Source organism: Danio rerio, chromosome 25 (assembly GCF_049306965.1).
Source record: "Danio rerio strain Tuebingen ecotype United States chromosome 25, GRCz12tu, whole genome shotgun sequence".
Lineage (NCBI taxonomy): Eukaryota > Metazoa > Chordata > Actinopteri > Cypriniformes > Danionidae > Danio > Danio rerio.
In genome coordinates this window covers 15,627,904-16,102,776 of record NC_133200.1, presented here as the reverse complement: position 1 = coordinate 16,102,776, position 474,873 = coordinate 15,627,904, and the positions used below count along the sequence as shown (strand labels likewise).

General features: G+C 35.7%; 3 protein-coding genes and 3 long non-coding RNA genes across 112 annotated transcripts; 3 read left to right on the top strand and 3 right to left on the bottom strand.

Annotated features, from left to right (window-relative positions):
- Positions 1-14,571: 14,571 nt before the first annotated feature.
- Positions 14,572-290,794, bottom strand: dnajc24 (DnaJ (Hsp40) homolog, subfamily C, member 24). 51 transcript variants are annotated; one of them, XM_073941897.1, is made up of 18 exons: positions 290,723-290,794; positions 289,967-290,078; positions 277,136-277,274; positions 263,257-263,325; positions 263,051-263,176; positions 232,399-232,569; positions 229,458-229,546; positions 228,807-228,925; positions 226,352-226,439; positions 226,146-226,264; positions 210,295-210,562; positions 145,232-145,450; positions 144,633-144,712; positions 144,026-144,068; positions 138,522-138,627; positions 134,318-134,447; positions 57,760-57,878; positions 25,693-25,862 (listed from the first exon to the last, which is right to left on the bottom strand). In XM_073941897.1, the coding sequence occupies exons 2-6, from the start codon at positions 290,072-290,074 to the stop codon at positions 232,550-232,552; spliced, it is 462 nt and encodes a 153-aa protein (XP_073797998.1). In that variant the 5' UTR covers positions 290,075-290,078; positions 290,723-290,794; the 3' UTR covers positions 25,693-25,862; positions 57,760-57,878; positions 134,318-134,447; positions 138,522-138,627; positions 144,026-144,068; positions 144,633-144,712; positions 145,232-145,450; positions 210,295-210,562; positions 226,146-226,264; positions 226,352-226,439; positions 228,807-228,925; positions 229,458-229,546; positions 232,399-232,549. The 51 variants fall into 51 exon arrangements, with proteins under 51 accessions (XP_073797987.1, XP_073797998.1, XP_073797988.1 ...); XM_073941862.1 differs by lacking the exons at positions 25,693-25,862; positions 144,026-144,068; positions 144,633-144,712; positions 232,399-232,569 and adding exons at positions 42,287-43,841; positions 79,803-79,864; positions 149,804-149,893; positions 151,649-151,725 and having other exon boundaries at positions 263,061-263,176; XM_073941867.1 differs by lacking the exons at positions 25,693-25,862; positions 232,399-232,569 and adding exons at positions 52,568-52,911; positions 241,811-241,864.
- On the top strand, positions 49,258-131,524 carry pax6a (paired box 6a). 50 transcript variants are annotated; one of them, XM_073941694.1, is made up of 18 exons: positions 49,605-49,881; positions 73,149-73,264; positions 93,704-93,791; positions 94,415-94,559; positions 115,252-115,401; positions 117,687-117,758; positions 117,988-118,041; positions 118,815-118,838; positions 120,850-120,980; positions 121,291-121,332; positions 121,423-121,638; positions 121,919-122,084; positions 125,932-126,090; positions 126,540-126,622; positions 128,362-128,512; positions 128,707-128,819; positions 128,967-129,108; positions 130,487-131,524. In XM_073941694.1, the coding sequence occupies exons 7-18, from the start codon at positions 118,029-118,031 to the stop codon at positions 130,570-130,572; spliced, it is 1,326 nt and encodes a 441-aa protein (XP_073797795.1). In that variant the 5' UTR covers positions 49,605-49,881; positions 73,149-73,264; positions 93,704-93,791; positions 94,415-94,559; positions 115,252-115,401; positions 117,687-117,758; positions 117,988-118,028; the 3' UTR covers positions 130,573-131,524.
- Positions 290,795-320,859: 30,065 nt separating the features above from the next.
- Positions 320,860-374,503, top strand: LOC141380939 (uncharacterized). 2 transcript variants are annotated; one of them, XR_012400344.1, is made up of 4 exons: positions 321,143-321,205; positions 363,614-364,205; positions 372,285-372,528; positions 373,402-374,503. It is a non-coding gene; the product is annotated as an uncharacterized lncRNA (long non-coding RNA). The 2 variants fall into 2 exon arrangements; XR_012400345.1 differs by lacking the exon at positions 373,402-374,503 and having other exon boundaries at positions 320,860-321,205; positions 363,614-363,806; positions 372,285-372,814.
- Positions 374,504-379,564: 5,061 nt separating this feature from the next.
- Positions 379,565-442,558, top strand: LOC137489337 (uncharacterized). 5 transcript variants are annotated; one of them, XR_012400335.1, is made up of 4 exons: positions 379,565-379,915; positions 380,109-380,213; positions 427,073-427,170; positions 442,170-442,558. It is a non-coding gene; the product is annotated as an uncharacterized lncRNA (long non-coding RNA). The 5 variants fall into 5 exon arrangements; XR_012400333.1 differs by lacking the exon at positions 442,170-442,558 and adding an exon at positions 439,846-440,415; XR_011008756.2 differs by lacking the exons at positions 427,073-427,170; positions 442,170-442,558 and adding an exon at positions 391,363-394,147.
- On the bottom strand, positions 413,175-415,999 carry LOC141380941 (uncharacterized). The gene is made up of 2 exons (XR_012400347.1): positions 415,585-415,999; positions 413,175-413,357 (listed from the first exon to the last, which is right to left on the bottom strand). It is a non-coding gene; the product is annotated as an uncharacterized lncRNA (long non-coding RNA).
- On the bottom strand, positions 421,920-466,106 carry mpped2 (metallophosphoesterase domain containing 2b). 3 transcript variants are annotated; one of them, NM_200042.2, is made up of 7 exons: positions 465,836-466,106; positions 463,074-463,298; positions 460,324-460,505; positions 458,075-458,300; positions 427,090-427,205; positions 426,843-426,956; positions 421,920-422,997 (listed from the first exon to the last, which is right to left on the bottom strand). In NM_200042.2, the coding sequence occupies exons 2-7, from the start codon at positions 463,199-463,201 to the stop codon at positions 422,879-422,881; spliced, it is 885 nt and encodes a 294-aa protein (NP_956336.1). In that variant the 5' UTR covers positions 463,202-463,298; positions 465,836-466,106; the 3' UTR covers positions 421,920-422,878. The 3 variants fall into 3 exon arrangements, with proteins under 3 accessions (NP_956336.1, XP_005174365.1, XP_073797921.1); XM_005174308.5 differs by having other exon boundaries at positions 463,074-463,314; positions 465,836-465,995; XM_073941820.1 differs by lacking the exon at positions 465,836-466,106 and adding an exon at positions 465,110-465,803 and having other exon boundaries at positions 463,074-463,373.
- Between the last annotated feature and the right edge of the window lie 8,767 nt (positions 466,107-474,873).

Genomic DNA, 474,873 nt, shown 5'->3' with positions numbered 1-474,873 from the left:
GAGCCAGCAGAGACTGCATGTGGGATGATAGGGAGATGGGCATAACCAGTAGAGGTTTAGGAGATGCAGGAGAGCTGGTGGAACCAGTGAAGATTCAGGGGATGAAGAAAGGAGTGCTGGGCACAACCAGAAGAGGCTCAGATGGTGAAGGTGTGTTGGGCGTATCCCGTGTAAACTTGGCAGTCAAAGTAGGAGAGCTCGGCAGAACCAGTTGAGACTCAGGAGACAAAAGAGAGCTAGGCAGAGCCAGTGTAGACTTTCGAGATGATGGGGAGCTGGGGAAAACCATCAAAGACTCTGGAGATGAAGGGTAAGAGTTGGCTTGAACCAGCAAAGAGGCTGCGGATAAAGGAAGGGCAGCTGGGCAGAACCAGAGGAGATTCTGGGAAGGAGAAGATGGGCAGAACAAGTAGAGATTCAGGGGATGAAGGAAACAATGGAGACTAGAGAAAATGAAAGCTAGACAGAACCAGTGTAGTCTTGGGGGTTGATGGAGAGCTGGAAAAAACCAGCAAAGACTCTAAGGATAAAGGATGAGAATTGGCTGGAACGAATGGGATGAAGGAATAGCTGCTGGGCAAAACTAGCAAACAATCAAGGGATAAAAAAGAGCTGGATGGGACCAGTGGAGAGGGGAAAACTAGAATATTAAACTATCCCAATATACAGTGCATCCAGAAAGTATTGAGCTTTACTTTTTCCACATTTTTATGTTCCAGCCTTATTCCAAAATTGGTTAAATTCACTTATTTCCTTAAAGTTCTACACACAATACCAAATATTCACAATGTGAAAAAAGAGCCTTTGCTCAATACTTTGATGCACTTTTGCCAGCAATTACAGCCTCAAGTATTTTTGAATATGATGCCACAAGCTTGGCACACCTGTATTTGGGATTTTTTGCCCATTCCTCTTTGCAGTACCTCTCAAGCTCAGGTTGGATGGGAAGCGACAGTATACAGCCATCTTCAGATCTGTCCAGAGATGTTCAATAGGATTTAGGCAAGGGCTCTGGCTGAGCCACTCAATGACATTCACCGAGATGTTGAGCAGCAACCCCATTGATATTTTGGAGGTGTGCTGTGGGTCATTGTCCTGCTGGAAGATGAACCTCAGTCTGAGGTCAAGGGCACTCTGAAGCAGGTTTTCATCCAGGATGTCACTGTACATTGCTGCTTTCATCTTTCCCTTTATCCTGACAAGTCTTCTGGTTCCTGCTGCTGAAAAACATCCTCCCAGCATGATGCTGCCACCAGCATGCTTCACTGGGATTGTATTAGCCTGGTGATGAGCGGTGCCTGGTTTTCTCGAAACGTAACGCCTGGCATTCACTCTAAAGAGTTCAATTTTAGTCTCATCAGACCAGAGAGTTTTGCTTCTTATAGTCTGAGAGTCCTTCAGATGCCTTTTGGCAAATTCCAGTCGGTGAGTGGCTTCGGTCTGGCCACTCTACTATACATTTCTGATTGGTGGATTACTGCACAGATGGTTGTTCTTCTGTAAGATGCTCCTCTCTCCACAGAGTACGCTGGAGCTCAGACAGAGTGACCATCGTGTTATTGATCACCGCCCTGACTAAGGCTCTTCTACCCTGATCACACAGCTTAGATGACTGGCCAGCTCTCGGAAGAGTCCTGGTGGTTCCAAACATCTTCCACTTATGGATGATGGAGGCCACTGTGCTCATTGGAACTTTCAGAGCAGCCGAAATGTTTCTGTAACCTTCCCCAGCCTTGTGCCTTGAGACAGTCCTGTCTCAGAGGTCTACAGACAATTTTTTTGTCTTCATGCTTGGTTTGTGCTTTGTCATGCATTGTCAACCCTGGGACTTTATATAGACAGGTGCATGCCTTTTTAAATCATGTCCAATCAACTAAATTTACCACAGGTGAACTCCAATTAAGCTGCTGAAACATCTTAAGAATGATCAGTGGAAATAGAATGTACCTGAGCGAAATGTACTTGAATGTACTTATGTACAGTACAAGATATTTATTTTTTAGGCTTTTTATTTTGAATAATTTTCCAACAATTTAAAAAAAATCAGTTGTCTCATTGTCATTATGGGGTATTGTGTAGAATTTTGAGGAAATAAATGAATTTAATCCATTTTGGAATAAGGCTGTAACATAAAAAAATGTGGAAAAAGTGAAGTGCTATGAATACTTTCTGGATGCACAGTATGCCAATCTACTCACTCTCATCTCTACAAGGACAATACATGCTGTTGTCATCTCATGTTCCTGGTCGGACATGTGTTGAGGCTTGGGGTCAAGGGCAATGACAGGATCTATCAGGTAACAATTTTCAGAGACGATACTTTTTTGCTATATTTAAAACAAATTGACCACATTTACATATGTATTTGAATCAATTGTTTTATAGGTTAAAAGATACATCAAGACTGCACACAAATTAAAAGGTCCAATTGCAAAGAGGGAAAAAGCAATTGGTTAAAGACAGTACTTAAAGCTAGTTGAAGGTAATGAGTAAGTGGTCTGCATGCTTGAAGCTTCTCTCAAATACCTCAGGGAACTCAGAGACCAAAGTAAATATAGGATGTTGAGCTCATCCAGCACTCCCAGTAGCAGCCAAAGTTCATTACCATCTCCTTTATTTGTCATGGCTAATTTGGGAGAAGGAACAATACTTAGTTTAACAGGGTAAACAGTTGTGTCATCAAGATGATGAAACTCGGAAGAGGCATTTCCACAAAGCGATATCATCTTGAGCAAATATGATGATTTGCACTGAAAAATGAAACGTAGTTCATAAGGCCAGTAGATGAATATCTCTGAGCATCTGTTATTGATGGGACGCTTGTTTGTGTTGAATGAAGTCATTTCTGCCCACACAACACTTCACAGCCATGAATCACACGACTAAAGGACATTATGTTTGTTTAAAGTTTCATGTTTATTCGGCTTGCAATATTTTTGGTTAACAGTTTTTTTTCATGATTAGCTGTTCTGGTGACTGGTGATTAGGTGTTCTGGTGATTATTATATGTTTAAAGAGAAATGTTAAAAAGTAACATCTGAGAAGGAATAATGACACTGAATAAAACTATAGTATACAACTTTGGTGTTTCTGTGTGGAGTTTTCCATATGTTCTCATGGTTTTCCTCCGAGTGTTCAGATTTCCCCAACAGCCCAAGACATTCGGTACAGGTGAATTCAATAAACTAAATTGGCCGTTGTGTATGTGTGTGAATGAGTGTGTATGGATGTTTTCCAGTACTGGGTTGGAGCTGAAAGGGCATCTGCATATGCTGGATAAGTTGGCTTTTCATTTCGCAGTAGGGACCCCTGATGAATAAAGAGACTAAGCCAAAGGAAATGAATGAATACACAATTATACACACATTATTTTAAATATATGTGAATAAGAGTACATCTAAACAAAATACTGGAATTTAAGATATAAACAAAAATACAACAAATACAAAACCAGATATTTAAATATAAACTAACTACATAAACATGAAAAAATAAAATAAATCAAATACATAATACGTTATATGCTCCAATTTAAATAAATATTTATATTAATTTACTCATTCAATTTCTTTTTGGCTTAGTCTCTTTATTAGACAGGGGTCACCACAGAGGGATGTACCGCCAACTTATCCAGCATATGTTTTATGCAGCAGAAAAAAAAAAAATCTTAGTAACCCAACAAAATCCTCCTTAAGCACCTAAAGACCTCCACTTTTGAGGAAGCGCTTGGAAGACCTAAAAAATCTAGTCTAGTGGTGAAAACATATTTTGCTTGGCAAAACATGGCAAAAACATATTTTGCTTGGCACCAAAAAACAGGAAATAAAAAACCTTTTTCCACAGGACAATAAGTTATCCTAACGAACACGGGAGAATTATAACCTTTGACCATTTCGCATGAGACACGGTGGTGATATATTACTTTATAGAGGAAACTGATATCTCGACTTACATTATACAAGTGTAATTCCAGCCACAACACCACATAACAGTGAAAGGAAGACGAGCGCATTCTTGTGGCCATTTAATGTACAACGAGTAGCGAGACAAACGTACAGTATTTGTTTTGTTGTGTACGGCAAGCCGTAACATTAACTATTAGCGATTTTAGACCCTCTTTTTCATTTAGTACAAAAACTTATTAATGAACTGCTAGTGCTTATTTTAGGTACTAGTTAGTAACTTTTAAAATATTCATTAGATACTGTTCCTGTAATAAATTACTTAGTTAATCATCATAATAAGTTAATTGTTTTATAACTGGTTTTACTGTATATGAGTTGACAAGTTTGTTTGATGTAATGTAAGTTACAATCACTATATAACTAATACAATTAAGGTAACCATTAATTTATTTTAGTGTACATTTACTTACATTTTAGTTGAATCAAATGAACTTTTCTAGTCACCTCTAGTCAAAAATATTTCTTAAAAAAATATTTCTCCAATTTCTGTTTAACAGAAGGAAGATTTTTCTCAACACATTTCTAAACATAAATAGTTTGTTCTGTAGATTACTAAAAAAATTCACCTTAAAATTTTTTTTTTCAAACTACTTTTATTCTAGTCGAAATAAAACAAATAAGACTTTCTCCAGAAGAAAATATATTATCAGACATACTGTGAAAATGTCCTTGCTCTGTTAAACATAATTTGGGAAATATTAAAAAAAAGAAAAAAATCTAAGGGGCTAATAATTCTGACTTGAACTGTATATGCTAGTAGGCCTATTACTGATTAGCTAGCTAGTATGTATTTAAGAAACACTCATATTTAAAAAATAACTGGAAATGTTTATTTTTGTTTTACAAGTTACATTTTTAACTGAACTACTTCTCATATTAGCAAAAATTTAGCATATATTTTACAGTTTTTCTCACAACACTAGTGCATTTTTGCACAACAGTTAATGCATTTCTCAAAACAATTAGTACAAACTGCAAAACCTAGCTGATAACCTGCAAAAGCGCGTCACATACTCAAAATGGATAGTTTATTCCTCAAAAGCGAGTATTCATGTCAATCAAAGTGTCAGTATCATCAAAATGAAAAGTCCTGACACCATTGTTTATGAACAAGATAGTCAAATGGCTTTGTCATGTTTTCATTATGACTTTTACTCTCTACATTTTTTAAATGCAAAAAAAGTCTGATTTTGGTGACACTTCCTGAAAATGCTCAAGACAGCACTGTATGCTAATCGCACAGCCATTTGAAAACTACAGTAAAGTTAGACATCACTGCATTGAGTTAGAGTTATCTGAGTACAAGACACTGAATATGTATGTTTCACATTTTTACTGCAGATGCTCTTTGCAATCCTAATTTATTCCCAGCATTGTGCAAAAGAATAAACACACACTTATTTGCAACAAACATAAACTCCCTTTAGGTAGAGCTGTGCATAACTGTAAACAGTATTGCAGTACAAATTGGAACTGAGCCTACAACATACACAGGTCTGTAAATCATCCATCAAATTGTTCAATTTTAAAGACATTTTCAGGAAAACAAAGATTTAAATTTGTTTTATAAAATTTGCTAGACAGATTTTGACAACTAGTTCAACATTTTTGTATGTAATGGCTCAAGTAATGAAATGAGGACTATTAGTTTTATATGGAATGACTATTCAGCATTTACAAGTTTAGTTAATTTTGACTGACATGACATAAGCATATGATAATGTTATAAACAGCAGAGAGTTGTATGAAAGCAATTGATGCATGTCCAAAAGCATTAGCAATTTGTTGAAAAGAATGAGAAACTGCTACTAGGATGTGCACAAATGACTAATTGTTTTGAGAAATGCATTACCTGTTGTGCAAATGTAAATAGTGTAGTGAAAAATGCACCAAAGCGACTGAGAAAAACTGTAATCGTGTCCGTTTATGAATGAGTAGTAATTAATAAATAATAAATAGAATGTAATGAAGTACTTAAAGAATAAGCACTAATAGTTTTTTTGTGTTATTTAAAGCAAAAAATAATTGTCTCTAAAAAAAAAGGTACTAGTGGTGACGATAAAAAAAATACTAGTACGTTGTAGCGATCAAATGTTAAAATGGCCTGCCATATGTTGTGGCAGGTCATTATGAGCTGTCTGTCTCTATGGAATTCAAATAAAGTTCAGTGTCTTACTGCGCAGATTGATGATGTCAGCTGCCAGACTTTCACTTAAGTTAAATACATCACATTCTTGTAAAAACAGCTGGATTTAAACAATAGATGATTGTGTGAATGCTGCAAACCTGGTTCGTGTTGGTGGACTGTATTAACTAAAATGTACATTTTATAGCAAGCTTTTTTAACATTTCATACATTTTAACATTTAATCTAGGCCTATGGTACTTCATTTTTAGATTCTAGTTTCTTTGACTTTAAGTTAGTATAATTAATTATCTGCTAGTGCTTATTCATTACTAGCTGTTTATTAGTTACTAATAGTCATTAGATATACTTGTAGGCAACTTGTTCATTTGATACTAATGCTATTTGTTGTCATTGTCTTTTATCGGAATTTGTCATTTAATTATTAAATATTCAATTGTGACTATACATATTTAGTACACTGTAAAAACCCAACAATCAACTTTATGAAATGAAATAAGTGTCGTTAGCTCAAAATTTACTGAAAGTTCTACTTATTTGAAAAGAGTTTTGAACTCACTGCTGAAGATAATGAGTTAATTAAATACCTCATTACTTCAACTTAAATAGAGTAAGTTCACAGTACTCATATAGATAAGTTTTTAACTGAAATGGCAATTGGTTTACTTAAACGGTTTGAGTTGCTGTAACTTATTGGGTTTACAGTACTCAGTTGGTTTGAGTTCTTATCATTAATTGAGTTTTGCTGTGATTAAATTGCTTCATTTACTCAAATGGATTAAGTTCACAGCACTCATTAGGATTAGTTTTTGAATTTAAATGGTTTGTTGCAATTGGTGTCCTCAAACAGTTTCTGTTACCCTAATGGTTTTGTTTTATAGTGTAGTTATTTTGTTGTTGATACCATATATGAATTTCTGATAATCAATCTTATCTTTTTAGTATTACTAGTAAGCATTCATTAAATATTTGTAATATTTTATTACACTATATACCATATATTCATTCTATGTGGTTATACATTTAATAATAGTACTTATCAGTAATTTACTACTTAAATATTAGATAATAATATCTTTTGTAATTAATTGCAAAAGTTACTATCATAGTTATATATAATTTAATATAAGTCAAAACAGCCAAGTATGCACTAATATAAATATGTACTAATCTCTAGATACTACACTACCTGAAAAGTCTTGTTGTCAATCCCAGTGGTAAGAGCAACAAATAATTACTTGACTTCTAGTTGATCATGTGGAAAAGTGGCAGAAGGAAGATTTTTTCCAATAAATCATCTGTGGAACTGCATCTCCATCTTTACAAATACTGCAGAAGACCTATCAGAACCCAGATGGGCCCAAGATTCTCACAAAAATCAGTCAAGTTTGGTGAAGGAAAAATTATGGTTTGGGGTTACATTAAGTATGTGTGAGAGATCTGCAGAGTGGATGATCAACATCAACAGCCTGAGGTATCAAGACATTTGTGCTGCCCATTACATTACAAACTACAGGAGGGCAAATTCTTTAACAGGATAGCGCTCCTCATACTTCAGCCTCCACATCAAAGTTCCTAAAAGCAAAGGTCAAGCTGTCCCAGGATTGGCTAGCCCAGTCACCAGACATGAACATCATTGAGCATGTCTGGGATAAGATGTAGGAGGACTGATCCTTTTTATAGTGTATCCAGTGTGTAAGTTTTTAAATATGAACTAATCCCTATTTATAAGGTATGCATCAAACAAACTTGCTATTTTCTAATATAAAGTATTAACATTTAACATTTAGTATCTTTTAAAGAGGCACTAACAACTAAAGAATAAGCAAAAGTAGATAATGAATACATAATGGAAGAAAATAGGGTACTCGCAAGAAAATATATGATTTAATATTACAATTGCCAGCCATATTATAATTTGCTGTAATTTAAACTGAAGAATTTATTAGTCAATTCTGTTTATATCTGTATTTAAGGAAACAAAAGTCTGCACTTATGTTTTGACATTAAAGTGGTTGATTTTACTGAGTCACCCAGCAGTGTTTGTTTATTCAGCCTAGTGAAAGTCAATGAGGATTCAAATTTCATTCATCAAGCCTTTCAAAACAAACACACACACGCACACGCAACACATGTATTCAGTGTTAGTGACCAGAGCGCAAACCTGAAAGGTGGAAGTTCATCTGTTCAGCCATTTATCTGATTTATGGGCTGTCGGAGGAAGCCTTCTGGTGAAAGATGAACTCAAAACAGGAACGAGTGTCACAACAACCTCGAGTGTTAATGGCTTGATTTAGCGCTGGTGAAGGGAGGAGGGTAGTAGTTAGGTTCTGATAAATGGACAGACTTTATAGATTTATTTTCTTTTGAGCTTCAAGAGCTCTTGTAACAATAAATGTTTTTTTTTTTTTGTCGAAATAAATTGCATTCCATTGGGTTGTTGAGCTGAAAATAAAGTAACATAAAAACTTCAGTTGTCAAAGCAAATTTTACATTTTAATTTAGTTTAAATTTAAGAATTTTATTATTATTATTATTATCATTATTATTATTAGTAGTAGTAGTAGTAGTAGTAATATGAGGAACAACACTGAAACAAATATATATGTATAAAAAACCTTAAAAACTACAGTGTAAGCTGAAATATAAAATCAAATTCAAATTATTATCAAAAAGGATTATAGCATAAAGTGTAAAAATGCTGGTGTAACCCCAACGGTCCTACACCACCCAACCTGTTCTGAGCTCGGATCGAACCAGCGACTCTTTGCATGGGAGTCGGTTGCTCTAACAAGAAGACTAAATAGACCATGGCCTCTAGCATTTGTCACTAGAGCACCTTTAGAGGTCAGAGGTTTACCTGCACAGCATTTCACTAGCTGGCCTCTGCTACACTCACCCTTAAACATCACTCAAATCTGGGTCATGGCAACAAGGAAAGCCCGCCGGTCCTACACCCCCCAATCTGCTCTGAGCTGGGATCAAACTGGCGATCAAATTTCTGCATGGGAGCACCTTTAAGAGCTCAAAAGAGTGAGGTTTACCTGTTTATATTATCTCCCTAAGCCAAGGCGGAAATGCAGTGGTGACTGTGCTTTCGCAGTAGCTGGTCCTGTTTTTAAATCTAGGTTGATTTGGCATTTTACCAATGAAAATTGACTGTTTTAGCTATAATTTTATATTTTTCTTTGTTGTGATGTGTTTTGTGCAGCACAATGGTCAACCTCTTGTTGTGTTTAAAGTTGCTATATAAATAAAATTGACATTGACCTGCACAGCACTTTACTAGCTGGCCTCTGCTACACTGGGTTCCACACAATCTGTGATTTTTACTGGGACGATATGAAGGAATTAAGTTAACTTAAAATTTTTACTAATTTAAGTGAGTTGAACATGAAACAATTCAGTTGTCCCCTAAAAATCTCAAGAATTGTTGTTGCAACTTAACTTAACTCACTTTATTTCTATAGCACTTTCACAAATCACAATGGATTACTCATTTTAAATAGCCAACTTTGAATAAACAACAAGAAACTTTTGACCGAACCCCCCCCCCCCCAAATAATAATAATAAAAAAATAATGATAAAAAATAATGATAAAAAATAATCATAATAAATAATAATAATTCCACCATTATGTGTTCCTCATAAAAATATTGCACATGGCACAAAAAAGTGCCATTTTAATAAAGACTTTCCTTGCAAATCGATCATTTGACTTTAGGTCGCTCAAGTGCAGAGATGCCCAAACTAGGGCCCGTGGGCCAAAGTTGGCTCATGGTAACCTTTGATTTGGCCAGTCATGCCATCTGAGAATGCTTTAGAGATTGTCATTTCAAATTTAATGTAACCTTATATTTGTTTTATTTTTAAGCTACAAAAAGCTATCTGAAGCTAAATGTTTCAATGTAAATGGTGTAAATTAATCAGATTTAGATTAAAGTGTACACACGACTGATACAGGACAATGCAGAGACTTTGGTGAGCAAATCAAGGCAAAGGCAGATTCTGCTTGACTAGTGTATTCAGCAGTAAACAATATGATTCAAAGTAATGGTTTCTATTTATTATTTAATATTATGAAGTGAATTAGAATTACCTAATTAATAAATTACCAATGCCAATTTTAATTTAAAATTGTTTGGTATTTACCTCTGGCCCACGGATATCGATCATATTTGATTTTAGGTCGTTCATACGAAACACTTTGGCCAAAAGTGGGTTCAAAATAATGCAGCGATGCTCAGATAAACTGTTTAACCACATGGTGACGCTGTTAGTCTTTATGTGAGCGCTGATTTAATCCCATTCCTGCATCGCGGCCGCATTTAACTCTCATGTGTTTGCCTTGGTCCTCGGTTATAAAATAAGCAAAGAGTGAGTGAATTAAGATCAAATATGTATGATGTGTACGCGGTTGTGTGTCACTTAGTGTGCAGTTCAATAACCAGGTGAATTATTCAGGTGAAAAGTCACTAAATTAAACATGGATGAGAATCCTTGTGTTGCAAAAAACCTAAATAAACTAAAATAATAAAACAGGGGAAAGCACAAATGAATTATTCACAATAATGACTTGATTAAAGCCACGATGTATCATTATAAATGAGTATTTATTCATTTAGCAAACACTTTTATGTAAAGTGACTTACTAGCAGCTAAGGTGTTGCAACATTTTACAGATACACTGAAAAAGAATCAGTATTTTATCCAATTAAAATGTGTCTTTCATTTTATTCATTCATTTATTATCTTTTTGGCTCATTCCCTTTAATAATCAGAGGTCGCCACAGCGGAATGAACCGCCAACTTATCCAGCATATGTTTTATGCAGCGGATGCCATTCCAGCTGCCACTCATCACTGGGAAACATCCATACACTCTTATTCACACACATAACATACACAAGCAATTTAATATACCCAATTCATCTCTTGCGCATGTTTTTGGACTTGTGGGGGAGTTTAACATTGTTTTGTTTTTTTACCTAGTAATGTATTTTAAGTTAAAAAACATAGTTAAATATAAATGTTTTTGTTTAGGAGCTCAACTAAGAAATATTTATTTTGACCAAAAATAAGACAAATATGCTTTTTATCAGGTTATATAAAATTGTTCTCATGGACATAGAAAAAGTTAAGGCAAATAATTTTTTATTTAGTCAAGTGATAAAATTTAGAAAATTGTTTTTTTTAATTGGATGACTTTTTTTTTTTACAGTGTAAGTGTTTTTTTTCAATTATTTTACAAAATGTTTTTTTAATCCTACACAAATTAATGTAAATTAAATTGGCATACAAACATATAATAAGTATATAATAAATATTAGTCAAGATTTTTACATATTGATTACCATTTGTAGGCTATAGCTACTACGGTAAAACCATTTGTTGTTACCGTGGTTCAACACAAACCAAATCCAATATATTTGTGGTTCAACTGTATATGTAGTGAAACCATAGTTAAATGTAAAGAAAGGTGTTTAAACATTCAATTAAATTACTATTATACCTGATTTAAAGGGATAGTTCACCTAAAAATTAAACTGCTGTAATTTATAGTTCTCAATCATTGAAGATAGGTAACTTTTTTTGAGCAGATCAGTCAAGAAGCTGACACTGTGTTTACTGGTCATTTATTAATTATATGAAAAAAATCTATCCATCCATCCATCCATCCATCCATCCATTTATCCATCCATCCATCCATCCATCCTTCCATCCATCCATCCATCCATCCATCCATCCATCCATCCATCCATCCATCCATCCATCCATCCATTCATTTATCTATCCATCCATCCAGCCTGATCTTACGAGGAAACGTAAGTATTTTACGTATTGTCAGTTTAGTGGCTAATTCCTATGAATTTGTACAAGTTTTCAGTCGTACGATTTTAGATTTTAAATATTAGGCGTGGCACCCAACCCCACCCCTAACCCCAACCGTCACTGGGTGATGAGCAAATCGTACTAAATTATACGAATTAGATCATAGTAATTTATACGAAATAGCCACTAAATCAAAACGTTATGAATTGTCGTGAGATTGCGTTGATCTATCCATCCATCTATCCATCCATCCATCCATCCATCCATCCATCCATCCATCCATCCATCCATCTGTATGACTAGCAGTTAACTTCCATTTTTCAAAGCAAGGTTTTAGCTTGAATACCTCTTCAAAGTTTTATGGAAGCAAATTGTCATCTTGGATGTCCTGAAGTTAAACAAATTAACTAAAATGTAACATTTTTGAGCAAACTATCCCTTTAAATCAATTAAACTATTTCCCTGTATGCAGATGAGCACATGTTAGAACAACCGCTGACAAACCAGCTTCATCATAGCAAATCCAAATCCTACTTTAAATAAAGCAAGCCCCGAGGAGTCTCCAAATTGGATTACATGTCAGATAACCTTTGTCTTAGTGAAAAGAGAGAAACGTATCCATAGTGGCAAAATCCATGCCCGGCACGTTAGCAAGTCAAATGAGCCCGTGGTGCATATGCTAATGACACTTTAGATTTGCTCATGTCCTGCTCTGCGTATGTAAATGCTCTTGTTGGATGGAGAAATGTGCCATGTACATCTGGGGGAAACTGACTGGCAGTGTTGTGTTAACGTTGCCCTAAGGCGTTGGACGGTCTCCCAGTTCAGTGCTTGTAAACAGATTACAGTCGCTCTGTTTTGCGCTAACGTCTTCATTATCACACAAAGACAGTTCGGATGATTTCAATGAAACAGATGCGCTTTATTTGACTGCCGTTCCTTTTGTTGCTCGCAATTAACGTCATTAACGCTGTCATCGATGCCATGTTTGCAAATGATTAGCCACAATTTTTTGCTAGTGTGTTGAAGTCATGATTATGAAGTGTGTTATTTTTTAAAAAGAAAAGGTAAGACGTTTGAAAGGCTGATGTTTACATGACACCATTTTCAAATGTGTGTTAGTTTTGGATGCGTGAAAATGCCATCTTTTCAAAACGGAAGTGAGTGTTTTATTTATATCGTTATTGCAGAAATGTAGTTACTACAAAAACAACAAGGTCTATACATACAGGACTGTATGTACACAGTTTTAAAAACTGTATTACCACCTACTGGCCTGGCATACACAATACATGTGTTTTACAAGTGTTTTAGTTGTTTTCGTGGATCTGTGTGATCTGTATTGTCATCTGTATGCAAATGGAAACGCCAAGATGCGCATTAATTTTGAAAATGCGTTTAAAAAAATATATGCGCATAACTGAGTAGGATAATCTTTTATTCATTAAGAAAAGATGTGCATAAACTATGATAGAAACACTTTTATTGATCAAATTCCAGTATGCACATAAAAAAGTCATGTGATTTTGTTATAAAGCGATCATGTGATGGTAAAAATGTGTGTGAATGGACAAATCAGCAGGCTGAGCACACTGTAAAACATCTGAAATCTTGTTTTGGTCACTCTAAAATGCCCTAACCATTTTAGTATGTGTTAGTATTAATAATTACCTCCAGAAGAGCGTCAAGAGCTTCTGTGCTCCGTGTCCCTGCCGTCATTGCATGTCGGCATTGTCCTCTGAGGCACAAGTAATTTATTATATATGAAAAAGATTCACACAGCTTCTCCTACCACAGTAAATTCTGTTTTTACAGTTGATATTTGGCGCCAGATAATCAGGAAAGGACAATTTTGTTCTCTTTGACTCGTTGGATGGAAATGCTTCTTTATTAGCATGTCTTTAAATGTGATATTCCAGTTTTGTGCATACATTTAATTCTCTTCTTTGGATGGAAACATAACTACTGAATATAATTTATAATTAATTTATTGAATAAATAATGACTTTGGATGACAGTAAAGTTCTCAGAAAAACTAGCATAGTTAGATTATTTATTGCACAGTTTCTTCTCCTTCAAGAGTTCACACTTAGGCAATGCTTGATAATACAGTTTTTCTCAGTCGCTTTGATGCATTTCTCACAACACTATTTACATTTGCACAACAGTTAATGCATTTCTCAAAACAATTAGTCATTTGTGCACATCATAGTAGCAGTTTCTCATTCCTTTCAACAAATTGCAAATGCTTTTGGACGTGCATCAATTGCTGTCATACAGTACAACTCTCTGCTATTTATAATATTAACATTATTTTGCTTCTGTCATGTCAGTCAAAATTAACTAAACTTGTGAATGCTGAATAGTCATTCCATATAAAACTAATAGTCCTCGTTTCATTACTTGAGTCATTACAGACAAAAATGTTGAACTAGTTGTCAAAATCTGTCAATCAAATTTGATAAAAAAATGTAAATCTTTATTTTCCTGAAAAAGTCTTCTAAATTGAACAATTTCATGTATGATTTACAGAACTGTGTGTGTTGTAGGTTCAGTTCCGACATGTACTGCAATATTGTTTACAGTTGTGCACAGTGTTATGGAAGCAGATGCACAAACAGGTTGGGTAGTAGTATTAAATGTTTATTTTAACAGCAGAGCAACAGAAGGATAACAAGGGTTACGTGAATAAAGTCAGAGATGATGTTATTGTCCTTATCCTTAGCAGGATGGATGATAGGCAATGAGGAAGACCGAATTGCACACACCAGATGACTTGCAGGGAAGACAGAAAGACGACGCACACATCTCTGACTGGATATGGCAAAAACTGGACAGACTGGAAACAAACAGAGATCAGGTAAGTATCAGAATGGCAAATGATAGTTAATACGTGGAGAGTATCCGCTATGAGTCCGCTTGTAGGAACGAGCCCGGACAAAGAGTGGTGTGAGCTTTTATAGTGTGTCAAGCTGTGCATGATTAAAGCTCAGGTGATGATGGGCGCTGTGTGAAATTGGTGAAAGAGTCTGGGCAATCCGTGACATTACCCCCCTCCCCAGGGCCTGCTCCTGAGGGCCTAAACCTCCGACGCCATGGTGGTCTACCTCGTCCACGAGGTGCCGGGTACTCGGGGTGATTGGGATGGAACTCTTCCATCAGTGCGGGATCTAAGATGTCTGATCTGGAGACCCACGATCTCTCCTCTGGTCCATATCCCTCCCTGGTCTCTCTTCTGGCCCATATCCCTCCCAGTCAACGGTCAATCAGTCAATCTACTCTATTCTAGCTGACAACCATGACGCCGGGACCTTGACACTATAAATGGAGCCTTCTTCCAGCATCAGTGGGGGAGGGGGTTCCTCTTCGTGGCCAGGCTCTGTAAAGGGAATCAGAGGCGGGTGGGGAATCAGAGGAATGTGGGGTGGATTCTGTACTGGGGTGGTTGTTGTAGTTTGTTGGTGACGGGGTTGACCTGTTTCAGTATGGTGAAGGGACCAACGAATCTGGGACTAAGTTTTTTGGAGGGCAGTCGCAAGCGGATATCTCTGGTGGAGAACCAAACCTTCTGCCCAGGATTGTAGACGGGACCTGCAATCCTACTCCTATCTGACACCTTCTTGGCTCTGCGAACTGCCCTCTGGAGATGGTGATGAGCCTCGTCCCAGACCCTTTCGCTCTCCCAAAACCAGTGATCCACTGCGGGTACATCAGATGGTTCTTCATTCCAGGGAAAAAGTGGAGGTTGGAATCCCAGAATGCACTGGAATGGCGTGAGTCCGGTGGTAGGTTGCCGCAGTGAAATCTAGGCGTATTCCGCCCAGCCCAGAAACTGGTTCCAGGAATTTTGGTGACCGTGACAGAAGGTCCTGAGGAACCGTCCCACTTCATGAATCTTCCGCTCCGTCTGGCCGTTGGTTTGTGGATAATAGCCAGATGAGAGGCTGATGGTCACACCTAGGAGTCCGAAGAAGGCTTTCCATAGTCTTGAAATGAATTGGGGACCTTGATCCGAGACTATATCTTCTGGTAGACCAAAACATCGAAAGACATGGTTGAAGAGACTTTCAGCTGTTTCTAGGGCTGTGGGAAGACCTTTCAAGGGAATCAAACGACAGAATTTTGAGAATCGATCTACTATAACAAGAATGCAGGTATTACCATCAGATGAGGAAAGGTCCGTCATGAAATCTACTCCTAGATGTGATCTGGGACGATTCGGGATGGGTAAGGGATGGAGTTTGCCTGCAGGTAGATGGCGAGGACTCTTTAACATGGCACATTCTCTACAGCCTTGCACATACTTCCTCACATCCTTTGCCATGTCCCGCCACCAAAAGCATTGCGATAGCAGCGAGAGGGTATTGTTGGCCCTGGGATGCCCAGTGCCCAGAGATGTATGAGTGGAGTGGATGAGATCTACTTGTTGATTGTCTGGAATAAACTGCCAATTCGGGGGGCAGCCCGGCGGAGGTCTGGGTTCAGGAGTGGCAATGGCTGGAGGAGCAGACCATTTGATGGGACAGACAGCAATATGATCTGGAAGAATCTTGGCCAGGGTTTCAATGGTTTCTTGATGATCGTGAATTTTGGATAGTGCGTCTGCTCGGATATTTTTAGATCCTGGCCGATAGGATATGGAGAAATGGAATCTGGAGAAGAACAATGACCAGTGGGCCTGACGAGGACAGAGTCGTTTAGCATCTTTGAGATATTGTAAATTCTTATGATCTGTGATTACCTGGAAGGGATGTTTTCCACTCTCCAACCAATGTCGCCACTCCTCCAGGGGGAACTTGATGGCGAGAAGTTCTTGATTCCCGATGTCATAATTAAGACCATAAGCTGTGGAGGGCTGTGGCCGTGCATTGATTATAGAATGAACAAGAAGTTGGATGCTGCGGGTGAAGTGGAAGGACGGATATACCCCTGACTCAGAGCCTCCTGAATGTACTCCTCCATGGCTTTAGTCTCCGGAAGCGACAACGGGTAGATTCTACCTCTGGCCATTGGAGCATCTGGAATCAGGTCTATGGCACAGTCCCATGGCCGATGTGGAGGTAGCTGGGAAGCTCTCTTGGGGCAAAACACGTCCTTGTAAGAAGTTTAGATTTCAGGAATCTGGACGGATCGTTTCTCGACGGGGCTTTCAACTGACGTGATATGGACAGATAGGGGTTTATGAATCTGTAATGGAAGATCGGGGAAACAGCCTGGTGTACATCCTTCACCCCATTTCTTTATCTCTCCTGTGCCCCAAGAGAGGATGGGATCATGTTTCACCAGCCACGGGCGTCCTAGGTCCTATGATATCTATGGTGGCGCCCTCCAGAACCAGGAATTGTATCTTCTCTGTATGTAACAGTCCGATTTGGAGACTGACGGATTCACATTCACGATGAATACGTCCCTGTGATTTGATATTGTTGGTTATGGGTTGAATCGGGTAGACGTGCATTGAGGCTTCGGTGCTGAGCTGTAGTTGGCGACCTAGGGCATGCAAGATGAAATTCCCAGCTGACCCGGAGTTGATAAGGGCTGTGGCTGAAACAGAGAAAGAGTAAGTAGTTAACTGAACATTGGTAGTGAGAGGGTTCATCTTCTCAATATCAGAACTGAACAATATCCAGTCTGACATGTCCTCCGCCACCACAGTACATACACAGACCCGGGGTCAGCCTCCTCTGTCGCTCAGTGGCCGTGAGTCTACCAGCCTCAATGATCATAGGTTCTGGTTCTGGAGGGATTACTGGCTCAGATGGACGGAGAAGTGCTTGAGGTACTGGATCTGGGTCATACTGGTAGGCCTTTATACGATCAGAACATCGGAGAGAAAGTTGGATAAGTTTTTCTAAACCCATAGTATCATCTAGTGCTGCTAAGTTTGGGTTCCAATCCGAGCTGATAAGTGGTGAGGAGAGATCGCTCATTCCATCCGCTGGCAGCAGCCAGAGTACGGAACCAAAGGGCATAGTCCTGTGTGGATATTAATCCTTGTTTGAGATAGTATAGTTGTTCTCCAGCTGCTACCTCTCCATCAGAGCGACCAAAAACCTCCTTGAAATATTCAGTGATAACTTGAATGGAGTTAGTTACCAGCTCAGCTTGTTGACATATGGTCTCAGCCCACCGGAGAGCAGATCCAGAGAGAAGCGATATGATGAAAGCAAACTTAGATCGATCTGTGGGGTATAACACAGGTTGCATGTTGAATACGAGAGAACTTTGTAACAGAAATCCGTTGCACTCCTCCGCCCCGCCAGAGTAGGGCGCTAGTCAAGCCATGGGACTGGATGAATTGGTGGACGATGAAGAAGTGCTCGGTGCTGGTGGTGCATCGGGAAGTGGTGCAGATGGTAGTAAAACTCTCTTCAATGAGTCCACCAGCTCTTGAATTGGATCGGGAGTGCTCATGCTGTTAACTGTATTTGGTCCAGGCTTCTATTATGGAAGCAGACGGACAAACAGGGTAAATTGTAGTATTAAATGTTTTTTTTAACAGCGGAGCAACAGACGGATAACAAGGGTTACGTGAAGGAAGTCTAAGATGATATTATTGTCCTTGTCCTTTGCAGAACCGATGATAGCCAATGAGGAAGACCGAATGCACACACCAGATGACTTGCGGGAAAGACAGAAAGACGATGCACACACCTCTGACTGGATACAGGGAAGACTGGACAGAATGGAAACAAACAGAGATCAGGTAAGTATCAGAATGGCAAATTAATGATAGTGAATACGTGGAGAGTATCCGATATGAGTCCGCTTCGTAGGAACAAGCCCAGACAAAGAGTAGTGTGAGGTGTGTGCTTTTATTGTGTGTCAAGGTGATAGGGTGCAGGTGTGCATGATTACAGTTTTTCCCAGTTGCTTTGGTGCATTTTTCACTACACTATTTACATTTGCACAACAGGTAATGCATTTCTCAAAACAATTAGTCATTTGTGTACATCATAGTAGCAGTTTCTCATTCCTTTCAACAAATTGCTAATGCTTTTGGACATGCATCAATTGCTTTCATACAACTCTCTGCTGTTTATAACATTATCATCTGCTTATGTCATGTCAGTCAAAATTAACTAAACTTGTAAATGCTAAATAGTCATTCCATATAAAACTAACAGTCCTCATTTCATTACTTGAGTCATTACATACAAAAATGTTGAACTAGTTGTCAAAATCTTTCAAGCAAATTTTATAAAACAAATTTAAATCTTTATTTTCCTGAAAATGTCTTTAAAATTGAACAATTTCATGAATGATTTACAGACCTGTGTATGTTGCAGGCTCAGTTCCAATTTGTACTGCAATACTGTTTACAGTTATGCACAGCTCTACCTAAAGGGAGTTTATGTTTGTTGTAAATAAGGGGGTGTTTATTTTTTTGCACAATGCTGTGAATAAATTAGAATTGCAAAGAGCATCTGCAGTAAAAATGTGAAACATACATATTCAGGCCCCGTTTACACTAGTGCGTTTTAGTTTGAAAACGCATCAGTTTTGCTACGGTTACGCCATCCGTCCACACTACGCCGGAGTTCTCGAGCGCCGAAAACGGAGCTTTTTGAAAACGCTGGAGAGGCCGTTTTCATTTTAAAACGCTGCTGCTCCGTCTCAGTGTGGATGGGGAAAGACGGAGACATCTGAAAACGGAGGCGGGGCTGCAAACGTTCGCCTCTCTGATTGGGGCTTTTCCTGAATATTAAGTAGCCCACACACAGTTCAGTCTCGCATCCTCTTCTTGTAAGTTAAGACTTCGCAAGTTTTGATCAAGGCTGCAGTCTCCCCCTTCTCAGTTTGATATGGAAAACATACCGAGGACACGGGTAAATCTTCACAGGGAACAGTGTACATTATAACTTCATTCACATCACCTTCGCTACGTTGTTTCACTTTCTCAACAATAAAACGTAAACATGATTTAAGGAACTGCCTATTTTCTTTTTAATATTAGCAACTTAACAGACAGCAGAAATGTTGAGGCGCCGTGCTGCATATATAAGCGTCATCTTCACTGTGTGCATATTTATAACTAAACGGAGCCGATAACACCTGCCTCCTTTCAATTTCAGTGAAAATACGAAACGCACCCTCTCTTTTGCTGAATATCAGTTTTAATAATCGATAATTATAAAAGTATAACATACAATAAGTTTATACATTGTAGGAAATAAAGGCAAGCGATCAGTCAATGTACCTGGATTAATCATTAACTTATCTTTGCGCTTAACCAAAACATGTTACCTGTGAACAAGTAACTTAATAGATTCCAATGACCAACGTCAGGGAATTGGCCTATGTCGTTAGATAAAGACAACAACATGAATGAAATATCACGTTTAGCAAATATAGTGAGATTAGATCCAGCGGGAGATGCGTGATAAGCAGTCCGACAAGCAGAGCTCTCATCTGGGTTAAAAAGCTGGAGCGCTTGCCCGAGAGTGTGTGTGTGGTCACGTGATGTGCGTTTTCAGCGTTTTGGTGTGGACGGAGAGCTGTTCAGAAACGCTGGGTAAAACGCGAGTGTGGACGCGGATCGTTTTCATTCTACAACGCCGTTTTAAAACTAAAACGCACTAGTGTAAACGGGGCCTCAGTGTCTTGTACTCAGATACCTCACTAAATGCAGTGATGTCTTTACTGTAGTTTTCAAATAGCTGTGCAAATAGTATACAGTGCTGTCTTGAGCATTTGCAGGAAGAGTCACCAAAATCAGACTTTTTAGCATTGGAAAAAATGTAGAGAGTAAACCGTCATAATGAAAACATGACTAAGCCATTTGACTATCTTGTTCATAAACAATGATGTCAGGACTCTTCATTTTGATGACACTGACACTTTGATTGACATGAATACTTGCTTTTGAGGAATGAACTATCCGTTATGAGCATGACGTGCTTTTGCAGGTTATCAGCTTTTGCAGTTTGTACTAATTGTTTTGAGAAATGCATTAAATGTTGTGCAAAAATGCACTAGTGTTGTGAGAAACGCACCAAAGCGACTGAGAAAAACTGTAAAACTCAGGTGATGATGGGCGCTGTGTGAAATTGGTGGAAGAGCCTGGCCAATCTGTGACATACAGCTCTACCCAAAGGAAGTTTATGTTTATTGTAAATAAGGATGTATTTATTATTTTGCACAATGCTGTGAATAAATTAGGATTGTAAAGAGCAAATGCAGTAAAAATGTGAAACAAACATATTCAGTGTCTTGTACTCAGATACCTCACTAAATGCAGTGATGTTTAACTTTACTGTAGTTTTCAAATGACTGTGCAAATAGTATACAGTGCTGTCTTGAGCATTTGCAGGAAGTGTCACCAAAATCTGACTCTTTTGCATTGAAAAAAATGTAGAGAGTAAACATCATAATGAAAACAAGACAAAGTCATTTGACTATCTTCCTCATAAACAATGGTGTCAGGACTTTTCATTTTGATGACACGGACACTTTGATTGACATGAATACTTGCTTTTGAGTAATGAACTATTCATTATGAGCATGTGATGCTTTTTTTGCAGGTTATCAGCTAGTTTTTGCAGTTTGTACTAATTGTTTTGAGAAATGCATTAACTGTTGTGCAAAAATGCACTAGTGTTGTGAGAAATGCACCAAAGCGACTGAGAAAAACTGTAATAGCAGGTTTGGCATGCTGCCCCTGGAGAGAACCCTGAGCTCGGAAATAATTGTAATATAAGGGACTACGAGATCTACGAGATCAGAAAGTTCCTGAAATCTCCCTCTGGTAAAGGAGGAAAGGGGTAGATAGGGTGGATGAGGGGTTTCTATGAAAAACAAAAACCAAGGGAGTAGTTTTAGACAGGCTATTTAAAGTGAGTTTGGATTAATACAGTAGACTTATAGAGACCAACTGCGATCAATCATATCACATGCTTTTCTCTGTCTTTTCTGTCACTTTTCGATCAACTGAATTATTTATTTAGAACTATTTACCTATTTATCTGTGATTCATATGTATTAATGGCAAGCAAATGTCTGATGAATATGTTATAATAAGCATTTAGCTAATTATAAATAAATAAAATTGGTACTTTTGAAAACACTATTGGTTGGGTTTAGGGCAGGAGGAGGGTGAATTGGAAAGATTTCCCCTTTGTGTTCTTGTAATGTTCAGGCCTGGATTAAGAATACAGAGGCCCCTAGGCACAATGTCTTGTAGGCCCCCTACCTGGTCGCATCCCTATTGTTAAATTAAAAATTAAGAATAACATAATATATTAAAAATAAAATAAATTTATAATGTATTGCCCGCATTTTTAAAGTAAATGATATACAGTATATTTCTAGTCTACAGAGATTTAACAAATTTTTAAAGCATTTAAAGCATACTTAAAAAAAAACTAATACAACTAGTGAACATTTATGGATTTTAATATACTTGTTCAAGTTCGCTGAAGCAGTACAAAAATATATATATTTAAGCTTATTTTTAATGTATAACACACTTATAATGCATACGATTTGGATATAACACCTCTCCAATCCAGTTCTATGAATTTAAATCCTCCATAATACACACACTTATTAATGATTCGTACTTGTCTTCCTTGTGATAGGCAAAATCTGATATGTAGTGGGGGAAACGAAAAATGAGTTTATCAGACGCTGGATTGGAGATGGGTTTATGATTGCGTCAAAACAAGTTGCCATTCACTTTACGAGCTATGCCACTCATGCTGCTGTGTGTGGTGCTTTTTAGATATGTTGTCTCTGTCACTTTAACTGTGATGGGTGAGAATCAGTCAATTAGCTTATTTCAACGAGGTGCGCTATTTGAATTTCCCAAAATGGCATTCTGACCCCATCTCCCAAAAAAATCACTTTCATTTTTAAAAACCTTCACTTTCTTGAAGGTGTGGGAGTAAAAAAATGTATGCATAGCAATTGTTTCTGATGTTTAATCTATTTTCAGAAGTTCAGAATCAATTCTTTATTTAAATTAGATTGTGACGGTGATGGATTATAAAGTTAAAGTGTTGTAAATGAATTATACATTCTGTACTACTGTTTTTTATACAAACATTGATTGACAAAATGTCTTTGTTAAAAAGTAATAAACAAGCAAAAATTAATGTAATGCTCTCTTTTTGAAATTGTTTGTTTACACTTTATTATTAAAGAGCAGCAAATTAATCTCTCATTTATTTAGATTTTTTATTTGATTACATTGAACAACAGGTCACTTTCAAAATGCACACATCTAATGTTATAATGAAAGCATTCGATTGCTTTCATAACTTTTTTTGCTCATTTAGGACAAAGTTAGTTTTGATTGAAAAATAAATAAATAAATACATAAATAAATAAATATATATTATTATTATTATTATTATTATTAATTAATTTTGCGTATATGTCTATTTAAACATGCACCCAAAACCCAGACGTACGCTTTGCTTCAAATTGCTTGTTCAGAATCCATGTGGGAACCAGTATGTATTTATCACTATGGAGCGCGTCAGCTGACAGTCACGCACTGCTATGTGACTGTTTTGAAGATTGCATAGGAGGGGCGACAGCACCTGTAATGAAAAGAAAAGGGAAACCTGTTTTTTATATTTATTTCAAAGTGTTTTCATGCCTAAATAAAACAAAAGCATAGAACAGACTCACATTTACGAACAAGGGGTGTCCCCTGGTATTGCGTCATGGGTTGCGTATATTTTTCCACCCTTCATAGAAATATTGAAAATACGGGAGAAATACGGGAATGTACCTTTACGGGAGGATAGCGGGATAGAATTGTAAAATACAGGAGAATCCCAGGAAAATCAAGAGGTTTGACAGGTATGGCGAGGGGTCAGCCTATATTTTCACAGCTTCCTCCCTTACTGATTGCGAGTTAAATTTTCAGGCCACCAAAATGCATTAAAAAGTTTTACATTTTATTTTAAAGCAGTACTGAAAATGCCACCGAGAATCACAAAGATCCAGCTTTCCCCAACATGTGACTATTTCTGAATTAATATATATATTTTTTTAGCACAGTCGGCCAATCAGACCACTTCAAACCTGCCCTAGCTCTTGTTGCAAAGCACTTGTCACTTTAGTCCCAATCATGCTATAATAACCCATGACTGACTTTTGCATGAACCGTCCTGAACCTTTGCGCACTGCCTTCTTCTATTTTAGCCCATTGCCACCCAAGGGACCCTTTAGAGACATTCCTCGGCACGATATTGGTTAACCAATGCATTACGACTCTCAGGGGCTCTTGAATGCGTCCTGAGGGTTTGCCTTTGATTAATACATCCGACTCTACAAGAAAGCACATGGAGCTTTTCATTTAGAGCCCACTCTGGGGCATTGTTAGCCTCTTGTGTGTATAATTGTCCAACGCCAGTCTGTCTATCATAATATAGTGCCGAAGAGTCAAGAAGGAGAAGAAGAGCGAGGCTGGAGGGAGGGTCTGTGGTGGGTCTCCATTGAGGTAGAATATTAATTAAATGTATTAAACAAACATGGCAAAGGAACGAGGAGGCTGCTCGCCATCTGCTGTCTGTGGTTGAGGTATGGGAGGGGGGGCGTTCAAAGTCCTCCAAGGAGTCGTCGTGCCCGCCGCTAGTTTAGCTTCACTGGCACACACAGACAGATGGGCTCCAGTGTCTCCAGGGAAGAAAAGGCCTACAGACCCTCTTAGCCTCAAGCTCTTTTTCTGGGCTGAAAGATGCAAGGAAAGAGGTGCACATGGGTTGGAGAGAGAGTTAAGTTCCGGGAAACACTTACACCTGACCCAGCTGTGGATGAGTGTAATGTGTGTGTGTTTCTCGTATATCCTGAGTGCTTAAGTGATATTTGAACCCATTTACATCACTTCCCTTGGGAGTTTTGAAAAGGAAGAGCCTGGAAACAAGAGGCATAAGCCTTGATATCTACACATCATTACATTTATTGAAGATTGTATTGAGGGAACATTGCTCATTATGAGTAAATGGCATTATGTTTATGGTAATTAATAGAACTGCTCACCCAATAAAGAAAATTACCCCATAATTTACTCACTCAACCATCCTGTTTTTCCCAGGATTCTCCTGTATTTTACCATTCTATCCCACTATCATCACATTTAAGTATTTTCCCATATTTCTCCCGCATTCTTGATTTTTCTATGAAAAGTGAAAGTAGCATCAAAGAGCCGATCTTAATATAATTGCAAAAGCTGTTCAAGATAAATATGCTTTTGCTTTATTTTGGCCTAAAAACACGTTGAAATTAATATTAAAATAACTGCCTTAACTTCATTTCCAGTAAAGTTATGCGTCGACCCTCACTCTTTCTATGCAACCACTAAATCAGTCAATTCATGTAATGGTTTGACTGACGGACGTGCACCATTATGATAAAGTGCTGTTCCCAAATCAGCTTGTTTACGCGATTTGAATAAAAATGAAAGTGAACAGTTTAAGATTTGGGTGTGACAAATACACTTAATAATATGCAAACATGTCCGTCCTGGCATGTTTTATTTTAAACACACATAATTTTGTTTTAAATGAGCATACGAAAAGTAATCACAAAAGTAATCGAATGCTTTCATTTTAGACTTGTGGATTCTTAAAGTGACACCTCTCTATCAAACAGGTCAATGGATCAAAATGAGATTCGCTGCTCTTCACTAAATTATTATAGTAGCCTAACTTTAGTCAATATTTAAATACAGTGAATAAAACAACATAGGCTCATTCTGAAAATGTAGTTCTATATACATATCTGAAGACAGCAAATTATGTGGCAAGAGGTACATATGGCTGCATTTTATTTTCAAACTAACACAGGTTTCTTACTGTTACCAGTTTGTCTCATTAGCTTGCCATGTACGTTGGTGGACTTGAGACACAGAGTGGAGTTGACCATGGTGACGGGGTTCGAGTCCCGTGAAGAATGGTTCCAGAAAGCTGATAAGACAAAACAGAATCCAAAAAAGAAAATGAACAAGTAAATAACAGGGTGAGAATGTGATAAAATCTGAAAAAGGGGTAAAACTTTTTCTTTTTCTTTTTCTGGAGTGCTTTTGAAAATTGTTGGTTGGCTTTAGGGAAGTGGGTGGGCGGGTAAATCGATAAAATTAGTTGGGTTTAGGGAAGGAGGAGGGTGGGTCAGTCAGTTGGTCAGTTAGTCAGTCATTCAATCAGTCATTCAGTCAGTCAAACAGTCAGTCAAGAGTGAGTTTATGTGAGAACAGCGGGCGCGAATAGGACTTGCGAGAGAAATGTGAGATCTCACAGAATGTGAGTGCACAGTGATCTCTCGTAGATTCGCGAAAACAAAAATTGCAAAAAAAAACATACCTCCTAGGATGTATTACGCAGCCTCCAGAAATGTATATAGAGGTACAATTTAGAATGAGCCTGGGTTGGAATAAATTGCACCGTATTCTATCATTTGAAGCTAATTTAGGGTTATATACAATTAAACTGCTCTAAATGAACAGCTTAGGAAGTTTGATGTCATTTTTGGTTGGTTTAACTTTTTTTGTTTATTTGTTTTAAGAAAATGCAGAAATGCTACATATCCTGTATTTTTAAATCCCAATCTTGACGGGTATGCTCTTAAGCCATTCTCAGTGTATATGTGTTTCTTCTGTCAGACAAACACAGTTGTAAAAGCTCTATGCTGATGTGGTGGGGAAGGCGTGATCGAACACCCAGAAAGGGGGGAGAGCAGGCGGAGATACCGGCGGCTGGTCAGTGGTCTAATCATAAATAATTATTAACACCTGTGTTTTCTAGTGATTGGGCCGGAGAGACACCTTCATAAGGGGAGGAGAAGGAGAAGCCGGGAGAGAGGAGAGCCTGTCGACTTACAGACTCGACACGCACACACACACACACACAGAATTATAAATAAAAATTGTGCTTACCTGATATCGCCGACCCTGCCTTCTTCTTCCCACGAAACGAACATTATTACAGCTGACTCTTTCGTGCTGTATAAAGTTGGGCAGTGGCATTTTTTTTAAGCTTCCAAAAGTATAAATCCATTGTAAAACTACACTGTTAAATATAGGTTTTAGAAATGATGGACCTTTTAACAGCAACATCTGTTTTCCATTAAAACAGAAATGTACTGTAGAACTTCTGAGATTTCATTGGGAAAACTTATTTTTTTATGTTCAATCCACATATATTTGTAAAAAGTGTTAAGTTAACTTAATCGATTTGTGTTAAGACAACATGAATTGTGTGGAACCCTGCATTTTTCACAGTGCAGATTACCATGTTGCTAGTTTTATGCTTGTCATGCTGTCCCTATGCTAGCTACAAGCCAACTTTTTTAGTGTCATACTAGCTACATGGTTTACATAATTGTTTTAACATAATATTAGCAATAAGCTCATCTGTAATCATCATGCAAGAAACATGCTGCTGGGGTATTTAAAAGAAAAATCCACTCACTAACTTTAGTTAATAGATTTTCAAATTGTTGCTAAGGCAAGGCTAGGAACCAGTGAAGGTGATTTGTGATTGGCGGTTTGAGTCAAATGAGGGCTCGGGCAACATGTTTATATGATGCCGTTGGGTCTTTGGATGGTGGTCTATTGAGCTTGTTGCAAGTGAACTCAAAGCTTGTTGCCAAGGATGTCCAAAAGATTGGTTGCCAGAGTCAAATTAACCCACCCCCATGTGTCTATGCCACTGTGTTCCAAAGATATCAATTTGCGCCTTTTATATTGGCTGTCTGATTTTGCATTGCTAGGGCAATCTAAATTAAAACAGAACACAATGTCACATTTATATTTAAAAGTATGGGGTCAAACACCATGTAATGTAATGTGTATTTATATAGCGTATTTACTGTGTATGGCCATACACCCAAAGCGATTCACAATCATAAGGGGGGTCTCTCCACACCACCATCGGTGTGCAGCTTTCACTTGGATGATGCGACGGCAGCAACAGGACAACGCCGCCAGTGCGCTCGCCACACACTAGCTATTGGTGGAGTTGAGAGGCAGTGATACAGACAAATTCGGTGGAATGGGATGATTGGGAGGCCATGATTTTTAATGACCACAGACAGTCAGGAACTTGGTTTAATATCTTACCCAAAAGATGGCACTCACTGATAATATAGAGAAGGGAACACCCCCAAACTGCAGGTTGAGCGCCCTCTGCTGGCCTCTCTAACACCACTTCCAACAGTGACCTAACTTTCCCATGTTGTCTCCCATCCAAGTACTGACCAGGCTCAGTCCTACTTAGCTTCCTTCAGTGAGTAACCAGTCTTCGGCTGCAGGGTGATTTGGCTGTGGCAACATAATATAATGAGATGGTTCTGATATAGCACTTGTTTAATTTATTGAAAATGAATTGTAATGTCAGCGCAATAGCCTAGTGCAGGGGTGGTCAACCCTGTTCCTGGAGAGCCACCTTCCTGCAGATTTCAGTTGCAACCCATATCAAACACACCTGCCTGTAATTATCACGTGGTGTTCAGGTCCTAATTAATTGGTTCAGGTGTGTTTGATATGGGTAGCAACTGAAATCTACAGGAAGGTGGCTCTCCAGGAACAAGGTTGGCCACCCTTGGCCTAGTGGATTAGCGTGCTGACATATGGAACACTTCAGTAGCACTTTAGGTGTCACGAGTTTGAATCCCAGCTCGAGGATATTTCCCTTCCCTATTGACCTTATTTTAAAATACAAAAGTGCGCCTGTTTTCAAGATTGTCTTAGAACTTCCGATTCAGTCGCCTATGGGAGAAATGACTAGGAATAATAAAGGCAGAAAACGTCAAAAACTACCTGCTCTACAAACAAATGTTTGCATGACTATACAGACTAAGTAGAATAATATAATAAGGAAATATCTGTTGCAACATCAAACAGCAAAACGAGCAGTTTTTAATGTCTAAAAATGAATGGAAGTGAATGAGACCGGAAGTCTTAAGCCAAAAAGATTCAAATGGCTGCGCCTGCTTGTCGGCGAAGAATAAGGTTAATACCCTCTGTCTTTCTCCCACTCACTTCCTGTCTATAATACTGTCCTATCTACTTAAAAAAGGGCCAAAATTAAATCTTTAAAGAAAATGAATTGTAAAATTGTAAACATTGCTTAGATTGTGTGCTGGTATTACATTATCTGTGACTACAATTTTAAGTTGGCACAGTGTTTTCTAATGTAATATAATACAGGAACCTATTCCATCATGTTCAAAATTGGTTTTACATAAAAAATATATACAGTATTTTTACATTATGAGCTCAAGATTAATTTTTTTTATTTTGAACTGTTCATAACAATTATAATGTAGTATTTAATTTACATTAAATTTAGAGTTTTTTTTTTTTTTTGAAAATTATGAGTTGCTACATTTGCATAAAATCTGGGTTAAAACAACCAAGCATTGTAGAATGTATTATATTTTACTAACAGGCATATTACACAACCACTAAACAGTTAAGAAAGTGATTTTAGTTCTGGAAAAGGCTCAAATTTTAGAGATGCCACTTGGTTTGATATTTTAAAAACAGCGCAATGACATTAAGATAATTTAAAGTGTGGCTTTAGCCCCTAAAAGTGTCCAAATACATTACATTTTGGGGCCACTTTATGTTAAGCTAACAGTGTAGCAACAAATTGCAGTGCAATTTCCAATTCAAGACATATATGAATTGAATCACTCTCTAAAGCGTATCCTGTTGGCCTCTGCCAGTCATTGAAGACATTTATTATACACTTATTCATTAGCACTGACACCTGATGCCAATCCTTTGTTGAGTCTTTAAAAAAAAAAGATGTGACTCTAAGACGAATTGCGAGTCCTCAACAGGAAACCTGTGATCTATGCTCACTTTCACTGAAAGGTAATTATGCGTCATGTCAGATATAATTTCCCAGGCCTAATTTTCAACCCACAGATGGATCTAATGGGTCCTCATTTGATGTCCTTGTACATCTTATTGCAGTCTGAATTAGTGTTGTCAAGGGACCGAGGTTGAGGTTTCTTCCTTCTAAATTGGAGAAGGTTAAAACTGGTATCTTCACTCAGAACTTTGGTTTTATTTCAACAAGATGTGCTAATTTAAGAGTTTTGCATTAAGTACTGACTTTTTGATGGGCTTAATCTACTTCCTGCCAGTAAAAATGTCAGTGGTTAAAAGCCTTATAGCATTAAATTTTTTAAAAAGTACCTCAGAGCTAGCAAAAGCTGAACTCAGAACCCAAAACATTGGTATATAATTGCTTATACAGACACGCAAACTCTGCAAACTCAGTTTTCTCCTTCATCCAATGTTCCTTATGTAGCTTTCATGTCACTGTTAGCAGAGAGCGCTAGAGCCATGTCAAGATGACACTAAGGCGTCGTTAGTTTCATTTGAAATTGCACCGAACAAAAGCGAGCGTTTAGCTGGGTTATCACCTTCTTGTGTCACTTCACATAATGCCAAACGTCATTCAAATCACAGCGATTTCTGCTCACCATTCCTACGCTCTGGCATTCACAGCTAACGCTAGCATTGTGTACATTATTGAAATTCGCAAACACACACACATACGCCACTGTCGCCTATTATTGCAATCCACATTCCAGCCCTAATGGCATGTGAGGCAAACAAGTGTGACACGCGGGAACATATAATGATACGCAGATGAGATGGAGGCCACGTCTTGATAGACAGGACGCGGAATGGGAGGGAAAATGAACTCCCTCTCGCTGGAGTCAACATGATTACCGTAGTCCATTTCAAAGCAACAATGTAGGAGAACAAATTGGCAGATGTGAGAAAACATTTGATGCCTGGGCTTAGAGAGAGATTTGACCTCAAAAAACAAGTTCAGAGAAGCAGAGGATTTGTGGTTCCCTCATTATCACAAGTACAGAAGTGCATGTTTTTCATCTCCAGAAACTAATGGATGCACTGGACTTCTGAGCTAACAAGTACATTTGTGTTCATAAATGTACATTGTTTTTTTTGCAAGAATGTATGAATAGAGCAAACATTTAGGTTGATTTGCCATTAAAGGGATCGTTCACCTGAAAATGTTCATGTTCTTCAATGTACTGTGATGAATCATAAGGAGCCATGGATATTAAATGGATAGTTCACACAAAAAATGAAAACTCTTTTATCATTTAATCACCCTTGACTTGTTCCAAACCAGTTTGAGTTTTTTTTTTGTTCTATTCAACATAGCAGAGGATATATTGAAGAATATTAGAAACGGGTAGACAATGACTATGTTTACATGGACACCAATAATTCGATTTTAATATGATTAAGACAATACTCTGATTAAGAGTTACCCATGTAAACAGCCATTTTTTATTAATTTAATCAGATTAAGGTCATAATTGAACTAAAGAGAAATCGAATTAAGAGGTGTGGAGTATGCTGACTTTAGTCGCATTGTTGAAGTGCATTACAGACGTAAACACCTTAATCGAATTATCACCAGCATGTAGGACTTTTCGCAGCATTTTGTGACAGGATAGTCCACACACACACACACATGCGCGCACGCTTTCTGCACCTACCCACTCAGTGCAGACCACAGACACCTGCATTGTGTAATGCGGAGGGTTTTTTTTTCTTTCATTCAGCATGCGATATGAACTGCCATTAAAACATAAATCTTCCAGCAGTTCATAGTTGCATCCAATATCTCGTTTGTCGTGGAGGGCGTGCATGAAATCTTCGTGAATGAAAGTGAAAGTGCAAAACTGCAGTTAAAGTCAACAAATTAAAAATTAAACACCCGAAATTAAATGAGATTCTGGAGAAAATGCAGATAATTTGCGTGGTAACGCAATGATGTTAATCGAATTATGTGCTATAACATGTAAAACAGGATCATAAAAGTAACACTCAAAAAGCAACTAAACGTAGTCACTGACATCAATAGGAGGAGAAACCAAGGAAGTCAATGTTTACCGATGGCCAACATTCTTTGAAATAAAAATATTAATAATAATTAATCATTTATTTAGCACTTTTCTTGAAACTCAAAGAACTTTACACATTGGGGGGAATCTCTTCATCCAGCACCGATGTGCAGCATCCACGGCAGCTATATTGCATTGTAGCCAATTATGAAATGGGGATGTTTAGGAGGCCATGATGAAAAGAGCCAGTGGACAAGTTTGGCCCTACTCTTTTTTTTTATTGACCTCATAGAATCAGGACCTCAGTTTAATGTCTCATCCGAAGGCGATGGCGCTCACTGAGCAGTATAGAGTCCCCTTCACTATACTGGGGCGTTAGTACCCACACAGACCGCAAATTGAGCATCCCCCTGCTGGGCTCACTAACACCACTGCTGACAGCAGCCTAGCTTTCCCATGTGGTCTCCCATCTAGGTACTGACCGGGCGCAGCCCTGCTTACACTACAAAAAATGCTTTTCTTATTTGTTTTTTGTCTTGTTTCAAGTCCAAATATCTAAAAATTCTTAAATCAAGAAGCATTTTCTAGACAAGCAAAACATATTGTCATGTTTTGAGAAATAATATGCCAATATTAAGTGAGTTTTTCCTTAAAACAAGCAAAATAATCTGCCAATGGGATAAGAAAAATAATCTTGTTTTTCCTTTTGACATAAGATTAATTTGCTTACCCCATTGGCATATTATTTTGCTTGTTTTAAGGAAAAACTCACTTAATATTGGCATATTATTTCTCAAAACAAGACAATATGTTTGCTTGTCTAGAAAATTATTCTTGATTTGAGAAATTTTAGATATTTGGACTCAATACAAGACAAAAAATTTAAGTAAGAAAAGCATTTTTTGCAGTGTAGCTTTAACAACAACCTCAAACTTGTTTGGAACAAGTTAAGGATGAGTAAATGATGACAGAATGAAATTTTTTGCGTGAACTATCCCTTCCACCGTGTTTTGTCTCTTAAATGTTTTTGAGTCTTAAAGTGCCAGTAGTTTACATTTTATGAATCACAAATAATCTTTTCCAAAAATCATCTTCAATTGCCTAAAAAATTAAAAGGAAAAAAAAGTTTAGCATTTCTATTTTTGGGTGAAAAATCCCTTTAACAAATATAGTTGCCTTTCACTATATTTTGCACATCTGGATAATTTAAACAGAAAAATTTAGATTTGTATTATTTTGCACATTATTAAATCAAATCTTTTTTATTATAAGAATGACTACATGCCTTGATAATAAAGACATTAAAAGGGGAAATTGTAGATTCAAAAACATGACACACACTGAATTTTGAGATATAAAACTTGGTGTTTTGAGGGTAGCAAATGTCCAAAGCATTTATGATTATGCTTGAGTCTGTTTTTTTTTTTTTTTTACCTAAACTTTATTGTGTTTTTAATAAACATGGTTATCAACAATGCTAAGAGCAGAATTCCTCAACATTGACTTGATTCAATGTATATAGCATGGTTGATAACAATATGAAACAAAAATAAAAATTACAAATTATATATGTACACAAACAAACATTCATGCAGAAATGAATATATACATATATACAGAAACCTGTAAATAAATATAAAAGAAAAAAAAACTATATACATAATGTCAGAGAAGTACCAAAATGGAAAAAAATAAGTGTCTACTAAAATGATTGTAAAACAGATCAAACAGAATATTTCCAAAATTTGCAACAAGATGGTGAAGACATTAACCCAAAAATTGTAGATTGGGAGACATTCCCAGAAAACATGAAAAAAGCTACCCATGGCCCCAGTGTTACATTTAACACAAACAAGTGAAGAAATAAGTTTCATTCTAAAATGTTTTAGAGGTTTATAATAGACTCTATGAACTACATTGTAGTTTGTCAATTGGTGGGCAGGATTTTTAGATGAAACTGAGATGTTTTGCTAAATTGAATCCCAATCAGTGCTGTGATTCTGCACTCCAAGTTCTCTGTCCCAAATCACAGTAATACCAAGACTTACACATTTGTTTTTTTATAAGATTGCCATTGATAAGAGAGACCTTGATAATTTTCCCCCTAAAGGGTTCAAGCCAGTGGACCACTGGATGAGAGGATAAGGGTCTATCCCACGGAACCCCATATGCCTTGAGTGAAGAACTTAGCTGGGTATAAAAACCATGAGAAACCTGGTATGTGAAAACAAGACTGTTTTGGAATGTCCTTAGTCCTTTCTCATCATAAATATTCTCTAAGGTATTAATGCCTTTATCTTACCAAAGAGAGTACGTGAATGGCTTCATGTCTCGTAGCAAGTAATAATTTTTCCATATTGGAGATTGTGTACAGAATTTTGATGAGTAACTGATCATTTTTTCACCAAACGTCATGTAAATATTGCACTAGTTATTATTGGGACAAATTCTTTGAATGCCTTTTTAAGTTTGATTCCTGAAAATAGCAAATCTTGCTTGAGTCTGTTTTGAGCAATATAGTAATTAATTTGACTGACTTTCTGAATCCTAATTAATTCACTTTGTCATGTCAGGCTTCATTAATCAAAATGTGACTGGTTGTTCACATGCAGTTTAAAGCAACACCGTAAAAAAATCCTGGTTGACTTAAAATTTTAAGCTGATTAAAATGAACCTTATGAGTCCCTTGAACATGTATTACATTAAAATGACTTAAAACAGCTTGTGTAACTTATAAAATTAAGTTAGAACATGATTTACTTAGTTTAATAAGTTACAACGAACTAAATCATATGCTGTCATGACTATTTGTTCATTTTTTTTATAGTGAAGATTTTGGCCCACCTGTACAATTTCGCATGCTTTTTCAAATATTTCCCATTTGCTGTTTGACAGAGAGAACACATAATTGTTTAAATAACTAACTTCTATTAACTGTACCTTCTTTTGTCTGTCATGATGACAGTACACAATATTTCACTTGTTACTTTGCAAAATACTAAACTCTCAGAAATAAAGGCACTTGATCTGTCACTGGGGTGGTACCTTTTCGAAAGGTCAAAATTTTTACCTCAAACGTCCATATTAATAACTCAAGGGTACATATTACAACCTAAAAAGTACAAAAGTGTTCCTCTTAAAAATTTTAGGTACTAAAATGTACTTCTCAGGTACCAATATGGACCCTACACCTACTAATGTGTATTTTATGAAAAGGTATCACCCTAGTGACAGTGTACCTTTATTTCTGAGAGTGTACACTGTAGAAAAATATATGAACAATTAGTCATGACAGCTTATGTTTTAGTTCATTATAACTTATTAAACTAAGTAAATCATGTTCTAACTTAATTTTATAAGTTGTGCAAGCTGTTTTAAGTTAGTTTATCATAGTTTAACATAGTTCAATAGGCATCAAATTGATTCAGTAAAGCAACCAGATTTTTTTACAGTGTAGTATTCAGCTTAAAGTGCAATTTAAAGACTTAACTAACTAATAAGGTAATTGTGTATGTGTGGAATGTAGCCAAGTAGTAAAAAGCAATCTAATAATATTGATCAATAATAATTATTAAAAAAAATCCAGCCACACTAAAATAAAAACAAACAAAAGAAGAAAATGCAGTGTAATTGGAAATACTGTGAAGATTCATTTGCTTGATGAAGCATCACAAAAAATATAAAAAAAATAATACAAATTTCACATGATAGTTTTGCCTTCAACTGTATTTAACTATAACCTGTACACTATGACATTAATTATGTCAGCATATAATTCATTTATTTATTCCTTTTCCTTCGGCTAAATTGCTTATTTATCATGTGATGCCCTTCCAGCCGCAACCCAGTACTGGGAAACATCCATACACTCTCGCAGTCACAAACTTTCGCCAATTTAGTTTATTCAATTCACCTACTGTATAGCACATGTCTTTGGACTATTGGGGAAACAGGAGCACCCGGAGGAAGGACTCAAAAATATTCCTTGTGACTTCCGAGGTACTGAACTGTAATCAAATGAAACTCTGAATAAGAACTGTATATGCAGCCCAAAACATGACAATAATTGATCATATTTATCAGACATAATCAGCAAAAAAGGCACGTTTCAATGTTTTTTTTAGTATTGTTTAAATTCTGTGCATCAAATATGACTGATTTATGAAGCATTGTGAAAACAGTCTGTACTGAAAAGACCTTTACAGGCACTTAATCCTATAGAGGAGCTTTGGGATGTGGTGAAATGGTAGTTCCCCTTCGGGGGGAACTTCAGCACTATAAGTGGATTTGATTTGTAAAATCCACGCATTGGGAGGATTCGGATCAGAAGCCGCTTGTCTGGAGAGTATTGAACGGGCCAATGAATGAATTAATTGGCAGCGTAAGCTTGCGCAGGTGTGCGACATCTGCAATTATGTCAGCATATAAGCACACCTGAAGCCAGCAGACGCCATCCTTTTCGCTTCAGATCCTTTCTGAGTGAGTCGATGAGGGTTCCTCTTGCTGATCAGCACTTCAAAGCGAACGAGTGTGTCTCCCGGTCCAGAGTGGGTCTTCGCGGTGGCAGACGGTCGAGCTGGGTTACTCCCTTGCCTGCGGTTCTTTGGGTCCGGTCCTCCAGAGCGGTGCGTATAGTTGCAACTTTCCTAAAAGAGCAACACAGTCGTGCAGCACGTCCTTTTCAGGATGGCGCTCCGACTGTGCGTTTCTGGATGCGGGGGTTTCCTGGCTCCGGATGATGGACACGATCACTGCATTGCATGTTTGGGGGTCCAGCATGTTAATGCGGTGCTCGCGGGCGGTTCATGTCGTCATTGCGATGCCATGACCGTTGCACAGCTAAGATCGCGGCTAACTTTCGCAAGAGAGCGAGCCACCCCAGTTGCCTCCTGTTCTAAAAAAGCAGCGGGCGCTCGGGCAGATCTGAGGGTTTCAGCGGGAGATAATCCGCCGCCCACGGGCTCGCGGACCTCTCGCTCCTCACGGCGCTCCATCCAAGCTTCGGGTGGTGAGAGTGATCCGTCTAACCAGATGGTAGCTCTCACACTCGCTGACACCGGAGATCAGATGTCCTCCGCGGCATCGGAGGGTGGGCTTTCACTGTCCGACGAAGATCCGGACCCGCTCGCCCCCTCCGGGCAGGTGAGCGCTGTCAAATCGGATCCTGAAGCGGACATGTTAGCCGTGCTTTCCCGGGCTGCTTCGGCCGTGGGGTTGGAGATGGTTTATCCCCCAGCTCCGCGGCCGGACCGACTAGATGGGTGCTACGTAGAGGACCAGAAGGCGAAGCCTTCGAAGCCTCTCGTCCCCTTCTTCCCGGAAGTGCACAGTAGGCTCACGCAGTCTTGGAGGGCACCTTTCTCTGCCCGTGCTGCGTGTGCCTCCGCCCTCACCGCCCTTGACGGCGGAGCTGCCAGGGGGTATGAGGCGATCCCGTCAGTGGAGCGCGCTATCGCGGTCAATCTTTGTCCGCGCGGCGCCTCTACGTGGCGGGGTTTGCCCCGCCTCCCGTCCTAAGCCTGTAGGTTGTCTGCCTCCCTCGGAGCCAGAGCTTGTAAGGCTGCGGGCCAGGCTGCTTCTGCTTTGCACGCGATGGCCACCTACCAGCGCTACCAAGCGCAGGCGCTGGCCGAGCTGCACGAGGGCGGGTCCAACCCAAGCTTATTACATGAGCTGCGCACCGCGACCGACTATGCTCTTCGGACTACTAAGTCCGCCGCGTGTGCGCTGGGGAGGACGATGTCCACACTTGTGGTTCAGGAACGCCACCTCTGGCTAAACCTGGCCGATATGCGCGACGTTGACAAAGTTCGCTTTCTTGACTCGCCCATATCCCAGGCTGGCCTGTTCGGCGACACCGTCGGTGAATTCACCCAGGAATTCAAGGCGGTGAAAGAGCAGTCGGATGCGATGGGCAATGTCATCTATCGGCGTGGCCGTAAGCCCGCTCCGCCCGCCGAGCCATCCACCTCCGCTGTTCCTCGCCGAGGGCGCCCGCCAACGAGTGCTGCCCCGCCCCCGCCTGCGCCTCCGGCCAAGCGGGCGCGGCGTTCACCTCGAAAGCAGGCAGCCCCTCCTGCCCAGGGCGCCGTTAAGTCCGGTAAACGGACCGCGAAGCGTCCCTGAGACAGGCCATCCGGAGAAGAGGAAACTTGCTCTTTCCCCGCTGGAGGGCGGGGCCCCGATAACAACGGTACTTTTCAGTGCCACCAAAACATCAGTAAAAGAGCACTTTTTCCCTTCCCCGGATGTGACTGCACGAGTTCTGCCAGTCCGGGACGCGCTGCCTTCCGGCTCGCAGACTCTACGTGCTTCGCCAGTGGCTCACGAGCGCTGGGGGGACGGTCTCCCTTCCCTCAGCCCTCCAGCCCCCTCTCCGGAGTCAGGGTGTGGAGCCAGAGCGAATCGCTCTCCTCCAGCTCTTCCGCGGGACCCTCGTGCTTCCCGGATCAGCACACCCACTCCGCGCTGCCCCACCGCTGGTACGTCAGCGATTGTAGCGATGACTCCATTAGCGAGGGCTCTGCCTGCCTGGTTAGCGCGGGCCAGCCCCTCGCGGTGGCTCATACGCACAATCAGACTCGGTTACGCGATTCAGTTCGCGAAACGGCCCCCCAAGTTTACGGGCGTGTATTTCTCCAGGGTCAACCCCCTGTCCGCCCCTGTCTTGCGAGAGGAGATTGCTGCCCTCCTGGCGAAGGGTGCAATCGAGCCGGTTCCTCCAGCCGAGATGGAGAGTGGGTTTTACAGCCCATACTTCATCGTACCCAAAAAGAGCGGTGGGTCACGGCCAATCCTAGATCTGCGCGTTTTGAACCGCTGTCTGCACAGGCTGCCGTTCAGAATGCTCACGCAGAGGCGCATTCTCCAATGCGTTCGTCCTCGGGATTGGTTTGCAGCCATAGACCTGAAGGACGCGTATTTCCATGTCTCCATTCTTCCACGCCACCGCCAATTTCTGCGGTTTGCGTTCGAGGGTCAAGCGTGGCAGTACAAGGTCCTCCCCTTCGGGCTCTCTCCCCTTCGGGTCTCCGCGGGTCTTCACCAAACTCGCGGAGGGTGCCCTAGCGCCCCTTCGGCTCGCGGGCATTCGCATACTCAATTATCTCGACGACTGGCTGATTTTAGCCCACTCGCGGGAGCAATTGATTATGCACAGGGACAAGGTGCTTCGGCATCTCCGCCTACTGGGGCTTCAGGTCAACCGAGAAAAGAGCAAACTCGCCCCCGTGCAGAGGATTTCTTTTCTCGGGATGGAGCTGGACTCGATCACCATGGTAGCGCACCTCTCCGAGGAACGCGCTCGCCTATTGCTGAACTGTCTGAGGGAGCTCGACAGCAAACTAGTGGTCCCCCTGAAGTTCTTTCAGAGGCTCCTGGGGCATATGGCATCTGCAGCCGCCATCACGCCGCTCGGGTTGCTCCATATGAGACCACTTCAGCACTGGCTTCACGATCGGGTCCCCAGACGCGCATGGCACGCGGGCACACACCGGGTCTCGGTTACTGCGCTGTGTCGCCGCGCCCTCAGCCCTTGGAACGACCCCTCGTTCCTACAGGCCGGTGTGCCTCTAGGACAGGCGTCCAGCCATGTTGTTGTTTCAACAGACGCTTCCAACACGGGTTGGGGGGCCGTGTGTCGCGGGCATGCGGCTGCGGGCCTCTGGAAGGGTGCCCAGCTGCATTGGCATATCAATCGCCTAGAGCTGTTGGCAGTGTTCCTCGCTCTCCACCGCTTTTTACCGGTGCTGGAGCGGCAACACGTGCTGGTCAGGACGGACAGTACGGCGGCGGCGGCGTATATCAACCGCATGGGGGGTATGCGCTCTCGCCGCATGTCTCAGCTCGCCCGCCGTCTGCTCCTCTGGAGTCACCCGCGGCTGAAATCGCTGCGCACCATTCACGTCCCAGGCACGCTCAATCGTGCAGCCGATGCGCTCTCACGACAGCTGTTACGCCCTGGAGAATGGAGACTCCACCCCGAGTCTGTTCAGCTGATATGGGCGCGATTCGGGGAGGCCCAGATCGATCTGTTTGCTTCCCCCGAGAACGCTCACTGCCAGTTGTTTTTTTCCCTGACCGAGGGCTCTCTCGGCACGGATGCACTGGCCCACAGCTGGCCTCGGGGCATGCGCAAGTATGCGTTTCCCCCAGTGAGCCTGCTCGCGCAGTTTCTGTGCAAGGTCAGGGAGGACGAGGAACAGGTTCTGCTAGTTGCGCCCCTTTGGCACAACCGGACCTGGATATCAGAGCTCTCACTCCTCGCGACGGCCCTCCCCTGACGGATCCCTTTGAGAGAGGACCTACTCTCTCAGGGACAGGGCACCATCTGGCACCCTCGCCCCGATCTTTGGAACCTCCACGTGTGGTCCCTAGACGCGAGGAAGACTTAGGTAACCTACCGACTGCGGTGGTTAATACCATCACTCAGGCTAGAGCCCCCTCCACGAGGCGCGCCTACGCCCTGAAGTGGAGTCTATTCACTGATTGGTGCGTCTCTCGCAGAGAAGACCCCCGAAATTGCCAGATTAGTGTTGTGCTCTCTTTCCTTCAAGAGAAGTTGGACAGCAGGCTGTCGCCCTCCACTCTCAAGGTTTACGTGGCCGCCATCTCCGCTTATCATAGCGCGGTAGCTGGCGGCACCGTGGGAAAGCATAACCTGGTCATCCAGTTCCTTAGGGGTGCTAGGCGAATTAATCCATCTCGCCCCCCTCTCATGCCCTCTTGGGATCTCGCCCTCGTTCTCACGAGTCTGCGATCCGATCCCTTTGAGCCACTCGAATCAGTATCTCTAAGATTTCTGTCCCTGAAGACAGCTCTGCTGGTTGCGTTGGCCTCCATCAAGAGGGTCGGGGACCTGGAGGCATTTTCGGTCAGTGACTCGTGCCTGGAATTCGGGCCGGATTACTCTCACGTCATCCTGAGACCCCGCCCCGGTTATGTGCCCAAGGTTCCTACCACCCCCTTTAGAGATCAGGTAGTGAACCTGCAAGCGCTGCCCCCGGAGGAGGCAGACCCAGCCCTTTCTTTACTTTGTCCAGTTCGCGCTCTGCGCATTTATGTGGACCGTACTCAGAATTTTAGATCATCTGAGCAGCTCTTTGTCTGTTATGGCGGTCGGCAGCAGGGAAGTGCCGTATCGAAACAAAGATTATCCCACTGGATTGTGGATGCCATTTCACTCGCTTATTCGAGTCGAGGTCAGCCGTGTCCCCCGGGAGTTCGTGCACACTCCACTCGGAGCGTTGCATCCTCTTGGGCGCGTGCACGCGGCGCCTCTCTAACAGACATCTGTAGAGCTGCGGGCTGGGCGACACCCAACACATTTGCAAGGTTTTACAATCTGCGAGTGGAGCCGGTTTCCTCAAGGGTATTAGGTAACCCTTTGGTGATTGAGGAGACAACTCGGTAGGGTGTTGAAACACGCTTGCTGCGCCATTCTCCCTAACACGGAGGTACGTGCGCCTTTTTTATCTGTCAGTAAAGTTCCCCGTCAGGTGAGCCCTGCAGATTCCTCCGTGGCCCCCAGCACTGACTCAGCGGAGGAGTCACTTGCTGGCCCACTACGTTGTAGGTCTGCCCGCTGGTCAGCCCGCGTTTTGGGTATAGGTGCCTGCTATGCGTGATCCCCACTAGGCGATCCCATATGCTTATTCCGCCACGGTTAAGTCCCCCCCCTGGGCGGACCCGTGTCTTCCCTCTCCGCTAACCACTCTTTTGCTATGCGTACTCCCCCTTTTTAGGGCTAGTCCATATGTAAATTCTGCCATCTATCCCCCCCTTGGGTAACGGATGGCCTCCGCAGCGTCCTCCCTATCGGGATTGCACGCTTCCCAACGTACTGTTGTATTTCCTAGAATTATCTAGATGCTCACGACTTCCCAAAAAATATATCTAAATCCGTAAAACTTCTGTTGAAGTAGGATAAATTAGGGCCAGGGACACGTTGGAGGACCGCGCCCCCCATGATGTGGGTGCGTCACGCTTGCTTGACTATCTCCTCATCGGGGGTGTTGGTAAGGTGCAGTCATTATGGCGCTTTCAATGGGCTCCCAATGCGTGGATTTTACAAATCAAATCCACTTATAGTGCTGAAGTTCCCCCCGAAGGGGAACGTTCGAGGTTACTAAAGTAACCCTTCGTTCCCCGAGGAGGGGAACGGAAGCACTATACTCCGTCGCCATAATGACTGTCCCTTAGCTGTTTGAAAGTCTCTTCAGCTTAAAAGGATGGCGTCTGCTGGCTTCAGGTGTGCTTATATGCTGACATAATTGCAGATGTCGCACACCTGCGCAAGCTTACGCTGCCAATTAATTCATTCATTGGCCCGTTCAATACTCTCCAGACAAGCGGCTTCTGATCCGAATCCTCCCAATGCGTGGATTTTACAAATCAAATCCACTTATAGTGCTTCCGTTCCCCTCCTCGGGGAACGAAGGGTTACTTTAGTAACCTCGAACGTTAAATGTGACAAACCGGACCAAAACCAAAAATGGACCATATCTTCAGTTTTTAATATATAATCGTTAGTTAAAATATTAAAACACTCATTTACATTATCTCTTGAGAAAGTTGCAGTTTTTAGGATGTGACTCATTCCACTAGACATGGGATGATAACTGTGTTCAAGGTATACCGCGGTTTGAAAAAGTCAAGGTTTCAAAACTGTCAAAATTTTCTGCTAGACCGTTCATAAGGTATGAGTACGTTTTTTTTATTTACATATTATTTAGGACAACAGTATCTCTAGCAAAAAAGATGACGTTTTAAATTGTAAAAAGAACAGTGTTTTTGAAACTAATAAAGACAGCAGAAATCAATAACTCATTTAAATTATTTAGCCTGACATGTTTTAAGTGTTTCCCAAATTAAAATATATTGTGTACAAAGAGTAAAAGGTTTTGTTTTTTACCCAGATATATAAAAAATTTATATATTTTAGAGCAGTAATCTCAATACCGTGATACCGTAAAACCGTGATATTTATATCCAAGGTTATCATATACCGTCAGAATCTAATACTGGCTCATGCCTACATTCCACCACCATATTTAAAAGACATTTTACTTTACAAGATGAACAGATTACGGAGTTACATGTTTAGGAATGTCCCAGTTTGTGTGTGATCAAACAAATGAATTCAATCACCGCCTCAATGAGCATCAAAAGCATATTTCTGAATTCTCGTTTGTTATGATGTCACAACCCCCTCCATCTGTGCGCCTGTGTGTGCATGTTTTTTCCAGGCAGGTGAATTGGTTTCAGAAGCTGCTGAGGCAGAAAGCTAATCCCATATAGTCGGTAATTTACAATAATTCAGGACGAATGCACATTTCCTTTTCATTATGCTCGGAGATAACAAACACTTCTTTTTCCAGCGCTGAATAATTCATAATTCTTATTTGTTGGCTGCGTCAAAGGAGTAACGATGTCAGGGTTGCTGGGGACAAGACGGTAAACGGTCAGGCCTATCGGATCACTGGCACTCGGTGTAAATCAACACCGCCAGAAGGAAAAGATGTGGTAATGAGGGCCATTTCTCTCTCCAAATAGGAGCAAAGGACTTATTAGGCCTAATTTTCAAGGACGAACAGAAAACACGGCAGGGTGTCACTTGGCTGAGGTGAGATCTCAGGTTCAATGGGAAGCTGTCGGTTTGGTTGGGGGGTGGGAGAGCTCGCTTGAGACGGGATATTAGCCGGATAAGGAAAACGGTTTAATGAAGGGCAGGGGTCAATGAAATCTGCCAACCTCCTCCATTACCCCAATTACTGACACATCCTCTGTGGCCGCTCCTGGCCGAGGATGCTTATTAAGCCACTATTTGTCAGAGATTAGATAAAGTAGCTGTCAGTCATGTAAGCGGACATCCTTTTGGCTTCAGAAAGAACCCCCTGAAGATGAAAGACAAAGCACTGACAGCCCCCTTTGATATGGCTGCAGATGATGGTGTAATTGGAGTGCCACTGAGATACTCCAGGACTGAGTGACAGCAATTACTAAAGCTCCGAGTGTACGGGATTTCGGCTGAGGTGGTTGGAGAACAGCTGTAGAAGGAAGAAAACAAAAATAATTGAAAAGTAGGTGTCTAGACCTTCGGCGTTTGCTAATTAGTTGGTTTAAACTCCACACTTCCACCACCTTCTCCATGGCCTTTCACACCTTGGTTATCGCCATTTAAAACCACTTTTAACACATTGTGAAACTGATTGACAGATAAATAGAACAATGAATGGATGGATGGATGGATAGTAGGTAAGTAGTTGCTAAAAAATATTTAGAGATAGACTTCATGTTTTTAGTAATGAAAATTCCTAAATGCCTTAAAAAATGTGGTGCTCTATTTTGACAATCCATGCGCAAAGTCCAAAATGCAGGGCGTAAAAGCATTAAGGGCGGGTCAGAATCCACTTTTGCAATTTTAAGGATGGAAAAATCCGCTTTGCGCCACGGCGCATGGTCTAACAGGGTTGAGCTTATTCTCTTAATGAGTTATTAGTGTGTTTTGAGAATAAATTAGAGTCAGATCAGAGTCTCATCTCTCATTCCCTTTAAGAGTCAGTTGCATCGCGCCATAGTGCATTTGCTATTTACATGGTGGACTTTGTAAGTGAAAAAACTGAACACTTCACTAGAGAGAAAACAGTTAAACAGACCATCTGCAGTGCGAGAATAAGAGATGAGCCTCATCATTCTTTACTTTCACTTTCACTCTCGTGGATAGGGAAACGTGTTGTATGCTCATACATCTATTAGCCTACATAATTAATTTCCTTGGGTAAGCGCAAAGATTTGTTTCAAAACTATTTCTAAATTTAGTTCTACTAGCAAACGAATAAATGAGCGATAATAATGAAGTGTGGTCAAAAACTTATATCCAAATACACATGCTATGCCCCATATGGTCCTGACAGGTGGGCAAATCTAAGCTTGTTTTTAATAAAACAAATAAATAATATGCGTATAATAAATACTACTACTAATAATAATAACATCATACAAAAACAAATTGTTATGAATAAACTGAAAAAGCCCCCGAGATGAAGAATGCATGAAAGCATGGTTTTTATATATTTATTTAGGCTAGAAAATAATATTTTTTGTAATATTTTAATCCTTTAATTCTTTTACCTTTAAAAAAAGATATTTGCATATTGCTGTACATCCTGTGTTTATTAAGCAATATGGAAGCGAGGCGCACAAATAGCACGCTCTGCGTTGGACTATAGACCTGATTTGATCTAGTTTATTGAACAGACTATTTTAGTTCCTTATAATAGCATGGTGCCAGCAATGCGCCTCAACATGCCTCCTTTTTTAGACCAGAACGCCCATGGGCGCACATATGAGCACAAATGCATTTTCTATTTAAACAGCGTGTTGCACAGTGTCAAAACGACTCTAGCGCCAAGCTGAAACTAGCAAACAACAATTGCATCGCGCCTTGCGCCTCATTGCGCCGGGTGTATGACAGGGCCGATGGTATTTAAAGCAAATATTGTTACACTGAAGATTCTTTTCTCACCGTAAAAAAGTTCCACACAATTCCATCATGTTGTCTCAACACAAATCAATTAAGTTTACTAAATTTCTTTTACAAATTTAGGTGGATTTAGCGTAAAACATTTAAGCTGTCTTAAAACTACTCAAAAATTGTGTCGATTCAGCTCGTTTTAAATATATTAAATTGCACAACCAGCAAAATATTTTTTGCAGTGTTGCTTAATGACATTAATAACAATAATTAACAATATTAAAAATAGCTAAGAATATTTAGGTAATCCTTGCATTTGTTGTGGCAATTATTTAAGTTTTGGATGAATATTTTTTTTAAATATTCTGAAATCAAATTCTGAGTGACATTAATTGCTAAAAAATTAGAGAACAGTTAAAATAAAAAGATTAATTGAAAAGTAGTTATCTGAACCTCCTTTATTTGTGGCAAGTAACCCAATTTTGCCGAATTAATTGGTTTGAACTCCACACTTCCTTAACCTCCTAGATGCCCTTTCACACCTCAATGTTTAGCTGTCGTCATTTTTAAACCACTTCTAACACACTTGTAGATTTGAAAGGCAGTTAGCGCGCTGTCTTATGAAACTCTATTTGAGTGTTTAACAGTGCCAAAGGTATAGAGTTAAACTATGCAGCGCTAGACAGAAAGAGCTGGTTAGAAACCAATCATAAGCTAAACAGTGACCTCGTTAAATAAAGTTCATAAATATGCAAATTAGAATGTTAACCCAAGGTTTATAAATGTATAGTGTGAACTCAGCAGTCTAATATGAAGGTTAAGTATGGCCTGTGTGAAATTTGTCTTTAAAATATGACATATTTTGTACATACAGTTGAAGTCAAAATTATTTCCCCTCCTGTGATTTTTAAAAAAATTCTTTTTCAAATATTACCCAAATAATGTTTAACAGAGCAAGGATTTTTCACAGCATTTTCTATCATATGTTTTCCTTCTGGAGAAAGTTATATTCATTTTATTTTGACTAGAAAAAAAGCAGTTTTAAGCAATATTTTTTGGTTGTCTACTATTGTCTACGACTATTTTTGGGGTCTACACAGTGGAATGAACCACTAACTTATCCAGCTAGTTTTTTACGCAGCGGATGCCCTTCCAGCCGCAACCCATCTCTGGAAAACATCCAAACACACATTCACACACACACACTCATACACTACAGACAATTTAGCCTACCCAGTTCACCTGTACGGCATGTCTTTAGACTGTGGGGGAAACCGGAGCACCCGGAGGAAACCCACGCAAACGCAGGGCAGTTCGCCAGAAACTTAATGTAAATCAATTACAGCAAAAAGACTGTATTTACCTTTACAGTACCATTTATCTTGCTGTATTGTATATTTTTACTGTAAAAGAGTTATTTTTATAATGCAACTTTAAAATACAGTACCATACTGCATAACTGTCCTACAGTAAAATTCTGTTCATATTACAGTTTACTTCGCAGTAATTACTGCAAATCAACTACAGCAAAAATACTGCATTTACATTTACAGCGGCATTTATCTTGTTGTATATGTATTTACTGTATTGTTTATCTTTACTGTAAAATATATAGTCATTTTCACAAGCAACTTTAAAATACAGTAACACACTGCATAACTGTCTTACAGTAAAATTGAGTTCATATTACAGTTCAGTTTGCCAGTAACTTACTGTAAATCGATGACAGCAAAATATTGATAGATTTACTGCAGCTTTTATCTTGCTTTATATGTATTTACTGTATTATATATCTTTACTGTAAAATATATGCAGTCATATAGTCAACTTTTCAACTTTAAAATACAATAACATACTGCATAAAAGTAAAATTCAGTTTAAATTACAGTCAAATACCTTGTAATTTCCAAAAATCCATAACAGTGTACAATAGGACAATAGACAATATACTTTGCACTTGCATCTTATATTAAGTAGATAAATGGATAGATGGATGGATGGATTCGTAGAAGTATACACAGATGGGTAATTAAAAGCAATGGTAGATATAGCTACACCATTCAAATTCTTGCTCTTTTTCTTTCTTCTTCAGTGGAGCGCAAGACAAACAACATCAACTCCGGCCCGCCCTCCTCATTCTCCACCTGGAAGCAGATGCCCCTTTGGCTCTTCTCTCACGCCCCCAGTGCCCGACGAGTGCCAACATGTGAAATCTCAGGTGACAGTCACCTGGAAGCCTCTCAGCCTCATAACAGCTGTAGGGCCTTGATTGCCTGCCTCGCCCATGTCGGCCCCTGAGCCGCCCACTGGCTCTCTCACATCAATCGGCTGTCAATTCCTCTCAGCCTTAACCAGAAGGCACTCAAGCAGCGAGAAGGAGAGACGGGGAAGGGGGCACACGAGGGAAAAGGCTTTGGGGGGAGGGAGACGAGCAGATGAGAAAGTAGCGGCCGCACTGGCACCAAGGAGAAACGAGGTGCGGGGAGGGGCCGCCGGTCGCCTGCCAATGGTTCAAATTAATTGCTACATAAGGAAAAAATGGGGAGATAATTATTTGTGCTTTCCTGTCAGAGCTGGAGGGGAGATGACCTCATTAACTTGCAGCTTGTACACAATTCAATTACTGAGATATGGAAAATGCATTTTTGATTACTTTGGTGGCTGGGGCTCCATTCATCTCCATTTCTGTCCTCTATGGGTGCCGTGTGTGTTGTGTGTGTGACCAAGACAGCTGGGTTCAGCGCTTAGCGACACTCACTTTGGATGTGTATATGGTGGGATGCCTTAAGTGGCCTTGCTAGATTATGACGCTTCCCCTAATTACTTGCATCAATCATTGTAAAAGAGTGGGAAATATATAGGTTCAGACCTGGTCCTGTGAGTAGATTTGTCATACTGTATGCTCACATCCATGCTAGTCCCAGGTTGGACCCGGTTTTGCTTTCATAACCGTCCATGTGGCTTTGATTCAACAAAGTGCAATGATGTGTCCCAATATATCCAGCCTAAATAGGGTATATGCCAAAGTATGCTAAAAGACTTTTAATTTGCCAGTAACCTTCGTCAAACACTTCCGGTGAACTGTATGCCATTGTAAAATCTGTGCTTTTAAGGTCTGTTTTCTTTAAAAAATCAGTGATCTCCACTGGCATATCTTGTAATATGCGATATAAAGTGGGTCTCAAATTGTATAAGAAGCACTGCATCAAATTTCATTTTTCCCCGCATCGTCTTTAAAATATGAACATTTATTTTACCCCAGTATATTCAATGGAGCTTCTGCAAAATGGCTTTTTGTCTTGTTTTGTGCTTGAGCAACTAAATGAATGCCAAAGTCTATTTAAATGATTATATTTTAATTATATTACAACATCAATGATGTAAAAGGAACAGTGTAAAATGGAAAAAAAAGTCACATTAACTGTTTAAAGGAAGTTCATCAGTATGAGAAGAAGAATGTGTAATGTGTAATGTGTATTTATATAGCACATTTATTGTGTATGGCCATACACCCAAAGCGTTTCACAATCATGAGGGGGGTCTCTCCACCACCAGTGTGCAGCATCTACTTGGATGATGTGATGGCAGCCACAGGACAACGGCGCCAGTGCACTCACCACACACCAACTATTGGTGGAGTGGAGAGACAGTGATAGAGCCAATTTGGTGGAAGGGGTTGATTGTGAGGCCATGATCGTAAGGGCTGATAGAGGGACTTTGGCCAGGACACCGAGGTTACACCCCTGCTCTTTCACGAGAAGTGCCATGGGATTTTTAATGACCACAGAGAGTCAGGACCTCGGTTTACGTCTCATCCGAAAGACAGCGCCCACTGTAGTGTCCCCTTCACTTTTACTGGGGCATTAAGACTCACACAGATCACAGGTTGAGCGCCCCCTGCTGGCCTCCCTAACACCACTTTCAACAGCAACCTTGTGTTACTTAGTGGTCTCCCATCCCTAACCCTAACTCCCATCCAGGTACTGACCAGGCTCAGCCCTGCTTAGCTTCAGTGAGTAACCGGTCTTGGGCTGCAGGGCTGTGGCCATAAACAAGAAACACTAGCACCGCATATACCCTATTCGAAAATAGAATTAGAATATCCTTAAACATATATGTTGAAAAGAGTAAGCCAAAGGTAACTGGATGTTGTATTGTTTATCTTTTGTTAATACACTGAATATCAATTGTTACGCTTTATCATCAGTTAATGTTACTTATTTACTAACATTAATTATGAACAATAGCTAATCTAACTGCTAATATTGCCGACAAAACATTGCACGTTGGAAGTTAAATTGATTAGTACTACAAACGTGGGTGAAAATGTAAACAAACTACAAACATGGCGGACGCGCGCGACCAACCGTCAAGTAGACGTCAAGTAGAGAGGCTTTGGAAAAGTTCTTCGCATGACTGTTAATCAATATATTGCCAACTGGAACATATTTAATCCACGTTTTCCCGCTGTATTTCATCTGCAACAACAAAGTGAACATACATCAAGATATTTTTGGACATCTGAATGCATAGTTATCCAAAGACCTGAAGAGATTTCTCTGCATGAAAGACTCGCAAATGGCAGATTATCTTGCTGCTGCTTCTCTAGTAAGGTAAGTTAGGCAATTAAATATGAAAGAAATGAGGATGATGTGTCGAGATGATTGACAGGGGACGTAAGCAATAGCGATCTGTTAACGAGGTAGTAGTATGCCCCAAAGCTTACATATTTTTCTGTTACACTCAAAAGTGCATACTAGAAACATTACTCTGAAGTTTTGGTTCATATATTTGTCACTTTTATCTCTCATTTAACCACATCCCAAAGGTCCTCTACAATATTAAGTGCATGTAGACAGTCATTTCAGAGATTGTATTCACGATGCTTCATAAATCGGCCACATTAGATGCACAGAATGTAAACAAAACCATCAAACAATTGAAACGTGCAAATTTTCTGATGAAAATCATCAATTACTGTTTTGGGCTGTATACAGTCATTTAAGTATTCATGCAGCTTCATATGACTACAGTTTAGTTTAGCACCTCAAAGTCACATGAAATGTTTTGTCAATATTTTTGGGTCCTTTTTTTGACTTTGAATGTCTTGGGCCTATTGCTGTAAATGGAGGATATGGCGAGTGCTCTCAGATTTCACCTCCGAAAACTCAATTTGTTCTATTAATATTAACTAAGGTCTCTGGTTATTAGAATGACAAGAACGTGAGTAATTATTTAGGTGAACTAACCTTTTAATGAGCTGTTGTGTCTCAGGATGTTGTAAAATATCCCAGACTTTTGTTTACTGCAGTAATGCATTATGACAACTGTACATAGGATTGATTCACAATTTGGGGGGTTGGGAGAGGGTCCTGCATTCCTAGATGAGTCCATCTAAGGAGAAATTGTCCATTTACCCATCAGGTTGGATTGTTTGGCAGAGATAGATCCCCTATAGCAGAAATTGTGGGTTCTATCCTCAAATTGCAGGAGCTCAGACAATTGCCTGGCCCTATATGCTTTTGATTAAGAGTCTCCTGAGGTAGAAGTGATGCTGATAAAGAGTTCAAAAAGTCTTTTATTTCAGTATATCACTATACAAAAAGTATATATTCACTGCATTACTTATAAGAACGTCCTCAGTTGTTCTGTGCAGGTGCCACAAAGAGTTGTTTGTGTGTGGAGGAACATTTTATTACGCAGAACAAAAGATCTCAAGTTGTTTTGAACAGATTATTGAAATTGGAGAAGTTTGAGATCAAAAACTGCTGGAGTGCCGCAGGGAGTCCCAGGAGTGTCTCACTTCAGATGCTGGATTTCCGTTAGATAAGTTTTGCAAACTAGGTTTTTGAAACTGAAATGACAACTAAAATGACATTATATTGAAAGACAATTGTTTAAGTGATTCAAGGAAGTCAAAAGTTCAACCCAGCACTGAATCGCTTGCACAGATTCATATTACAGTAGATTACACTGTATATCGACCGAGTTCACCATTGGCTGACAGACATCTAGTTTAATCTCCTGATATGAGGTCAGGTAAACCCCATCCTGAATGTGGTAGCTAATGTATTGTAGGTGTTATTAATGCAGGATTGGAACTAAAAATAACACCAGCTGTGTCATTTCCAAAAGGCAGAGGTAATCTGCTTCTGTGGATTTGCTGTTGGGGTAAAACAATGCGACTCTAGTTTTCCTTCATGCATATCCAAATAAGTATTGTAATTGAAATCTCACTGTGTGGTTGTTTTCACAGACCGCTGAGCTCTGTTATTATCCATTTCTATACATAGACGGCACCACTGGCTAACACAGAAGTAATAGGAGGCAGTAATGCCCATGTATTATTTAAGAACAAATACTGGGCTGCATGATTCTTTTCAAGTTGGACTGATTATCTGAGGTGATGACTTATAAGGCACTTGTGCTAGCAATGCTAACATTAGCGGCTAACAAAAACAGTTTGGTATGTATGTGAATTAGTTCTGTTTTAATTCACACGTTTTACAAGAAAGTTTTGGGCTCCAAAAAGTTTCTTTGCTAGATTGCGAAGTGGGTAGTGCTGTCGCCTCACAGCAGGAAGGTCGCTCGTTTATGCCTCAGCTGGGTCAGTTGGCATTTCTGTATGGAGTTTGCATGTTCCCCGTGTTTGTGTGGGTTTCTTCTGGGTGCTTCAGTTTCCCCACAAATCCTAAGACATGCAGTACAGATGAATTGGGTAAGCTAAATTGTCCGTGTGAATGAGAGTGTATGGGTGTTTACAGTGATGGGTTGCAGCTGGTAGGGCATCCGCTGCATAAAAAATATGCTAGATAAGTTGGTGGTTCTTTCCGCTGTGGCAACCCCTTATTAATAAAGGGACTAAGCCAAAAATAAAATGAATGAATGAATGAATTTTAAAGTGTTCATATGATTTATTTACAATACAGTTTGTAAAGTAATGTTTTCTGTCTTTTAGTAGATATATTATATAAGAGACTATTATATAAGATATTATATAAGAGGCTTTGATATCCAAATAAGTGGATCTAATTGGATTTGAAATGTAAACATCAAATAAATGTTAAAAATGTATTATTTTTTATTTCATATATTAAAGTCTAAGTTTTTTTTTATGATACTCCCAAAATCATTCCGCATAAAATCCGCAAATTGCCAGAGGCAAAATAAGAATAGCAGTCCAGAGGCCAAAACCAACAAGGTTAGCAAGCAGCATCAGACCGAGTGAAACAATGAGATTTTGAACTAATTTGAAGTATGTTTCATTTAAAATATCAGAAAACCATGTACACAATTATTGTATGAATGATTTATTAAGTGAGGCAGTGGCACAGTAGGTAGTGCTGTCGCCTCACAGCAAGAAGGTCGCTGGGTCGCTGGTTCGAACCTCAGCGCAGTTGGCGTTTCTGTGTGGAGTTTGCATGTTCTCCCTGCCTTCGCGTGGGTTTCCTCCGGGTGCTCTGGTTTCCCCCACAGTCCAAAGACATGTGGTACAGGTGAATTGGGTAGGCTAAATTGTCCGTAATGTGTGTGTGGATGTTTCCCAGAGATGGGTTGCTGCTGGAAGGGCATCCGCTGCATAAAAACTTGCTGGATAAGTTGGTGGTTCATTCCGCTGTGGCGACCCTGGATTAATAAAGGGACTAAGCCGACAAGAAAATGAATGAATGAATGATTTTTTTGGTTTATAACTTTTGACCAATAGGTGGCAGAGTTACAAATTTGATATGCTGTGGTCAGTGTTAGGTGACAATGACAGACCTCATGTATATAAATGTCCTCTATCATTGTGCCAAATTATAGTTCCTTCCCGCATACGGTTATATGGGCTACCATTCAAATCCGCCAGAAGCAGAATAATAATAATAGGAACATCAACAAAAGCAATAGGGGCCTATGCACCTGCAGTGCTTGGCCCCTAATTAAGAAGTGGTCACGTTCCTTACAAAAATTGACCATAGTTATATTTTATAGTAAAATTGTAGTAATACATTTGTATAACCCGTTTTACTACAAAATATAAATTAAAACTATGGTAAGATTTGCAAAGCCGTAGTCAATTTCTGGTTATTGTTGGCAGCCAGGGAACCACACATTAACTGTGGTTTTGCAAATGTTAACCATAATAAGTATAGTACAAAATTGTGGTTATATTGGTGTAAGTTAATGCACCAAAAAATGGTTACTACAATTTTCTATAAGAAAAACCATGATTAATTTTCATTCGCTATTAAAATACTTTGAACAAGGACTACTGTAGGGTATTACATAAGAAATATGGGCTCGTTCTCACAATTTTTGACAAAAAAAGTGTGCTAACAATGTTAGCTATAGTTTTGAAATACTTGTTTGTAATCAGGACACAGCTAAACCAAAACTATTTGTATAAACTAGACTTCTGACTTTGTGTTTAAACGAAGATAGTGTTTGAATTTGTAACGCGCTGTAACGAAACCATTGTTTGCTCTATGTTCACTCAGTAGAACATCATGATTTGGCTGATGTATGCGCAATTTAAGCTCAGCGGTTCAGGTAGACAATTAAAAAGTCTTGGTTTTTCACTCTCTCTGACTATGCTGACCATATACCATCCGCAGTTTGATAGAACAGGAGCAGAAGTGGGTTTTCGCCCACAGGCAAACACATGAGTGATGCAGTGAAGCAGACTGTGTGCACAGATGTGTCTCACTGCTGTTCAGCTTTATAACTCACTAGACTGTGTCACCACACTAGTCTTTTGTTTATACAGACCAGAAGTGCTGCATTGTTTTATTGGCTGGATGTCTGGACTGAGATAAGACAAGGAGTTCATGTTTCTTATGCGTTTTCATATAGCGGTCTATCGGATTTGTCTTCTGAAAAATAAAAAAGACAGAAACAATTTTATATAATTAAAGAAGAAAAACACTTTAGTTTAGGTCACAATTCATGTTACAAACTACCTGCCTGTTATTAAGATATTAACTGTTCATTAGTTGTTATAAAGTATGATCTTATTATCCCTAATCCTAACCAAAACCTAAACCCAACTTCTACCTTAACTATTAATAAACAGATAATTAGTAGTTTAGTAAGCTAGTAGTGCTAGTTAGCCCAGAGATGGGTTGCAGCTGGAAGGGCATCCAGTGCGTAAAACATATGCTGGATAAGATGGCGGTTCATTTCTGCTGTGGCGACCCCAGGTTATTAAAGGGACTAAGCCGAAAAGAAAATGAATGAATAAATTAGTAAATGCTAGTTCAATGTTTGTTAATACTGTTACTGAAATACTAAGTACTAAATGTCTTAATAAAATGTATAGCAAAAATATATTGTATAAATATATTAATAATTAACTTTTTTTTGTGTGATATTTAATATTTTTGGTTCCTGTTTTTTTTGTTTTTGTTTTGTTTTCTTTGGTCGATTTTTAGTTGTCTGGTTGTAATTTGTTTTCTTTGTAGCTGTTTTTTTGTTAAATCATTTGTAAAATAGTTTTAAAACATTCTATTATATAAACGTTTATATAAACTTTTTAATGTGACATTTGTTCATGTTTTTGTTTAGTTTTGTTTTGTTTTATATGTTTTTTTTGTGGTTTGTAGTTTACATAAATAGTTACAAGGAAAAAGTAACATTTCTCTGAAAATGTAATTCTTTTTCAAATATTTGCTAAGTTATGTTTATAAAAGCAAGGAACTTTTGTTATAATATTTAATATCCAATCATTCTTTTCTTCCGGAGAAAGGCTTTTTAGTTGGCTAGAATAAAAGAAGGTTTAAAATTTGTAAAAAATATTTTTTATGGTCGTATTGTAAGATTTTTTTTGATTGGCTACAGAACAAACCACCATTGTCCAATCCCACATGGAAAGAACCTATATGAGAATATATGCGCATATATATATATATATATATATATATATATATATATATATATATATATATATATATATATATATATATATATATATATATATATGAAACATATATGCAGTATATATGCACATATATGATAATATATTTGCTGCATTTATGTGTATATACTGTATACACAAAATTGATGTGCATATATGTGCATGCAAATACAGGCCATATAAGTCTCCTGTATTGCTTCTTTATATCACATATAAGCCTTATTTATACATACAAGATATATCTGATATATAGCTCATATCTCACTTTGGCAACTGTCATAGCTCATATTTTTTATTATCAAGGCAATAATATGAACTGACTAAAAACTATGCAAAACACGTATGTGCGAACACTTGAAATTAGTATTACATGTAATTGGCAGGCGACGCAGTAGGTAGTGCTGTCGCCTCACAGCAATTAGGTCGCAGGCTCGAGCCTTGACTGGGGCAGTTGGTGTTTCTTTGTGGAGTTTGCATGTTCTCCTTGCGTTCGTGTGGGTTTCCTCCGGGTTTTCCAGTTTCCCCCACAGTCCAAAGACATGCGGTACAGGTGAATTGGGTAAGCTAAATTGTCCATAGTGTATGAGTGTGAATGAGTGTGTGTGGATGTTTCCCAGAGATGGGTTGCGGCTGGAAGGGCATCCGCTGTGTAAAAACGTGCTAGATAAGCTGGCGGTTCATTCCGCTGTGGCGACCCCGAATTAATAAAGGGACTAAGCCGAAAAGAAAATGAATGAATGAATGTTACTGGCATGTTTAGGAATTTAACTATGGCAAAGTGAGAGGAGATGGAAAGCTATGATGTCTACTAATTCCTGAAACATTTACAAAGTCAATTTCTTGTAACCAGATAGTGGAAAAGAAGGAAATGCATTACAAAATGGTTTTGTGTTTTAATTTTTTCTGTTCAGTTTTTTTGTCTTATTTTAGTTCTTGTACTATATTTTTTCTTTTACTATTTGATTGTGTTTTAGTAAATAAAACATTTTAATTTCTTTTATTTCTGTTGTCTAGCAGTTATGGATTTTAATACTTTTACCAATATATAAGCAAACATATAGGTGAACATATATGTGCTTATATGCAAACAAATATACATGTATAAATGAACCTGTACAGGTACATGTGTGCACGCATATTTGTACAAATAAATGTACAAATAATATAGGAAAATTTTATATATGTCACATATATAAAAAACCTTTTTCAAAACATATATCTTTATATGGATTTTTTCTGTGTGGGATTATGACTTGTCTAGTTAAACTAACTTGACTAGCTAAAGTAATTAACCAAGTTAAGCCTTTAAATTGCAATTTAAACTAGTATACTAGTATCAACTGAGTACTATTATCTTGTAAAATAACTAATAAAATATTAAGGCAAAGGGCGAGGCAGTGGCTCACAGCAAGAAGGTCGCTGGGTCGCTGGTTCGAACCTCGGCTCAGTTAGCGTTTCTGTGTGGTGTTTGCATGTTGTCCCTGCCTTTGCTTGGGTTTCCTCCGGGTGCTCCGGTTTCCCCCACAGTCCAAACACATGCGGTACAGGTGAATTGGGTAGACTAAATTGTCCGTAGTGTATGTGTGTGTGTGTGTGAATGTGTGTGTGGATGTTTCCCAGAGATGGGTTGTGGCTGGAAGGGCATCTGCTGCGTAAAAACTTGCTGGATAAGTTGGTGGTTCATTCCGCTGTGGCGACCCCGGATTAATATCGGGACTAAGCCGACAAGAAAATGAATGAATCAATGAATCAAGGCAAAGGCGATATAAATAAGTTATTAGAATTGAGTATTTTGTTTAAAATGTGTTAAAATCACCATTGAAATGAGAGGGGTCTGGCTGCAGACTCGGTGCAGTGCAATCTGAGCTGCATCCAATGCTTTTTAATGTGCTCACCTAACCCCACCCTTAACCCTACTCATCACAGTGACGTCACTTGCTCCATTGAGTGCATTAAGTCTGACATTGCATCGCCGAGTGATGCAATCTCAGCTTGCATCATAAAGGCTGCATCCAAATACTATTGATTGAAATTAAATAAACTCTCTATAACAAAAAACAATCCATTAAAATCTCCATTAAACAGCATTTGGGATCAATTTAAAAATTAAATTAAATATGACAGACTTCTGCCCTGAAATATACGTTTATCTATTTAATAACTGGTTTGACTTGACGTTAGTGATATGCGCTGATATTTTGTTATCTATTTTAATGACGTTCAAATGTCTGACAATTCCAGATATACTACATTTCTAATTATTAGATTTTTTCTTGTAATTAAAAAAATAAATAAAAAATACTGTTGTATTGAAACAAATACTGCTATATAATGTGAATACAATATATATATATATATATATATATATATATATATATATATATATATATATATATATATATATATATATATATATATATATATATTATATTGTCCACCCTATCCAACTTTCTGATATTGACTGTAATGTAGTAACCTTTTATAAAGCTGGACCTTTTGTAATGCTGCTTTGTAACAATAATTATTGAGAAAAGTGCTTTACAAATAAGCAATCAATTTGAATTCAATTGAGTTGAATTAAATACAACATACATACCCCTAAACGGAGCACAGAAAGCCATTTACTGAGGTTAAGGAGGCACTAGTTACACATGTAGGCCAGTCACACAGCCGGGCATCTGCCATTCCTCTCAGGCCTTGCCAGCAGATATTAGCCTGCGTCGGAAAGAGAGAAAGAAAACAGAGAATAAAAGACTGTAATAGGATTACATCTGTTAACATGCTAGATAAGAGTGGAGTGGGGGCTGAGCTTAAGGGGGCCCTCATTCTCCATCCTTGCCGATAGGGAAAAAGACAGAAAGAAAGAGAGAGAGAGAGAGAGAGAGAGAGGGAGAGAGAGAGGGAAAAAAGGGAAAGGGGGATCAAGCCTTCGGGCTGGAGCCTCATGTGTGTTTTACTGCCACAAAAAGCCCATCTTGGATCAGAGAGAAAGAGATGGAGAGAAAGCAAGTGTCTCTGGAGACTCGTCTGATCCCTGAGCTCATTGTCATGCGGACTTAATGAAAATGTTTGGCTTGCTCTCTTAATTAAAGATCATTTCCATTTCCATTTGGAGAATCATGTGATCCATATGGGCAAAGAGCTCTTGGAAAATCAGCCTTTAATGGCATTAATATCTGATCACTTAATGTGCTGTGTAATTATTCAGCTCTGTTCGGTGTCGCTGGTGAACAAACAAGTTTTTTGGTTCACTGTAGCAATGATACTACAATTAAAGTGTCATTTTTGTTTCTTTGTTTTTTGAGTCTTAGACTTGTTTAAAATAGGGATAGAGATCTATTAAAAAACAGTTCAATGACATTACAGCAAATAAAAAAACATAAAAATACTATACATTTATAATAATAATAATAATAAATAACAGTAATTTGAACATTTATACCTTAAATTAAAAAGATTAATAATAACTCCAACTTTATTAAATTCAAATAATATATAATAAATAAATAAATAATACAAAAAATAGTAATAACAAAACATAATTCATAATATCCACAATTCTTATTCTAATCAAGTGGACATTTAAAAAATTATTATTATTATTATTATTATTATTATTATTATTATTATTATTAATAATAATAAACTTAAAACTTTTTTGTTATTTTAACCCTAAATTTTTACCCTAAATCAAACTAATAATAAAAATTTGAACATTTATACCGTAAATTAAAAAGATCAATAACACCTCTACCTTTATTAAATTCAAATAATAAAATATATAATATATAAATAACACAAAAAATTATAAAAAAAACTTAATTCAAAATATCCACAATTTTGTTCTAATCAAGTGGACATTTTTTAAATATTCATATTAGTCAAAAATAAATAAAAAACAGAAAAATAGATATTATAAAATAATAGAAATATATTTTTGTTATTTTTAGTAATAGGTAATTAATAGTTAAGTAATATTTTCCACCTTTCTTAAAATAATAATAATAATAATAATAATAATAATAATAATAATAATAATAATTCCACCTTAAATGATATAAATTCTATTCATATTTATACCTATATAAAAACAAAATGAAATGAATAATACACAATAATAAATAAATGTATTGAAATATAAATGTAAGATTAGATTATATACAAATAGTAAAAACATTAGATTATATTAGGTTATAATATTTCTCAATGTTAAATGTTAACAATATTAATCAATTGTTGACAATAGGGTTGCCGGTGGAGGGGATATCCTCTAGGTAAACTGATAAGTTGGTGGTTCATTCCGCTGTGGCGACCCCTGATTAATAAAGGGACTAAGGCGAAAAAAAATGAATGAATAAATAAATGTTTACATTTGAAAAAAACTTGTCAAATGCATATTTTAAACAAAAATTTTAACAGATTTTTTTCAAATCTCTAGAGTCTTCGCTCATCCTTGACCCGAATTCATAAAGCAAAGAAAGACTCATTTTGTGGAGCCTTCAAAAAATCACAATGCTGATATGCGAAATATTCAAATGAAAATGAGCTCTTCCCATTTTTTTGTCTGCTTAAAGCTCATTAAATAATACAGTTAAAGAAAAACAATAGCTGAGCTAATCACGCTCGCTGCACGAGAGAGGAGATTTCCCATGGGGAAAGGGGATGAATTTTACCAACACAGTAATTCAGTCCGTTAATCAGCTTCTCAAAAGGCCTGGCAAATGGACGGCTGATGTAAAACCATTTGATATCAAATCAAACCCTCACTAGCGTCTCTAAATTGGCTTTCTTCCCCTAAAGATGGTAAAAGTTAATTAAGCACTCAACGGGTTTATGGTGTTTAAATTAAAATATATCGCTCTCATTGTGTAGCTATCACAGGAAAAGACGCCTGGCCGACTAATGGCAGGATGGAAATGGATAATGTAAGACAAAAAGGCTTGTTCTGCATGCCTGTGAGTTTGTGGCCCTCAAACGAATGTTATTTCTGCTTTATAGGAAGAATGTTGGCTCTGTTTCTGCACCGTTTTAACCTTTATTAGACGATGAGGGAGATGAAAGTTGTCACAAAAATGTACACAAACTCTCCGACATGCTACAATAAGGCCAATTATCAGAATGATACGGTTACAGGAAGAACAGTTAACATTCATAAAACTTCTCCATTGCACAAAAATTGGTGTCAAGTGAAAAAGGACACTTGGGAGCCCAAGAACCCTCTGGTGGTCAGGTGATCATTGTGGTTTTTGTCTTATAGCAGTTTCATCCTTTGGATCTTGATCTCATTCAAATACTCTTCACACAAAGTAAAAAAAAAAAGTTCTTTGAATAATGGGTTACTATGTTCTTTAAAAAACTTTTATCAGCAAAAAATACCTTCATTTTTAAAGGAATCCTTTATACAGGACACTTGGGAGCTAAATTACCCTCTGGTGATCAGGTGTCTTTGCTTTGTTTTAATTGAGCACTAGTGATGGGTCGTTCTTGAACGATTTGCCCATTTTGAATGAATCTTCAATGTGACTCGGGAAAGACGAGTCCTCTCAGAGAGTGATTCGGTCATCCGTGGATGCACACAGTTGTGCAGGTGGTTTCGTTCATTTTTCAAGACTTTTGAATCCTTGGGTTTGAGTCACTTGTTCATCATGTAAAAGACAGAAGCCAATCATATGCATTTAGAGCCGGAAAAAGATTTGTTCCATTCATTTCGTGAGTCATCACACTTTACATGCTGCCCAGTCTGTCACTTGATGAACAACTTAAAACCCAAAGAAAGGTGAACTAATTCATACTCCCTTCCGGCTCAGACTGCATTGGCTAGATTATATGTGACTGTCAATGTCACGAGAATGAACCACTCAAATCTGAAGACATGAAGAGGTGAGCTGAGCCAAAAAACAAAGTGGAATCATATACAAAAGACTAGGTAAAGAATGAATAATTATTTTCTCTTACTTATAGCTTTCTACTTATGACTTCATTGTAGTGTGATCAACCGTTGGGCTAGTTGTAGATGTGTTTGGAAGCAGCTTTTAACATATTAATGATATTTTGGCAAATTGAACGAAACAAATGAAGTAACTCAAAAAAAAAAAAAGATTTGTTCATCTCGATGAAAGAGACCCAAAGATCTGAGTCAGTAAAATGATCTGAACCTCCCATCACTATTGAGCACTAACCTGTATTTGGTTCAATATTTTATTTTATCTGAAGACAGAACATGGATCTGCAACTGGTTGTGTAGATTTTTAAAATGCTCTTCACATTAAAAAAGACATTTGAAGCCAAAAATGGTTCTTCACAGCCAATGCTGGAAAAAAAAATCACCTTTATTTTTAATAGTAAACATCAGTTCTTTATTTTAAGTTAAACATGAGATATGCTTATTTAAAATAATCTTTTATACAGGACGCTTGGGAGGCAAAGGACCCTGTGATCAGTGATCAGGTTTTGGGGTTTTTTGTCTTTGCTGGCATTGTTTTAATTGAGCATTAACTTGTAGTAGTTTCTTCCCTTACTTCATCTGAAAGACTAAATTTAGATATGGATCTCATTCAAATGCTCTTCACTCTAAGTTTTTTGAATAACAGTTAACTGTAATGCTCTTTAAGGTGTCAAAAATAGTTCTTCACTGGCAAAAACTGCTCTTATTTTTTAATAGTGAACAGCATTTCTTTAATATGAGTTAAACAGTACATACAGTATACTTATTTAAAGAAATCTTTTATACAGTACACTTAGGAGCAAAATGACCCTCTGGTGATCAGGTGTCTCTGCTAGCGTTGTTTTAATTGAGCACTAACCTGTATTGGTTTAAATACCCCATTTTATCTGAAGACAGAACATGGATCTGCATCTGGTTGTTAAGATTTTTAAAATAAGTAAAATAAAATATTTGAAGCCAAAAATGGTTCTTCGCGGCCATTGCTAAAAAATAAAAAAAAATTGCCTTTATATTTAAAAGTGGACAACAGTTCTTTAATATAAGTTAAACATGAGATTTGATTAGTTAAAGGAATCCTTTAAACAGGACACTTGGGTGCCAAAGGACCCTCTGGTGATCAGGTGCTGTGGTTTATTCCCAAAAAAAAGGTACAAATGTTTCTTTTTTAAAAAGTCTCTCTGCTGGCAATGTTTAAATGCACTGTTGTCTTGTAGTGGTTCCAATCACTTTCTTTCTCTGAATGAAAGAACTTGGACAGAAATCTGGTTGGTTTAATTGGTCAAAATTTTATTTTCACACTAAGAAGAAATAAGAGTAGAACTACTAAGTGTAATGTCCTTTAGGAACGCCTATAATAGTTCTTTACTCGCATTGCTGAGTAAGACATTTGATTATGCAAAAGAATACTTTAAACAGGAAATTCGGGAGTCCAAGGACTCTCTGGTGATCAGGTGTTGTGTTTATTTATTTTAATATCCCTGCTGGCATCGTTTTAACTAAGAGCTGTCTTGTAGTGGTTCCAATCCCTTTGTTTCTTTGAAAACAGAACATGGCTCTGGATCTAAAAAACAAACAAACAAACCGACGAAAAAAACTTAACTTTTGCATATTTTAAAATAACCGACTTTCATGACAAGATGAGCTGAGGTGCAGAGATAGACTTTACTCCAAATTTGTAGAAGTAAATGTCTAAAATAAATGATTTCAATAATTGGCAATGATGACCATGACCCATCAAGCTTTAAAACAACAAAAGTCATAATAAAATAAGTGCTTAAATTGGAAAGATATATGTTTTTTTAATGATACTAAAATAACACTGGACCTCAAACTATTTTTTTAATTTACACTAGATTTAAAAGTACAGCTGTATCCTGTGCAATATAAATAAGTAGAAGCACAGAACTCTCATTTTAATGAAAATATTTATGTTAAAAAACATAAGAGCTTAAACTCCTCACAGAAGCAGATGCACTTAAATATTACATTTCAGTAATATGTAAAAAATGCTAATACAAAATTTCAGCAATGGCTTTACCAAGAGTGAGCTTTAAGTGGAAAGAGGTGGCTGATATGTTATGCAAATGCTGTCTAAAAAGCATTAATATAATTCGACGGTGTGAATGTGTTAATATTTTACTCTGCAGGGCCACGAGGGGTGGAAACAGCTCTGCCTCGCTGCTGTCCGTCATTCAATGCAAATCAATTAAGATTAAGGTTAATATACGATCAGCTAGACCACATAAAATGCATGTCTTAATAACCTCTATGCTTTTATTAATACTGTAGATGCCCAACATACAGGTTTAAATAGTACCATATCTCAGGAATCACTTATGGAAAAGGGTTTCTGGGCAGTAGAGATATGGAATATAACATTATGTCTACACTGCAAGCAAATGATCTTCACTTCTGGTGTAAATGGGGTGTAATTTTGATTACGTTGATGTTTTGCAATGGTGATTGGTTTATTAAACAGAAAACAGTACAATCAAGTATATTTTAAAGGGACAGTTAACCTTTTAGATAATTAGAAACGAGAAACTGTGTATATACACCCACCCGTCACTTTATTAGGTACAGCTTACTACCGGGTTGGACCCACTTTTTGCCTCCAGAACTGCCTTAATCCATCATGGCATAGATTCAACAAGGAATTGTAAATAATTCGCAGAGATTTTGGTCCATAACTATTTAATTTGGTCCATATTGACTTAATAGCATCACGCAGTTGCTGCAGATTTGTCGGTTTGAGTACAGTTAACTCATAGTCATGTTCAAGAAACCAGTCTAAGATGATTCACGCTTTAACATGGCAGGTTATCCTGTTGGAAGTAGTTATCAGAAGATGGGTACACTGTGGTCATAAAGGGATGGACATGGTCAGCAACAATACCCAGGAAGGCTTTTTTTCTTTTTTAAACCATTCTTTGTAAACCCTGGAGATGTGTGTGCCTGAAAATCCCAGTAGATCAACAGTTTCTGAACTACTCAGTCCAGCCCGTCTGGCACCAAAAACCACGACTTGACCATGTCTGTTGTACATGCCTAAATACATTGAGTTGCTGCCATGTGATTGGCTGATTAGAAATTAGCATTAACGAACAGTTGGACAGGTGTACCTAATAAAATGACCGATGAGTGTATGATCTCCACTATAAAAAAGTGGAAATCGTGAGGAAGCCTAACACACAACTGAGAGAATTAACCTCACAATTCTGAGATTTAAACTCTGATTTTTAACACACTTTTGAGTATTAATGTGGCAATTTTGAGTTATGAACTTGCAATTGCCAGTAAATATCTCATTATTCTTTTTTTTTCTCAAAAAGACAAAAGTCAAACAAAAAAAATCTAAATTGTGAAAATATCTACATAACTCCAATCAAACTATGTTGAAGTTCTGAGAAAATGACAGAACTGTAGAACTGCGATAATCAGAATTGTGAGAAAAAAGGAGATAAACTCTAAAGGCCATTGTTACACTAAACTTTTGATTCTATTGACTTTAATTCATACACATACAAATGCTTCAGACCAAAAATGAGTGCAAATATATTTTTGATTTATTTCAGTTTTGGTCTGACCTGACTCTGACATGCAAATTTGCATCACGTGAATGCATGAGACCAAAAGAAAATCTAAATATGACCTTTCTCTGTACAGATTTTTTTTGCTTTTTTTGTGGCACTGTTTCAATTAATTTTGCATTCTCAGTGTATGGCTTCATTTGCAATAAATAAAGGCAGGCTTCTAAGAAAATCTAAAAACTGCTAAATATAAACTTAAAATGATAAGAAATACAGTCAAACTTGCTAGAAATCCTTTAAATTTCAGATTATGAGAAAAAGTTGGAGTTCTAGGAAAAAGGTTTAAATTGTGAGATATAAATGCAAGATCTATTTCTATTTCTACTGTATTTCTGTAAATGCAAGGTCTGTTTAGTCTTTCAATTAAACAGTTTTTATCTTATATCTGAAAGATACAGCCAATTTATCTCCAGGCTACTTTTTTTCTTTTTTCGTTTTTTTTTTTGCACAGAGCAGCATTTTTGACCCATTCCTGAATTCCTAAAATGTGTTTATAAATGCAAGCACATGGCGAATCTGTAATTAAAGCATTTCTCCCCAGAAAATGCTTTGTAAGGACTTTTCCTAATTTTTTCCCCATTTACTCAATTGACCTTGACTTTGCCAAGCACATTCCTGGCAATATTACCATCACTCATTTTCTGATCATCCAACCTCAGGTCCTATCAATTAAAATCTCAGCACAACCTGATTATACCAGAATAAATGGTCAAAGTTCTAAGAAAAAAAAGTCTAAATTGTGGGTAACACTTTACAACAAGGTTGTATTAGTTAATGTTTTTAATGCATTTACTAACATGTACAAACAATGATTAATACATTTATTATTATATACATTTATTGTTCATGTTAGTTAACATTACTTAATGAAAATACACTTGTTCATGTTAAGTCACGGTGCATTAACTAATTTTACCAAGCATGAATTAGGAGTTTATAAGGCATTAGTAAATGTTGAACTATGATTAATAAATGCTGTACAAGTAAATGTTAGTAAATGCATGAACTATTAAAACCTTATTGTACTGAATTATGAAATGCAAACTCTTTCTCAAAATTCTGGGTTTACATCTTACAAGTTCACGTTATAAGCTTGCAAATTGTGAGTTAGCATACTGCATTTCAGAAATTTTTAAAACTAAAGAAAGTCAAAACTGCAAAATATAAACTCTGAACTGTGACAAATATCAAGCCTGTAAACTCAGTAGTTATAATTATGAAAAATGTGAGAAAATTTTAAGAAATTATGTTGCAGTTCAGAGAAAAACATCAAAGTACATATTCAGTTTTTAGCACAATTCTTAGTTCATATGTAAATATAAATTTGCAATAATACAATTTACAAGTTACAATTTTTTTGTCAATCAAGAAAAAAGTCCGAATTCTCAGTCAATCTCAGAATTATGACAGATAAGTCTATAAACTGACTTTTTTAGTGCTGGAACTTTGTTTCAATAGTACGTTTATACAGCCTCACGATGAAACATAACAATTTTATGTATTGTCAGAAAAGTACTAATGCATACAATTTCATTGGTAAGAAAGCGTACAATTTTTAAAATGAGGCATGCCCCAAACCCCAACCCTAATCCCAATCATCATTGGGGCCTGAGCAAATCATACAAATTAATATGAATTAGCAACTAAATCAAAGGCTTATATCCAAAGTGCGAATTATACATTGATGACCAGGGTGGGGTCAACTTTTTCACTAACACTAGTTGTGTAATTTAAGCTTCAGTTAATGAAATCCATGTATTTCAATTACATCTCATTTATTATTGAAATGTATTTTAGTTTTCAGTGTTTTGGGGATATTTAGTGTATTCTGACCCTACAGTATACTCAGATTTGCTATTTCAGAGGTTACTGTACACAAAAAAATATATAATTTTTTTGCTTGATTAAACTACTTAATTAAAATCAGCTGAAACATATTTCATTGGGACAACTTATTTTTTTATGTTCAATCCACATTAATTTTTTTAAAGTGTTAACTTAACTCAATCGATTTGTGTTGGGTCAACATGAATGAATTATGTGGAACCCTGCATTTTTTACAGTTAAACTATACAAACTATGCAGCAATTTTACTTTACTTTTAGGCTGTATGTGGAAACAAAGAAGAAAAGTGCCTTGAACACTTACTGTGTATCAGTGATCTACATCTGCCGGTTTCTGAATTTTCAAAAAAAAAAAAAATTTATAGACTGAGTAGCACAGTTTTGGTAAAAAAAAGGGGGTGGTAGGGACGGTCAAATGTATTTTTATAATGTATTATCTATATTTTAATTATCAATATTATTTAAGAAACAATTCGTAGCAACTATTTCTCACTATTAAAAGGACTTAATTAATTAGGGGGGTGTTATCTTATAATCTTGAAATCCAATCCAGTTTGTTTAATTATTAGTGGATTTATTAGTGGATTAACCTTAATCAAACGACAAATAAACCTAAAGTTGCAGCCTGCTTGCCTAATTCTACTCCTTTGTCTCCGGCCTATTTTGTTTTTGCAAAGAACAGCGTTTTTTACACATTCCTGAATCCCGCTCTTTGAAATGTGCATTTTAAGGCGAATCTGTAATTAAAACACCTTACTTATCAAAACGAGTAAACAATCTCGCTCAAGCCTCCCCAGAAAATGCTTTGTAAGGACTTTCCCTCCATTTTTCCCCCCATTTACTCAATTGACCTTGACTTTGCCAAGCACATTCCTGGCAATATTACCATCACTCGTTCTCTGATCATCCAGCTTTAAAGTCCCATCAACTAAATTATCCCCATATCCTGATTATACCCGAAAACCGTCCCGATATGGAAGCTGCCACATTCAAATATTAATATTCAAATTAAAATATAATTTATTACATTATCTCGCTTCTCAGACCGACTCTGTAATTTTTATTGGAGGCACATAATTTACATAGACGTTCGCATAAGACCTGTCCGCGGCCATTAAATTAGCCTCGCCTGAATAATTAGATACTCATCTTAAAGCGAGAGGGGTCTGTGTAAAAGATAAGCGCATGGTGAACTGTGGAAGACCTCTGCGATTCACACATTCGCAATGACATGTGACAGAGTACATATGCTCGCAGTGGAGGAGTCCTTTAGTACTAATTAACACTGCTGGCCTGCTAACGAACTGCGCCGAAAAATAACACAGGCCTCAGGCATCGTTAAATGAACTCGCACACATTTTATATACAGCGTCAATGGAGTGTGCTTAAATGTAAATGTACACAAAGACTGAAGTGGTTTTCGGGACAACCTGATCAAATTGGTGGAATAATATCGGGACCAGCTTATGTAAATGAAATGGTCTTTTATGGTATTTTATACTAATAATTTGATCATTAAAAAGCCATGATAAACACTTTAAATTATTATATAATTAGTAAATGTTTTTTAGTCTATTTTATTTATAACATTTAATTATAACATTACAACATTATTTATCATAATTACAACATTTCTTTAAATTGATTTTTAAGATTATTTTGCATGTTAAAATCTAGAACGCGGTGTCACGGTGGCGCAGTGGGTTGCACGATTGCCTAATAGCAAGAAGGTCACTGGTTCGAGCCTCAGCTGGGTCAGTTCACATTTCTGTGTAGAGTTTGCATGTTCTTTCTGTGTTTGCGTGGGTTTTCTCCAGGTGCTCTAATTTCCCCCACAAGTCTATTGTGGGGGAAATTAAATTAAATTAAAGATGTGCTATTGGTAAATTGGTAAAGCTAAATTGTCTGTAGTGTATGTGTCTAAATGGGTGTGTATGGATTTTTTTCAGTGATGGGTTGCAGCTGGAAGGGCATCCACTGCGTAAAACATATGGTGGATACGTTGGAGGTTCATTCCGCTGTGGCGACCCCAGATTAATAAAGAGACTAAGCCGAAAAAAAATAAAGTTTGGTAAAATGGCGAGAAGTAAGATTCTCTGGTCTGATGAGACCATGATAGAACTTATTGGCCTTAATTCTAAGTGGTATGTGTGGAGAAAACCAGGCACTGTTCATCACCTGTCCAATACAGTCCCAACAGTGAAGTATGGTGGTGGCAGCATCATGTTGTGGGGGTGTTTTTCAGCTGCACGGACAGGATAACTGGTTGCAATTGAAGGAAAGATGAATGCAGGCTAGTACAGGGAAATCCTGGATGAAAACTTTCTCCAGAGTGCTCAGGACCTTAGAGTGGGCCAAAGGTTTACCTTCCAACAAGACAATGACCCCAAGCACACAGCTTAAATAACAAAGGAGTGGCTTCGCAACAACTCCTTGTCTGTTCTTGAATGGCCTAGCCGGAGCCTTGACTTAAACCCAATTGAGCATCTCTGGAGAGACCTAAACTGGCTGTCCACCAACGTTTACCATCCAATTAACAGAACTGGAGAGGATCTGCAAAGAGAAATGACAGAGGATCCCCAAATCCAGGTGTGAAAAACTTGTTGCATCTTTCCCCATGTATTAGATCAAAAGTATGCTTTTACTAAGTACTCAGGACTATGTGATATTTCAGTTTTTTTCTTTTTACTAACTCTGCAAAAAAAGTAATCAATTCTGTGTTTTTCTATCAATATGGGGTACTGTGTACACTAATGTACACATAATGTACACATAATGTACACATAACATAATGTTACACATAATGTACACATAATGTACACTGTGTACACATAATTGGATGGTAAACGTAGGTCGAGGTGGACACCCATGACATGTGGAGTCCCACAAGGCTCGATTCTGGCACCTCTCCTGTTCAACCTTTACATGCTCCCTCTGAGCCAAATAATGAGAAAGAATCAAATCTCCTACCACAGCTATGCTGATGACACTCAGATCTACCTAGCCTTACTGCCTAATGACTACAGCCCCATTGACACCCTCTGCCAATGCATTGATGAAATTAAAAATTGGATGTGCCAAAATTTTCTTCAGTTAAACAAAGAGAAAACTGAAGTCATTGCGTTTGGGAACAGAGATGAGGTTCTCAAGGTGAATGCGTACCTTGGCTCTAAAGGTCAAACGACAAAAAATAAGGTCAAGAATCTTGGTGTGACTCTGGAGTCAGATCTGAGTTTCAACAGTCATGTCAAAGCAGTTAGTAAATCAGCATACTATCATCTCAAAAACATAGCAAGAATCAGATGCTTTGTTTCCAGTGAAGACTTAGAGAAACTTGTTCATGCTTTTATCAGCAGCAGGGTGGATTACTGTAATGGACTCCTCACTGGCCTTCCCAAAAAGACAGTCAGACACTTGCAGCTCATCCAGAACGCTGCAGCCAGAATTCTGACCAGAAGCAGGAAATCAGAGCACATCACACCTGTCCTCAGGTCTCTACACTGGCTGCCAGTTACATTCAGAATAGATTTTAAAGTATTATTACTGGTCTATAAATCACTAAATGGCCTAGGACCTCAATACATTACAGATATGCTCACTGAATACAAACCAAACAGATCACTCAGATCTTTAGGATCATATAAACTAGTAGTTCCAAGAGTTCAGTCTAAGCAGGGTGAATCTGCCTTCAGCCACTATGCTCCTCACTGCTGGAATCAGCTTCCAGAAATGATCAGATGTGCTCCAACATTAGGCACATTCAAATCAAGACTGAAAACACATCTGTAAAGCACTTTGAATTGCCACTGTGTATGAAATGTGCTATATAAATAAACTTGCCTTGCCTTGCCTAATAAGCTTAAATGTTTTTAGTGTATATATATATATATATATATATATATATATATATATATATATATATAAACAAGGAGATGTGAAACTGACAACAGGGGTGAGGATCCAAATGCAGGGTTTTATTGACAGGATGGTCAGGCAGGCACTGATCAACACAGGAGCAAACAGATGTATGAGGGCATTCCAAGTAGAAATAGAAATGGTCAAAAGGCTGGCAGCATACAACACTGAAGTCAAGGCAAAGAAAAAACGTGTCGTAAAGTCACTAAACATAACAAGACTCAGCAATAAGTGTCTCAAAGTTAGCCGTATATATATATATATATATATATATATATATATATATATATATATATATATATATATATATATATATATATATATATATATATATATATATATATATATATATATATGTGTCTGTAATTAGTACCTGAGAAACATTAGCTGTGTGTTTGCAATCAGTCAGAATCAGGAGCCGGTTGTGTGTGTGTTGCATGACTGGGTCTTGTAGTCCATAAATGGTGTATTTGTAGTCCTTAAGCAATCTGCAGCTACTAGATCGCTGGTGATCATGACTATATATATATATATATATATATATATATATATATATATATATATATATATATATATATATATATATATATATATACAGTTGAAGTCAGAATTATTAGCCCACCTTTGATTTTTATTCTCTTTTTTAATTATTTCCCAAATGATTTTTAACAGAGCAATACAATTTTCACAGTATGTCTGATAATATTTTTTTTTCTGGAGAAAGTCTTATTTGTTTTATTTCGGCTAGAATAAAAGCAGTTATTAATTTTTTAAAAAACATTTTTGGGACAAAATTATTAGCCCAAAATTATTAGAATTTTTTTTCCGATAATCTACAGAACAAACTATCGTTATAAACTTGATATAAAGTTGATATAAAGTTGGTCTTACTATTTAAAATATATAGTAGGCCCAATTATTGAAAATAATTTGTAATGAATCCATTTTATGAAACAATGTTTGCTGGTTAATAACTTTTCTAAAAGCATTTTATGTCTTAAGTTCATCAGAATATTGCCGTCTGCAGTGTATGTAATTTTCAAGTGCCTCAGCATGTGTTTGAACAGCTTAAATCGCTCTTTCTCTCCATATCTTTCTCACACACAAACACACACACATGCACGCACACTTTCTGAACAAATTTAGTGCCACTCTGGCTGGGTTCAATTAAGCGTGAGTTTTTAACCTTTCCTCCTCTGAATCTTCCTGCCTAAAAGGTCGTCTCTCTTTGGGACTCCACATGGCCATCTGAAAGCACTCTGACTATACATTATTCATGGGACAGAATCTCTTACTGTATATCTCTGCTGCGCTGCATGAAAACACCAGTTTGGTCATTTGGCTTGGTGGCACTCATGCAGGGTCCTCAAACAACTCTCAGCAGACCTTCTCTCAGCACCTTCCTCAGGCACACAAGTAACACTTACAACACCTCTTTTAAAAGAAGACTTATTTGTGTAGTGCTACTATTTCACTTTAGTGTTCAATGATGTATACATACATCAGTATTTTTCTTGGAGTTTGAATCCAACTAAAAAAATAAACATAAAAAATTATACATGGATAAATAGATGTATGGGTGGGTGGAACTATATATCAGATAGATAGATAGATAGATAGATAGATAGATAGATAGATAGATAGATAGATAGATAGATAGATAGATAGATAGATAGATAGATAGATAGATAGATAGATAGATAGATAGATAGATAGATAGATAGATAGATAGATAGATAGATAGATAGATAGAATGACAGAGGAAGGGAAGTACGGATGGACAAACAGATGGAATGATATAGAAGGGTTGATGGATGGAACAAAATAGGATACGTGGATAGATGGAAAAAAGAATAACAGAAAGAACTATAGATGAACGTAATGAAATTACAGACAGAATGATAAATGGAATGACAGAATGAAAAGGATGGATGGATGGATGGATGGATGGATATGTGGAATAAAAATGGATGGATGGATTGATGGATAAAATGACAGATGAATGGATGGATGGATGGAATGACAGATTGATGGATGGAATGATGAATGGATGGATAGATGGAACGATGGACAGAATGACAGACGGAGGGAAGTTGGATGGAATGATAGAAAGGTTGAGACAGAATAATACAGAAAAATGGATGGATGTACAAATGAACAATAAAAGAGTGTATGAATGAATGTAGTGAAATTAATGTCAGAATGATGAATAGAAAAAAAAGATTGATCGAATGATAAAAGGTTTGATGGATGGATGGAATGAGGGAAGGAAGGATGGATGGAATGAGGGAAGGAAGGAAGGTTGGATGGATGGATGACATTACAGATGGATGGAAAGAAGTATGGATAGAATAAACTATAACTGGACAGATGGAATGATGGACGGATGGATGGAAGATAGAGGGTTGATGGATTGTTGGATGGACAGAAAGATGGATGGAAAAATAGAATATAGGGATATGTAGAATGGCGAAATGAAACAAAGATGAAAATACAGATGGATGGACAAAAACTGTTGAATGAATGGCCAAAAATTACCGGATAGATAGATAGAGAGAGAGAGAGAGAGAGAGACTACCAGTGTGTCAAATGAGGCCTATTAATTGCATCAAGTATTCTCCAGCATTGCTCTAGCGCTCATCTCCTCATCATCCCCACACGTTTCTGACACGTTCATCTCCTCCCTCCACAGAGCACCAACATGAGGTGAAGGCTACCAGGCCCAGCCGGGTCCAGCCTCCAGGAGAGAAAGACAGAGCCTCACCACGCTATAACAAACGCTGACAACTACCCGGTAATTATCGGAAGGTAATTTCACTCAATGGACCTTAATTACAGAGCGGGAAACCGTACTCCTCCATTGTGTTGCTGGCTCATGGGGAGCGTTCCAAATCGGCCATCTTAAATTGCGGCCTGACGCGTTGGGCTTGAGGAGCTGTCATCATTTCTCCTCCTTCTGTAGTTAGTCCCCTGGGGTCATTACCAGGTAACTCTTAATCACTTACCTGCAGTAAGCTATTAATTGTAATCCTGCAAATTAAAGATAATCCTAATTAGGATGCAGGGAGGAAATAACTCAGAGCCGGGAGACATGGGAGGTGGATGGGAGAATAAAACGATGAGGGTGCTTTGACATGCCATCCTCAATCTATCTACTGGAGATTCAAAACACACCGAAACGGCGCTAATCATTAATGCGAAGGCTAAAACAGGACTGTTTGCGCCTCACTTAAATGCTCTTTAAATCCATTAGTAGCTGCTAATTTTCCTCCTACTGCAACTTAAAAGAGTTTAACTGAAGTTGTGGGTAATAATAAAACAAGTACTTTAAAACTATACAGAGATATATTTGAATTAAAACTGATATATGATGTTGTTTTTACCAAGGACGAGATCAACCTGTCAATAACACAAGATCCACTAATACTAAAGCACAATAATCCAATCAATTCCCAATGGACAAAATCAAGTCAAGTTTAACATCTTTTCTTGTTCCAAAAGCCATTTCACTTGGATGTACACCCCAACCAGTGGTGTAAAGCAACAAATTACAAATACTCAAACTACTGTAATTAAGTAGTTTTTCCAGGAATCGTACTTAATATACTAAGTACGTAAGTATGTACTTAATAAGTAGTTTTGAAAATGTGTACTTTCCCTTGAGCAAATTTTTAGTGTAGTATCGGTACTTATACTCCACTACCTTCCTTCAACCTGCAGTCACTATTATGTTTTGTTCTGTCTATGGGGGTTAGAAAAATCAGTTCTGTCAAATCAAATTGCACATTAGAAGGTAAATCACATCATAATAAACTACCTCACGACATGGGCGATTTTTAATTGCAGCAAACTGTTTGTAAGCATTTAAAGTGTCCAAGAAGATGTCCAAAATCTTTACATGCTTTGACCCAGAGACTGTTTAGATCCATGTCACTGATGTGAAGATGACGGATGTTTGCTATAGGATGATCGAAATGGCCTTAAACACCCAGCAAGCACAAGAAATGAACATGACGTCAGATTAAAGTTGTACTCCAACTTAGTGGGGACGTTAAATTTTGTTTGGAAATGAAAATTAGGTTGACGTCAGAACTCATCGTCAGGCCGACGTCAATGTCCAACATCCAACCTAAAATCAACCAAATATCAATTTTTAATGATGTAACAGCTTGACGTTGTGTGGATGTTACCACTATGATGTCTATCAGACGTTGGATTTTGGTTGCCATACCTGATTAATAAATGTCAGTAATGGACGTCAATATGACGTTGCTTTAAGATGTTGACTCCACGTTGGATTTTGGTCACTTTCCAACACAACCTTAAATCAACCAAATATTAATCACGTCTTTATTGACCATAAAAATAAAGTTGTCATTAGAATCCGGCTAAACATTAATTTTTGGTCACCTGACGTCATGCTCTAAATCTAACCTAATAATAAACCTAACTCATGATGTTGTTTTTGCGCCTGCTGGGCAATCACTAAATGCACTACAGAAATTTATGTTTACACACATTACATGTAAAAGCCTGAGCTTTTTACAGCGTAATACTCACTACTAACTAGGGTTGTTGTAATACTATTAAATTATGTCACAATATTATACCAGCTGAAGTATCGTGATGCTAAGTAGTATTGCAGAACTGTAATTTATTACTCAAATCCATACGATAAAGAAAAATGGAAGAAATATTATAGTTTATTTGTCATAATAGGCCTACTTGAATTGAATTAATATTTCCCTTATTATTGAAAAAAGTATTTGCACGTCTCTTCACCTAAAATGCGATTGTACCAACAACAAAAAAATACATTAAAATAAAGATACAAATTATACCAAAGGAAATGTATTACAAAAAGAGCATTGTTCCAACATACTTAGAATATCTATAGTGGTAAAAAAATTTTCAATGTTTCCTGTTGCTATTTTTGGGTTTTTCATAGAATGTTTTTTTTTTTTTCTTTCAGTCTTATCAGGTAAGAATCCAAAGTAATCCATTGTGTTGTAGCTATTAAATCCTAATGACAGGAGGAGAAATTAACAGATTCAGAAGCATCAGAAAATATGCAATAGGTTACCATAAAAGATGTGCATTCTACACAGTTTTGCAACCTTATAAGGCTCCATAGACTATTCAATTAAAATAGTCTATTGTTGCGCAAATGTGTAATCATTCAATGACTTTTCCACATGCAACATTATTTATTGTAGATAGAGAATTAATGACGACACTACCATTTACAAACTACAGTGGCACAGCCAGTATTTTGGAGTCATAGTATCACGATACTATCATAGTACCGGTAAACCGTGCAACCCACTCACTACTCTCGAGTACTTTTGAAAGGTTTTCGTTTAACTCATAATTTGAGTAATTTTTACAACAGACACTTTAACTCTACTTGCACTACATTTTTAGGCAAGAAATGGTACTTTTACTAAAGTATTATTTTTCTGTACTCTTTCCACCACTGATCCCAACAGGCACTCTGTCATTATGTGATGATGGTGGAGAGGAGAGACTCCCTTGCATAACTGTAAAAAGCACTTTGGGTGCATGGCCACACACAATAAATGCACTATATAAATGCTCATTTTATTACATTACAGGAAAAATGTATTACGTGATAACTGTATGCTTTTTGCATAGTGTACATTAAGCAAACTCTTTCAGGCCTCAGCTCAACTACAGTACAGTGTTTGAGGGTCAAAGTAGATGTTCACAGCAGCAAGTGAAGACCAAACTGTGGTTTACAGTGAATTTATAACAGCCAAGAGATGTTGTTAGGCATGACCCTAAAAAAAAGGGTCTAAACCCCCCTAAGCTATTATAGATTCACTGTAAACTGCTGTGACTGCTTTTATAATGTGACTATTCTTTTTCTTTGGCCTAGTCCAGATAGCCGAATGTCTGCCAAGCAGCAGTAACAGGTAAATGCTAATAGACCAAGACTATAGAATACAAACATGTCACTCATATAGTTTTGAATGGGGAAAAGTGTAACGGTCAATATGGCGAATGAGGCCCCACCTTCTAATACAGGAGCCAATCATCGATCACTATACACTGACTATAGATTTATCTGGGAGCAGAGCTTAGACCACACGTGTGTTCTTTATGACAATTTCTGCAGTTGTTACTACTAATCCTAGGGGTCAGTAAATGCACTGGAAACTCAACAAATACTTGCTTCATTGACATGAAAAATATACCCGCTTAAAGCTTTAAACCTATACTTTTAAATGAACCATCTACACTTGAAAACAAATGTTTTTTTGGTTTTGTAATCTGTATAAAGGACCTCAAGGTACAGTCCATCCCGTCAAATGCACATCATTCCTCGAATGCCCAAAAATTTGAAAATAAAAAGTTGCTGTCATTTTGGGAGTAGAGTTGCCATCAAGACAAAGTTAGGAATAAGTTCAGATCAACAGTGTGATCGAACCAGGCATTATTCAGGGGACTTTAATGTGTAAAAAACATTAGCTTGGCCAACCTGAAAAAAATGCAGATTTTGTTTTATTCCAATGTTTAGAAACCAAACTTATGAGACAGTGGTTGATTAATTTTATTGGTGGGTCTAAATATCTAACATAATTGTTAGCTTGGCAAACAATTTTGGATAATTTTATTCCAAGCCAGGCTCATTCTGATTATGTACAGCTATATGCATTTCTGGAAACAGCAAAATGCGTCCCAAGAGCTACATTTTTTAGCAGTTTTTGTTTTCGCAAATCCACCAGAAGCCGCTGTGTATACTTTTTGATTTCTCAAATTTCTGTTGTGAGTACCATTTGCACCTGCTGTTCTCACGTAAATCAACTTTAAGGCTGCTTTCGACTGACTGACTGACTGACTGACTGACTGACTGACTGACTGAACAACCGACCAATCCCTCATCCTCCCCCTTCGCTAAAGAAAAACAATAGCATTTTAAAAAGCAAAGATTAACCCGTCCATCCCCTTCCCTAAACCAAATCTTAGTATTTTAAAAAGCAAATCCAGAGAAAGAAAAGCCGCCTGATTTTATATTTAATAAATTTATATTAGCTTTTGTTTTTGTCTTACCTGCTTTCTGGAACCATTCTTCACTAGACTCAAACCTTGTTGTCCCAAACAAACTGGTAACCACGTTGAGCTGGTAAGCATGAAATGGAAGCCCTGGTTACATAATCTGCGATCTCCAGAACTGTATATAGGACTACAGTTCAGAATGGGCCTATGTTGGATGTTTCCCCAAGCATAATGCTCCAGAGGTTTTCAAAGTTGGCCTCTGATTGAAATGACTTGTTTTAGCTGGGTGTTTTCTAACTACAGTTAATCAGATCATTATTAACTGGTAAATGATATTCTAAGGTGATCTCTTGCTCTTTTGTATAGATTGCAACTATGCAGTTTATTTATAAGGACAGTGCCTATTTTAATACAGTTACTTTCCTATCCCAGTTCTCAACAGAGTTACTCAGAGACCTCACCCCTGAACACATCCCCATATATATATATATATATATATATATATATATATATATGCATATATACAGTTGAAGTCAGAAAGAATTGTTAGCCCCCCTGAATTATTAGCCCCCCGTTTATTTTTTTCCCCCAATTTCTGTTTAACGGAGAGAAGATTTTTTTTTCAACACATTTCTAAACATAATAGTTTTAATAGCTGATTTATTTTATTTTTGCCATGATGACAATAAATAATATTTAACTAGATATTTTTCTAGACACTTCTATACAGCTTAAAGTGACATTCAAAGGCTTAACTAGGTTAATTAGGCAGGTTAGGGTAATTAGGCAAGAGGTAATTATTGTATAGCAATGGTTTGTTCTGTAGATCCTCAGGTGGTGAGAGTGTAATCAGTCTAAATGAGCAGGGGTGTGTGTGAGCGGAGAGCATGTATGAAAATGTAGTCCAGAAATGGCGGAATTGTAGTCCATAAGTTATTATTAGTGAAATCCAGCGATCTTATGAAATGCGATCACTGGTAATCATGACAGTTTCTGTGTTTAGTTTATTATTCACCTTAAAAATAACAATTTGAGGTAACAAAATAAACATTGTAAATTTGGATTTCATAAGGACTTTAAAGTCCTAAATTAGGTGCAGGACAAAACATAATGACATGTTTCTCTCACTATATGAACCAGACGTTGCAGACTTTTTAAAATAGCCTAAATATTTTATGGAGATCAGGGTTTCATAGATTGGAATCTTAAATCATAGACTTGAATTGACCTTTCTCTGGTCTCTCTGAACACTTTAGCTCAATTGAGGGGAGCTGTTTTATCATGGAGTGAATGCTCTAATCTTGCTTTTCTATGTAACATGTTTTCACTAACATGAATAATTAAGATGTTAAAGAGGGTTTTGCAGTTTTTATGAAATCTGAAGTCATAGTCCATTAGTCCACAACATGACACGCACTCTCTAACTTTGACCAGGTGAAATATCAGCAAAATGTAACCTTACTGACACACTGTTCAAAAGGAAAACATGAGTGCACTTCACCCCGCCCTGTGTTTAAAACACGTTTAAATGGCATAAAGTACAATGTGCAACAATAAATATTTGAATATGTTTACTCACCCTTATGCCATTCAAAAACTGTATGAAATTATTTCTTGAAATTATGAATTTAATATGTTGGGTGAAAATATTAAATAAAGTTTTGATGAACAAGAATAACTAAGAGACACATAAAACTATTAAAATTTAGTTGAAATTTGGTAGTTTTTATTTTTTGCAATAACTTGTTTTGAATTAAAATGCATTATCTTTCTATTTCTAAAGATGTTAGGTGACCAAACTCTGCTTTTAATGTATAAAATTGTTTAATAAAACAGTTTTGATTAAATGCATCAAAATATATTATCAATATTTACTGAGAAATAAAAAAATTATAAATTTTCAAAAGGATGTGTACTTATTTATGCTGAACACTATACAGTACTATAGCACAGTACTATAAGTATATAAATTCAGTCTGCTTGAAAAACGTAGCTAGCAAAACTTTGTGTTTGATAAAGTAAATTGCTGCATCTATCTCTTCTATATACAGTATATTAGTGCAAGAAAAGGTCATTTGAGACATAAATAATTACTACACCTGCAATGCTGCAAACCCAGTGCATTTCTCATAAAACAGTGCTCTATCTTAGCTTGAGCTGATGCTAGCGGTGTTTAAAAGGGCTTAGGTACATGGGCCTAAATATCTCCATCTCCTCGGGGTGCACGGAACAAGGTTCTTCACGGATGACTGCCACAGTGTCATCAAGGTCACAGTATCGCTAAGTTTTTTTTCTTTACTTTATGTTTAGGACTAACAGGTCATACCTTTAAGGTGTTGGATCATGGGGACTCTAAAAGATGTCAATACACCATCCAGATCTGGTTTTCTGTAAGCAGAAAAAACATTGCTGGGTGAAGTACACAAATCAGGTACTTAAGTAAAAGAACCCTTATAAATAAAAATACTCCAGTAAAAGTATGAAAGGTGTAGTGTGTAAGATTGACACCCAGTATTGCACTCCAAAATTAAAACACTTTTTCACCCAGTCCCTCCTCCGATGACCAACAGGAATAAGCGTGCCTGACTATTGAACCTACACTGTATCCCAACTACAAGCGATGACACACAATAAAAGAAATATTTTTAATATTAAAAGGAGTTGTTGTCCTAACATAACCTGAAATTTGCATTTTAGAAAAGGTTTAAATGTATTGCGGCTGAACAACACGATAAACTTCTATGACAATGATCAGTGGCAGTGGGAGGGTTATAGAGACCAAAACAAAAACAGGCATTCCGACACGGAACACACATTTTCAAAGGAGAATAAATGACTTTAGTATTGCTTATCAGATACACAACGATGCTCACTTAGCATGTTTCTTAAACATCTGCCAACATATTATAGTATTTCTATGATTTAGAAGAGTCAAAAACTTGAATACAGCACCTTTAAGTCTGACCTGTCATGCTGCCTACACCATTTAAATCAGTGAATCACGGGCATCCTCATTTGTTTTCGTGACAGAGCTTCTACAGTGCATCAGAATTAGAGAGACAGGACAAATAACAGATAATAAGTATATAAAAAAGCAGCAAGTAGTGAATGCAAATAAACAAATAGACAAGTGTATGTACAGGTTTATTACTATATACAACATTATATTTGCAGCTGTTATGTGACAAATGGCTTGTAAAGTATGTTGTTAAATAAGTGTATAGCAAGTAGTGATGTTGGTTCCACAATTATTATCAAGTGTTTATGAGATAAAGAGGTCGTGAACTAGCAGTGTTATGTTTCTTTGAAACATCACTATCACGGATTGCCTGAGGAAAGAAACTGTTTCTGTGTCGGGCTGTTCTGGTGCGCAGTGCTCTGTAGCGTCGACCAGAAGGTTAAAAAAAATATCATATCATATCATATATCATATCATATCATATCATATCATATCATATCATATCATATCGTATATCATTTCCTATCATTTGAATCAGCAAATCGTTAACTGAAGACTTGGACTGGATGCTTTAAGTTGGTTAATCATTCAAGTTTATTTGTGCAGCGCTTTTTACAATAATTATTGTTTCAAGGCAGCTTTACAAAAGGTGCAGATTATTGCATTAGAGTCAAATTAAGTGAAAGTTATGATCAAATATAAGTTATTATATATAAACATGCAATGTTATCATATAAAACCTGCAGCGATCATGATCTGGTCATTTAAATCAGTGATTCCTAAACTGGAGATTCGTCCTGGCCAGATAATTTAAGTATCTGGGTCATTAACTAAATATTTGCTCTCCTAATTTGATTAAAATAATCCCATTTGGTCATTCATTCTAATTCTGTTAATTTCCACTGGCTGTCAACAGATAAACAATATGACACAAAAATTTTAATCAGAGCATCAATAAATGTAGAATTTATAACTGAAGATTTGTTCTGACCAGATTATTTGAATAATGTCTTCGTGCAGTTGGTTATTTTTCAAGTGGAAAAAAGCAATGAACAGCTTTTTTTTTTTTTATTAAACATGATGAAGTGAATAATAATACAATATTATGCTTTAATATGACATGAAGTAAAAGTATCCAAGTAAAATACAGAATGAACAATAAACTGAAGAAGCTAAGTAAAATACTTGACTGTTTATAACCCTTTCCTACCCTAAACCGAGATGTAGTGCAATTCCTATCCAACAGTAGTTTTTGGATGCTAGCTAGTTCACAAAACATGGCAGTTATATGCTCCCTTCCTTATAATTTAGTGACAGAACATTCCTCAAGCCACCGAAAACGTTACTTTGTGAATGAACTTGGACTTTTAAATGGTCAATTTACGTCAGGTTATAAGAAAGGAACGACACTGAGGTAATATTCCATGTCTGACTGCAGCTAGGGTAATTAAAAGATTGTATAATCTCTGCTGCTTTAATTTGATTCGGGCCTATCTCATTTGGCCGTCCAATCTAATCCAGTTCACTTGCGCTGGCTGTCAAACAGACGAACGATATGACATAAAATGTCGCTAATCACCTTTAGCGGGGGGACAGCAGAGGTTGAGCGATGAACAGAAATGAAGGAAATACTGTATCGCTATCAGAAGCTATAATTAAGAGGTTGACATCAGACAATAGCAGCAATGACACGATGTTAGCTGCCTGGATAAATGTGTTCTTTTCAACATGAATATTTCAGGATGAGAGCGAGGAGCAATAGGAGGGGGGGTTGGCAGAAGAAGAGTGTGATTCCGCTAGAAAGGAGAACACTGTAAATCAGTGATTTAATTAAGTGAAAAGTTGTGTTTAGAGAGCAGAGTGCCCTTTATTTGGAGCAGCGTGTGGTTTTCCGTGTCTCTTTAGCATCAGGTTCATGCTGGGAATCGTTTGGACGTAACATATGTCCAGTGTTTTTGGGCAAAAAAGTGCACTGAGAGTATACAGAGAGTGCTAGTGTGAAAGAGAAATGCTGTTTTGTTTCTTGTTTAAGACGCTGGATCGGACCTGGCAGAGATAACTAAGGATTACTTAGTCTGAAAGTAATTACAAACTAACATCAACAACAAGAAACACCAGCTAATAGGGGTGTGAAATTGCTGAGACAATAATTATTCAATATAAATCAATGATTTTAATAATCATTTAAATATAGTTGTGATTTTATTTGGTAGCTATTTAGAAAATAAAAGCTAATAATTTAGCTATAAGGCGACATGGTGGTGCAGTAGGTAGTGCTGTCTCCTCACAGCAAGAAGTTCGCTGGTTCGAGCCTAGGCTGGGTCAGTTGGCATTTCTGTGTGGAGTTTGTATGCTCTCCCCGTGTTCGCCGGATGTTCCGGTTTCCCCCACAGTCCAAAGACATGCGGTACAGGTGAATTGGGTAGGCTAAATTGTCCGTAGTGTATGAATGTTAATGTATGTTTCCCAGAGATGGGTTGCAGCTGGAAGGGCATCCGCTGCGTAAAACATATACTGTATTGGTTGATAGTTCATTCCGCTGTGGCAACCCCAGATAATTAAAGGGATTAAGTCGAAAAGAAAACAAATGATTGAATTTAGCTATAAACTGCAATTTGGAATATAAAGTGCAACCCAGGCTCATTCTGAAAATGTCCCCTTATATACATTTCTGGAGAGATCAAAACAAGTCCCAGGAGCTATGTTTTTTTTTTTTTTTTTTTTTTTTACCACCAAAGGCCACTGTGTTACTTTTTCAGATGTCAAAGTGTTTCAAACCCAAAAGTGTTTTGAAAAGCAATCCAGAAAAAGAGAAACTCCCTGATTTTTATCATATTTTCAGATTTTACCACATTCTCACCCTGTTATTTACCTGTTTATTTTATTTTTTAGTTTTTGTCAACTCTGATCTGCTTCTCAAGTCCGCTTAAGTACGTGTTAAGCTACTGGACAAACTGGTGACAGCAGAAAAGCCGTCCATATGTAGGTAATGTCTTACTGCCTCGTAGCGTTCATTTTAAAGACAAAATACAGCCTTACGTACCTCTCTAGATTCACTAGAATTTGAGTTTGACTCTTCTCTTCATTCAGATATCAGAAACAGCGTAATTGCTGTAATACTTGCTGGAAAAGCAGCTAGTTATTGGAAAACAACAAAGCAGAAAAATTGATACAAAGAATCGACTGATGGAAATTTATATTGGAGATGTTGATTTTAAAGACAGCTATGAATGTATATAATTGCACATCAACACACGCTAAAATACCTCCAAAAGCACCTAATAAAAAAACCCTAAGATGAACGATTATATCCATAGCAGTATTACAGTGCTTGGATTCATAATTTATTGCTCGTAAAAGTTTATATATCCAAACGTTATTGGCACTGGAGTTGCCCTAACCTGGCCCTTGCCAGATATATTTAAATAACAAGCAGATCAAATCCTTTTGACGCATATGTTGATTAAATGGACTGAACTCAATATAATCTGTGCCATAAAACATGTAATCGGGCTGGTAGGCTAGTGCTGGGGAGGTCAGAAGGACATGCTGAGTTAACGTGTTTATTAGATGGTATAAATTGGGTCCGGTCAAGCACATTCTACCTGCCAGAGGGCAAACATGAGCCATGAGCTGTAGGTGATGGGCCTTCAATCTGATGTGATGCTTCAAATGAAGCAAGTTGACCAATGCTGTCAGTAGTGCAGAGAAAAATAAAAATTCTCATGCAAAGCCATCTCAGTGAATTCAATATTTAGCACCTATTTTGCAAATGAGTTCTATAGTTGTTTGGAATCAAACCAGCGCAGAATTATTCTCTAAAGTCTAAAGAGCAAAAGTTATTATAACAAAGTCTAAGGGCTCTATTTTGACGGTCCATGCGCATAGCGCAAAACGCAGGGCGCAAACGCTTTCAGGGCGTGTCAGAACGTGTTTTTGCTAATTTAAGGACGGGAAAACCTGCTTTGCGCCATGGCGCATGGTCTAAAAGGGTTGAGTTTATTTTCTTAATGAGTTATAGGTGTGTTTTTAGAATAAACCAATTACAGTCTCATCTCCCATTCCCTTAAAGAGCCAGCTGCGTCACGCCAAGAGCACATTCGCTATTTACAGGACGCAAAGTAAGTCTAAGTGGAAAAAATTAGCATTTCACTAGCAAACAGTTAACAGTTTTTTAACAGAAAACTGTTAAACAGAGCATCTACTGCGTGAGAATGAGTGATAATGGAACTACTTTCACATTCGCTCTTGGATAGGGAAATCTTTACGCACAGACATCAATTAGCCTATAAAAAATTAATTTTGTTTGTTAAGTGCAAATATTCGTTTCAAAACTATTTCTAAATTCAGTTCTAATATCCAGCAAACGAATAAATGAACAATAATGACAAAATGAGCTCAAAAACCTGAGTTATATCCTAAAACATATGCTGTGCCCCATATGGTCTAAAACCTGGCAGGTGGGCAAATCTAAGCTTGTTTTTAATAAAACAAATATAAATATGGATATGATAAATAATACTGCTAATAATATTAACATTATACCAAAGCAAATTGTTATGAATGAACTGAAAAAGCCTCCCGAGATGAAGAAGGCATAAAAGCAGTGGTTTTTCATATTTATGTAGGCTAGAAAATAATATGTTTTGTAATATTTTAATCCTTTATATTTATATCCTATATATATCCTTAATATTTACATTTTTTCATATGTAAAGATATTTGCCTATTGTTTTTTTGTGCGAATTAAGCAGTGCGTAAGCGAGGCGCAACTCTGCACCGGAGTTTAGACCGGGTTAGTTTTGGTCTAATGAAAAATCTATTATAGTTTCTCAAAATAGCGATGCGCCAGCAGTGCGCCTCAGAACGCCTCCCTTTTTAGACCAGAACGCCTATGGGCGCACAAATAAGCGCTAATGCATTTGCTATTTAAACAGCGAAGCGCAACGCGTCAAAACGATTCTTGCGCCTAGCTGAAACTACCAAAAGACTATTGCGCCGCGCCTTGCGCCAAACTGCGCCGGGTGTATGATAGGGCCCTAAGTATCATTGTCAAAGAGAAAGGCCAATTGGCGTAAAAAAACATTTGAGCACCAAAAAAATAAATAAATAAATTATATATATATATATATATATATATATATATATATATATATATATATATATATATATATATATATATATATATATATATATTCAGACATACTGTGAAAATTTTCTTTCTCTGTTAAACACCATTTGGAAAACATTTAAAAAAGAATAAAAAACTTTGAAAGGGGCTAATAATTCTGACTTCAACTGAATTGAATATTTCAGTTGATAAAAACAATGAATTTTGGAATTGATCTACATGTACTGTTTTTTTTTTTTTTTTTTACTTTACAACGCCTTTGCAATGATAATTTTGCCGTTTAAGTCACTACTGGAAAAAAAATTCAAAAAAAAAAATCTTTTATTTAAGGTTAAGAAATGATACACATGAAATTCTTTTTTTTTTTTTTTTTTTTTTTTTTACTCAGACAAGCAAAAAAGCTGCTATTTATAAGAACATGTAGCTAATTATAGACATAAAGTAGACATAAATATCTTTATAATAAAAAACAGTAACCCTTTACAATGAGATATCATTAGTTAATGTTTTTGTACAGTTAATGTCAGAATTATTAAAAGATATATATAAAAAATCATATAAAATTATATAAAAAATTAGCTTAAAGGGGCTAATAATTTTGACATTAAATGTTTTTAAAAAAAAATTAAAAACAACTTTTATTCTAGCAAAAAATTAAACAAATAAAATTTTCTCCAGAAGAAAAAATATTATCAGACATACTCTGAAAATTTCCTTGCTCTGTTAAAAAACAGATGTAAGAAACATCATTCGAGAATAATTCTGGCTACAACTGTATTTACTAACATGAACTAAAAACAAGCAATACTTGTACATTATTTATTATTCTTAGATCAACATTTTCTAACGCATTGTTAAAATCCAAAATCATGCACTGTCAGTTAACATTAACAAAGAATGGACAACCTTATTAACTAAAGTAAACAAAGAGGAGTAAATACTGCAATAAATGTGTTGTTCATTGTTTGTTCATGTTAACTAATACAACCTTAATATAAAGTGTTGCCACAAAAACAAATCTTAGGAAAAACTGAAAACTTTTTATTAGTTCTGGCCCTTCATTTTAGTGGTCTAATAACTTTTACTAGGTATGAAACCTTAAGCTCAGTACATTTAAAAGCATTAAAAACAGATTTCTTTTTTTAATGAGTAAAAAATGACTTTTTTATATTACAAGCTCATTTCCTCCTCACTATCTTTCTAGATTTCTAACCACTGCCCTGTCTTACTCATTTGAGAAATGCTAATGAAGTTCTTTTCAAACTCCACTTCTAGTTTAATCGCTATAGTAAAAACTGCAGTAATCACGGCCCGTCCTCCTCGTGACATTTTCAAGCTTCCCCCCACCCATCGGCTCCACTTGTGGGAAACAAACGGCCGGCATGCGTGCGCTATCGAGATTGAGTTTTTTCCCCCCTCCGACTCATTACTTCTGTCAGCGGCGGCCATTTCCAAATTGAAAAATCTGAAACAATAAATGATAGCGACGCCGTTAATAACTGTTAAGAAATCGCATTTGGAAAATTGCGTTTAAGCAATAACCTTTTCTCCCTGTAATTAAATGACAGAAAGGTCCCAGCTTTTAATTAAGTCAGCAATTTACAGTTATGAAGCTATACTTCACTATGCAGATTAGTGGATGATAGGTCAGCGAACACCCTGCCTGCATTTTTAGCAGAGCTGATCTGGTAATTACTCCCCTGTTTCGGCTGTGACCAAGCTGAACCCGGACCGCCGCTCGCTCACTCATTTAACTCCGAAAAGAGAGACTAAGAAATTAAGGAAAGCAACGAGAGAGAGAGGGTCCTTTATGTTGTGCTCTGATGTATAGCGAACCAACATTAGTCACTCTTCCGCTGCTGGCATGTCAAGCATCTTTAAATTGAAATAGATTTAAAATGAGGGGCATCAATGGAGGGAATAATGTTTGAGGAAGTGTTTGAGGATGAATGGCTCTTTGGGCGGCAAGGGAATATATCATTGTTCCACTGGGGGGTTTTATGCCTGACCGCAGATTTATGGGGAAGTAAAATTGTAATGCTGGAGTATTTATAAACATATAATAGCGTTTCATCTCTAATTCATCCCATTTCGATGAAATATGTCATACGTGGAAAAAAAGATTAAACCGTTTTGTGCGCTGTCAGGGCCTTTTTATACTACCCTCTAAATTTATTTGACTAACCTCTCTGGGCTCCTACAAAATACACTGATTATACAAATGGCCACCTTGGAATTATAAACAGTCTGAGCAGTTTTAAAATATTAAGCTGTAAAATATTGCATTGCATACAGCAAATATTATGTGGGAAACAAGTTTCTTTCATGCTCTTTCAAGCAAAAAAAAAAAGTGTGAATTATTTTAGAATAATTTTAAGCTCAATTTGTGTTCGATAGTCTACAGAAGAAACCAATGTTGTATAATAACTTGCCTATTTACCCAATCCTGCCTAGTTAACCTAATAATCTAGTTAAGCCTCTTAATGTCATTTTAAGCTGTAAAAAGTGTCTTAAAAAACATCTAGTAAAATATTTTTTACTGTCATCATGGTAAAGATAAAATAAATCAGTTATTATAGATGGGTTATTAAAACTATTGTGTTTAGAAATGTGTTGAAAAAACCCTCTTTCCGTTAAACAGAAATTGGGGAAAAAATAATCAGTAAGCAAGTCAATTTTAGTTGTAACTTAGCATTATTTATGAATAAAAACTTCTTTCAGATGAGACATTAAACTGAGGTCCTGACTCGCTGTGGTCATTAAAAATGGCACTTCTCGTAAAGAGCAGGGGTATAACCCTGGTGTCATGGCCAAATTCTCACTGAAGTACTTAGCAGTGCCCTTTACTAATAAATAGTAGATTTGTATAATTATCTTTAGGAAATTTGCAGAATAGGGCCGCATGGTGGCTCAGTGGTTAACACTGTCGTCTCACAGCAAGAAGGTCATTGGTTCGAGTCTCAGCTTGTACAGTAGCATTTCTGTGTGGAGTTTGTATGTTTTCCCTGTGTTGGCAAAGAATTTCTCCAGGTGCTCTGGTTTTTCCCACAGGCCAAAAACATGTGGTATATTTGGTGAATTGGATGAACTAAATTGGCCGTAGTGTGTGAATGTGAGAGTGTATAGGTGTTTCCCAGCACTGGGTTGCTGTAAAAGGGCATCCGCTGTATAAAACATAAGCCAGAATAGTTGGCAGTTCATTCTGCTGTGGCAACCCCTGATAAACAAGGGACTAAACAGGAGTATGAATGAATTTGCAAATTATCTATAATTTTGACTCATACAATGTATATTTGGCTATTGCTAAACAATACACCTGTGCAACATAAGACGTTAGTGCATACCTGTTACAAACTCATATGAACGTACAAAAAGTGCCTAAAAACTTATTAACTCCCTACAACATGAGTCAATCACTACAAGTTGTAAAAGTAAACTTGATTATTAATTCCGACTGCACCAGCTCAGATACTAAACCAGCAAGTGAAAGTATAGCAGCGTTTGAAGACGTGCATGCCACTTTGAACACCTGCTTGCAAAGGCATCAAAGCCTTACAATATGCTCAGCAGAATCTTCTACTGACGAGAGCATGTGTGTGTGCGTGTGTGTTTGTGTATGTACTCCTGTCTGTTTACCACCCATAATGAATCTGGCTCTGCAATAAAGCCCATCAGGAACAAATCTCAAGAGTTCTTTTGATAACCAGAAATCATTAGACGTAGTGTGCAGAAAAGCATCGAGATCAACAAACGAAATCATCTCCTCGTTGCCGAAATCAAAGGGTAATCCATCTTGCCGCACAGCCGGCTGCAGGCAGAGTCAGAGGCTGGTGGTTATTACCTGACAGAGGAACCTGTAAAGAGTTGTTGGGCTCGCAGTGATACAAAGGGCTACAGCTGGCAAACACGGTGCAGGCAACATATGCGCTTTCCCAAAACCATCATGTCCTCGCTCAGCTGTTCGGCTCCCATGATCACTGATCAATGGAGCGTTACAGAGCTACAAAAACAAGCACACGCAGAGTGAGTGGAAATCAGAAGTTTCCACATAAAAACGTTCAAATAAGGCAAACTGCTGCTCTCGGTTATTAGCCGCTTTTAAAACAATCAACCATTCATTAATAATTGTACTCTAGTTATATACAGTTCACCGGCCAATCAAAGCCTTTTGTGTTAACGGTGCAATTGCAAGTTTTGTTGACTTATTTAGGCAAGAATTGTTTTTCATCTGTAAAAGTTTGTCTCGTATTTTGAAGAAACTTGTGAGGCTTTTAAGAATTGACTTGATCAAATGATTTTACAGAATTCTATTCAGGCATAGATTTATTTTCAGCTAAAGTTAATGAAAGATCCTTCCTGTTTCATCATTTACACTGCTGTAAATCAGTCATCATCTAGGACAGGGGTTCCGCAACTTTTCAGCCCGCAACGCCTAAACTAACAATGCCAGTGACTCGCGACAAATTCCTCAGAGGTGGTTATAAATGTACAAACGTTGCAGACACAACAATAGACCTATATAAACAGAAGCATATTGACAACACAAAGAAGTGCAATAATCTAACCGCGATATCATTTTTATAGTCATTATAATTAATTTGTTTAATTTATTATTAACCTCCACTAAAAAGACTGGTGGATATAAGGTTTACAGCACAAGTCCATACTTAATTCAATTTTGGAGACCGCCACTTAGAGATCATTCTCAATGTTTAGTTGTGGTCTGTATTTATTTTTAATGTATTAGATTGCCATAAAGTGATCGGCAAGTTTAACCTGGTGCTATAAAATCAATCTGCTGCAGCTGACACTATTGCTGTTTTGCTAATCTCATGTAAATACCAATGCGATAAAAAAAAATGTAATGACTTTTCATTTGCATGTTGCTGTTTTTACTATTAAAAACTACTATTTTTTAATCTTCTGTGGGTTATGGTTAAAATATTATAATTCTAATAGTTTAATCAAACATATTTGACTTTCAGAAATCACCAAGCGACCTGTCATAGTCCTTTGACCCCCAGGGGGTCCCAATCCCCACTTTAAGAACCACTGACCTAGGACCATGTATACTGTAAAAAATTGGTAACCTGTAAAAGCGTTAACTTAAAAATCTATAACTGGTTTAAGCAATAAAAAAGTTTTGTTGTTTTAGTGTAAGATGTCAATAAGGATAAGCATCAATAATAAGTACAATGCAAGCCATGTAGTGCTTTGACCAACCCATGCTCATTGCGGATACATGCTCAGGTCTAAATTTCTGGTGACAGTGAAATATGTAACCTTAGGTACGTCTGTTCACAGTTTTTGTTTCTACACTTCTTCTTGCATAAATCCACCAGAGGACACAATATACACTTCAGCCAACCAGGCCAGCTTGCTGTCCACTGAATGACTGCCCGACTTTTTAATCCAACACCCTTCCCTAAACCCAACCAATAGTGTTGTTAAAATAAATCTAAAGAAAGAAAAGCCATCGCTGCCACATGATTTCACCATGTTTTCAGCCTGTTGTTTATTTATGTAAACTTGAGCCACTGAGCAAATTGGTAACACCAAAAAAGCCATCTGTATGGAGGTACACAGTCAGCTGGTAGTGCTAAAATGAACAGAAGCAGTCGGTGGCATCATGCCACCCCACAATGAGCCTCTGTTAGTTTTGACTAAATATTGAAGATTTTGGTATGGCTATAAAAACAAAAATCTAAAACCCAAAAAACCTTAAGCGATCACCGATATACATCACATGAAACAAAAATGTTAAATAATGTTAACAAAATCGATTGAGTTGTTTTAGAACCTTGAACTTGTGGAAAAGTTAAATCAAAAAACCTTTTAAACTAGCTATTATTGATTCTGTAACAAGGGGTTGTAGCTCTGGCTCTGCCTTTTTAAACACTGAAACCTTAAATAGAGGATAAAGGATTAGTTAGTCCAAGAATGAAAATTCTGCTATTAATTTCTCATCCTCTATTCGTTCCATTCCCCTAAAACCTTAATTTGACTTCCAAACAAAAATTAAGATATTTTAGATGAATTCTAAGATCTTTCTGACCCTCAATAGACAGCATTGGGGCAGCTGTGGCCTAATAGTTAGACAGTTGGACTTCTAATTAAAATGCCGCAGGTTTGGTCCTGGCACAGACAGAAATTGTAGGTGGTGGGAGTTAATAAAGAGCACTTTCACCACCCTCAATAATACCATGGCTGAGGTGAGTCCCTTGAGCAAGCCCCTGTTCCCCTAACTTCTCCCACTCCTCTGGATGTGTGTTTACAGTGTGTGTTTGTACTTGGATCACGACTTTCATTTTTTTACTTTCACTTTCAAGAGTCCAAAGATGTTTAAAGTGCAGAAAAGGAACTAAAACACTGTTAAAACATTCTAAATTGTCTTTAGGGGTTCAACTGTAATTACACGACGCTCCAAAAACACCTTTGTGCACCAAACGCCAGTAGAGTAAGCAGGGCAATCATATTGTCTGTAGTAAACATGCATTGGTACCAGACTCAGCTGAAAAGAATACAAAGTCGAAACGGCCCCAAAAGTGTTTGTGTCTTGGTAAACTTTTTATTAACAAAGTATACAGGCTAAAAAACAAACAACATAATGAAATATATCAACTCAACTGCCTCCACTCCCCTCCCATGCGGTCTCTTTAAACTGGGGTATTCCAATAAATGGAAGTTAACCGAAAAACAAAAAACAAAGTACAGTATCAAGCATGAATCATACAAAATAAGGCAATCATTCTGGAGCACGAGCATTTCTTTGTGCAATAAACATGGAGATTTTGTCAGCTGCTGAAGTCCAGATCCTTAATGTATTCATTGGTACCAAGTCCACTAAAGCTATGGATATTTCCAACATTATAATGTACTGAAGTTGTACCAACCACTTGTACATGTCCAAATTATGTGGAGGCAGCCAATGTTGGGCTAGTAGTTTTTTTGCAGAAGTTAAGCAGCTAGCCAGCCAAACACCTTTAGCTTGGTGAGATTCAACGTAGAATCATCGCTCAATAATGGAATGGATAGATTCACTGGTACAGCATATTCAATAATTTTAGATAAGATAACACACACCTCAATCTAAAATGTTTGTTCTTTTTCACATTCCAACATCATATGAAAAAAGATCCAAGTTCCTGGTCAGGACATTTATCACATAGATGACTAAAGGAGGCATTGATATAAAGTATTTTGAGTGGGGTCTAGTAGATTTGTGACAAAAGTTATAGTGAATAAGTTGGTGATGGGGATTTTTAGATGAGGTAAAAATGTTCTGCCATACTCGTTCCCAGTCTGTGACATCCTCTTCTAGTTGACTGTCAGTTTTTCAACTACGCTGTATAGCTAAATGCTTTGCTGTACCCTCTAAGGCCTGTCTGTACATCCATGAGGTCAACTGATTAGTAGAGGACAGATCAAACCAATAATGATTGGATGAGAGGGCAGATTGTCCCCCCCAGGGAACCACATAGGCCTTCATGGCTGAGATATGGAATATTTTAATGTGACTTTGAAATTATTGCATTCTTGCAAACTCCGGAATGTGCAAACGGATAGTAATTAAGTTACCACACAACCTTTCCAATGAATCAAAAAATACATTTTCAAAACCTTCACCATTGCTGATCCACAGTGGTGGAACAAGCTGCTAACTTAAAACTGGACAGCAGAAATCACTAATGAAATCTTAATCGAACATGCAGCTGAACTTCAAAAACATCAAATCTACATTTAGTTACAACAATTCAGATTTAAACTTTTCTTCAAAATTTGTTTAAGACATTTAGTGATACTAATTCTCAGGTCAACTGTGGAACAAAGTGACATGCTACAAAACTTTGCATGAACTTGCATTTGCAGTCTGTTTCAATAACCTGTGTATGAGTAGAAGTCAATGGAACAAAACATTATATCCTTATGAAAACAATCACCAACCCAATACGACTTTTGATTTCATTCAACCACATCCTTCACTATTCACAGTCCAATCCGCTTGGACTTGGTACCCACTTTCATATGGTGTGTGTGTGTGTGTGTGTGTGTGTGTGAGTGTGTGTGTGTGTGTGTGTGTGTGTGTGTGTGTGTGTGTGTGTGTGTGTGTGTGTGTGTGTGTGTGTGTGTGTTTAAGCCACGGCACATCTGGCTTTGCGGAGCTGAGCAGCGTGCTGGATATGCAGCATGGCAGAACAGATGCACAGTTGGTGTTGGAGGTAAATGTGAGTGATAGGATCAGAAGTCCCATATGCTGATAATGCTCCAACCAGAAGGCCTTCTACAGCCCATAAGCTTTCAGCATGAGCACACTCTGGATTTACAGACCTACAACCCTAGTTTATTTTTGCAGTGAGTGAAGGGTCAGTGGCTCTACATGTTAAAAAATACTTGTTTAATGCAAGCAAATGGATAAAAAAGAGACTAGTGATGCAGCTGAATTGATTCTAGACTATTGGTAATTATTTTGTTTAAATAAATGTAATAATTAACTAATTATTACTTAAAAAATGTAATAATAATAATAATAATAATAATAAAATTTTTAAATTAAATTAATAATTTTAAATGTAGTGCATGGATTTATGAATTGAGTTGCTAAAAGATAAAAAATAGAAATAAAATCAATAATTTTAAGAGGCATAATATATTTAAATTAAATTAATGTTCAGCAGTAGTGAACAGATGAGCAGTTGAAACAAAAAGGCTATGACTCCACATAAAATGTTAGCTCAGGTGAGAGTTATTCTGTCTGACAGAAATCTTCATCATATTAAGGACAATGCTTCATTGATTGCACAAGCTTAGACATTTACTATGAAAAATCACATTTTTGTGTTATTAATAGGTGTTTGGGGCTGCATGGAATGCCCACTGTGCTTAAGGTCACACCACGGAAAGCGATGGACAGAAGATCTTTCATGGAAACTCCAGGACTGCAGAAAGACAGCCCTGCAATGAGTGGATAAAAGTGTCACTGGGCAACATTTCAGGTCAGCAAGAGACAAGCATTTTTTTGTATAACAATGTAATAATCCTTTTAGATATTTCATTTCTTTCATTTTCTTTTCGGCTTATTCCCTTTATTAATCCTGGGTCACCACAGCGGAATAAACCGCTAACTTATCCAGCATATGTTTTACGCAGTGGATGCCCTTCCAGCTGCAACCCATCTCTGGGAAACATCCATACTCACTCATTCACTACGGACAATTTAGCCTACCCAATTCACCTGTACCGCAAGTCTTAGAGAGCACCTGGAAGAAACCCATGCCAAGGAAAACATGCAAACTCCACACAGAAACGCAAACTGACCCAGCCGAGGCTCAAACCAGTGACCTTCTTGCTGTGAGATGACAGCACTACCTACTGCGCCACCGCGTCACCCTAGATATTTTTAATAATCCATAATTTTATAATTTATTTATAAGCACTCATTGACATTTATGGAAATTAATTATAATTACATTTAATAATAAATACATTTTTAGTGAATAAATATATTATTATATAAGAAAGATAATAATTACACAACAATAAATAAACTTTAAATAAATAAATAAACAAATAAATAGAGGAATAAATAAGTAAATAAGTAAATAAATATATTATTAGATAAGGAAAATAATAATAATTGCACAATAATAAATACACTTCAAGTAAATGAATATAATAATAATAATAATAATAACAATAATAATAATAATAATTATTGTTATTATTATTATTATTATTTGATGAAAATTATAATAACTACAAAATAATAAATACACATAAAAATGCATATATTATTATTATATAAGAAAAAAAATATTTACAAAATAAATACACTTCAAATAAATAAATAAATTATTTGATAAGGAAATAACAATTACACAATAATAATTATGCTTCAAATAAATAAATAAATATACAATTATTCTAGAAGGAAAATAATGATAATTACACAATAATAAATACACTTCAAATAAATAAATATATTATTATTATTATTATTATTATTATTATTATATAAGGAGATAAAAATAATAATTACACAATATTAAATACACTTCAAATAAATGATGATTATTATTATTATTATATGAGGAAAATAATAATAATTACACATTAATAATCACACTTAAAAACATGTATTATTATTATTATTATTATACAAGGCAAATAATAATAATAATTACACAATAAATTCATTTCAGAAAAATAGATAAATAAATAAATAAATAAATAAATAAATAAATAAATAAATAAATAAATAAATATATAAATATATTGTTATATAAAGAAAATAATAATTACACAATAATAAATACACTTCAAATAAATAAATAAATATATTATTATATAAAGAAAATAACAAGTACATAATAATAAACACACTTCAAATAAATAAATAAACAAAATAAATATATTGTTATTATTATATGTGGAAAATAATAATAATTACACAATAATAAATGCACTTCAAATAAATAAACAAATAAGTTAACTAACTAATTAATACATATGTTATTATATAAGGAAAATAATAATAATTACACAATTATAAATACATTTCAAATAAACAAACAAATAAATTAATACATATATTATTATATAAGGAAAATAATAATTATTACACTTATTAATATTAACACTTTAAATAAATATTATTATTATTATATAAGGAAAGCAATAATGATTACACTAAATAATAAATACACTTCAAATAAATAAATATATTATTAATATACCACAATAATTGATCTAGTGCCTTCTTGAAAACCTCAATGTCTGAGTACTAGGGAGCCAGCAATAACAGTTTGTCCTTCTGTATCGCGCACAACGGAGTGTGTTTTTTATACTGAGAGATCTGCGGTATGTGGTAACAAGAGCAAAGAGCTATTTTTTGGCCATAGAGCGTCAGATCTGACTGGATGTGTGCTGTAGGCCTGTAGGGAATGGCAGTGCGGAGGCATATGCTGCCTAGCGGGTGAATCCGCTTTTGTTCCAAGTCCTTCTCTCGCTCCCTGCATACGTGCCTGGCACTGAGTTCAATAACATAAGCATGACCTTAGCCCGTCACCTAGTGCAAACTTTTCCCACTCATACATCAAAATAGACTCAGCTCGAGTGGAAAACTGGAGTGCGAGTACTATCTTAAAGGGGACATTTGTTTGCCCCTTTTCAAAAGATGTGAAAGAAACAAATCTCTAGTGTCTCCAAAATGGTTCAATGATGCTTCAACAGAAAAAAATTCAACCGAGCATTTATTATAACACAATATTAATGTACATGTCTCTTTAAATGCAAACGAGCTGCTGCTTTTCAGAAAGGGCTGAGCCTTTACAGCTATTCTGACACTTCAGAAATAAAAAAGATGAGTCTTGTGCAGCCAAAATGTCAGAAATGACTTGTAGTGAATTAAAATCTTGCATGTTCAAACCAATGACTGTAAAAAATATGGACCGCACCATATTTGTTTTTATAGAAAAATAGTTGACCGACTTTTCCCATTGAACACTTTGAATGCAAAACGCCTCATGACAGGCACAAACTGCAAAAAACTGCTGAAATTAGAGCATGGGCATGCGCAGAAGGACTGCATGATGGAGCCAGAGGCAGAGCTGCGGAATCAAGCTACCAACCAAACGCTTGACGTCAAATCAACTACGCCCCCCGAACTTTTCACTTGACCGCCAAGATCTGCTGTTGTTATTAATTTAATAAAAACAATATATGTTGGACTGCAAAATCAAATATATTTCATACACTCCAGACTTAGACTAAACTATGAGCACAAAAAATATTTACCTTAAAATATTAGGACACAAAATTTACAAATCACGGACAGCTATTTGCCACGCAGGAAAAACTGTCCATTTATATTTACAAAAATTACAGCAATATTTCGAAATATCAACAGGATATTTACATATCCCAGCACTATATGCAATAATTCTTCTTAATTTGTACCATAAACATTGCAGTATTAATACATCATTCGATGTCTATCAGCTGCTGCAACATCACTTATATTGTTTATTATTTTTTCTTTATCTCCGTTTTCATTTGGTTTATTCGATGCCTTAATTATATCTGGCAAAGAGGAATTTACATTCATTTTAATGTTTATTAGGAGTTTTAAGGAGGCGTGTTCTTTAAATAAAGTTTGAATAACGTTACAGAAGATCGATGTGGACATAGGCAAACATAAGTTTTGTCTTCCTAATTATTATATCAGACCTATAAAAATAATTACTGCTAGATAACGATCACCTTTGTTTTTCTTGACATGATAACGTTCAGTGTGTACAAGCAAGCAAAAGCCCACATTTATCTGAATAAACAGTGATCCATCAGATCCTGTAGGTCAGATAGCATGGTTTACTGCTAAACAACTCATTTTATCATGGTAAAACAACACAGAAATTGAACAATAACATTTTAATCTCCTCCCGAAACTGCAATGGTCTGCTTAGAGAAGCTGTCAATCTTAACTGTCAATCACGACAACACGCCTCCTTTTTATAGCATTAAATTACTGACTAAAAAGCATACTGTTTACAAAAATGAACATCTGAACCAAGGTCGGCTTGATAACCAGTGTCTTAATTAAACAAAACCATTTTTCAGGAAACTTTATTGCAAGATTAATTCATTTTTTATTATGCTCAAGTCTCGTTGGTTAACTTTTACTGTTACTTATTCACCAAAGTCACTTTAGAGCTAGTATTTATTGATTCTCTAGCGTAATGTCTAATGGGATGACAAAACGTGTTTTTGCTCACATTTTAAGATTATAAGGCTGAAGGGTATAAAAGTCTACAGAGATTTCCCAGTATTTCTCTGTTGCAATTGGGAGATCACAATAACCAACCACAAAAAAGCCAAAGCAGTGCAAACACTACCAGATTACTGTTATGTTTGTGATAAGGAAAAACACTAAAAACATGCGAGCATTTCTTATTTTTGTTTACTGAACTGGTCTGCAGTAGTGAAAACAGGAGACTCATTAGAGTCTTTAAGACTTTAAGATGAGTCCCATCTCACACTCAAAACACTACAATTACTATGGTATAAACACAGTGCAAAACACTATACACTATACTATAAATACACTATAACACAGTGCAAAAGAGAGATCAACTTGTCACTTACCAGTTATGTGATGATTTGATTAGCTGTGGTTTAAAATTACGCTGGGGCTTTCCTCTCCTGTAAGAACTTATTATATGATCTCTGTCACCATCTTGTGGATGGACAACGTCAACCGTCTTTGGTCTGCTCAATGACAGGCTAATGGCCGTCAACGCGCTGTCTCTCAGAAATTATAATTATTTAAAAATAAGCACTATCCTTATAAATAAACTGCATAGTTGCAATCTAAACAACTACATTCTTGACTAAACAAGCCTCAAAAGTACATTATGTTGTCCAACAGAAGTATATATATATATATATATATATATATATATATATATATATATATATATATATATATATATATATATATAAAGTGGGGGCACTTTAGATCATTTTGTAAGGGCACTTTTTATCCATGACTAGAAAGGGCATGTGCACAGCACAGGTTGAGCCCTATGTGTGCACGTGCCAAGCACTTACTGTTTTGTGTTCAACAGAAGAAAGAAACTCAAACCTATTTGTGAAAAGAGTAAGTAAATAATGACAGAAAATAAGTCTTGGGTGAACTACACCTTTAAAGTTGCAAGAAAGATGATAGCACATGGTGAGTGGGATTAATAATCAATGTTAAGGTTTTTGCTTTCAACTTCACCTATAGCATTCTTCAAAGCATGATAATTCACATCCATCATGTTCTGACAATCCCTTATAAACTGTAGCAGAATATTAGTGCTAGTTCTCTGAGCACTTCTGCACACAGATTAAGATGATTATTCATCCAAAAATTAAAATGATGTCACCATCTAGTCCCAGAGATTCTTTCATCTGTGGAACACAAAAAATCATGTTCAATCAGTGGAAGTCAATGGGATCCAACAATATTCTTTTAAACCCCATTGACTTTCAATCAGACTAAAATATTTTGTGTTATTCATAATTAAATAAAAAATTAACTTATTCAATAAAAAGGCATGTTACTTATTGTTTTCTAACTTTATTATATTATTAGTGCAAAAAAGTGTATATATTTATATACACATATATGTACACTCACCGGCCCCTTATTAGGTAAACCTGGACTCTCTTTTGCCTTCAGGCTTTTGACATGAGTTTTTTGTCCATATTGACATGCATCACACAGTTGCTGATTTGTCATCTGCACATCCATGATGTGAATCTCCCGTTCCACCACATCCCAAAGATGCTGTATTGGATTGAGATATGGTGACTGTAGAAGCCATTGGAGGACAGTGAACTCATTGTCATTTTCAAGAAACCTGTCTGAGAGGATTTGCGCTTTATGACATGGTGTGTTATCCTGCTGGAAGTAGCCATCAGAAGATGGGTACACTGTGGTCATAAAGACATGGACATGGTCAGCAACAATACTCGGGTAGGCTTTGGCGTTGACACGATGCTCAGTTGGTATTAATGGGCCCAAAGTGTGCCAAGAAAATATCCCCCACACCATTTCACCACCACTACCAGTCTGAACCATTGATACAAGGCAGGATGGAATGATACTTTTGTGCTATTGATGCCAAATTCTGACCCTACCATCGGAATGTCGCAGTAGAAATCGAGACTCATGAGACCAGGCAATGTTTTTCCAATCATCTACTCTCCAATTTTGGTGAGCCTGGTGTGGTCTTCTGCTGCTGTAGTCGATCCACGTCAGACTTCGATGTGTTGTGCGTTCAGAGATGCACTTCTGCATACCTCGGTTGTAACGAGTGGTTATTTGAGTTACTGTTGCCTTTCTATCAGCTTAAACCAGGTTGGCCATTCCCCTCTGACCTTTAGCATCAACAAGGCATTTGCGCCCACAGAACTGCCAGTCACTGGATATTTTCTCTTTTTCAGACCATTGTCTGAGATGGTTGTGCATGAAAATCCCAGTAGATCAGCACTTTCTGAAATACTCAGACCCAGCCTGCCTGGCACTAACAACAGTGCCATGTTCAAAGTCATTTAAATCAACTTTGTCCCCATTCTGATGCTTAATTTGAGATTGTCTTGACCATGTCTACATGCCTAAATGCATTGATATGCTGCCATGTAATTGGCTGATTAGGAATTTGTGTTAACAAGCAGGTGGATGAGTGTACCTAATAAAGTGGCTGGTGAGTGTGTATATATACATATATTACATCAGAATGCATAATACACATATTATTAGTGATATTTTAGTTTAATTGTAGTTAATGTGTATTATATACAAATATCTTCATATTATTTTTATTTTACTGTACATCATTTGATGAGATACTGAATTAAATATAAAAATTAGTACATATAAAACAAAACCATTGCCAGGATGTAAATATATGCCGTAACAAAATGTGAAAATAACCACACTGTCCACAATGCTTTTGATCTGAGCCTCCGGCACTGATATACATGATAGTTTCTTAATTCAGTAGTGGAATAACTCTGCTGGGCGGACAGTTATTAATTTATAAGATTATTTAATATGTCCAGTGAAAGAACACTTGATTAATTTCTCCTTTTCCCCTGCTGTTTATTAGTGGTTGAATTAAAGATTAACCTTTTAAATGTGTCTGACATTTTCCATGTCCTCTCAAATGCAAAATTAATGCACATTTTTTCATCATTAGTTTAATTTTTCAGCATGATACTTTTGTTCTTTGGGCTGTTGAGTGCTTGAGTGTTACAACCCTTCAGATTGTTTGCCTCTTGCTGCCACGTTTTTGAATGATAATTTCGCTTTGCCGAATACTTCATTAAGCATCATTAGCCAAGCGTGGAGCACCTCATTTAGTAGAGAAGATCTCTGACTTCTGCTAGCTTGACACACAGTCAAAGTTTTTTTTGTAATCAGTGCAGAAAGTCTGCAATCTACCATAAAACAATCTAAATGTAACATGTAGATTGAATTTTATAAAACAGGAACAGCTATTGTGGCTTTCAAAGGAAACGAAGGCCAACGCTGTACCTCGAACGTCTGATGATAAATGACGGATAAGCAGATGTATTTTGCTGTACATTCGAGGTGAACTTAACAACAAGACAAATGTCTTATATAATTTCATCGTTCCTACATCGTGTAACCATTTTCTAACCAATTACTCTTAAAAGTACATCAGATCTGGTATCACGGTTCCTCATCAGTGTTGAGACAACAGCACATTTCATGCATGTCATCCTACAGAATTAATGCAATGCAATGAATCATGAAACGAATCCAGAAATCAATTGCTCTCTCTTTGTAATTTACCGGGCCTTGAACACTGAAACATGACTGAAACACTGCAATTCTTTTGCTCACTATAGACCGGTGCATGGCTCTCTTGTCAGAATAGAGTAGAAATTGCATTCTAGTTACATGACAGCTGATGACTAGTCAAGTGGACAGACAACAGGGTGCTTCTCCTTCAAGTTTACACTGGAAAAGTGTTCACTCATTATTAAAATGTGCAGAAATATTACTAATAAATGTTATTAGAGTTCTTGTGAAATGATAATTTTGAAAACAAATGCACACACACTTTAAAATTATACCGAATGTTACTCAAAGTTTTGGGAACATGCAAGGAATATAATATAGCATCCAAAACAGTGATGCTGCTGGAGGGGTGTGGGGGACCGTCCATTAAAAGTAACTCTGACCTTCTGTGACCCTCATTAACACACAGGACTGCCTTGTTAAAAGACAAGAAGGATTGGTGTTTAATGATGTCGAAAGAAATGTAATTGACTGGGCATTACCATCCGAAGGTTCTGATGCAGTGTTTACCAAGGGTGAGTTTGTAAAAACTGGCCTTCAACCTTTATGGATTAGTTTTAAATGCAAATGATGAGAAAAAATGTAATGCAAAACTCAATTTTCTTTGAGAGCAACACAACACGTCCAACAATAAAATGCGACCTTTTTTAACACACCTGCATATCTAGTTTATCTGGATTTTTTTTTTCAGTAAATGTGCAAGACTTCCCATACTTTATCTGCTTCAATTAAATAGCAGTTAACAACTGGTAGTACATTTTTCTGTGAGCTATACTCCAGTGTCCTACCTAACAAGTTTTGGTTCCAGAACAATGTCTGTAGGTTAGCCAGGAAAGTTTTGTTTAAAGTAAATACAACGTTCCCTTTTGTTATAGAGAGAATGCTCCTGTTTTTGCTTTCCTTACTCAAAAAAACTACCTGCATCTTTCTGGGAAGGTAAGTCGTTGTATAGCCATAAAACAGAGAAAATAAATCAGAAAAAATAACATACGGCGCTCAGCATAATTAAGAACACCCCGTTTTGAAAATGAATATTTTTATCCATTTTTCAGTGAATATAGGCAATGTATTTTGGTGCATTTAAACAAAAGAGATTTATAAAACAGAAATATTTATCAAAATACGTGTGACGGGTGTACTTATATATGCTGAGCACTGTACATAACATCCCCAGAAGGTTCATATTTGAACCCAAATATAACGAAATAGGAAACATATGAGAACGTTGTGTTTTTGCTGGAGTGTTAACAATTAGGATAACAATTAAAATACTGTGATAGAAAACGCAAGTTGCTGGTTTAAACACAACAGCGGATTATTTGAATATAGTAAAGAAAACTGGAAGCGAATGAACCCGGAAGTCTGACATTTTAGCCCATTACTCGTCGCTGTCCATTCAGCACCACGAGCGCCACAACCATTGGAAATCAACAGATTCACGCACATTCATTGCAGTCAATAATAAGTCAGTTCTGCCTTTTTTAAAGCTGATATGAATGTGTTAACATTGCATAATAAAGGCATGCCGACAATATGTTAACAATGTGCAGTGTTTTATAGACATTTGGTCTCAATGAATTGCAACATTTCAAGATATGTTGATTCTATTATGTTCGATGAAGGCATAGTAATACATGATTAGGAAAACTTTGTTTTTTTATAAGCATTTGTTACTTAATTTGGATTATGCGTGTATATTTTACCATAATTGAGTGTGCTATGATTACATTTGTGATTTCTCTCTTCTGTTACTGATGAACCGCTAGAGGGCGATCGAGCATTGTTGAAGGTGATAAACCCACACTGGCTGAAGCAACGGAAACCTCTACAGCCAAATGATGCATCAATTCGCACACAACTGACAGATACATGCATATTTTCTGCCATCATTCATTGTCAACTTTATAGGCTAGAGATACCATACCACAAGCAACATACCAAACTGTGATAATAGTTTGGTGTTAACTGAGTATTTTTGAGCATCAATCAAACGTAATAAACTAAATGTAAGTTGTAATCTTCTAAAATAAGCAGTTCATGTAACTACATAAGATGTATGAAACGAAGAACGGGGACTTTGTATCAACTAAAAATAGATACGTGCATGAAAGGCAAAAATTACAGCAACATATGTGAAATGTTTGCATTTTGTAGTTTATACAGCTATTTTGTGATGAATTACTGTAATATTAATAACTGGACTATTTCTGTAAACAGTATTTAGAAATAGCCTAATAATAATAATAATCTTTTCCAAGGCCACGATTCATACTTTTGACCGGGTTTACATGTTGTGATTTAGTTGAAATCCCATAAAAGTCTAATTACTAAGTGCAACAATTTTGCTTATTATTAAACTACAATTTTAACAAATAAAATACAAACATTTAGTAATATAAAGCCTAAAGTAGCCTAAAGTTTTAAATGTTTATTTAATAGCTATTGTGCATCAGTGTGGGGGTTGTCATCTTCACTTTACAACTCTACTTTTTAGCTTTAGCAGTCTGATACAAATAGTTGATAACAAAGGAATTTCAATGTCTTCAAAAAAATAAAAATAAAATAAAAATCTGAACACAATTACTCCTATTTTAAACTGTCAAACCTATAAGAAGCCTAAATCAAATTTTTACAGGAGTATTGAGTGAAGAATTATGCGTCACAATTTGAACGATCGTTAATCAGACTTATAATTGACTAAAAATTGACTAATTAGACCTTTTATCCGTTTAGGTGGGAGCCAAGACGAGCCATCACATGGTCTCACTACATGCACTCTGTAGGGCCCCTAACGTTCGAGTTACGCCGTCAGACTAATGCGTTGTGACTGCTCCTCTCTCTTGTGACAAAGTCTTACAGCTGCCTCCAAATCAATGCATGTCAAAGAAATATGAAAACAATCACGACGTAGAAGGCGAAAAAATCCTGTCTGGATAATCAAAGACGGTGTTTTCTCAAGACACCAGACGAATTCGTCCACAACTTCTGTCAGATTGCTCGTCGTTGTCTTTTATTTTTTTCCCCACAGACGAAGGCCGCTTGTCACATCTGTCGGATTTGTCGTGTAATTTGTAATTATTACCCATCATGAGGTCTCCAGCTTTAACCCGTCCTTAATTAAAAGCATATTTAAAGTTCTGTCAGTGGCAGCAACGTAAACAGATGGTTTTCTGTCAACATCGAGCTTTGAAGATTTCATTCGATGGATGCAGATATGTAGTCTCGTTTTGTAACGCGAGAAATTACGTTTAAAAGATCAGCATTTGTGTGTTTGGAATTATTTATTTATAAAAATCGTCCGGAGCATTAGAACTGACAAAATTTAATTAAATATAATAGCCTAAAATAATTATTATTTAGGTACCCTATAAAGGGTTTATCATTTTATTGCAATATTTTGAGGCTCACAGACATTGTCTTTTGACTGAAATGTAGGGCTTAACTAAAGATGATACAAGTGAATGTACACTAACTTGTGACGTTATTTATAATGCCACTTGATTACATGAATTACTAGCGATATGAATTATGGCTATGCATTGTGGAAAGTGTATTCTGTTTTACGACGCTGTTTTCGCTTTCAAAAATTTAGATGAGCAAGCAAGCAGTAATCAGTTCAATTATCTTCAAAATATTTACTTTAGGACAAAATTTGTCAGCTAGATAAAACCGGAAAAATCTCATTACTCCATGAATCTATTTTCCAGGCGGTTTGTCGTTGTTATTGCCTGATTTAGTGTTAGTATCCCTTTTATTCAAACACAGCGGCGCTGCTGTTGCATCTATTTAAATGTATCAGCCAGATTTGTGTTGAGTTTGTCACTTTAGGTGTTTTTACATTTCGTCTCCGCTTCGCTGGGAGCGATGCGGCCCGATTTAATGACCTTAGTTTTATTCATAATCTCCTCCCTCCTGTTACGCAGGTTTTTCCTAGAAAATTGCTTTGCGGTTTCACGAAACATAACAATCCTTCGTTTCTCTCGCCACACGTTTAACGAGATTTCCCGACAGGCGAAATGGCTAAATGGATAAAAGTGCCTAAATGTTGCTTTGAAATATATCTGTTTCCCGTATGAATCTTTAGCCTGCAAATAATATACAAATGTGCATAGGCTTAGCCTGAATGTCATTCATAAATAATCATAATATTTCTCAAAATTTCATTAAAAATAACATATTTCGTTTAATTGTTACGTTAACTTGCCTACATCAAACTGATAATCTCCCCGAGGTGATCTCATTTTGGAAGTTGGAGATCATAGAGAAATGTTCATTTAACTTATCTAGAAAATGAGAACTGTGGTAAAAATGATTTCGCAGCAGGAAAACATTTCATATTAGTCATAATATCACTCCTTGAGCCGCCCAGCATGCTGCTTTATTCCAATGCATCCATTGGTAAAGAACACCTGGAGGAGCGCAGGCCAAATTAGCATGGATTAAGATTGGGATGAAATTGAATCCTTTCAGATATCGACAAAATGGGGGTTGCTAATTATAAGAAATTGCCAAGGGTTTTGGTCTCAGTGGACACTCAGATGCCCCAACAATGTATAAAACACCCACTGATGTGGCATTTGAAATTATAATGTTAATGGACGTCGCAAGGCAGTGCAAGCAAAAATGAAACCTTTTTCACCGCTTGATATCTTTCTATACACTTAGCATGGGCCTAATTTAAAGGAATGATGTCATATATATATATATATATATATATATATATATATATATATATATATATATATATATATATATTTATTGAATGAAAGATCACTTGATATACTTTAATAGGACAGCGTATGCTCACATTTATATATGCTAACTTACCTAATAAATTAAACTGGCTGCTGCACAGCTAGAATTAAAACGTTACAAATAGCTTTCATCTCTGACTCAAAATGTAGAATAATGAAGTTTAACATTATTCAAGATGTAGGCTAATATATCTGGAACAGGAACATTTCTTGACACTGTGCATATTTCTCTGCAATCAATCGTTTGTGAACTTGGGTTCTTTTCAAGTCCAGAGGCCGCTAATATGCTTTCATTGTTGCTGCACTAAACTTTGATTAGATGCAACGCACAGCTGTCAGTCAATAGTAATTATGGAACGACATTTTAATCAAGATACACTATCACAAACAATGTTTTGGAAAGTCAAAAATGTTGCATTTATTCTCTCCAAACTCATTTAACCAATTATCTTTTTGTAGATTTAACCGTTTTGAAAGGTGTACATTAATCAGTCATAAATGAATCTAATTCCAACAGCGCGGAACCATTCATGATTATGGCAGCTCCCCTCATGATGAGGATGATGATCTCAGGAGAAAGCAGTTTTTCCAGAGGCACGAGGCATATGTCTGACCTAACTGATCGCAAAAAATCCTGGATTTGTCCATTTATGGACTGGAATTTTCAGATGGAATGGTCTGCACTCATCTTTAAGTCATTATGTTTTGTGATGTTTTACATCACTGTCTACAAGTGGAGACATTCTCATTCGTGTGATCTGATAATCTTAACGAGTAACTTGGAAGTTAATGGATTATGTTCTGAGTAAAATGGACACCAAAAAAAGTCATTTTCATGAGTGTTCTCTTTCTATCTACATTATTTAGTTTGACAGGCCCATCTAAATAATTAAAGGGAGCAAAGAAATAATCTCCGCCAATGAATCTGCAAATTAACTTCAGTTGCAACTTTTAAAGAGTATAAACAAACACATCAGACTTACTAATCGTTTTTAAGAACCTATAATTAAATGTATACTCTACAGTAAAACTCGACTGTAATCAGTCAAAACGAGGCTACCATAAATAATTTTTGTACACACACACACACACACACACACACACACACACACACACACACACACACACACACACACACACACACACACAATTATTACTCCATTAATGTCAGTCATGTGTAGGCATGATGTGTTTACTTTTGTCCATTTTATCTTGACAAGAAAATTACAAATGTGCTCGATCCTTTCATATAATTTTGTTGTACCATGTATCGACTGGGAGGCAGATGTCATTATTCGCATTGTGTTATTGGACCCTGTGAATATCTAATCTCTGTTGCATAGTTTTTGACTTTGTCCTAATATTTTAGTGTCTGATTTCTGCGGTGAGTCTTAATGAAAAATACGAAACGTATTTTGTACACAAACACAGTGTCTTCTGCAAACAGTTTGGGATTAGAGAATAATCAATGTCTTTCTGCTCGACGCGCCTTTTAATACATTGAATATCGAACTTAGGCTTGTCTCGTTGAGCAAAAATTAATTTCTAACATACAGGGCGAAGCTGTCGACTTAGAACAAACTGCATCCAATCACCCCGAGGGACTTCAGATAAAGTCGCCTGAACAAATAAAACCATAAACACACAAGCGTGTGAAAAAAAAGAAAAGAAAGAATAATAATAATATTAATAATAATACAAATCCACCTTCAATGAAATCACGACTAGTGCCACAAATATTTTGTCAGGTGTATAAATTATCCACACGAGTGATTCTGTGTTCATGATGATTTAAACTGGCCGTCATGATTTTGTATTTATATAAAATCTAAATTGATTTGATTAACTTCTAATTAATATAATAGCATAAACACACAAGCATTTAACTGCCTGTAATATCCAACTACAAGAAAATGAAACAGAAAAAGCAATACATCGATTATCCCAAGAGCATAATAAACAACATTTATAAAGTTATTTACTTTGCCACTCAAACTGTCCAAAATATTTTGAAAATGTTATATTATTTATGTAGGGTATCTCTCTCTCTCTCTCTCTCTCTCTCTCTCTCTCTCTCTCTCACACACACACACACACACACTCACACACTCACACACACACACACACACACGCTCAAAAATCCAAAATCTGCAGAACTTTTTATTATCTATCTATCTATCTATCTATCTATCTATCTATCTATCTATCTATCTATCTATCTATCTATCTATCTATCTATCTATCTATCTATCTATCTATCTATCTATCTAATGTATCTATCTAAATTATCTATCTATCTATCTATCTATCTATCTATCTATCTATCTATCTATCTATCTATCTATCTATCTATCTATCTATCTATCTATCTATCTATCTATCTATCTAATGTATCTATCTAAATTATCTATCTATCTATCTATCTATCTATCTATCTATCTATCTATCTATCTATCTATCTATCTATCTATCTATCTATCTATCTATCTATCTATCTATCTCTCTATCTATCTATCTATCTATCTATCTATCTATCTAATGTATCTATCTAAATATCAAATAACGAGATAACGAGATATTGTAAAATAATAGTAAATAGGAATAAATTTTAAAAGTATATGTTATAAAGTATTTATGTTACTGAACATTTAACACTCGCTAATGTTCCAATATATAAAGTCGGTGAAAATGATAAGATGGATCCCCATGATAAGTAAGCAATGATTATGTGTGCCGGAGGGCTTCCCTTGCTTTTCCCTCTCTCTCCCAAACACACATACACACGCTTGGAAGCAGAGGGTCGGCGTAAGGGAAAGCTGGCTGGACAGATTTAAGTTTACGCCTGATCGCGCTCTGGAGTGCAGGCCAGCAGAGAGAGGGAGAGACAGCACCTGGCCCGGCTTTAGCATCCCCATCTCGTTTTATTGACAGCCTGATAAGCGGGGACAGGCCGTGCGGTTTCCAGTGGAGATTTCAAGATCTCTGCTGGGTTGCGCCGGTTTCGCGGGGTCTAAACGGTGCAGCATTTGATTCTTATGTCTGTGTTCTTTCTTTCAGAAATGTAAATTGAGATGTAATCTTAAATTAGGCAACTATTAGCAATAACGTCTTTTAAAGCAACAACAGGCCACAAAATACACTCATAAAAATAAAGCTGCTAGGAAAACCCAAAAAAAGGCTTTCACAATGAAGCCATTGGTTTAAAGAAAGTTTAAAAAAAGTTATTTACGTTTTAACAGTGTAAAATACATTGTAATAAAACCCCTTATCAACTATAAATAGGAATAATAAGTATGGAATGAAAATGGACATGAAACCATCCATCCCGAACCTTTTAAAGTGTAAAAGATTTTAGTTTTTAAATAAGCAAAATTATACCTATAGCATTTATGTTCTGACTATGGATTCATATTGCAATCAAAATGTTGTCCTTTGACACAAACGAGCTCAAGCAGTAGCTTATATAGCAAATACGGTGACTTTAGAGTTTTCAGCCACTTTGTGTAGGCCTAAAAATAAATATATTCTGTTGGTGAGTTTATAAACAGCAATAAACTGTTTATTTGTTATGTTTTTTGAACACCCTCTTCAAAATATTGTTGCTTGTGTGTGTCAACTAAAAAGTGTTCTTACATGTGTTTGTGTAGGCTACGCTACAAAATAACTAATTCGTGCATTCATTAAATGGTGGCTTGAAATAAGAGGAACCTCAAAGAAACTTGATATAGTTTATGCTCTGCATATCCGCACGCAGCAGACAGCCGTTCCTTCAACTTCCCGGTTTGGAGAATGATAAATGGCGTCAAGTGTGACGTGGTCTGTCACTCCAGCCAATCACTGCCAGGTTGAGGTTAATATTAAGAGAAAGTTGATGGTGAGAAGGAGATGTCTTTTTTATATTCCGAACCACGTTTAAAGAAAGAGGTATTTTGAACTCAAGACAACACGGTTAACGTCCGAGGTTTGCGTGTCTCGTAAGAAAGAAGAGGGAGAGTCCAATATTCGACCTGATTTCATCTGTTAAACAGGCTAGTATTTTCGTCGACTTCACAAAGGGGTTTGCAATCTCTCACAACCTTTTCCGAGGTTCTCTTTTCGAGGTTCCCTTGTTGGACTGGATATTATTTACTTTGGGACTAGTTTTGTGATTCGGATCCGGAGGGGCTCCATAGACACTCATTACTCTTCACTTGAAACTTGGAACCGTGCGTCTCATAACGAAATCCATTACGAATGTTTTGCTATCGGAACGGGTTTATTGAGGTAAGTTAGTTTAGTTCTAAATTCTACTTTACACATTTGCCCCATGTTACGACATCACATTATCGCGCTGACAAATTGAGTTAATCACGAGAATACTGTAAATTTGACTGGCATATACTTTCCAATGAAACTATGCCGTGAAATTAATTTATTCTCTGCCCAGTGCACAATACTCGCCAGTATGCTAAATTGCTTTATGTACAGCATAATATCGTATTATTGATTTATTAAGTATTGAAAGACATTTATAAAACTGAAGACCGTCACCGGGAATGATGAGAAATGTTATGCCATATGAGAGTAAACAGTTTAATAATTAAAACAGTTTGCTGAGTTGCTAACTTCTGTGCTGTTTTAAAAAAGCATTTTTATTATCATGAATCGCTCCGGATCAGCAAGTCTTTATTTAATTGTAGCATATTAAACAAAGCAACTTACATATTGGACGTATAACTTTGCGATTAAGTTGCATAACATGGTGTATTTGTTTCAAAATACAATACCGTTTTATACTTTTTAAAAATAATTAATAATAATAATAATATTACAATATTGCATTTATAAAATAAACGTATATAATTTAGTTATAACGTCTAGCATATAACATGTACTGCTACTAAAGTAAACATTTTTTTTCTTCTAGTGTCGTGTTTGCCATAAAGTTACACACACACACACACACACACACACACACACACACACACACACACACACACACACACACACACACACCCAATGTAATGCAGTTCTTTTCATAAAGCAGTTATTGCATTTAGAGACTATTAGATTATTAGAAATATAATCACGTGCTTCCATGCAACTGCATTTTCATAGCCTAGTAAAATACAGCAAGAAACTTCAAAAATAAAGTTCCCACTTAACCTCCTATGCATAAACTTTGCCCTGAATGCAGATTACACGGCCCATAAACTCTGTCACAACTGAGACACGTCAGGTTATCGAAATAATTTAAATACTACCTTTATATCACATTCAATAACTAAAAACAATTCAAATCTTAAGGCTGCAAAACAAATCTCCGCATCTCTCCTCTAATCTGTGAAAGAAAGAACAGAAATAATTATGAAAATTATTAGCCAGCCACATCTTCTGTCTATTATAGCTTAATGAAATAGAATAAGGTGTAACTTGCTTCTGTTGGAACATGGCGTTAAACAGAAGGGCCCTTTTGCCAGTGCGGTGGTCTATGTCGCTGTGGGCAACCGCATCAAAAAAGCCCCATCCCCCAGAACATGGTGACTGGATGTGGGTCTTGCACTGGCCATAACGATAAACCTTTCCCACATTGCCTTAATAAGAGCCAGTCTATCTCACTCGCTCTCACTGACGTCATTTGCATTCAGTCCTATCCCCGCCCCTTATTATTATTATTTCTCCCTGTTTAAAACTTTTAGTGAGAGGCGAGGCATGGTCTATTCTGCCCGAGGGAAATAGCGACAAGATTAGGTTCTTTTTCATGACCAAACACCGCTGACTGCTAATCCGAACTGTGCTAATTGATGGGAGGACTACAAGAGTCCATCCGTGTGAAAAGTCTAAAACTAGTCAAATATATGACGTCCTTTTACAAATGCTACCTTGTTTAAAGGTGGATTAAATATGTGGACAAGTCTCATAAAAGTTATTTTTCTGAATTTAAGTAATAGCCTATAGCCTGTACCTCGTTTCAACACTGTAAAAAATGCAGGGTTTCACACAATTTATCCATGTTGTCCCAACACAAATCGATTGAGTTAACTTAACACTTTTAACAAATTTCTGTAGATTGAACATAAAAAATTAAGTTGTACGAATGAAATCTCAAGAATTGTGTTATTTCAGCTCAATTAAACATGTAGTTTAAACAAGTAAAGAAAATATTTTTGATTGAATGAATCAAAAGCTTTTTTTGCTTTGTTTTATTTTCTCAAATTACAGGTAGCACTTAAAGTGTAAGAAAAAGCAAACGTGTTATTTTGGGCAATCCACGGGCTAATAAAATGTCCAATTTTGAATGTCCAAAAAAAACCCAATATTGGGAGGATAAGGCTTTTTGTCATGAACACATACGCTACAAAAAGTAAAACTTTTACACTGCTCATATTTTAAGGGCAGTGATTTGTGAGCTTAAATGGGAGTTTCACAGTACAGTCCAAAAAAATATATAAACAGAAAAAAATCTCAGTACAGTCGCACAACGTGTTTACCAACAGAGGAACTAACTTTGAAACGGGAGGGGAGGGGAAAATTATTCGAAATATCAAACGGCGTGGCGGGGTCGCACCGCGGGACCCGAAATGACAGTGCATGACGGTCGCGCCAGCTCATTATCCGACTCCCATTCAGGCGGCCTTTCATTGCGATGCAGACTCTTTGGCAGTGTCGTTTGTTTCCTCATTGTGCTATAGTGGGGAATGCAATGGTTGTCAGAGCTTGCATTCACTTTAGCGATAGTTTATTGATGAGCTCCGACTTTTAGCACTTTTCACATGTCAAAACGAAGTCAAGTGTATGCAACCACAGCTTAATTTTATGCTCCGTGCGTCCCAACACATTTTGTCTCTCTTTAAAGCTGTCCCACCATGCTATACGTGACCCCCTCCCCTCTACATTTCTTGTATCCCAACCCGGAATCTATTCCACTCCAGTGAACGGGTGGAACACCCCAAGCTGCGAGTGGCGAGCTGAGAGTGCAGCGCATGTAACCTCAAACACAGGCGCGGAGGGGTTGCTTTGGAGTTTACCGAGGTGTGTGCTAATGTCCAAGCAATCAACAAATGTAGTTTAAGTGTCCGGCCATGGACGTAATGATATTTTCATTTCCCCCTTGGCAACCCACGACACGGAGTTTCTTTTTCTCCCGCTGAAAAACGACAACAAATCACGCTATTAATGTAAATAGTATGGGGTCTCCCAACTGATCATTGAGCGTGCGCCGTAAAGGCTGATGACATTCTCAGACACCGAATCAACAATGACACGTGGAGAAAGTTTGCGCTTGTTTCAAAGGACAAGAGTAGCATAAATTGACACAAGAGTTAATTACAAACAATAATAAAAATCAACAATTGAGTTGGCCTAAATGGTTAAACTCGCTTGCTATTTTGACTGGTACTTTTAAAACAAAAAAAAAAAACAAAAAAAAAAAAAAACGTGGAAGTTTATTTATACAACAAACATTAATGGCATTTTTTAACCTTTCCTCAAGTGTCTTGTCAACTACAATAGAATTTTATAGCTCAAAAAACTGAAATGTATTTCAATTGAAAATTTGTGAGAGAACCATGATTATGAGGAATGATTATGCTAAGGTTAAAACTAGTTTTGTGATCGGATTACAATTATTTAAAATATATACACTTTAATATGTGTCTGGAAACACTTAAAAGACTCTTAAAAATAAAGATCCTTAATTGTTGTTGAGGGTGAAGAAACTTTCACATTCTTGGAGCCATCCCATTCCACGAAAGCTTCTTTCGATTATTAAAATTTTCTTCGCACTGAGATAAAAAATAGTTTAATGGTTTGCAAACAGATTTTTTGGGAAACCAAAAAGTGTTTTATATTGTGGCACTGTGTGAACATCTTGAAAGATTTAGAATAATTTACTTTTTGTCAAAAAAAATTGCTATTGTACTCTTTTTGGAACTTTTTTCCTAAGTCAGGAATAAAAAATATGAAGAGAAGCATATGCATAAAGAGTCGTTGGGCCAGGTTAAATACAAGCTATTATTATTTAAACTCGTTTACTTTATTATGTAATTACAAAAACGCTTTAGTGCCGTGGAGTTACTATGGTAAATAGGGAAAATAGACGTGTAAAAAAGCATTTTTTCATGGTACCTTTTGATACCCTTCAAAGTTTCCAGTCACACAAAGTTCAATAGTCCAAATGCCTAAAGATATTGCAATGGAAAAAATGGTGAGAGAATTATATGCTTATGAGGAATGATTAAGTAGGGTTAAAAAAATAGCTTTTTGCTTGGCCCTGTTTCCCGCTCTGTCACCGGGGCAGGAGGAAGTGTTTTGCTGGGAGATGATGACAGAGGTCAGGCTCAGCTAATGGGCCACTGAAGAGGAGAGGAGGCGAGGCACAGACCAGGAACACATACATTAATACACGAGTGCTATCACCAATCAGCATAGGTGCGCGCCCTCTCTCTCTCTCTCTCTTTCATGCGCGCTCCCTCTCCCTCTCTTTCGCTCTCTCTCTCACTCACTCCCACGAGCGCACATTTTTCAGTCTCGCACAGTCTTGACATCCCATTTTATTGTCAATCTCTGTTTCCTTCGCAGGGAATTTAAATTTTCCACCCGAGATCAGTTGGAAACTATAAAAGACAAACTGTTTGAGGACGATTTTCTAGTACTCCAGAGTCTTCTCGTTATTGTAAACGAAGAACTTCAGCGAGGATACAAAGGCTGTTGGAACTATGCCTCAAAAAGGTAAGTTAAGACATTCTTCTCTTTTTAGCAATATGCCCCGAAGTCTAGTTGAATCTAGTGTTGGTAAATAGAGGCCAGCAAAATTAAAAAGTAGTTATTTGGAAATTATAACTATGAGGTAAAGAAACTTAAATTATGTTGGTTCTTGAAAAATGAACTTTTAATGAAAAGAACGTAGCTAATAAAACAAAACTTAAAGCTGCACAACCTCGTGGTGTCAACGAGATCATCGATTTTTCACGGAGCCTCTTTGCCTTTTTATGCTTCAGCTATGTCTAGTTTTTGTGCCAAGCAAAGTTCTTATTTATGACAGAGGAAAGCAAAAAGTCACAGTAGGCCAAGACCGCGATCAGTCCTGAAAATAGGAACGCAATGACCCGATGAGGTGGAGTGTCAGGTTGAATCACACCATCACATTCAGCCGGGCGCCACCACCAAATCGCGCCGTGAACTTGGTGTTTTGCTGGGTATTTCAGTCAATGGTATGCTACCATCTTTGTTCCCGATTAACTATTTAATAACACGAATTATGACAACAACAAAAAAATGTTGTCTAAAATTCAATACAACATGTTTAAAGATTTAGTTGTGTATTTAGGTTTCAAAACTACAACAATCATCGACGTTGTATTGACAGTTAATCCCTACAGATATTAAGTACGTTTATTTATAAACCTTTATTAAACTGGAAAAAATAATCTAAAATGTATGCAATAAAATTAAAATTAAATGTATCTCATTCTCTCTGTGGTGATTTTAAACAGTTGCAGTAGCCTAGACTATTTTATATCCAGCCAAATTTTTAATTTTATATATCTAGTGTGATAATATTCAGCATTTTAAAATAAAATTGAACATTAACTTTTAAAACTTTCACACGAATGTACTTACTGCAGAATTTCAAAGGACTGATTAGGGTTTAATTAAGAGTCTCCATGTTGCACATTAAAACGAACAAAAATGCAGATTAGGCCCTGCCAATTACATATAGCACTATTAAAACATGCCTTAACTGGAAAGTTAAGTGCAGTCAGACGATTTTAAACAGTCCATATGGGTAGAAAATACTAAACTGTTTAATGTATTAAAAAGTTTAGCGTTGAACAAAATATTTAATAATCATTATATGCGTTCACAAATGTTTGAATTGCTGTATTTTGTACAATTGCTAATATGTAAAAATAATAAAGAATAGCAAAATATGTTATTTAATGAAACACGTGCATCGCTGGCTGGCGACTGGTGTATGTATTTATTTGTTGCTGTGCACTGTAAACCGCGCACACAATCCATCTACTTAAAAAGAAAAAGAAGAAAAAATCAAAGCAGGGAGTATTTCTTCAGTGGCCTCCTTTTCGGTAAATGTATTGAATGGGTTCTTTATTGCAATTGTCTTTTACCAATTGAGCGCCCCACTGTGCTGTTGTATATTTTTTACAGCCCTTAACGACACATACCAGTAACACAATTACCTCCAGATACTTATAACAAGAAATTACTTTTCTATTTCGCGCTACGAGACAAACAAAAAGGCATTGAGGTAACGGGCACCGGGTCATAGTGAGCTGCACTGGCTGTTGCGGGTAAAGGGGGGTTATGCTGAACCGGGTGTAGGAGGAGGAGAAGGAGGAGGGGGTCTCGCTCCCTTCAGCTCTTTGTATTTTCTGAGAGTTGTTGGTACGTTTAGTTGGAAGCGGTGTAGCTAGTTAGGGAGCCCGGGTTTTACTCTCTGGGTTTTGGTGTAGAGGGAGAAAGAAAGCTATTGTTAAAATTCAGCGGGGCTTTGTCGGGGACCCCTCACCCCCTCCTGGCTTTACTTTTCCAGCGCAGCCAGGCGAGGTAGACAGCGTGTGTCACCAGAACAGAGTATCTGAAGGAGTGAAAAAAAGAAAAGAAAAAAAAAGTAGGCCTTGCCCACAACATTTGAAGTTGTCTAATCGTGAAGGTTAAGGAGAACAGCTAAACATGTAAAAAAGTAAAAAAATAAATAAATGATAATAATAATAATAACAATACACAATAATGTTAATAATAACAACAACAACGATTATACATGTATTATAATTATTGTAACAATTATTATAATTGTTATTATTTTTTATTATTGGCACTAACGAATAAACTTAAAATACCATTAGGAAACGCTGAAAAGTACAAATTTATCGAACCAAGCAATACATTTATTATCTTTTAAATTAATAAACATAAAAAAACCAATATTAGTTTTAATTGTAATTAAATAATAACGTATAGCTGTACTAATAAATTGTTTTGCTTTGTCCTAGGGATATTTTAATAGAGTGAAGCAGATGACAGTCTATAAATTGTTTTAAGCGGACAGTCAACTCTGTTTCCAGGCAAGTTTTTTTAAACCCTGGACATAAGTGTATTTGTGGAGACAGTATTATTTTATTTTTATTTGTCACTTTTTTTGCAGCATGAATGCAAAAAAAAAAAAAAAAAAAAAAAACCTGAAGCTTCAGCACACACTATTGCCCGTATTTTTTCTGCACACATTGCACTGCAATACATTAGATTGAGAATTTGTGAAACTGACCATTACTGTTGTTTCTTTATGACTAATAGAATACTATAACCGGGCCACGTGGGAGTCTGGTGTCGCGTCCATGATGCAAAACAGTAAGTGGACTTTTTTTTTTCTTACATGCGATTTTCAATCAAGAAGGACTAGGGTGAAAAAAGAATGAGATAGCAATCTAGCCATAAAGGCATTTGTTTTGGTATATTGGTAAAGACGTACGTCAGGGCTGTTGGGCGTGTGCATGCTGTCAATTTATTTTTTGCCTGTCATTCATACAGCTCCCTCAATGTAGCATAGAAAGCTAAACTCATTGCTTAAGCCTAACTTTACCTATTTACAGTTTTATGGAACATCGTAAGTCATTATTTAAATTCGTAAGGCTACATTTGAGAGAGCAAAATTACATTCCTAGTGAGAAATTAAATAAAAAAAGTCTGCATAGCTACACAACCTAGTTAGAATGTCTAACCCATATGCTCTTTGCATAATTGTGTGCGTCTGTGTGTGTTAGAGAGAGAGTGAGAGAGAGAGGATGTTTCTGCTTGACTTGCTTTTAAATAATTGCTGAATTAATGTTAGCATCGGCGGCCAATCCACCTAGTCCATTAGCAGAGACGAAATTGACATTGCATGATTCTGATGGAACGTCTATCATGTTTATGAAACACCGCAAGAGAGAAATAATAGACTGAGCTTTGATGCAACATTGAATGTTGTAGAGCATGAATAAATCACATGCGCTGATGTGTCTGTGTCTTTGAGATGTGTGAAGGCCAACTAGCAAAACATATACTTAGTGATTTGTGGAAACTACTGAGTAAGTTATGATTACAATAAATGAGACATATTTTCTCTCTTAATGCTGGACAAGAGGTGTATGACATCTGTAACGAAGGTGTGTTGAATGTCATCCTCTCATTTCTTTTGCTTTTACTGTTGTAAGTGCCAGTTATTTTCTCTGTCCTCATACTGACGACTGGTGTGTTTTAGTTACTAATTTTCAGGGGAGGAAATGTATATGTAAATATATATTGCAGGTGTACATGTAAAATATTTTCATGCTAACTAAGCAATTATACAGGTCAGTTAAAGTAGAGCATATGCAACTTCGTGAGCTGTAAATAAATATGTAAACAACACTATACAAAATGTATAAAATCGTAATATTTTACGCGGAGAAAAAACCTTGAGGCTAATCAGTGTTATTGTACGGCAATGTCTCGCGTGTATCACTAAAAAGATATCATTCGGGTTAGGCCTTTGGTTTGTTAAAAGGTCACAGGCGACAATCCAAGCTTTGTGCTAATAACTCTTGGGTGTATATAAAGTGGGGCGTCCAAATCGACACCATATGTCTTCTTATTAATTGATTAGAAACAGAGTACCGCGCGCAATGATTGCCACTGGGCGAGACCGACACCATTCTCTGTGGGGAATTATATAACGATTAAGACTTAACCTTTCAAGCGAAAATTTGATTTTATATCCTAATCTGCGTGTTGGGGAGCTCAAGATCAAGTGATGTGTGCATTTTTAAAGCCATACGGGATGTAATTTCAAAGTCAATAAATTTTCAATCCATCTATTAAGGAATAGAAAATAGGGTGATTTCCTCTTACCTTGCATGTCAAGTGTACTAAAAAAATTAATTTTGAGGTAGAAAGCATGCAGTTATCGTCATTGTGCACAATAATAAAACATTCGTGCATAATTCAGATTTTATATTTTGCTTTGCATATTTATTATGCATAAACCTACACTACAAAACAGCATCACGCAGACTGGCTCCCAGTGCGTAAATATAGGCATTGGAGGTTTGTCACTTGGGAAAAAAAGAAATGTCACTTTCAATATATTAAGGGCAAGGCGCGCACCCGTGAACGTGCGCGCGCACAGCCCCTGGCTACCTTAAAATTAAGCTTCCCTTAAAGGGAAAATGAGTAGAGTCCAATTTAGTCTGAGTGATATCCAAATGCAGACAGAAAGGGTCGTTTTATCATGCTACTATTTGTCGTGACGATGCGATTTTCAAAAGCAGAGCGATGTCATAAAGTGACATGCCTGCCACAAGTGCTCCAACTGATCTTTTCAATTAGCCTTCCATGCATGATCCAGGGCGACTTCCGCCTATTTCCAGAAATTAAGCTCAAACTTGACGTGCAGCTAGCTTTATTTTAAAGACAAATGTCAGGCAGGCTCATCATATTTTCCCCCTCTTCTATATTTGGAGCTTATTTATTGCAAAGGAGCTTGTGCTCTTGGACTCAATTTAACGCGAGGCTTCGGAGAGAAGGGAGCTGAGAAGTAAAGCAAACCGGGAAGGCTGCTTATTCGTTTTGGCTTCAGGTTTGGTGTCTTTGGTCTGATTTTTGGCAACTTTTCCACTGACATGGTAACATAAGCCAATTTGCTAAATTCTGTGCATCGGTAGATTTTTTTAGAGTTGTTTTACTTAAAGTGTGAGGCTATGGTTTAAATCGTGGCAGCGTTTAAGAAGTTTTAATGTAATGCCGCAAATAGCATTACGCCATCTGATCCGTTTAAGGCTTTGCAAAGATGCGCAAATCTCGGCTCAGTGGGTTGGAGATGTTTTGCTCCAGATCATACGAGAGCGCTGACGCTTAATCAATGTTATGCATGTGTAATTATATTACTATTGTGTATTAGGAGATTATGATATTACCAACACATCTGGAGAACAGTCGAAAACATATGACAGGAATAATTACCGGCTATGCTGATTTTAAAGCGATTTACTCTGCTCTTTTGATGAATGTTGAGATTTGTTGACAATGCTCTTGTAATGCTTGACCTGAAAGCTTCTATTAAACAGCTGTGGCTTGAGTCTGTATTTTGAGTTTAGGCTGCTAAATGCGGGGCGAATTACAACATATTTCTTTTTTTAGGTCACAGTGGAGTGAACCAGCTCGGCGGTGTGTTCGTCAACGGCAGACCGCTACCCGACTCCACGAGACAGAAAATAGTTGAACTCGCACACAGTGGCGCGCGGCCGTGTGACATATCAAGAATTCTGCAGGTGAGGAGAATACCTGTGCTCCGTTCACCCAAAATCAAAAGATTTGTTATTCATTTAAACTGTTTCATACTTACATATTTTTTTCTGCAGTATAGTAGGCTATTTAAAATTGCATTAGTAATGCCAACGAGCAACGTGGAATCATTTCAAATTTCATTTTGGAATGCACAGTGGTCTTGTGGAACGGATCGATTTTTTCCCCAGTTGGCAATTTTTAAAATTTGGCGGCCAAAATGCATTTTCAAAAGTGCATAATTTCTCCTACCACTGAAGACTATTTTTTGTGTTAAAGGTATTTCTTATGTTATAGACCCATGCTGATGCAAAAGTCCAAGTGCTGGACAATGAAAACGTAAGCTTATCATTGCTTGCAGCATACACTTAACATTTCACACTAGTTTTAAATAATGTATGTGAATTGTTTCTTTTGTTTTCCATCTAGGTGTCCAACGGCTGCGTGAGTAAAATCTTGGGTAGATACTATGAAACAGGCTCCATCAGACCCAGGGCGATCGGAGGAAGTAAACCACGAGTAGCGACTCCCGAGGTGGTCGGCAAAATTGCCCAGTACAAGAGGGAGTGTCCGTCAATCTTCGCGTGGGAAATCCGAGACAGGCTGCTATCAGAGGGGGTCTGCACAAACGATAATATACCCAGTGTAAGTTGATTCAGTGAAGTTGCCATGAATTCATTAACAACATTAATGTAGAGATATTTTATGCATTTCTTGACGCAAGCATTAATGACCTTGAACGTGAACATTCTCCAACATCGGCCACTGCTGTAACCTCCTCTTTGCCAGAGGACAATGCAATGCGATGTAATGCTCTGGCATGTAGGCCTGTGCAGAAATGGGGCCAATCGTTCCAAAAGCCAAGATGCCACATCGCGGACGCGCTCTTTAATTAATGTGCCGCATCTTTGGGTTCGTCTTTCAGGTGTCATCGATAAACAGAGTACTGCGCAACCTGGCTAGCGAAAAGCAACAGATGGGCGCAGATGGCATGTATGAAAAGCTGAGGATGCTGAACGGTCAGACCGGCACGTGGGGGACCCGGCCGGGCTGGTACCCCGGAACCTCGGTGCCAGGACAGCCCAATCAAGGTATGGCTGTTTTACTTTCCATAGAGAAAAACGGTGCCAGCTTGGGACTTTGATTGTATGGACTAATTTACTGAAAATTATTATTAGAATTTTCAAACAATTACGATAATACGAATATAAACAATACTAAAATGTCATTGCTATTATCATCATCATTGTCATCATCATCGTCATCATTATTATTATAATTTGTACAGCATTAAATAATAAATCCAGTCTTAAGTATTATATGTCATATACAATTTAAATGCTCTGAGGTAAATTATATGCATTTAGCAAAGGGTTTAATTTGCTAAACAAAATTATAACTAAATTACGGCCGAAATATTAAATTAATTGAATGGTATAAAAGTTGGCTAATAATGTAGCTTAATGAAAGAACTTAACGCTGTAATCCGCCTAAGCAGTTCTTAAAGAAAGCGATATCTAAATAAACAAAGAACAGCATGTGCATATACAAAATATGTTTGTCACACAGAAAAATGTGTTATGGGAACAGTTATGTCGCTATGTAATAGCTCATTAGAGAACGTTTTGTTTCCCATTAAGGCGACATAAATACGCGTTTAGTTTGAGGAGACAGCTGTGGAAATGTTCCACCGGAGACACCCTGGACATGATATGGCAACGTTTGCCAATTAGACTTGTCAGTGTTAAAGGTGCTACTCGACGACAGACAGACGTATAAAACGACACAAACAGAGAATTAATGTCTGAATAATATCGCCCTGTCAAAGTCATGATTGAAACCCCATCTTGGAGATTGCTTTTTATGCAAAATCGTGCAGGTTTACTGACACATATACGCAAGCTATATAATAGCTAATATAATACGTTATAAAATATTTTATAATTGTACTGAGAAAATTAGCATATTTGCTAATAAAATACAGTATAGGAAACGCCTTTGATTTAGGGCATAACTTGCTAGTTTTTCCGTCGGCATCTGTGCTGTTTTAGAGACGATTTAGATTTTTTACTTTAATAAACTGGTTATTCTTATGTTTTAGATTGATTTGCACAATTCTTAAGCATATCATAATTCATTATGACAAACCTGAACATGTGCGATTAAAATATAACAAGCCTAAAGCGGGTTTTATTCAGTCAACTAATTCAATGCCTTTTAAGCCGCTAAATCCATATGTACTATAATTTCATATATCGCTATCACGTCGAAGTCCATAGGCTGTTAGTTTGGGTGAAGATTCTGAGGCAAACAAATATGGTCGCAATCTGATGAATGTCACGCAACACTGAATAAAACAGCGGATTCATCTGGGCTGACAGGACGCTAAAAGAGACAACTCTATCGCATTCAGAAGGCTCACAGGGGCCCCTCCCTCCGCCATAGGCTCAGGGTGCTAAAGCCGTCTAAAGGATTTGGACACTTTCCCTTTTCCGAGGGTCCTCGCATGTTTTGATCAAGGCCTCCACAGCTGAAAGATGCCGCGGTTGTTTTGCCACCTTTTTGCTCGCCTTCCGCCTCACCGGTTACGACAACGCCCCAATAAGGAATGATTTTATTTCCCACCGCCTTTCTTAGAGAAAACAAATCCGAAATTTGGCGACAGTTGGTCAAGGCTTTTGAGAACAGGCCACACATTCGGATTAGCTCTTGAAAAGTGTGGATACTAAACACAAAGAGCTTTTAAAACTTTCCTAGAACATAGAAACGCTGTCTTTTATGAATAAATATCTATGAGAGGTAAGGGAATACTTGTAAACTTTAAATAGAATAATATTCCTTACAATGCTGTTACTAGAAATATATATTTACATAAAGTCAAAATAAATTTAATAAATTGCACAGCATATTGTTATTGCCAGAGCTACATATAGCTTTGTATTGTCATGAGGTTATAATTTATTCTTTAAGTAAACTATATTATATTAAATGTTATATATAAGATATAGATCACACTATAAAATGTTTACAAAAATAGGCCCATTTACTGTAAGCAAAAGATTAACTTTCAAAATATATTAGGTGAATTCAGTTTTTATATAAATAAATATTTAACCACACAATGCATTTAACTTCACTCTTGGTCAAATAAAACAAACTGCACGTATTTCCCCCTAGATAGATAGATAGATAGATAGATAGATAGATAGATAGATAGATAGATAGATAGATAATATTACTGATTATTGATCAACTGAACCTGTGGAAAACAAAGAAGTAAAAGTGCTCATTATAAATGGATCAAAGACAAGTTCTGTTTTAGTGTTTGCATGTAATTAAATTTATGAATGTAATTTTACATATGTAAATAATTTTAAACACAAGTGAAATGTCTATTTTATTGTTTCAAACAGCATTTTGAACAACAAAGTTTAAATATTGACAAAACTGAAAGATAAAATCATTTAATAAGGAAACAGTAAACTGTATTCTGACTAATGTTTATATTAAGATATAACACAAGTTATACAAACTTTTAATATTTTAAATTACTATATTTTTACTTACAAATGGGTAAAACCCAGTGGTTTAATGGATTGTGGCAAATCATATAGATTTAAAATGAAAACTTTGCTTTAAGATGTCATCAAATGATTCATGTTTATTAGTAGGTGTCTTCTGTAAATTATAGCAAAATGAAAAAATAATTATAAATTTTGCTCAGAGAAAAAAGTTGATTTTGATGCATCATAACCTACTAAAAAGCATAAAAGCTGTATCATAAACATATATATATATATATATATATATATATATATATATATATATATATATATATATATATATAGTCAAATATTATTTACTGTCATCATGGCAAAGATAAAATAAATAATTTATTAGAAAACGTATATATATATATATATATATATATATATATATATATATATATATATATATATATATATATATATATATATATATATATATATATATGTATGTATGTATATATGCATTTGAGCTAAAAACATGTATTCCTTGAATAAAACTTTGACAAAAAAAATGTTAATTTAGACAACTGATCATTTGTAGAGCTTCATTCATTCCTTAGTTGACAAGTAAATATCAACAAGTTTTTTTCAATAGACTTTTCAAATTCCACACTCATTTTTTTACTGTCAAAACATATTTGCTACCACTAAGTGGGTTAATTAGCCACTGGTGTCTAACAACACAGCAGGTTAAAGCTTATCGACTCACAGTTGCCACTTCTATCCTCTCTTGTCTGACAAACAAGAGTCTCTGCGTTTAGATATCTCATTCATGGTGGCCTGGCTGTTTTTCTCCCTGTGCCTATAAGAAGGTATAAATCCAACCTCAGTTGAACGGGGCCGGCCCTAGGGACAGTGATTAATGACAGTAGAGCATAAAGGTTAACACGGCGAGCTGAAAAGTCTGTTGACTGGAATCCTCGTGCTACAATGACTGCTCGAGAGAATCCTTTTGTCGCCCCGTCCAATTGTGTCCTCAAAATTCAACCCACGAAAAAGTTTGCCATCCGTCCTCGCAGCGAGCATTTAAGAGTTACCCTTACTCTCGTGCATTGTGTGGCTGTGAAAGCATCCTTCTCCTATTCAAGTATTGGTGGTCACCTCAATAGCTCTGCAAACGCCCATATGGTGGCCGTAGCCTAATTGAAGAACCCTGGAATGAAAAGTTGGGGGGAGAGAGGGTGTTTGCTTTTTTAAAAGCTTTCTGGGACATTTTATCGCATTTCTGTAAAGCCCTCGAGCCTTTGTGAGACAAGGAGGAAAGATCTAAGCGATTGTGCGCTAAATGTTTTCTAACAATATTGCGGAGGGCCATGCTATGGCCTGAAAAGTGCTGTAATAATTTTCTAAATAGGATAAACTTACATGTTATGTTTAATTTGATTTTCAGATGGTTGCCAACAGTCAGACGGAGGCGGTGAGAACACAAACTCAATAAGCTCCAATGGCGAGGACTCAGATGAGACCCAAATGAGGCTTCAGCTTAAACGAAAACTGCAAAGGAATCGCACTTCTTTCACACAAGAACAAATAGAAGCACTTGAAAAAGGTAAACATGGAGATTATAGCGAATATTACAGCATCTGTTACAAACTAACAAAATAATTAGGAACAATATAACTTGTTGAAATGTGGCTAGTTTAATATATGTCCTTAAAAGAATTGATTAATATTCTTATGTTCTGTATTCCAGATTCAAACTTGTATGCATTTGCAATAAAGTGATGATTTATGTTTATACGTAACTATTTGTGCTTAAGATAAAAGATTTTAATATAATAAACTATTTATACTAAACTAAAATATACTAAATATTTATGGTTCATTTTTAAAAAATATCAATAGCAAGTGTGTTTAAGCCATATTAATTATTTGTAATAAACTAATCAAATGCGGACATTTAAGTTACCCGGCCCTAAAAAATATCAAATATTTAACTTTTTTGCCCAATATTGTAGCATTTTCAAAATGTTTCCTATTTTTGTTTGTTTCCACCAGAGTTTGAAAGAACGCACTACCCTGACGTTTTTGCACGAGAAAGACTTGCTGCAAAAATAGATTTACCAGAAGCAAGAATACAGGTGAGTGAAAACAGGACAAACTAATGTACAAAAACAGGATGAATAGGCATCGTCAAATAATGCTTGTTTTTACAAGATTTTTGGCATGTAAACTATTGTTATGAAAACAACATTTTAGTTTTTAATAAATCAAGTAAATCTCTCCTTCAGAAGAAACAACAAAAATACTGATGACTCATCATTTCCATCCAGTCAGACGCTCTGTAGAATGAGAATGTCCCACACACTAAATCGATTTGTATCTGTCTAGTATCGCTATCACTATCAAGTATCTGTGATCTAAATGAATACATTTTACTTTATAAAATAAAACCAAAAAAAAAAACAAATTAGCATTCAAAGTTCCTGTTTCAACAGGAAATAAACCCCCATGTACAGTTGAAGTAAGAATTATTAGCTCCCCTTTGATTTTTTTCTTTTTTAAATATTTGCCAAATTATGATTTGAATTACTAGCCCCCCTGAATTATTAGCCAAAGTTTAATTGGCAGAGACCCCCCCTCCCACACCCATTTAATTTTTCCTCAATTCCTGTTTAACAGAGAGAAGATTTTTTTCAACACATTTCTAAACATAATAGTTTCAATAACTCATCTCTAATAACTGACTTATTTTATCTTTGCCATGATGACAGTAAATAATATTTTACTAGATATTTTTAAGACACTTCTATACAGCTTAAAGTGACATTTAAAGGCTTAACTAGGTTAATTAGGTTAACTAGGCAGGTTAGGGTAATTAGGCAAGTTATTGGATAACGATTGTTCTGTAGACTATCGAAAAAAAATTAGCTTAAAGGGGCTAATAATTTTGACCTTAAAATGTTTTTTTAAAAATGTAAAACTGCTTTTATTCTAGCCAAAATAAAACAAATAAGACTTTTTCCAGAAGAAAAAAAAATATCAGACATACTGTGAAAATTTCCTTGCTCTGTTAAACATCATTTGAGAAATATTTAAAAAAGAAAAAAAATTCAAAGTGGGGCTAATAATTCTGATGTCAAATGTACATCAGTTTACCATCAAATCCTCTGACCAATTAAATGCTCTCTAGTATCTAAGATGTCCCACCCCCTTAAAGATGCTATTACTATATGTGCTTGAGCTTGACCACTCTCACAGACAGAGCTGTTACAAAAAGGGGAGGAGTTACTATTTGCTCCACCCTGTCTTCATGTTTCAGTTGAGATTAGGTCAAACATCGAATAAAACTGCACATTTCAAAGCGCTTTAGGGACCTTTAAGCTCTATACTACTCTACAGGGTCTGTATTTCTATTACCTGCTCTATTTAATTATTGATAACCAATTAAACATAAATATGTACATTAAAATGGTTTAAAGAATGTTTATTTAATTGTTCATATTTCATAATATAAATATGTTATATTTCATGTTTCTGTAACACATTTATGCATTTGAGAAATTAAATTGCATAAAAAATCTATAAAACATTTGAAATTGAAAATAATGATATAGAAAAGTACCATATTTTCAGTAAAATAAAAATAATTTTATAAGTCTAAACCTTTCTACAATTAAGTAATTATTCTTGTTATTTTAAAATGTTATTTCATCTGTCAAAATTCAATATTTTTGTATAAAATATGTAGAGAGGTGCTCTTATTCTGCATAATATGGAAATCCTTATGGAAATCTATATGTATTTGAAAATTAAATCTGCAGCAAAATTGTCTATATATATAGATTCACACCAACTAAACAAAAATATGTGCATCCAGGTCTGGTTCTCAAACAGAAGAGCGAAATGGAGGAGGGAGGAAAAGTTAAGAAATCAAAGAAGACAAGCCAGTAATTCCTCAAGTCACATACCCATCAGCAGCAGCTTCAGCACAAGTGTCTATCAACCAATCCCTCAGCCCACAACGCCAGGTAAACGCTTGAAAATGATTGATAAGCAAATACTATTTTAATAAAGCAAACATTATTTAATCAAGTGCAAATTTGGGTTGACTGGGACATTGTTTTCCAGTCATCTCAATGGCAAAAGTGTCCCAATCTACTCGAATGCACCCACTACTTCTAATAAGCAAGATACTAAGTGTGCATTTTTATCCTTTAAACAGTATCCTTTACGTCAGGCTCCATGTTGGGCAGATCAGACACAGCTCTTACGAACACATACAGCGCCCTGCCACCAATGCCAAGCTTCACCATGGCCAACAACCTTCCTATGCAAGTACGTCCAGTTTGAGAGGATTAGTAATTTGATATTGCTGAGCGCTGTAAGGTCTTACGCAAGCGCAGCATACAGACAAGACTAGAAGGTTGTTTATGCGAGACATGAGTGTTGTTGACAGGTTTGCCCTTCTTACCCTCTTCACAGCCCAGCCAGACCTCATCCTACTCCTGCATGTTGCCCACTAGTCCTTCAGTAAACGGGCGGAGCTATGACACATACACACCCCCGCACATGCAGGCGCATATGAACAGCCAATCAATGGCCGCCTCGGGCACAACCTCAACGGGTAAGAGAATTTGCATTTGAATTTGCATAAAATAAAATAAAAAAATAAAAAAATAATAAAAAAAAATTAAAATCTGAATATTGAACTTTTTAAAATTTAAATTAATAATATATTTACAAAATAATAATTATTTTTTTTTGCTACAATGTGCACTATCAAGAAACATGCTCTAAGAAATGTAAACGTAAAATGTAAAACCTAAACATTCTGCATTTACATTTATTAAATTTTGAATTTAAAAAATCCTAAAATATTTATGCATTTTCTTTAACAATTACATAATATGACAAGCTTAATTATTAATATTAAAGTGGTTTAAAAATATTTATATTTAGTAATATAAATAATATTTATTTTTTTGAGAATCAAATTACATAAAAAGACAAGCTTCAAAACAATTGAATTTGAAAATGATGAACTAGAAAAGTGCCATTCAGTAACTTTTTTAGTAAAATGGTCTATACGTGTAAACTTTTCTACATTTAGCTATTTATTCATTTTTTGTTATTTTAAAATGTTTTTTTATATTTCATGATGCCTCATTTTTGGTAAAATATATTGCGTGATAATCTTATGCTTCATAATATGGAAATCCTTATTAATTAAAAATTTGAAAATGAAAAATGTAGTAATTGTAATAAGTTCTTTGCTTTTAAAAAATATGTAAACAATATGTAAAAAAAAAAATACATACATATATATTCAATTGCTGTTATAGCATGAAAACATATGAGTATATAATAATTTATGAATCTTAAAACTTTTTGCACTTTTTAAAATATTGACAGATTTGTAAAAAAAATTAAATATAATAAAAATAATTCAAATGTAATGAAGGCTTTTACAAAAAAATAAATAAATAAAGAAATATTTTGGTGGTTCATTCCGCTGTGGCGACCCCAGATTAATGAAGGGACTAAGCCGAAGAGAAAACAAATGAATAAATATTTTTAAAAGCCGTAATTACATTCAGATAAATAATATTTAATAATTATAAATATGTAAAAGCCTTCAATACATTTTGTTTTAAAAAAACAAAAAATGTTAATAAATAAATAAATACATACATATTTGTAAAACCCTTCATTACATTTAGATAAATAATAAAAATAAACAAATCAATAAATATTTTTAGAAGCCTTAATTACATTTAGATAAAAAAAAAAAAAAAAAATAAATAAATAAATAAATAAATATTTGTAAAAGGCTTCATTACATTTAGATAAAAAAGTGAAATAAATAAATAAATATTTGTAAAAACCTTCATTATATTTAGTTAAAAAAAAACATTTACTATGCAACGTATGTATGAGTGTATGTGCTAATCAACACAAAATGAGGAGTCTAATTATTTCTACAATCTTTCCTTATGCCACAGGTTTAATCTCACCTGGAGTGTCTGTACCCGTTCAAGTGCCAGGCAGTGAACCAGACATGTCCCAATACTGGCCCAGACTACAGTGAGAACGCGACGCACAAGAACAAAAAAGGAAATCAGAGGAGAGAAAAAAAAAAAAAGAGAAGCTCCTTCACCTCCTGATGTCTCTCGGCTACAAGACAGGGGTGTTCAGCAGTATTTCACCACAGAAGGAAAGGAGGAGACTCTAAAGGACCTCTTTTTTTGTACGGGGATAGTGCCACTTCTCTATCATTCTTTGGACACAAAGACTTGAAGAATAAAAGAGAACAGACTTCTGTAAAGTGCCCGGTATTATATCGTAAAAAAATCTGTTTTTCAGTTTCCAACCTAAGTCATTTTGATGTATTTGTACATGTAATGGCCAATTGTATGTTATGACAAAAAAAGGAAAAAAAAATTTTTTTTTTTGAACAACCGTGGATGGACTGTCAGTAGACCATATTGATGACTCATCCTGCACTGCAAAGATTTTTATCCAATCAGACGCTCTCTAGAACGAGAATGTCCTGGCCACTGAAAACACCTGCAGCTGACTATCAAATTGCTGAATACATTTGGCTTTTATAAGACCAAACTAAAAAAGGAAAAGAAACAACATTGTAATTTGGCCTTGAATCGGTTAACGGAGGAACATTTGTGCAGGTTTTACTCATCATTTTCTCATTTGCCGCTTATATCAAGAACTTCTGCCCATTTCTGTTTCAAGCGTGGACCTGTAGTAACAAAACGATCTCTGTAATCTTTTCGAGATGAACAAACACAGCAACAGAGTTTCAGAGGAAGCCAGTCCAGAATTAGCATTTTTTTTTCAGAGCTTGCAGGTGAAAGTGAGCTGTTTTTGTTGCTGAACCGGAGGAGGAAAATGTTTGGTAGCTTAAAAACGGTAGATTGTGTCTTCGATATAATTCAGTTTTGTTTATGTCAAAATGTAAGTATTTGTCTTCCCTAGAAGTCTCGCAGAACAATTTCTATAATAAAATTAATTCCATTTTATAATTCTCTGAATGTTCAATGCAGGCATGCTTTTCACAGAGGGACACTTTTTAAATGTCATTAACAATGATGCACAGTGCTCAGCATGATTGAGTACACCCCATTTTAAAAATGAATATTTTTATACATTTGTCAGTAAATACAGGCAATGTATTTTAGTAAATTTAAACAAAACAGATTTAATAAACAGATATATTTATTAAAATAATATTTTACTCACCAAACTGAAAGATAATACAATTAAGTTCAAGCAAAATAATGCAAAAAAAAAACAAAAACTACAAACTACAAAATTTCAAGTAAAATTTTGAAATTTTTTGCTTCTCTTGATTTCAACCAACTAAAAATAATTGAAAATATATATTTCAATGTATCTTATAGATTTATTGTTGTAAATTATTATTTATTATTAGTTGTAAGTTACATAATATGACGCCTATATTTCAACAGTTTCTCTAATGCTCCAGGTTTGTCCTTCAATAAGTCTCCTATTTAATTTTACCCAATTAATTTAGTTAAAAGCATTCTCAAATAGAAAAATAAAACTATTTTTCCTGGGTATTTACAGCAATTAGAAAGTGAAATTCAGAAACTTTCAATACCTTTTTTAAGACTCTTTCCATACATGTTAAAACCTCATTGTCACTTTAGGTTTCACCCAGTAACATTGGCAATGTTTTAATGTACAGTATATGTACTGAATATATAACTGTTATAATAACTGATTGTAAGAAACTAATCCTAAACTAAAACATTATGCATATATCGAATAAAAATGATAATTGGTGCCTATAGAACTGCAGGATTTTATCAACTCCTTAAACGATACAGCAGCCCAATATTCAGATAAAATTCAGGCAAACTTTAGCATACAACTATACATTGTAGAATCAAAAATGATACAAAATTAAATACCTTGTAAAAAGACTTTTTAATACTTTTTAAGGGCCTTAAATTTCTCAAAATTAATGTATCAACTTTTAATACTTTTTAAGACCCCGCAGACACCCTGAATTCATAGGAAAAATACAAATAAACTAGTGAATTGTCCATCTTTCAAATGATTGAAATTAAAAACACATAATCTTTAGCATTTTGTTTTTCATTTAAATTAACTGTTTATACCAGTCATTAATGTTAGTTTCTCTGGACATCTGATGTATAGTTATGTGCTTGAGTGAAATGTCATTTTAATTTTATTGCACACACATGTGAAAGCTACATAAATGAAACAATAATAATTATATTTATATAGTGTGTTTCTGGACACTCAAAGCACTTTACACACTGGGTGGAAGCCAGTGATGTAAAGTAACAAATTACAAATACTCAAATGACTGTAATTAAGTAGTTTTTCTCAGAAAATGTAATTTACTAAGTAGTTTTAAAAATGTGTACTTTTACTTTCCCTTGAGTACAGTTTTTGTGCAGTATTAGTGCTTTTACTCCACTACCTTCCTTCATCCTGCAGTCACTACACCTGACAAATAAATGTCAGTATTTTACTTTAATATGAGGTTGGTTTAAGATGTTAACTTGACGTTGGATTTGGGTCAGTTTTTAACCCAACCTAAAATTAACCAAATATCAATGTCATTTGACGTTGTTATTGGACATCAAAATAACAATGTCATTAGACGCTGGCTAGACATTAAATTTTGGTCACCTGACATCACAACTTAAATCTAAGCTAATATTAACATCTTATAATGTCATGTGCCTGATGGCCAATAACTAAATGCACTACAGATTGTAACGTTTACACACATCCACAAAACTCATGTAAATGCATCAGCTTTTTACAGCCTAATACTCACTACTGTTGCATACTTTTGAAAGGTTAACTTTTTACTCTTACTTTGAGTAATATTCAGATACTGATGCTTTTCAGATTCTGATACTGATCATATTCAGATACTGATACTTGCTACTCACACTACATTTTTAGGCAAATGGTACTTTTACTTATGCATGATTTTTCAGAACTCTTTTCACCACTGGTGGAAACTCCTCATCCAAACAATCCAAAATATTTCAGCATTTTTCTGGGGTTCAATATAAACCTTTTAAATATGAAGAGTAATAGTAATGATAGTAATCCAAATTAATTACATACACACAAACATACAGTTGCAATCAGAACTATTAAACCTCCTTTTAATTTCTTTTTCTTTTTAAAAAATATTTCCCAAATGATGTTTAACAAAGCAAGGTAATTTTCACAGTATGTCTGATAATATGTTTAACATTTGTTTTATTTCAGCATGAATAAAAGCAGTTTTTATTTTTTTTAATAATTTTATTTTTTTTATTTTAGGGTCAAAGTGATTAGCCTCTTTAAGCTGTCTTTTTTTTAGTCTACAGAACAAACCATCGTTATACAATGACTAGCCTAGTTAACCTAGTTAAGCCTTTAAATGTCACTTTAAGCTGTATAGAAGTGTCTTGGAAAATATCTAGTCAAATATTATTTACTGTCATCATGGCAAAAACAAAATAAATCAGTTGTTAGAGATGAGTTATTAAAACTATCATGTTTAGGAATGTGTTGAATTTTTTTTCTCTCCATTAAACAGAAATTGGAGAAAAAAACAAACAGGGGGCTAATAATTAAGAGGGGCTAATAATTCTGTTTGCAATTGTATATTCATATGTAGAAAAGGAAAAAGGTGTGACATTCGATAAAGAAACATTCAAAAAAATAACTATATGAAAACAGCAAAGTATCTAACAAAAATAAACTCCTGTAATTGTTTACTTTAAAGAAAAGCATAAAAACAACAGATTTAATCTTACCAGTATGTGTAAGGAATGATTGCAGGGTAAAGTCTGTTATTTTGCCCCCTCGGGAGACCCAGCAGGGAGGGAAATATAGAGATGAATCCTTACAGCAGAAAACGGTCAGGTACGAGAGACTGGGATTGGCCTGTTCATCACGTACAGAAAATACAACAAAAATTAGAAACAGCACAAACAACACATAAAAAGATTAAATGATACAGTATACTGGAAAATGTATGTAATTTGCATTCGACTGCCCTTTATAATGTAAATTAATGGAAATGAAAATCATCTAAGTTTTCTTGGGTGTAATTAGTAAGATTTAAACTGATGGCGAAGGCAGCAAAAAGAAATAGAGAACTAAACTTTAGGTTGTTGTTTTTAAATGACTGTTATATTTATGAATCGACTTTGCTAAACATAAAATGCATGATTAAATTGAACTGTAAATCCGCAGTCTGTTAATATCAATTTGGTATAGGAGTTTAAGAAGCAGGAGATCATTTAACTCAATGAATTATTAATGGAATTAGACAGTGCAGATAATATGCATATTGTAGAGCCTTTGTAAAATTCAGATTTATCAAATACAATCCAGTAAATTTGACAAGCAGATTTGACAGCTATTACAGTATGTATACCAGGACAGTATACAAACATGTTATATCATTCAAGTTAATAACACAGACAGACAGGCAGGCAGACAGGGACAGACAGACAGGCAGACAGGCATGCAGATAGATAGACAGAACAAATGTTATCATGAATGATGAAATGACTCAATGAATGAACAAACAACATATAGATAGAAAGAGATTTCGAATTAAAAGATAGGTAGAGATAGACAGACAACAAATTAATGAACAGAAAAAACAAACGATCAAATTAATCAACAAAAGTGAACAAATTAGAACAATGAAAGATCAAATAAATGAATGAATGAATGAATGAATGAATAAACGAATGAACGAACGAACGAACGAATGAACGAACGAACAGACGAACGGACGGACGAACTAATGAATGAATGAACGAACAGATGAATGAATGAATTAATTAATTAATGAATTTTATCTTAAAGGACAAAACTTAAATGACTAACATACAACCAACAGGTAGACAAGATAATAATAAATGCTATCATGAATGATGAAATGAATGGATTGAATGAACAAACAAATGAGCAGATGAAGAAACAAATTAACAGATAAGATAGACTGACAGACTGACAGACAGAATAATAAAAGATCAAACAAACTGATGGATGGATGGCTGGATATTCTATCTTAAGTAAAGACATTTTGAAATTATGAAACAGATACAACGTATAGATGTAACGTATACAACCAGAGACAGATAGATACAACAAAAGTTATCACAAATGAATGAATAAATGAATGAATAAACGAATGAACAAAAGAACAAACAAATGAACGAACGAACAAACAAACAATCGACTATAAAACCAAAAGACAATAAAATGAGCAATTTAATTTATAAACATGAATGAATGAGCAAACAAGTGACTGACAGACAGACAGACAAACTGTATGACAGCAGAATAAAACAGACATTAGAATAAAAGTGTTAATGAGCAATCAAATAAATAAAAAATGTAAATAAATGAACAAAGGAACAAGCAAATGTGTGAATCAATGAACAAATGAATGAACAATAAACAAACAAAAAAGTGAACTAACGATTGTACGACCAAAATACAGATAGCAGAAAAAAATTAATAATTAAATTGATAAAATATGTAAATAAACTGACAAATATGTGAACAAGTGATTTTATAGATGAATGAGGAATTGAATGAATAAGCAAACACACAACCAAAAGACATAGATGAACAAAACAATAAAAAGCAAACAATAATGAAATAAATAAAAAGAATAAAAGTGTGTAAAACTATAGTCAATTTAATAAATGTGTGAATGAATGAACAAGTGAACAAACAAATGTGAGAATAAATGAAAAAATTAACAAACATGAGAAAAAATGTACAAACATGAGAATGAATGAACAAATCAACAAACAAACGTGTGAATGAATGAACAAATCAACAAACAAACATGTGAATGAATGAACAAATCAACAAACAAACGTGTGAATGAATGAACAAATCAACAAACAAACGTGTTAATGAATGAACAAATCAACAAACAAACGTGTGAATGAATGAACAAATCAACAAACAAACGTGTGAATGAATGAACAAATCAACAAACAAACGTGTGAATGAATGAACAAATCAACAAACATGAGAATTAATGAAAAACTGAACAAACATGAAAACAAATGAACAAACAAACGTGAGAACAAATGAACACATGAACAAACAAATAAAACATGTGACTGAATAATCAAATAAACAAAGGTGAGAACGAATGACTAAATGAACAAACAAATGTGAAAACGAATGAACAAACAAACAAACAAACGTGAGAACAAACGCACAAACAAATGTGTGAAGGAATAAACAAATGAACTAACAAGCATGTGAAGGCATGAACAAATGAACAAACAAATGAACAAACAAACGTGTGAATGAATGAACAAACAACTGAACAAACAAACGTGTGAATGAATGTACACATGAACAAATGTGTAAATTAATGAACAAATGAACAAACAAACATGTGAATGAATAAAAAAATGAACAAACAAACGTGTAAATGAATGAACACATAAACAAACAAACGTGTGACCAAATGAACAAACATGTTAATAAATGAACAAATGAACAAACAAATGTGTGATGGAATGAACAAATGAACAAACAAATGTGAAAATAAATAAACAAATGAACAAACATACATGAGAATGAATGAACAAATGAACAAACAAACATGAAAACGATTTGACAAATGAAAAAACGTGAGAACAAAATGAACAAGCAAATGTGTGAAGGAATGAACAAACAAACGTGAAGGAATGAACAGATGAACAAACAAACATGTGAACAAACAACTGACAGACTGACGGACAGAAAAATAGAATGAAAAATAGAACAAACAAACATTTGAACAAACAATTCAACAACAACAAAAACAGATCAATAAATGCATAGATCAGATAATAAAATGAATGACAAAACAAGCAGACAAATTATTACACAACCAATAAAGAGATACATGAAAAAACACACACATAGCAGCTAGCTTTTAAAGTTAGCTCAAGTTTGAGTCATTGACGTATGAACGCTGGTCAGAATCAGCGTGTGGTGTTTTTTTTCTCCTCAGTGAACTTGTGTGTTCCGCCTCCAGCGATCACTTTTAACCCGCTTGGAAATGGAAACCCCAGAAATGTCTGCTCTGTGTTCATGGCTCTGAGAGTTTGAGCTGATCTGCTTATATGTTTTTAGTCACAGGAGAAGCTGAGAGGTAAAAGACTCCTCTGAACCAGACTGAGAAACAAACAACAACAGACCTTTTCTTGAGGTTCATTTGTGAAGGATTTCAGAGTAGAATAAGAACAAAAGGCCGTGAAGAGGCACAGTTCTGGCCGTGTGTGTTTTTTTTTTTTTTTTTTTTTTGCACACATGAGCTGTGATGCTCACCCGGGTGACAAAAGGTCAAGTTCAGCTGGTGACATTTCATGTATTCAGTCTCTCTTCCTCTGCTTATCATTTCTTATACTCATTTCTGATACTAGTATTCAGCTTAAAGTGCAATTTAAAGGCTTAACTAAGTTAATTAAGTTAGTTATGCAAGGGGTAATTTGGCAAGTCTTGTATAACAGTGATTTGTTCTGTGGAAAATAAAACAAAAAATGCTTAAGGTGGCTAATAATATTAAGCTTAAAATAAAAAGTAATTAATAAATAATTAAAAATAAAAAACTATATATTAATTCAATTAAAATAATAATAACGATGATAATGATAAATCAACATAAGGTTTAGTTATTTAATATAATAGATAGTTATATATCATAATATACTAATATATAAACATTAATAAAGAAGAACAACTAGCAAACTAATTATATTATATTATATTATATTATATTATATTATATTATATTATAATATATTATATTATATTATATTATAGAGCGGAATAAACCGCCAACTTATCCAGCAAGTTTTTTACGCAATAAAATATAATATAATAAAATATAATATAATATATCAATGGTCTCCACATGAATAGGGACAAAAGTGAGTATTTTCGGATGATCAGTTTAAAATAACTGCACTTATCAGAAGCTCACACCTTGTTTTGGTGAAGTGCTTGCAGAGGAAATCCAGGTGCTGCTGCTCCTGCTTCTGCACTGAATCAAATGCCAGGCTGATTCTCACACCAGCAGCACAGGATAAAGCTGAGAGGAGGCAAAAAAAAAAAAAAAAAAAACACCAATGAAAGGGAGATGTGTGTCCCCGTTCTGCAGTCGAGGAGCATTTAAATATGACAGGACACAATTATGCTTGGCTGCAGATGCGTTCACTCTGTTGTGATTCGACTTTCTGAAGGGTCTTTGCGCCGCAGACCCCGACAATAGAGTTAATGCAGCTGTGTTTGAAATGATGAACACAAAGGAAACGAGGCGAGAAGACAAAGATGATAAAAAAAAAAACACAACCAGAATCCAGCAGAACCAACCAGTGAACAAATTCTGTTGCTGGCATTTAAAAGTCTGTAGTGTAGACTGTAAGAGAATGCTCCTAATGTGCATTATCAAAAAAAAAAAAAAAATGATTAAAATTATTTTTAAAAACAAGCATGAGTATACAAAATGTAGATGTTATTTATGTTTATACAATATGTTAATTAAAATTATGAATGTGTAACTCACATATAAAATAAAAATATAAAATATTATTTCTGTTATTATTTTAAATATTTATTTTCATGTTTTGCAGCTTTTACAATAATAAGAACGATAATAGTAATAATGAAAACAACAACAATAATATTAATAATAGTAATAATAATAATAGTAAAATTAACACTACTACTACTAATAATAGTAATATTATTAATTGTAATAATAATAATAATAATAATAATAGTAATAATAATAATAATAATAACAATACTACTACCACTACTACTACTAATAAGAGTAATAATAATAATAACGGTAATAATAATAAGAATAAGAATAAAAATAATAATATTATTAATAATAGTAATATTGATAATGATAATAATACTACTACTAATAATAAAATTTATAATAATATTACAAATAATATGAATAATGTTAATAATAATAATAATAATAATAATATTAATAATATTGATAATAATAATAATATTAATAGTGACAAAATAATATTATTAATAATAATAACAATTATAATAATAGTAAATAATTAATAATTAGTAAAATAATTAGTTTCTTTATTAATCCAAGGTTGCCACAGCGCAATGAACCCCCAACTTATCCATCATGTTTTAGCAAGTGGATGCCCTTCAAGCTGCAACCCATCACTGGGAAACATCCACATACACTCATTCACAAACACACTACGGACAATTCACTATTCAATTCACCTGTAACACATGTCTTTGGACTTGTGGGGGAAACCAGAGCACCCGGAGGAAACCCACACCAACAAGGGGACAACATGCAAACTCCCCATAGAGAAATGCTAACTGACCCAGCCGAGGCTCGAACCAGTGACCTTCTTGCTGTGAAGCGATCGTGCTACCCACTGCGCCACCGCATCACCCTATAGTCTAATATAGTATAGCAAAAATAATAGTAAAAAACTGAAAAAAACTCTGATATATATACAGACCCACATATTTGCACATGCACATATTAAATATGTATATATATACATTGTAATATTTTAATTTAGAATTTAAAATAATAAAAACTTTAATTTCAGATTTTTAAAATTTTTATAAATTATTTTAATAAAATGAAAATGTCGAAAATGTGAAAGTTCATATTGCAGTTTTCATAATATTAAAATATAAAATAAATGAATAAATAAAATGAAAGATTCCCAGTGTAGTACCCCACCTCATATATAACATCTGAATTAGGCCCATCAGCGAATAATCCTTTGTATATGATTTAATAAAAGAGAAAAAGAAGAAAAGACAGAAACAGCGACTCATTAGACCAAATGAGCTTTTGTAATGACAGTTTGTTCCATCAAAATGCTATTAGTCTGGTGGGAGTCTTTCCAAAGAACGCCCTGTGCGTAAACCCAGAAAGTGTAAAGAAGGGTTATCAGTCTGTCTGAGAGGGGGGAAAAGACAAGAGGCTGCAATAACACTTCAGCATCGCCTTGTATGAGTGTGTGTATCCTTTGCCTGCCAGTGCTTTATACTGAAGCTTGTAATTTAGAGTAATAGCCACTTCACACGTCTTCAAAAACCCCAAACCCTTCTCTCAGTGCTGACCAAACACTGCCACTTATCGCTCTTTAATGAACGAGTGCAGATCAGCTTTATTGAGAGGCTCTGAAGAGACACTTCAGCTCACCTAAAGCAAGAGAATCCAGATTTTAGTTCAGTCCATGTCTCTCTACATCTACTGAGAATACAGAGTTTGGGTTATATTTATACAATCCTGGTTGAAGCAATAATATTAAAATGTTTGCTAAAATAAAACGTAGAGTTTGTCATGAGAAAGACTGACGAGCTAGCACATATCTAGTATTTGTGGCACATTGTTAGCATAACTGTTGTCTTACACCACATTTGCCACATTTTATCACATTGCTAGCATTTTGTGTTGCTAGCATTTTAAATAATTGCTGATAATTTAGCCAACTGTTAACATTTTTCTTTTTTAGTCAATTGCTAGCATAATTGGAACTGTCGGCATGTTTTAAAACATTGTTAGCATTTTATGTTTATAATATTTTTTATATATTTTTAAATTGTTGATGTTTAAACATATTCTTAACATTTCTTCCTTGTTAAATCAACTGCTAGTGTAATTGGAACTGTAGCTGTACCAACATAAATAGCAAAACTGTAGCTACCAAAATGTTTTAAAACATTACTAGCACCTTAAGTGTTGCTAGCATTTTTTTTATATATATATTTTAAGTAGTTGACAATTTAGCTAATTGTAGATTTAGTCAATGGCTTTTGATATATTTTTAAACATTTTTGATGTTTTAACATATTGTTAACATTTCTTCCTTGTCTAGTCAACTGCTAGCATAATTGGAACTGTAGCATTGCTGTCAACATGTTATAAGACATTGTTAGCATCTTATGTGTTGCTAGTATTTTCAATATATTTTAGATGTTGACAATATGGCCAATCGTTAAAATTTCTTCTTTTTTTGGCTGTTGCTAGCATACTTGGAACTAGCGGCATGTTTTAAAGCATTGTTAGCATAAATGGAGCTGTGAACATGTCTTAACTCATAGTTAGCATTTTGTGTTGATAATATTTTTTAAATATATTTATAAATTGTTGCATTCTAACATATTATTACCATTTCTTCCTTGTTTAGTCAATTGCTAGCATAATTGGAACTGTCAGCATGTTTTAAACTTTGCTAACATTTTATTTATAATATTTTGAAAGTGTTGATGTTTTACCATATTGTTAACATTTCTTCCTTGTTAAATCATCTGCTAGCATAATTGAAACTGTAGCTGTACCAAGATAAAAAGCAAAAATGTAGCTACCAAGATGTTTTAAAACATTATTATCATCTAATGTGTTGCTAGCATTACCTTTTGTATATTTTAAGTTGTTGACGATATAGCCAATTGTTACCATTTATTCTTTTTTAGCAATTACAGTACTTGCATAATTGGGACTGTTGCCGCATTTTAAAACATTGTTAGCATAACTGGAGCTGTCGACATGTCTTAACACATAGTTAGCATTTTATGTTTTAATAGTATTTCTTTTGATTTCTTTTTATTTATTTATTTATTTACATGTTTGATGTTTTAACATATTGTTAAGATTTCTTTCTTGTTTAGTCAACTGCTAGCATAATTGGAACTGTAGCTGCCAACATGTTTCAACACATTTTTAGCATAACTGTCACTGTCAACATGTTTAAGACATTGCTAGCATCTTATTTGCTAGCATATTTATTTATTTATTTATTTATTTATTTATTTATTTATTGTTGTTGCTGACATGGTTAAGTAAACTGTTAAAGTTTCTTTCTTGTTTTGGTAATTGCTAGCTTAATTGGAATGGCAGCTTTCAACATGTTTTAACATACTGCTAGCATTCTATGTGTTGCCACCAATTTTACTTTTTAGTTGAGTGTTTTTCAGTAAATTGTTGGTGTTTCTCTCTTGTTTTAAGCAAGTGCTAGCATAATTGGAACTGTATCTGTCGTCACATTTGATCACACTGCTAACATTAAGTGTTGTTAGCATTTTTATGCATATTTTTAGTTGCTAACATGATTTAGCATATTGTTAAAATTTCTACCTTGCTTTGACAGTTGCATATTTACAACTGTAGATGTCAACATGTTTAAGACATTGCTAGCATCTTACGTGTTGCTATAATTTTTTATATATTTTTAGTTCTTGACCTGATTTAGGAAACTGTTTCTTTCTTGATTTGGTAATTGCTAGCTTAATTGGAACTGCAGTTCTCGACACGTTTTAACACACTGCTAGCATTCTACGTGTTGCTAACAATTTTTCAAACTTTTTAGTTGCTGACATGTTTCAGCAAATTGTTAGTGTTCTTTGTTTTATCCAGCAAAATAACACATTTTAACACATCTGCTAACATTGTTAGTGTTTATAGCATATGTTTTAGCATGTTGTTAACATTATTGGAAAAAAAAACATTATTGGATAATTGGAACTGTAGCTGTAATAATAGTTTACAACATTGCTAGCATAACTGTAGCTTTCAACAGGTTTTTTAGACATTGCTAGCATCTTATGTTTCGCTAGAGTATACCTTTATGTAGCATTTTAAATATGTTTTTTAGTTGTTGAATAGGTTTAGGAAATTCTTCACATTTCTTTCTTGTTTTGGTAATTGCTAGGTTAATTTGAACTGCAGCTCTGACCTTGTTTTGCATAATTGGAACTGTAGCTGTCAATATGTTTTATCCAACACAGGCTCATTCTGAAAAAGTAGTCCCGCAGATTTTTCTGGAGACCGCAAATTATGTAGCCATAGGTATGTATGGCTGCATTTCGTTTTTTAAGCTAACGCTACAGGGCAGTATGATGTCGTTCCTTTTGGTGCTTATCTGCTGACTGCTTCCCTCCGTGTGAAGGGCTTTACCGCCGCAACCAGTTTGTCCAGTTAGCTCGTCGTGTACATCGGCGGACATGAGACGCAGAGAGGAGTTAACTGGTGGGTCAGTTGATTGGCCGGTGGCCCAGTCAATCATTTAATCGGTTGACAGTGGCCTCTGGTAGGTTTATGCGAGAACAGCGCGGGGGCGAACGACACTCTTGAGAGACATTTAAGATGCGAAAAAGCGTACACAGCAGCCGCTAGTGGATTCGCGAAAACAAAAACTGCAAAATATGTACCTCCCGGGACGTATTTCGCGGTCTCAAGAAACCTCCACGGTACTTTCGACTTGTTTTAGCACATACAAATCAGCGGTGTTTAAGGACGCACTCAACAGTGCTGAAATGTTAACAGGAATTACAAGTCATCGTGACAAGTCTAATATAGTGAAAGAATCAATTCATTAACTTGAGTTTGATAAATGGCATCTAAAACGTGTTTGGGAAAGAAAACGTTAGCTAACTAGTACCATTTCCAAACTAGCTGAAAATGAGGTCTGATATACCTTTTTATTTTCATTATCCATTCAAAACAGTCCTTCGAGTCACCTGAAAAGAGATCAAATGAAAAATCTGGGTCATTGTCTCTTCGCTGATAAATATAAACAGCCGAGTATGCAACGTTCCTGTATGACTCCAGGTGATACTTCTGGGTTTCCTCCAAACACAGCCTCCCTTTCACTTTTTAAATAGTGGCCATGTGAAACCAGTTCATTGCTACAAAAAGTGAAACTGTAGCTATCAACAGGTTTTAACACATTGCTAGCATTTTGTGTTGCTAGCATTTTATAATTATATTAGCAATTGTTAAAGAAAATATCGAAAAAAATGTAAAAACTATATTTAGTCTATATGCAAGTCTAATTAAATTTATTTCCAAAATGCTACAAATGGTAAATATCAGCTATTAAATATTCAATATGAAATACTTAATGCTTTAATATTTAATCTTCTATCTACTGTAAATACACTGTGTTCCGAATGCATGGGAAAGCTATTGACCTTGAGCATTGACAATCCCTCAGTGCTGATTTTATTATGTTGAAGAGAGGAGGAATTTTCAGTGAAAGGATTTTAATATTTTGTACCCATCAATGTGTTTAATCATATTACCTCTCCATTCACAAATCCTCCAGTTGATTACAGTAGTGAAAGCTGGATGGTTTTAACAGATAGTGGGAAGAGTGTCAATGCTGTAACAGGCAGACAGATGAGTGACAGCAGCTGGCAAAAAGAGCGGAGGAAACAACAGCCCAGACACACATTCAGCATGAGTGACGCGCATATGCACAAACTTCTTTTCAAGAATGAAGGAGCACATATATAGTTTCATTTTGGTAGTGTGGACTGTAGCAAATAAATAAATAAATAAAATAGGAAGGTCGAAGAGGGGTGGGGGTTGGGGGTGGGGTGGTGGTTGGTGGGTTGGGGGCTTTTAAATAACTGCAAAACTTTTAATAAAAATGTAAATAATATTAATACAAATTAAAGCTCAGAGTATTTGATTTGTAAAAAAAAGTCCAGAATAAATATAATATAATATAATATAATATAATATAATATAATATAATATAATATAATATAATATAATATAATATAATATATGTGTCTTATGTCCACTACTGCTAACACATGAAAACATTTGCTCAACATATCAACTCAAACACAAATACATGCACTCGGCAGATGGAAAGGCGGCCTGGTTTACACACCTCACCCTTGACTCCTCTTTTTGGAGCGTCTCAGGACACCCTGGTCAGTGAGACAGACAGAGAGCGGCGTCTTTCTGGACCAGGACACTGTAACTCTGAGCCAGAGCCTGTCATGAAGATGGCAGCATGGCACTGTTTTTCTATTGTAACCAAACCCCCCACCTGCCATTGCGGGACGGGGCAACAACCCAACACTCCTCTCAAATAAACCTTGTCACCCTAAACACACACACACAGTCAAAACAAAAAGAGAAAAAAAAAGCATATAATGACAACAACAAACGACTATGCTAATAACAACAATGAATGACCTGTGATGCTACAAAAATTCAGGCCTAAATCTCACTAGAATGTAATTCTACTTCATTATTGGTTCCTCAGCAGCGAATATATCCCCAAATGTAACTTTGGTTGTGAAATAAACATATCCCTCAAACAAAAACAGTGTGAGGATTGCGTGTTAGCGGGAGATCCAGAGCTAGGGAGTTCCATGTTAGCAATTTTACGCAGTTTAGCAGTTTAGTGTTTATATCACTGTTGTGAGGGAATAATTTGTGACCCAAATACCACAATTTCCTCAAACAGAGATTAGCAAAACGGCCCTTACCAAAAGAATGGCATCAAAGGAATTCCAAAGCTCTGGCCAGAGTCGCTAATGACAGAAGTATTAGGTGCTAATTCTTGTCACTCTTTCCTAGGATATTTTCCACACAACAAATGAAGCAAGAAAGGATGATTAAGAAAAGAAATATATGACTAATTATCTTAGAATAAAAATAAGGAAAATGATCAGAAATTAAGAATTTTTGACTTATTTGTAAGTAGTACATAAGCATCTAGCCGTTTTAACATTTAGCATAATTTAATAGTTGACAGTTGCATGACTTGAAATTTGCCTATAAAGTCAGCATTAAATAAAAATGTACTCTTCTTATTTTTACACTACCTGATAAGAGTCTTGTCGTCGATTCCAGTTGTAAGAGCAACAAACAATAACTTGACTGAAAAGTGGCAGAAGGTAGATTTTTCCGATGAATCATCTGTTGAACTGCATCCCAATCATCACAAATACTGCAGAAAGCCTATTGGCACCTGCATGGACCCAATATTCTTACAGGAAATCAGTCAAGTTTGGTGAAGGATAAATCATGGTTTGGGGTTACATTCAGAATGGGGGCGTGTGAGAGATCTGCGATGAGAGTGGATGGCAACATCAACAGCCTGAGGTATCAAAACATTTGTGCTGCCCATTGTACCAAATTCTTCAGCAGGATAGCGCTCCTTCTCATACTTCAGCCTCCACATCAAAGTTCCAGAAAGCAAAGAAAGTCAAGGTGCCCCAGGATTGGCCAACCTAGTCACCAGACATGAACATCATTGAGCATGTCTGGGGTAAGATGAAGGAGGAGGCATTGAAGATGAATCCAAAGTATCTTTATGAACTCTGGGAGTCCTGCAAGAATGCTTTCTTTGCCATTACAGATGACTTTATTAATAAGTTATTTGAGTCATTGCAGAGATGTATGGATGCAGTCCTCCAAGCTCATGGGAGTCATATACAATATTAAGTCTTTTTCCACTGCACCATGACTTTATATTCTATACTGTACATTATTTCTGTTGAGTGACAAAAGACTTTTGTCTAAGCAAAGTCAGACCTTGCTGTCTTAATTAAAAATCAAGGCATGATCATATTTCATCTAGGTAAAATAAGCTTAATCAAGAGGCCTTTGCTCTTCATATAAACCATTTCTGATACAAAATGATCAACTAGAAGTGAAGTTATTATTTGTTGTTTCTAAAACTTGGATAGGTAACAAAACATAGCCACATAGGTATTATATGTTGTAGTGGTTGCTTTAAATGTATCTGTGTTCTTCATTATTTATTTGAACACTGCATTTGAATCTATTTCTAATACATTTGCCTCCATAATCTTTTATTTAATACCATAACCATCCCTCCCCCTCGAAATGACTTTTCTTCACTTCTGGTCATCTGGAATGCCTTCAGGGCGGGGATATCAGTGCAGGTCTTGCTTTAGTCCATTTGTCAATCTTCCTCCATTTTGTTAGCAACGCCCATCTTCTAATGATCCATTCAGTTCTCAAAGGACTAAATCCTGCACTGCTCTACATTTTTTTTCTCGTTTCAGGATTGTTTCGTTGGATGTACATCACTATATAGATATATATAAAGGACAATCTTGACTTCTGTTTCATGCTGACTTAATATTGTGCAGTGTCTTTAAAACCAAGAAAAGTCTAGATTTAAGTTTAAAGAGCATGTTGTACCTTTAGAAATTGAACAATTGTTTATTTGTAGTAAAATTGTGGTAAAAGAGATTTTAAGCATAACACTAACACTTAATAACAAATAACATGATTAAACCATGGTAAAGGCTGACATATAAACTTCTGTGCCTGCCTTGTGCATAGTTGTGCATTTTTACTTCTGCATGCTGTTTGTGTTGCTCTGCAATAACACTCCCAAAATGCTAGCTTGCAGTTTTTATGCTCCTCAGTGTCAAGTTTCTTCGCGGGTGTTTTGTTTTTTCTGAACGCACCAACTAGCTCAAACTTGCTCACTCACAGGCAGGAATCGGTTGACGTGCTACAACTTTGATCATAAGGTAAACACAAAACAAAATTTTCCATCTGGAGCTCCTTCATAGGACTCAACACTTGTAAACAATCACTCCATCATGCTCGCGGCGCTCTGCGCCACCCACGCTTCTCAGCAATACCGAGCTGACCAAGCACAGAGCTTGCGCTATGCGTCATTGCGGCATGTAGTTAGATTTTTTGAGAGGTGCGGTCAATGTCGGCATTAATCAAGGCAATCAAGACTATGCGACCACGCGAAGGCTGCGCCGGAGCATACGTGTGCGCATGACACAGAAGTTTAAATCAACCCTAAGGGTAGCAAAACCATGCTTAATTTGTGGTTCCCATAGTAAAAAAAAAACAATTATATATATATATATATATATATATATATATATATATATATATATATATATATATATATATATATATACAATTTATATAAGCATATAACATAAAACATATAAGCATCCTAAGCTCCTAAAAATGTCAGTTCTGGTATTTCTGCAACAATAATCATACGTTCATTCTTGCACATTTACATCTGTATTTAGATCTAAATGTATTTAAATTAAGTTTGCAATCTCTACTTTTAAATGAACTAACTTTACACGTAATCTGTATGAAACAAACGCTAAGTACAGCCTATCCTGTTAAACGCACATCACTTGACAGCAATTACTCAAACCCCCACAAAATAGTATATAAAGAGTCACTGTCGTTCCTGGAAGAGATTCACAATTAAGACCAAGTTGTGAATTACTCCTGAAGACCAGCGTGATCTGACAAAGCATTATTCAGAGGATGATAACGTGTAACATGGTCATAAATGAGGTTGGTGCCATGATCTCATTCCTTTTAAGTGCGCATGCACATTAGCCTGAGCAACCTGAAAAAAATGTTTAGAAACTAAACTTATGAGATGGTTATTGCTTAATTTTATCGGTGATTCAAATATGTAATGTAATCGTAAGCTTGGCAAAAAGTTTTGGAGCATTGCATGTTTCCCCATTCAGACAGAGCATACTGCCTGAGAGGCGTTTCAAAGATGGCCACCAAGTGAAATGACTTGCCTTTGAAACAAGTCAGTAGTTTCTAAATTTCTAGTGTTTTTGTTCTGGCTTTCATGGTCCTGCTTCCCATTTGTTGTCATAGTTACTGATTTTCCTCGTCGATTGTTTTCACCAGTTTCTCATTTAGTTACTTTTGTTTTCTTTTACTTTTGCATTATTTGTGGTTTGTGTTCATCTTGTTGACTCCAGAACACTCTCTTGCGTGTTTAATTGGGTTTAATAAAGACTTTAGAGTTTAAAATGCTCCTTTCACCTTTATCTTTGTGCACGCTGGCCACCTCAACTGTACGTGTGCTGTGACAACTTGATTTATACACTTAAATTTGTTCAATACATTTACTTTCTCACACCATTTAAACCAAACATAGGAAACTGCTAAGACACATCTAGGCATCTGCGCACGCTCTTGGATTTCCTTTGAAGGGGACGATTAAGCTTGTTTTTCAGCAATCCAAGCTCTGTGCCTGGCCCACCAACCTCAGTCTGGCAGTAATCGCGAAACGAAATTCAACCCTACTGTTAAAAGCACAAAAATCTCTCAGCCTGCCCATAAGCCTTGAGTCATCTAGAATTACGGCGCATTGTTTTCCTGGACTTTTGAATGACTCTGCACTCCTGACACAGGAACAAGACCTGAGCAGATGTTTTGGTAGGGTGGGACAGTCTTCAAGTATACATTAAATATCCTGACTAGTAAATTAAGGTGTTCGGGTGCTATGGATGCTAAAGGTGACAGGATAATTAAATCAAATAATACTATAATAAAAGAAGCAATTGATGTGGTATTGTCCAAATCTGACATTCTCATATGCAAAAAAAAAAAAAAAAAAAATTAAACACACACACAACCACACGGATCAGGGAGCCGAACAAACAACTCTATAAATATTTACCTGCCAATCAGACCTTGTAAAGGGCACACCGCTGTCTTCTTATTGCTCACATTTGAAAAACAGATTCCCTTCAGATTCTCTACGGATTGCCTGCATGAAAAGGTCATTTGTAATATATCAGCAACATATTCACCTGGAAGTAAAAGGACCTTTGGAATATGCTGAACGGAGCACAGTTATGGCCACATATGTAGAGGAAGTTAGATAAAAGAACACAGTATTGCCTGTCGGGACAGGTTATTTAAGCTGAGAATTGCTTAATCTATGTGTGTGTAATGTACCGTGTATTAGCATTTGAAAATTGCTGTGTAAAATATTCAAATATATGGGTTTAATGCATTTGTAAGTGGTACTGATGAGATGATGATGAGAATATGTTTGAGTAAACAGCAGTAAAAAAAGTTAACATAATATGTTATTTTTCAAAATAATTTTATTTATATTATTAGAGTAGTATAATATATACTATATAATATTATTACATAGTATTTTTACAAATCTTTGTAATATTATTATATATATGCCGGGAAGGAAAGTAAAGAGCGGTGGGAGGAGGGATGATTGGGGGCCCTTAATAGTAACTCTAGGGGCCCTTAAACAGTGTGGGTGCTTGAAATTGTCATAACTTCCCCCTAGTGGCACCCATGTCCACCAGTGATGATAAACAGCCATTTCGCACTGCTACGAGTGTGATGTTGCGTTTATACAACAGTTTGATGACAAAATTGTGTGTATAAAAAAGAAAATGAAACACGGAGAGTCTCAAAAACCCTTTTGTATGAGGATCTACTTTCTTCCACCATTCATTCACATCTGCAGCTGACAGTCTGAACAGCAGAAACCGTTTCTACTTAACAAACGTCACTTTAGTATTTGAAAGATTCTCTAGCATAATGTCTAAAATGATGACAAAACGGGTAATTTTGCTCACATTTTAAGATTATAAAGCTGAACAACTTGAAATGCCATAAGTCTACAGATTTCTCTGTTGCAATCAGGAGATCACAGCAATTAACCCCAAAAAAGCAAACACTATCAATTTACTATGGTATTAATTCAGCACTACAAAATATAATTGAGAGAGATCGACTTAGAATGACACCTGTTCTGTAATGATTTGTTCAGCTGTAGTTTGAAACTTACGCTAAGAAAATGCTGTTTTTCTCCTCTTAGGACTTATTATGCCGACTCTGTCGCCATCTTGTGGCAGAACGTCAATCGTCTTTGCTCTGCTCAGTATGGCAGGCTGGCCAGCAATGCGCTGAATTCCCGAAATTATGAATATCCAAGGGTGCTTTCACACCTGTGGATTGATTCTCTTGTTCCAAAACAGGGATTCAAATTGTTACAGTGTTGCTCTTGGTGCAATTCGCTTTCACACAGCAAAGTTTCTAAACGGACCAAAAGAGCTAAAACAAGTCACATACAAGTAAACTTTCCTCACATTGGTCAGAGTTTCACGGTTTATTCATGCTTCCTTATTTTAACTTATGATGATGGGCAATAAGACATTATAAGCGAAAAGATGTCTTTTACTTTTGAAAGGTGTCACCCACAGACATTGTCACCAAATTAAATCAGAAGTAAGATTTAATGCTAGATAGCAGTTGGCTTATGCATTATAGGCTTTACATTATAGAGAGAAATAACAGATAAAGCAAGACTGTTTTTGCGCATATCCGAGCGCGATTGCTGGATTCCCACATACCAAATAAACAGCGCTAACTGGAGAAATGCGTCAAGTCCAGAAAAAAAGCGTAGGTGTAAAAGCAAGTGTAAGTGTAAAGTAGGCACTATCTTTATAAATAAATTACATAGTTGCAATCTCAACAACTACATTCTCACCTAAAAAGCCTTAAAAGTACATTATGTTGTCCAACAGCAGCAATTTTTTTCAAACTGTAGTCCTCCGCTTGCCACTCCTGTGGGTGGAGTACACAAGAGTGAGAATATCTGAAGAAATTTGATTTGAGAACCAGACAGAACTGTTGTAAATAAATAAATAAATAAATAAATAAATAAATATATATATATATATATATATATATATATATATATATATATATATATATATATATATATATATATATATATATATATATATATATATATATATATATAAAATATTAATATATTAATATATTAATTAATTTATATCACATTTAAAAAATTATAAAAGGCTGATATTAAATTCTCTTCATTTCTACATTATTTTCAACAAAACGAACACTAACTTTTGCATACAAAAGCAAATGTTAGTCATTGAAGCTAAAAATACATGTAAGCATTAGGATGGATTACAGTTACAAACATTACATTTTACAATTATAATATGCTTAAAACACTTGTTTCCTAACAATGAGATGAAATATGAATTTAAACTCAGTGCCTAAATGTCAAAATAGAAGAGATGATTGCATTATTAGTAGCAAAATTATCAAACTGAACACTAATGCAAACAATATCTTTAAGATATTTCTCTTTGACTAAGATTTGTTTTCTAACATAACGCAATTAAACAATAAAATCATTATTACTAATTACAGCATCAGACATTTAGCAAAATACAAAGCTGGTTAAAATAAGCTGGTCAGAACAGTAAGAGCAGCACCTCTGAGGATTTTTTTGTGCATTTCTATGTGTTTTTATATATTATGTGTTTTGCGCTTGGAGCTGAATCAAGGGCAGGATGGGCTAAAACACAGACAGTTTGTGTGTGTGTGTGTGTGTGTGTGTGTGTGTGTGTGTGTGTGTGTGTGTGTGTGTGTGTGTGTGTGTGTGTGTGTTAAATATTTGAAAAGTGTGAGGCTTGGCCCTGAGGGTGAGAGCAAGACACACTGCATGAGCAAAATACATGTAAGTGCTGCCTTCAGATTAAATACCCAGGCACTGCAAATGTTACAATGGGATGAACTATGACAACATATCTGAAGGCTGTTTACATGCTTAAGCCTGTGCACACACACACATTTACACAAACATCCCATAATGCAGTGTACAAAAAACAACCATGGTAAAAAAATGATGTAGTTTAAAATAAATTTTAGAACATTTAATAAAATCAACATTTCTGGTCTAAAATTATGTAGAATTGTGATATAAATACTTATAAAGACTACTAAAACATATAAAACAAATAAATAAAGCACATACAATATAAAATGTGCAGCAAGTCATAAAATCCTATGAATACTATGAAAGTCACTTAAACATAATAATAATAATAATAATAATAATAATAATAATAATAATAATAATAATAATAATAATAATAATATAATAATAATAATAATAACAACAAATACAACAACAACAATAATGATAATACTCCAAAACAACCAAACTGTTTGCTTGATCTAATATATTAATATATTACTTAAAGTTTTATTTGATTAAATATGTTATTTTATCCATATAAATAAAACAGAACTAAAAATTATTCTTAATTATCTTCATGCATTTTGTGTATTTTTTTAAAATAATCTTTTAAATAACGATTGAAAAAAATCATTAATAATGGCTAATGAATGTTTTATAACTTTTGACTTATAGGTGGCGCTGTCACAAAATTTTTATGGTCAGCGGTCAGTGTGAGGCGACAATGACAGAAAATGACCTAAGATTTAATGTCATTATCTTTGACTATCACAGAGATGGTCTCAGATGTAGTTTGGCATCATGCCATCACATTTGTCGGTGCAGTAAACCGTTACACCTATCAACACGAATTCAATAACTTTTTGTCAGCATACTCTGAAGATGAATCAAATTTGGTGCAAATCAGCCAAACAATGTAGGAGGAGTTTGAAAAAGTAGGTTTTTGACTTAAGGCTAGATGATAGACAAGAAGTTGAGTTAATTAAGGCATAATTGGTATCAATATTCTCAGGACAACCCAAGAAGTGTATCACGACAAGTTTAATAACAATAGGCAAAACTATTTAAAAGTTATTAGCTTTTTTAGAAATGTTGTTATAACGTTTGACCAAAAGGTGGCGCTGTGACGAAACATTTTTTATAGTTGTGTAAATTGCTTCCTAGTCCTCATTTATAAGTCGCTTTGGATAAAACCGTCTGCTAAATGACTAAATGTAAATGTAAATGTAAATGTAACACCTTCAGGATACAGTCCTAAAGCCACATATCGACTTTCATGACAATTCGCAGATGCGTCTGTAAAATATAGCAATTTTTAAAATATTTTGGCCGACGACCTAAATGGCAGACCTGGAAAAATTAGACATCATTCGACTCGGCATGATCCGCCGTATGTGAAGAGACAAATTTAATGAATTTTGAATTTAGAAGTTTTAGAAGTTTTTTGTATCTCTGGACCACTAGAGAGCAGTGTGCCAAAAAAAGCTGTAGCTAATTTTAGACCATGGTTGTAATAACACACACCAAGTTTGGTGTGAATACGTCAATTCCTTACAGATATAACAACTTAATTCAATTTTCGCAAGCTCTACGTTAAATTTGTTAATTGAAAACGGTTAGTATAATCAACTTGAATTCAATATCTTTTGGTCAGCATGGTCTTTACATGTGAAATTTTGCTGAAAATCAGTCAAACGACCTAGGACAAGTTTGTTCAAATAGGTTTTATTGAACTATTCAAAATAGTGAAAAGATTGTCATAGGGTGCGTTTGAATCAGCTTGAGCCAATTTTGATTGTAGCCCATTCGGTTCAAAAGATATACTATAAAATAGCACTACTAAAAAATAGATTCATAATTATCTGCATGCATTTTATGTAATTATTTTAATGAATCTTGAATTAATTGTCATTTACCACTGGCATGCATTTTGTGTAAATATTTTTTAATGAATGTAGAATTAATTGTCATTACTTGAGAAAAGGGCAAATATAATTAAAAAATATATATATTTTTAAATATGCTAACCACATATATGCATATTTTATATTTAAAAATTTCCTTCTTCATATCACTTCTTAAGCAGAAGACATAACATAACATATATATAAATGAAAACAATTTTTTATTTTTTTGCTAAATGAGTAGCAAATACATGTCAAAAAAATCTAAAAATATATCTCTGGCATTTCACATCACAGCTGAAATGATGAAAAAAGAGCATCTAACCAGGAGTCGAGAAGAACCTGTATGCGACAGAATGTATGCATATTAATGAGCAGGCATTTATGAAAATGAATATTCATAGGACAAATCTAATCTAATTCTCTTCAGTCACACTTTGCGCGCATGTTGACGTAAAATGCTTATAAATGCTAATCTCTGTTAAAAACGTGTGATCTAGTATGTAGTAACTGCAACAAATACAAGCTTTTTAATGACAGCGTAGTCAGTGTCGACACAAAGCGACGCACCTCATTTCACCGGCGACAGAATCAGCGTGTAGATCCAGCCTAAAGATGTAGGCTTGGGGTTAATTAGCCGTAAAATACAATGCTAATCTAGTCTTTATGAGGTCACTGTCGTGGTCCGATGACCTAAAGTTAGACAGGATCATGACAAGATGGGATTTGTTCCACAAGGCAAAGCTGGGCCTGTTTGTTTTAGTCATGTAAACTGCCGCTCAAAAGTTCGGGATGAGTAAGAGTTTTACAATGTATTAAAAGAAGTCTAATCTGATGGCCAAGGCTTGGTTTATTTGGTTAAAAATACAGTAAAATAGTAAAATATTATTACAATTTAAAATAACTTTTTTGATATTGTATGTACTTTAAGCTTTAATTTATTCACTTGATTCAAATATGATTTATCGTTTGCATCATTACTCCAGTCTTTAAGATCTTTTAAAAAAACGTCAAATTTTATTTATAATATTTATAATCAGGTGACGCAGTGGTGCAGTAGTGCTGTCGCCTCACAGCAAGAAGGTTGCTGGTTCGAGCCTCAGCTGGGTCAGTTGGCGTTTCTGTGTGGAGTTTGCTCGTGTGGGTTTCCTCTGGGTGCTTCGGTTTCCCCCACAGTCCAAAGACATGTGGTACAGGTGAATTGGGTAGGCTAAATTGTCCGTAGTGTATGAGTGTGAGTGAGTGTGTGTAATTGTTTCCCAGAGATGGGTTGCAACTGGAAGGGTATCCGCTGCGTAAAAACGTGCTAGATAAGTTGACGGTTCATTACGCTGTGGCGACCCCAGATTAATAAAGCCGAAAAGAAAATGAATGAATATTTATAATCAATTATTAGTCATATTCCATCATTTATGATGATTTTTATAATTTTAAAGACATTTTTTCCCTACTTTATGATTTACATTTTACATGTTTTACTTTTTAGAATTTTTTGATGGACAGAATTTTCAATAAAAAAGCCTTTATTTTAAATAAAATATTTATGTTTTTACATTATAAATGGCTTTACTTTCACTCTTAACAATTTAATTTGACATTTAAAACTAAACATATTTAATAATGGTACTGTATCAAAATTTTCACAAAAATATGAAGTAGCTCAACAGTTTTCAACACTGAAAATAATAATAATAAATATTCATTGAGCTGCAGATCTTCATATTAGAATTATTTTACAATTGTACACTGTAAAACCCAAAAAGTTGAGGCAACTCAAACCTTTTAAGGAAATTGCTACAAACCATTTGAATTCAAAAACTAATCTATATGAGTACTGTGAACTTACTCCACTTAAGTTTAAGTAATGAGGTATTTTAATAAACTCATTACCTTCAACACTGAGTTCAAAACTCTTTTCAAGTGAGTAGAATTAACTTTCAATAAATTTTGATTTAACTACACACATTTTATTTGATAAAGCTGACTGTTGGGTTTTACAGTGTATTAATAATTCAATATATACAATAATATTTAAACTCACTGTATTTACTGTGTAAACTTACTGTATTTTTGATCAAATAAAAGCAGCCTTTGTGTGCAAAAAAAATTAACAACAATTGTTACTTTAATTTTAATCAGTTAATAAGGTTTTAGCTATGGTAAATGTAACTTTTTTTATTCACACTGACTTATGTAAGTTGAGATGACTGGAAGAAAATCATTTGATTAATCATTTGTATAAACCCAAACAATACAAACATTAAAAAAAAAAAAAAAAACCATCTGAAAAATTAGTTACATGTTTTAACAATGAAATGACACAAGGAGAAAGTGCTGAACTACTAAAATGTATATTTCATTTGTATTTTTCTATTGGACTTAAGTCAGGTGATTGGCTGGGCCATTCTACAGTTTGATTTTCTCTCTGAAAGCATTTGGGAGTTTTTTTGGCTATATTTTGAATCATTGTGTTGCTGAAATGTCCACTCTGGTTTCACCTTCATCCTCTTGGTAATGTAGATGTTGGACTGAATTTGTTAAATAACACTAAGGAAGGGAATAACTTTTGAGAGATTTCTGCTGCTGTTTGGCCTTTCACTGTCTTTCTACACCTCACTTTCTTCGTGTGTTCAATACTTTTTTTCCTGTGTCATTTATTATTTTTTTTTACACATAACGTAATTTGTAAATGAACTGGATTTGTTCTTTGCATATATGGATTTATTTGGTTGTTACCAATATCTGGGGAAAATTTCAAGCCAACAGCACCAATAGAAATATGTTTTCTGAGAAAAATGGTGACGCATTCAATACTCATTTTACCCTGCTGTAACATGCAAAAGACAAAATCTGTCTTGTGGGGGTGTAAAATAAAACAAAAATGACAAACAGAAAGCTTTGCAACATGTCAGAACAAGAAAGGATATGTAACAATATGTTAAAGATGGATTTATGCATCACTTTCATTCTCATTATGCAACACTTTGCACAGGTTCACAGTCACCTTTGGCAAAATTCATAAGCGAATTCTGAATGAGTGTCACTAGTAGTTCAGCACTGGTTTTGAAGGCATCAGAAACAGGCTATTTCAAACCAGAAACCACAAGTGGCATGCGACAATCTCGCTCTCAGCTATCGCTCAGAAAAGCACTCATATGAGGGGGAAAAAAAATGAATACAACACTTTTTTTGTTTGATCCTCCCACATTTTATACATAGTAAGATGCGCATTATCCTGAGTTGAGGACAGCGAGGAGATGCATTAGATGGATGTTTTATTTATTCTTGGCTTTTCAGAGCACAAGCTGGTTCTAGAAGTGACAGTTTTTACAAGCTAGACTGGATTGTGAGTCCTGTCAGAGACTATAGATACCTCACTGTACTAAACACAGTTTGTAAGTGGGTCTGTTGCTGTTTTACAGTGCAGAGTTCAGGTTTGGGTTATTGTGTCACCCTCAGAGAAAGAAAAAAGTGGGAAGAGCTTGTAATATACTTTAAATTAAGAGCATTTATTTGAAACCAAAATCATCTGGAATATTACAAACTGTGATGGTCACTTTGACCAATTTAATGCATCTTTGATTAAGAAAAATGTAGCTGTGCTATATAAAAAATACTGTTTAAATGTCCAACCAGATGCAGCATAGTAACAGCGACTCAACCATTGGTGTAATCTTAAGGTGTGGCTATATAGCTGTACAATGACAGAATAATTAAGTGCTTCTCCAGGAAACCTATTTGGAAACAGTCATAAGTTTGTACAGAAATTAAGTTAAGTTTTTATTGTGAGACCCATATTATCTTTGGTTAGAGAAAGCAAGTAGATGATCTCAGAAACATCAGTTTAACAGACAAGATTGGTTTGCGAATGTGTTTAGAAATTTTAGAGGACAAATGTGCAAAATATAGTTTTTAAGCTGGTCTGATTTAAAGCCCCTCAATACATAAATAAGATGTAATTTCAAACAAAATCATGCAAAAATAAAGTTTCAAGAAGATGGAAAATACTTTCAAACACCTCTTGATTGTGATGATTATACAATAGGTAGGGGTAGCTCTAAAGCTCCTGTTTTTGATTCATTTAAAGGCACTGTATTTCATTTTTTATTGTTAGAGGGTATGAATTCACACCAAACATAATCTATGTGTAATCAGGCGTCATATGATGATGCTGTGTGCGGAATCATGGGAGTTGTCATCTTAATTACATATGGGATTCCTTCAAAAAACATGTTCATGGATGAGCTGAAGTATTCAGAAGCAGAGTAAAAATGTTTAAGCAAAATGAGACTGCTGAAGCAATTACGAAAGATGAGCTTGACACGGCACGGAAGCAGCAGAGCTTTTATTATGCCATATTCCACCACTTCCAGTTTTTCAGCTTGTGATTGCATGGGGAAGAAGTAGTGCTGTTTTATCATACTAAATACATTTTAGGGTCTGTTATACTGCAGCTCTGTCCAGTCTAACAAAATGTGTAACATATTAAAGCATCTTTGTTGTTTCCCTGTTAAATATATAAAACCAAACAGGTTTTATGGGTGAATGACATCATTAGCATGGGGACACAGAAAGACACTATGTTACTAGTTAAGATAGTTACTTTCTTTGGACTTGAACAATCTTTAAAACATTTAAGACAACAAAAGCACATAAGTTATCATAATAATAATAATAATAATAATAAAAATAATAATAATAAAAATCGAAAACTGTTCTAGTGTTTTTGGATATTTTAATAAAAATGTGTTATACTGTGCATTTAAAGCCTGCTTGAATCAGAAGTTGCTTGAAACTTTTATTCCACAATGATGATGCATTTCCAAATAAAATTGATTATTGACTTGGGGTGGGGTTTATTCTGTGTTCCTCATCTCATCTTTCACTCACAGCTAATTAATGGTTGGAGGGGGTTATTTTTCCCAAGCCATCAAACTAATGTCATCAGACAAGGACCTCCAGAGTTTAAGTGGATGATTAAATTTTGATTAAAGATTACCTAAACAAGTTGTTTAGTGGTTCAATCTTCAGACTTTTCACCTTAATAATAACAATGTTCATTAGCAATTTTTGATTTCCTGCAAACTTTAAAATGGTCTTGTCACTTGTAACCTCCTTTATCCTTGTTGGTATTATAGACACCAGCCCTTTTTCACACAGTAATTTCGGTAAATATTCAAAAAATTTCCGGAACGACTTTACCGTTAGATTCAAAAAAGTGCTGTTCACACAGGCGAGGATGTTACGTAATTTTTCTGAAAAAGACCATTCACACATCCCTTCCAAAATAGCGGTAAATTCAGACATCATTAACCAGAAATGACCTCTAAATGCCTGCGCTCATATTTGTAAAAATTTTATTACATTACAAACTCTGTGGATGGATCAGTATTGTGAACAATTTTAAAGAAAATATGAAGGAACACTTTCGCATGTGGAGATCTAAATGATATGTGTGTGGTGCTGGCACTCACAGGCTGCTTCACGAGCACACGCGACGCGTCAAGCAACTAAAGGAAGCAAAGCTTGAAGGTAAACAAACAACGGCTTTTCATAAGCATCCTATCGATAATTATTTACACAGTTGGCATTAAGAAGAAACATATCAACGTTATCTGACAAACGTCTAGCAGCTAAATGTGTCTGGAAAAATATTCAAAGGTTTTTACTTTCATAAACCGTGCGGACGTGAATGCATCTGACTGTTCTGATTGGCTTAAGCAGACATCTTATTTCAGCATGTTCTAGACTTGCACTCGCTCTTTCCGGCAATTTTCCTTCTGTTTACACAGAGCAGCATTCCGGCAAATTACCGGTAATGTTATGACTTCTCTTTCACGAAAATAGCCTGAACGAATTTATCAGTATTTTTGAAAAAGGTCTGTATGTGTGAAAGGGACTACTGAAATCTGTTGTTCAATAACTTTAAATAACTGGTTATTTATTAATAACTTAAATTAAATGTGGGTATACATTAATACTGTCACTCTTGTCACCCTAGAAAACCAGCACCATTTCGATTTTACAGCTATTTTTTTTTTCATGAAAAAAAAAAATGGTATAGACGAAACTGCACCTTAATATCTTCATTTTTTTCATGACCTGGACAGTGTCTGCAGCCAGTAAAGTCCTGCAGGGATTGGTGACTAGACAGTAAAGTGATTGTGACATGTTTCCCAAATCCAAACCCTCCAGCACACACTGAAAACACATTTATAGTGTCCCCTTTGACTGCCATTTGTTGGGTATAATCACTGTAAAATGGCTTGCTGCACCAACAATATTGAATGTTGCTGGCAAGCGAGACTTTGGTGAGATCCTGCATAAGGAATCAATGGCGTTTAACGCCTCAATGCTTAATTCTCCCAATGGGATTTTTTTTTGTGATTGGTTTGTGGCTCTGAAATGATTACATGCATCTTAGAGTACAAAAAGTGCCAACATGTCACTGAATTTCAATTGCCTCATCAAAATTGTCACTCAAGTTGATGTATTGTTTACATTTTTAGAGTAACTTCAAGATAATGGCTTTTTTCTTTGCTAAAACGTTGTCCCTTATCTAGCCTGATATATATGAACAGTAAAAGACTAAGAGATTAAATGAGTCTTTAAGAGTTTGTAAATATTTCTCAGAAGGAAGAATTTCCTATTTAGAATTTAACGTTTATGTGATCGAAAATATAAAACTTAAAACAGAAATTTAAAACAGAGTTTTTCTATTTAAATATATTGTAACATGTAATTTATTCCTGTTATGGGACAGCTAAATTTTCAGCAAGATCATATTGTAACATGATCCTTACAGAAATCATTTTAAGATGTGGATTTGGTGCTTGGAAACATTTATTAGTATTTTACAAATGTTAATAAATGGAATGATTCATCACTACTCAGACAACTGCTATGTTTTATTTTAATTCCAAGTAATACTTTTATTTTATTTTATTTAAAAAAATTTTTTTTTTTTATTAGAATATGCAAAAAGGTACATAAATTGGGATCATACAAATACAAAAAACATCAACAAAAAACCATAACAAAACAACAATAAAAAAAAACAAACAAAAAAAAAAACAATATAGTCAGGTACAGTAAATGAATCTAGTCTCGCAGATATAAGTAAAACAGATACAGAAGAAACCAGTCAGAGTTAGGGAGTAACAACTATGTTTAGTAATGTATAATAGAAATAATGACAGTAAAAAGAAAGAAAGGACAACAGTAATAATAAATGACAATGATAATAAATCACAAGTACTACCCTAACTACTACTACTGCAGAAAGTTACTTATATTACTATATAATTATTAACTACTATTGCTGCTACTACAATCACAACCACAACTATTACTACTATAATGTCTACTACTGCTGATACTACCACAACAATGACTACCACTACTGATACTACAGCGTCTGCTACAACTAATACAACGTCTACTACTACTACTACTACTACTACTACCACAATCACTGCTACTACAACATCTACATCAACGACATCTACTACTGGTACTACTACACCAACAACGATTACTACTGCTACAACGACACTTTTACTACTTCTGCTACCACTATACCAACAACATCAACTACTACAGGAACTAATACTTCAATAATCACAATTACGATCGATACTACTACAATGACTACTACTACTACTACACCAACAACGACTACTACTACTACTGCTACAACGACACCTTTACTACTTCTGCTACCACTATACCAACGACATCAACTACTACAGGAACTACTACTTCAAAATACAATTACAATCGATACTACTACGATGACTACTGCTACAACTACTACTACTACTACAACAACAACAACAATTACTGCAACCTTATTAATGATAATCGTATTAATACTTATATTAATGATAATGAAAAGATAACAGGAGGACAGGTCAGAACAGTGATAATATTAATGATAACAAAAGTAAAAGTAATACCATTAATGATAAAAGTGGCAGGGGGAGGGGAGGTTGGGAAATCAGGGAGAGGACAAGTAATAATAATAATAATAATAATAATAATAATAGTAGTAGTAAGTAGAAGAGGAAAGAGAGGGAAAGGAAAAAAATAAAAATAAAAAACAGAAAAAGAACGCAAAGAATAGAAGAAAAGGAAAGAAACAAAAAGAGTCGAAAAAATAAAGTTCAGCGAATAAAACAATGAGAATAATAATGATAATAATAAAAAAATAAAATAAATAATAATAATAATAATAATAGTAATAATAATAAAAAAAAACATTACTATTAAATGACAATTACGAATTATACAAACCCACAGGAAATAGTAATATTAATAAGATGTATGATGGATTAAGTAATACTTTTATGAAACTGTGTTATGTTTTAAGATCATTTGATGAATAATAAATAAAACAAATTATTGAATATTGATTAGAAAATTCAAGATTTTTTTTAACCCATTGGGTTAATCCATATATTACCCAAATTTGAATGAAAACAACCTCACATTTTTAGAGTGTGTTATATCGTGCATTTTAGTAGTCACTTCAATAAATTTGATACATCTTCAATAAAAACAAGTATTTAAAATAATAATAATAATAATAATAATAATAATAAATCCCATTTGAACTAGTGGTGTTTTCAAAACATTGTTCTGTTTGCTTAAACATCAGTCCAGCACTTGCAATAAAAGTGTAATCAATGATGTGAGTTTGGGGTGTGGCTATGTTCAGGCAACCAAAGACAGACTGTGCAGGAAACCTGCTTGGAAACAGTCACTGTTTTGTACAAAAATGCCACATTACACTCTTTTCATGCTCACGCAACATCTGTCAATGCAAATAAGCAATGTGGGTGAGTTTAAACAAGCTTCTCATAACGGTTATTCAAAGTTATTCATGTAATTTTACAACAAAATCATGCAAAAATAAATACCTTCAAACATCTCTGAATTGTGATGATTACACAATAGGTGAGCTTCTGGTTCATTTAAAGGCACAGTATTTAATTTGTATTGCTATAGGGCAAATATTCACAACAAACATAATTCATCTGCAATCAGACGTAATTTGATGATGCTGTGACCAAGTGTAGAATCATGGAAGTGGTCGTCTTTATTACATCCTCCTTCAAATGGGACGCCTCCAAAAATCATGGTCATGGATGAGCTTAAGTATTTATAACTTATTATCATAGTAGTATGAAGAAGAGTAAAAATGTTAAAGCAAAACGAGACAGCTGTAGCAACTACGAAAGGCGAGCTTGACGTGGCAAAAAAGCAGCAGAGCTTTTATTATGCCATAATCCACCACTTTCAATTCTTCCGCTTGTAATTGCATGAGGAAGTAGTGCTGGTTTATCATACTAAATACATTTTAGGGTGTTAAACTGCTGCACTTACTTTAATAAAGTAGTCATTTCAATAAACTTGACACATCCTTAATGTATTAACAAAAAATAAATAAATAAACCCCTTCGAACTAGTGTCCCTTTCGAAACATTGCTCTGTTTGTTTAAACATCAGTCCGGCACTTGCTATGAAAGTGTAACCAATGATGTGAGTTTGGAGTGTGGCTTTGTTTGGACAATCAAAGACAGACTGTGCAGGAAACCTGCTGGGAAACAGTCATTGTTTTGTACAAAAATGCCAAATTTCGTGACTTTAAACCAAAGCTTCAACATTAATACAGCAAACCCATGAATTGCTGTAGGATGAGTAAAAGTCTTTTCTTAAAAATCCACGCGCGAGTTTCAGAAATTCACTGGAATGCTGTTATTCCACTTCAGCAATCTTCGATTTGTAATCCAGCCCTCTGTCGCCCCTTTCTCTTTCTCTTCCTTTCTGTATCTCTCAACACCCTTTCACAAAGGCCTCGGCCATTAGCGCTCCAGCTAGCTGTTTTCAGTAAACCTCTCTTCACAGCGACATCATCCACCAAAGCCCAAAACCACTCTTTACAACCAATGTCATAAGCACATTTCCCAGCCGTGAATAACAGTTTTCTTTGCTGGGAAACTGTTTCTGAATCTAATAATTATCCTCTTCATCCTCCTAATTCAGACTTTAGTGTTTGGCTGAGAAATGGGCCGGCTGCCAGCTCGAAGCAGAGTCTGAGTTGTCAGGTGGATTACAGTCATATGAATCGCTCCGCAGGAGGCCAAGCAGCCTGCAATTACAGCGCGGCGGCGCCTTTGATTTAAAGGAAACTTTCAGAAACTGACTAAAATGTTGAATAATAAGCCATTAGAGATTCCGAAGGCCAAGGCCCGAAAAGAAACCGTCCCTTCCCTTGAAGTTTCCCTTCATACAGACACACAAAGTTATCTGACGTCACTAAACGTCCTTGCTAGTTAGTCAAACACCTGTGACTAGCCGCTTTTACTTACAGTCAAAAGTTTTAGAAAAATCTTTACGTGCTGTAATCTCTTTCTGCGCACAAAAAAATATCAGTTTATTCCATTGTACTAAAAGGCCTGAATGGGATCCTTTCAAAGGAACGTGAATCTTTTATATGACGGCCCTTGGATTTTTTTAAATGAAAATGAGGGGTCAACTTCTCTCATTTTCCTCACAAAGGACTGAAAGGAAGGGACCAAGCCGACTTGAAGGCTACAGCAGAAGGTGATGAGATAAAAAGAGACACAGCCAGCGCCGCCCCGGCTCACATCAATGCCGCATTGTGAGCCCCGCCAGAGACAAACGAGCACCGGCCACAATCGGGAGCGGGCCGTAATTAAATTTCACACAATATGAGGCAGCAAATGACATGTAAATTATAAATGGCTGATTCCTTGCTTTCCATGACAGTGTTAAATAAGGGAGGTGTAAGTGAAATCATTAGATTATGCTATTCAGAGACGGGCAGGGAGGGGCTTTTCAAAAGGTTGGCGTCTTGGAGGGCCCGCAGCCAGCCTTGGCACAAACGATGCACTCGGAGACTATTTCAAACAGCGGCGGGGACAATGCCGAACCAGCCCTTGATTGTGTTTGTCCACCTAGGTATAAAACAGACATTATAGGCATTTTGTCCCACTCACCGAGATGCTCGGGCGGGCTAAGAAAGAGAAGTGAGATAAGTGGATGTACTTCACTGGCTCCTTGTATCTCCCACCAATTACCCTCTAAATACATAGACACGGCCCACCAGCGTCAACAATGAAATATAGCTCCAAAAGAGAAAAGAGGGCCATTTCAAAAGCGCTGTCGCATGCATGGAGGAGTACGCTGGGGTAATTGCAGAGGGACAGATGAAGAAACGCTTCTTTTCACAGAGAAAAGGAGAAAGACACACAAATACAAACAAGTAGGGTAATCACACTTCAAGAGACTTGAAAAACTTTGAAACAAAAAAGCCGTGTCAGAGGCGGGAAAAAACATTTTTCGCTTGTACACGTTCAGTGCATTAAAAAAAAAAGCTAATAAATTTCACAAATAGTTAGGAAGACAATACAAGTAATATATTAAATAAAATTAATAAATAAAACCAAACAAATGTCACAGACTGCAAGAAAAAAACACTTGTGGAAACATAAAACATACAAATAAAAACATTGGAGTCATCGTTAAAGTTCAAAGGTTTTTTTGCAAACTAAAGGTGATTAAAAAGTAATGTGTGGCCACTGTGGGCTATCGCATACATGTCCGGCCTTCTTAATTAGGACAAATCCCCTTTTAGCCAGTACTAGAGAGAGAATAGGCGGCCCTGGAGTGTTTGTGAAGAAACTCATTAAAAATGTGGAATGCTGTGGAGAGAGAGGGAAAAAGAGAGAGCGAGAGCAAGAGAGAGCGTTACGTCTTTCTGCTTGAGTAGCCACAAGTGGCCTCTAGGATAAATGTTCCCCTCTCGTCTCAAGTAGTTGTCTTGAACCAAGTGCCGAGAGGAGAAAAGAGCCACAACTTGTTAGTCAACAAGTTAGCTTAGAGGGGCCAGAGAGGGATTTGGAGGAGCAAGAGCAAGGTTGTGCCACATCCAAACACACATGCACGCACACACACACACATACATACACACATACACACAAACGCACAAACGCACGCACGCATGCATGCACGCACACACACACACACACACACACACACACACACACACACACACACACACAATTAGAGGAAGAAGTAATGAGAGAGTGCAACACCTTCTTTCAAAGAAATGCGAGTAGAAACGTGGTTGTAAAAAGTTTTGCTTTTAAAGAGAGAGAGAGAGAGAGAGAGAGAGAGAGACAGAGACGGATAAACAGATAATGTCCAAAGATTTATCCACCTATTTATCCATCTATAGATGTATACTTGAATACATCATTAAAAACAGGCAATCTATCAATCCAACCATCCACTATCCCTCTGTCCTACCATCCATCATCCGGCTGCTCCCTCTATCCAGTCAATTCATTGACCGACAAATTGCCTGAGACACAGATAATCCATTCATCCTTCCACCCAGCCATCCAACAGTATGATAACGCCATATATCAGTCATCCAACCATCTATAGATATATTGACTGATTGATAGATCATCCATCCATCTGTCCATCCAGTGGATGACTCCATCCATCCATACATCTATCCACCTAGTGTTGACCCATTTGTCCATCAATTTGTCTATCCATCCATCCATACATCCATTCATCAAATACAGTACATCCTCTACCAATCCATAGAACCTGTGATTGATTAATAGATGGATATATAGGTCCCACCCATCCATCTATCTATCCTTCCATTCATTCATTCATTCATTCATTCATTCATTCATTCATTCATTCATTCATTCATTCATTCATTCGTTCGTTCGTTCATTCATTCATTCATTCATTCATTCATTCATTCATTCGTTCATTCATTCATTCCTTCATTCATTCATTCATTCATTCATTCATTCATTCATCCATCCATCCATCCATCAATCAGTATATCTCAATATTAACTCATCCAATCATCTATAGATATATTGACTGATAGATTGATAGATAGATCATCCATCCATCCATCCATTCATCCATCTAACTTTCTATTCATCAGTATAACTCTTATATCATTCATCAAACCATGTCCATTCATCAATCAATCAATCCATCCATCGATCATCCATCAAATACAGTGCATCCTCTATAAATCTATAGAACTAGTGAATGATTAATAGATTGATATATAAGTCCTTACCAACCATCTATCCATCCATACATCCATTCATTAAGCTGCTCCATCTTTCCAATCAATTCATTGACAGAAAAATTGCCCAAGACAAATAATCCATCTATCAATCCATTCATGAATCAATTCATCCATGTATCCGTCCATCCGTCCGTCTGTCCGTCAATCCATCCATATGATAACTCCATAAATCATTCATCCAACCATCTATAGATATATTAACTGATAGATTGATAGTTCATCCATCCACCTGTCCATTCATTAGTATGAAAACTTATCATTCTTCCAACCATTTATAGATATATTGACTTTACATCCACTATCAATTATCTATCCATCTATTCATCCATCCATCCATCCATCCATCCATCCATCCTTTCAACTGCTCATGCCTCCATCTATCCAATAAATCAAATGATAGAAATATAGACTCACAGACAAATAATTCATCCATCCATCCAGCAGTGTGCTATCATCTAGTCGTTACTTAAATATTTGAGTGTTTTGCATTAAAAAATGATTCGGTGTAAACAATATCATAAAAAAGACAAATCTGAGATAGAAAAATCTCAAACAATACGCACAGACATTCACACAACTTCAAATACTAATGGCACACACACATAGCGAGGCAAAGAGAGGCTGCCTCTGGCTCTCACCCTGTCAGCTCCAGAAGGCTCAGAGGCAGACCCCAGCTCAGATTAACCCTGATCGGGCAGTCCATCCCGGGGCTCTTCTTCCCCGGCTAAGGCCCAGAGTTCAGCCAGGGAGTCAAACACCACCTCCTCACTCGCTATCCTAAACACGTGCACTGCAGCTCAACATAACAACAGCCAACATCCATTAACATAGCCAAATAATCCTGATCCAGATCTGGCTCAAGCTGACATTGGTCCCCAGAGCATCCACGATAGCCAATTTCACCTCGTTGTGTTTAACATTTACTGTATGAAACACACCCCGCAATTAAAAAGGGAAATGCAATTGACAGACAACAGAAATATTGACACACTGTCAATGAATAAGTTTGTGCATGCGTGTGTGCACAACATATAAAGACATCAGAAGCTTTGGCGTGAGCTTCCCAAAGAGGAGAAAATTAATTATTTCAAATACATGTGGACCTTTCATGAGCACAGGCTTGATTTGCATTGAGGAATATTCAGCAGAAGTAATTGGTGCACACTGAATGAACTCAATTTTCATTCCAAATTTCCTTGGAGTCCCAAGGCACTCCTGCACCGGGATGCGAGCGGCAATACAAACAAAAGTAATGTCAAAAGGGAGCGCAGGAATAGAGGAACAAAAGGGAGAGCAAAATTGTTTTAGCATCGTAAATGAATGATGAAAGCTTTATTGAGGCGGTGGGTTGAGGGGAAAAAACAGATATCACATGGAACGTTGACAGTTGATGTCTTCATATAAATGTAAGAATTTACATTCTAATTAAAAAGAATTTACATCTTAATCAACGCAGGCTTAATTGTTCAGCTAGTGTTTTCCAGTAATGAAAAACAACATTGTTCTGCCAGAAAGTGGAATTGATGTAGCATATTTTTGTTTGTTTATATTTTAGGCCAGTTAACAGCCATATTAAAAAGTAGCAGTTTCCAAAATAAAACAGAATTACATAGCACATGTTTAAAACTTAAACAACACTCTTTACAGTATGTGAAATGCATACAGCTAAGAGCTTTATGAAGCTTTCTGCTGGTTTACCCAAAGCCACTGTTGAACCCTTCAGCATCTTTAGTCTGAGGCCAGATGGGTTGATGGGGGTTGTTTGGAGGTATACTGAAGGAATTATACAACACAACCTCAAACTCAAGCCTCTAGCACTCAAAGCTGTAGCAAATTTGCTAACAGGAGTATAACGTCCCCAATGCATTCTTGTTTTCTGGGTCTTTATGAATTTTTACTGCAAAGTGCCTATTTCAAACTATTAAAAATAAATGAAGCTCAAATTAAATAAACTAATGGCACACTGAAGTTCTCTGGAAATTCTCGTTTCTTATAAGTTTTGACTTATTTTTTGTTGTTTGGCCTGAGCACTCATTGATTATACATATACTGTAAAATTACATTTGTAAGTAAACTGTTTTTTGTATTTTGTGATTGGTGTTTTTTATGCTTCTGCATTATGGAATTCTTCCTTCAGCAACTTTTGATGTTGAAGTGTTTGAAAAAGATTGATATATTTAAGTGATATATTGGTTGTAAATTATGGTACAAATACCTGGTAATAAACTACCAGTACTTTTTTTTCACTGACTAAATTCTATATATATTATTTCTTCTACAAGAGATTATTTCAAATGTCTGGTAACACTTTAGTTTGTCACAATTCATGCCATTAACTACTGGTTTATTACCTGCCTATTAATAAGATATTAACTGTTTATTAGCACTTATAAAGAACGATCTTATTGTACATACCTAAATCCTACCCAAAATCTAAATCCAACTTCTACTTAACTGAGTATTAATAAACAGCTAATTGGTAGTTTATTAAGCTAGTAGTGTTAGTAATTATTTGTTAATACTGTAAATTGAGACCTAAGCTACAGTGTCTCCAAATATCTACAATGTCAATAAATGTCATTCTGTTAACTGTAGAGTTTTCAAAATTAAGAGTACACAGCCAAAATAAACAGAAAATAAACAGATCTCTCTTTTTTACAGTTCAGATTTAGTTTTGTATTCTATAAAAATATTAAAGAGTATTGTATGCTATTAAAAATGTTATTTCCAAAATATAAAATAATGCAGATCAGGTCCATTTTTTTATTTTGCTTTTATAGTCTTGTTTAATGTGTAAAGGTGCCAAAAACAGATTTGTTTGATATATTCAATTCTAATATTATAGGGAGTGCAGAATTATTAGGCAAGTTGTATTTTTGAGGAATCATTTTATTATTGAACAACAACCATGTTCTCAATGAACCCCAAAAACTCATTAATATCAAAGCTGAATATTTTTGGATGTAGTTTTTAGTTTTAGCTATTTTAGGGGGATATCTGTGTGATATCTGTATTTTAGGTGACTATTACTGTGCATAACTATTAGGCAACTTAACAAAAAACAAATATATACCCATTTCAATTATTTATTTTTACCAGTGAAACCAAATATAACATCTCCACATTCACAAATATACATTTCTGACATTCAAAAACAAAACAAAAACTAATCAGTGACCAATATAGCCACCTTTCTTTACAAGGACACTCAAAAGCCTGCCATCCATGGATTCTGTGAGTGTTCTGATCTGTTCACCATCATTGCATGCAGCAGCAACCACAGCCTTCCAGACACTGTTCAGAGGTGTACTGTTTTCCCTCTTTGTAAATCTCACATTTGATGATGGACCACAGGTTCTAAATGGGGTTCAGATCAGGAGAACAAGGAGGCCATGTCATTAGTTTTTCTTCTTTTATACCCTTTCTCGCCAGCCACGCTGTGGAGTACTTCATGTAGATCATGTTTCTCATGTTTTTCTTGAAGGATGCAGACTTCTTCCTGTACCACTGTCTGAAGAAGGTGTCTTCCAGAAACTGGCAGTAGGACTGGGAGTTGAGCTTGACTCCATCCTCAACCCGAAAAGGCCCCACAAGCTCATCTTTGATACCAGCCCAAACCAGTACTCCACCTCCACCTTGCTGGCGTCTGAGTCGGACTGGAGCTCTCTGCCCTTTACCAATCCAGCCACGGGCCCATCCATCTGGCCCATCAAGACTCACCCTCATTTCATCAGTTCATCAAACCTTAGAAAAATCAGTCTTGAGATATTTCTTGGCACAGTCTTGACGTTTCAGCTTGTGTGTCTTATTTAGAGGTGGTTGTCTTTCAGGCTTTCTTACCTTGGCCATGTCTCTAAATATTGCACAACTTGTGCTTTTGGGCACTCCAGTGATGTTGCAGCTCTGAAATATGGCCAAACTGGTGGCAAGTGGCATCTTGGCAGCTGCACGCTTTCATGGGCAGTTGTGGGCAGTTATTTTGCGCCTTGGTTTTTCCACACGCTTCTTGCGACCCTGTTGACAATTTTGAATAAAACGCTTGATTGTTCGATGATCATGCTTCAGAAGCTTTGCAATTTTAAGAGTACTGCATCCCTCTGCAAGATATCTCACTATTTTGGCCAAAGGAAAGGAAGTTGCCTAATAATTATGCACACCTGATATAGGGTGTTGATGTCATTAGACCACACCCCTTCTCATTACAGAGATGCACATCACCTAATATTCTAAATTAGTATAGGCTTTCGAGCCTATACAGCTTGGAGTAAGACAACATGCATAAAGAGGATGATGTGGTCAAAATACTCATTTGACTAATAATTCTGCACTCCCTGTAAGGTTCCCACTCAGTAAAATAATTATATTGTGAATGATAAACCTGTCACTTAATTGTTTTTAGGGATTTGGTAATCAGGATGGAATTGCACTTTTGAGAAGTCTTGTGTTTCAAATGAAAAAGTCACTTTCAATGTTACAATTTACTTTAATAATGATATTAATATCAGGTTTCCCACTTCTAAATACCACTTTAGTCAGGGTACAACTGAGTTGAGGATTTAAATGCAGTTTACTAACTCAGAGTAGGGCTACACGATATAGGAAAAGTCTAGCATTGCAATTTTTTATTTTTTTTTTGCAATATATATTGCGATATCAATACAATTTCACTAGATTAGTTGCATAACAATTTGGAAGGAATATATAATAAAAAAATATTTGGGATGATTATGTAGGAAAATGCATACGCATACACTGTAGGAAAAAATTACAAGCGTAGATAAACGAAATAAAGAAGAAAATAAAAATGAAATAAACTGTTTTTATGGTTTTCAGAGGAAACTGTATACAGTAATAAAATAATGAAGTGTAAAATAATACTGCATAGTCTTTATTTTATAAACAATTCAATAAAAATTAATCATTATTCATTGTTTAAAGTTACACATGGTAGAAATTGTTATGCCTGAATGCTTTTAGAACCCTCACACAGTAACAGGCAACAAAAAACACTTGCAAAAGTATAGATTATAATACAGACTCAACATTGCTTATACTAGTGATGTAACTATTGCGAATGATCACATTACAATATCGATACTAAAACTATATACTGTGCAGCCATAACTTAGTCATGCAGGCAATGGTCAAAACAGGAACAAACAGTACCATAAGGAAAATCCAAAATCATTATCGTGGTCACAGGCAAAGAGGCTGATACAAGTGCAAAACAACATAAATGAGAAACAAGGCAAGGGTTAGGAAACAAGGCTAGGCTAGACAATAGAACGCTTTGAAATGCTATACAGGATCACAAGACTCAGCAATGTGTGTGTGCAAATGTGGTTCTTGATCAGCTTCAAGCTGCACGTGTGTAATCATCGAAAAACCGGAACGGGTGTGTGTGTGTGTGTGTGTGTGTTTGTGTGTGTGTGTGAGAGAGTCAAATGATGGGGAATGTAGTTCATAAAGTGATAGAATTGTAGTCCATGTGAAGGTGCATGTTTACCATAGATATGCAAGCCTGGATTACTGGTGATCCTGACAACTTGGACGTCATAATTACTATATTTTCAACACTATTTAAAAATATTGCATGATTAATTCAATGGAAAATAGGTGGAAAGCAAATATGTGCAGTCTCTAGCAATCAAACCCAGATGATAAAATACAGACTACATGAACACCATCCACCTAAGTTTTACTGCTACAGATGAGCATGCTAACCTTTAGCATGTCACAAATTATACATTTCTATAATAAAAGCAAACTTATACTGCCTTTAAATACTGCCATTACATAAAAGCAGAGCTAAGTACAATTATTCTTCTTGCCTTATTGCTAATCTCTGCGTATGCTAATAAAACAAACAGCATGAGACAGCAGAGTCCTTATCAGCTTCGTGAGAAACCTGTGATAAAGACGGTGAGCAGCTTCCTCCACACTAACGTTCAACCGGTCTCAAGACACTAAATCAGTTTAATCAGCTTTTACACTTTCCAACCATTTACACGTCCAACTTAAAAACATCACTCTGCGCTCATTAGCCAACACAAAAGACTAGCAACTAAATGAGGCATGATTCATGAAACGGATACCTTTAATCATCACTCCTAGCCCCCGAAAGGTCGTTTAGTATATTATATCTAAGTGTGCAGCTTATTCCTGCTTCATTACTGATAATTAAGACCTGTCATAATTTCTTGCACAATGTGTCGGCTAAGAGCTTTGGCATCTGCCAAATGGGCATCACTTTTCAAAAGCTACATCATTGAGAGGCAAGATGTTATAAAAAGAAGCACGGGATTCTGTTTGATTTGTAACACTTGCAACTTTACCAAAAAAAAAATATGTTTTTCTCATCCTGTTTTGATATTCTGTTAGCTTTTACCTAAAGTGATGGGCTCTATGAAGAGGAAATGGCTTGCTCGGGACAAGTCTCTCTTATAATGCTTTCTCCTCAGATAGTTATCACATGAATAGCCTAACAGACTGAATTAAGGCCAGAGACTTGGGAGCTGTGGAAATGTGGCAGAGAGATGCTGAAAGGGACACGGTGGCTTTTGCTTTAGCATCTGCTGTGGCTCGACTGGCATAAACTAGCGAAAAGTGTCAGAGGTGCCACAGGGGCAAGTAAAGAAGTTTGAGGTAAAATGGAAATAAAAAATAAAAAACAAACTGGATGAACTTTCAGACTATTCGACTTCTAGAATATTCAACAGACTATTCAGGTTACAAACTTTGAGAAATCTGATAAACAGTAATAATAATAAAAAAAAAATTGGAAACAACTAAAATATATCAGATTTTTAAATGTATATTAAAATAATAAATGTATTTTTTATCCTGTGTTATATATGTATAAACACATTTATATATTTATTACTTTTTGTTACTGTTATATTATAATTTGGTCCCACTTTATATCTAGTTACACTGAAATTAATCATTTGTTACAATGTACTTCTTGTGTAAATACATGTTTTTACATCGTAATTATAATTGATTAAATACCTGTCCTGTATGTACAGTGCTCAGCATAAATGAGTACAGCCCTCTCAAATCTCTCATTTTAACCAATAGTTTCTATAGGAAGCTTTACAATATTATATTTGTGCATACACATTAGATTAGTCAGAACTGAAGCCAAATCTGGAGATAATCTAACAAAATTACTTATGACAACGGTTCAAAAACTAGTACACTCCAATTTATGTTACAGAAAAATATAACAAAAACAAATTCTAAAAAGAGGCGACCTAGTAGCACAGTAGGTAGTGCTGTCGTCGCCTTACAGCAAGATGGTCGCTGGTTCGAGCCTCAACTGGGTCAGTTGGCATTTCTGTGTGGAGTTTGCATGTTCTCCCTGCGTTCGCGTGGGTTTCCTCCGGCTGCTCCGGTTCATCCCACAGTCCAAAGACATGCGGTACAGGTGAATTGAGTAAGCTAAATTGTCCATAGTATATGAGTGTGAATGAGTGTGTGTGGATGTTTCCCAGAGATGGGTTGCAGCTGGAAGGTCATCCGCTGCGCAAAACATATGCTGGATAAGTTGGCGGTTCGTTCCACTGTGGCGACCCCAAATTAATAAAGGGACTAAGCCGAAACAAAAATTAATGAATGTTATTCTAAAAAGAATCAAATTTAAAAGAAACAAAAAAATATAACCAATATTGTAAATTTTGTAGTTAGTAATTTTTTTTGCAACATTTTGCATGAATTTAAATGCATTATCTTCATATTTCTAAATGTTTTTGGTGACTAAAATATAGTTTTTTTATAAATATATCTGTTGAATAAGTCATTTTACTCCAAAAATACACCAAAATATATGACCTATATTCACTGATAAATGGATAAAAATATTCTTTTTTAAAATGGGGTGCACTCTTTTATGCTGAGCGCTGTAATTGCCTATGTAATTAAATTTATAATTACACTGTTGACCATCTCTTACATTTTAACCCATGCTTAAACCTACCCACACCACCAAACCTGTCCCTAACCTTAACTGTATCTCACCTCAAAATCTCAAAAGCACAGATATGTTATTAAATACATTATTACCACAGCAAGTAAAATGTCTTTTTTAATGCAATTACATATTAGTTAAGGCCACTTGATATAAAGTGGAACAATCATTTTGTTTGCATTTAATAACAAACACTAAAAAAAAAAAGATTTTTTGCAGCTTGTTCAAACTACTTATTTAAATTGAGCTGAATCAACACAATTCTTAATTTTTTTTGTACCACTTAACTGGTCTATTTTCAATGCATTTAAATTTGTAAAAACAATTATAACACAAAGGGCACCTATGATGAAAATAATCTTTTTGAAGCTGTTTGGTTTCCCAGTGATGGGTTGCAGCTGGAAGGGCATCCACTGCGTAAAACATATGCTGAATAAGTTGGTGGGTTATTCCACTGTGGCAACCCTGGATTAATAAAGGGACTAAGCTGAAAAAAAATGAATGAATAAATGAAGCAGTTTGGACAGAACTGTGTAGGTATATTGTGTTCATAGACATATTGAAATTATATAAAGACAATAAGTCTCTTTTTAAATTTTCCTAATGTTAAAATAGGACCTGAATTCCTTCCCATTCTTGGGCCCACCACACTGTGACGTATAGAGTGTGGTTTCCCCACCCACCGAATTGATTGACAACCACATATTAACATGTTTCTCTAGTAACGTGTATAATCATATCAACAAGACAAGACGTGCGCAAAGCAACTGGGAATAAAAGATCTGTTCAGCTCTCTGTGATCATTAGCCATGTTTAAAATGTTTTTAAAAACAGTGCATGTTTGTAATAAAGTAAGTTAAAGACGGTAAAATTGCTGTAATTAATCACCACAGTGGCATATCAGTACAATTAAAGAAGACGCTTTAATCCCAGTTTAGACGTTAAATTAGGTTTATTTTATACATTAACACAGCGAACATCTATACGGCAGATATTAATGTGTATCCTGTCACGTTTACAGTGCAAAGTTAAACATGTGCACTGTGTATTTATGTGAGCATAAACTTTATAACGGCATTGAGTGTGACTCATTGTTGCAGAAAGGCTTGAATTAACGAATAACAAATAACAAATACATCCAATAATCATTGGGAAAGTTCTTACTGTATGATGTCTCACAAATTTATGTGAAATGTGCTTTCTTTACATTTGTCACTGTGCTGTTTATCTGATGGAGACACACTGATAGGCATGTGTGAACAGTGGGCGGAGGGAGAAGTAGCATTGAAGGCGTAGTCAACAAAAACAGCTACATTGTGTTTAAAGCAGAAAACATTTTGAAAGATATAATAGATAATCTGACGGTGTTTTGAGCAGAAACTTTACAGAGACATTCTGGAGAAACAAAAGACTTATCTTTAATCTTGAAAAAGGGATAAAATATGTGCCCTTTTCAATTTGTGTTGGGACAACATGAAAGAATTGTATAGAACCCAGCATTTTATATAGTGAATGTTCAGGAGGAGGCAGGAGCCCTTTAAATGGCACTAATGAAAATGGATCTAGTGTGGCTAATCTATTATTTTTTAAACATATGGCTCATCTTTGAATGTTTTGACATGTTCATTTTGAAATCCACAAAAAAAGACCAAAAAGGTGACAGATTTCAGCAGCACCAAATGATGTCAACAACTAATTTCACTTGACACAGCAAAAATACGCAGGATTCTTCCAGCATTTCTTTGCTTTTTTCCTCTGTATGTTTTGAAAACGGTTCAAGGCTACAGCTTCATGAGGATAAAAAAACAGCCCCCAAAGGCCTTAAGTTTGCTCAGTTGAAATGATCTGCTTTGACAAATTTAACGGCTCTTTTTTCTCCCTCTCCAAATGCACTTGTCACTCAGTATTAGCCGTCCTCATTAATGACAATGGGAAAGTTTATCTTAGCCACACATTTAAAATCATCCTCAGCTTACAATGGGGCTCAAAAATCTTCCACAAAATAGAAGGCGGATCTACTTACACAGACACCCTTTTTTGAAGTAGTGTTACTCTTTATGCCCGGCCGTGAACAATCTTTTCACAACAATAAGGTACATTCTTCGCTGATCAATACTTATTATCTGTGCTCTGGTACATCTCTATACACTCTCTCTGAAAGGCTACCTGTGGGGTTTTGGACCTGATGGTCACCACTTGATCTGCCACTAGAGACACACAAAAAAGGCTCATTTTAAAGTAATTATTGCAGGAACGTGTGTAAATGGACAGAGGAGATTGTAATAGAAATGTCACATGTGCATTTTTCTTTGTATTATACATACCATATAAACACATTTAATTCCACACACACACACACACACACACACACACACACACACACACACACACACACACACACACACACACACACACACACACACACACACACACACACACACACACACACACACACACATACATATATAATACTTTTTATAAAACTTTTTATAACTAATATTATTAAATTGAATATTGTATCCCAATATTGTATCTTTATAAATGCAAAACTAAATAAATTGAACAATGCTTAACATAATTATATCAAATATGAAAATATTTATTTATTCAACAGTTCTGTCTGCTTTTTGAATCTGATTGGCTGATAGCTGTGTGATCTTCTGCCAATAACAGCACTTGTCCAGCCTCTTCACCCTTGTGTATTACTCCGCCCACATACAACAGCAAGCAGAGGGCACTCTACAGTTTGACAAGTATTGTTGTTGTTGGACAACATAATGTACTTTTTTGAACTCTTGTATAAACACAACATCACACTCGTAGCATTGTGATGTGACTGTATATCATCACGATTATGCCATTGAATTGTTGTATAAATGCAATATCACACTCGTAGCATTGTGATGTGGCTGTATAATGTAACGACTACGCCATTGAACTCGAGTAAAACGCAAAATCACACTCTTAGTATTGTGATGTGGCTGTATATCGTCACGATAGTGACGTTGAATTGTTGTACAAACGCAATGTCCCACTCGTAACACTCGCACTGCTACTTGTGTAATATTACTCATATATACTACAATATTTTGTTATATAGAAATAAATCTAAAGGTTTAAAAAAATTAAATATGCATGTGAAAAAGAAATATATATATATATATATATATATATATATATATATATATATATATATATATATATATATATATATATATATAGCTAAAACTAGCATCATTTTGAATTTGTAGTAACTGTATGTGTGTAAATTCATATACACACGTAAATATTCACATGGATAAAATTTTGACATCTGAGCATTAAATTATATTATATTACACATATGAAAGACAAATAAATTTCTTTTATATTTCTTTTACAAATAAATATTGTTTTGGATGTAATAAATCATGTTATGTCCGTATATAAAATAAAAACTAAACTAACAAACAATTAAGTAAATGCACATGCACTTAAATATTTAAAAAATATTGATTTATCTGTTTTTGATTGTAGCTATTTCTCTTTTCCTCAGTTGTGAAAAATGATATGGTGTTAACCCTGCTTTAGACACGCCGTCCTTAGTTCCATAAAATTATCTGTGTGTTTAAAACACCTTGCTGTGTCTGTTTAATAAAGTTGCAGCGGCCTGTATTGTAGCATAAGATAGCTTAAAACTGCACATTTTGCCACTGCAAGACTAATATACAAAATAAAACCATGTCTGACAATACATACCTTAACAATTCTAGCACATGCATATGCACATGAGGCTTTATTTAATTGAATATGTGGTATTTGCACACATCTCTGCTATAAAAATCTGAACATTAAAAAAGGAATCAGGTTCAAAATTTATTTAGTGTGATATATTAGAGCCAGAAAGGGACTAAGACGAAAAGAAAATAAATGAATGAATATTAGAGTCAATGTTTTTTACAGAGCTGAATTTGGGAATATTTTTTCATCACTCAGTAATTCAGAAAATACGTCAAAGAACCAGAAAAAAAATCATAACAATTAAATGTATGTAATCATGCAAATCAGTATCTTTGAAACATCCCTCTTTAAAAACCTTCAGAGTATACAGATTAATAAAACTGTAAAATCTGGTGTAAGTGATGCTAAAGTGGCATTGACTGAGCATTAAAATATGTCTTGTAATTAAAACCTACAGATAGAAATATATAAATTCAATCAAAACACTTAAAGGAACTGTGAAATATCATTGTGCCGGAATGACCATATAGTTTCTATGGCCTTATCGACCTAAAACATATGACCTTTTGATTTTACATCAGTCTTAGAACACGATGTAACTAAAGAAGCGTCAAGCTTTAAAAAAGGAAAATTATCAAAAATTGTTAGATTATTATTTTTTTTTTTTGAGAGATGCTAATGGTCTAATCTGATTCAACTATTTATGCTAAGCTAAGCTAAACATTCTCCCACCAAACCAGGAAGTCGGCTGAATGAATTCAAAAACGGTAAAACTCAGCTGTTTAATTCTAGGGAACTTGTAAAATTAGCTTATTTCCAAAAGAAAAGAAAAAAAAGTTCCTTTAAAGGTTACATTAGTCACTGTGAAAAGCCCCAAAACTTGAAAGATGAATGAAAACATGATGTTTTTGCCTGTAGTGTCAGCATTATGTCACACATCAAATGGGCTCCCCGAAAAACAGCCTGCTCTGGTCCAGCCCATATCTGGATGAGACACACACTGTGGGAAAGTTATTTTTAAGTCGAATGCCAACGGAGACAAAGCAGGAATTGCTCCTGGCTATGACACTCTATGGCCTGGATCAAAATTCCACCTTTGGACTTCCACCCTCTGAATACGGATGATGCCCGGGGACGCTGATAATAATAAATTCAGCCAAAACATCACAGTCACATGCCGGCAAGTCCTACACTAGGGTTTTACAAAGGTGATACATGAAAATCAGAGCACTTAACAACTTAAAGGTGTTTAAATTAATATGAAAGTGCTAGATAATGAAAATGAAGTGTTTGCTCATCCTTTCAGTGTTTCTCATTTACTATGTGACAAATCATTTTGGTAAACATGATGTTATGTTTATTCAACGGTAAATCTGATGTGTGACATTTAACAAAGCTACACTGAGTGAAAATTTTATACAGATATTAAAATAAACTGCAAAAAATACTATTTTAATGAGCTACTTTTTTTTATACATAACACTGACAACATATTCATTGCAAATGCTGCATTTTAAACCTGTTGATACCCAGCATATTCAAATTTTCAAGTGTAAAAAAAAGTGAATATGCACAGCATATGATGCAATCCATATTTATAGATTAAGTTCAAAATGTAGTTAAAAAATATGGGTAACACTTTATAATAACTACACACTATTATTTAGTAGTTATTATAAAGTGTTACCAAAAAATATTTATGTTATACAAAAAATCATTGTAATACACATTGTATATAGCACAGATTAAGCTTAAATGACAACATTTGTGGCATAATATTGACTTCCACAAGTACATATAATTAAAAAAAAGACAAAAAATCTGCAAGGAGAGGCATTTTTAATCAATTCTGTAAACGCTCAAATATAATTGTTTCAATAATATAGCATAAAGACTTTTTTATACATATAAACAAACTTTTTTGTAAAAAATAAAACAAAACTTTACATCATAGATGTCATGGCACCATAGTTGAGCGGCCAATCAACTGACCCACCCTCCCCCTTCCCTAAACCCAACCAATTTTACCGATTGACCCACCCGCCTGCTCGCTTACTTCCCTAAACCCAACCGACCGTTTACAAAAGCCGTCCAGACAAAGAAAATTCCTTGTCTGATTTACGTTTTCGAAAATTTAACCACATTCTCACCCTGTTATTCACTCGTTCATTTTATTTTTTGGATTCTTTTTTTTTGTCTTATCTGATTTCTGAAACTGGACTTCCCCAGACTCGAACCTGGTCGTCGTCGTTGCCTTTTTATGTCGTAAGTCTGCCAACGTACACGACAAGCTAACTGGACAAACTGGTTGCGGCAGGAAAGCCCTCCACACGGAGGTAAGCAGACAGCCGGTAAGCACCCAAAGGAACAACGTTATAGTATAGTAATGAGTTACTAAAACTATTATGTTTAGAAATGTGTTGAAAAAATCTTCCTTCTGTTAAACAGACATTTGGGAAAAATAATAATTCTGCCTGTATTGCGTAATAAAAACTGTATGTATTGCGATTATGATTTTTGAAAATATTACATCGCTTTGTAAATGTTTATTATTACCAATTGACGAGTCTCCCTACAGTTTGATAGAGTGCTTAGATCTGGAAGCTGCTACGCGTGACATCACACTTAAGCAGATAGCTCAAATAATACACAATTTTAATATATATATTTTATGTTTAGTTAGAAAAGTTAAATAAATTGTTGTTTTAAATCAGGTTCCTAATATTTTTTGTTGGTATTTGTAAAAAATATTAATGTTTAAACATACATGAACTTGTTTTAAGTCTAATTAGGCTCAATCAGACTTTTACTATAAAAATTTTACTTAATATGAGATTATATAATGGCACATTTGTCCCATTCTCTTGCACTGTTAGTGTCTCAATGTGTCATAAAAAACAACATTTCATTATTTTATGCGGCTACCATACAATTGGCAACAAATGAAACCCTTTTTTAATAATTTAAAAAGCCCATGAAATTAAAAAAAAAAAAAAAAAAACTAAATCCACATGTTAACCGAGATCTTAATTGGTAAGGAAAAGCAGGTTAAAACCATAATGTGGCGAGACTTTTTCACTTATTCACACCTTTTCTTTAACTAGACCTGACCAGTGAACACTTTGGCAGCCATCTTGCCTCCAGCACTCAAAATAGCACTATGAATATTACATAACATGAGCCACAATAAATCTCGCAAACCTATATTTTCTCAACACAATGGAAACAAGCTGTGAATCCAGACTACCACAAATTGACTGCCCCCATTTTTTTGTCCTTATTTGCAGTCTCGTCTTTACCATTGCCCTTCCACCTGCAATCTTCCTCCTCCCCAACCCCCCTAACCCCCCTACTCTCTCTCTTTCTCTCTCTCTATCTGCTGTACCTCTGGCAGGCTGATGCCAACATGTTTCAGGTTAGGTTGTAGCCAATAAGAGCACAGATGTCATGACAGGATCTGACAAAACAGCTCAGATAAGAGCACAACTCCAGGTGACAAGGACCTGAACTGGTGACCTAGACTCTAGCAGCTCAGCTTGTAGCTCCAGCCTCCAACAACAGAAACCACTTACAATTTGTTTGCCATTTCACTACACAAAATACCTCATAAATATGAATCTAACTAATCCTACCACTGACATTAATGTGTTTTCAGTGTGAGGGTATAAAAGGGTCTAAACAGGTTGTTGATTGATTTAAAATATCACATTACACAGTTAACAAGTATAAATACATGATATGGTGATATAAATGGTCATTTAACTAGAGCCATTTCTGTAATATGAATCTGAAGGATGCGTATATCAGAATCTTTAGTAAAGTCAAAGCTGTTATAATATGGGTAAAAAAACATATTTGGTACGTATATTTAAGTAGGAGATGCTAATGCAAGATGCAAAAATTAAAACTCAATTTCGTTCACATACATAAATATATCAACAATGACAAATTTTACAAGGGGAAAAAAAGAAAAATAAATTTGATTTATATTATTAGATTTTTACAAGTTTTATAGCAAAATTAAATATTAGGTAAAATCTGATTAAAACATTATTATAGTCATAGTTGGTTCATTGTTTCTATTAATCAATATATATATATATATATATATATATATATATATATATATATATATATATATATATATATATATATATATATATATATATATATATATATAAACATTAGAGGTGTGAACCTACACTGGTCTCGCGATTTGGTTCGTTTATGATTATCATGCCATCGATTCGGTTTATTTCGATATCGGTGCATCAAGGTGCATTAATGATGCTTTCATCAACAATTTCAGATTTTACAAAGCAATACATTATTTCTTTTTTAAAAATTTGTTATTTATAAATATATTTATATATTATTTGTAATAATATTTTGTCCTTTTATACAAGCAGTCAGATATATGTATTGTACCTTTAATTTTACCTGCTCAAAGAAAATACTCTTTTTGAATGTATGAAACAAAATTAAAGTATATGCACACATCAACATGAGCATTTATAGCACATAAAAAAATTTAAATATTATTCCGCTTACTTTTTAGGCATTGTCGAAAAAGTTCTTGAACGCCTATGATTGGTCACTCGCTCAACAGAAAAGGCTGCAATTGGCTCTAATGGTCAGCACAGCTCTGGCACAGTTCAGCAAATAGTGACACAGACACTGATGTTAAATGGCAGCAGCGATAAGCTGATCCACTATAGACAACGCGACACAGAAAACTCGATCTGCAGACATGCTCGTGTCTGAATCAACAAGTAATGTTATTGTTGTAACATCCAAGAGAGGCGATAAAATGGTACCTCACGAACACGCCAGCAGGGCAAAGAAGCCACAGAGATTGAGAGTGAGAGAAAGAGAGAGTTTACAGCTTTCATTTTTTTCCTAGCAGGGATCTGATGTGTTACTAGTCAGTCAAAGACTGTCCAGCAAACTCAAAAGCAGTGAATTGTGCACAGTTATCTGCTTTTTAATTAGTTGGAGTGTTTTAATTACTCACAGTCTCCTCACCATACTAAGCTACCGCCATATAACATAAACTAAAAAAATTTAAATAACATTGTAATTCTTACCTTATTAACCTATTTTGAATGCCATACATAACCTGCAACTAGAAATAAAGCATATACTTTTATTGAAATGTTATTTTTGAAAGACAAATGACATTTCATTTCCCTATAAAATAAAATCATGATTATAGCATAAATATTATAGCAATTTACAAGTAGTTTAAAAGTAATGGCTATTTTATTACCATACTACCATAAAAGAATGCATGCTCACTGGAATGGACAAATGAGTTTTTGAAATTTTAAAAATGAAAAACAAAACTTAAAAGCATCACAACATTGACACTGCAAAGAAATACAACACCTGCATATGCAACATTCCGGAGCTTACCTAGCTGAGACAACTTAAAAACCAATCATGTAGTCCAAATTCTCACCCTGTCAGCGATGAAGATCTCATTAACTTAAATCTCTGACCGTTTAAGCACAGTTTAATTACACGGCTGTTTCACATTCTTAGCCAAGCCTTAGCCCACCTTCTAGTGTGAAGTAACTAATCCTCACCTGACCTGACGATAATAGCTGCCTCAGGCTAATGTAACAACATGGCAAAATGTTACTGTACGGTAACTTAAAACTAAATTTAGCTTCATACAAAAACAACTTGTATATAACATTAATTTAAGAATTTGAGTAGAAATCTTGCTATACTTGTTTTTGGATAGCATTAGCTAGCTAGAAGTTAAAGTTGTGCTCTTAGTAAGAAATACAAAAAAAAAAAGAACTCTTTTCAGTGCATAGTTTGTTCATGCTTACAACATTTAAAGTGATTAAGAAGAAGAATATAACATATCTAGGCTAATTTAGAGTACCTGGAATCGCCAATTAGTTTTCGGGAAATGTTTTCTGGTGTAGCCTTCGCACAATGGCATTTTCGATGTTAACCCAAAAACCTGGCAAAGAAACTTGACACAGTGAAGCATAGAAACCCCACTGCTTACTAAAGTTTCACAAATATTACGAGCCTATAACAGAGGGAATGCAGAAATATCAATGCTAGCTACAGCATCAGGTATGCTCTGTGTGGTACAATGATCACACTAAAATTTGAGCTTGGGTCATGGAAACAGTTTGATTTTGTTACCTACAAAAACAGACCACAATAAACTTTATTCGAATTTGCATTAAAGTAATTATGTATGCAAACTGAAGACTACGATTAATCTTATTGTTAATTTGAATAGGGTCAATTGCTTATTTATTTATCTGTGACTTTAAACAGGCTCCAAATATGGAAGGCTCCAAAGGTTTCATTCTGCTGGTCAAGATCTTTCAAGAATTCATTAGCAGTTGAGCTGCATAGTTCCCTTTAGCAGCCGTCAACCTTTACCTGAACCCTCTCCAAAGACAGACCTGCCAATCATGTGTCAAGTTCTAAACATGCACACTAATAACAGACACTAATGCATGTAATGGAATCACCATTAAAACCAGAACAATCAAAAATTTTGAGTGTGTATATATATATATATATATATATATATATATATATATATATATATATATATATATATATATATATATATATATATATATATATATATATATATATATATATATATATATATATAATATATATATATGCATGCATGTTGTTTATTAATAGCATAAATAAAAATTAGGGATGTACTGATATGGACAATACGTATAATAAAGTAAGGATAAGAAAGTCTACACGCTCGGGAATACATGTAAAAAGGTTACTTTTTCCGACTTAGTCCCTTTATTAATCTGGGGTCACCACAGCGGAATGAACCACCAACTTATAAAGCACATGTTTTTACACAGCGGATGCCCTTCTAGCTGCAACCCCTCAATGGGAAACATCCATACACATTCATACACTACGGACAAATTAGCCTACCCAATTCACCTGTACCGCATGTCTTTGAACTGTGGGGGAAACCGGAGCACTCGGAGGAAACTCACGCGAACGCAGGAAGAACATGCAAACTCCACACAGAAACGGCAACTTACGCAGCCAAGGCTTGAACCAGCGGCCTTCTTGCCGTAAGGCGACAGCACTACCTACTGCGCCACTGCTTCGCCACAAGATTACTCATTGGTATCTTAATAGTTCACTCAAAAATTTAAATTTTGCTATCATTTACCCACCCTTCATTAGTTCAAATCCTATTTGAGTTTCTTTCTCTGTTGAATACAAAAGAGGATATTTTTAGGAATGCTGAAAGCTGGTACCAACTGACTTCTTTAGTTTTTTTCTAGATTTTTATAATGTTTTTAGACCTTCTATGGCAGTGGTTCTCAAACTCTGGTACGTGTACCATTAGTGGTACACAGGCCTCCTTCTAGTGGTACTTGGAGGAATGAAATACGTCATGTACATGCTACACATATTAAATTTTTTTTCAAAAATGATCTATTTAATATGCCATATATGACATATAGTCTATATTTCTGAGGTAATCTACCACGTTTTTTAAGTGTGCAGAGGTGTAGCTGCTTTACTGGGTCTATTACGCTATTGTATTTCAATACTGCTCATTTTGGTGGTACTTGGAGAGACTATTTTTTTCTGAGGTGGTACTTGAGGAAAAAAGTTTGAGAACTACTGTTCTATGGTATTTTCCTCCTATCTTTTACAGCATTTTCATCTTCTTTTCAGTTCAACAGAGCAAAGAAACTCATTAAAGTTTAAAACCACAAAAACATATTAAGGTAATTTTCACTTTTTTGTGAACTATGAATTTAAAGGTACACCTTTGAACCTTTAAAATACCATTAGGTACTCTTTTGTACTTTTTAGGAATTGACAAATGTAGATCAGTTAGAAAATGCAGTAGAAAAGTGTAAAAAAAAAGTTTCCTTCCTGATGGTATCAATTTAGATTTTGGGTTCACAAATTTTATCATTTATTATCATATGTGCTATAAATTTAACATGATTTACTGATCTACTTTTCCATTAAGAGCTTAAATCTGAACCTAAATATCAAAGGCAAGAAATTTGCACTGCAGTACTTGGCCTTATAATCATAGGCAAGCCTTAAAAACATATGACAGGACGTGTGACCATCCTCTCGGTCAGACGATCAGAAAATCAAAGGCAATTGACATGACTCAGACCCGGGCCTTAATACCTCCTGATTGTGCAACTGTAAGCTGGTTTTGTGAGTACTGGGGAGCGCCGTGGCTTTAGCGGCAGGGAGATTAGCAGGCCGGCCAAAGTTGGCCTCCAATCCTTCGCCCTGCTGATGCCTGGAGGCTCTTTGAAGTAGAGCCGTCATACCTGGCATTGCAGCAGTGAGAACTAGACTGGTGTCAGCTCTAATCAGTTGGCTTGTCTGCGGATAGGGAACCCAGGCTTGTGCTAATTGGCCCAATTGAGGATTATACCCCTTTGCTGGAGATTCAGGACAACCATTTAGTCAAATGGAGCCTTTTTTATCTCTGACTCATTAAGATGCCTTCATTTTTCTCTCTCGATGATTTCAGGAATGGGATTAGACATCTTTTGGAAAGGCCAGCCAGAGGTGTGCACAGATATCCCAACATTTTAAAGACTGCTTTTTTTTTTTTTTTTTTTTTAATAAATACAAAAATAGGAATTAAGTTCTTGGAATAAAACAAATAATAAAATAAACTGATTAATTGTTGGACTGGCAGATAGATGTGGAACAACAGAGTGCATGGATGAAGTTGAAACAAATTAAGCTTACACAAACTGAAATTGCATAAATACGAATTAAAGCATCCTATTGGACTTCATAAAATTAAGTTGAAACATGGTTTATTCATTTTGAAAAAAAAAAACAAACGATCAAATGAGCGAGAGAAAGAAAGAATAAAGAAAGAAAGAAAGAAAGAACAAAAAGAAAGAAAGGAATGAAAAGAAAGAAAGAATGAACAAACAAACAAACAAACAAATGTACGTACGTACAAAGGAAAGAACAAAAAACAAAAGAACGAACGAAAGGAAGGAAGAACCAACAAATGAACGAACAAAAGAACGAATGAATGAAAGAAAACAAATGAAAGAAAGAACGAATGAAAGAACGAGCCAAAGAAAGAAAGAAAGAAAGAACAAACATAAAAGAATGATCAAATGAATGAAAGAAAGAATGCAAGAAAGAACGAAATATTAAAACAAAAAGAAAGAAAGAAAGAAAGAAAGAAAGAAAGAAAGAAAGAAAGAAAGAAAGAAAATGAACGAACAAACGAATATAACAAAGATAAAGAGGTGGGTGGATAATTGAATGATAAAAAGATTGAAAGAGTATTGAATGGAAAGATAAAGAATAGATGGTTGGATGGACAGATGAGTTGGCTTTTCTGTGAATGAGGATTATAATAATTTGCTGGAGAAAGAGATTTGGTGGCCAGTGGCTCAGTGGTTACAGTCGCACTGTGGCTGGACCAGTACTGGCAGGTCTATAAATGCCTCTATAAATCATATAAATAAATAAATGAAGAGGCGATTTATTATAAAATAAAATTTTATATTTATTATATATTTGAAAAAAAAAACTAATTTAATAATAATAATAATAATAATAATAATAATAATAATACTAAATATGATCATGAAGATGATGATGTGATGATGATAATTATTAGTATTTTTATTATCATATATTAGAAATACAAAATATCATAATTTAACAGTAATATTAATAATATTAATGAAGATTATTATTATTAAGTAGGGTATTGTTTTTTTTTTTTTTAAAGAAAAGTCTACTTTTAAAATTTGACAATTAAACCACAGCAGAAAGTTCCAACCAGCAGGCCAATGTCATATTCAGGACAGATACTTAATACATAACCTACTATAAATTAAAATAATTAACGTATGCTTTTTTGTTTTAACATGCTTTGGAGACGTAACATAAATTCGACTTTTAAATAATAGGTCACCTATAGCTTTCGCTTCAGGCTGTGTTTAAAATGACATCAATGTTTTTAAAGTGCACTGCGAAGGGAGTACAATTGTAAACATGAAGATCGCTAAAACTGAAATGTAAAAATAGTTTGAAAGCAAATTAAACCTAAGAGAGATGACTTTAATGTTTTTTTTTTTTTTTTAATAATTCCAACTTTGAATGCTAGAATGTTCTAAATGAATATGGCATAGGGGGGATAAGTGAAAATAGAACACAGCCAGAAACTATGTTTCTAACGACAGCTCCAGAGCTGTAGTTGCGAGTGCTCAAGTTTGCGACGCAGTTTGCGAATGTTAGTTGGAGCAATGGATTTGGGAAATGGCAAATCAACAAACTATGCTTGTAACGACGGAAATTGCGACCTTAGTTGGCTAACGATGGTTTTGGGAAACGCACCTCTGTATGAGTGAGTGTGTGAATGTGAGAGTGTATGGGAGTTTCCCAGTACTTTGTTGCGGCTAGAAGGGCATACACTGCATAAAACATACGGTGCAATAGTTAACGGTTCATTCCACTGTGGCAACCCCTGATAAATAAAGGACTAAGCTGAAGGAAATTGAATAAATTGATAATTTTTTTATATTAGAAATGGGGTTAAAGACCATTAAAGTTTTTTTAGGCTGCATAAGGGTGCAAGAACTGCCTGTAAATTTTTAGAATGCTTATCGCTTTGACAAATGCAAAAGATACAAATAGAGCTCATGCATTAAAGACAGCTGATATTTAAATAATGATATCGAGGGAGCATTTTGATAGGACAGTGGCTCTAATGTGGACTAGTTTTTGGGTGACTCCCTAGAGCAGATGCTAAGTAACTTGCTAAAATGAGCCTGGCCTGCCATGGCTGCATTTTAGAGGGGGGCAGGTGGTAGTTGAGAGGGGCAGCTAGAGGGTGTGGAGGTTTTTAATGCACCTCAGGGAAGTAACGTGACAGGCCGTCCTCAAATATGCAAGCAAAAGCTACAGAAGGGAATAAAAGCAATTCTGAAAGACACAGTAATCATTTATCTTGTGAGAAAATGAGACTTAAAATGGAATTTGAACTACTTTTTATAGATGTTAGAGAGGTTTAAGTTCTTTTGATGGTCTAAAAAAACTTTTGTGATGTAAAATGCTGAAAAACAGAAAAGAGACCATTTGCACACATATAAACCAAAAAGCTGAAAGGAAATACAGATGAATGAAAGACTGGATGGATGTATGGATGGATGGAAAGACTAGATAAACTGTTGGATGCTGGATGGATGGATGGATGGATGGATGGATGGATGGATGGATGGATGGATGGATGGAAGGATGGATGGATGGATGGTTGGGTGGATAGACTAGATACAATGTTGGATGTTGGATGGATGGATGAATGGATGGATGGATGGATGGATGGATAGATGGATGATTAGATGGATAAATAGATGGTTGGATAGACTAGATAAATTGTTGGATGTTGGATGGTTGGTTGGTTGGTTGGTTGGTTGGTTGAATGGATGGATAGATGGATGGTTGGATGGATAGACTAAATAAATTGTTGGATGTTGTATGGTTGAATGGATGGATGGATAGTTAGATGGATAGACTAGATAAATTGTTGGATGTTGTATGGTTGGATAGATAGTTGGATGGATAGACTAGATAAATTGTTAAATGTGGTATGGTTGGATGGATAGACTAGATAAATTGTTGGATGTTGTATGGTTGGATGGATAGACTAGATAAATTGTTGGATGTTGTGTGGTTGGATGGATAGACTAGATAAATTGTTGGATGTCGTATGGTTGGAAGATAGTTGGATGGATAGACTAGATAAAATGTTGGATGGTTGGAAGGATTGTTGGCTGTTGGATGGTTGAATGGATTGAAGACTAGATAAATTTGTTGGATGAATGGATGGATGGATGGATAATATATTTATCTGGGAATACTAGATGGATGGGTGGATTGATGGCAGATAAATAATGTATTGATGGATAGAGCAATACATAGATGAAACAATAGGTAGTTAAACAGACTAAATGTTAGAGGGATACATGGAATGGCAGAAAATAATGATGGATGGAACAACAAAGTGATTTATAATAGAGTGATATTTAGGCATAATTATATTAAGGGATACTGCTATGGAACAATATATAGACAGTTTGATAAATGTGTGCATTTATGCATGTATGGATGTATAATTGATGTATAAAATTATGGATGGAGAGACAAGCGATGAATGTATAAATATAAGGATGGACAGGTAAGCATTGGACAAATAGACAGATGGATGGATAGATACAGAGGGATGGATGATGAACATGAATTGATAGACCAATAAAGCAATGGATAAATTGGTGATTAATAGAATGTTTGGTGGATGGATTAAACAAAAACAAAGAGACAGATAAACGATTTGTGGATGAATGGATGGCTGGATGGATGGATGGATGGATGGATAGATGGATGAAAAAAATTATGATTGACAGAAGGATAGAGTAATGGATGGATTAAACAATGTGGAAAGATGGATGAATGAATGAATCATTAACAGAAGGATAGAGTCATTGATCATTTAAACAGTGGATGGATGGATGGATTATGATTGACAGAAGGATAGAGTTTTGAAGGTAGTAAACAATGGATAGATGGATGTATGGATAGATGGATGGATGGATAGAATGATTTATGATTGACAAAATGATAGATTAATGGATGGATTAAACAATAAGTGAAGAGATGGATGGATGATGGGACGGATGGGTGATGATAGACTGATAAAGCAATGATTGACAGAAGGATAGAGTAATGGAGGAATTAAAGAATGAATGATTAGATGTATGGATAGATGGATGGATAGAATGATTTATGATTGACAGAATTATAGAGTAATAGATGAATTAAAGAATGGATGATTAGATGGATGGATGGATGGATGGATGGAAGGAAGGAAAGATTTATGATGAACAGAAGGATAGAGTAATAGACAAATTAAACAATGGGTGGAAGGATGGATGGATGGATTAAACACTGGGTGGGTAGATGGATGAATGGATAAAAGATGCACAAATGTATGGATAAATGAAAGATGGATGGATAAATGTACAGATGTATACAGAGGGATGAATAACGAACAAGCATGGACTGGTGATTGATAGAATGTTATGCCTCGTTTCCACTGACTGGTACAGTACGGTACGGTTCGGGTCGGTACGGGTCACCTTTATCAGGCTTGTGTTTCCACCACAAAGGGTACCCTTTTGGTGGGCGTGGTGTATGACAAAGTTGAGTCTCTTTTTTTTCCGTGTTTCACTCCCACTTCAATCTCGCGCTTATCCTTTTTTTCTAAATAGATCAGATGATGGAGACACTTCAATAATCGCACTCAGGTTATTATCAACAGCTCAAGTAGTTTGTTATATTAAATATAGAAGCGATCGTAAGCTCTCGGAAGAAAGCGAATATCGCTTGCACTTTTAGACGGGCTCGTAAAACAAATTTTTCTTCTTGGCTTTGTGTCTGTTCGTCGAGATGACGACAAGGTTTATTTAGGCCCGGGTCATCCATGGCTTTATCCATTTTATGCATATAGTATTTCCATGTAATGTCTCGGCTTTGTATTCAAAAAGACATGGCGGTTCCTTTGTTTACCTTCTGTGTAGCTCCACGAGCTCGTGACGTGTCTCTGTAACCAATCAGCGTTCAGCTGCAGGTGTAGCTCCACCTTTTGGTACCCTTTCTGCCGTTTGGTACCCTTTCGAAAGGGTGTCGAAAAAGTGGTACGGTATGGTTTGGTTCGGTACGCTTTTGACAGTGTAAACGGCCATAAAAGCGTACCAAACCGTACCGTACCGTACCACTCAGTGGAAACGGGCCAGTAGAGTAAATAAAGAATTAAACAACAGATGGATGGTTAGATAAATAAATATATGGAGGGATGGACCAATATATTGATGGATATCTAGATGTAAATAGATGCAAGATCAGATGCAAGCCTTTTTTTCAACTACGTGTTCCTAACTCATTGCAACAAATATAACTAATTCAAATTATTTCAATTCAAAACCTGTATGTGTCCGACAACCCCAGCACAGGCACATGGGCAAAAAACAAAAACAAAAAAACACAGAAGGTGAACTGTGGCAATGTGACAGTCGCCCCAGTCTCTTAATCAAGTGGTCAGCTCAAGAGGCCATCAGGTCAACACAGGGCCAGATCGTTCATTTGAGGGTGAAGTCCCAAACACCAAAGCACTGCCAACCCAATGGAGCAGCCGGCCGGTGAAAGGAGGGGAGGAGGAGTATGCTAATTATCCACCGACTATGTTCTTATGTGAAACAGGCCCTGGCTTAAGCTCCCTTTACGGTCTGGGGAGGATCAAATAGGTCCTGGGTTGTCAGTGCTGCCCACTTTTTTCATGTGCACCCATTATCTCGCTCTCTTGCATTGACTGGGACAGATAACTATCACGTCACTATGGACCCTCCTCTGTTTTCGCACATTTGATCTTTCACGCTCGGCTGCCCGAGGCCAGGGGACTTAATCAGAGAGAGGTATGGCATTCAGACACATTCAGAGGCGAGAAGATCTGCAAGACCTAAAGAAGCAGCACCGAAGCTCTTTAGATGCTACCACCGGCCACCCACAAGAGCTTAGAAGCCATTATTGGCCCTTAATTCTTCAATAAAAGAGAGATTACTGATTGAGACTGAATACAATTGAACCGAGTTATCTAAACCCGCTGCCCCTTACAGCAGTAGAAGACCAGGAGGAGAGCTCTCTCTTGAAACGCTAACTAGACATTTACGACCAATTTAACCTAATATCGCAAACATTGTCGCTGCAAATGTTTGATGGACCTTGGAACTGCTCGAGTGTCTTAATTCAGCTCAGACCACGCATGTAATCAGGTTTTAAATGGCATCATTCAATCAGTAATTTGATTAAGGAGCTTCAGTAGGTAAACTGTTAAGTTTCTCGTGACTACAGGCATGGAAAATGTTGCCAGATTAGTTAATAACCCACAAAATCTGATTACTGAATGTTTAATGAGTGGGAATAAGCTGAACAAACTGACATGCTTTATTTAAACTGTTGAATAAATAAATATTAATTTGCATTTTTTATATTAATTAGACAAATTAGAAAATAAAGACATTATATATATTATATATATATATATATTCAAAAATATTACCGAAGGTCAAATTATACAAACTATGCATCTAATTTTTACTTTTAAGATGCATGCAGATACAAACACATTTTACAGAAAATAAAGTCTCTTGGTCCTCTTGATCTGCAGTCCGCAGATCATGCATTATATGTGTGTGTGAGTGTGTATACATATTAGGGATGTCACGTATTTGGAAATCGGACCCGATCATGCAGTTTTAGATGCCTGCGCTGTCTGCAGATTGGAGGTATTATAAAGTTGATGACAACAATAATGCCATAGCAAACCGTGATATATGTAAACTTGGGGTTGCCTGGCAGCTATTTTAAGTTGTGGTGCTATTTGTTAGATTTATTTATTAGATTTTTTATTTTTTATTTTATTTACTATTGCACTAAAGTCCAGAATATTTTATTTATTACTTGACTGTTCAAGCTACCTTACAGAAGTGCTCTGTTTGTTAGCAGAGTTGTTGAATGATAAAATAAGGTGAATTAACGAAAAATTAAGGAACATCCTGGATCTGTTTCTTTATTCTTTTTTATTCTTTTTATACATGTTATAAAAGTAATGACTCACACTCGAGGGAAAAAAAATCCTGATCGAGACATCCCATATGCTCAGCATATATAAGTACACCCCTCACAAATCTTTTAAATTCATATTTTTAATAGAAAGTTACACAATATTATGTTTGTGCATATACATTAGTTTAGTCAGTACCAAAGCCAAATCTGTAGCTTATCTAACAAAATAGTTTATAATAGCAATCCAAACATTAGGACACCCCAATTTATGTTATAGAAAAATATTAAATACAAATTTACAAAAGAGGAAAAATCAAGAGAAGTATAAAATAAATAAATAAATAAATAAATAAAAATTAAAAATATAATTTTTTGTTGGAATTTTGTAGGTTCATTCATTCATTTTCTTGTCAGCCTTTAATCCGAGGTCGCCACAGCGGAATGAACCGCCAACTTATCCAGCTAGTTATTACGCAGCGGATGCCCTTTCAGCCGCAACCCATCTCTGGGAAACCTCCACACACACACTCTACAGACAATTTAGCCTACCCAATTCACCTGAACTGCATGTCTTTGGACTTTGGAGGAAACCGGAGCACCCGGAGGAAACCCACGCGAATGCAGGGAGAACATGCAAACTCCACACAGAAATGCCTACTAAGCCGAGGCTCAAACCAGCGACCCAGCAACCTTCTTGCTGTGAGGCGACAGCACTACCTACTGTGCCACTGCTTCGCCAATTTTCTAGGTTGTTTTACAATATTTTGCTTGAATATAATTGTGTTAATCTCACAGAATTATTTTTATTTAGTGGCTAGTTTGTACATTTAGGTACAATTGCTCATACTCCAATGAGAGGTTGGTTTAGGGGAGGAGTTTGGGGCACACCTTCATTTAAAAATCAGATGTATTGACACACATTAAATTGTATAAATCTTTTGGAATTTGCCACTTCTCTGGCAATATGTAAAATAGTTACTTTCCTTTAAGATCGGGTTGATCAGTTAAACGACTTGAGCTACTTTGTTTGTGATTGTACTTCTTCTGAGCATCATGTAAAAATATGACATACTTGAGTGAGAAATGAATAAATTCAACATGTGGTTGTTTTTACGTTCAGGCTTGGTTGCACAGGCATTGAGTGTCGGTCAGCCGGCAGCTCGCAGCTTGGCTTAAAAGCACCGGTGAGAAGCTCAGACACACTCCAGGTCAGCAGGCAGAGGTGTGTATGTGTGTGTGTGTGTGTGTATGAGCCGCACGAAGAGGCCCTGCCGGAGGACAAAAGAAAATTAGGGACAAGAGAGTAAACCTGCCAACCCAGATGGATAAACTTGACTTGCTGATGAGGGACTCAGCAAAACGTTCTCACTCCGAAAGCACCCCCTTGGACTAGCAACACCTCCCCACACGCTATAACAAACAAACACACACGCTCCTTTTGTCTGCGGTGCAGTTTCAACACTTGAGGCAATGAAGCAAAATGTTGTGATTATTCTCATGTAATGAAGCAGAACAAAATAAACAGCCATTCTTGTTGGAGAGCGGACGACTAACCAATCTGAGGTTCGGTGCTCCTTTAAGATGTTAAAGGTTTGTTGTCGCCGTCACCTCTGTGTGTTTGCGTGTGATGGAGGTGAGGTTTTGTATATGCAGTATTTACAGTAAGCAGATCTGGCTATCACCTTGCACCATGCCTACAGCACGCTTGAGTCTGTTTTATTTTATTAAATGCACCAGTGGGCAGCAACCAAAACAGGGACAAGTGCAAGAACAGAGGGGGAGGAAGGGAGGTAGAGAGAGAGAGAGAGAAAGAGAGAGAGAGCAACATTCAGGGTTAAACATAATTAAATATGGACAGTAACTCAAATTGCTGAGAAAATGTGTGGTGCCTGATCATGCAAAACTTACCATGATTGCAACGTGGTTCTTCCAGCCGTTTAAACAGCATTTAGTGGTCCCAATATAAGGCTCCGGGAAAGTAACTACATTTTTGAAGATAAAATAGCTAGTTTTGATCTTGCAAAGCTCACTGGCACACTGCTAGATGGATTTAAAGCAGTGGTCTCAAACTTAATTCATGGAGGGCCACAGCTCTGCTTAGTTTAGCTCCAGTTCACACCTGCTTAATAGTCTCAAGCAGTCTTGAACACCTTGATTAGTTGCATCAGCTGTGTTTGCTGTGCAGAGCTGCGGCCCTCAAGGAAATTAATTTGAGATCTATGTTTTAAAGATCTTCTAGGTCAGGGGTGTCAAACTCAGTACCTAGAGGACCACAGCCCGGCACAATTTAGTAGTAACCCTACTTCAATACTCTTGCCTGGAGGTTTAAAACAAGCCTGAAAGACTAAATTAGTTTAATCAGGTGTGTTCAATTAGGGTTAAAGCTAAACTGTGCAGAGCTGTGGTTCTACAGAAACAGAGTTTGTCACCTATTACAGGTGGTTTGCAGCAACTTTTAGAGACTGGTCCACATTAAATCTACAAAATAAGGCTCAGGGACAGTGACAAAACTTTTAGACATTTTGTAGTACTTCATCATCCAAAACTCACTGACACACTGGTAGGTCATAGCTAGGTGGTTACTAAGGTACTCTATGAGGCTTTCTGGGTGGTTAATTTAACTGGTCAAACTTAAAAGCAGTATGAAAGTTTTGCAGACTGAAGTCTTAAATCTTTACATGCGTTATTTTTAAATTTGTATCTAGAAAAATAGTCAGCCACAGTTGAAATTTAAAGAGTCAAAGGGTGCTTTCACACTTGGTTCAATTGCCTGGACTGAACCCAAGTTTGAATGTCTCACCTTGCCACCTTCTCAGCTGGTTTGTGTTCACACTGTCTTTTTTCCTTCTGAACTCCGGTAAGTTTGCATCATCAAGCTGCTGTTTTGTGCACAGCTGTTGCTAGGTGACAGCAAAGTGCCAAAATGGAGATCTACAGGTTTGCATATCACAGCCATTCTGTTTTTACTGAATCTTTTGGTTTTGTTAACAAAACCAAAATAGAGAGCCATTTGCATCTATCTGCAGCAATAATACATTAAAGGGGTGGTCCACTATGATATCATATTTTAGACTTTAGTTGATGTGTAATGTACCTGTGTGAACATATAGAGCATCTCTAAATGTAAAATGCTCTAAGTTCAATGCAAAGGGAGACCTTGATTTTTACAGAGTTAGCTTAGCAAAGCCTACAATGAACAAATTTTGGTGACTACAAAAAAATACTTCCGCCCCCTGTGACATCACAAAGGTTCGGTTACTGCGCACCCACACTGCGCAGCTAAGGGCCGTGGCCAGAGGCGCTGTAACTTTACAGCAGAGGGAGAAATGTCATCCTGCTATTTCCACAGAGCTTCTCTTTTTCTGTATTTTTTTGCTCCAAATGACACGACCCAAAGATAGAAGTGCTTACAGTTCAATATTAATTATGTTCCAGAGAATTATAAAATACATAGCAAGCATGATTTGACAAAACAGTTTCCAGAATCTCTCTCAGTTCAGTGCTGGATTCGGCTAAAATCTCCTCAAAGATGGAGCAAGGAGATGCTATGAACTCTGAGCCACGAGCTGTAAGTGTTTCTATTTGTTAAAATTGATCATGACATGTACAGTGTCTAGCCTTAATGGTGTGTTGTAGCAAAGATGCAAAAAATAGGAAATAATGTTTGCCACCGCCAACGATTTAGCTACAAATCCATATTTATCAGTCAAACTGCTGTAAACACACACACACACACACACACACACACACACACACACACACACACACACACACACACACACACTCTTGACCAGCACATGCGTCTCTCTGTGTGAGATGGCAGTGTTTCTCTACACATGAAGCTTTTACATCTCAGACAATAAAGTCGCAAAAAAAATGTGAACGATTCTTGTTACTTACACAGGCATATTCCGGATATGCATGAAAGACGTCCTGTAATGCGTTGATTTAAAAAAAAAATACAGCATTGCTCTCCCAACTGGAGTGTAACAGCAAAAAATAATCAATCAACGCTCACACAGGTCTCATCCCACATCTTGCGCTTTATTCTGTCACCAGCGTCACCACAGAAAATAATTTAAAAATGAAAATAAATATCGGTCCCGCGCACATGCGCACACACATAAACACACACACACACAATGGCACACAAACACTCTTAAAGGAGCCACATCCAATTTTCACTCATTACAGACACTGTTGACTGACTGACTGACTGACTGACTGACTGACTGACTGACTGACTGACTGACAGACTGACTGACTGACTGACTGACTGACTGACTGACTGACTGACTGACTGACTGACTGACTGGCTGGCTGTTCACACAAAACGCGCATGCTTGTCCGGACGTGACGTGGAGCCAATCCACGAATCAAAGCACATTATGACGATGACCAATCAGAGTCACTTGAGGACGGGCCTTTTAGAAAAACTAGGAAATATGACAGTCGTTTTCATGTTAGCTGAGTAGCTGTGTATAATCAAAGTGAGATTTATGAAAAAATAACACGATGTCCTTCAAGTGAAACATGAGCACACATTGCTTTGCAACTTATTAACACAACCAAGCCTTAAAATTACATTTTGGACCACCAATTTTAAAAACATTCAGAACGTCATGCGATGTCTGCAGAAATCAAGCAGACATTATCACTGCGTTTGCACTGGGTCAGTCCTGCTTGTCGCCAAGGTGGGTGATACACAGACATACACAAATGAATGAACGTTATGAAAACTAAAGTTTGTTGTACAGTTGGTGGTTTATTTCTGTTATTTGGTACGATTGCATTCATATCAGAAGTAAACCCTACCAGAGTTCGCATGAACCGTACCCCAGACAAACTCTTTCAGGTGGACTCGGGTACAGTTCACAGGTGCACACCCGAGTTCAGAAGACAGATAGCTAAACGTACCGAACTCTGATGTCAAAAGAATCCATGTACGGACTAAAAGTGCTAGTGTGAAAGCACCATAAAATGACGAAGAGAGTCTTAATTTAACAAGGCAATGCTTTGTTTTACAAAGAGGAAATATTGTGTCCATCCTATCCACTGCACAGAGAGGAAGGAGCGTTCACCACGTTATCAAAGAGCTGTGTGGGATAATCCCAAAATGTAACGTTTGTTCCTGGGAATCAGTGGAATTTCGATACTTTGTTGCAATATGCAACCACATAACACAAATTTCTGTTAACAAATAACACACATACATATACACAAACAACCTGGCAGACCTCACTGGCACACTGCAAGGGGGTTTTCTGGGTGTTTTTTTTTTTTACTTTTAGGTCTTTAAATGGTCCACATCAAAAGAGAAAAAATAGGGCTCAGGGACAGTAATTAACGTTTTGAAGAGAGTTGATGGTGATATAAGCAAAAGTATTTTTTTATTTTTATTATTATTTTTTTTTTTTGAGTGTAGGTCGTGACCATAACTAGGTTTAAATGGCAGGTGCAAGACAAAAGTTAAGCTCAGACATAGATATGAAATTTTGGACCCACTGGTACACTGCTAGGCAAAGGTCTTCCGGATAATTTTTAGCAACTTAAGGGCCTGTTCTATGTTAAAGAAGTGCTACTGTAAGCCCCAAATTGCATATCTGCCTTGAACAGAAAAATAAAATGCTGCTCATTTCTGTCACGTGCTTTTTTGAAATGGGAGGCTGCGCTTGTAAAAGCAGAGGAAGAGATGCAGTGCTCTCAGTCTAATAGTATGTGACAGGGCGGCTGATGCAGAATTCAGCCCTGTGCTGCTGTAGTCACTGCCCGCTGAGACAGACAGAGCTGCGCTACATATTCTACTGCATGTACAAACAAAACAGTACGCTCTCTGACACATTTTGCTCTTCTAGACGGTCAGCTGTGGTGGAAATTTGCTTTTTTTTCTTTCTGCCGGAAACGTAAAGGCAATTTGAAAATTATTAACTGCCATTTCCAGTATGTCTGAAATTTAAAGCCATTATTGAAAAAGGATTGCATGCTCAGAAAAAAATTAATATTCAATGAGAAGGAAGAAGGTGGGATTTAATTTTATTTAGAAGGAACTTATTGGACTGATATATATCTATTTATTACAGGAGGTTTAAAAGGATGAATGAATTAATGAATGAATGAAAGAATGAAGGAAGGAACAAACAAATGAATGAACGAATGAATGAACGAACAAAAGAACAAACAAACAAAATAAAATGAAGAAATTTGAATTCATTTAATTGATAGAAAAAAATAATACATAAGCAAATCAATTAATACATGTTTTCTTGTAGTATTATATTTCATATATAATTATCGATAAATGTATTATTAAATAAATAAATTTAATATAAATTATATAAAATTAAATTTGCATATGTAAATATATATATTCATATTATGAATATCCAATCATTAAAAAAATCCATGTGGAGGGTGTCCTCTGCCAGTGATGTAATGGGGTCATTTTATTTCAGTAAACCAGACAGTACGCTCTCTGACACATTTTGCTCTTCTAGACGGCCAGCTGTTGTGGATATGTGCATTTTTTCTGTCTGCTGGAAATGTAAAGGCAATTTGAAAATGATTCACTGTCATTTTCAGTCTGCCTGAAATGTAAAGCCATTATTAAAAATGGCTGGCATGTTCAGAAGACAAAAATTGAATGAGAAGGAAGTGGGTGGGATTTGATTTTATCTAAAATAAACTGATTAAAACCTTTAAAACTGCTTTTATTCTAGCCGAAATAAAACAAAAAAGACTTTCCCCAGAAAAAAATATATTATCAGACATACTGTGAAAATGTTCTTACTCTGTTAAACATCATTTGGGAAATATATATATAAAAAAAAAAAAATCAAACGAGGGTTAATAATTCTGACTTCAGACAGAGAAATAGATAGAGGTTTAAAAGGATGAATGAATGAATATATGAACGGACGAACCAACCAACCAACGATCCAACGAACCAATTAACCAACGAACGAAACAACCAATGAAATGGAAAAATTTGAAAAATATCTTCACTGTAATGTTTGATCAAGTGAATATAACCTTTCTAAATAAAATATTAATTTAGTTACATTTATTAAGACTTACTTCACAATTTTATGTTTTTTAATTGTTGCTTTAAGGGGAAAGCAAATAAATAAACAAACAAATAAGCAAATAAAAAAATTCATAAATGTTTCATTAAAGTATTATATTGTTTAAGTGGGGCAGTAGGTAGTGCTGTCGTCTCACAGCAAAAAGGTCACTGATTCAAGCCTCGGCTGGGTCAGTTGGCGTTTCTGTTTGGAGTTTGCATGTTCTTCCTGCATTATGTGGGTTTCCTCCAGGTGCTTAGTTTTCGCCCACAGTCCAAAGACATGCGGTACAGGTGAATTGGGTATGCTAAATTTTCCGTAGTGTATGAGTGTATGTGTGTAAATGAGTGTGTGTGGATGTTTCCCAGAGATGGGTTGGCGCTGGAAGGGCATCCGCTGCGTAAAAACGTGCTGGATAAGTTGGCGGTTCATTCTGCTGTGGCGACCCCGGATTAATAAAGAGACTGAGCCGACAAGAAAATGAATAAATAAATAATAATATAAAATTATATTATAATTTATGAAAAACTAAATTTGCATATATAAATATGTATTCATATTAAAAATATCCAATCATTAAAAAAATCCATGTTGAGGGTGTCCTCTGCCAGTGATGTAATGGGGTCATTTTATTTCAGTCAACAAAACAGTGGGAGGAGACCTGAGCTGCCCTGCTGATATTTACAGAGAGAAAACATACACTCATCCCTCTCTCGCTCTCTCTCTCACACACACACACAAACACAAGCATGCCAATAACTACACTATAAAAATGCTGGGTTGTTTCCATCTAATTTTACCTCAAGTAAGGACAAGCCAAACTTTTTGTTCATTAAAATCGTGACATAAACAAAAGAATTATAAACAGAAAATAATATTGATCATCTGATTGGAAGGCCTGTTAAAATGTCTGAGTGTGTGTGCTTGTGTGTGTGCGTGCATGCGCGCGTGTGTATCTTAATGTGTTTGTATTCGGCTATGTGAGTGTGTGTCTATGTGTATGTCTGTGTCGTGTCTTAGTGTGTGTGTTTTAGCGCTTGGGTTCTTGTGTCTGTATCTGGCTGTGTGTGTATGTGTATGTGTTTGTGTGTGTGTGCGCATGTGTAAGTTAGTGTGTGTCTGTGAATGTGCTTGAGTATGTGTGCTTGAGTGTGTGTGTGTGTCTTTGTGTATGTGGTTGTGTGTATGTTTATGTGTATGCATATGCGAGTGTAAGTTAGTGTCAGTGTGTGTGTCTGTGTGTGTGTGTGTGTGTGTGTATGCGCTTGCATTCATGTGTATGTTTCTGGCTGTTTAAGCGTGTGTCTGTGTGTGTCTGTAAGTGTATGCGCATATGATGTAAGTATGTTTCTGAGTGTGCGTATGTCTGTGTTTGTACGTTCATATGTCTGAATCTGGCTATTTGAGTGAGTGTGTGTGCGTTTGTGTGCATGTGTGTGCTTTTGTGTGTGCATGTGTAAGTTAGTGTCTTAGTGTGTGTGTTTGATCGCTTGGGTTCTTGTGTCTGTATCTGGCTGTGTGTGTGTGTCTGTGTGTGTGTGTGTGTGTCTGTGTGTGTGTGTGTGTGTGTGTGTGTGTGTATGTGTAAGTTAGTGTGTGTCTATAAATGTGCTTGAGTGTTTGTCTGTGTATGTGCGTGAATGCGTCTGTGTGTGTGTGGTTGTGTGCATGTTTGTGTATGTATATGCAAGTGTAAGTTAGTGTCAGTGTGTATGTGTGTGTATATGCGCTTGCATTCATGTGTATGTTTCTGGCTGTGTAAGCGTGTGTCTGTGTGTGTCTGTGAGTGTATGCGCATGTAAGTATGTTTCTGAGTGTGCATATGTCTGTGTTTGTACGTTCATGTGTCTGTGTGTGTGCGCGTGTGTGTGTGTTGTTGTGTGTGTATGCGTTTGTTAGTGTCTTAGTGTGTGTTTGAGCACTTGGGTTCTTGTGTCTGTATCTGGCTGTGTGTGTATATCTGTGTGTGTGTGTATGTTTGCGCATGTGTAAGTTAGTGTGTGTCTATAAATGTGCTTGAGTGTGTTTCTGTGTGTGTGCGTGAATGCGTCTGTATGTATGTGGTTGTGTGTATGTTTATGTGTATGCATATGCGGATATAAGTTAGTGTCAGTGTGTGTGTGCTTGCATTCATGTGTATGTTTCTGGCTGTGTGTGTCTTTACATGTGTGTCTGTGAGTGTATGCGCATGTAAGTATCTGTGTCTTTTTTTTGTGTGTTTGTTCGTACGTTCATGTGTCTGTATCTGGCTATGTGAGTGTGTGTGTGCATGTGTAAGTTAGTGTCTTAGTGTGTGTGTTTGTGTGTTCGCTTGGGTTCTTGTGTCTGTATCTGGCTCTATGTATCTGTGTGTGTGCATGTATAAGTTGCTTGTCTATAAATGTGCTTAAGTGTGTGTGTGTGTATTTGGTTGTGTGTGTATGCGAGTGTATGTGTGTGTGTCCAACAGTGTTGTGGATCTGGTCCGGCGTTCTGCAAAACCGCCCCAAGCTGAACGTCTGATTGAGTCGTGTCACACTAATCTGTCCTGACAGACCGCGAGCAGCCGCCATGTTCCCCTTCCAGACCCTAATGCACTTTTTTGTGTGTGCTAGAGAATGAGAGAAGCCTGTGACGTGTGTGTGTGTGTGTGGCAGAACACCTCAGGCTCTGTGTGAAGGGTGATTTGTAAAGGAAAGAAAATCAATAGTTGGTGAATAAATGTCCTGTGCAGAAAATAGCGTCATTTTATATTGGATAAAATATAGAAATACATGTAATGAAGGTAACAGGTGCCTGTGTTTATAGCTTAGAAATGTTATGTACATATTTATAGGATCATAGAAACTTTAAAAACTATAATCAACTTTTTTTTGCAGTTGCTGAATAAAGACACACTTATTCTTACTGTACTTTTTAAATGTCATTGTATTAGTTTCAGTACCATTGTAAATGTAAAATTTTTGCACTGTTTTCAGTTATTGAAAATACATTTTAATGTAAATTTAATGAGTTTTAGTTTTTGAGCTTTATTTGTTTAATATTTAAACGTTAAAGTAAAATAAAATGAGCAGTGGTGTAGTCCTAAAAAAAAAGTTGGTGTACTATTAACCACCCAACCCAAATTTTAAAAGTTGGCAACGAAACAGCAAAAGTCAATGTTTCCTTGATTCATTAGCAATACAGTTAAAGTCAGAATTATTAACCCCCCTAAATTATTAGACCCCTTGATTATTTTTTCCACAATTTCTGTTTAATGGAGGGAAGATTTTTTCAACACATTTCTAAACATGATAGTTTTATTAAGTCATTTCTAATAACTGATACTAGATATTTTTTAAGATACTTCTATACAGCTTAAAGTGACATTTAAAGGCTTAACTAGGTTAATTAGGTTAACTAGGCCGTTTAGGCAAGTTAATTAGGCAAGTAATGATGGTTTGTTCTGTAGACTATTAAAAAATACAGCTTAAATGGGCTAATAATTTTGACATTAAAATGTTTTATAAAAAATTCAAAGCTTTAAATTTTGCTTTTACTTGAATATTTTGAAAAAAAAAAAAAACTCAAAACTTTGACTCTAAAACAAATAAGATTTTCTACAGAAGAAAAAAATATTATTAGACATACTGTGAAAATGTCCTTGCTCTGTTAAACATCATTTAGGAAATATTTATAAAAGGAAAACATAAATAAAATGGGGGCTTACAATTCTGATTTCAACTGTATCCAAGAAAAAAAAATATACTAGCATTTGATTAAAATTGTCAACTCAGTAATATAAATGTAAAACAGGATTACACCGATTTCATTAAATGATTTTCCCTATAATTTTTTAAATTAAAAATAGATATAATATTTATAAAAATATACAAAATCTAAATAATTTAAACTATTTGTGTTTAAATGCATACAAATACTTGTAATAAAAATGGCTAATGCAATTGAATAATACAAAACACAATTCCAAATGATTTATTAATGAATTATTTAATATTTTAAAAACAAATGAGGAAAAATACTAAGAAAAAACACTTAGATTTGATTGGTCGACATGCGATGGATGATTTACAAAAAAATAGCAAATAAAAAATTAAATAAACAAACAAACTAACTTTTTAAAAACTGAGACAATGCAAATATAAATAAAAGATAAAAGCTATTATTTGTTCTCATTTTATTATGAATAATATTGGTAAATTAATGTCCAAACATTTAAACTTACAATATTTTAAAACATATTCAGAATATAATCATTACATTTTCTATTTTCTTTTATATATTAAGTTTATATTCATATCAGTTATTTAAATTAATTTATGTTTTATGTAATATTGTTTAAAGTAAAGTATATAAGAAAAAAACATTACTAGCATTTGATTTAAATCAAATAATTCAATAATATATTGTAAACCAGGATTATACTGATTTCAGTTTTAAATGATTTCTTTAATAAAAAAATCTATTTTTTTAATTAAAAACAGATATAATATTTATAAAATTATACAAATCTAATGAAATTTTACAATACAATGCAATTTTATAATACAAAACACAATTATAAATTATTTATTTATGAATTATGTAATAATTTAAACACAAATGAGTAAAAATAATACAAAAAATTGAATGGTCAACATGTGATGGAAGACTTGTAAAAAAAATAATGAATGCAAATAAAAAATTTAATAAATAAACAAACACAATTTTTAAAAACACCTGTAGTGAGACAATGCAGACAAAATATAGAATGCAGAAATATATATATATATATATATATATATATATATATATATATATATATATATATATATATATATATATATATATATATATATATATATATATAYATATATATATATATATATATATATATATATATATATATATATATATATATATATATATATAATTTTAAAATATTTTAAATAATTTTATAATATTCAAATATATTATTTAAAATTTTGAATTTAAATTTGATTGTTTTTTTCTTTAATAATAAAGTGATATATAAGTGAAAACATATATATATATATATATATATATATATATATATATATATATATATATATATATATATATATATATATATATATTACATATAAATCAATATAAAAAATAATAAATAAATAAATAAAATAAATAAATAAAGGGGAAAAAAAAGTGGTGGGGGTGTGTGAAAAGCTTGAACAGAAGCAGTTTGAGCTGAACTTTCTCCCCAGTTCCTCCTGCACTATTGTCGGGCCTCCTCTAATCCCGTCCCGCTCCAGATGGGGCTCAGGGCAGGAGCGAGGACTGTCACCCTGCAGGTGGGTGTGGAGGCGACTGGGGGATCTTTCCCCTCACGCCTCACCTTCTCCTCCACCCCCTCGCCCCAAAATCCTGTTTTTAACACATGACCGGATGCCCTGAATTATTCAACCTTTTCAATATTTCACATGGCCCCCTTTTCCATGTTTGTTGCCCTGGCCTTATGCAATTTTCATGGAGAAAAGAAAAAAGAAAAATGTTTTTGTCCTACTTTAAAACACAAGAGAAGGTTTGGTATCATTGGCATAGAGACGGTTTTGTTGGAGACTGAAAAGGGTTTGTGATAAAGACACAACATGTTTCTCATGAAATTAGGCCGTAGGGCTCAGGAAAAAAAAATCTTTAAAATGTTTTCTTATTTACTACGAATATTCACTTTATGAAGTTTAAAATCATTAGGACTTTTTTTGTTATTTAAAATATTGCCTTATTGAAAACTGCTTTTATTTTTATTTTATATTACTTTTTACCAAGGCTGACCAAAATATAGAAAAATAGCATTATATTTTTAGAATTTAAAATTGCTTTTATTTATTTTTATTACAGTTTTCACCAAGGCTGACCAAAGTATATATAAAAACCTTATATTATGACAATTTAAAACTGCTTTTTATTTATTTATTATTATTATTTATAGTTTTGATTGCACATGCTTTAGGAATCATTTTAAAAAAGACCCTATTATGGGTTTTTGTAATTGACCTTCCATGCAGTGTGTAACACATCTCTAAGTGAAGTGAAATATCCAGCTAAGGCTTAAATCTACAAGTGCACCATGTTTAAAACTAATGATTCATCTATAAAAGAGTCAATTCAGAGTGGTTCAAATGAATGATGGGGTAACGAGTCTTTTGCCATGTCAGCGTGACGTAGATATGGAGCTCAAGCCCTGCCCATTTGTTGCATGCGCAGACCCAGGAAAATTGAAACCCCAGACCCCGCCCACAAACACTGTAGAAAGAAAAAAACAAACACCAAAGCAGATCCTGGTTGAATCAAGTCGCAAAGACACTGTGCTCTGAAGTTTGAGGGAAAGTTGGTGTTAATTTCACCACCCAAAGATGAGGCTTTAAAGAGTCAGTGGTTAAAGTAATTTTTGCAAAAATACCCCAGCATTATAGCCCCAGACTTGTGCTGTGTTCCTGTCATTTTTCTGACGAGTGCTTCAGCAATCTACACGCTTACAACAAGGACAGACATTTGTTAAAGGAAGGATCAGAAAAGACTGTTGATGTATGGGACTTTTGTCAGAGCTTGACCGGAACTTTACAGTACACAGTCAATGGATCAGTTTCTTCCTCCATTTCATAAGTGTAAGTAAGTAAGATTAAAATGGTTGCCTACATGCGTGCCGCGGTCAAGTTTCAAAATAGTTCAGCTTTTGACACTGTGTGGACTGTTTTTACCCATGGTTAAGAATAGAGTAATATGCTGGTTTTAAACTGCATTGCTTTAATGTATTCCTGCATTGGGCTCACACATACATTCTGCACTCTGACTACTTCAACAATGTTGATGAGCTGTGGTATGCATTTCTCACTGTCTCTCACTGAACGCAGTCAACCAATTTCAACAGACTGGCTCATCGGACCAATCAGTGCAGATTAGCATCATGCTAAGGATGGGTTTGAGAACAAATGAATTGCCAAACAAATCATCTGGGAGTCGCTGGGATTATTAAGTAAAAATAAATGCATATTATAAGACAATGAAAGTGTTTTTTGACCTTGCATGCATTTTGCTCTTTAATATCCTGGCTGGCAGCTAATATATTAGTAGTGTTAAATTATTAATAATCATTTTTGTTATTTTTAATGTTGACTATTTATTCTGCAATTTGTATTTTATTTTTATTACGTTTTTTTCTCGCATTTCTTCATTAGTACATTTGAATTCTTTTTAGCTGAAAACATGGCGCTTGGGGATTCATAAAATGACAAACATCCCCAACAGCACAAAAAAAAAACACACCTTATTATTACCTTTAATCAACTCAAGTTTTTTGCTTTTTTGTTTTTTGACTTTCTTTAGTAGTTAATAGTAGTTGATTTGCAATCTTCATTCATTCATTTTCCTTTGACTTAGTCCATTATATGGGGTCGCTACGGCAGAATGAACTGCCAACTATTCCGGCATATGTTTTACGCAGCGAATGCCTTTCCAGCCGCAACCTAGTACTGTAAAACACACATACACTCTCACATTCACACATGCACTCATACTGATTTTCAATATTTCGCAAACAATATTCTTAATCTTTTTTATTCTACTAAAGAAAATATAACCTACATCTTCTACAGCCTAAAGGGTTAAAGGGTTAGTTCACAAAAAAAAAATAATTCAGTTATAAATTACCCACCCTCATGTCGTTCTAATTCCCTGAGACATTCAATCAACTTCAGAACCCAAATTAAGAGATTTCAAAGCCGATTTTACAGTTTTTGGCAGGTCTTATTAAAGCTTCATATCATTACAGCTGAGCCACTGAAGTCACATGGAATGTTCTGACAATGTTTTTGGTTCCTTTTCTGGACTTTTAATGACTCGGGACCCTTATTATACTGTATTCGGGATGAGAGAGCTCTTAGATCTACTCTATAAGATCTTAATTGTGATCTGAAGATGATCAAAGTTCTATGATCATAATCAAATGACATGAGGGTGAGTATTTATAAACAGAACTTTTATTTTTTTGGATGAACTAATTTTATAAATGAACTGTCTCTTATGAACAGTATTGGATGGTCATATGGTTATAATCACCATAAAAAAACAACAACTAAGTGTTAAAACCACCAAAGTCAGCATTGTCAACAACCAAAATATCTACATTGTGTGGTTCTGCATACCTTCCCCCTCCACCACTGTGGAGTGTTTCGCGGAGGAAAGCGTACACTCGAGGCTGGGCTGTTGGCTGGTGACCAGCGGGCTCAAGCCGCCTCATTCTCCCACTGTTTCCTTCAGAGTCCTGGCTGGCGCTCCTCGCCAACCCCCCTGACCTTCCATACGGCCCCAGCCCAGGACACCAGCGCCTGTCCTGCCATGTGCTTGGCTGTACACTCCTCTCTCACAGGACCCTTTTTTGTCCAGAATTGGGGGCAGGGGGTGTCAAATTATCTGTAAACACACACGCACAAATACAATTCAAGGCAAAATAATTATTTCTCCCGTAAAATGTGTATTCCTTTTCAAAGATTTCTCAAGGCTAAGAAAATTTTCACAATATTTCCTAGAATATACAGTTGAAGTCAGAATTATTAGCCCCCCTGAATTATTAGATCGCTTGTTTATTTTTTCCCCAATTTTTGTTTAACGGAGAGCAAATTTTTTCAACACATTTCTAAACATAATAGTTTTAGTAACTCATGTCTAATAACTGATTTATTTTATCTTTGCCATGATGACAGTAAGTAATATTTGACTAGATATTTTTCAAGACACTTCTATACAGCTTAAAGTGACATTTAAAGGCTCAACTGGGTTGATTAGGTTACCTAGGCAGGTTAGGGTAATTAGGTGAGTTATTGTATAATGATGGTTTGTTCTATAGATTTTCGAGAAAAAATTATAGCTTAAAGGAGCTAATAATTTTGTCCCTAAAATTGTGTTTAAAAAAATTAAAAACTGCTTTTATTCTAGCCAAAAGAAAACAAATAAGACTTTCTCTAGAAGTAAAAATATTATCAGACATACTGTGAAAATTTCCTTGCTCTGTTAAACATCATTTGGAAAATATTTTAAAAAGAAGAAACAAATTTGAAGGGGGCTAATAATTCTGACTTCAACTGTATGTTTCCTATAATATAGATATAATATAGAATGTTTATTTATTTATTTTTATTTTTTTGATTGGCTACAGAACAGTTGTCCAATGACTTGCCTAATTAACCTACATTGTAAAAAATGCTGGGATTCACACAATTCAGTCATGTTGTCCCAACACAAAATGGTTACGTTAACTGAATAGTTTTTACAAATTTATGTAGATTAAAGATAAAACAGTCGCCCATTGTATTATTACAATTTAGAACTGGGTTTTATTGTCCAATGACTTGCCTAATTAACATACACTGTAAAACATGCTGAGTTCCACATTTCCTTCATGGTGTTGCAACACAAATCGATTGAATTAACTGAATAGTTTTTACAAATTTAAGTGGATTGAAGATTGAACAATTAAGTTGTGCCATAAAACCTATAAGAATTGTGTTGATAATAGTTATCTTAATTCCTTCATGTTGTCCCAAAACAAATCAAAAGAACCCAACATTTTTGTGTAACTTGCCCCATAAATAACCCAAATCCTTTAAGTTGCATTTTAAGCTGAATACTAGTATCTTAAAGTTACTAGAAAAATGATATTGCAGTAAAGAGAAAACAACGACATTCGCTGTTTTTGTTTTGGTTGCTGAGAAAAGAAAAGACATTCGCTGTTTGTTCTAACCATTTATTTATAATATGCTGAAACCACACAATTCTTGAGTTTTTTTTGTTTTTTTTTGTGACATCTTGTTTGATTTATGCTCAATCCATTTAAATTTGTACAAATTATTAAGTAATTTAATTCCTTCATATTGGCCCAACACAAATCGATGGAACTTGGCACATTTTTGTGTAACTTAACACAGAAATAGCCTACTGTACAGTAGTAAAGCCTTTAAGTTGCATTTTAAGCCAAATACTAGCATCTTAAAATTACTATAGAATACTATCACAGCAAAGCCAAAGCAATTACATTTGCTATTTTTGTTTTGTTTGCTGACAAAAAAAAAGACATTTATTGTTTGTTCTAGCTTTTTATATATAGTGTGCTGAAACAACACAATTCTTGATTTTTTTTTTTTTTTTTTTTGTAATCTTGTTTGATTTTTGTTCAATTTAATTTTGTTCAATAATTAATTTTGTTCAAATTAATAAGTGAACTTAATCCCTTCGACTTGGCCCAAAACAAATCCAAAGAACCCAACATTTTTTTAGTGTAACTTGCCACAGAAATAACCTAAAGCATTTAAGTTGCATTTTAAGCCGAATACCATCATCTTAAAATTACTAGAAAATGCTATCACAGTAAAGACAAAAAAATGACTTTAACTGTTTTTATTTTATTGCTGACAAAAAAAAGACATTTGTGTTTGTTTAAATTATTTATTTATAAAAAACTCTGAAACAACATAATTCTTGAGGGTTTTTTTTTTCCAGTGACATCTTGTTTGACTTATGTTCAATTCACTTACATTTGTACATATTAATAAGTCTGGTGATAATTCCTTCATGTTGGCCCAACACAAACCAATGAAACCTGCCATATTTTAGTGTAACTTACCACTGAAATAACCTACAGTAGTAAAGCCTTTAAGCTGCATTTAAGGTCAAAATACTAGTATCTTAAAATTACTAGAAAATACTATCACAGTAAAGGCAAAAAAAAAAAAAAAAGACATTTGCTGTTTTTGTTTTCTGCACTGACCAAAAAAGACATTCACTGTTTGTTTAAACTATTTATTTATAAAATGAGATGAAACAACACAATTCTTGAGTTTGTTTGTTTTTTACAACATCTTGTTAATTAATTAATTCTTGATTAATGCTTAATCCACTTAAATTTGTACAAATTAAAAAGGAAACGTAATTCCTTCATGTTGACCCAACACATATCAATGAAACTGGGCATATTTTAGTGTAACTTACCACAGAAAAAACCTATATAAAGCTTTAAGTTGCATTTTAAGCCAAATACTTGTATCTTAAAATTACTAGAAAAATGCTATCACAGTAAAGACTAATGAAACTAGTTATTAAAACAAATATGTTTAAAAATGTGTTGCAAGAAATATTCTCTGTGTTAAACAGCTCTGTTAAAATAAACATTTTACAGGCAGGCAATTTTGACTTCAACTGTACATACTGAAATTCAGAAGAAAATATGTAGATGTAGATGCATAAACACATCAGACTCGCATATGGCACCTCATGAGCGAGTTATTATTAAACTTTCAGGTCGATTGTGTGGTAGAGACTCAACTCCAGGCTTTCAGAAGCATAGTGCAGTCAAACTAATGAAACATTCATGCTTGGAGAGCCATGTTTCTTTCTTTCCTTTTTTTTGGTCCATTTTCATTATATGCCATCTCTGTTAGGTCAAGTCAAGATCTTCTAATTCACTGGTAGCTTTTCGCAGTTAATCAGCCTGACATGTGAACTTACGCAAAACAGAAGTGGATTGTGTTTTGTAAAATGAACACCACAGAATAGTTTACCCACCAAAACAGTTTATATAACCATTTCATTCAGGACGTAAGAGGATTTTAATTATATATAATTTCAAGTTTTAAAAATTGCAATAACAGATTATAGTCTGTTTAAAAGCACTTACAAATCACGCGATTAGTTAAACTATTGTTTCTAATGCATGTTTCCTAAATGACATTTAAACATAAGGCAAGAAAGGTAAAATACACTGTAAAACATCCTGTGATCAATAAGGACTCTAAAAATTATGTTTGCTGCTTGTTCAAACTATTTAGTTAAAATGAGCTGAATCCACATAATTCTTGAAGTTGTTTGCAGGACAACTTACATTTTTCATGTTCAATACACCTAAAGTTGTAAAATCAGTTAGTTTACCTTAATCCATTTGAGTTGGGACAGCATGAAGAAATTGTGTGGAACCGAGCATCTTTTTACAGTGTTTTCCATCAAATATTCAGTTTAATTAAACAATAGGTTGTTTTCACATGACGTCATTGACAAGCAAAATTCAGATGGAGGTCAGGAAATTATTCTCTTACTTAGGAATCGCTAACTAAACATCAAATGTTTACGTTCTATATTGTTTATAATTGTTTAAATCAGCCAAAATGAGAAATGCTATACAGATTTTAAAGACTTCCAAAAGTTTTAGCTCATAAAGGGGGAAAATTCAAGAAAGTGAATGGAAACTGGACATTTTTCACTACAGTACATCCATCTGTACAAACTTTTTTTTTTTACGCGATAATTTACTTGACAGGACTAATAAAGACAGGCCTAGCTATGTGTGTGTGTTACATGTTAAAGTATCATATAATAGTCAGATACAACAAACACCACATAAAACCCTGCCGAGCATCTACTTTAAAATATGGGAGTAATCCCGAAAATACAGACTTTCCCCAATGTTTCCTATTCAGTTTTTTTTACTTCCAGCCCTCCATCTGAATTTCCCACATCACCAGAACCACATGATTGCAAACAAACTATTTCAGGTTAATTTTTACATTTATTAATAGCTTCATTGTGAGATTGAAAACTTGATATTCTGTGCTCTTAGGATTCTGTATCTCAAACTGTGAAACAGCTTTTTCAGGACAACAGAACAAACAGAAAGTGATTTTAAAAAAATGCTTAAAACAATGAAAATTATCTTTTTCTTTTTTTGCCTATATATGCAGTTTTAAATGAGTTTTAACAAGTTTCAAGTAAAATCTAAGTGATCTGAGGGAGATTGAACACATATTTTGATTGATTATTTATTTTAAGTTCGTGTAATGTATAAGATTTAACTGTATTTGTTGTACTTTGTATTACACTACTATTTGTACAATATTTGTATAGCTTCTCACATTCACAGATCTAACAATTTCAACATATTGTTGCAGGAGCAGGAGAAAGTCTTATTTGTTTTATTTTGGCTAAAATAAAAGCAGTTAAAAAATTTTTAAACAGCATTGTAGGGACAAAATTATTAGCCCCTTCAGGCTAAATGTTTTCCAATAGAACAAACCATAGTCATACAATAACTTGCCTAATTACCCTAACCTGCCTAGTTAACGTAATTAACCTTTAAATGTCACTTAAAGCTATATAGAAGTGTCTTGAAAAATATCTAGTAAAATATTATTTACTGTCATCATGGCAAAGATAAAATAAATCATTATTATTAGAAATAAGTTATTAAAACTATTATATATATATATATATATATATATATATATATATATATATATATATATATATATATATATATATATATATATATATATATATATATATATATATATATTTAACATACAGTGAAGTCAGAATTATTAGTCCCCCTTTGATTTATTATTATTATTTTTTTATTTCCCAAATTATGTTTCACAGAGCAACGAAAAACACTAAATGATCAACTTTAGTGTAAAATTATTGAATTGATTAATTCTTGTTTTTAATTAGTTTTCAATACTGTTTAATGTCATTTAAGCTAATGCTGTATTTAGAGTATTTTGCATTAAACTAGTATTTATAGTTTCTCACATTCACCTATTTCATATTTTTAAGAAAGTTAAGTTAATATTTTGTATTTCACTTGAATATTTACTCATATTTATTTTCTATCAAATGTATCCCTTAAGGCAATCTAAAGTATATTTCTTAAGCTGATTTTTCCCTCACAATTGTGAGGTATAAACTTTTTTGAATTGTGTGTTATGAACTAATTTATGCAATCTAATCTTGATGTTGTAAGAAAAAAATCAGTAGTGCAACAAAAATTTAAAAAATAAAAAATAATAATCACTTGTATATTTACAATGCTCAGCATACATCCCATTTTGAAATTGAATATTTTACCCATTTTTCATTGAATATAGGCAATGTATTTTGGTGCATTTGAACAAAACAGATTTATTAAACAAATATATTTATTAAAAAATAACTTAGTTACCAAACATATTTAGAAATTGAAAGATAATGCAATTCAATTCATGAAAAATATTGCAAACATAAATTACAACCTACAAAATTTCAACAAAAATTGTCAAATTTTTGGCTTTTCTTGAGGTTTTTAAATTTGTATTTAATATTTTTTAGAACAATTTAAAAGATAGATTTGTGAGGGGTGTACTTATATATGCTGATCACTGTACTTATATTTAAGTACCCCTAGTCCTACCCACACTAGACAGAACACTTAAATGGACATAATTGAGACATTGAGTTGATGTGTAATATAAGAGGAAATAAACAAGTAGATAAATAAAAAATGATGACAAATAAAAGATTGAAGCAAAAAAGAGTCACTTTATCCCATCAGCATTTTCAGTCAATGCAACGTCCAAATTAATAATGTATTCAATAAATGTGCCCCAAATCTTTTTCTTTTTTTAAGATGAAACAGTATTTTTTTCAACAGGAACATGAGCATAAGATGAATCAAATATATTTCTTAAGCCACTTTAAAATAGAAATTCTGTTAAATTAAAATATACCATTTTTTATATAAACATTTTTTTTTTACTTTAAAAATTATGTGTCCTGATGGCTGTATCTGTGTTCTGATTTCTTGCTGTTTATTTATTTATTAATTATTAGTGACAAATATAACAAAGATTTGTTCTGTACAATCACATGGCCATGATCATAAAACAACGTAATTTTGCCAAGTCTTCTTTTCGAACACATTCTTCTCCCAACATTAACAGTCCTAAACCAAACTACACCAAGATTAATTTTAAAAACAGTGTGGACAAAAACAGGCATCTGGTGGGGGGCCTCTGTCCGGGGTCCTCAGAGTTTGGCCAGTATAGGGGTTGCCCCTGCCTTCTGCCTATAGAACAAATGTGCCCAAGTTTGGACCCAGGGTTGCCCACAGTCTGCTTGCACCAGCAGCCAAGACCTCCATATGCCCACCCAGCTGACATCGTCTCCAGCACGCTGTGACCCCAATGTACAGTAAAAAAAAAGACCAACACTTTCAGCACATGGTCAGAATGTACACCAGGCTACTGTATAACATGGATATGGATCAGTGATAAGGAAGATGCTTTTGTAGGGTTGGCAAGGTAATCTTAATAACTACAACAGCCAAGCAACTAATGAGAAAAAAGAAAAAAGAAAAACTCAACCTGGTCTTGAACAAGTGAAAGGCAAGTAAATTTGTGAAATCCTTTAAGAGGGAAGTATATTTTCTTAATCATAAATTGCTTATTTAATGAGAATAACAGTACAGAACAGTAATGTATACTCTATAAAGCTAAACTGAACAAACGAGAGAGCAAACGAATGAATGAACGAATGTAGGAGCGAGCGAGCAAACAAATGAATGAGCGAACAAATAAGCGAGTGAATGAATAAAAACGAATGAGCGAAACGAACAAGCGAATGAACTGAGCAAGCAAACCAAGCGAAAGAAACGAACGAGATAAACAAACTAACTGAGCAAGCGAAACAAGCAAACGAACGAACAAGCGAATTGAGCAAATTAATGAATGAACGAGCAAACGAACAAACAAACAAATGAATGAGTGAGCAAGCGAATAATGAGCAAAACGTGCAAGTAAAATGAACCCGTGAATAAACCGAGCGAGCGAAACAAGCAAACGAATGAGCAAGCTAATTGAGCAAATGAACGAACAAGCAAGCGAGCGAATTTACATCTCACAAATTTGACTTTTTTGTCAGAAGTCTGAGTTTATAATTCAGAACTGAGAGATATAAAATCAAAATTGTGAGATACGACATCCCAACCGTAAGACAAAATCTGAATGCTCAACCTTTATCTCGATATACTGAGTTTAGGTTACAGATCTGATTCTTTTTTTTCCCCCCACAATTACTTATTTTTCCTCATAATTGTAAGGCAAAAACTTAGAATTGTGATTTATGAACTAAATTATGAGTTATAATCTTGAAAAAAAAATAAATAAATAAAACGGATTTTACAGTCAAAATTCTGAATTTATTTCTCTGAATTCTCTTGTCTTTTCTCAGAACTGTAACTTTATTTCTCACAACTAGTTTTTTCTTAAAATTATGATTTTAGAACTTAAATACACAAAAAAAAAAACTTACAATTCTGGGAAAAGTCTCATATCGAATTATCTCACATTAACTTCGCAACTGTGGTAAAAAAAAAAAAAAAAAGGTTGAATTGGGGGAATAAAAATAACTTCTTTTTTAATCAGCAAAAAACCCACATTTTTAATTAAGGATGGAAACACACTTCCTATAAAAAAGCATTATTCTCTAAATTAAACTACTTGCATTTAACATAAAATAATTTTAAATTATCAAGGTAGTTACACTAAAGAAGCTGCAAAAACAAAATTGTCAGCACAGTCGTAAATAAAGTTATGCAAGCATTAAAAGTCAGCGCATTAAGACAAAAGCGTACTGATCTCTGAGCAGCTCTCACACTAAATTTACACTGCTTCTGATACATTAACACTTATCAGGAGTTATCCTCCCCTAACAGCAACCGCTGAAGCCTCCCGTACCATTAATATTTCACAAGATTAATATTTCAACGCATCAAATGGAATATGGAAAATAGCATATTGAATGGAACCTCATTAGCCCACAGGAGAAAAGCTAAGTAAGTTTCATTCAAAGTGCCTTTTTATTGCGTGTGTGAGTGAAATAGGAGGGAGGTTTGTGAGCACACACACACACACACACACACAGAAAGAGAGAGAGAGAGGACTATACATATATATGAGTACATTTATTATATACATTAACTATAAATATTAGTTATAAATATTATATAAATGTCATTTATATTTTTAGCTTTAAAAGCGAGTTTTAAAAAAGTATATAATTTAATATTTAAATTAATATTGTATATTATCAATATTATATATATATATATATATATATATATATATATATATATATATATATATATATATATATATATATATATATATATATAAAATTTACATAATAATTTACATAAGTCTATAATTAATATCTAATAATCATATAAATGTGAAAAAACATGCTTTAAACAAATAAGTAATTAAACAAATGTTTAATACAAGCTATTTTGCATTATAGTAAATATTCAATAACATTCTATTTTAATTCTTGCATGGCATATATCTCTAAGTAACACAATTTTACATTGTATTACTATATAAAAGGATTTTGTTTGGATAAGATAATATTGGATAAAAGTGCAATTTGTCATTTGGCACTGGCTACCGTTTGCCGTTTAAAAATAGTATTGTAAGTGAGGCCACTAAACAAATGCAAAAACAGGCAAACAACTGTCTAGACCTCCTTTATATAAGGCTGGACGGCTTTCAAAAGCAAGTCACAACTTTTTTGGCACGTCAAGTGTAGGGTCCGACAGGAGGCAAGCCAAAAAAACGTCACGCCACAAGATCACAAGAGTGCCTTTGGCCAGAGTCATCGACTAGGCTTCGTTTGTGCATTTTATCAGCATTCAAAAGTGCTGCGCTCCACTGAGATTTGTCATTTCTCTTCACTTATTTTGAAGTGAATATGAAAGCGGTTAGACTTTGCTATAAAGAGTGTGAAGAGATTGAAGGCCTAACTTTTTACTTTGATTTACTTTAACTTTAAATAATCTTGCCATTTTTAAATATAAACCTGCAATTACCATATACTTTACAGCCGCAGTATAGAGTTAATATCAATATACTGGGGCGTTAGGACCGACACAGACCGCAGGTTGAGTGCCCCCTGCTAGTCTCACTAACACTAATTCCAACAGCAACCTAGCTTTCGCATGTGGTCTCCCATTCAGGTACTGATCGAGCACAGCGCTGCTTAACTTCAGTGAGCAACCATGTGAGAGTTGCAGAGAGCTAGCTGCCAGCTAAAAGCACTTTTATCTTATATTATTAAAGAGACTTTTATTTTGCATAAGCTTACAGTTGTGTGATATAAATTCTCATTTTTGAATTTAAAACAGCAAAAACAAAGATGTCACTTTAAGCAAAAACAAACAATAAGAAAAAAACTGAAATAAAAAGCCATTTATTTATTTTAAATATTATTTGATTTTTTCATTTATTTTATCTATATTTATTTTATTCATATATATATATATATATATATATATATATATATATATATATATATATATATATATATATATATATATACTTTCGTGGTGGGAATAATAATATTTAACACATTTAATTCAAACACATTTCTGAACATAATAGTTTTAAAACTTATTTCTTATAACTGATTTCATTTATCGTTACCATGATGACAGAAAATAATGTTTTATTAGATATATTTCAAGATAGCAGTATTCAGCTTAAAGGCTTTACTAGTTTATTTAGGCAAGCTGGTGTAATTAGGCAAGTCATTGTATGATGATAGTATACAAAAACTGCTTATATTCTAGCCAAAATAATACTTAAAGACTAAAAGAAAACATTCTCTAAAAGAAAAAATATTCTAGGAAATAATGACAAAAAATGTCTTGCTGTTGTGTGAAACAAGGGGCTAATAATTTTGACTTCAACTGTATATCTAATGTAAAAGACCAGTTCAAAAAGTAAAAATGTAAAGTAAAAAGTAATTGCATTACATTTAACAAGTGGTTTGTAAAAAAAAAAAAAAAAAAAAAAAAAAAAATATATATATATATATATATATATATATATATATATATATATATATATATATATATATATATATATATATATATATATAATACTTCTTTGTTTTATTTTGGCTAGAATAAAGCCAAAAGCCATAAAGCAGTTTTATTAAAAAGAAATAAATTTAAGGTCAATAAATTAAGTAATTATCAGCCTCTTTAAGCTATATGTTTTTCGATCGTCTACAGAACAAACCATCGTTATACAATAACTTGCCTAATTACCCTAACCTACCTAGCTAACCTAGTCAGGCCTTTAAATGTCACTTTAAGCTGTATAGAAGTGTCTTGAAAAATATCTAGTCAAATATTATTTACTGTCCTCATGGCAAAGATAAAATAATTCAGTTATTAGAAATGAGTTACTAAAACTACTTAGAATTTGCTGGAAAAAAATTATCTCTCTGTTAAACTGAAATTGGGGGGAAAATAAACACGGGGCAAATAATTCAGGGGGACTAATAAATTTGACTTCTACTGTATATATTTTAATGAATAAAAAAACTATTTAAAAACAATACTGTGCTTTAAAAAAACACACACACAATCTAACTTTTACATCTTTAGCAAGTTTCATCACCTTTACTGCATTAAGCCCTACAAATAGCCTAAATAACATCTTAAAGAAAGTAAAAACTTGCGTTGAGAAAAGCAAGACGCCCTTTAGCATGTGGCATGGTGCCAGATTACAGTGGAAAAAAAAGAGAGAAATGCACGTTGTCATATATGACACTCAACAATACTTGTTTGCCTCAGAGCTGCCTGGAAACAGCTTGATGATGGCAAACCCCGGAGACCAGCAAATCCCTGAGGAAAAGCCAGGAAAACATTAGTAACAAGATAACAGGGGAGGAGAGGAGAGGAGCAGAGAGACCTCAGAGAGATTGATCAAGACTTCTTCAGGTCTGAAACACCAGCTCAGCGAATGGAGAAAACAAGAGCCAAGGGTTACAGATGAAAAGTATAATGGTAAATGATGAGGTTGATGAGGATTTTAGTCAGTGGTTAACATCAGATTATCAGTGCAGTCTGCATATACTGTAATATGTAAACGTCAAAGAAAAATAATCACATGCTTGAAGATTAACAATTAAACATGGTCATTTAGTACTTTTTTTAACTAGACTTACAATTCCTCCTATCAAACTTATAATGATTCAGTTAGCAGAACAGATCTTTCTTTTTGGCTCGTTCTTTCTTTCAAATTAATCAATTTATTTTGTCTATATTTACTTGTGTTTTGTTCTCGATTTTTTGTTTGTTTAGTTTAGTTAGATTTTGTTTAGTTTCAGTTACTAAAACATTTATTTATTTATTTATAATGTTTAATACACAACAAATATTCTATAGTTTCTCTATGTTTTATTGTTTTGCCTGTATTTAAATTGTTTTGTTCGATTTATCAAGACAGATCTTATTTATTTATAGTTTTCAACAATTATAAGTATATATTTTTTTGATTTCTCTGTTTATTCGTTTTTCCTGCTTTTATTTGTTTAGTTCGATTTACCAAAACAAATCTTATTTATTTATAGTTTTCAAGTATTATAAATATTCTTTTCTCATTTTTCGGTTTATTTGTTTTTCCTGCGGGCAGCACGGTGGCGCATTCGCAATACAGCAGGAAGGTCACTGGTTCGATTTCCTAGCTGGGTCAGATGGCATTTCTGTGTGGAGTTTGCATGTTCTGCCTGTGTTCGCATGGGTTTCTTCCGGGTGCTCAGGTTTCCCCCACAAGTCCAAAAACATGTGGTATAGGTGAATTGGGTGAGCTAAATAGTCCATAGTGTATGTGTGTGAATGAGTGTGTATGGATGTTTCCCAGTGATGGGTTGCAGCTGAAAGGGCATCCGCTGTGTACAGCATGTTCTGGATAAGTCGGTGGCTCATTCCACTTTGGCGACCCCAGATTAATAAAGTCGAAATGAAAATGAATGAATGTTTTGCCTGCTTTCATTTGTTTAGTTCAATTTACCAGGGCAGATGTTATTAATGAATTTTTTTATAATATTTTTTTTCGGGGTTTTCACCTTTATTAGATTGGACAGTAGAGAGAATTGGCAGAAAAGCATGGGGAGCAGAGACAGGGTAAGAATTGGCATAGGGTCGTGAGGCGAAATCAAACTCGGATCGCTATGAACACCGAAGCGCATGTGTTGACGTACTAACCACTACACCATGTTTTTAACACTCTTACTTTTGACTGTGTGTTTCATTTGTTTATTTAGGCTTTGTTTTGTTTAATTTAACAATAGAAATCGTTTAAAAAGCACATACTCATTAGTGGTTTGTTTGTTTTTTTGTTTTAAATAGCTGCATATTTTTGTTTTATGTTTACTTGCTATTACCTTGTGTTTTGTGTATTTCATTTGTTCAGTTTAGCATGATTTTGTTTAGGTTTAGTCACAGTAGTTAGGATTAGTCACAATAGTTGATTGATTAGTTGGTTGGCTGGTTAGTTAGACTTTTTTTTAAACCCAATGGGAAATTTACGACACAGCAGAGCACCATGCAATACATAAACTCTACAAATACTATAAAAATGGCATTCCACAGTGCACCCTATAGTTTCAAAAATCAAAGTAGACCCTTAGTAGATCCATATATAAATTAATTCTCATCTAATATCTAATATGACATTGATTACACATTTTAATAACTGCTGGTAAAAATGGCTTTCTGTATCATTCTCTATAACACCGGGGCATGGTTTATTTAGCTGAAAGAGCTCGTATTAAACATTAGGATAATTGTGATTCATCATATTAACACACATTCCATAACAGAACCTAAGTATTTTTTATAAACTTCTTAAGTTAGTTTTTCGCCTTATCCAACAATATCCTTGCCCAGCAGTCAACAGAATACAAGATGACATCACAGAATCATATAATGTTTTCAAAAGTATCTGACACACAAAAGGATCTCAGTTGTTAGTACACAGAAAAATCCTCTGAGTAAAATTGACTCAGTTCAGAGAGTATTTAGTCCCTCTTTAAATATGGGCAAGCAGGTTGGTAAGAAGTAGAACTGCTGTTTGTGGAGTTGCTTAATGATCCTCTGCTGAGATTTTGAGACATACAATATATTATGTATACAAATATATCTTCTGTCATGTTTTGTCGATATTTACTGGTTCTCTCTAAACTTTATTTGTTAGGTCAGGTTAGATTTTGTTTTTATTTCAGTTATCAACACTGCTTTATTTTAATTACCGGATGTATTATGTTGATATTTAGTCAAAAAAAAAAAAAAATCTTACTTAGAATTTTTATTTTGTTTCTAGTCCAAATATCTAAAAATTCTTAAATCCAAAAGTATTTTGTAGCCAAGCAAAAAATAGTGTCTTGTTTTCAGAAATAATAAGTCAAAATAAGTGAGTTTCTTTCAAAAACAAGCAAAATAATCTTGTGTTCACTTTGAAATGAGTTTATTTAGTTCATGTTTGTATATATTATGTGTTCATCTAAATTGAGTTATATAGTTTGGTTCCATTTTGGAAGTATTTCAGTGAACTGATGAGATCACAGATCTATAAAGTAAAGCAGCACCATAGTACACCTACAAAAAATTGGTGTAAGCATCATACCAAGTCCATATTTAAATAAATAAATAAATAAATAAATAAATAAATAAATAAATAAATAAATAAATAAATAAAAATAAGATTTTTTGAATTTCTGTGACCTACAATGCTATTAAACATGTAACGGGACAAAATAATAATTAAGGCTAGGATATTGGCAACACCCCAACTATCTTATTTATTTATTTATTTATTTTATTATTTTTTTTTTTGGTTTGGTTTATTTACTCGACTATATGACGTTATTTATTACAGTATTTATTAATTTTGTATTGTTCAGATTTTTTCTCCAGTGTTGAGCTGTGGCTGGAAGGGCATCCGCTGCGTAAAATGTATTCTGGATAAGTTGCCAGTTTATTTCCGCTGTGGCAACCCCTGATTAATAATTGGACTAACCCGAAAAAAAAATGAATGATGAATAAATATTCTGCTTTTATGTTAATGCTCTGTATTTGATATTCATCTGCATTTTTTGCAAATAAGAAAATCTATAAAAAGTTCAAATCATAAAAAAAGACTTTATAATTTACTACAAAATTATTTAATTATATTTAGATATAAATATAAAATACAATAAAAAAATGCCAGAGTATTATCTGTTTGTGTACAGACTACATTATCTACGTCAAGCCATCAATAAACACCATCACGGAGACACTAGGGAAGCTGGTAATCAGAGTCTGCCATTCACATCCTGCAAAAAATAATGTCGCTTAACAAGGGTTTGAATTCTGCTGAGACTGTGATGGCTTCATTACACTGGCCTCACTTGCCATCTGCAAAAAATGATTTAATGAACGAAGTTACGACCGCAGCACTCAAAAATAATGAACGAGTCATTAATGAGGGGCCGGGTGAGAAACACCTGATCCGTTCATCCATCTATCCCTCATCTCCATCTCTAATAAACAGTCCACAGCTGAATCAGGGCAGCACCTTCACCTGCCTGCTGCGTTCAACCTCTGTCTATCAAGATACACCCACACACAAACACAAACACACACACACGCACACGCACACACACACACACACACACACACACACACACACACCTCTCTGTCTGTCACACCACTCCTACGCACTTTAAACATACACACACCTGTCTGTCACACCACTCCTACACACTTTAAACACACACAAATGTTGGTTTTTAAGAATTATGAGGGCATTCCATAGGTTTGCATTGGATTTATAATGTACAAACTGCATTTTCTATTACTCTACCCCTATCATATCCCTACTTACTTTCAAACTAATTTTATTCTGTATGATGTATGAGCTTATTGAGAAATGGAAACATCAACAATATACTCCTAATTCAACATCTCCCTGTAAAACCTGTGTAATACCCATGTCAATACAAACGTTTGTGTCCTGATATGCCACAAAAACAAGCAAACACATTTACACTTTAAACACACACATTTGTTTGAGAATTATGGGGACATTCCATAGTTTCCATTGTTTTATAATGTACAAACTGTATTTTCTATTTCTCTACCCCTAACCCTATCCCTAAACCCAAACCTTGTAGAAAATTGTACAGCTTTATTTAAAAATAAATCTTATTCTGTACGATTTATAAGCTCTTTGAGAAATGGGAACATCAACAATATCCTCCTAATTCAACATCTCCTTGTAATACCTGTGTAATACCCATGTCATTACACAATTTTGTGGCATGATATGCTAAAAAAACACACAAACCAACACACACATACACTGTTCACCTGCAGGACGAGCTTTCTGTGTTTTATTGTCTGTCAGGCAAGTGTTAGCGAGGGTCTTTCCGTCACAGCACACCCCCCGTCTGTCACACTGGAGGCCTGGGACGCACATTCGTACACACCTGTCAGCAGAAGAATGTTTAATTTGAGCAGACCTGCCATTGTTTGATAAGATAATGACTGGGGCTGCTGGTGTAATCATTTCTTACATTCATCTGATGCTGGCCAATAATGAAGGTGAGGCCTGACGCTTTTCCACATTCGCCAAACAATCGTCAACACGTTTTGAAGCAAATGCTGAGGAATGAAGACAATAAACAAACAAAAGTTGGATGGGGGAAAGACTGGAGTGATTGTACTTTAAAATTTCTTTGTATTTCAATGGTTAAAAAAAAAAAAAATTACCAAAACATATTTTACTGATCATTTCTCCGATAATTTGTTCCTTTAGTTAGAATGAATTTACTACACATCTCCAGTGAACACTGATTGAATGACCAACCTAGATTATTGGTGACCCTGAACAACAAAACATTATCTAATATCATACAGGAATTCTATGGGCAACATTGGTCAAAATCATTTATTATTTTTTACGTCAAAAATTATTTGGATGTTAAGTAAAGAACATGTTCCACTAAAATATTTGTAAATTTCCTGTTGTAAATATACAAAAACTAAATTTTTGATTAGTAATACTAGTAAAATTAGTCAAAGTGGTCCTGTATCAATTGCTAAAAGCTAAAGATTAGAAAAAGTGAATTGCAAAGAACTTAATTTGGACAACTTAAAAGATGATTTTCTCAGAAATGTGATTTTTTTTTTTGTTAAATCTCAGAGTCCAGATTTTACATGAAAGTCATTTTGCCTATCCATGTTTTAGGAACAAAACATAATAACTTGACTTCTAGTTGATCATTTGGTCATAAAGTCATCTGGAATGGCAAAGAAGCGATGGCAAAAAAGCGTTCTTGCAGGACTCCCAAAGTCCATCAAGATTCTTTGGATTCATCTTCAATGCCTTCTCCTTCATACCCCAGACATGCTCAATAATGTTCGTGTCTGGTGACTGGGCTGGCCAATCCTGGAGCACCTTGACCATCTTTGCTATTAGGAATTTTGATATGGATTCTGAAGAATCAGAAGAAGGGCTATCCTGCTGAGGAATTTGCCCTCTCCTGTGGTTTGTAATTTATTGGGCAGCACAAATGTTTTGATACATCAGGCTGTTGATGTTGCCATCCACTCTGCAGATCTCTCTGTGATTATTGGGATGGTGTTCAACAGATAATTCATTGGAAAAAACTACCTTCTGCCACTTTTCTAAATTATCAACTAGAAACCAACTAGTTGCTCTTACAACTGGGATTGACGACAAGACTTTTGTCAGGTAGTGTATCTTGGGTAAATGTAATCCTATCCTAACAAAGTATTCATTAAATGTAAAAAATGCATGTCCATTAAAAAAAAAAAAACACTTATGGCTGGTTTTGTGGTAAAGGGTCACACTATCATTAAGATGTAGACATCAACATTTACCAAGTAAAAGATCCCTAAGCTGAATAGGTTAACCTCATTTGTGTTTATCTTCTTAACACAAATGAGGATATTTTTTTTTATCAAATCTGTCAAACTTCTGTTCTTCCTTTCGAAATGCCATGCCTTGATTCGTTTTGAAATCAAAAGTTTTAATCTAAGATTTATCAAGAGATATGTTTGCTTTGTGTGATGAACAGATTTAATTGACACCTTAAACTGATCAGCAAACAAGAACAGAAGCTCATCCATACGTGCTTGACAAGCAAAAACAAACCGTATTGGCTCTTGCAGACATGCAACAATGAATCTAACTGGCTCTTATGCATCAAGCAAGCACAATTGAGCTTCAGCGATAAAATTTGATTACCTTTGTTCACTGATCAATGTGTATATGTGGGAAAAAACATTCAAGTTTTATATCAATTGTTGGGGAACGAGGACATAAAGATAAACAGAAATTGGATGGGGAAAACAGCTGGGATTTAACATTAAAATTGCTTAGGCTATTTTTTTCTTAAGGTTCTTGAGTTCACCAATACAGGTTTCTATTTTACTGAGCATTTTAATAATTAATTTACTTAGTCTCATATCCAAACCCTTAAGACTTTTGTTCATCTCTACACAAACTAAGACATTTTTGTCAAATCTTTTTGTTAGACTTTTTTCCGTTAAAAGTTTGATGGTTTTGAGAATATCCTTTGGTTTAATACAGTTTGGTTTAATGGTCTCATACAGACACATTGCTTTGATGAATGGATTTAATTGAGACATAAACTATCCAATTTAGGCTTATTCTGATTACATACAAGCTATGTTTTTTTGTTTTTTTTTTCTCACGAGTACCATTCACACCAGCTGTTCTCACATAAATCCAACAGAGGACACAGTCGATTGACTGATTTAGTGACTGACCAACTGACTAATTCCCCCAAACCTCCCCCTTCCCTAAACCCAACCAATATTGTTTTAAAAAGAACCAATTGACCCGTCCACCCCCTTCCCTAAACCCAACCACAGTGTTTTAAAAAGCAATCCATAAAAGTCCACTGATTTTTTTCTTACCAGGTTTTCAGATTTTACCACATTCTCACTCTGTTATTTACTTGTTCATTTGATTCTTTTTACCTTTTGTTTTTGTCTTAACTGCTTTCTGGAACCGTTCTTCACTGGACTCAAACACTGTTCTCTCTCTCAGCTCCACTCTGCGTCCCAAGTCCACCGACGTACATGACGAACTGGATAAACTGTTAACATTGAGAAAGCAATACATAAATAACTTATATACATTTGCGCTCTCCAGAAATGTATATAAAGCTATGTTTTCAAAATAAGCCTATGTTGAAATTATCAGCAAACAAAAACCAGAAGCCCAACCATACCTGCTTGACACACATAAATAAACCTTATTGGCTTTTGCAAACATGCAAGAATGAATCAAATTGGTTCTCATGCATCAAGCAAGCAGTTGAGTTTCACTGTCCAATTTTAACCCTTTTGTTCACTGTTTGGTGCTTTAAAAAGCCTACAGATTAAATCCATTCATCAAATAAAGTGATACTGTCTATGTTGAAGACTCTTGAAAACAGTTTCTGATTCAATATTTTAAAGCTACTGTTGTGTGAGTGAACATACTTGCATTGGACAGACAAAAAATCCAATAAATAAGCTTCAAATGAGTAAACATTGACAAAAAATTAATTTATAATTGAACCATGACCTACTTTTTGTTAAAGGTTTTTAGCAGAAATTACTTAAAATTAAACTTTATTCCATTACCTTTTCAAATTAGCCCATATACTTTGTAAAAAGACTTTATCATGCGGGTCTGCAACTTCTTTTGGCTTCATTCGGTTGACAAACAAATCCTGCAACATCACCAAAAATCATTTCAGTTACTTAACATTTCCTCGATCCCTTTTACAATCTTAACCACATAAGGGACCCATAACACCAAACATTAATTTAATGGCTTTGCTTATTCCTCCAAGGAACCCATCAATTACAACACCTTTTACACTGCATTTTGGACTCAACTTTCCAATTTAGCATTGGGGCACCTCTCTAAAAGGAGGCATTTTTAACTTTTGACAAATAAACAATGGCGCCCTGTGAGCCTGCTGCGCTAACCACCGCTCATCAGGCCTGAATTAAATGAGGAGAAAAGTGCTCAGGTCCACACCGTTTTAAGCACGGGAAGCACACATTTCACACAGTTGCCTTTGTGTGTAATATATTGTATCATGGCCATCCTGCTGGGCGTATTTCATATAGATAATGACGAAGGCAATGTGGATATCTACTTGAACGAGTGGGTTAGCTAATTAAGATTATAGCTACTCACAGAAGTGTCTCAGTACAGTTTGCGCCCAGCAAGACACTGCCTTCGTTGCAGGAAAAGCAGCACCATTTAAACAACAGGGTCCACATCACCTGGAGAGCAATTGATACCAATTATACCATATCATAAAGTAACCCAATTTAATAGTCAGGGAACCAACATGGGGCATTTGGGCTCATTTCAGAGACAGCAGCAAAAGGATTAATTTCTTGTCAGGGAGCTGTCATTGTGTCGCCGGATTCCAAACCTAAAGATGTGACTGTCACAAATAAGGCAGGAGATGAGAGCAATTAAGCACGACCTGGCGCCAAGGAAATTAAAGGGCGGTAATTAAGTGCGTTATTGTCTTTAGCCTTGCTATTTTAGTTTTAGTGGAGCTAAAGAGGATTTTGAAAGATGAACATTTTGGGTAATGATCTATTCAACTGAGGTGAAAATATTATTAAATATGAGCACTATCAAGAGTAATTTAGGGGAGGCTGATTTTTCAACCTCCTTTTTTATTATCAATTAAAAATAAAATAATTAAAATATTTTAATATTTTTAAATAAAGATAACACATGAAAAATATGCATCTACGATAATACACACACAAACCTAGCTTTTTATATATATTAGGGTTGCACGATATTGGAAAAATTCGACGTTGCAATATTTTTGTTTTTTAGCAATATATATTGCGATATAAATACAATTTCACCAGATGACTTAAACAGCTCTATTACTTTAGATTGATTGGGATGATTTTGTATGGGACTGAAATATATTTTATAAATATAATAAACAAACTACAGTCATAAATAAACACAATGGAGCAAATGTTAAAGTGAAACAAACAGTGCTTTATGGTTTTTCTAACAGTATTTGGGTAAAGAAATGTATTAATCAAATGTAAAAATTGCAGTCTTTTTTATATAATTATTTCAATACAATGTGTCTTTATTAAATTTATATATGCTCTTTTTGTTCTTATAAAATGCTTTAAACTCTTAAAATGCCATAATAATTTCACACAATAGTGGTTAAATTATGCGTCTCCACAAATCTGCATGTATTTTGACCTGTGGATTTTAGTCAACTATAATCCCAACTCAACATTGCATATATTTGTGGTGTGACTATTGCGGATGCACACATTGCAAATTGCATCAAGCATATATCGATGCTCAAACAATATATTGTGCAGCCAGGGGCGGATTTATGTACTCAAAAATATTATACAATTTTTTTCTTTAGAGTTTAAAACAAAAACAGAGTTTGTCAGAAACATTTTTATATTCACATTTACACTTAGTGTATTCAATTATGTATATATTATGTGTGTGTGTGTGTGTGTGTGTGTGTGTGTGTGTGTGTGTGTGTGTGTGTGTGTGTGTGTGTGTGTGTGTGTGTGTGTGTGTGTATATATATATATATACACACATAATTGAATACACTAAGTGTAAATGTGAATATAAAAATATTTCTGACAAATTCTGTTTTTATTTTAAACTCAAAAGAAAAAATTTGTATAATATTTTTGATTACATAAATGCAGCATTGTTGGAACTAAATCAATTAAATAATTAAAGACAAACATATCATTATTTTATTTTAACACACAAATATTTTTTAAGTAAAAGATGGGTTAAAATGTTCCATAGTCGTTCAGTTACAAATCTATTTACATACCAAGATTATATAATACTTTTAACTGAATGGTTTGGAAGATGGTGGCAAAGTATAATGATTTTATTAATTACTAGTACTTTTAATTAGCGTTTGATGACACTTTGGTCACACAATATTTTGATGGCTGTTTGTTGAATTTAAATTACTTTGCTTCTTACTTAGATTATAAGTAAGCTGTTAGGTTGGGGTTAGGGTTAGTTTAAGTTGATATGTACTTGCAAAGTTTCTTAAAGTCAGTTAAAAGTCTATTGTAGGAGCAGTATCAACAAATATTAGCAGACAGTCTACTAATACTCAAATGGACTATCAAAATAAAGTGTTACCCACACTTTTTCTAAATATTCCTGACAGGATTATTGGGATATTGTCTATCCACTGTATTGGATTTCTTCCTTAAATCACTGAAAAAAAAATCATAAAAGCCATTATAAAATGGTCCTAGAAATAGGCTTTTAAAGATATTATGCGTTAGAACTGTATATGCTTATTTCTGGAACCCTTAAAAATACAAGACTGACTTAAAGTTTTAAAAGTGTTATTTTTGTCCAATTAAATCCTATTTTAACTGATTAAAAATGCCACAATAACCATATAAAAACGAAAATATTGACCACAATTCTTTAGCACACTCAAATGAAACCGGCTCCATTGTGAACGCCATAATCCGCTCTTAATCTGGATCAGGGATTCCAGTGTGTTTTTTTTACCCCTCTCCTGAGGCAGCGGTTGCCGCTCATCCCGTGCCATTGTGTACGCGCCGGCCTCCTTAACGTTTTAGCAGGGCTTTGACTGGTTGAACTTTGATCTGATGTCTTCATTGAGCAGAACTGCAGGTTACCCATTCAACATGCAAATCCTTTACCAGGAGCCTATAGGCACTTTGTAAAAGAGAGAGAGAGCGAGAGAAAGAGAGAGAGAGAGAGAGAGAGAGAGAGGAGGGAAAAAACAGGGTGAGAGTAAGAGAGTGTCCTGAAATAAGGGGGGAACTTGTGTGAAGTTGAAACACTCTGCACGCCCCTCTTTCACACACACACACACATATATATACACACTCGCTCTCTAATCCACATTGCAATATGGATTAAGGTAGGGGATAACCTTTTCTTAACGTGCAAGAAAGAGTACAGCAAGGACAAGCCCGGGGTGGGCGGTTGGGGATCTTCTCATAATAAAGCAGTGCGGTATAAAAGCACGCTCTGTGTCAGGCGCTCATGAATGGGCCTCAATGAAGCCCCATTCCCAGGCCTGGTGGGGAGGCTTGCCAAAGCCTACCTAGAGCCAACTAAGCGTGAGTAATCCGTCCACGCTCAATGGACGGGGTGAGCCCCATTCAACACTCTCAGAAGTTTAAGAGTTGATCAATTTATTATCTGTGGCGATGAGGGTCACCTTCTTAAAGCCCCGACTGACATAAAAAAAAAAGAAAGAAAAAGAAAGGGGGTCTCTGAGTTTTCCAAGGCAAAGCGCTGCATAACCGAGTCCCTCTAATTGCGATACTAATGTGCTCGAAACCTCTGATTTGAAATGAACCAAGGCAGAAAACCGATTTCATGCTGTGACAGTTTATATATTGCCGCCGGTAGACAAACGGCCCATTGAATAGGAACTGTACCTTCTAATTTTGTTTCCGGGGGAGAGAAAATAATGGCTTTGTTACGTAGGTAGAGAAAATTGGGCATAAAATCATTCTTTTTTTAATCCTTAAAGGTCTGATGTGATGTTTTTAGACTGGAATTAGATAAAATGGGAGAAAATAAAAAAAGCAAATTCGAGTAATTACGCCCGGCTTTGTGTCTTTAACGGCTTGTAATGACAAGTGAGTTAACAGAACAGTGCAGAAAAAAATAAACTCTGCAAGTCAAACAAGCTTTGTTGGCTGAGGATCACACCCACTCCAGCGGCCACAAAGGGTGCAGTGGTTTGGGACAAATCTCAAGTGCTTTCCACACACACAAACACACGCTTTTCTTAGCACGTGGATAAACTGTTTTGTTTGCTCGTAACACAATAGACATTGTTAAATGGCACAGGACAGCAAACAAACGAAAATTGACAAGCAAAGCGAAGATGTCCTTTTACAAACGAAACAGGTGTAATGGGGTGCAGCTCAATCAGCTCCCTAGTTCAGTAGTCAGTACACAAGCTAGGGGGTCAGCTAAATAGTTTAATTTAGCTGAAATGTTTGCACTATTGGAAATTAACAAAGTAGATTGGATGGTGATGTGGGTAGGTCATGTGAACATGACAATATGGCGGATGTAGTGTGGACATTTTCGTTTTGGTATTAGATCAACAACAAAAAACAAAGCTTTTTGAAAATGCTAATCAAAGTGGATTCATTTAAAAATGCTGTGCTTGTTGTTGTGTGGACGGTGTAAACACATCAAGTGCTTTACACACACTCACACACACAATTCTAAGCACTTGTATAAACTGTTTAATTTGCCGAGTTCACAATAGACATTATTTTTAAATTAAATGCCACAGGAAAGCAAACAAATGAAGCTGACAAGCAAAGAAGAAGAAGTGTGGTATTTATGTGCTGGATTCTGCAACAGACAAAGCAAGTGTTATGGGGTGCATCTCAATCAGCTCACTAGTTCAATAGTCAGTGAGCTAGCTAGGAAGAACGCCTCACATCAAGAAAGTTGCAGGTTTGAGTTCCGACGGGGCCAGTTGGCATTTCTGTGTGGAGTTTGCATGTTCTCTGTTCTCCCAGTGTTCGTGTGGGTTTTCTCCGGATGCTTCAGTTTCTCCACAGTCCAAAGACATGTCGTATTTTTATGAATTGAATATAATACTACAGTAAATTGGCTGTAGTGTATGAGTGTGTGTGAATGTGAGAGTGTATGGGTGTTTCCCAGTTCCAGGTTGTGGCTGGAAGGGCATCCAATGTGTAAAATATATGCCATAGTTTGTTCCGCTTAGCCGAAGGAAAATATATGAATAAATGATTGAATATATCTGTTAAACATCATCTGGGAAATATTTAAAAGAGAAAAAAAAATGTAAAGTAAGGCTAATAATTCAACTGACAACTGATAATTCAACTGTGCATATATATATATATATATATATATATATATATATATATATATATATATATATATATATATATATATATATATATATATATATATATATATATATATTACTTATAACTTTATTAAACATACTTTTAACCAGCAAGTTTTTTTCATCAAAAATGACACAAAAGATAAGACAATGTAAGAGGCATTGTTGTGAAGAAAAGAAATTCTCAGCTGCAAGTCCTAATTTGCCAGGGGTGTGAAAAATTTCGAAGTTGTTTGCATTTCCTTATTTGTATTTTCTAATAAAAATCTCTGTCTGGAAACTCATTACATTCAACTAAAAAACAATCCAAGACTACTTTTTAAAACAAAATATCCATTGAGGGAAATTATGTAGTTGAATTAATTATGTTTTTTTACATTTCTTTGTCTTTTAAAATTTCAAAGACAGCATTTTTGTATCCTAAATAAACACAGTCAAAAAACATTCACATAGAACACACAGAAACATCAAAAAAGCAAAGTGGTTCAATATTGTGAAAATAAAGGCATAAAATGTTTTTTTTTTATTACTTTATACTATGATAACATTTTGCTATATGAAGAAAAATGTAAACTTTTAAATAAAATTTAAAATAGAAAAGAATACAATACCAAAAAAATGCACAGTTCAAAACTAAATATTAGAAATAGGTACCTATTTCCATTTCAGATTAAAGATTTGTTACATGCCTAGACCTAGACACAAAAAAGCCTCCAAAACTGAAGAACCATTCAACAGTCTCTGCAGTGTTTACAGGATCAAACCGCTTGTTGTTCCAAAATGAGACGCATCCACAGTTTAACAAGTGAGACATTACTGTGTTTTCTTGCTTGGCAAAGCAACCATCGCTGCCTCGGATCACGTGTTCATGGCCCTGTGTTTGACAGAGGTCACTGCCAACCCACAACAAGCCACCACCTCATTACCCAAACTAAATAACTTGATTCTCTCTATTAAAATCATGTGACAAATATGCTACATATTCGCATGGACGCTGCTCAAAAGTGAGGCCCCGATTACAGGCCGAGAGCGGAAAAGATTGTTTCATCGCCATTCTCACACTCAATTGACTGTGTGTTTATGTGTGTCTCTCTGTGTGTGTGTGTCCTGGAGTCATTATGTGCAATTCAGGCAAGCACGTGGATGGATGTGTGTACCGAGCTTTCAATCATGTTTATGAGGGGCTGTTGGTGCATATGCGTGTCTGTTTGACTCTCAGCGGCTGTTCCCTCTGCAGTCAATTTATCTTAATGTGAACTGAATGTGCTAACAACTCCAGAGCCATCAGACATCATTTCATATCAATCATCCGCTATCAGCTATACACTGATCTGCTACGGCAAGCTCTCATAGTGCATACGGCAACAGGCAGTTATGAAATTTATGTTGGAAGTACGTCATTGAGGAGTGTTACTACAGTACTGTATGTGTTCAACTTTGACAGCTAGCTTGTTCGTAAAGCCTTTAGTTACACAATTAAGCACTGATGTGGATAATATAAAAAAAAATAGTAAAAAACAAACATTTTAAATAAATAAATAAATACAACAATAAGATAATGATCCAATGATTTGGATCATTCTCTGTAAATCCTAGAGATGGTTGTGCGTGAAAATCCCAGTATATCAGCAGTTTCTGAAATACTCAGACCCAGCCCGTCTGGCACCAACAACCATGTCAAGTTTAAAGTAACTTAAATCACCTTTCGTCCCCATTCTGATGCTTAGTTTGAACTGCAGCAGATTGTCTTAACTATGTTTACATGCCTAAATGCATTGAGTTGCTGCCATGTGATTGGCTGATTAGAAATTTGCAATAACAAGCAGTTGGACAGCTGTACCTAATAAAGCAACCAGTGAGGTTTTTTATTAATATATAAATTAATAATAATAATAATAATAATAATTTATTTTAATGCCCATTTAGGACAAATGGTTTGGGGAAAATAAGGAATGAACAAATGACACTTATTACAATTAATTCATCAATTAATTATTTCCAAGACCTTACATAAGACAAACAGCTTTATGAATTACTGAATAAATAATGTTTAAAGCGTAAATACAAATAAATTCTGTGATTTACAATTGGACGTTCTGGACGAAGAAGATCATTTTGAACGAATAAACAAATGGATGAAAATTACTGAACAAATTAAACTGCACAAAATAGACCAATGGTACGAAATGAAAATAGGCAAAGAAAAAAGGTATTAAATGAACAAATGCTCTCCACAATGCTACATACACATTTTGTAAAGCCGACCCCCCAGTCTGAACACTCTACTGACCAACCAACATCCAGGACCATAACCATCACAACTTATAACTAAATAATAAACCACTCAAAGCCCACAGTCTGACTTTAACACTTTTAAAAAGACATGCAAATGATATCTATTTGAGAAAAAAAAATCATCTCATACTTTGCAACCTGTAGCAAATTCTCCTCCTCCAGTCTAACACCCCCTTAACAGGGTACACGTGTGTGTGTGTGTGTGTGTGTGTGAGAGAGAGAAAAGATGTGTCAGATCCCCTGGGTCAAATCACCTTTCTAATGCAATAACAAAACAGGCCATTGTCTCGCAGATAACACCTTAAATTAGCAAAGCCACTCTTCTTAACACCAACACTTCCTGATTAGACCTGTGAGGAGCTGGGGGCCAATCGAAGAGGTTGGACCACGGGGCAATCCTTTGTGTCATCATTAAGGTAATGTGTGGGTAAAGGCTGATTTGGATCCCTGGGCTGGTCACTGTTGCAGTTTGCTGGTTATGAGTGTTTTTATTTTTTTCTGTTAGGGGAGGAGAGGAAGGTGTGAGGGGCTCAATTCACCTGTTGCTTTGGACTCTTTCGCTTGTTGACGCCTCTTGGGAAAGAGTCTCACTCTCAAGGCTAAAATCACATTGGTCTGGTCAAACTTGACAAAAGTTAGGCAATCCTTTGAGATCCATCAGTCATGGGCAGTGTTGGGGAAAGTTACTTTTCAAAGTAATGCATTATAATATTGAGTAACTCCCCAAAAAAGGAACTAGTAGCTGAAATAGTTACCTTTTATGGAAAGGAATGCATTGCGTGACTTTTGATTGACTTTTTCTTATCTGGCTGAGGCTTAATCTCTTTCAAAACTTGCAGGTTTTCTTTTTTTGAATAGAGGAGCTGTGTAACTAACAACACACTGTATAATAACAAAGTCCCTTTAAGGCAAGTCATTTCACTCAGCGGCCATCTTTGAAAAGCCTCTTGGGCAGTATGCTTGTGCATTCTGTCTAAATGGGTAAACATCAAATTCTCCAAAACTGTTTGCAAAGCTTACGATTACATAACATATTTGAAATCAACAATAAAATTTTAAAAACTGTTTCATACGTTTTGTTTAAAAATTTTGGAATCTAACAAAATCAGCATTTTTTCAGCATGCCCGAGCTAATGCGCATGCACACTAGAAAAGAACGTGATCACGGCACTAACCTTTTTTATGGCTATTCTACATAATATCATCCTCTGAAAAATGCTTTGTCAAATCATGCTGGTCTTCAGAAGTAATTAACAACTTGGTCTAGATGGCGAATCACCTCCAGAAAAAAAACAGCAAAAAACAGCAAAAAAAACTCTTTGTTTACAAGTTTGTGTGTGTTTGACTAGTTGCTGTCATGTGATGTGCAATTTACAGGACAGACTGAACCTCCCGTTTGTGTCATACAGATTACATGTATAGTTGGTTCATTAAAAGTACAGATTTAAAGCTTTATTTGGAAATATGTCTTCTGTATGCGAAGCAAGTGTTCGCTGAGATTCCAATGTGTTTGTTGACCACAAAATCTGTCGTCAATACACACGTCTATTTCAAGCTTTTCTGCCAGAGAAACATCAGTCAATATAGCCCAATATATAGTCGATATATTGAAAAACCAAATAAAGAAATAATGTAGAATAATTATCTTCTTAGCACATCCTTAGCTGAGCGATATACGTGCCGTATATACAGATTAATGAAAGTTAACAACGTGTTTGCTACTTTTGTACTTTTGTCTCAATTTTTGACATAACTTATTATTAAAAATGAAAAAAATTACACATACATTGCAGAAGTGTAACACTGTGTTCACACTTAAAGTGGTACGCATGAATAAATCGTGCTATTCGCATGTAAATAGACACATGAACATTTTAAGTTTACTCTCTTCATTCGTGCATCAAATTCCCCTCACACTAGACGCAGATTCGTGTTATGGACAGGGCTTCTGTCTGCCCGGTGGCTCTAGTTTCGCTGCTAAATGGCTAACATAGATTTTATTGAGAGAATGTGTTATTGTGCTTTATGAAGGCTAAAAAACAGTGTTGGTTCATTTGGAGCCGTGTCTGAGTCCACTAGATCCTTTCAGAGGTGCACCCAGCTCTGTGAGTTCATAAGCTCCCACAGAAACTATATCTGGATGATGAGGCTTTCAGCGGTGTTTCTGACTGAGCCGAGCCTAGTTTGATCAACTGTTGTCCGGTGTCAGTAAGAGGATTTCCCCTCAAGACACCAACAACAGGTGCTACGTCATAATCATGCCCCTACAAGAGAAAACTCCTGATTGTTTAACATCTGAATGTCCGCTGTGGTTCTGATTTTTCAACTCAAATAATTTGCCCGGTAAGTGAGTCAAACACGCAAAACAAATTAGCTCACGCCACTTCATTCTTGCAAATCGCGTCATTCATGCCACCTCATTCTTGCGTACCGCAGGATGTCTATTCACCTCTTTGCATTGACTTAACATGTAAATCAATCGCACTTGATGTTTTTTCTGTGTCTGGTGTGAACACAGCATAAGGATCGGCCACCTTGGTTTCTGTCTGTTTCTGCATTCTCTCATTGTGTGTCTGATTTAATGTGACTACATTTATTTTAATGAGTTGAATCAAAGTAATCCCCACTACATTTTTTAAAAAAGCGACTAAAATATAATTACTTAATTTTACTCAGCGTTAGGCGATGTGGTGGCGCAGTATGTAGTGCTGTCGCCTCACAGCAAGAAGGCCGTCCGTTCGAACCTCGGCTGGGTCAGTTGGCATTTCTGTGTGGAGTTTGCATGTTCTCCCCGCGTTCGTGTGGGTTTCCTCAGGGTGCTCCGGTTTCCCCCACTGTCCAAAGACATGTGGTACAGGTGAACTGGGTAGGCTAAATTGTCCGTAGTATATGAGTGTGAATGAAAGTGAATGGCTGTTTCCCAGTGATTGGATGTGGCTGAAATGCATCTGCTGCATAAAAACGTGCTGGATAAGTTGGCGGTTCATTCCGCTGTGGCAACCCCAGATTAATAAAAGGACTAAGCCGAACAAAAAATGAATGAATACTTAGCATTACTTTACTCATTACTTAGAAAAGAAAAATTATTAATTAACTCATGTTACTTGTAATGTGTTACTCCCATCACTTGTCATGGGTAACAATTATTACCCATATGGCAACTTTGTGAACTGAGTTATGAGCAGTACTAGTGGAAATTTTGACAAAAAACTTGACTACAAGACTAGGAACAACTTAAGGTCAGATGCACCAAATATGTCCCCAACATTCTTTACATCCATGGAAACCTTCGCTAACCTTCAGTGCCGCCGCATTCTGCAATGCAAAGGAATGGGAGGCCTATCAAAAACAAGCCAACATCCTGCATTGGACTGCCGCCCTCCCCATTTATATGGAAAACAAAGGTTTACGCCTTGACCCCACCCTCCATCAATCAAAATATTTACAATGGCCTCCCATCTGTCCGCTGAACTGAAGCAGCCCGGGTGCCTCTGTTCCTTTTCCCATTAATAGAGGCCTTTTCCTGGAGAGTAGTGGGTTTGTATGACCCCCTGGCTCAAGGAGGTCATTAAAACCAGCAACGTCACCGAGATGTAATGACAAGCAGAAGATGCACTTCCTTTTTTGTCATGGGATTCACTGAGTAGCTGGTGGCTTTTCATTATATCAACGGTGCACAGCTTGGTATTGCACCAAAGGCCAGATCTGGATTCAAAGACTCAGAAAAAGGGGAAGTAGCATAAAGTATGGTCTGTCATATAAAATATGATGAGAAAATGACACTAACATATGATTGTGTTTTTAAAAAAATCCACCCATTTCCTGAAGGCCAAAGTATATTTCATGTATTAAGTTTATGAGTGCCAGGATGCCATTTTACAGTCTATGGGGATGCAAAGAGTTTAACGTCTTATGACGTTGTGTGACTGCTGGATAATAAATAAATACACTACAGATTGTAACGTTTACACACATTCACAAATTACATGTAAATGCATCAGCTTTTTACAGTGTAACACTCATTACTCACTACTCTTGAGTAATTTAGAAAGGGCTACTCTTTACTCATACTTTGAGTAATATATGAACAAATATGTTTACTCGCACTACATTTTTTCAGTACTCTTTTTACCACTGAGGAAAATGTCAACATGAGTAATAATCCACACCAATGTCTCTGTGTTCTTTCATATTAGAGTTGTGTAAATGTAGCTTCATTCTTAATATTAGGTTTGATTTAGGTTGTGATGTCAGGTGACCAAAATTTAATGTCTGAGAACGTTTTTTTTATGTCAAATAACAACATCAAATGATGTTAATATTTGGTTGATTTTAGGTTGTGTTAGAAACTGACCAAAATCAACGTGGAGCCAACATCTTAAACCAACGCAATCCCACGGCAATTCAAAACTTTTTGCTTTAGTGGCTAATTCGTAAGAATTCGTACGATCTAATTCGTACAATTTAGTACGATTTGTTCAACACCCAATGAAGGTTGGGGTTAGGGGTGTGGTTGGTTGCCACACGATTTTTTTAAATCATACATTTTCGTATGACTGAACTCATTCAATTTCATACGAATTAGCCACTGAACTGATAAAACGTAAAATACTGACGATTTCTAGTGAGATCAGGCTGCTTAAACCAACCTCAAATTGACATCTTGGACTCTTTTTAGTGCTTCCAAACTGTTTTCTGCATTCATAAATCATCCACTGTCTTGAGGTAGTTTATTATGACACGATTTACCTTCTTTGTGCGATTTGATTGGACAGGAATCACAGAAGGAGTCTTCTAATCCCACTAGACAAGAAAGAATAAAGTATTGACTGCAGGTTGAAGGAAAGTAGTGAAGTAAATACAGTAGTATACAGAGACAGCACAAAAAATCTCTGAGAAAAACTACTCAATTACAGTAGCTTGAGTATTTGTAATTTGTTACTTTACACCACAGGATTTCCTGAAGAGGTATTAAATGTGTATGTCCACATGCACAAGACAAATGGGCTATAATTACATACTGCGATTAAGTCACATAATAATTTTTTATTTTTTTGTAACTACAATTTATTCTATGACAATGTATTATTTTTCTATCATGATTTCGCAAGAAACTCTATAGGCACACTGCAAAAAATATTCATAACTGAACAGTAAATTAACATTTTTATTTATGCTTTTAATTGTATTGCGATCCTTGATCTTTCCTCCAACAATTTTTGATTAAACTGTAAAACCCAAAAAGTAAAGGTAACTCAAACCGTTTGAGGAAACCGATTAGAACAAACCATTTAATTTCAAAAACAAATCCTGATGAGTACTGTGAACTTAATTCATTTAAGTAAAAGAAGCAATTTGTGCACAGTAAAAACCAACAAATAAAAAGAAGTCAACCAACTGAGCACTGTAAAACTCAATAAGTTAAGGAAACTCAAACCATTTGAGGAATCTGATTGCAACAAACCATTTGAGTAAAAAACAAAACAAATTTTAATGAGTACTCTGAACTTACTCTATTTAAGTTCAAGTAATGACATTTAATTAACTAATAACTGAGTTTTTAAATGAGCAGAATTAACTTTCGGTCAATTTTGAGTTAACTACACTCATTTCATTTGATAAAGTTGACTGATGGGTTTCACAGTGTAGTAAACAATTACTTACAATTACATTTTTAATAGTTTGGGGTGATATATTTCTTGGGTTGATTTTGTAAGTACAAAAAGTACTTTTATTTTACTGAATTCTCTCTCTTCATAATTTATTATACAACATATTGTTTTAAACTAGTCAATAAAAGTCTGTTAAACTGCACTGACTTTTCAATATTAAAAGTCAACAGAGCAGAGGTCAACATCCCATAATGCAATTCAAAACCATTAAAAAAAATTCAAAACCATTTCAAAAAAATTGTGTATCAAAAAATACAGAAACTGTTAATTAACAGAATCTTTTTACACTGCATATTCATATGCGATCCTGCAGTTCATCTTATATCCTGCTCACACTGATGATTTTAGCCACAATTAGATAAATAGATAAATTTGGGAAATCCTAAAAGTTTCCTGAAATCCTAGGCTAAAATCTGTGGTCTTTAATCATTGATTTGACATGTTCACAGACAGCTGCTTGATGCCCCTTGTGATTAGATTTCCCCTCCAATGAAGTTCTGGCAGTATCAGAAGAGTTTAGACACTTTTTTGCAGTGTGACAACAGCTGCGAAGAGTGTCAATCCAAGAACCAATAGGAGTGCAGAATCTGATGATGCAATTCATGCAACAATTCAAAAGACCGCGGGGAAATGTCAAAAGTTTTTTTTTCCTGATTTTATTATTGAGGTGTGCTGTGAGCAAAATTGCCTCTTCAGATTGTTTATGTTTGCTGAGAGGAATCATTTCAGAAAGCGGGGTGGTGAAAGTGTCACGTGTGGATGACGTCAAACTCAGGGGCAGTTTTCTTCCATGTTTGGTGCATCTTTATTGTCGTTCAGTCTGACATTTTGATGGCTGAGATCTTACAGTGTGACATGGAGCCATGTTTGTGCAGTCTGACATGCTACAATTGTTCAGGATTAAAAAATAAAAAATAAAAACGCAGTGTGAGCCGGCCTTTAGTTGTTTTGTTTTTTACTCCTGCTGTTCAAGTCTGAACATATACATAAGCACATGTATGATATCACAAAACTGTCTGTCAAAGCTCACTTTTGCAGATTGAACATGCTAAATATGTGCCTGTCTGGTCATGGAATGCCTGAGAAATGACAGTACAAAATAGTTATTGTCCGCATTTGTTGGTGCACTTTGGAAAAAAAAAATGTCGCAAATCAAACAATCTTGTTGTCACAAAAGTTGCCTAGAAATGTAACTGCAATTCTATGATAAGCTTTGTGTGGAACGTTTTTGTTTTTCCTGACAGACTGGAAATACAGCTATTGCTCATGTACTTCAGCATGAAACATGATCAGTTCCACAAGAGCTTGTGTTCTTTCTCCCCCTTCAGCCTTTCAAATAACAGAATCGGTTACAGTAAAATTATATTTTGATATGCTATGAATGTTTCTTTTCATTTCCAGCCCCAAACCCATTTGGATTCGGCCTAAAAACAAAAGGCACTGTCTGCCTGAACATCGCTTTGCCCTCAGACTTGCTGATTGTTCAACTATCTGCCACTCAATGATAAAAGTGCCACCCAAAAGCATGGCTTCCCTGTTTCTCCCTCCATCCCGCCTTTGTCTCCAAAATGGTGTAATTTCAGAGATTGAAGTCCTCTCCGGTGCCTTCATTCCCCTGCTCTGACAACAATAGGACCCAAGTGCTTTCAGGAATGATGGATAAATTACTAGGTAGTAAAATATTATATCTAAGGTAGGTGATGGGTCCTTTTCTGCAGGGCTTGTCTCCATCAGTCTCATGGCACTGAAGGTAATTATAGTCTGTTGGATTGTCTCTCTCTCTGCATGGGAGAGAGCTCCGCTGTTTGTCATGAACTCATCTCGCCGAGCGATAGGACAGTAATGGTTCGAATTAACATCTGTTGCCTGCCTGGCATTGTGAAAGGCAGTGACAGCTCCACCACTGACCTTTTCTGATTATTGACCAAAAAAAAAAAAAGCGAATAATTAGCTTCCCTCCCACAAGCCAATAGCGTAAATTACAATGTATATTGTATGTTTGAGTGAAGGATTGTCAATGGACTCAGATGTGTGGTTTATGGTGTCATTTCACTGCATTTATTTGGTCATTTAAAGGCGGTGGGTAAAACCTGTCATTTGGTGGTGGACTCGCAGTACAATGTTGTAGAATGGTCAATGATGTGGTCTAGTACAGGGATTCCCAAACTTTTTTTATTCCGGGACCCACCTAGGCAAGTAATTCAATCCCAAGACCCACCATATTATTTTAATATGAAAAAAATGGGTAAAAAAAAAAATGTACCCATTCAAAGCATTAAAAAATATATGATGTGTGGCTTTTTGGATTTTGTGATTTGATATGCACAAGATGAGGCTTGAATTGCTTTTTGTGAGATGCTTTATCTTTGATCATTTTATTGTTGAAAAAGATACTCTTATTTTTTTTTTAAAAAGAGAATATGATCAACCTTTGATCAAGCCCTTTCACATTGCAGTAAATTCCACTGCTAGTGTATAGTCATAAGAAACTAAATAGCTTTTAGATCGACTACTACAAACTGGGGAAACGTCAGATAAATATGCCACTGCAATTAACATTATAGCTGAATAGATCTAATATTTACACATTTGCTTGAGGAAGGAATGATGGGGGTAGTTACATTACTTTTACTATTTTCCATAACATCTATGCCCTTCCATAACATTAGGTGACGTTAAAACTAACAGATAGCACTATAGCTATTTATTGATTAGCAATCTGTCAACGTTGGGATTTTAAAAATATGGGACAACAAATAGCTTCAAATGATAGAATACATAGCAAACATTAGAAAATATTGACAATAAAATATAAGGTTTAGCCTATTAAAATCATTGGCCTATACAGAAATTAAACAAAGCTATAAAATCTACTTAACTTTTAATTGTATTTGCATATTGATTAAAGTTATAGTTATTTAGTGAAGAGCAGCAAATTAATTTTGTGTTTTGTTTGATAACAGAGGTGTTAATGTAAGACTGCACAGATCTATAATGAAGCAATCTACTACTTTAGTAACTGTTTGTGCTCATTTAAGAGAAAATTAGTAGTGTTTAAAATAAAACCCGCAGGACGGAGCAAAAAAGAAAAAAAAAAAGGCACTTTTCCGACGGTCCCTTACTGAGAGCTCCGCTCAGCGCGAGCTCTACCGGCTAAACGCAGATTGCGAGGGCTCAAATGGAGCAGTGCTCGTAATGAGAAAAAGACAGCTGTGAAACATAACCAGCTTTGTCTTTTTGTAGGAAACACACTTTAGATAATTTTAGGGTAAGAGGTTTTTGAGTTATTGCCGTCAATCGTACTGGTTTGATTCACCGCAATGTAAATATGGCGGCAGCAATGTGACGTTGCACGACCCACCTTTGTTCACTGTGCGACCCACTAGTGTGTCGTGACCCACAGTTTGAAAATCCCTGGTCTAGTATGTCAAAGACTGATTAGATCATCTAAATGGCATTTAAACATTTTAATACAGTACCATACCTTATAAAAGCACATAAAACGTACATTTAATGATGTCTCGATCAGTTTTTTTTGCCATCGAGTCTGAGTAATTTGATTTTTAGTATCGATACCAAAACCTGATCCGATACTTCTATAGTACATAAAAAAAAAAAAACTAAGAAGAGCGAAGAAACAAATCCAGGATGTTCCTTATTTTCATTTAATTCACCTTATTTTAACATTCAACAACTTTGTTAACAAACAGAGCACTTCTGTGAGGTAGCTTCAATAATCAAGCAATAAATAATATAAATTCTTTACTTTTGGACTTGCAATGCAACAGTAAATATAAAAAAAATATGAAATATAAAAACTAATAGCACCTCAACTTAAAATACCCAACAGGCAATCCCAAGTTTACTTATCTCACAGTTTGCTATGGCAATGTTGTCGTCATCAACTTTAAAATATCTCCAGACCACAGACATACTCGCACTTTCCGCTTCAAGCTGCTTCCGTGTTATACTTTGCCGACCTTTAACCAATGTCGCCTCTGCAACAAAGTGATGTCATGCCGCATACATTGTTTCTGTTTCTGTGTGAAGTCATGAAAGAGGTCTAACTCTGTGCCATTGCATAACAATAAATGTGTTACAAATAATGAGAATTTTATATTAATATTTATTGGAGTCCTGATTGGGAGGTAACATCTCTTGAGTCTGCATAATCAGGTCCAATTTCCGATCACGTAATCAGATCTGGACATCTCTACTTACATAAAAAGGTCCTTTAAATACTAGTACATACAAGAATGATTGAGGTAAACCGATGGAATTTTCTTTCTTTAAATATAAAAAGAGCTACACTGTGCCTCTTATAATGGAAGTGAATGGGGCCAACTGGTAAAAATATTAAAATATTTATTATATAAGTCTTATGCACTGATGTGTAAATTGTTTTTTTTTTTTCCAAGCGTAATAAACAGCAAAATAGTCTTTGTACTTGTTTTGAAATAGTTGTGGACATCTTTTAAATCCCTTTACTCAAGTGCTCATTAATGTTTTTGTTGTCTTCAGTAGTTTGTTGTTCTTGTTTCATCTCTTCCTTTTCATTTAAAACTGTGCAAAAATGCTTCGATTTAGTGTTGACTTTTAGTGCAACAAAAATGTGCAAGCTGTGTAGGTCTTGAAAACGTACAATATATAGTCTGAATTTTGTCATCAAAAATTTGATTGCGCTGTTTAAATTTCAGCCTTTTCCAAACTCCCTGCAAGAGCTTGCATTCAATTCACCTCAGAAACAACTTGACCCTCTGACAACCAAATAATCACAGGAAAGTTGAGTAACGAAGGCAGTACAGTGGGCGAATATCTTCAGCCTCACCCATAAACTCAAAGCTGAGTAAGGCAAAGACGAGAGATTCCACCGCTCTTCAATTTGTCCTCCCAAGGATTGTCTTTTATTGATGGCTTTCTAGGTCAGCGACCCTCCGTGCTGTTCAAAGGATCTAAGAGGCACCCAGATGGGCCCTCTCAAGATGGAGCCTATTGTAGCAGACTTTCTATAGTGTCTTACAAATGAAATGCGTAGGAGCCATTAGCCCAGAGTGGATTGTTTTAGGGGGTGGGTGTCCCTCTCATGGGGGGTAATGATGACAGTCTGGGCCACAGATCAGTCATCAAAACAATTGGGTTTCGAGCCTTTTCTTTTGACGAGAGGCTTTCGCTTTACTCTCTCTCATTGCTCTTAACTGGGAATAAACTCCCGACTGTTTGACAATAAAGAGCCAAGAAGCTGCAAGTAATGAATGCTCCGAGCTGTTGGTTTTACAGCACAAGATACAGCGCAATAAAAGTTAGATTGATTCTATTTAGCTATTATTAGAACTGGTGTAGTAAAATCTGATAAAACATGTCAACATGATATGATTAAATCTTTGTGGGGTCATGACAGCAGCAGGTGAGATACTTACTGTTGTCTTAAAGGATTGGAAAGGCAGGTGTCAACTTTCTACCCTGCTCAAACCCAGCACTGTTTAAACTCTCAGAAAACCCTGTGTGAGTTTAGTAGATAAGCATTGGGTGACACCGGCATCACCTTATTAAATTAGGCCGTTTGTGCAGGGAGCCACTAGAGCATTTGCCTTCAGCGCTGGGTTCTCACCTGTTGACAGATGGGACAGACATGCAGGTTTACCTCTGAGGAAATTAGACCAGGAAACCAATTCGAATGCCAGCTGTTTTTCTATGCAATTTGGAGTACAAGTAGTTGTTCAATTAAGTCTAGCGTGCTTTAGGAGGAGAAAGATAAAGTAAAGGCAAAAAAATAAATAAAAAAAGAAAATGATTTTTTTTTCTAAGAACTAAGGCTAATTAAAAATAGCTATTGTCAAATTAAAGCCAACTTAATTGAATTCCAAATTCAATCTATTATTCCATCCCAGTCTTTCTAAAATGTCTTATTTATAAACAAGTGGCTCAAAGCTTTGAATGAAACATTCAAGAAGATTCTCAAACTCAGGAGTTTGATTATTCTTCATCGCCAGCTCATTAAATCAAAATCAGCATTACTGTTGCTGGGTACATAATTAATTATAATGCATGTTTACATAACAACAAAGTATAATAAAACTGAAAAGATTTGCATACAGATGACAAATGATCAGTGTTGGGAGTAATGCGTTACAAAAGTAATGTATTACAGTAATGTATTACATTTTCCTGTAACACAGTAGTGTAAGGCATTGCTAATACATTTTCAGTAAAATTAAAACATTAACAAATAAAAAATACCGCAGTTCTATTTCCTGTTCGTGGCTAATGAATATATGTGCATGTTGTCATGAATCTCCCTCTGGCAATGGGACCTTTTTACTTTGAACGCGGAATGATTTCAGCTTCTGAGCTCAAGGTTTGGGGCTATTGGCTCAGCCTGGTTCGCAGTACGCGCAGCGGAAAAGCGGCAAAAAGATGAAAATGGCAGATAACAGTGCATTCGCGAGATGGACGAAAGTGCATATGGCGTTATTTCACTGACAAATGTCGTAAGCTCATTCATATAATACGAGCGAGTGAACGTGCCAGTTTCCTCGGTGGACAAAACTCCTCGCGTTCACTCAACACTGGCTGGGCTGCTCACATTCTAACGACCTGCTCTTGCTCCGTCATATGATGCAGACTCACACTAGGCGCGTTTCCACTATCGCACCTAAAGCGAGCGAGCCAGGGCGAGCCAAGGCCAGTCGCGTTTCCACTGTCACTTCCAGGGCCTAATCGGGCCAAATCGGGGCTTTCTTGGGGCCAGTGGCCGGCCTTTTTTGGCCCGCCGAATACCTTGGGCCAAAGAGGGCCAGCTGGGGCTTCGGGGCGGAGTAAAAGGAGAGGCGGGGGCAGTTTTCCGATTGCACATGCGTCAAACACATAAACAAATAAAAAAGGGAAATAAAACATCTGAAACAAGTTATAGGCTGGGGTCTTTTTGCGTATGATCGCCCTTGTGTTTCTCTTTTAAATGTAAGACTGTTGCATAAAATAATAAAGTAGTTTTCATTTATAAGTGACTTTTCTTTGCTGCGTCCTCCTTGATGTTTCAATGACGCATAATAATCTTTACACCATATTGAAGACACAAATAGACAGTAAAGGTTTTTGAGAGTTTTTGTCAAGTTTAAAAGGTGTGTTTGTGCGCGCGTTTAGATGCCTGTATGTGTGTGTGAGACCGAGGAAAAGAGCGCTCCCTTCACAGCTCTGTTGATGCCGCGAGCGGCTTTTTTCTTTTATTTATTTATTGTTTTTATTTATTTTGGAGATAATACACTATATGAACAGTGGACAGTGGAAACGCGACATGATTTTGGCCTCACTGCTCAACCTCCCGGGCGATTGGACCCGGCCTGGCTCGATATAAGCCCTGGCTCGCACTGGCCTGATAGTGGAAATGTGGCTATTCTGTGCCTTGTGTTGCCTCTTCCTTTCGTTCTGTTGCTCTCCAGAGATGCTCCAATTTAATTTTTTTAGCCCAAGAATGTTTATATGGTTTATATATTGCTACACTATTTTCCTACAGGTTAAGATAAATTCTATAATAAATACTAGTGCTTTTGAGTGTAAGGTATACTGCCTATGTTTTAGGCTAGTATTTACAATGAATGCTTAAACATACTGTCGTATTAAGAATAGTGAACTCATAAAATGAAATATGAAGTGTAGTTTTACTACAGTAAAGTGTGGTGAATTGTAGTACAATATACCCCATATTGTAAAAAAATAAAATAAAATAAAAAACTACAGCACTGGATCATTTGTTTATATTACACTTGTTGTGTTACCATAGCAACTATAGTATTACCTCAACAGAGTAATTAAAGTTCTTAATGACAATATGTGTGTTCAGTGGGTCTGTGGAACAGCTTCTTCTCAAAATGAAGAGGATGACAGGGAAAATGTCCTCCACAATCTCATCAACAATGTGGAAGACACTAGTTCACTTTGTTTTAGTTGCCATGATAAAACGAGATTGATATTGAGATTTATTTCAAAAGTGAATAGTACAGTAGGCTATAATCAAGTGTTTCTATTAGTTACATTTTTGCTTGCGTTAGTTTTTATTTTAGTCTAAATGTTATTTATTTGATTAGTATGGTGCACTTTTTGGATGTTTAATAAATGTTTTTCAAATAAAACTTATTCTTTACATCCAACATCTATTCTCTGTATCTTTAAGTGTTTAAAACTGGAAATATCTCATCATATTACATACATCCAAAAATGTTATTGTTTTTGTAGATAAAAATTATATGTCTATTTTAGTATTTTGGTTATTGTTAATAAAAAGTGTACTAATATAAATCATATCAAAAAGCTCGAAAGGAAAAGGGAACACAAGACACAAATTGTGAGTTTGCATATAATCTCACTGAGCGCAGTGTACTGAGAGCATGCAAGAAAATTTGTGCGTGAGCAGTGCATATTTGAGAGATCGTGAGAATTTGTGCGCGAGCAGCGTATGTGAGAGCTTGCAAGCAGTTTTGACCACAAATCAGAAAATAGATGCACAAACATTATACTGAGAAAGCTGTTCATCATGCTCACTTTGTGCAGGACCTTTTTGTGTTGTAAACCACTTGAATGTAAAGTAAATACAATAATGGCAACAATAAGAAAAGAAACAAAATCTGCATTTTGTCATGGCATTGGAGTTTACATATCGGCCTGTTGTGTCTAATATGAATATAGCCAAGCCATTCACAGATATTGCCAGATCAACACTTTACCTCTACCATACTTTTAACAGATCATTTGTGATCCTGGCTGTCATCCTTTCTTGCATTGTCTTGAGCCTTCACATTGCCAATTATATACTATAATTTTAGTAGCCTGGAGAGGTCACACTCATTCTGCTACATCAAATCACTTTCTACTAGATGTAAAATGCTCATTATAGAATTTTATAATGTTAAGTTTTAATTCTGTAGTTATTTTGGTGAAAGTAACTAAAACGTAATATAAGAGTAATGTAACTAATTACAATTTTAAGACAGTAATATTGTAAGGTACAGGATTACATTTAAATAACAGTAATAAGTAATCTGTAATGTATTACAGTTTGGAAGAAACTTGCACAACACTGCAAATGATATTCCCATTTACACAGATCTGCAAAAACAACAAAGTCTCTATTATGCATGCCAGGCCAGTAGGTGGCGATGTTACTCAGTCCCTGTTTACACTAATACGGCATTTTAGAACAAAAACAATCCACATCCACACTGGAGTTTCATTTAGCATTTCTGAACAGCTCTGAATTACACATTACACCACTGAAAATGCACATCACGTGACCACACACACTCTGGCATGCACTGCAGAATTTGCGCACATCTGAGCTCCAAAGCGGGTGCTTTGAGCACATCTACCCAGATGAGTGCTGTGTATGTCAGACTGTTCATCAAGGATCTTCCGCTGGATTTCATCTCACTAAAGTTGTTAAACATGATATTTAATTCATCTTGTTGTCCATATCTAACAACGAATTCCCCGGCTTTGGTCTTTTGAAGCTATTATTTGTTTTCAGGTTACGTGTTTTGGCTGAGTGCAAAGTTAGGCTAATACATTAATTTATGTAACCACCAATTTCTGCACATTTGACTAATTACTTGCATTTATTTCCTAAATTGTAAAAACTTATTGTACGTTAAACTTATAATATAATGTTTTGAATACTGATTATTAAAACTGATATTCAGCAAGAGACAGGGCATGTTTTGTATTTTTAATGAAAATGAAAAGAGGCAGTTATGTTATAGGCTCTGTTTTGTTATAAATATGCATACAGTGAAGATGGCGGTCTTCTAAATATGTAGCTACATGACACCTCAACATTTTTGGTGTTTGTTAGTTTGCTAATATCAAAATGAAAACATACAGTTCCTAATATCATGTTTTCATTTTATTGTTAAGATAGTGAAACAATGTAGCCAGAGTGATGTGAATGAGGTTATAAAGTAGCCTACAATGTTTCCTTTTAAGATTTACCTGACATGTCCTCGGGAGTTTGTTTTCCATAATAAACTTGCAAAGTCTGAACTTACAAGGAGACGATGCAAGACTGAACTTTGCGTAGGCTACCTAATATTGAAGAAAAAGCCCCAATCAGATAGTTGAATGTCTGCAGCCCCGTCTCTGTTTTCCCCAGCCACACTAACACAGAGCAGCAGCGTTTAAAAATGAAAACGGCCTCTTCAGCTTTTTCAAAAAGCTCAGTTTTCGGCGCTTGAAAACTCTGGGGTAGTATGGACGGATAGCCTAACCGTAGCAAAACTTTTGCGTTTAAAAACTAAAACATATTAGTGTAAACAAAGCTTCAGTATCTATGTAAGTACAAAGCATCGTGTAGCTTGCCATGTGATTTGATTTGAGCAGAATAGATTACATCTATTAAAACTACAAAAATATGGATAGAGGAAAGCAAAAGCACTGACGTTTCTTATTATGTAAGTAGTCAAGCAGGCAGAAGACATTGTAAGCTATTTTAGCTTACATGTTGTAATACAAAAAAAGCTGGCAAACAAAGAAGCCATAATCACCACCATCAATAGAAAATCCAAATTAAAGTGTGCAACCATGTGTAACAAGCTAAATTTCGCTAAACCCCCATCATCAAATCCAATTGTGATCGTGTTGTTTGATTATCATATCTAATTTGTAAGTTGGGCCAGTGGGACTGAAGATCTCTCTAATCCCCTTTCTCTCTCCTGCGCTTTGCTAATTTGAGTCTGTAATGTTGTATGCTTGTGTGGCAGTGATTGCTATCAGAGACACAACCCTCCTGGGAAGTCAGATCCGACTGATGGGGCCTCAAAAAGATTGATCTACAGAACTATCTTGATATTTACATAAGCGGTAGGCAGCTTTGATACAGGACAGGCAGGTGTCACAAATTCTGTGATCGTACACTGCAATCATGACTGGGGGTGCAGTTATTAACACTGATAACGGGTATGTTTTCAATAATCAGCATGAGCATTGCCTCTCGCTATGCAGGCTCTGTTTTGAGGGATGATTAAAGAATGCAAAACGGCTGCAATGAAGTAATATATAGAGTTTTGCGCCTTTGGTATTAGACTTGTACAAAACAACAGCTTTCAAAAGAACAAAGATAAACTGGGAAAGGTAATTTACATGTGAAAACAGAAAATAACGTTAAGTAATAAAGTTTGCTCTGCACGCTCACGGTTTTTAAACTTCTTTTGGTGCATTACTCTTATCCATAATAATATTCAAAAGCTCATGATCCGCATTCATTAAATAATTATTTGTATAGTTTTTATTTTATTTTACATTCTTCTGTGATACAAAACACAGATGTTTAGGCACAATGTCTTCCTTAGTGTGTGACACAATCCTCTTACTCAATCCTTTTATCACACAGTCAATCACTTTACGTCATTACTTAGACGGCCACACAATAATCAAAAACAATCTCATTTTCATTTTAATATACTATAATTAACCACACAAGAAAGATTTACCATCACCTTTAAAAACATTTCACAGAAAAATAACATATCAATTATCATCATTCACTTATTCATGTCTACATCAACGCAATGAAATTGCAACAGTTAAACTAAAAATTATTTTTTGTTCGAGAAAGACTTTTATTTGCAAGTACAAGGTTCTGCCATGGGCACTTCATTAGCAATTAATTATGCAAACTTATTTATGGAAAAATTTCAACATTTATTATAATAATAACCTATTCCAGTCGAACATTAAAGTTTGGATGAGATATATAGATGATTGTTTTATGATATGGTCAGGCACAGAACAACAAATAGACTCATTTACAACTTTTATAAATTCAAAAAGTTCTTCTATTAAATTTACGACAGAAAAAGCACAGATATGTTAAATTTTTTTGGATGCAAAAGTAAATAGAGTAAATAAGACATTACATACAACAATATATCGAAAACGATATTATCTATGGGGAGTTACTATCCAGTCCGTATTAAACAGGGTTGGCCAGTCAGTCAGTTAGACAGACTGAAACAGAATTGTAGTACTGTAGAAAAGTTTGATAAACAAAAAACGCATTATTTTAAAGATTTTATTCGCGAGAATATCCGCAAAGTTGGTTGAATAACGCATTAGATTAGGTAAATAAATTACAAGATATTTTGAAAAGAGTAAAACTTAATAAAAAGCCAAAACAGTTTTCAGTAAATTGCTCATTAATATAATGAACATAGCAATTGTAATAAATCAATGATCCATAAACCTGGGATTTATTATCTTCCAACGAATATTTAAGTAATAAATTGGAAACACTTTATTTTGATTTTCCATTTAATCCATTTGAGTATTAGTAAACTGTTTAATATCTGTTGATACTGCTGCTAAACAGACATTTAACTGACTATAAGAAACTTTATACACAAGTACATGTCAACTTACACAAACCCTAACCCCAACCAGTCTACTTATAATCTAATGAAAATTAGTTGGCCATAAATTTTAACATTATCCATTATTTACCTTTGAAAGATCCCAAAATCTAGCAGATATCATGATTCACTCAGATATAGAAAACATATTAAGAAATCCACTTTTACATAAGGCTGACGGACGGACGGACGGACGGACGGACGGACGGACGGACGGACGGACGGACGGACGGACGGACGGACGGACGGACGGACGGACGGACAGACAGACAGATAGATAGATAGATAGATAAATAGACAGATAGATAGATAGGGAAGTCATTACGTCAGTTGAAGTTAGAATTAGTGAACATAAATCTATTACATAACGACAAGTAATAACTTTAGCAGTAGCAAGACGTTTCATAGATTTTGGACATGACACTAAATAAATAAACTAAATAACAATTTATAGGAATTAAAGAAGTATTTGAGTCACATAAAGGTGGTAATTTGTATAAAAGATGATTACAAATAAAAGCATTCTGGATTCACAAATTAAAATCACTTACACCAAGAGAAATGAATGAGGATCTGGACCTTTCTGTGTTTCTTTAATGACTTTGTTGTTTAGCCATAATATCGTGAATCATGGATTTTGAGCATGCAATGATAGAAATAATGTCATGAAATTGTATTTTTAATGTTTGGGACTGTCGAAATTTCAATGCATTGATGTAGACATGGTTAAGTGAATGATGATAATTGAGGTTATTCATTCATTCATTCATTGTCTTGTCGGCTTAGTCCCATTATTAATCCAGGGTCGCCACAGCGGAATGAACAGCCAACATATCCAGCACGTTTTCTTATGCAGCGGATGCCCTTCCAGCCGCAACCCATCTCTAGGAAATATCCACACACACTCATACACTATAGACAATTTAGCCAACCCAATTCACCTGTACCGCATGTCTTTGGATTGTGGGGGAAACTGGAGCACCTGGTGGAAACCCATGCGAACGCAGGGAGAGCATGCACACTCCACACAGAAACGGCAGCGACCAGCGACCCAGCGACTTTTTTGTTGTGAGGCGACAGCACTACATACTGCGCCACCCCAATTGAGGTAATTTTCCTGTGAAATAATGTTTTTAAAGGTGAAGGTAAATATTTCTTTTATGGTTAATTATAGTATATTGAATAAAAAATAAGATTGTTTTAATTATTGAGTAGTCTAATGATGTAATGTAATGGATTGTGGGATAAAAGTGTGGAGTGAGAAGACTAAGGAAGACATTGTGCCTAAATGTCTGTGTTTTGTATCTCTCAAGAATGTAAAATAAAATAAAAACTATACAAAGCAATTACTTAAAGATGGCGAATCATGACCTTCTGGAAAAACAGGAAATAAGAAATGACTATCACAAATATTTAATAGTGGCTGATATACAAATATTTAAATTCAAAATGTGGAGTATAAAAAATATAGTACATCCCTATGATCGATATGAAATTGAGTCTAATGGAGCATGCATTATTTAAATAAACTATTTGAACTGCCGTGAACTATTGTTGTACTTCATTACAGAATGAATCACAAATTCACAAAATTCCAAATGACAGGTTAACATTGTTCTGCAGCTTCTCTTTGGTCCAGTACTTTGACACATTTTGAAGCTCAGGACCTCATTCGCAAAGTGGTGCAGTCTGTACTTGCTACACAGCATGTGTGAAAGGTATTGTTTAAAACTAACAGGTATGTTCTCTGTTTGGGACCCCCTGGCTTGAACCACTTCCAGTTTCTCCAAGTTCCCCACAGTGCCTGACTGCCCAGCACAGCGGACGAGGACTCATGGAGTCATTTAGGAGAGCAGTGGGTCGATGTTGTGGCCTTGTGCTTATTGATCCCATCCAGCTGACAGACACGTCTATTTCCCACAGCACACAGTGGGACAGGAACTACAGCTTGACACCCCTGGATCATCAGCTCATGAGGAGAAGTATCTTTTTATGTGAGGGATTTTCTCGGAATGCTGCTTTGAAGATGCGGGAATGGGGAGCTATGAATGGTGAGATTCTAGAGAGAAAAGCAGCTCCTGGGATGGTGGGGTCTCCCAGCAGGGGCCGTCAGTGTTGAACTATGGCATCTAAGGTATTTGTGGACAATGAGGAACTTCTACCAGAGTCTCAACCCCTTTGAATTTGTCATCGAGAAGGAATTCAAGGTGAATAGTTAGATACATTCATGAAGACCACTGTGCATTTGAATGACATAAGCAATTCAAACAATCTGAAGTTTTGATTTCTTCAAAAGTTAGATTTTTGAACTGTTGAAAATGGGAACACAATCCAGTGAGTGTTCCCCATCAAACACCTGCGATCAGAAGATAACAATCAGTATAGAACATCCCAGGGGACTCGGGCATCATTGCAGGTCATTGTGGTAATCACACAAAGGACAGCTGATCTAACCCCTCACATTTAAATGTGGGAATACGAGAGATCCAGTCGCTGATAGCTATGACTGCAAATGGCCAACTCATTTACAATCTGAATCCCATTTGAGTCCCAGCGGCTCTCCCAGGCACCTCTCTCCAAAAGCTGTACCACCCGCCAATGAGCCGGCGACAGAGAGCCAGCTTGCCACATATGGATCGTCCCTTGATATCATTCAGTCAGCGTGTAATCTTATTATGCAAAGTCTTAATCCGCACCTATGTCCCAATGCCCAAGGGTGGCAATATTGTGATATCAAGGTTCTGGTAGGTCATGTTGTGTGATCCCTACTCTATTCTTTGCAGAAGATGGGGGACTTAAAAGCCATCCCTTGAGACCAAAGAAAACGAAAGAAGGAGAGGTCTGGGGCAGGACCAGATGTATGGTTTTGTTTTGTTTTTTTCCCTTTTGGAGGACAAAATTGACATGAGGTCTCCAGCTAGGATTAGACTTGATTTGGAGCAGTGGGATTTTTTCCAGCAGACACATTATTGGACAAGGGAATAAGGGGCCACCAGCATGGTGAAATTGGATCAGGACTGGCAATCGCTGTGAGTCAGCAATAGTAAAGATGACTGCTAAAACAGCAGCTGCCCTGCAAATCTCTCCCTCCTTTCAGGTAAACCCACCTTCAGTCACTCGGAAAGGGAGTGTATGTAAAGCGAACTGAGGGAGGGAGAAGCAAAGAGATGCGAAGGATAGTGGTCATGGGGGTAATTTTGATGTTGGTGAGATTTAGCACTAGCGTAATGGGATTAAGCGAAACACCTTTGTGCCAAGAAAAAAGCCACCTGGAGCTGTAAAGAGAAGTGAGGCAGTGAGAGAGAAAGACACGCAGACTGATGGAGAGAGGGAGAAGACTAATCCGTTCCCACCTCTGGGATGTCATTCATAAAGCCGAGAGTGATTTCCGCTCTGCTTGCTTCAAGCTAATTCCTTCACCAGGAGCGACGGGCAATGGGAATAAAGGGCCGAGCTCATTATACCAACCATGTCCTAAAAAAATGCAGGCATTCCTATTCTGCCTGGAATTGATACCACATAATAGGATTTTTACAACAGGAAGTTGTACACGTATTCTCACTTTCTAACAGAGAAAGGCAGACATAACACATACATACAGCTCAGGTGTGGTGGACACTTCAAATTGACACATCTACGGCAACAGTGTCTGCAATTACCACCCACAGCCTCTCACTCCAAATTAGTGGGTTTCCCTCAATGGAGCTATAGGACCAATAGCCAATTAAAAGATTGGCAAACAATGAAGTTGCATCTCCAAGTACGCTGTGCATGGCCAAGTGCTTCCTTTCGTTTCAAATTCAACTTGCAGTCATATATTAGCCTTCATTGAGACATTGCTGCCGCACATTTTCAAAATCTGACTAAACAAAGCATCTGTCTGCCAACCTGTTTGACAAGCTAACATTAAAAGACAGGTAAATGAAGGTGTGTGGCAAGCAGGTTGACATAATTATCAGCAAGGGAGGACCGTGTGTGTTTTTGGCGTTGTGGTTGGGGGCAGGTTTGCTTGATTAACAAGCAGGAGTTATTTTTAAAACCAGGTCTTGACATGTCCGGGCTTGTGACAATGAGGCGGGGGCACCTGAGGGCCCGATGGCTTCATGGGTGCACCGGTGCTGTCACTTGCTCAGCCTATGAGCACATTGGGGACACTATGGAATTGTGACTCCCCTTAGCAACTGCTTTCACAACAAATGTGTAAATTGCCTTTAAAAGAGAACAGTCATGATGAACAAACCAATTCACAGTATCGTATCAATATTTAAATATTTTACATTGGGCCTAAGGAACTATAGGAATCAAGGTAAAATAAACATTACCTGTAATGTTCCAAAGGTATTTTGAGAGGTTATATTTTAGATAAACAGAACTGTATTCCTCTCAGTCTGTTTCCCTCTCTTACACACACACACATACACACACACACACACACACACACGTCTAGCATTGCATGAGGGCTGTTAGCATTATTGCCAACTGAATGGATAGGATGATGGGATAGGCAGTAAACCTTTGGCTCTCTGAAAGACTCTCAGTCATAAACAAACCAGGCAACACAATACAAGCATGGAGCCGTCAGCCTCCTGCAAATATCATATAGTAGAGCTCATCCATCAAAAATCGAGCCAAAATGGCGCAAGTTTAAAGATGAAGTGTGTAAATTTAAATGCAAATGTATTTTATTATATTGCACATAAATAAATAAAACAGCATCAAAAGATTGCTCAAGTTAAGGTTCAAGCCTGTTCTTGGAAGGCCACTGTCCAGCAGAATTTAGCTTTAGCCATAGTTAAATAAACCTGAAAGAGCTAATCATGGTTTTAAGACTCAATGGAAACTTTTTTCAGCATGTTAGGGTTAGTTAGAGCAAAAGTCTGCAGGACAGTGGACCTCCTGGAGCAAAATTGGACACCCTGTTCCAGTTTGTTTGCGCATATGAACAAGTTCATTTCTGTATGATTACACTTTATACTTATATACATATACTATATCAAGTTATAAAAGAAAGCTATTAACATAACATTTAAATAATAAAGGCTACCTGTCATTTTAGATGTGTATACTTTGCCACTATTCTTTAAACCACTCAATTGTACCCATATTTAAAATATAATAAAATTTAGACTTTTAGATATTTTAATGTGTGCATTTTTACATAAATATTATTCATGTAATATATGATACTGAATGATGGAGGGTATATGCAGGAATCCTAAAGGTAATTTCAATAACTTTGTAAGACTTTTTAAAGACCTTCTCAAAATATTTTAAGACCTCATCACCACTTCAAGTTCTAATCAGTTTCAAACATTTAACCTAATAAACAATTGTTAATAAACAGTTATAGCTCCAATAAATAAATCAATGGAGCACAACAAATGCAACAGAACTCAGATAAGCTTGGAAGAAACAAAGCTTGAAATAAGTTACGAGGTTGTTTTCAGCGACATGCTTCAGCCACTGTTAAAACTCGTCTTTCTCCAACCAGGAGTAAGCAAACTTACATTTTCCCAGTTTGCCGTCTGTTTCGTCATGTTTACTACATGTGGAGACCTTCACATCACCTTCCAGCGTTTGTCGCAAATTACAGTACGTGACATCACCCGGTCAGAGAAGCTTGGCCAGACGTGCCTTGGCCCAACCAATCGAGTGGATAAAGTTATCCCCCCGCAAAAAAACAGGAGAATTGTGTTGTTTCAGCTCATTTTAAAAATGTAGTTTGAACAAACAGCTAACAATATTTGTTTATGTTAGTGTAGATGTCAGGTTGTCACATCAATATGATCCTAAAATCCTTTAAAATTCCTGCTAAGTAAATGCAGATGAATGTTATTAACTTTAAAAAAAAAAAAGAATTCTCAATATCTGAAAGGGTAGCAGATCCTTTTTTTTTTGGTAAGAAAACAATTTTTCGCCATCTGGCTCATGATTTCTCAAAAGGGTAACACCTGCTGGTCCCTTTAAGAATTTGACTGGATACATTTGAGGAGTGAGGGGGAAAGCGGGAAGCCATTTTAAAGGTTTAAGCTCAAATATGGGTTAAAAAGAGGGAAAGAGGTTTCCGCTTTTGTTCAACCGAGATTACGTCGGCATTAAATGAGAAACCATGAGAGCAATACGGGTGATGAAAGTTTGTTCAAAGAAAAGACTCCTCTCTTCCTGCTGCTTGGAGTGCAAGCTTTGTAGTAAAGGAAACTCTTTTCAAAGCTACCTGTGAACAAGAACCAGGATCAGTGAAAATAGTGCTTAGGTTGAAAAAGGTTTCAGGTTACTGTTCACACAGATGTCAACGTGAGAACAGCTGAGGATCTACTTGTATAGTTTAAAATGTCATTTCCCAGTGGAAATACACTTTGATACCGAAAACTTGAATACACTCCTATTGCATCTATCATCATAGTAAGGTAATGGTGAAAACAATGAAACATGAATATGAAAACCATAAATTATGAATATGTAACTAGCTCTAAATTTTTAAAACCAAATGAGCATGCTAGTTCTGAAATATCCAGCACGATCACATGAGAATTTTGTGGTGTCCGAAAAGTAATTTGTATGAATACATACATTTTCATTCATATGAAAACTCCACAAACAAACTTAAAAGTTAAGAATTTCTGTGTGATCCATGTTTATATGAAATACTGAAATAAATCAGTTAGAAATAAGACAGAAATCACAATAGGAACTTAAATAGTTCAATAAAGGACATAACTACTATGGGATAAACCAAAGAAGTGTAATAATTCCTACAGCAATGGTTTAACACACAGTGACCAAAAGTGGCAAACACGGCAGCCCAAATGCCTGACCAGACCCACAAGTGCACGCTAGGTTAAAAGTTAGAGTTCCTCAAAAATAGAATGATGATGATGTCTATCATAGCACTATAATGTGTTGTTGATCCTGTCTGCACATATAGGGGAATCCGAGGACTTAATTAGAGCTTTGACAAGCCCACTCTCCAAAAGTGATGAGATTATCCGTAATTGATGTCACAGTCGATTACAGTTCGGTCCACTGCCGGTCCACTGGCAGGTCTAGCCTCGGTTCAGGCCTCAGGACATTGATGAAAAGCGTGGTTTTGCCCCGATCAAGCTGTTTCTACTGTGGGACGACAGATTTTAGCAAACAGCCTAATGACTGTTTGAAGTTTAATAAAGCCATGACCCTATTCCAATGCTGCAACCTTGCGGTTCCCCTCAAAATTGAGTGGACTGGAGAACAATAAGGCAAAGAAAAGCTCATCATTAACTGGAGGGCCTTTTTCGACCAGTGATGTGTGGAGGCAGTTTGTGACTTCATTGTTGGAGGAGGGAAAAAACTGCATTTATTTACATGCAAACAAAGTTAACAAGAGCTAAGAGGTTACTGAGCCGCCTGGTCCTCACAAACACAAGGAGGCGGGGGGTGAAAGGAGGGGGCTGGAGAACGAACAGCATGTTTTTTTTTTCTTCTTTTCATAAACGTCTGGTCCGTAAAAGAGCACGTCTAGCTCAGAGGAAACAACCAAAGGGCTTTCTGAGACAGTGAGAGTCTAGCGTGACCCAATTCTGGTTATTTGGTGATGCACTTGCTGTAAGGTACATGTGAACGAAATGAAATATGCTGTTTTCTTCTACAAGAAATGGTTTTGATCTGTACAAAATACTTAAATATTAATACTAGGAAATAAATGTTGATGTTAAAATATTTAATCTGTGAAAATTGAAACCTCCCGATGAAAATAGACAGTTCCTGCTATCATGCAAACTATTTCGGTGGACAATAAAAACAAAATAAATAATATCTGAAAGGTGACAAACTCAGATATGAGGCTTTGTTCAAATCAATCATGAGTCTATTGAATTTGCCCCATTTTTAGAAGAGTTAAATCTCAGTCCATTAAGAAACTAATCGAAAGCATCCAAAGTGTCAGGTACCCTTCTTTACTTCAATGCTGAGCGAACAGGAGTCACAGCACACAACGGTTTCCACTTCTTGGGTTTCGTCTTTTTCTAAGATGAATTCTCCTCCACATCGGCAGGTGTACGAGTAACATTCCGTTTCTAAAATAGAAAAGATGCTCTATATTTATAACCCAGGTACAAAAGTAACCAGTTTAAACTCTTGACTATAGAGTACTAACCATAATCCCAGTTCATGTCATCAAGTGTTATATGAGCATCCACTGGCCAGCTCTGTTTGAGCTCACATGCTGCAGAGAGAAATGAAATGTGATGATGATTGGGATCAATATGATTCAAGAAATCATTCTATGATGAATATACAAGTACTTTAACAGAAACCATTTACAGTAAATGGTTTTCATCATTATTCTAAAACCATATAATATAATATATGTTTAATCAAATCTGATAGACATCTGTCCCTCCACTGAAAGTCTATTTAGAACATAAAAAACAATTGAATACAGTGGTTTAATTTAAGTCCTCTGAAAAGATACAATCACATATTATAAGAAGTTTCATAAAAATCAAAAGATCAGTAAACAGTATTCAGAGATTTCAAATTTGGTCCGTGGACCATTGCTGCATACTAAGCTTCTGCAAGAACCAATATAATAACATCAACAACAATGATACAGGAAGCAGTAAACACAATGTAATCAACAATCAAATTAGAAGGTGTTTCAGTAAAACACATCATCACTTATCACTGGTTTATTTTATTGTAGTATAATTATAATAAATTGTTTAATGTAGTATAATTAATAGTTATCATATTAATAAAGTATTAAATATAATAATATAATGTAACTGTTATTGTAATCAAGTTTGAAAACAAGCTCACACTTGAAGTGAAGGAGGCAGGAACTGGCAAACACTTAAATCAGTTTAAAGTCTGCATAAACTGGTCGCTCAGACTTTTATTTCAGTATGTTGATGTACAACTGAAATTGAATATTGAGTAGGGGGCGGGGCTTTCTTTTTTGCATCAAAATTCCCTCACAGCAAACATTGAATGTGGTTAAAAATATTGTTGCCGATGTCATCAACCTGACAACAACAGAGAGAAGGACCACCACTCAAAACAAGAAAGCAAATAGTCAGACTTCGATTGAAGATTACCAAAATAAATATTTTTTGTGGATTAACTTGGACAATTTTATTGTTCACCAATAACAAGGTGCGCTAGCGAAATAAATACTTTAATAATAAAATAAACAGAAAACAAACATGCAGTCAGTGAAAATGACCTTTAGGCTAATGCACCGATATGTAATGCAATTGAGCGTCCTGATTTCGAATTCCAGCTCACAGAATTTTTCTTAACTCCTCCGACTGAAGACTGGTGTGGAGAACAGGTGACGCTCATTATCACAGCTCCCACCGCTCTCTGCCCCACTCCACCAGTTACAATAATCTTTTAGTATTTACATTAAATGTTTTTAGTGACAAACAAACAAATCAGGCTACTTTTTACCATAATTATCACGTTGCTATACCTTTGGTAATTATGGTCCATAAAAATTTATAAAAAAAGATTAGGCTGCATCCATTTTTACAGACGGAACTGTTTTTGTTAATGAAATTAAAATTGCATCAGCAACTCTGAGGCCACTGTCAAATGTGGAAGTAGCATTAACATTTCATGTGCAGCTCAACCAAATCAGAAACATGACAGCATTAGTGTCTCTGCTCTCAAACGTTAGTCTGGAGCTCTGGAGCCCTTGTAAGCTACGCAGCAGGCAGCTAGCTCTCTGCAACTCTCACATGGTAGCCCACTGAAGCTAAGCAGGGCTGCGCCCCGATCAGTACATGGATAGGAGATCACATGGGAAAGCTAGGTTGCTGCCAAAAGTAGTGTTAGTGAGGCCAGCAGGGGTTGCTCAACCTGCAGTCTGTGTGGTTCCTAATGCCCCAGTAAAGTGAAGGGAACTCACTGGACCTTTTTCTTGGCTGCTGCATGGAGGGCGCCATAGCAACCAATCATAACTGGTAGAATGTTTACAACTTCCATTTACAACTGGTAACTTGCACTCCAAAAATGGGTTTCAATAGCGTTTTTAATGAATTAAGAAGTTTTTTTGTCACAAACAACTTTAAAATATGTGTGTTAAAGCTGTTACAATCTGTCAGATGTGGTTTAAGCATGAGAGAAAAACGTTCTCCTACTTCACGTGTCTACCGTCAGAAATACAGTGTGTGTGTGTGTGTTTTACCGGACTGTCAGCTGTTAGCTCAGTGGCTCTACGATACACACACACGCAATACTTCACTGCATTACAGAGCAAACCAGATTTCTGGCATGAAACTTAAAAGGTATGTAAGTCATGCAATTTACAAAAATGACCAATAAAAGTCTGTTATTGATTCTCTGCTGGCCGATTTGCATGTAGATTCAGATCGCAAGCTGTTTATGTGTGCTGTATTTACCACGGTTTGTTTTTTTCTGTCATTTCAAAACGTCACTTTATTTTCACTTTGTGACACTTAATCAAGTAATGTGTAAGTGGGACAGTACAGGCTTTGTGTGTGTGTGTCAAACATTTTGTTGAACTACAATTGTTTGGGTTGGTTATATATTTGAAAGAAAGAGAAAATGTTGACTTTAGCGATTACGAGGCTTCATTTAAACAACAGAAGATGCCGTCTGACAGCGAGGGGAAAATGCCTCACACAGCAGTTGTTTTGCATCCTATTAGATCGTATTTTTTAAATGTTCATTTCAGGAGGTGGCACTGATCGACAACAATATTAAAGTTAAATTCAAAGATGATAAAAGCAGGTAAAATAGATTAAAACTATAATTTCAAAGCTGTCCAAATGTAACTGGTAGAATGTTTACAACTTCCATTTACAACTGGTAACTTGCACTCCAAAAATGGGTTTCAATAGCGTTTTTAATGAATTAAGAAGTTTTTTTGTCACAAACAACTTTAAAATATGTGTGTTAAAGCTGTTACAATCTGTCAGATGTGGTTTAAGCATGAGAGAAAAACGTTCTCCTACTTCACGTGTCTACCGTCAGAAATACAGTGTGTGTGTGTGTGTTTTACCGGACTGTCAGCTGTTAGCTCAGTGGCTCTACGATACACACACACGCGCAATACTTCACTGCATTACAGAGCAAACCAGATTTCTGGCATGAAACTTAAAAGGTATGTAAGTCATGCAATTTACAAAAATGACCAATAAAAGTCTGTTATTGATTCTCTGCTGGCCGATTTGCATGTAGATTCAGATCGCAAGCTGTTTATGTGTGCTGTATTTACCACGGTTTGTTTTTTTCTGTCATTTCAAAACGTCACTTTATTTTCACTTTGTGACACTTAATCAAGTAATGTGTAAGTGGGACAGTACAGGCTTTGTGTGTGTGTGTCAAACATTTTGTTGAACTACAATTGTTTGGGTTGGTTATATATTTGAAAGAAAGAGAAAATGTTGACTTTAGCGATTACGAGGCTTCATTTAAACAACAGAAGATGCCGTCTGACAGCGAGGGGAAAATGCCTCACACAGCAGTTGTTTTGCATCCTATTAGATCGTATTTTTTAAATGTTCATTTCAGGAGGTGGCACTGATCGACAACAATATTAAAGTTAAATTCAAAGATGATAAAAGCAGGTAAAATAGATTAAAACTATAATTTCAAAGCTGTCCAAATACGCATCAGCTGCCGACCGGAAGTTCTTAGCATTCTCCTTGCGCATACAAGCAAAGCATAATCAGTAATTTTACGTTCTAAGAAAAAGGTCTTTACAGCTTAGTGAGTGCTGTCTTTCAGATGAGACGTTAAACCAAGTTCCTGACCCCCAGGTCTCCCAGGAAAATCCCAGGATGTCCTTCGAAAAAAAGTAAGAGTTTAACCCCAGTAACCTGGCCCAATTTGCCTCCTAACCATCCCCATATCATAATTGGCTTCATCACTTTGTCTCCTCTCCACCAATCAGCTTGTGTGTGGTCTGGCACAATATGGCTGCCTTTGTGCCATGCAATTGGAACTGCACACTGCTGGTGGATGAGAAGATTCCCCCAATGTGTCAAGCATTTTGAGTGTCCAGCGCTATTTAATTGTAAGGAATTATTAAGCTAATGGTAAAATATTGTAAATTTCAATAATACCATTATTAAGGGGGGAAAGTGAATAACTGTACAACAGATGTAATAAGTTGTGCCCCTAAATTATCTGGTTGTGCTCCTAAAATGTTTTAATAATTGGCTACAGTAATATTTTTATTACTTTTGAACTATTACGGTGATATTAGTAGCTTTAAAAGCATCCATGTAAAAAGGTTTATTTTAACTATGCAGTTGTCTTATGTGAAAGCTTTCAAACACAAAAAAGAAAGTACATTGTTCATTCTGTTAGTGTATCCTTATTAATTAGAACAACAAGAAGGTGACTAACAGGAAGGCAGTTTTAATTTTAGGGTAAAGTAACACTAAAAAGATATTTTAGCAGTGTATTTTATTAAAATATGCAATGCATTAAAGCTAATAGTATTCACCTTATTCTCCGCCGACGATTGGGCGCAGCCATTTGAATCTTTTTTGCACGAGACTTCCTGTCTCACTCACTTCCATTCATTTTTAGATATTAAAAACAGGATGTTCTGCTGCTTGATGCTGCAAACTGATATTTTCTTATTATATTATTATATTTTGTCCGTATAGTCATGCAAACATTTGTTTGTAGAGCAAGTAGTTTGACCGTTTTTTGCCGTTTATTATTCCTAGTCATTTCTCCCATAGGCGACTGAATCGGAAGTTCTAAGACAATCTCGAAAACAGGCGCACTTCCGCATTTTAGAATAAGGTCAATAGTTAAGAAGAAATATTTATATATATATATATATATATATATATATATATATATATATATATATATATATATATATATATATATATATATATATATATATATTTTTTTTTTTTTTTTTTTTTTTTTTTTTTAAATATTCTCCAAAGGTCTTTCAATTACACTTTGGATTTGTCTACTTTCACAGCAGTCTGTCTAGAAGACTCAAAGCAACTGCAAAAAGTTTCCAGCACAATCCTTGTTCTTTGAAATATTTAAGCAATAATCACAGAGGATTGGTGGGGTTGCTGTTCCACTTATGAGAGATTTACAAAAAGGAAAGCTGCGAAGTCGCCTAAGGTCATTCAAAGTGTCCTTAAGAAGCATTCATGTCTCCCAACTGCAGCTCTGAATTCACACAAATGTGTAGTCTTAAAATATTCATTGAATATTCAAGCAGAGAGCACTGGGCATCTCAAAAGGCTCCGCTTTACAGGCTGTTAATAAGTGAATTTAAAACTACAAGCGTGTGTGAAAAAGTGCAATATGACAATTAATTGTCAAGAGCCTGAGAATGAAATTAGATCTCGTTTCTTCATAATAAATGAAGGAATTCGAGATGTGACACTTCCACGTAATGGTTCTTGTCCCTTTCTGGCAGCCTGTCTGAGATATGAGCAATTAACAGGTTTGAGTGCAACGTTTTATCATGCTTTCTTTTAATTAGTTTAAAGGAATGTCCTAAGTAGGTGCCATTTTAGATCTGGCGATTAATTTTCATCATTCATTCCAAACAGGTACGAAAAAAAATAACTGGATGAGACAATGAAATGAGCTCTGTCTTTGAAATTAGCACTAGCAGTCTGATGTGTCTCAGTTCAACTCAAGAATACAAATCCTACAAATCCCAACAATTCAATAAACTACCTCACGCTATACAGAGTACCCTAGAATAACCTCTAGTACTGAATGCACAGCTTTCCCTTGATGCATTTCTGCTCAGTCATTAAATCAGAGATGCGTAAACTGAAGAGAGGCATACAGATTTTTTTCCTAAGACAGTAAACAAAAATCTCTTACTCATATCTCACAAATTAGACCCTGCTTATCAATATTCATGACTGAATACATTCCTAATAAGTAGGGTGTATGAATATTTATAGATGCTATATATATACATACATACATATTGCAAATGCGAAAGATTAACCCAATCAGACATGGCCTTTTAAATAGAGGCCACAGTATTTGACATCAAACAGTGTCTAGTCAATACTGACACACATTTTGGTAACCAGTAAATGACTGCAGGCCAGGCTACTTAAGTTGGATGGGGATTAGTGTATCCTTTGAGCTGACCAAAATCAATCCAAAACATAATTAAAGTAGACTATGTGGACTTGAGATGAGAGCATCCCCTTAATCTAAAATAGGAATAACGGAGTTTATGATTCGTTACATTCAGTGGGAGAAAGAAGTATTCAACAAGTCACCATTTTATCAGAAAACATGTTTGTTGTGAATTTAGAAATATGTTTTCTGAAAAAAAAGGTGACGTGTTGAATACTTATTTCCATCACTGTCCATCAAATCTGATCTTTATTTTGTATTTTTCTTATTGGATTCGAGTCAGGTGATTGGTTGGGCCATTCTACAGCTTAAGTTCCTTTTTCTGAAACCACTTGAGAGTTTCCTTGGCTGTGGATCATTGTCTTGCTGAAATGTCCACCCTGGTTTCATCGTCATCCTCCTGGTGATGTAGATATTGGACTGAAGCAGGAAATATTCATTTACACTGAGAAAGGGCAGATAGTTGCTGAATAACTTCTGAGATTTAAGCTGCTGTCTGGGCCTTGCTGTCTGGGTTTTAAAACCTCCCTTTCTTCATATGTTCAATACTTCTATCCTGTGGCATTTCATTTTATTAAACATAATTTAATTTGTATCCTAATTAGACATGTTTTCTCTTCATATGTATTTATTTGGTGGTTATCAACATCTGGGGAAAATGTCAAGTCAATTCAGTAATATGTTTTCTGAAAAAAATGGTTACGTGTTAAATACATATTTCCCTCTTTGTATTCTCATATTTAAGTTTGCATCTTCTTCAGAAATGTAATTTTGAGCTAAAATCATCTTCACTTTTTTTACTGAAGAAAAAATGTCATGAATGTTTAGAACAAAATGAGGGCGAGTACATTAAAGAGATTATTCACCCCTCAAAAAAGAACATTCTTTTATCAATCACTCACACGCTTGTTGTTTCAATCTTCAAAGCACAAATGAAGATATTTTAGATGAAATCCAAGAGCTATCTTATCCTCCATAGCAATAATCCAAAAACAAATTCAAATTCCAGAAAAGGATCCAAAAACACTGTCAAAACATTCCACATGATTTCGGTGGTTCAACCGTAATCATATGAACCTCCAAGTACATGTGTGTGACAAAATAATAACTGTAAAAATGACTTCATATGACTATGCGCTTGTCAGCTGCATCAGAACCTGGTTTGCATTTACTACTGGCAATACGATGACTGCATGTTGTGCCGCTGGCACTAATAGCAATACATTGTACTGCCTATAGTGAATGTGAACCCTGATGACCTGACCAGGATGGGAAAGCATTGGTGATCTTTTTTTTTTTTGCCACATACAATTGTTTTATGAGCTTTGTATGTTTCCAATTGCATGTGTTGACAATGTTTTTGGTTCTTTTGGGGACTTTGAACATCTCAAGACTGTTGCGTGGAGAATGACAGAGCTCTTCATTTCCTAATTTGAGTTCTGAAGATAATAGATGGTCTCAGGGGGTTGGAATGACACGAGGGTGACTAACTAATAATATACTTTGCATTTGAGTGAACTGACTCTTTAAATTGACCTGTTTTAGGATTTTTTTATGCCAAAGTATTACCCGCGCTAAAAATAATGCACTGATACTGATAAGCCAATAATTATGTACTTTTATCAATGATGGCTAACAAATGATCTCTTAAAATTCTGTAAAATAAAAATACATTTAAATATGTAGCTACTAAAGATTTTTTTTTTTAATTAGAACATTTAATTGTGTCAATGTAATCATTATTCATCATTAAATCACCCACTTCTTTATAATCATTATACTTTTAAAATAAAATATTTGACTTTATAGAATTAAATTAAGTTGTAATCAATTAAATATCCAATATAAATCAATTGAGACAATACTGAGCTCTGCTTTGCATTAATATTGTGCTAAAATAAAAACATTTTTAGACAAACATTTAATCTAATGCATAATTTAATGATCATATTATTAAATTTGATTAAAATATCTTATTTTACAAGATTTGGGACTTATTCCTTTGTTTTTTGGATCAGAATGGACTGACTGTTGAGTAACACCAAATAAAGTGATCATACTGAAGTGTTTAATGATAGTTGACTGTGTTAATATGTGAATTATGTTTGACTTATTTTAAAATGTTTTTCACTTTTATTGGAATGTATATGTCATTGTATTTATGTTTAGAATTATGTTATACTTTTATTATACATATATACTATAATATTATTTAATAAACTATTTATATTATATTTAATCAGGGTTTCTGCAGGTTTTTATCAAGTTAAATTTAAAACTTATTTTATTATTATAATAATACTATTATCGTCACTTATTTTTGTATATGTGTACACTATATTTTTTTATGGCTGGGTGTTCTTTGGTTGGTGTTTGGTTACTAATACAGTATAAATGCATCACATATTTTTTGAAACAAATTATCTGCAGAAAAAAAAAAACATTCTTATTTTTTTATAACTCTTATTGTAACAAACGGCAAACATTTACTTGGTACTTGAAAATCAAAGTGTGTGTGATGTTGGAAATAAAGTCGCTGCATCTAAATGAGGAGGTCAACTCTACCAGTCCTGCGTGCGCAGCCCAGCCGAGGCCTGGCTTTTCCGTGGACGCTCTCGAAATGTCAATTCTGTGGCTGTGGCAATCTACGTTAGCAAGTAGCTGCGCAAAGTGTTCCCCCCCCAAAGGCGATGCCACAGCTCCCCAGTTAATGGCGCACAGGACCCTGGATGTACACTTATTGAAGGTCCTAATGGAGGGCTAGGGGGAGCTTTTTCCTTAGGCGAGAGAGGAGAGAAGCAGACTATCACTTCATGTAAGAATTGGCCATGTGTGACAGACCTGACCTACATTCCCTCTCGCTCGCTCGCTTTATTTTCCCTCCTCCTCTACGACCCACAATCCTCTGTAAGGAAGCATCTGTCCAGACCCAAGACAACAGCTCGGTTCTCATTGCTTTTTTTTTGGTATTTTAAATATTCCAGACAAGTTTAGTTTGCCAAAGGGTTAGAGACAAATCTGGTTTACAAATGTAATAAATTTGAATTGAATAAATTTTTTAGAGTAGTACTCATCAATAGACTGTTCTGTATGGTTGTTAAGGTGTTGCTAGGTTAATAATTAGCAATTGCAGTCAATACAGGGTTCCTGTTCCTAAATTAAATTTTCCTATTGAAGATGGTTGAAAGTTATATTATTTGTTGTCAATAGTTAAATCAATAGTAGCTCATATGGAATTAGTTTTCAAACTATTGAGCATTCTGTTAGCTACCATTTAAAAACCAAAAGCAAATCTGTTTTGTTCAATGGTAAGGCAGTGCAGATTCCCATAAAAATGCATCAATTTCCCAGTCTGCATTTAGTTTCTCATAAATTAATGGGCAAAGAATCATGTGGTCTCCTTGAATTTATGAGATTCCTTTATGAAATTCAATTCAACAAATCTAAACATGATTCCTCCAAATACAGCGTTCACATACTTTTAAATTTACTTTAAACGCTGATTTGTACCAAGATTGATCACTAACGAGATAACTAAAATGAAACTGCAGTAGAATGCACACTAATATGGACAATAACATTCCATTTGTTAGAAGTACGTACTGCAGTTTTGTCATTGACGCTTTAAAGGTGCCCAATAATGAAAATATGGGTATTCCAAGGCATGGTAAAATAATAAAAGATCAGTATATGGAAATGGGCATACTGTGAGGCTCAGAGACCACTGTTTCTTCATGTAAAGTGTAAAACCCTGGTGGACAATAGGCCAATCAGAAGACAGAACCAACTGTGATGAGACTTGCAGGCCATGCATCCCTCATCATTTACATGTAAGTCTACTTTAGGTCATTCATCCATATCTGACGAGCAGCTGATGTCATCAAAAGCAGACCAACTCATATGCTGCTCTGAGATCATAAAAAAATGCTGAAATCATTAATATGCATGCCTCAGGCTGCGTTTGATAAGCCAAACGTTTTCTAGTAAGACAACAGTGATCATTTTCCTCCCTTAGTTGTTTAAGGCGTATATTTCACTTACTATAAATGTGGGACTCATATTTTGAAAAACCAGCCCCAATTTGTTTACCATGCATTACTGGGCAACGACAGCACGAGGCATGTTCAAAACCACTTCAAAAAGCAAAATGCAAGATTTACAGATTACACATTTATTCTTCTTTACTTCGAAGAGGCATAAGGTGTTTTAAGTTACATCTATTTTTTTATGTGTTTATTGTGGAATTTGATGCATATGTTTCAACAAACACATGTAGACTGCCTAAAGCCATAAACTGTCTATACATGTATGTGCGGTAGATATCGGAGAACAATTTAACTTATTAAACCAATGCATTATATGGCACCTTTAAATACTCGACTTTGTAAAGCAGTAGGGATTTATAAGATTTTATATCTACTGAATAAAAATGCTATTGACGCTGCACAGATAATCATTAAAAGATCACAATGTCTATTAAAATGAAAGCTTACCCCAAAAGTTTTATTTTTTTAATCCAAACTTTTCAGAGTTATTTTTTCTGTTGAACACAAAAGAAGATATTTTGACAAAAGATAGCAACCTCTAGTCATTGACTGCTATAGTATTGATTTCTCCACCTATGGAAGTCAATATTTACAGGTTTTAACTTTCTCCAAAATATCTTCAGAAGAAAGAAACCCATAAAGATTTATAACCACTTAAGGATGACTAAATACTTTTTTGGGGTGAATTATCCATTTAAACACAAACAATTTTATTCATAAATGACCAAATTTGCATGTCTATTAAACCTTTGACAAGAGTGATCAGTCATTATACATTCAAATCGGCATTTGACCCAGAGAAAGCAGTTGATATGTTATTGTTATGAAAAAACTTCAACTCCACACAAGTAATAAATCAAGCATTTTTGATTACTTTCAATGAGTCTTTCATCTCACAGCATCTCAATTAGATTCAGGTCAGAACTTTGACTAGGCCAATCAAAAGTCTTGACTTTCACTCAAGACTTGCTGGTGTGCTTTGGATCATTGTCCTGCTGCAGAACCCAAGTTTGCTTTGGTCACTAACAGTTGGCCGGACATTATACTTTAGGATATTTTTGTACACAGCAGAATTCATTATTTCATTTATAACAGCAAGTCTTCAGGTTGTGAAGCAGTAAAACAGCCCCAGACCATCACACTACCACCAACACATATAATGTTGGTATGATGTTTTTTTCTGAAATGCAGTATTCATTTTATGGCACACATAATTGCACACACCTTCCAAAAAGTTGAATTTTTGGTCATCCACAAAGTATTTCCCCAAAAGTCTAGGGGATTATCAAGATGTTTTCTGACAAAACTGAGATATGCTTTTATGCTCTTTTGCTCAGCAGTGGTTTTCGTATTGGAACTCCATTTTTTATAGCAGAGTCATAAACACTTGTCTTAACTGAGGCAAGTGAGACCTGCAGAACCTTGGATGTTGTTATGGGGTCTTTTGAATGGGTTGGCGCAGCACTCTCGGGGTAATTTTGGTCCGCTAGCCACCCCTGGCAGGGTTCTCCACTGTTCCATGTTTTTGCCAGTTGTAATGGCTCTCACTGTGGTTCAGTACAGTCCCAAAGCTTTCAAAATGGATTCATAATAGGGCTGCACAGAACATTGTTTGGCATCGATATAGCAATGTGATCATTCACAATAGTCACATCAGAGGATCTGCAATGTCAAGTTCAGCTTAAGTTTATTTATCACTCAGGCAATTTGAGTGGAATTATAGCTGACCAAGAACCACATTTTTGAGAGATTGTGAAGTTTAACCTTACTAGAGTAAAAAAAGTGATGTTTGTTTTGTTTTTAAGGCGTATGACTGCCAAGATTTCAAGTCCATTTAAATAATTTGTGTTCAAAAAAATTATAGACGATGAAAATGTATTGTATTAAACTTTATTTGACTTTTATGAAGACTATGCCGTTTTATTTGCTTACATTTGATTATTCAACTTATAGTCAAAAACAGTTAGACTAACCCCCCAAAAATGTAATAAAACAAAATAAAATATGAATTATAAATATTATCTGGCCTATGAAATCATCCCAATCAATATAAAATTATGAGTTCTTTCCAAATTGACGGATTCAGGTCATCTGGTGAAATAATTAAATACATATTGCAATATATATTGCAAAAAACAAAATCTTGCAATGTCAGTTTTTTTTTTTTTCAAAATAATGCAGCCATACTTTATAACATTTTCCACACTGGTAGATCTTAATTATTTTCTTTCTCCTCATTTGCTTTTTTGAATTTCTTTGGATCTTAGCATGATGTCTAGCTTTTGAGGATCTTTTGGTCTACTTTCTTTTTTCAGTCCGGTCTTAAGCGAATTTATTTATTGTGAACGTGTGGCAGTAATCAGGTGTCAAAAATGTTTTATTGGGGGGAGTTTTGAACGGTAATTTCAAAACTGCACGATGTCTTGTGTTATCTTTAACTAATGTTTAAAGGGCCATGAAACACCCGTTTCAGCAGAGTGTTTTCACACCTCTAGTTTGGAAAAAGTCAGGAAAGTGGGTGTGTCTAGCTCTGTTTGGATGGGAGTGTCGGGGGAGGGAAAAGAGGGAGGGATTTGAATAAAAATGTGAATTTCCATTTGGGCACACGCTGATTTTCACTGAGGAAAAACAAACACACAGGCGCAGGGGAGAAAGACAGTGACTGTGTTTAATAACAGTGAAATGTTAGATACCGCATGTCGTACAAGAGAAAAAACCTCTGCATTTCTCGGTAACTCAGATGCACTCGGTAGGTCATAAGCCGTGTGTGTGTAGACTATCCTATCACAAAATGTGGCGAAAATTCAACACGACGGTCGGTATTAGTTTGCTTATCTTTTAGCCCATAATATTGTAGTGATATTAACGTACTGATAATTAAGTAACTTAAAAATTATTTTGACTAAGGTCTGTCTTTAAACACTGAAAGAGTACTGCTGACGATATGAACTATAACTTTGCAATCTGAATAAACAAAGAAAGGGCACTGATCGCACACACACTTGTATGTAGAGACTGGACTATCAACGCCAACTGGAGCCGCGTCTTTATTAAAAGGAGACGAGCAGCAAATCCGGATTTTACAATTTCCAGATGCCAGAAGCTCTCGAGTAAAAAAATGTTCCGTACAAACATATTTCTGCCGTGTGTCTTGTGCACCGATTCACACGTGAGTCTAGTTGCGCTCTCATAGCTGGAAAATGAAAACAAAACCTTCGTTGCAGCACATTATAAAAGTAACACTGACGACCTGTATCTCCAAACAATTCTTCTTCCTTTACCACTTGTTTTAGCAACACAAAGTGTCGTCTCTCTGCTGTCTGAACACTGTTTCAGGTTAGAACAGTCTTTGAAGCTATCATGCATATTAATGAAGTTGCACCGCATACACAATAGAGCGCGCTGATTGGTTTGAACCAAATTTTACTCATGAATGAATGAATACAGCACACTCAGAGACGTAATAAGGCACTCGCGTTAAGATCTCATGGCCGTGACGCAGCTTTAAAAATTAGTTTCAAACGGGAAGTACGAATTTGCTCGAAATAACGCAAAAACAACCAATTTTCACCTTTTAGTGAAACGTGTGTCCTAATAGTGTTTTTAGCAGTGTGGGACACATATACGACTGTCAACAGCACAAAAATGTGTTTTGGTGTTTTGTGTCCCTTTAAATTTGTTTGATGATCAGAAACATTAAAGTGTGAGAAACATGCAAAAAAAATTAAATCAGTATGGGGGCAAACAGTTTTTAACTTTTAGTAAATTATTTGTTATTTTATTAATGTATCTATTCAGAACTGTTGGAAAACCATGAGCTCTTTCAACCAACAAAAAACTGTGACCATCTTTTAAGTAGGAACATACCCCGTAACTGCAAATTGTACTCGTTCCTGCTCTCCTCATTACTTAAGATCTTCCAAGCTTGGTCGATGTCAATGAATCGCTGCAGGTGCTGCTCCGCTTCCTCTTCTGAAACGTCTGGCCTCTGCTTGTCTGGGTGAAACTGCCAATCAGAATGCACAGAGATGAGATTGGCAGAAATGAGAACCAATGACATTTTATTATTTACAATTGGACAATTATGTTTCATTGAATCACAACAGGATACAAAAGGTAGAAATTTTAAAAAACTATGTAAACAAGATGACATTTCTTGACTTAAAAATGTTCACAGGCAATTCGCTGATGGATTAGCTGTGCCTTTGGCCAACTTACTATAGAAGGCAAACCATGGACACTAAAATAGACAATGGTGCAAAAAACAAACAAAACTAAATATATATATCAGTTAGGACAGATATGTCTTCTCAATAACAAAACTGGTCAGAGTAGACAGTTAGAAGGGTAAAGGCCGACTTCTTCCTCCAGCTAAAAACACTAACATGATCTCCTAAAATATGACAGATCCTACCATAAACTCACTGCTTCACCAAAATATATAGTTTTACCCAGAAGACTAATGCAGCCTCCCTAAAGTGAGCTTTAGGGGTTACTTTGACAGTCCCTTCCGGCCTGGAAGGATTCTTACGAAGTACAGAACTATTCTTCTCCTTGAGGAATCTATGGACAGTGGGCTGTGGCTATCGATTAGTGAGGGTCGAGGGTCAGTCAAGCCGCGGGGCTCTTCATTTGCCCACTGGAGAAGAGCAAGGTTGAAAGGGGCAAACGGAAAACAACTTAGATCCTTTCGAGCAGGCATTCAACCAGACTCTGATTATGCTCTGGCACAGACGAGCAGAGCATTGCATGTGTGTGTGTTTGTGTTTCTGTATGGTCGTTATAGTTCAGAAGCTGCACTGCCGCCAAAGTCGGGTAATGATGCATGGGGTGACACTGGGCTACAATAAACGACAATCCGGGGCAAGCCAATTACTGTCCACAGCGATTATATTTTTAATTTTAAGTAACAGGAAGACTGAATTCAACTAATCATTTCAAGCAATTACGTTTAAAACTAATTAAAATTTAAGGGTGCCCGTTCTCCGTTGTTTCCTGTTCATCCCCCCCTCCTCTGTTTGTGTTTTTGTTGTTGTTTTCACTTTGTTAATAGGCGGTCAGAATGCGATGAGAAGAGGGACAGAAAAGCAACTGCAGCAACAAGCCAAAAATTAACTTCCTGATTGAGAGAATCATTAACAATTTCTTGGCGCTTTCACAGTGCGATTGAAAGAGGACACAGCCTCACAACCCACTCTCGAATATGAAAAAGAGGGAAGATCCTTCAACATTCTGATGTGAATTGTTCATTATGACCGTCCAAATGATGAAAGGCTTTTGTGGACATGTTCATTCTAGCACAAGCGCATTCACACGCCGATATTACAGATTCCAAGGTGGTAAAATGCGGGAAAAACATCCCTCTGCAGTCAAATCTCTGTTTAATTAAAAGTACCAGAGTAAAGAAGACATTAAGATTAGGAACTGCACAGGATACCAGCTAAGAGGATTAAATCGATTTGTGTTTAGGACGCTTCAGATCAGAGGATCAGAGAATGACCAGAGTTAAACAGCTAAAGCAAAGTCGTAAGTGAAACTTTAAATCAGCAAAGCTATTTAGAATAGAACTGGAAACATCACTATTAAATATTATATTATATGATGCCTCTTATATAAAATATAAAAATAAGGGCACTACGAAATGACGATGGTACTAAAAATTAAAAAGCAAGTACTTGCGCATACCTATAGACTAAAAGCCAACAAAACCATGATTTGGAATTTGCATTATGTTCAGAATGGTCTCAGTTTTTTAAAAAATTTGCACTTTGAGAGGAAATGCTGTATTTTGCATGCCAAGTCCGTAGATGGCGATGTCACTAAATTAAAACTATGGCTGTTTCTCTACTCCAAGAACACTGAGAATGGACACATGTTCTAGTGGAGTCCGTTCTTGCCAAGTTACCTTGGAGGAACAAACTCGGGAGACTGCGAAAGCAGAATGCGTCCTTGTAAATGTGTACTTTTTAATTTTTTTACAATAAGTTTTTTATGTACTTTTATAAACAGATCTGTTTGTAGGGAAAGTAGTTCAACCGTTTACTTTTATTTATCATTCCTAGTTTGAAGCTGCCTTTTCACTGCACACGACAATCGGACGTGACTGTCGGAATACACCCCCTTGTGACAGCCGCACATAATATTCAGTTTTGTCGTGCACCATAGTAATCTGGTTCTCATGGTCGTGTCCGAAATAAAAATGTGCAAAAGCAAAAGCCTATATTCTCTGTGAGTTCACCATGGTTGAATGAATGAATGAATGAAAGAATACGTATTATTGACTGCTGTAAATTTTGAAGGGAATGTGGAGACAATATTAAAAATAATATAACTTTTTATTACTCATTTTTTGAATAAAAAATTATTATAATTTTTTTTAATATAGACTTTTTTATAATAAAAAAAAAATTACGGAAAACCACTAGTTCTTATCTCACGTGCATGGACTTGCTTGGACAACCCTGAAATACATCACATCTGGTCGACTGGTCGCATATGGTCAAGTCGCAATAGTTCAAATATTTTAATGGATCCACAGCTCAAATCGGATCCGAATTTTCTGCATAAGAATTTTCCACTGGAAATGAACGACTTCCGATCTGTTGCTTGTCGTTTGTCGTGTGCAGTGGAAAGGCAGATTAAAACGAATTAGAAGTTGTAAAACAATCGCAGAAAATAGTTTACTTCCACATTGCAGAAAAAGTCATGTTCGCAAAATCTAGATAGATAATCCTGAAAATTATTATACAAAGTGAATAAATATATATTTACATATATTTGCATAAGTAAATAAATTCAATCATGGGCTAAAAATCTACGGATTCTGAGTGGCCCAAATAATGACCCCATTATCATGTATCATGTATCATGTATAGCTGTCGTTGTATAAATAAACAGCCAAAATACATTACAAATGAAATTTTTTAGTTGAAAGTGACATGTAAACGTCCCACCAGACTTAAAGTGCTTAAATAAACTACATAACCCTTTAAACTTTAAGCATATTATTTAACTTTTACAACACAGATATTCTGACCAATATTCTGACCAACAAAAAAGCCTATATAATAGCACATCATTATGTTTAGGTGTTTTTAGGTACAATAATAACCTATTTAGTAAAACTTCCTTACGCAAAATCTTTGAACGAAACTACATTACGCCCCCTGCTTTTGTTTCTGTGGTGTGGCAATCTGAACCCTCACTTTTCCCCCAATGCAATATGTTTATATCTATTCTCAGCCAGCAGCACAGAAACAGAAAAGCAGCTCTGTTTCTGAACCTTGAGAATGGTCGAGCAAGCTTGGCAGCACAATTTCTCTGTTACCTCCAGCAGGACGCCAGATTCTGCCAGCGAATTAGACTCTCTCCCCAGTGGCGCAATCGGAGATAGGGTTTTGCTTCCCTCTACTCTTTGTAGGTGAGCTTGAGGAGTCAGGACCACAGGTGTGAAGTGCAGCTTAGCCCTGGCAAGCACATACCGCTGCTCCACAAACATCTCACTGGGTAGCCTTTTGTCAAATAGACAGTCCCTGTGAACCGGGTTTCAAGTCTGTCGTAACTGAGTGTCTGATTGAGTGTCTGATGAAAAGATGAGGAAACGCTGGGCTGAATGTAGAAAAAAAATTTTTCTTTAAATCAACATGCGTTTTTGTTTAGTTTTTTTGTATATACAGGTTTAATTTCTTAAATGTGTTTGTATCATGCATGATTAATGTTTGATTTATTACATAATATTATGGATAATAACTAAACACAAAGACTATGGTTTACAAGCTGGGGTTAATTATATTTCTTCAGCATTTTAAATGACTAAAATTTGATAAAAACATTCAATATTTAATATTGAAAATATCATTAGAGTTCTTTTCATTGAACTCAGTTCTTCCTAAAACAAAGCTAAATTAGAAATCATTCTAATATGCAAATGTATTGCTCAACAAAAAATTATTACTTTATAATAATACAACTAATAAATATAAATATTATCATTATAACTATAAACTAATAAATAATACTAAAATAAATCTATTTTCGTACAGCTATTAAAGTCTTTTCTGCTATTTTAAACAGTTAAAAACAATCTTATTAAGCTCATTTTTTCATTTTATTATATTATCAAAATATATACTACATACATGAGTGACAGTGGCGTAGTGGGTAGCATGATTGCCTCATAGCAAGAAGGTCGCTGATTCAAGCCTCGGCTGGGTGGGTGGCATTTCTGTGTGGAGTTTGCATGTTCTCCCCGTGTTCACGTGGGTTTCCTTCAGGTGCTCCGGTTTTGCCCACAAGTCTAAAGACATGCGGTATAGGTCAATTGGGTATCAAAAATTGTCCATGGTGTATGTGTGTAGATAAGTTTGCTGTTCATTCCGCTGTGGTGACCCCAGATTATTAAAGGGACTAAGCCGAAGAGAAAATGAATGAATGCTGCATACAAAAAGAAACAGTAGTACAGCAGTCAACATTTGAAGTGTATCATCAAATTTCATCAAAGTTGTCCTAAAACTATTGAAGAACACCCATTCTTGTCCTAGGAATTCTGAAAAACATTTTTGATTCACATTTTGAAAGTTGACTACTGTATAATATGTTTATTTTATGCTGCATATAATTCTTTTAAAATCTGTGCACAGTTTTAAAATAAAAATCTGATTATTTTTCATGCTTATTTTATATTTATTGCTTAATATTTGCATTTAGATGCTTTAATACTTGTTTACACATTAAATTTATTTTTCAGGAAAATATTTGTCTTTCTATTTCAACACTACACGCTTAAATTAACATATTACTTGTTGATTCTTTTGTAATTATTATTACATAAATATTTATTCTGTAATTATTTGTAATTAAATGTTTTTTTATACACTTGTGTAAACTCTATAATATTAAATCATCCTCTAAACACATTTGAAGGTAAATGCTTAGGTAACCATCTCCTAAAAATCATTTCATTATGCATTAACACTGTAAAAGGTGTCTCAATTAAGATAACTTGTACCAATCAAAAAAAAAAAAATTATGTGGATTAAACATAAAAAATGAAGTGGACACAATGAAATCTCAAGATATGTGTTGTTTCAGCTCATATTAAATAAGTAGTTTGAACGAGCAAAAAAAAATGTTTGTTTGTTTTTATTGCAGACTCAACATTACAAACATGAGGCTGGTAATCTCACATCTTTCAATAATGTCACTCTACAACTTCCACTCGGCGCAGCTCAGGTAAATGTTATAAATACATAACACAACTAGAGGCTGGAGCTCAGTTAGAGCGGTCCGTCCTCCTGCCCCTCTGGAGTTACACGCTTTAATTGCTGTCTCTTTGCACGCATTGTAAAATATTCATTTACTGGGGCTAATGGAGCTTGGAGAGCAAGAACACAATATAAAGGGCTGGGCAATTTGGAGCACTCGCCAGCTCTAACAATACATCATCATCTCTCCAAGGCTGTGAAGGGAGCACTGCCACAGCCTCTGCTGGGCTTCGTGTGCCAGCCGCTCTCTGTGCTTCAGCGGAGAGACACAGGGCATAAAGGCTACTGCCATCACACTACTGCCACCTACTGCCAGACTGATCTCTGAGTCAATGAAGATGGCAATGATGTGAATGCAGACTGTAATCCTCAGTATTACAGGTTTTTGGGTTGTTTTAGCTCTTTAACTCATTCGTGTCCATGTTTTGCTGGTAGAGATTGTAAAATTATTATTATTCATTATTTTTTAAACAGACAGGATTTCAACAAAAGTTACACACTTTGTGTTCATGTCATTTTGGATGTTCAGATGTCTTCTTTTTCGTTCTCTAAAGATGTATAAGTATCAAAAAACTTTTTTTTTTAACGTACAATGCAACAAATGCAAAATATTTTGTTAAATAGCTTATTGACTATTGAAAATGTAGTGATTTTTATTAAAAATAAGCAATTTATAATAAGGTATGTAAATTAAATTATATTAACCATTTAAATTCAAGTCTATTTTGAATCTTTCTTTGTGCATTTATCAGAATTAAAAAAGAAACTGGGGGTAAATGAAATAACGCAATATAATATTGTTAACATTCAAACCCTTTTAGTAGTATTGACTCTTTAAGAGAAACTGCTTATCAGAAAGAATATAATTTAGCTGAAGAACATTCATTTATAAAAGCGTATTTTATGATTCTTTTGGCTTCATAAACTTGAGGTGCTTTACAACAATCAGTTATAAATGAATGTTACTATGATTACAAGATCAAGTATAAAATGTGTCTCATTCTTTATTACATCTCACACATTTAGTATATGTGTGTGTGTGATTTGAAAAATTCTTTAAAATATGACAATTGACAAAAAAAGCATAAAGATTCACATAAATTACTTTGTAAATGACTATTTGGTTATAATGCTACAAAACTGGCTTTAATTTCTGAGAAATTTAATAAGAAACTGTTTTTTATCTGATTTTGTCTTTTTATAAAACAATGTGACTGTCATTACCAATCACTTCTCAGCTGTATATTGCATAAGGCATTGGACAGTGGCCCTCAAACTGATTCAACAAATTGCACGGCGCACATCCTGATTGATCGACTGGTGTTATGTGATTGCTGTAATCAAAATGGGTTTGGGATTAAACAAATCAGCTTAAGTATAACTTGACTGCAATAAGTCAACCTGCAATGTGCATTAATGAGAAATACTGATGCCATTGATTAATTGTGCGTATGTTTCCCCGAGCTCGTATTTAGCAAGAACAATTTGCCCTTGGAGGGAACTTTGTCGAGAGAATCAAGAACGATCTGCATAATCTTGATCTCGCTATGCATTTTATCTTTCTGGGCTCAGTAGATATGCAGAATTTATTGTGTATTAAGCATTTATTATGGCAGTAGCTCTTAGTCTCTTTGACTCCAATGAGCAACATTTTCTAAAAAATAAAAATAAAATAAAAAACCTAAGCATATCAATAATAATAAAAAATCTAATTAATTTACGATATTAGAAGTATCAAAGCTGCTTGTTAGTCTCTATTATGTAAATTAAATATTATCTTGGAAGAGATTAACCAATATATAAATTAACCAAAAAATAAATAATTAATGGATCATTAATATGTTATAACTATTTAAATTTCCTTTTTTTTTTTTGTTCATAAACAGCATAAGAAATAATTCTAATATACTGATTTGCATAAAATATTACTGATGCTCAATTATTAATAAAATGTATAATCCAAGTCAGAATATTAAAAAGCATTATATCATTGTAATTCTAATGATCCCATTTATTAGTGGCAATAATTTAAGTGAATTAGGTAAATAAGACAATTTGAAGGCCTACAGACTGATCATTAGTATTGCAGGAATATTTGAATCTTCATTAAAAAACTTTAAATCTGTACTCTAACATTCTGAAGGACTGGTATTTTATGAAGCAGCCATAAAGTTTTGGGTTTTTTAGGTGGGGGGGGGGGTCATTTTGTATATGAAAAAACAAATATTGAACAGTACAATTTTTCATTCTCATTACTTCATAATGTATAAAGTTTTTTTCAAGGCTCTAGATAGTAAAGCTCAAAATGTCTTCTTTCCAATGATACCTAATTTTTGTTTGTAGCTCACTGGGATCAACAACTGCTATTTTACTTTAGGTAGGTGTACATACCCATGTTTGGTGTTGGCTAACAGGTTAAAGAAAAAAAATCTTAGATATTTGAAGTAACACATAAACAAAAAAATATATAATGCAATAATATATTTTATTAGTATTCGATCGACTGATTACATCATTATATGAAGTGTAAATAAAACCAATTATTATTAGAACTGACCTCATGAAATGTAATTACATTAAACGTATACTCTTAAATTTATGTGAATTTGATTACATTTGAACTCATGATGACTGCTCAAAAACAGTCCAAAATTATGAAACCTACATATTTATTTCTTGCAAAACCATATAACTCCACTACTTTCCTTCCACCTGCAGTCACTAGTTTATTTATGGGGGTTGGGGGGGCGAGGCAGTGGCGCAGTAGGTAGTGCTGTCGCCTCACAGCAAGAAGGTCGCTGGCTCGAATCTCGGCTCAGTTTGGAGTTTGTGTGGAGTTTGCATGTTCTCCCTGCCTTCACGTGGGTTTCCTCCGGGTGCTCCGGTTTCCCCCACAGTCCAAAGACATGCGGTACAGGTGAATTGGGTAAGCTAAATTGTCCGTAGTGTATGAGTGTGTGTGTGTAAATGTGTGTATGGATGTTTCAGAGATATGGGTTGCGGCTGGAAGGGCATCCGCTGTGTAAAAACTTGCTGCATAAGTTGGCGGTTCATTCCGCTGTGGCGACCACGGATTAATAAAGGGACCAAGCCAACAAGAAAATGAATGAATGGGGGTTGGTAAAATCTGACCTGTGATTGCAATCAAATCGCACAAAGAAGGTAAATCACGTCATAATGAACTACCTCAAAACATGGGTCCTTTATAGTTGCAGCAAACAGTTTGGAAGCATTAAAAATGTTCAAGAATATGTCCAAAATCCTTAGACGCATTGACCCAGAGACTGTTTAGATTCATGTCACTGATGAGAAGATGACGGATGTTTATTGTATGATGACCAAAATGGCTTAAATAACCAGCAGGCACAAGACGTCAACTTGACATTAGATTGGCACTGTACCTTAATGTTGTTAGATGTTGTGTTTTGTTTGTGAGTAAAAATCTGTTTGACATCAGAACTCAAGGTCAGGTCGACGTTAATGTCAACCAACCTAAAATCAACCAAATATCAACATCTAATGTGGTTACAGCTTGATGTTGTGTGGACATTACCAATATGACATCTATCAGAATTTGGATTTTGGTTGCCATACCTGACTAATAAATGTCAGCTTTTGAAATCAACATGATTTAATACGGTCACTTTCCAAACACAAGCTAAAAATCAAGCAAATATCAATGTCATTTGGCGTTGTTATTGGTGATCAAAATAATGTTCTCCTTAGACACTGGCTAGAAATTGAATTTTGGTCATCTGAAATCATGTAATAAATCTAACCTAATATTAAAGGTGCAGTAGGTAATTGTCTTCAGAAGCATTTTTTGTTGTGCTGGTTGAAAGTCTCTTCACAGTCTAATAGTAATGATTAAAGTAAGTGATCTAAATGTATTTATGTGTATTTTTATATTTTGGGTAAGGCATAAAACTAAAAATGTTCATCCAATTAAATAGAGTCGGACCGACATCTCTCATAATTCTGATAAGTAGCCTAATCTGTCTATCAGCAAATGCAGATTTGAACAACTGTGCAGCCGTTTGTACGCAGCTCCGTCAACTGACGCGCGTTCACGAGAGAGAGTGATCGGTAAAAACATGCTAAATCAAAAATTTTAAAAACCTAAATCTGTATTAGAGTTACCTTTGCACGATGGAGAAAGGATGACACAATGACTGAAGGATTTCTCTTAGACAGGTAATGTTCTGTTTTAAAACTCATTTCATTCATTTATTTTCTTGTCGGCTTAATCCCTTTATTAATCCGGTTTCGCCACAGCAGAATGAACTGCCAACTTATCCAGCACTTTTTACACAGCGAATGCCCTTCCAGCCACAACCCATCTCTGGGAAATATCCACAAACACTCATAAACACACTCATACACTACGGACAATTTAACCCTCTGGGGTCTAAGGGTGTTTTGGGGCTCTGGAGAAGTTTTGACATGCACTGACATTTGTGTTGTTTTCAGTATTTTAAAAACATATAAATGGCTAAAGTGTGATAACACTGTAAACTGCACAAGTTGGGCTACAATAATACCTAAGCAGCATGTTCGTATGTGTTTGTGTTTTTGAGAAAGAAACGTTTATGCGTGGTTAGTGAAAAACTAAAATTTTGAAGTCACTGAAACAAGGACATGAAACACACAGAGAACATTTGTGCACAAGACTTTTGATAACTGGATCTGGTAGTCTAGTGTTTTTGCTTCAAAATTATGTGAGAATCATCTTGTTCACTTGCTCACAGAAAACAATATAATGAATTTAAATTTCTAAGTCACTTTTTGAGTGAAATTGGTTTATGCGGGAAGGTGTGAACTATCATTACTATGCAGTGAGTCACACCTGAGAAGACAAAGACCTGCATAATGAGCTGCATAATGAGCCATCAGAAAAGTATGTGACTAGGAGGGAAGAGTTTCAAGAAGGAATCAGAGGAAAGTTTATTTACTTTTTTGTTTGCAGTTTATTTAAAATATATTAATCACACAAAATAACTGAAGATACACCTGTGAGAGTCAGTACATTCTATAAAGTGTACTGTGTAAATTTTTATTTAACACTATGTCTAAAAATAGGTTATTAAGTCAAAAACATGCCATAAGTCAAAAACATATTATTTTAACATTGTCAAACATCTTAAATTGGTTAAAAAAACAATACATTATAATATATGGAATAGTATATGCAAAGTTTGAATTATAATAATAAGATTCTGAGTTAGTTTTGGTAATCTCATATTAGAGCAATGTTATTTTAAAGAATGATAATTAATCCATATTAACAAAAATTACTGCGAGCAAAAGAAAGCGGGTGAAAAACACACCATGTGCGATAATAAAATCTTTTAAACAGTCCCGTGCATCACAGCAGCTTTTGGCGCAAGTGATCATCCTCTCATTCGGTATTCACAGTAATTATTTAAAGAATAAACTTACAAAGGACACTTAGAAATGTGACCCTGCAGACAGGTGTCCTGTGATGGGGAGCAGTGCAGGAAAAAGGCAGTATTTCATTGTAACAACTGGCCTTCTTTTTGACATCAGCGGAGACTCACAGACGCAAGATTACTTGGTCCACTTTTGTAGCATTTTTAAACATTTTGTGAAGTTGAAGGCTACATCTTCATCTAATAGTTTGTCGGAATGACACAGAGCAACATTACTTTCATTACTGAGCAAACCCGGAGTACTTCTTGTCTACTTTAGCTCTCTTTGCCACTGGTCCTTTACCTCCGTTGTTTTTACATCTGGATTTACACATGAAGCGCGCTTACTGAGAGGCGGGACCACGCTGCTGTAATGAGGCAATATAGGAGTCCTTACTTTTATACGGATTACATAAAAGGAGATCATTTGTTTTCAACTTGAATTGGTTAATGCAAAAGTAGAATATCAAGCTTTATATAGATGTCATAATCATCATCTTTGTTGACTATTTGCCGAGTTTCCTTTCATTTTAGTGACGTGTTTTTCTGACCACAGTCTGCTCGCGTCTACAGACGCTTGTAATAACAATGCCTCGTAGGCGTGGTTGCATTAAAACTAATGAGATCAGACTGAGAAACTAGACATAGCATTGGTTTTATACCGATTACTTTATCAAGCAATGTTTGTTTTCAACATGCATAGCTGCGTTTGAAAGTAGACACTTTAAGCTTTCTAGAAATGCATGTCTCATCTGTGTGCGTTTTGTATTCACGGAGTTTTAGTTTATTTTACTGACACATTTCTGAAAAGCAGTTCACGAAGAGAGAAAAGACAGAATGCCTACACTGTTTGTTTTCCTTATTTTGCAAAAGCACACACGTTTGTTGTTGTTGTGAGTGTACACAACAAAAAGTAGACACATAACAGATTCAATTGATGTATTGATCTTATCTGTACGATCAAAACTGAAAGTGTTATTTAAGTTCATTTCAGCAGTTTGATGCCACCACAGGTCAAAACGCGTATACGCGGTCTTCGACCCCTGAGGGTTAACCAACCCAATTCACCTGTACCACATGTCTTTGGACTGTGGGGGAAACCGGTGCACCAGGAGGAAACCCACACAAACGCAGGGAGAACATGCAAACTCCACACAAAAACACCAACTGAGCTGAGGATCGAACCAGCGACCTTCTTGCTGTGAGGCAACAGCACTACCTACTGCGCCACTGCTTCACCAGAAGTGTTGTTCAGCCACTAAAATCTTCCGATCAAAGATTGATAAGACTATTTTCAGTTTCATAAGGGACCTTTGATGATGTAGATTTTAATTAGTTTAACAACAAAACACAAGTAAATACCGCTATTCCGCCTAGTCTCTCCCTATATTTTTTACCATGCAACTCTGACTATTTGCTCTGAAATAGCAAGTCAGTTTGGATTGTACGCCGCCGGACAAGCACAAGTCGTTTTTAACACATGAGAGAGGGTTCTTTTGCTGAGCTCGTGTTTAAGGAGGCGTGGCTCTAGATGGCAGAGTAGGGACTGTGATTCAGAGATTTATGCTAAGCTCTTAGCATTGTGGAAGATCACCTACTGCACCTTTAACGTCTGATGTTGTGTGCCTGCTAGGCAATCGCTAAATGCACTACAGAATATTGCGTTTACACACATCCATAAATTACATGTAAATGCATCAGCTTTTAAAAATGTAATACTTACTACTCTACTTTTAAAAGGGCTACTTTGTACTTATAGTTTGAGTAATATTTACAACAGAAACTTTTACTCTACTTGCACTAGAATTTAATCAAGTAATGGTACTTTTACATAAGTATGACTTTTCAGTACTCTGTCCACCACTGCTTTCTATACACAATATTGTTTTGTTTTGTTTTCTAAATCAATCAAAGCATTATGATAACTTTTGCAACTAACCTAATATGATATGTCTTCTGGTTTAAAAAGTCTTGATCTATAATTATAATACTTGCTGAACACCTACCATGAGGACAAGTTTCTGATACTTCTGTTTCAGCACTTGTAAGTCATCTGTTGGACAGGCTCCAAGTATTAAGTACCAGTCTTTTTGTGGAGCGTTATAATCTGCCATAATCCTGCAGAACGTGAAGAGAAAATGTAAATAAATTATCAAGTACTAGCTCAAAACATAATCAAGAAAGTGCAGGGCATCTAGTTGTTTATTTAGCTTTGTATCTATAACATACATGCTTTCATATCGACAAATATAATATTTTTATTACCTGAATAGAGGTAAAGTTGGTTTTATATTCGCACATTCAGACTTTCTTCGTAATAATATAATTTCAGTGGTATTCTTTGCTAATGCTAAATAGGCTAATCATTTTAGCAGCCAATAACTATCGAAGTAAACATTGCTCACAGTCAGTTAAATAGCGCTGCTAATGTTGTTTTGAAGTCATGCCTAGTTACATGTAATTTCAGTCCGAATATTGAAAGTACCATAGTAAATAATATAAGGAGCGTGTCACAAGTTGTTACCGAACAAATGTGCGAATATAAAACGAACTTTACCTCAATATTACCTGACTAGCTAACAATAAATAGGTTTAAATATAAATACATACATTTAAACATTACATTAAACGGTCGTTGAACATGAATGTAGTCTCTGTCACGTTATAACTACCAAAACATCATACAACACTTTTTAAAAATATATAATACGCATTTATACCGTATGAAAGTATATAACAAGAGAACTGTCGAGCTGACTAACCGAACATTAAACGATTTCTCCACTTTTTAACGAGCTGTCATGAGCGTTTGCTTCGCCAGTCCATGCTGCACTGCTTTCAGTGTGTGTTTGCCTCACTCTTTTTAGCCCTGACAGAAACATTATGATTTGACGAGTCCCATATTTAATCAAACAGTGAATCAAAACCGACCAAATTGTCTAGCATAATGAATAGTTCGTGCTTATGTTATTACTTGAACAATGTAATGTCTATGTTTGTTTAACACGTCTGCTCTCGAGAAAGCGGAACTCCTTAAACTAAACGTTTCTACACGAATGATTTAAAGAGAAACACGTAAAGGAAGAAATGCGGCTCGATGCTGTATCTATGGAAACTGAGGGAAAGCTTGTTTCAGCTGCGGACGAAAATGAGTGGCACTTGACACTGTGGCTCAGTGGTTTGCTCTGTCACCACAGCGAGGTCGCTGGTTCGAGTCTCGACTGGGTCATTTGGCATTTCTGTGTGGAGTTTGCATGTTTTCCCCGTGTTTGTGGGGGTATGGATGTTTCCCAGTGCTGGATTGCAACTGGAAGGGCATCCTCTGTGTGAAACATTTGCTAAATGAGTTGGCGGTTCATTCCGCTGTGGCGACCCCTGATGAATAAAGAGACTAAGCTGAAAGAAAATGAATGCACTGTATTTTACTTGTATGTTTCATTAAAATCAACAAATAAGCAATGTTTCTTTAATACCTGTTATTTGTATATGTTTTATTATTTTTTTATTATGATAGAATTTTAACCCTTTTGTCAATTTTAGGAGTAATACTTGTGTTGCTTGGGGTAAAAACAGACTTTATAATGTATTTTTTGATTTTTTAAATCAGTACAGCATTTATTTCAAAAATGTTTTTTAATACCTATTAATGAATATGGGGAGAACATGCAAACTCCGCACAGAAATGCCTACTGACCCAGCCAAGGCTCGAACCAGCCACCTTCTTGTTGTAAGTCGATCATGTCACCCACTGCGCCACTGTGACGCCAAAAACTAAATTGTAGCACTGATTGCTAGTATATTTAATTGGGTTTTTAGATTTGACCACATTTTTTTAGACTAGCTTTTAAAATATGTATTTGATGCATTAGTTTCTCCATCATAATTGTAGTCAAATCACAGAATATTTGCCCACAGCTTCTGATTTATGGTTGTTCTAACATTTAAAAAGTTTGTGAAATTAAATAGTTATGAAATAATATATAAATAAATCCATTTAAAAAACAAACATAGTGCCAGCCCCTGACCATTTTCATGCCCAACCAAATGTCATTTCAAACTACTATTTTTTTTGATAAGTCTTTATGAAAAGAGAGTTCAACAGGGCGTGAAACCATTCAATTCGACCGCACGGTTTTCATTTGCATAAACAGAAAACATCTATGAATCACATGCAATAGTCAACTGTTAATTGACAAATATTTTATAGTGAAGCACACAGAAAAAAGCATTGATGCTCCAGAATTTCACCCCTGCATGTGTGTGTGTGTGTGTGTGTGTGTGTGTGTGTGTGTGTGTGTGTGTGTGTGCATGTACGTGGTTTGTGTTATAAGGTTATAAATCATATAAAATTATTTTTTTGTTGTTTCAGAAAGTAAAACTGCACAGGGTGGCACGGTGGCTCAGTGGTTAGAAGAACTGTCCCCTCACAGCAAGAAGGTTGCTGATTCGAGTCCCGGCTGGGCCAGCTGGCATTTCTGTGTGAATTTTGCATGTTCTCCATGGGGTTTTCTTTGGGTGCTCTGGTTTCCGCCACAGTTCAAAGACATGCATAAATTAATCGGATAAACTAAATTGGCGGTAGTGTATGAGCATGTGTGAATGTGAGAGTGTATGGGTGTTTCATAGTACTGGGTTGCGACTAGAAGGGCATCTGCTGAATAAAACATTTGGCAGAATAGTTGGTGGTTGGTTTATTCTGCCGTGGTGACCCTTGATAACTAAGGAACTAGGCCAAAGGAAAATTAATGAATGAATGCACTGCACACAGGGTTGGGTAAGGGTTAAGGTTGGGGTAGGCGGTAGGGGGATAGAAAATACAGTTTGTACAGTATAAAAATTATGGAAACCGATGGAATGGAACCCCCACAATTCACAAAAGCAGACCTGTGTTTGTGTGTGTATGTGTTCAACGTGCCACCAAATTCTACTCTTCCTATGAACTTACAACATTCTCAGGGTGCGAATTACAGGGGGGTTGACCCCCTTAATTAACGCTTAATCCCCTGAAGGACATCAAAACAAGATGTATGGGGGGTCAGTCCGTTAATAGTAAGAAATAGCTTTCTCTGATTTCTGACAGCAAGAAGGTCACTGGTTTGAGCCTCGTGTGTGGAGATTGCATGTTCTCATCATGTTTGTGAGGGTTTCCTCCAGGTGCTCCGGTTTCCAAAGACATGGGGCACAGGTGAATTGGGTAAGCTAAAATGTGTATGTGTGTGAATGTGAGAGCGTATGGGTCCAGGGATGGGTTGCAGCTGGAAGGGCATCTGCTACGTATCCAGCTAAAAAATACGCTGGATAAGTTGGTGGTTTATTCCGCTGAAGCTGAAAAGAAAATTGATTAATGAATGATCTCTGATCTATATATTAAATATTAACAATTAAAAATGTATAATATAAATTTACATTTATTTATATGTAATATATATATATATATATATATATATATATATATATATATATATATATATATATATATATATATATATATATATATATACATTATATTATGTTACCTAAAACAGTTCATACTATTGTGAATGCATAATCGCGCTAATCAATGCAAGAAAAATCTAATTCATCAGTCTGATACTGGCAGTTCTAGATCACCAATAGACATCTTACTGTAAGTATTCACAAAACAGATTTCTTGTTTCTTGTTTTTATCTGCATGTAGTCTAAAAAAATTAAAATTAGACACATGATTTGTATAGTTTGACCTACAGTAACCTCTAAAATAGTAACTAAATATCTCTCAAAGCACTGAAAATTGATAATTTTTTAAAATAAATTAGATGTAGCCTAATTTAAATACATTCATAAATTTGATTCACTGAAGCATGTATAACCACAATACTACTGAAAAAATTGACCCCTTCCCCCAATCATCAATGTATAATTAGCACATTGTATTAATTCATTAATTCATTTTCGGCTTAGTTTCTTCATTCATTAGGGGTCGCCACAGAGGAATGAACCATCAACTTATTCAGCATATGTTTTGCTGCTTCCGGCTGCAACCCAACACTGGGAAACACCCATACACTCACACTCACAGCCACTTTAGCTTATTCAATTCACCTACCACAGGGAGAAACACGGAGGAAACCCACTCCAACACTGGAAGAACATGCAAACTCCACACAGAAACTGGCCCAGCCAGAGTTTGAACCAGCAACCTTCTTGCTCCAAGGCGATCGTGCTACCCACTGCACCACAGTGACGCCCCCGCACACTGTATATTTCAATTTTTTTTTGTCCAACTTGACCAAACAATACTAGAAGGACAAGAGAAACTTTTCCAAAAACAACACTGAGCTTTAAATTAAAAGAAAGAAAACAAAACGTAAAATCAATACAACAGCATGTCAGAAAACTGAAATTTTACATGGACAGAATTACTCCGAACACTTTCATCTGGTAACATAAACTATATGTGCGATTGTGACAAGGGTTGCGAGAAAAGTTGCTGCCTGTTTGCTAATTGTGCTGGGAATTATCTCAAATATCCAAGTGTCATAGTCTACAGAGGGCAGAAAAAGAAAGAAAGAAAAAAAATCACACTGTACACACCTCAGCCACTGTCTCCAGCTGCTAATTAACAAAGTCTTTAATGAGCGCTGTGATAGATGCCACATGCAACGCAGAAAAAAAAACAGATTGTTTGTCGATGCATGTTTACTCAATTTAGGTTTATTATGAAGCAATTAATAATTCCTTGATGAAATATACAGATTTTTGTGTTTGACATTTCAGATGTATAAGGCACAATAACAGCTGTTTGTTTTCTTGTTTTACTGATGCGTGTAATTCGTTTTTGCAATTCCGCTTTTATCGCCTCCGTGAAAATCAAGACCAAAATGGCAGGAAAAATGAAGAGAATGCTACAGCTTCTTGCTAATCATTAGGTTACAGTTTGCTTTATAAATATAATAGCTATTTTTACATATTCAATATCTGCAGAATGTCGCTTACAAAAGCTTTTAACAGAATTATAAAGACGTTTTCTAAGTCAAACACAGTATGCCGTAGAGTGTTCTTTAATACTTTTTGACTGGCCGTTGTTATTTACAGCCTCTGTAGGTGTTAACAAGAAAAGCTTTCGACTGCTGTACGTCTAACAACACTCAAATATTACTTTAATTACTGAAACTGAAAAGTAAACAAAGCAAACGGAACAAACTTTAACATGACATTGTGCAACAGTTCTAACGTATAATCATTTGTGCTAATTACTGATTTAGAAGTTGGGAGGAATTAAACAAAGTAATTAGCAAATTTGTTTGAGCCTTGTTCTTGTGTATGAGTGTGTGGTGCATAAATCCTGAGCACTTGATGATCGAATGACCAAACACTTCTCTTTGAGGTCTTAAGGTCATTTATAAATTAGGCCTGATTCTCTTTAATCTTTTAATAAGGATTTTTTTCAGGAATTCCGTATTGCTGATTAAAGGTTTATGGTGGGGATAGTTCACACAAGTCTGAAACCTGTTATCTCGTCCTTCACTTGTCACAAACCTGTGAGTTTCTTTCTTTTGCTTAACACAAAAGAAGATATTTTGAAATTGACTTCCATTGGATTTGCTTTTTCTACTACGGATGTCAATGGTTTACCAGTTTCTAACATTCTTCGTTCAACAATAAGAAAATAAAGAAAAAAAAACTCATTAGACTAAAGGCTTTGGAACCACTTAAGGCTCAGTAAATAGTGAACAAGTTTTCATTTTTGGCTAAACTATCCATTTAAATTAGTGTTTTTTGGCCATAGATAAACCTTTTTGTGTTCTTAAAAGTTCAAGTTCTATTTATTTATATAGCACGTTTCCAACTGCCACAGGGCTGCACAAAGTGCTTTACAGAGAGAAAATAAACACATGATACGAGCATAAAACAGTAAAAACAGCAATAAGCACACAATAGGAAGGAAAATAGAAAAATTATCAATAAAAGAGCAAAAATTAAAATAAAAAAATAGTAATAATAATAATAAAATATTTGTTCCTAATTAAAAGATGCTACCACAGTTGACCAACACTAAACACGATAGAGAACATGACCGTTTTGATCCCCCTCCCCACTCCCAACACCCCCCCACCCACCTTCTGAAAGGGAAGGACTTATGCTTCAAAAGACCTAGAAAATAAATGCGCCTTTAATTTGGACTTAAAAATAGGCAGTGATGAAGCCTTTTTTTAGCTCTAATGGCGAGAGTTCCAGATGCAAGGACCTGCTATGGCAAAAGCACGTTCGCCCCTACTTAAAATATATTTCATTTAACAGTTTTCACAGGAACCTTTTCTTTTTTTCTTTAGAACTGTTCTTTGTGGATCCAGTTGTTAATAGAGCTTCACAGTTGGGCTCCAGAACTAAATTAGTTCAATTCAGTTCAGCTAGTTTTTTTTAAATGTAGAAATAGGCATGCAAAAAAAATTTCTAATTTCTAATTTCATTGTTTTCTTAAGCAATAAACCTTAAATACCTTAAGCAAGATATTATCAAATTATTGAAATTATTGTTGATTTAAAGGCTTTTTTGCAACACATTGCAGAAGAATATCCTTTTCTGGTTCTGTGTTTATCACAGACTACATTTATGTGGACATCAGAAACCAAATTATTTTTCATAATCTTGATGACAATAATATAATTAAGGTGAGACAATATAATATAATAATAATAACATGATTACATGAGCTGCTTTTTGAATGTTCCTTTCATGATCCAGTTTTACATGTTATAGCACATAATTCGATTAACATCATTGCATCATCCCGCTATACACATTTCCACAGGAGTTTTATGTTATTTTGGGTGTTTCATTTTTAATTTGTCGACTTTAACTGCAGTTTGGCACTTTCACTTTTGTTCAGCAACATTTCATTCATGCCCCCCTGACAAACGAGATATTGGATTTGAGTATGAACTGCTGGAAGAGTGTTGATTTAATGATATTTCATACTACCGCACGTCGTATGGGAAAAAAAACCTTGGCATTTCGTGATTTAGGTGTCTGTGGTCTTTAACTGGCTCAGTAGATGCAGAGTATAGTGTCAAACAGCTGAGTGTGTATAGACTGTCCTGTCGAGATCGTACACGATGGTAATAGTTTGATTAAGGCGTTTACATGTCTGTAGTGCACATCAATAATTCAATAAGGTCAACATACTCCACATGTCTTAATTTGATTTATGTTTAGTGTGATTATGACTTTAGTCGGATTAAGATATCAAAAATCTCTGTTTACATGGTAATCAGAGTATTGTCTTAATCATATTAAAATTTAATTATTGGTGTCCATGTAAACGTACCCAATATTTCCAGTTCTATGCTTCATCATTTTATGTAGGTGGTAATTCAATCCTCCTTCAAAATAGCTAATTATTTCTTTCTATTTCCAACTCTCATTCTCTCAATTACAACACACTCCAAGAACTGCTGAATATGCTTTCCTTTTATTCCACTATTCCATAGATTTTTCCATATCTTTCAAGCTTCAATTGAGATAAGTCTCTTGATTTCTGATTTGTGTATTCATGGAATAATCTCGATTCGTGGACATTTCAGATTCATTTTGGTACTTAAAAAAAAGTTTATTGCTTGTTTAAACTACATATTTAAAATGAGCTGAAACAACACTACTCTTGAGTGTTTTCTGCCACAAATTTGTAAAAATAATAATTTTAATAAGTTAACTTAATTCCTTCATGTTGTCCCAACACAAATTGATTGTGTGGAACCCAACATTTTTTATAGAACAAAACAATCAGTTAAAACAGCTTTTAATTTATTTTGCTCTTGTTTCAGGAAATTAATAGCTAATCTTCTTTAAAGCTCTTTTGTGATGGCAATTGCCTCATGGGGAAGTCTAGAAAAATCTCCATTGTCCCTCCGGGGTTACACATGTGCTTTTGGATGAAGATATATTGCAATCCTACTAAACTGGAATTACATGTTTCACAGTTCTTCTTATAATCAGCTAGTATTTACATGTGTACTCCTCAAATATGGCCTGTAAGATGTATTTTCCTGCATAGTTTAAATCTATTCCTGATCAAACGTATGCTAGATTCACATGCGATCATCATGACAACACCCAAATACTTTCGACTTCAAAAAAAAGGCGTCTTTTGATTGCTATTAATAATAAATTACATGGACACTAAATGTATAACACTAGGACATTTCTAACATGGACACTAACTTTTGTGATGTAAATGTCCATTGATTTTTCATACACGAGATACCACTTTTCTGAGGCAAGAAGAATTTACAAAACAGCCTTTGGATTGATCTCTATAAGAAACTCAGAGATCTGGATTTGGATGGCAATCATATCACCACACAACCTTGGTGTTTGTCAGAAAACAGTGGGTCATTAGAGAAAACAATGACATTAGATTTGAACAGCTAAAATCTCCAACTACCCCTTTGTAAATGTTGAAAATCCTTTATACTGAGAAACAATTACTCTCCAAATAGGTCTTATGACTTCATGCATGTTAAAACATGTAGTCTGACCTGTTTCTTGTCCATGACACAGCAAGAAAAATATAGACAAAATTTAAAGTAACCTATAAACAATTTAAGTCTAAGAGCAGATCAATTTCAAATTTTGTATCTTGCCTGTGTAAAAAAAGGAAAAATGATTTCAGCCAGTTGATATTGATGTAATGAATGCGGTAGCCAGAGATTATGAGTGATCAGTTTGTTCACTGACCCAGAGCTGAATTTCACCCTGAAATTTGGCTCTAGGAAACTAGCTGTTCCTGCTGTGTCCATAACTCTAGAGATTCATTTTTAAACCTGTGGGCCAAAGAAACCGTAGGTTACCTCAAAAATTAAATCAGTCCTCAAAAATAGGAAATAAACGTCTTATGGGAAATGGTGACAAACTCGTAAACAAAGCTTTTCAGCATTCATTACTTTTCCTGCAAGGTGTAAAATTCATACAACGTAATGAAGTGAGGCTTAGCTTCTGCTTTTATTACTTCATTTTGGTGTACATGATGATTGGGGCTAAACAGGAAGGAGTCATCAGGTGTGGTTCAATGTGACCCTGCAGACTCCAAACATATTCATCTTCATTAAAGATAGTGTGGGTTGCTGGAGTCAGGCAATGCCGGGGCCCTAATTAAATGAGACGAAGGCCAATCTTTTGTTTGTAACAGCAGGTTGAAAATGAAGCTTGTACTGTTGATCCTGCTGAGGTCAAGTAGTCTTAATTAAGGAGATAAGGATACAATGCAATGTGATGACTCTAATATCACTTCCATAATGTCATCTTTCTTATTGTTCTCATTATATAATTGCCTTCTTTTGTAAGTCTCTTTGGATGGAAGTGTGCAGTATGTAATCATTAATAGAACACTGCATTGTTTGACGCGCAAGCAACATATTATTATTGTTAACTAACCTTTCTTGCAATACTTTAAATAAGAAATATACATAATCCTAATTCAATCGTTATACTTTGCCACTATCATTCAAACCAGGTTTCATTGCTTTGTTAGCAAGAATATTTTAATGTTATGTGGTCTTTTGTAAGTTTAGGCCAGAACAAGTGTTGTTTTATACTGTATTTACACAAATACATTTAAAGGCTAAATTTTTAGTCCTTCTGTGATTTCTATTGTAAAAAAAGTTTGTCTGTCAGTAGATAAACACACTAAATAAAATTGTGTTTTACCCTAAATGTATTTTATATACTCACTGGCCACTTTTGGATTGGACCCTCTTTTGCCCTCAGAACTGCCTTAAACCCTTGTGGCATAAATTCACCAACTGATAATATTCCTCAGAGATTTTGGTCCATAATGACATGATAGCTTCATGCAGTTGCTGCAGATTTGTCGGATGCGCATACAGTACATGATGCAAATCTAGAAGCCAGTCTGATATGATTGGTACTTTTTGACATGGAGTGTTATCCTGCTGGAAGTATCAGAAGATGGGTACACTGTGATCATAAAGGGATGGACATGGTCAGCAACAATACTTAGTTAAGTTGTGGCGTTGACACAATGTTCAGTTGGTACTAATGGACTTAAAGTGTGCCAAGACACCCTTACACCACCAGCAGCTACCTGAACCATTGATACAAGGAAGGATAGATCTATGCTTTCATGTTGTTGACGCCATATTTTGACCTTACCATCCAAATGTCAAAGCAGAAATCGACACTCATCAACCTTCAAAATCTTCTATTGTCCAATTTTGGTGAGCCTGTGCAAATTGTAGCCTCAGTTTCCTGTTCTTAGCTGACAGGAGTGGCACCTGGTCTTGTCTTCTGCTGCTGTAGCCCATCCGCCTCAAAGTTTGATGTGTTGTGCATTCAAAGATGCTCTTCTGCATCAACACAGTTTCACTGCAGTTCGTAACTTTTTGATTTAGTGGCTAATTCGTATGAATTCCTAAAATCTAATTTATACAATTTAGTACGATTTGCTTATCCCCCAATGACGGTTGGGTTTAGGGGTGGGGTTAGGTGCCACGCCTCCTTTTTAAAATCCTACAATTTCATACAACTCAACACATACAAATTCGTAAGAATTAGCCACTAAACTGGCAAAACGTAAAATACTTACTGTCTGCTGTCTGCATACCTCGATTGTAACGAGTTACTGTTGCCTTTCTATCCGCTGGAACCAGTCTGGCCATTCTCCTCTGACCTTTGGCTTCAACAAGGCATTTGCACCCACAGAACCGCCGCTCACTGAATATTTTCTCTTTTTCAAACTATTCTCTTTAAACCTAGAGATGGTTGTGCATGAAAATACCAGTAGATCAGCAGTTTCTGAAAAACTCAGACCCAGCCCGTCAGGCACCAACAACCATGCCATGTTCAAAGTCACTTAAATCACCTTTCTTTTCCCTTCTGATGCTCAGTTTAAACTAGCAGATTGTCTTGACCATGTCTACATGCCTAAATGCATTGAGTTGCTGTTATGGAATTGGCTGGTTAGATATTTGCATTTTTGAGCAGTTGGACATAATAATGTGGCTGGTGAGTGTATTTATAAACTATATTTTGAAAGCTTATTTTCACAAAAAAACAAATTATTTGAAATTGAAAGCAGACATTTTATTTGAATTTTATGAGTTTTCTAATATATAAAATCACTGTTAAAATGTAATTGGATGCCCGCACCTTTACCCATATACTGTTAGTTTAAAAATAAACAACTGCTATCTTAAAAACAGTGATATCTAAAAGTCAAACATGCTATTTAAAACAGTAACATCGCCAGCACATCTAAAATACTACTGTTTTCCCACTCCAAACCGCTTATAAATCCACTTATTTACTTCAACCGTGACACAGTTCAAGACTAAGCCTCCTTGCCTGTCCATTAGTATGAAAATCATCCCTATGTTTGTTTTCTACAGCTCTTCAGTGGCTATCAGCAACGTTTTTGAGCTCCTTGTCTGTGTATGCCTGCTTGTAATCATCATTTCCATAGGTGAGGCTCTTACGCTGCCCCCTGAACGGCTGCATTGAAACACCCATTCTTCTCCATGAGTACCAACCACTTGTAATTCAAGTAGAGTGGGCAGCTTTGTCCCTTAGTTCACCGATTGTTCCCAGTCGACATGGATGCCCCCTAAATCAGTCTTAACAGAGCCCCCCACCAAATGTACGGGCAAGGACAGAGCCTCCCACCAAATACACGGGCAAAGACGTGAGAAAGAAAAGAAGATCCCGAAGAAGAAAGGAATATACAGTCTCTATGTCTTGGCCATGACATCCTGGTTGGAGAGAGGAATTCGAGTCCTTGAATAGCTGCCAAGCTTTAGGGTTGCTGTCTCCGTCTACATGGGGGGCCCGTCAGTTCATTCCGGCTGTTAAATCAAACACGGTTTACTTTCAGGGAGGGATGTGGTCCCAGATAATGAATGTTGTTGTGGATGCGTGTCGCACCTGAGATGACACGGAGGTACCGCGGGGCTGAAAAGAGTTCAAGTGAATGATGACGGATTAAAGAGTTATATCTCAGCACGACACGCACTGTACTCACAAGACCTCGCCGGTTAATGCAAATCTTCCACAATGGCTTCCCCCGCGAAAGGGGCTTTGACCGACAGTAGTTTGGCAGGGAGCCACAAGCGAGGCAGCACCCCTGCCAACCGTCATTATCCATGAGGTGAATTCCCCACCAGTGGGCCGCCCCAAACGACCCAATGCACCGAGCTCTCCTGGAGGAGGTAAGCTTGGCCCAGAAGCACTCTGAGACTCGTATTTGTTTTTCAATGGGAGCGCCGACCACATGGGGGATGCCATCAAAGAGCTTTAGAAAGTACAGACATTCGGGAGTATTCGCACTGTTTAGAAACTCTACCAAAGAAAGTGTGTTTTCTGTTCAATTAAGAGTAAGTGGAAGCCACATAATCCTTTTCCTATCCAAATCGTTTGCACTTAATTGCGTTTGAATCAAGCAAATGGAAACTGTTTTTTAGATTTTTTTTTTGTACATTTTCAAGTGGACAAAGATTTAATGTCTGGGACGAGCTTTTATTTACATACAAAACAGTCAATATCTGGAGCAATCGAAACATGCATTGTCTCCTAAATCTTTGGTGATTTTATGGCATTATTCAAAATTAAATTGAAATCATTCATTCATTTTCTTTTCGGCTTAGTCCCTTTATTAATCTGGGGTCGCCACAGCAGAATGAACCGCTAACTTATCCAGCATTTGTTTTACACAGCGGATGCCCTTCCGGCTGCAACCCATCCCTGGGAAACATCCATACACACTCATTTACACTCATACCCTACAGAAAATTTAGCCTACCCAATTCACTTGGGCCGCATTTCTTTGGACTGTGGGGGAAACCAGAGCACCCGGTGGAAACCTACGCAATCGCAGGGAGAACATGCAAACTCCATACAGAAACAGCAACTGACCCATCCGAGGCTCGAACCAGCGACCTTCTTGCTGTGAGGCAACAACACTACCAACTCCGCCACTGCGTCGCCCCTTAAATTGAAATCTGCTAATTCTATTTTTAAAGAATTATTTTTGACAATATGTGGACAGGCAGCGAAGTTGGAGAGAGGGATCAGAAAAGTCCACAAGCCAGGATTCGAACTCAGAATGCCTGACGCACAGTTATACTGACCACTAGGCTATTGGTGCAAACAAAATCAGATCATTTTCATACATGGCCTATATGCACAGGTATTGTTTTTTTCCAGAAAAAAAAGTTTATGTGACTATTCTCAATTTCATACGGTAAATTTATCTCATGTTGTGATAGTATTAAAATACAATCCGTTTAACAGACTTAGGGGCCGTGGGAACGGAGTGAGGCCACCGCGTAAGTGGATACACCTGCGGTGCGCACCTGCTTCGGATCCCACGGAAGGAGCTCTGGACGATGAAAGGAGGAACGATGGCAGAGGAAGCCGAGAGAGGACAGGGCCCGGACATATTTTACTTTTGCTTTCAGTTTGACGGCAGTCTCCGTGAGGAGCTGCTGTACGTTTGTTTTGGTTTAGACGCCAGTCTCCGTGAGGAGCTGCCGTCACTGTTATTAGTAAATATTTTAAAGCTCCGTCGGTTCTCTGCCTCCTTCTTCCCGGCGGCCAAAGGGCCGTAAACTTCATTACAGTAATAATATTGCGATATTCAAGATTTGCACCGGATAACTCAAAACAGCTACCACAAGTCTCTACTCCATCTTCAAAAGTCTCTGTATTTGTCTTGACAGCACAAACACTGCAGTCACCTCAACGTAAAACCCCTCCTCTGCTTTCATTTGATTGGAAAATGAAAAAGACGTGAATGACGTAACACGCTTTTTCCACTCAGAGTTAACTTTTCTTCAACTGCGATCGCACAGTGCACAGCGACAAAAACCCAAGCCACAGCAGGTGATTAAATTGCAAGGCTTGCAGGGTGCATAAACAGCGCACAAAACACTCACGGCTGTTAGTAAACCATTCAAAAAAGGCACCTCTCAAAGTTTAAGCATTCATTTAGTTGCTGTAACATAAAACGAGTTAAAAAAAACTTTTAAACTCAAGCACCTTCAAGATCAGCAGGGGGCAAGAGAAACTCCATTGAAAATATTGTGGTAAAATAAATTTTCATATTTTAAAGACATGGCGAGGAACAACAGAATTTTATTGCAGTGCTTTAGTACTTTCTGAGTCCCACTTTACATTGTATGAAGCAGTGAAGATGCTAATGTTTTGTAAAGAAAACAGACCTTAAACATAACTTTTGTAACAGAATACAGTTAACCGGAAGTACTTGAAATAGGTTTCTGAAAACTTAAAATCCTTCTGCAAATGCAATATTTAAATAATCTTAATGTATACATATATTTACATAGATTTATAATCACTTATTTCCCTACCTGTCTTTTTCATGAAAAGATGACTCAGGTTAAAGGAGAATCAATAATCATTAGTCCAACTTTTAACAAGATATACATGTACATTTTTCCCATTCTCCAACATAAAGAGAGTGCTGTTTTATTGAGTTGTTCCTCTCCAAATGGGTTGTGCATAAGATCATGTGCTATTTATCCTGGCCCAGGAGACGCCCAAAACGGTGCCATCTTACAGCCATGTTTATTTATGAGTCCTTTGCTGGGTGCCAAGTTTTACGGGCCGGAACTTCTGTGCTGCAGCTGTGTTTCCTTGGCTGGCTTTCATGGCGACACGCACGGCTGTTCTCTGAGCGGCCCGACACAGAGCGTGGTTGGCACGGCCCAGCGTAACTTTGCGCTCTAGCTCTTTGCTGGATCAGCAAGCTTTACCTAGCGAAATCTGCTGCTAGCGCTATGGGCTTTGACTGATAATCAATCTTGCGTGCCTGCTCGACAGTTGTCACTGGGGCAGAGCAGGTGGCAGATGGGGCCTGTCTGCTGAGAGAGGAGAAGCTAGGTGAGCCTAGGCCTGGCCCAGTGCAGAGAGGTGAACCCACCACACAGATTTAGCTCTCTGCTCCACTGAGGTTCAGGAAAACTGGGAAAAGTGTAGGTGTTGATAACCAGGGCATTAGAACCACACTAATATGAAAACCAAGAGAGGCCTTGTGTAAATGATCCAGGATTTGGGCCTTGATAGCAAATTCAAAGCTTGGGAGATTTGTAATAAAGGTGTTAATTGCAAATCTATTTACACTCTTAAAAATAAAGGTTCAAGGAAGAACCAAAAAGTGTTTTTTAAAGTTATGCAACAGAAGAAGAATTTTTGGTTCTCCAAAAAAACTTTTATTAAAAGGTTCTTCAAAAGTCTTTTTTACATAGTTTGAGGAACATTTTTATTAATCTAAAGCATCTTTCCCAATATAAAGAGGTTTTATAAAATGCAAACAACCCAGGCTCATTCTGAAAACAAACCGCTACATACAGGTACATTTCTGGAGTGAGCCAAATATGTCGCAGGAGGTCTTTTTTTTGCAGTTTTTGTTTTCACAAATCCACCAGAGGTCACTGTTTATGCTTTTTCAGATCTCAGATTTCTCTCGCAAGTGCTATTCGTGCCTGCTGTTCTTGCATAAATCCACAAGAGGCTGCCAATGACTGACTGATGACAAATCAACTAACCCACCCTTCTCTCCCTAAACCCAACCAATAGTGTTTTCAAAAGGACTGATTGATCCGCCCACCCATTTCCTTAAACCCAAACAACAGTTTTCAAAAGTAATCCAGAAAAAGAAAAGCCCTTTTCTGATTTTTACCACATTCTAACCTTGTTAATTATTTGTTTATTTTATTTTTTGGCTTCTGTTTTTGTCTTATCTTTCTGGAACTGTCCTTTGCCAGACTCAAACCCTGTCATCATGTACAACTCCTCTCTGTGTTCAAAGTCCAGCACCGTACACCGTGTTGTCGCGCGCATACTAAAGAGGGGTGTTGTCACGTGCGTTCTGATCAGCTGTGTTGTCGCGCGCGTACTCAAGAGCGGTGTTGTCGTGCGCCTACTGAAGGGCAGGAACGAGGGTGTGTCGCGTTGTCGGGGCACTTTTGATCATTTTGGAAGGGCACTTTCTATCCAAGACTAAAAAGGGCATGTGCACTGCACAGGTTGAGCCCTATGTGTGCACGTGCCTGGTTTCATGGAGTTCTAAGGTTTCAGGTTTGCCATGGACCCATGACAATATAGAACCTTTATTTTTTAGAGTATATGTTGTTTTCAAACACTACGTGAACAAGATAACATCCTTCAACAATTGAATCTCAGTGTCAATATATTCTGCACAATCTAGAGAACTTTACATAATACATATAATATTTAACCACTGAACCCATGTTCTGTTTTGAGTCAGTTTTTATATTTTTGGTACATTTTTAGACTTTGAATGAGTCTTGAAGAATTTGAGTTTGAGTAAGGATCCATTTATAGGATGAGAGAGCTCCAGATTTCACATAAAATATATTCTTATTTATTTATTTATGCTCTGAAGATGAACAAACGTCTCAGCAATTTTGGAATGACAGGAGGGTGCGTAATTAATCACTTAATTTTCATTTTAAGGTGAACACTTTAAGGCCCTTACTCTGGTTCTTTGTTGAACGATTAACATTTTAACATCTATAGGCCTTCTCTATTTTCTGGTATTTCTTTACCTTACCTTATGTGTTAAATTTGTGCATTTATATGCCATTTATTTAGTGAAACCATTGCTTCTCTTCGTTGTTTCTACGCCATTTAGGAACTTTTTTTTTTTGCCAGAAGCATTTTCCTCGTGCTTCAGTCCTAATCATTTTGTTAAAAAAGCCTCCAGTCGGCATAACATTTTAACATCTATAGGCCTTCTCTACTTTCTGGTATTTCTTTACCTTAACTTATGTGTTAAATTTGTGCATTTATATGCCATTTATTTAGTGAAACCATTCCTTCTCATTGTTTCTACACCATTTAGGAACTTTTTTGCCAGAAGCCACTGCCAGAAGCATTTTCCTTGTGCTTCAGTCTTAATCATTTTGTTAAAAAAAAGCCTCCAGTCGGCATAACATTTTAACATCTATAGGCCTTCTCTACTTTCTGGTATTTCTTTACCTTACCTTATGTGTTAAATTTGTGCATTTATATGCCATTTATTTAGTGAAACCATTCCTTCTCATTGTTTCTACACCATTTAGGAACTTTTTTGCCAGAAGCCATGCACTGCCAGAAGCATTTTTCTCGTGCTTCAGTCCTAATCATTTTGTTAAAAAAAGCCTCCAGACTTGTTCTACATAAAACAAAGCTTGTTCACCCGCATTCTGTTTTGCGCACTAATAATAAAAACACACTCGTGAACCGTTGAATCAAGGTGTGGGAAGAAAGAACAGGAGAAGCAGCCACAGGTGCGAGGTGTGAGAAAAGGCCGAGCTGTCATCCCGCGTTTTCCACTGTTTGCTCACCGCGCTGATGTGTTGTGACGGGCTGTGATTGACACTGGGAGGTGTGACTGGCGCGAGTCTGTTTGTTGGGCGGAAGAGGACGGGTTTACATTCGTCTAATTGCTGACTCCTCTCGACGGGGCGCGGGACACTGAGGCGGAGACAGGTAACACTCCTCCTCACGTCAAGCACGGGCTCGCGTGTAATTGCGCTGTCATTTTCGGTACTTCAGGACGAGTCGGGGTTGCTGTTAAATGAAGCACGGGAAAACGGGAATGTTCCCACCCGCACAGCTCGACATGCATGTTCGGCGAGAGAAGGGCGACGCAATCCGCTGAGGCGTGATTAAGAACACACATCCACGCACTTCACTTTACATGACCTTTTTTTCCTTAAAAACAGAAGGTGCTGATGAAGTTGCTGATTTAGTCGTAATTAAACAAAGATGTAAGAAAAACAAAAAGAGACACGCTTAGCACTTGACATCTTGTAGGAATAGAGGAGGAAAAATGGTTCATGTTCCTAAAAGTTTTGATGTACTAAAGAAGTTTGAATGTATATTTTATTTTTGATAATATTTTGAATGCTGTACAAGCCTACATATTACAGTTCCACTTTAACTCCTAATTCCTTCTCATTTGAGTATTAGACTATCTGCTTAATCTGCTGATACTGCTCCTTTAACAGACATTTAACTAACTAGATAAGAAACTTTGCAAGTACATGTCAACTCACACTAACCCCAACCCCTACCTAACAGTCTACTTATAATCTATTGAGAATTAGTTTGCATGTAGATGCAGGCCCGTAGCCAGCCTGCCGAAAGGGGTGGTTCTTTTTTCTCAAAAAGTGGACCTTTTTGCAGTTATTTTCTTTAATTAAGAGATTTAAATACTTCATTTAGGTGAAATTTTACTAAAAACTACTTTTTTTTTTCATAAATAGAGAATTAGCTTGTCGGATGGTCATCATAACCAAAAATATTTCCTAAATGTTTTGAATAAAGAAATATGACAAATATGTATTTTTAAAATACAAATTTATTACATCATAACATTTAAATTACATCATATCGTTAGAGAAAAGTTTTAAATTAAAAACTGTAGACTATTCTAATTTATTAGGCAAATAACAAGCTGGCCAGCACATTCCTCAGTCAGAATCTGGCCAGTTGAATAATACAAAATTAAAACATAATAATAATAATAATTTAAAGTTTCACAATTTTTGTAACCTCTTTTGTAAAAAAGTAAATTTGAAAATTCATGAATAACAACAACAGCCTAATTAGTCTAGTATTCCAATGTGTTTTAATATGGGCCACTTTTGGTGCTTTACACTTTTATTGCTGATGTTTTCTTTCAAGAATAAGGTCCAAGTTTAGAATAAAAGTTACTTGTAAAATGTTTTTTCTATTTAAAAACAATACTTTAGTGAAAGATGACTTTGCGTATGTCAGATGTTTTCATGCACAGCTGGATGTTGGACTCTTGAAAAATAATTGTTTGCATTGGCCAAAACTAGTTAACTGAAGTCATACCAGGATTGTGATTGGTCTTTCGATTGTTTATTTTTACTATTTATGAGGGCATAAATTTGTTGTTAATTTTCTTAACCTCACACTATCCAAATTTTTTTTTTTTTTTCAGTAGAACATCATAGACATTTTAAGCTTAGGCTGTGGTCTTTAGGATTGTATTGCAAGTTAAGTTTTGGTACTTTGAGAGTTTAAAAAATACATACGGGTAAAACAAAATAAATAGCCTACTCATGGCTCATTGTCATACACTCAAAAATGGATGTTTTGTTTAAACTACTTATTTAAAATTAGTTAAAACAATTATATTGGGGGTGTGGAAGTAGGTAGTGCTGTCGCCTCACAGCAAGAAGGTCGCTGATTCGAACCTCGGCTCAGTTGGCGTTTCTGTGTGGAGTTTGCATGTTCTCCCTGCCTTCGCGTGGGTTTCCTCCGGGTGCTCCGGTTTCCCCCACAGTCCAAAGACATGCGGTACAGGTGAATTGGGTAGGCTAAATTGTCCGTAGTGTATGAGTGGGTGTGTGAATGTGTGTGTGGATGTTTCCCAGAGATGGGTTGCGGCTGGAAGGGCATCCGCTGCGTAAAAACTTGCTGGATAAGTTGGGGGTTCATTCCGCTGTGGCGACCCCGGATTAATAAAGGAACTAAACAGACAAGAAAATGAATGAATTAATTAATTATATTGGGCCAACTTAATTGTTTTATGTTCAATCCACTTAAATTTGTAAAAATGATTAAGTTGACTTAAGTGAATCCAGCATTTTTTACATTGTACACAGTATTATTATGAAGTGAACCAAGTCTCACTTTTTATATTTGCAACATCAAGCAGATGACGATACAACAGAATTGTTCTCCCTATTTATTGTAAAATCTCACATGTGAGTTGTGCATTATCCAGTATCTAAACTCTAAAAATGCAGGGTTAAATATGTAAACACATTTTGGAATTAATTATGCGTGATTAAATCAGCTGGTTGATTGGGGTACTGCAAACCCACAGTTGGGCTGCCCATGCTACCCCCATGACCAAGGGGGTCCGCTCACCTTTGATTTGAACATCTGAGTTGGGTTAATTTGACTCATTCGCTTTATTCATTTTTCATGGAACTTTCTGGATTCATCACGTCAGACAGTCACAGAGCTCACAACAAGCAGGATTATACGGTAAACTAAAATTACTCATATAACCAATTTCACTGTTAAATGTAGTTTTTGATTTGTGGATGTATGGGTTTTGCCTTTTGTAGCTGCAGAAATACTAACAGCTGAAGGTGAAAAAATCTCTTTATATAAACAAACTAAGACTTTCACAGTGTTCTTTATAGGCAAGGCAAGGCAAGTTTATTTGTCTAGGACATTTGATACACAAAGGTAATTTAAAGTGCTTTACATAAACAAGAAAAAAAGAAACAAGAAAATAAAATTATTAAAAGAATGAAAAATGATTAAAACACATTAAAATGTATTTAAACAGTTTTAAAAAGAATGAGAAACAAAAGAAATACATATTAGTACAATGTGTCAGACGTAGCACAGTGCTCATTCAGTAAAAGTACAGCTAAACAGATTTGTTTTAACTTGATTTGAACGTGCCTAATGTTGGAGCACATCTGATCATTTTTGAAAACTGATTTCAGCAGTGGGGGGGCACAGTAGCTGTAAGCAGATTCACCCTGCTTTGAATGAACTCTTGTAATTTCCAATTTACTTGATCCTAATGATCTAAGGGATCTGTAGGATGAATCTGAGGGATCTACTGTAGCTTTTCTCTGCTCGGTATGTAGTCTCCCTCTGTCTTTTTTGCTCTATCAGAACAATTCACAGAAGTTGGGATTGGTAGAGCTACCCATCGATGAATTTGCTGTTCAGTGTTTAGACTCTCAGTAATGAATGTAAACCACACTGAACTGAGCTAAACTGAACTGAACTTAAACACTGAAAACTGAACTACTCTGTTCCAATTACTATGACCATTTATGTGAAGCTGCTTTGACACAATCTACATTTTAAAAGCGCTATACAAATAAAGCTGAATTTAATTGAAAAAGTTGTACAGAAATCTGCTGAATCTTATGAATAAGAGATAACTGACAGCAAAATAATAATAATAATAATAATAATAATAATAATGACAAAAATATTAGCTCCTTTAGGCAATTTTTTTTTATTTTTGACTGTCTACAGAACAAACCATTATATAATAACTTGCCTACTTACCCTAACCTGCCTAGGTAACCTAATTAACCTAGTTAAGCCTTTAAATGTCACTTCAAGCTGTATAGAAGTGTCTTGAAAAATATCTAGTCAAATATTATTTACTGTCATCACGGCAAAGATAAAATAAATCAGTTATTAGAAATGAGTTATTAAAACTATTATGTTTAAAAAAATGTTGAAGTGTTGAAATGTATATATAACCTTTTAACTCAATACACTACAAATTTGCTGGTTATTAATAGTTTGTAAGGAAGAAATTAAGTTTAATTAATGGGTATGATTATGAATGAAGTACAATCATGTTGAATATGCTCTTCATAAGTATAAATAAACAGGAATATTTTAATAATAGGGAGTAAATCAAACTTTGATAAATGGAAAGTGTTAAATTAGTCTTTCTGGGGGAAGGTTAATGCAATTAAAATGATGGTATCATCAAGGATTAATTATATCTCTATGATGATCCCTTTGGAGTTTCCTTTATCCATCTTTAAGCAATACAATCAACTAGTTATGGACTTTCTGTGGGAGGGGAAGAAGCCCAGAATAAGTATGAAAAATATGTTTACCACTGGAATAAAGGGGGGTTTGGCATTGCCAAATATAGAGCTTTATAATACTGCATTTGAGATGATTAAAATATGTAAACACTGGTCAGGTGATAATGTAGAGGGTATAAGCTGGATCGAAATAGAGAAAACGCTGACTTTCCCATTCAGTGTTATTGATCTTGATTGTTATTGTTATTGTTATTTATCTCAGAAATCTTTATCTTCTATTATGAATGGGGAAGTTAACCCTATACTGGAACACTCACAGCAGGTCTGGAAAAAATACATAAAATATTTAATTTGTCCCATTATAAACAAGGCTATTCTTCATTATGGAATAACCCTGCTATTAAGATAGGAAAGAAAACAGTCTATTGGAAGGATTGTTGTAAAAAAGGCCTGAAAACAGTTGATGATTTATATGGACACGGTGCACTGTATTCATTTCAGGAGTTGAAAGACAAATTCAATCTAGTAGATAAAGGGGATTTCTGGAAATATATACAGCTGCATAGTAGTATAAGAACTGTGGGATATTGACCTTATTCTCCGCAGACGAGCGGGCGCTGCCATTTGAATCTTTTTGGCACGAGACTTCCGGTCTCATTCACTTCCATTCATTTTTAGACATTAAAAACTGCTCGTTTCGCTGTTTGATGTTGCAAACTGATATTTCCTTGTTATATTATTCTACTTGGTCTGTATAGTCATGCAAACATTTGTTTGTAGAGCAAGTAGTTTGACCATTTTTTGCCGTTTATTATTCCTTGTCATTTCTCCCATAGGCGACTAAAACGGAAGTTCTAAGACAATCGCAAAAACAGGCGCACTTCCGCATTTTAGAAAAAGGTCAATAAGCCAGGAGCAGAAGAAAATGTTTTATTAGGGTTTCTAAATATGCCAAAGTCGATGCAAACCACATCTTTTGTTTATAAGATTGCTGCAAACAACATGTATGGAAAAAGTGATCATTTAAGAATTATCTGGGAGAAAGACCTGGAGGGGGAATTTGAAGAGGGTGAATGGGAGGCAGTAGTTTCTGGTATAGGTGGTACTGTGAGAGATGTTAGGAGTAAACTCATACATTACAAGATATTTATCGATATTACTGGACACCAGTAAGACTGCATAGGATAGGATTAATGGAAAATAACTACTGTTGGAAATGTGGTCATTCTGTGGGCATTTTTTTACATTTAATGTGGAGCTGTCATTTGGTGGCTCCATTCTGGACAAGAGTTATTCAAAACCTTGAGAAATGGCTGGGACAACCTTTACCTTATTCTCCAAGAGTCTGTCTTCTTGGTGATACATCCACTTTACAGAACGGAATATCTAAAACACAGGCTGGACTAGTCGTCGCAGGATGTATTATTGCTGTGAGACTGGTACTGCGAAATTGGAAGAACTCAGACACTCCCTCTTTTAAAGATTGGATTGAGCTGATGACTTCTACTGCATCATATGAACGTATGTTGGCAAGACTTCAGGATTCCACCCATACCTTTAATCAGAAATGGGGTAGCTTTTTGCAATATTTGGAGAGCACATAAAAAGAAAATTGAAAAGTTGTCAATTTGACTGTTATATTGTTTTGTACTATTTTATTTTGTTATAATTTTTGTTTTACTATTATTTTTATTATAATTTGTTTACATTATTTCTTGAATGTTGATTTTGTATTGTAAATTTTATGTTGTGTGGGTATAAAAATTCAAAATAAAATAAAAAAGTTACAAAAAAAATAATAGGGAGTAAATTAGCCAGTAGTTATAAGCCAATTAGCCAATAGTGGTAATTGGTACTTAAAACAAAGTGTTAACAATTACTCTTTACGTGAAATTCTAGTGGATTTATGAGTGGTATGTGCAGAATAATCAATTCTTCAGATGCAGGTTTGTGTGAGTAAATGAGTGTAAATATCTAAGAAAAAGGCCTGTTTTGCATAGGACAGGTTGGGCAAAAGCTGTTTAGGAATGTGCAGGAGTGTGTGTGGGTTTCTCGTCTCTGTGGAGCCTCGTCTCTGAGCTCTGACAGGCTGACTGGCACAGCTAATGGACTGATCATAATGCCTGTCTGAGGGCACTGTCTGTCACATGACACCAATGCCAAGTCATTAGATACTGCCTTGCGGCCATCAATAACACACATAATGCATTTTAAAAGTAATGTTGAAGCATATTTACTTTAGATGGTGATGAATGAATACATATATGTGATCGTTTTAATTTTCCTTTATGTGTTTAATGCTATTTTAACATATTACAATCTGATGGCACTTTTTAAATATTTAATTATTGGCTCATACATTTTTGTACAATCTGGATCTCTTAATCGAGTGTTTCTCTCGAGTTGTCTTGAAGCCTTTAAACTAAATTTAGGTTTCAGAAAATGAAATGTGTACACTGGTCAGTCAGAAACAGTTAAAAAGGCAGTGTGCGGGATATTACACGACAGTCCGTTGAGAGATGCATCAAGAGTCATTACGCATACACAGCTTAACTCCCTACTGCGATGTTGATCATCTGTTCATGCGATGTTAAAAGGTGGGAAGATGTGTTCATGCAAAATGTCTTGTACAAACTAGCAAAGGAAAGGTCAGCGGGGCAGATGCCGGGAGCCTGTAAGAAGACCAATATTGAATCAGAAGGAAATAATCAGTTGATAAGTGGCAGAGCCGTGCTAAGGTGAATTTTAATTATGGCTAAATTGTGAAATTATTCCCACATGCTCTTAGCATCTGTTCCCTTCAGGAGCACTGATTTATGGTTTCTATCAGCCCAAGCAACCTGCTCCCCATTGCCTGTGATACACATATGCATGCTAGAAGGAGATGACCATTCAGTGCAGGCAGAGGGCCAGTATCTATCCAGTAGTACATGTTTGTAGATTATTACCCACATAGTATTAATGTTGCAGTTAATTTGCCTGCAAGCTAAACCTCATATTGGCAACCCAGGCTCATTCTGATTATGTACCTTTATATAGTACATTTCTGAAGAGTACGAAATACATCAGCTACGTTTTGTTTTTTTTTGCAGTTTTTGTTTTCGCAAATCCACTAGAGACCGCTGTGTATGATTTTTCAGATCTCAAATTTCTCTTGCGAGTGCCATTCACGCCTGCTGTTCTCACGTAAATCCACCAGACGCTGTTCATCCACCATCATACTGTTGCATGATATACCGATACTAAAAAGGTATCGCAATGCGCTGGCTCTCAAAACGATACGATTCTGCATGTTTTTAGTACTGGTACTTTTGAGTGACAGCTGTAGTTGCGAGTGCTTGTCAATAGGGAAAAGTGTGTGCTTCTTCTCCGGCACATTGTATGTGTGTGATGTTTTTACAGTCATTGCTTGAGCTCTAGACACACTCTCTCTCTCTCCAGTGACAAAACAATGCAGTGAACCCCCACAGCTCAGCTTGTGGACAGAGCTGATTCTCGAAGTGAAATATAGAATAATTTTGCGTGTGTTGCTGACAGTCAGGGTGAGCCCATGAATATCATAAAGTCTGTGTGTACAATTACAGCACCCGTGTGCAAAACACGTCCAACTGTGCCCTGCTTGAAGCTTGGAGGAAGAATGTAAAATAAACTTAGTCTCTGTGTGTACAGACGGAGTATCCCAATCACAAACTTTACCAAAGTCGAGAGCGGTGACCGCGGGCCTGACGACGAAGGATCACACTGCAAAGCCGAAAGCAAAAACTTTGTCTCGAAAATGACGACCTGCTCTGCTCTGCTGCGCAATTGAGTGAACTCAGACATGACACAATTGAACCGATACACGGAAATGACTCACACATGAATTGATAAATCATGTATGAATTGGTCAAACAGCGTTTATGCAATTAATTACTTGCTTTTCTACTTTACAATAATGATAAATAGACACATGTGCTGCTTAGTATTAACTGGCTGAAAACAAAACAACATTATCCAAAGTTCAGTCAACTAAAAGTAAACACAGCAGCTGATTGCGCTGTCCTTGATATCTGAGAAACAGAAAAGCAAATCACATATTTAAATGATAAAAATCACAACAAATAAAGTATTTTATGAAGTTATTGTTTTGATTTCAAAGATATAAAAATATCATACATGCATAAATATGCTAAATATATTCCAATGTATTGCAAAAATGGATGACATAAGCCTCAATTATAATTTTTTTACATGCCAAAAATGCAAGTAGAGGTCTGTAAACATCATCTAAAGCTAATGGGATGCTGTAATAATACATTTTCAGAGGAACTGCATAAATGTATATTTTTTTAACAAATACCCATTTTTATTAGTAGATGACATCATAGACAGCTAAAAATGCATGTTACGTCATTCACTCCTCACTAGCATGAAAAGGACCAAGACCAAAAAAGCACATATTTGTCTATAGTTTTAAAAACTGCAACTATTTTATTGATGTTAAAACAGCTTGGCTGGATTGCTGACAAATTTTTTTATTTCTATATTTGTTTTGCCTTTTAAAAATGGTTCTACACTGTTTCAGCTGTCAGCAAACACAGAGTCTAATAATGAATAATATTTTGAAAGAAAAGATTATGGTGTAGTATCGATTTAGTATCGGTATCATAATATTTAATTTAGGTATCGTTTCAAAGTCAAAAATTTGGTATCGTGCAACACTACTCCCCCTTCCCTAAACCCAACCAATAGTGTTTCAAAACCCCAGACTGACCTGCCCACCCCCATTCCCAAAACTCAACCGCAGTGTTATAGAAAGCAATCCAGAAATAGAAAAGCACTCGCCTGATTTTTTACCACCTTTTCACATTTTACCACATTCTCATCCTGTTATTTACTTGTTTATTTGATACTTGATTTCTAGAACTGTTCTTCACTGTACTCAAACCCTGTCATCGTGTTCAACTCCACGCTGCATCTCAAGACCGCCAACATTACCAGTCGAGCTACCAGACCAACTTAACAGCAGAAAAGCCGTCCATATGGAAGCAGTTAACTGGTAAGTGAAAGAAAGGAATGGTGTCATACCACCCCTCAGCGTTAGTTTTAAAGTCGAAATGCAGCCATACATAGCTCTGGCTACATAATTCCCAATCTCCAGAAATGTATATAGGGCTATAATTTCAGATTGAGTCTACAGTTGCATATTGGCTATGGAAAGAGTATTAAGAGTCATGGATTAATTATTTTCAAACAAAATCCACCGTACTGTCATATATCACTGTATAATTGGCATTGGCAAATAGATTTCTTTTTTAAATGAGCAAACTGGATTTCGCTCATTTTGCAGTCCTTGGCGTTTGACTTTTTCACACCATTTTCCCAACCCACACTAGTCAATTTTCAGGTCCTTTCTGCCGCAATCCCTCAGAGAGCTTCTCCAAACACCTTTTGTGAAGAATCCCCAGCAGAATGCTTTAAAACTGAGCAGAAAATCCCCCTCCAAGACTGTTCTGTTGAACCCGGCTACGTGGCATGCTACATTCCTTCTGCAAGACTAGACTGTTTTTATTCTTGCGTGATGGTTTGATGGAATGTGATGCACATGGTTAGCTATTTCGCTGCTCTCGTGATATGTAATTCCCTCTTCCAGCCTTATATGAATTTCAAAAGATCAAGTGTTTTTGTATACCCTAATGCACAATCTGAATTCAATGTTTCAAGGATAGCAGAGCTTTTCAGAAGACAGGGATGCTTTAGCTGATGTGAGGGTATAGCCTGTCACTTGCATCTCCACTCAACTTTAAGGCTCTATTTACACCTGGTTTTTGTCGATCTGATCACAAGTGGACAGTGCTAAATACAGAGCTTGTACACGTTTGACCACTTCCAGAGGTAGTCGTTCATAAGCTTGGTTCTGCAAGGCTAATATACAGCCGAGTGTAGCTCCAACCCTAGTCCTGATCAACTGAACAAGGTAATCAAGATCTTACTAGCTATATTTGAAACTTCCAGGCAGGTGTGTTGAAGAAAGTTGGATCTAAATTCTGCTCTACATAAGCCCTCCAGGTCTAAGTTTAGTGACTGCTGGTTCTATATACTAAAATCCATAGCATTTCTTGTGCTGACATTGTGAATTATGTAACCTGTTGAAATCACATCTAAAAAAATATGTTCTGCATTTGTTTGTAACGTCAAAGAGGCATTAGAGCCTCTAAGGGATAGAATGATCTTATAACTCTCTTTGGTTTTACACCTCCCAGCAAACAGCTTATAATGCCTGTGCACAACTTTGCCACAAATGCTGTGAAATTTTCATCTACAATGTTGTATATATCTGGATGATCTCAGCAGGGTCCAATCAGATATGCTCTTGTCCTTACAGGTATGTTTGTGTGATATGGTGTACTGTAGTGACAGGCATTGCAGAAGAGAAGACAGGGTAGACAGTTTCCGCATGCTAACATGCTCGCCTCCATCACTATTTCTTCGCTGCAGGGTGGCAGGCTGTGTGGGCAGCCGGCTTCCTCTTGGTGCTGGCACCTGGAGTGTAAGTGGATGCCGCTGAGGGGAATGACGGGCTTCACCCGCTGGTGCCAGGTCTGCAGAACCACAGTAATATGACTTGGCATGTAATAACATGAAGTGACGGGCGACCCGTCATTCCTCTTTCTGTCAAAGATGTCAGTCCAATCACGCAGAGATTAGACTAAAATCTATGAATCATAGTGCAGCTTCCTAGAGATTGTGTATCATACAATACACATGTAAGATGTTATGTGCATGTCTTGTAAAGATATGTTTTGAAAGTCTATGGGTTGTTAGAAAATATAATTGCATTCTTGCTATTCTAATAATTACATGACATTGTTAACAGTGGTACATCCAGATGAGCTTTTAATATTGCTTTAATGAGGAAACTTGGGTTTAATGAAGTGTAAGATATATATTCCACTGATTACTACAAAAGAATCGTACCTCAACAGAGCAAGCACATTTTTGACATTGTGTTGGAAATTCATTTTTACTTAGATTAAATATAATAATCCATTAATAAAGTCCCACTTTTTCATAGACCTTTGCGTCTTAAACGGTGTTAAATGCTAATTTCACCACAACCTCTTGGTAAGGCCAGGCCCCAGTCATGGTAACTCACATGCAGAAGATCTCTGACACCTCTGCAGTGATTGCTTGGAGCACTGGGGAACAGTCTGTCACTAACCTTTACTGTGGAGAACAACGCCGTAGCCAAGTGTGATTGTGGTTACCAAACCCACACTTTTGCATGTATGCACACTTCAGCACCTCTGAACCCCCTTTGACTGTCACCTGCTTTGGTCTAATTCAATATTTCTTTCTAGGATTATTTGGTTCCCAAGAAGACAAGTCAGAGGACTACAGTTGTAACTATTTTACAAAGCAGAGCCAAATTCTATTTGCTTATACAGATGAAGTTGCTTTACAGGAATGTTTATGTCTCTACTGAATAATCCCATTTTGGCAGAATCAAACACAAAGCAACAAGTCACCTCGGAGCTCCCTGTTTGTACAGTAGTATGCATTATTTATGAGACAGCCTGTGCTGTGTGCATCCAAAATCAAATAAGCCTTCTTGTATTACAGCACTGTTCTGTTAACCCTCCACCCACCCTGTCACCCACCCCATTGCCAGTCAGCGGCATGCGCGTTTGAGTGGATTTGTAAAGAGTAAAGGATATAAATATGTTGGGAAAAGACCCACACATCCCATGCAATTTGGGTCCCATTGGAGTTCAGGGAGCGTGTGATCGGCGGAGTGCCTCTGAATGTCCTCCTTTAGGGCCCATGCTGCTTGGAGGCTGGGCCCCAACATGTCTTTCCCCCCTTCCCTCTATCTACACAGCAAACCTCCTTCACTCTCAATTTAACCCGAAATCTGATGAACCCTCTCTGCCTCGTCTCCCCCACACGCACACACAGACACTAACACCGGATTTCATGGAAGAAAGAGTAGATACAGTTGCGAGTTGATCAATCAGCAGGCGTGAGCTGAGGCAGAAAGGCATTAACAATTCACATCGTTCTCAGTCCACTCGCCCAAGCAGAAGATTCCGGCAGCATATCTAATGCACAGCTACCTCACTTTATATAAGGACAGGCATGACTCACAAGCTATTCTGTAAAAAGTGTGCATTGATTTAGGAGGAGGGGAAGGATGAGGAACTCTCAATTGCCTTGCCACCATCCGTATTAGCGTTGCACCTTATCCAGGCAATTAAAACATCGCTCCAGATCTTGAAAGTACCCACCGTCACAACTGAACAGGTTTTTTTTTTCTCAGACCATAGTGAAGATGTATCAGTAAGATTCAAGGGTGTTCATAACCATGACCCCTTTGCCACATAGACCCCCTCAGGTAATCACTGTCAATTTATTGGCATCATCAAAGCAAAACAGCTGTGAGAGATTTTGTTTAAAGTTTGTCTGTGGTGCACAAGTCGCTCTTGTCAATACCAAATTCAGAGAGGCATCGATATTTAGGAGAAAGATTTATAGCAGGCCCCTGAGGAACAGAGCAAGCTTCGCCTACCAGGTCAAATTGTCAACACTTGGATGGACAGCTGTCGTGTACGGAAAGATAAACTAAAGGTGTGTGTATCTAGATAGGGTCCTTTTCAGCACACATTGCTTGTGCATTTACCCTGGTTGCTTATGGACCTGCAGTACAGTACAATCTGCATCTCATTTACAGCAGCGGCTCATGGCGTACAGCCATTGCATGTCAAAACTTGCAAATTAAATCTATGCGTGACTGATGAGTGCTGCAAGTCTTCCATAGAGAGAAACACACACCTCACTTTTTGTTTGTTTGTTGTTTTCATTTTAACACCGACCAAAGCTGTTGTAGATGAGCTTGGCAGGGCGCTAACTTGGCGGAAACATGCTCACTTCGCCCTATGGTTGGTTAGTGTGAAGCACCGTTGTTAAGCATCATGGTTCACTGTTACCTTTCGGGGAATCTACTCAATAACTTGTGAGGCTGACATAATCTTGCTTTTCACTCACATTTATTCATTACCTCTCTCTCCCTTCCTTCTCTCTTTCTCCACCTCTCTCTTTTCTTCCTCTCCACTCACCTTTCTTCCTCACCCACTCGGGGTTGACAGAAGGCCCCTTGTTCAGATGCACACCGGGCTTCACACAGTTTTTCATTCCCCAACAATGAAAGGAGCTTTCAGCAAGGCTGGTTCCAATTCATCTGTGATAAATGAGAAGATAAGGCAATCAGAGCACACCATGACACGGTGTGCAGCTAGTTAGGCACACTTCGAGCCCATTCAGGTGTGCCTGTGAGTCCTGACGTTGGGGGGGCCCTCTATATATACGTGCACAGCCCTGATGGTGGCCAACATTCAGGCAGGAGCTGGATATTAGTTCCTTGGTGTAGCTGTTATCTGTTGGCAGGTCAGGTCCTGGAACTCTATATGGATTTAAACACATTGAATCTGGAAGTGAGAATAAGATCTTACCACGTGGGTCAAGATTTACATGGACAATTGAAGAGGTCCATTTTTTTACTGAAGGCTTCAGTGGAGGCCTCTGGACACCATGGGTGTCTATGTGAGAGGTACACAAAGGCCCCTTGGAGAAGTTATCTTGGGGCATAACAACAAGGAACACCTGAGACAAGTAAGTGGATGTGTGGGCTGGGTGATGTTCCAGGGTTGTACTTTAGATTGACAACCTTATTGAGGTACATCAGTCTGAGTGTAGTTCACTGGCATGACAGGTGTCTTTTTCTTCTTTCTTGCCTCCCTGCATTCTCAGTCAATTATTATTAACATTTCTTCCCATACAAATAGAAAGCAGCTGGATGAATTTCAAATTTGCAACCTAAAGGAATTCGTCAACTCACTACTGGAATTCCTCCCATGGACTGACATGTCTAAACTGTTTTCAGCTCTCTCACATACTTGAAAAGGCCAGGTTCACACAAAGTTTAGAAGTTCCGATATCTGAATATTATTTTGCACACAGTCAGTTGGATGTTTCAAAGAGTTTGGGAATTTCATCTCTGGGACGTTGAGAATTTAGAAAATCTTTACGCATCCAGATGGCAAAACATTTTTCTCATGATTTCAATAGATGTGTATATATTTTAGATTTTAACTATGTAGTTGTGTCATTTATTATGTTTGTGTTCTTTCAGACTTTTCCATTTCACTGCTTACTTTGTATTCATGTTTATTAACTTGTACAGCATGATGCCTCAGACCCATCATGCCCTGATTCTATACAAAGGCAGACTTCCACCTCAAGTTTACTGCCCAATTCTTGTCAGTTTAATTACTTATCCGGTGTGTGTACATGTGAGTATTAGACATATTTACACAATTAGAAGTGAAGTTAAATTCAGTTAACACACCTGGTTGACAGGTGTGTTCTTTCAGATTAGCTTTAACTTTAGAATAGTGATGCTGCATATATCTGACTGAACAAGGATATGTGTGAGTGCTTATGCATTAAGGGGTGGAGTGTAGATGAACAGAACAGCCATGTGGGGGTTGCTAGTCAGTGTTTGGGGAAAAATGGGCCTGCAGGCTGGCGGTGTGAAAGAAATAAGGTTCTCAGATCAAGTGGTGGAGCCTAGCTATATCAGCTAGCTAATACTGTTTATGCAACTGTATTGGCAAATAAGATAATCATTGCAGAACTTTGCTTGTACAGTAAAAACATTTCCTAACCTGAATGATATTTATGACTTATTTCCTCACATTATCTTTGTATTATCCAAGCAAATGCTACTTATCGAATAGTAGAATTCTATGTACTGAAGCTCAGAACACATTAGTATGAAACGCCTGTACTTATTTTAATGACGCAAAGCTTCACCTTCTAATTAGAAAGTTTTCAAATGAACTCCTTCATTAAGTATCAGGGTGTGAGATTGACAGCAATAGTGCATCTTAAACTTCTGACAGCTTTAAGTGCCATAACCCATAGAAGTTCCCACCTTGATTAAATGAAGTGAAAATTGTATTCTCGTCTCGCTTGATATGAAAATGGAATTTGCTATCATGAAATATACACAGTTGTCACTTCTTAAAAAGGTGTCAGCAATTTGCTTCACTGGGTAAGGTGAATATCTGCCATGACAGGAGAAGAAGAAAAGGTTTGAGAGAGAAAGACGGCAAGAAAAAAAAAGTGTGATGTCTGTGATCAATGAAAGACTTCATTGCCTTGCGCTTCATTGCTTTTTAAATAAGAGACTATAGATCTCTAGAGTTTCTGAGGCTTTTGGCGTCCATATTGCTGGTGGCATGACAACACTGCCACCTAGAGATGGATAACTATACCTGAGAAATCTGCCTTGGTGTGTGCGGTTGTGCGTATGTTGAGCAGAGACAGATGCACTCATTCCCACCTTTTTTTTCACCCCTCTGTGGACAGGAGCACATTTGGATGATGTTCATTTTGATGCTACAGCACATGGTGGTTTTATTTGAATTCCCAAATGAATCCCCAATGGATAACAAAAAAATCTCTTTGTGCTGTTCTGTTGCAGTCAAATTACATGGTTTTAGGCAATTGTCTTCCTGTGGTTCAACCTAAAGTATTCCTCTTTGACTTTGACAATGTTAAAGTAGACAAAAAAAACCCATTCAATGCTTGGTTAGAAGTAAATTACTGTTATTGAGCCTCAGGAGATTGAGTGAAATTTGTTTGCTGGTTTAATTCAGAAACAACAACCATAATTTGCTCAAAACACCACTTAGCACCTTTTGTTTAGTTACTCAAAAGTTATTCCTACATGCATCCTAAGTGTACAGTTTTGACCATGTAAAAAAATCATCACTTTTTTAGTTTCTTTCACAGACGTGGGTTTAGACCCTAAAATCATGCCAAAACTGTCATGGATGGCACACAAGATGAAGTCGCCTCTCAGGGATTCGCAGACCTGTCAGGTGTGCCAAACTACTAATGAGCGAGACTGCGCATCTAGCCATCCATCTGTGGAGGGCCTGCTGAACACCCTCAACCCAGCTGCTCCCTTCTCATGACCCAGGTGAGTCAGGCAGGGGCAGGGTGATGTGCGCTGGCCCCCGATCCCCACGAAACCTGGTTCCCGCGTCAGGATCAAAGTTCAGTTGGTTTAGAGAAGTGGTCTAGTCTGGTGCTTTGAAGATGGGATCTGGTTGTGTTGGAGCCAGGTTGTAGAGAGGAGTTATGGGCAGGGACAAGACTAGCCACAGGGATGCATGGATGCTGGGGTTCTGGTGGGATTGGATGGAGGGAGATTGGCAGAACAGCTGAAAGATGTGTGCATGTGTTTTTGTTCGTAATACAGCAGGAGCCAAAAGTGGTGTCCAGCCTGGGACAATTGACATCTTCACTCTTTATCCAAAGATATTTTTCAATGGTTTTATTAGCGATGAATCACAAAGCTTGGAAAGAATGCTAATCGAATACAAAGGAAAACGAATTGATTTTATTGAAGTCAAAGTGTTTTTGACCCTCTGTAATATGTGCATTATTATTTTTATTATTTTATTATCTTAGGGATCACTAATATTGTGCAACTACTACCTTTAAAAACATTACATTTAGCCACTATTTCATGCACTGATAAGCAAAAACATGCTCAGTGAGTCTATTATTTAACTCAGATTGTGTTCGATTATGATTAATTCATTATACATTTAATAACCAGAAGCAGTCACAATTCCAAGTGCTGTTAATTCATTCACTGAACCTCAATTATCAGATACTTCAGATGATTTGTTTAGAATTATATTATATTCTATTTGTCATTTGTAATTCTGCAACAACCTATTTGCATTATGTGATGCATTACATTTTTGTTTATTATTAACGTTCTGTACATTTTATGACTTTTTATTTTGTAAACTGATTAATATATAATTGTTGCTACCTCGAATGCAACAGAAAGTTGACGCTTGATAACTTAAAACCACTTAAAATACAGAAAACCATATCATTTTAAGTTAGTTGAGTATATAAAGAGTAATAAAGAGTATATAAATGTATTTCCCAGTGATGGGTTGCAGCTGGAAGGGCATCCGCTGAGTAAAACATATGCTGGATAAGTTGGCGGTTCATTCCGCTATGGCGACCCCAGATTAATAAAGGAACTAAGCCAAAAAGAAAGAAAAATATAAAAAGTATATTATTGTCTTTTTAAACAGGCATATTCATTCATGTCAAAGTAATTTTGACCTGCTGTAACATGTGCCTCATAATTTTTATGGTTTTCCTTTTATTTTTGCAATTTTTGAAAACATTACATAATATTTCATGCACTGATAAGCAAGGTGTCTATTATTTAATTCAGATTTTGTTTGATCAGGATTAATTTATTGGACTTTTAATAACCAGAAGCAGTCTTAATTCCAAGTGCTGTATATTCATTTACTGAACATCAATTATCAGTTACTTCAGATGATTTGATTGGAATTATAAGGTTTTATTCGTCATTTTTAATTTTGTGTTAACCTATTTGCATTATGTGATGCATTACATTTTTGTTTATTATAAATGTTCTGATACATTTTATGACTTTTTAATTTGATTCCTGTATCATTTTTGCTACCTCTAATACAACAAAAAATTAACGCTTGATAACTCAAAACCACTTAAAATGCAGAATACCATATAATTTAAAGTGGCTTGAGTATATAGAGTATATAAAAGTATATAGTTGCATTTTTAACAGGTACATTCATTCATTTATTCATTTTCCTTCAGCTTAGTCCCTTTATTAATCAGGGGTTGCCACATCGGATTGGCCAAGTTGCCAACTTATGCAGCATATGTGTTACACAGTGGATGTCTTTCCAGCTGCAACCCGTTACTTGGAAACATCCATTTACACTCAATCACACACAATTTTCCTTTACCACATGTCTTTGAACAAACGGGAGGACCCGGAGGAAACCCACACCCACATGTAAACTGAACACAGAAGTTGCTGTGTGTGTTGCTATGAGGCGACAGTGCTAACCACTGAGCCATTGTGTGGCCCTAAAAAGTCATATATATATATATATATATATATATATATATATATATATATATATATATGATATTCTGTTTGCTGATTTTCTTATTTAAGGCAAAAGCTTCTCTAATACAATTGTAATTCTTCTTATTTTTATTTTATTGTGGCTGTGAGGCTGGGTGCGAGGTCCCTTTTATTGCTGCTTGCAGCTTTAATTTTTATTTCATTTCTTTGTCCAATATCACACTTTCTCTGCCTCTACTTTCTTTTCATAAGATATTGTTAGTTTTGCCACAGACGTTCTTGGTGTAACCCTGGCCTGCCCTGTCATATTGATTCACCCTCTGCAACGTAGGTGCTATTACAACTGGGGGTTCAATGGTGTATCTCCAGCAATTCTGTGAAATGTCACTGAACATGAGGCTGACTGAGGAGCTGATTTTCATACGTCTAAAGAGATCAGAGCTGTTGCACTGGGGGAATCTGGTTTAAAGCAGTCGGATGTTATTGTGAGAGCACCACATATAGATCTGTCCCCACCAGGATAGACAATCACAGTAGGTTTCTTTGCTGTGAATATCACCACCTAATGATGTATGGAAATTAGTAGCGCGTCACATTCGAATTTCAAAACTGTATCCGTGAGTGAACTTTGTGTTAGAGGCTGAAATCTTGATTAGAGAGACTGCACCGAAAGAAAGGTCTGGTGAATTATGAGAAGATATATCAGTATTCAGTGAACGTGTAGATGACTTTGACGTATCTGGGGCTGTTTTGTTTGCCTTCTCAGTAAAAGAAAGTTTACAGAATTTATGTGATTTTATACATTTCTACAGCCTTTTGTTGTCTGGAGTTATGAAGCCCCGCAGTGATGTCCAGCACACCCACACACAATTCACAGACAATAACACTCTGCGACCTGGGATTGTCCAATTCCAACAGGCACCTGTCAGAAAGCTGCAGCCCTGTCGCCGTACGGCAAATTCCCATTCGATTGCCCTCCTCTCCCGAATCAGCTTATATGTACGCGGAGCACCGTTAGCTGAATGCCAAGTAAGAACTCTTTCTGTCAGACAAAAGATTACTTTCTGCTGCGAACTAGAAGCTTGTTTTTACTCATGGAGAGTACCACAAATTTACTTTAAGTTTATTTGTCATTGAAAAAAAATTATTTCACAATAATTTTTTTGTTACTGCATAATATAAATATATAAATAAATATATATATATATATATATATATATATATATATATATATATATATATATATATATATATATATATATATATATATAGTTTTTATGGTCAGTTAAATGAGAGGATACAATTTCGAATATATAAAGGGAATGTAGGGAATATTGTCAGAATTTATTTTTGAAAATACAGTTTGTTTTTCTACACAGAAGCAATAACAAGCTTCCATAGTACACCACTGGTATTTGAAAAGCTATACTTGAAAAAAAAATGACTGCCTTCATTTCCATGTTTACAGAAATAAAGGTACGCGAGCTGTCACTGCACAAATTTAAAAAGGGTCCATATTGGTACCTCAAAATTATATATTAGTACCTACAAATTTTAGGGGGAACACTTTTGTACTTTTTGGATACTAATATGTACTCTTGAGGTATTAATATGGACCTTTAAGGTATAATTTGTAACTTTTGAAAAGTAACCACCCCAGTGACAGATCGAGTACCTTCATTTCTGAGAGTGTATGATAATTGCTTTAGTTATGAAAACAAAATAAATATTATGCTATACATTTTATATTCACATAACAATTTTAGTGTTGTTCTTATATATATTATAGTTATTTAACCAATGAAAGCAAACTGACAAAAATTAATGGAAATGACAAATACACTCTCAGAAAAAAAAGGTACACGGTGGTACAAATAATGTTCCTTGAGGAACAGTTTTGTACTTTTGTAAAATTTGTACTTTATACAGAAAAGACCTCTTGTGATACTGTTCTGTACCTTCTATGATACAACTGAAATGAAGGTGCACAATTGTTCTCATAATAAAGGTACTAAAGTGTTGAACAACACTTTCTTTATTACAATATCTATGAAAAAAATATGGCTGACTGGAAAAGCAAAGTGACTTTAAAAATAATTTCCATATTAAAACATGAATCATCGTTTAAAAGTATATTTTTAAAGAAATTTATAAACATTAATTAATAAGTTCTATAATACAATAATACAAAACAAGTGGTAACACATAAAACTATAGTTATTGAGAACTAAACATTTAAGGCATTTTAAATAATTGCTCTGTAATCATTTTGACACTGTTAAGGTACAAAGATTTGTACCTTGGATGAAGGTACAATATTGTATCTGCAGGTTTTAAAAAACAAAGGTACATTTTGGTTTCCAATAGTACAAATCATGTCCATAAAGGTATAAACTGCAATGGTACAAACTTGTTTGTTTGTCTTAGGGTACAATTCTGCCCCAGGTACTGCCCCAGTGACAAGGGTTTGTACCTTCTTTGGTACAACATTGTACCATTTTTTTGAGAGTGTATATTAGATATTGTGCATACATTTTACAAGCAAGAAACTTAATATACAAATAGATTTATTGATAGAGTACTTTTATTTAAAATAAAATTATTAAAAATGATGCCAATGTAGAAACATCAAAATATACAACATATTTTAGATACATTTTACATGCCGGAAACCAGAGTTCAAACAGTTATTTCTTGGGTGACAAATCTATCTAAATATATATTGTATCTATATGTTTTTATTCACATAATTTGTTTTTGGTTAAGTTATTTAACCAATTAAAGCAAACTGACAAAAATGAATGGAAAGAACCAATATATAAGATATTGTGCGTATATTTTACATGCCAGAAACTTAATATACAAATGTATTTCTTGAGAGAGTTCTTTATTTTAATAAAATAACTAAAAATGAATCAAATGTAACAACAACAAAATGTGTAACATATTTTAGATACATTTTACATGCATGATTTCAAACCACAGAAAATATAGTTTTTTTTTAGTTTTCAAACTAATTGAAGCAACTGAATGAAAGAACAACACAAACAGAAAAAAATGTACATTCCGTTTATTAGTTTTACATTTAAACAATATCTGAAGTTACTGAATAAAAAACAAGCACCACAAACACTATATATATATATATATATATATATATATATATATATAATGTATATATATGTGTGTGTGTGTGGTGTCAGTATGGTTAAAAATAAAACTGTAGTATTTACAGCCTCTGTTACTTTTTACCTTCCACTTTTTTGTTAACATTTATGGTTATTTATATGTGTAGGATATACGTTCTGATTCTGATGTCAATGCCTAATTATTAAATTGTTAAAATGACTATAATATAATAATCTTAGGAATAAAATATTGTGTAAAAGTGTACTTGCATTGTGTTTTTTTTGTTTTATAATATACATGTTATATTGTCGTACTGGCATTATATAATGAGTGGCATAAAATGGTCTTAAAATGAAAATATTATCATTTATCGCAAAATATTTTGCTGCGATATATCGTACAACAAATAATAGATATCGTGACAGGCCTACTCTATACTTTACCCGGCTTCCGGGTCCAAGTGCTCTTTTCAACTGAATGGGGAGACTAATGAAATGGTAATAAACATTTACAAATCGATTTAATACTTTCGAAAATCACGATCGCAGTATATATGTCCATGCCTAATATCCGATGTCAAAAAGTGATACATTTTTTTTTAATTGGTAAAATTTTGGTATTTGTTATGCAGCAAGTCCAGAGATTGTTGTGTACACTATGATTTTATATAAAATTAACTTTAATGTGTGATAGGAATAAAACATGATCATAAATGAATGATTTCTCCACTCAAATGAATGGCGTCTTGGACCCGGAAACAGTATTACATACGTCATCACTTAACAAGCGGACAGAGAAGAAACTTAGGTTGCAAACTTATTTAGAGGAGTTTTTTGGAGATTTATTTATGCAATCAATTAAATCATAAGAACAAATACGATTATTACAATTAGTAAAAGGCAAATCCTTGATGTCTCGCTCCAAAACTGTTTTTCTTCCGTGGCCTAAGCTCACTAGTGCACTCACTTAAGACAATAATGAAGAAGGTAGCCCCCTATGCTTTAGTGCACCAGGATCCTTATTTTAACATCTTGAACGATAGCCTGTAATTCACCTCCTTGGTGTCGTATAAAAAAGGCATAAAGCCGTTGTGGTGTGGGGTTTTAATTGAAGCTCCCGTGCACAACGAGCTGCTCTATAGGATCAATGTCAGGACCTGCGGAGGCTGCGTCGCTTCCTCGCAGGCACAGGATGGCTGGAGCGGTGACGAGCTTCTAATTGCGCTCCACAGAGAGCGAACACCCCTGTGGACGAAAATGAAAGAGCGCCCAGCCTGGCTGCATCTCTATTGTGTGAAAATAAATACATACAGTCGCCGCCCAGGGTGTGAAATAACACACCAGCCGTCGGATTTCACTGGTCATTTCACCCCCAGCTGCAGGGCCCAAAACAAAACGATATTGTCTTAAACGATGAGAAGAGGGAGTCTGTTTTGTTTTCTTAAGTGGAGACCTTGCTAAGGTTTACAATTTGTTTATGAAATTAGAATAGGAGAGCTATGTACAGTACATCCTTTGTATAGAGAACAGCTGTGATTGTAGCATGAAGAAAGATTACAACACAAATATTAAAAGGAGACAGCAGTCAAAATGTATTTTGAGCAAAAGGTATTTTTAGGCCCTTTCTTTGAATGATTACAACACTAGACTTTAGCAGATATTACTAGTCTCTCACAGATGTCATTAGTCTCACAAACATCACTAGTCTCTCACAGACATCATAAGTCTCACAGACATCACTAGTCTTTCACATACATCACTAGTCTCTCACAGACATAGTTTCTCTTAGACATTACTAGTCTCTCACAGAACAACACTAGTCTCTCACAAATTACTAGTCTCTCACAGGACAACACTAGTCTATCACAGAATAACACTAATGTCTAACATCTCTAGTCTCTCATAGATATCACTAGTCTCTCACAGGACATCACTAGTCTAACACAGGACATCACTAGTCTCTCACAGGACATCACTGGTCTCTCACAGGACATCACTAGTCTAACACAGGACATCACTAGTCTCTCACAGGACATCACTGGTCTCTCACAGGACATCACTAGTCTCTCACAGGACATCACTGGTCTCTCATAGGACATCACTAGTCTCTCACAGGACATCACTAGTCTCTCACAGGACATCACTAGTCTAACACAGGACATCACTAGTCTCTCACAGGACATCACTAGTCTCTCACAGGACATCACTAGTCTCTCACAGGACATCACTAGTCTAACACAGGACATCAAGAGTCTAACACAGGACATCACTAGTCTAACACAGGACATCACTAGTCTCTCACAGGACATCACTAGTCTAACACAGGACATCACTAGTCTCTCACAGGACATCACTAGTCTCTCACAGGACATCACTAGTCTAACACAGGATATCACTAGTCTAACACAGGACATCACTAGTCTCTCACAGGACATCACTAGTCTCTCACAGGACATCACTAGTCTCTCACAGGACATTACTAGTCTAACACAGGACATTACTAGTCTCTCACAGGACATCACTGGTCTCTCACAGGACATCACTAGTCTCTCACAGGACATCACTGGTCTCTCACAGGACATCACTAGTCTCTCACAGGACATCACTAGTCTCTCACAGGACATCACTAGTCTAACACAGGACATCACTAGTCTCTCACAGGACATCACTAGTCTCTCACAGGACATCACTGGTCTCTCACAGGACATCACTAGTCTAACACAGGACATCACTAGTCTAACACAGGACATCACTAGTCTAACACAGGACATCACTAGTCTCTCACAGGACATCACTAGTCTAACACAGGACATCACTAGTCTCTCACAGGACATCACTAGTCTCTCACAGGACATCACTAGTCTAACACAGGATATCACTAGTCTAACACAGGACATCACTAGTCTCTCACAGGACATCACTAGTCTCTCACAGGACATCACTAGTCTCTCACAGGACATCACTAGTCTAACACAGGACATTACTAGTCTCTCACAGGACATCACTGGTCTAAAACAGGACATCACTAGTCTTTCACAGGACAACACTAGTCTCTCACAGACATCACTAGTCTCTCACTGACATCACTAGTCTCTCACTGACATCACTAGTCTCTCACTGACATCACTAGTCATTCACAGATATGACTGGTCTCACAGACATCACTAGTCTTTCACAGATATCACTAGTCTTCATTAACATCACTAGTCTTTTACAGATATCACTAGTCTTTCACAGATATCATTAGTCTCTCATAGACATCACTAGTCTTTCACAAACATCATTAGTATTTCACAGGTATCACTAGTCTCACAGACATCACTAGTCTTTCACAGATATCACTAGTCTCTAATAAACATCACTAGTTCCTTCACAGATGTCACTAGTTTCTCACAGGACATCACTAGTTTTTTACAGATATCACTAGTCTCTAATAAAAATCACTAGTTGCTTCACAGATATCTCTAGTCTCTCACAGGTTATCACTAGTCTCTTACAAACATCACTAGTCTTTCACAGATATCACTAGTCCTCATAAACATCACTAGTCATTCCCAGATATCACTAGTCTCTCACAGGTATCACTAGTCTTTCACAGATATCACTAGTCTCTCATAAACATCACTAGTCTCTTACAGACATCACTAGTCTTTCACAAATATCACTTGTCTCTCACAGGACATCACTAGTCTCTCACGGACATCACTAGTCTTTCACAGATATTATTAGTCTCTCATAGACATCACTAGTCTCTCACAGACATCACTAGTCTTTCACAGATATCACTAGTCTCTCATAAGAGAGTTCACACTTTGTTTTGATGGTCCTTTTGTTGAATTTAAATTATATTGCATCCACATGCCAACTAATTCTCATAAGATTATAAGTAGACTGTTAGGTTGAGGTTAGGGTTAGTGTAAGTTGACATGTACTTGCAAAGTTTCTTATAGATAGTTAAATGTCTGTTGAATGAGCAGTATCAACAGATATTAAGCAGACAGTCCATTCATTCATTGTCTTGTCTGCTTAGTCCCTTTATTTTTCCGGGGTCGCCACAGTGGAATGAACCGCCAACTTATCCAGCAAGTTTTTTTTTTTTTACACAGCAGATGCCCTTCCAGCAACAACCCATCTCTGGGAAACATCCACACACACACACACACACACACACACACACACACAAACACATTCACACACTACGGACAATTTAGCCTACCCAATTCACCTGTACCGCATGTCTTTGGACTGTGGGGGAAACCGGAGCACCCGGAGGAAACCCAGGCGAACACATGGAGAACATGCAAATTCCAAACAGAAACACCAAACTACAAACCAGCGACCCAGCGACCTTCTTGCTGTGAGGCGACTGCACTACCTACTGCGCCACTGCTTCGCCCGAGACTAATACTCAAATGGCCCATCAAAATAGTGTTACCAAAATATTATGTGTGTAATGTTGACGTTTCTGTAAATATTCCAGCCTATAAGCGTTACAGGAAAACAAATTGGAGTTCTGATTGTTACTGTAAATCAATGACATTTATTTATGTCAATAACATAGATGTTAACCTTTCGCTGAAAAGCATGACTGACCCACAGTGGTTCTGCTTCTGCGGATTTAACTATCCACACTTACTGACCCTCTTGTCCTTGCCCTATCACTGCTAAATTTATGTATCAACTCGCAGACTACCTCAGGGGCAGATCCATGTGTACAGATGATATATTTTTAAAAATTTGACAATGATGTAATTTTATTGGTTTCTGCCATCACTAGTTCCTCACAGGTCAATACTAGTCTCTTAACAGATCTGGTCTGTCTCTCAAAGATATTACTAGACACTCATTAATTTACTCATTTATTTATTTCAGCTCATTACTAGTCTCTCAAAGACATCTCTAATCACTCCTCACATATATTACTAGTTTCTCATCAATAATCATTACAGAACATTACTAGTCTCTTGTATCTTCTTCCAGACTCTTCCACTGTTTAGTAACTGTACTGAGTTTCTTAGGAATAACTTTGTTGCCAAAGAATTTCCCAAGATTTTCATTAAGGTTTATATCTGGACTGCTTTCATCAGTGAACATTTGTTTCTGCTTATGACAGGTTTGGTCACAGCAGTTATTTTAGTCAATTCCAGCTGCAGAGTTGAACCGACTGACCAGTGAGATTCTCTTTATTATCCTGTTCTCTCATGCCTTTTGAGGGGACTTGAATTAGTTACTGAAATCGTAACGATTCATTATTCTTGAAGTCACAGATATGAAATGATAATCTCGTGGTGTTCATCCAGACAGTCTGTTGTCAGAGGCTTTTAGTTACTTAAGAACAGCTCATCTTGCAGTCATTGAATAAAGAAGATGGTTGCTGAAGGTTTGACTTTCACATTACAAGATATATTACTGCATATGGAAATACAAAGGCCTAATCCCAATTAATTTTTTTACCCCTACCCCTTCCCCTTGGCACTTGAAACAGAGTGTGAAGGGGAAGGGCTTTTTAAATTTACCTCTAAGAAATGGGACACCACTACAACACCTGCACACATCATATGACGCCGTAATCTCTTTCTTCATATGAGATCAACGATTGCGTCTGCAGTACTTATTCCGGTTGCATTTTTATTTTTTGGTATTTATCTTCAGGAAATTACTGAAGGCAACGGTATCATGTTATCAGAGTAATTTAATGTGGCAATAAGATCGTAACTGTACTGTGCATTTACACGCTATTTATCTAAACACACAAATACATTAAAATTATACCATTATAAGGATTTTTGATAGTGAAATTTACTTTTTTGTATCGTTTTTTTAAGCATGACCATAAAACACAAACATTGTTATGAATGTATTAAAACATTTGTTTGTTTGTTGTAAAAATTCAGAATAATGACAAAAAACAAAACTTATTTGTGGACCTCAGTAATTCGGTGTGCAGCCATTCTGCCATAGTGTATTCAGGGAAATCACTACTAACTGGGAAGTATCATAAAGCTTTTTCTAATTTTAATCACAAACACTAAAAGACTTTGGTGTATTACTATTAATAGAACCCTTGCAAATCACTGGCCATTTCTATTGCCATTCCACTGAAATGTTGAAGAAAGTGTTGTTAGCATGGCAGCCAAATACCTTGGCAGCTTATATCTATTTAATAGACAAGTAAAAATATGACATTTCTGATTGATTTGCTCTTTTGGTGCTGGCAGAGGCATATTTTGCCCTCACAAACAACATCTCAGCCTTCACTAAATAACTAGCTTGTCACCCAAACAGGAGTGTTAATGTGTGTCCTACGACAACTGTCTGATTTATTGTCCGATTCACTCAAGACGACGACGACAACAAAAGGCTGATGTTTCTTTTTTTCCCCCTTACACCCAATTTAGCAGCCACCCGTTTAAGTGGCATTGTCCTGAACAGCATGGCAAGCAAAGAGATGTGGGCCGTCTGCTTCTTGTCACTTCCTATTATTAAGAAGGCGCTCCGTGGCACCTGGGGGAATGCCAGTCTCCGCGGCTCCCATCAGAAATCTGCATAACGCTGCCTGATGGCTGTGGCCGTCCAAACGTCCAAACACAACCTGTCATGTCTCAATGTTACCCAGTATGCCATGAGCAGCGCTGGGCCTGGGGACGCATTCCAGCACCCTAACACTCGATGTCTCCGTCAGCCACACTAATATAGCTGTACAAATCAGAAAAGTCACCAGGCATATTTTTACTGCCAGGCCAAGCACAACAGCCTCTTGTTAATACCACTGTTTAAACAGTGGTCCGTTTGTCACCATAGGAGGTGCATTATTATTGTTTTGCATGTAAATTTATACGATTAACATTGCAGGTATGCTAGTGTGAAATTATTGTGCAGTTTCCTAAAAGCTACAACAATATTATTATGTCTGAATTCAAATTTTAAGGTTAAAAATCGGTTTAAGGTTTTCTATCTAGACTTTAATGAACCTTATACACCTGGTATTAAGATTTTTGATTGATTGGATCACAAGTAGAACCAAGAAACACATTTCCGCTTAGTTTTTTTATCCACATTTAACCAGTGATTTTTTTGAGTATAAGATCTATGATATATGAAGTTGTCTGACTTCTCAAACTAACATTGGTAAAAAAGCTTGCACAATTAACATTTAAATACAAATGAAGGCAACAGAAGAGAGCAAGAGCTTTTATTTACACTACGATAGGTGCAAAACCATGCCAAATTCAAGCCTGGTAAGCAAAGAATCTTCCCATTTTACAGTTTTGAAACTAAACTTATTACTATAAAAAGCAATGTTTCAATCCCATCCAGTATGCTTTAACAATATTTAATGTAAGATTTAAGAATTAGGTAAATTTAGAAAGGACACAGTATTTAGTGGCTGTTTGAAATAATCTATCACACACAGTATGCATCTATACAATACATTGAAAGCAATCTCGGGCGCATTTCTTAAAACCATTGTTAGCCAACTAGGGTTACAAGTTCCGTCGTTACAAACATAGTTTGTTAATTTTGCGTTTTCCCAATCCGTCGTTGCAATGAACGATTGCAAACTGCGTGGCAAACTTGTACGTTTCCAACTACACCTCTATAGCTGGAGTTAGAAGCATAGTTCTTGATTGTGTTCTATTCCCGGTTACCCCCCCATGCCCTATTCATTTAGAATGCTCCAACATTTAAACTTGGAATGATTAAGAAAAAAAAAAACATTAGTTATCTCTCTTAGGTGTGATTTGCTTACAAAGTATTGTTTACAGTTCAGTTTGAGCAATTTTTATATTGACAATTGCGTTGCCTCTTACATCTTCAAAGTTTGTGAAAACGAAAATGTATATATGTCATTTACATATTTTACATCATTTACATTTACATAAAGAGTGCATGTTTTTATCTTAACTAATATTGGATTGATTAAATGTGTGTGCGTGTAAAACAATATAACTTGAACAAAAAGTATGTTTTTTTTCTCTAAAGAACTTGTTACTTCACACCATTTAAAGCGTCATTATGAATGTTTTACTATATAACTAACGTGGTTCAAACAATGGATGTGCGACAAAGCAGAGACGGTTTTGGAACATACCTGTCAATACATCAATCATTATGTCATTGTTTGGAAAAAGGCACCCCTGATTGAATGTGTTGAGAACTACCACTTGAAGTGCTCGAAAGTGGACAAGCTTACACATTTACATGTGCATTTAGCATTATTTTTAAATCCTGGATAGAAAAAAAAACAAAAAAACATATTGATACCTGATCAATAATCTGTGAAGATTGTTAAAAACAAAAGTCTTCAGCAAGCCTTTGCAATTACTTGAATTCTAGCCTGTCTCAGTAATGTTCTTTTCCATATTTCCCTTGGACATTTTTAAAGGCACTGGTCATCTGTCTGACATTTCAACCTCTTTTTCCTCATACATTTCACAGTAAAACATAGATTTGGGCAGAAGTGTTTCCACACTACAGTTCACACAGAAAGTATTCTCTGTTTTGTAGATTACATCCTGCCAGACTTTTTACAATCCATTAGATCCTGGAGGTACATCAGAGAGAAACAGAGCTGGAGTGGAATTCCAGACAGACGCAGGTGTCAGGATCAAAAGTTGAAAACATTCTCCAAGCAGCGGGAGGGGGTGGCATGCTTGTTAGACCTGAAAAATAACAATTAGCATCCACCATGTGACATGGCTCATCCTAGTTCTCTCCAAAGTTACACAGGTATAGTTACACTTGCTGTCTAGATTTTCCATCAACATCTATAAATTGTAAGAACTGGTGAAATTATGAGCTGAAGAAAAGATGAAGAGAATAAATATTTGTGATCCTGTGTAACATGTGCGTTCTCTTTTGGCCAGATGGCTGGTCATAGCCCTGGGTACCACAGGTCTGGCCATTGACCAATTGGGTCATCAATAGGAACAGAAGAGTTTTAGCCCAGTTCATCTGGTAGGGTCAGGTGGATCATCTTTGGTGTGTTTTACATATGTCCTTTCCATCAACTGTCCACTGAGATCAGTTCCACCCCTTTCATCCAAGTCCAAACCGAACTATTAGGGTCTTTTAACCAAGCCCCGTTGTAATAAGATTGATGTTCATTTAACCTTCAAACATTTGGCTTAGTATTCTAATGATAAGGCCACTTTTTGATGCTTCACTCGTTTAAGAGATCATATTTAAACTTGTTCTTACATCTGTTGCCTCTCATAGTCTAGTCTTCAAATTGTTAATACCATGAGATCAATTTGCCCTTCAAATGCCAAACCTTTGTGAGCAATTATTTCTTGTGGACAGGATACTATTCATTTTGAGTAAATGGTATTAAAGGACAGGGGTGTAAAACAGTAGATTGGCCCAGTAGTGTAAACACAGGGGCTTTTTGTGTAAGAGCTGAAGCTGTGGCTTTTCTAATAATATACTGAGATGTCATGCCAAGAGGTCACAATTCTATCCCACTCCTGCTTGACCTGCTCCGTGTTGGGCTAACAGTGGCTTTTTGTGTATACAATAGCGGGACTTCCAAGTGTGAGGAAGGAACGTGAATATTTGCCCAGTGAGGGGCACAAATTAAAGGGGGCGTCAGATTAGCCACACCACTTTCTCCCTTTCAATTTACTTCTCTGCCTTATTTTTAAATCATAATGCAGCCAGACGCGTGTTTTAATTGGTTGCTGTTTAGCATCTGAAGAATTAAGATGAAGAAGTTTGAAGTACGGTCAATTGTTCCCGTTGTTGCTGAACAGGTGTTGTATTTTAAGGACCTTGATGTGTATTTTGTGACATTCATCAGAGGAAGATTGGCAGGTTATGATGATGGTGCCTCGGCAGACGTGGAGGGTTTAATTAACATGAGAGCTGTTGCACGCTCCTCTGGAGCTCAGCAGGGTTTTGCAGAGAACAAGAATATGACAGCAACATGCGGCTCCCTGAATCGAACGTTATGATAGAGTTAAACAGGTAATCATGGAACATACTGTGCTAGAAGAAATGTGTTTTTTTTTCTCTATGCACTTGGCTAGATGTACCTAAAGCACTCCATAAATGTACAATCTGTGCAGAAGTTGTTAGGGGGTAGTCCTTTTGATTGCCATGATGATCAAAAACTTCGCCGACAGCGGTGTCAATGACCTTAATTCCTTACCCTATATTTATCTAATTGAACAAAGGGGATAAAAAGAACAAAGCCGATCCGGGAACCCACACTAAAGGCAGCAGAGGTAACACGCAACTCAGTTGCACCTGCCCCTTACGTCGGTCAGGCTCAGTGACTGTGGGTTGTAGGCTGGATATCAAAGCCTAGTGCCACTGTCCTAGGTGGGGAGGGATAGGGGGGAGGCTTGGGGGTGAGGCTGGAGCCAGGCCTCCTGAAGGGGATTAGCGTCTCCCAGGGAGAGGAGAGAGGATGTGGAACGAACACCTGCTACGTTGTCAATAGAGTGTCGGAGAATCACGGCAATCATACACAGCACGGCCTTACTCAATGCAGGCTAGTGATGGCTGGCAGGGGGTATGGAGGAAAGAAAGCATTGAGCAATGAGCAAAACGTGTGCAAACCAATGTCACACGCACACAAACACACAATTGCTCAAAAAGTAGCTTTTATAATGACAAATTTCAGATTCATGTAATTTTATTCATGATTGAAAAATTATGAAATAGCAAAATTGAGTTTGCTAAATGGCCAACACAATCACCTGGTAATCCATAAATAAAAAGGCTTTCAAACTGAAACAACTTTTAGTAGTCTATAGAAAGTATACTTTTTACACTTTCAGAATGTAAAGGAAGTATGCTTTTACACTTTCGGTCTCATAACTTCAACCCAGGCTCATTCTAATTACGTACCCATATACACATTTCTGGAGAGTGTCAAATATGTCAGAGGAGCTACGTTTTAAGCAGTCTTTGTTTTCGCGAATCCACCGGTGGCCACTGTGTACGTTTTTCAGATCTCAAATTTCTCTCGCGAGTGTCAATCGTGTCTGCTGTTGTCACATTAATCCACCAGAGGCCACTATCTCCTGACTGATAAACTGACTGACCAATCGACTGATCTCCCTACCCTTCCGCTTCGCCAAACCCAACCAATAGTGTTTTAAAAGGCAAAGATTGACCCGCCTACACCTTCCCAAAACTCAGTCGCAGTGTTTTAAAAAGCAATGCAGAAAAGAAAAGCCCCCTGATTTCTACCACATTTTTCAAATTTACCACATTTTCACCCTGTTATTTACTTGTTTATTTTACTTTTTGGCTTTTGTTTTTGTCTTACCTGCTTTCTGGAATTGTTCTTCATCAGACTCAAACCTCGTTGTAGCAGTCAACTCCGCTCTGCGTCTGAAGTCCACTGACAAACATGTGGAGCTACCAGACAAACTGGTAACAGCAGAAAAAGACATCCATACGGAGGTGAGGACAACTGGTAAGCAAGAAAAGGAACGGAGTCATACCGCACCAGTCATTTTAAAGATGAAATGCAGCCATGCGTAGCTCTGGCTACATAATTCACAATCTCCATAAATGTATATAGGGCTATGTATCAGAATGAGCCTATGTTGCATAACTTATATGCTTACATTCCATCTCCATGATCATGGCACAAAACAAAAACTTCACACTCGCAGATCAACAGATCACCCCCCTCTGATTTATGTAGGAATCAGATTTTGAAGTGTGGAATTGGGGTGCTGAAACTCAAGAGATAATGAAGCTTGACTATTTATATGGGTTTGGCATTATGCAGATTGGATAATAGAATAATTGTCAATAATGAATTAGCCACAGCAAATGTGTTAATGAAACATAACTCTGATCGCAGCATCTCCCAGTATTTGATTTTGATTAATGCTGAGCTTGCTGTCACTAATGGCTGGGTTACGTCACTTGAGAGGTATTGTGACAGTGCAAATACAGCTAGGAAAATGACCTGGGGGAAATTAAGGTCTTTGGTGGATCAGTCTGAGTCTAGTTCGTATAAGTGAGTTCCTAGACCTACACGGTGCCCCTTATTTTATGCTAGTAGCCAATATGTGTAAAATCCCATTTGTGTGTTTTGCTAATGTGATGTTATGTAGCTGATTCAAATGTTATCACTCGATTGAATAGGCGTTACCAGTGGTTATCAGCTGATAGATAAGGACCAGTAGGGGCCTTCTGCACCTACTGGTAGACTCAGAAGGCAGTTATCCTCAATCCACATGGTTAATCAGCTATAGATCACATACAGCTGCGGCCGGAAGTTAATGAGAATTATTATTAAATTTACCATTGTATTTTATTACCGTCTACCCCTACTCCAGCCATCACAGTTATGTAAAAACAGATCTAGATGTCTGGAGACTACTCTATTAGAATAGCTGATTAACCATTCGGATAGATGATAACAGCCTTCTGAGCCTACCAGTGAGAACAGAGGGGACTCTACTGACCCTTTTCTATCAGCTGATAACCACGGATAATGCCTATTTAATCGAGTGATAAAGTGTGAAGCGGGTGGGTTATGTTTAGTGGCACAGATAGGGGTGGACCTTATAAATTATAAATTAGAAACAAAGTTACACATACATTTGTTTTCATATTCAATTGCATTAATTCATGTTCATTGCCCAATAATTTGCTGACATGAAAAAAGAAAAAGAAAAAAAAAATTTCCCCATGAGGATGCATTTAAATTTTGGAACTTGGTTGATATTATAATTGACTCATAAATGAAAATTATGCCAACACTCAACCTCACATTGTCCTAAACCATTGGTAGGGAACCTGTGGCTCGCGTGCCACATGTGGCTCTTTGATCAAAAATATGTGGCTCTCCAGCTGTCTCCCTTCAATAATACTTTGCGGTTTGAAAAGTTATAACTGTCACTAGAAATCTAAAAGTTTCCTATTGAAAATACAATAACAGTTCCTTTTTAGTGTAATTTGCTTTACAGCAAAATGAATAAGAACTCTGTTTATAATAAAAGGACATTTCAGCTAATCCAAGTGTACAGCACTGTGGATACATTTAAGTCACGACCCCAATAAAGGGAAAACAACTTACATTTCTATATGGTAACCTCGTGCACATAAATTCAAAAACCATTCATAAAAAGTGATGGCGTTAATATTTTTTAAATTAATTTTCTTCTTTTAATTCAAAGACTTATATTTATTTATATTTATTTATTTTAGTTGAGCATGGACATAAAGGTTTTGTTTAAACCTGTATTATTTATAGTATTATCAGTGGCTCTTTAAAAAAAATGCATTTGCAAAATATTCAGAATCGGCTCTTTGCTGAAAAAGGTTCCCGACCCCTGTCCTAAACCAACAACATCTTAATGCATTTTTTATGTGATTGGTATGATATTTTGAAGAATGTTTTCCAATGAATGGCAGTGAGGATCAAAACAGCAATGGACCCCACTTACTTTCATTAAATGAACAAAACAGACTAATAGCAGCCTAATGTGCACCATTGGTTTGCAAAACAAATGCAAGTATATATGTTAGAAAAGCAAACTGCCATTTTGCACTCGGTGAACAAAAGCATGATTACTCTGCTTTCATTCAACTTCCCGAAGTCCTAAATATAGCTTAACAGTACTATTGTAAATGTTTTCAATAAGCCTGTACTTGATATATAGTGGCTCCTTTTCTATTTCTCCTCTATTCAAATGACAAGAAACAGAGATTTTCCTTTGATCCCTTTTAGTTTCATTGTATCAGCATTGTATGAGCCTGTCTGTTTTTGACTGCACCGGCACAATATCGCTCCATTATTTGGGAGTTTCAATTGTTAGCTCAGATAATGACCCAATGATGCTAAAAAGGGATCATATCCCCCAATTTGAAAATGGTGTGACCTATGCACAAATTCTCCAACTGCTGTCATTACATTAAGTTTTTCCAACACAATAATTCTAAAGACAACAGTTTGTCTTTTCTGGAAAAGTTCACCACACCCTTGCGGAAGCCTATCTTCCCATTCTCTTCCCTTTGTCACACTCTGCACCTATGAAGCCATTTCAGAGGGCCTTGCCTTTCACAGACAAGCCCAAACTGTCATTCACCCTCTTCTCTACTGTGACCTGTGTTCCTCATTCACTTCTCTTCACCCTGCTTTAAGTGTTAAGTTGAAGTGGGTGATTAAGAGCCCTTAGCTCACTCTGAGAAAATGGAGGGATTGTCAGCCACTAGATCAGACCAAATTGAGAGGGAAAATGGAAGTGCTGAAGAGTGCAAGAGTGGAACGGTCCTTCTAGATGATGACTGCTTTGTTATACTTGACACAAACATCTCTCAACGCTGGCCTCAATTACAGACAGTCAGCGTTAATTATAGTACTGGGTAGTTTAAGCATGGTTCAACTTGCAGTGGTTGTGTTATGTCATCTACAATATATGTCTTGAGTTCTTTTGAAAAATTCTGCGTTAAAAAGATATTTCAAGTTTTATATCATTTAAGCTCAATCAATGGCATTTGTAACATTTATTTTCTTTAAAAAAAAAAATGGTTTTCTTCCAGTGACACACTTTACAATAGATGTCAATGATACAATTTTAGATATATAAGCAAAAATATACTATAAAAACAGTATTTTTATGCATTCATTATTTATAATAGTGTTATCTGTAAAACTTCTGGTGACGCTGTGGCGCAGTGGTAAGCATAATCGCCTCACAGCAAGAAGGTCGCTGGTTCGAGCCTTGGCTGGGTCAGTTGACATTTCCGTGTGGAGTTTGTTTTTTCTCCCCGTGTTTGCGTGGGTTTCCTCCGGGTACTCTGGTTTCCCCCAAAAGTCCAAAGACATGCGCTTTAGGTGAATTATAGGTAAAAAAATTGTCAGTAGTGTCTGTGTGTGATTGAGTCTGTATGGTTGTTTCCCAGTGATGGGATGCGGCTGGAAGGGCATCCGCTGCTTAAAAAATCATATGCTGGATAAGCTGGCGGTTCATTCCGCTGTGGCAGCTCCAGATTAATAAAGGGACCAAGCAGAAAAAAAACTGAATGAATGAATGAATGAATGTAAATCTTCTCAAAATTTTGTTGATTCACTTATTTGAAATTCACTAATTTGAAAGTGCACTTTTTTCTTTTGCTTTTTTTGTCTTCAGTCTAAAGGTATGGATGTACAGGATATTTGACATCCAAAACAAAAATAGTGAACTAGGGACCATATGTGAGCAGACACTTAGAGCTCTATTTTAACGATCTAGGCACTAGCAAAGCGCATGGTGCAAAAGTTTTAAGGGCATATCTTTTGCTATTTTAAAGACGGAAAAATACGCTTTGCGCCGCGGCACATGGTCTAACATGATAACATGGTTGTGCTTATTCTCTTAATGAGTTATGGGTGTGTTTTGAGAATAGTGTGCATTAAACCAATCATAGTCTCATCTCCCATTCCTTTAAGAGTCAGTTGAGTCACGCCATGGCGTATTTGCTATTTACATGGCGGAATTTGTAAGTAGAAATGTGAATGCTTTACTAGAGAGAAAACAGTTTAACAGACCATCTGAGTGAGGATAAGGAACGAGCCTGCTCTATTCAGCCTCTTTACTTTATTTTTACTCTTTACTTTACTTTTGTGGATAAGGAAACTGTTGTGCATACTCCACTGAAGACATCCATTAGCCTACATATTTAATATTGTTTGTTAAGCACAAAGATTTGTTTCAAAACTATTTCTAAATTCAGTTGTAATTTCCGGCAAACGAATAAATGAATAATAATAATGAAGTGTGGTAAAAAAAATTTTAAATTGGAGTTATATCCAAACACATCTCCTAGTCTTTTGCTCCATATGGTGATACGTCTCCAAAACCCGACAAAACTGAACATGTTTTTATTAAAACTAATATATATATATATATATATATATATATATATATATATATATATATATATATATAATAAATAATAGTGCTAATAATAATAACCTTATAATAAAAATGCTAATTGTCATGAATGAACTTGATAAACTAAATAAACATGAAGGTAGTGTTTTTTATATCCATGTAGTAAATAATGATTTTTGTAACATTTTAATCATTTTTTGATAAATAAAGATAATTGTGTATTGCTGTACATCCTGTGTGTATTAAGGTAATGTGTAAACGTTTGGACCTGCACAGGTGCATAACTTTAGCTGGACTTTAGACCGAGTTTTATCTGGTCAATGGCGCGGCCTACTGTATTTCCATTGCTCAAGATAGCAATGTGCCTTAAAATGCCTCCTTTATAGACTGGCACACCCATGAGTTAACAAAGTGGCACAAAATGGATTTGCTATCTAAACAATGTGGCGCAAAACATGAAAATGCTTTGCTGGTCTGGAAATAGCAAACAAATCGCGCCAAACACATCTCGCGCCCTATTGCGCTGGATGTATGATGGGGCCCCTGGAGTCTATTTATAAAGTGACATAATCTACAGAAGATGAATATGCATAATGGCATGTTGTTTTTAGTTGTTCTTAACAATGTCATCTATATGCAAACTTGTAAAAAAAATGCAAAGGATAAAACATTTGGTAACACATTAATTTCATGGCCGATTTGAGTATTAGTAGACTGTTTAATATCTGTTGATACTGCTCCTTCAACAGACATTTAACTGACTATAAGAAACTTTGCAAGGACATGTCAACTTACACTAACCCTAACCCCAACTCTAACCCCAACCTAGGCTACTTATAATCTAATGAGAATAAGTTGACATGTAGATGCAATGTAACCTAAATTCAACAAACGAACCATTAAAATAAAATGTTTTAAAAATGTAATTTTTACATAAAAACAGATTGGGTTGATGCAAATTTAGCAGGAAAACTTAGCGCTATTTCTCTAATAATCAAAGTTTGTTTATGAAAAATGTAACCATGCATTAATATGATTCCTGTGAAATAAGAGCAGACAGCAAGCGCAATTCATACTTAGTAAAAATTCCCCACATTGAATGTGTGAACTCTCTGTCATTTGGCATAATGTATTCAATCACATGAACTCTTCTAAACAGACCTGTTGATTACCACCGTCTGAGAGAAAACTCATTGTCAGTGTGACATCTGAAGCCTTTCTAAATGTTGACAATCCTTTATTTGAACAGAAAACTTTCTTTTTTGTCAGTTGAAAAGGCTGGTTTGAGTTCCAACGACTTGGAGGAGGGGTCTGAAATGTATCGGCATTGTAGGAGTTGCAGGCAGGTGATTGAAAGTCTATGAAAGAGTGATCCTAATTACTGTCTTGGCAGAGACTTCACTACTTTTTTTAACAGCATAATTAAGAATCCCATCAACCGGTGCACCCCTCTGCAATGTTTTGACAGAGGTTGTTAGACTTCTAATCTTCATCATCACCTGGCTAGCGCTTCGGTTTTCTTCCAAGCCCATCCCCAATGCTTGGCATTCTCCCACAATCGATCTGTTGGGGCGTTTAGCTTGTCCATACTTTTATTTATTTACTAAATTCAGCCACTTCGTTTTGGCAGCTCTCGACAGCAATATCATTACCCGTAATCCTCCATCTTAAAGATGTCGCCTCTAGAATTTGTAGTATTGACGGAGCGCTAAAGATGCCAGAGTGTCATTGTCAACAAAGTAGGTACAGCGACCGCCGTCCTCCCATCGGCGGTGCCAATACAGTGAAGAGTATTAGGATCAGAGGGCGCATGTCAGAGTTCACTGATTGAGCCTCGTGCAGAAAGCCTCGCTGACAGCGCAATCAATGCAGCGTTGGGTATCGATTCGGCAATATCACAGCTGTCTCTTAATGAAAGGGTAGCGGAGAACGAGGCAGCGGCGGAGAGGGGGGAGAAGGGCCGAATCATCGCACGGGCTGGAATTACCTTTCGATTGGCCCCAGTCCACTGTGTTGGGACTCTCATTTTGCCGCGGCACCTTTCTCGGCTGATCAATACGACATCAGCCAGTGAGGCGGTAATTACCATCCCTCTGGCTCCTCACAAAGCCCGGTAGCAAGGGCCGGGGGGAACGGAGAGGTCATGCAAAAAGCAGCCGGCCACGCTGAAGGTGATGGGAGGTGGGGGGGGAAGAAAGGATCCCCTTGTGCTCGGCGGAGTACTTAGCTGCCTTTTTAATTACTGTAATTTTCCACACAAGTCAGGAGAGCGAGCTGATGAAGTCAGACACTCTCCTCCCTGCTGTTCCTGATGAGGCTTGATGGGCCTTCAAATTACGCATTGACTTTGCTGTTTCATTTCCCAGTGTTTAGTGCTAATAACCTGTAGAGCCCCCTTTTTTCTCTCCTTCTCGTTGCTCCCTCCCCCCTCTACCAATGCAACACACTTTCTACAATTGCCTATACACACACACTCTTTCTCTCTTCCTCTCTCTCTCTCTCTCTCTCTCTCTCTCTCTCTCTCTTCCTCTCTCTCTACCTCAGAGTCCTTGGTGTCAGTGCGGTAATTACACTGTGTGAAATCTCTACCGCAATCACAGCTGTCTGGCCCTCTTCTCGCACCCAGGTCAGGCAGGCCACAGCTAATCTGCAACGCCATCGGTGATGGTGACGAAACTGTCGGCTGCTCTGCTTTTTTCTGACGCATTTGGGTGTTTCTTCAACTAGGGTCACTTTTGGCCCGGTGGACTTGAAACAAAGTCTTCTAAAACACTTTTCACACGTTTCGCACTAGTTTAAATGATTTGTCTGGATAACAGTGTTCAGGTGTTAACATAATTAATACTTAACAGAAACAGCGTTGCCAGACATACAATAATTATCGTATTGTATATTAATTTCGACCTCTGTACAATGTACGATCAATAATGAAAACAATCCTATAATTTCAGAACTTTATGGTATTTAAAATAAGTTTCACTGCAAAATTAGGGCTGCTATACTTATTGATCTAGCTGCATCTTCTGTCTACTGGATGTGAAGAGAATGTGGAGTTAGGCACGTTTTCTATCTTATCTTATGTTACATTTTCTCAGCCAATCAAAGTGGAGAATGGCTTTCCCAGTAATCAACATTCCTGCCGTGCGTGGACGTGCTTATGTCAGTAGTTTTCAGCTTGAGGTTGATCGTTTAAGCAATAAAGTTTAAAAAGTTTGTGCTGAAAAGAAGTGAGAAAGACAGGCAAGTTTACCCTTGATGTTCTCATTTTTTCCCATTCAAATGCTTGAACGTGTTTTTCCAAAGTAAATCTCATCAAAACAAAGCCATGAAATCAGCTAATTACAGATACTCTGAAGGGGCTCATGCACACCTCAGATTGTGTTACATATTCGTGAGGGTGCACTGCTTTCAAGCCAACCAGCACTGTGTTGCGGTCCATGATGGCATCCAACTTGTACCGCAAAATGAATTTGCACACTGTCAAAACGTTATTTGTCTAGATAATAGCTGTATAGTCTCCGATTAACTCGTTTCCAATCTGGCAACACTGAACAGAATTTTTTTTTATTTATTTATTTAAGTATTTATTTTGGCTTGGTTGGTATCATGGTTGATAATAAAATGATAATGAAAATATAAATATTTAAAAGAAATTACATTTTAAAACTTTTGACATGCAAAATGTCATGCTAAGCTAATGCTAATTATACTAATAAATAATATTTTTAATTACAGTTAAATAATATTTTCATTTCTCTTTGGAAAAATTGCTGCATTCTACTTGTTAGACTGTTTGTTAGCTTTAAAACGATGTCTTAATATTAAATACCCGCATCACAGGAGACTCCATCTATCCATAGCCAATTTCATTGAAAACATTGAATATATCTTTAAAACACAATTAATTATAGTTTCAGATTTCTCACTCATAAATTTACCTGAGAAATACAATATTAATTTAAAATATGATGTTTATTGTACTTTTTAAAAAACATTTTCTGTTGTTTGTGTGCTATGCTCCTGTCAAAAGAAAAAAAGGCAACATGAAATCTCTTTTAAAAAATCCAATTCTTTTTGTATCGCAAACAGATTGCATTGCGCTACCCCACCTCTCTTCATCTATGGGTCTTTCACAAAGACCGCAAAGTCACACCCTCAGTTTAGCAGGTTACTTGCTGCTCCCCGGGCCTCGACACTCGCCGCAGAGAGAACAGTTGGAGTACGAGTGTGACCACTGATGCATAACATTCCAATTTCACTGCCATCCCGTACTGGAAGACTGCAAATAAGATAAATCCTCTGCTCTCGATAGCCTGCCGTGTGTTGTGAAATTCTGCTAAAGAGCTAGAGACAACTGAGGATAAGGGAGAGACGGGTATATTACATGTCAATTAACACTGGGTATCCACCACAATTTAGCCCCATTTACTCCGGGTGTTAAAGGATTAGATCAGACGCAAAAGGAAAATGTGTTTTTTAAATACTCACCGTCCAATTCTGAGGCCTTCAATCATTTTCGGAAAACAATTTGAGATATTTTAGATTAAATCCTAGAGTTTTCTCATCATCCATAGACAGCAACGAACCAGAGATGTTTAAAGTCCAGAAAAGGAACCATCAACTTTCCATGTAACTTAAGCGGTTCAACTGTAATCATGTTAAGATCCAAGAAAAATTTGAGCAGTAAAAAATGTAAATATTCAATTCAATTCAATTCAGCTTTATTTGTATAGCGCTTTTACAATGTAGATTGTGTCAAAGCAGCTTCACATAAATGGTCATAGTAATTGGAACAGAGTAGTTCAGTTTTCAGTGTTTAAGTTCAGTTCAGTTTAGCTCAGTTCAGTGTGATTTAATCATTACTGAGAGTTCAAACACTTAAGAGCAAATTCATCGATGCATAGCTCTACCAATCCTGAACCATGCGAGGCAGTGGCGACAGCGGAGAGGGAAAAAAAACTTCACCTGATGAAAAAACCTTGAGAGAACCAGACTCAGTTGGGCACGACCATTTTAATTTCTCCGCTGGCCAAAAGTCTTGTGCAGAGCTTCAGTCGCCGTGGTGGAGGCTGGAAGAAGGCCTCAGCGAAGACTCGTCTGTCCCTGGAGCGTCGCTGGAATCAGACTCATGTTCTCCACTCCCCACGACCATCAGCGCAGCAGCAGCTCAGGATATGGCCTGGTCCCGGATATGGAATCCTTGGGATCATCTCTTCGCTGGTCTTGGATCCAATCAGTGACTCCGCATAATCTGAGGACCTCGGGATGAGTATCCCCAGGTGAAAATAGAGAATAAAGAGAATAATTAGCGTATGTTAATGATTTGTTTACCTATATCAGGGGTCACCAATCTCGTTCCTGGAGGTCTGGTGCCCTGAAGGGTTTAGCTCCAACTTGCCTCAACACACCTGCCTGGGTGTTTCAAGTATACCTAGTAAGACCTTGATTAGCTTGTTCAGGTGTGTTTGATTAAGGTTAGAGCTAAATCTATCTGCAGGACACCGACCCTCCAGGAACAGGTTTGGTGACCCCTGACCTATATCTTTACTAGCATAGCTTGGCTTGGTTCAGTTTTGCTCGGCTTGTTTTGCATTTCCACTGATGTTTAGTACTGCTTAAAGTGGTTGGGATTATCGCTGTAATTGGGCTACCTCTACCGCCATGACAACATCTTAAAAAATTGCATAAATAAATTTGCAAAACAAACCAACCCACAACACAAAGGCGATGGATGTTACCAATGGAATTGTGTTCTTGAGAAGTGGTTTTTGCTGACTTTTGAAATGTAATGCTTAGTATCTATTTAAATATAGTTTGGTGTTTCGTGATGATTCTCTCAGACCAACCGGTGATCAGCAGTGTGTATGTGTCATTTTGGTAACTTTATGGCTCATTCTTGGTAGTACAGTGCTAGGTATTAACATTATTCTGTAATGCAAAAGTGTACATTTTTGCCATTGTTTTAAAACTTTCAATTCAGTTGGTTATGGGAGAAATGACTAAGAATTTTAAACGGTAGAGAGCAGTCAAACTACTTGCTCTATAATCAAGAGGGTTTAAGACTATACACAAAAAAGAGAATAATATAATGAGAAAATATCAGTTTGCAACATGAAGCAGCATATGTATTTTTATGTCTAAAAATCAATGAAAGTGAATGAGACAGGAGGTCTCAAGCCAAAAAAAAATGCCAATGGCTGAACCCCAAAGACGCAAACGCAAAGAATAAGGTCAATAGAAGGCACATATCACCCTGCTGCCGAAGACTGCTTTCTCACTGAAGCTAAGCAGGGCTGAGCCTGGTTCGTACCTGGATGGGGGACCACATGGGTAAACTAGGTAGCTGTTGGAAAAGGTGTTAGGGAGGCCAGCAGGGGGGCACTCAACCTGTGGTCTATGCGAGTCCTAATGCCCCAGTATAGTAAAGGGCACACTACACTGTCAGTGATGTGACGTTAAACTGAGGTCCTGACTCTCTGTGGTCATTAAAAACAAAAATAGTAGGGGTGTAACCCAGGCATGCTGGGCAAATACCCCCATCAGTCCTTATCCATCATGGCCTCCCAATCAACCCCATCCACTGAATTGTCTCTCCACTCCACTAATAGCTGGTATGTGGTGAGCACACTGGCACTGTTGTCCTGTGGCTGCTATCACATCATCCATGTGGATGCTGCACACTGGTGGTTATGGAGAGACCCCCCCCCACTTTAATTGTGAAGCGCTTCGGGTAAATGTGCTATGTAAATATGCATTATATTACATTTGTGGAAACGTCCAAAAAAGTGAGCCAAACTGAACCAAACCATGGCATACCCGTGTAAAATCGACTTAAGTAACTTTGCAACATGTCGACCTACAATAAAATCATTTGTAGACTGTTTGCTTAATATAAGCTTTTCCCCTAAAAGTCATTGCACTGAATATAAGTACTTTAATAAGTACATGTCAACCTATTCCACTAAGCCAATAATGTAATAGTCTACTCATGGAAAATTAGGTATCTTCGCACTTGTAGAGCATTAGTTTTGTTCCAAATCAGGGATTAAAACTGTAACAGTGTTGCATTTTCTTCTTAGTTCAGTTCATTTTTACAAGGATGGATTTTTTAAATGTAGCAGAGGCCAGCTAGTGAAGTGCTGTGCACAGGGGCGGATTGGCTATAGGGATCACCCGGACATGTCCCATAGAGAAACCAACTCCCATGCGGAACGTCACCAGTTCGATTCCAGCTCAGAGCGGGTTGTGTGATGTAGGACCAGCGGGGTTACTATGGTGCTGTGGAGGTTTAAGGGGGTGAGTGTAGCAGAGGCCAGGTAGTGAAGTGTTATGCAGGTAAACCTCACTCCTCTGACCTCTACAAGGTGCGCTAGCAACAGAAGTTAGAGGCCATGGTCTTTAGCCTCCTTGATAGAGCAACCAACTCCCATGCTGACGGTCGCCGGTTCGATCCCAGCTCAGAGCGAGTTGGGTGGTTTAGGATCAGCGGGTTTACATAAACAAACCAAAACTTGTCAATCTCATCGGTCAGAGTGCACCTGTTTATGCAACATCATGCACAAAAACAAATATCTGTTACAATATCTTTGACATCCTTTTTTTATACTTTATTTTTATTTCTCTATTTTTTTTAAGGAAGAAATAGAAAAACAAGTTATAAATAATAAAAAAATAATTATAAACGATAGCACACTGAAACTTAAATAAACAGCTGACTGGTCACATATTTCCTTACAGTTCACATTAACAAATAAATATAAAGATCAGTTTACACTGTGAAAGGCATAAGTACAATCCATTTCTCCCAATGTTGCAGGTATTTGTCCACTTGTAGTTTTCTTAAGTCATTCTCTCCATATTTTGACCGCTATAAGATATCCAACCATTAAGATTTTGTTGGGGGTTCAAGTTGTAGCCACTTTCCACTGTTTTCTCACTGGTTGCTAAAAGTATTTTTTGCCTGTAATATTTCCTAAGTAAATTGTTGTAAAAGAAAAGTCCATTCCATCAAAATTATTTTGTATAACTCGCATTACATCCTACTAGTGTCACGTTCCGGTAAAGGGAAAAAGGAGCGAGGACCCAAGCGCAGAGTGAAGTAGGATTTATTATTAATAAAATAAAATAAAAGGCAAAAAACAACAACCCCGATGGGGAAAACACTACTACAACAAACAATAAATCAAACAAACAAACAAACTTGACTGGGCAGGCAGGACAAGGCAGGACTGGACACAGCAGGACATGTAAACATCGACAACATATGATGACGAACTCGCATAGGATAGCAGACATAAGGGGTTTATAAACTGTAGGAAATTAACAAAAAACAGATGAACATAATTAACTAATAATGGGTTAACAAGGAGGGTGGGACTAGACAATAGACGGGAGAGCGCATGACACAGAGAGACAACACAAGCCATGCGCTCACATGACACAGGACAAGAACATGCGGCCAATGAGAGAACTCAACCGCATGTTCATGACAAGACGAGCACAACACTGAAGCACACGACAAAAGCACGTGACCACAATGTAAACATCGAGCCACGTGCTTTGACAAAAGACGCAAGACACGAGCACACGATAGATAAACACCTTACCGTGCGCTCACACATAAGCAACGCGCATGCTTCATCTCAGCGCCAACCAAAACTGAAACCAACTAGACGGAGGCGCCGAGAATAAAGCAGCGCGATGCTGACAGAACAAACACAAACACTAGTACAAGAGCGCGCGCGTCTGAGGGACGCAGAGCGTGCGCGGCCACATCAAGCGCCAGCGCACACACTCTGCGTACACCCACGACGGCGTGCGCGCACACAGAGACAGAAACAGGACCAGACATGAGTAGTGTCAAAGCTCTGCCACCAAAACAAGAATTTACGAGACCAAAGTGGCAGAACCCTGACAACCAGGATGACTGAATAGCTGGGCAGCTCCAAAATATATGAAAATGGTTTGCTAAGTCATCCTCCATCACTGTCCCCTATCCTTCTGTTATTTGTTTGCAAGCATGTTAACTTTGGGTTTATAAAGTATCTGGTAAGATTCCTCTAAAATTCTCGCCACATACCAGAGCTAGAAGAAGTGGCCTGAATTGAGCAGATATTCATCCAATCTTCCTCTGAGATAACTGATTGGATTCTCTCTTTTATTTTAGTCTGATGTCACTTATTGAGTGTTCATTGGTGGATTGGATGGAAGAATACAATTTTGAAACAAGTCGTCTATTGCCTTTGTTCTTAAAGATGTCAATAACTTGGTCAATTAAGTTGGGGGAATGGTTCTCCAAACACCTAATCTCTCTATTAAAGTTGGTTCTGGTTTGCAGGTACCTAAAGAAATCACATTTGATCTTTGACATCTTCTTTGTTGCTAGTTGTTTTCCTGAACAGATTTATAATCTTTGATTCAGACTCACATAACTAGACTGACTTATAAGCATGAATCTGAAGTTCTTAATGGAAAAAAACACTTTAATGGCATATATTATGTAATGCATTTTGAATTCTTTGGTTCTTATTGAAACAAATATTTGATAAAGTTCTTGTTCAGTAATATTTCATAGTATATTCCTATTAGAAAAACATTGGTGGCTCAACCGATGTATTATTTATGTTTTTATAGCATGATTGGAGCCTTGAGGGACCTGTAGAGAACCATTCATCATCGAATTCCGTAAATGGGACATTTCTACAGTCTCCTCTGCACCAAAAACAAAGATTTTTTTGGTTGCTTATTGACTTGTATACAGCACCTCTTTTATCGCTCTGGCTTCACTCCCATCTTCAGAATGAATAATTGATTTGGCATGGTACAAAAAAAGGTGAACGGCTGCAAAGGTAAGAAAGAGAATGAAGAGAGCGAATGTGAATTGATCTTAGATGAGAGCGTAATCAAAGACCTCTCCAATACAGTAGCCCAATAGTATAAAACCACTCAAAGAACTGTTTTGAAGGGCTTTTGATGCACTGGGCTTTGTCTAGATATGAGGACCACACTCACGCAAACCATGTTTGATTGCGACAGTTCTGTTGTGTTGGTGGATGAGTGAACTTGAGGGCGAAATGAAGAGGCTTTGAGCGGTGGGGCCCTGTTGGTCCTGCTTTGCTTGTCCATGAAAGCAATGCTGTTCATTAGCTCGGCCAGTTCTATCTGCCTCACTGAGCCCAAACACACACACACATACAACAGCACACCCTCTAGACAAAACAAATGGACTTTGCACGCAAACCACTCAAAGACCTGGTGCACAATAAACATACTCATCTTAGAGAGTTGTGATCTGTTCTCAGGATGAAGCACTGGATTGTGTCTATCTATCTATCTATCTATCTATCTATCTATCTATCTATCTATCTATCTATCTATCTATCTATCTATCTATCTATCTATATGGCTGGCTGTTCATCTATTTATTCTTCTTATAATTCAACCACAATTTGCCCTATTTTGACAATTTTCTTTCTCATTCTTTCTTACTATTGAGCCCTTTGGAAATTTTTGTTTGTCGTAAAAACAAAATGAAAAGCTTTTAATGGTCATTGATCCTGGACTATATACCTAGCTACACAAAGACCAATATAAGTGAGGAAGTAAAACCGTCTGATCCAGCAATTGCTTCTGATTGGACATGTGGAAAAACTGTGCTACTTTTCATTCTTTTAGTACAGGTTTTGAGATTTCATAGTACTAAAAAAAAGTTCTTGGACCTGGCAACCCTTTGTGAGAAACCCAAACATTTTAAAATCACTCCATACTCAGATCCACATATACACATCTTCTATGCATTCATTTGCATAGTCCGCTAATGTATATTACTCTTAAAGAGCGCCTATTGTTAAGGTTAATATGTGAAAGGCATCTCTTTCACACACGTGCACACACAGTTTTGGATATGTAACTCTGTTTGCAACCGTTTTTTAAGTTTTCTAAACTTTGCTCAGAGCTCAGAGCTCAGAGTCACATCTCTCGTTTAAAAGAAAAGAACAACGAAGACGATTGACCAAAGAAATAACATAAAGTCAAATGTATTTGACATTTAAATTTAAAAGAGACATTAAAATCTTACGGAGGTAAAGCCAAAATAGCAAACAAAAGCTCAACGCTCAACACCTAAATTTTAAACCCTTTCACCTGCACATAAATTAAAACAAACAAACAACATTCACTTACGTCCCTACTTACCAGAAAGCATAACTTAATAAAACACAAAGACACCCTCCTCATCACATGCGTCTCCATACATCGATCTCAAAAATTTAAGTCAACACTCAGCATTAAATTTGGCAATATCGCTGAACAAATACAACATAAGTTTTCTCAAACAAACAAAATAAGCCAGGAGAGAGGAGATTCTCTGAAGGATCATCCAGTCCGGTTTACCGTAAATGGACTTCACCAACACAACGGAGAGCTCCCACATGTTGGCACCTGATTCATCACACCTGTGTGTTTATAACCACAATAAGAGAAATATACACCAACACAAAGAAAAACTCGTTAGAAAACTAACTTTAGATAAAATTACTTTTATATTATTGTTTTATCCTGGACGAGCCCCCAATTTTGATCTACAAGGGAACGCAACATAAAGAGGACACATGAATCCAATTTTGTCTAAAATAATAAAATTATTACAACAAAATAATCAAACAAATCACGTGTCATAACTAAGCAAGAATGAATAAATAAAAAATACTCTCCAACAAAAAAGAAAAATATTACATAACATTCATTCATTCATTTTCTTTTAAACTTAGTCCCCTTATTAATTCGGGGTCGCCACAGCGGAATGAACCGCCAACTTATCCAGCACACGTTTTACGCAGCAGCTTCTAGCTGCAACCCACCTCTGGGAAACATTCATACACTATGGACAATTTACCCTACCCAATTCACCTCTACCACACATCTTTGGACTGTGGAAGAAACCGGAGCATCCGGAGGAAACCCACACGAACGCGGGGAGAACATGCAAACTCCACACAGAAATGCAAACTGACCCAGCCGAGGCTCGAACCAGTGACCCTCTTGCTGTGAGGTGACAGCACTACCTACTGCGCCACCGTGTCACCTGTCATAGCAATTATAAAAATTAATAATAATACCTTACAGCACATTATATAGTTTGGAGTACAGCACATGAGAAGTATGAACTATGTTTATAATGTGCTAGAATTGTCTTTATCAACTTTCACTGTGAACAAAAGAGCAGCATGAACTTTCTTCTAAAACTCTCCTTTTGTTTTTAACAGAACAAAATGAAAGTCATACAAATTTGGAACAACATAAGGGTAAATATAAGATCAGTTATCTCTTAACATTATTATTATTATTATTGTTATTACTTACAGTAATTTAAGTTTGCATACAGTATGTAACTCCCTAACTGTCAAGTTAATTTAGATGCACTTTTGAGGCTAATTTCATCTCAGGGCTTTACCGACCTACAACCTTAGTCTTATCTTAAAGCTGTCCACCATCTGAATGCTTTTGTATCTCTTCTCTCAGGCTCCAGATGTCGGCTTGAGCGCTCATGACAACAACAACTGGAAGAGAACGAACCTTTCAGGCAACCGCTGGTGTCTTAAGCTGCGGTAGAAATAAACTGTGAGCATATTGGACAACAGCAACACTGTCATGCTGTGCAATGCCATTTTCCTGCAGGCTCTTTCTCCTGCTGTTCTCAAACACTGCTGTGGTGTGTGCGCATGTGTGCGCTCTACTTGAGAGTTGATCAAAGCTAGCAGGCCTCATCCATGCACTGGGGCTTCACTGAATTGCTAGTCCTGAGTTTGTCAGCCCCAAGTGGCCCAGCAGAGCTACTTTCCTCTTCTGCGGCAGAGACGATTAAAGAAAACACAGCAGGAGAGAGCTGTTTATAAGCAGGCAAATAAAACAATACTGTAAAAATGCTGGGTTCCGCACAATTCCTTTATGTTGTCGCCACACAAATCGAGGTAATTAACTTAATTTTTTCACAAATTTAAGTGGATTAGATATAAAATAATTAGTAATATTAATTAATATTAATTTGTCCCAAGAAAACTCAAGAATTGTGATTTAGCTTATTTTAAATAAGTAGTTTAAACAAGCAGAAGAATAACTTTATTTTTTGAATGAACAAAGCGCACAGAGCTCAAAGAAACAGAGAAAATATGAGATTGTACTGTAAAAAGCTTTAACCAATATAAGTGGAATAGTATGCATCTTATTTATCTATTTATTTTTTGCAAATATTTGTTGAAACTTTTTAATGAATTTATTATTATGTATTTTTAAAGAAATATTAATGGAAAAATGCCATTATTGCAGGAAATGATCATTGATCAATACTATACAAAATATTGAAATATTATATTAAAGTTTAACCTCCATTACATCCACATCTATCTATAAAAAGTTAATTTCTTACATCGTTTATTAATGTTTACTGATAAAACGAACTGGAAACAACCAACAACCATATAAACTTAATCTTACATGGAAAAAAGTAAGTCACTGCAAGAAAAACATCACCATCCAGCACTTGCATTACTCTAAGTGTGCAATGTCTGTTCAAAATATCCAATATGTAAGCTGGCCTATTTTAAAATCTGAAGATATTAAACCCCTTCAGACATAAATTATGTTCCAGGTTTCTGAAAAATGTAAAATTATGTTTTTACAGTTCTTGAGGATCTTATAAATGAGACCTAAAAAATAAAAGTCCAACACCATTTAAGTACATACATACAGTTGAATTCGGAATTATTATTATTTCTTAAATATTTCCTAAATGATGTTTAACAGAGCAAGGAGATTTTCACAGTAAGTCTGACAATATTTTTCTTCTGGAGAAAGTCTCATTTGTTTTATTTCGGCTTGAATAAAAGCAGTTTTAGGTCAAAATTATTAGCCCCTATTTTTTTCAATAGTCTACAGAACAAACCATTATTATACAATAACTTACCTAATTACCCTAACCTACCTAGGTAACCTAATTAACCTAGTTAAGCCTTTAAATGTCACTTTAAGCTGTATAGAAGTATCTTGATAAATATCTAGTAAAATATTATTTACTATCATCATGGTATTCAGGGGACTAATAATTTTGACTTCAACTATATATGTAGAACAGAACATTATACCAACATAAAATACCAAAAATAAAATAAAATAAAAAAACATACATGATTCTGATTTTCAAAATCCCGAACATTAACATTGTAACATTTTTACTTTCATTTTGAGGTTTTTGTTGTATAGATTGCACCTTGTTTATGACTAACTTTATCTTCATCTTCCTCATCACTTCACATGATGTCCACATCTGAGACATATTTCCATCTGCTTTATGCTTAAGAACTTCAAGATCTGTATATTCCACAAACAGTAGACAAAATGCAGTACTGCGCATGAAGAAACGTGCGTTCTCAGTTACCATATCTGTATGAAATTGTTTCAGCAAAGAAATAGTACATTGATATAGTTTTATATAAAAAAGTTTATTCAGCATTATTAGAGATTTACTTTCAGTAACAGATTTCGAACCCATTGTCCCTCCTAATGAACTGACATATTTGAAAATATACTGATCTAAAGCTTGCAATGTTAAAAAAGATTTTAAACTTTAATGAGTACGTGCAATCTCTCTTTTTACATACAATCTAGGAAGTACTGGCAAACATATCAATAAATCTGAATAAAAACATTGTAAATGTGGCTTACGTCTGTGTCTGGAGGGAAGTGATGCCATGCTGCTTTTTAGTGTAGTGTTTTTTTGTTTTTCAAATTACAACATACCTTACCACCATTTGATTTGATGACAATCGTCCACTCTCGAGGACTGCAGGCTTTAAATTAGATGAAATTCTCAAAAACCACAAAAAAACATGGGCTGAAGTGAGATGTCCATTGTAATTGACACAGGGTGCGAAGGGGTTAAGTTGCTCTCTAGCCCCAATCAAACACACAATCTCTTTCAACGCAAATTAGACAGCTTCATCACTTGTGTAACTGAAAAAAAACACAAAACTCAAGTAAAAGATGGTTGAACAAGTCCACTAAGGGTGCAATACTGTCCCCGCTGGCCTTCAAACACTTCACACAACACCCTGACAGTATAAGAGCAGCCATTTGGGCAAACTCCCAAATTTAAAACCCAGACTAGGCAAAATCCTCCATGTTTCCTCTCATCTTCTTGGCTCAGAGGGTGTGAAGTAGGCGTTGACCTGTGCCGCTGGGTCTCCAGGGAAAAAGCTGTATGTCCGGCTTCATTTGCCACTCACCTCTCAATTAGAAGCGGAGCGGGGACGATTCCTGTCGCCTGTGTGTGGGAAGCAGAGGCCTGTCTCTTTCTGCCTTCATGTGGTTTGATGAGAGCCGCGAGGGCTTGTATTAGTTTCACTCACTGTCTCCGTGGGCAGCTGGAGATTTTAGATGCGGCTTTGTGTCGAGCACCGGGATGGTGTGTTGGTGGCGTTGAGGGCTTCATAGATTCTGCAAAATAAGAAGTGAAAAAACGCTCTTCAGATTGAGTTTTAAACTGTATTTCTTGGCAAGATGTTGTATTTCTTCTCTGCAACTTGGTTGTTCATCATTAGGCTACATTGTTAGACATTGTTTTAAAGAGCAGGTCATATGGTTTTTCAAAAAGTGTCTTATTTGAAGTTTATAACATAGCCATTCCGTTCTTCATTGTAAACAATCAAAAATGCACGATAAATAAAGATATATTGTCGCTCTCTCAAAAAAAAAAAGATGTGGCTCTGAATCACCTAAATAAGTGTTATTCTCGAATCTTTTGCCTGCTACCGATCTACAGGCTGTTTCTCAATATGTGAATATTGTGTCCTCGAGTTCTCGTGCTAACATCATCATCAACCGCCAAAGTTCAGTTCCAAAACTCAAAAGCGCAAGAACAGAGGACGCGTGAAAGTTCCCGGATGTGTTCTTGATATCAAGGATGCATTGATGCAGATGCGCAAAATTCGCTTGAGAAGTCCCAGAAGTCATTCAGGCAGAATTATGGATGTGGGAAGCGTAGCATTTAATATAGATTTATTATTAAAGTTCAGAGATATTACCTATTTGTCTCAGGGGTTTCCCTAAATGAAACGGTGAAAGTAAACATTACCATGAAAATCTTTAAAAGGCATAAACACATTTAGGGTGTTTGTTTGCTGAAATTCGTATTAAAATTAGTGTTATTTATATTGTGTATCTTATATTTGTAAGGTCTTCATGCATAGTATATATTGTGAAAAGGGGAAAAGCAATAAATCGTACGAATGCTGTAATGTTGAAATAATTTTCAGTTAAAACCGTGTAAAAGTCATGTGACCATCAGGAAGAACCAGGGAAGAACGCAGCATCTCATTTCTCACATGATGCGTTCTTTGTTTTCGTGCTCTCCATTCGCTGTTTTGTGCTCTGATGTGTTGAGACAACATGAAGAAATCGTGTTGGTCCAACTTCTTGGTTAGGGGATTTGAAGTTCCCAGCATGCTTAGCATGGGAAATGTTGACAATAAAAGTAATTTTAGATGTTTAAAGTTTATAAAAAGCCTTGTTAGACTTTAATCTTCACTTAAGAAGATTTAGAAAAGTTTCATGTAATGCTTTGAGTTTAGAGGTTACCACCACCTTGCAAAAGCACCCATGGTTCAGATATTGGCAGCTTAATTAGCAAAAATGCAGTTTGTTGCTCCTTGCTTAGTGAGCAATAACTGTCCTAAAATTAGTTCTGAGATAAGTCTCAATAAACTGTATACGTAATTCAGGAAATATGCTTAAAATGGTTCTTTTAGTTCATTTAGAATAACTTAAAATAAAACTAAGAGACTTCGAAAGGTACGACACATAATAGACATACATGATATTATCAAACCTTTGAGTTTGAATACAAATGTATTCAAAGTTTTATTTGAGAAAATTATGTTGGACCAACTTACAAGCATATAATTGTGTTAATAGTTTTTTTTGTTGTTTTTGCTAAACAAATATATTGGATGGAAATCCTGCCCTCAATTAAATTGAATTTATTCAATCAGTTATTTTTTGAGTGAATAAAGATTGGACAAAAATGTTATTGCTCTATTGTGTAATCTTAGTATCGTTATTTATTTATTTATTTATTTATTTATTTATTTATTTATTTATCTTTTTTCTTTCAAAGTGTATTAAGTTATCTTAAATTTATGTTATTCTTGCTGTATTTTTGTTTTTGTATTGTTTTTTTTTTTTTGTTAAGTTTTTTTTTGCTAAACAAACAAACTAAACCTTTGTCAATCTGTATGACAATGTTTAAAATAAAAATTGTTCTTCAAAAAAAAAAAAAAAAAAAAAAGAAAGAAATTAGGTCCTGCAGTTTTAATTCCTATGGGGTCGAAGAAATCCGGCAATCCTGCAATTTATCTGTAAATGATAAGAGGTGTTATGAAGTATCAAGTTTATCTGTTTTACAGTTTAAAACAGTTAAAGAACAGTTGTTTCATAAAATATTTTGCAAAGTGACCTTTAATCTCTGCTTAATTAAACCTAATTAAACAGCTTCATTTAAAAAACAACAAAAACAGTTATATTCACACACTCTTTTTTTTCAATTTTTTTCTGCTATTAGATTCTGCAGGCTTATAAAAATACTTTTGAAGTCAAAAACCCAGCGGGCACACAACATCATTTGACTTAAATATTAGGTTAGATTTAGATCATGACGTCAGGTGACCAAAATTCAATGTCTAGTCAACGTCTAAGGACAACATTATTTTCACTTCCAATAACGTCCAATTACGTTGATATTTTGTTGATTTAAGATTGTGTTGGAAAGTGACCAAAATCCAACATCTGATAGATGTCATAGTGATAACGTCCACACAATGTCAAGGTGTAACATGAGTAGAAATTGATATTTGGATGATTATAAATTGTCATTTCCAAACAAAATGCAACGTCCCCACAACGTTGGGGTACAACGTCAATATCACGTCAAGCCTGCAGGGATATAAGCAGAACTGTAGGGAGTTGAACTTTTAGGGTTACCAAATGTTGGATTATATTAATTTCATTATAATGCTAAATTTTCTGTGCCAAAAGTTATTGTCAGAAGAATGTCTTAGCCCATTATTTTATTATTATCAATTTTTTTTTTTTTTTTTAGTAATGATAGCACACTGAAAAAAAAATGTTCATTGGATTTACTTAATTTTTAAGCTAAGTGTTTGCAAACAATTTTTATATGCAGGATTTAAGCAAAATAAATTATTTAGTTAAATTCAGCCCATATTAATTGTTTGCATTCATTCATTTATTCATTTTTCTTCAGCTTAGTCCCTTTATTCTTCAAGGGTCGCCACAGCGGAATGATCCACTAACTTATCCAGCATATGTTTTACCCAGCGGATGCCCTTCTAGCTGCAACGCAGTACTGGAAAACATACATACTCATTCACACACATACACTACAGCCAATTTAGTTAATTCAATTCACCTTTACCACATGTTTTTGGACTGTGGGGGAAACTGGAGCACCTGGAGGAAACCTACGCCAACATTGGGAGAACATGCAAACTCAACACAGAAATGCAAGCTGACCCAGCCTGGACTCAAACCAGTGGCCTTCTTGCTGTGAGGCGACAGTGCTAGTCACTGAGACATCATGTCACTCTTGTTTTGCAACCACTTACCTTAAAATAATTTAGTAAATCCAATGCATCATTTTTGAAAGTTATATTCTTCTGAACTAAAACAAAAATTTGAAGCTTTAATGAACTTAAAATTAAATGTTTATCTCTGAGATAAAGCATAGCCTTAACAAAATGTAACCATATTTAAAGTAACTGTTAAAATAAACAGTTAAATCCACACACTTTCTTTAAAGTTCTGTTCTCCCAGCGATTTTCCCTGTGTTATTTGACTCTGCTGCTCATGAAGTTACTCATGAGGTCACTCTCTTTCTGAGCCCAATACTAATCCTCTATGGCCCCCTACTGGTCAGACGCATTAAAATCGTGTAGCAGGGGTTTGTCCCAGCGCCTGTTTTTCAGTCCGCCATCTCTGACATGATAATTCTCTGCATCTTGTCTCCTAGGTTCAAGAGCCTTTCCTGGAGCTGGAGTTGACTGACTTCTCCCTATGCTTATGACAAGTCTATTTCCACTCATCGATGAGTCATGTGGTCCTCGCAGCGTCCACGGATAATCCTTCTGAAGCCGAGGTCACAACCAGGCTGGAGTTCAACGGGCCCCTGACTATTTGTTTGATGAGCACCCCCCTTGGAAAGGGTATAAGGTTTATGCAACTTAGAAGGGGGCTTCAGTCATGGCCGTTTTTCTAATATTGCTGAATAATCACTCACTGATGGGAGTCTAACTGTTAGTATACTGCTGTGTCCTCCGACACCGTTCGCCCACTAATATTTTGATAATGGATGGTTTGGAGCGAGGCCCGCAGAGTGGCACATGAAATCGTAGTGGCATCTTTCTATCTGTCTCCGCTGTCCTGCCTGACGGCTGTGTGACAGAGAGAGCAGAGAGTGGGCTTTTTCCTTCATGTCTGACTAGTCACTGTAATGACTGCAGATGGGAGAGCCGCAGGGGGCCCGAGGCTCCGGGGCCCTGTCATTGTTTTGGGGCCGCCCTGACCCACTCATCATATCCTCTTCTGCCTTCTGACGCCAAGCGGTAATTGAAAAGTATATTAGAGCAAATTGCTTATATCCATTTTTGTCCGAGCCGGCGTGTATTTAGGAGTAAATAGATGAGAGAAAGCTCTTGCAGAAAGTTGGGATGGACGGATGAAAAAAATAAATAAATAAATTGCAAAATCGTTTACGCGCCATGATGGTCCTCCTGTGGATGTTTTAGAAGAAGTAATGATGATTTGTTTATTGACTTGAGTTAATGTTGCTGTTTGACTTCAGAAGCCAATTTATGCTGTTAAAAACACATAATGAATACAGTATATTTATCAATTCCCAGTGAATATGGGTCATATATATTGGTGCAAAAAAAAAAACAAACAGATTTATTAAACAGGTATATTTATTAAGATATTATTTTAGTCACAGAACGTCTTTAGATATGGAAAGATAATACATTTAAATTCATGCAAAATATTGGGGGGAAATACAACTTACAAAATTTCAACAAAATTATATATATTATATTATATTATATATTGTTTGTTTCTCTTGATTTTCGCTATTTTTGAACATTTTATTGAATATTTTTCCCTAAAAGAAATTTTGGTTACTAATTTTTGAACCATTATCAAAAATTATTTTGTTAGATTAGCTCCAGATTTGGCTTCAGTACTGACTAAACTAATGTAGATGCACAAATAATATTGAATATCTTCCTATAGAAAATATTCATTTATATGAGAGATTTGTGGTGGGTGTACTCATATATGAACATGTAGACTTGCTGAATGCATGTTAATGTTTTATTGTGGTCCAGACAAAACAGGATTTTTGTTTAGTCTGCATAATGTTTTGCTGCATTCTGAAAATAGCTTAAATACAGCTTAAATTTCTCATTTGAATTATTAATGAAAAATTACAGTCCCCATTATACTAGAATAACACCAACACAAACATTTAAATAATATTATCTTAGTCTTTGCATATTTGATTGGAATTTATGATGAATAAAGCGACTAAGCTGAAGAAAAATGAAGAAAAATGAATGTGTGTGTGTATGTATATATATATATATATACATATATATATATACATATAAATATATATATATATATATATAAATATATACATTTATTTATTTAAGGGGTGTTCTTATTTATTATGAGCACATGTGAAAGGTAAATGTCTCTTTAACTGAATGTTTAATAGTTCATAAATTATTATGATGAACTATTATTGTTAACTATTATTTAATATAAAGTTATTATTGTACATTTTTTAGATTTAAGATTTAAATTGAACATATTCTGTTTTGATGGGCGACGCAACCTTCACAGCAAGAAGGTTGCTGGGTCGCTGGTTCGATCCTCGGCTCAGTTGGCATTTCTGTGTGGAGTTTGCATGTTCTCCCTGCATTCGCCTGGGTTTCCTCCGGGTACGCCCCCACAGTCCAAAGACATGGGTACAGGTGAATTGGGTAGCCTAAATTGTCCGTAGTGTATGCTTGTGTGTGTGTGCATGTGTAGATGTTTCCCAGAGTTGGGTTGCAGTTGGAAGGGCATCCGCTGCGTAAAAAACTTGCTGGATAAGTTGGCGGTTCATTCCGCTGTGGCGACCCCAGATTAATAAAGGGTCTAAGCAGACAAGAAAATGAATGAATATTCTGTTTTGACATTACTTAATACATTAATATATACAGACATCGAAAGGGCCTTTGACCCATATAGATTTTAAAGATGAAGAAAGAAAGAAAGAAATTATATCTCCCATATTAATTAACATATTACACTACAAAATATCCGTCATCTAGATGTTCTGTATTTGTGCTATTCATTTAGGCTATATATATATTTCTAAGTGGTTTACTTCTACTTGTATTATGTAGCATTTTTAATACATTAACACTAAACACCTGCTGTGTTATTTTTTAACAAGACCTTTTTGATCCTCCAGGATTAAAGTTAAGAAGAAAAGTCTGCATTTTATTGGATTTATTTTATGTTCCAGACATAACAATATCTTGCTTAGTCCGGAAATGTGTTTGCAGCCTCTTAGTTAGCTTTCATCCGAACACTTCAGATAAACACGCTGCTTGTCTTTAGTTGCTCTTTTAAATGACAGCCCGGGCCACGGGATGGCAGAAATTGGTCTCAGGGGACCCTCGAGCTTAGCTTATGGCCCCTGAGATGTGGGTGAGTGTTCCCAAGTAAGGGGCCACAGGGAGCAGCAAGCAGCTGTGTGGAGTCTGGCCTCCATCTTGCCTGGTACGTCACCTTAGGTTGAGCTGAGCAGCCATCCAGAAACTATTTGGTTTTGTCCCCTGATGCTGTTGCTCAATGAGGTCTGAGTCTCAGTTTCTTTTGACTGTACATCTTCATTTGATTTCATGATGGAACATGAGTGGACAGTTTTGCATACATTAATAAATATCATATACAATATGAATCTTATTTTTTTTAAGTTAAAGTTACAGTAAATGCCTGACTTGTTTATCTTTGAATTGTGTCTATTTTTAATTACAAACTATGAATATTATAGCCAACTACAGTAAACCAACAAAACTAGTTTTTTTTATACAATAACTTTAACTTGTTTAATGTCAAGAACGACATGGTGGTGCAGCGGGTAGCACAATCACTTCACTACAAGAAGGTCACTGGTTTGAGCCTCAGCTGGGTCAGTTGACTTTTCTGTGTGGAGTTTGCTTGTTCTCACTGTGTTTGCATGGGTTTCCTCCAGGTGTTCTGTTTTCCCCCACAAGTCCAAAGACATGTGGTATAGGTGAATTGGGTGAGCTAAATTGTCCGTAGTAAATGAGTGTGTATGGATATTTCCCAGTGATGGGTTGCAGCTGATAGGGCATCCGATGCGTAAAACGTTTGCTGGATAAGTTGCCAGTTCATTCCGCTGTGACGACCCCAGATTAAAAAAGGGACTAAACCGAAAAGAAAATAAATGAAGGAATGTTTAATGTCAGCTTTAGTTGCAAAGGAAAATGCATATTTATGATTAGGGATTCAAAAATAACACTGACACAAACGTTTAAATACGTTTTTTCCCCTTTTTGGGCAGCAGTGTTCATTTGGTTAGGGTTAGTGATATATAATTTAAAATATATTTTAGTCAACTAAATCTACACTGTAAAACAAATGCTGGGTTCCACACAATCCCTTCAAGACGTCTCAATGCAAATCGATGAGTTGATCGAAGCTATGCACCCCCTAAAAACTCAAGAATTGTTATTTGAGTCCATTTTAAATAAGCAATAAATGTTATTTGAGTGTAGAGTAGATTTATTCAACTAAAATCTTATGAAATTTAGTTGGATAAAACTAGACTAAAACTAAACTGATTTGGAAGACTAAAATATTTCCAAATTTAGTCTAAAACTGAAATTAAAGCTACTGTCGAAATTAACACTGAAATGCAGATTCTAAGTAAAAAGAATCCCTTCATAAGTTTGTACACTCAAAAAAAAAAACAATATTTATGCTGCTTGTTCAATTTAGTCATTTAAACCCCCCCCCCCCCCCACCCCCCAACACACACACACACACACACACACACAAAACAAAATTATTGCCGTTTTTTGGGGGACAAACCTATGTTATGTTCAATCAACTTTTGTTGTAAAAACAATTCAGTAAACCTAATCAGTTTGCAATGGGACAACATGATGTTATTGTGTGGAACCCTGCATTTTTTTACAGTGCATAATATAGTAATAAAGTATAATAAAGATGAACTTTTCACGAAAATGTATGTCATTTTTTTTAGCTACCTAATGTGCTTTAAGAATAATAAAGCAAAAATAAAAAATGAAATGAAATCTAACAAAAGCTCTTAATAAACTACAGTAATCCCAGCAAACAGTTTTAATAGACGTCTAATAAACATCGAAACGTTGACAGCTTTGCTAAAACAAGGCTAAACTTGGGCTGTCAATAAATATCTAATAGACATAATAGCCCAAAACTAGACCAGTCATCAAATAGACAGATTAGACAGACTTTATGTGTGTAGTCATTCATTTCTATTTATTTAATGACTAGTCTTGTTTTGGCCTATTCTTAGACGTCTATTAGATTTTCACTGACACTGATAATATGTTTTTGCCAAGACGATTATATTCTATTAGAAATCTTTTAAAAACCAAAAAATGCTTGCTAGGATTTCTCATTAATATTCATAATTAGATGCAAAACTGATATGTACCTTTCCTAAAAATAAGTCATAAAAGTCAAAATAGTCTATAGCCATATTAAATTATGCTATTTATATAGCTTTTACCTTATATTATGCTAAGTTGGTTTAATTTGTATTCATGTTTTTTATTCAATTCCAAGAAGTTTTCCACTTCCTTACATTAACTTACATAAGCTAATGCTTACATATTCTGCATGACGCAGGAAAATAAATAAATTACATTTCATTAAATAAAATTTCAAGAACATAAAAAATTCTTGTTTAGAGTATGAAGGATATTACTAATATTTCAAGTATATGTAAAAACCAATAAGATCACATGTGACCTTTTTCAGCTTTTCACACCCACAAAGGTTTGGCTTTGAGAATTTTTTCTCCAACCCTTCACTGACAATAACCCTGATCCCTGTAACCTCTTAACAGACCGGAGTTCAAATCCATGAGGTCAGATTCATTCCTCAGTGAACAATGATCTGCATTAAGTCAAGACTGCTGAGACTCAAATACAGTAAATCTGGACTGCAGTAACATTTAATACAACAAGCTTCCGTGGTTGTTAATATAAATGTGCAAGTTTAATAATTAGGTCAAATGAAGCCTGAAACTCGTGGAGTAATTACGAAGTTGTCACCAAGTTCACTTGGACTACCAATAAAATGAGAGTTTGTAAAGAGGAATTATCTTTACAATAACAGTAATTCGCAGATTACTTCACTCTTGCTCTGAGCTCCGAAAGACTCTTGATCAAATGTTGGAAATTTCAAGGTTGACTGCTTTGAAATCAAAGCTAATTTAGGACAGATGTTGAGTGTCTTTTCAAGCAGTTAATTGATCTGATGTTTTGTCTAAATCGGAGAGGAAAACGCGGTATTAATCAAATTAGTCTCGTACGAGCGTGCGAATGTCTTAACATTTGCTAATTAGTCTATTTCTGCTAGGGGTTTGTTAATTTGATTAATTATCTTTCTCTGAGAACACTTGTCCAATTGATAATTAGAGGAAAGATTATCTCATGTACTTGGTGCATGTGCTGTTTTATGCCAATTGAAAGATATAGATGGTTTACGTGGAGAATTGTAAATACTGTTTTTGTATATGTCTGTCAGTTCTGAGATTTGAGGGTTTTTATACAGTTTTTTTAAATCTAATGTAAAAAAAATATAACCCAAATTAAATGTTTATTTTGTTTCACTTAAACAATTTGCATCTGTAGATTTCAATTACAAGATTATTTTGTAATATTTGCTAATTTTATAATTACCTTTCTCTGAGAACACTTGTCTCAATTGATAATTAGAGGAAAGATTATCTCATGTACTTGGTACATGTGCTGTTTTAGGTCAATTGAAAGATATAGATGGTTTACGCAAAGAATTGTTAATACTGTTTTTGTATGTTACTGTATATTTATGGCTGCATTTATTTTACTGTGTATATTTTATACAGTTTTTTCAGTCTAATGTAAAGAATAATCTAAACCAGGAGTTCTCAAACTTTTTAGCCTGCGACTCCTAAAATAACAACACCAGTGACTCGCGACCCTCTCTATGCTCGGAGGTGGTTATAAGCATACTAATATTGCATAAAATGGTTCACACACTACAATAGGTACTATATAAACAAGCTTATTGATGACACAAAAATGCAACAGTCTATTTTTAATAATGATTATTCATTTGTTTAATTTAATATTCATTTCACTTAATGAGAATGGTGAGCACAATGTTTACAGCACAAGACTTGGAGATCGTCCTCTTTGTTCACTCGTGGTCTTTTTTTTTATGTACAGTATGTGAGTGCCATAAAGATGTCAAAGTTTAACATTGTATCATAAAATCAATCTGCTGCAACTAACACTATTGCTGTGATGTTAATCTAGCATAATAACCCCTGGGGTGGCAATACAATGAAAAAAAGTGTCAACGCTGATGACTTTTTTTTGCATGTTTTTTAATGTAACTATTAAATATTAACTATATATTAAATATATTATAAGTTAAAAACTATTTTATATTCTGCATGTTATGGATAAAATATGATAGTTCTAATAGTTTAATAAAATATATGAGATTTTTGGAAATCACCAAGCGACCCCCTGCTCTCCCTCCCAGGGGGTCCCGATCCCCACTTTAAAAACCACTGATCTAAACTACCCATTCAAAGGTTTCTTTTGTCTCACTTTATACATTTTATCTGTAAATTTCAGTTACAATATATTTTTTATTGGTTTTTTGAAAAAATTTACAGTTTATTTATTTGAAAAGATTTTGTAGAATGACATTTTAATGCTCAATTGGCCTTTTATATGTACTGTGTATAACATTTTATTATAAAATTCATTCATTCATTCATTCATTTTCTTTTCAGCTTAGTCCCTTCATTAATCCGGTGTTGCCACAGCGGAATGAACCGCCAACTTATCCAGCACAGTTTTACGCAGCGGATGCCCTTCCAACCGCAACCCATCTCTGGGAAACATCAACACACACACATTCACACATACTCATTTACTACAGACAATTTAGCCAACCCAATTCACCTATAGCGCATGTCTTTGGACTGTGGGGGAAACCGGAGCACCCGGAGGAAACCCAAGCGAGTGCAGGGAGAACATGCAAACTCCACACAGAAATGCCAACTAAGCCAGCCGAGATTCTGAAAGTCTTTAAAAACAGGTTGTAAATGTGAATTGATTATGACTTTTTTTGCAGTGCAAATAAGTGCATAATTATTCAAATAATGCCTGATTTGAATATTAAAATATAAAATGTAATCAAATGAGGAGTATGTTGATTACTACACTACCTGACAAAACTTTTGTCATCGATCGCAGTAAGAGCAACAAATAATAACTTGACTTCCAGTTGACCATTTGGAAAAGAGGCAGAAGGTAAATTTTAACAATGAATCATCTGTTGAACTGCATCCAAATCATGACAAATACTGCAGAAGACCTAATGGAACCCAAATGGACCCAAGATTCTCACTGAAATCAGTCAAGTTTGGTGAAGAAAAAAATCATGGTTTGGGGTTACATTCAGTATGGGGGCAAGCAAGAGATCTGCAGGGTGGATGGCAACTTCAACAACCTGAGAAGTCAAGACATTTGTGCTGCTCATTACATTACAAACCACAGGAGAGGGCAAATTCTTCAGCAGGATTGCGTTCCTTCTCATACTTCAGCCTCCACATTAAAGTTCTTGAATGCAAAGGAAGTTAAGGTGCTCCAAGGTTGGCCAGCCTAGTCACAAAACATGGATATGATTGAGCATCTCTGGGGTAAGATAAAGGAGAGGGCATTGAAGATAAATCAAAAGAATGTTCATGAACTCTGGGAGTTCTGCAAGAAGATATTTTTTTGCCATTTCAGATGACTTTATTAATAAGTTATTTGAGTCATTGCAGAGATGGATGTAGGCGTCCATGTTTATGACAGACATACACAATAATAATTATTTTTCCACTGCACCATTATTTTATATTCTATACTGTAATTATTTCTGTTAAGTGACAAGACTTTTGTCTAAGCAAAGTCAGACCCTACTGTCCTAATTAAATAATTAGGCATGATCATATTTTATTTAGGTAAAATAAACATAATTTAGAAGACTTTCCCTTTATCATAAGCCATTTCTGATACTAAATGATCAATTAGAAGTCAAGTTATTATTTGTTGTTCCTAAAACTTGGATAGGTGACTGATTCAGGTAGTGTGTATGTTGGCTACTCTATTGACCTCCAGTGTCCACCTTTCATATACTCTGCTTAATTTAATATTAATGATATTCCATATCATATTTATAATGGTAAATTCATTTCAACCAAAAGTATATATATTTTCTACTAAAGTAGTTTTTTTAAAACATCCAAAATCTCCAATCTAATGCATGTTCTCATCTCGCTTTTGCCACAGACCTCTGTTTCAAACCAAGCACTGACTGAGAGAGCCACAGCTGGAAAGAAAAGAATTACCAGAGACGAACGAGGGATGCTTTTTTCTGCAGGACAGGGCTCAGTGTTTGCAGGACTCAATAAGCTGCCAGCCCTAATCTCAGTTTGAGGTGACCCCTGTCACTGTCTCGTTCCCCTTCACATCAGAGCCAAAGGATGAGAAGATACTTCTCATCGCAAGAGGATTAGCTGAGACTCAGCATGAAGTAATGTTCTGACCAGGGATTTTTCTTCACACTGGCTCAAAGTCACATAGCGAGTTATTTTGCCCACTGTGAGAGTATAAACAGACACACATGATTGATTTAATTTCCCCCCAATTCCCCCAATAAATAAATAGCAATAATAAAAATATAGATATTATGTAATAGTATATTGCTTTACATATGTAGAGTGACTTTCATTTCTGATGAAATCATAGGTCATGCAGTCTATTGGATAGTGTCAATGAATATGCATTTCTTCCTTCATTAAACATTTTGTTTTGCTTTGAAATATGTTGGATTATAAGGTATTTTAGTAGGTAATGTGTGCATGTTTTTCCAAATAATAGTTTCCCCATCATGTATACATAACTATTCATTTCAAGTCTTCCTCTAAAATGCTTCAAAATAGGATGACATCACCTAGGCAATGCACGATGTAATGTTAACAAATATGCAAAGAGCATTTTTCTTAATTGAAAAAAAAAATCTCTTTTACTCAGAAACACTTTGCATTATGACTCAGTATCATAATTCATCAAATTATATAATTATATAAATAAATATATATATATATATATATATATATATATATATATATATATATATATATATATATATATATATATATATATAAATATGTAATAGTGTATTAATATTTATGTACATATATATTGTTATAAGTCTAAAATGATTTTCTCTGAAACAACCAAGCCTATGTTGAATCAAGCATATACAAATTTTTTACAATTTTTTACTCAAAAAAAAAAACAAACAAAAAAAACACTTTTTAAATTCATCATTGCATGTTAATTTGAAATAATGTATATTGCTTGTTCATACACTCATTTTCCTTTGACTTATTCTCTATTTCAGAAGTCACCACAGTGGAATGAACTGTCAACTTTTCCGGCATGTGTCTTACACAGAGGATGCCCTTCCAGCCACAGCTCAGTACTGGGAAACACACATACATTCTTGCATTCACACATGTACTCATACAATACGGGCGATTTCATTTTTTTTCTTCACTACTCAATGTAAAATCAGAATTTCTGAAAACTAATAAAATCTCCAGTTTTATTTTAGTTAATCTCTATTATAATTTTTTTTTTGCAATTGTTGTCTTCTATAAACAATATAAAACATACTGTACTGTACATAAAATATACAAAAAGTCATTTACAATACTATCATAGATGTAGTTACAATGTTATAACTATGTAAATACAATGTAATTACAGAGTAGTTATAATGTATGGACATAGTAAGTTCATCCAAACTAAAAGTTTGTAAGTACATGTGTACTGTGTACATTTACGCATAAATATGCAAATACTGTGTATGAAAAATACAAAGAAACATAAGTTTATAAATATAAGTTTATGAATTTATAAATCAATTCTTGGATGTAAGTACAAGGTAAAAAACTATGTAACTACAATGTAATGACGGTAATTAAGTTTGTTAATACATGTTACTGTGTATATTTACGTATACAACTGTAACCAAATACTGTATATGCAATATACAAAGAAGTATTTACAGTTATAAATATTATATTGTATGTAACTACAATGTAAATACAATTTAACGACATAGTAAGTACATCCACGATAAAAGTTTGTAATTACATATTACATGTGTATTGTTTATATTTACTTATACAACTTTAAATATCCAAATAGAAACAATTACATTTTTAAATATTATCTTAGATGTAATTACAATGCAATTACAATGTAATGACATTGTAACTACAATGTAACAACAGTGAATGGGCACAAGATAAAGGTTTGTAATTACATATTACACCTCAGATGCATTTACAATGTATTAACAATGCTATAGTATTGTAATTATAATGTCATTAAATAATAATTAGAATGTTATGACAATGTAATTACATACAAAATAAAAGTTGTAACTACATATGTACTGTGCATATTTACATATAAATACACAGATGCTGTAATTGTAATATAAAAAGAAAGACATTTTCTTGGATGTAATTACATTGTAATTATAATGTAATGACATAGTAAATACAATGTAACTACACAATAAATGCACACAAAGTTTGTATTTGCATGACACCTCAGATGTAATTGCAACATTAAAACAATGTAAGTACAATGACAATACTTAGTAATTATAATGTAATGACAATGTAATTACAGTGGAAATACACGTTTGTAATTTCCTATGTACTGTGTATATTTACATCTAAATACACAAATAATGTAATTGAAATATACAAAGAAACATGTTTATAGTTGTATTTGTTTTTAGTTGTATTAAACTATAAATAACCTATAACTAAATGTAAAGAAACATTTACATTTATAAATATTATCTCGGATGCAATTACAATTTCAGATGTAGTTACAATGTTATAACAATATAATAACAATGTCACTACATCCAAAATAGGAGATTGTAATTACATTTGTATTGTGTATATTAACATATGAACTCACAAATACTGTACTTGAAATATACAAAGAAACATGTTTATACAATTTTTTTTATGTAATAACGATGTAAAAACAATGTAAGTACAATGTAACGACAAAGTAGTTGCACAAAAGATAAAAGTCTTTAATCACATATTACATTTTAAATGTAAATAAAATGTTATGACTATGTTATTACAATGCAATTACGTATCATCGCCTTACAATTATAAGGTTATATCTCTGTTCTAAATAATTTTGTGATTTGAGAATCAAAGAATTGCATTCCATATAGCAAACAGCATGTGCATAACAGTTTTCTTTTTTACATTTACATGACAGAGACCCTTAATGTACTTTAAATGTAAATTATAAAAAAATATATCTTAAATCTGCAAATTGGGGTATAAAAAAACAGGACGAATGCAGATAGAACTCTCTCATTCTAAAAAGTAATTTTCCACTTGGAATTATAAGATTCTATTTGGAAGATCGTTAATTAAAGTATTACTTTTTAAGAAATACAACATACATCTTCTTATTAGTTTAATAAATAAAAAAAGTAAAAAAAAAAGTCTTGTTCAAATTAAGCATACAAGGCTGTGCTAAATATTTTGTCCATTGCAGATGTTAATTTTATGTACAGTAATTAAGATGAATTCAACACTTTATATGAATTATTGAATTATGTTTATTGAATTATATGCCCCATGAATAAATTGAAATATTTGCCCTCTAATGCAAATTTAAACACTTTATTAAAATACAGACAATGAGCAAATGAGTGTAATAAACACTGAAAAATGTTTCACTGACTTTATTTACACAAATAAAAATATTTTACATTTAATATATTACATTTTTAACAACTGGTTCTTTTATTAACAGTGTACAATTGAACATTTAATCTCAATGTAAAAAAACGCTTCTAAATCATCACATTTACACGCATATTTTCAGTTTCAGGTTTTTGCTCAATTCTGTGCGGTTCTGCATTATTTAGTTGACTATGATTTTGTGTTTCTTTCTGGTCTCTCCTGCTGTCAATGGAGCAGTCCGGAAGAATGTCATTGAAAGCTGATCCTGATTGGTCCTAATGATTGCATTCGAAATGCTGATTGGCTCACAAATAGAACTTTATAGAGCCAAGCTAGAGTTAGACTTTGTAGATAAAATCTTTTTTTATGTAAACAACTTATAAAAAACAACATCACATGATGTAAATAAGTAGTCATTTAATAAGAATATGTGAATAACTCAATTTTGACAAAATGTCACATAGAACCTTGTAATTCTAAGGTGACTATATCTAAAAAAAATGCTCTGTTTTTGCTGCCATTAAACCTGAGTTTTTGGTTTTTGACAGTTTTTAATACTCCAGTCTGTAGACCTGAGTATTATTCAATATTTTTTGTCTCATACTGATTAAATATGTAGAAGTTTGTAATTAACTATAAAGAGCCCCTGCAGATCAGCTAGCGGAATTTAAAATGAATGTTGTAGGCATCGCCACTGAAGAACTTTATTATGTTGTTTGTCTTATTTCCCTGTCTTATTTTGACTTGCTCCCGAATCCCGAATCTACCCCTACTTTCTTTATATGTGATAATTTCTATCCTTACTCCAAGTATTGAATATTGATCAACATCTTAAGTACTTTTCAATTGTCTAGTCTTATTTCAAGCCTTAGCAAATAACTGAGAAAGCACTAATGTAGACTTCTTACTAAGTATTTTACAGTATTTTAAAAATGCAAAAATACAAGACATTTTGATACAAAATATTAAGATATTTTTATTAACTCTATCAAAACAACTTACAAAATACTATTTTGCATTTAAAATACTTATTTAAAATACATGTATCATGAAAACTACCCATCCGTGATTACATGCATATGCAAAAATGCAAACAGTTGCAATTTTATGATCTTGTTGGACTTAGAAATAGTTTCCGCTATGAATCACCAAGTAAATTAAAACGAAAGTCCAGAGCGATAAAACCAATTCTTCCCTCACCTCACTGTCTCCTTGTTTAAGTTTAGCGAAGCGAATAAACTCAACGGCTTCCAATGCATGTGGAAAAAAATACACGTGAACCTAAGCTAATAATTGCAGTGTATTGGGACGAAACTTTTTTCCTTTCTTTGAAAGAAGATGATATGTCTTCCCACACGTTATGCATTAATTAGATACGTGCATTTCTGTCTGAGGTGGCGATGCACTCGTGGAGGGCAAGTCCTTTCGTTAACTCAACGGAAAGGTGCTGTTTAAAAGTAGCATCTACATAACATATAATTAGACATGCTTCAACTCAAAAGAAACTTAAGTTATTGTAGGGGGGTGTAGCAAGGCTTATATTATACATAATGTCTTTTTTGTCAGTTGGGTTTTGTGTTGTGTTTGTTCTTACTATCTCAGTGCGGCTGGGTTCCAGACATGCAATTTTAAACAGATAGCAAACTGAATTCAGAGGGTCAAACCAGGTCTTCGTTTTCGACAACAATACTCTTCCTAACCACATCTGCTTTGTGTTACTAGGACATTTGTTGGGTTTTCAGGTGCATTCTGGTTCAGTGAACGTGGTTGGAGATCAGTGAGTCGAGCTGCGGTTTATTCTCTGGCCACGTTCGAAATCCACATGTGACTGGAATTGATTCAGGCTCATCTGGATTTCATACTTTTTCTCGCCATGATGTTCCAGAATTATGCAGTTTAGAAACTATAATTCCTAAATCAAGCCATATTGCTTGAGCCCATCTCTTTGGATCTTTCAAATGGCATTTGTCTCATTATGCTATACACAGCCTTCCTTTGTATTTGCCTGAAGAAATAGGCTTTATTATATGACTCATAATTACCCAATAGGGTTCTTACAGCCCAATGCCTCACACACAAGTAAAGGAGAGGGAGTTATTTGTGGTAAAAGGGGTGTGAAATCAATGAAGTGTGGGAGTTAGTCTGAGGCCGATACATAACAGATAGCACAGGTCAGCTCTAAGCTACTGATCTGCTTTGCTTTGCTTTAATATGTGTCAAGCGAAACGATCTTCCCCCTCACTGCTTCCCCTCCAGGGCCGGAGATCCGGAGACGGGATTGTCCTCTGAAGCCTAATCGCAGAAGATGACACCATCTCCATCGCTGGATCACTGTTGAGTAATCTAATCTGTTCCAATGAACTCGGAAGCTCAGAAAAGCATCATGCTCCAAGAGTCACTAAATTTATCTAATGAGAAAAACGATGTCAGTAAGGTGGAATTGGAGATGGGCTGAGGTGACGTTCATGGGATGCAGATTTGGTTGAAATAAAAGCAAATCAATCTATAAAATAACAAGCAAAAAAGAAGTAACACAATACAACAAAAGATTTCTAAATATTTACATGAAATAACTAACTATCATACAAGTCTTTAATTGTACTTTGCAGTATGAACAGAAATTCAGTACTTATTATTTATTCAGTGTTGAACTAAAAAGATTCACAGAGTCATTAATTGACAACTGGAAAACAGTCTATATCTGTTTTAGTGGCTAGGTATGTTTTTGAATCTCTATAGAGAACAATTTCAAGAGTCACTATAAAACATGGTTGGTTGTGGTCTACATTATTTGTTATTCTTCATGGAGAACTGATTCACAATTGCTCAGGAATCTAAAAATACTGATTGTGGTGTAGCCTTTTTTTGTGTGGTGTAGCCATATTTTATTCACTACTAAAGAGAATTAGCCTAAAAGGTCATGTTTTAATTCACTGTAAATTTATTCACAATAGTTGAATGGGCATCTTGCTGCACGTATTTTAAGAATACACTTAAAATTATATTGTAGTAAGACCATTGTTAATTTACTAAAGGAGTCAATTTAGAAAAGTCATTTGTTTGGTCATTCATTGAAAAACCCAGCGTTGCCAGATTGGGCGGTTTTGAATTTTATTGTGCGGGTAAAAAATGCCATAGGCGGGTTGTCAAAATCTGGGCATGTGCTGTGTGCTCCTACTCTATTCAGGTAGTAGTGACCAGTGCATAGAGCAAACCGCTTGGTCCCACCAGCAAGAAGACATGATGGAAAGTTGTATCAAAGTCACCGGATTCCCCGGACAAATCTGACTCCCTTTTGAATCTGACTCCAAATTTGAATCGCCTCTTGTTACAGATATGAAATAGTCTGATAACAAGCAGGAAATGTTCATAGGCCAATGACATGACAGAAAGAACAAACATAGAAACGTTGTCTGATTGACAAGCAACACCTAATTATGTTCAAATAAATATAAAACGCCAAATAGGATGAATTTATACCCCATTTCGAAAGTAAAATATACTTTAACATTAAGTGCAGTGTGTGGGTGAGAGGGGGCAGTGTTTCGATGTGATCCAGTTGTGGTTCTGAATGTTGGTGTTGTTTGCTGTATGGTTAAAAATTATGACAGTTAAAGTACCTATATTGATTTCGATTTAAGTGAATTAAAATTGAATAAAACATTAATCTAATATTTTAGGCGGTTTTTGTGTGTTTTGGCGGGTTTTTGTACAGTTTTTAGGCTGGAAAATAACGTTAAATCTGGCAACACAGGAAGATTCGTCATCATTTGGTCTCCATGACATGAGAACCGAGTCACTTGACAAATTAGCTCGCTAATCTCCAGGTAATCTCATTATACCAGTACGTCACGATTAGTGACTTATATTTTAATCATAAAGACTTGATCTAGATGAGTAATTTGTTCGGTAATCTTTATATGCGCTGTTAACGTTACCGTTACGTATTTTTGAGTCATTAATGGCGCCAGTCGTTCACATTTAACGTCAGGCAAACGCGTTTACAAACATTTTACAAAATGTTTTTTTTTTACAAACGAACTCCGAAACATTTTCAAGGAAACCAGTTCTGCTCTTGATTACAAGACCTTGCAAACAAACGGTTTTTCTACGAAGGTACGTTTTGTACACTTTTACAGATTGTGTTACCATATTTATGGGGTTTAACAATTAGTTCAGTCAAGTATCTATTTTAACATTATAACCTTCATAAAACTAATGGTCCTCGTTATTACACGCATGGATTGTTGTTATTGAGCCCATCCATACCTGAAACGCCATTCATATTGCCTTGTTCCTCTTCCCTCAGGTACCATTTACCTGCGAGATGAACTAGACCTGCAAGAAACCAGACCATGACCCAAAAAGCAGAACTGACTGCAAAGATTTGAAGAAACACGAGAGTAGGTAACAGGTAAGAACAAATGACTGAAGCGAGAATATGTTAGACAAGACACTGCAGGCCATTAAGATAAAAATATAATACATAAAACAAAACCTAAATGTTATTGCTATGTACATCTTTAATTGATTGCTTGCAAATGTTTTCTCAAATGTTGTTGACATATGCAAATAGTTAATTAAATATATGCTAATTTGCATACATTTCTAGCAAAAAAAAAACCCTGAACATTGTATATGGTGTTCAGACTTTTAGATTTTACTGAGGAGTGGGCTCTTTGGAAAAATGTTCAACAGATAAATTTGTAATTGGAAAAACACATACAAATGTATTTTCAATGTTTTCTTGTCATTTAGATTGGGGGAAAAACACTTTATATAAAGGCAAAAAGCCCCACACATCTCAAAGTCAACAGATAAATCACAAAAAATGCTTTCTATTTCTTGCCTTAAGTAAAATATAGCATGTTATTTAAATTTGCTTCAGTGTAAGCTGTTCAGAGAGATAAATTATATTTATAACAATTTCATTTAATTTTTTTATTGTCTCACTGATAATTACCACAAAAAATGTTGGTATAGCTGGAAATGCGATGTAACAACAAATGTAAGTTAAAATCACAGTCATTTTAAAGGGCTTGTGTGATCACTGAACAACGCAGTGGTTTCACATATTCAAACCATTCTCGCTGCTTCATAACCCAGTGCTATTACTTCACTCTGATTTCATATTCATAGAAATTATGTGTGGAACCTGATCTGGTCTGCTACCCCTTACGTCTTAAATGAACTCTGCATCCAAATGTGTGAGCATTTTAGCAGATTCACATAAAGACACATTATCATAATAGTACTCAAATGTCAAGTCAAGTCATGCCTCATTGTCATTCAACCACACTAGAGGCCACTTCTCCATACCATACAAGACAGATGTGTACATAATATACGTATGATTTTGTGTCATGTGGTGCGTGTTGTTGACTTATTTCAGCCTCTGTAATGCAATTTAACAACGTCGCATTTGCCACTTCGCATTTCATAATGACAGAATGTTCGGTCACACCAAGCCACCGCAACAAGTAGCTATCACCGCGGATGGGCCCAGATGTGTTAAAAGCACAGAACAATACTTCCACCATGTTTAATAGGTGTGTAACCTTTCAGACTCATCAACCCAGCACCGGAGTTTCAGCATTAGGGCGAGCGGTGTCCCCTTCTGCATTTGAAGCCAAGTGCATTGTATTTGATTTGCTTATTTGTTGAGTTTATGCCCCACTTGGCACCGTTGACGCTAAACAGAGAAACCGTGCGTCTATAGTAAACATGTATAAATATTTGCCACATGACCTCGCAGGGGAATCCTTGCTCATCTTAAGCTGAAGCTTAATGTTATCTTTCATGATGTTTTAAACTTTCATTTAAAGAGTTCTGTACAGGTTATTTGATGAATAACGCTGATAAATAATTCATAATTTTAACTAAACACTAAAATGTGAAGTAAATGTTTTTAAAAGCAATAACTATTTTAATGTTTTTATATACATAAAAAATGTATACAGTTGAAATTAGAATTATTAGCCCTCTTGTTTATTTTTTCCCACAATATCTGTGTAACGGAGAGATTTTTTTTAAACACATTTTTAAGTATAATAGTTTTAATAACTAACTTCTCATAACTGATTTATTTGATCTTTGCCATTATGACAGTAAATAATATTTTACAAAAATTTTTTTAATACACTCCTATACAGCTTAAAGTGACATTTAAAGGCTTAACTATGTTAATTAGGTTAACTAGACAGGTTAGGGTAATTAGGCAAATTATTGTATAATGATGGTTTGTTCAGTAGACTATCAAAAAATATATAGCTTAAAGGGGCTTATAATTTTGACCTTAAAATTTTTTTAAAAAAATTAAAAACTGCTTTTATTCTTGCCAAAATAAAACAAGTAAGACTTTCTCCATAAGCAAAAATATTATCAGACATACTGTGAAAATTTCTTTGCTCTATAAAATATAATTTTTGAAATTTTAAAATAAATCATATTTATATACAGTATATATATTTATTTAATCTTGTGTGTATTGTGTGTGTGTGTGTAGTGTGTAGTTTTTAAAGATTTATTTATCAGATTTTTGTTACATTTAGCAAACAAAAATAAAAAAAGAAAATAACAGTACAAATTATATATATATATATATATATATATATATATATATATATATATATATATATATATATATATATATGTGTGTGTTTGTGTGTGTGTGTGTGGATATATATATATATATATATATATATATATATATATATATATATATATATATATATATATATAACAGTACAAAATTATAAAAAAAAAAATAAACAACACTATAACCCTCATACTGTGCAACACATTATATGATGTGCATAAACAATATATGATGTGCATTCATTTTACAAATTAAGCATATAAACAGGTCAGTAACGAAAGTTGAGGTTGGCAGCATGGTGGATTATTAAAGTAAATAGTGATAATGAAAGAATAAGAAAAAATAAATAAATAAAAGAAAGAGAAAAGGGAAAATATATTAAACTGAATAGGCTGGGGGAGACACATTCGTCAAACTTGTGGTTTTAAGTCAAGAATGAGTTGAATTAAAAATGCAGGATGAGCAACCGTTCATTCTACTCAAACTATTTCAAGTTTCAGAGATTTAACATGCTCCAAGAATGGCAACCAAATGTCATAAATTTTATTACTGAACCTCAAAGACTATATAATTTTTTTGTAATTTAACAAAATACACTGCCTAGCTAATACTGACAGAAAATATATTAATTCAGAAAAATTAAATAGTAACTGACAGGTGGGTTGGGCGTTTACACTATTACGTCTTAGTTTTAAAAATGGCATCTTAGAATAAAAATGATCCACGTCCAAACACTGGCATTTCATTTTGGATTCTGAAAAAGCCTTTTTCCACACTATACCGCTGAAAACGTACATTATGTGACCACACACGCAGGCATGCTCTGCAGCATACACGTACGTCTGAGCTCCAGGCAGTCAGTGGGTGCTTTGAGCACAAAGCCCCAGAGAACAGTGCACATTGGATTGTTATATATAACGTGATATTTAATTAATTTTGTCTCTATCTAACGGCTCTTTGGTCTTTTGAATCTTTCAGGTAACGTGTCACAATATCAGTACACTGCTTCAATCTTTCGCTTTCACACGTGTTATCGAAAATCTAGCTCATATACTGTTGGTCGTTCACCTTTTTTACCAATCAAATTTGTCAACGCCATTATAACGACACAGATTAAAAAGTGATTGATAGGTGGTAATTTGTGTGTAACTTTCTTTATTTGGTTTTAGGTAAAACAAAGACCATGTGGGTCAGGTAGTTGAAACGGTAGGCTACAAATAATTAATTTGTTATGAATTATTTAATTGTTCATAAATAATTATTCACCGCTGCCTATGACGACGATGCCATCGTCCATCACGATGTTTCATATTAGACATCGATGCCAAATTGGTCGACATCACCCAACTCTAACTCACAGTCAAGGGGTAGAACTCTAAACTGGCCAGTTAACGGAGAGGGATCAATTTTAATAGATGTAATTGCTGAAAATGAATCAAAAACAGACTCTCAAAAAATAAATGTGGGTATTCTTAACTTGAAGTGTTATTTAAAAAGTTTTAATTTCCATAAGACTAAAAAAAAAAAAAAAAATAAAGCGTAAATGTTAGATCGAAAAGCCTAAATTTGAAGCACTTAAACATATAAATATATATTTAAATATGAATGTTACCCTGGTAACTAAATAAGTAACTAAAATAAGTACTTAATTGACAAAAAAGAAAGCTAAATAAAGTATAGCAATCAGAATACTAATAATATAAGTAAAAAAAAAGCCTACTAATAGTGGAAAATATATAAAAAACAAATGCACGGTGTGGGTCCTTTTTTGTTGTCTGCATTAAATTAAACGTTCAAAAATGATTGTATAATGATAGAACACATTATATACTAGTTTAATGTTTCAAATAACATTTGTGAAACCTATTTTAGTATGTAAAATGAACCAACATAATTATTCAAAGCTGTACTTAATTGACTTAAACCTAATTGTTGGCTTCATTTTCCTCCATTGAAAACACTATCACAATGCTTTTCTAAAGAAGTGAAGGAATAAATAATTAACAAAATTATTTAAATCTCAAAGTGATAAATAATATTAATGCTGTCATCTAAGCTACGTAGTACATAACCCTAAAAATGTCTTTAATGACCAAACGTTAAAGTAATTTATGTAACAATAACATTAAGCTTTCTCATTCTATTTGTTAAGTTTTATTTGCGAAAGCATGTGAACAGTCCAAAATAATCAAGCAATTATTTAAAGGCCTTGGAGAGCTATCCACTGGAGAAGGTAGCCCACAGTAGATCACATTAGATAGCAAGTTGTTGCAGAAAGGAAGTTTCCCAGTGCTTCTGTCAGCTCTTTTGGATGGATAACTCAGACCACGCGTAATTATATTATAGCGCAGCTAGTTTGAACCGAGACTGACACATGCCTCAAACACATTAGAGGTTCATTAATGTGTACCATGATCACCTCCAGAACACTACACGGCCTCGTCTCAAAAGGGCACATCTTCATTAGACTTCGTGTGATGGTAACACTTAATTAGAAACATGGATTTGGAGCCCAGGGAGCGCAGCAAATGGAGTTGTTGCTACAAGCCAATCAGATGAGGTGGCGAACACCTTTTCCCAGTATGCCGATGGCCGCGTGTGACTGTGTGTGTGCGTGTTGTTCAGTGGAGCATGACGGCCCCTCCTGTCACCCAATGACCTGTGAGGGGGCCCCAACGAGCGGCGAGTGGTTGTCAGCCTAAGCGCTAGTGACAGGCCCCACTCCGGGCACAGCTGTGCAGGACCCCGCTGTTGTTTTCCCACTGCCTGCTGGGCAGCTGCACTGCTGAGGGGGCCACGCTCTCGTCCTCGCCCCCCTTTTCCCTCTCTCAATCCCTCGCCGTGTCTCTTCCTCTTTAACCCTCACTTCATTTATCTCTCTTTTCGAATTCAACACTATTTAGCAGTGTAAATAGTAGCCGTTTTTAGTGGTTGGAAACGAGAGCTGCCTCCTAATTTTTCAGCCAGTTTTTTAGTTTTTTTCTGAAACACCATATTGAAGTTATGTATTATTTAGGGATGCATTCATTCGTTTTCCCTCAGCTTAGTCCCTGATTATTGCCACAGCGGAATGAACCACCAACTATTCCATCCTATGTTTTACACCTTGGATGCCCTTCCAGCCGCAACCCAGTACTAGGAAACACCCATACACTCTCATTCACACACACACTCATACTCTATAGACAATTTTGTTGAATTTAGTGATGCAGTGATGTGGAAGTTTTGGTTGATACTGATAACACGTTATATTTCCACATTTAATATTATATTATTACTACTATACCCTCAAAAAATGAGTTTTCCTGCTTGTTTGAACTACATATTTAAAATAAGTTGAAACAACACAATTCCTAAGTTTTTTGGGGACAAGTTAATTGTTTTAAATTTTACGTTAAAATTATTAAGTAAACTTAATTGATTTATGTTGGGATGACATGAAGGGATTGTGTGGAAGCCAGGATTTTTTACTGTGTTGTGTGTGTGTGTATATGTGTATATATATATATATATATATATATATATATATATATATATATATATATATATATATATATATAGTTCAGAACATTGAAATTTAAATTAAAGTCTTCCTTTAAATTAAAGTTTTTCTTTAATACAAAATTGACATTACTTGGGGATGTGTCAGTATTGGAGCACTTGGCTAATGCTAATACCTAATAACTCTTTACAATTGGAGTCCAATAAGCAATATATACAATATCATTTTTGACTAAACGGTAGGCAAGGGAGGAAAACCATTTTCAAAAAGTTTTACAACTGCTAAAAAGTTATACGATTCCTAAAGTATATGAAAGTTTTTTAAATCTATTTTTATGTGTTGTAAAGATATTGAGTTTTTGAAACTAATGAAGAAAGCAGAAATCAATTATTTATTTTAACTATTTAGCCTGAAATGGTTAAAATAGAATATACTGTGTTCAATAGGGAAAGAAAAGATGTTTTGTTTGTTTTACCCAGACATTTAAAAATCATTTATTTAAGAGCAGTAACCACAATACTGTCATACTGTAAAACTGTGGTATTTTTATTACATTTTAATTATTCCATCAGAAACCTATACTTTTTTATTTGTTTTGGATGTCTATTTACATCTATAACTTTTGAAAAGTTATTTATAGCTCTATTTTTTTGAAAATATAAACAAAAAAAGATATTTTTCAAAAAAAGCATGCGCATACTGTGCATCTTGCAGTTTTTATTGGCATGCACAAATACCAAAACAACAATGATGAGCTACAGGACTATATGTGTGCAATCATGTAGTGCTTGCTAGTTAACTTAGCTACAATGCCAAATTCTATTCATATTTTGCTATGTACAGTGCTCAGCATGTATAAGTACACCCTTCACAAATGACTCGTTTAATTTCATATTTTGAATAGGAAGCTATACAATATTATATTAGTCAGTGCAAGCCACAGCTTATCTAACAAAATAACTTACAATAACAGTCCAAAAACTAGTCCACCCAAGTGTGTGTTATAGAAAAATATTAAAAACAAATGAAGAAATGAGAAAAAATCAAGAGAAGCAAAAAAAAAAAAAAAAGGGAAAAATTTAGTTGAAATTGTGTAGGTTGTAATTTTCTTTTGCAATATTTTGCTTGAATTTAATTGTATTATCTTTCAATTTCTAAAGTTGCTCGGTGACTATAATAATATTTTCATAAATATATCTGTTAAATAAATCTGTTTTGTTTAAATTAATCAAAATACATCGCCTTTATTGACTGTTTCAAAATGGGATGTACTCAATTATGCTGAGCACTGTATACATTATGTACAAAACTAAAATTCATTTTTGAAGAAGTGTCATGTCTCTTTTTCACTCAACGACTAGGGCAGAATCTGAATCTTTTACAGAATAGTTTTTAATTGGCGAATCTTCAGTTTTATTGTAAACTGCTGGTTTGGCTGAATATTTTTAGTTGCTGATTTTCAGTTGAATTCAGCTGCATTTCTACTTTTTTGTAGGTTCCAAGCAGCAGGAAATCTTCTTAGCATCATTAGCATCTGTCATGCGCGCTCTGCCCTGTAACCAGGCTGGGAAAGTGGCAGTTGGGGTTGCAGTGACAACCCCCTGCTCTTACCCCAGGGTGGGCGACAGGCTTGTGGCCCGTGGGGAGCCGCTAATCCCTTAGTCTGTCCTTGGTACTCAGTTACTAGTTCAGGGTCATGTAAGACCTCAATAGTTCATTAAACTCTGACACGGACAGGTCAAAGGCCCCTTTTTTTCTGTCCAGAGTTCAGTTGGCCCCTTTAAAGCTGATTTACATACAAATTTTACATACATTTCTTTGTGCACATACACGGGCTCATTTGTTTGTATTATTATTCATATTTTATCCACAAATACAATACAGTTTGCTGTTCATTCTTTTTTTCTATGCATTAGACCTGCTTTTTTATTTGTAATCAAAACTGCAGGAATTCAAAATAATTGTACTTGACTGAAATTAACTAAAAATAAATAAAAAATGAAGTTAATAAATTAATAAATAAATATACTAAAATTACACTGATAAATGTATAAATGATATATATTCTTACAACAGTACTGTCTGGTTTTTGAATCTGATTGTCTGATTGCTGTGCGATATTTGGCAGTAACAGCACTTGCACTGCCTCTTTACCCCTTGTGTATTACTCCGCCCACATACAGCAACAAGCAGAGAGACAATCTACAATTTGACAAATACTGCTGATGTTGGACAACATAATGTACTTTTGAGGCTTTTTTAGTCGAGCATGTAGTTGTTTAGATTGCAACTGTGTAGTTTATTTATAAGGACAGTGCCTATTTTAAATATTAAAAAGATGTAATTGGCGTTGTCTATCCACAAGATGATGACAGAGACAGCATAAAAAGTCATTAGAGGAGGAAAAATAAAGCGTAATGTTAAATTACAGCAGATCAAATCATTGAAAAACTGGTAAGTGACTTTTTAAGTTGTTCTTTCTCTTTTGTATGTTGTAGTGCTGTATTTATACCATAGTATATAGTGTGTTGAATGTGAGATGGGACTCATCATAAAGTCTGGAGATGGCCATCTGTATCTAATGAGTGTACTGTTTTCACTACTGCAGACTAGTTCAGTAAATAGAAAGAAAGAAGAAATGCCCCCATGTGTTTAGCATTTTTCCTTATAACAAATACAACAGTAATCTGGTTGGGATTCCATTGCTTTGGCTTTTTCTGGGTTAAATTTTGCGATAATACTGGGAAATCTCTGTAGACTGATGGCATTTCATAATCTTAAAATGTCAGAAAAATCTGTTTTGTCATCACTTTAGACATTATGCTAAAGAATCATTCAAACACTAGCTTTGAAGTGACGTTTGTGAAGTAGCAATGGTTTCTGCTGTTCTGACGTCAGCTGCAGATTTGAATTAATGGTGGTGGAAAGTAGATTCTCATAAAAAAGGGTTTTGAGACCTCCATGTTTGATTTTCACACTTGTAGCAGTGCATTGTGGCTGTATATCGTCACTGATGGCATACAATGCACACCTACTGCACTGCTACAAGTGTGAAATTGCTTGTATATATTTATAATTATATATGTATGTGCTGTCAATTGATTAAAAAATTAACTAATTAATAACACTTTTTTTCACACATTTTCGCATTGACAAGACTGAAACTTATAGTTTTGGCTATTCAAATGTAAGTCAGATGCAGACATATACATACATACACGTGTGTGTGTGTGTGTGTGTGTGTGTGTGTGTGTGTGTGTGTGTGTGTGTGTGTGTGTGTGTGTGTGTGTGTGTGTGTGTGTGTGTGTGTGTGTGTATGTCTGCATCTGACTATTACATTCCCACAATAATGTTATTATTTTTTACATATTTTTATGATTATAAATTAACATATTGCTTTAACTTTGACAATTCCAGTTTCCAACTATGTGTCCAACCGATTTGTAGCTCATAATTTAACTAAGATTATTGAATATTATTTAATAATGAATTGTACAATAATGAATATTTATTTGAATGGATATTTGTGATGTTGTTTTCATTCTGGCAAGTAACAAAAAAATATTGTAATTAATATACAGTATATCATGTAGCATTCATCGATTGATTGGCCTTAAGGAATTTTTGTCAAGGTGGCGGTGTATTTCAATAACTATATCAATATCAATAATTAAAAGATAATCAGTCCAACATACAACTTATATTACATTCAGTTTCTGCTATCAAATCAAGAAGAGTTTCTTAATTTATTTTTAAATATCTTTCCTTGTTGGATTCTCATTGTTGGTTAATAACCCATACTGCTGGTTTTTGGCATGTGTGCAATGAATGTCCTTCTTTCTCTAAATAGCATTGCATTTTCTCACAGCAGTCACTGAGATTATCCGCTTTTGCTTCATTCACTGCGAGATTAAAAAATGAAAGAGAAGCAGTGTCTGACTGTCTTTGTACATGAGCTGTGGTCTCTTGGGAGAACGACTCATTCTGCTTCGGGCGGAAACATTGTCCTGAGTGTACAGATGCAGACTTTAGTAACAGACAATTTAACACTGCCTCAAAATACACACATACACTCATTCAGTCTTCCAATTGGTACGTTTATTGCCATCTAAATACAAATTGTCTGTAAACAAAGCAAAGCTACGATAATGAAATTATAATCATTCTAATAATGCATGCTGTGCCGTGGATGTAATAATTATGATGCTTTACTGTTTGTTACTGTCCTCAGTTCTCATTAAGGGAACATTTAAATGTTACTTTGGCATGCCTTTTTATTCAGAGGATTTTGCGGGGGGGGGTTTTTACATGAAAGTTATACATTTGATAATTTCATGCATTGCCTGCTGGGAATCACACACTTGGCATTGGTTTGCTTGCCACCACTTGTGAAAAAAGAAAAATCATTAATGAGATTTAACTATTTTTTCAGACAGTATTGAGACTAAGGGTGTTTTTACTTTAAACAATTATGCACGAAAATGGAAAAGACATGGCTTTATCATATAGATATAGACGTATTACGGGTAATATGGATGTGGATACTGTCACAATTATTTTTTTATAGTTTATACAGACATGATGAAGGTATATTTTTCAAAAAATTGCACTTATTAATGTTAACTTATTTGAAGTAAAGAGTGAGAAATCCTGTAATGATTCCAAACTTTTTCCCAAATTTTACCAAAACCCTTTTTTTTAATTTAATGTCTGTTAGTTGAATTATGGTTTTATTTTTTGTAATTTTTAGAAATTATAAAACCGTTTGAACATCCATACTGACCCTTTTTTTGTACTTTTAAGTATTTTTAGTACTCTTTAATGTTGACACTTAATTTTATTAAAATGATAGTTTAAATTGAATCAAAGGGGTAATTAAAAAATTTTAATTCAGCTATCATTTACTCAATCTTGTCTTGTTCCAAACCAGAAAGACACAACAAGATATTTTGAAGAATGCTGAAAACCTGGAACCACTGACTTGCACTTGTGTCTTACTATGAATGTAAAGGGTTAAGTTTTTAAGCTTCATTTAAAATGTCTTATTATTTGGTCGATAAAATAAAGAAACTCATAAAGTTTTGTAACCACTTGAGGGTGAGGAAACAGTGAATAAATTAAAATTTTGGGGCAAACTATCACTTTAAATGCAGTTGATTTACCCATTTTAGCATAATTTAAATCACTTTTTATAATAATAATAATAATAATAGTAATAATAATAATTTGTTAGATTTATATAGCGCTTTTCTAGACATTCAAATCGCTTTACACATTGGGGTTATCTCCTTATCCACCACCAGTGTGTAGCATTCAACTGGATGACGCAACGGCAGCCGTATTGCGCCAGACCGCACGGCACACACCAGCTAATTAGTGGAGAGTAGACAAAGTGATGAAGCCAATGGTAGTTAGGAGACTGGATGCTGGAATTAAACCCCTACTCTTTTTTTTTTTTTGAAGGACATCCTGGATTTTCCACGATCACAGAGAGTTGGGACCTCACTTTAACGTCTCATCCGAAAGATGGTGCTCACTGAGCAGTAAAGAGTCCCCTTCACTATACTGGGGCATTGGGACCCACACAGATCACAGGTTGAGTGCCCCCTGCTGGCCTCATTAACACCACTTCCAGCATCAACCTAGCTTTCCCGTGTGGTCACCCATCCAGGTACTGACCAGGTACAGCCCTGCTTAGCTTCAGTGGGTGACCATGAGAGAGTAAAATTTCATAAATATTTCATCTTTAAGATGCATTTAAAATATACCGCAAAACTCAAAAAGTGCATTTTAGTTCATTATAGTACATTATAATAAATTATAATAAATAAGTAAAACTTAAATGGCCTTTTATGCCATTGTTATTATATTATCTGCAAGCAGTTTTATTATCTGCATGTAGTTAGAAAAGTATACTTAAAATAAATTTAAAACAACATGACGGAGGGTTTATGATGAGGTTATTTTCAATTTCGGGTGAACTAGCACTTTGATTGTACTCATTTTTAGGGTTTTTTCTTCCGTTGAATTCAGTTTTTCTAACATTGTGGCCTATGGTGATGACTACCAGCATTTTAAGAATTTAAAAGCAAATAAAGGCAAAATAAAAGTAATACCCGTGATCCCTTATGACAGATTGAGGTCAATCAGGTACTGTATCAAAGCTAAATTATTCTTATTTTTAATTTTGCAAAAGTAAGATACCTGCTTGTTGCAACCTATTTAAAAATGTATATAAAATATAGTATTTTAAATACACAACAACTGCACAAGCAATAACCCTTAATATTTAGAAAGTTTCATAAGCTATGAAAGAGAACTCTCATATAAAGTAATAATTTAATATGAGCCATAAAACGTATTGTCATTTACTCTTTTAAATGACAAGATTCCTCTTCTTCGAATGTTTACATCATTATTCTCCAGTCACATCCATTTTATCTAATTGATTATTTTAGTTTCATATACGACTTTACAGTATAAAAGGCCTAGATAAAGAAAATTAAATGGGTTTTTATGCCATTATTATTATATTATCAGCAAGTATAGTCTGAAAAAGATATAATATCTTAAATACAAAACAATTGCCCAAACAATAATCTTTAATATTCAGGAAGTTTCATATCTGAAACCTTGAATATCTTGAAATGTCAGATAAAGTAGTAAATTAGTATGATCCATAACACTTATAGTCATTTACTCTTCTTAATGACAAGATTATTCTTCTATGAATGTTTACATCAGTGTTATGCAGTCACATCCAAGTGCCATCAGGCTTGTTCCCGGCCCCAGAGGTTACATTGCAGTAAAGCTAATTAAGAGCTAGCCTCTTCGCTAGCCCAAAGCTAGCACAGCAACACCCATTACAACCTACCACATCAAGTGTACAGGCCATGACCAAAAGTTATATCCAGCTTTTTCAGAGTTGCATCGACATGTCAACCGTCAGACAATAAAAACACACACAGCTGAACCTCCACATTCACTCCATTGATCCATTTTCTACACGAGTAAACAAATCATCAAAGCGAAGCCCCGCGCCACAAGGTGGGTGGTGCAGCCGTGGCAGTTTTGCGTTCGTCTGAGATTCAAAGTGTAACAGGCCAACGTGGATGTTTGTATCCACGCATTTGTGTAGACCTGTGTGTGCGTTGTTGCTGTATAAGGGGGAGGGCGGTGTTCTGCACCCTTTCTCACACTATCCCCAATGGTGCGTGGCTCTGTGAGACTGCGCTTAGTCAAGCAAGCCGCCCATGCTCACTGGCATTTCCTAAATGCGGCCCAGCTGGAGGCCGACTCTGAGTGGCACACACACACTCTCTTAGCGGGAGAGGGAGGGACGGGCGGAGAAGGAGGGCGACTGATGGAGATATGCCCCTCGTTCGCCATCACCGCTACCATTAGCCACTGCAGCGACGCATTTGATGCACATTTCCTGTCACAGTGGTCGAGCTCCATTTCGAATTAATTTTCATCAGCCGACTGTGTGATGCCCTTTCTTTTAAGTAATGTCAGTGTCTTTTTTTAATGGTATTTCTGTCAAAAGTCTCTAAAGGTAATAAATGAAGCTTACGGGGGTAGGTGGCACGTGGGCGGCTGGGGGGGCAGATGGAGATAATTGACTTTCTAGAAAGCTTCGGAAATTATCTCAGGACTTCAGTCATTAATGTGATCGCAAATCGCTTGGGGAGGGGTCGTGTATGCATACAAAATGCAGGCCAGACAGCAAATAATTTGATTTTTTATTTTTTTATTTTTTTGGGGGGAAGGGAGGAAGAGGTAGGGGGGTTGTGGTAGTCAAGTTATTTGGTGATTGTTCAGTTCAATTTAATTAAAGTTTACAAAAGCTGCACATTAAAATTAAATCCAGAAAAGTTAAGGTTAATAGTTACTATAAATGTATTATTTACTAATAACTTATTTACTAATAACTAATTAACTAGTAACTAATAGCTTAGTTAACAGTTAAAGTTATTATATATAAACGTAGTTAACCTGCAGATATTTAGTAAATAGGTGATGTACATGTGTACATGTTCATTAAAGTGTATGTGTGCATTAAGTGTATGTGTTGTCCTTCGATGGTTGGCTTCATCTCTTCACAGGTCTTGGCTCTCATCAAGTGGCACTGCACAATCTCTAGAGGCCTCGGGATGGGCATCCCCACAAGGAAATAAAGACCAAAGAAAATAATTAGTGTAGCTGCTGTTCATACTGTAGTTGAACAAGATATATTAAATGTCAATGTCAAAATTAAGTGCTATAAATTAAAAATAGGAGTCATAGAAATACAGGTGCCATATATGAGAAGGCCTGACCTCCTAGTGTTACTACCAGAAGCCCTGAGTTTTGAGATCTTAAAGAGTGGGTTGGATTGTAGCAAGACAGAAGGTTGATTATATAAACAGTAGCTACAATATTTAAAGCTTTATAGGTGAGAAGCAATATTTCATAATCTATACAGATCTTAACAGGCAGCCAGTGTACGAAAGATAAAATTTGGGTGATATGGTCCTATTTTCTTGACCTGGTTAGAACTCTAGCAGCTGCAAGACGCACTAACTGAAACTGGAGGATTTGGGCAACCAGTGAAAAGACTATTACAGTAATCCAGTCTAGAAACTATAAAATCATGAACTAGCTTTTTGTGTCTGAGATGGATAGCATGTTTTATATCTTAGCCATATTTCTCATATGACAGACTGCTGTCTTTGTGACGTAGGAGATAAGGTTTTCAAAAGTTAATTTGTGATTAGTCGGAACATAAATTTCAGTATCCAGACAATGACCATATTAGCTTAAATGTGCTGTTAAAGGGAACGTTTATTCAAATATGTCATTGTTTACTCAAACTTGTTAAAACACCTTTGAGTTTTTTTTTTCTGTTGTTTACCACAAAAGAAATTTTTTTTTTAAATGCTTGTTGATAGTACCCTTAACATCCATTTATTTTCTATCATGGATGGGTATCAGCTACCAGCATTCTTCAAAGTATCTTCTTTTATGTTCAACAGAATAAAGAAACTCAAATAGGTTTAAAACCACATGAGGGAGAGTTAATGATGAGGTTATTTTCATTTTTTTGGTGAACTAGTCCTTCTCATTCTCTGGACTTTTTCCCCATTGTATTCAGTTTTTTTGACATTGTGGTCTTTGGTGATTACTACCAACATTTTGAGACTTTAAAAATAAAAACAGGCAAAACAAAAGTAGTACTTGTGGTCTCTGATAATACATTGAGGTCAATCAGGCATTGGATCGTAGTGTGTTAAAATGTTAAATGTTGCAACCTATTTGAAGTGTTGTAAACTAACAGCCTCAGCTCACATTTGAATTTATTCACTATGTGAAGTTTGTTTGTTAATTGCAATGTTATAAATAATGTTTAGTTTCTTAAAGAGGCTGATTGTTTTGCTTCATAATATTGGCAGTATTGGCAGCCATCATGAGTATTAATTTTATTTTGCCTGCATTTTTTTATTACTTCCTTTTTTATAAATCACCAAGCATCACTGTTTTACGTTCACATTTATATATATATATATATATATATTTTATGACTTAATTTGCAAACTTGTATTTCTTTACAAAATATTTCAAACTTTAAAAATGTGTTTTTGTTTTCTTTTTTTGTTGTTTTTACAATTGTGACTTATCTTAAATTATAACTTTACTATTTCACAATAATGACTTGCTACTTTCTTTGTCAAAAAATTGTATATTATTTGTTGTATAATTACAACTTCATTTCTCAATCGAATGGCAATTAATTTTATTTTTGCATTTTCAACTTTGTTTGCAGTTTTGTAAGTTCATCAAAATTGTGATTTAACATCTCACAGTTGTGACTCCATATAGTTTATTAAATCTACAGGTTTACTGTTTCTTACATTCGCAACTTTGTTTCATATAATTGTGACTTTGAATCTTTGCAAATTAATATCTCAATTAATTATAAGTCTTTAGCTTTAATTTTAAAAATTGCATTATTTCTCACAATAAGAGTTCATATATCAGATATATCAGTTCCAAAAACATTGTCAATATTACTATTATATCACCACATTTAGCTAATAAACTTGGTGTTCTACATTTCCCTGCATAATTCCCTTCCATTCTGCCATTTAAACACAAAACTACCTCTGCATGGCTTGTAATGTTTTTCATCATATGCACAACAGTACCTGTCTGAAATATTACGGCCCAAAAGGTTGCATTACAGCAACTGTCAAATGATCAAGCCTGTTTATGACCCCAAATAGTGATTCTTATGACTTTTCCAAGTGATTTACTTATTCAGGCGTTAATAGCAACAGCAACACTGCCTCGTTTCTGCATAATATTCATATACGCTATTGGATATAATAGAGCTGTCTAGCTAATTATTAGTCATCATTAAACTGTCCCTCAAAGGTTTATTCTCAGCTCATATTCATTTCATTCCTGAAGGTATAATCACGGCTCAAAGAATAAAGGCTTGCGGTTTAATTATTCTGTGTAAATACTTAAAGATACAGCGATTTTATTGCCTTAATACAGCTATGCTCTAGTTAAGGAACCTCTAGGCTTTATCTACATTTTGAAATAATGTTTTGTCATCTGCATTAGCAGTTTTTCATTGTTCCCTTTTAACAATGAAACTCCAAACGGAACACATTACTGGGAAATTGCAGCATGATTTTTCTGTACAAATATTTAAGATAGTACATGGATTTTACTGCAATAACACAGCTATTCTCTGATTGAAGCCCATACACATGAAATACTGAATGCATTGGCATGATTTCACTGTTTGTACACAATCATAGTTTTGTAGTTATTTTTGTAGTTGTAGTCGATAAATGTTAGTTAGGCATTTAATACTTTATATAAAAGGCTTTTTTGGTTATGGCAGCTCAAAGATGCCTCTCATAATTGCTCAGGTGTGAGTTTTTCACAGACTTCAACAGTGAAAAAATCTTGATAGTTCTGTAAGTCTCGTCTGTCAAATCTGATCTTTATTTTGTATTTGATATTGGAATCAAGTCAGGTGATAGGCTGGGTCATTCTACAGCTTGATTTTCTTGTGATGAAAGCATTTGAGAGTTTCCTTGGTTGTGATTTGGATCAGTCTTGCTGAAATGTCCACCCTGGTTTCATCTTCATCCTAATAATGTAGATGTTGGACTGAACCAGCTAATTTAAATTTACATTGAGGAAGTGCAGAGGGTTGGTGAAGAAATACTGAGAGATTTCAGCTGCTGTCTGGGCTTTCACTGCCTTTTTACATCTCCCTTTCTTCATGTGTTCAATACTTTTCCCCTGCAACAGTTCATTTTATTATGCAGAACTTAATTTGTAAACTAATTAGATTTGTTTTATTTGCATTTATAGATTTCTTTGGTTGTTACCAACATCTGGGGAAAATTTTAAGTCAATGGAATCTTTAGAAATATGTTTTCTGAGAATAATGGTGATGTGTTCAATACTTATGTTCTTCTAAAATATGTTACTATGCTTGGTTCATACAAAATGCAATGGTAGACACAATTTAAAGTGAATTCCACATGTTTGCAGAAACATTCGCACACCATATAATTCACCTCATATGTGATTTACTTGCACAAATACTTAATTACACATTTGGTGTTAACTTAACATCATAGGGAACGTTTTGTAATACGTGTCAGATAAATTTATTGTAAAACCCAAAAGTTTAGGGGACCTCAAACCATTTGAGGAAACAGATTGCAACAAACCATTTAAGTTCAAAAACTAGTCCTAATGAGTTCTGTTAACTTAATTTATTTGAGTAAACAAAGCAATTTGAGCACAGTAAAACCCAATAAATGAAGAGAACTAAACCGAGTACTGTAAAACTCAATAAGTTAAGGCATCTCAAACCGATTGGAAACCGATTGCAACAAACCATTTAAGGTAAAAAAGGAATCTATACGAGTACTGTGAACTTGCTTAATTTAAGTTGAAGTAATGATGTATTTAATTAACTGATTACCTTCATCACTGAGTACAAAACTCGTTTCAAATGTGTAGAATTAGCTTGCAGTAAATTTTAAGTTAACTCAACTACACTATTCATTTGATAAAGTTGACTGTTGGGTTTTACAGTGTGTCCTTGTTGTACACATCCTATTGTCCTACTGATCACCTAGCTATCCTAAACCCATCACTAAAACCAACCAATAGTGTTTTAAACAAATTGACAGAATATTATACTTTTTTGTCAATAATATGTCCCTGCAATATCATTAGTGTGAAAAGGAACATTTTGTATTTCTACCTAAAAACCACAGTCAAACGGATGGTTTTGCAGTTTCACAAAAATGTAGGCTAAAGCACATATTTCCATTTGAGCCTGCTAGATTCTCAACCCCCACCCCCCTCCCCCGCCCCCCCACACACACCACCCCCCCTTAAAATTATTTACTAAATTTATAACGTTTAGTAAATATAAAACATAAAAAAGCAATTTGTAAAGCATTTTAAAAGTCTTGTAAAACATTTATTAATCATAGTTTAGCATTAACTAATGCATTATTAAAATCTAAAGTTGTGAACTTTAACATTCAATAATTTTTAAAGTTGAATAAACACCGTAGAGTTTGCATGTTCTCCTCGTGTTCGTGTGGGTTTCCTCCGGGTGCTCTGGTTTACCCCACAAGTCCAAAGACATGCGGTACAAGTGAATTGGGTAAGCTAAATTGTCCATAGTGAATGAGTGTGTATGGATGTTTCACATTGATGGGTTGCAGCTGGAAGGGCATCCACTGTGTAATACATATGCTGGATAAGTTGGCAGTTCATTCCGCTGTGGCGACCCCAGATTAATAAAGGGACTAAGCTGAAAAGAAAATGAATGAATGAATAAACAAGAAATGTATTACGAAAAGAAATTTACAAACATGGACCATTATTTTAAAATGTTCCCAAAAATGATCTTGAATTTTGTGTATAAAATGTAGGTGCAAGGTGATACAAACGAAAAGTCCATGACATAGCAGTACTGTGGCAATACTGAAATAATATAATAACACTTCTTTACTAAAACTCTGATACAGGATTTGTGTGTCTGTAATTACGTTAGGCCATCTCTTTGAATCATCAATTGTTCGCCTTAAAGCAAAATAAAACAAAAAAATAACGGTATTATTATTTTGCGTAAATATTTAAAATACCATTTTTATTGCAACAACATAGCCGTACTCTAAGTAAAAATAGCATATCTACACAAAAATTTGGGCTTTCAATGGCAATCTAATAGACTTCCAAGAATAATCAAAACTAAGTCTTCAAATGAACTGGTAAAATTTACATAAACAAGTGTAGTCAGTCACTCCTGTTTATTTGGTAACTAGTTTTGGGATGTTTTTTGATGTCTGACAGTCCAATATCAACTTTGTTTTAGCCAAGCCGTTTAGATGTCTATAAGATGTCTAAAAAGTGCTTACCATACATAAGAAAATGCTTGCTGTGTGTGTTCCATTTATTACCAATAATTCATTCTTTTTTAAACGATATAAATGCACATACAGCACAGTAGAATGTTATAGCAGTATTACAGACATATTTTTGTTAAAAACACTAATTCTCTACATAAAGCAAGCTTTGTTCTATCTAAATTGTGAAATGATGTTTTGTCATCTACTTAAATTGTCCATTGTTTTCCTTCAAACAATGGAAGCACAAACATAATCATGTAAATTGTCTGCAAAATTACAGCACACCTGTAACAATTGACTCATTCCACTTGTTTTTGAATCCATTGTTCCACCAGCGACATGGAGAAAAAGAAAACATGGAACCCCTTCAGCACACGTTCAACATTTCGCATAACTCTTTTAATCATTCTGCTCGTGCTCCTCGTGCATTGTGTTTGAATTATCCAGCTCTAATGTGTTTTTCATTAACACAGCTCTTAAAGACCCTGTGCGCTGTTGGTGGGTGTTGTGTTGACCATGTCAGATCCAAGTAGGGAAAGAGAGAGAGAGCAACTAAAAAAAAAAAAAAAAACTTTCTAGTGCCATTTTGTTATGTGTGCACTGTAATTAACTTGCCAGCAGTAGCACATTAGTGTTGCATTAAGCTCTCAAGAGCGCTAGGTAAACAACAGGAGCTTGTGTCGGCCGTGACTTGTGTTGCTTTAGAGACTCGGTGACCCCCATTAGAGCGATGCCCTCTTCCTGATGCCCACAAAAGCGGGCAGGGCTTTAACTGTCACCCTGGCACCACTGGGTGATGCCCACCATTCTGCCTTGGTTAATTATTATTCCTCTCTTACTGATGTGGCTCATTATGTAGAAGTTTTGCCCAGGCTACTGTCTCTTCGTAAGGGTTTCGTAAGGATAAGGATGAAGTCAAATCTATGCATTCTAATTAATATTTGGTTATGATATAAACATTTCAAGTTTAACTGTTCATTTAATTTAACTATTTAATTATTTGTTTTGTGTTGTAATTTTAATTATCTAGGAACAAAGTCTAAAGTGAATTAAAAAAGCATTAAGGTCGAGTCTGAATCCACTTTTGCTTTTTTTAAGGATGGAAAAATAGGCTCTGCACCGTGGTGCATGGTCTAACAGGGTTGTGCTTATTCTCTTGATGAGTTATGGGTGTGTTTTAAGAATAAACCAATCAGAGTCTCATTTACCTTTCCCTTTAAGAGTCAGTTGCATCGCACCATAGTGCATTTGTTATTTACACGTTGAACTTTGTAAGTGAACGCTAAAGGCTTCATTAGTGAGAAAACAATTAAACAGTAGAGCTGCACGATTCTGGCTAAAATAAGAATTTCGTTTTTTTTTTTTTTGCTTAAAATAAAGATCACGATTTTCTAATGATTCTGTATATGTAAAATAAAGGTACGGAAAAAATAAACATATGGCACAACATCGACAATAATTTTATCTGTAGGTCTACTGGTTTTTATAAATAATTATAATAAAAAAAATATAAATAATTAAAAATAATTTTATAAATAAATTATGATATTGAATTATTATGTTTGAGATATATGCTTGCTATTTGTCATTTTAGTCAAATTTATTCACTGTTAAAATCAGACATTTGTCATTATCAGATTATATTCAACAATAGGCTAGAGTAGTTATACTGAAATTGTAAACATTTATTTTCATGCACAACTGTGGGTTCGCTATGAAAGAAAAAACATTAAATGCTTGCCGTAATCATAAATCTAAACTGCGATATGATCATTTAAATGAAGTGCACTCTTTCGGTGTCAATTTGACTGCTAAGTGCTTGTTCATACTTCGTGCGCGGCTCCCAAACCATCACTCTGTGCTACAAACAGAATATTATTTACAACTGGATTACCTGTTACTTGCAACATATGCAGGTTCTGTTCACTAAAGTAGACGCGCGTGCGTCTATCATTAAGTAGAGCGCGCGCACGCCCTCTCTGTGATAACAGCTCACGGTCAGAAGCTCACGTCACGTGTGATTTCCCGGCCGCGAAAACATCATTATGTGAAGACAAAAATGGCATTTTTAGGTGAATTATACCTTATAAATACATTATGTGACTCATTCAACATCATTTGGAGGTGTCAATGTCACTGAGCAACGTATGTACCTTAGATCAGCTTATAGCTGGTTAATGGCACGGTCTGTTTTAGTTTCTCAAAATAGCAAAGAGCCAATATTGTGTCTTAACACACCTTCTTTCTAGACTGGGAAACCCATAAGTCTACAAAGTGGTGCAAATAGATTAACTGTTTAAACAATGTGGCGCAAAAGGGGAAAATAAGAGTCGCGTTGGTCTGAAAATGCCAACAAATCGCCCCTAACACGTCTTGCGCCTTAGTGTGCTGGGTGTATGACAGGGCCCAAAGTTTATTATAGATTTATTGTGAAATTAAAATCAATTAAACATTTAAGATTTTTTTTTAACATTTTTTTGTATATAATGCCTTTTACAATGATGTTTTTTTTTAAATGAACATTTTCCTAAAACGCTATTTATTAATAATATTATAAATAAAAAACTTCCAATGACCTTATTCAGTGATCAGGTGATTTGTTTACTACTTTATTTTTTGAATAAAGAAAAACATTGAACATTAAACATTTTGTTGCAAATAAAATATTAGCTATAGCTATTTTGGGGGGAAACGGTGGCTCAGTGTTTGGCACTGTTGCCTCACTGTCGTTTGAGTCCTGGCTGGGTAAGTTGTCGTTTCTGTGTGGAGTTTGCATGTTCTCCTCTGTGTGCTCTGGTTTCCCCCACAGACCTAAGACATGTGGTACAGGTGAATTGAATAAACTAAATTTTCCATAATGTATGTGTGCGTGTGAGAGTGTATTTGTGTTTCCCAGTACTGGGTTGCAGCTAAAAGGGCATTCGCTGTGTAAAACATGCTGGATAAGTTGGTGGTTCATTCCACTGTGGTGACCCCTGATAAATAAGGGATTAAGCTGCAGGAAAATGAATGAATGAACAGCTACTTCATTAATCATTCTGATTCATCATTGGTTTATTGTTCAAATTTTGTTGAAATGCCTACAAACGGCTGCTAAAATAGCAGGTTCTGTACTGACAATTTGCCCCATTAAAGGTGAATTTTGTTTCTAAAATGTTTGCCCCTAAAAGTTTCAGTTGCTAATGCTGTTTTTAGAAAACATTTAAGAACTACAACTTCAACTTTCTAGCAATTTTAGCACGGATTTGGCGTCCGTTTCCAACAGCTGTGACATTTCAACTCGCCCTGAAACATTCGGACACCTCACACTCAGTCATCCGTCCATTGTTTGTGTCCATTACCCTTCCTCTGGTTCGCACAGTCCTGTCAGCCGTGATGCGCAGTGGAAGCGGCGCCCAGCAGCACCGGCTCTGCGTGTCCTGTCAGGTTTGCAGTATAACTTGTGTCAGGAACAATCTGTTGGCGATTTGTCCGTCTCTGGTGGTGTCCAGCCAAGCGGCAGGTCTGCGGCCCTCCTTGACCTCAGGTGATGCGACCCACTGCCCTGTCACATGATATTTGCAGACAGACCTGCGTTTGTGAAGCTGTGTGTGTGCGTGAGTGTTTGTGTGTGTGAAACCTGTAGGCTGTTTGTACAGTAATTAGCTACAGTAGGGAGGAGGTGGCAAAAGTAATGCGAACAGACAAGAGTTTTTACACTTGAAAGAGAGATCATACACACAGAGAAAACACACACACTCTAATTTGAAAGTTTTTGTAGACTGGCTTTAAAAATACATATTTTCTAAAGAAATTAGTATTATAGTGCTGAATTCTAGTGTACGGTACATGATGAGGACTATATTGGTAAAGCCTAGATCAGATACACTGCCGGACGGAAGTGCGATATGCACATTAACATAGCAGCATTTTTTATGTCAACTGTATAATAATAATTAATATTTTTACAGCACTGTAACAGTTGGGTTTAGGGTTGGGGTAGGGGTAGGCATTAAAAAATACAATTTATTGGATAATTTCATAGATAGCATAAATAATACTCGGTACAACTACTGTTTCTACCTGTGACGGTTGGGTTTAGGGTTGGGGTGGGGGTAGGGGTTAAAATTTACAATTTAATATTATAGATAGTATAAATAATACTCTGTATAATTACTGTTTTTAGGGTTGGTGTAGGGGTAGACATTACTAATAAATTGGAAATTTAATAAATAATTAAATTATTCTCGTTAACTTTCGGGCACAACCATAACCGATCTAGCAACAACCGACTATGTTTTATTTATGTGGCTTTCATACTGTTCTAAATTTGTAAATCTCTTCAGAATGACTTTGCGTTGCTACATCTAGTATGGATGGAAAATGCATTGTATTTTGCAATATATTATTATTATATGCATTACATTAGATTTAATTTGAGAAGTTTATTTATAAGCTAATTTCGAGAGGATCGCTTGCATATAATCGACCAAGGATGGTCCCATATTAGCCATCACATAATTTACCAATCAGACAAATCCAAACATGCATAAATATCTAGATTTTTTTTACCTCAAGCCGCGGTCACGCTAGAGTTTGAGCATGTAAAACTACAAGATGATTAAACATTAAAAAAGCGAGCGATTTGTTAATATTTTACATTTCTGTCCAGAGAGATCATGTTTTGATCTTCGATTGGTCTTACGCAATCACATGATGTGATTTCGCAGGTCAGAGTTTCCTAAGCTTGAACTTTCCAATGCAGTGAACTGTGAAACTTGTCGCAAAAGCTTGCGTTTCCGGTCTGCTGCATTCGCATCAGTCTGAATGGAAGTCTCTGGGGAGAAAAGTCCAGTGTGCGTTTGAGTGTTTTTAGTACTGTGTTACGAATGTAACCGCACCCACTGCTGATAAACGATATTATATTGAATCGCAACAAAACTTTTGTCAATAACAATGATAAGCTCTGGACTTTTTTACTATATATTGAGCCAATCACACAGCTGAAATGTGCAGTAATGGGAATATAAATGTATGTTAATATTAAACATGTACTGAAATGTTGGCCACCGAAAATTTTAAATATGTTATGTCAGTTAATGGACCCTCTTATTTTTGTGGCTTCAGTCATTTTTGGTGTACGCTCTTAAATCTGGAAGCAACAACGTATATCGAAATATATATATCGTTATCATTCAATAGGAAAAAAATTATCGAGATTGCATCATTGCCATATTGCCCAGCCCTAATTCCACAATGGCAATCCCTGATACACAAAGGAATAAACCAAATGGATGAATTTAGGAGAGCCTTTCTGAGCTCAGACTCCCCTTTCTCCTAATGAAATGAAAAAAGGGGTAACCTAGGTGCCCTTTAAGTATGGAATATATAGGTCAGCAGCATGCAGTGAGTCATACATATTTTAGCTATATGGCTTCCATACATTTCCTCAGAGGCAATCATATTCTGGGCCTCAGAAAAATAATTTTTAAAAATTAATTAAATTAAACTAATTGACTAGGTAGACATTCTATCTCATACTAGTTTTGTCACATTAAAATCTAGAAAGTTAAAGTGGTACAGCATTAGAACATATGTGTATTTAGAAATGTGTTTGTCAGATTAGGCCTCTGTGCAAAATCTCTTCAGTCTATCTCTAACCATCACAGGAAACCTCAGCATGTCCCAAACGAAAGGCAGGCAGAGTGACACGACCCTGTGTGAGTGTGTGTGAAGTGCTCACTGTGGGGCATGGACAGCAGCTGTGTTCGTCCACTCAGGGCTGTGCATGTGTGTGTGTGTGTCCTGGGGTGTGAGGCTCTGCAGAAGGTGGTTTAGCCACAGCTTGGCAAAGTCGTCTGTTTGCTGAGGAGGTGACCAGGAACCCTGGGGGAACTGAAGAGGACACACACGCAAAAACATGCATGCAATCCAGGACACACAAACATTGCAAACTATGACATATATAATTATATATATAAATGCACAGACATGCGGAAACACACGCACAACACCTCATGACAGGTGCATTAGGTGCACATTACATTAACCGCGCTCATTAGAAAAACAACTTAATTACATGTCAAAGAGCAAATTTGAGGAAGAGAATGAAGCTCTCAATTGTGTTGTATAGAGTATTAGCTTTTTCTGTGTGTAGGTGGTAAATAAAACACAAGTTATATGATTGCTAACATTAAAGATATAAAGATTTTTTTAAAAGTCAATTGTGTGTGTCTGTAGCTCAGATATTTTAGTATTTTAAAAAAATTGATTGGATCTTAATGCGTTTTTAGGACATTTATTTATTTATTTTATTTTCAGCTTAGTCCCTTTATTAATCAGGGGTCACCACAGTGGAATGAACCGACAAATTATCCAGCATATGTTTTTACGCAGCGGAGGCCCTTCCAGCTGCAACCCATCACTGGGAATCACCCATACATTTCCATTCACACACATAAACTACAGACAATTTAACTTTAACTCTCGCCACTTCCACCTCTTCATCCTGCACCTGGACTCACACTGTATCAGCCACTCTGTAAACTTAAGACCATGGGTGGTAGGGCTGTGCGTTTAATCAAAATCAATCTGAAACGTTGCGATTTTTAATAATATTTATAATTGCAGCAACTGTTTAGAATCAATAGCCCCTTTCACACATACAGACCTTTCCGGAAAATTGCCGGCAATTTTCCGGAAAGGTTGTATGTGTGAACAGGTCCTTTTTGAAAATAACGGTAAATTCGTTTTGGCTATTTTCCGGAAAGAGAAGTTGTAACATTACCGGCAATTTGCCGGAATGCTGCGCTGTGTGAATGCAGAAGGAAGATTCCCGTAATAAGCGCGTGCACGTCTAGAACGTGCTGACGTGAGAAGTCTGCTTTAGCCAATCACAACAGTCAGACGCATTTACGTCCGCGCGGTTTGTGAGAATAAAAGCCTTTGAATATTTTTCCAGACACATTTAGCTGCTAGAAGTTAGTCAGATCACGTTTATATGTTCTTCTTAATGCCAACTGTGTAAATAATCATCGATGAGATGCTTATGATAAGCCGTTGTTTGTTTACGTTCGTGTGCCTGTGAAACAGCCTGTGAGCGCCTGCACACGCACATATTATGAACATCTCGACATGCGAAAGTGATCCTGCGAAAATTGTTCACAATATTGATCATCCACAGAGTTTGTAATTTAGTCAAATGTTTACAAATACAAACGCAGCCGTTTAAAGCTCATTCATGTGGTGAATGATGTCAGAATTTACCGCTATTTTGGAATGGATGTGTGAATGCTCTTTTCCGGAAAAGTTCCGTAACGTCCTCGCCTGTGTGAACAGCGCTTTTTTCAATATACCGGTAAACTCTTTCCGGAAATTTTCCGGATATTTACCGGTATCACTGTGTGAAAGGTGCTATTAAAAGTGTCCAAGAAGATGTCTAAAATCTTAAGACGCATGAACCCAGAGACTGTAGATGCATGTCACTGATGAGAAGATCACAGATGTTTACTGTATGATGACCGAAATGATCTAAGGATGTTACAGCTTGACGTTGTGTGAACGTTACCAATATGAGGTCTATCAGATACTGGATTTTATTTGCCATAACTGACGAATAAATATAAGTATTTGACATCAATATGACTTGTTTATGATGTTGGCTGGATGTTGGATTTTGGTCACTTTCCAACACAACCCAAAATCAACCAAATATCAACGTCATTTGACGTCGTTATTGGACAACAAAATTTGATTGTTTATAGACACTGGCAAGGAATTGAAATTTGGTCACCTGACATTACAAACGAAATCTAACGTAATATTAACATTGTAAGATGTCATGTGCCTGCTGGGCAATAACTAAATGTCTAGCCATCAGCATCAGGAATGTTGTTTCTCTAGACTGTTTTAAGAAACTTTTCAAGACTCACTTTTTTGCTGTTGCTTTTAATTTAGGCTGAATATTTTTGTCACTTTTAATTATTAAAATTTGTTGTTCATATTTTATTTTCTTATTGTGCAGTTTTTACAGTTTTATTATTGTTCTGCTTTGTTACTGTTTGGCCTGTATGCCTTGTGCTTTGAGTCTGAGAAAAGCGCACTATAAATGAAATGTATTATTATTATTAACTAGATTTTGTTTCTTATTTAAAAATATTTCATAATAAAATAGTTACATTTACATATTGACGCACCAAATTAAATTTTTTAAACTTCAATTACTAGATTAAAATCTTTTATTTCCTTGTTTTAAATATATTTTGACTTCAAGTATTATTTTTATATAGGATAATTTGTGTATAATATTATCTTATCATATTTTAACTTGTATATTATCTTATATTATTGTACAAAATATAGATGTACATCTTAGATGTGTTTATTTTCTAAAAATAAACAAATGTATTTAATTCACAATAATTATTATTATGTACTTTACCACACTTATGAGCACAAATATTCCAATACTTGTGCGTGTGTATTTGTGTGTATTTGTGTGTGTGTTCTGCTCCAGACTAAGCGTGCCTTTGATGCTGCAGGTGAGCCGGTCCCAGAATCAGTCGCCTCCTTTGCATAAGCACTAATGACAGCAGCCAGCGCATGTAAATGAAGACGCCTCGCTCTGATTGAGAGAAAGCAATGTGGCTGAGTAACCGCACACTAATCATCCCAGCGGGAAGCTCCATCTGATTCAGTCCCATCATTCCGCATGTGTTCAACATCGGCCCATTTAAATGTCAGGCCGTGATGGGCCACCCCAACTGCAGACGGGGGAGGGCCGGGAGACGGCATGTTTGGGGAAGGGGGGAGCGGTTGTGATCTGATGAGACGAAATTACCTTTTAATTAGTCGATTCTTTAGACTTTCATAATTGTTTTGGTCTTACAACAAATGCGAGGCCTGTAATTTTGGAAAAGCTATTTTCAGGATGAAAGCCCAGAGAGAGTTTGAGAGGTACAGATAGGAAGGGCTGGAAATTAAAACGATGATTTAGTCGTTGAGGGTTTGTGTTTTAACTGCACTCAACTGGTTACAGTTTCATTCAAACTTTTTTAAAAGAAGGTTACTTATTATTATTATTATTATTATTATTATTATAACTGTAGTTTTGCATTTAGAACTCAAGCAGACACTAGCTTTCGTTTATCAATAAATCAAGTTAAATCAAATTTAGTTCAGTGCAGTCATACTTTAGCATGATTTAACACTGCTAATGTGTTTTCAACTGGTTAGCATGTTTTAGCACACATAAATACAATGTTACCATAATTCTAGCATGAGCATATAAAATCGTTTTGGCCTTACAACTAATGTGAGGTGTGGAAATACAAATTTATATAATCTAGTTTCTAAACAACAATAATCTACATATTCCGGGAGTTTTCTGGGAGATAGATCAATGCGGGAGATGGGTCTGAAATACGGGAGACTCCCGGGAAAAATGGGAGTGTTGGCAGGTAAGCTTTCAAGCTGGTCAAGTGGCAGGACGGGTTCTCAGGTGACTCAGTACTTTATTTGCATCCTTTGCTCTAAGTGTTTAGTACATTATTAGCAATATTTAGTCCAGTTTTGTCATACTTAAGCATGATTTAACACTGCTAACAAGTTTCAATTTGTTAGCATGTTTTAGCACACATAAGCACAAAGTTAGCATAATTTTAGCATGAGCGCATAAATAGAATGTTTTTTTTTTTTTCAGATTTTCATAACCATTTAGGTTTTACAACAAATGCGAGGCCTGTAATTTTGGAAAAGCTATTTTCAGGATGAAATCCCAGAGAGCGTTTGAGAGGTACAGATAGGAAGGGCTGGAAATTATACCGATGATTTAGTCGTTGAGTGTTTGTGTTTTTATTGCACTCAACTAGTTACAGATTAACTTTTTTACTGGTAAAAGCCCTGCTGAAAAATCCATCTTAAACCAGCTTATGCTGGTTGGCTGGTTTTAGCTAGTTGACCAGCCTGGTTTTAGAGGGGTTTTGGCCATTTCCAGGCTGGTTTCCAGCCATTTCCAGCCTGGTCTTAGCTGGTCAGGCTGGAAAATTACCAACGAAATCCAGCTAAAACCAGCTTGACCAGCCTGGTTTAAGCAGGACATAGCTGGTTTTGGCTGGACTCCCAGCTTGGCTGGTCAAGCTGGTTTTAGCTGGTCATCTCCCAGCCTGACCAGCTAAGACCAGGCTGAAAATGGCTGGAAACCAGCCTAGAAGTGGCCAAAACCCCTCTAAAACCAACCTGGTCTACCAGCTAAAACCAACCAACCAGCCTAGGCTGGTTTAAGCTGGATTTGTCAACAGGGAGAAGGTTACTTCATCACTTGCTATTATCACTAATTTGCATTCAGGACTCACACTAACACACTAGCAGTGTTTTGCACATTACTAGCAAGATTTAGTTCAGTGCAGTCATACTTCAGCATAATTTAACACTGCTAACATGTTTTTAACTTGTTAGCATGTTTCTAGAATTATAGCATTTTAGCATGTTTACCACACATAAACACATAATTAGCACAATTCTAGCATGAGCGCATATGTAGAATGTTTCTTTAGACTTTCATAATATTTTGGTCTTACAACAAATGTGAGCACTATTATTTTGAGAGCTATTTTCAGGATGAAAGCCCAAAGAGAGTTTCTCTACAGATACAGGACGGGCTGGAAATTATAGCAATGATTTAGTCGTTGAGTGTTTCTGTGTTTTAATTGCGCTGGTTACAGTTTTAATTGAGCTTTTTTACTGGTAAAAGAAGGTTACTTTATCGCTTACTTGCTATTAGCATTAATTTGCATCCAGGACTCGCAGTAACACACTAGCAATCCATACTGTATTTAAAATAAGTGACATTTATTTTTCCCTATTTCAGTGTTCTTATCTTTTGCTCTGTGAGTATTTAGCACATTATTAATATGATTTAGTCAGGTTTTAGTATGGCTTATCCCTGCTAACATGTTTTTAGCTATGGTTAGCATGTTTATAGCATAATAGGCCTACCATGTTTAACGTAGCATATTTTAGCACAAATAAGCACAATATTAGCAAACTACTATGATTTATAACATTGATAAAATGTATTTACATGTTAATAGCATTATTTAACACTACTAGCATGTTTTACCACATGTTATGCACATGACATGATAGCTTATGTAGTATTTTTCATATGTGCTAGCAGTGGGCTCGAACATATTAACAGTTATTCAAGCAAAAACCATGCTTTATGTTAAAAAGTTATTAATTTATCATGCTAGAAAAATGTTAAAATGTGTGTTAGCAGTGTGTTAAATTACATTGTAAAAATCAATGCAAGAATGCTTGCAGTGTGCTTAATAATGCTAGAAACACATTAGCTATCTGCTAAATCACATGCTAACAATATGCTGGCATAATGAATTTTGACAGGGATTGAGTTATGTTGTTCTTTGATTTGTATTTAGCACATTGTTCACATTTTTACATAGCTGTAACATTTTGACCATAGTTTAGCCAATTTTTTTGGAACTGCTAACATATTTCCTACATGATTTACTATTAATAACGTAACAATTAGCATGTGTCTAGCATAAATAAGTACCCTGCTTTTCTGTTATATCATGTTTCTGTTTGATGATGTTAGCATGTTTTTGGATGTTACTACCACGTGTCTAACTTTATTCAGCCCAATTGTAGCATGTTTCTAGCATGATTTTAACATGCTGCTAGCGTATGCCTGGCGACATAAAGCTACACTCTTTAGCAAGTGGTTAGAATTTTCTAGCATGATTTAACACACTGCTAACACATTTTAACATGGCTAGCCTGCTTCTATCATGAATGAGCACACTGTTTCCATTCTTTAACACACTGCTAGCATGTTTCTAGCGGTTTAACACCCCGCTAGCGTGTTTTATAATAGTAAGTAAGAAGTCAGGCTAGTTTCTGTGACTGATCTTTGACCTCAGCGCTGCTCGTCGTGTCGTGTTGGCTTTTATGAGTGTCCACTTTACTCTCAGCTCTTTGAATTATTGATTCTTTTCCGAATGAAATATTAAAGTCCCCCATCTGTGTCTTCTTCACTGTGATCTGCTCCTCTAGTGTGCACATCTTGAAGCATAAACAGAGCAATACTGATATTATAAAAATAGTGAAAGAGAAAATGAGTTGTGGCACTAGAATGGTGTAACGTCTGATTTAGATGTTATTTCTGATTTAAATCTGACTTTACATTTGCCAGAACACACACATTACACTTTTTATATTATCTTTTTATATTTTATATTATTAAAATATTCTCAAATGTTTTAGAAGTTAAAATGTAAATATTTTCAATATATAATATTATATTATATTTACATTTATTTGAATATTTATATATACATTTTTATTATCTTCATATGTGTCCTTTAAAAATAGGAATTTAAATAATTATTCATGTTTAAATTAAAGAAATTAAATAAAATTATTCCATGTTTTAATATAAACTTATTATTTTTGTCTATAAACTGAACGTGCAAGTGTGAACAAGTTCTATAGTTATGGTGATATAATGCTTTTGTAATTTATTGCTATGTGATTAAAATGTTGATTAAAAAGATTTATATACAAACTAAATGTGTATATATTTACGATAGAAAATTAATGTGTTTGGTTGTCATGATGCATGATGCTAAAAAATGAAAATAAATGTAATGTTATATGATATTGTTTTATCAAATAGCTACTAACTAGCTGGAACAATAAAGTTTAAAAGTACTTGTTTAGATCATGGAGTTCTGTTTCCCCCTAGTGGTCTGAAAAAAATATAACTTATCTTAAACCAGATTTCTATACTTTTATTGAATCATACAATGAAAACCCATTAAATAATTTGAAAGAAAAATGCCTATTAATAAAATAACTGAAATTGATTAATGAATAATAACAATAATTTATATTATCATCATTAGTAGTAGTAGTAGTAAAGATATTTCTTGTTACTGTTTTAAACATTTGCACATTTAACTCATGGAGTATTTATTTACTTATTATTATTATTATTATTAATTTATATATATATATATATATATATATATATATATATATATATATATATATATATATATATATATATATATATATATATACACACACAGTATATGTATGTATGTGCATGTATATATATATATATATATATATATATATATATATATATATATATATATATATATATATATAGTTGTTAGCACACTTGCAATAAGCAAGAAGGTCACAATTAGGTCAGTTGCCATTTCTGTGTGGAGCTTGCATGTTGTTCCTGGGTTTGAGTGGGTTTCCTCTGGGTGCTGTAGTTTCCCCCACAGTCCAAAGTCATGCGCTATATGTAAATTGAATAAACAAAATTGGCTATAGTGTATGTATGTAAATGTGAGAGTGCATGGGTGTTTTCCAGTCATGGGCTGCAGCTGGAATGGCATCCGCTGTGTAAAACATATGCTGGATAAGTTGGCGGTTCATTCTACTGTGGTGACCCTTGATGAATAAAGGGACTGAGTCAAATGAAAATTAATATATATATATATATATATATATATATATATATATATATATATATATATATATGTGTGTGTGTGTGTGTGTGTGTGTGTGTGTGTGTGTGTTGTAAATGCATAGTTAAATGTGATGACTGCGGCATGTGTTATGAGCCAAGGCAAATTCAGATCCTTAATAAAGTCAATTCATATCATCAACAGCCATATCAGCTAATACTAAAACATAATGTCATGTATTATTAGGGAGTGAGATCTTGCAATAAAGAAGTACTAATGACACATTCCTGAAATATTCCCAGTGTGAGCACATTCACTTTTTTCCCCCAAAAGAATGCATAAATTAATGAAAGGTTGTTGTTTGTTTTTTTTATTTTAGAAAACAACAAAGCACGGTGGAAATCATTCAACATCCCACAATGATAAACCGGTAGTTTAAATTAATTATCACATTAATTTAAACTACCGGTATGCTGAACATGAACCGTGAACACAGGCATGATGAAAACATCACTTCAGTCAAGTGTAAACTGACCTAAACACAAACAAACAAAACAAAGAAAATTCATTTAACATCCATTTATATAATTAAACTCACAGATAGAAAAATTATGAGATACATTTTTAAAAAGCTAAGTGCAATTAAGCAAGCACAAACCAAATCTATCAATTATGATTGAATCGTGAATTGTAGATGGTTCTAAGGTAACACGTTACAATGCACTGTAAAACACAACAGTCCTCATGACCACAACTTAAATAGAGTAAGTTCACGATACTCCATATAGATTTGTTTCAAATGGTTTGTTGCTATCGATTTCCTCAAAAGGTTTGAGTTGCCTTAACTTACTGGGTTTTCTGCTTGAGTTCTCTTCATTTATCAGGGTTTACAGTGCTCAAGTTTCTTCATTTACTTTAATGGAGTAAGTTCAAAGTAATCATTTGGATTAGTTTTTTTTTACTTGAATGGTTTGTTGCAATCAGTTTTCTCAAACAGTTTGAGTTGGCTTAATGTTTTGGGTTTCACTGTGTAAGATTGTATTAGTTAATGTTAGTTAATGCATTTACTAACATGAACAAACAGTGAACAATACATTTATTACAGTATTTGTTCACGTTAGTTACTGAAAATAAATGTTCACTGTTTACTCAACGTCAACAAATATGGATTTGGATGTTAATAATGCATTAGTAAATGGTGAATTATGATTAATAAATGCTGTACAACTATTGCTCATAATAAGTTCCTGTTAGTAAATACATTAACTAATGAAATGTTATTGTAAAGTGTGACCAGTACTACTTGATATTTTGGATTATGCATGCATACTTCCACAAGATGGAGCCAAAACCTTTAAAAACTGAGATTTGCCTATTACAGATCTAACTGTTTTCTCCACATTTCATCAAATGATTTCAGATTAAAATACAATGGTTTATAAAATAACGGTTACCATTAAAATGTATAAATCTCACTCTTGGCCTACCAGTAATTCACTAGTTCAATCAACATCTCAAAGCTGGGACTGGTGAAGAGAGGGATTAAAAATAGAATTTTGTATATCTAAAATAACAAAACATATACATATTAATACATATAAGTAAACCTCTTATCTGATTGTGTTTGTGGTCCTGGAATATGTATATGTTGCAGATTTTGGCCATGTGATATTGAACTGAACAGCATTAATTGGTTTCTAAGATTAGAGATGGATAGGTTTAGGATTTTGTCAGGATCAAGATCAGACATAGGATTAGGACTGTTACAGGGATTAAGAAAGGACAAGAAAGAATAAGGGACATGCAGAAAAGCAAGGTTAGAGTTACTGGTATTATACAGAGAATATAAGCATGGCAAATGTATCATTGTTAAACCACTACACAAAACATGCCCCAAGAACATTCTTGGGTACGCAAAAATATAGAAACATTCTGTATGTTATCATTCTGCAAGCGATATAATAATGTTCCATAAGAATGACATAAGATAACTCTTTCAGTTTTAGAAACAAGGTTTAAAGGGATAGTTCGCCCAAAAAATTCACATTTGCTAACTATTTTGTCAACCTCAACTGATTCCAAACCTTTATGAGATTCTTTCTTCTGTTTAGCTCAAATGAAGATATTTTGAAGAAAGCTGAAAACCTGGAACCAACGAATTCCATAGTAGGAAAAACAAATACTATGAAAGTCAAGGGTTTCTGGTTTCCAGTATTCTTCAAAATGACTTCTTTAAAGGTCAACAGTAGAAAGACAGTCACAGGTTTTAAAAAAGTGAAGAGTGAGTAAATGATGGTACAATTAAGCCTACACTAACTGAGAAAATTATTGTCGCCAATCCAAGGTTTAGGAACAACAAATAATAACTTGACTTCTAGATGATCACTTGGTATCAGAAGTGGCTTAAATGAAAAGCAAAGGCCTTTAGATAATGCTTACTTTACCTAAATAAAATATAATCATGCCTTGAATTTGAATTATTTAATAAGGACAGTAAGGTCTGACTTTGCTTAGACAAACATCTGGTCACTTAACAGAAATATTACACAGTATAGAATATAAAGTCATAGTGCAGTGGAAAAAGAATTATTATTGTGTCTGACTCCCATGAGCTTAGAGGACTGCATTCATACATCTCTGCAATGAATCAAATAACTCATTAACAAAGTCATCTGGAATGGCAAAGAAAGCATTCTTGCAGGACTCCCAGAGTTCATTAAGATTCTTTGGATTCATCTTCAATGCCTCCTCCTTCATCTTACCTCAGACATGCTCATTGATGTTCATATCTGGTGACTGGGCTGGCCAATCCTGGAGCGCCTTCACCTTCTTTGCTTTCAGAACCTTTGATGTGGAGGCTGAAGTATGAGGAGCACTATCTTGCTGAAGAATTTGCCCTCTCCTGTAGTTTGTAATGTAATGGGCAGCACAAATGTCTTGATACCTCAGGCTGTTGATGTTGCCATCCACTCTGCAGATCTCTCTTGCACGCCCCCATACTGAATAGGGTTGGGTGCCGAAACCCAGCGGTGCCATTATAGCACCGATACCTTGGTAACTGTTATGTACCGGTATTAAATCAGCGTATGAATTCGGTGCCTAATTCCGGGGCTGCGGCACAAACGTAAAAAGCATCAAAGGAGTGCATGAAAAAAGGCACATGCGTCGTGTAAAAGCATCACTAAACATTTAATTCTAAACAACTTTGAGGAATACGGACAGGCGATATCAGGCGTTTGTTATTGTCGCTAGGGAACAGACGCACGCAACTCACGCAGTACAACACATTCAGCCTGGTTTTCGGGGAGCGAAAGCAAAGCGACGCTCTTCAGATCACGGCGCATGATTACGTTCTTCCAATTTGGTTAAACTAAGCATTCTAAAGTGTATTTTACAAGCAAGGATTCTCAAGCAGGTGCATTTTTCAGCATCAGTTCCCTGCATTCGTCAGAAGTTGACGCCCAAATTGACACAGGTAATAAAAAGATGCAGTCTTGAATTTACAAACAGTCGGCAAGTACCAAAGAACAGATGTAACATGTAACACATTGATCAAATGTAGTTTTCAGTCACGCTCATGTAAGTCATATTCAACTCACTTAGTTTTGCCTTCATTCATTTTTGATTTCCGTCTTCAACACAGGATTTATTTACAACACATTTTTAAACACAATAGTTTAACTCGTTTCTAATATCTACTTTATCTTCCACAAGGTGACAGCCAGTGCATAATATTTTACTAGTTATTTTGCAAGTTGTATTCAGTCCCAGTATTTTATAGTCTTTTATTTAGATTAAAGTGTAATTTAGACTTAATCAAACTACGAAAGTTTAAATAATTAGTCAAATGATTTTGTAACTGATTTGTTGTGTAAATCAAAAATATACAGTAAATATTTCTTAAGGAAGCTAATAATACTGACCTTATTTTTATTAAAATTAAAAACGGCTTTTATTCACGAAATAAACAATAAGAAATAGGACTTATTATGACTCCAGTATAATTATTTTTTAGGAAACACAAACATTTTCAGAAACATTATCTTAAATGAATGGGAGGGCAAAATATATTGATTTCAACTGTAGGCCTGTCTGTTAAAGTTTACAGGTGCAGCAATGTGCCTTGATGTACTTGAATGTTAGAAATGTGTTCTCCTACACCAGTACAAAGTCACTTGTCAAATAAATGAACAAGGAAGATTATTTTGAGTTTAAGTTATTTAATTATCTTGCTTATGAAGACTGCAGAGTGATGCATGAACAAAAATGACTTTGAATAATGTTTTAAGTATTTTGTGATGTACATGTTAAAATGTGCTCCTAATAGTAAGTGGCCCCTGCCTGCCCCCCACAGGTTAGTAGTAAGCTAATGTAATTTCATAATGCAAATCTTAAATTCATGCTAACCAACAAATGATCAAATGAAATGTATTAATGTAATACAATATGAATTAATATTTACTTTAATCTGTAATTATATTGTTCTATTAAAAAGATTTTTAAAAATATTTTGTCAAATAAAATATTTTTTAGGAGTCATTCACCGTCATTTTGTGACTAAAAAGTATCGATTCAGGCACCGTTTTGGCACCGGTATCGTTTTAAAAGTATCGATTTAGCACCGGTATCGAAAAAAAACCAAGCGATACCCAACCCTAATACTGAATGTAACCCCAAACCATGATTTTTCCTTCAACAAACTTGACTGATATCTGTGGAAATCTTGGGTTCCAATGAGTCTTCTGCAGTATTTGTGATGATTGGAATAAGGAAATTCTACCCCATAAAAAATACGTTTATAGTTTTGTCAAAATCCTTCCAAAATGTTTGACAATGTTCTGACAATGTTGCTCGATTTGCTTGTTATTTTCTACTGACATTGACGCTGTTATCAATTTAGTTATATTTATAACTATAATTCTTGCTGCTCTGCTGCTATGAACAATGACATATTAGGAAATGATCGAAGATCCACCAATCATATTTAAGTATTCTAAAAAATTGTATACTAAAAAAATTAATAATTGATATTAGTAATTGATGGGCTACAGAAATTATTAGAAAACATTGCACAGCTGAGTGGCCACTACATTTCGGATGTGCATCAGTTTTTAATATCTTAATGGATCTGAGTCTTTCCCAGTGATGGGTTGCGGCTGGAAGGGCATCCACTGCGTAAAAACTTGCTGGATAAGTTGGCGGTTCATTCCGCTGTGGCGACCCCGGATTAATAAAGGGACTAAGCCGACAAGAAAATGAATGAATGAATCTGAGTCAAGTATGCCACTTTTTAAAAGTTCACACTTAGCTGAGAATTGATTATAAAGCTTGTTTGACATGCTGTTTCGGGAAAGAGCCCTAAGATCCTCGAGCCCGGGGCTCCCTTCCGTTTGCAAGGTGCTCAGGTAGATCTCGAGAACTCCCCTGCTGTAGTTGCTAATGAACTGGTAGTGATTGCTCTCAAGAGATACCCGTGGGAAACCCATGTGAGCACAGGGAGAATGTGTAAACTCCACACAGTAACATCAGCTGGCTTGGTATGGACTAAAACCAGTGACGTTCTTGCTGTGAGTCAACAGTGCTAACCACAGGGCCACCGTGCCACCCATCTAGGAAAGGAGGAGGAGTAGGGGTGGAAGGGGGGATTCTTCAAAAAAAGGGACGGCCGTTATATGGAACTTAGGAATCGTCTGATTGGTGCATCATATGTTGGATAATGCAGGCCAATTGCAAGAAATCATAAGCACATGATCCTCTCAAAATTAGTTTAGAAATAAACTTCACTTAAAGACACTGTTCTTCAGATGTTGTTTTTGAAGAACATATAATTTGTGTAGTCCTAGTTTCCTCCACATCTCATCCAAATCTGTTTTAATTTATTTATTAATTTAGTAATTTTTAGGCTCTGAAATAAGTGAATTCGTTGAGTCTAGTGATACAAAACTGTTTTAGCAGTGCAGATCCCCCTTAGTCATCCTCAGCCAATCAGAATTAAGGACTCAACGACCATGTAGTACGAAATGAACCCATTATAAATATTAAAACACCCACATCTTTCTGTCTTTTTATGGAAAACTTTATCCCTTAAGGGAGTACTCTCCAATTTTACTGTACTGCTTTCACAAAAGGGAGCAGGTCTTAAGTGTATAACTCAAGGTCTCAATGAGGAAACCACTGAAATTCCAGGACACTTTAAAGATATCAACGTTTTTGCTTGGGGCAAGGGCATGTGCATTCAAGCATCACATCTGATCTTGTGTGTTAAGCTTGACCTTGAAAGACTGACACTATGGCTGTCAGGAAAAAAAACATCCCATTTGGGTTTTCTTTTTTTTTTTTGTGTTGGTTGACATTGTGAAGCGTCGACTGATTGAACATCTTTGCTGCTGCCGCTGCTATCAGCCGGAGCACACAGGGTCAGTGTTAGCATCATCAGTGACATCCATCAGACCGGCACGCCAAGGCTGCGTGGACAAATTTCCACGATCAATAGCATCATGACAGGACAACACGAGGTTACGGTCGTCCCCCGTCAACGCTATCTGTTCTTTTTCCAAGTCTGACAGATGTGGGGTAATTAATGGACTTCATTAATCAATCAAAGCTGTTGCTAAACTCTGGGTAAACCATGCAAACATGTTGTTATTTACTGTGTGGGAGGGAAATAAAGGTTTAAAGGGACAGTTCAAAAAAAGGAACAAATGGCACGGTGACTCAGTGGTTAGCACTGTCACCTCACAGCAAGAAGGTCGCTGGTTTGAGTTCTGGCTGGGCCAGTTGGCATTTCTGTGTGGAGTTTGCATGTTCTTCCTGTGTTCCCATGACTTCACAGTCTAAAAACATGCAGTCTAAGTGAACGGGATGAACTACATTGCCCGTAATTATGAGTGTGTGTGGATGTTAGAGTGTATGGGTTTTTTTCAGTACTGGGTTGCGGCTGGAAGGGCATCTGCTGTGTAAAACATACGCTGGAATAGTTGGTGGTTCATTCTGCTGTGGCGACACCTGATAATCAGGGACTAAGCCAATGGAAAATAAATGAATGAGTTACTCGTAGGACTCTTGCTGGGGGTCAGAGAGCTCTCAGATTTCATTTAAAATATCTTGATTTATGATCTGAAGATGAACAAAGGAAGAGTGAGTAATTAAGGACAATTTTCATTTTTGGCAGAACTAACCCTTTAATTCAGAGATGCTCAAACTAGGGCCCGTGGGCCCGATAATTTAAAGCAATATTTTGTAGTTATTTTTCTAATATTAAGAAATCACTCATGGAAACATTATTGTAATACAGTTAATACAGTCAATTTCTGCCCACAGCCCTCAAACAAGTTTGTTTTTTGGCCCTTCATAAGAAAAAGTTTGGGCACCCCTGCTTTAATTCAATTAATTTGAAATAATGTCTTAATCTTTTTAGTTAAAAGGTAATTTTAGGTCTGGGTTTTACATGCTCACTATTCATTTAATAAGTACTTTATATAGAGGCCCTTGCTTCAGCACACCGCTCGTCTCTCACACTGCTTTGCTGTGATCTTGATCTGCTTTTCTTCAGTCTCTTTTACAATTTACTGTGGTGAGTTTCTAGGCCATAACTTTGTGGCCAAGGATTTTCCAAAGATTTTCAATCAGGTTTAAATCAGGACCACGGGCAGGCCATTTCATTATTTTAGTGATTTCAGCTGAATGCAGAGAGAAGCTTCTGAAGAACATTTGCATAAAGTCCTTTCATGTAGATATAAAATGATAATGTAGTATTTAACAGTCTATGGTCACCATTCACTACAACTAAATTCGTCAAATAACCATGCCAGGTTTGGAATGACAAGGCAGTGTAATGGCTTAGGGCCCTATCATACACCCGGCACAATGTAGCGGAAGGCGCGGCGCAATACTTGTTTGGTAGTTTCAGCTTGGCGCAAGAGTTGTTTTGAGGCGTTGCGCTACGCTGTCTAAATAGCAAATGCATTAGCGCTCATATGTGCGTCCATAGGCGTTCTGGTCTAAAAAGGGAGGCGTTCTGAGGCGCACTGCTGGCGCGTTGCTATTTTGAGAATCTAAAATAGATTTTTCATAAGACCAAAACAAACCCGGTCTAAACTCTGGCGCAGAGTTGCGCCTCGCTTACGCACTGCTTAATACGAACAAGAGAGCAATACGCAAATATCTTTACATATGAAAAAAATTAAATATTAAGGATATATTTAGGATATCATAAGAATAGATATAGGATATAAATATAAAGGTTCAAAATATTACAAAACATATTATTTTCTAGCCTACACAAATATGAAAAATCACTGCTTTTATGTCTTCTTCATCTCGGGAGGCTTTTTCAGTTCATTCATAACAATTTGCTTTTTTATAATGTTATTATTATTAGCAGTATTATTTATTATATCCATATTTATATTTGTTTTATTAAAATAAAAGCTTAGATTTGCCCACCTGTCAGGTTTTAGACCATAAAGGGCACATCATGTGTTTTAGGATATAACTCAGGTTTTTGCGCTCATTTTGTTATTAATGTTCATTTATTCGTTTGCTGGATATTAGAACTGAATTTAGAAATAGTTTTGAAACGAATATTTGAGCTTAACAAACGCAATTAATTATTTATAGACTAATTGATGTCTGTGCGTAAAGGTTTCCCTATCCAAGAGCGAAAGTGATCCATTATCTCTCATTCTTACGCAGTAGATGCTCTGTTTAACAGTTTTCTGTTTAAAAAAAAAAAAACTGTGAACTGTTTGCTTGTGAAATGCTCAGTTTTTCGACTTAAACTTACTTTGCGCTGCGTCCTGTAAATGGCGAATGCGCTCTTGGCGCGACGCAGCTGGCTCTTAAAGGGAATGGGAGATGAGACACTAATTGGTTTATTCTAAAAACACACCTATATCTCATTAAGAAAATAAACTCAACCCTTTTAGACCATGCACCGTGGCACAAAGCAGGTTTTCCCGTCCTTAAATTAGCAAAAATGCGTTCTTACACACCCTGAAAGCGTTTGCGCCCTGTGTTTTGCGATCTGCCCATGGACCGTCAAAATAGAGCCCTTAAACTTTATTTTAACTGATATTTTTAAAAGACACACATCAGGTAGAAATCTTGCAGTTTTATTTGCATATAAACTTGGGTAAATGTCACAATGAATAAAAAAATTAAATCACAAAACATAAAAAAAGCATTTACAATACCAGAAATGACATAAAACTTTTTTTTTTTTTGTGCTCACAAGATTGCAGATCCACAATGAAATATACAACACATTTTTACAACAACTAAAAATGAAGATTGGCCTAGTGTTGTACAGCATTGTCATTTCCAGTTTCTAAACCAATGGAACGCAGAAATACTGCAAATGTATCGAACAATTGCATTTACAAAATTCACCAAATTTATCTCCTGAGGCAAAATTACATTGAAAGTTTTAGTCCATCTTAAATACCTGTCAACTACCTTTATGCATGTTAGGCATTTTCTAAACTGTAATTAGAGGAAAAAAACAAGTGCTTTCAACTTTTTACACACACTGTACCAGTCTATTTTTATGCTGAGAGGACAAAATGTTTCCTTTATGGTGTTTAATGGCCTGAAAGATAAAGATGTGCCTTCATAATGAGTAAAGAGCAAAGTCTGACTGCAACAATAAATATCAGACCCATCGACAGGATTGAAAGATGCACTTAAACCATTAAAATCCGAAATTGAATACAACACACAAGGAGTTTATGACTTTAAATAACTTTATAACAGATTTACAAAGCACACTTAATATTAAATCAGACATGGTCAAGTATTGCTGACGCTTTTAGGAGTACCGTTAATAATGCACTTTTAAGATCCTGACCAATAAAAAAAGACAAACAGAAGGCAACTGATTCAGACAAATTACAAATATGAATTCACATGTTTCAATAGTCATTCAAATGGTGCCGGCTTCAATCCGACTTTAAAAAATATTTCATTTCCATGCATTTAAATACAAGCAGTACAAAAAGACTTTTTACTTTTAATTAAGGAAGAGTTATGTAGAAAAAGTAGAGGCTTCAATGAGTCTCAGGAGTTTCCTGGGTTTGGGAGATCAAATATGATTGGTGGATTGGTGGGCTGGAAGCTCACTGTACATGTGGAAGAGTTGATGAACGTGGTGTAACCGTCTGTCATGATTCCATACCCTGAGAACCAGAAAAAATGTATATATTTGTATTTATCTCATAAAATCATCTTCATTTATTTGAAATGCAAAAACAAAACAAACAATTGCTGTGATTTTGACAGTTAATGTTTGAACATATTGGATGGAATTTTGTAAATATACATCTCGCTTTAGGTAAAACAACATCAATAATAATAATAATAATAATAATAATAATAATAATAATAATAACAAATCTAAAAACAATAAAAAAGAATAACAATTAAATAAAATGTATGAATGATAATAATGACAATAATAATAAATAAATATTAAAAACAATAAAATGTATAACAATTAAAATTGAATGTATAATGATAACAATCTTAAAAACAACAAAAATATATAAAAATACAAATTGAATGTACAATAGTTATAATATTACTCGTAGTATTAATAATATTAGCAAAAATTATGCAAAACCTTAAGATGTATTAATGGCAATTTTGGTCAAACATTAGCAGCAAAAAAAAAAAAAAAAAAAAAGTATGAACCCTGTATGTATATAAAATGTAATGCAGTAATAAGAATCTAAAAATACATTTGCTGTGTAATTTTTAAGTGTAAAAGAAATAAATATAATATTTAAAAATATATACACTGCTTAATTGTTGCCTTAATTTCTTAATATAATACAAATGTTTATATTCTTATGCTGTTCACACCAGACATGGCACATATTGTGCTATTTACGTGTAAATAGACGCATGAACATTTTGAGTTTACTTAATTGTGTCAAATTCGCTTAATCTGCGCTTCTAATTCACCTAATAATAGACGCGTATTCCAGTCATTTGTTGCTAAATGTCTAACATGGATTTTACTGTGCTTTATCTACTTTAGGAAGGCGAAAAACAATGTAGGTTCGTAGGCAGTGTGTCTGATCCACAAGATCCTTTCTCAGGTGAACCCATCTCTGTGAGTTCATCAACTCCAGAAACTAAGGGTGCTTTCACACCTGTGAATCGATTCAGTTGTTCCGAAACAGAGATTACAAATGTTACATTGTTGCTCTTTGCTCTTGGAGCGGTTTGCTTTCACACTGCAAAGTTTCTAATCGGACCAAAAGAGCTAAAACAAGTCACGTGTGAGTAAACCCTCCTCACATTGGTCAGAGTGTCAGGGTTTATTTTGCAGAGTCCCGCTCAGCTGTCAGGAGAGGTGGTGGTTTGGTGGTGTTTGACAAGGTGCGCGCGACGTGTCTGAAGAGTGAGGAGAGATGTGGTGGGGAGGGGTGAGAAGGGTGCGCGACGTAGCCTATTTGAGGACTGGGAGGGAGACGCGAGATTACCGGGAGATCATCACTCGTTTGCGGGCATCCAGAGACTTGCGAAACTTCCCGCCATACTCATAATTCTCTCTTCATATAGCCGTAAGCCTATTACATATCCATAAAACACTGTGATATAACCGTGCTCAGACCGTATCGCTTTCTCACTGCAATCGATCCGCTCCAGAGTTTGTTTTAATCGAGCCGAGACCACCTCATTCAAGTGATCTCGGAGCGATTGTTTTGGAGCGGATCCAAGAGCGATTGGTGGTTTCACATATGCCAAACGAACCGCGCTAACTGGGCAAACGAGACAGGTTACGAATAAAAAGTGTAGGTGTGAAAGCACCCTAAACTTGAATGATGAGCTGTTGTTTAGTGCAGGGGTTTTCAAACTGGGGTCCGCGGCCCCCTGGGGGGCCGCCAGATGGCGCTAGGGGGGCCGCAAAGAAATTTTAGATCAATGAGCCCACATGGATGAATTTTGTGTCCTGCATCATTCTGAAGGTTAAAATATTTTTATTATAATTTGAGCTCAAAAGTACTGTAAAAATTAAGCTTTATGCTTATGTCATTTAAATGCAGTTGACACTTTCGTGACACAGGAAAAGAAGCGCAGCGGCCCGCCTCCGTGGACGGGGACTTTTATTGAATAAGCGCTTCTGGCCAGGCGCTTCCTGACTGTGATTTTTGGCGCTTGTCTGCTGCACCTGACGGCGTTTACCTTTCACTTACGCTTACCTCTTTTACGCTAAACAACTAAATGAATGCTCAGGTTTGACTGACTATATTTCAGTTAAAATACATGATCAATAAGAACATTATCGGTGGCTGAAAGCACTACCCTGTTTATGGCTTGCGTTCCTAAGTAACCGAGGTGCTGCGGAGTACGCACCTCTCTGCGCAGGCTTCACTCATAGGGAACAAATAGCATTTTTACATTTTTTTCACGGCACAACATTGCACCTCGTCCACAGCGCGACAGGCTTTTACACTTTGCATTGTACAAATATCAGACGGTCCTCTTTGCAGCATGGCAAACAAACATATTAAAATTGTAAAGCAAAAAGTGCTGCAATAACAATGAATGGAGCTGTCATCACATCAGCGAGTTCTCAGTTTCACTCCTGTTACACTAATGACAGCTGGATGAGCTCTGCAGTGGACCTCTTACTCACATTGGTTCATAACTGGATGATTAAAAAAACTAAATTGTATACACACTGAATAAAATCCACTATAGCCTTTAAAAATTATAATGTATCTGTTTATGTTATGTTATAGGGCTAATAATTATTAAATATTAAAATGTATTAGTGCTCTGTATTTAATGGAGCTCAACATACCTGATCAAATTTTAATACTCTGAATATAAATGCATTTTTGTTCAACTTTTCCCCATATTTGTTTGTGTAACTAATTTAAATGTAATGTTCAGTATTATTATTAATAGAACAAACTGGTATGAACATTTTAAAGTCAGCAAAGCTTCTAAAAATATGCAAAGTAAAACTTGTGGCTCTTTAAACTTGAATACCCAATTCTAGATTGCATTTAGGAAATTATTTTTTTATCAGTGTAAGTCAGGATTGTTGACCTGAGTAAATTATGATGTGCACAAAAAAAAATAAATAAAAATAAACAAAACACACAGCCTCCATTGTAGTATTGCTAGTTACAACAGTACAGTTAACTGTTAACAGGCTGATGAATGACAAAACTCTTTAAAACTTTAAAGCTTTAAATCTTTAGATACATTTAGACTCTCAGCTGTAAGGGTAAATACAGAAGAGTCTAGCTGTGCATAGGCTGAAAAAAAGCATAAAAATGGCATAAAAACTGTGTAAAGTGACGACTTGTACACAAAATATGGCTTGATGGAATAATCCAGTGAGAGCAGACCACAATGAGTACTGCGCATCAAGATTTGATCAATAGATTGAAGCACTAAAACCATGTCAACTTAACTAACATCTTACAAAAATTCATCCAGATAATGAATAATAATAAATTATTGAATAATATATAATAATATAAATGTATTGAATAATACAATAAAAAAAATTAAGTACATTTGTTAATTTGAGGGGGTGGCGTCATTTTTATTTTTGGGGGGTCCCCAAAAGAATTTGCCCTACACAAAGGGGCCCTCAGCTGAAAAAGTTTGAAAACCCCTGGTCTAGTGTCAGCAGTAGGATTTCTCCTTAGGACACCGACTGCAGACACTACCTCATAATCAAGCCCCTTCAAGAGCAAGCTCCTGAATGGTTAATGTGACATGAGTCTGTACTAAAGTTCAGATTTTCCAACTTAAGCGAATCAAATGAGCAAAACATTCAATTCGTGCGAATCGCACCGCAGGATGTCTATTTACATCTTTGCATTGACTTAACATGTAAATCAGTCACGATTGATGTTTTATCTGCATCTAGATGTGCACGCACCATTAAAACCTTATCTGATAACACATGTTATTATTTTTGTTTAAATTAATTGAATCGCTTTACAGTATGTTCTACAAATATGCTAAATTTATAAATTAATTTAGCCCTCACCTTCATGGATTCCTCCATATGCATGAAGTTTGGGTCGGACCCTCTTCTGTACAGTGTTGAGTAGCTCCACACAGCCCACTCTCTGCAGTTCTTTAGGCACCCAGTCTCTGAACCCTGGACAAAGTCCAACATCACTGCCTTAGTGGCGTATCATCACATTTATGATGACGTGAAAATACAACAATCCATCTGCAGACACAAACTGATGTCTACATGCTCTCCATCTACAGTTACGTTCACTGCTTACCCAGCGGAGGCCCGTGTGTCATAAGAATATCCACGTCTTCGGGGATCTGGTTCCACTTATCCAGGAGAGACTGGCCACGAGGTAAGTTAAAGCCCCATCCATTAAACCACGGGGTCCTGTGAGAGCAGACAAGCACATTTTACACACTTCATAAATGTCCAAATCATCATACACAAGCCTGCAAGCTGTTCTCGCGCACATACTGCAAAGTCAACTGTATTTAAAAAAATCATTTTTCAAGTAGACAAGTTGCTAGACTGTATGAATCTGCAGCTAACTTTTTATACAAGAAGCAGTTTGCCACAAATAGTCTTTTCAACCACGTAGTAGATTTTATGCATTAAGAGAAAAAAAAAACAGTTCTAATTAGGGATGTAACGGTATCAGAATTTCACGGTACGGTAATACCTCGGTATGAATGTCACGGTACGGTATTTATTGAATCATTTACAGGAAAAAACAAAACTTATGAAAATACTCCAAAAAAGTGCCAAAAGTGTCAATGACATACAAATTAGCCATCTATCTGTAAGCTTTGAAACAGGAACTTCAATTTTAATAACAAAAAAAATATTAAACCATGTAAAAAATAAAGTTTCAATTTAGTATTGTTGAAAACTCACCACATTCAACATTTAATCACACTCAGCCCATCTACCCAGATGAGAGCTCTGCTAGTCGGACTTCTCATCAAGCATCTCCCGCTGGATCTAATCTCACTATATTTATTAAACGGGATATTTCATTTATCTTGTTGTCTTTATCTAACAACATATTCCCTGACTTTGGTCATTGGAATCTATTACTTGTTCTCAGGTAACGTGTTTTGGCTGAGCGCAAAGATAAGTTAATGATTAATGTAACCACGTACATTCTGTATATTGACTGATCGCTTGCCTTTATTTGCTATAATGTATAAACTTATTGTATGTTATACTTTTAAAATGGCCATTATCGATTATTAAAACTGATACTCAGCAAAAGAGAGGCTGTGTTTCGTATTTTCACTGAAATTGAAAGGAGGCAGTTGTTATCGGCTCCGTTTTGTTATAAATATCCACACAGTGAAGATGACGCTCATCTTATGCAGCATGACGCCTCAACATGTCTGCTGTCTAAGTTGCTAATATTAAAATGAAAATAGGCAGTTCCTTAAATCATGTTTACATTTTATTGTTGATAAAGTGAAACAACAAAGCCAGGGTGATGTGAATGAAGTTATAAAGTACACTGTTCCCTTTGAAGATTTACCCGTGTCCTCGGTATAGTCTGCTTTTCCATATCAAACTGAGAAGAAGAGACTGCAGCCTTGATCAAACTTGCGAAGTCTGAACTTACAAGGAGAGGATGCAGGACTGAACTGTGCGTGTTAGGCTACTTAATATTCAGGAAAAGCCCCAATCAGAGAGGCGAACGTCTGCAGCCCCGCCTCTGTTTTCAGATGTCTCCGTTTTCCATTATCCACACTGAGACATTATCCACACATTTCGAAACGCTCCGTTTTCGGCGCTCGAGAACTCCGGCGTAGTGTGGACGGTTGGCGTAACGTAGCAAAACTTATGCGTTTTCAAACTAAAACGCATTATTGTAAACGGGGCCTTAGAGTTTTCCAGCTCTTTTCATCCCCGCTTCTAGCAGCACACTCCATTTCCGCATTACTGGATCTGTAGCGACAACAGACCGCAAGGGATGATGGTCAAGCATGGGCTGATGGGTATTGTAGTTTTCGCTACCTCCCGTTCGCTTCATTCGCCTAAGCAAATTTTCTCAGAAGACCTATAGTTTTACCGAGTCATGCGACTTCGGTAATATCGAAAAAAATTAATATTGCGGTATGACGGTATTTACAATACCGTTACATCCCTAGTTCTAATATAAACACTGGCCATTGAGTATGTTTATATGGACACCAAGAATCCAATTTTAATATGATTAAGACAATACTCTGATTAAGAGTCTACAATGTAAACAGCAATTTCTGATTAATTTAATTTGATTAAGGTCATAATTGAACTGCACAGAAATCAGATTAAGACGTGGAGTATACCAATTTTAGTCGCAGTATTGAAGTGCAGTACAGACATGTAAACACCGCAATCAAACTATTACCATCATGTAGGACTTTTCACCACATTTTGTTACAGGATAGTCCATACACACATGGCAGTTTGATATTATTTTCTGAACTATCGAGTCAGTGACGGACCACAGGCACCTGCATCTGAGGCTTTTTTTCTCCAATTCCATGTGCAGTATGAAATTCCATTAAAACAACACTCCTCCAGCAGTTCATACTCGCATCCAATATCTCATTTGTCACGGGGGCATGCATGAAATGTTCCCGAATGAAAGTAAAAGTGCCAATTAAAGTTAAAAATGAAACACCCGAAATTACATGAAAGTCCGGAGGAAATGTGGATCGTGCGATGATGCAATGACTTTAATTGAATTATGTGCTATAACATGTAAAACGGGATCATGAAAGGACCATCCAGAAAGCAACTCATGTAAACACCTTAATTATGTTATTGTCCTATTCAGATTAAGGCAAATAATTAATAATAATTAGTAATAATTGATTACTGATGTTGATTACTGTAGTCAATGTCTATGATGATTAAAGTAGATTAAATCACTCTAGAAATAAACCTACATAGCATTTGATGTTTCAAATGTTATGTGCACAGTACATAGATGCTTAATCCTGTTTTGCACACGCAGTTTGGTAATTTACAAAACTGACAACGACTGCATTCAAACAAGAGTGATAACCACATTTACAAAGAATTTACACAAAAATTATAAGCCCAGAGTCTGCTGGTCAGCAAACCAACATTTAGCACAACTGCGTTGCAGGCATCCTGAACTCTTACATGTAAACAATCTGAACATATGGACCTTTACCAACCCCATGTCTCCTCTTTCTCCTAACTTAACTTGCTGTCAATATATACTGTCCTATAAGAATGCACAATATATAGACAAATTATTGTTATCACGATAATAGTATATGCAATATCCAAATCACAGAGGAGCACAAAAAGATAATTTTATGTGTCAAGCATTTGTGTGCCAAATGCATAGGCTATTTATTCAAATCTGGCCAATCAGATCTTATTGCCAGTAGTTCCTGTTAGATGAACCGAGAGCTGAAAATACAACCTAATGCTGGAAGATAAGAGAGGAAAACAGCCAGTCAGAATCTGAATTTCCGCAGAGGCTTTCAGTCATTCGTGGTGTTTTAGGGCCTACTCACACTATGCTTTCCGAACTGAGCCCAGGCCCGTTTCCCAGATCGTTTGAGAAGTGTGAGTGTGTTGAATTGGGCTCAGAGAGGTTCACTTGGGCTTTGGCGGTGAGTGCAAAACGCACCAAAGCCTGAAACTGAAAGCGAGACATAACTTTTAACGCACTGTTACATATAGATTTATTAATTATTCTTACTGTTCAGTGAACATAAACTGTCATAGATTATTAAAGACTCAAACCCCTCACTGCACGACAGCTGCGCACCTTCAAGAACCTCCTAATTCCTGCAGCACGTGGACTTTATGGTTGTTTATGAGCGCCAAAAGTGGCAGATCTGTTCGGCGAAATATTTGACTGCATGTCACCGCATCCCAAGCAATATAATTAAAGAAATGTCCACTGTGCTGAGCGAGAGTGCTTCCTGAACAGCGCAGCATCGATGACGTAATTGTGCCCTGGCCTGAATGTACTGTGATTGCGGGCCGTCCGGGGAGACAAGCGTGCTTTGGCACGGTTCAAGGCAACTGTACATAGTGTGAGTATGGCCTTGAAGTCTAAGGGCCCTATCATACACCCCAGGTTTTAGACCGCATGGGGCATAGCATGTGTATTTGGATATAACTCGTTTTTGGACCACACTTATATAATTATATTAATTATATTATTATATAATTATATTATTGTTCATTTATTTGTTTGCTTGTAATTGGAACTGAATTTAGAAATAGTTTTGAAACAAATCTTTGTGCTTAATAAACAAAATTAATTATGTAGACTAATGGATGTCTGTGCATACATGTTTCCCTATCCACAAGAGTGAAAGTAAAGAATGAGGAGGCTCATCTCCTGATTATAGCACTGCAGATGCTCTGTTTAACTGTTTTCTCTCTAGTGAAGTGATTAGTTTTTCCACTTACAAAGTCCGCCATGTAAATAGCAAATGCGCTATGGCGCGACAACTGATTCTTAAAGGGAATGGGATATGAGACTGATTGGTTTATTCCCAAAACACACCTATAACTCAAGAGATAAAGCTCAACCCTGTTAGACCATGCACCGTGGCGCAAAGCGGATTATTCTGTCCTTGAAAAAGCAAAAGTGGATTCTGACACGCCCTTAATGCTTTTGGGTCCTGCACTTTGAACTTTGGCATGGATCATCAAAATAGAGCCCTAAATGTTTGCACCTTGACATTAAAAAAAAAAAATAGCTCAGGAAAGTATAATACTTTAGTATGATCATCATTGCATAAATAAATGATTTTTTAATAAAATAGAGTTTTGCAAGTTAGTTATATCATAAGCAATCGCAATACACAACAACATTGTATATTTTCCCAGTATTGTGCAGCCCTACAGTAAAATAAATCTGTACAATTAAAAATAAAACAATTGTACTCAGGAACTCAGTCTTTACAGTGGTCATTTAGCCAAAGCTCTTGAAATGGACATTTGACTTACAGTAGGTGACTGTCAGCTGACGAGCGGTAAAAAAATAAAATTATGCTGAAAAACTATAGTGATGGGCAAAATGTGTGAACGTGATTAAAAAAACATAATACAGTGTAGAAAATATATTTTTACAGTATTTTGCCAAATTGTTGTAAAAACTGTCACTTGCTAGAAATGACCCTTTTTGCTTGGTAGCACCCGTTCTCCTAACTTCAAAAATTTAGCTGCACCAGACAAAATTTAGTTGCACCCACCAATCATGTGCACCATTACTACAAGTTTTATATTAATGTATTTATCACATTTGAAATCAACAGTATTCAAACTAACAAGCAAAAAAAATCTGCATGCACCCACTGGCCTTGCAAGCAGTGCTTGAATGAGATAAACGATACTGAGGTAACAATAATAACTGTGTGTTCTCACAGAGGTTATTGACATATAGCTTTTTTTTCAAATTTGCATATGTAATCTTAATAGCAATAACCTACAATATTACTTTAATATCCGTGAATGCAAGCTCTTTTGCAATGGTGAACGCAGTGCCAGTCGCACAACTGACAGCATCGTGACGATTATATGAAGGATTAAATAACGTCAAAACATCTCATGCTTAAAAGATGTAGATGTGGCAATTGACAAACACTGTTACCTGAAAGCTTTACGGTGAATGGCTTTAGTCATTTTCATAGCAGACTTTAACTCACAGGAAATCTTTTATCCACTCTTTGAAAAGTGTAAATGGTGGATTAACAATCACTAAGAAACACTAATAAGATGTGCCTTATTTGTATCTTTAGGTGGTTTCTAAAACAAAATCTGTCCGTATTATTTTCATTCTCTCAAATCCAGACCTTTACATTTTTATGACTAGCTCCCTGTCATCTGAACTGAGTGATTGACAGCTAATATTAACCAACCCATTCGCGTTCTGTTCTAGAGCGGTGGGCCAATATGAAGCGCTTGAAGGCGGGGTAAGCATTGCGGGATGTGTTTACTGCGGCAAGTTGACATTCCTGAGCACTGCGTTTGGCTTTTTTTGGTGCAAAGATGCACGGCAACCATTTTATGCACTCGCACAAATTCTTCCAAATATATTTTGAGGTTGCAAAGATCAGGTGCATATGCCACCATAACACAATTTCAAGCCCTGCGTACAGTTGTTGTTGTGGTTACAAGTGAATACATTCATTCTTGGCCCAGAGTTTTAGGTGGCAACAAGTGAAACAGATTTTAGTTCATAATTAAGAGAGCTGATGGGAAAGGTGACTATCAAAATCTACCCATCAACCAATATACTGTACAGACAGTACAGTTTTTTTTTTCCTTTCCAAAGAAAAAAAAAAGCAAAGGGAAAAAAAAAGTCTAAAAAAAATGCCTCAGAGTTTTGCAGTATCAGATTTGAGGCCACGGCACAACTCAGGCTATTCATTTCAGCCTCCATCAGGGCGTCCGGCGGTTCGCAGTGGAGCAGAGGTCATCTGCAGAGGAGGCAGATTGATCAAGCTGTCAGCACCAATGAGCAGAAGCATGTTAATAAGAGTTTTATTTCCCCTCCGGGACGGGCCTGCTGACAGCCTGCGGTAACCCGGGCCAGACCTTTATTTACCACTGTCTGATAAGGGCCAAGTGTCTGGCCCCAGCTAGACAAGGCTACACAAGGCCAGGGCTAAATGCAGGCCTTGGTTGAGAGGGCAGGATCTGACCCCGTGCTGATAAACAGAGCTGGGTGATGGATGGAGACAGTGCAGACGAATGAGAGCTTGAAGCATTGCGGAGAGCGCTACAGTACATCTGCAACTGCTCAACGCTGCTTCAGAAACCACACTAAAGAGCAGGAATTCAAAACAGCTTGACATGGTGAAAACGGCTAACTAAAATAGTAGTGATTATATTATTTTTAAGTGTTCACGGTTGTTACAAGACTTTAATGGTCTATAAATGTGCAGTTTTACCAGCGTAGTTTTTGGGGCAAGGCATAGATTCCTAAATTCTTCTGTACTGCCATTTTTTTTTCTATCTTTCCAAAAATACCTTTTTTATTTCTTAAGATTGTTCTCAAGAATATTCTTTAAAAATGTCATGTAGTTTCAAATGAGTTTCTGTTTATCTATTGAATATTTTATCTATTTTTTTATTTTTTATGAAAGTCAGTGGCTGCCGGGTTTAACTTTCTTCAAAATATTTTCTTTGTGTTTAACAGAAGAAGGAAACATATTTGAAACAAGAGGCGGAAATATAAATGGCAGTTTTCATTTTTGTCTGAATGATTACTTCTACCTTAAATCTTCAAAGGTTTTTTTCCACAAGTGCCTAATTTAGTTGTTTATCTTTACGATTCCTTTATCCAAAGTGCACCGACACACGAACTACCCATGAAGCACTTTTTTTTTTATTCTGGATTTGTTAACGACTGCGTTATTTGAACTATTAAGAGGTCCTTTATAAAGATATAGTCATATTAGTAAAACAAATGCTAGCAACATTTTTGAGTTAAAAAAAAACTAAAATCTTACAGTTTTCTTTATGTCAGCTTGGTTAAATAAAAACTTCAGCGAATCTCTGTCTGGATGAAATAGTTTTGCCCAGACTAAAGGCAGAAGGCCTGGACTCAATCACATCTGATATGTAATGCAACTAATCACCTTTTTGTTCAGCATCATGCATATGGCCATGAAAAACTATGACCTATATCCCTACAATAAAAGACCACTGAATGTGGTCACCTTCCTGCACAGTTCAGCTCCAACCCTGATCAAACGTAACTAAACCAACTAATAGGACCTGAAGGAGCACTTGATAACTAAAGACGGGTGCGTCTGATCAAGGTTGCAGCTAAACTCTGTACCCTTGGTTTATACCTTTACTTTCACATACTTTTGAAAATAGAAAATTTTGTTTTACCTGACAAGTGCTCAGTTATAATTAAGGGATTTGGCATCACAAGGTGTTGTTTTCTTGTGGACCATTAAAGAAGCGTCAATGATCAGTACTATAATTCAACCAAACAACTGACTACTTCAAAACCTGAATGTTTATTTATTTCATATATTTGTCTTTCTACGCTGCAGTAATTTGGCTGCATTGCTCAAATATTTGCATGCGATATGGTTTATTAGATTGTCAGACATATTTGCAGGATTGAATCCCTCAGTGGTGAGTGACAAATACTGGGATCATGGTACTAAATGCTGCTTTGTTTATGTTTGTCTTTCTGTGTCGGAAGTTTGGTTTCCCTTTGTGGAATGAGAAAACAGACTATTGACCCTGCTAGCACAACACACAAGGCAACAACACAGTTGGGTTTTGATTTTCACTAGATTTTTTGGCATTGGCGTGGTGTCGATTCCATCCATAATATCAAGCTGAATTAGCTGGCTAGCCACAAAGTTTCAGTTTAGTGTGCACCAATTTTTGGTTTAGGTAACATGGAGAAAACTCAACTTTAATCACTCCTTATTCCCATTGTGTTATGAAGCAGCTGGGCTGAGCTACCTTGACGGAACCTATACACAGAATTGGTTCAAACTAAACTGAAACTTAACTGGCTAGCCAGCTAATCTGGCTTCAATGTATGGTTGTCACAATGTTATAAATTTAGGCAACGATACTTTACCAGCGGATCACGATACTGTATTAATTCACAACTCAAATTTATGAAATAAAGCAAATTGTCACAAATACTATATTTTATGTTGTAATACTATAACTCATAATTATTTGTACAGATATTCTGTTTTATTTGTATATACTGTGACTGTTGTGTTGTTATCGCAATAATAAATAAAAAAATTATTGACCACACCATATATGATCTGTCAAGCACTGCAGAAAACTACGACCCGTCTGAATCGATGGCTCTGTTTTCAGCTCAGCCCTGCCTGCGCTTGGCTAATCTTACCGACTGCCGGCTGCAACCGTGGCTCAGGTCGAATGCACCTGTGATCGCGCATGTGTGCTGCGAGACATATTTCAAGAGACCATTAAACGGGCCCATGCACATGCGATGGTTTACAAGCACGCAGGCTATCTTTTCATCGCATCTAGGTTCAGCTGCATGCACAATTATCCTCTTGCAGTTCTCCGTGTGTGCTTCGTTCTTTTTGGCATAGATTTGTCGTCAAGCTGATCACAGTTCATTCACTCACTTATGCTCCATCTTTCCATTATAGTCAGCTGAGTTCAAAATATGCCATTCTTTTATTTTTGGTTATGCATTTACCAAGAAGACATTGTTCAACATTATGTATATTTCACTTTTGTTTAAGTGTTTGTGTTTAGGCCTTGGAAAAATAGTGACTTTTGACGCAAATCACTTCACCTCGAATGTTATTTGTTTTTCCGTTTATTTTGTAGATAACAGACCAACAAAACAAAAACATTACAAATTAATATACAAATTATAGCAAATGAAACTCGTTACAAGAAGATATTTTTTCAAACAAATATGAAAGTGAAAAAATATTGTTTTCTTAGTGTTTAGCTGTTGCTATTTTTGGTTTTACTCATCTATTGTATTTTTTTTCAGTGTTATCAGGTAAGAATCCAAAGTCATTTCAAATGTGACTTTAGTGAGTTGTTCTTTTTGGGATTGTCGCACGGTAGTTGTAGCTACATAATTTTCACAGGATAAAAATTAACTGATTCAGATGAGTGTAAGTGTCAGAAAATCTGCACAAATTTGGCACAGTTTTGCAGCCTTAATGCGAACTGTAAAATTAAATTAAAATAAAGTGATCTACTGATTAATTTGCCAGCACAAATGTGTGAGCATTTTAGTGACTTTTCCACATGCAACATTAACCATTGTAGAACCGTTAATGACAATACTACCATTAAAAAACTGGCAGTATTTTGGAGCCATAGTATTACGGTGCTACTAAAGTACCGGTTAACCGTGCAACCCTACTTCAAGGTACAGGACCCTGGTGTTTTAATCAATCACTTTGGATTTATAGGATTTACAGTGTAGGGCAGGATCTATAGGTGGGTGTATGCAAGAGCTTTTTCTAGTCTTTCAATCTAATATTCTGAATTAAACTTGCCTAAATTACATATTAATGTGAAAGGAGACAATGCGGAGAACTGCAACTTTTGTTTCTGCTCTGCTCAAAACTAAGGATAAATAAGCGTGTGTTAGAATCAGGACTGCTAGGGGAATTCTTTTTGTTTTTGTCTTTCAAATTCACGATTTCAGGTAGAAAAGCGTAAATCTTATCAGGCTAACGTGGTTCAACAACACATCCCAATATGTTTCAAAATTAAGCCGTACCCACACTAGGTACAGTTGCCTCGAACCGGGCCAAAGCATGCTTGTACCCCCTCCCGTGTCCCCCGACGGCCCACACTCACACCACAAACGGGCTTTGGCACGCTTACGTCATCGCTGCTGCGCTGTTCAGTGAGAAGCGCTCTCTCACTCAGCAGCACAGTGGAGATTTCTCTAGTTATATGGTTTCAGTCGTTTGATATGCCGTCAAATATTTCGCCAAACAGTCCTTAGGGATGCGGCGACACGCAGTCAGGTATTTCGCCGAACAGATCCGCCACTTTTGGCGCTCATAAACAATCATAAAGCCCTCGTGCTGCAGGAATGAGGAGGTCTGCTGAAGGCGCGCAGCTGTCGTGCAGTGAGGGGTTTGCGTCTTTAATAAACTACAGCAGTTTGCGTTCACTGAACAGTAAGAATTATTAATAAATCCATATGAAACAGTGCCTTAAAAGTCACGTCTCGCTTTCAGTTTCGGGCTCAAGTGAACCAGGCTCAGGCACACCTCTTCCAACCGGGCCAGGGCCGGCCAAGTGAACCGTGCTTGAGCCCGATTCAGCGCACTCACACTTCTCAAACGATCCGGGAAACGGGCCTGGGCACGATAGGGATGGCATAGTGTGAGTAGGCCCTTAGTCCAATAGGCACAAAGTAGGCAATCTTTTGTGACAGTTGACAATTGACTTGGATCACATGAGCGTTTACACTGCAAAAGCAATGCTGTGAACATACTGTTAAAGTATCATCACGGAGGATGAAATAACAAATACTAAGTATCTGAGATGTAACAGCTTATAGCATTAATGAGCCTTAAAGGACTCAATGTTACCTGTACTCGCACGCATACATATATGTATGAGCACACATGCCCGGTTATCCAGAGGTCATTTTACAACGAGCACTTGACAAAGCCGGAGCCTCTGAGAGACACAAGGTTAAGACTAGAGGGGGAAAAGGTTTTCACAGCATGTTCTCTGAGACCTGAGGCCTGGATCTTCTTTTTTTCATTCACTGAATTATGTTGAAATAGATGAGGGACCAGGGCCCAGACGTCTATACCACCTCAGAATAACAATAGAAAGAGCCCTGGAGCGGAGTATTGAAAACCAATTACAAAGAGAATGAGGGAAAAAAAGAGAAGGTTTTAGAGTGAAAAATGGAAACGCAGGAGTCTGTCGCTTTAAAATAACAGCCAGTTAAACTAGGAGACCCAGTTAAAACTTGCAAAAAAACAAGGTCTGTCGAAGAGCATTGACATCTTCCAAATATGTTTTTAAACATACATGATACAACACAACCAGATACAAGAGATAAAATATTTATATTTGCATAATGCTTTCTTTAAAAAAAAAAAAAAGTGTATTCCAAAAAAATATTAAAAAGAACGATCTCACCGTTTTTATCAAAGAGGAAAAAGTTCTTCAAAATCATCATTAATTTTAAATTTAGGATAGACTAAATACCCAAAGGTAAAAAATATTCAATAAATCTGCGAATGTAGTATCAAATGTAAAACAATGAATAAAAAGGGCTGATTTTAATCTATAAATACAACAATCTTGGCATAATTCAATTCATATGGGTGCAAAAAGAAAGCCCAAATGCGAAGCCAAGCATAGAGCACCAGTGATGAAAATAGCGAGCACTTATTATGCTTATTACAGTAATCTGCTGGCAGCACAAAAAGAAGATTTTTCATCAAACTAATCAGCTAGTCCTCAAAATGGACCACCATTTTGCCTTTACGAATATGCCAGACTAGAGCTTTCTCTTAAGAAAAAAAGATGATTTTAAGAACATATTTGAAATCTACACTTAATGAAATTCTTACAAACTTCATGGGCTGCATGATGAAATTAATAGCTCTGTTTGGAAAGAATTCATAATGTTAGACTAAATGTGATAATTTTGTAGGGGGGTACATCTGGATAAAATATAATAAACCAATCACAAGCATTGATATGCAATAGAGCAAAGATTCAAATTAAATCAAACAAAATTTATGGTTGTCTGGGAGTCTAGCAGTATTCAGGCACAAACTGAAAAATGAAATGTAAAACAACACAGTATAGTGTATCTTCATCGTATATGCACAAAAATAAAATTCATCTTTCTCAAAGGTTCTTGTATCCTAACTATTTACAGTAGCTTGAAATGCTCACAGGGTCGCATGCAGATGATAAACTAAATGATAAACTTATGGTTAAAATTTGCAATGACTCAACAAATCATGCATGGCTTGAACTGTAGTTCCTGTTCAACTTTAATATCATATTCCTGTGTAATCCTGTGATGTGGCTATAGCAGATACATACATTGCGATATCGATGCTAAAACAATATATTGTGCAGCCCTACTTCAAACTGTTATTTATGAACACTTCTGAATTTCAGTTTCCAATCAACCATCTAAAATAATTGGCAAATGGACTATATGCACAGCTAGTGTTCTTCAGCCATTGATGAAGTTTTGATGAAAGCTTTATGTGACTATTTTCAATGTCCTAAGGGGAAAAATACATTTCCATATTTTAAAGACATGGCGTGGAAAAATATAATTTAATGCAGTGCTTCCATCTCAGCCAGACAGTGAAGATCGTGCGGACCACTTTGGACCAATCAGATTTATTGTGGGAGGAGCTAAGCCTGATTTGTAATCGACATGTTCGCTAGGTGCATGCGCAAAATGTGACGTACAAAATGTGCGCACAACATGATTTCAGCTGACTCGAGCGAAGTTTCATTCAAGTTGAATCTGAAACACTTTTTTTGATTTTGTCTGAAACAGGTACTCCTGCACAGACATCTTTATGATCCGGCCATGCATGATCATAGAGATAACCAGATGACCAGATGACCAATAATTCTTGGATAGAAATTGCAACGGCAGTGGGAAAGGAGGAATGTTTTTGTTAAAAAGTTTAGAAAAACTTGGGGGATAAGTTTGTTAAAACCAAAAAGGGAGGCCTTGGCAAAAGTGGAGACCCAGGTCGTTTTAATAAACAATTACAGAATGTTTTTCCACCATTCATAGGTTTTACACTGATGTATATATTACAATTGTGAATTTTAAAACATTTTATAGCCACAAAACTAAAATGAAGTAACAAAATTAATTTTTTGATAACTGGAAAATAATATTTGAATCTATCGGTTTATAATACACTGATGCCCTGTTTTTCTAGGCTTTATTGGTAATAATGGGCATGAATGTTGGACCATTATTGCCTTGGCAGAGACACAAACTAGCCAGATATTAATGTGTGAATTGTGGAGTAGGCTTAATCTAAAAAAAAATAAATAAATAAAAAGTGCGAATTTTTTAGTAAGTGTGCTTTTTATGACTTTTATTCTTGCCATGAAAAAAAATATATATATATATATATATATATATATATACACACATAAATATTTGTCGAGATGGATCCCTCCTATTTAACTTTAATAGGTGGAATTGTCCGAGATATGAACTAAAGCAATGCATCAAAGTTTGATTTAAAAAAATCTTGAATGGTTATAAAAATCTTTATAATCGTTAAAAAAATAAAAGAAGTTTAAAAATGTTAGTTTAAAAAGAAGTTTTAGTTTAAAAATCTTGAACGTATTCATGATATAACGTTTCACTACTTCTTTGTTGTTTAGCACTCTTTAGTGTGTTTAATAAAGGACGATGGCTGTATAGTGCTGTCACTGTACAGCCATCGTCCTTCATTAAACACAATATAATTTGTATTTGCGTCACAGCTGGTCTTCTAAAAATAGTATTTATTTTATTGCATCTTCTGTAAGTGTAGTATTTTTCATACATGATTATATTATACACTTTTATGCTTTAATATTTGCTGTTTTCACTCTTTAATATAAGCATTTGTGTTTTGCTAAGCTATTTATTTGATAAATTTTAATATTCATGTTTAGCTTTGTTTTTAATTCAGTTTCACTCATTTTAGTATCAGCTTCAGTTAAAAATAATAATTATAATATAACTGAGCTGACTGTGTTACAGCTGGTCTCCACTGGTTAACATCGCTTACCACCAAATAATAATTAATTTAAGTTTAAGTACAAAGATGTGAGCAAATATTCAAAAACAATCTGTCACTTTACTGCTATTGTCCTTCATTAAACGCACCAAAGAGTGCAGTCTCTTCTTCGACACTGAACGTCCATCATCACAGTCTGGTCTGGTATTATCCGCTGTTTGCCTATCCATTATCGCGTCTTCATAGATTGTAGAGAATGGAGTTGATAGAGGATGAAATAGAGGCTGAAGTCAGGAAATGGCTGCTGAGGTCTCAGTCTGTATGTTGGGTAGTCGGGCTTGTCTTGTGGATGATTGATGGGAAGGCAAATAAAGGCAAGTGGTTGCTTTCGAACACTGTGCAGCAGGCCGGTACTCTTGGGTACAATCTCTCAAACCCTGTTAGTTTTCCTGCAAACATACTCAGGGACGTCTGCTTTAACTCGCACATAAACGTCATGGTCTAAGTCAGGCTTTGGTCTGAACATCAAGCTAGTGGTCATTAAGATGTCATTACATCTTGATTCGCACATTAACAAAGAACAAATTTTACTAATTTACTAATACAATTTTTTTAGGTAAGTGGTTGTAAACAAATTATTTGGGTTGAATTTAAGCAAACAAGTTAACATTACTAAATTTAATTTATTTAAATTCAGCCTTTATAAATAGTTTGCAACTATTTATCTTAAATTTTTAGTAAATCCAATTAATATTTTTTTCAGTGATCAATTCAAATTTAGCAGTCAAATAATTCCAAACAAGGATGCAAAATTACAGATTTGGCCATATAAACTAGTTTAATCACTTGTGCATTGTCTAATATAAAATATGATTTTAATAATGCTGTGACAATTATATTTTTAATGTTATTTTCGCATAGTTTCTCAAAATAATCTTGGTCTGTTGTTTTTGCTACAGCCAATTAAACCTGTATATAATATAATATAATATAATATAATATAATAAAATATCATATAATATAATATAATATAATATAATATAATATAATATAATATAATATAATATAATATAGTATAATATAATATAATAGTGTAAATGGGGCCTAAGTGTGTATTTTTCGCGAGCAGGTTGTTACGACGGGGGTGGAGGAACAAGATGCCGGCTCAACATCGTAATGTTTATCGGTCATCAGAGATGGATGATGGCATCGTCTATCGACCCAACCCTAAATTGTATGCAGAACCACAAACCTTTTTCTATAAATAAATTATAATTATGAAAACTGTGTTCATCATAACTGAAAGGTACATCTTGTTTACTGGCATCACTCATCGCACAGTCCTGTCAGTCAGTCATTTAAAGGGTTAAACGAATAACCCACAACACAACTATGATGTGAAACTTTTGGGACTAATAACAAAAATTTTTTCCATGATTTAACAAAGAAAAATTAAACATTACACATTATTCCTTGATTGGAATTTGTGCAATAAAATATCCTTTATTAAATTCACACTGCACCTTTGTCATAATTACCTGGAATGATTGTAAATAAATCAAGTAACCATGATTAGATTAATCTGTAATTGTGAAACGCCTATACTGTGTGTGTGTGTGTGTGTGTGTGTGTGTGTGTGTGTGTGTGTGTGTGTGTGTGTGTGTATATATATATATATATATATATATATATATATATATATATATATATTTTTTTTTTTTTTTTTTTTTATATATCCTAAAGTATTTTCAACAGAGCAAAGAAATTTTCACGGTATGTCTGATAATATATATATATTTTTTGAAGAAAGTCTTATTTGTTTTATTTCAGCTAGAACAAAAGCAGTTTTTAATTTTTTAAAAACCAATTTAGTGACAAAATTATTAGCCCCTTTAAGGTAATTTTATTTTTGATAGTCTACAGAACAAACCATCATTATACAATAACTTGCCTAATTATCCTAACCTGCCTAGTTAAACTAATAAACCTAGTTAAGCCTTTAAATGTCACTTTAAGCTGTATAGAAGTGTCTTGAAAAAATGTAGCCAAATATTATTAACTGAAATGAGTTATTATAAGTATTATTTTTAGAAATGTGCTTAAAAAAATCTGCTCTCCGTTAAACAGAAATTGGGGAAAAAAAAAAAAAAAACAGGAAGGCTAATAATTCAGGGGGGCTAATGATTCTGATTTCAACTGTATGCATGTATGTGTGTGTGTGTGTGTGTATATATATATATATATATATATATATATATATATATATATATATATATATATATATATATATATATATATTCCTGAAAAGAAACCAGTATAAAAAAGAAAAATGAGAGCGAGAGAGGATGAGCAAGAAAAAGAAAGCTTTCACTGAAACGGTGGTCAGTCCTGAGACATGAGTGTATATTTGTGTCTGCATGGGTGTTTGTTTTGGCTGCGTCAGCACTTTGTTTTGATGAACTCTCAGTGACCTGGACACACTCACACACGCACAGAGTGGCACACAGGAGCAGACGGCTGACACACACACACGCAATGCACAAGCATGCCAGTCCTTCAAACACCACACATGCAGAAAGAATTACTGAAATATTTATCTGCTGCTGAGGGCAGGGCAGAAAAAAAGAGGAAAATCAGAGAAAGAGGAGTGATTGTGGAAGAAGGTCATCAACTATGCAGAGATGGACAGAAGACAAAAAAGAAGATGGCAGGAAAGGCTACATTGTTGGGATTTCCTGTCTATTTTGTGAAAGAAACAGAGCATCCCAAAGATCTGTTAAATATTTGTTTTGATTCGTGCGAATGTCAAATTGTTTTTTTTTTTTTTTAGACAGATGAATCATACAGCATTGTTTTCCATGCTTACAAAGGCTGCATTTATTTGGTCAAAATACAATAAAAACAATAACAGGGGGTCTGCGGGTTCTTTAAAAAAGTTTTTAAAAGTTGATAAACTAATGTAGAGATTTTTATTTTATTTTAATTTACTTAAGAAGTATAAAAAAGTCTTAAATGCTATTTTGCAAGGTGTTAAATTGTATTTAATTTGTGTTTATGCAATGTATGATTGTATGCTAAAGTTTGCCTGAATTAAATCTGCAAATATCAGGATGCTATGTAGTTTATGAAATCAATGAAATCTTACTAGATTTGACATCATGCTGCTTTGTTCACTGCAGTAACCAAGGCAACACTATTATTTTTGCAGTTCTATAGGCGCCAACCTGCTGAATTAACTACATTTATTAGATTTTTATTCAGTATATGCATATTGTTTTAGTTTTGGATTAGTTTCTTACATTAATATTAAGTAAATATAATGCAAGTTAAAATCTTTTCAGTGTTTCCGGTTGAAAAGTGGTTATAAGTCTTAAAATGTATGGAAAGAGTCTTTAAAAGGTCTTTAAAGGTATTGAATTTCTAATTCCTGTATATACTACGAGTAATGTTTCACAATAATATAATAGAAACAAGAGTTTCCCATTTTAAATATAATTTATTCCCATGATTTGATTTAACATCATTGCTCTTCTCTTTAGTTACGTAATTCTTCAGAATCATTCTAATATATAGATTTATTTTAATCAATGTTACAAACTCATGCTACTACTACTACCACTACTACAAGTTTTGTGCAAACCATATTTTTTAGTTAGAATTTTTGATTGGAAAAAAAACAAGTTTATATTATTAAGCATTTATTTTAAGTTATTTGAGCATTCTTAATGTCTTTACTTTGAGTTTCGATGATTTAAATGCGTATTAAAGAGTATAAATGTATTTTTATTTTTCTTAAACTAAACTTTTGAACAGTGTAGTTTGTGTTCCATGTAGGCATGGGACAATAACCGATTGCAAGGTATACCGTGGTTTGGAAAAGTCAAGGTAAAACTGCCAAAATTTCCTGTTATACTGTTCCTAAGGTAGATGAAAGATTTTATACCCAAACATTTAAAAAGAACATATTTTAGAGCAGTTATCACAATACTGTAAAACCGCGATATTATTATCCAAGGTTATCATACCGTCAGAATCTTATACCAGAACATGCCTAGTTTCATGGAAAAAAAAAAAAAATCAGATTAAGGAAATAAAACATTATTTGAAATATTTTTTGTCATGTTAATGGGAAAAACGAATCCTGAAAAGCTAATCAAAGGAGAACAAATGGCTAGCCTCTTTTAAAATAACTTCAATCTAGGGATGGCTGATACAGCAAAAACATTATCATGATACAATGTTTCATATCATTTAGTATCGATAATTCTTGAATATTTTTTTAACAATGCATTTAGGAATATTAGGTTTTTTTTAACCACTTAATTTAAATTTATTTTAACATTAATTCATTAATTTCATTAACATTAATTTCACATTAATTACTTCTTTTAATAAAATAAAAAATAAACAAAAATATCTTGTCTCTTATGTCTTATAATAAAATAAACATAAGGGGTAAAGAGACTCCTAAACTTGATAAATAAAATGTTACAAAGTGTGAGCAATGGTAAAGTGTAATCACTGAACAATAAAAGCAAACTAAGGTAGATCAACATCTGTTAGGTGTAAATATTAATGATATAGTAAACCCCAAACTCTGTAAGCAAAACCAATTATGATAATCCAATCTGGGCTTTCAAGTAAAGTAACCAACCATCATTAATCAAATACTTATTAAAACTTGACAAATTGTGAGGTTGAATGACTACACTGCCTCATGCTAAAAAAAATCTTTCAGATCGGGTGCTAGTGGCTGGGATGCACAAGAAAAGAAACCAAAAAGCCACTCTGGCGACATCCTTTTTATTAACAATCTTGTCACTGCTGCTAGTCACGGCACTCATTTTCGGACCCGAGGTGGCGATGACAAAACCTAAATCTCGCAAGTGAAAAGTGTAGTCAATAAATACCAATACTGCTTTTAATTGCCGAACCCTACTTCAATATTACTCTTAATTTAACTCTTTTGCTTCATTAAGAAGATTTACTACAACATGCCTGTCCTGTTTACAAAAATCTAAAACACCTTTGTTTTTGTTATTCTAACAAGCCACTACATTTATCTCCAGATTTGTTATCAAGCTGCATTTTACAAACAAGCAACAACTTGTCAACAAACAGGAGATCAGAATGGTAGACTATTACTAAACAAAACATGCTGTGTCTGCATGTTGCCTTCACAACATAATAGAACAATTCCCTCTAGAAAAAAAAAACAAAAAAAAAAAAACAAAGTAACCCACTCCATTCTTAAGGCTTGTGGTGCGATCTGTTTTCGAGAAGCCTCTACATGGTTGACATATTTCTGTATAGCCTGCTTACTTTATATCATCTGACCCCTTTTCCCCATCGCTCTCTCTTTCACTGTGCCCTCACGATGCCCTCCACCCCCTCCTGAATTTCTCAATCCTCCCTGCCTGGTACCACAACCGCCGCCAGCCACCGCTGTTAATTACCGCTGACAAATGATGACACCTTCGGGCCAGGGGTCATCTTATAATCAGTGGCACAAGCAGGTAGCTTGTCGGCAGAAGCCAGAAAATACTATTGCTTATTTAGTAGCTTCTGTTAATGAACTGAGTGGCCGGGATGAATTACATTTATTAATGATTTCACCTTTAAGAACAGTTCACAGTACCCTTCAGTGGGGAAAGCTGCTGTTGGACATGGAATTGAACCAGATTTTGGTAAAAACCCAACTAATACAGACATAAAAACAAAACAAAAATCTAAAAAAATTAGTTATAAATGTGCAATAACAGTGAAATGACACAAGGAGAAAGTACCGAACTACTGAAAAGTATTTAATACGTGACGGTGAAAAATGTGAAAAATGAAGTCACATGCATTTCTCAAGTGTGAGTTTTTCACAGTCTTCAACAGAGTGTAAAAATCTTGATGTTTTGTGGGTCTCGTCTATGAAATCTGAGCTTTATTTTATATTTTCTTATGGATTCAGAAGAGGTGATTGGTTGTGCCATTCTACAGCTTGGATTTTTTTTTCTCTGAAAGCGTTTGAGCGTTTCCTTGTCAATATTTTGGATCATTGTCCTGCTGAAAGGTCAACTCTGGTTTCATCTTCATCCTCCTGGTAATGTAGATGTTGGACTGAAGCAGTTACATGTACTATCATTTACACTGAGGAAGGGCAGAGGGTTGCTGAAGAACTGCTGAAAGATTTTAGCTGCTGTCTGAGCTTTCACTGCCTTTCTGCACCTCCCTTTCTTCACGTGTTCAATACTTTTTTCCTGTGTCATTTCATTTTATTACACATAACTTCATTTGTAAACTTTGTAACCAACATACGGGGAAAATTTCAAGTCAACAGCACCTTTAGAAATATGTTTTCGGAGAAAAATGGGAACGTGTTCAATACATATTTTCTCCGATGTATCTACTTAACAAAAGTAAGTTCTTAAACAGTTGCTAAAATTAATGAAATGTAATTTTTCTTGATTATTTAGAATGTTTAGTGATCAAGCCATTTCATAATTTTGCAAACATCTATGAAAACTATTCGAATTCTGAAAGAAATAAACATTTATTAGATGTTAAATGTGTGTCATTTGGGATGTAACAGTAGCTGTATTACGGCGTAATGGTATTCCCGAACCATCACCGAACAGGGATTAAGGTTAGGATTATGCACCAAATACGACGAATACAGTCAGTTCAAAATGTACAGTCACTGGAGTGCAGCAACATAGCAGCCATTTATAAAGAATGCATCTTTCTGTCTGAAAAGGCAAGATGCAATGCTCAGAACTGGTTCTGCCATGTTGCCGTTGTCATGCAACTCAGCACACAGAAGCTTGCAATGCTTGCCCCGCCTTCCAATTCTTCTGATTGGTCCACTGCTGTGTAACTGACATTAATGTATGCCACTGTGTATAAAAGCTGAAACTGCTCTTACCTAGGGAAAAAAAAAAACATCTAAAAAAAACCAGTGCTGCAGAAGACACCAATGGTCAGTAAACCATTTCGGTAAACCAGGTTCATATTAAAAAAACGATTGAATTAATTTTGCAAGTCTGATGCTGCATTCACACCAGACGCGGACAAAGTGTCAAGCAGGAGGCATTTACATGTTAAGTCAATGCAAAGAAGTGAATAGACATCCTGTGGCACGATTTGCATAAATGAGGTGGCGCAAATGAAATGATTCGTGTGAATTAAGCGGCGCGAGTTGAGCATTTTGCATGATTGGCGGGAGAAAATCCTCCGGCCGACACCGGACAATAGTTCATCAAACTGGCCTCAGCTCATTCTAAAAGCACTGCTGAAAGCCTCAATCATCCAGGTATCATTTCTGGAGGAGTTGATGAACTCCAAGAGCTGGGTGCACATCTGAATGGATCTAGTGGGCTCAGACACAGCTTCAAGCGAATCGACGCTGTTTTTCAGCTGTCATAAAAGTACATAAACACAGCTATTCTCTCAGTAAAGGCCATGTTAGCCATTTAGCAATGAAGCTAGAGTCACCGGGCAGACAGAAGCCACACCCCTGACGTGAATCCACGTCTATTGTGAGGTGAATTTGACATGCGAATAAAGCAGGTTTGACGTGCGGATGAAGAGAGTAAACACAAAATGTTCACGCGTTTATTTACATGCAAATTGCTCAATTTATTTATGCGTTCTGCATCTTGTGTTAACACAGCATGAGGCCTTTCTACTGTATATACACACACTCAAATACACACATACACAGTTGTAGCTTTTCAGTTCAGTATGGGTAAATAGTTAGAAACTAAAGGTCGGTTCACACTGTGCGATTTAAAAAAATTACATTTTTTTCTGAACGATTGTAACATGTCACTAACATGGCTCCCATGTCACACTGTAAAATATCAGCTGTTACAAAGTCAGACTGAACGACAATAAAGAAGAAAGAAAACGCCCCCAGAGTTTGATTTCATCCACCTGTGACACTTTCACTATCCCGCGTTCTGAAATGAATCCTTACAGCAAATATAAAGAATCTGTAGTGGCAATTTTGCACACGGCGTGTCTCAATAATAAAACCATGAAGAAAAAACAACGGGCACTAAGCGGCTATCTCTGAACATGTCAAACTAACAAACAAAGGTCACCGATTTTAGCCTAGGATTTGGGAAATTTTTAGGATTTCCAAAATTTGTCTCAGATGACAGAATCATGGCTGAAATTTCAATGTGAGCAGGGCTTTAGAGGAGAAAAGATTAATCTTAATTTTTTTTCTGTTTTATCTATTTTAGGGTAAAATTACAAAAATGTTTAATTTGCAATACAAAGTTTGGCAAAAGATAGAGATGCTAAAGATGGAACACATACAATGTCAGACACCATTTTCTATATCAGCGGCAAATTTTTTTGCATTGCACAAAAAAAAAATGTTGATGCGATGCTGATTCATTAGCACCACCTACTGGCAGAAAAAGAATCTGCATCTCCATTCAGCTGTTGGCGGTTTTTGGACTAAACAGATTTGTTTTATGAAGCACTTTTTCACAAAGCTAATGTCTAAGAATGCAACTTTCCGACAACAATCCCTGTTGGATGAGTCCATAAAGATCAATAATAAGAACTGAAAATAGGAGTAAGCTAAAGTACAACTAGGCAGGTCTGGTTGTGGCATAGGCAGTACAAGCAAATGCTAAGGGCGCTGTACATCCAGGGGGGCGCCAGAAATGAGCGCGATTAAGTTGGTTTTGTTTTCGATATTCCTGACACATTCAGTGATAGACGGCAATAACTCAAAAACCCTAAAAAGAACTAAAGCGTGTTTCCTACAAAAAGAAAAAGCTGGTTATGTTTCACAGCTGTCTTTTTCTTTACTTTTTTCGCTCGACATTACGAGCACTGCTCCGTTTGAGCCCTCGCAAAATGCGTTTAGCAGGGAGAGCTCGCGCTGAGCTGAGCTCTCAGTAAGGGACCGTAGGAAAAATGTTTCTTTTTTTTTTTTTTTGACACAACTAATTTTCTCTTAAATGAGCACAAACAGTTACTAAAGTAGTCGAATGCTTCATTATAGATCTGCATTCTTACAGTGACACCTCTGTTATGGAAAAAAAACACAATGAGAGATTAATTTGCTGCTCTTCACTAAATAACTATAGTAACTTTAATCAATATGCAAATACAATCAAAAGTGAAGAAGATTTTATAGCTTTATTTAATTTCTGTATAGGCCAATGATTTTAATAGGCTAAACCTTATATTTTATTGTCAATATTTTCTAATGTTTGCTATGTATTCTATCATTTGAATCTATTTGTTGTCCCATATTTTTTACATCCCAACGTTGACAGATTGTTAATTAATAAATAGCTATATTGCTATCTGTTAGTTTTAACGTCAGCTAATGTTATGGAAGGGTATAGATGTTATGGAAAATAGTAATGCAACTACACCCATCATTACTTCCTCAAGCAAGTGTGTAAATAGAAGATCTATTTAGCAATAACGTTAATTGCATTGGCATATTTAACTGACAATTTCCTAGGTTGTAGTAGTCGATCAAAAAGCTATTTAGTTTCTTATGACTATATGTACACTAGCAGAAGAATTTACTGAGATGTGACAGGGCGACACCTGAAATCTTGCCTTGGGTGCCAAATTGGTTAGGGCCGGGCCTGCAACTAGACATGGGCAGGTATAAGCTTCTGATGGTATGATAACCTTGTATAGAAATATCACGGTTTCACAGTATTGTGATTACTGCTCTAAAATATGTTCTTTTTAAATGTTTGGTTTAAAAAAAAACTTATTTGCCCCCATTTAAAAACAAAAGATCTTATTTTGAAAAACATTTAACGTATTTTGGAACAGTAAAAATGTCAGGCTAAATTAATAATTCTAATTAATTATTGACTTCTGCTCTCTTTATTAGTTTATAAAACACAGATTTGGCCAGGCAATGGCGCAGTAGGTAGTGCTGTCGCCTCACAGCAAGAAGGTCACTGGGTCGCTGGTTCGAACCTCGGCTCAGTTGGCATTTCTGTGTGGAATTTGCATGCTCTCCTTGCCTTTGCGTGGGTTTCTTCCGGGTGCTCCGATTTCCCCCACAGTCCAAAGACATGCGGTACAGGTGAAGTGGGTAGGCTAAATTGTCCGTAGTGTATCAGTGTGTGTGTGAATGTGTGTGTGGATGTTTCCCAGAGATGGGTTGAGGCTGGAAGGGCATCTGCTGCGTAAAAACTTGCTGGATAAGTTGGCGGTTCATTCCGCTGTGGTGACCCCGAATTAATAAAGGGACTAAGACGACAAGAAAATGAATGAATGAAAACACAGATTTCTTTAAAATGTAAACCTGCATTTTTGGATGTTTTCTGCTAAAGATACTGTTGTCAAAAAATAAAAAATAAAAAAAAATAAACAAGTAAAAAACCTTGCATGGTTTAGAAACGGTATAGCAGAAAATTTTACCGGTTTTAAAACCTTGATTTTTCCAAACCGCGGTATACCTTGAAAACGGTTATCATCCCATGCCTTAGTACAACTGGTGTGTGCTTTTGCAAATCAATTAGAAAATAATGGTCTTAGTAGCAGAAAACAGGTAGGTTCGTGTATCATATAGAGAATATTCAGTAGATAAATATTAAAATCAGAGGAGAGAGATGAGAAGCATCAGACCGGTATATTTCCTTGTCAACCGCATAATTTTGTTAATTCAAATCAGAGGAGTCAACTTATATTCATTAGCAGCCCTTCAAGAGTCTAATGCTATTCAGGTACGGCTTGTTATTGCACATTAAGCTTGTTACAATTTTAACAAGCTTCTCAAATCCAACATCTGTACAAAAATCAGTGCATTTCATCATTTAACTTCACAAAATGCCCAGAGTTCTCTCAACTTATGCATTAATTTTGGACCCCTAACTTGTGGTGGTGAATCTACACCTTGCAAGACATGCTTTCCTGTTGCTAATAATTTCATAAAAATCACCCTTGGTAAAAAGTGACAAGGACGTGTCCCAGTTGCCCATACCCTAAATGACACCTACACTACTTAGACTGGCCATCATCAAGTAATTAGCGCTATCAGCTTCACACTGATCTGACTTCACCCAGGGATAAAACCCTCACACTTCATATCTAGTATCCATACGGCTGCAGATAAACAGCTGTGCATATCTTCACCGATCATTCATTCACGAGCACATCATAACCACCACAGATGATTATGAAGCTCTGATACAGTTTCTATGGCAGCGAGAATGAAACGCCCCCTTTATCTATTGTTGCCTGGCTTTTTAAACACTCACCCCAGATGAACTCGGGTCACATGACTTACGTCTGCCTTTCCTAAGAGGATTAGAGAGCCTTTGATTTTCAAAAGCCAAACCACCATCTAGCACAACCAGCTTACACGTTAATCAAACCAATCACAGCTGCTAGCTGGAATATACGCGATACGTATCGGTGTGGATATTCAAGTAGGATTACCACCCTGTTATCAGGATAGCTATGCAACATCATGCCTCGCTTCTATTAGACGACCTGGTTTGTTATACAAAGGTATATCGGATGTTTGTCTGGTTTGACATCGAGAGTAATCAAGTCAAGGTCAATGTGTCGACCTTCATGAAAGTAAAATAAATGGACGGAAAACAGGCTCGTCTTCTACCTCGGGCCAGACGAGAGTCAAGCCTGACCGAGCACTTTGTAGGGCAGAAGAATGAAGCCGTGTAAATGACCTCCTTGATGGCTGAGGCCCAGGGTCGTGGAGGTCAGAGCGGCTGCTGGGAGTGTGCGTTTGGAGGGGCACACCGGGGTCGGGTCTCGCGTTTTGATCCCGGTTTCCAACAAAGCACCAGGATGTGTTGGGACAAAAAGCACTTCCTGCAGGAGAGGCTGGGAAAACTGTGAGCAAAGCGCACCCCCCGCCAAGACCACCCATCGCAGATGTCTGCTTTTCCCACTTCTTAACAAAATTAGCATGCTAATTCTGGCGGGCTGAAACACCTCCTGATATTTTATACAGACTGTGTAGCTTTGTGTTTGGTCATTATGTCCTATAAATTGCATATAAATCAGAAGTATGGTCATAAGGCATAAGTGGTTGTTTAAATGGTGGGTTTAATTCCGTAGTCTTGCGTGTATGTATTTACATACATGACAGAAATCAAAATCAAAAACAATATTCAACAACCTGACTGGACATTTTAGAAACAAGTAATTTGTTTTTAACAATTTAAATAAATAGGTGTAATGTATACAATTAAAGCCAAAATTACACATTTTTTATTTTTCAAAAATTTCCCAATTTATATTTGACAGAGCAAGGAATTTGACACAATATTTCCTATAATTTTTTTGAGAAAGTCTTATTTGTTTTATTTCAGATAAAATAAAAGCAGTTTTTAATTTTTTTAAAAACATTTTATGCTCAATATTATTAGCCCTTTTAGGCAATTTTTTTAGTATTGTCTACAGAACAAACCATCATTATACTGTAGCTATGTTTTCATTAACTTACTTTTATGTGATTAAGGGAAACATATAAGATGTGCATACATTTTTAAAATGCACCTAAAAACATGTCAAACGTACATAACTGCATAAAACAAACTTTTTATTCAATAAGAAAAAATGCGCATAAACTACGATAGAAACACTTTTACCGAACAAATTCCAGTATGCACATTGAAGTCGATGCGATATTGTTGTAAGAGATCATGTGATGATAAAAATGTATTTGAACAGACAATCCAGCATGGCTGACTGCATTGTAAAACATCTAAAATGCTGTTTTGGTCATTCTAAAATTCTTTAAACATTTTAGTGTTAGTGTTAGTAAACTATTAATTACCTCCAGAATTGTTAAGCACGTCTGCTCTGCGTCTCACACCTCCAAAAGCCACTACACGTTTATGGCATGTCGTCATTTTCTCCTAAGTTGCAAGTAATTTATTGAATAAAGAAAAGATTTAAACAGCTTCTACTACAGCAGCAAATTAACTTTTTACGATTAATATTTGGCGCCATTTAATCAGGAAGGACTATTTTGATCTCTTTGACTCATTGGATGGAAACACTGCTTTATTCACATGTCTTTTATGATATTCCAGTTTTGCACATACATTTTATCTGCACTTTTGGATGGAAACATAGCTAATGACGTGTCTAATCACCCTAACTTGTCTAATTAAGCCTTTAAATCCCACTTTAACCTTTTCATGCATACAATCACACTGGTGTGATCAACCTTGGCTGTTCCCTGAAGCGCGAACATCCTTGGCTGTATTCCATCTAGACTTCACCATGCTGTAGGAGAGGGTGAAGTCTAAATATAATACAGCTGAGGCTTCTCACGTCAATATAGCATAGTTTTAGTGACAATGTGCAACAAATAATATTTTTACATTACAGTAAGGGTTGAGTTTAGGGTTGAAGTAGGGGTAGACACTAATAAAATAAAATTAATGTGTAATTTATTAAATAATTTAATTACTACTTAGCGAAGCAGTGGTCCAGTAGGTAGTGCTGTCGCCTCACAGCAAGAAGGCCTCTGGTTCAAACCTTGGCTGGGTCAGTTGGTGTTTTTGTGTGAAGTTTGCATGTTCTCCCTGCGTTCGCGTGGGTTTCCCCAGGGTGCTCTGGTTTCCCCTACAGTCCAAAGACATGCGGTACAGGTGGATTGTGTAGGCTAAATTGTCCGTAGTGTATGAGTGTGAATGAGTGTGTATGGATATTTCCCAGTGATGGGTTGCAGCTGGAAGGGCATCCGCTGCGTAAACATATGCTGGATAAGTTCCGCTGTGGCAACCCCAGAATAATAAAGGGACTAAGCCAAATAGAGAATGAATGAATAAATACTATACGTTAATTTACGATCACAGCTGTATCCTTTCTAGTACCAACGGTGGCACCCATTACCAGTCACATAACAAATAATATGGCTATTATTAAGCCATTTAAAAAAAATATATATATATATGTATATTCTATTACATATTTGAAAATTGGAGTATCAGAAATTTCACAATAATATTAAAACATTTGTCAATTTTTACAGAATAGGGCTAAAAATAACAAAATACGATATCTACATAGATCATTGGGGCTGGTGGGTCACATGGTATACTTAACATGTTGCCACTTTAGAACGCCATGGATTCCAAGAAATGATGACAAAAAAATAAAATAAAATCTCGCAGGAGGATCAGTTGGAGTATTTAAAACTTGCGTATAAAGTTTAATAAAATATATACTTTGATAATAAAATGTAACATTAAAGACAACAGTTTACCTAAAACAAAGCGATGACTAAAATCCAGCACATTTAGCAACAGTCATCAACTTCAATTGACGCTTTAGCATGGTCTCCAAGCGATAAGCTGCTTCTAGTAGCTGTTGACCAGTGTGTCACATTGCTACAAATCTTTCCGTGCCAAACACTGCTAGGCATCCATTCACACCTGAAATCTAACACACCCACGCTGGCGTCCCGTGGGAGTGAGGGGTAGCCCAGTGGGTGAGGGGTTAACCGAGATAATGCTATGCTTATCAGACGAGCCCTTTGCATGAAAGATGCCAATGTGTGATGATGGCTGTGTGTGGGGAATGAGAAACAGAGAAAGATAGATGGATTGGAAGAGAGAGAGAGTGAATGTGTGTGTGTGTGTGTGTGTGTGTGTGTGTGTGTGTAACAGTATCTGTAGTGAGTGAGAACATGTCTCATGTCCCGCGGAGCAGAGTACAACAGTGTCTAACATGACCCAGGTCAACAGAGGTCTCTCTGTCCTGAAACTGAAAAGTCTTTTATATTTTTATCATTTATTTATTCATTTACTACCCAAAAATAGGGTATTGTAAATAAAGTTTGATTTAAAATCCATTTCATCCATACTGGAACTTTAATGGCATTAACTAGAAACACTCAATCAATGAAGTAAAAAAAAATTATAAAATAAACTAAAGAAATATGAAGAAAATAAACACTTTTGCCATCATATGGTTTATCGGTATCCTTTGAATTTTACATTTCGACTTTTCGCTGTCTAGAATACTATAAAAAGTATGATTTCGTCTGTGATATAAAGCTGTTAAAAAATATGTTGGGTCAAAAAAAAAAGTTAATTCTAGGGATGCTACGATCGATCAGATAAAACAAAAATCGGTATCGGCCCCCAATCACAATTGAAGACTCGATCGGTACTTGATGATCTGGCCATTCTCATGAACCAATCTCACGAACCAATCACAAGTGTTAGTTTACAACTCAGGTTTTACATCCACAGTGCTACAACACGTGAGCAATGATTCCAAATTGCACTGTCAGTCATTTTTCTTACCACTTTCTTCTTTTTGTTTTATGTATTTTTTTTAAAGCTGCTTCTAACTATTACATGTACATCCTTAATTTATTCTCCTACAATGAGTTTCACAATGAGTACTCAGTATCAGCTGCAAAAATCCTGATCCGATCGTCCCTAGTTTTTTCCAAAAGTTGACTGATGTTATAAATTGTCTCCAGTCTGTAAAAAAGCTCCTATACATGTAAAACTATTATAGTAATACATTGTTTTCATCTAAATATTTTTGTTAAGCTGTACAGCCAGACCAAACTGCTTCCAAATTTTAGGTTTAATCATTATTATCGTGGGAAGTTTTGTTTTCGATATTCCTGACACATTTTACCACTATATCACACATTCAATATGATTTCACCTATCCCTAAAGCAAAAAATTTCTGTGAAAAATTATACAAGAGACTTAGGTCCAATCCCAATTCTATTTTTGTAGCAGTTTTTATTTTAGACGAACACGAACGCAGTTATGAATGTATTAAAACATATGCTTGTTTGTTGTAAAGATTTGTGATAATGACAAAAAATACTATTTTGTGCATTTCTTTACTTTTGTGTGCAGCCGTGCTGTTGTTGTAGTACTCTGGGAAATTTTCTTACCCCTTGGTTTCAAAATCTGTTTCAAAGGCTTTCTAGCCCTTCCCCTAAGCCCTACACCTTCAAGTTGAAGAAAATTGGGACACCCCTACCCCTTACGAGAACACGCAAAATGAGGGGTAGGGGTAAGGGGGAGGGCTAAAGGCTGATTTATACTTCTTCGTCAAGGGCAAGCGTATGCTCCGGAGCAGCCTGCGTGTGGACGCATAGCCCTTGCATGGCCATCACGCACTTTTTAAAAAAAATGTAACTGAATGCCACAACGACAAGTAGTGCAAGCACTGTGATTGGTCAGCTTGGTAGCGCTGACAAGTGTGGGTGGGTCAGAGAGCCGCACGAACCCGTTGAAGCGAGTGTTTACAAGTGTAGGATCCCGTGACGGAGGTCCAAATAGAAAGTTTTGTTTTGTGTTTACCTTATGATTAAAGTTGTTGCACATCCCCGGTTCTTGCCTCAAAATGAGTGAGTTTGAGCTACTTCTACATTAAAGTAGCATTCAGAAAAAACTAAACACAAGTGAAAAAATTCAACACAGAGGAAAATAAAAAAATACTGTCAGTTAGATTTTAGGAAGTGTTATTGCAGAGCAACAATCAGCATGCAAAAGTATAAATGTACGACAATGCGCAAGGCATGTGCCGTGGGTCATACCAATCACTCGACACAGAAGTATAAACCAGGCTTAAGGGGTAGAATTGGGATTGGGCCTTAAACCTTATTTGATTCCATTTAATCAAACAGTAACTTAATGTGGGTGAATTGGCCATCTGTTACCTGACTAACGCACTTAACATGTGTTGCATATGGTTAGTACATACACTGAGTGCAGACTGTGATTTATGGAGCTTTTATTAATCCTAATGCAGCTACTGATTCTACATCAGCCTTCAGAAAAGCAAACAGAAACTGTCGACTAACACTGTTATCAGAAAATATAGTTTACTCTTTCTGAACAAGTATCATGTCTAATGATCTCAAGTCTAATTTATTTATTTATAATATACATTATCATCTATAGTTCAGTCTACAGAAACCAAGCCTGATTTTAATAGCCATTGAATATCCTATTCAAATGCTCGATAACCCACAAAATATTCATGCATGACAAATGTAGCAATGACAACAAGGATTTAGAAATGCTTACCAGGGAGCCCCGTATATCCTGAATCCTTTAATGGTGACCTCAGAGTCCTGTAAGTACACACAGTTTGTGAGGAGGGACTGAACGTCGTCAAAATCCTCAGACCTCAGTTTGGACACTGAGGGGAAACGGTAGTAATCCTGCTTTATGAGTTCCGCCATAAAATCTTTATCGAAGGTAAGTTCGTGATTTCCAGCGATGACAACTTTGTACTCGTAGGGAAGGCCGCCTGTAAGGGAAGACGCGTAATGAGAATGACAGACATTGGAAGCAGATGTATAAAAACGCTTATGCTTGTGGATATTCATAGGGAGTGACATGTTAGGCATTCTTTAGTGACCTACTATATTGTAAAAAGCCTTTAGTTGACTTTACATTAAAAAAGATAGTAAACTCATTGCCTAATAATTATTTAATAAACTTAATAAAAGTTGAATGCCTCATTTTCACTGAGCGGTACAGTTTGGTTCGGTATGATACTGGTACCAATGGTACTCTTTTAGGAGAGCATGGTGTAAGTGAAAGTTTCAGTCAATGTTATTCTCGCCTGAGGAAATGTCAAAGTAAAGCTATACGGGTCGTTCACACATATTCTAAAAAGATGCTTTATCCAAATATATAGTCCTACTTGTATATAAATGTTAATAACTAAACTTTCTTTAAATATTTTTGATTATAGCAGCAGATCAATGATAATCCAAAATAGTACTTAATCTGCCATTAAGGTTAACATCTTGATAAAAAGTAATTCCATCATTCCGAGTTCATAGTAGTCCAAAAGGCAGTGATAATAGTTAAACATGGCACTTTGTTCATGTTTTTGGTTGCTAAAAGAATAATTCGCTCCCTTGTTTTTCACACTTTACTCTGGCGTTTGTCCATTTCTGAAAAGATGCGAGAAGCACTTTAATAATCATGTGCATGTTACTATCATCATCAGCTCAAGTTCGCTATTTCAAATATAGACACATGGCGAGCATGCAAACAAGCTCTCTGGAGAAAGTTAAAACACTCACGTTTTTAGATGACCTCAAACAACAACAGGACACACACAGATTCTGTTCTTCCTAGCTTTGTGGCTGTTCATCATTATTTGTTCATCATAAAATAATTATTTGAGCTTGAGTCGACCATGGCTTGTTATTATATGTATACATTATTACGATGTAATGTCTTGGCTGTGTATTTAAAAATGGAGCTTTATTTGTTTTCATTCTCCTGACGTTTCTCTTTATACCAATAGTTTAGTTGCGTTTCTAGCTCAGCCTTTTGCTACCCTTTTGTTGTCTTGGGTATCCTTTGGAAAGGGTACCCAAAAAGTGGTATGGAACGGTTCGTTTTTTGGTACCTTTTGACAGTGGAACCTGCATAAAAGCGTACTGAACCATAATGTACCACTCAGTGGAAACAGGCCAAAATATATTATTAAAGTTAAGTGAATAGACTTACTGACTTCAAGTAAAATCGACTTGTTGCTTTTAAGGCAAAAGGTTTACTCAATTTTTTTAAAGTAACTAATCACTTTTGAAGGTGTATGTAAAAGTGAATTAAAGTTACAGATTATCTAATGTAATGACTTTATTTATTGGCTGCCATCCGTAGGAGGAAGCATGACTTTGATTTCCCCAGATAAACTATGTTTTTGACCTCAGCAACCTTAAAGAACCTTGATTTCATCAAAGTGGATTGCTGCAGAGGCCAACAAACCAGACCGAAGGGCACCTAGTAAAGCCAACAGATGGGCATTTTTCAATTTCCAAACTGACCTCCTTCACCTTTAATAAAAGCAAAAGCCTTCTTACCAGCTAGAAATGCTGTTCATATTGCAGATTAACAACAGTTTTTGCACTGAGACGCCAAAATATATAACACTGATATGCTTGTCTTAAAATAGGTCACTTAGGGACCTATAATTCCTATGTTTTTTTAATCTAAAATTATATAACCATTAAAACAGAATGCAGAAAATGAATGGACAAAAAATTAGAATGAGGGAAGATAAAAATAAAAAACATCTAAAGAGAGGGGGAAAATTCACTGCCCAAATTGCCCTGAATTGAACTGGACAAAATTATTGCATAAAACAACAACAAATGGAATGAATGAATGAAACTATGAATTAACTATTGAAAAAAACACACACACACACAGTTATGGTAGATGTGACTTAAAGACCATCACTGTTGACCTTTTGTTTGACAGCAGGGGAAGTGTTTGTCAGCACAGGTGAAAGGACTGTTTTGCGCACTTACCTAACCAGTCATTAAACTTCTTCACTTCAGACGGCAGGCCGAGCTCAGTAAAGTCTCCCGTGTGAAGCAACACATCGCCGAAAGGCATCTGGATTCCATCTGTCCTAGAGTGTGTGTCTGAGACGCAGACAAAACGCGTATGACCCACAGACTTCGGTGCATCGTAAGGAAGCGGCTCTACCCTATGAATGTAAAGAGCATGTTTGTTCAGAAGAAATGCGTTTACTATATGTAAACATTACTTTTAAATGCAGGTTAACTATGTTTCTATATAATAACTCCAACTGTTAAAAACTATTAGTTACAAGTTAATTAGTTAAAGTTACTAGCAACTAATCAAACTACGGTAACCAGATTACAATTACTCAAATGACTGTAATTGAGTAGTTTTTCTCAGGAATTGTAATTTACCAAGTAGTTTTAAAAATGTGTACTTTTATTTTCCCTTGAGTTTTAGTGCAGTATCAGTGCAGTATCAGTACTTTTACTACATCTTTTACTACAGCAAACTGAAATCAAATGTTTAAATTAAATGTTGTAAATGAATTATATCTTTTTGTAAATGTACATACTGTCACAACAAATAGGGTACAAAGCAAAAGACATCAGCTTGCAAACTAAGTCAAAGACTGGTTCAGCATTACTATTGTATGGAGTTGAACTCAATTGTTTTATAAAGTGTATGATTTTATTATAATAGGTTAGTTAAAATAATATACATTTTCCAAAAATTTAAATGCATTAGTACATACTGTTGAAGTATTTTTTCTATTTATTTTTACATTTTATGAAATAAATTAGGAAATTACCTATCTCAACCTTAATGTAATACAGACTGTGATGCTTACTTTCGGCTCACAGCTCTCAATCAAGCATGGATTTTTGCCCTTTATAACAAAAAGTTTGGCACCCCTGTATATTACTGATGAGAAGATGAAGGATGTTTACTGTATAGTGATGGAAATCGGCAAATGGCCTTAAACGATCACTAAATGCACTACAGAATGTTATGTTTTCACACACATGCACAAACTCCATGTAAACACATCCGCCTTTCACAGCGTAAAACTCAATACTCACTACTCTTGAGTATTTTTCAAAGGTCTACTTTATACTCATACTTTGAGTAATATTTACAACAGATTCTTTGCTTGCACCAGATTTTTGGGCAAGTAACGGTACTTTTACTTGAGTATGATTTTTCAGTACTCTCTCCACCACTGATGGTATCTAATAACCTTATCTTTTCTGAATTTGATTGTAATGCAATAATATGCACCTTTTGTAAAACTGCTTTGAAACCATAATTATTGTGAAAACCGCTATACAGTACAAATAAACTTGAGTTGAATTTTATTAGGTGAAATGGTAAAAGAAAATTCTGTAACCTTGGCAAGAATTAAATAAATAAGCATTTGTTTGTCTATAGAATATAAGGCTTTCATTGTATGGGGAAATAAAACGGTCAAAAAATCTTAACTCAGATTTGCATTGAAATGCAGGCATGAATTTAACATGTAAAACTGAGCATCCTGTTTTTGAACTTAATATATATGAATCATGCTACAGTCTACCAGTTTTACAGCATTTATTATATTGATAAAACTGCTAATTTGCTTTAGTGCACTTTGCATCAGCTCACATATTAGAATTTAACGACAAACAGCCATTTCTTCCACACTTAAGCTAAAAGCAATTCAATGGCACATGCATACTGGTCGATCCCTTTTGCTTGTGCTGATGGGCCTTTAATTGCATGGTACCATTGAATCAGCAAATGCTCGGCTAATAAGGTTGGTCCATTCTTTAGTATCTGCACCGGGCCTCATTATGCCATCATCAGCATCAGTCAATAATCAGGTTTCTTTAGAGGTGAGCTCTGACCCTGAGGTCAAAGAGCTATTGTTATAGAGCTAATCAACTCAACTAACCTTTGACCCCGCTCTGGTTAATAAGTACAAGAACACGAGGCGCATCTTTCACTGTTTTAGCTATAACATGTGTATTGTGATCACAATGAAATGTGGGCACAGATGCTTTAATGCTAAATAGTGCGGTCACATGATTACACACCCAAAGTAGTTTTCCATTTAAATGTGTGTGTGTGTGTGTGTGTGTGTATTTATTATGTATGCATGCGTATTTGAGAAAATGTTTATTTATAATATATATAGTGTATAAACACATTAAATAAAAATAAAGATGTATTTTTTGTAGATTTTTGTATTATATGTGTGTGTGCATTTATACATAGGTCACACACATTGTGTTAATTTATTTTGGATGTTATTATGATGATTATTTGTGTCACAGCACTGAAAAAGATCATATTTTGTGGAAAATGAACTGTATGTTAATTTTACAGTGTCAGTTGTGGATTGTTTAGAGATTAAAAACGGCAGATCGTTTGCACTGGTTTCAGACTAAAAGCCATAAAGGAAATTAAGAACTAATAAATAGCCAGTCCGAAACGAGCCTGGATTCATCTCAGACATCAGAGCATTATTAAACTCTGCTATGCCCCCCTAAAAATCTCATTAAAATGGTTAATCTGCAAACAATATTAAGTTAAAAGGTCAATTTAATTCATTACGACAGAAGTGAAGCCGCAGGAGTCTCCGATCACCTGGCGGGCAAGATGAGACAAAAGATGCCAGATGTCGTCGCTGTCAGCATTCTGTCGTGCCCTCAATCAATCAATTAAATCAATGTTTCAGTTACAGGAACACTGACTGTACACAGACACTCACATGTGGACGTGAGGGGGTTGGAAGCGGCTTTGGTTGATGTTGTAGTGGGTGAAGGCTTGGGTCGGGTTGGAGCTGTACTCATCCACGGAGATGGTGACCTTCCCCTGGGAGGATATTCTGCGCGCCATGGCACCTCTGGTTGGGGCATGAGCAGGTCACAGAGGAACAGGGGAGATCCGGTGAGCAAGCATCCTTTAGTCCCGAGGCTTGAATCTGAGTCACCACCTACACAGACACCAAGCTGCAATGTTAAAGGGACAGTTCAGCCAAAAATTAAGATTTTCTGCTAATTTGCTCAACCTCAGGCCATTGAGGATTTTTTTTTAAAGTAGAATGTTAAAGAAGGGTTTTGCCAAAATTATGTTCTGTGGTGATTCATAATTCAAGACAATTGCTAATTGGAGGGTCAAAAAAACATATACAGGGTAAACAGAATTAATACTTGATGATACACTGTAGTCTTATGAAGTGAAACTATTGTTTACTGTTCATAAACAAAGTTCAGCTTCTTCTAGGGCTGCACAATATATCGTTTGAGCAACGATATTGCAATGTGTGCATCCGCAATAGTCACATCACATGATTAGATTGATTAAAATTATAAATATATTATTCATTTTAAATAATTTACACAATGACCATGTTATTTTATGTTTGATTCAGTACCTCCTGTTGGACTCAGAAAACCACAGAGTGCTGTTTATTTCACTTTTATCTTGCTCTGTGTATTTATATATTTTGTCGTTTATTATCATTTATGCAAACGCACTACATAGAAAAAGACTTGATTATCCCGATCAATCTAAATTAATGAAATCTTACCAAATAGAGCTATCAAATGCATCTGGTAAAATAAAATTCATATCGCAATATATATATTGCAGAAAAACTAAATAATGCAATGTCAAATTTTTTCAATATCATGCAGCCCTTGTTTCTTCCATAGACCAATTAGTTCACTTTATTAAAGCCACATGTGTTAATAAATTCTTTAAAATGCTGTTAGTTGTTGAATTGTCTCATTGATTTAGCTGATGAAGAAAACCTGAGACATTTTAGGAGACGTAAAGTTGCATAAATTTTCATTTGTATTTTATAATTATTCATTGCAATGATACAAATCCGAATTCAATTAAACAACAAGGTAATGATCGAGTGAGAATGTATAAATATTCAGCAATCACAGTATAGTTGTTTTTACTATAAATGTTCATATCTGTTATAAATTATAATAATTTATATATACTTGAAAAGCATAATTGAGCTCAATAATAAAAAACACCAAAGTGGGCATGTTGATGTAAAAATATGAGATGGCTGGCAAAAAATAACACACACAAAACTTTTAGTTCACTCACAAGGAAAAGTTTAGCATGAAAATGCAAAAATATTACAATATCTTTTCCTTTTTCATATCCTTTTTCTCAATCAACATGTCCTTTTATTTCCCCTAGACAAGTGTGTAAATCTTTATTTTTTTATACCAACACAAGTTAGAGGTTTATCAGTTCATACTTTTATATGGACAACATAAAACATTTGATAGATGGCCAGAATTTACAGAGTCTCTGAAAATATTGCTTGGAAAAACAAAGAACTGCTAAGAAATAATGTATATAACAGACAACTTAAAGATAGTTAAAATATGTTGCACAGAGGCTAAATGTATTAGCCAACTAATTTATGGAATCAACGGTAATGAATTCAGATCAAGTCAATAATAAAATCTTAAATTCTCTATAGACAAGTTTATTTAAATAGCACATTTTATACACGGTGACAATTCAAATTGCTTTACATAAACAGAAATAAAATAGACAAGTGTATAAGAAAATAAAAAAAAATAACAATGATTAAAACAGATTAAAATGTGTTAAACAGATTTAAAGAATAATGGAAAGAAGAAAGACACAATGTAGTCTTAAGGGTTCTTACCTCCCTACCAGCATGCACTGTGTAATAATAACAATCAATGTTTCAATTATAATGTACATGATTACATGTTCTACATCCTTTCTATGGCCCTGGTTGCAAACCTCAGATTTGCTCTTCCTGCTTTTGCAATGTGGATTTCAAACTGTCAAATGGAGCTTTCCCACAATGCTGCAGCCTTCTTTATAACAAAGACAAAAGCGCAATTCGCTTTTAATAATGCCCAGTTAAACAAGGCTATTAAATCTCCCTCATTGTTACCTGCCTTCATCTATTTTGTTGCTCTGCACCGCCTCACGCTCACAGTCTCGGGCGGGCTAACTAAGTTAACCTTTTGCCATAAACTTGAACTTTGCTCGCCCTCCCCGGACGACTTCAGACCGAGCACATTAATAACACTTAAAGACCATCAGCCTCTGACTCCATAATGATCTGTCAACAAAACCCAGTTTCCAGACTGCACGAGGAAAGTCTATTTTTCATCGTGCGGTTAACGTTAACGCAAATCTGTCCTGCTTACTATCGAGGCGGCGGAATCAAAAACGATCATTGAAATAAGGCACAAAACAAAGCAGGAGCACATATAAAACACTAAATACCAGCAGAATTCTTTCATTTAGACGGCAAACGCGACAGAAACTTGACGGCGCGAAAATATTTCAATATATCGCCGCGAAATGTTACAATATATCCGCTGTATTAACAAATAATAGTAACGTTACAAACGTTTCAACTCAAAGTGGTTTCCCTCGAACATGACACCCAGCTACCGCTTTGTGCCTCGCTATTTCTCCCCCCAGCGAGCTTCTTCAAAAGCGACTTGTGTGTACCTTCTCTTTTGGCCCAAAAGCGCTTGGAGGTGGTCCGCTGATGTGTCAAAGGCGGCGGGCATCGGATGTTTCGGAAGCCGTAAAGGGTTGGGGTCGCGGCGGGCAGGGCAGAACCTTCGACCCCCAGGGTCTCTCTCCTCCAGCACTCTCACTGAAATGCGACAGCCAAGGAAGGAGGGAGACAGAAGAGAAGAGGGGGAGCCCGAGAGAGACGAGTGCAGTAAGCGCGCTTTGCCACTGGGGTCAGAGAGCAGTGCAGCGGAATCGAGGGGTAAGACACGGACAGCCATTGGGTGGCACCTTTCACCGGAAACGCACGAGATAGGTCAGACAGCCAATGATTTTTGCAGCTTGATTTGCATTTGTTTTACAATAAAAACAGACGCGTGGTGAGGGAGAATGGTGGGATTTTGGGTTCAGCGTGGTCTAAATTTGTTTAGTAACAGCTGAAGTTAATGTTATTTATTTATTTTTTTTGTTTATCTTGGTTTGGAAAACAGCATATTTTACTGAATTGTGATTAGAGTTATATGCTGTTATACTTAATTATTAGCTTTTATATTATATTAAATAGTTTAATGTTAAAATGTTATTTAAAATTGCATATGGATTATCATATTAATAAAATAAGATGTATAAATCAGAAAGGCCAGAAGACATCGGGTGGTTCGAAGACCCACCCCCTTCTGACAAAGTCCAGATTTTGGCCCCTATATAAGCTCATTTATTACATTTGTGTAAGTATGCCATTATAAATTGTGAAACTAACCAATAGAAGAAGGCTTTAAGAAGAAAAACCAATAAAATAACCAAAAAGAGTATTTAAATGGATGAATTCTGACTGAGGAAATTAGCTGGCCTGTTTGTTATTTGCATATAGACTACAGTTTTTAATTTAAAACAAGTTTTAACAGATTCCCTTTTTTAATGATAAAGATAATACATTAGCATTTAAAAAATAAGTACTTTTTCATATTTTTTAATTCTTATCTCATTACATAATATATAAACTGTAACAACCTCCAGTTTAAATGCACATTTCTAAATACACATACATTTTTGTAAACAAAAAATAGTAAGATAAGAAATTTGACAAAAATGTAGTAAGTATTTTTGTTGCATCAAAAAGTGTGGTAATGAGAACCATCCGACTAACTAATCCAGCACAAATGTATGCTTAAAATGTTACTAAAATGCAGCATTTGAACCTCATCATTTGAGGAGGATAACTGCAAAAAGGTCCACTTTTTGAGAAAAAAGAACTACCCCTTTTAATATGCTGGCTATACAGGCCTACACATATAACATATTTCCAAATATCACACACACAAACTAAAAAATATCAATATTGAAATATTCAAAAAGCAAACAATTGTTTGAAAAATAAACATTAATTAAGAATAACAATAACCCTTAATTGGAATGATTGTGTATGGATGTTTCCCTGTGATGGGTTGCAGTTGGAAGGGTATCCGCTGTATAGAACATATGCTGGGTAAGTTGGTGGTTCATTCCGCTGTGGTGACCCCAGATTAATAAAGGGACTAAGCGAAATGAAGCAATGAATAAACATTAATTGGTATAACTTGATAATGTTTCCTAAATTAAATGATTGATTTTTACATTATTTAAACACAAATATTAAACATTACACTAAAAGTGTTTTCTGCTAAGAATAATGCCTTAAAGCACCAGTAAATTAAAAACACTATCAAAATAGTATGTAAAGTATCTTAAATAATATTAATCATGTTCTTCCCATAAAAGTAATAATAATAAGAGTAATAATTTAGAAAACACAAAATAAAACAAAACCTTTAAATTAAACTGTTAAATTGTTTTAAGATTTACAAAGAGTAGTTTTCTCACTATTACCATGTAAATAATCAGATTATTCAATTATTATTAATAAAGCAACAAAAGTTAAAAAAACAAAACAAATAAGTATAGCCAATATATATTTAACTATATATTTATACATAATAATAATTATAGAAACTGATATTATTTCTAAAGAATAAATTCCTCTATAAAGTATGGCTATTTCTATTCTTTTAAAGCAGCTTTACAGTGAACGGTGCCTTTCAATTCTCAATAAATATAACAGTTACATCCAATATGGCAAATTAATGTGCTAAATATATTTGCACCAACACTGACTACAGCCTTTAAGAAATCATAACACAGCATCAAAAACGATCACTTTCACTTATCAGTGAAATAATTGTTATGGCTAATAAATCTGCATCAGTTTATAGAGTTCATAAATGCAGGCATGACATCTGGTTGATAAGAGCAGCGGCTGTGTCAACATTACAGAGCTCTAGGCAACTCATTTTTCATTAGCAGCAGGGTGGACTACTGTAACAGACTCCTTACCAAAATAAAAAAAAACATTAGACAGCTGCATACAGAAGCAGCGGATACACTCGGTGGATCACCTCAGCGTTTACACAACATTGAATATAATGTTCAAAATAATTGCTTGTAGAATATAAAGCTGGAACTGGGATTTTTTGATTTTGCATTATTTTACATAATCGGTTATTCATTTAGTTCATGCTGTTTTTAATTACAACAAGAAATTCATTATAAAGAAATATTTTACATATATGTTCATCAATTTATAACTTTAAATTTTTTTTATTGTATTTAATTGTATTTGACCACTGTATATTATATTCCCCCCCCCCCCTTTTTTTTTTCTAAATGCTTTGCAAAACACTTTGAATTATAAATGCATTAAATTTTAAAAGAAGAAGCTGAATAAACACAAAAAAAATGCAGGGTTCCACACAATATATTTAGGTCGTCCCAACAAAAATCGAATTAAGTTTTTGTACAAATGTAAGTGGATTCACTGTAAAAGAAAGTTGCCCCCCCCCCCCCCCCCCCCCAAATAATTATTTGAGGGAAATTTTATAAGAAAAATATAGATTTATTTTCGAAATTCTTACAGTATTGTAATGCCAGCATTTTTTCAGAAATGTTCTATCAGACTTGTAATTAATATTTACAGTACCATTTATCTTGTTGATTTACAAATTTGTTTATCTTTACTGTAAAATATCCAGTAGTTCACGCTTATTTTTGTTTACTGTATTTTGATTCACAGAAAATTTTGTTTTAATGGTGCCAATTTTCCACAATGCAACTTTACAATACAGTAACATACAGTATTGCATAAATAACAGTGTACTCACATAAGTTTGAAGACAAATTTCTTGAAATACAACATCTGAACAGTGTCTTTGTGTGTGGTAACCATAGTATAAACATAATAACGGATTTTGCTCCATAACCAGAAACTACTGCACACCTAAGGGTGAAACGGCACCGTACAGGTGCATTAATACCTAATAATTCAATAACCTGTCGTAAATGACCATCCATCTTGTTGTAAATGTGTTTACAGATTTGTCTTTACAAAGTATTTTCTGGTCATCTTTACAAACTGTATTTACAGTTTTACTGTAAAATATACAGTAGTTTTAGTCCTTTCACCTGTAATATATTTTCATACAATAATAAATAAATATGAATTTGTAATTCATTGTTCATTTATCGATTTACTGTAAAATTGTCCAAACGATAAATTATTTCTTATGATTTTTGTTTACTGTATTTTGATTCACAGGAACTTTAAAAAAATGTAACGTACAAAGAGGATATTTCCAACAATACAACTTTTAAAATACAGTAAAACACTGCATAACTGTCATGCAGCAAAATACAATTCATATTACAGTTAAACACTGTGTAGTATACAAACATTGTTAACAGTGTACACACAAGAGAAGTTTAAAGACAAAAAAGAGACAAATGTCTTATAATACAACATCTGAACAGTGTCGTTTTGTGTGGTAACCATAGTATAAGTGTAACTGACTCTGATTCATTGACTTATCAGAAATTAATTCACACCTGAGGTGTAACACCATCTTTGGTGTGTATTAATATGAACCGCCTGTCGTAAATGACCATTTATTTTGTTGTACATGTATTTACAGTTTTACTGTAAAACATACAGTAGTCTTCTCACCTGTAATATATTTTCCATACAATAAAAAATAACTTGTAATTCATTGTCCATTTATCTATTTCATGTAAAATGGTCCGAACGATAAATTACTGTATTTTTCATGATTGGCCAAGTTTCACGCTCATTTGTGTTTACTGTATTTTGATACACAGGAAATTTAAGAATACTGCTTTAATGGTGCCAAGAGGATGTTTCCCACAATACAATTTTAAAAATCAGTAAAACACTGCATAAATGTCATACAGTAAAATAGTTCATATTACATATTACAGTTAAGTACTGTTCACAAAAAATTCTAACAGTGTACATACAGTACAGGAGAAGTTTTAAGACAAAAAACAGACAAATGTCTTAAAATCTGAACAGTGTCTTTATGTGTGGTAACCATAGTAGAAGTGGAATAATTGACTCTCATCCATTGAATTATTAGAAAATAAGGTCACAGTTTCATTTAATGTACAATTCAACCTATTAACTAACAATTAACAAACTTTTAACTAATTAGCTGCTTATTATTAGTCAGTAAAATAGTAGATGGGTTTAGGTATTGGGTAGGATTAGGGATGTAAAATAAGATCATACTGTATAAGTGCAGTAAACAGTAAACATCTTAATAATACACTGTTAACAATTTCCTGTAATATCTACAGTAACTTACTGGCAGTAGTTCGCCAGTAACTTACTGTAAATCAATTACAGTAAAATACTGTATTTACATTTACAGCACCGTTTATCTTGCTGTATGTATTTGCAGAATTGTATGAATATTATTACCTTAAGGGACAGTAATCTTTACAATGCAACTTTAAAATACAGTAGCATAGCTATTCTACAGTAAAATACAGTTCATATTACAGTTAAATTCTGTTTAATTTACAAAAACTTGCATGGAATAAACCAATTTTAAATGGTGTAAATTGTTATTTAAACTAAAGTGTTGCCAAAAATAATGCACTCCTGATGTGTAACGCCATCTTAGGTGTGTATTATTATCTAATAATTCAACCCCTTACCATAAATGATTCCTACGTTATAAAATTAAGTAACGACACTATAAACTGAAATTGACCAAACCAAGTCTTTTTGTCATATGTACCGATCTGCTTTTTCAATTCCTGCATGACCACGACCATCATTATTGACTGAGCTTGTGTACCCGCATGTGTTTGAATGAGAGAAGAGGCTTTTTCTTTGAAGAACAGAGGGTGATGGAGGCAGGGAAAGCAAAGCTGAAAAAGAAAAAAAATCTCTTCCATGGCAACCAGGCTGTTCAGGCTTGCGCTCCTTCTGTCATCCAGCTCTAAACTGACAGAGTCTGGCATGGCAGCGCTGCTCTCTTTTCTGTTCTAAGCGTCTGATCATTACTGCTGTTTTCCATTCAAAGACAGCTTGTTTTGGGGAATATTGGGTTGTGGGTGGTTGCTTGGCTGTTTTGGTTTGTTTTATAGCAATGCTAGGTGCCTTTTGTTGGGCACATAGCTTTATAAGACGTGAAATATGCAATGCGTGATCTCAGTAAATGGATTGAGATCAAATCCTCTCATGTTGAGATGGTTCTGCCTCAGGAGATGTGCTGTAACTTATGTAGCATACAGCTGTTGGTTGTTTTGAGCTATTCAGATACTCTGTTTTATGTTCGAACACGCTTTAAAAACTGAAAGTAAAATTTGAAATGCAGCCCAGTGGCTCAGTGGTTAGCACTGTTGCCTTTCAGCAAGAAGGTTGGCTGGTTCGAGTTCCGGCTGAGTCAGTTGGCATTTCTGTGTGGAGTTTGCACTTTCTCCCCATGTTCATGTGAGTTTTTTCAGGGTGTTTCAGTAATGGGTTGATGCTGGAAGTGCATCCACTGTGTAAAATGTGCCAAAGTAGTTGGTGGTTCACTCCACTGTGGTGACCCCTTGATAAATAAGTGACTAAGCCGAAGGATAATGATCAATACTTCTTTAGTAATAAGTCGGGATGAACCAAAATAATTACATCGGATGTTGAACACTGCACTATGCTATGAAACCCATTTATTTCATGGCTTGTAACTAATGTGCTTTGTCTTTTATTAATGAATAAATATATATATATATATATATATATATATATATATATATATATATATATATATATATATATATATATATATATATATATATATATATATTATTCTTTTTTATTATTTTATTATTTTTTTAATACTATTATTTTATTTCCTCAAAATCCTACATACAATATCCCATAATGACAAAGTGAAAAAAGAGTTTTTGAAGTTGCTGCAAATTTATTAAAAAATAAAAAACCTGAGAAATCAGATGTACAGAAGTATTCACAGCCTTTGCTAAATATTTTGTTGATGCACCAATGGCAGCAATTACAAGTTACAAGTCTTTTTGAATATGATGCCACAAGCTTGGCACAAGTTTGGGAATTTCTGCCCATTACTCTTTGCAGTACCCCTCAAGCTCTATCAGGTTGGATGGGAAGCAACAGTGTATTATCAGATATCTCCAGATATGTTCAATAGGATTAAGGTCTGGGCTCTGGCTGGGCCACTCAAGGACATTCACTGAGTTGTTTTGAAGCCACTCTATTGATATTTTGGCAGTGTGCTTTGGGTCATTGTCCTGCTGGAAGATGAACCGTTGCCCGAGTCTGAGGTGAAGAGCACATTGAAGCAGGTTTTCATTCAGGATGTCTCTGTACATTGTTGCATTCATCTTTCCCTCTATCCTGACTAGTCTTCCAGTTCCTGCTGCTGAAAAACATCCCCACAGCATAATGCTGCCCTGACCATGCTTTACTGTATGAATGGTATTAGCCTGGTGATGAGTGGTGCCTGGTTTTCTCCAAAAGTAACGCCTGGCATTCAGTCCAAAGAATTCAATTTTAGTCTCATCAGACCAGAGAATTTTGTTTCTTATAGTCTGAGAGTCTTTCAGATGTCTTTTGGCAAATTTCAGGCAGGGAGTAGCTTCCGTCTGGCCACTCTACCATACAGACCTGATTGGTGGATTGCTGATTCATTAGAACTTTCAGAGCAGCAGAAATATTTCTGTAACCTTCCCCAGCCTTGTGCCATGAGACAATCCTGTCTAACAATTCTTTTGTCTTCATGCTTGGTTTGTGCTTTGACATGCACTGTCAAACCTGGGACCTTATATAGACAGGTGCATGCCTTTTCAAATCATGCCCAATCAACTGAATTTACCACAGGTGATGAAACATCTCAAGAATGATCAGTGGAAACAGAATGTACCTGAGCTCAATTTAGAGCGTCACGGCAAAGGCTGTGAATACTTGTGTACATGTGATTTTTCAGCTTTTTCATTTTTGATAAATTTCTAACAATTTTAAAAAAACTATTTTTTTCACATTGTCATTATGGGGTATTGTGTGTAGAATTTTGAGGAAATAAATCAATTTAATCTATTTTGTAATAAAGCTGTAACAATAAGGCAGATTTTTTTTGTCAAATCTATTAGCAATTTGCAGTACAAAACAGTTCCTGAAGTACACCAATGTTTGTTTTTAGTGTAAAATGATAGAACACTATATTTAAATGATTAAAACCACAAACAAAGTACAGTACAATAAAACAGATCACTTTTAAAAAAAAAGACCGTTAGCTGACCTCTAAAGTAATGAATAAGGAAGCAAATCTATAATCTAGAAAGGATGAATCAATACACACTAATTCCACATAATGCAGTGGGGTTTGGGTCTTCTCCAATGGTCACTGGGCATTTGCTGTCCCCCTGCAGAGAGCTCACAATCGCAGCAGCTTGCAGGAGTCGCCCCTTTACCAAATTAATTGAGTCGAGGGAGGCTGGTAATTAGTAAAGGGCAGCGCAGGTTCACACTTCCTTAGATCCTCTTTTCTTACAACCATGCATTCATTTCACAATGAAACAGCAGCTGAATTAATATCAACTGCGTTTCCTGCCATGCACTGTGAATATTAGGTGGGTGAAATAATTAATAAAATTAAATAATATTAAATGAGGTGAAACCAAAATTTCTTTATTAAAAAAATTAAATAAAATGTAATAATTTAAAATTTTCATATTAAAAAATATTAAATTAAATTAAGTTAAGATGTCCTTATTAAAAATTAATTGAAATTAAAATGTTCTTATAAAAATATTTAATTAAAATGCCCTCATTAAAATAAAATAAAATGTAATTAAATAAAACTAAAATATCCTTATTAAATATTAAATAAAATTAAAATATCCTTATTAAAATTAAATTAAAGTAAATTAAAATATTTTTATTAAGAATGTAATTAAATGAAATTAAAATATCCTTATTAAAAACAATTTGATTAAATTGATATGTCCTTATTACAAATCAAATTAAATGTTCTTATTAAAAAACATATTAAATTAAAATTAAATTCAAATGTCCCCATTTAAATAAACTAAAATGTAATTAAATTAAATTAAAATATCCTTATTAAAATATAAAAGAAAATGTAAGTAAATTAAATTGTACCTATTAAAAATGAATTGTAATTAAATTAAAATATTATTACAAAAAATATAATTAATTTAAAGTCTCCTTATTAAAAAATAAAAACTAATACAATTAAGTTGAAATGTGCTTATTAAAAATGAAATGTAATTAAATTAAATTAAAATGTCCTTTTTAAAAATATATTTAATTAAAATTAAATTAAAATGTCCATATTAAAATAAAAAATTAATAAAATTAAAATAAATTTAAAAATCCTTATTAAAATATAAAATAAAATGTAAGTGAATTAAATTAAAAATGTCCTTATTAAAAATAATTAAATCAAATTAAATTAAAATAAATTTAAATATCCTTATAAAAAAATGTAATTAATTTAAAACGTCCCTATAAAAAATGAAAATAAAAGAAAAATGTCTTTATTAAAAATGAAATGTAATTACATTTTATTTAAATGTCCTTATTACAAAATATTAAATTAAAATTGAATTAAAATGTCATTATTAAAATAAAAATAATTAAATAAAATGAAAAT

Bases quoted from the DNA above. Each gene is read 5' to 3' on its own strand.
- dnajc24 (XM_073941862.1), bottom strand. From the start codon at position 290,074: ATGGCAGATTATAACGCTCCACAAAAAGACTGGTACTTAATACTTGGA. The intron at 263,326-277,135 runs GTATGTTCCTAC...TTCTCTCTGCAG, and splicing joins GTACAATTTGCAGTTACGGG to CATGTGAGCTCAAACAGAGC. The intron at 228,926-229,457 runs GTAATGGAATAA...CAATGTTAACAG, and splicing joins ATATGGGCTAATTTGAAAAG to TTTATCCAGTTCGTCATGTA.
- mpped2 (NM_200042.2), bottom strand. From the start codon at position 463,201: ATGGCGCGCAGAATATCCTCCCAGGGGAAGGTCACCATCTCCGTGGAT. The intron at 426,957-427,089 runs GTAAGCAGTGAA...GACTTTGTCCAG, and splicing joins GACACACGGGCCTCCGCTGG to GGTTCAGAGACTGGGTGCCT. The intron at 422,998-426,842 runs GTGAGGGCTAAA...TCTGGTTCTCAG, and splicing joins ATATGGAGGAATCCATGAAG to GGTATGGAATCATGACAGAC.
- pax6a (XM_073941683.1), top strand. The intron at 126,091-126,539 runs GTAAACATGGAG...TGTTTCCACCAG, and splicing joins AATAGAAGCACTTGAAAAAG to AGTTTGAAAGAACGCACTAC. The intron at 128,513-128,706 runs GTAAACGCTTGA...TCCTTTAAACAG, and splicing joins CCCTCAGCCCACAACGCCAG to TATCCTTTACGTCAGGCTCC.